The 575,088-nt window shown below is 48.1% G+C and overlaps 4 protein-coding genes and 2 long non-coding RNA genes across 15 annotated transcripts; all 6 read left to right on the top strand.

Annotated features, from left to right (window-relative positions):
* Positions 1–17,472: 17,472 nt before the first annotated feature.
* On the top strand, positions 17,473–25,098 carry LOC307176905. Its single transcript, XR_013824940.1, has 2 exons — positions 17,473–17,701; positions 24,990–25,098. It is a non-coding gene; the product is annotated as an uncharacterized lncRNA (long non-coding RNA).
* Positions 25,099–43,202: 18,104 nt separating this feature from the next.
* AMER2 (APC membrane recruitment protein 2) lies at positions 43,203–118,789 on the top strand. Of its 4 annotated transcripts, XM_079903424.1 has the most exons (6): positions 43,203–47,038; positions 60,875–61,015; positions 95,896–96,130; positions 104,367–104,493; positions 106,436–106,610; positions 118,600–118,789. In XM_079903424.1, the coding sequence occupies exon 1, from the start codon at positions 44,507–44,509 to the stop codon at positions 46,421–46,423; it is 1,917 nt and encodes a 638-aa protein (XP_079759550.1). In that variant the 5' UTR covers positions 43,203–44,506; the 3' UTR covers positions 46,424–47,038; positions 60,875–61,015; positions 95,896–96,130; positions 104,367–104,493; positions 106,436–106,610; positions 118,600–118,789. The 4 variants fall into 4 exon arrangements, with proteins under 4 accessions (XP_079759550.1, XP_079759551.1, XP_079759552.1 ...); XM_079903425.1 differs by lacking the exon at positions 95,896–96,130; XM_079903426.1 differs by lacking the exons at positions 95,896–96,130; positions 106,436–106,610; positions 118,600–118,789 and having other exon boundaries at positions 104,390–104,418.
* A 57,470-nt stretch (positions 118,790–176,259) lies between these two features.
* On the top strand, positions 176,260–383,270 carry SPATA13 (spermatogenesis associated 13). Of its 7 annotated transcripts, none has more exons than XM_079903283.1 (14): positions 176,260–176,823; positions 279,005–279,208; positions 310,864–312,429; positions 333,402–333,767; positions 335,426–335,570; positions 366,032–366,168; positions 367,236–367,415; positions 367,695–367,880; positions 369,233–369,412; positions 371,043–371,275; positions 374,666–374,795; positions 376,502–376,874; positions 377,308–377,382; positions 379,200–383,270. In XM_079903283.1, exons 3-14 carry the CDS (start codon positions 311,023–311,025, stop codon positions 379,376–379,378), a joined length of 3,591 nt encoding a protein of 1,196 aa, XP_079759409.1. In that variant the 5' UTR covers positions 176,260–176,823; positions 279,005–279,208; positions 310,864–311,022; the 3' UTR covers positions 379,379–383,270. The 7 variants fall into 7 exon arrangements, with proteins under 7 accessions (XP_079759409.1, XP_079759407.1, XP_079759410.1 ...); XM_079903284.1 differs by lacking the exon at positions 279,005–279,208 and adding an exon at positions 285,090–285,212 and having other exon boundaries at positions 176,783–176,823; XM_079903281.1 differs by lacking the exon at positions 279,005–279,208.
* Positions 383,271–390,320: 7,050 nt separating this feature from the next.
* C1QTNF9 (C1q and TNF related 9) lies at positions 390,321–397,284 on the top strand (the record flags this gene model as incomplete). The annotated part of the gene is made up of 3 exons (XM_079903078.1): positions 390,321–390,486; positions 394,338–394,400; positions 395,856–397,284. 3 exons carry the CDS (start codon positions 390,321–390,323, stop codon positions 396,626–396,628), a joined length of 1,002 nt encoding a protein of 333 aa, XP_079759204.1. The 3' UTR covers positions 396,629–397,284.
* A 2,363-nt stretch (positions 397,285–399,647) lies between these two features.
* Positions 399,648–532,297, top strand: MIPEP (mitochondrial intermediate peptidase). Its single transcript, XM_079903079.1, has 19 exons — positions 399,648–399,916; positions 402,752–402,925; positions 405,905–405,993; positions 408,396–408,482; positions 411,575–411,638; positions 415,896–416,078; positions 416,619–416,775; positions 420,767–420,815; positions 422,479–422,539; positions 426,295–426,347; positions 439,710–439,863; positions 441,389–441,466; positions 443,370–443,574; positions 444,739–444,848; positions 470,966–471,040; positions 473,659–473,778; positions 505,274–505,395; positions 507,187–507,260; positions 529,156–532,297. The coding sequence occupies exons 1-19, from the start codon at positions 399,779–399,781 to the stop codon at positions 529,251–529,253; spliced, it is 2,091 nt and encodes a 696-aa protein (XP_079759205.1). The 5' UTR covers positions 399,648–399,778; the 3' UTR covers positions 529,254–532,297.
* Positions 532,298–547,303: 15,006 nt separating this feature from the next.
* LOC307176698 lies at positions 547,304–548,988 on the top strand. Its single transcript, XR_013824868.1, has 3 exons — positions 547,304–548,316; positions 548,411–548,485; positions 548,596–548,988. It is a non-coding gene; the product is annotated as an uncharacterized lncRNA (long non-coding RNA).
* The last annotated feature ends 26,100 nt before the right edge of the window (positions 548,989–575,088 follow it).

The following is a 575,088-nucleotide window of genomic DNA, read 5'->3' as shown; positions in this document are numbered from 1 at the left end:
AAGGCTGAGGACATGGGGGGCGAGGACCACAGGGTCCTGCTCTGTTTCAGTAGGGTGGAGAGTTACTCAAAGGGGGGAGGGTTCAAAAAGAATCACAGTTGTCCATGTTGGACCTTGATCTAGTGAACTTTGGATCCCTGATGTTAATGCCCTAACTGGCAATGTCTGCTGAAACTAAGGTTTTGCTATCTATCAGATTTATAGGATACACTGAAATCTCTAAATGTTTTTGTTTTTAAAGAAAGCAAAACACGAATGAGCTAAGACTCAGAAGAGAGCAAAAGGAACAGGATGTCAAAAGAAAAGTAGACAGAAGGCAATCACAGAGGCTAAAACACCATTAATGAATTATCGATAACAACATCAGAAGAGTGAGTACATCAGGAAAGCCAAGAGCTGCTTCTTAGATGAAAGCAATCAAGCAGGCATACTTCCAGAATATCTACTCAGGGGAGGAAAAGAACAAGCAAAATGAGAGGAGGGACATGGCCACACCCTCACCTCCTGCCCATGCAACGCCTCAACCCCGAACTAGTCTCCCCGCAGCCTCTCTGGTTCTCTGCCCCAACACTCCTACCACAGCCAGACTGCCCTTCTGAAAGTGTGCGTGGATCCTGTCCAGCCACGCGAAAAGTCCTCCAGCATCTTCCCGTTGCCCTTAGCAATCCATACAGCCTTCCAGAGATGCCCAAGAGGGACTTCACCTGTGCCTGTCTCTTGGCCTCCTTGCTCATCACCTGCCTGCCTTTCCTTCCTGCCCTTCTTTTTTTTTAATTTTTAAATTTCCTTTTGGCTGCCTCGGGTCTTCGTTGTTGCACGTGGGCTTTCTCTAGCTGCAGCGAGCGGGGGCTACTCTTCGTTGCGGTGCGCGGGCTTCTCATTGCGGTGGCCTCTCCTGTTGCGGAGCTCGGGCTCCAGGCGCGTGGGTGCACAGGCTTCAGTAGTTGCAGCACGCGGGCTCAGTAGTTGTGGAGCACGGGCTCAGTTGCTCCGCAGCATGTGGGATCCTCCCGGAACAGGGCTCGAACCCGCGTCCCCTGCATTGGCAGGCGGATTCCCAGCCACTGTGCCACCAGGGAAGCCCTTTCCTGCCCTTCCTTTTGTCCTTTAACCTACCACGCACGTTCTGGCTTTGGAGCCTTGGCATTGCTGGCCCTTGGCCTTCACAGGCCTGCTTCCCACGAAACCCCAGCTCCTCTGAGCACTGTGTCCCAGGCAGCCACGTTCTCCTGTCCCCATCACAAGCCCTCGCTTTGTCATCTTCATGTCACGGTCTGCTATCAATTTGTTTACTTCGTCTATGGTTTCCCTCACTAGGATGGAAGCTCCATCAGAAAAGATCTCTGGGTATTTTCACGACTGTATCATCAGCACCTAAATCAACACCAGGCACAGTGATTTAACCCCTAAAATGTCAAGTCTCCCTGGCAGAGTCCTTATTATGAATTGAGTTTATAAAGTTAAACACAGTATTTATTGAAGGAAGGAATGAATAAGTATGGAGGAGTTTTAAAAGATTATAAAATACAATAAATGCTAATAAACAGAAAAACTTTTAACCGGACAAAATGGAAAACTTGAATAGTCCAATAATTAAAAATTTAAAAAAAATTTGTTAAAGATTTATTTTCCCCAAACTTCAGAATAGAAATCTGTAGATCAACCTGACCTTTTAACATAGGTGTGAAATCCTACATAAGATACTAGCCAATTAAATTTAACAGCACATTTAAAGAATCATTTATTATGATCATGTAGGATTTACTACCGGAATACAAGAATAACTACACTAATACTAATATATTAATAAATCATATTGGTAACATAAAAGGAAAAGTTCATTAGATGCTGAAGAGATTTGTGAAGTTCAAGGCTCTTGCCCTATTGAGATAAGAAAAAGCCTTAAAACACTAGAGATAAGAAGGTGCAAATGTGGGATAGAATATGTAGCTTTATTGAGCAACAGCTGACTTAACTGTGAAACCCTAGAAGTATTTCCATTAAAACCGTGGGTAAACCAAGCATGTCTGATATCGTTATTATTACTCACCATTTCCTGGAAGCTCTGGGCAATGCACTTAGATATCAAATGGAAATAAGATATATAATTACCTAAAAGGAGGGGGGAAAACGCACAGCCAATATTGTTGACTACCTAAGGAAACCCCAGACAATCAACTGAAGAAGCATTTCCTGATAAAGAATCAGCAAACTGGCTGGATGCAGATAACTAATATCAAAAATTGAGAGCTTGCTTCTACACCAGCATGCTGCTGCATTCTTTGTCTGGTCTGAACCAAACTGCTTGTCTTAATTCAGAAGTGGGACCAGAACCTTCTTCATTAAGAAACTATTATGATTTCCCATCAATGTGGTTCTCCCTCTTCCTCACTCTGGGAAGTCTACTGCACAGCACCTGCCCACGGGGAAGTGCACAGGCTGAGGAAGCTGCCCTGCTTGAAACTGATCTTAAAGGTGAGAGTCACTTGGATAAAGCAGGGGTGTGTGCAGGGGCGGGTGAAGAGTGGGGTGATGAAAATACAGCACAGTGTTCTCATGCTGTTTAAAGGGCAGCTTGACAAGAGAATTACTCAAGGGGTCGATATCACTTGGCGCAAGTTGAATAATTTAAGACCTTTAAGCTTTTCTTTTTGGAAAAGAAATCAAGAGTTAATTGGTCTCTGGAAGTGATGGATCGCATGAGTGGAACCGGACGGGAGAAGGGGGTGCAGGTAGGTGGCAAAGGCATTGGGAGATTGTGGTGACTTTAAACGCCCTAACCTCTCCCGGCAGCGGCATCCCAGATCAGAGGCTCAGCTTCCACGGGAAGAGCAACACACACGCTGGGTACAAAATTCTGTCAAAGGGTTTCTGCCAGGAGGGTCACCTTCTGACCCAGGGGCTCCAGACACCTGTGAGCCTGTGGCTGCTGCAGGCCTCAGGCCATGGTAACGCTTTGGCAAAATGAATGAAGGGCAGTGTAGTGTGTACACGTGTTGGGTTCAGGTAGTTTACTGTCTTCTCTTGGGATGGATGATCTTTGTTTCTGAAAATCGCTACTTATTTCGCTGTTATATTTTCTTTGTGTGTGTTTGTTGATTGCTTAATGATCTTCCTTGGAATGTTAGAGTGCTACTGTTCTGTCTGCCTAACTCTGCTTCCCCTTTTGTGCTGGGATCAGGTTGTTTACCGTCTTTGGCATGGATGATTCTGAAAATCTCTACATTTTTTGCTGTTATAATATATTTTCTTTGTGTATGTGTTTGTTGATTGCTTAATGACCTTCCTTGGAGCACTAGAATGCTACCGTTCTGTCTGCCTAACTCCCCTTCCCTTTTTGGGCTTTCCAATACATCTTATTGTTTTATTTTATTTTTTGCTTGTGTGTTCATTTATTCTGTTATGCCACATATATTAACCACCTATGTGGAATTTAGGGGAACTTAGGCCAAAACCATGAAAACAACTTTGCCCCTCATTGCAGCACACTTTGAGCTTCATTAGTTCATTAGTTCGGTGTGGGTTAAGTTTCAGATTCTTTTCCTGAGAGGATGGAGTGGGGAGAGAGAATGAGAGATTTTGGAATCCTCAAGAGAGTGGAAAAGACATAGAAAGATGAACAGGGGTGTTCACCAAATCAAACTGTGTGTGCCCCAACTTTCCCGGCACCTGAGTGGGTGGGTGTGGACCTTGGTTAATTCACTAGCGCCAACAGAAAGAGTTGTTCTTAAATCACAGACACTTTAAAGATGCTTGAAGGAGTGTTCACCACGTAAAGAGCTGCAGGATCTCAGTACCAGGGAATATGTGGGTATCATTCTGTAGATGTTTCCACTTGGGGTGAGTTAATAAAACTTATCAAAGCCAGGTGAAATTGGAGCAAATCTTTTCCAACCAGTACCTGTTACTGCCTCTCTCCAGCACCAGGCTATAAGCATCTTAAGGGCAGGGGCTGAGTCTTGTTCACCATTATTCCTAGTACAATACCAAATCAATATTTATTAATTAATTAATCATGCTACAGTGATGGCCCAGAGTGCCAGGACCCCCTTCCCAAATTAAAACCTAATTCCATCTTACCGTGGGAAATTGTTTCTTTTGACCCTAATTTTCTACCACGCTATGAAAATTTATGAGGGAGAAGATAGAGCTCATAAACTTTCCCCCAGTTCCAGGCAAGCCTCTTGTGTTCCAGAGCACACACCGTCCTTGAATGGCTGCACCTCCCAATGACTGCCCAGCTCACTTGGAATAAAATTTCAGCCCCTCGCTGGGGATGTAACCTCTTCCCTGCCAACCTCCCCAGAATGGGATGAAAGGAACCTTTGTCTTCATCACAAATCCTTTCTTAGGAAGACAAAATCAAACACACTGTCAAAACCCTGATGTTACCACTTTTAGCGTATGAATGCTTGCTTACTGAAGGCGATGGGAAATGGAACAGCGGGACGCCTGCCGGAAAGAGGGCAATTTCACAGCACCCGTGGCCTTGCCCCTCCCCCTTCCTCGGGAGGCCTGGGAAAAGAGCTGCGTGTATTCCTGCCTCAGCCTTGAGGACCAGGGCTTTCATTGTGCTGAGCTGGGTTTCCCACTGAGCTGCCACTCAGACGCAGCGGGACTGGAAGTCGGCAACCCCGCTGCCAAGGCCGAGTGAGCATCCAAGGACCATCTCCGCGGAGAAACGGCCGTGGGAAAATGCGGCCCCTCCCAGCATCACCCACGTCATCTTCACCAGCACCTTCCGAGTTCAAGCTCCAAAACTGTAAATCCCCGTTCAGCTCCCACAACCTAGGATTCGCTGCTGCTGCTGCCGGTGGGTTAGGTCCCATCAGGTAGCCGAAAGCAAAGAGAGGAGAAGTGCGGGCTGGTCACCCCTTCCTGTAGGAGAACTTTCTGATTCAAATTCCTCGGGTGTCACTGCCAATTCAATTCACAGTTCACAGATAGATTCAACCGGGATTCCCCAGGAGAAAAGGCAGCAAGATATGAAACTCAAATTTATTTTTAACATCTTTATTGGAATATAATTGCTTTACAATGCTGTGTAAGTTTCTGCTTTATGACAAAGTGAATCAGCTATACATATACATATATCCCCATAACCCCTCCCTCTTGCGTCTCCCTCCCACCCTCCCTATCCCACCCCTCTGGGTGGACAAAAAGCCCCGAGCTGATCTCGCTGTGCTATGTGGCTGCTTCCCATTAGCTAATCTATTTTACATTTGGTAGTGTATATATATGTCCATGCCACTCTCTCACTTCGTCCCAGCTTACCCTTCCCCCTCCCCGTGTCCTCAGGTCCATTCTCTACATCTGCATCTTTATTCCTGTCCTGCCCATAGGTTCTTCAGAACCTTTTTTTTTTCTTTTTAGATTCCTTATATATGTGTTAGCATACAGTATTTGTTTTTCTCTTTCTTAATTACTTCACTCTGTATGACAGTCTCTAGGTCCTCCTACCTCACTACAAATAACTCAATTTCGTTTCTTTTTATGGCTGAGTAATATTCCATTGTGTATATGTGCCACATCTTCTTTATCCATTCAACTGTCGATAGACACTTAGGTTGCTTCCATGTCCTGCCTATTGTAAATAGAGCTGCAATGAACATTGTGGTACATGACCCTCTTTGAATTATGGTTTTCTCAGGGTATATGCCCAGTGGTGGGATTGCTGGGTCGTATGGTAGTTCTATATTTAGCTTTTTAAGGAACCTCCATACTGTTCTCCATAGTGGCTGTCTCAATTTACATTCCCACCAACAGTGCAAGAGGGTTCCCTTTTCTCCACACCCTCTCCGGCATTTATTGTTTGTAAATTTTTTAATGATGGCCATTCTGACTGGTGTGAGGTGATAACTCATTGTAGTTTTGATTTGCATTTCTCTAATGATTAGTGATGTTGAGCATCCTTTCATGTGTTTGTTGGCAATCTGTATATCTTCTTTGGAGAAATGTCTGTTTAGGTCTTCTGCCCATTTTTGGATTGGGTGGTTTGTTTTTTTGATATTGAACTGCATGAGCTGCTTGTAAATTTTGGAGATTAATCCTTTGTCAGTTGCTTCATTTGCAAATATTTTCTCCCATTCTGAGGGTTGTCTTTTCGTCTTGTTTATGGTCTCCTTTGCTGTGCAAAAGCTTTTAAGTTTCATTAGGTCCCATTTGTTTATTTTTGTTTTTATTTCCATTTCTGTAGGAGGTGGGTCAAAAAGGGTCTTGCTGTGATTTATGTCATAGTGTTCTGCCTATGTTTTCCTCTAAGAGTTTTATAGTGTCTGCCCTTACCTTTAGGTCTTTAATACATTTTGAATTTATTTTTGTGTATGATGTTAGGGAGTGTTCTAATTTCATTCTTTTACATGTAGCTGTCCAGTTTCCCAGCACCACTTATTGAAGAGGCTGTCTTATCTCGATTGTATATTTTTGCCTCCTTTATCAAAAATGAGGTGACCATATGTGCGTGGGTTTATCTCTGGGCTTTCTATCCTGTTCCATTGATCTATACTTCAGTTTTTGTGCCAGTAGCATACTGTCTTGATTACTATAGCTTTACAGTATAGTCTGTAGTACGGGAACCTGATTCCTCCAGTTCTGTTCTTCTTTCTCCAGATTGCTTTGGCTATTCGGGGTCTTTTTTGTTTCCATACAAATTGTGAATTTCTTTGTTCTAGTTCTGTGAAAAATGCCATTGGTAGTTTGATAGGGATTGCATTGAATCTGTAGATTGCTTTGGGTGGTAGAGTAATTTTCACAACGTTGATTTTTCCAATCCAAGAACATGGTATATCTCTCCATCTGTTTGTATCACCTTTAATTTCTTTCATCAGTGTCTTATAGTTTTCTGCATACCGGTCTTTTGTCTCCTTAGGTAGGTTTATTCCTAGGTATTTTATTCTTTTTGTTGCAGTGGTAAATGGGAGTGTTTCCTTAATTTCTCTTTCAGATTTTTCATCATTAGGATATAGGAATGCAACAGATTTCTGTGCATTCACTTTGTATCCTGCTACTTGACCAAATTCATTGATTAGCTCTAGTAGTTTTCTGGTAGCATCTTTAGGATTCTCTATGTATAGTATCATGTCATCTGCAAACAGTGACAGCTTTACTTCTTTTCTGATTTGGATTCATTTTATTTCTTTTTCTTCTCTGATTGCTGTGGCTAAAACTTCCAAAACTATGTTGAATAATAGTGGTGAGAGTGGACAACCTTGTCTTTTTCCTGATCTTAGCGGAAATGGTTTCAGTTTTTCACCATTGAGGACGATGTTGGCTGTGGGTTTGTCATATATGGCCTTTATTATGTTGAGGTAAGTTCCCTCTATGCCTACTTTCTGGAGAGTTTTTATCATAAATGGGTGTTGAATTTTGTCAAAAGCTTTATCTGCATCTATTGAGATGATCATATGGTTTTTCTCCTTCAGTTTGTTAATATGGTTTATCACATTGATTGATTTGCATATATTGAAGAATACTTGCATTCCTGGGATAAACCCCACTTGATCATGGTGTATGATCCTTTTAATGTGCTGTTGGATTCTGTTTGCTAGTATTTTGTTGAAGAATTTTGCATCTATGTTCATCAGTGATATTGGCCTGTAGTTTTCTTTGTTTGTGACATCTTTGTCTGGTTTTGGTATCACGGTGATGGTGGCCTCGTAGAATGAGTTTAGGAGTGTTCCTCCCTCTGCTATATTTTGGAAGAGTTTAAGAAGGCTAGGTGTTAGCTCTTCTCTAAATGGTTGATAGAATTCGCCTGTGAAGCCATCTGGTCCTGGGCTTTTGTTTGTTGGAAGATTTTTAATCAGAGTTTCAATTTCAGTGCTTGTGATTGGTCTGTTTATATTTTCTATTTCTTCCTGGTTCAGTCTCAGAAGGTTGTGCTTTTCTAAGAATGTGTCCATTTCTTCCAGGTTGTCCATTTTATTGGCATAGAGTTGCTTGTAGTAAGCTCTCATGATCCTTTGTATTTCTACAGTGTCAGTTGTTACTTCTCCTTTTTCATTTCTAATTCTATTGATTTGAGTCTTCTCCCTTTTTTTCTTGATGAGTCTGGCTAACGGTTTATCAATTTTGTTTATCTTCTCAAAGAACCAGCTTTAGCTTTATTGATCTTTGCTATCATTTCCTTCATTTCTTTTTCATTTATTTCTGATCTGTTTTTTTTTGTTTTGTTTTGTTTTGTTTGTGGTATGCTGGCCTCTCACTGTTGTGGCCTCTCCTGCTGCAGAGCACAGGCTCCGGACGCGCAGGCTCAGCGGCCATGGCTCACGGGCCCAGCTACTCTGCGGCATGTGGGATCCTCCTGGACCGCGGCACGAACCTGTGTCCCCTGCATCAGCAGGCGGACTCTCAACCACTGCGCCACCAGGGAAGCCCTCTGATCTGATCTTTATGATTTGTTTGCTTCTGCTAACTTTGGGTTTTTTTTGTTCTTCTTTCTCTAATTGCTTTAGGTGTAAAGTTAGGTTGTTTATTTGAGACGTTTCTTGTTCCTTGAGGTAGGATTGTGTTGCTATAAACGTCCCTCTTAGAACTACTTTTGCTGCATCCCATAGGTTTTGGGCCGTCGTGTTTTCAGTGTCATTTGTTTCTAGGTATTTTTTGATTTCCTCTTTGATTTCTTCAGCAATCTCTTGGTTATTTAGTAGTGTATTGTTTAGCCTGCATGTGTTTGTATTTTCTACAGATTTTTTCCTGTAATTGACATCTAATCTCATAGTGTTGTGGTTGGAAAAGATACTTGATACGATTTCAGTTTTCTTAAATTTACCAAGGTTTGATTTGTGACCCAAGGTATGATCTGTCCTGGAGAATGTTCTATGACCACTTGAGAAGAAAGTGAATTCTGTTGTTTTTGGATGGAATGTCCTATAAATATCAATTAAGTCCATCTTGTTTAATGTATCATTTAAAGCTTCTGTTTCCTTATTTATTTTCATTTTGGATGATCTGTCCATTGGTGAAGGTGGGGTGTTAAAGTCCCCTACTATGATTGTGGTACTGTCGATTTCCCCTTTTATGGCTGTTAGCATTTGCCTTATGTTTTGAGGTGCTCCTATGTTGGGTGCATAAATATTTACAATTGTCCTATCTTCTTCTTGGATTGATCCTTTGATCATTATGTAGTGTCCTTCTTTGTCTCTTGTAATAGTCTTTATTTTAAAGTCTATTTTGTCTGATATGAGAATTGCTACTCCGGCTTTCTTTTGATTTCCATTTGCATGGAATATTTTTTTCCATCCCCTCACTTTCAGTCTGTATGTGTCCATAGGTCTGAAGTGGGTGTCTCGTAGACAGCATATATATGGGTCTTATTTTTGTATCCATTCAGCCAGTCTGTGTCTTTTGGTTGGAACATTTAATCCATTTACATTTAAGGTAATTATCGATATGTATGTTCCTATTACCATTTTCTTAATTGTTTTTGGTTTGTTATTGTAGGTCTTTTCCTTCTCTTGAGTTTCCTGCCTAGAGAAGTTCCTTTAGCATTTGCTGTAAAGCTGGTTTGGTGGTGCTGAATTCTCTTAGCTTTTGCTTGTCTGTAAAGGTTTTAATTTCTCTGTGGAATCTGAATGAGATCCGTGCTGGGTAGAGTAATCTTGATTGTAGGTTTTTCCCTTTCATCACTTTAAATATGTCCTGCCACTCGCTTCTGGCTTGCAGAGTTTCTGTTGAAAGATCAGCTGCTAACCTTATGGGGATTCCATTGTATGTTATTTGTTGTTTTTCTCTTGCTGCTTTTAATATTTTTTCTTTGTATTTAATTTTTGATTGTTTGATTAATATGTGTCTTGGCTTGTTTCTCCTTGGATTTATCCTGTATGGGACTCTCTGCACTTCCTGGACTTGATTGACTATTTCCTTTCCCATATTAGGGAAGTTTTCAACTATAATCTTTTCAAATATTTTATTAGTCCCTTTCTTTTTCTCTTCTTCTTCTGGGACCCCTATAATTCGAATGTTGGTGTGTTTCATGTTGTCACAGAGGTCTCTGATACAGTCCTCGATTCTTTTCTTTCTTTTTTCTTTATTATGCTCTGCGGTAGGTATTTCCACTATTTTATCTTGCAGGTCACTTATCTGTTCTTCTGCCTCAGTTATTCTGCTATTGATTATTTCTAGAGAATTTTTAATTTCATTTATTGTGTTGTTCATCACTGTTTGTTTGCTGTTTAGTTCTTCTAGGTCCTTGTTAAACATTTCCTGTATTTTCTCCATTCTATTTCCAAGATTTTGGATTATCTTTACTATCATTATTCTCAATTCTTTTTCAGGTAGACTGCCTATTTCCTCTTCATTTGTTAGGTCTGGTGGGATTTTGCCTTGCTCCTTCATCTGCTGTGTGTTTCTCTGTTTTCTCACTTTGCTTAACTATGTTTGGGGTGTCCTTTTCGCAGGCTGCAGGTTCATACTTCCCACTGTTTTTGGTGTCTGCCCCCAGTGGCTAAGGTTGGTTCAGTAAGTTGTGTAGGCTTCCTGGTGGAGGGGACTGGTGCCTGTGTTCTGGTGGATGAGGCTGGATCTTGTCTTTCTGGTAGGCAAGACTGCATCCGGTCATGTGTTTTGGGGTGTCTGTGACCTTAATATGATTTTAGGCAGCCTCTCTGCTAATGGGTGGTGTTGTGTTCCTGTCTTGCTAGTGGTTTGGCATAGGGTGTGCAGCACTGTGGCTTGCTGGTCATTGAGTGGATCTGGGTCTTAGTGTTGAGATGGAGAGCTTTGCCGTTTGATATTGCGTGGAGCTGGGAGGTCTATGGTGGACCAATGTCCTGTACTCAGCTTTCCCATGTCAGAGGCACAGGCCTCACACCCGGCTGGAGCACCGAGACCCAGTCAGCCACATGGGTCAGAAGAAAAGGGAGAAAAAAAGGAAGAAAGGAAGAAAAAATAAAATAAAATAAAGTTATTTAAAAAATAAAAGTTGTCCAAATAAAAATTTTTTTAATTATTAGAATAAAAAAATGTTTTAAGTAATTTAAAAAAAAGAAAAAAGAGAGCAACCAAAGCAGAAAACAAATCCACCAATGATAACAAGTGCTAAAAACTATACTAAAGAAAAAAACAAAAAATGGGCAGACAGAACTCTAGGACAAATGGTAAAAGCAAAGCTATACAGACAAAATCACACAAAGAAGCATACACATGCACACTCACAAAAATAGAAAAAGGAAAAAAGTATATATATCTATATAAAAAGGAAGAGAGCAACCAATTCAATAAACAAATCTACCAATGATAATAAACTCTAAATACTAAACTAAGATAAACATAAAACCAGAAACAAGTTAGATGCAGAAAGCAGACCCCAAGTCTACAGTAGCTGCCAATATCCACCTCCTCAATTTGGGATGATTCATTGTCTATTCAGGTCTTCCACAGATGCTGGTACATCAAGTTGACTGTGGAGATTTAATCGCTGCTTCTGAGGCTGCTGGGAGAGATTTCCCTTTCTCTTCTTTGTTCGCACAGCTCCCGGGCTCAGCTTTGGATTTGGCCCCGCCTCTGCATGTAGGTCGCCAGAGGGCATCTGTTTTTCGCTCGGATAGGACGGGGTTAAAGGAGACGCTGATTCGGGGGCTCTGGCTCACTCAGGCCGGGGCGGGGCACGTAGTGCGGGGCTAGCCTGTGGCGGCAGAGGCCGGCGTGACGTTGCACCAGCCTGAGGTGCGCCGTGCGTCCTCCCGGGGAAGTCGTCCCAGGATCCCGGGACCCTGGCAGTGGCGGGCTGCACAGGCTCCCCGGAAGGGGGGTGTGGATAGTGACCTGTGCTCACACACAGGCCCCTTGGTGGCGGCAGCAGCAACCTTAGCGTCTCATGCCCGTCTCTGGGGTCCGCGCTTTTAGCCGCGGCTCGCGCCCGTCTCTGGAGCTCCTTTAAGCAGCGCTCTTAATCCCCTCTCCTCGCGCACCAGGAAACAAAGAGGGAAGAAAAAGTCTCTTGCCTCTTAGGCAGATCCAGACTTTTCCCCGGACTCCCTCCCGGCCAGCCGTGGCGCACTAACCCCCTTCAGGCTGTGTTCATGCCGCCAACCCCAGGCCTCTCCAGGCGCTCCGACCGAAGCCCGAGCCTCAGCTCGCAGCCCTGCCCGCCCCGGTGGGTGAGCAGACAAGCCTCTCGGGCTGGTGAGTGCCGGTCGGTGCTGACCCTCTGTGCGGGAATCTCTCCGCTTTGCCTTCCGCACCCCTGTGGCTGCGCTCTCCTCCGCGGCCCCGAAGCTTCCCCCCACCACCCCCATCTCCACCAGTGAAGGGGCTTCTAGTGTGTGGAAACCTTTTCTCCTTCACAGCTCCCTCCCACTGGTGCAGGTCTCGTCCCTAGTCTTTTGTCTCTGTTTTTTCTTTTTTTCTTTTGCCCTACCCAGGTACGTGGGGAGTTTCTTGCCTTTTGGGAGGTCTGAGGGCTTCTGCCAGCGTGCAGTAGGTGTTCTGTAGGAGTTGTTCCACGTGTACATGTATTTCTGATGTATTTGTGGGGAGGAAGGTGATCTCCACGTCTTACTCTTCCGCCATCTTGAAGCATACCTCGAAACTCTAATTTTAAATTGAATCATAGTCTAGTTAATCTTTTATAATTAATTACTCCATGTACAGCCACTGATCATTTCAGCATCCTAAGTCCCAAATCTGAGGTAACTGACGTTTGGCGAAGTCGTTATCTGCTTTTGATTCCATCTGTGCTGTCTTAACTGCTCTTTGAAATTACAGGGTCCAGGTGTTGTGTAGGTTAGACTTTTTTTTTTTTTTTTTTGCGATACGCGGACCTCTCACTGCTGTGGCCTCTCCCGTTGCGGAGCACAGGCTCTGGACGCGCAGGCTCAGCGGCCATGGCTCACGGGCCCAGCCGCTCCGCGGCATGTGGGATCTTCCCGGACCGGGGCGCGACCCGTGTCTCCTGCATCGGCAGGCGGACTCTCTGGCACTGCGCCACCAGGAGAGCCCTAGACTTTTTTTTTCCGTCTCTTTGTTAGTCTTATTTATATAAATGGGTTAATACTGTTTTAGTTGTGACTCATCTAATTTTTTAGAAAGCAGCTAATATTTGGATAGCCTTAGGTTTAGGTCAGAGTTTACAGAGATGCAGAGAGTTCAGACACACCGTTCCCGTTTCCCCCGTTGCCGACATCTTACTACAGCTGGGTCTGCTCCAGGAACCAACAGTGGTACGTTACTAGTAACCTGCATTCTGTACTCAAATTTCATCAGTTTCCCCCAATACTCTTCTCTGTTCCAGGATCCTGTCTAGGTTCCTAGATTACATTTAGGTGTCATGTCTCTGTAACCTCCTCTGGTCTGTGACAGTTTGTCAAGCTTCCCTCCCCTGGTGCTGCCCTGGAGGGCTTCACGGAAGAGGTCACATCCAGGATCTTTGCTTTACAGCATCCTTTTGATGGCAAACTGATCACTCACTTCTCTGAGAGTGAAAAGGACCCCAACCCTTTGCTTGTCCCAGTCAGCACCACCACCGGTGATAAAGGGAGATGTCACCAGTGTTGATGTCAATCTTCTCTCTTCTGCTGCTAAGAAACAGATGCCTCTTCTGTGAAGCCTGGTCCCCAGTGCAGTTTGTAACTGTCGCTGGTCCCCCGTGTGGCCCCTTCCACTACAGCTTGAAGCTGGGACCCGGCCATGTCCTCATACCCCTGGTAGGGCTCACCGATGGGTGGAAGCCTGTGTGGTATGAGGGATCAGAGCAAGGACCCTGTAGAGGCACAATGCCCCCACTCTGGACAGGCCCTGTAAGTCCTCAGCTGCTCTGGGGTTGGCCCCATCAGCTGCTCTGAGGTCAGGACCAGAGGGCCTCTGGAGGCCCCCAGGGGAGACGAGGTTGCCCAGCCATCTGGGAGGAAAGCGGGAAGAGGGGATAATATATGAGGACTGAGCCTTTTGCCGAAGGGAATGAGCAGGTCCCTGAGGGTAATGCTTCAGTAATCCCATCAGACTGGATTGACTGAATCCTGGGAAATTCCGTCCCCACCGCCTAACTGCAGTGCCCGAGGCTCCTGGGGACAGGCAGCTCAGGGATGGAGAGGGGCAGAGGAAGGGGTGTGTGTGGGGGGGCGCTGCACGGGCCGTACATGCCCCAGTCAGGTTCATCGTGGGCTGCAGCTGCTGGGGCAGAACCCCAGAGCATCCTCTGTTTCATGTCCCCAGCACTTCTGTAAGTATCGGAGGATAGATGGGCTTCTGCATTTCCTAGTTATAAATTTCATCTTGAGTCATCACTCCTGCAAAAGGGACTCACTACGGGTTTCCAGATAATCACAGAACAATGTGACAGATGGAGCTGCAGACCTACTTTATGGAACACGAGGACGCTTTGCCTAATGAGGGAGATGAAACATTTATGACCCTCATGTTTCACTTCCAACCCAAAGCCTAGGATATTTCATAAATATTATTTTATATCAAAGCTTGCAGAATCACTATCCCAGGAGCATTTGCTCAGTCAGATATTTCCTCTCTGGAAAGGCTCTTGTGAGATCAGAGCCATGTGTGTAGCTACACAGGACACACACGTGCAGTGGGAAGGCCGACTCCCAGCCTGGGATGTTCAGCTCAGAGCTGCCCCGGGAAGGAAACACCAGGCTCTGCTCTGTTTCATCAGCACCAGTACTGCGGGGAAGGGCTGAAGTCTGCAATGGAATTTAAACAGCTATGCGAGCTTTGGAGAGGTCCAATCCTCCCTGCGCTCTGGGGCACACAGAGATGCAATTTTCGGCACCTCGGAAGGGAGAAAAATGGGGGATCATGGCATAGGATGTAAGCGCTGGGGTTTGCCGGGAGGGGGTGTGCTCACGCCAATGTCACCAATGAGGAAGCAGAGTCAGGGAGGTGCCGGGGATTTGGACCGAGGTCCCAGGGCTGCTCTGTGGGAACCAGGGCTCAGAGCAACCTCTGGGCAAAACCAGAACAAACCCCCGACACTTCATCTGTGTAACTTTACCAGGAACTGTACTGCTTAGCACCTCCTTTAGTCTTCACTACAACCCTATAGATGATGTATAGCAAGAAGTCTTGTTCTCATCTGATGTAAGGATCAGAAGCTCAGAGGGACCAGTTTCCCAGCTTAGAGCTGGGCTAAGCCTCCTTCTGGCTCCACTGTGTGGTGCCCATTTCCCAAGAGTGGGTGAAGCTGGCCGAGGGCAGCTGCTTCTGACGTTTCCCACTGGCTCTCTAAAGGGGGCTGTTCTCTCCTCCTTCAGGTCATGGCAGTGCCGGGGGACAGGCCTGGTGGACAGAAAGGCCGAGAGCATCTCAACCACACTCGGACAACCTGACACCGCCAGGCCGACTTCCTGGACGTTGTTTGTTACCCTCACCCGACAAGCCCCAGTTTCCTCCTTTGTCCAACGAGGATGCGTGTAAATCAATAAACGCACACGCGGGCCCACATGCACACCCACCCTGTTTGCTGGCAAACAACAATGACACTTGCAAGACTTTTCTCAGGCTGAACACGCAACAAGCCTCAGTCACCGCATCCTTGCAGGGGCCCTGAAGTAGGGTGACCGTGACCCCCAGTTTGTGAAGGAGGAGGCTGGGGCACGGGGTCCCCACCTGGGGTCAGCAGAGCTTTGCCCCCCAGTCCTGCCTCAGGGTGCCCGGCAGGTGGGGACCGTGCAGGGATGGTGGGACCCACTGTGTCCGTAGCCCTGACCACCTATGTGGAACCAGGAGATTCTTTTTTTTTTCACATTTTATTTTTTCTTAACATCTTTATTGGAGTATAATTGCTTTACAATGGTGTGTTAGCTTCTGCTTCATAACAAAGTGAATCAGCTATACATATACATATATCCCCATATCCCCTCCCTCTTGCATCTCCCTCCCTATCCCACCCCTCTAGGTGGTCACAAAGCACCAAGCTGATCCCCCTGTGCTATGCGGCTGCTTCCCACTAGCTATCTATTTTACATTTGGTAGTGTATATATGTCCATGCCATGCTCTCACTTCGTCCCAGCTTACCCTTCCCCCTCCCGGTGTCCTCAAGTCCATTCTCTGCAGCTGCGTCTTTATTCCTGTCCTGCCCCTGGGTTCTTCAGTACCATTTTTTTTTTTTAGATTGCAGGCGATTCTTTGAGTGTAACGTCCAACTGTTGCAAAAAGTAAGAAAAATCATTCCAATCGTTCTTGTCTCCTTTTTGAAAGTGTGCTTAGAGTCCATTTCTCATGTCCGGGTCAGAAGGATTCTGAGCAGGCACATGAATGAGCGGACTTCTGAGTGATGCCACGTCCTTAAAGGATCACGTCAGTGAAGCAGCCGAGCCCGGCGTTCAGGCTGTGATCTTGGCCTTGAATCAGGCAGCCAGTTAGCTGCAGCAGATCCTTCTTAATTGTCCAAACTGTAACTGGGAAGCCTTGGCCAACCACTCGATATAGGAACACCTGGCATCTGACACCAAAGTCACGTGTCCTTCCCTTGGAACACATCTGGAACCCCGGTACACACACCCTCACTCCTCCAGAAAGTGGACCCGCCACTTACAACACTTTGCTATTATAAAATACCTCTACCATTTTTCAGGTTCAAAAGCCAAACACACAGCCATCTCTGTGCAGAGCGCAGACCTTGTTCTCGCCACCTGGTCCTCGGACGCCCCATCCCCGAGGGCACGCAGAGCCGGCGGCTGGGCTGGCCTCCGCCGGAAGCCCCAGGGTCCGAGGGGCCTTTCTGCACTGGGGGTGCTGGCGGGATCAGTTCCAGGTTGTCCCCAGGACAGGCTGCCTGTCTGGAGAGGACCGCCTACCTGGGGCCTGAGGTGCACGCCTGGCTGACCCCACGTCCCTCCCACCGCCACCGTGACACGGATGCCTCGCGGCCCTCTCTCCTTGCTTCTTCCCAGGAACCAGTGAGCATCTTTTGTCATCTTTCTTCCTCCAGAGCTCACTTATTTTTGGTTTCAGTCTTTCCGCGCTCTTCTCTAAAGCGTCAGATATTCCGGATGGACCTGTGGCATTTTGATGCCACTTTGCTCACCCTGGACATCCCCTAATGTGACACCCAGGGCAGATTAAATACACGCTGAACAAACGAATGACCTGTTGCAGGAAGGGAGACCCCTTCCAGGGCCCGAGGGCGGGCTCTTGTCTAACACTCAGAAATGAACTGTCCGAGGAGACACACGTGCTGACAAAACAAAAGGCTTTACTGGGAACGGGGGCCCGGGCGGAGAGCAGGAGAGTAAGGGAACCCAGGAGAACTGCTCTCCGCGTGGTTCACATTCTCGGGGTTTACGGTGACGGGGTTACTTAACGGGTTGTCTCTGGCCAATCAACTCCCTCGGCCCATATTTGGTCTGACTCGGTCCTTCCTGGTGGCGCGCGCATCTCTCGGCCAAGATGGAGTTCAGCGCGAGGGTTTCTGGGAGGCTGGCAGGACCAATCGTCTCTTCCCTCCTCCTCGCGGCCCCGCCCGAATTCTCGCGATTAGTTGTCAGCTGCAGCGCTGCGTTCTCTTTGCGGACCTCCTGAGGTGAGACGACTCGCGGTAGTGGTTAGCGTTCTGTGGCCAAGGCAGGCTGTTTCGGTCACCGGTTCCCTAACGGGACGAAGGAGTGAACTTCATTTTTGGCCACACAAGCCGCACCAGCCAGGCCGAATCCCAGGCGACAATGTCGTTCACGAACAGAGAACTGGGACATATTTCACTTGCTGATTTGGGATCGAAATTGAGAAGACATTGAAGAAGGTTAGAAAACAGTAAGTACCGATTAAGATCTTAAGGAGCTTTTTAGTGCTAAAAAAGGTCCCCACCTGGTTCCCTTGTGTAAGGAGGACTCATTATGGATATGTGGGGAGATGAAGACGTGAGGCTGGGTCCTGTGGCCTCAGGAGGACAGAGCAGAAGCCTGTCTCTCTCAGTCTGAATGGACCTCAGCTCTCAGGGCAGGACTGCCCAACGCCTTCTGTCTTTCACTTTGCTTCCACTATTTTCTGCTAACTCTGTCTCTGTATTTCACATTCAAACTCCCCAAGCGGAGAATCCGATTAGTCTATTCCAGTGGTGAAAATTAAATTAACCCCCAATCCAGAGCAGGGATATTCAAACTAATTAAACCATGCTCTGGGCTTCCCTCGTGGCGCAGTGGTTGAGAATCCGCCTGCCAAAGCAGGGGACACGGATTCGAGCCCTGGTCCGGGAAGATCCCACATGCCGTGGAGAAACTAAGCCTGTGTGCCACAGCTACTGAGCCTGCGCTCTAGAGCCCGCGAGCCACAACTACTGAGGCCGCGAGCCACAACTACTGAAGCCCGCACGCCTAGAGCCCGTGCTCCACAACAAGAGAAGCCACTGCAATGAGAAGCCTGCGCACTGCAACGGAGAGTAGCCCCCCTCGTCGCAACTAGAGAAAACCCGCGTGCAGCATTGAAGACCCAACGCAGCCAAACATAAAACTAAATTAATTAATTAAAAAAAATAATAAAATAAGCCACGCTCTAACCTGCTTAAGTGTTGATCATAAACCAGCAGAAAACAGAAGTAGAAGTAAAATCTGTAAACGCGACCCTATGAATCCAGAGGGAACGGCCCTTTCTCTTTCCTCCTTCATCCTCCCACCCCCCTCCACCTCCCTCTCTCTCCTGTACATACCCCAAACCACACTTGGTGGCTATGTCAGTCCTTAGCATGACCCCCTCCCTGGCTGAGCAAACCCAGCCTCCCAGCCGGGGACGTGGGAGGGGAGAGGAAGCCGGGCTGGCAGTGTTGCCCAGAGGAGGGGCCGGGGTAGCCAATCCCCAGGTGAGACGGAGGACCCTGCAGCCGGGGCACGTGTCCTGGTGTGGCCCCCTGACATGGGGCCCGCTCTGTGACAGCCTGTTCAGAGGATGTACAATGCAGAAACAAGCCTCTTAAGGCTGGAGGACTCAGCTCCGGTCCCATCACCCAAACCACGCTTGAGTGTGACTGTTTCATGTCGAAGAAGAAGGCCTGACGTTGCTATGATTTGCCCTGGGCGAAGGGTGGTATTTGTCGCTGGTGCCCGTGGTCCACTGACAGCCAGTCCCACTTTTTCCTTGGGTAATGAAATCTCATTTCCATTCTGGGATTGGCTGACTGAGGGGAGATGGAACCAGCTCCAGAGGATGAATCATGATGGGTCTGGTCTAAGACAATCCTGAGAATCCTATTCCCCTTCGTTAGTGATTGGGTTTGGGCAGCAGTGGAGTGAGGGTGTGCAACCCTGTTCTGGCCAGTGAGATGTAAAGGAAAGTCTTGGAGAATTGGGGGAAATATTTTCCTTTTTGATGAGAACAGATGTACTTGAAGTGAATTTACCCTTTCCTTCCAGCCTTTGTATATTATTGTGGATGATGGGATGTTTGGAACTGTGGCAGCCATCTTGGGACCACGAGGAGAAAAAACAAACAAACAAAACAAGACAATGCAGAGAGGCTGACCTAGAACCCTGATATCATCAAACCACTGGATCAATGTGGAATTTTCTACCTCTATACTTATTATATATAATACTAGGTCACTATTGCTTATGTGCTCTTAGTCAGGTGTCCTGTTACTTGCTATCAAGAGCTGGTTGACTGATACATCAGGCACAACATGCCTTGGGACTTTCTTGAGAGGCCCACAGTGGTGATGTAGTCTGGTGAGGCTTGTTGCATACATGGCAGAAAGCAAGAATGACAGGAGAAGACGGAACAGGTTCTTTTATTTAAAAAATGTTTTTATTGAAGTACAGTTGACATACAGTGTTCTTTTAATTTATGCTGTACAGCAAAGTGATTCAGTTTTACGTATATATACATTCTTTTTTAAAATATTCTTTTCCCATATGGTTTATTATAGGATATTGAATATAGTTCCCTGTGTTATACAGTAGGACCTTGTTGTTTATCCATCCTGTATATAATAGTTTACATTTGCTAATCCCAAACTCCCAATCCTTCCCTCCCTGAAACCCCTCCCCCTTGGCAACCACAAGTCTGTTCTCTATGTCCATAAGTCGAACAGGTTCTTTTTTTTTTTGATAACCCCTAGCTGAGAAACAGCAGTAGCTCCCAGAAAATATCAGGATCCTCTGTTGTCCCCACCCCTTCCCAGATGGTATCCCAGTCAAGGGGACCTATTTGTCCCTCTTGGGAGAATTTGGAAAGGAAACGAATGAAGAGACCCCAAAGTCAAGGAATACCCTGTATCTTGCTTCTGGGACATTGGGCTAGGATGAGCTGTGCCTACATGGAAGAGAACCAGCCTGAAGCCATCTTAAAAGGGCCTTCATCCGACAAGGTCCCAGGCAGGAACACTGGGACAATGACAGAGGGTCTGTGTATGTGGGCAGGGGGTGCACTGCTGGAAACATGGACCCTGTGGGACTGGGGCTGTGGCTGTGGCGGGGAAGATGAGGGCCAGCCTGGGGCATTGCCCACATTAAGGGGCCAGTGGGTGAAAAGACTCAACAAAGGAGAGTCTCTAAACAATAATTACGTAAAATCCACCCCTACCTGGAAGGAGAGTGAGCTTCGTACACCTGCCAGGTTCACAAGACACCAGCATTAGATGCAAGTGCACCTGTCAGGTGAAACGCTTCCTGCCCTTGTTTCCCCTCTGGTCCTGCTCCCAGCCAGACATCAGGCGTGGGCGGAAGGAGGGGAGAAGAGCCCTTTCACTCCGGTCCTCAGGCTAGAATAGAACTGGGCTAGAGAGAAGCATTGGCTTGTTAATAAAAAATTCTTTTAATTATTATGGAAATGGGTCTCACATATACACAAAGGTAGAAAGGGTAGAGTAATAAACCCCCATTTACTCATCCGCTAATTTCAACAGTTATCAATATTCTGCCTTTTACGTTTTACCTCTTCTTCCCCAATGTGGTTTCTCCTGGAGGATTTTAAAGCAAATCCCAGACATGGCATCACAATACTGATCAGCACTTCAGTATGTGTCTCTAATACATAAGGACATTAAAAAGAAAATCACCACAATGTTATTATCACACCCAACCACACTTAGCAGTATTCCCATAATATCTAATATTTGAGAGGCAGCACATGTTAGATTTTCCCCTTGACTCAAAAATGAGTGCTTCGGTTCATTTATTCAAATCAGGAACCAAACGGGACTCCCTGTTGCCTTGCATTCATGGGATAGGTCTTCACGTCCTCCTGATGGCTTTTAACAGCCACTGATGCTCATTCCCAAGCTCCACCGTTTCTTTGCAAGATTGTGATTTTCTAAGAATATAATTAGTTGCATATTAATTATCTGGGTTCTTCTATTAAGAAATTTCCCATCAACTGCTGGGAAAGGAGTCTTCTTTACATTCCGTCTTCAGAATAATGTGTGGGTGTCCTAGCTGCCTCCAAAGGTAACCAGTAGGTTTGGGATTTTTGTTCTTTGTATGTTTAATTTTGTTTGTTTTCATATTATTATGAACCCATGAGTTGGTATATATTTGGTTGTCATCATCCTTCTTCTGGGCGCTCAAATTATCCAATTTTTTGTGAACTGATGAGCCTTCAGATTGGGTCTTGTGGTCGTTTTAAAAATACTCTGGGCTCTTAGATGGTTTCCTATGTTCACGCTCAGGATGTCAGTTTCATCTTGTACATTTCCTGCCCCAAATCTGACCAAAGTAATTTCTTCAAGGAGCCCTGGTTCCTTTCAGTGGAAAGTGATACTTAGAAACCAAATCTAGATGGAGAAGCATTTCACTTTAAATGAATTTGGAGCCTCAGATAGCACATGGAACTGGACATTTTTAATTACAGAGAAGTAGGACCGTGCTAAAATTGATGGGAAGACTTCTATTTTCCAAGGCTGATGAGAGTCACAGGAGCTGCTCTAACTCAGGCCAAGCTCTGCGCAATTGAATGAACATTTCTAGCCTCAGGTTTTCTCATTTGTAAAATGGGAATAGCCAGTACCTACCAGTGGGCTCTGATGAGGATGAAGTAAGAGTGCGCGTATCATTCTTATGCTAATGAATGCTCCCCAAATGGTGGACGTCGTGATAATTATTGTTGTCTCTGAAACACAGAGGAGAGACTCGCCCTTCTTGGAGACAGGAAAGTCACCCAGAGGATGGAGGGTTCAGCTGGGTAGGCAGGAGCCTTCTCACGGTTGACCAGAGGCTGACTGTGTACCCTGTGGATGACAGACACCAGCTCTGCAGCAGGATGGAAGGTCCCCATGAGACAGCACGTTGGGCATTCTGATCTACGGGCTGTTACTAATAGGAACTGCACTAATCACACACAAACTCAGCATCTGAGATGCAACCGTCGCCCTGAGAATTGAAATAATGGACATAGAACTACGTGGAGCAGTGGACAAAAAGGAAGAAACCCCGCATCTGGCCGTTCAGAGAGCTGGTTGATTTTACCCACTGCTTCATGTCGAGCTTCTTGCTGAGTATGTGGCGCCGATGCCCTGCAGCCCTGCTGGGACACAGGGCTTCAGGCAGCAGATGAGCCCCGCTCCCCAGCTTTACCAAGCAGGCCCACCAGGTATGCTGTGGAGTTATGAGTGCTGGGGAGACAGGATCGAAAGAGCAAGGCCGCGAGGAAGGGCATTTGGCCATGAGAAACAGATGTTTTTGGTCGGTGTCTCCTGCGATTTGGGCTGGTTTGTTACTCCGCACTATGGCAGCAAAAGCTCACTCGTGTGGCGTTGTTGCAGAAAGTTGCCTGCAACTTAGTGGTGAAGAAACAAACGTTTATGTGCCAACCCCACGGGCCTAAGGGATGCCCAGAGAGCCAGTAAAAGAGGAGTTCCGAGTGTGTCTGTAGGGTGTTTCCAGAAGAGATTAGCATTTGAACGGGTGGAGTCAAGAAGACCAGCCTCGGGCTTCCCTGGTGGCGCAGTGGTTGGGAGTACGCCTGCCGATGCAGGGGACACGAGTTCGTGCCCCGGTCCGGGAAGATCCCACATGCTGTGGAGCAGCTAGGCCCATGAGCCATGGCCGCTGAGCCTGTGTGTCCAGAGCCTGTGCTCCGCAACGGGAGAGGCCACAACAGTGAGAATCTCGCGTACCACAAAAAAAAAAAGACCAGCCTCACCAATGTGGTGGGCGACATCCAACCCATGGGAAGCCTGAGTAGAACAGCAGGGGGAAGGAGGGGGAGTCTGCCCGTGCTGCTTCAGCTGACCCTGCCCTCGACATGAGCGCTTCTGGTCTTCAGACTGGCACTCACACCACTGGCCTCCCCCTCCCCTTCTTGGGCCTTTGACTCAGACTAAACTGCATCACCTGCTTTCCTGGGCCTCCAGCTTGGAGATGGCAGATCCTGAGACTTCTCAGCCCCCATAACCGTGGGAGCCAATTCCTGTAATAAATCTCCTCTTATCTATATCTAGTTTTATATCTGTATCTATTGACATATCTTTGATCTCTCAGTTGTGTTTCTCTAGTGCATTGTTTTGGGAGAAAAAAAAAAAAAGAGCACGGATGCCAAGGAAGCTATGCTTTCTCTACTCACATAAATTTTTTTTCTGCGGCATGTGGGCTTCTCTCTAGTTGTGGCGCCCGGGCTCCAGGGCGCACGAGCTCAGTAGTTGTGGCACGCAGGCTTAGTTGCCCGACCAGGGATTGTACCTGCATCTCCTGCAATGGAAGGCGGATTCTTTACCGCTGGACCACCAGGGAAGTCCCTACTCACATGATTTTTATCCTTTGACATTCATGTCAGAAATCATTTCTCTTTAAAAAAAAAAAAACGCAAAAAATGGTGTAGATGATCTTATTTGCAAAGCAGAAATAGAGACACCCCAGCACAGACCCTCCCCCTCTTGCCCCAGGCAGGCAGGGCATCGGCTGTTTCTCCACATCAGAGGCTGTTTCTCGCCAGACAGAAGCTTCTAGACGCCACAGCCAAGGGAAGTACTTTGTAAAAGGCCTTCCAGGGAGGAAGGGAAAGCTGGCAGGCACTCTGGCTCTGGGAGTGGAGGGGTGTCCTTCCTTCAGGATGGAGAGCATGACGTAGATGCGGTCTGCGTCCTCCTGATTCTCCTCAGCTGCCCTCTCCATGGAGACACGAGGACCAGCTGATGGTGGTGGCGGGGGGAGAGGTGCTTTGTGTCCCAGCAAATGTGGGAGTGGAAGCAGTTCAGCTGGGGGAGATTATACTTGGAACCCTGAGCATAAGTGTTACAATGTTACAATGTTATGTTTGCCAGTGACTTAATGTTTAGGATGTTATTTTATTTTGAAAGGTTATAATTTTCATTTCATATTATTAACTTTTATATAGTCACATCTTTTAATCATTTCCTTTCCTCACTATATATATTTTTTTAATAGACTTTTTTTATGAGGAGTTTTAGGTTGACAGAATTGAGTGGAAAGTGCAGAGATTTCCCGTATACTTCCTGCCCCAACGTATGCACAGCCTCCTCAGTATCAAAACCCTGCACCAGAGTGGCATATTTCTTACAGTCGATGAACCTGCATCGACCCAGTGTCATCCAAAGACCAGAGTTTACGCTAGGATTCACTCCTGGCATTGTAGATTCTATGGATTTTGACAAATGCATAATGTGTAATCACATATATCCACCATTATAGTGCCATACAGAGTAGTTTCACTGCTTCAAAAAATCCTTCCTTCCCATTCACCCCCTGGCAACCACTGATCTGTTTATGGTCTCCATGGTTTTGCCTTTTGCAGAATGTTGTAGAGTTGGAACCATACAGTAGGTAGGCTTTTCACATTGGCTTCTTTCACTTAGTCGTATTCATTTACGGTTCCTCCCCATCTTTTCATGGGTGACAGCTCATTTCTTGTTACTGCTGAATAATATTCCACCGTCTGGTTGGACTACAGTTTATTTATCCATTCACCTGTTGAAGGATTTCTCGGTTGCTTCCAAGTTTTGGCAATTATGAATAAAGCTGTTGTGAACATATGTGGGTAGGTTTTTGTGTGGATATAAATTTTCAGTTCATTTGGGTCAATGTCAAGGAGCGTGATTGCTGGATTGCATGGTAAGAATATGTTCAGTTTTGTGAGAAACTTCCAAACCATCTTCCAGCGTGGCTGCACCATTGTGCGTTCCCCCCAGCAGTGAATGAGAGTTCCCGTTGTCCACAGCCTCGCCAGCATTTGGTGTTGTCTCCGTTGGGTTATGGCCATTCTAAAGGTATGTACTTCCCTCATGACATCTCTTCCTATGCTTATTTGCCATCAGTACATCTTTTTTGGTGAGGTATCTTTTCGGGTCTTTTGCCCATTTATTAATCCAGTTGTTCATTTCCTTGTTGTCGAGTTTAAAGAGTTCTTTGTACATCTTGTATAGCGGTTGTTAATCAGATGTCTTTTGCAAATACTTTTTTCTCAGTCTGTGCCTTGTTTTCTCATTCTCTTGATGTTGTCTTTTGCAGAGTACAAGTTTTTAATTTCAGTAAAGTCCAGATTATTAATAATTTATTTCATGGATTGCTACTTTGGTGTTCTTTAAAATGTCATTGCCATACCCAGGGTCACCTAAACGGTCTCCTGTGTTGTCTCCTAGGAGTTTATAGTTTCGCATTGTACAGTCCATTTTGAGTTATTTTGTGGGAAGGGTGTAAGGTATGCGTCTAGATTCATTGTTGTTGGTGGTTCTGGCATCGTTTGTTGAAAAGTGATCTTTGCTTCATTGTATTGCTCTTGTGCCTTTGTTAAAGATCAGTTGACTATATTCATGTGGTTATATTTCTAGATTCTGTATTCTCTTCTATTGATCTGTTTGTCTTTTTTCCCCTCAAATACCATATTGTCTTGATTACCATAGCTTTATAGTAAGTCTCAAATTTGGAGAGTGTCAGTCCTCTGACTTTGTTCTTGTCCTTTAATATTGTGTTGGCTCTTCTGGGTCTTTTAATTCTATAAACATTAGAATCAGTTTGTTAATATCCACAAAATGAATTGCTAGGATGTTGATTCAGATTGCACTGAATCTACAGATGAAGTTGGGAAGAACTGGCCTGATGACAATATTGTGTCTTCTATCTATGAACATATCATAGATGCTTACCAGGAGAGTCACCCTTCTGCAGGACTAATGTAGTGCCCGACATTCGATTTTTATTGAGTCAGAGAGCCCTCCAGTGCAAGCAATAGTACTGATGTCACATTCCTCCTAAAAGATGACAGGAAATTAATTCCATGCTTGTTTTCACAGCGGTTCCCATTTTAACCTCAAAATAAAAATAGAAGTAAAAGATGTTAGTCTAGTGACATGGTTAAACCGAGCTACTATAAATCTTTAATCAGCTTAAGTATTAATATGATTTGGGCATCTGTTACCTCCCAGAGGACCCTGTTATGTTTCCACTGCCCAACAGTAAGAACTAGTTCTTGGCTCAGCAAATGCCTTGACCACAGGGAAGTACCCTGTCTCTCTCTGAAATCAGACCCAGTTCATCACCCAAATTCAGCTGCATTCTCCTCTTCGCTCCCTAGAATCTCCTCTGTTGAGGGTTTTCCAACCTTGTGTGAAACGCCTGCATCTGGACTGTAGTGGCTACCGGGGTCCACAGAACAGAATGTACCACTGTTTCGTGCTCAGCTGACGCCGATCCCTCCTTTTTGCAGCCCCGCCCAGACCCTGCTGCACATCTGTGGTTGACAATGAGTCTGATTTCACATTTTGGCTCCGCCGTGGCATTGTCATGGGAACTGAGCACATGCCCAAAGGTTATAAACAAGGGGCTCTTCAGCAACAAATATTAAAATGAAAAGAAAAGAAAAGCTATTTGTCTTTCCCTGTTATTTTTGGTTCCCCAGGATTCCTTCTCAAGGCTTCATGAAAACGCTCTGGCTCTGTCCACCATACTGGTTTCCACCTAAATGGAAGCTCAAAGGCTTCTCTGGAGACAGATGGCAGGGCGGCATCTGTCCTGGGGTCAGTGTGCCCCTCTAGGACGTCAGCCCTCGTGAACTTTGTCCAAATGCCCGCGGGGGACAGCAAAGCACAGGAGGTAGTCCAGGACTCTTACAACAGTCCTGCTGGGGTCAACAGCAGGAGAAGAGGGGGTGTCCTGGAGTGGTCAACCAGAGCAGTGGTCCCTGCTTCCCGCTGTTGAAAGGGTCCAGTGTCGTTGGGGGGAGTCATGGGATGGTGGGGGGAGTGAGGGAGAGGGGTACCCGTCCCTCCCAGGGCGCTCCCACCTGCAGGCAGCCCCGCCCTCACTCCCATCTCCTCTCTGCATCCTCGGGGCTTTGGAAGGTCCTCCTCTGGGCCTGTCTTCCCCCAGGTTGGCCCCTATTCACCTTGGGTCCTTAGGGACTCACAGTACTGAGATGTGAGTCTTGAGCACACTGCTTACCTCGGGGACCCCTCGGCCTCTGTGGGCGTGGGGCATACACAGAAGGCTGCAAGGAGCTGGTGTTTGTTCGGAGCGTCCACACACAGAGGTGCATGTATTTTCTTTTCAACATACACAGTGATGCTGCTTGCTTTTCTACCCATGGAATGGCCAACTCACCCTGGTCTGGCAGGGATTTTTATTTTTTTGGCTGCATTGGGTCTTCGTTGCTGCGTACGGGCTTTCTCTAGTTGCGGCAAGTGGGGGCTACTCTTCGTTGCGGTGCACGAGCTTCTCATTGCGGTGGCTTCTCTTGTTGCGGAGCACGGGCTCTAGGCATGCGGGCTTCAGTAGTTGTGGCACGTGGGCTCAGTAGTTGTGGCTCGCGGGCTCTAGAGCGCAGCCTCAGTAGTTGTGGTGCACGGGCTTAGTTGCTCCATGGCATGTGGGATCTTTCCGGACCAGGGACCGAACCCGTGCCCCCTGCATTGGCAGGCGGATTTTTAACCACTACGCCACCAGGGAAGCCCTGGCAGGGATTTTAAAATTAAAAGACACATCTCAGGAAACCCCTCAGTTCCAGGCAAACCAGGATGGTTGGGCTCTGTCTCTCTAAAGGAAATCTGGAAGATTTGCATATGATTTCTGAAGGTCTGTGTTTTTCTGATCTTTGTGTCCCCGAGTGAACTGCCAGCCTCACACGTAGGAAAGAGTGCTCAACCGTGACGTGAGAGCTTTTTCTTCCTGGTGGTGGGGACCAAGGGCGCTGAGCGCTCACACTGTCTCAGCCGTCGCTCTGCATGTGGAGAACTCACAGGTAGCACTTGGCTGATCTGGAGCTAAGTCGGGGGACAGAGATCTTCCTACAGAAAAGAACCCAAGCGATGCCTGGAGCCCTGGCACTGCCTGGGCCAGATCCTCCCTCCGCTTGCCAGCTGGGCGCTGGCTAAGGGCAGAGCTGGTCTGGCCCCGATTCCCTCATTTCCAGCAGTGGGGGTCCCTGCCTCTTGTGATCGGGAGAATTAAGTAATAATATATACAAAGCCCTCTGCCTGGTGCCTGACGCATAGGGTAGGCACTCGGCCAACATTACCTCTTACTTCTGTTGTCATTATTCTTATTATTGTTAACCAACTGGGCTCTTTGTAAATGGTTCCTGTATTTTCTAATAATGTTTAGGAATTAAATTACATGGGTGGAAAACAAAGCCCTCTAAAGAGAGAAACAGATGATGCTGGAACTAGCCTACTGTTTGGATTCATGTTTAAAAGATACAGAAAATGAATCGATCAACTCCAAAGGGGAGAGGATGACTTCATCTCAGTTATTTGAAGAGAAGGTGGAAATATCTCATAAAGGACGATCATGATTGGCAGGAAGACGGGTGGATGAAACCGAGCATCTCTGCATTTCATAGGCTTGCCCAATGTTATTGAGATGTATGTGTCTCAGGGGAATAATTTATATAGTTTAAAGGTTAATGAGTGAATTTTCCTCATTTATAGAATTGTGAGGACAAAGGACAAAAAGGGCTTGGTCTCTCTTCCACTAACCTCAGCCCGTTTCAGGAGACATTTGTGTATAGTGACATTTATGGTTCATAAATGTTCCTTAAACAAGAAAACCCTGAGGTTCACAAGGGTCTTTCGGGACTAAGGGACTATTTCAGCACAACTGGTTTGCAGTTGTCAGTAAATAAAAAATGAGAACATGATTGACTTATTTTAAAGGCAGTATGGTTTCACCTCATCTCAAACATTCAAGGCTAAGGAAAATCAGTTCCTTTCATAAAGTTTAAAAAAGAATCATACAAAGATGTTGCCTGGCTCATATATCAAAAAAACAAAACAAAACACATATGCCACAAAGTCACCATCATCTATTTACTCTGGGACTAGACACAGGACTGGACCAAGAACAGATTAAAATGGCTTGACTTCATTAGCTTAATTAGGGAGTTCCAAATTAGATTTTTGCAGCTAAATTCTTCAGCCGGGCAGGGTGAGCAGCTGTTGCCAGGCGCAGCCTCAAAGGGAGAGCTTGCCCGGCCGTCTGGCCAGCCCCTGGCCCTCCCCAAGCTCATCTCAGAGGACCACTGTGCGGGCAGCCCAGGGCGCCACACCCCCTGGTCCTGGCTCACTTTGACCCAAAGAGCCACTGCCAACACTGTTTGCAGGAGCGACCCCAATGACCTTTTCTGTTATTCCTGGTACCTTGAGCTCTGCAGCAGGGGCTGGCTCCAGAATCTGCAGGGCCCAGCGCAAGATACAAATGCAGGGCTCCCTGTTCAAAATACATTAGCAATTTCAAGACGTGACAGTGGGCCATTAGCCCAGCGGGGGCCCTGTGACACTGGCCATGCCACGAAGCCGGCCCTGCTTTGTGGTCTGAACCAGGCACATACTTACCATCTGAGCTGTGGTTGCTTCTCTCTCTCTCCTCCCAGGTCCCACCTCACCCTTCTACTCAGGAAGGATGCTGAGGTCTATAGTAAGTGTGTTTTGTACATAATGCATGCAGGATTGGACTATTTACTGGGTGAGCACCTTTATTTTGATCTTGATAACACATAAACATGGCAAGATTTGGGGGAGGGATAAACTAGGAGTTTGGGATTAATATATACACACTATCGTATATAAAATAGATAACCAACAAGGACCTACTGTATAGCACAGGGAACTCTACTCAGTATTCTGTAATAACCTATATGGGAAAAGAATCTCAGAAAGAAGAGATATATGTATATGTATAACTGAATCACTTTGCTATACACCTGAAACAAACACAACACTGTAAATCAATCCAATATAAAATTTTTTAAAACAAGATATCATCCCTAGAAGTAGTATTCATGAACGGCAATGCACTGTCACCAACCAAAAATACCAACAGATACACTAACCTAGGGTTTGAGGAGCACTGAATGACTTTGAGATAGCCAGGAAGACATAAATATATAGAATTCTGGAGGCCTAAAAATGCAGAACTATTGTATGATTTGAAAAATGAAGATCAGCAAGGTCATGGAACCAAATTCTGTGATGCAAATTTTGTCAAAGATCTTTCTCAGCAACAGTACATTCTATTACTTGGGAATCATAGTGTCCAACGAAGTAGAGACAGAAAACCCAGACAAGCAAACCAGGAGGAACACTGTAAGCCAGCTGTGTGGGAGGGCGACATCAAGTTAAAGGTCTCCAGAGCAAAGATATCAACCCAGCTCTCTGGATAGCTTCTATGCTGACCCTCTCTCCTTCCAGCTCCTTAGCTGTGGGTTTTTTCTGTCCCTCCTCTCTGACGAAAGAAAGCACCCAGGGGGCTTCCCTGGTGGCGCAGTGGTTGAGAATCTGCCTGCCAATGCAGGGGACACGGGTTTGAGCCCTGGTCTGGGAAGATCCCACATGCCGCGGAGCGGCTAGGCCCATGTGCCACAACTACTGAGCCTGCGCATCTGGAGCCTGTGCTCCGCGATAGTGAGAGGCCCGCGCACCGTGATGAAGAGTGGTTCCCGCTCGCTGCAACTAGAGAAAGCCCTCGCGCAGAAATGAAGACCCAACACAGCTATAAATAAATAATTTTTTTTTAAAAAAAAAAGAAATCTCCCAGGACCCAGAACACTGCCTTTTCATCAGAGTTGAGGTTGCTACGGGACGGCTGATGGAGAAAGCTGAGGTATTCCCCAAACCACACGGGCTGCTGGTACCCGATTCACACCTGGAGTGTGTTTACATGGGAAGAACCGGAAAGGAGGCGGAGACCCCTGCCCGTCGGGGCCTTGCCCTGGTCCGCGATCTACCAGAGGGTCCTCTCTCCAAGCCCCTCCCTCTTCCTCTTTTGTGTTCCTTCCGCGCTGACTCTCAGATCCGCCAGCCCCTGCGCTGCCTCCGTCTCCCCCGGGGGGCGAGGGGGCAGGAGCCGCATGTCTAAGTGGGGCCCCTTTCTTTCGGAGTATTTCCCTGGGTCTCCGCAAGGACAGGGGATTCTTGCCTGGCTTCCTTCGGCCTTGGTCCTGCCTGAGGACGAGCGGCGGTTGGCAGGAGACGTGGCGGGAGTGCTGGTGTGGAGCGGGGCCCCTGGAGGATTCGCACAGGTGAACGGGCAGTGCTGTTCACCCCGAGTGACAGAACAGCATCACTTTCCCAGGTGCAGGAAGAATCGCTTCTGGGCTGCCCAGAGAACCAGCCTCTCGTAATGATTTAAAGAAATCAAAGAAGAGCGCACACCACCTACGAGAAATGTGCACATTCCGAACAAGGAAAAGCATTTTCTTTCCCCTCGTGCTTCCTGTTGGAGGTCAGAAGGGAGGAGAGAAGCTTACTCAGGAATCACCACCTACGAGCCGTGTCTGGCCTCAGACGAGCTGTGAACAGCTGCCTCCGAGACGTCCAGGACAGTAAGATGTGTGTGTGTGCTTCCACGGTATGCCCTGCGAAAAGTCAGGGAAACCGCTTCGGACTGAGATCGTAGCGGTCCTTCCGTATCCTCGCGGATGCTTGCATTTCCTCTGGAAACACGCCTGCCAGCTGCGCAAGGCTGCGTCTGCATCCCGGCCTTGGCTGTCGATTAATCGGAAGCTACACGTTTGGCAGAGGTAATAAGCCCAGAGCCGCCCTGGTGAATGCCCTGGCTTTGCTGCTCTGAGGAAAGAAGGGAACGCGTGGGCGTGAGAACCTCATTGGGCGGCTCCAGCGCTAGGGAGAAAGGATGCTCTGTGCGCCTGGGAACCAGCAGGTGCGCCTTCGGGGCTGCAGGGACTCGGGCCCACCATTCCGGCAGGAGCCACGTCCTCGAGGCATCAGGTGGCCCGGGGACAGTCTGGCAACAGGATGAGGAGGAGTCATATAAATAGATCTGCCTTTAAAAACATCGGGACCCTCAAGCTTTCACATGAGGTCACGTGAGGTCGGTGGTTATCAGCAAGCGGGGCCGGAGCATCAGCCTGTCTGCGCCCTGGGTGGGAAGGAACCGCATTTTCCTGCCCCACACTGGCTTTTCCTGGCTTTTTGACTTTTTAATTTTTCCAAATGGTAATACCATTCTCTCAGGTACTTCCAAATATTTTCATTACCTCTGAAAACTTGGAAAATAAAGCCATGGACATACAGGAGAATAGAAATCACCCAGAGTCCAGTGACCAGAGATGGCCACCACTACTGTCTGATTAAAGTCCCTCCTGGATGCACGTCGTTTTGCATAGTTGAGACTACCCTGGGCATGATGTTAAGATGGTATCTTGCTTTTTTCCTGCTTAGCTCATGTTATCATAAGCATTTTCCCATGTCACGAGAAATTCCTCATACAATAATGTAAGGGGGGGGAAATGTATATTATTAGCAACTGATACAAGAATTCCTTTTAGGGAAAAATCTGCCCCCTTTTTTGAGGAAAAAGCTCTGGAGAAGCGTGGAGACTGATTTGTCCGTTTCTCCAGGGAATGGAGAGTGGGCTGGCACCCAGCGGCCTCCTCTAAGCCCCTCTGCACATCCCCATAATGACACTAAAGTCACCCAAACCATGAAATGCTTGGGGGCTGTGGAAGCTGAGTTTGGGCAGCCCTGGACAAGGGGCTTAGACAGAAAAAATGCATTTGGGAGGAAGGAAGTTCTTGATCATCCACGCAATGAGCGGGAAAGCATTGCATTTTCATAACGTGTGGAAAGGAAAATCGGGGCACGTTAATCCGTGATTATCTGAGACAGCAAGGGACACCCTCTTAGGTCCCTAAGCTGAGATCAGGTTTGCGTCCACCATGGTCTTTTGCTGGTTGCCTAGTATTCCATTCAACGGTGGTATCATTTAAATAGCAGCTTGAACAACTTTGTGTTTGGATGACTTCCTCTGACTTTGAAAGCACTAGGTCAAATGGTATAAGCGCTTTAAAGAGATCTGTTGCATTGTCACTTGGCTGTTCTCAGGAATGTCCGTGAACGTATAGGCCTGCAGGCAGCGGTGCCGGAGCCATCTCTCTGCATCCTCGCCAGCACTTAGCTGCTGTTTAGGATCTAATCCATATGCCTCCAAGAAGCTTTCTCTCTGCCCAAGGAGAAGTAATTTGTCTTACAAACCCTGTAATGGCTCACTTCCAGCCTTGTAAAGGTGGCGATTATAGTCTCTTTTATCTTATTGTTACTAGCATGCACCTTGAACTGGACTGTAAGCAGCTTGAAGGGAGCATCTGCGCCTTTCTCGTGCTTGCCGTGCGATAAACGTTGAGGGGAGCAGAGACCCACTTTTCTTGGAAGGAGTTGGCAGTGCTTGTGCTCTAACTTCACATCTGCTGACCCAGATTCATAAGAGGATCAGACTGTAAGCAGTGTTGTGGTTAATTCCATGAGCGCATCCCTGAGGTTCTCTCTGGGGGCTCTGGAGCCCAGGAGGAGTTCTGGAGGGCTTCAGATGGGTGGACAGTGCAGTGGTGTCCAGACAGGGCAGCAGATGGACGAGGTGGGGGCAGGAGTCCACCGTCGGATGCTAAAGGGACGGTTGGGGCAGGGGGGGCACTTGCCATCACTGGGAGTCAACAGGGGCTCCATGAGAAAGTCAAACTGACTGAATTCCTCGTTCTGCCAGGATCACGGTTGCGGCACACCTGGGGAAGGCACACAGCGGGAAGTTTCTGGAACTTGAGCAAAGTGCCAGCGGTGGTTCTTATGCAAAAACGGAAAGAGGTGGGTTGGATGAAAGGACAAGTTAGTGAAGCCAAAGCTGCCTAGCAACCGCCCCATCATTTGCAAAGCTGCCGATCCATGTCTAGGTTGTGATGTGGAAACAGGCTCTGGTGGTGGTTCTCAGAGCTTTGTTCTTGTCTCCAAACAGGCCAGTAGTGTTATTGGTCATGTGGCAGGAGATGTAGAAGGAGGAGCTAAGTCGTGAGTCAAATGTAGGTTTGACTGAAAGCTGGGAAGGGCGTGAATACAGTGGCAGACAAGATGAGGATCCAGAAAGGCTCAGTGGATCAGAGAGCCAGGCTGGATTTCATAAGATGGAATTTAACGTGGGTCCCTGGAAACAACGGCACAAGTGCAGTGTGGGGGACGGGATTTCAGGTGACAGAATTGCCACGTGCGGCTGTGTGGCAGTCAGCGATTCCCATCTGGTCCAGTATCCACAGCTGCAAGACAGGAGATGATGGTCCTTCTGCCCTGCACCCGCCTAGGTACCGCCTGGACCATGACACTCAGTGCTGAGCACAGGAGACGATGGTCCTTCTGCCCTGCACCCGCCTAGGTACCGCCTGGACCATGACACTCAGTGCTGAGCACATCAGAGGAGAAGGATGGCGTGAGTCCCTGTCTCATAAAGGACACTTGAAGGAGCAAGAAGGCTAACTTCACAAACAGAGACTCGGAGAGACGTGGGAGGTAGAGCTTTGACTATCTGGAGAGGTGTCATTTGGAAGGTTCATGGACTTCTCTTCTGGAGAGGTGGTGTGGTGGTGTGGTTTTGGTAGATGGTGTGTCCCCAGGTGGCCAAGACAGTGTCTCTCATCTCACATGTTCTTTTGTGTTATGATCTTGCCACCCTTTGATAACTAAGTGGAGTTTGGTCATCCTCTGCTTGAGGCTGGGTCGCCCTGAGCCTTGTTTTGACCGACAGAATCTGGTGGATGTGTCAGGTGACTTCTGGGTCTTGGCAGGTGTGCAGCTTTTGCCTTTGCAGGCTGAAACACTTGCTTTTGGGGTCCAGTTGTCATGAAAAGAAGCACACACTGGTCATTTGGCAACAGCCATGTGGAACGTCAGCTGTCCTTGTCACGTGCCAGGTGTGTGAAGCCACCTGCACATCCCAGTTCTAGCTGCCATCACACCTCGGTCCTCGAGGGACCTCAGTTGGTGCCAGTGGGACAGAAGATCTGCCCAGCTGAGCCCTGCCGAAACATCTGACACACAGGATTCCGAGCAAATCAAATGGTCCTTGTTTTAAGCCACTGACATTTTGGAGAGGAATGTTGTTCAGCAATAAGTATACCAGACGGTGATTGGGAACGTAGGCTTGGAGCCAGCTGCGTGGCCACTTACTGGCTATTTGATCTGGAGCAAATCACTTAATTTCTTTGTCCCAGTTTCTTCTGTAAATCAGGGAGGGCCCACCTCACGTGGTGACTGTGGGGATTAAATAATTTAGTGCATGAGAATCACTTGGAACAATCACTGTTCCGTAAAGCCTGGGGTAGAACGAGGAGGGAGGAATGGGAGCTGTGAAGGTACAAAATAATCCAACTCTATTAAAAACGTCTCCAATGGAATCATGCAGATGCAGAGTGAGCTGCCTCGGGAGGTGCTGAGACCCCTCCCCTGGGAGCCTTCCAGTCACGCATAGGCAGCTGCTGGCCGGGCGTGGAGCTCGAGGTCCTCGGTCCCGCCGTGCGGGGGCTGTACCTTGCTGGAGGAGGTGCCCAGTGTGCTCCATGCGCTGCTCTTGAGTCGACAGATAAGAAAGAGGCCTCATCCCGCTCAGTCGTTACAATTTTGAGATCAGCCAACGCATCTGATCCACCGTAATGCCTTCCCATCAGCCACGAGTGTTCCTGGGCCGCTCCTCGTGAGGCCGGCATCACCACTTCTGTAAGATCAAGGCCTTGAAGAGCCACGTGGTGTATTCACTACTGAAGGGGTTGCTTGCAGCCCATTCCTGCCTGTGAAGTCACAGCTGGACCACGAGGCCCTCACCTCTGGGTTTCCTTGCCCAGACCTTGTCCAGACTGTCCCGACCTCCCCAAATGCAGGGCCGAAAAGGCACAAAGACACAGAACATAGCTCTTTTCACTTCTCTCCAGCTTCTGAGACAAAGAAATAGCCCAGGTAGCCCCTGAATCACGGAGGCCAAGAAAGGAGCTGCCCACACAGAAGTTCACAGAGAAAGGGAGGCCTGGGTGAGCTGGGGCCAGTGTGATGGGAAAAGGCAGGGAAAACTTCCTGTCCGTTCCGATCTGATAAAGTGTCCCAGCCCTGGTCCCAAGGGCCCCGAGAGATAACAACCCCAAAGTCGCTTGCAATTCAGCTGAACACTTCTTACCAGGTCATTCTAGGGCAGGGCACAAGATAGGGAGAGAGAAGCAGGGGGACAGGGGCCCTGGGTGAGGCTGGGGCGGTTCACTCTCTCCACACATGGGCCTCAAGGGCAGCAGTCCTGGTGCCCTAAACGAGGACAGACTGACCCAAGAGACAGGGACAGGTGGTCACTTTGCCACTCAGTCTGAAGGCCCCCAGGGGGTACTTTCAGAGTGTGCCCCATCTGTGCCACCTTGGGGGTTCATCCCTGCCTCGTCTGAGCTGTAATCGTTGGCTAATCAGACAAGGCACTCCAAGAAGCCCAGGCCACGGTTTTTGCTTGTTGTAATGACTTTTCTTTCATTAGAGCAGAGAGTAGGTGACCTAGAAATCTCCTGTGTGAGCTTCTGTCTTCCCCTAAACAAAAGCAGACACTCCGAAGAAGCAGGCGTGTTTAGAATGCACAGCCCTCCCTCCCCGAGGGTGATTTTAGTCCCCGCTCCCTGAACAGACAGGAATGAGAGCCGCGAGGAGATCACATGATTCTGTGCTTTGCTGCAAACTGGAAAAAAAGAAAAAAAGAAAAAAGGGAGGGGGGAAAGAAAGCCTCCTGGTATTAGCTTGGGCTAATGAGCTCACTGGTGTGTGTCTGGGAAACATCCCAGAATGAATTCATCTGCTGAGATGTCTGTCTTTTGAAAAAAAAGTACCCTTGTAGTGGTGGATGGCAAAGGAAACACAAATGGGAGCTGCGTGAAGCCGGATCAGGGGCTGAGCCCAAAGCAAGGAGGCCCAGGAGGTGGCCAGCATCTGGGCACAAGCTAAGCCTGCCGTTTGGGGATTAACCCATCGTGGAGGTAAACATAGGGTTTGGTTTTTTTTCCAAAGGAGAAAAATCTAACGTGTAAGCTGCCATGTCCCCGTCATACCGGCCCAGCACCTGGGAGGGAACAAGGTCCTGTCAGTCTGACCAGGTGGTAGCGTTTCACATTGAACTAAGTGTCACAGTGACGCGTCTTCTGGTCAGCATCCAGGGCTGGCATCGTGCTTGCTTCATGCCAGCCCCCAGCACACGGTAGACGCTCCGTTAAATGCAAATGGACACAGCTAAGGTGACCTGGAGGCCCTTCCTAAGGTACTGGAGGTGGCAGTAACCATGGGCAGGTGGTGAATTCGGTCTCTTTCAAACATTGGAATGTAATGTTTGTAATTACAAGCATCACATGTATGTAATGTAATTGCCTTAAACAGAAAATATTCTCTTTGAAGGAGAAGGCTGCAGGGTATGAGAGAGCTGGACGTGGGTGATGGAGTTGGGGACCCAGAGGTCTTGGGATCTAAGACGCCGGCTTGTGCAAGAGGAGGTGGGAAGGAAGGTGAACCCCGGGGGGGAACTCCCTTCCCCGCGTGGCTGCAGGGTGGGTGGATCTGGGGCAGCTGTCAGCTCGAATCTCTTCTCTCCTTCCCCAGTCGTAGGAATGCGGCCAGGCACGGATCCGACGGAATTTCCCACTCTCTCTGTCGCTAGATGCGGCCATATGACTAGGTGTCACCAACAGAACGTGAAAGGAAGTGAAATGCCCCACATCTGAGCCAAAGCTTCTCCCAGGGTTTCTTCTCCCTTCCGTCAGCTGGATGCAGATGGCAACAGGACCCCGGGGAGACACGGGGCCGTGGCGCCTGGGACCCTGCGTGCTTGATCACGTGGATGCGACCCACTCCACTGACCTGGACACTCACCCCGGACTGGGGGTTGAGCAAGAAACAGTCCTCCGCTGGGTTGAGTCATTATACTGGGGGATCTGTTTGTTTTAGAAGCCAGCACAATTCCAAGTTAACACCTTAGAATAACCGAGGGAAGTAACCCAGCAGCCCCCGAGACTCAGAAGGGGGAGATGGCGGCCCCAGAAAGCGAGGCATCAGCCTCTGATTGAGGTGATGGAGCTACTCACCTGCAGGGGAAGAACCACACTCTTCACTCTCATCACCACCTTCGTTTCCCAAAAGTCAGGGTCCACTTCTGGGAGGTGGGCCCTGGGGCGCCACAAGGACTGACACTACATAGAAAACTGCCTGACCATTTGTGATGTACCATGGCAATTTGCTGCAGCTCAGAGAGACACAGAGGAGCTGGGGTCCCAGCCACCACGGGGTGCATATGATTCGTTAGCTGTACGGGGGCGCGAGGGGAGGACAGTACTGTCCCAGATGGTTAGCATCCGAGCTCCAGTGGTTCAAAGCAGGACAATACGTATCAGGGATTATGTTCAGACTTGTTGGAACACACAGACATGAGAGCGAGTGTGTTTGTGTGTTGTGTGTAGGGGGTTAGGGATGGGACAGGGCCAGGAAATTAGACTAGCGTAGGTAGGCAGAGATGCAGGAAAAAAGGGAAGACTCACCTATTGAAGTCCAAAATACACTTTGTAGCCCATGGCTAACACTGCCTCCAGGTCAGCCCCAAAGGAGTGGGGCTGAGACACCCCACGGGCTTAGGAAGGTGAGCGCCCTTGTGTGTGTCCCTGGGCCATTGCAGCAGCGGGGGTGGGGGGGGAGGTGCTATGACATGGGGCGGGGCAGGGAAGCAGGGCAACTTTCTCGAATCTCTGAGTCTGAAGGGAAGTAGCTGGGAAAGGCAGCCAGCAACCCCTCAGGCATCTGCGTGGCTGTGATGAGGCGGTGCCTGGGCAGAGCGCCTCCCTGACCTCCCTGAGCCGTGCAGGCGGTTCCTGCGCACTGTCTGCCTGCTGAGAGGGCTGAACCAGCCCTGTGTGTGGTGCTGCTTCCTGTGGAGAAGCTGATACGGAGTGGAGCTCCTTTGAGAGGACAGAGGCACACCGAGCGGCCGGGTGCTTGGGCTTCTGTGGCTGTTTGCAGCCTCTCCGGCTCACGCTGGAGAGTTCCGGTGCCTGGCCTCCTGTTAACACCTGTGGGCCCACATCTTGGGTTCTGGTTCTGCTTAGCGTCCCTGCTAAGATGACATGATTCCCGCGGCTGAGTCTGGCCTTCCCGAATGTGCATTCATCCGTGACCGGGGCCTGGTGTCTATCCACGCGCCTTCTGCTACCTGACCTCATTCTGCCTGTTTTTGGCTTCCCTGCGGCCACCTTGGTGCCGACAGCTTGGAGAGACACCGCCCTACTCTGCAATCTGGGATGGAATATTTTTTTCTTTTAACATTTTATTTTATATTGGAGTATAGTTGATTAACAATGTTGTGTTAGTTTGGGGATGGAATATTTTCTGAGTAGCTCCACCCAGGTAGCAGACCAGGAGAAAAGGGAACCGTTGAGTTACGTCCCCTCTGGATAATCCCGAGAGACCCCAGGATCTCACAGATGGATGTCAGGACCTAGTCCTTGCAGCCACCCCCATTTTCTTATTTATTTATTTATTTATTTATTTATTTATTTATTTATTGTCTGCATTGGGTCTTCGTTGCTGTGCACGGGCTCTCTTTAGTTGCGGCGAGCAGGGGCTACTCTTGTTATGGTGCACGGGCTTCTCATTGCGGTGGCTTCTCTTGTTGCAGAGCACGGGCTCTAGGTGCATGTGCTTCAGTAGTTGTGGCTCGCAGGCTCAGTAGTTGTGGCTCGTGGGCTCAGTAGTTGTGGCTTATGGGCTCAGTACTTGTGGTGCACGGGCTTAGTTGCTCCGTGGCATGTGGGATCTTCCCAGACCAGGGCTCGAACCCGTGTCCCCTGAATTGGCAGGCGGATTCTTAACCACTGTGCCACCAGGGAAGCCCCCATTTTCTTTCTTGTTCACTCTGGCTGGCGGTGGTACTGTCCCCTCATTGCTGGCAACTCCAGAAGTGCTTCCCATGACCTTGAAATCTGCCAAGGGCCCCCACTTGCTGGAGCACCCACGCCCAGTCTGAGCCCACCAACGTGGGTGTCTGTGTCGAGGGCACTGGTGACTGCGCTGAGGGACGGAGGGGAGGGGTACCATCACCATGCTGACAAGGATGCTTGTTGAGGGTGGAATCGTGTCCCCACAAAGATCTGTTGAAGTCCTAACCCCTGGCACCTGTGGATGCGACCTTATTTGGAAGCAGGGTCTTTGTAGGTGTGACTAAGGTGTAAGTTCAACATTGCATGGAGGTGAAGGCAGAGTTTAGGATGACGTGTCTAGAAGCCGAGGGACACCAGGATTGCAGCCATCACCAGAAGCCACCAGAGAGGCATGGCCTCTGCCCAAATGCAGCACTGCCAGCTGCTGCATGGCCCCTGCGCCCGGATCCCCGGCATTGCAGAGAAGCGCTCATTTTGCTCTTATTTGGTCTCCTGTTGCACACCCCTGTGCCCCAGAATCCAGGTACAAACCCATGGGGCCCAGGCCGAGTGACATCTTCTGAGTGATGACCTGCTGAGCCCAGACCACCTCACGCACTGAGCTTCCCAGTCATTGCAGAACCCACGTGGGTTCTCGCTCCTCATGGGACGAGCTCTCTCTCCTCAGCAGCCCCAGTTGTGCACCGGGTTAATGTGGGAAATTACACGTCGTGCTGGGCTTTTTACACCTGCATGCGACTCGTTAGAAATGAGTTCCTCCTCTGAATACACATATACCCGGAACAGCTATTAACCCACAGTGAAAGCTGATGTTCGGGAAAGTCAGGAATCAAAGTATGAAAAAGAAAACATAAGACCTTCAATCTAGCTTGGGGCCTGCTGTGCTGAGGTCCCTCTAGTCCCCATCCTCCCGGCCCTGGTCCACGGCACCCCTTCCCCAGGAAGGAGGGCACGGTAACCCCTGGCCAGGCTCCCTGCAAGGGGCACCCACTCGGGTCTCTCCTGGCAACTGTGCACCACTTCTTGTGGTCTCAGCTTGTACGAGGCCCACAGCATTCCTCAGAGGGCAGGGCCAGGCCTGGGATTTGTGGACAGAGTAGACGCTGGCTGAGGGTCAAGGCTCGCAAAGCTGGGGCTGTTCCTAACAGTCCCCATAACAAGGACTTTGGTTTGGAGCACAGTTGAGGTCTTCACTTACATCACAGGGCTTCTGACGCTTGCCCTGGAGAATAATCGTGGGGGTGGGAGTACAGATGGACAGGAGTGGGGAGCTGGCATTTCCAGTGGGGCTGGGGTCCAGAGCAGCTAAGTGGTCTGAGGATGGGAGGTATTGGTCCCAAGTCAAGCATCATTTCCAGACTTCATTGATTAAACATTATCCCTTTAAAGACCTGAAGCAAATTTAAAGTAGAGCCCGTGGTCTCCTTAATGGGGATGCTGTTGCAGGGGCAGCTCCTCTGGCAGCCACACCGTGGCTTGAAGGGCAGCTTGGAGCCCCGCCTTCTCCACGTTATGTTCTGGGTGGTTCCCTTGAGATGGAAAATTCCCCTCAGGAATCTTAGGACAAAGGCAAGGGACAGGCTGGTTGGAAGACACCTGAGAAAGCAGTTGATGGTGATGGTGATGATGATAGTGGTGGTGGTGATGGTGATGATGATAGTGGTGGTGGTGATGATGCTGGTGGTAGTGGTGATGGTGGTGGTGATGGTGGTGGTGATGGTGGGCTCGCAAGTGATTCCTCATGCATTTCTCCAGTTTTCTTGTTTTGATGATCCTCCTCCAATGGCACGCACTGCCTTGTGCAGAAAAGACGAGCGTGCACACATCTCCAGCAGCAGGCACGCGCTGTGTACATTTGTGAGGCATCCCGCCATTTTGGAATAGCTTTACCCTGAAGCCCCAGAGACGCTTCCTCTATTCCCTTCTCCTCTAATTTTCTGTTCACTCTCTAAATTTGGGGCAGTGGCAAGCTGGAGGAGAAAGAATGAGAGAAGAAAGCATAACCTAAACAGAGGTGCTTCTGGTAAATGATCTTCACGGTCACGATCTGTCTTTCAGAGAAGCAGTCACCATTCTGTGCAATCTTTGCGTCCCCACGCTTGCCTGTGAAGAGCAATGTAAGGTGTGAGAAGCCTTTGCAGGGATTCGTGACAATGGCCTTGACTTCAGTCTGCCACCCACCAGCATGATTGGACCCTAACCATCACCCTTCCGAGTGGCCGGAGGGTCTCCCCATCTGTCGGTCCTTTTGGCGAAGTCCTTGTAAGCTGGCCTCCCTCTTTTCTCTCTTGGTCCCCGTAACCAGGCCCTTGGGCTGGAGGACATCTGCGGGTCCCCACCCACACCACAGCTTCTAAAGCTCACCTTCCCCGGGGCCCTTGGATGCTTCCTGCAGGCGGGCTCCCTTCCACCTCAGGACCACCAGGGCACCTGCCCTAGGCTGAAGACTGCTTGTCCCTTTCTCTTTGCGTTAGGTTCCGTGTCCTAAAGGAATGATGTCCATCCCAAAGTCCTGGCCAGACTTCTTCCTGGGGTCCCAAGGATTCTCACGTAAATGAGACTCATTCGGTCCGTCCTGTGAGATCAGAGCTCTCCAGTGGAAAAGCAGGTCCACCTTCTCCCAAATCTCAGGCTCAGGGATGGGGAAGGGGAGAGTTTCTATAGACCACTTCATTTCCTTCTGATTCCAGTCATCAGCTCTTTCAGACCCTGCAAGAGTTTATGAAAGAGTTCATTTAGCCTTCCACTCCAGGGTTACTACAGTTCTGTAGTAACCCACGTAGCTAAGCAATTGCATGGTGTGTGTAAAAGAATTGAGAGGTTTTCAATGTCCCCCAAGAGGCTGTGAAGAAATAACAAATGGGTTTCTCTTTATGGTGCTTCATACCTATTTTCTCCCTATGGCAATGAGGACTCTGGCTCATCAGGGCAAGTGGTCAGTTCGAACTGGGAAAAGTCTGTCTGGTCTCAGCTTTGCAGTCTGTCCTGGCAGAGATGCATGCAAATAGTGGGAGAGAGCTGGGAAGAAAACCCTTTCCTGAATCCAAACTCTGATTTCTCAATTTTAAAAGAGTGTCTTTGGTCGAAATCAACAGAAGAGGGCAACTACACAACTAGTAACCCCAAGGCCTAAATTCACACCGTGTTCCACGCTACAGAAGCTGCAATGGTCCACATGTTATTATGGACCATTATTATGAACGCTCCAAGTTCAGTCCATGGGGTTGGGGTTTCTGAGGCTTCTGAGTAGTGCACAAAAAACAAAGCTCAAGATGATTAGGGGAAAGATGGATATTTGTGTATATGTAAATACCACGTGTTATTAAGTAATATTTAATGAATAACAATAAATACTGTGTAATAACTACTATTATTACATATTTATCACGTATTATTAAATACTATGAAACATAGATTATGTGTAGGCACAGCTTCTCCAAATTGGCAGCCACTTTCATAGCAGAGATCCCCGCATGGGGCTGTTCCCTGGGACAAGATTTCCTTTTTCCCAGACCGAGCAGCCAGACCAAGTGGCACTCAGGGACACTGCCAGGCTTCTCCTTGCCCCACAGGGGAGAGGACTGCAGGACAGTCCTGGGAGGTGGTGAACGGGGCTTGCAGCAGCAGGGGCAGGAGTAACGCATGTGTCCCGCTGGATGGAAAAGGAGAGGGTAGACCCTGGACTCCAAGGACCACCTGTGGAGTGGACCTCAAACCGAGCCCTCCGTCCTCAGCTCGGTCAGACTGGGTGGTGTCTTCTGTGACCTCAGCCCCAGTAGCTGGAGTCTGGGATAAAAGCCAAGGTTGTCCCAAAGGACCAGTCAACTTCCACCCCAGGGAACTTGCACTTTCATTGCAGAGTTGCTTACTGGTATCTGACTGATGGCCGATGCTTTTGTAGCAAGAATCTGAACCTCAGTGATCCAGGTTCCCCATCGACCCGGAGGCTGTGCTCAGCCCTGGACAAGACAGATGTAAACAGACATCCTCCGTGCCCGCCGGGCTTGGTACCCAAATGATAAAAACGGACATGCAGGGCGTGGGAAAGGCATGAGGAGTCATGAAGTCCGGGGCCGGTGGTTAGAGAAATCAGTGTTTTGTGTTGGGTTGGATTTCTTTGTCCAGTCGGGGGCATTTTGCGATCCACGATTGGGCTTCTGAAAAGAGCGATCAGGAGGAGGAATCTGAAGGTGGGTGAGACTGGATGGAATTTGTATTGCAAGATTACGGCTCTAATTTCTGCAATCAGCTCGAGGAGGCTCCGCCGCCCGCTCTCGCCGCAGAAGAGCTGCAGCACAAAGCCGAGCCGGACGCGAAGTGGGTTAGGGCGTTATATAAGCCCCGGCGGGAGGAGAGATGGTCTTTTCTGCGCGCTCCTCCCGCGGCGGCGGCGGCGGCGCGGCTCGGGTTGATTTAGAGCGCGGCTGACAGCGGGCTGGCGTGGCCGCGCTGACGCCAGGCTGCTGCGTCGCCATGGAGACGGGCGGGCGCGGCGCGGCTGTCAGCGGCGGGCGCGCGGCCGCGGGGGGCCGCCGGAGGAAGGCGCGGGCCGCGGCCGGGACCCTCGCGGCAGACATGGACTTGCATTGTGATCGCGCCGCCGAGCCGCCGGCCGCCGAGCCGCCGTCGGGCAAGATTAACAGAGCCGCCTTCAAACTGTTCAAGAAGAGGAAGCCGGGCGGCGCGATGCCTAGCATCTTCGGGGTCAAAAACAAAGGGGACGGGAAGGGCGCGGGGCCCGCGGGGCTGGTGCGCAGCCGGACGCACGACGGGCTGGCCGAGGCTCTGGCGCTGGAGGGCGGCCGCCGCGAGGAGCCGCGCGCGGGCGGCGGGGACGGGGCGCGGCCGGGCCCTGCGGCCCCCCGGGCGGCCCCGGGCGGCGCGGGCCCGGCGGCCGGCGGCTCGGTGGCCAAGTCGCACAGCTTCTTCTCGCTCCTGCGGAAGAACGGGCGGCCCGAGAGCGGCGGGGCGGAGCAGGCCGACGCGGGCAAGGCCGGCGGCAGACAAAAGCGGGGGCTGCGGGGGCTTCTGGGCGGCGTGCGCTGGCGCAGGAAGGACCGGCGGCCCAAGGATGCGGCGCCGGCCGGGCGCGCGGGGGCCCAGGGCAGCCTGGCGCGGCCGGGCTCGCTCACCGCCAGCCTGGAGTGCGTCAAGGAGGAGGCGCCCGCGGCCGCGCGCGAGCCGGAGCCAGCAGGTGAGCCCGCGGCGGGGGAGCCGGAGCCGGCCTGCGCCCCGGGAGAGGGCGCCGCGGGACCCGGGCGCGCCGAGCGGCCCCGCGCGCCCCCCGAGCCCGAGCCCGAGCCGCGCGCCGGGGAGGGCCGGCCGGCCGAGGACGCCGCGGGGCCCGGGGCCGCGCCGGCCGAGACTGCGCCCCGGCCCGACTCCGAAGGCGGACGCGCGCCCGCCGCCCCCGACCCTTCTTCGGCCGATCCACCCTCCGACCCATCGGCCGATCGTATTTGTCTGATGTTCTCTGACGTGACTTCACTGAAAAGCTTTGACTCTCTTACAGGCTGCGGAGATATTATCGCAGACCCCGAGGACGAGGCAGGGCCCAGCTGTGCCAGGCATGCCCCCGCGCCGGGCCAGCCGGGCCCCGCCCAAAAGCCCCCCGGCGTGGTGGCCTACCAGGGAGGCGGGGAGGAGATGGCGAGCCCGGCCGAGGCGGACGACTCGTACCTGCAGGAGTTCTGGGACATGCTCTCCCAGACCGAGGACCAGGGCCCGGGGCCCCAGCAGGGGGCGGCCCCGGCGGCGGCGGCGGCGCCCGAAGCGCAGGTGGCCCCCGAGACCCCCAAGGACGCCAGACGGGCCGAGGGGGCCAAGGACGCGTCTTCGGTCAAGCGCCGGAGGCTGCACCGGCTCCCCACGGAGCTCCAGCCGAAGGAGGAGCCCAAGCACCCGGACGAGGAGCCGCAGGAAGGCGTCCCCAACAGCGACGAGGGCTACTGGGACTCCCCCACCCCCGGGCCGCGGGAGGACGGCTCGGGCGGCGGCGTGAGGAAGGCGGGCCTCCCCCGGGACAGCGACAGCGGTGACGCGCTCTACGACCTCTACGCCGAGCCCGATGGAAGCCCCGCGGCCCTGCCCGCCGCCGCCGAGGACACGTCCTGCTCGTCCCGGTTAAAGCCCGTGTCTCCGGTCACCGTCACCTGTGCCCTGCGAACGCCGGGGAGCTTGCTGAAGGACTCCAAGATCCCGATCAGCATCAAGCACCTCGCGAACCTTCCACCCAGCCACGCGGTGGTGCACCAGCAACCAACCAGGAGCGAGCTACCCAGAACCAAAATCCCGGTGTCCAAGGTGCTGGTCCGCCGGGTCAGCAGCCGGGGCTTGGCCGGGACCACCCTCCGGGCCGCGGCGTGCCACGACAGTGCCAAAAAGTTGTGAGGTCTCCGAGGCCGAGGTGGAGGGGCCGCTTGTCGAGGAACACAACTTTCCTCGGAAACCACTGCAGCAAGTTTTGCACCCCTCAAAGAAAGGCCTTTCGGACCGTCCCTGCTCCGAGCCTGGACCAAGGAGGTCTTTGTGTCGCCAGCAGGGGCAGGATACACCAGGCAGGGGAATGCCACACGCGGGATTTCCCCTCCAGATAAGTCCCTGAGAATTATTTTCAAGCACTTTTTTTTTCTTTTTTACCTTTTTAAAAATCTTTTTTTTCTTTCTTTCTTTTTTCTTTAATGCACTGAACGCTAGGAAGTCACCTTTACTTGCCTTTGCAGAAAACAGAACTTAACCCAATCTAAGGAAGCGTCACGCCATGATGTTTGGCTGTGCCGGTGTCCAGCGGGCCTGCAGGAACCATGGGGAGAATCAGAGGAGCCCTCCTCTTCCTGACACTTTCCTTCCTTCTTTTCCTTTTCCTTTCCAGGAAAAAAAAAAAAAAAAAAGGACCCTTTGCTGTATCACTGTGTGGAAAACATCTACAAAGCTGAGTCAGATAATTTACCTGATGAGCGGAAGCATCGCTGATTGGCAGAAACCCCCGGTACTTTCAGTTGCTAGGTATGCAAATAGGTATTTATCTACCGCTAGGACGATCAAGGAGAGTTTGGATTTGGTGGGTTTATTTAGATCATTTGTTTGGAGAGAAAAAAAAAAAAATCTCAGCAGAGCAGGTTTCCCTCCCTTTTTTTTTTTCCACCCAGTGCAGAGATCAAGATCAGGAAAAGATTGCACTAAACGCCAACAGACACAGTGTTTTAGCGTTTATAAACTGTAACCTTTTCATGTGTACATGATGCATATTTTACAGATTATCCAGCTGTCAACCTTTTATAATCTGTCACTAACCTCGAGTTTAAAATCTGGTTTCATAGCTAGACACGATAACCGTTCCCAAACCATTGGTGGTCTTTTATGTACTCTAAGCGGAAGCAATTCTGTTTTTGTTTTATGTGGGTTCTCTGGCTTTCAGTGCAGGAAAAAAAACTCTATTGTGTTGATGTCCCAAAGGAATGATTCTGCCTTGTCTTGGGTTAAGAGTCTGTTTCTCACCCCAGACCCTGGTTTTCAGAGATTTTACCTTGGTTATAACAATTTTGGATTCAACCGTTTCTCAGTATGGGGAGTCCAAAACGAGGAACACATAAAGAAAAACAATAGAAAATGTAGTTTCTCCTGTCATTTGACGTCTGCTTTATAGACTTAGGACTGAGCCACATATGTTCAGAATATGACACTGGGAAGCTTATGTATCATAAACATTGTGTGCCAAGATTATTTTTGAAAAGTGGTTGACTTATATGTGTGTTTTCTATTATTTTAGATGAAATATTTATTTCAGAAAGCATTACCATATGCCTCGATAGTTTGAATGATAAACTGAAGCCGTTCCTAGAATGCTCTTAGGGGCTAATGATTATAGAATATCCTCTTTGAAATGTATTTGAGTGTATTTAATCAAAAGACCAGAGCTTCTACTAGGAGGTGATTCACAGTATCGGGAAGATTACACATATTCAAGTGAAAATACACACACGTAAGAGACACGCACACTTCTCTCTAACTGTCATTTTCCAGAGAGATTCCCTGAGTAATGAACTGGTAGTACCCGTTTTTTAAGTTCGTTTTCTGTTTTATAAAGGAAAGAAAAAGGCAAGTTAAGTATATGAAAGCTTATTTTAATAATATGAAAGGAATAACAAAATAAACAGATGTCAGAGGAATACAGATCCGGGCCAGTAGCACAAAGCAGGTTGTTCCCCGTTTTAAATATGCAGTGATTCAATTAGAAGAGGTGGTAGAGATTGGCTAAATCTCTTTATTATTCAGATTACTGGCTTTTATTGTGTCATGTCAGATCCTTAATGTGATTTTAAAGTAGTGTTTTAATATTTAATTTCCTTATGTCTGTAGATGAGGTCTGATAGGCAGACATAGCCTGAAGCACTCTGAACACACCACCAAGAATTCATAAAGCGGCTCACACTCACACGTGCTCATGCACTCAGCTGTGTGCAACTAACAGACAAAGGCGTTCACCGTACGCTTGGAGATGTTTTAGAAATTAGTTCTGTCTTGAGAAAGGGATTTGAATATGATTCAACGCTGGGAGTACTACTTAGACTCCAGATACATTCATTTCCCCCCGGTGAATGGGAAGAACATACATTTTATTCCTAGCTGTAGACAAAGGATCTTTATTTTCTTCCTGTGCATCTTCTTGCAGGGGTTAGGAGGGTCTGCCCTGCATGAATCCATGGCAGAGTTGTATCTGTTCACTTGTTCAATCGCACAGGGACGGTAGGAGGCCCTGAAGGACTCATGAGGCTATTGTAATGGTAAAGGCAACCTACTTATCTGTTTTGTAAGCACTGGAACAAAGTATTTTTGCTTCCACTCACAGTTTTGGGACTGACTCCTGCATTTACCCCACTGTGCTGTGTCTTGTTTTTATAAGTAAAGGAAAATGTCAGCAACATTTGCTTTATTTTCCCCCTGCCTGTCAGTGAACCACTTATGCAAGATTTAAACTATTTTCTTTTTTGTTCTTTTTTCCATATATTTTCCATGGTTTTTTTTTGTTTGTTTGTTTTGTTTTTTTAACTCTATCTCTAAGAATTCCACCCACACCAGTCAAATGAAGGATTCAGGCAATGAATTAAATGGCCTCAATCACTTGATGGGAAATCAAGACCAGTACAGGGAGGTGTGTCTTAACCTTTTCCAACCGCAGACAGGGGATGGTAGTTGCCTTTTTGTACCAAGGGCTACTTTCTCTCATTCATGTTCCTGGAGATTGTTTCCTAGGATTTTAATGGATTTACATTCCAATTGTTATGGGTTGGCCAAAAAGTTTGTTCAGGTTTTTCCGTAAGATGTTACTTTTTGGCCAACCCAATATTAATGCATTGTCTAATTTGGCCATATTTACTGATTTTTTAAGGAAAGGATTGGATGTGGTGCTGGTGACACCTTTCCTGTGTATCTGTGTTTCTGAGATACTTGGTTGATTAAGTCCCTTTAGTCAGAGTTGGCCAAATTCTATAGGAAAAAGCCACATCGACTGTTGGCCCTGAATTTGTCAGTCAGCTCAATAGCCCTGCGCAGAGACAGCCTGGCTTCAGTGTCTGCGTTACCTGGGCAGTGTTACTTGGGCCACTGTGCTTCAGTACTAATGCTTTCATGCTTCCATTAGCCCTGTAGCATTTTGAGTAATCGCAAGAGGAAATAGATTTGTGTTATTTCACCTAATAACAACAATGGAATGTAGACTGTTAAGGACTTCCTTTAGCTCCATTTCCCACAAATCATCTGCCTATTTAAATACAAAGTGTGTGAGATCTATGGAAGTGATGACTTAGGAGTCTAAGGGTTTATTCATTAATCTCAGAAGCAGTGTTCAGGTATTGGCACTCCCATGCATATTCATATAACCCTTTGTCTACACAGTTGTCAAGGTAAAAAGGTGGCGTTAGGGACCAAGACGCCTTTGGCTGGACTTTCCAAGTTTTCGTTATTTACGTCTTTGTCAGAGGGATTTTCAGCAACCTTTTACTGTTAACTGTGTATGAAGAGATCTTTTAGTGAGCGTATGCTGTCTTCTCCCTCGGTGTCCATCACGTTTGCCTGGTGCCCTCAGGTAGCAGTACTGGGACGCTGCTCAGGACGTTTGCCTGTTTTGACATTCGTACGGTGGAACTCAGTCCCCGTTTATAGTCGTTCCTGATTTCTCTCCTGAATTAGGACTATCTGGACGCGGCCCCCTGTGCTTGGCTTCTACATTCGCTCGCACTTAGCTCCCCTATCACTGTTAAGGAATTAATCCAAGAAGTTTATGCCCTTAAACATATGGAAAAAGAACCACAGTTGCCTCTTATTTTCCACCACTGAGGACGGCCCATTAGAAGTACCTGAATGAAATAAGAGGAGAAACCCAAATACCCGGCCCAAGCCCATTTCCCTCTCCCTGGCCAGGCAGACCAAGGGATAAACAACACAGTTCTTATTTAGGAATTTTCAATTCTCCACGCACGAACGTTTATAAAGCAGTTCAGGAGCCAAAGGCTAGCATGGCAGCTTGGTTTCTCAGGTGGGAAAGCCAGAGGCTGGCATTCACTTGGTGAAGAGAGGAGGCTGTAACAGTGTCAGGTGCCGTGGCCATGTGGTCCCTCCTCGGGGCAGGCGCCCGTTCCGCGACCCCATGCTGCTCTGAAGGTTCTCTGATGGCCGTGCTGGATGGCTTCTTACAGCCTTTTCACTGTGATGACCACGGAGATGAGACAGTTCTTCCGTTGTAACAATAGCCACTTACAAGGAAAGATGTTATCTCCCTGCAGATAATGCTTCTAAGGACTGATTCAGAATGGTTGTTTCATGATTATGGAAAGCAGCTCCTTCTCAAGCTGCAAAACAAAAGGTTAAAATAGCCGCTAAGCCTCCAGAACTGCAACTGGGCACATTTCATGACTGATACTTACTTTAATTCAGCGCAACACATATTCACAGGGCATATACTGGATCTCATGCTTAATAAAAACGCGTTCAGTTTGGAGCTCACAAGTAGCTGTACTGTAATCAGACATTCTTAATATTCATTAAAAACACCTTTATTTTATTTTACCTACTTTTATTTTGTATTTTTTGCTGATAGTCTGTGGGGTGGAGCAGGGTGGGGTGAGATTGAACAAGGGTGGTGTAGATTAAGTCACACAAATTCCTCTAAGAGTAGGAATAGTAATTACAACAAGGATTAACGTGTGTTGAGTACTTACTACGTGTCAGCCCCTTGCAGGAGTTTAACAAATATTTACCTAGCCCTCTCACAGCCATGTGGGTTAGGTAATACTGTCTCCCTCACAGAGCATATTTAATTCATCCTTTTGGTTTGTTTCTCCCCCATTCATTCCATCCATGCATCCATCCATCTCTCTCTCTCTCTTCACCTAGGACAGGGATAGACACTCTTTAGTGACTTACGGTCCTACAGGAGCTAAGAGCTGCTAAATCTCATCACCAGCTCACTTGCAATAGAAAAAAGCCACCCCCTGTCCCGCAGCTGAGAGTCGGTTTTGTGTCTGAGACGCTGGTACTCACATCATCCCGGGGGAAGGCTGCTGCTGGGTTCCAGAGGCAAACAGTCTGCCTTGCTTTGGAGGGAGCCTGCCTTTTGAGGATTAACTTCAAAAGTGTAGACAGACATCTCTTCTGTTGTCATGATGATACCTCTGCCCTGATAGGATTTCAGTCACGTCGAGCACGTTTCACTTGTTTTTCTACCTTAAGCCCAGCCCAAGCTGGTTCTGGGTGTCCCGGGTTGTTTGTTGAGATAGTAGCTGGCTCCGTGACGCCTCGCCTTGACACAGCTCTGAACTGCAGAGACAAGCTCCTGGCTCTTTGGAAAGTAGCGCATCCCATGTTCTGTCTCCGACCATTGAATCCTGGCCTAGATTTTCTGATTCATTCATTCATTCAGCTAATATTTTTTGCACACCTATAAGTCAGTCACTGTGAATTTGAGTATTTTATATTTAAGTGAACTAGCCTAACCTATGCTGTGTGTTTACTGCGAGCTGGGATGATGCCCTGTTTTCTTTGACAGTCTGTCCACGAGAACCAGGCAAGGTGGGGCTCGGCTTTGTTCTACAGAGGAAGAAAATAACGAAAAGGTAGAATACCTTGTCCGAAGCCACCCATTTAGCAAGCAGTGGACGGAATATGAACCAGAAATATAACTTTCCTGCTTGTGCTTTAATTATAAACCTTTTTTTTTTAGCCATGTGATTCAATTTTTGTATGATTTGGTAAGAAACTGATCAAAATTCTGAACCGCAAGAACCAAACCAGATTTTTATGATGGTGGATACCATTAAAGTGACAACTATTTCAGTTAAAAGTGAACTTGGTTTTTTAAAAAAATTATTTGATGCCTTTTGTACCTGCAAGCCTGAAAGGTAGATCTCAGAGCTAGCAGGGTTTTTTTTTTTTTTTCCCCACACCTGACCAGTCAAAAATTTGGGCCATAGTCACCCATTATTACATGCTAGCAGGTCTGCATACAGATTTTATAATCTGATGACTGCTTTGTCAATAATAAAAACCTACAAAAGCGTTTTATTCATATACGGGCTACCCACGCTTGATGAAATGCTTTTTTAATGAGAAGCAGTGAAAGAATTCAGTCACAGATGATCATTGTGTTGAATTGTAAACTGGGCTTATTTTTGGAAATTATTCAGTAATTGGGTAGAGTAACTTTCTGCTCTATGTGAGAAGATAGATTTTTAATAAAATACAGCCTAGGTCATTGGTTATTAGAGGCATAATAAACTTTCTCAGATCCCTATCTGGATGACTAATACACTAAAAAAGAAAATACTAAAAATATCTGGTCAGATTATACAAGGGTCTTGAAGTGACACACAGGAAATACTTGTTATCATGTCATAAGATGAAATGGACCCAGGGAGCCTGGAGGAATTAATAAACTTCCTCAAATAACTACCTTACAAACCACAAATCCCCCGCTACACAGTTATTTCTAAATAAAGGAGGAGAAACTCTAACAAAATAATATCTAGCATGTTCATTGCTTCCAGGATACATTTAACTGAACATGGAAGATCTGATCTTTTTACCAAGAATATCGGGGAAAATGGTTTAGATGTTATAGACAAAGTAAATTCCTGTCATTTTTTAATGGACTCCAGCTACGGACCAGGCTCATTGCTAACTTCAGGTTTTGCCCAAGTTATTTATCGGAAATATCTCAGTGTAATATAGGGAATTGCAGGTTATTTGAAAACAAAGACAAAGAAAACCCAAATGAGAAACTCCATTTCTAGAATTAGTTTTCCTGAAAGTCAGGCATGTCTCTGAGGACAAACTTTTGGCTGTATTATTTTTGTGCACAGGAGGAAAGTTGTTAGTAGGTTTATAGATATTATTTTTATAATAGAATGTTAAAGTCCCCCCAAACATCAAAAATTGTCTCCTAAAATTACTCTATGTTTTTAAGACTTGTTTTCAAAAAGGGTTCTAAATAGCAATAGGGTCTTTTCTCTTTTCTCCTCTCCAGTGGTTTAATGGGATAGATGAACCAATGTTTATATTTTTAAACCTGTAAATATTTTATTTTGGGTATTTTGTATATTTGTTGATATAATTCCATTTCGTGCATATGTATCACCGTGCATGTTGCTGGTTTTGATAGTCACTCTTTTAATGAATGTAAGAAGCTTGGACTAATTAGCACTTTTCTTCTTTCAAACATCTTAAAATGAAACTACAGCACTGCCATTTGAAATGTAGTGTTTAATTCAGTCAATAAATTTTGTTGCTCCTTTACATTGATTGTGAATTCTGTCGGTGGTTATTCTTCCAGGATAAATCTTATTTCCAGCCTCTTCAAGTTTTAGAATTTATACTAATGATGATAATGACTCTGTGTGTGTGTGTGTGTGTGCGTGTGTGTGTGTGTGTGTGTGTGTGTGTGTGTTTGACCAACAGGAGGCCCGTATTTCTTTCCATACTTTGTGAACAGGTGAAAAGTTACTGTTTGCTTTGAGCAGGTGCCTTTGGAAAAGCTTGTTCGTTGTTCTGACTCTGATCTGATTTCTGAGCCGTTTACTCAGAAAATCTCTGTTCCTTATAACTCTCCTTGAGTTGGACTCGCCTGCTGTGTGTGACTGCAGCAAGCAGTGAATTGGAGTCTTTCTGAAGAGCTGTTTTCTGTTTTGTTTTGTTTGGGGGGGCTTGTTTTCACTTCATCTGTCTAATAATTCAAATCCATAGTACTTTTGAAACCTAATGTGAAGAATAATGAGATTGCGCCATCTTGTTTGAAAAGTAAGAATTGGAGTCTGCCTAGATTGTCTGGAAGTCACTTCCCCGAGAATGGGCTTGTCCACACTGCAGTTACTTACATTTCTCTTCAATAACAAGAAAAAACTCGTACTTATCTTTAGAACCTGATTAGCATAAACTTCCAAAGGGAGATCTGATTTGTACAGAGAAGAGGTAGAGTAAATGGACATAGAACCACAAATAGTGAGACAAGAGATTCACAAAACCTGGACGCCTTTGCTGGCTCCCCCTTTTCCCAGCCCATGTCGTCCCTCCTCTTCCCCGCTTTTCCTAGAATTCACACAGAAGGCACCTCACAATAACACACTCATGAGGCCACGAGGAAACTAAAGCCCAGGGATGCCATGACTTTCCTGAAGCCTCTGAGGTGGCGAAGTTGGTAAAAAGAGACCGAGTTTGGCAACCAAACAGAATCTGGGTTTGAATTCTGGTTTGGACACTTACCAGCTCTGTGAATCCAGGCAGTTTCCCAAACTTCTCTGAGCCACAGTTTCCTGCTCTATACAAGGAGGATAAGGAGATTTAATTTACAGGGTATTCGTACCATGATTAACTTTCAGAAAGATAGGAGTTGAAGACATAGTGTATTTTTTGTATGTGTTAGTTGAGCTCCTTTTGCTTTTTAAGAAGGGGGTATTTATAAACATTAAAACTTCATGGGTTAGAGTTGAAATACTCTTGGACAGAGAACTTGCTTTGATGTAGGTAGAGGTAAATCAAACTTCTCGGATTGGTGAAGAGAGAGAAGTGTGCTGAGGAGTAGAGGGCTCTGAAATGTGTTACTCTGAGACTCATTACTCTGAAATGAAAAGCCTGCATGTGCTTAGGGGAGACGAGGGGACGACGTCATGGATACCAGCTGAGTATGTGGGGTCTTGGCAGCCTCAAGAGCAATGATCAGACACCATGGTAGTCAAGTCAGAAGGCGGCTTCCTGCCCTAGACTCCAAACAACGGGCTGTAAGACTTGGTGCACGCAGAACCTCAGGCAGAGAGCCGGGGGGCTCAGTACAGTGGAGAGAAATCAGTGGTGCATTCCATCTGAAAAAAAAGTAACTGTATGGGCTTGAGAGAGAGGAAATAATTTAAGCTCAAGGGCAATTTCTTCTGCCGTTTCAAGCAACGGCTGAGCAAGGCCTGTGCTCTGAATTGGTCTCAGTTCCTGAATGCTCCCCACCCCCCCAGTGAGCATCGCCCTGCCCTGGGATGTGGGATTCTGGGGCTTAAGGATAACACCGTTTTCATACAACATGGCTCTCAAACTCAGAGCATCTCATCTCTGGCCAGGCCAGAGACACACCATCTATTCCGACATCGAGGGGGTTGGTGGCCGCTCTGGACAGACTGGATGGGTGTCAGCCTCTGGTGTGGGCTTCTCAGCGGATTTTCAGGGTGTCCACAATCCTTACCTTTTATGCTGTTTTCACTGTAGGGAGAACTTCAGGCTGCAAGTTCAGAGTCCCGTGAAAGCAACTGTGTCAGGAATCTAACCCAAGAGAACAGAGCAGTGGAAAAGTGTCCTGGAACCCTTCCCTCCACTAGGCCCTGCACTTGCAGAGGGCATGTTGGTGCTCATGACCAGCAGGGGTGTTGGGTGACACGTGGTGGGGTGGGGAGAGGGGTGTCCCCAAGAAAGAAGGCGCCTGGGCGAAGACCAGGGTTCAGGGCTGCCGACAGAGCCCGTTGTCCTTGTTAATCTGGGGAGAAGCCCCAAAGAGTGTTTGGGCTCCATCAGAGATGGTTCCCCATTTCAGATCAGCTTTTCTGTGTTTTTCTGGCTTCTAGTCCTAGGATCTGAGAGGTTAGTTTCCTTCTCAGCTCCTGAGGTCTTTCTAGCCCTGCACCCTGGGTGAAGGTGGCCTTTAGAAGTTAATTCAGAGTCCTTGGTGGTTATTCTCATGCCAGAAGCCGCCTCTGTTTTGGGTTAGTTGTTTGGTGGAGCGAGCCACTTCTTAGATGTCTCTGGTCCTCGTGGGCAGCTCAGGCATGACCCTGGCAGGTGTTCACGTGGTCCTGGGCCCGAGGTCACATGCTTCTTCAAGCTTTGTCCATCTGACAACACGTCATATCCATCACGTGTGGCAGTAAATGGATTCACAGCTTTGGTTCAGCTCAACAAATATCTAGAACTTAATGTGTTGGGCTGTGTGCTAGGCGTGGTGGGTGCGGGTGAGACATAACACTGGCCCCGCTGCTAAGGTTGCTGTAACTTCCCAGTTAACTGCCCGTGCAAATCTGTGTCTCAGAGTCATCTCCCAGGGAACGCCAACCTATTCTGATTTCCATTTTCCGGTGAAAAAGGGAAGTTTAGAGATCTTAAGTGTTTTTGGCAACAGAAGGTTGGATAGAGTTAAATTTTTTTCTTGTACAGAATACTTACCAATGCCTGACAAAATTAATTTTTATTTCTTTAAATGCACAGTTGAGCTCTCCAGGAAGGGAGGCCAGCAATCCCCAGCTGTAACTACTGATGCCTGGAGGCCTAGAACATGGAAGAATGAGCTGGGGCCACATGGGAGACTTTAAATCCGCAGTCAAAGCAGAAGGGCTATTTTGTAGACCTTCTTTTGGTAATTGAAAGATCGAGCAGGCACAAAATCTTTAAAGATAAAGATTTGAGCGACACATTTGCACACATATATAACCCTGGACCAAACAGTTAGAGAATCCACACTCTTTTCAAGTACAAATGAAACACGAAAACTGACCACATCCTAAGGCACGAACTAAGTCTTAACACGTTTCAAAAACATCAGCTCCATACAGAACATCTTCTCTGACTACGATACAACTATGCTAGAAATTATCAGTAAACAGATGACTAAAGCCACCCCATACATTTGCAAATGTTTAGAAAATACACCTTTCAACAACTTATGGATCAAAGAAATGAGTATAAATATTAGAAAACAATTAGGAGTAATCATTATGAAAACATTGTATGTTAAAATCTGAAATGTAGCTAAAGGTTACTTAGAAGGAATTTTATAGCCTAAAATGCTTAGATTAGGAAAAAGTAAGCTGGGGATTAATGAGTTAAGAACCCATTTTAATCAACTGTAAGAAAAATTAGAAAAAGAATAAACCTATAGAAAGAATAAGTAAGAAGTAATATAGACAACAACAGAAAGTAGTGAGACAGAAAACAAAAATACTCTAAAGTGGGTGAACAAAGACAAACATTGATTTTGGGGGGAAAATATCTAATAATATTTATTAAGAAAGAAATAGAGAAGATACAAGAAAGGTATGGAATGAGAAGATGGGCGTAACTATAGCTGCAGCAGAGATAAAAAGATAAAGAATGCTATAGAAGTTATGCCAATGGGTTTTAAAATTTAGACAAAATATACAAATTCCCCCCCCCCAAAAAAAATTGCCAAAAGTGACTTGAGAAGAAATAACCTAAGGAGTCCTAAAACTGTGAGAGGCATTGAATTGGCAGGTAAACCTCTTCCTGCCTTTCCAAACAAAGCAACACCATAAAACCAGATGGCAGAATGGGTGCGCCACCAAACTTCTAGTCATCAGATAACTTCAGTCCAACCCAACCTCTTTCCTAGAAGGAGGGAAACCCTCAGTGCATTGTCTGCCATCAGCAAGAGAGGAAAACTACAGACATCTCTCCATCATGGAATTAGCATTTCTGTATAAGCTGTTGGAAAACCGAAATCTAGTCGTCTGTAAGACCGATCCTCATTCCAGGAATGCAAATATGGTTCACCTTAAAAAAAGTCTATTAAAATAATTCACCACATTAAGAGATTAAGGAGAAGCATGTGACATCTCAAAGCTGTGGATTCACATGCCTAAGGCAGTTTTTAAGGTTCCTTAACAAATCCAGAATCCGAACACTAAATCCTGTCATGTTCTTGAAACATTCAAGGTCTTAGAACAATGGGTTTCTTTCTTTTTTAAATTTTATTGAAGTATAGTTGATTTGCAATGTTGTGGACACTGGGTTTCTTAAAACATTTTGTCTCGTAACATTCTTTTAAGCAGTTGACCATATTTCATCCAATCTAAGATGCTATAGGTACACCATTCTCTTCTATATCGTGAAGGAAGAAAAAAGTGCTGGCAGTTATCATTGTAAGAAACCACTGATTGAGAGAAGCGCCCAATTTTAGAGATGTAAGTTGTTAAAATGCACATCTTAGAATGGATGAAATAGTGATGTGTTTGTTAAGAGGTTTAATAATCATATTCTTCCTCCTCACTTAGGGAAATAAAGATTTACGTGAAAAAAACAGTTCTCTAAATGTTGGGTCTACAGCTACCAAATGTCCAGATGTTTGGAAGCAATTAATATTTAGTGAAGAAGATACCAAACAGACACACAATCAAGGTCTCAAACTTTAGGGAAATGGTCTGTTCCTTTTTGTGCAGAATTATACGCTGAAAAAAATTCACACATATGTAAAGTTATTTCTCAAGCTTCTCACTTTGAAGAAAACGAAGGCCTGCACATTTGACATCTTTGCTTCTTGTCTTTCTCTGTCTACCAGGCCCTCCACGTTGGCAGGCAAGAGCAGAATGATAATCTAAAAAGATCTTTGTCGGTGGCTAGCACCTTAGTGTTTCCCAGAAGACACCAATTTCTCATAGGTGTATGTCTCATACTTATTTCCAGATGGTAATGTGCTTCTTAACAAGCGTCTAAATCTTGCTTCTGCCCACGGGACTGCATTTCAGAAGCCTCCTGTCACATCTTGTTTTCTCATTCTTGGCCTGATGCATGACCACACTCACCAGGACGTGCCTGGTCAGTGGGTGTCAGGGAATTTCTTCTGAGTGGGGAGCCTGTCCACTGGCTGCTCCAAGCCCAGCATTTTGCTCCAGGGTGTTTGTCTCCCGACTGTGATAACCCTCCACCTGTAGGTCTTTAAACAGCAATAAGAGGCGAAACCCTAGCTGGTTCCACCCTTTTCCCTGTGGTCTAAGTGCTCCCATTCCAAGGACTTGCATCTTTTACTTGATCACTTCTTTTCAGACTATGTATTTTGGTCGAAATCTTTCTTTCTTCTTACCATCTTTGCTCTTTGTTCTCTTAACAACCTTCTTTCCTACTGACCTTTAGCCCAGAATTACCTTCCCAGCAATTCATTTGTTCTCCTTTAGGGGAAAATCCATATAACATCTGCTTTTTCTGGGAGGCTTGCCCTGAGAGTTTTGTACTGATAAACTAGTGTTGTCAGGGATTGTTGTATAATAAAGAATTTGCTTGGTCTTTGTTCCTGCTTCCTGGGAATTAACCTCGAAATCCTTGGAATTTCCTGAGTTATAGGAGTGTCTTTGCTGTTCATGGTGGGTCTCTCAGCCACACCCGAATTTACGCTAGTGAGGTGACTAGGATGGTCACCCAGAAAGACCGGCTGTGTGACTGGAGGGGTGCGGCTCTGAGCCATGTGATATCAGCTGACCTCCTGACTTCCTGGGAGGGGAAGGGGCTGGACATTGAGTTCAACCACATGGCCAATGCTTGAATCACTTATGCCTATGAAATGAAACCCCAGTCAAATCCCTGGGCACTGAGGCTTCTCAGGGTAGCCTCCTGGTGGGTGAGCAGAGAGGGGGCACGAAACGATGCTCACTTTGCGTGGCTAGCATCAGAAGCGGATTGCAGTGTTGCAGGGACACGGTGAAAAGGAAGGCTTGATTCCAACAGGCCCAAATAAAACCTTTTTAAAAATTATTTTTATTCTATTATCTATAATGAAAGAAATAAAAATTGATACTCCATTCTCATAGCTTATATATCTAACTGATGGACCAGCTACACTTGAATCTGAGTCATTTTAGGAGGCTGTTTCTCTGAGCTTTTAAAGACTTACTTTTCCACTCACTGCTTATGGCTTTAACTGGATATTACTCAGAGGTCTACTGGGAGGACCTGATCTCCTCAGCCCTTTGGGCAGCCTGGCAGGGCCTGGAGTGGCTCGCCAGCACCCCGGTTTGGGGGTCCTTAGAGTATGGCTGGGGCAGAGGATGGGGGTCCTGACATCATCCTATGGTACCCACAGGCCTGAGCACATGGTACCCACAAACCTGGGACCCCCTGCAGTGCTAGAAAGGGCAGGCAAGGTGACCCAGCATCTGCTGCCCATTTGATGGGCGAAGGGTAGGGCTGTGAGTGGAGTTTGGGCTGGACAGGGCAGGGAGCAGGGCTCCACAGTCCAGGGTACAGCCAGGCTTGGGGTCAGGAGGCCAGGCCGCCATCGGCCCACCCACCTTGCGTGCTTCTGTCTGTTTCTGGCTGAGGGGACTTTCAGCAGAGTGGCTGCCCCCAGCGTGGCTGTTCTCACACTCACGAGACAAGCAAAGGAGAGCTTCCGCACTGCGGAGTCGCTGGTGTCAAAAAGTCCCACGGGGTTCAAAATCCGCTCGCTCCTCTTCCAAGAACTTCCATCACGAAAGAAAAGGCAGAGCTCCTAGACCGTTGAAAGCTAATCTCAACTGTTATAAATGTTTGAGAGGTTTGCAAAGTGGTTTTCAATTTTTTATTACCCATCTGTGTGAACACGTTTTCTCCTAGATGGTGACTGTCACGAGCTGGAAAAGAAACATAGAGCCAGGTAGGCTGAAACCCCAAGAGACATGAGCTACGTACAGGAGAGCAAGCTGGAATTTCTCAGGCCAGTTCTCGAAGAGATTTTATTGAAAAGTTTTATAGAAGGTCAGTGTTACATATTTCCCCTGATACGTCCTATCTTATTTTTCTTGACATAATTATATAATATGAAGAAAATGTAATGTTTTTACCCAGTCCCATGTGGTTGTTCCCAGGCCCCCTCTGCCTTGCCCCCCAGTGCTGTGTTCCAATTGTCATTCTCTTCCGGCTGGTTGTAAAGAGAAAAGCTTGGGGCCCGGCTTTCTTCAGTCAGGAGGTGCCCAGGCTCAGGTGAGATTCACTAACATTTTAGGGAAACTCAGGATGTGGTCTGCAGTTACCCTCCCTGGCTCACATCAGAAAAACCCATTTATATTGTTCCACCCCCCTCCCCCGACAGCTGTTACATAATAACAGTACCAACACCATAAATCTCAATGGATTCTCGTGTGACGTGTAATAGCGAACATGGGCAAATACACAGGTTTAATACTTTTTTTTACTCATTTATTTATTTTTGGCTGCGTTGGGTCTTCATTGCCGTGCCCAGGCTTCCTCTAGTTGCGGCAAGTGGGGGCTACTCTTTGTTGCAGTGCGCGGGCTTCTCATTGTGGTGGCTTCTCTTGTTGCGGAGCACGGGCTCTAGAGCGCAGGCTTCGGTAGTTGTGGCTCTCGGGCTCAGTAGTTGTGGCACGCAGGCTCTAGAGTGCAGGCTCAGGAGTTGTGGTGCAGGGACTCAGTTGCTCCGCGGCATGTGGGATCTTCCCGGGCCGGGGCTCAAACCCGTGTGTCCTGCATCGGCAGGTGGATTCTTAACCACTGTGCCACCAGAGAAGTCCCTTAATACATTTTTAATTAAAGGAGATCAGAGAGCAATGCCATTATGTTATGTTACTAACATAAGTGACAGCTGGAGTGGCCTGGGCCTCTGCGTTTAAATGCCATCCTTCAAATGGTGGGAAACCCAATTAAGCCAGGATGTGGTTTCAGGGGAAGCCCCCTCCATGTGCCCCTTGGGGGCTCTGGAATGTGTAATTCACCAGAAAGTCACCCCTCCCTGAGCCCAGGGGCAGGGCTTTGCACCCTCCCCACCATCAGCCGTGGGTGTGAGGCCAGCATCTCTGTCTAGGTTTCTCGGCCACTTGGGTTTCTTTCTCTTTGCGCCCCTGCCCGGGCTTCCCCCTGGGTTTCCCCGACTTCCGAGGGACCACGCTGTTGCCCAGCCCCAGACAGGCCGAGTCAGGGCCTCTCGTACACAGGTGTTTCCTGAGTAGAAATCCGTGCGGCCAGTGACCCCACCCTTGCCATCTAGGTCGTTAAGTAGAGAAAACGGGGAGGAGAGGAGGCGTCGCAGGTGCTCTGAGCCCTGCCGGGCCCAGGGGTGTGCACAGACAGCTCCCTGCTGCTGCCCAGGAAGCCTCCGAGCGTGCTTGGCTGGAGCTGCGTCCCGGGCCTGCCTGCCGTGACTCGGGAGCGCGACAAAGCCCTGTCCCCAGGCTGAAGTCAGGACAGACCGCACGGTGAAGCATGTGCCCGGGCCCCCGTGGGGTCAGGCAGTGGGGAGACCCCCAGGAACCATATCCAGGCTTGGTCTCCTCTTCCTTACAGGATGCTCCTGGGGCCACCTGCCCGGGGTCCCTGATTCCAGGGCGCCCAGCCTGAGGCCGAGGTTCAGAGGAGGAGGGTCACGAGGATAGGTGGATACATGGGAGCATCAGAGACCGTCTGATTTGAAAGTAACAGCTGTGAGGGGAGAAAGGCGAGCAAAAGTGAAAAGGGGGCCACGTCCTGCCTTTTGGGGGCGAGCTGCACTGGGGTTCGTGGTCCCCGCCTGTGGAGGCCGTAGGAACGTTCTCGAAGGCACCTGGGGAGGTTTGCAGCGCGTGTCCTTGGCCTTAGCAGGCGGGGCTGCAATTTTGCCCCCTGAGGATGCGGTTACGGAAAGCTGCGCCCCAGCGGGGCCCGGGGGCCTCGTTTGTCCGCGGTCCTGCTGCGCGGGAACGCTTCCAGGCAGCTTTCGCTTCACCTGCTCTGTCTTCCTGCCTCTGCTCACCTCCGGGGCAGCAAAAGCGGAGCCTCTGACAGAAGGCAGAGCGCCTTCTGAGAACTGGTGAGCGTCGGGAGACTTTTATATGAGCGCACAAAAGTGCTAACGAATGTAGGCAGCTGAGCAAACGTCTGGTACACAGTAAGCGCTCGGTAAATATTAGCGGTTATCTGTTGTGACGCGACGAATGAATAGTAATTAACCACCTGCCTGGAGATCTGGAAACTAATAAGGCAGGGGGTTCAAGGACATTCTCGTATTTTCACAACAACCCTGTGAGCTAAATGGGGCAGGATGGTTAGAACCAGAATCCCAGAACTGTTGGGCTGAGGGGTCCTTGGAGATGATGAACGCCAGCCCCCTCACTTACAAATGAGGAAAGTGAGGTCCAAGGAGGGGAAACGATCTCCTCGGGATCCCACAGTGAGTGAGGGGACAGGTCCACAGGCAGAGCTGAAGGCAGAGCTTTGTCTGGGTCTTTTCCAGAGATGGATGGGATGGAGAAGGGCAAGGCTGGCGATGTGAAACCCGTTTTCAGGCTTTTGCTATAAATTCAAGTGAGATGTTGGCAATTCCTGAAAAGGGCCTTATTAATGAAGGCAAGTGCAGAGGAGGAGGGAGAGACCCAGAGATGAGAGGGGTTGAGGAGAGAGTAACACTACTTGATGACCAGCCCTCCTGGTGCCCGGGCTCATGGCCGTGGTGTGACCAAGCTCGCTCTGTGACTGAGCTGATCAGTCCCCTCTTGTAGTCAAGGTGATTTCAGTAGCCATCTGACACCTGTGACCGAAAAAAGGATCCTGACTAGGGCACTAGGAAACATTAACATGTAAAATGTGGTTCTCAAACTTGTCTTTGGACGTTGCGTGTACATGCGCGGCGGCTCCGGGGGCTTGGTGAGGTAACGCTCCCTTCCTACAGTGCAGAGCTGGGAAGATGGAAATGACATTTCCCGTTCCCCATTGAAGCTCGGCTTCTGGGTGGGATTGAGATCCTGCCAGTAAGATGAGCCGTAACAGACCTTGATGAGAAACTGGGCTGCCTCCTGCGACCCCGTGAGCCTCACGTGAGATTGATCTGGGACAGACTGAGAGCAGAGCGGGGTGCAGGCATCCCCTGCCCGCGCCGTTCCTGCCGGGGCTGGTAGAAATTTTGTGCCAGCAGCCCAGTGGTGGCTTTTTGTTTGGAAGCCTTCTCCCTGGGCAGAGGCAGAGCGGTTCCAGTGCGTGGGTTAGGGTTCCTGAAGTTTTACCCTCCCGACCCTCGTGGGAACTCTATCCTCTTAGGATAGTCCTTTCTGATTAAACTAGCTGGAGTAGAGTCTGCAGTGTGCCGCTAACAACCTTGACCAATAATGTGCAAAGCACATGTTTCTAGGGAAACAAACCACAGCCTTTGTCAAATTTTCAATAGGCTTGTAATCCCCAAAAGGCTATGCCCTGTTGGCTTGAGGGATGGAGGGTGGAGGAAGGAGCCCTGGGAAGGAGCAGTGAGATCTCTGGGGGCAGGGTGCTGGCCATTCTGAGGAGGATAAATCAGCAGAATCGACTGTTCTAGAGGAGAGAGATATCGGAATTAGGTCACTGCACTTGGCCGTTTCGGGAAAGTGGAAGCAGAATCCTAATTGCAGCATTCTGAGGAGTGAATGAGGATGAGAAAGTGCAGGGGGGTATAGAATGTTTTTGAAGCAAACACGTGAAGTAAAGAAAAGAAAAAGGATGATAGATTGATTTTCAGAAAGAAGGGAAATTGTTTTCCTTTCTTTCCTTCCCTCCCCCCTTCCGCCCCTCCTCGTGCCTAATGGCTTCTCTTCTCTGTGGTAAGCAGGAGGGCGATGGGGTGTGTGTGTGGGGCCTGGCAAGGAACGGCGGGGGCTGCCTTGGGGCGTGGAGAGGATTCGGGATCAGTCAGGCTTGTCCAACAACAGTGACAGAAAACCCTGCTCAGCCTGACCTGAACAGAAGGGAAAGCTACTGGTCATGCAGTGGAAAGTCCAGGGCAGGGCTGCACCCAGCAGTTCAGACAAGGCCATCAGAACTGGCTTCATTCCCTCCCTCCTTTATGTTGGCTTCAGTTCTCAGTGCCACTGACCGGTCCCTGGCAACTTGATCCTTTCCTTGGGATCAAGTACAGTGAAAAAGGAGAGGTTTCCTCCTGGAAATCCTGCCTCAGTCCTGCATTGGCCTGGACTAGACCACTTTGGATCTTAAGTTCATCCTTGAGCCCATCACCGTGGCCAGGGATTTGAATGGCTCTGATTGGCTGGCCCCCAGAACATGTGACTGCCTCTGATCCAATCACATCGCTGGGAGGTTTCAGAGGGAGGAAAAGCCAAATCTGGGTCCCACATTCTAGCCCTAAAGACTGCTGGGACCCGTGGTCAAACCAAATCACCAAAGAGGGAGGAAGATGAGGTTGATGGAGGGGAGGGAGACAATCGATGTGAACTACAGGCGTTGCTTTAGTACAAACAGGGCTCATATGTTCTTAGTAAAGGGAACGGGAAGCCTCCTGCTGCCAGGAACAGAGTGTGGGAGGAGCTTCAGATGACCTACAGTCAGAAACAACCCATGAGGACCCAGAAGAAGAGACTGAAATATGAATTAAAGGATTGTGCGCCCGGCCCTGAGGTTAGAGAGCACAAATACACAGTTGAGTCCATCGGCACAGTTGTGAGACTTCTTTTTAGCAGCACTTGGAGTTTGAGGGGAGAAAGCCAAAATGTTGGTAGAAATAGACCCACTGCAGACACTTCTAGCCAGGGTGTAAAGTGTTCTGTCTCATCGACAGTGCACTGACTCATGAGAGATTCCCAACCTGCCCTTGGAGGCCCTCGTTTGGGGCACACACAGACCAAAGACAAGGGCGGGTGTGGCCCGTGGCTTCCTCATTTATGCTTGGGAAAAGTGTAACAACATGCTTTGGAATGGTCCCCAAACAAGGAGGAACAAGGAATGATGAGATGTGCCCTTCTTAGATTTGATGTGTTCGTGTTAATCACATGTAGCTAAGCCGGTACTTAAAATAGCTGGGCCACCAGTGAATTGGTATGTAATTCACATAAACTCTGCTTTCAGTTTTAATTTTATGTTGCTCCCCTTAGGGTATTTTTAATAGCAGCAATAATGTTTCTGGATTCCTGATCCCCTCCCTACCCTCAGTCTGAATTTTTCTCATTCACTCTCTACAATAACTAAGTCTTCTCTCTCAAAGATCTACAGCTGAGTCAAGAAACATTGACCCCGGTGGTGAAATGGGACAGTGAGGGTTCCAGTAATTCCCGTGGAATAACTCTGAGACTAAGATATCAGAGTATAGGGATGGAGTTAAGTATGTGTCAGAGGAAGAGCGAGAGAATAATGTTTTATCTGTTGGTACTGTAAGCAAATACGTGCATGTTCCCGAACTCGTGTGGTGGGCTGCACCCTATCTCCTATAATGGGCATTTTGCGGCAACTTCCAAGCGAATCCCTTTGCCTCCAGACCTCTTCCTTCGCATCAGCTCTGTGGCTGGTAGAATAATCTTTCTAGAGCACAGCTCTGCCAAGGCTGCCCTCTGCTCAGATACTTTTAACGCCTAGAGCATAAAGTTCAGAATCCTAGGCATGACAGTCTAGATCCTTCAAACTCTGTCCTCAAACTTCCCTCTCATTGTTTTAATTTTTTATGTTTAAATATTAAAGATTTCAATACACAGAAAAGTTCAGAGGAGAATATAACAGACATCCAAGCGCTCACAACCCAGATTAGACTGTTAATTAGTTTGCCTTGTTTATTTCATATCTTTGTTTAAAGAGAGCCTTACAGGTCCAGCGGAAGTCCCCTGACGCCCTGCATGCCCAGGTGGCGTTCAGTGTCACTGCCCCAGCATCCCTCTCTGCTCCCTTGAGGGAATCACTATCCTGAAGTTGTTCTGTATCCTTCCCACCCAAGTTTATGTGTTTTTGTTAATTATATGTGTCTATAGACACTATCTAGTATTATTCAAGGAGACACATTTTTAGATCAATTAAATCGTGCTATATGTATCATATTCCAGCTTGCTTTTTTTTTTTTTTTTTTTTTTTTTTTTGCGGTACGCGGGCCTCTCACTATTGTGGCTTCTCCCATTGCGGAGCACAGGCTCCGGACGCGCAGGCTCAGCGGCCATGGCTCACGGGCCCAGCCGCTCCGCGGCATGTGGGATCTTCCCGGACCGGGGCACGAACCCGTGTCCCCTGCATCGGCAGGCGGACTCTGAACCACTGCGCCACCAGGGAAGCCCCCCAACTTGCTTTTTAAGAGTCCATATTTTTGAGATTTATCCACGTTAATAATGTAGATCTAATTTATTTCATCTGCTGTATTATATTCCCATGTATGGAAATATCAAAATGTATTTATGCATTCTTCTAATGATGAACATTTATTTTGTTTCTATGCAGCAACGCTCTCATGCATATATGTGGGTTTCTCTAGCGCAGTGGTTTTTCAAAATTGTGTTCTATTAACCTATTCTGAAAACAATACAGATAAGTGCAGAAAGTAATGAAACAGAAAACACAAATGTTACTATTATTTACCAAATCCCTCAAGAAATTGCCATTACGAGGCAGAACAGAGAATGTTCTTTCAGTTTTCACAATCAAGAAACACTCTACTTCTGAACAACTTTTTTTTTTCTGTGACCCTTATAGTAATTGGAGCGTGCTTTTTGCTTTGGCTGCTAAGAAGCTTGGCACCAGATTTGCAGCCCACACTGGGAACTCCATAGCACTGCATGGCAGGGATTCTGTGTTCTAATCTCTCCCTGGTCTTTTCCCTCCACTTTATCACCTCAAGTACTGTGCGTGTATTGTATGTGTGTGTGCTTCCCAGAAGCATTTGTGGAGTGCAGCATAAATGAATCAGTGAATAAATAAACAGATTATTTCAGCAAGACTGCAAGACTAGAGAGGGTAGAATGAGCAGATCACATTAACTGTACCCATTACAGAACACTGCCTAAAAGCTTATTTTTGTCAAGACAAAATTCCCCTTTCAAAATTAATATAGTTTATAATTTCTTTTTTTTTAAATACTGATACTTTAATCCCAGAAATGGGACTTGAAATAAATCCAAATTCTTTTTTTTTATTTAATTTATTTATTTTTGGCTGTGTCGGGTCTTCGTTGCTGCGCGCAGGCTTTCTCTAGTTGCAGCGAGTGGGGGCTACTCTTCTTGCGGTGCGCGGGCTTCTCATTGCGGTGGCTTCTCTTGTTGTGGAGCACCGGCTCTAGGCTCGCGGGCTCAGTAGTTGTGACTTGCAGGCTCTAGAGCGCAGGCTCAGCAGTTGTGGTGCACGGGCCCAGCCGCTCCGGGGCATGTGGGACCTTCCCGGACCAGGGCTTGAACCCGTGTCCCCTGCATCGGCAGGCGGACTCCCAACCACTGCGCCACCAGGGAAACACTATAGTTTATAATTTCTTAACTTCGGTGTTTTCTACTGGGGAACTAAGCTCAACGCCATCCTATATAACTGTCTCCAAGATTAAAGGTTGGAGTGTCATGTTTCCTTGCTTTATCAGTGTTAGTAAAAACATCAGAAGGACAATTCATGAGCTTGCTAATATCCAGAGGTTAGAGGCAGGAACGACAGAAGCTGTTATAACTAACCCACACCGTTAGTCAGTGGATCCTCCCCTTTGAAGAAAAAGAATAATAAAAAGTTCAGGCTTGTGACTAACATAATCTGCCTGCAGAAGGGTGTATGTAAATCATATGCAAATTAGCACACTTTGCTGAAAGTGACTGAGAGCACTTATCATGTCTCCCACATTCAGCTAACGAGAAACGTGGGGTGTAACTAGTTCTTTAATAGTAGTTGGGGATCTAGGCCGTTCGTTGGCCTCAAATGAATAGGACTTTTCAGTGTCTTGCCCTGATTAAACTTTTGTGTTTTTCCACTCAACTTAATAACAACTTCTGCTGTTCAGCCACTTCATTTCATTATCAAGGTCCTATTTTTTCCTTTTCTGATGATGGAAGCTGTCTGTCCGTAATGTGGAAGGGATTTTAAGTGCTTACTTTTCCCCCTCTGAGCTACTGTTCTGCTTCGGTTCTGTTTCACACAGAGATCAGTCTGGCAGTTTTGAATGACTTGGCAGGGCAAAGCATTTTCTGGGGAAAAAAAAATTGTTTTAAAGGAAAAACCAGTCAAACCAGAAATTTTTTTCCCAACGGACCTAACTGGTCATGGCAGCCACTGTCATTTTCTGGTTTAATGAACAATGAAGTAAAAATGAAATGCATATAAAAACCCTACTTAAGTTATTTTCATCTGGATGGACTTTCTCACCCCTCCCCCAATGGTGGTGTCTCTTAGCGGGCAGGGGATGCGGACAAATTGACCCATCGGGTGAATGGGGAGAGTTGAAAGGTCATTGAATCTCCGAGTCTGGTTATCTTGTTTCAATTACCAGCTGAATCTTGTGCCACACTCTAGAATAATTCATTTCTTCTTCTTTATCTGTTGCCCGAACAACCCAACGGGAAGATTTAAAATGCAAGAAAAGGGCTTCCCTGGTGGCGCAGTGGTTGAGAGTCCGCCTGCCGATGCAGGGGACACGGGTTCGTGCCCCGGTCTGGGAGGATCCCACATGCCGCGGAGCGGCTGGGCCCGTGAGCCATGGCCGCTGAGCCTGCGCGTCTGGAGCCTGTGCTCCGCAACGGGAGAGGCCACAACAGTGAGAGGCCCGCATACCACAAAAAAAAAAAAAAAAAAAAAAAAAAAAGCAAGAAAAATCAACTGAGATCTTATTCTCCCGATAACAATTCTCGGTTTTCTTTTCAGAGACTTGTCCACAAGTGCACTTTGTACATAGTTGTCTCCGACGGTCTTCCCATCCCCCCTGAATAAGAAATGCCGTTTGATCTGAGAGCACATACCTTCTGGATGCAGGTCTGTTTCAGAATCTCTGACCTCAGCTCGCAAGCATTTGGGGCTGATGGTCCTTTGTGGCAGGGCCTGTCCTGTCCGTTGTCTGTTGCTTAGCAGCAGACCTGCTCTCACCCACCAGGTGCTGGTAGCACCCCAGGCCCCCCGGTTGTGACAGCCCCAAATGTCTCCAGACATGGCCCAATGTCCCCTGGAGGTGGGGGACTCGGCAAAATTATACGAGGGAAAGCAAAGGTGATGAGAGTGAAATCCTGCGGCCCGGGGCCGTGGTGGCAGCCCCTGAGGGCGGCACGCAGGCCTGCAGGGCTGAGCCCCACGGGAAAGCCCGCCAGGTGGACATGGGAACCCCAAACCCAGCTCTGCCCAGATCAGGAACAAATAGTCACTCTCTGTTGGAAATGTGCGTTGTACCAGGTGCTGGATCTCAACCGTAGTTCTCTGAGAGGTGATAGCATCCGTGGCTTACAGATGGGGAAACTGAGGCTCAGAGAGGTTAAGGAACCCGCCCACTAGGAAGCGGGGGACCCAAGATTCAGGAGGACATAAAGCGCGTGCTCCACTTGCCACCACTGGACAGATCCAGACCTGCAGGCAGGTGCAGCGGGAGGTAAGCTGCACCCGCCAGAGGGAAGGTGTGGGGGCGGGCACCTTGTGTCCTGCCAGAAACCACACCTGTGGCTGGATTTACTCACAGGCGCTCCCGGCCTCTTGCTCTGGTTCGCTTTACGTCGTGGCTGACGGAGTTGATCTGGGCGTGTCCAGTGTTCTCATTAAACTGCGCCTGCCCCGGGGCAGGGCAGCGCAGAAAGGCAGTTGTCCCCTTAAAGCCCAGGGGCGCACAGGAGGAGGGCAGGACAGGTAGGGCCTTGCAGTCGCGGGCCTGGATGGGCAGCCCTGAGCCCACCTTGCCGTGCAGACTCAGCAGCCCCAGAGAAGCTGTCAGAGAAGCTGGTCGCTTCTCACGTCGGGGTTGCCTGTGTCTTTCTCCCCTGAGGGCCGGAGAGCCCCAGCGAGATGTCTGGGCCAAAGCCGTGGGGTTTCAGGTCCACACCAGCTGGTTTGAGGCTGATTGCAGTCGAGGGAAACTTCTGAGGTGTTAAACGGGTGTGCACTGGGCGCTGAGTCCTCTTTACTGAATCCTCATAAAATCTTGAATAAAATCCACGTTTCACGTGATTGCCCCATGCAGTTGGGTCAGCGATGGGAGATGGGTCTGATGCCGCCCAGTGGGGCCCGGGGCATGCGCAGAGGCGGCCAGGCGGGGCTGGTCCATCCAGGTGTTACGATGACCATGGGGGAACAGTCAGGACAGAACCCCCAGGGTCTCTGTGCCCTCCACACTCTATGCTTACTGACACCACCTTGTCACAGCCTTGTGTGGTTGGTGATAACTTTTGCCGTTTTACAGTGACAGGAACCGAAGGCTAGGGAACTTATGCAACTTTCCTAAAACGATGCAGGTAGTAAGTAGCAGGGATTGGAATCCCCCTGTGACGGGCTGCCAGCCAGGCTCTTACCTGCTCCGTGGTGCTGTCTACTGAGAAGGAAGACAGGACCGAGGCGTTTGTCAGTTCTCAGGTGTCTTCATGGGCAGAGGTGTGTTGATATTCTTTTGAGGCAGAGAAATGAGGGCCCTTACAGGGGCTCTGCACCAGCCAAGTTCTATCAGCCCAACTTCACGGGAGACAGGGCAGGCCTCCTGGAGAGACAAACACCCCCATCATCCTGTTCTGTATCGCCCCCCGGCCTCTCTGCCCCAGAGACCAGACAAACACATGATTGTACTCAGGCCTGGTTAATCTCAGAATGTACGTAACTCCTTAAAAGAGAAAAAAGCAGAGTTTAATGATTGCTGTATCGGCCCCTTCAGGTGAAGCCTGTTTGGAAGTTATCATGTTAGCAAGCCCAGCAGTTTAGCCAGTCTGCAGCCTTTTGGCCAGTCTCGTTCTGGTTGACCATATGATGGTGTGCAAAGGGCGTTACCCAGCAGCTGGCTTTGTTCCCTGAGAGCTCTTAGTTGCATATCATCAAATACCAACCATTAGCACCAAGGAACAGCTAAAAAGGATGCTGTAATGCTTGAAGACACCAGAAACCAGATATGTCATGTTTAGTTACTGTTTGGAGCTTCAAAGAAGTACATCAAAGTGAAGCAAAGAAGAAGCAAGGGCCCTTTGCAAGCTGGGTCTGGGGACCCGAGTGCGGAGGTGAAGCAGAAGTAACCCACAGGGCCAAGCCAGGACCCAGTGGACCAGAATCAAATCCGAGACGCCAACAGCAAGAATCAGATAAGCCCTCGCTGGCCGCTGGGGAGGCGAGGGTTGCCCGGAACTGTGAAGCACCATTACAGCCTTGAGGGAGGGAGAGCTCCGGTCCTCCCCAGAAGAAGACACAACGAAGACCCGTCAACAACATTTTGAATTGGGGGTAGAAGGAGGGAGCCTTCACATTCATGTGTGTGTGTGTGTGTGCGTGTGTGCGCGCGTGTGTGTGTGTGCGTGTGCGTGCGTGTATGTGTGTGTGTGCGCGCGTGTGTGTGCGTGTGCAGATGTTAGGAAACTGCGGTTATACCTTCGATGTGCTGGCGCTTTTCTAGGTGCTTGGGATAAACGGACAACATAAACCAAAAACCCTTGCTCACATGGAGATCACATTGAAACCGCACACCTCAGATTGGGACTTGAATCCACGGTCTTTTAATGGAGATCACACATCTGGTCTCAAGACTTAATGAAGCTTAGGTTCTTGATGTCTCATTGCAGAAAGAATTCAGTGAGAGACAAAGTGATAGGTAAGAAGTGGATTTATTTAGAGAGAAACACAGTCCACAGACAGAGCATGGGCCATCTCAGAAGGCAAGAGGCCGTGAAATATGGCATGGTAAGGTTTGGTTTTTTTTTTTTTTTTGCGGTACATGGGCCTCTCACTGCTGTGGCCTCTCCCGTTGCGGAGCACAGGCTCCGGACGTGCAGGCTCAGCGGCCATGGCTCACGGGCCCAGCCGCTCTGCGGCATGTGGGATCTTCCCGGACCGGGGCACGAACCCGCGTCCCCTGCATCGGCAGGCGGACTCTCAACCACTGCGCCACCAGGGAAGCCCAGGCATGGTTAGTTTTTATGGTCTGGGTAATTTCATAGGCTAATGAGGGGGAAGATTATTCCAACTATTTTGGGGAAGGGGCAGAGATTTCCAAGAATTGGGCCACCAGCCCCACTTTTTGGTCTTTGATGGTCAGCCTTGGAACTCTCGTGGCACCTATGGGTGTGTCATTTAGCTGATATATTACAATGAGTGTATGATGAGGCTCAAGGTCCACTGGAAGTCAAATCTTCCACCATCTTGGACCTACTTGGTTCAAGCCAGTTTTTGTCATGTCCTATGGCTATGTCATTCTTTTAAAGGTTGTGCCCTGCCCCTTTCTCTCCTGTTTCAACATTATATATATATATATATATATATATATACTTTTCTATGTATATATGTACAGAATGTATCTGTGTCTGTATTTATCAAATCACATCCACTTGAGACCATCCTAGCAGCTAATAAAGTATTTATAAACTGCTATTCTTTCTTTAAATAATAGATGATAAACATGAAATAAAGAGCCTTTTCACTGACTTTGCAGATTATATTGCAAAATGCAAAAGCACTTTGTTCCTATAGTTAGATTATTATCTTATTGATACTACAAATTGATTTAACAACTTTTAATGAAAAACGATGCTGTAGGAAGTAAACTTCTGTCCGTTGAACACTTGAGCGATTGTGACAGGAATTAGAGTTTTGCACGATCCAGGTTCTACCGCAGGCATTTCAGCACAACAGGGTAGGGCTTTGGGAGGTACTGGGTTTGGACTAGAGTTTTTGAAAGCCTGGGTTGCCTCAAGGTGTTGACGTTCTTTAGACAGAATAAAATATGTACAGCGAATGACTCATCCACTCAGTCAAAGCTTTCTTATGGGAATCCATCTGACTTCCTATTTCAAGACTTGGAAAATAATCCACTGCCGTTGAAAATGCAACCGTTGTCATTTAACAACCATACTTCCTTTCCTTGAAGTTCTTTGTCCTTATTTTGTTACTAAGACGTAACAGCGTTTGACTGTAATAATATACGGCTGTAACACACTGCGTTTTCCAAAGCCCTTTGCAGGAGCTGTGGGGAACTCTTATTCACGCTAGTGGGCAGGCACGATGGAGCAGCATCTTTGGGAGACAGCTGACAGTTTCTTACAGAACTAAGAATCCTCTTTTGCCGTACGATCCAGCAATCGTGCTCCTTGGTATTTACCCGAAGGAGTTGAAAACGTCTGTCCACACAAAAAATTGTGTGCAGATTTTTTTTTCATTCTTTTCTCTTTTTTAAATTTTTAAGTTTTTTTGAGGTATAGTTAATTTACAATGTCCATTATAGGTTATTACAAGATATTGAGTATAGTTCCCTGTGCTATACAGTAGGTCCTTGTTGCTTACCTACTTAATATATAGTAGTATGTCTCTGCTAATCCCAAACTCCTAATTTATTCCTCCCCCGCCTTCCCCCATGCACTTTGCCATAAGTTTGTTTTCTATGTCTGTGAGTCTATTTTTGTTTTGTAAATAAGTTCATTTGCATCATTTTTTTAGATTCCACAAATAAGTGATATCATATGATATTTGTCTTTCTCTGACTTACTTCACTTAATATAATAATCTCTACATCCATCCATGTGGATGTTAATAGCGGCTTTGTTCACAACTGCCAAAACTCGGAAACCACCTAGATGTCCCTCAGTAGGTGAACGGATAAATTAAACAGTGGTCCATCCAGACAATGGAATGTTATTCAGCACTAAAAAAAAAAAAAAAAGAGCTATCAGGCCATGAAAAGACACGGAGGAAGCTTAAGTGCATATTGCTAAGTGACAGAAGCCAATGTGAAAAAGCTACCTACTGTGTGATTCCAATGCTATGACATTCTGGAAAAGGCTATGGAGACAGTATGAAGGCCAGTGGTTGGCAGGACTTAGTTGGGAGGGAGGGATGAATCGGAGGAGCACAGAGATCTTAGGGCGTTGAAAGTACTCTGTATGATACTGTCATGGCGGATACATGTCCTTATGCATTTGCCCAGAGCCATAGAATGTACGACACCGAGAGTGAACCGTGTGGTAAACGATGGACTCTGGGTGATGAAGATGCGTCCATGCAGGATCATCAGTTGTTACCAGTGCACCATCTGCTGGGGGATGCTGATGCTGGGGGAGTTCACTGGAGGGGGCACAGGGGCTGTATCAGAACTCTCTGTACTTTTGCTCAATTTTTCTGTGACCTTAAAACTGGTCTAAAAAATAAAGTTCATTCGTTTAAAGAAAGAACTTAACAAAAACTGACTGTGGGTTTAATGAAGTTGACCATTCAAAGATGACCAGTCAGACGGGCGTTTTTCTCACTTTGCCCGTGTGACTGATAAATCTGTACAGAGATGTTTGTGGGTAGGGCCTTCTGCTCCCCCCCCCCAACACGAGCGTCTTTTTTGCTTTCTGCAAGATTGGCTGGTGCAGCCATGGCGCCTGCCCCCCACCCCTTTTGATGCCCTGAAAGCAGCATTGTGTAAGTGCAGTCTCCGTGCCCGCTGGCAGTGTTCACTAATTGTTGACAGCGCTCTAATTTTTACACTCTCTTTAAAGGATCTTTGTGTGTGCTGATTGCAGAGGTAATATTTCTGGTATCAGTAACCATGGGAATGAATCATCTGTCAGAATGGCTACCAGCTGCACCAGCGTCTGGATGCAGCACCCCCTGCGTCTGCTAACGAGCCACTTCCCATTTGCTGGAGGGAGGACATTCCCACTTTTGCACGTTTGCTTGGGTTTGGTTAAGGGTTCTTCCTTGAGAACAACATTAGATAAAATGAATCCCATTTGCTAAAACCTGGATCTTAAGAGGAAAACATCCCTAGTTTCAGAAAGTAGAGCAAGCCCTTTGTAGAACGAAAAGCCCTTGAAGGTTGCGGGGGGAGGCCGACCCGCCCGCACTCCCCCCGGGCCTTGTCTCCAGCCCCCAGCATCGCATGGAGTCTGTTCCAGGCGTGCCGAGAGCTTTCCATCAACATTCTCCTCTGGCCACTGGAGAAAGGAGTGTAAATATTTCAAAGATTGCTGTTATGAATAATTGAAGAGCAATACAGAAAAAAGCTCCTAAACTCTCTTTGAAGTATGTAATGAGAGCTTTGAAATATGGTAGCATTTTGCCTTATCAGATTGAACTCTTTTCTGTGGGAAGATTGAAGTGGAAATGTAAGCCACTGTTTTCCTCGATGCCACTGACTAATGAAGGGCCAGGAGAGACGGAGAGCTTCCTGACCTTGGCAGAGATCAGAGCCTGCAGGAACGGATGCCCTTTGCATCCACGAACAGACAGGAGACCCTTACCAGCTTTTTCAACACTTGAATCCCTAACCACGGCTGCTTCAGCCCAGTGGCTTTTTTGCACAGAACTGAGGAAAACTGATATCCAGAATACCCGCTGAGTATCCTTTTTTCCTAGTCATTTAGACACGGACACGGGGTCATATGGTCCTGGTGTGGACCCTGGTCTTTATGCTGAGTGCTCATCAGCAGAGCAGCGTGTGAGACGCAGCACGTGTGTATATAAGGCTAACCTGTGGCGCTTTCCATGCCGTCCTGTGTGCTTTACACATGCCCACTTGTTTTCTCCTTCAGGTCACTCTTTGATGGGGACATCATTATTTCCATTTTACAGATGAGAAGGCAGGTACGCAGATTAAGTAACTGGTCCCCTGGCTGGTAAATGGCAGCATCAGGGTTCATGTCCAGGAAGCCTGAGTGCAGAGCTCTTGATATTATCCATCTCTCTGTCTCTCTGTCTCTCTGTCTCAACACTGTACTGTGTAAGGAGGCACCCAGGCAGGAAGCCTGAGTGCAGAGCTCTTGATATTATCCATCTCTCTGTCTCTCTGTCTCAACACTGTACCGTGTAAGGAGGCACCCAGGCAGGCTCGATTTCAAACCTCAGTGCTGCGACTTGCCGTTTGTCCCGTATAAATTCCTTTATCTTACTGCATCTAGGCTCCCTTCCCCATGAAATGGAAATCCTAGGCCCGGCTTCACAGGGTCCTTGGAAGCATCAGATGAGATTAGACAGCGTCTTCCCTGGTGGTCCAGTGGTTAAGACTCCACTCTCCCAATACAGGGAGCCCGGGTTCGATTCCTGGTCGGGGAACTAGATCGCTCAATGCATGCCGCAACTAAGAAGCCCACATGCTGCAACTAAATATCCGACATGCTGCAACTAAGACCCAGCGCAGCCAAAATAAATAATAAATAAATAAATATTTTTAGGTCTTCCCTGGTGGTGCAGTGGTTGAGAGTCCGCCTGCCGATGTGGGGGCCACGGGTTTGTGCCCCGGTCCGGGAAGATCCCACATGCCACGGAGCGGCTGGGCCCATGAGCCATGGCCGCTGAGCCTGCGCGTCTGGAGCCTGTGCTCCACAACGGGAGAGGCCACAACAGTGAGAGGCCCACGTACTGCAAAAAAAAAAAAAAAAAATTAAAGAGATGAGATTAGGCACATAAAGCCTTTTAGAAAATCTAATGTGCTGTGCAGATGGGTGATGTACAGGTGAAGATGATGACTATAATGATGATTGCTGGAAAGGAGAATCATAAAAAATACATCCCTAAAGGATATTAAAATAAGTGATAAGGATTCAAGTTTCTCAGAATTAGGTGATTAAGAACTCACTTATTTCAAAACATTGTTCCTATTGAATTAGTTCGTAAGTTCAAAATGCATCGTTCCAGGACAAGTCTGAGTCAGACACATTAAAAGTAGGGTCTTGGGCTTCCCTGGTGGCGCAGTGGTTGAGAGTACGTCTGCCGATGCAGGGGACACGGGTTCGTGCCCCGGTCCGGGAAGGTCCCACATGCCGCGGAGCGGCTGGGCCCGTGAGCCATGGCCGCTGAGCCTGCGCGTCCGGAGCCTGTGCTCCGCAACGGGAGAGGCCACAACAGTGAGAGGCCCGCATACCGCAAGAAAATATATATATATAAAATAAAAGTAGGGTCTTGGGATTTCCCTGGAGGTCCAGTGGTTAGGCTTCTGCACTTCCACTGCTGGGGGCGCAGGTTCGATTCCAGGTCGGAGAACTGAGATCCCGTGCGGATCGGCCAAAAAAAAAAAAAAGTAGGGTCTTGCCCTGTCATGGTTATTGTCGGAAAATGTCCATCCTTTTCAGAGGGATTAATATGTCACTTAAGAAAACAAGCCACAGGTCCTTTTCTATATGCTTTGAGGCAACTTAGTGTAGGAACGAGAAACAACTGGCCAGCGAAGTGAGGCCCTTGATGGGAGCTGGTGGAACGAGAACAGTGCGACTCAGTGGTTAGCGCTTCGGCTGATGCAGGGAGGGGTTACAGCTCGGCTGCAGCTCGGGGACTCGGGGAAGGACAACATGAAGTGGCATAAATGGGGCCGAGTACACGGTTTAAGGCTTAGTTAGCAGGTGTTTGGGAGGGGAGGGAGGAGTTAAGAGAGGGTGAGGGAAGGGCAAAGAGAGACAGAGATGAGAGAATTTCGAGTTTCAGGCTCAGTAAAGATCTCACGTTCCACAGCAGGGGGCTCATTATTCTTCCTTCCAGAAATGGTAACCCGACTCTGATTTCCCCTTCGGATGTATTCCCAGTAGAAGAAAGAGCTGCAAGAATATTTAATGTCCTTACACATTTCTCTTAAGTGAACTCAAATCTTCACTTGCTTTATTATTTTTTTATTTTATTATTTTATTGAAGTATAGTGAGCGTACAATATTATATGTTACAGGTGTACAATATAGTGATTCACAATTTTTAAAAGTTATATTCCTTTTATAGTTATTATAGAATATTGGCTATATTCCCTGTGTTGTATAATACATCCTTGTAGCTTATTTATTTTATACCTAATAGTTTGTACCTCTTAACCCACTACCCCTATGTCGCCCTTCCTTTCCCTCTCCCCACTGGTAACCACTAGTTTTTTCTCCATATGTGTCAGTCTGCTTATTTTTTGTTATATTTACTAGTTTGTAGTAGTTTTTAGATTCCACGTATAAGTGATATCATACAATATATGTCTTTCTCTGACTTACTCCACTTAGTCCATCCATGTTGCTGCAAATGGCCATATATATATATATATACACACACACATACACACAGACCACATCTTTATCCATTCATCTATTTATGGACACTTCGGTTGCTTCCGTATCTTGGGAATTGTAAATAATGCTGCCGTGAACAGTGGGGTGAATCTATCTTTTTGAATTAGCATTTTCATTTTTTCCAGATATATACCCAGGAGTGGTATTGCTGGATCATATGGTAGTTCTATTTTTAGTTTTTCGAGGAACCTCCGTACTGTTTTCCACAGTGGCTGCACTAATTTACCTTGCCACCAACAGTGTATGAGGGTTCCCTTTTCTAACAATCACTTACTTAAATGGAGATTTGTTTTTTGAACTTAGCTACTAGCGGCCAATAGTATTAAATCTTTTACTATCATAGCTGTATTCCAGAATCCAATTGACAGGTGGAAAATGTGGAGACTTTGGTCTTTCTAGCAGTGAATCACAGTGGAACCAGCTTTACTGGTGTTATCCTTTCAGAGATCATGACTACATTCCCTTGAAAAGTCAATTTTAGCATTGAGTGCCTGAGTCATGAGTGCTCACAATTTGGAAAAGCAGAGAACAGGTAACAAGGTCTTTTCTGGCACTGGTGAGGGTGGGAACAGAACAGTCCTCTTGGCGGTGGAGCACTTTTGAGCACATTCATCCCACTTCAAAACCTTTGCATGTCTCAGAAGGGATCCATTGGTAGAGACGCAAAAGGACAGATGGTGCGTGAAGGAGAGAGACCGATACCGTAGCACGTGAATTTGCTTATTAAGAAATCAGCTACTTGAGATACCATGGCAAGGTTCCACGGAAGATGCATGGGGTGTGATTCAAAGAGGAGAGGGATTTCCCAGCTGCTCGCTCTGAAGTCAGGATTTGTCTTTGGATCACCATAATTTACAGTCATTTTCTGCAAGCCTCCTCTGTGAGTCTGGGATTCTCGCGTCGATTCCTTGGCCCTCACTTCCAGGCCACTCCTCTGGGGCCCTGCCCCTCCCATGGATGCCCAGAGCAGGTGCCCAGAGCAGGAAGCATTGATCTGGCTTCTCCCCCGCTCTGGGCCCCGCGCTGGGCTTGGAGGGGAACACGGGTGACTAGGAGACACGGCTCTGTGAGCTTGTAGGTCAGAGGAGACTAGGGGGTGGGGGAGATGCCCTGTGGAGGTGGAGACAGCAGATGTGAGCACGCGAAGCGGCCTCCCAGGCGTAGGACGTCAGGGAGCCGGGAGGGGGGAGGACTGTGGAGGGCTGCGGCAGCAGATGTGAGCAGGGAGGTTTTTGTGTGCAGATGTCTGGCTTTTAAAACACCTCTGGTGAAGCAAAACACACGGGGGGCTGAATCGACCCCCTGGCTGGCCAGCTCTCACATCACCATGAGATGTGGGAGGCCAAGAGGCTGGAGGAAGAACCGGTCCAGGACACACCTGTCCTGTCCCCTTCCCCCTCAGAGCAGTAGACTTAGGATGTTAATATTAACAAACAAAACACTCCAAGGAGAACAAAAAGCAAATATGAACAGCTTAAGCTCCTACGCAGCCTCAGCACACGGTGGTGAAGGCTACAGCATCGGGATGTCGGTTTGAATCCTGGTCTGGGGCTGGCTGGCTGTGTGCACATGGAGAGCCACGTCACCTCAGCCTCTTGGTTTTCTCATCCTGCGAGATGGAGGTAATAGTAATCACCACCTTACAGCTGTCACGAGGATCAAATGAGTTGATACACGTGAAGGTCCCGGAAGTGTGTCTGGCACCATAGAAGTGTTAGCTGTTGTCAGAGTTATGGAGACAGATGGTTTCAGACAGGGGCGGATCCCAGAAAAAGCAGGAAGAGGCGACTCAGCTCCAGATGCCCTCAGTCTCCAGGCATCCTCTCCACCAGCGTCTCCTCGGCTGGCTTGCGTGGTCCCTCCCCTCCCATCCTTGTCTCCATCCCTGGCCGTGCCTTCTTCCCAGATTTGAACCAGCACCGCTGGAGCTGTTATGTGCATAGGAGCCACCTGGAGCTCTTGCTGAAACGCATATTTGAGTTTTATGGATCCGGCTCAGACCTGGGATTCCGCACGTGTAACAAGCACCCAGGTTTTGGCAACTCTGAGACGCGAGGAACTGGAGGACACGCCACCCCCACATCCTCTTCTCAACAAAATTTTGTGTCCGCTCTGGCCTTTTAGTTTCAAGTCTCCTTCAGCCCCCGAGGTGCAGCCCGCGTGCGGCATCCTTCCCCTCCCTTTGCACAGCTGTCCTACGCGGCAGCCGGGAAGGTGGACCCTGCACCCACAGAGCATCCCAGCTCGGGGCATCGCTCCATCCGCCTCCCCGGCTCCCCGTGACTCAGGCCACACATCCTGCCGTGGGAGCATCTCGTGCGAATAGAGTTTCAGAGCCATCCTCCGATCTCAAGCCACTGTGAAGAGAGTCATTTTTTTCCCAGAATAGACACAACACAACGGAGCCTTATGCCGTAGGCTTGCTCCCCCGGGACGCTCACCTTCCTGGCTCTGTTACACCCGCCGTGTGCAGTCTGCGTTCGGCAAACGTGTGAGGAGAGTGTGAAAGCATCCCCACCCCACGTGAGCGACTTGGACACAAGTCACACCTCAGTTTTGCCCCAAGATGCCCAAGCCGCAGATATCCCATGAATTTATGCGAATATCACAGTTCTCTAGGCTAAAACTCCCCCCCATATCCAGGAATGTGGGACCATAAGGCCTCTCTGTGTGCTGGTACTAACTAACCAGCATCCCAGCCACAAAGTAGCAGAAAAGAGTGTTATTAACAGAAAGAAGACTCTTTGAATGTATTTTTTTAATGGGAAAATGGCAATTCTCAAAGCACAATAACATGACATTGTATTCCAAAGTTCCAGTGTAGGTAGCCCCAGTGCCACCGATACTTTGTCAGGGTCAAGGTCTCTTAGGGGCGTTTTACGGTTGGTCTCCATCCCCACCCGGACCCCACACAGCTTCAGGAATTAGCTGTCACATCAGTGACCCTCCTGGTCAGTATCTTGTTTGATCGTGGACCTGTCCATTCTGCAAACATTTATTTCAGCCTGTTCACTGGCTGACATGCGGGAGTGTAGACGAGAGAGTAGATTCGAGGTGGAACTAAAGGAAAGGAAAACACAGATGATGTGGGTGTCGTGTGATGGGAAGTTTGGGAAGAGCAGAAATGAGGTCTGGTGTGGATCCTGCCCCCCAGCCAGCCCCTTGGGAAGCGTGCTCTGCACACCCAGGGAAGATTCTAGACCATTCTGGTGGAGGATACAAAAGGTTTCGTGGGGAAAAATGGGGTTTTAATTACACAACGATCCTGCAGGTGCAGGAGCACGTTTCCCATGTGATGTTACAGAGACTGGCTCCTTCGTCCCCACTGAGGCCCCAGGAGAGACACAGGGAAGGTCTGATTCTAAGTTAACCCATGAGAAACCAATCTCAGTTTTCCTCAAATTATGGCCCAGAGACCATCCGCCTTGGAATCACATGGGAGCATTTGTTTAAAAATCGGCTTCCTGATCTCAGTCAGAAGCTCTGGGATGGGGCTCCGGAATTTGCATTTTTAATAAACTCTCCAGGTGATACGTCAGCACATTCAAGTTTGAGAACCACTGGCTCCAGAGGTGGAGGAACTGGCCCGCCACACACACACACACACACACACACACACACACACACAGACACACACACACATAGACACACACAGACACACACACACATACAGACACAGACACACAGACACAGCCAAGACCAGGACTCAGCCCTTCTGGTCTGGTGGGCTTCCCACTAAACCCTTCCATCACTCACTAAACCGGGGTGCCCAGCGCCATCCATTGACACTGGTGTTTCTAAGGTACTTGTCAAAATTCAAGTTCTCTCTTTTTCTTTAGGGAGCAGGGTTCAGATGATGGCTTGTAGGGCATATGAGTAAAAGAAAAGTATCTCCAAAGAGAAACCCAAAGGGAATGGGTTTGGTAAACGGGTGCAGCCACTATGGGGAACAGAATGGATGTTCCTCAGAAAACTAAAAATAGAACCACCAGATGATCCAGCAATCCCACTCCTGGGCATATATCTGGACAAAACTCTAATTCAAAAAGATACAAGCACCCCAATGTTCATAGCAGCACTATTCACAATAGTCAAGACATGGAACTAACCTGAATGTCCATAGATGGAGGAACAGATAAAGAAGATGTGGTACATATATACAATGGGATATTACTCAGCCATAAAAAAGTATGAAATAATGCCATTTGCAGCAACATGGATGGACCTAGAGATTATCATACTAAGTGAAGTAAGTCAGAAAGAAAAAGACAAATACCGTATGATATCACTGATATGTGCAATGTAAAATACAACACAAATGAACCTACCTATGAAACAAAACAGACTCACAGACCTAGAGAACAGACCCGTGGTTGCCAAGGCAGGGAATGGAGCAGGGAAGGATTGGGAGTTTGGGATTTGCAGATGCAAACTGGTATATACAGAATGGATAAACAAGGTCCTACTGTAGAGCACAGGAAACTATATTCAATATCCTGGAATGAGCCATAATGGAAGAGAATACGAAAAAGGATATGTGTGTATATATATGTATAACTGAGTCACTTTGCCGTACAGTAGAAATTAACACAACATTGTAAATCAACTATGCTCCAATAAAATTAAAAAATAAAGAGAAACTCCTTTGTTCAGAGTGGCCCCTGCCGTCTTGGTCAGTTGACGTCTGAGAACCTGCCCCTCCATCCTTCTTTAGCACCAAGGGAAAGAGGTTGGTTGGACCGAGAAGTTAAGTTCTGCGTTTCGTGGTGAGACTTGCCTTACTTGTGAAGCCTGCACACCACATGCTGGGATGAAGGTTTTCCTCACGTGGGATGCCTTGTTCTTGGTGAAGGAAGCGCCTTAGTTTGAGCCTCGGCCCCCACTCTGGTCCTGATGGTGACGTGGGTGACGCAGCTCCACCCCCTCTCCTCTCAGGGCTGGCTCCCAGGTGGGACATGTCCTGCAGGGCCCCTGCAGGCTTCAGGTTTCCCGGGGTGGCCCTAGCTGGACAGGGTGGGCACAGCGCCCTCATTCCGGGGTCCGACACGAGGATGCCCACTCTTCCACGGCCATAAGCCCCATCCTCCAGTAATGGCCTTGTCTGTGATAAACGTGACATTTTGGTGTCCCGTCAGCCTTACTCTCTCTGTTTGAACTGAATTACCTGCATTTGATTGAGTTTGTTTCTTTCTGGAGCTAAGATGAGACAGAAGCTTGCCACCATGAGTTGTGTGAAAGGACCCCAGGTGTTCTGATGGACAGGGAAACGCGGATTTGTTTAGTGGGCAAGGCTGTTCTCCCACGTGGCCCGCTGTTACTGAAGCCACAGAACCATGGCAGCCCCGAGCCCGTGGCAAACATCCCCCAACAGCTCTTGCAAAAAACAAGTCCCAGAGTTCAGGCCGTGAAGACAGGTATGTTCCTAAGAGGGGCTGTGAGTCCCTGGTCTGGCAATGGTCTCCCTGAGAGCCTGCACTCTTTGACTTTTTTCACATGGTCTCACCTTAAAAGTGATGTCATCTCCCGCTCTCGCTAACACATCAGGACTTCTGAGTACCGACTAGACTGTTACAGATGCAGGATGAGTCAAGCATGGCCCCTTAAGCGCCATATTCTAATGTCCCGAGCACAGGACGCCCATGACCTGCTTTCCTGGCCTGGGGTTTGTCACTTCCAGCCTGAGACTCCACTGGGAGGTCAGAGACTCTAGGCTGTGTTGTCTAAGCCTCATGAATATGCTGAATGTGTTGTCTGACTCTGAAGTCTGCCTGGCCCCTGCCCTCTTCCAGAGGAAAACTCCTAGAGGCTTCCGGCTGTGCAAATGTGCGGGGAAATCATTCCTACAGACACACATCAGAGTTGACACCTGTGCACATCTGGATGCTGAGTGGACAGGCCTGTATCCCAGCTGGAGAGCTGGAGCTGTGCCATGGTGAGAGCAACAGGGGAGCAGAGGGTGCCCGGCCAGCAGCGAGAGGCTGGTGACAGTTACGCCAATGAACACGGCAGGTGTGGGAGGAGGGGTCCTGTAGACTGGAGTGCTCAGAGGGAGGGTCTAGGGGCCACGGCCCTGCAGAGGGGATGAACTGAGGCCTGGAGTGAGGAGGGGCTGCCATGCAGGTCGCCGGCCCCACTGGTCTTGCTTCCCCGTCCTTTTTCCCTGCCAGCTCCCACCCGACCATCACCTTCACCTTTTCAGCTCAGGAGACGGGCAGAGGTGACCCAGCCCCCAGGGAGCACACGTCCCATGCCCTCCCCCGCTCACCTTGATGTCCCCTGGGACGCCGTCTGCCACGTGATGCTCCTGGTTTGCACTGGGGGAGTTGATAACAGCGGGACGGCCGGTCCCTCCAGAGGCCTCCCTCCTTCCCGCCCTGTCCCCTAAGTGCCACCTCAGATTGGAGGTGACGATGCTGAGTTCTAGGGGCTGTTTCCTTTATCTGCTAGGAATGCTGGGACCAGGGCCTGGAGAGCCAGGGGTTGGGGGGCATGAGGGATTGTCGTCAGAGGGCTGGGGTCCTAGCCAGAGCCCTGGGGCCACCTGAGGGCTGGGGCACGGGTTGGGGTGGTGGTGGACCAGGCCCCGCCTTGAGGTGCAGAACGATGCCTGTGGACAAGCCGGGCTGCCATGTCCACACAGGTGATCTGCATCATCTTCTGCGTGACCGCGGCCACATTTTATTAATCCCTCTTTTCCCAACACCAGGGCTCAATAACTGACTATCCCTGGAATGAACGAATGGGTCATTTACTGCAAGAACTTGGGGGGTTTTCTTTGTTTCCTTTGCTTTTTGTATAATATAAGAACTGGACAGAGTTTCTGAGGAACTCGTTGCCCAAGTGGTGTTTCCTAGTGCAGGAGCCACGGCCCCTGAGTTCCAGCCCAGATACACTGGGTTCCTCTCCTTGCTCTGCTTTGATTCCTGGGCAGGTGGAGGGGGTCCAGCTGCCTTGTGGTCCTCAGCAGCCTGCCTGGAGAGCGTCCAGAGGCAGTGTCAGATGTGGTCCAAAGGGCAAACCCGACTTTACCCGTCTCTACCTTGAGGATGTGTACTGAGTGGATACACCTCTTTGGGCCTCAGTTTCGTCCTCTGTAAAATGGAATAGTAATCTCTCCAGAATTGCAGTGCGGGAGCCGGGCACCCAAAGGCAGGCAGTCCTCGGCACCATTCTGCCCAGTGGTGCCAGGGACACAGCCAGACCTTCGTGGTGTCATTCATTTGCACACCTGTCTCTCCCGCATAAATAACTCTGTCTTTGAAAGCTCAGTGTCTGACACAAAGGAAGGGCTCAGTAAATGTTTGTTGAGTGAATAAATGATCTTAAGAAGAGGGAGAGAAAGGAATAGATGAAGTACAGCAGGACCTTAAACAGGACCTGTGATGTATTTTGTTGAGCTTTGTCAATGAGCTTTTCAAATCTTATTCAGATGTCGAATCACTGGTACCAAAATCCTGAGTATGTAGGTCACTTTTAGAGAAGCGGAACTTAGCCCTGTGGGGTTTATTTCTCACCTAGAGAAAGGTGTGCCTTCTGCAGGCCCTGAGGGAGAGAGCCTCTAGAGGGTGGGTGGTGTCCCCAGAGAAGTGGGTGGGGATGAGCCAGTTCTGAGGGAGTCTTGGTGTCAGAGTTTGGCCCCGGAGCTGGCCCTGCGTGGGAACCGGGTGGACCGCGTGGAGGGGAAGCAAGTGGTCGTGCCCTCGGCTGTACTTGGACTAGAGGTTGTTGCCCATCGGTGCCTGAGGCGCCCTCCCCGTGGTTCTGGGGACTGGGCGTTGTGTGAGCTACAGCAGACGCCCTCACCTGGGCCTGGGATTCATTGCAGGACTGCTATTCCTCTCAACGTCTCCTTTCGAAATCTGCCTGGGGAGTTTGCTGGGGAAAGAGCCTGGATAGAATAGAAAAACGCTTCCTCCGAAGTGAGGGCGCGCCACTGCGGAATCTCCATCACCTCTGGCTGATAAACAAAAATACAGTTCTGACCGTGTGAAGTCAGGGGCCGCGGGGGCACCTAGAGCACTGTGACCTGGCACAGAGGGAAGCAGCAGCTGCCCCAGCTCCAGCAAAGCCTCTTGCTGCTTTGACAGCTCTATAAAATACAGGGTTATCTGCAAAGACGGTCAGAGGGGAGAACCAGTGTTTCCACTGCTAACACCTCAAATACCGATGGCCACAGGAACGTGGGGGTTCTGGACTGCTTAATCACTTCACAGCAGAAGGGAGTGATTTTTTAAAAATCCCAGTGTGGCAGAACCTAAAGGAACCTGAGGGAAACATCTGGCCCAACGCCGTACTTTTGGCTGAAGGTGCAGAGGCACGGGAAGGCCCTCGGCAGGTGCAGAGCCCCCTAATTGCAGGATTGGGGTTCGAATCCCTAATGTGGGGCTCTGTCTGCTCTGCTGTTGCTTCCCCTCACTAAGATGGGGTCAAACTGTCTGCTTTGTGATTTCTAAACGTACATCTAGACATGCCCATAGACCTGTGGCCTTCTAAGTTCCGCTGACAAGTTGCACTTCATAAATTTTGCTGAAATGAGATCATCAGCCTTTGTAGGAACAGAGTCTTCCTGAAAGGACTCAACCTGACATAGAACTTGTCGACTGGCGGCTCTTCTGGGGCATTTCACTGAGAATATGGGACTTTTCTGAGGAGTCCAGACCAAGAAGGTGTATCAGGTAGCGGAGGGACAAAGGCCCGCCGGGCGGGGGCGGTGCTGGGCCTGCTTCAGAGATGAGGGAGGGGCGAGGACATTGCGGTCCACCGAGCGGGGGGCTCTGCAGCCCCGGCAAGCGGGCTCCAGACTGTGTGGGCCCCGGAGGCCAAGCCAGCTACGGCAGGGGGAGGGGGGCAGCTCTTCCCGGCAGAGGGCACCTGGGGGCGCTGCAGGGCGTTCAGCCGGCACTGATGGCCCTGGATGGAAACAGATACCACCTCCCACATCCTCGACCCACTGAGAAAGCTCGGCAGCCAGCCTGGGGCAGTGGGCTGGACCAATCGAGACCTGCAGATGCACAAGGCAAACGAGAGGGATGGCGCCAGGCAGGAGAGGAGAGATGTTGGGATTTCCAGGAGGCAGATGGGACTCGGCACCAGCAAAACCGAGGCCCAGAAGTGCAAAGCATTCACCAAAGGCCCGACTGGGCAGTAGAAATATAGAAAAGGGCCATTTTGATTCCCACGTACCTGCCTCTGCGTCTTGTGTGGCTGAGCACTTGTGCATTTATGTGGCACCGCGATGCTTTCAGTCTTAGGGGCTCCAAGGCCTCGACTCGCGGCTGCGGATGAGGCCGTCACGAGTTAAGGGCTGCAAAGGGAAGACGAAGCAAAGCCGCTTCGGGCGGGGGGCTCAGGACAGCAGGTGCTGCAATCCGGCCCCCACCAGCCTCCCCTCCCCTCCCCTCCCCCCTCCCGCCCCAGCCTGAGCTGGGTTAGGATGTGAGATGCCCCAGTTTTGCCAGGATTCAACTCACTCTCCCTGCCTTCCATACCCACGCCCTTCTCCAGACTCACACTCGTCCCCTGGCTCAGAAGGAAGGTTTGGCCCCGAGCTTTGGTGTCTGACATGCTTTTCCCGGCTTGTTGCCCACTGACCAGGGGTGTCTGGAGGAAATGACTTTGCCACCGTTAAAATCATGGTGTGTCTCTTCCTATCTCATCTCCCACCGCTTTAATTCACCTTCGTACAGATTTTCCCAAATACCCTCTCTAGTCTGACCCTGCCCGCTTGACCCAAACCCAGTCCCTTGTGTCTAAAGGTCAGTTACACCGTGTCTCCCTGTCTTTTTAAATCATTGTGTTTCCAGGTGAACTGTCATCCTCCTAGCTCTGCTGGCTTCTCTGTTTCCGTCCCAGGCACCCCATCTCCTAGCCACCTAGCGTTATAACCGTACATCATTTTTGATTTTATCTTAGCATTTTTGTGCTGTAAATCCTTCCTTCCAATGTCTCATCACATCTGCATTTTCCTTTCTGGAAACAAAATTGCTGCAAGGATCCCGGCCCTCGCATGAGTTCATGTTTGGCAAGGATCGGTTATCAATTGGTAAATATTTGTTGGCAGAAATGATGAAGAGAGAGTCTGCTAGTTTGCAAGCCCTCATTAGACGGTGAGTGACCGGATGTCAGGGGCAGTGTCTCATCCCCAGTGTATGACAATGTGACGGCACAGAGTAACCCTTCTGAACAGGTTGATGGGTGCTGGTTAGAAGGAAAAGACACATCTACCTGGTCCTGTTATCGAGTCCAAGCTGACGCTGCTTGCCACACACAGGCCAGTAAATTGAGAGACAAGGTGCTGGGACAAGGAATAGTGACTTCATTCGGAAATCCAGCAGACCAAGAGGACGGTGGGCTTGTGTCTCAAAGAACCATCTTCCCCGAGTTAGAATTCAGGCTTCTTTTATACTAAAAGAGGAGGGAGTAAAGTCCTGGTTCGGGCCAGACTCCGGAGGGGATGTGTTATTTCTTCCTTCCTGAGGTCATTCCTACCCGGGCCTAGTCAGGATGTTCCCTGGGAGCTAAACAAAGGTGTTTTAGCTTAATGCTCATTACCTGGCGGCAGAGGTCCCAGAGTCGGGCCGTTACGTGTAATTTAAGCTTCTAGGCAACATCCCTTTAGTGATGAACTTGTAGTAGAACACAGGCTTCTCCCTGTTACGGTCTCTACCCCTGCTAATCCACCTATGGAACTTCCAGAAATAGGTTTTTTTTTTTTGCGGTACGCGGGCCTCTCACTGTTGTGGCCTCTCCCGCTGCGGAGCACAGGCTCCGAACGCGCAGGCTCAGCGGCCATGGCTCACGGGCCCAGCCGCTCCGCGGCATGTGGGATCTTCCCGGACCGGGGCACGAACCCGTGTCCCCTGCATCGGCAGGCGGACTCTCAATCACTGCACCACCAGGGAAGCCCCATAAATATTTTTTATTTTCAGGTTTTCTCCTTCAAAAATTTCAGTTTTCTCTTAAAAATCTTTGGGTGTCTTTTGAGAACTCGTGCATTCGGCTCAAGGCAGAGGAGAGAGGAGTGAGTGTGTGAGCGTGTGTGAGCGTGAGTGTGTGTGGTTAGAAAGACGTTGAGACTAGGCTGTATGAGGAGATGGAGTGAGGACAGAAAGCAAACTGCCCATCTCACACATTTCCACCCCCTTGGAATTCAATCACTGAGGTTCTGAGCTTTGGAAATGATGACTTGATTGGTCAAGAAGCAGTTCTCTGTTTATTTCCACAGCAAGTTCTCTCTTGTGCAACCTTCTAATATGGGATTTACATCCAGGACTTACCTTTGAAGGATCTGCCTTCAGTAAAGGCTGAGGCTTTACCAGGTGGATTGGTGACTATGGACTGGGCCTCTGAGAACGTCTCCTGTGCTGTCACTGAGTTAGGCAGGCCGTGTGGAGGAGGGGACGGTCAGAGCTGACCGCTGAAGTAGGGCACAGAGCGCTTACCTAGTGAGCTCTCCCGACGTGGGCTCTAACCTGCACAGAGGGAGGAGGAAGAAGCACCGCTGATGACGAAGGTGCTGACAGAGATGGAGATGATGATGATTTCAACAACAGAACCCTATCAGGCAGCCTGACATCCTGAGAATCAGGTGGGAGACCAGTTCTCCAGTCCCATCAGTGTCACCAGGAGTTGAAGCAGCCTTCAGGCAAAGAGCACATTCCCCCTTGTGGCTGCCGGACACAGGGCTGTTTCAGCTCCTGTACTTGGAAACAGAAGCAGAGGCAGCACGGGAAATGATTTGGAGAACTCTGATCCCATTTCTGATTTAAGTGGCCGTAGGGAAGGGAGAAGATAGGAAGGTGCTTTTATATCAAGATGGGTTCTCCCATGAGCTACAGTAGTCATTTATAGGACAGAGCAGGAATGGTGCCTTCTATTCTATGATCAATCCTGTGTGATTTTCCTTCCATATTTCAGCAAGCCAAGCCTTTCCCCCATAAACACCCTGAAGCCACAAATGTAGCCCTGTTGACTTTTCCAATAAGTGAGATTAATTATTCAGAGGTAATTTGAGTTTTAAAACCGTCTGGTCAATATTGCAGAGAATGGAGTGTCCAGATGATGGCAGCAGTGAGACACTCTCGGCCCATAGTCTTGGAACCTGCATGACTACTCAACGCCAATGAAAACAATCACTAGATATAGAATAATAATAACAGATAAGCCTTTCACTCAATATTACTGAATCACAAAATGTGAGAAATAGGGAAAAACACATTTCCTGTGATTTCCCAATTTCCAGAAAGGACATATTGCATATGCTGTCGAAATTCATGGCTTCAATAGTGAATGAGGTCTACTGCTTAGAAATCTGCTTTTGCTACAACAGCTGGAAAACTGGAATTTTGGAAATATCCTAGCAAATGTAAACTTTTGGGGAGAGGGGTTTTCTGTATTTTGGTGCGTCTCAGAAAGGACACCAGTCTTTTTCTTACACAAGGAAAGACTGAACTTAGTTGTTTTATTGCCAGTATAAGAGTTAATTTTATTCCCAGAAAGACATCATTATGTGGGATTGTATATGCTCTTCTTGTTAATGTAAATAGGCTGAAGTATAAACTAATTATTATTCAAAAAGAAATGCAAGGTGTCTTCAAGAAATTTGCCTATATAAGCATGTATATATGTAAATACATATATTTATAGTTTAACACACTTTTCTACTTTAAGAATATTTAAGAGATATATATCCACCATAAATATCTGGTATACAGATATAGATCATAATTCACCTAACAGGAAAGTTCTTTTAAGCCCAATTTCATTTTATATTAAGATTGCAGGGGCTTCCCTGGTGGCGCAGTGGTTTAAGAATCTGCCTGCCAATGCAGGGGACATGGGTTCGAGCCCCGGGCCGGGAAGATCCCACATGCCGCGGAGCAACTACGCCCGTGTGCCACAACTACTGAGCCTGTGCTCTAGAGCCCATGAGCCACAACTACGGAGCCCGTGTGCCACAACTACTGAAGCCCGCACGCCTAGAGCCCATGCTCCGCAACAAGAGAAGCCACCGCAATGAGAAGCCCGCGCACCGCAACGAAGAGTAGCCCCCGCTCGCCGCAACTAGAGAAAGCCTGCGCACAGCAACGAAGACCCAATGCAGCCTAAATAAAGAAACAAACAAATAAATAAATAAAATAAAAGATTGCAGATGGCTGCTGCCTTGGAGGTCTGTACCTTAGCTCAGTGGTATTTTTAAAGCAGCTGGTCTCCATCCAGCTGTTTGTAGCTGGCAAATCCTGAAGCTCACTGTGAAGCAGAGGGCACCTTACCTTAGTACATGGTCCTGAGTGATGGAAATTGCAGTAGGGACAATGCCCATTAGTCTGGATGTACCTGAAACTCCTTAGAGGGCCACAGTGGGGATGATCAGTTGTTCTTTGGAACGGACTCCGCTAACTCTTACTGTCAGCGACCCTCTGTGTGTTCCGTGCTATTTTGTTATCATTCGTATGCATAGGAACATATACACACATAAAAACATACCAACCCAAAACATACACACACATGAGAAAATCATTTCTGCATTTGTTTTGTCTCAATTGCAAAGGACCCAAGTTCCAGTCCCACCAGCAAAACTTCCGGGCATCGTTTCTAAATGACAGACAGAAAAGCAGGGATGACGAAGGATCCAGAAGCTTCAGCCAAAGTCCCCTGCAGCCTTTGCGTCCATTTCATTTCCTTGTCTGTAAAAATAAGGGCCGTGGGTGACATGGCTTCCGAGGGCTCTTTCAGGTTTAACATTTCAGTATTTCTTTTTCTGGAGGCATTGTGAGAGGATTAAGGATTTACTTCCTCCCCTGACTTCTGCTCAGCTCTACCAGAAGAAAGAGAGCACACTCTTTCTGCTTCAGCACATCCAGACAAGCCAGCTGAAGAGACACCACACCAAGGAAATATAGGACTTCCACCGACTTCCCAAACCTACGTTCTCATTTGGAACATACAGCTTTTACTTTTAGATTCATGTCTCAGATCCCTGCAAAGGTGAATGCTGTATTTTCCATAACTGCATTCAGAAAAGCAATGCTTCCTATCAGGGCACATTACCACTGGCAGGAAGCCAATGTCAGCTCACTCCTGTGTAATTGATCTGCGGCATCTTAGTTTCAAGGCTTAGCCAAAGTAGTTACTAATAGATTTTAGATGACAGATACGGAATTTTCTTCTCTCGTCCTTCAGTGGGAGAACGAGAAGGATGAACTGCAATTGGGTTTTATGTCTTGATGGTAATTTTTGGAAAGCTTAAAATAATATTAAGAAAAAATATTGGAATAGGTGTATATGAACAATGTTTTAGTAGTCTGTTTAATGAACACAAATTTATTGAATTGACTTGGCAGGTAAAGTGAATATTTTCTTTCATTATTATCGAATTTCACTCAGCTGAGGATTATGTATAAAAGCACCAGAACAATGCATGGAATGTAGTCACTCAACAAATGTTAATGCCATTTTTTTGTAGAATGTACTCGAAGGGTGATTATTTGTAATCATCTCAGGAATACCCAGATTATTTACGTGATAGCAGCTCACATTAGGAGACTAAAGATCAACAGATTGTCTTAAATCAACGTTGGCTGGTTTCGCAAAGGATTTTCTTAGACTAAGGTCTGCTGAGGCCTAAGAACTTTGAAGATGAATCATCCTGGCAGTGAGAAAGTGTTCATGGTCTGTGGAGCCCATTTTATCCCATCTGGTCTGCTTTCCTTTAATTTCGGCTACAAAAGCACAAAGGCCAATGTCTCCAGGAGGTTCTGTTCTTGAAGCTTTCCTTGTAAACTCTGGAAGGTACAGGAAGCGTCCCATAGGTACTAAGGGTTCATCAGATTTTCTAGTGTCACGAGATCTCTAGAAGAAATAGAATGTATATTTTCCTATAGTAAGAAACGGACCCACCTATCTCAATAGTTAGGAAACCTTGTGAGTAGTTGTTATATTTCCACAAGATCTGCCCCCAAAGAGCCCTCTTTCTTTAAAAAATTTATTGATGTATAGTTGATCTACAACGCTGTGTTAAAAAAAAGCCTTATTCTTGATGGACAGCTGAAACTTCTCTCAATAAGTACCAGATGGCAGAGTCTCAGCATTTGTGACATGGGTGGAGGGACAGCAGGTTCTCTACTCATCCCCAAGGTGCCTCGAGATGTGAGCAGTAGAGAGAGGAGTACTGAGCACAAAGATGCTGGGACTCGGGGGCTCACTGATTATGACAGAGGCAAATTCAGTGAACATTTGACAGAGAGACGGTATGTATTTTTCTAAAGGGAAATAAATGCCTTTTTGATTGTGAGATTCCTCCGACAAAGTAAATGTCAGGGTAATGCAAGTAATAGCCTATGCTATCTTCTATCACCATGGTTACTGATGTAGTGAGTCATCTTAACTCTTTGGAGAATCAGTATTGAACGGCTTGATTTTTCCATTAACAGCCCTTAGCTGTGCTCTGTTGAACATCACCCCCTCCTTTCTGTGAGGAGCCAATCCGATTACATAAAACTTTAGTATTTCCAGTTATTAAAACAATCTCATTCTAAAAATAACCAGTACTTTTTATTTGCCTTAAAACCGTATGTTAATATTTTTTTACTGAGGTAAACTTTATGAAGTGAAGTGCATGTATCTTATATGCAAGATTCGATTACTTTCAACAAATGTATATACCTATGTTGGATACAAGATGAATATGCAAAAATAAATTGTATTTCTGTGTACGAGCTCTTAAAAATCTGCAAGTGAAATTAAGAAAACAATTTCGCTACAGTTGCATAAAAAGAATAAAATATGTAAGAATAAATTTACAAAATAGTGTAAGATTTGTACCCTGAAATATACAGTACATTGCTGAAAGAATTTAAAGAAGACCTAAATAAAAGAGAAGACATCCCATGTTAATGGATGGGATGACTTAATACTGTCAACATGGCAATATTCCACGAATTGATCTACAGATTAAACATGACTCCTATAAAAATCCCAGCTACCTTTTTTGGGGGGCAGACATTGACAAGATGATTCTAAAATGGAAATGCAAGGGACCCAGAATGACCAAAATAATCTTGAAAAAGAAGAACAAAGTTGGAGAACTCACACTTCCCAATTTCAAAACTTACTTTAAAGACCCAGTAATCAAGACAGTATAAAACTGGCATAGGATAGACACATAGATCAACGAGATTGAATCCAGAGTCCAGACGTAAACCCTAACATCTATTGTCAAACGATTTTTTAAATAGATCTTTATTGGAGCATAAGTGCTTCACAATACTGTGTTAGTTTCTGTTGTACACCAAAGTGAATCAGCCATATGCATACCTATGTCCCCATATCCCCTCCCTCTTGAGCCTCCCTCCCACCCTCCCTATCCCACCCCTCTAGGTCATCGCAAAGCACTGAGCTGATCTCCCTGTGCTATGCTGCTGCTTCCCACCAGCCAACTATTTACATTTGGTAGTGTATATATGTCCATGCTACTCTCACTTCGCCCCAGCTTCCTCCTCCCACCCCATGTCCTCAAGTCCATTCTCTATGTCTATGTCTTTATTCCTGCCCTGTAACTAGGATCATCAGTACCTTTTTTTTTTTTTTAGATTCCATATATATGCATTAGCATATGGTATTTATTTTTCTCTTTCTGACTTACTTCACTCTGTATGACAGACTCTAGGTCCATCCACCTCACTACAAATAACTCAGTTTCGTTTCTTTTTATGGCTAAGTAATATTCCATTGTATATATATGCCACATTTTTTTTTTTTTTTTTTTTTTTGCAGTACGCGGGCCTCTCACTGTTGTGGCCTCTCCCGCTGCAGCGCACCGGCTCCGGACATGCAGGCTCAGCGGCCATGGCTCATGGGCCCAGCTGCTCCGCGGCATGTGGGATCCTCCTGGACCGGGCCACGAACCCGTGTCCCCTGCATCGGCAGGCAGACTCTCAACCACTGTGCCACCAGGGAAGCCCCATGTGCCACATTTTCTTTATCCATTCATCTGTCAATGGACATTTAGGTTGGTTCCATGTCCTAGCTACAGTAAATAGTGCTGCAGTGAACACTGTCTCTTTTTGAACTATGGTTTTCTCAGGGTATATGCCCAGTAGTGGGATTGCTGGGTCATATGGTAGTTCTATTTTTAGTTTTCTAAGGAACCTCCATACTGTTTTCCATAGTGGTCGTATCAGTTCACATTCCCACCAACAGTGTAGTTGGGTTCCCTTTTCACCACACCCTTTCCAGCATTTATTGTTTCTAGATTTTTTGATGATGGCCATTCTGACTGGCATGAGGTGATACCTCATTGTAGTTTTGATTTGCATTTTTCTAATAATTAGTGATGTTGAGCATCTTTTCATGGGCCTCTTGGCCATCTGTATGTCTTCCTTGGTGAAATATCTATTTAGGTCTTTCACCCATTTTTTAATTGGATTGTTTGTTTTTTTGATATTGAGCTCCATGAGCTGTTTGTATATTTTGGAGGTTAATCCTTTGTCTGCTGTTTCATTCGCAAATATTTTCTCCCATTCTGAGTGTTGTCTTTTTATCTGGTTTATGGTTTCCTTTGCTGTGCAAAAGCTTTTAAGTTTAAGTCCCATTTGTTTATTTTTATTTCCGTTACTCTAAGAGGTGGGTCAAAAAAAATCTTGCTGTGCTTTATGTCAAAGAGTGTTTTTCCTATGTTTTCCTCTAAGAGTTTTATAGTGTCTGGTCTTACATTTAGGTCTTTAATCCATTTGGAGTTTATTTTTTTGTGTATTTTTGTGTATGGTGTTAGGGAGTTCTCTAATTTCATTCTTTTACATGTAGCTATCCAGTTTTCCCAGCACCACTTATTGAAGAGGCTGCCTTTTCTCCATTATATGTTCTTGCCTCCTTTGTCGTAAATTAGGTGCCCATATGTGCATGCGTGTATCTCTGGGCATTCTATCCTGTACCATTGATCTATATTTCTGTTTTTGTGACAGTACCATACTGTCTTGATTACTGTAGCTTTGTGGTATAGTTTGAAGTCAGGGAGCCTGATTCCTCCAACTCCATTTTTATTTCTCAAGATTGCTTTGGCTATTTGGGGTATTTTGTGTTTCCATACGAATTGTAAAATGTTCTGTTCTAATTCTGTGAAGAATGCCATTGGTAGTTTGATGGGGATTGCATTGAATCTGTAGATTGCTTTGGTAGTATAGCCATTTTCACAATATTGTTTCTTCCAATCCAAGAACATGGTATATTTCTCCATCTGTTTATGTCATCTTTGATTTCTTCCATCATTGTTTTACAGTTTTCTGAGTACAAGTCTTTTGCCTCCTTAGGCGGGTTTATTCCGAGGTGTTTTATTCCTTTTGTTGCAATGGTAAATGGGAGTGTTTCCTTAATTTCTTCTTCTGATTTTTTGTTGTTGGTGTATAGGAATGCCAGAGATTTCTGTGCATTAATTTTGTATCCTGCAACCTTACCAAATTCATTGATTAGTTCTAGTAGTTTTCAGGTGGCATCTTTAGGATTTTCTATGTACAGTATCATGTCATCCTCAAACAGTGACAGTTTTACTTTTTCTTTTCCAATTTGTATTCCTTTTATTTCTTTTTCTTTTCTGATTGCCATGGCTAGGAATTCCAAAACTATGTTGAATAAGAGTGGCGAGAGTGGACATCCTTGTCTTGTTCCTGATCCTAGTGGAAATGCTTTCAGTTTTTCACCATTGAGTGTGATGCTTGCTGTGGGTTTGTCATATATGGCCTTTATTATGTTGAGGTAGTTCCCTCTATGCCCATTTTCTGGAGAGTTTTTATCATAAATGGGTGTTGAATTTTGTCAAAAGCTTTTTCTGCATCTATTGAGATGATCATATGGTTTTTATTCCTTAATTTGTTAATGTGGTGTATCACATTGATTGATTTGCATATATTGAAGAATCCTTGCATCCCTGGGATAAATCCCACTTGATGTTGATCATGGTATATGATCCTTTTAATGTGTTGTTGGATTCTGTTTGCTAGTATTTTGTTCAGGATTTTTGCATCTATGTTCATCAGTGATATTGGTCTATAATTTTCTTTTTTTGTGATATCTTTTCCTGGTTTTGGTATCAGGGCGATGGTGGTTTTGTAGAATGAATTTGGGAGTGTTTCTCCCTCTGCAATTTTTTGGAAGAGTTTGAGAAGGCTCGGTGTTAGCTCTTCTGTAAATGTTTGATAGAATTCGCCTGTGAAGCCATCTGGTCCTGGACTTTTGTTTGTTGGAAGATTTTTAATTACAGTTTCAATTTCATTACCTGTGATAGGTCTGTTTATATTTTCTAATTCTTCCTGGTTCAGTCTTGGAAAATTGTACCTTTCCAAGAATTTGTCCATTTCTTCATGGTTGTCCATTTTATTGGCATATAGTTGTTTGTAGTAGTCTCTTATAATCCTCTGTATTTCTGCAGTGTCAGTTGTGATTTCTCCTTTTTCTTTTTTTTTTTTTTTTTTTGCGGTACGTGGGCCTTTCACTGTTGTGGCCTCTCCCGTTGCGGAGCACAGGCTCTGGACGTGCAGGCTCAGTGGCCATGGCTCCTGGGCGCAGCTGCTCCGCGGCATGTGGGATCTTCCTGGACCGGGGCACGAACCCGCGTCCCCTGCATCGGCAGGTGGACTCTCAACCACTGCACCACCAGGGAAGCCCCGATTTCTCCTTTTTCATTTCTAATTTTATTGATTTGCATCCTCTCCCATTTTTTCTTGATGAGTCTGGCTACAGGTTTATCAATTTTGTTTATCTTCTCAAAGAACCAGGTTTTAGTTTTATTGATCTTTGCTGTTGTTTTCTTTGTTTCTGTTTCATTTATTTCTGCTCTGATCTTTATGATTTCTTTCCTTCTACTGACTTTGGGTTTTCTTTGTTCTGCTTTCTCAGTTGTTTTAAGTGTAAGGTTAGATTATTTATTTGAGATGTTTCTTGTTTCTTGAGGTGAGATTGAATTGCTATAAACGTCCCTCTTAGAACTGCTTTTGCTGCATCCCATACGTTTTGGGTCGTTGTGTTTTTGTTGTCATTTGTTTCTATGTATTTTTTAATTTGTTCTTTGACTTCTTCAGTGATCTCTTGGTTATTTAGTAGTGCACTGTTTAGCCTCCATGTATTTGCTTTTTTTTACAGTTTTTTTCCTGTAATTGATTTCCAATCTCACAGCATCATGGTCAGTAAAGATGCTTGATGTGATTTCAATTTTCTTAAATTTTCTGAGGCTTGATTTGTGACCCAAGATGTGATCTTTTCTCGAGAATGTTCCATGTGCACTTAAGAAGAAAGTGTATTCTGCCACTTTTGGGTGGAATGTTCTATAAATATAAATTAAATCTGTCTGGTCTATTGTGTCATTTAAAGCTTGTGTTTCCTTATTTATTTTCTGTTTGGATGAACTGTTCATTGGTGTAAGTGGCGTGTGAAAGTCCCCTATAATTATTGTGTTACTGTCGATTTCTCCTTTCATGATTGTTAGCATTTGCCTTATGCATTGAGGTGCTCCCATGTTGGGTGCATAAACACTTATAATTGTTATATCTTCTTGGATTGATCCTTTGATCATTATATAGTGTCCCTCCTTATTTCTTGTAACAGTCTTTATTTTAAAGTCTATTTTATCAGATATGAGTATTGCTACTCCAGCTTTCTTTTGATTTCCATTTGCATGGAATACCTTTTTCCATCTGTTCACCTTCAGTCTGTATGTGTCCCTAGGTCTGAAATGGGTCTCTTGTAGATGGCGTATATATGGGTCTTGTTTTTGTATCCATTCAGCCAGTCTGTGTCTTTTGGTTGGGGCATTTAATCCATTTACATTCAAGGTTATTATAGATATATATGTTCCTATTACCATTTTCTTAATTGTTTTGGGTTTGTTTTTGTGGGTCTTTTTCATCTCTTGTGTTTCCTGCCTAGAGAAGTTTCTTTAGCATTTGTAAAACTGGTTTGGTAGTGCTGAATTCTCTTAGCTTTTGCTTGTCTGAAAAGCTTTCGATTTCTCTGTTGAATCTGAATGAGATCCTTGCTGGGTAGAGTAATCTTGGTTGTAGGTTTTTCTCTTTCATCACTTTCAATATTTCCTCCCACTCCCTTCTGGCCTTTAGAGTTTCTGCTGAAAAATCAGCTGATAACCTTATGGGGATGCCTTTGTATATTATTTTTTGTTTTTCCCTTGCTTCTTTTAATATTTTTTCTTTGACTTTAATTTTTGTTAGTTTGATTAATATGTGTCTTGGTGTGTTTTTCCTAGGGTTTATCCTTTATGGAACTCTCTGTGCTTCCTGGACTTGGGTGACTATTTCCTTTCCCATGTTAGGGAAGTTTTTGACTATAATCTCTTCAAATATTTTCTCAGACCCTTTCTTTTTCTCTTCTTCCTCTGGGACGCCTATAATTCAAATGTTGGTGCATTTAGTGTTGTCCCAGAGGTCTCTGAGATTGTCTTCAATTCTTTTCATTCTTTTTTCTTTATTCTGTTCCTTGGCAGTTACTTCCACCATTTTGTCTTCCAGCTCACTTATTCATTCTTCTGCCTCTCTTATTCTGTTATTGATTCCTTCTAGTGTAATTTTCATTTCAGTTATTGTGTTGTTTATCTCTGTTTCTTTGTTCTTTAGTTCTTCTAGATCTTTGTTAAACATTTCTTGTATTTTCTCAGTCCGTGCCTCCATTCTATTTCTGAGATTCTGGATCATCTTTTTTTTTTTTTTTTTTTTTGCGGTACGCGGGCCTCTCACTGTTGTGGCCTATCCCGTTGCGGATCACAGGCTCCAGACGCGCAGGCTCAGTGGCCATGGCTCACGGGCCCAGCCACTCCGTGGGCATGTGGGATCTTCCCAGACCAGGGCAGGAACCCGCGTCCCCTGCATCGGCAGGCGGACTCTCAACCACTGAGCCACCAGTGAAGCCCCCTGGATCATCTTTATTATCATTATTCTGAATTCTTTTTCAGGTAGATTGCCTATTTCCTCTTCATTTATTTGGTCTTGTAGGTTTTTACCTTGCTCCTCCACCTGTGACATATTTTTTTGCCGTCTCTTTTTTTTTTTTTTTATGAGTGGGATTGTGTTCCTGTCTTACTGGTTGTTTGGCCTGAGGCTTCCAACACTGGAGTTTGTAGGCTGTTGGGTAGAGCTGGGTCTTGGTGCTGAGATGAGGACCTCCTGGAGATCTCACTCTGATGAATATTCCCTGGGGTCTGAGGTTCTCTGTTAGTCCAGTGATTCCAACATTGAACTCACACCACAGGAGCTTTGGCCCAGCCCCCGGTGTATGAACCCAGATCCCACAAGCCACGTGGGGTGGCAAAAAAAAAAAAAAAAAAAGAGAGAACAATAACAAGGTAAAAAATAAAATTAGACTAGGAAACTAACAGATGTCTTAGAAAGAATATAAAAATAAAAATACACATGAATCAACAACCAGAAGGTACAACACTACCACAATAGTAAAAAAAGGGGAGGAGGAAAAAGAGAAAAAAAAAAAAAGGGGGGAAAGCCCTTGGCTGTGGAGGGCAGGGCCTAAGCACGGGTGAGGTTTGGGCAGTGGGCGGGGCCAATGCTCAGGACCCACGGGGCTGGAAAAGGCCCTGGGGGCCATGGGGGGGTGGGGCTTAGGCTCAAGGAACAGAAGGGGCCCAGGTGTGCCCCCCACCCCTGGTCCCAGAGGGCAGGGGACCTCACCTGGGAGCCCAGCAGGCTTCCTGGGCTCGAGTGGGAGGGGCAGATGCCCTCCTCTCCTCTCTTGCTCCTCCGTCCGGGAGGGCCCCCCGTCCTGCCTCTCCTGATCTCCCCGGCCTCAGGGGCACTGACCCTGACTGGCCTCTACTTCTCCTCCCCCCTCAGTTCCCCTAGTCCTACTGGTTCACTTGGGGGTTCCTCCCGTCTCCTTGGGCATCAGGGTCCCCCACCAGCAGCTGGCAGGCGCCCTAGTTGTGGGGAGATGCTAACTCCCTGTCTTCCCACACTGCCATTTTTGTCGATCGATTTTTTACAAGGGTGCCAAGACCATTTAATGAGAAAAGAATACTCTTTCCAACAAATGGTGTTGGGACAATTGGATATCCACATTAAAATAAAATTTGACTTTTACCTTATACCATATACAAAAGTTAACTCAAACCATATCACAGACTTACATGTAAGAACTGAAACACCCTGAAGCAAACTCAGGAGTAAATATTCATTACCATGAGCTAGGCGTTGGTTGCTTACATATGACACCCAAAACACAAGCAACAAAAGAAAAAAAATAGATAAATTGAACTTCATCAAAATCAAAAACTATTGTATTTTCAAAGCACACCATCAAAAGAATGAAAAGAAAACCCATAGAATGGGAGGAAATATTTGCAAGTCATATCTGACAAGGGGCTTGTATCCAGAATATATAAAGAACTCTTACAACTCAACAGTAAAAAGACAACCTGATTAAAATATGTTATAAAAAATGTATACACCTATGTAATCACTGACTTGTTCATTTTTAAGCTTCAAGCTCATGTTCAATTCATACCCCTACTCCAACTCCAAGCTAGACTTTTGTTCTCTCCTTCTACCCCATTCCAGATCCCTTACTGGGAGGGCAGGGAGAAGGGAGAGAAAAAGATGCAGTCTTCTTAGTTGACTATCTGTTGCAGGTTATGCGGTTCTCCTTGATTGGCTGTGACTTCTCTTCTAGCTCATTGTCTACAGGCTTGATATGGACAAGGCTCTGTCCAGTGGGAGCTGTTGTCTTCCAAACTCTTCTAAACTTTGGGGTGCTCTTGGGAGCCCTAGCCACATCTCTGGACTATTAGCTGATGGCATCAGCTGCTATTCCTCTGACGTGTGAAACTCTGAGGTCCTACACACCCCTGTCTCATCTGTCTTTCATGGTCCCCAGACAGTACAATATTGTGGGGATAAACACATTCCCTGATACCTAGGTGCTTAAAATCTTGTTGAGGGAACGGTATTGAATATCACTGGTGGTCAACCCAACATCCCTTTTCTAGGCCCCCTTTCTCTTTCTAAGCAGCACCCTGATTTTTTTCCCCACTATCCAGCTCATCCTCAGTCCTAGGGTTGGTACTCCTTAGACCAAACCCATCTTTGCAATCTCACTGATCCTTCCCTCCTCCAGCCAGCACTTGGTTTAGATGGAACTAGGACAAAACTTGGGCCAAGTCTCACTTCTCACGAGAAGTGATTTGCTGGAGGTTCTGGGGAAATTCTTCCTTACTATTCTGGGAGATCTTCCAGTAGCAATTCTGCCCACAAGGATGAGGAAGAAAGTAGCCTCCCCTGCAACTGTCTCACCCCATGCATCCCTCTGGTGGTACAGAGGTGAGATGGAATGGTGGGATACCTCGGTGCAACGGGTCAAACAACCCAGAAGACCTTAGGGCTTTCCTTTAGGGAGGCCAGTTGGAGTTGGATTTTCTGATGTTTTCAATCAAAAGCAAACTAACTGAGTCAGAAGCCAAACAGATATGATGGGCAAAACCATCACTTACAGGATGGGGGGGATCAAAACTCAAAGCTGTTCGTTCTTCCATCTCACACTACGAACCTAACTAGCAGTGTATTCTCACACTTGCAGGCAATTAGGGGTGCTTGCTACTGAGCGTGATGTTCCCCTTACTAAGTAGGTTTCTTGGTTTTAGATTAGTACCACTCTGTCGCTAGGGCAGGAGCTTGGTTTCGCAGTTCTGAGGGGAATGTGTTGCTCTCACTTCTCCTCCTCCTTTAATTTTTAAAAGTCAATGCATAACTTACAAACAATATGGTGCACACATCCTAAGCGTACATCTTGGTGAATTTTTAGTTTTATTGTATTTTTTAAAAATTTTAATTGGAGTATAGTTGGTTTACAATGTTGTGTTAGTTTCAGGTGTAATTTTTAAACATGTATATACTCATTCATCGACGACCCAGATGAAGATATAGAAAGTTATCAGCGTTCCAGAAAGTTCTCTCTTGTCTCTGTTAGTCAGTGCTCCCACCGCTGCAAAGTTTAGCTGCTATTCCTTTTCTTTCACCATAGTTGACTGTGGCCTGTCCTTGACCTTCATAGAAATGGATCACAGAGCATAGACATTTTCAGTTATGATTCCTTCGGTTTAACACAATATCTGTGGACGTCATCCATGTGGATGCGTTCATCATAGTTTGTCTTTTCGCCTCGCTGCTGTGTGCTGCTCCATTCTTTAATATCCCTTTAATTAATTTATTTATTTTTGAATTTATCCATTCTTCTTCTGATAGGCATTTGGATTTTCCCGTTCCAGGGTGTTATGAGTAAAGCTGCTACGAACATTCTTGCCCGTGTCTTTTGGATCTAGGAACTCATTTATGTTGGGTAGACGCATACAGATGGAGATGCTGGATCATGGTACGTACATCTGTTTTCGTAGAACGGCAAGCAGCTCTCCAGAGTGGTTGCCTCCATTAATACTCCACTAGCAATATAACCACATTTTATTTGCTTCACACCCTCTCACTTGGTTCTGTCAGTCGTTTTAATTTTAGCCATTCAGGTAGGGACGTAGTGATCTCACTGTGGCTTTAATTTGTGCTGTCGTCATGACTATACATTGATGTTCAACATCTTTTTAGTACTTTCTGTCTGTCTGGATATTTGTTAACTTCCTGTTTGAGTCTTTTCCTCATTTGATAAAGTAAAAATGAAATAAAATTGGATTGAGTTTTACTATTATTTTGTAGTTCTTTGAAGAGTCTGAAATGAGTACTTCATCAGACATATGGACTGCAAATATCTCCTCCCCATCTGTGACTTGCCTTTTTGCTTTCAATGTTGTCTTATTTGAACAGAAGTTCTTAATTTTTTTTTTTTTTTTTTTTTTTTGCCACACTGTGCAGCTTGTGGGATCTTACTTCCCTGACCAGGGGTTGAACCCAAGCCGCAGCTGTGAGAGCACCGAGTCCTAACCACTGGACTGCCAGGGAACTCCCAGAAGTTCTTAATTTTAATGAAGATGAACTTATTAATCTTTTCTATCATGGCTACTTCTTTTTGTGCCCTGTTTAAGAAATTTTTGCCCACCGACAATCCTAAAATTTGTATGAACCACAAAAGACCCCCAATAGCCAAAGCAATCTTGAGAAAAAAGAACAAAGCTGGAGGCATGTCTTCCTGATTTCCAACTATATTGTAAAACTATAGGAATTAAATGCATTCTTTACATGAAAAAAAATCCTGACTCTACAGGTTTTTTGTTCAGTGTTACTAACAGATACCTAGCCCACCTCACTTCCCAATATCTTGAGGGAGCAGGAGAGTTGAAATCCTTCTCCTTTGTGAACCTTGTCGATTTGCACGACCTATCTAGAGGACTCCGCGCTGACGGATGCTACCCGGACAGGGATCTAACCTGCAAAGTTTGCCCAATTTTTCAACATTGGCATGATACCTAGACCTGACAGAAATTCTGCTGCACGTCCAAGATGTCTGATTAAGACAAGCTTAACAACTAGCTCTGTCCTTATGCCAAGTTCATTATTCCTGCATCTAAACAGGAGGTAATTTCTCAACCTGCTTGGCTGTCTTCCCTAGGAACAAATGAGCCCTCACGTGGAATTTCTCTTGGCCCCTGCACTGGAGGCGAGCAGTGGCATTTGTGTTTGGTGGGCGCAGCCCAAGAGGGAAAATCCTAAATGGAGCTCATGCAAATGAGTCAGTATTGGGCAAAGACATTGAAATGAACTCCGTGCCTCCTGATTCCCTTTCTGTGGAATGCGTCTGGGGAATCTGGGTGCAGCAGAGAGCTCTGGGGCTGTCCTATCCTGGTGGCGTCCATGGCTCTGGAGCGAGGGCTCTCGGACTTGAGATCTTCTTCCTTGATCAAGGAACCACTACTCAAGTCTTGTCTGTTTCCTGATCTTTAAAATATGCAAAGAAATAGTATCTGGGGGTGAACTAGATGAGAGAATTAGTATCACATGCTTATTATGGTAAAGTAAATGCTTAATGAATGACAGCCGTCATTATCTGCTCAAAGATTTTTGTGCTCCTTTGTTCTAGTAAAATGGGTGTGGGAAGTAGAAGCCTCAGCCGTGCTGTCCAATATGTGACACTAGCCGCTTGTGACTACCGGGCTTTTGAGATACGGACATCTGAATCGAGATGTACTGTCAGTGTAAAATTACCGCCGGATTTTGAAGTCTTAGTTTGATTTTTAAAAAAAGAACGTAAAACATCTCATGAATAATTTTTATATTGAGCACACGTTAAAACAATATCTTGGATGTATTGGCTTAAAGAAAACAAGCTATTGAAATTAATTTTACCTCTTTCTTTTTATTTTTTAATGCAGCTACTAGAAAATTCAAAATGAAACACGGGGCCGCTTTACAGTTCTGGCGCCAGAGCTGGCTTAGGCGGTGTCCACGCAGACCTGGGCAGTGGAGGCTACGCGTCCCTCCTGCGCACCAGTGAACGCGTGAAAGTTCACCCCGCACTACTGAGTCGGACCCGTGCTCAGCTCTGGCGTAAGTATGACGTGTTCTTGCGCCGACATGGTTCAAGCCCCAGGGAATCCACTTTTTACATTCTAATGCATGCATGCTGGGGGCACTGCCGCTGACTTTGGAGATGGACCTTGCTCCAGATTAACAGGAGGGATCGAGGGCCAGGGGTTGGGGGTGGAGGAAGTATTTTGATAAAAGACACCTAACTTAACAAAGGCGTCCTCTCAGCGAGCGTGCGATGGGTTTTGTGTAACAGAGCATCACTTGCCAAGGGTGCGCACATCCTTTGTTCCCCGCCACGATCCTGACGCATTGCGAATGCACAGATGCACGCTGGGCGGAGGAACCCAGTGGACACGCGGGGCCCCAGATCCTCTTCCCAGCCGCACACCCTACCCCTCGCTGGGGGCTCTGACAGGTGCTCACACCTGTGACCATCCCAGACACCTGTCCTCGGGATCCTGGGAGGTTCCGGAGCCCCCATAGATGTGGTCAAGGCTAGCCTTGCCGTCCCTAATGCAGGAGTATTCTACAATTTTAACATGTATGTGTATATATGTGTTTCGGTGTATACATACGTGTGAGTATTTATCAACTCTTTACATTAGCAGCTAGATGGGCATGAAACACTAGACCTGCGATAGCTTTATTTGTATAAATATGGTATATGTTTTATATATATGTATATATATTATCCTTTGTGATAATATTTAATGAAATTTTGGAGGGAACATGATTTTCAGCTTTACTTAATTTATTTTGGATTAAAATTTTGATCTTAATTAACTATAACTTATATCTTGCCTTTACATTTTAATAGTCAATTTTAATATAATAAAGCTAACTTTTTGGGAAAATGTATATTAAAATAATTTAATTTCTTCATGTACTCTTCATCATATATATTTAAAATTTTCATACTTCAACTACACTTACATTTTATTTTTAATCCCTTAGACAATAATTGTCGAAGAACACAAATTCTGTAAATGGCTTGTTGATGAAAACCTAAATAGTGATTTTTGGACTTGAGTCCAAAATATAAAAATCATAACTCTACACATCTTTTCTGTTCTCCTGTTATGAAGCTCTATTTGACAAGGCAATGGATAGAACATTTTATTTAACTGTTGGTTGAGTTATAACTTTTAATATTTATAACTTTTAAATACTCGGACAGATAGTAGGTGAGCCTCTGTTCCCTAACTGCAGACCTGCAAATATCAGGAAATGTCAGTCTGGGAGGCTAGATGGGCTTTTGGTGGCATTACTGATTTTTGAAGTTTGTTCCATAAGCTATTTTATAAAATGCATTAGAAGGAAATAGTTCCTTTTAAACTGCTGTGACATTTCCTTGGAGGATGTGTGTGTTTCTCCCCAGCTTCCTACGTAGATGCAAGTGCCTGATCACTGCAGCCTCCTGGACCATGCTCTCATGTGTATCCTGGTGTCATGTTAGTCATACCATGGTATGTTTCTAAGAATGCGTAGTGCCTACGGATTCTTTTTTTTTTTAAATAAATTTATTCAGTTATTTATTTTTGGCCGCGTTGGGTCTTTGTTGCTGCACACAGGCTTTCTCTAGTTGCGGCGAGCGGGGTTACTCTTCGTTGCAGTGCGCGGGCTTCTCATCGTCGTGGCTTCTCTTGCGGAGCACGGGCTCTAGGCACGCGGCCTTCAGTAGTTGTGGCACAAGGGCTCAGTAGTTGTGGCACGTGGGCTCTAGAGTGCAGGCTCAGTCGTTGTGGTGCATGGGCTCAGTTGCTTCGCGGCATGTGGGATCTTCCCGGACCAGGGCTCGAACCCATAACCCCTGCATCGGCAGGCGGATTCTTAACCACTGCGCCACCAGGGAAGTCCCATGCCTACGGATTCTGTTTTTAATAAATTCCATTGGAAGCTGCTTAATGGTTTCTCCTGCTTACTGACTTCCTGCCCCTTGAAAGCACATCTGTGTCCACTCCTCAAATGCTGTGAATACTGCATGAGGTAGAAAGCCCATGATACCTGTATTATGCTGTCAAAGTACCTCCATCTTTCTTTGGTCTAAATGCACTAATCTAGGTGCACTCTGTCTATTTAGGCAGGCGTATTCTGGGGAGTCATGGCTGGACCTTCTGAATTGCCCTCGATCGAAGCCCCAGATTTCTCGTTCCTTCGGCCAGGAGAGCTCATCACCCAACAGATACAATCCCTTTCTGATATACACAGTTTCTTGCCTTTTGCAGGAGAATGCTTGTCTCAAAAGCTGTGTAACCTTCTCCTTGAAGTGACAGCCATCGTATTTATATGTACATACGTTTAAAAGGCTAAGCAATAATTCTTGAAAATATTCTGTCTCATGGCAAATCCTGGTGAAGCAGAAGCACTGACAGGTCCTTAGCAAAGTATGTTCTGAGCCTTTTTTTCAGGGTCTGTCTCCTTTAGGTTGACTGTTAGGTGGTATTTGGTCCCCACTTCCCTTTGGTTGGAAATAAAAGCCAAGGGACAGGACAGGTAGCTCATCACTTTTTTAATCCAAGGTGCTTAACCACGTGACTCCTCCCAAATTATTTACAATAAAAATGATATGTTATTATAATGGCCATTAGCCCAGTAGTAGATCCCAAATGTGTCTGGATTTTCATCTAGCCCCGGGTGTTTTGTGTCAACATACATACGTGTATGGGCCCGAGAAGAGTGGCTCATTATAGAGGTTTGTGTGCAGTTCTGTGTATGTCTGAATGGGCGTGTGATCTCGGAAAGGAGTCCCTGTTTATTTAGAAGCTTCTTCTTTTCGAATGTCTTAGACTTGACGTATTCTAAAGGCTAATGTTAAATGTTAACTGGCTAGTGTCAACTTAAGTCTAATGATAAAATCAGACTTGACTGTAAGTTTCTGATCGAATTGCAGGCCTATCTTTCCCAAGGCAGGCCTGTCCCCTCCGTGGACTTTGGTCTCCTTGGAGCAGCCTAATTACTTCCCATCGCCCATCAATTGCATTGCCCAGAAAGCCCTGGTAGCTTTGCCTTTTGCCGTTAGGTGTGATGCCCCAGGCAGGGATTCCCCAGCGAGCTCTTGGAAAAGAGGACAGTTTTGCTTACCATTCAATGACCCAGTTTTCCCAGCGGTGGTAGCAGCCACGGACAGCCCAGGGGAAACTAAAAACTGAAACTGAAGTTTGTCAGGTGCAGCCTCCGGCCGTGGGGGAAGAAATGAAATTATCCTTTCGGGGCTGCCTTTTCTTCCCTTGCCCTCAACTTTCAGGCCATGCCGTTTCCAAACACCTCCGACATCCCAAAGGACATATTTTATGGGAAGATTGTAGTGGAGAAGATGAGTATTTTTTCTTTCAACATTTTAACAGATTAGAAGCTTGTTGGTTTAAGGGTCTCTTGATGTCTCTGCCCCTTTGAGTGATAAATGTAGCGTGCTGTGATGACGTGACCGCAGCCCGTATCGCTCACTTCGTGCTTTCTTTTCTCTCCAGTTCAAGGAACGTGTTCCTAGTTGCCGAGCAGCTTTGTTCTTGGAGTGACTCTGGGGCCAAAGATTCTGTCTCTGACTCCTCTTTCTCTTAGGGGATTGGAATGCTCCAGGAGATGGGGGGAGAGAGAATGGAAATACACCTGTTTCCTAGCTGCCCATCACCCCCTGGGAGAGAACTAATGACATGGCCATTTCTAGATGTAACAAGGAGCTGGGAAGGACAGCCTTGGGAAGGGCAGCTACTTTCCAGAGACAACTCTACTCCACGGAAGGGAGAGGATGGTGAGGTTTGGCGAAGAGCCATCTGCCTTTGCACAAATTCCCTCAGCCTGTAACATCTAGTCTCCTCTTTAGCATCTAGCAAAATCCTGCTCACCTTAAAGGCTCGGCTTCAGTGCCATCTCATTCACCAGGTCCTCCAAAGCTCTCACTGTTGGAATTAATTGTCCTTCTCCCGTATACTTGGCTCGTGCCCCGTTACGGTCCAGGAAGCTTCTTGTTTCCCTGTCTGCCTTCCCAACTGTAGAGGGTGGGTCCTTAAGACCAAGGACCAGAAGCTATCTCTTCCTGTGCCCCCCATGTCACCTAAAATTGCACTGCACGCTCAAATCAACGTTTCCTCAGTTATCCTGAGAAATATTATCAGAACTGACGCACTTGAGCTTTAAGTATATAACCTTCCTCAGGAAGTATGATACCAGCCAATCGATAGGCACTTGTTAACTACTGACTACGCCAAACCCAATTTCTGTATTTAGGATGCTTATAACCTAAAAGAGATGTAAACTATAAGCCCATTTGAAAAAAAAAAGAAGAAAATATTTAAACTCTTGAGGTACTGCTTTCAAAACCATCAGCAGACTGGTATTTAACAACCTGGAAACTGGGGAGGTCTCAGGGTTGAAGCACTGCTGTGTACACGGTATGTACATCAAACAGTATCTGTCAGTGAATAAATAACACAACCCAAATCCTTTTTTATGTTTTTTGCAATATAAATGTTCTGATTTCATGAGTTTTAAAAATCCTTTAAGTGTAACTGCACCATATATAAAGTATATATAACCATAATGAAGTCTCTATAACTTACCTATATATTGAATCCAAAAGTTGAAATCTATAAACAGCATTTATATCATTATGATATATATATATATGCTATATGTAAATGTTTGTGTACATATGCACACATTGTATTTACATGGTGATTCTCTATATATAGCTTATTGCAAAGTAATATATGATTACGTATAATGCAACATTATAACCTTTGTTCATCTCGAAGGAAAACGCTCATATGAGCTGTCCTTTTATACATTTCACCATTAGTGATGGAACATTAGTTAATATAAAGTAAATGTCTCTGTTAATTAATAACCAATAAAGTAACTAGAGATGTGATAACTTATACTGGGAAGAGCGGCAGGAATGGTGGGAAGTGGTAAATAAAACATTCTCATCTATCGTAGCAGGAAATCAATAGTTCCATTGTAAGGCTGATAAAACAATAAATAACCGTGTATAATTATTATTAGAGAAAACCAACTGCTAGAAACACTAAAATCAAAAGGTTAAACATCTGATAAGAAGTCAATATCCAAAACGTATGAGCAGCTCCTACAAATCAGTGCAAAAAAACAAATAAGATGATTAAAAAGTGGGCAAAGGACCTGAATAGACCTTTCACCAAAGAAGATGTACAAATGGCTAACATGTATATGAAAAGATGCTCCACATCACTAATCACTAGGGAAACGTAAATCAAAACCACAGTGAAATATCACCTCACACCTGTCAGAATAGCTATTATCAAAAAGACGAGAACGAGAGGGCTTCCCTGGTGGCGCAGTGGTTGAGAGTCCGCCTGCCGATGCAGGGGACACGGGTTCGTGCCCCGGTCTGGGAGGATCCCGCATGCCGCGGAGCAGCTGGGCCCGTGAGCCATGGCTGGACGCCTGTGCTCCGCAACGGGAGAGGCCACAGCAGTGAGAGGCCCGCGTACCGCAAAAAAAAAAAAAAAAAAAAGAAAAACGAGAACGAGGGCTTCCCTGGTGGCTCAGTGGTTGAGAGTCCGCCTGCCGATGCAGGGGACACGTGTTCGAGCCCTAGTCCGGGAAGATCCCACATGCCGCAGAGCAACTAAGCCTGTGCGCCACAACTACTGAGCCTGCGAGCCACAACTACTGAGCCCGTGTGCCACAACTACTGAAGCCCGCGCGCCTAGAGCCCGTGCTCCACAGCAAGGGACGCCACCGCAATGAGAAGCCCAGTCACCACAACGAAGAGTAGCCCCCGCTCGCTGCAACTAGAGAAAGCCCACGCGGAGCAACGAAGACCCAACGCAGCCATAAATAAATAAATAATTAATTAATTAATTTTAAAAAAAAGAAAAGAATTACCACTTGACCCAGCAACTCCACTCCTGGGTATTTATCCAAAGGAATTGAAGTCAGGATCTCAAAGAGATACCACATTACTGTGTTCACTGCAGCAATATTCACAGTAGCCAAGAGGTAGAAGCAAACTAAATGTCCGTCACTGGATGAATGGATAAAGAAAATGTGGTATACACATACACGGAACATTATTCAACCTTAAACAAGAAGGCAATGCTGCCATCTGAGACAACGTGGATGGACCCAGAGGGCATCACACTAAGTGAAATAAGCCAGACAGGGAAGGACAAATACTGCGTGATCCCACTTTTACGAGGAATCTGTAATAGTCAAACTGATGGAACCAGAGAGTAGAATCGTTGGCACCAGCGGCAGGGGTGGGGGACATGCCCGTGACAGGTTACAAAGTTTCATTTGTACAAGAAGGGTAACTTGGAGATCTCTGTACAACTAGAGCCCCTGGTTACAACACTCATTGTGCACTAATTTGGTAAGAGGCAGTCGTTATGTTAAGTGCTCTTACTGCAAAAGGAAAAAAAACCTTTTAATGAAAGTAAATGAATAAAGGAGGCAGAAGGAAACTTCAGGAGGTGATGGGTAAGTCATGGCCTTGGTTGTGATAGTTTCAGGGATGTAATACTTATCCCCCAACTCATCAAGTTGCATACATTGAATGTGTACAGCTTTTTGTGTGTCCATCGCACCTCAGTAAAGTGGTCTTGAAAAAAAGTGGTTTAACGTGATTACCTTGGGACTTCCCTGGGGGTCCAGTGGTTAAGACTTGGCCTTCCGGTGCAGGCGGTGAGGGTTTGAGCCCTGGTCGGGGAGCTAAGATCCCACAAGCCTCGTGGCCAAAAAACCAAAACATAAAATAGAAGCAATATTGTAACAAATTCAATAAAGACTTTAAAAATGGTCCACACCAAAAAGATCTTTAAAAAAATAAAATAAAGTGATTACCTTTGTTATCAGGACAAGGCATGCCCCCTATTCAACTAGACTTTAAAAATTACGTGTGTATTTATCTTTGATTAGTTATCTTTAAAAAAACATAAAATTTAAAATTAATTCTTACGATTTTTAAAAATGTTCCTGAATTTATAATAGCTATTTTTCATTACATAGTTATGTATTCTCTTCATTTATGAATATTAAAAATAAACTTTATCATGTAAAGATCTGAAATTTTGGTTGAAAAAAGTGATTTTCATTTTGGAAAGATATTGGGGGATACAAAAATCATAGTTCAGAAAAAGTAGAGAAAGGCCAGTAAAATTAGTAATTTTCTGAGGATAGCTTTCAGACCCCAAATTTAATATATCTAGGAAAAAATAGATCAAATGAAAAATTTTCTTTTTCCTTCCTACTTTATTAATATACACATTATGTGGGTTTTTAAATGTTTTAATTTGTATATATATAATGCATTCTGCTTTATATATAATATAAATGTATAACTATATAGTAAATATATGACAAATATGTAATGTTAATAATAAAATATATATGTGTTCTCTTGGAGTCAGACTGGGAATTCACATGTTAAGTATGAGTTTTATACTCCAAAATACACAACCTTGATCTTGGGACTTAATGTTGCTAGGTATCTAAGTAACTGACAATCTGAAATAAATCTGTTAAGAAAACCCTTTTAAAAAGGTCCAGTCCTGCAACGAGGATCAATTAGGAGGATCTGTTCTTGTTACAAAGAATCCATTACAGAGCTTCTTTAAATAATGGTCTTCACGAATATAAAATTCAATTAAAGTTTTAAAAATTAGATTTATACACAGCTTTTTAGGAACACATCATTTGAAGAATGTAGTCTTGGAAGAAGCAAGTGCTAAGCAGGGTGTGATTAAGATGTGTGATGAATTTTCTGCCTCATTAACAAATGCAAAATGCTCTTTTCTTTCAAAGAAAGGCTGCATAGTAAAGCCATTTCAATGTGTAAATGGATAGGAAAGCAGATTCACAAAGATGTGAATACAGACTGGCTTTTATTCCCTAGACATGCTGCTCACGGACTATTCACGTGAGTGGAGACCTATGATTCAATCTGTTAACTTCGTTTTCAGATTTTCCAGACGTTTGGAGGATTGTAATCCCATGCCCAGGGACACTAAGGCATTTGAAACAAGGCTAGACTAGGCATCAGAAGGTCATTTCTGCTGGGCAACTAGTCGGTCCATTGTATTTTGGTTTATAGAAAACCTGACAGTGGTTGGCAAATGTTGATTTCTGAGGAAAATTTTTGTCTGGTAGGAAAAGGAACTGAATATATCAAAGCGATATATTCCTTCCAAGATGCTCCTGAGTCGTTGCTGGTGTATTGTATGGCTTCATCAGAGCTCTCAGTCACCATGGTTTCCAAAATAAAAGGAAAAATAGATTCGCACGTCTAAATCCTACACTTTCCCTCTCCCTTTTGTGGAGTTTTCTGTTCAGTTCATGATTTTCACCAGTGACAGATTTGAATGCTCCTCTGCTGGAGAGCCCACGATCTGTAGAAAACATCTCCTCCTAGATGTTTTTATAGATAAAACTTATGGTAGTCTTATGTACAAATAAGGCTGAATGAAGTAAGTTCTTATGCAAAAAAAGAAAAAAAAGGAAAAAAGGAGAAGTATCACTCATGGGCTGTCAGGCTAAACTAAAGACCTATCATTTTTGGCAATGGTGTTGAATCATATGGTGGGGTTGAAAATATTGCAGCTGCATCTATTAAGCTGTTCAAAGAGAGAAGTACAACAGTGCTACGAAAATCAGTGCACGTGGGGACCCCATGACAAGAATGGAGAGGGGATCATACCTAGGGCGGTTCTCCTGCCTCTGAGTCCTGAGTCTGGGTCAGAGCTGAGGAATAAATGTCCTAATCTCATCTCATTAGCCAAACTGGAAACAAGGGCTACAGACCTGCTCTTGTTCGTTCTCTCTGGATGAGGACAGAAAATGTTCACGGTACAGCATGGGCCCCAGGGGGTGTGAAGAACCCATTCTAAGTTAAGGAGTAATTCTTAGGTAACATACTAACCTCCATCATTCTGGGGTTCTGTTTTTAAGATTAATATGTCTTTACATTTTGAAAATTTTGCATAGAGGATATAGTTACAGGGTTCAACCTCTCTAAATATAAATGATGCAAGCCACCCTCCCATCTCTGTTCCTCATCCACCCAGCCTTACCTTTGTCCCTCAGATAACCAGTGTGACTAGTTTCTTGCCTGTCCTTTCAGAGTATTCTTTTTTTTTAAATTTAGTTTATTGAAGTATAGTTGATTTACAATGTTGTGTTAGTTTCAGGTATACAGCAAGGTGATTCATATATATATATGTATATATTCTTTTCCATTATGGTTTATTACAGGATATTGAATATAGTTCCCTATTCTATTCAGTAGGACCTGTCATTCAGAGTATTCTTGTTTACGTACAAGCAAATCTATATATTCTTACTTTCCTCGCCTTTTTTGTTCATATAAATAGTAATGCACTACGCGCCCTCCTCAGAACCTTGCTTTTTTCAATTAACATTTCCAATGAACATCCTGCCATATCAGTACACGGAGGGCATTCTCCGTGTTTGTTCAGGCTGCAAAGTATTGCATTCTGTAGATACATGTTAATTTATTCCATCATTTCTTCATTGTTAGATATTTGGATTGTTTTGGGATTTTGTTTTTGTTTTTTGCTATTAACAACATGCTGAGATGGAATGTTTATAATTTTGCACTTGTGCAAATATGTCTGCAGAATAAATACCCAGGGATTGCATAGCTGGATCAGAGAGTAAATGCATTTGGAATTCTAATAGCCATTGTCAACAGTCCTCTGTAGAGCGCCACCAGTTTACTCCTAAGAGCCTTGTATAGAGGAACCTGTCTGTTCACAGGCTCACCAGGAATCCTTTATCATGTTTCTAAGTTTTCCTTCCTGATAAGTGGACAGTAATTTCTCAGCATTGTTTTAATTTGCATTTCTTTTATCATGAGAAAAGTTGAGCATTTTCTCATGTGTAAAACTCTTGTTTTTATTTTCCTGCTAACTGCTTTTCTGGTCATTTTTCTACTGGGTTGTTGGTCTTTTTCTTATGGATCTCTGGGAACATGTTATTTTATTCCCACTTCCTCTTTAAACATTACTTCTAGTTAAAAAAAATTTTTTTTTGTAATATAGTATTAAACAATTTTTGTCATGACTTCTGGGTTTTAAGTTACAATTAGAAAGACTTACCACTCCACAGTTATAGCAAATTCTCTCACATTTATTTCTAATACTTTTATGACTCCATTTTTACATTTAAATCTGTGATTCATTTGGATTTTTTCCTGATATATGTTAAAATGTTCAGCTGCATTTGTTTCCCAGAATGCTGCCTGTTGTCCCCAAACCATTTATTAAATAGTTCTTTTCCCCACTGATTTGAGATGCAATGTTTATTGTAATTTTTCGTAGGTATTTGTGTATATTTCTGGGCTTTTGTTTAATTACATAGGTCTCTCTATTGACGTGTCAGTACGATAGGTTTCTTTAATTTAATTAATTAATTAATTAATTTATGTCTGCGTTGGGTCTTCGTTGCCGCGCGCGGGCTTTCTCTAGTTGCGGCGAGCAGGGGCTACTCTTCGTTGCGATGCGCAGGCTTCTCATTGCAGTGGCTTCTCTTGTTGCGTGGCACGGGCTCTAGGCGTGCGGGCTTCAGTAGTTGCAGCACTCAGGCTCAGTAGTTGTGGCTCGCGGGCTTAGTTGCTCCGCGGCATGTGGGATCTTCCCGGACCAGGGCTCGAACCCGTGTCCCCTGCCTCGGCAGGCGGATTCTTAACCACTGCGCCACCACGGAAGCCTGGTACTATAGGCTTTTTTTAAAAAAATAGTGATAACGATTTTATGTTTTAATATTTACCCTTCTTTTTCAGAGTTTCCCTAGTGATTCTTGTTTGTTTGTTTTCCAACATGAATGGTAAAACTGGTTTAATTAAAAAATGAAACAACAACAGTAATAGCAACACAACAATAAAAGTACCTGTTGGCATTTAACTTAGAAATTAACCAAGGAGGAACTGACGTCTTTATGATGTTGAGGCTTCCCGTTCAAGTACATGGATGTCTTTCCATTTAAGTCTTCTTCTGTAGATTTTGAAATGTTCTTTACATAATTCCTGCAATTTCCGGTTTGTTAATTTTGATGTATTTTTCCTTTTTTGTTGCTGTTGCGATTGGGCTCTGTATCAGTAAGGGCTCTGATAAGTAAAGAAACGACATCATTTAAGTTAGGCAACCTGGGGCGATAAAGAAGAGAAAGGAGGGCTTCCCTGGTGGCGCAGTGGTTGAGAGTCCGCCTGCCGATGCAGGGGACACGGGTTCGTGCCCCGGTCCGGGAAGATCCCACATGCCGCGGAGCGGCTGGGCCCGTGAGCCATGGCCGCTGAGCCTGCGCGTCTGGAGCCTGTGCTCCGCAACGGGAGAGGCCACAACAGTGAGAGGCCCGCGTACTGCAAAAAAAAACAAAACAAAAAAGAAAACAAAAAAAACAAAAAACCTGCAGAAAGGGATAAGACATTGACATATGAGTGACTGAAAAACAAGGCAGCTGGACTAACAGGGGTTTAACTGAAGGCATTAAGGGAAATGTAGACGTCTTTTCTGTCTTGTGATCTTGTATTTTCACGTCGTTCAGGTTAGCGTATTTTTTATCCTGCGATTTTTATGGCCATGTAAGTGCAAATGGGGCTTATCTTAAGAGGAATTTTACAGAAAAAAAAATAACAGACAAGTGGTATTTTTAAAAATTCAATTAGTTTGTTCATCCCGTGTACAAATTTGTTCTTCAAAGAAATATGATTTGGCTTCCCTATTGCCCGTGTGTGTGTGTGTGTGTGTGTGTGTGTGTGTGTGTGTGTGTGTGTGTGTTGTTAGTTTACACCGGCTAATCAGAGGCTCCTTCCTGAAAGGGTGTCAGTGGCCAGGAGACGTGAAGGGAGTGAGATGAGCCAGGCTGCTCTGTGGGGAGAGGTCCAGAGGAGAGCCAGCAAGTGTGTGAGGCCAGAGACGCACAGTTTAATGGACCGAAAGCATTAACATTGCTGGTTAAATGGCATAAATCCATGTATTCAACTTTGTATTTTCATTGCTTTGTCTTTATTCAGGCCATAAACACTTCTTAACTCAACATGCCTCCTTCTGCGCTCATGAAATAGAAAGATGTGACAGCAGACTTCTAACGCGATGTGTCAGTTTCCAAAAGGAAGCTGGTGATGTGTCCACGGGCCCAGCAGGAAAATCCTCTTCAGCAGCACGCCCGCTGAGCAAGGGTCTAAAGGTAACTGTCAAAGCATGTGGGGAAAGCCTTCCAGAGCTTTCTCCTGTCAGGACAGCCCAGGAGCCTTCAGCGTCTGTGAGCTGAAATCACAAACTTCAGAGCAGTTATTCGTTTTTCAAATGTGAAATCAGTCGATGTCAAGTCGGCTGGAGATGACCCTGGGGTTTTCCTCTCTGGCTTGTCACTGATACGTTTTCTCTCCACTCAAATCTCTTAAAAGAAAATACCTGTGTCCTTTTAGGATCACTTAGCTGCCAGGGATGACATCCTTGCCTTATAGGTTCTGGGCGAGGGGTTTAGTATTTATGAAAGGATCTAAGTGACCTCAGCCTCAGCAAACCGAAAAAACAGATGGACGGACAGACACATACACACACACGCAGACGATCAGATCGTGACAGCAGACCTAGAGTGCTGGGTTCTCAACATTTACAATTTAAGTGGATTTCAAAAGAAAATAAGATCAGTTCTGCAGTGCATGTCCCTAAACCGTTTGTTAGGTTGGCATGAAGAGTGGAGTAACTTGAGGGCATAATCTGAACTTTTTTGTCACGCGTCCACAATTGAAAGATTCTTCCATTTCAGGTCCAAGGCCAAGAAAGAAATAATAAACCTTACATTTAAAAAGTCAAGCGTCTAAAGAGACTTCCATAAAGGAGCCGGATAAAAAGATAAAGGTTATTTACATGGAAAAGGGGAAGACCGAAAAGACAGACTATCGAAACCAAAAACCTGGGGTGCAGGGACAGGCGAGCTCCTGCAGGGGCTCGTGTTTGATTAGGGAGGCATTTCTCCTCGCTGCGCCCATGGTACCGGCTCAGATGTTCACACCTGCCTTCCAGCGGTAGGGTCGGTTTCCCAGTCTCTCTGCCATCAGTCTGTGAATTCCTGGAGAGTGGGAGCACATTGCTTTGCTTCCGCTGCGCCGGGCCCAGAGCCTAGCACAGGGTTTGTGCGGAATCAGTGCGTATTGAGCAAATGAATGAAGGCTGGATGGGGGGCCAACAGTGCTGACTGAGGGTGTGCTCTGGTGCAAGCTAACATCCTCTCAAGGTCAGCCAAAAACAGTGCCCGTGTAGACGGTGACTGTAAAGTAGATGTAACTCGTTCTTCCCAAGAACATGCGCGGGCTAAAATTAGACACCGTTCAGAAAGCGTTTAAATAAGCTAATGGATGATGCATTATTTGAAGGAAGCTAGGAACAGAAAAGATAATACATGTCACTCGGATATGTGTATCCAGGGAGGTGAACAAAGGTGATGGTGCCGGGTATGCTGAAGGTGCTCGGTAAGAGCCTTGCCACCTTCCTTTGTGGCCGAGGGCAAACAGCCTGCGTCAGTTGGAGGCCGTCCCCAACCGTCTCCTCTGACTTACTCTCTCCCCAAGTTCCTTGAACCTGCCTGACCCTCCCTTGCCCGGGCTGAACCCTGTGACATCAATTCCTGTGCAACCAACAGCAGTGCTTGTTTTGCTGCCAAGATGGGAGTTCTGACCTAAGACCACCGACCACACCACCAGCCCCTCTTGGGGGATGCTGGTCACTGAATCGTATTAGCCAGAACCTCTCTGCCTTGATTACAGGCCCCTTTGAATCTGGTGCCCTCACCTCTCCTCACTCTTGGGGGTCCCCATTCCCACCCTGGCCATCTCCCCACCTGCCTCTGCCGTGCTCTTGTCCAATCCCTCGCTGTCTCCAATGCCTTTCCGCCCTTGGGTCATCCAGGAGATCTTTCAGGAAGAAATCTATTCCTCAGCCTCCTCTCAAACTTACAAATGCATTTTATCCCCAAATTCCAACTTACAAATCAAGAAAAAGCCGTTATTCATATTACAATTGAATTCTTAGCTTTATAAAACCGTGTTTTACAGAATTCTTCAAATTGTGTCTTCTTTTGATCAGAAATTGCCCTTTATAGTTTTTAATTGAGATACAATCGACATGTAACATTATATTAGTTTCAGGTGTACAACATAATGATTTGATATAGGTATATATTGCAAAATAATTCCAAGTCTAGTTAACATTCATCACCACACAGTTACAATTTCTTGTAATGCAAAGCGTGTGTTTTAAAGCCACACTGAAACTATTTAATTTACAGGAATTAGATTTACACATATATGTTATCTCCTCACTATATTTTTATGTCCTTATGGACAACTGCTTCTTTGAAAAAACTCCCCAGGTGCCTGGCATCCTCCTCAAACATAGTTACTGGATAAACAGTTGCTGAATGAACCAGCGAACAAAAGTCAAAGTGGAGAGTAAGAGTTTGTTATTGTGTCTTCAATAGCAACAGAGCCATGTGCACAATTAATGCTTTGAGAGAAATCTGACTAACAATTCTTAAGGGCTTACTCTGGGGCGAGTTTACTAGGAAACCTCAGTTTCAATCTCTCTTCTCTCCCCTTCATGTCTGCCTGGTACACTGAGGGCAGCAGGTGCTTGTACGGGGCAGCATAACCACAAGGGGATTCCGTGCTACAATGATCCAATTTGGCGTTGGTGGTTAATAACACTGTCAGAGCTTGTCGGTTTTGTTTATGTGCCTATTTCTCGGGGTACGCAATGAAAATGATAAAAAGTGACTTTAGGATGCCAAGGTGACATGATTGTTTGATGCTGAGAATAATTTAGGGCAGTCGACATGAGTCTTTCTTACCCACTTTTGATTTCCTCTCATTTAATTCAAGTCCCAATAATGCACTAGAGCAATTCATGGGAATAATATTACATCTGGAAATTTGGGGAGATTCTAGCTTGTGTATTTCTGTCTGCATAGGGCTTAGATAAGGATCTTCCCACATAATTAGCCTAACATTACTTGTGGATTAACTTGGGAGTCCAGGGAGGGGATACAATGCATTTCTGTGTATTTCAAGTGCAGAAGAAATGTTTATCCAAATTAGTTAACCATAGATGATCACAGAAGCTGAGAAAAGAATTAACAAGAGTGGTAATTGAGCCAAATCTCATAGATGATAGTATCCTGCAAAGTATCGGGTCCATGACAAGATTCAGGATCTCCAGACAAGTGGACGAACATTTCACTGTGTTCGCATATGCTAGTGACAGGCGTCATTTGTGTTTGGCTACTTCCTTGAGGTCTAGTTGGCATCTCCGGTTGTGACACTAACTTCTGTCTTTCCCGGATCCCAGTGCTCGTGATTCATGGAACTGTTTCAGGGCGGCCAGCTCCTCACAACTGGGCCTCCCCACCCTCTCTCTGTGGCCTCTTTGGTCTCTAACTCATCCTTTGTGGGAAGGGCGATCTGAAATCCAGAAGCACTGTCTGCACGCTTTCACAGACAGATTGATGGCCAGTGCCAGCAACGTTTCTCACCAGACGCTGTCCAAGTGGGCCCTGAGAAAAGATGGGGAAACGTGTTTCAAAGTCGTTTACGGGAATCCACATTAGGAGAAAGGCGGGTCGACGGGACAGTTAACAAGTACTTACCGCACACACAGAGTACAGAGCATCAGATTAGACTAGAGCAGGGGTGCTTGTTTGTCCCATGTCCCACAGTGATTTTATTAAGTCTTCAGAAGTGACTAGAGCACTAGGGAAAACCGTGCTGTGTGTTGTCGGTGAGGAAATCGACCTCTCAGATCCTCTTTTGAATCTGTACAGTGGTTAGTGGTGGCTGCGGCCAAGAGATAATGCACGTAGAGGGCCAGCGGGGGCCTCTGTTGGCGTTAGCCTGTCCCCTCACATCCTATTTCCCTCTGCAGGGAGAGGACTAGAGATAAGGGTCAAAGTTAGAAAGCGAGGTTAGTTCTCACAATCAGATAGCCACCACTTTCCAAGGATGTGCCACTGGGCCACCCTCCGGAAGGTGAGAACTTATTACAATAGCTATAGCCCTATTATTTTTGTACCCCTCATTTATTCTCAGCAACCTCTGAGGTGGGTATTATTACCCATGTTTACAATGGGGGCAACCTGACTTGGAGGTGAAGGATTTGCCCAGCAGTCGGACCGCAGCATCCATGCCATGACCATCCGGCCACATGGACAAACCCTCTGCCCCTGTGTGTGCACGCCATCAGCGTGGCAACCTTCCCTGCCCACTAAAAACTACTGAAAACATAGCCTAGGCTTTTGTTTGTTTGGTTGAAGAGGAAACAAACTCAGAAGGGTACCTGTATACCTAAGGTTACACAGCTGGTGACCACAGAATTGACCTGAAACCCTGACAGAACACCTGGACTTAGTCTCAGTTGGTTCCATCCAGGAAGTCACGGCACCTCTATACCCTCTGGACTTCCAGCACCTGCCTTTCTAAATGGCTTTTTTTTACTTTATAGCGATGATGACTCCCTGATTTTTTCTTTGCTTGAATTCTGTCTGGCACTAGAAGGCTGGCCCCCAGGGCAGTGCCCTGGGCTGTTTCATTATCATTTATCTCCCCAGAACCCACCATCCACTAGTAGATGGGCACCAGTGAGAACCTGCAGAAGTGGATTTCTAACGTCCGAGAGTCTAAGCACCTGTAAATAGTGAGGGGAAAGGAGCATGGGCCACCTTTTTGGGTTAACAAATTTACATCTTAACAGGGATTTTTCCATAGGACTTTAACACAGAGGAGTAGATTCTATGGTGAAAGCATCATGGCAGGTCATTTGGGGGTCGAGTGTTAAGCAGAAGAATTTTGCATCCCTGTAAGTCACCTCCTCAGGGAACAACCTGTACTGTGAGGGGCAGCTGGATCTGAAGTCCATGATGTAATTTAGTGATGATTCCTATGATGCACATTTCAGGGAGGAAAGAGAAGCCATTCTGGAAGACCACTTGTCATGTCTCGGGGGGAAAAACTCCCCACCAATGGCTTTTAGCGCTTCTCAATCCGACTGTCCCTGTCCTCATGTGAAGTTTCCTAAGCCTGTCCTTTTCCTTGTGCTAGTTTTATTTTCTGAAAATGGGTTCCCATTAGCAACGTAATTGTTTATAAATCAGAAAATCTTTTTTTTTGAGCATGGTGGAGGGCTGCACCACATTAAAAGCAGACAATCAATTATGATGAAATTTAATAAAATCACTGTAATTAGTAAGGTCTGCATATATAAGTTTTAACAGCCATGAGGAGCACATACGTCAAATCATCTGTTAAAAATCCTTGCCTCCCCCCAAGTTCTCCAATTAGTCTACTACTATAATTAGGGCCAAGGGATTTAGTGAGGTCTTCCTTGAAGTTTCCTTTGCTCACTTCAGGAATGGAGGAAGGTCGTGTGTGTGTGTGTGTGTGTGTGTGTGTGTGCGCGCGCCCTCGAAGCCTGAAGGTGGGGAAAGAAACTGTGAAACAGGACTCCTATGTTTGCTTATTTATGTTACCACTTCCTCCCCACCCTGTCCTCCTCTTAGTGTTTGTTTCCAAATCGAACCGTCCCCTCTTCTTCGCCTCGGCTTCCTCAACCCCGAGGATTCAAAAGAGACGGCAAGCGGCCCCGCCTTCTTATGAATATGCAACAGTAAGGGGCTGGGAGGAAGCCGGAGAGGAAAACCCTGCAAAAATTCACCCTGTCTGCCTGAAACGGCTCCGGGCCGCTCCCAGCCTCTACCACGCCCTGCACCGGCCGGCGAACAATAGCACAGCCCCGGGGCGCGGAGGCGCGCGCCGCTGCAGAGGAGCTGCTGGATGTTCGTCGCCCGGGAAACGTGGAGTCTGAACAGCTCTTCAGAGCCAGTCTGAACTCCGGCCGGGAAGGTAGCAACCGGACGGGTTCACCGTCTCCGGCCCGAGGGGCCCGAAGGTCCCGCCTTTTGCCCTGCAAATGAGGGGGGCGCAGGGGCCCTCGCGGCGGCGCCCGCCGGGGCCGAGTTCCCCGCCTGCTTCCCCGTGACTTCCTGCCCACCGGAGCTCGGCGCGGGGTAGGCAGTCCCTCAAGAGAGCCCCGCTAACGTGCAGGAATGCTGAGAAAGGTAGGCGGGTTTTCTGTGCCGCTGGTCACCCCTCCCTCACTTTTGGGGAGGGGACCACCCAGCAGCAGGTGGCTGAACTTCTGCGTCCGTGGCACGCTTTCTGAAGCGAGGGTGAGAGGAGGCGAAGGGGAGCGGAGCGCTGGGTGAGCTGAAGGTTTGAGAAGTTGCCGCGGCCCCAACAGGTGCAGCGCAAGCGCCACGCTGCGCCCGGGAGGCGCGAGCACCCGCCGGCGGCCCGCGTCGCCATGGCAGCGGGGGCGGGGCCTAGCCGTAGCATGCGTCGCCATGGCAGCGGGGGCGGGGCCGAGCCGCGGCGTGCCCGGGTTGCCTGGCGACGGAAGGGCGCGGGGAGGGGCTCGCGGTGTCCCCGGGAGATTCTCCGAGGACCAGCCACCAAGTCTGGGGTTTCTTTAACTTAAGCCTATTGGCAGCGCTGGCCTTTGGTTAAGGAATCAGCCTTCTCGGCTACCGCCTACTCAATGCCATAATACTCTTTTGAAAATACTCGGATTGTGGTCTGATGGAAGACGTGAAAAAGTAGGAAGATATTCCTTTCTAAAGCAACAACAAAAACGTGTACTGTTTCCTCGTTTTCAAGGATATTCCTTAATTATTATCATGTTTAAAAACTAAAATAGAGTACGTGGTTTGGATCCATGAAAACGAATTGACCTTTGGCCTTTCCGACATATTAACCAAAATCTTTGCTAAAGAAAAGCGCATGCAACAGACAGCACTATTAAAAATTCACTGTCGCATCTTAAAATGTCTTAGAAAGACACGACTCTCACAATGCATGTGAGAGAATTAATTTCATTTTATTTCACTGGGTATTTTCTTGCATGTAAATGTGCCTGATAATTTTGGCTTCTTATTTTAAAGGTTGTTTTAGCTCTACACTACAGAATAAAGTTGACAAGGACTTTGCATGACCTTTTCCAGAGCAGTGACTGACAGCGACCGTAGTACTTCCCCCTACTCTTTTTTCCTTTTATCCTCCTATAGCTAAAAGTATCTTTTGGTGTTTTTCATCTCTTTCTCCAGATTTAAATTGCCAAAGACACAGGTCTGTTACCAGGACTTAAGATGTGTTCCACGCACTAGTTTATTTCTTCCTCTTCCTCCATTTTAAAATTATCTACGTATTATTTATTTATTTGTGTATTCATTCATCAGACATGGATTGAGGTTCTGATACGTGCTGTGTACCTTGCTAGACTCCAGAGAAGAGAAGTAAGTGGTGGGAGGGACACACAAAGTTGCGTCAGAAAAATTCACCGTTTAGGGAGAGGTAAAGGCTGGGAAGTCATCAGAATCCACTATGATACTTTCTCATCTAGAAATTCCACCCAGGATGACCGCTGCTACTGGCCAGGAGAGGTGCACTGATTATTCTTGCCCTTTCAAGGCAAAGGTAGCCATTTAAAATATGAGGAAAATGACACTCATAAAAGTACAGTAATATGGCCCAGGACTTACAGTCAGTAAGTGGTCAAGTCAGGATCCAAATTCAAATATGGCTCCTAAGACATATGGCTTCTGAAGCATTGAGCCATTTGACTCTATGTCCCTACTAACGAAATTACCATATTTTGAATTTTGTGAATTTCCACCAAAAAAAAAAAAAAACCAACTATGCAGTTTCTTTTTTGGTTGAGCTGTTTTTAAAGTCAGGTATTTCAAAAGTCAGATATGAATTGCATTTCTCAAGAATGTATGGTTTTCCTACTGAAATGTTGCTATCGTCAGTAATCTTGTTTTCAGGGGTTCCCAAGTAGTTAATGAGAGAATTAAGATTTGGTTATTCAAATCGTGTTTTAAGAATATTGGAGGTACTTGTGTATTTTTTTTTTAATTTACTTATTTATTTATTTTTGGCTGCATTGGGTCTTTGTTGCTGCACGTGGGCTTTCTCTAGTTGCGGCGAGCGGCGGCTACTCTTCGTTGCGGTGTGCAGGCTTCTCATTGCGGTGGCTTCTCTTGTTGCGGAGCACGGGCTCTAGGCATATGGGCTTCAGTAGTTGCAGCACGCGGACTCGGTAGTTGTAGCTCACGGGCTTAGTTGCTCCAAGGCATGTGGGATCTTCCCGGACCAGGACTCGAAGCCATGTCCCCTGCGTTGGCAGGTGGATTCTTAACCACTGTGCCACCAGGGAAGTCCCGGTACTTGTGTATTAAAGGATTCTGTTGTACAAATTGTTACACAATTAGATTTCTTTAAAGCAAAATACATTACTTCGTTAGCATTCAGGTTTTTATTACCTTTCCTGATTTTAGATGTCTTCAATCAGATTGGTTAGCTTCTTCTGGCATTGTCTTTAGACAGGTGATAATTGGAAATTGCTGTGTGGAAAGTTGTCCTAAAAAGTTCAGGTATGGGGCTTCCCTGGTGGCGCAATGGTTGAGAGTCCGCCTGCCGATGCAGGGGACGCGGGTTCGTGCCCCGGTCCGGGAAGATCCTACGTGCCGCGGAGCGGCTGGGCCTGTGAGCCATGGCCGCTGAGCCTGCGCGTCCGGAGCCTGTGCTCCGCAACGGGAGAAGCCACAGCAGTGAGAGGCCCGCGTACCGCAAAAAAAAAAAAAAAGTTCAAGTATGTACCTGGCTTGACCTGCAGTGAGATTTGGCTCCACACACCCCGTCACAGCCCTGAAAACCACGTTGAACTAATTTCATAAGTGTTTTTCCAGTTAAAATGTTATTTTCCTGAATAGATTGCAGGATCGATGAAGGCAGGAACCAGATCTTTCGTGTCTTTAGAATCTTTCTCTTAACATCAGCTACAACACTCTTCATAAATCTTAACTGGCAGGAGAAACAAAAAAAAAACTTTATCAGGCCAACAAAATATAGAGTAGAAGAAATAACCCTTTAAAATATATAATATTCAGAGTCACAGAAGTTCAAATTATTTGTTGATTTTTTGTTTGTTTGTTTGTTTTTTGTTTTTGCGGTACGCGGCCTCTCACTGCTGTGGCCTCTCCCGTTGCGGAGCACAGGCTCCGGACGCGCAGGCTCAGCGGCCATGGCTCACGGGCCCAGCCGCTCCGCGGCACGTGGGATGTTCCCGGACTGGGGCACGAACCCGCGTCCCCTGCATCGGCAGGCGGACTCTCAACCACTGCGCCACCCGGGGAACTCTGTTGATTATTTTTTTTCCGTGATACCTCACTATAAAATTCCAGGTAGTACCTGTTTTGCAGATAGAAATTTTTACCGCAATTAATTATCCATAGATGATCACAGAAGGTAAGAAAAGAATTAACAAGACTTACGGTGACTAGTATTTAAGTATTTTCCAGTGTGTTATCTTTTTTTTTTTTTTTTTTGCGGTACACGGGCCTCTCACTGTTGTGGCCTCTCCCGTTGTGGAGCACAGGCTCCGGACGCGCAGGCTCAGCGGCCATGGCTCACGCACCTAGCCGCTCCGCTGCATGTGGGATCCTCCCGGACCGGGGCACGAACCCGCGTCCCCTGCATCAGCAGGCTGACTCTCAACCACTGCGCCACCAGGGAAGCCCCAGTGTGTTATCTTAATTGAACCTCACAACAACCCTGAAAGCATAGGGGAGGAAATCTTTTTCCTCTACCCTCTGGGTTTTTTGGCTGGTCTAATAATTTAATTGACATAAGACACATTAACAGGAGAAAAACAAATTAGTTATGTACGTAGGGGTGGTCCCAAAGATATGAGACCCAAGGGCATGTCGGGCAGCTGAGGCTTCTATACTATCCTGAGCTGAGGAATGGGACGGGGGCCTGAGGCTTCCAAGGGGAGGAGGGTGATGCACAGGACAGTAAGAAGACAGATGTCTGGTGAGTTGATGGTTGCCCTGCCATATAGATAGGTCATTCAGATAAAAGGGATCTCTGGTAATAGCTCTCTCTCTCTGAGTCTGGCCCCAGTCTCAATTCCTTCAGGAAACTGAGGGGGAGGTAAAAAGCCCCTCCTGGGTCTCTTGGGCCCTGATTCTCTTTAGCTCAAAACAATCCACGAGCCAAAGTGGCACATTTTGGGGAGGTTCGTTCTGAACCCCTTCAAAGGGATTCACAACACCAGTTTTTTTTTTAATGTATGAGAAAACAGAAGCTCAGAGAAGTTGAGCGACTTGGTCAGAGTCACCCAGCAAGGGAGAGTCACATCTTCTGATGAAGTCAAGTGATACCCTTGCAAAGTCAAGAGACACGCCTGTGAGCTCTGGGGGCCTGAGCCTCTTGACAGACTCGGGGAGTCAGGGTGCAAAATGCCTTCTCTCCCTCTCACCTCCCCCAGGCTCCCCCTCTGTCTGGGAAGAAGGCGAGGGAACCTCTTTTAAAAGACAAGTAAAGAAAGAAGCGGGGCAGAAAGAAGGGGGAGCCAGTGTTCAAAATTGGTAGTGGGGAGACCCGGGGGAGGGGTGTGCTAGTCTACTAGGGCTTCTGTAACAAAGTATCCCAGACTGGCAGGCTTAAACCACAGGCCTTTACTGTGTCACAGCTCTGGAGGCTGGAAGTCAGCAGGGTGGGTTTCTTCAGAGAACTCTCTCCTAGGCTGGCTGATGCCCCCTCTTTGCGGTACCCTCATTTGGTCCTCCCTCTGTGTGTGTCTCTGTCCTAATCTCTTCTTGTTATGACACCTGTCATATTGGATTAGGGCCCACCCATCTGACCTCATTTTACCATAATTGCCTCTTTAAAGGCCCCAGCCGCCAAATACAGTTACGTTGGGAGGTCCTGGGGGTTAGGACTCCAGCAGATGAATTTTGAGGGAACTCATTTCAGCCCATAATAGAGACTAAGGAAAGTGAACTTGGTCCATGACCCAGAAGACAAGACATTGCAATTGCTTTACGGTTCCCATTAGTTTTCTCTCCTGGCACCGATCAACGTTTGGGTGAGTTGTGGCAGTCTTTTACAACAGTATATTCCACCGGACGTATAAAGAAAACAAAGAGATTCAGAGCTGAACTCTTCTGTATTTAGCTTGCTTTATACTTCATTTTCACTCTCACCTCTGCAGGGCCAGCTTCCAACCTTGTCACATTTTGACGGGGGCAGACAAAGCTGGCGATGACCTCCGTTTCCAGCTAGGTATGACCTGTCTCTCTGCCTTTTTTAGCGCCGTGGAGTGATTTGAGTCACGTGCGCTGCCTGGGAAGCGTGATAAATGCACTGAAAATGAAATCACAATACTGCAAGGACAGGGCAGCGTAGATTTTGCAGCCCTCAGAGCCACGAAGATAAAAGCTAGGGCACCCTTCCATCTGAATGGCATTCTCCATGCTTATTTCTAACAAAGTATGCTCAGCATCGTGTTTCAGACCGTGGAAGGTAGCCAGAAGAATTTGAAGGTTTTCTCTGAGGCACTGGACAACTTACAAGGTTATAATTGGAATGTATTGCAAAGACTCAAATTATGAAAATGCTGTGGTCATAGGATATCAGGGACCAAGGGAAGCCTGCAGGTCTTGTAGGCAGTGCCTGGCCCTTGTCTGGACTCCACAGAACCTGCTTTGTGAAGGCAGGAATCCAGCCTAGGTTTCAAGGTAGCCCGAGAAGGTTCCAGAGTTTCCTGCAATAAAGGTTTCAGTATTCACCGAACATCAGGGTCTCAAAGGACTTTTGTTTGTTTCCTCGATTTCCTTCATTACTTCATATGGTAGAGCGTGGGTGTCCACTTTTTTGCATGGAATAGCTTGTCATTTGCTAAAAGAGTCTTCATATGTCATTTCTTGGCTCTTTTTGGTAAGTTGAATGGAAACTCTGTCCATTGTGACGAATCTGTTTCTACCACAGTCCCAGGGAAGCCGCCCCTCACCATCCTGAGTTGTGGGTTGCTTTTTCTGTCTTCACCGCACTCGCTTGAGTTGTGACTTTTGAGGGCTGTCCTATTTACTTCTAATCGTGAGGCCCTGGACTCTATTCTGAAATATCCTTACGGAAGAATGTGTATCCCGTACACTTGGGGAAGCTTTTTCCAGGAATACCAAAAGCTTTCAAAATGTGCTCTTTGGATGGGATCCAGCAGCTTTCTTTTTTTTTTTAACATCTTACAATGGTGTGTTAGTTTCTGCTTTATAACACAGTGAATCAGCTATACATATCCACACATCCCCATATTCTCCTCCCTCTTGTGTCTCCCTCCCACCCTCCCTATCCCACCCCTCTAGGCGGTCACAAAGCACCGAGCTGATCTCCCTGTGCTATGCAGCTGCTTCCCACTAGCTATCTATTTTACATTTGGTAGTGTATATATGTCCATGCCACTCTCTCACTTCGTCCCAGCTTACCCTTCCCCCTCCCCGTGTCCTCAAGTCCATTCTCTATGTCTGAGTCTTTATTCCTGTCCTGCCCCTAGGTTCTTCAGAACCTTTTTTTTTTTTTAGATTCTGTATATATGTGTTAGCATATGGTATTTGTTTTTCTCTTTCTGACTTACTTCACTCTGTTTGACAGACTCTAGGTCCATCCACCTCACTGCAAATAACTCAGTTTTGTTTCTTTTTATGGCTGAGTAATATTCCATTGTATATATGTGCCACATCTTCTTTATCCAGTCACCTGTCGAGGGGCGCTTAGGTTGCTTCCATGTCCTGGCTAGATCCAGTAGCTTTCCACAATGGATGCTTTCAGGAACAGGTTCATGTGTGAGGCAGCTATCATTATCCCAGCCCAAAAGGAATGTGTCCTCCTCAGAGCAGCGCGTGCTTAATCAGTGAGGCGCTGGGTGCTGGTGCCTGAAGTTTGAAAAGTCAGCCTTGAAAGTTAGTGCAAGTTCCTGAAGGGCAGAACTGTACGTTTCCCCTTCTGATTCGAGCCAGACACTTGTCTCCCTGGTCGGTTGTGCATATCGGCCGGCACAGGTCCAGGAGGTGGGTTGGTCTGTTCAACGGCTGCTTCTAGAACACCTTTAATTAAGCTCTCCCCTCAGAGGCACTCCCCTCAACTTAGGAGAAAAGAAGGCAACACGGATGTACGAAGAGTGAGGAGGAGCTGCTGTTCATGGCTGTTCGTGACTGCCCCAGGTTTTGGCCCAGTGAAGTCCCCTTCCTTCCTCTACACTACTGGAGAGGGTCATGACCTTGAAGTGGCCTGGAAGTTCCCAGGCTTTCAGGGAGCATTTATCAGTCATTCACGATCTTCTCAGGCTGCAGGGCATGAGAAGACATGTCATGGACTTTCTCCTCAAGCAGCTGATACTCTAGTTCAGGGTAAACAGATGTGAAAATAAGAAAGCACAATTCAGGGCTGTGTCATGTACACGCTGGCAGGTGTGCTCCAGACACTACGAACAGCTGCTCGAGGTGGGCTCGGCAGCCAGAGAATTGCATCCTCTTTTCTTTTTCTTTATTTTCTTTATGTTTAAAAAATTTTTATTTTATATTGGAGTCTAGTTGAGTTATAATGTTGTGTTAGTTTCAGGTGTACAGCAAAGTGATTAAGAGATATATATATCTTTCAGGTTCTTTTCCCATATAGGTAGAGTTCCCTGTGCTATACAGTAGGTCCTTGTTGATTATCTGTTTTATATATAGTAGTGTGTATGTGTTAACCCCAAACTCCTAATTTATCCCTCCCCTCCATGTTTCCCCTTTGGTAACTGTAAGTTTGTTTTCTATGTCTGTGAGTCTGTTTCTGTTTTGTAAACAAGTTCATTTGTATCATTTTTTTAGATTCCACATATAAGTGGTATGGTATGGTATCTGTCTTTGTCTGACTTCCTTCACTTAGTCTGATAATCTCTAGGCCCATCCATGTAGCTGCAAATGGCATTATTTCATTCTTTTTACGGCTGAGTAGTATTCCATTGTGTATTGTATCACATCTTCCTTACCCATTCCTCTGCTGATGGACGTTTCAGTTGCTTCCGTGTCTTGACTGTTGTCAATAGTGCTGCTATGAACATTGGGGTGCGATGCATCCTCTTTCCTCACTGTGGCTTCTCAGATGCGGATCTCCTTCAAGTTCCCGTCACCCCAGCCCCTTAACCTGGCCCTTTCCTGCTTTTCCAGTGAGGCTGCTCAAGAAATCCTATCTCAGATGAGTTTAAACCAGGGTGAATCTGGCCACAGGATTCGAAGCCTTTATACTCCTGGGAGCTCCCTCAGGATTTGATGGAAATAAAGGAGGGACTGGGCTGAAGGAGCAGAAGAGAGAGCCATTTCTACTGTCTCATCATGGATAGAGTTCATAAATCCTTGGAAGGCCATAAAAAGACTGCCTGAGTATTCATTTCAAGGACAGAATGATATGTAGGCAACATAAGAACAGGAGACTGTGTGCATGGCCACAGCAGGGCAGAGAGGAGAAAAAAAGCGGTCCAAACCCTAGATGGTGATAGGATAGGGCACCTGCAACTGGTCCTTACCCTGAGACCACGGGAAGAAAATAAACATGGCGGCTAGGAAGCCAGCTCTGGGATACAGACATGTCCGGTGGGGTTATACCCCTGGAAGCTCTGTGCTCCCCACTTCTGAGCTCTGTACTCCTCACCCACTGGGGCCCAGACCCTCCTCCCCCATGATGAGCAGCAGTGATTTGGAGCTGCAGAGTCCGCTGCAGGGAGAACAGAGTCTCTGATTCCATTGGTCCTGGCACGTGGAGCTGGCAGTCAATTCTGCTGTAGGGGGTTAGGTGTGCAGGTGATTTTTAGCACACCACTGCTTCTTGTGCTTGTGTTAGGTATTGGGGGCTGGCCCAGGGACCAGTTCTGTATATCCTATTTGTAAGGAAAATATATGCTGAACTTGAAGCAAGTGAAATGTATGTTTGAGCAGCAAGCCTTTGTGAAATGAAGATCAGAGCAACCGGGAATTTTATCTGGACCGCCAAGGCATAGAGGAATGAGCGTTAGAGGAAGGTGTGGAGACCTGGGTACAAATATCATCTCTGATACAAATTCACAGATTTTAGCAAAAAGCGAAATTCCCCGAGAGTTGTTATCTGTAAGAGGAGGGACTTGATTAGATGATTTCTGAGGTCCTGTTGTGTTCTGGAATTCTGCTCTTTCTGAAAGGCAGCCTAAAATGGGATGTGTCACCTCTAAGAATCCCAAATGCCGGTCAGGTATCCATCCCTTTGCCTTTTATTCATGAGTCTCCTGGTGTCCCCATGAGTCTGTCATAGTCAGCGATGCTGTTTCCTCCCGGTGTCTGTACACAAGGTTGGGAACGTCTCTCCAGGAAAAGGTTTAGAGGTGAGAATTTCTCAGTTTTCCTTAACTGATTGTTTTGTTTCATGCCTTTGTAAAAATAAAATTGTCTCCACATGCTCTTGGCTTCCATGTCCTGGCTGTGAGATCTCAGCCTTGAGAAACCATCAGGCCAGCTAAGCTGTTTTTATTGTTATTACGTCACATCTCAAGGAGAGCCTCCCAGGATGCATCCCCAGATCAAATGCCTGTAATTTCCTTTGATTGGAAACATGGAAGGATCTCCTTGTGCAGTGAATTGCAGCATATACAAAGTGAAGGACAATTCTTGGTCACTTTACACGGAGCAGGGAATTTTGAAAAGTTTGGAATTTGGGTATTTTGGATTTATACTTTAAATGAACAAGGGGATCAAACTAAATGGAACCTACACTGAATCTGGCTAGTGAAAATAGATCTCTTAGTTTATAGAATTTATCATCTTGGGATCTTATATATCAGATTTCCTTGTAGTGTCTCTATTTATTTAGGTAGTAAATATGGTGTTTTAGAAACATTTTTCCTTTCTAATTATATATTTATTTATTTATTTTGAAAGGAAAAAGAGAAATCCACACTAACATTTCTCAGAAGCTTCCAATTAGGCAAATCTTAGGAAAAATGCATATTACGATCTGAAATGCATATTATGATCTGTAGTTAAATAAGCATGTTTTGGTTTATAAGCTGAGTGTACCCATACCATCAGCATGAGATATATATAGAGTTTTCCCTTTGAAAACATTTCTGTCCAGAATCCAGGCGATGGACCTTTATTTCTTTTCTCTGGATCAGAGAGATCATTAAAAGGAATTCTAGCTCGGTACTTTGCTTACTTTCCCATCAGAGATAACTAATTCCGTCTCACCTGTGTTACAACCGGGTAGAAGCATTTGATAGTGTTTCACAAGCTAAGGAGTGGAGCAACTAACAAAATTTCTGACTCTGTTGGTTACAGTTTTGAGAACTGTAGTGGGATACACTTAATTCTTAGCATAAAAACATGTCATTGATTGTTTTTTTTAAAGAAAGGGAAATAACATGAATGAGTGCTGTGAACCGGACATTGATGTATTTACGGTATTTGGAGCTGTTGTTGCTTTTATGTTGGAAGTTAGTAAAGTGAGACATGGAGAAGTTACGTCACCTGTCAGAGGACACACTGAATAAGTGGCAAAGCTGGTGTCCAACCTCAGAAAAAAAAAAAGAAAAGAAGAATTTTTACTGTCTAGCTGTTGAATATGTATGTCACTTGAAAATGAGGAACCACATTATCTCTAAGATACCCACCCATGTTTTCTGTGGGATGAAAGACAGCTGGAATAATGTGAAAATCAGCGGTTCCCCTGATTGTGGGAATATATTCTCTGGAGTAAAGTTTAAGCACTTCTAACATTAAATATTATATTAATCACTATTAGCTCTGGGAATCTGCCCAAACAAGTCATTCTTCCAACAATGTTTGTCTTCAGCCAACTTAGGCAATCGGCCACTGAATGAGGCATTTTTCCCCCTAAAAGACACGATTTGACCAGTAAGAATTTGGTTATGCAATTAAGTGTTGAGAAATTGGGAGGTAAAAACTCTGGACTTGGAAATCTTGGTATTTTGATGATCTAAAGTATAAACAGTTTTTCCCCCTGCAGTAAATAACAGCTGTACAAATTTTAATTTCACATCGGCCAATCTTCCAAGCTACACTGCAAGCTATAAGATATGAGGATAATAATTAAGAAAAGTCAAAATGCCATCAGCAGTGAGAACCTGTTTTTTAAAAAAGAAAAGGAAAAGAAGGGAAAATTCCTTCAGAAAATGACCTAAGACTTTTTTTTCCTGTTAAAAAATGAGAAAAGTGAAAGAATTTTCAAAGAATGTCGACCGATGATAGAGTTTCTTGTAAAAACTATACTTTTTAGTGGAACTCTAATCAGAAGTTTAGGAGTCAGTAGCCTCTTCTAAAGGCAACAAGAGATAGTATTATCAGGATTTTATGAGTATGATATCTGCCGTAATCTAGTCAGCGGCACTTTGTTTTAGTTGTGGAGTGACGGGCTTAGTAAAGTGGGCATCCACGGCTGCTGGAGGGAAGATGCCAGCCAGCAGGGTCATGGGCACCAGTGGAGCCACAGTGGGACCAGGGGATGCCAGCGTGGACCGGAAGGAGGGCGGGGCCTTCACTTTCAAATAGTTCATCCTTGATTATTTCTTTGGAAAATGTGCTTCTGGAATTTCCATTGGTATCTGATATATGAGGACAGATGATGAGGGGCGAGAAAGACTTAGCCCAAGTAGTTGGGCTGAAAGCAATGTATGAATTAGACACGTGATAGAAAACAACATCTTTTGTTAATATTTTTATTCAAGTCGTTTTATATTAAAAATTTAGTGTTCCTGATAGTTTAATTGCTAATTGAACGTAAAGATATATCCCACTAGTTTACTAAAAATCTGTTTTTAATAAACGGATCATTTAAAACATGGATTTTCATAGTGGGAAAAATGACAGCTTTTAGGAAAGCAAGAAAAACTCTATTAAAAATTTTTTAAATTATATTCATTTAAAATTTTTAATTATTTTTAAAAATATATAATTTATTTACATGCTATAAAATGAGAGGGTTATGAAACAGCATCTGCTGAAAAGTAATCTCCTCTCTCCTCCAGCCTTTCACCCCACTGACCCTTCCAGGTCACCCAGCTGCCCCTCTGGGAGGGGCTGGTATTACCAGTTTTTCCGTATGCTTCAGAGAAGGTCTGCGCTTTTATAAGGAAATATGTTTTCTTCTATCCCCCTCTATTTTTTACACAAGTATTGACATAGTATATTGGATCCTTTATTTTTACTTAATGATATATTTCAGAGATGATATATTATGGTATATTTGACATATTATGATATATGATGTATTCATGATATATCTCATATCGGTACATAAAACGCTTCTTCATTCTTTTATTTCTATTGTGGTGAAACAGACATAACATGAAATTTTCCGTTTTTAAGTGTACGGTCCTGTGGCGTGACATATATTCGCATTGTTGTGCGACCATACCACCATTTATTTCTAGAACTTTTTCATCATCCCAGCTGAAACTCTGTACCCATTAAACAATAACTCCCTCCACCCCCAGCCCCCAGTAACTACCATTCTACTTTCTCTCTCTAAGAATTTGACTATTTTAACTATCTCAGAATGAGTAGGATCATATAAATGTTATCCTTCTGTGTCTGGCTTATTTCACTTAGCATAATATCCTCGAGGTTTATCCATGTTATAGCATATATCAGGATTTCATCTCCTTTTAATGGCTGAATACCATTGTATGCGTATACCGCACTGGGTTTATCCATTCATCTGTCAATGGACATTTGTGTTGTTTCCACCCTTTTTCATTCTTTTTGATGGCTGTGTAGTATTCTGTTCTATGGTTGTAGCATATTATATAAACCGGTTCCCTAGTGATGAGCAGCAGGTTATTTCCATGTTTCAGTGAATAACAGTGAACCTACACTCTTTGACACATGCGTGTATCTAGTAAACAAATTTCTTGAAATGGATTGGCTAAAACGAAATGTTATGGGCACCACAAATTTTGGGCTCTTGCCAACTTGTCCTCCATGGACCTTGTCCCCATTTGCACCCCCCTAGAGACTGCCTGCTTCCCGACCCCTCACTAACACAGTGTCGCCAAACTCCTTTGCTCACCTCATGGTGGAAAACGCTGTCTCAGCGCAGTTGCAATTGACATTTCTCTGGAGTGAACGCTGAGTGTTTCAGGGCCATTGTGTTGTCTTTCACTGGGACTATCTTCATGTCTTTTGTTCATGTCTCAGGTGGGCTGTTGAGTTTTTTCCTCCCTCTTCTCTATATTGGCTGTTGCTGAAAAATTTGCTTTCCTTTGGCATCCTTACCACAGCCTGTGGGAAGCTTTTGGAACCGTGCCGTGAAACGGGAATTTTGTCTAAGAATAGTGAAACCTGCTTTTCAACACCATTGGCCAAATACTGGCTCAGTGACAATAGTTTTGTTAAGGGGACAGACTTTAGGAGGCAGGAGCTGTAGGGGGCTTTATATTCAGAAGAAAGTTTATCTACTCTCACTGTGTTTAAAGGACTTATTCATCTTTCAAAAGGTGGATGCGTAAACACAAGACAATACATAACGTGAGATGTACTGAAAAAATAACCGAAAGATAGCAGGCTTTCACACCCACCCACGGACCAGGGCAGGGTGTTGGCAGGGGGTGGTTTCGGATATGATGAGGCCTGAACAGAATACGGTTAGGAGGAAGCTCTTTAAGAAAAAGAATCCCAAGTGACCAGATTGCTAGCTCCCCTCGCAGGCCTGGGGAGGGGCCCTGCAGCCCCAGATTCCGTGGCCTCTTGGCACGTGGGACTCTGGAGTGCAGGCCGCACCAGCTGGGCCTCGGGGTCACAGCCACGCTGCCCGCAGGGTCCTGGGAGCACGTCCAGCGAGGCCGGTGACAGCTAGAGGTCTCAGTGCAAGCACCAACGTGCTTCCAACAGCGTCCACAGGGGGCGAGGGTGAGATGGCCCCTTTAGTGATGGGGATGTCCATGTCACCTGCCTGCCCTCGGTGACTTCTCAGTACCGTGTCACCGACGTGCTCCGCGCACCCAGCATCATGCTGGTACCACAGAGAAGCTTAAGGTCAGTGGTAAGTCTAGCTGAAGAGAGCGAACATACAGAAGCCTGACATCAAAGAGACTTTGCAGCGTCTATACCTGTCACCTCCAGAGCGGGAGTGGTGGGTACTCCTCTTGGGGTGGGTAGACGGTATGAGAGTGTGTGTGTGTGTGTGTGTGTGTGTGTACACACGTATACATAAACATACATATATGTACACGTATGCGCACATGTATGTGTGTCAGAATGTATGTATATATCTCCACATCTGATAGAACCTTAATACTATTTATAAATTAATAAATAAATGTGTATAGGGATGTTCAGAGTTTTAACACTCTTTGCTTATTGGGATGTGTCATTGGAAAGGCACGGAGACCATTCGTCTTGACTGACACTGCCCTAGAAGCGGAACTGATGATGTAGCCCTTTAGGGTTGTATGTGCAGACATTTGAGACCCAGGGAGGGAAGACACCGTGCGGGCAGGGCTGTGCGGTGGTGAACTCTATGTGTCCACTAGTCTGGGCCACGAGGTGCCCAGGTACTTGGTGAAACACTTTTCTGGGTGTTTCCGGGAGGGCGTTCCTGGATGAGATGAACGTTTGAGTTGGTGGACTCAGTAACGCAGACGATCCTTCCCGACGTGGCGGCCTCATCCAGTCCGCCAAGGCCTGAATAGACAGCAAGGCAGAGCGAGGAGAATTTGTCCCCTCTGCCTGCCTGTCCTCCAGCTGGACAGCGGTCTGCTCTCGCCTTCGGACTCGGACTAGAACGAGACCTTCAGGCCTCCTGGGTCTCCAGCCTCCAGACTCACGCTGCAGCTCGTGGACTTGTCAGCCTCCGTGATCGTGCGGACCAGTCCCTTGTAATAGATCCCTATCTGTCGTCTGTTGTTTCTGCGTCTCTGGAGGACCCTGGCCAGCAGCTGCTGGGCCCCCTGTAACCTCAGGCTGGCCCACGTTCCCGAGCCCCGGATCCCTGCAGAACCACGCGGGGAGCTTTAAGAAATGCCAGTGCTTGGGTTTCTCAGAGAGTCTGATTGATTGACGGATTGATTGATTTTACAACGCTAAACGTTTATTATTTTCCGTGATTCTCTGAGTTGTTCGGATGTAGTTCTCTTGGTCTGTGTTGGCTTGGCCAAGGCTGGATAGTCTGCAAAGGTATCATTCACGTGACCGGCCATCGTTAGACTGGTTAGTCCTGTTTAAAGCTTCTCTAGAAGCTTCCTTGGCCAGAGACTCTGATTGAATTGGTAGTTTTCAAAAGCTCCCCCAGCGGTCCGGGTGGAGAACAAGTGATGCAAATTCTAGCGTCGCAGTTGCTGGAAACCTGATCTGTCGGCTCGGAGACACTGCCCTCCATCTCAGGTGTGGCCTCAGGCTGGCCAAGCATACAGGACGGAGGAGGACACCAGCCACCTGGTTACACACCCTCCTGCCTGACGCTGACCGAGGTGGTTTAGAACTGGTTCTGAACTGGAAGGATGGCTCTGTGAGCCTGTGGGCGGGAGGGAGGGGCTGAGAGGCTGGGCGGGGCCGTGGTCAAGGGCCCGGCCTCCTGACTCTGCCGCCTGCATCCACCAATCCTCAGTTTACCCTTCTGTCGAATGGACACGGTTAAAGACAGAACCACCTCCTGGAGTTGTTGGGAAGATTCAGCTGACACAGAAAAAGTGCTTAGAGTGATAATTAGTTGTCACCTGCACAGGTGTTGGTTACTGTCACTGAGACACGCGTCCCCCTCCACGTACACGTGCACCTGCCCCCAGGTTTGCATTCTTGCCACGTTTGCCTTGCTGGCCAAAACGCTTTGGCTGGTTCCTTATTGTTCATGTTAGCTGAGGTCCTTGTCTGGCTGTACTCGAGTTCTCCAGGCCTAGGGGTCCATCACATATGTAAGGCGACTTTGGATGTCTCTGCTCTGGACCGGTCTGTGTTCATTTTCAAAGTGCAGTTTTCAAGGGCGTCTTCATCTGGTTGTATTTCTAGGAGGGATGTTTCACTTTGACTCATGTCGTGTACTGACAACGCATGATGGTGCTGTCACCTGTGCTTTCGGGAAAGACTGGAAGCACCAGAAAAGATGGGGTTTAAAAACGTCAACAACCTGAGTTGCCACACGGAGGGCAAAACGAGCTAGCTCTGTGGCCCGCATGGCCCCTCAGGATCCCACGCCTGACGCTGTGTACCTGCGGGGTCACAGCTTATGGCCCCGCACAGGGGGACAGAGCATCCTGGGGCTGGTTCAGTGACATTTGCCGTCCAATGCGGCAGCTTTATATGGACGACTACATTTTTACTGATGGTTTTAGTAGATCTGATACCAGCTAGGCTGTGACCCGTGTAAGTGGTGTTAATATGCTGTTATTTTTAAGTGGGGTGTGCACGGAATCAGGCATATTGTCTTGTCAGCACATTGAATTTAGCCCAGTAAAGGAATTTACAGCAGCACTTCCTTCCTTCTGGAGGCCCTTGGAGAGAATCCATTTCTTTGCTTCTTCCAGCTTCGAGGTGCTGCCTGCATTCCTTGGCTGGTGGCCCCTTCCTGCATCTTCAAAGCCAGCCATCACCTCACTCCGACCTCTTCTTTCATCCTCACTTCTCCTTCTCTGACTCTCCTGCCTCCCTCTTTTCCTTATAAGGACCTTTGTGATGACATTGGGCCCATCCGGGTAATCCGATAGGTAGGTGTTGCTATTCTCATGTTTTGAGTCGGAAAACATGGCTCAGAGGGTCCTTGCTGTTCCTGGTGCCCCATTCCTCTTGAGGGCAGTGGGTGATGGAATAGCCCGTACTCGTTCTGGGTTTCTCATCACTCTTGTAAGGATCCATTGTGAGTTAAAGAAAAATCTGGGCTTTTAAAATGATTATTTTTCTACTCTTTCCTTCCAGTTTTATTGAGGTGTCATTGACATACAGCACTACAGAAGTTTAAGGTGCACAGCATAACGATTTAACTTACAGACATCATGACATGGTGACCACAATAAGTTCCGTGAACATCCATCATCTCGTATAGATACGAAATAAAGGAAAAAGAAAACATTTTTTCCTTGTGATGGGAGCTCAGGATTTATTCTCTTAACAACTCTCGTATACAGCATACAGCAGTGTTGATTATGTTTGCTGTTGTGCATTCCCTCCCTAGTACTTACTTATCTTAACTAACAATACTGTGAGTGAGATGGTCTCCATTTTTGTCTTTCCTTTGCTTTTTGGTCTACTGAGGTATAATGGACATACAGTACATTGCATGAATTGAAAGTGCACAGTTTGATCCGTGCGTGGGTCTGCTTCCTATCACTGTAGATTACACTGCATTTTCAAGGACTTTATATAAAAGGAATCACACGGCGTGAACTCTTTTTGCGCCCACAGCCGTGTTGGGATTCATCCTGGTCTTCGTGTGTGTCACTGGTTTGTGCCTTTGTGTTGCCTGGTGGCAGTCCCTCGTTGGTCCAGTCACCTGTGAATGGCCATTTAGCTTGTGTCCAGTTTGGGGCTATGACACGTATAAGCGTTCACGCACGAGTCTGGGTGTGGGCCTGTGCTTTCTTTTCCCCTGTGGTAACACCTCCTAACTGAATGTTGGGCCACGTGGCAGATTGTTTAACTTTTCAAGAAACTGCCCGACTATCTTCTGCCATCGCTGTACCATTTTACACCCCCGCCAGCCACGAATGAAAGTTCCAGTTGCTCTGCCCTTCTAAAGAACACTTGGTGTGGCCAGTTTTTCAGTTCTTGCAATTCTGACATGTGTGTGGTGGTATCTTAGAGAAGTTTGCATTTGCATTTCCTTAATGCCTAAGGATGTGGGGTGTTTTTTCATGTGCATATTTGCCATCTGTATATCTTCTTTCGTGAAGTATCTATACAAATATTTTGCCATTTTTTATTGGACTGTTTGTTTTCATATTATAGCATTTGAGAGTTCTTTATATATTCTAGACAAAAGTCCTTTATCAAGTATGTGATTTGCAAACATTTTCTCCCAGCCAGTGGGCTTATCTTTTCATTCTCTTAACAGTGTCTTTCAAAGAGAAGAACTGAATCTTGATGAAATCCAATTGATCATTTTTTTCTTTTGTCAGTTGTGCTTGTTGTTGTTGTATCTATGAGATTTGCCCAATACAAGGTGGCAGTGCTTTTCTCCTCTGTGTTCTTATGGACGTTTTATCCATCTAGTTAAGTTTTATATATTCAGATTTTACATTTAGGTCAGTGATCCAATCTGAATTAATTTTTGTATGTAGTGTGAGATATGAATCAAGGGTTTAAAAAAAAATATGTCCTGGACCATTTGTTTCAGGACCATTTCTTGAAAAAGCTATACTTTTCCCACTGAGTTGCTTTTGCGTTTTTGTTGAAAATCAATTGACCATATAGGCATGGGTCTATTTCTAGACTCTCTATTTTGTTCCATGATCAATTTTCCATCTTTCCATCAATACCAGACTGTCTTGATAACTGTAACTTTCTAAGTCTCAAAATCTCAGGTACTGTGGGCCCTCCATCTTTTTCTTTTCAAGGTTGTTTTAGCCATTCTAGGTACTTTGCCCTTCCACATATTTTAGAAACAGCAGAAAGGGCAACTGTTTGGAAGTAACTCGGGGACTAAGATATGACGATTGGGTTTCACAGCGCCCTTTGCCCGAGCTGTTTTGGGGGTGATGGAGGAAGCCAGCCGAGGACGGAGTCGGGGGAGACGTAGGGGCAGGTTTGTGTTCAGTGGAGGGGGGAGGCGGAAGCTAGAGACACACATGGGGTTCAGAGGGGACAGAGCCCTTTCAAAATGGGGGGATTTTAGTCTGTTAAGATGGAAAGGTTCACATTTCAAGGAAGTAGTCAAACACACAAGAACAAAGAGAGAAATACTAGTGTAGGGTTATTGTGGGGATGGAGGGCGGGCCCCTTCCTCCCCACAGTGGGATGCTGGGGAAGGTATAAATAGTTATAGGGATGGTGAGGGGATTTGATGGGGTTTCTGTCTGATGACATCTGTTTTCTCTGAGGATTAGGGGCTGAGGTCTGCTGAGCAGGGGGAAGTTGGGGGCGGAGTGGTTGGAAGTTTGAGGAAAGTGCAGCAAGGATGAAGTGGTCCGCAAAGCAAGTGGGAGAAGGAGTTGACCCGAGAAATGGGGCAGGACCACCAGCAGGCCGGGGGATCCTGAGTCACCTTTTCTGAGCTGCTGGGCTGCACCCTGGGAGGGAGAGCCCTGCAACAGATAAAGCAGGGAGCTGAGCTGGTCCAGGCGAGCATGTGGGGAGTTGGGGGTGTGTGTGCAGGCCGGGGTACGGATGCTGTTCAAACAGCAGTTTGTCTGCATAAGAAAGCAGAGGACTGATGGTTTGGAGAAAGTAAAGGAGTTGGTGCCTGAGCTCCTCTGGGGGGAGCAGAGGGGATGCCTGAAGAGGCTGCGGGATGCGTACTCTCCAGACTCGGGCGTGAATGTCGGGAGGACAAGACCCCGCGTGTGCCTGGGGAGGATGGGGGGACCCAGGGAAAGATCGTGGGAGCTGGGGAGTCGAGGGGGCCAAGAGACCAGGAGGCATCCGCGTGGACCCTGACCTCGCCTGAGCGATGGTGGGACCAGGGATGGAGAGGGGGGCTGAGCCAGGAGCCAGGGGCAGGAGAGGACAATGGCAGAGACAGGCTCAGGAGCGCGGTTGAGGCGTGAGCTTCAGAGAAGCAGCGTTAGAATTCTCTTCCTCTGACGCAAGAGGTAGCAGTACCAGAAGAGGGTTAAGATTCATGTGAGGGACTCACCCATACATCCCTTCAATAGCTCATCCTCGCGCCAGGGCCGTGGTGCAAAAGGCTTTCAAAATTTTCTTTATTTGTGGGTGAAATTTATTTATTTTTTGAGTGAAGATAAATTGAATGACGGGAGTTAGGCTTGCAATCACGGGGTAAAGAAAAAACGGAAAGAAAAGAAAGAAAAAGAAAAGTCTCTTCTGGAGCTATTCACAGTCGTAAGCAAGACTGGCGCATCAGCACATGAATTCCGGAGGCAGATAATGTCTGCTGATCTGTATTCCAGAGACAAGAGAGAGTTCAGGCATTTGGCTGGGTGAAGCAGGGATGCTGGCGACGGTTTTGTAAGACAACACCTGGGACTTGGGCAAACACGATAGTCCTAAGTGGCTTGAGATGTGGACAGAAATGGGAGTTGCACTGGACTTTCGGGTCCCTCAACCCCTCCCTGTTGGACCAGCCTGACTACCAGGAGGCCAGTGAAGTTCCTCATTTCCCTTTGAGAGCCTCTTTGAAAGAAGACTGCCTCCTCTAGTCTGGCTTCTCCAGGGAGGGAGCCGGTATCTCAGGGCACCAGGAGGCCGTCCCACAGGGAGATGTGGGCTGTGCTCTCTGATGCGGTACCCCCCCCATGCTGCTCTGCTTCCCTTATTCCTCAGCCACATCCTTAAGAAGCCACACCTCCCAGTCTCCCCAGTAGGTGATTACATGCGTTATTGGTAAAGCATTAAAGTCACAGGTCAGCCCCTATCAGAACATTTGCTTCTCACATTCCCAGAAGCGGTGCAGTTAAATATTTTTCTTTTTCGGACCCTGGGGGCAAACAAAGAAAATCACTGTTATTTCTTCTGTTGATTCTCCGTGTGAACTCAGGCCAGGGCTGTGTGTGCAGATCTAGGTTCCCGAGGCCATTGGTTCCTTCTTTAAAAAGGCAGCCTCGGGCTTCCCGGGTGGCGCAGTGGTTGAGAGTCCGCCTGCCGATGCAGGGGACACGGGTTCGTGCCCCGGTCCGGGAAGATCCCACAAGCCGCGGAGCGGCTGGGCCCGTGAGCCATGGCCGCTGAGCCTGCGCGTCCGGAGCCTGTGCTCCGCAACGGGAGAGGCCACAGCAGCGAGAGGCCCGCGTACCGCAAAAAAAAAAAAAACAACAAAAAAACAGATACACAAAATACTGCTCCTTGGCCATAACGAAATGAAGAGTTAGTGAAATAGCGCCTCCATGTACCCGCAGCCTATACGCGCACTTTGAACAGGTACCCTGTCTACCAATGTTCCAAAGGGTTTAACCTGGTAGATAATGCTTGCTTGTTGCTTGCCGAGTTGATCAGCGTAGGTTGGGCTGGCATCCGTCTGTGTGAGGTTCATGCAGTATGGAAGCTGTACCATGGCTCCTCTGTTTTCAGGCTGTGCACTTCTCAAGGTTTTGTTGTCTTAACTCATTGGCCATCCAGGACTGTGGTGCTTCCCTCAGGGGAGAAGATGCACAGTCACGAAAGAAGACGGGTATTGGAAAAGAATCTGAAAAAGAATGAATATATATATATATATATATATATATATATATATGGATGGATGTATATGGATAACTAAATCGCTTTGCTGTACACTTGACACTAATGCAACATTGTAAATTAACTATACTTCAATTTAAAAAATAATAATAATATTTAAAAAAAGTAAAGACAACGGGACCTCCCCTTTCGTGAATGTTCCTTGAGGTCTCCTCCCAGAACTGGCAGTAGGCAGTACAGGTATTACCAGGAAGACTTGGAACGGGCCAGAACATTGCATCAATTTAATCAATTCCAAGACGACTCCATTACACAGGCCTGAAAATACGCTTTCCATCCTATTTATCATCCCAAATTACGTTCAGTCACGTTATCCAAGGTGAACTGCCAGAGATTCTACAGGGAGAGAAAGCCAGTAGTAAAATACAACAGGGCCCTCAGATAGCAAGGCGCCACCCACCTGGAGATCCCCAATTGGACTATAAGCCCCTTCCCGCCACCCGATTCCCAGCGAAAACTTAAAGCTCATCTCCTGCCTTTAGCGTCTCTGTTATTATTACAACCTACTGTGTGTTCGAATAAGCCCAAGGACTTAATTGGTATGCATTTGAAAAATGCGTCCACATTCCCTTTTATGTTACTACCTTTTTCTAACCTATAAATTATCTTTGCCGACTTGCTTTCAATTTTAAAAGCTGTAAGATTTCCTCAAAGTAAGTAATATTTTAGCATCCGGATTTTAAGAGGGCTCTACTCTTTCTGCCTCTCTAGGGAAGGAGTTAAACGCTGGAAGAAGACACCAGCATTTAATGGTAAAGAAATTCTGCTCTTGGGCAGCCTGTATGCGGTGCTCACATTTCAAAATTGTTTTCAATCTTACGTTTTCGTAATGTTTAACCAGTCTGGATGGACATATGAAACCGTGTTCCTAAAAGAAATGCATCTGCTTGGAGGCAAGAGTCAGGGATCCATTTGGATGGAGTGAGAGTTGCCTGGTGTCTTAGACCAACCGAATGCCCACCGAGTGCCTGGCAGGGGGGCCGGGGTCCTGGGCAGGGGCTCACACTGAAGCAGGAGAGAGAGAGTATTTGCAGTTATAAAATGAAAACAAGTTTAAGGATGCTTGGGGAATATGGAATGGTTGGTGATGAGCTACAGCTACATAGCTTTCTTGCCTGTGAAGGAACGAATTCGTGTGTTTTGATCACTCTTGGAGCAGGGACGGGGCAGAGGACAGGGACACAGGGGCGAGAAAGCTTTGAGTTCATGAAACTGTCTTTCAAATAGTCACTGTGAAGAAGAACAGCTGCTAAATGTCACGAAAAGGCTCTGAGGACACAGCGTTTAGAAGGGCATTTCCCAAGGGCTGCACATTCTTTCAGATTTGTCAACAAACCATCAAAGTTCATACAGGACGCAAGAAGGAACAGCCTCGGCATTTTTGTCGGTGGAGGAGAGGATTCCTTGCTCTGCACACAGCGGCATAACTGACATTTTTTTCCTCCTTAGTAAAGACTTCCACTCCCTCGACCTTGCGAGTTGACCTTCTAAACTACAGTTCAGTATTTCTCGCATAATTATCACCTGTTCCAATACGACGTCACCACGCTCAGACTCACTTCTGGATAGAAGAGACGTTCAAAAATGTATGAAAAAACACAACACACATCTGTGTACACAGTACCCATAAAAAGGAACCAATACAGGTAGGGCCCTGTTCAGAGCAGTTGGCTACGGGAACGGCCGTAGGTCTGCAGCATTCTGTGGGGCTTCAGTTGAAACGCAGGGAAAATACAACAATTTGTGAGTGACTACCCGTGATTCTATTATTAAGTGGGAGGCTGATGATGGACGTAGTCAAGTGTATCTGAGAGGCTACGTGGAGGGTAAGTTACATATCAGCCTCGTCTCCCCACCCCCGTGTCTCTGTGAGCTGTCACCCTTGAATCTTAGGAGACTAACCAATTGATTGGCAGGGAAACATCCAGGCCTTCCTAGCATCCTTGAGCATCTTACGATGTCAGGCTTCCTTGGATTGAAAATGGGATAGAAAAAAAAAATCTGTAAATGGTCTTAATGAGCAACAGTTTCAGATAAGGGCGTGGCAGGATTGTCCCAGCCTGTTCCCAATTTCACCTACTGTGACACACGGAGGAGGGAAAGGCCAGAGGGAGCAAGCGGAGGGGGTAGGGGCCCTCTGGGGCCAGCGCCAGGCCAGGCCCGTCCTCGTGGCAGCTGCGTCGGCTCCTGATAATAACAGGCATCACCACAGCCCCTGTGGGGCCCCGAGCACCGAGGCCCTGAGCTGCGGATCTGAGCCCCCGCCCGGCCCAGCTCATCGACTCCTGGCAGGAACCCCGGGGCGTGGGGGGCTATGGTCCCATCTCACCCCGAGCAGCTCACTCACGGGGCTGCGAGGTGGCCCCAGGGGCCCAGCTGACGCCAGCCCGGCTCCTCACGCCGTCTCCCCTGCGTCACCAGCTCCCAGGCAGGGTGTGGGCGGCACTCTGAGTGGGAAGGGGCGATGCTCCCCGTGAACGACGGGAGAGGAGGCTCTTGCTGTGCGAGGCACAGAAGGCGCCTTCCTCCTGGAGGCCGCAGGTGTGCCCACTCCCTCCTGGGCCCCCGCTCACCATCCTTACACACCCGAAGCCCCTCCTCTCAGGTCTTCTTCACAAAGCCTCCCGGGCGCCCTCAGCCCAAGGGCGTCCTTCCCACCTGGGCTCCCGCTGTCGCTCTCCAGGGACCCACAGGTACAGGACCTGGCCTCGCCCACGCCGCATCTGTAAGTAAAGCTTGGCGATGGACTCACGGAGAGGGTGGGGCCTTGGGCGTCCTGCGGGCGTTGCCTCTGGCCGTTGCCTGTCACCACGGGGCCCAGCAGGGGGTGAGGGGCCCAGGCACCGGCAAACGTGGCCAAGAAGCCAAGGGTGTAGCTGACCTACGATGAAAGGCTGCTGCGGGATTCGGTCACCTGCTGCCTCCACCTTGCATCACGGCCAGACCCTCCATCCCGCATCGCGAGCAGGGGGTCTCTGGACCCTCCAGAGCAGGGAGCTTCCTTCCACTTTCCAAATGAAACACTGTTAGACTTGGGGGCACAGGGCAGCTCGAGGACAAAGCTCTCATCTGTCTTGTCCAAGGTTGTCCCTGGGAAGGAGGACGTCGGCCTCAGGTGGTCCCTGCTGGTCAGTATCTGGGGGACCCTGTTAGGGCGTGCCCCAGTGTCACTGTGATGGGTACAGAGTTTACACCTACTGGCTGCCCATCGGCGGTGGGTTAGGACCCTTCGAGTTGGCCAAGGTGACCAAGGTCGTGGCCCTCCAATCTCCGTGGCTCCCAGGGCTCACCTGCCTCTGCTCGGACGAGCTGTGCCCTACTGTCTCCAAAACCAGCCCCATGAGGGACTTCCCTGGCGGTCCAGCAGTTAAGACTCCGCACTTCCACTGCAGGGGATGCAGGTTCAATCCCTGGTCCGGGAACTAAGATCCCTCATGCCGCGTGGTGCGGCCCCCAAAATGAATAAAATGATGAAAAAAAAGTCAAATGTTAAAAAAAAATTTAAAAACCCAGCCCCACGAGCAAGGAGGGGCTGCAGGCCTCAGGGCAGCCGTGGGCACTGCCCACCTCCTGTTCCCACAAAAACGCCACCTAACGAACCACCCAAGTCCAGGGGCTAAAGCAGTAGCATTCATTTAGCCCATGTGCCTACAGGTTGGGCCTCAGCTGGGCTTGCCTGGCTGGTTCTTCTGGGCCCGACTGGGCTCACCCCCAGGCTGGCAGCCAGCTAGCTCTGGGGCTGCAGCTGGGCAGGTGCCCCCTCCTCCAGCTGCCCCTCCTGGACGCGCTCTGAGTGGGACGGCAGAGGGAAGGCCGGCAGGTCCAAACCGTGCAGGAAGGTTCCGAGCCTCTGCTGTGCCCCGTCTGCTGATGCCCACCCCACATCTGAACCCAGAGCCGGGGCAGAGGCCGGCCAAGGTTACGTGGCAAACCTTTGCCAACGGGAGAAGCCTCAGCGCGATCCATGTGAGGCTGGAGCGCGCACTCCCCTTTCAGGCTGTGCAGTTCCTGGGCCCTTTCCCTTGGGCCCCACTTCCCACTCCTGGAGCAGGCCTCTCTCACCTGGACGTGGGTTCCCTGGTCTCCATGGCAACCCATCCATCTGCCTGGCTGTCCCTCCTCTTCCTGACTCCTTCAAGCTGACCGTGTCCACACCCTACTCCATTTCTCCCTCTGCCATCCCAGCTCTGGGCTGGGGAGCCCCCAGGCAGCCACGCCTCGCCCGGCACCTGGGACAGAGTTTGGGGACCGTGTCCTGGGTTCCACCTATTCTGAAAATGGGGACGAGATAGCTACAAACAATCTTCAGTCCCACTTAGCCTAAAAAAGTACTTTTTTCTTGACCTTGTGAATCCATCAAGGTCGCATTTCTCTCTGACTTTCCTTTTCCCAAAAAAAAAGCTTTGAAAGCGTAATCGACACCCACTTTCTCCCTGCTTCCCCGCAAGCTGAGTTTTTCTCTACTGTTTTGCCCTGAAAACTACTCTCTCAAAAGCGGGCAGAGTTAGGAAGGTCACGTGCATGCTTTTATTTAATCCTCGCAAACCCCCTATGAGATGGGTCCGAAGATTATCGTGGCCGTCTTACCAATGAGGGAATCAAACCTCGGGCTGCTTGAGGAGTTTATGAAGTTGCTCAGGGCAGGTAGCGGCAGGTAGGCCTGTCTGATTGCAGGGTCTGTTTGGGACCATTTTCCTAACCCTGACTGCGGCACTGGAGTGAGACCCCTCCACTTCTGGCCACGGGAAGGGCAGTGCGTGAGTCTGCTCGGGCTGCCAGGAAGCGTGTGGGACAGAGGGCCTGACAGCAGACTCGGTTGCCTTCCTCATAGCTCTGGAGGCTGGAAGTCCACGATCAAGGTGTCCTCAGGGCCCCGCTCCCTCTTCAGGCTCTCGGGAGGGACCTGCTCCGGGCTGTCTCCCGGCTTCTGCTGGTGTATAACCCCCACCTTCAGTGGCTTCCTCTGTGTGTGCTTGTCTGTGTCAGATTCCACCTTTTTATAAGGATATAATTTAGATTGGATTAGGGCCCAGTCAATGACCTCATCTTAACTAATTACATCTGTACCAACCCTATTTCCAAATAAGGTTCCATTTACTATGCATGCCAGCACGTGAATTTGGGGAGGACACAGTTCAACCAATACCAGGGGTCCACGGATCACCCATAAGCGGGCAGCCCTGGTGTCACCCGGGAGCCCCTCCCCAGATGTACTGGACCAGAATTTGCATTTTAACAAGATACCCAGGCAATTCCAACACACATTAAGGTGTGGGCAGTGCTGGTCATAAAGAAGTGTGGCAGCATGAAGTAAGATTCTCAGGATGGTCATGATTCTTGAATTTCACTTAAGATAGAAATAATTTTAAATACGGACAAAGTAATGCATACAAAGATGTTTATTCCAGGTCACGCCATAGAAATAAAACATTTCTGTGCAGTAAGTGTTACTTTCTACTATTTTTTAGCTGGAAAATCGTTCTATTTCTGGTGACATGTAAGTTAAAGATGCATATGTGAGCAATGGTTTCTGAAATCTAAACAATGGACTTATAAACAAATTTCTGGAACAACATCTGTTTGGTTTTTTAAAAAATTTAATTTAATTTTTTTATACAGCAGGTTCTGATTAGTTATCTATTTATACATATTAGTGTATATAAGTCCATCCCAGTCTCCCAGTTCATCCCACCACCACACAACATCTATTTGTAAATTTGGGTATTAGAGCAAATAAATCACTGGACAAAAGAGTGAACTAAAGAACAATAATTTTGGTTAATGTGTTAATGGCATTGTGACTATGTAAGAAAATGTCCTTTTTGAGAGGATATTGAGTGATTTAGCAGTGAAATGGCATGAGAAACTGGGTTTACTTTTTAAAAAATACAGCAAAATAAAAGTAAATGAAACGGGTGTAACAAAATGGAGATGGTTGTTGAAGCTGGGCGAGGAGTTCACAAAGGTTCCTTGAAGTCTACTTTTGAGTATATTTGGAAATTTTTACGATAAAAAAGTTTGAAAATACAGTCATATAAAGTATTAAAAAATTAACTAATTTCCCCTCAGGTGTTCTCTTGACCGACACTTCTTCTCAGTTATTTTGGTCAGACTATTTGGAAGTCTGTTTACCTGTTTCCGTAGTTTCTTCGTTTGTAACAAAATCGTGTGTGTCTTCCGCCAAAGTTTATTACTGTTATTTCATAGTCTCCTTTAAAAGCACGATTGTGTGGTGTAGCTGGGACTGAGGAAGTAATTGCTTTAATTGTTAAGGAAAGCTGTAATTCACACAGTATTTATCCTCATGCTGTCTTCTCTTTCTGGTTATAGTTTCTGTGGGATTGGTGTAGTTCTGGAAGATCTACCTTTCTGGGCACTTTCTGGGTTTTTATGGTAATAGCGATATTTTCTCGACAGAAAATATTTTCTGTCGAGAAAATATTTCCAAATGATGACCTCTTTGAGGTTTTACAACTTCACGGTTGTAAGGTCAAAATGTCTTTTCTGATGGATGGGTGGAAATGTTGCAAAAGATCATGTTTTTCATCTTAGCATTATTTATAACTGTGATTTACCTATTGGGTAACTAAGGACTAACAAGTAAGGTATCTAAGGAAAGCCATTTAGGTATTGAATGAAATATCCTTTCGTATTCCTTATTCTCCAAGTAAAGTAGATGGCAGAGTGTGAAAAGCTTTAACTGAGCTCAACCATGCAAAGTTTAGAAAATTTACCTTGAGATCACATTTATACGTCAGAAACCCAAAGAGGTCTACCCGCTAATAGCCACTGATGACAACTAAGTTACAGCTCATCAGCTTGGCGACCTGCTGGGCTCGTTTGAAGTTCAAACAGGATCGTTACTTGGTGCACCGTCCGCCTTCCCTGAAGTTGACATTCATTTGCCGTTTACCGCTGACCTGAAATAAAGAGGCAGTTTTTTTCTATATTTTGCCGATGTAATGCATTCTTTTTGAAATTTTAGCTATTTGTGTTTGTGGAAAAATGACATTATGGCATTTGGATTCCAAAGTTTTGCATGGTATATGAATGGATCATCACAGCTTACTTCAAAAGCCTTTGGTGTACACTCAGGTGAAAAGAAATTATGAAACACTATTAAACATGGACTCGGTCTGTTTTATAAGGATGTTTTCAATATTTAGGATGAAGGTGAGTACTTAGCCCCCATCCACCCCCTGACTTCAGAGGACATATGGTCACAGCTTGGGTGGTACTGAGGGAAAGTCAGTGTGTTTCTAGAGAAGAAGAGGGAGGCTGAAGGTTTATGACTTTTTTTATGAAAGAGAAACACAGTATTTTTGTAACAGTATAATCAGTACAAGTTTGATAACTAGTAAAACTAGTTATAATTTCTAGATGTTTTGTGCTGTTTTGTTTTTTGGTAAACTCACCATTAAAGAAATCTATTATTCAGCCATATTTTTATGTATATTTTAAAACATTTTTAATGTCATGTGCTAAACGGTTATCACATGTATCAGACAGTGGGGTTTCCTTTTTTTCCTCTGTGCAGCCTTCGCAAATAGGATAAATATCATGAAGGAAAATGCTTCTCTGAGGTTAGATTTTATTTAAAAATAAAACCGTAAGGGGAAAACGCTATAGAAATATTTCTAAAAGTGTGATGTTTAGAAATAATTGTTGGACTCCCGGGCAGTTCAGAGGTTCTGTGCAACCATGGGAATCCAGGGGGAAAGGGACATTCTGGGAACAGAACAGCTTCTATTAAGTAGATTCTAATCTTCCAGACGAGGCCGCATTGGCAATCATGGCAGATTCCTGTGCTACCTCCCTTTTTTCTGTCCTCTCTGGAGCCCGCGAGGCCTGGGGCGGGGGGTGGGGGGGGTCAGGGTGGCCACCCGTTTCTCCCTGAAGCCCTTCTTTGGAGTCCTCTGGCCAGCTGGATCTCTTTGTTCATGGGATTCAGACTCTCTACCTTTATTGAACTTCTGCCCTCACCATGCAAGAGGGACTCCAGCTGCCCCACTAGGAAGCCCGCCTCAGAACGCAGACTCACCAGGAGCCAGAACTGCTGGCATGAAGCCTCTACCACAGACACGGGTGACTTGAGGGACTTGGACCTCAGCAGGAGCTGTACTTGGGGTTGAAGGTTTTAGAATGTTACTTAGTTTCTTGTTTTAAGTTGTTGCGTTTCCAACTTGAGCATTTGCTTGTCCAGTTAGCATGCTTGAACTTTTAAGTTATCTGCAATTGATATTGTTCCAAATTAGGAAAAAAGCACAAGTAGAATGCTATATATATTCTCACTGAATTCCCAGATTTATTCACTCCCACGCACTGAAAAAGAATATGTGACTTTCTGAAAGAGTTTGCTTTTTAACCTTTGCGGTACGCGGGCCTCTCACTGTTGTGGCCTCTCCTGTTGCGGAGCACAGGCTCCAGACGCGCAGGCTCAGCGGCCATGGCTCACGGGCCCAGCCGCTCCGCGGCATGTGGGATCTTCCCAGACCGGGGCACGAACCCGTGTCCCCTGCATCGGCAGGCGGACTCTCAACCACTGCGCCACCACGGACGGAAGCCCCTATACGAATATTTTTTAAAGTAGGTTTACAGTCATTTGAGATGGAAACCACTGACCTAAGTTTCAAATAACTGCTTGTGTTTATTCTCGGCCTAGAAACGACACTTTCTGCCAAATAAAATTTACCATCAGTGGTAATCTGAAAAGTGAAGTTTTTTGATAACCTCAAAACTGAAATTGATTGAGAATCACTTCAAATTCAACTTCGAAAAACAAATTGAAACTCTGGCTTGACTGTTAACCTCTCGCGGCCAGCAAACCCAGTTTCCCTCAGAGGCCACCAGAGGGAGCTGTTGAATTTTAAATGAAAAGTTTGTTTCATTTAAAAAACCAGGTAAACTAGGCCAGATAATCGGCCTGTAAAATGTAATGTGATGTAGTAAGCAGTAGCATAGTATTTAATTCCTATTAAAACAAAATTTATGCATATGGGCTTCCCTGGTGGTGCAGTGGTTGGGAGTGCGCCTGCCGATGCAGGGAACGCGGGTTCGTGCCCCGATCCGGGAAGATGCCACATGCCGCGGAGCGGCTGGGCCCGTGAGCCGTGGCCGCTGAGCCTGCGCGTCCGGAGCCTGTGCTCCGCAACGGGAGAGGCCACAACAGCGAGAGGCCCGCGTACCGCAAAAAAAAAAAAAAAAAAATTTATGCATATAATTAAGAGACACTGCAGTTAAATTCAGTGAATACTTCTTTTTTTAACATCTTTATTGGAGTATAATTGCTTTACAATGGTGTGTTAGTTTCTGCTTTATAACAAAGTGAATCAGCTATACATATGCATATGTTCCCATATCTCTTCCCTCTTGCGCCTCCCTCCCTCCCACCCACCCTCCCTAACCTACCCCTCTAGGTGGTCATAAACCACCGAGCTGATCTCCCTGTGCTATGCGGCTGCTTCCCACTAGCTATATCTTTTACATTTGGTAGTGTATATCTGTCCATGCCACTCTCTCACTTCGTCCCAGCTTACCCTTCCCCCTCCCCGTGTCCTCAAGTCCATTCTCTAGTAGGTCTCAGTGAATACTTTCGAGCCCTTAGTTACAAGGCACTTTATTTTAAAAAGGTACATAAAGAATTCGAATGTTTGATAAACGTTTACAATGTGTATGTCTATGTGTGTGTACATTTGCATTACAAAGTAGAACGTGATCTATAAGAACCGTAAAAAAGAAGCAAAGTACTACGGGGTTTCAGAACAGAGAGATGGCCCCAGAAGAGGCAGTGTGGACGAGGTGTCATTTAGTAATGGCCACAGTCGGGAGACAGGGGCTTCTGGGGTGTGACAGATGGAATGGGGAAATAGTCTAAGCACAGAACCAGGTAAGTGTAGAGAACCCTGAAGAATCTGGTTTGCCTGAAGCAGAGGTCGCAGAAAGGTGATTACAGGGATACCAGGCAGAAAAGGTCCCTGGGGCTGCACTGGGATCGCCCATAGATGCCGGAGGGCTTGTTTGTCCCTTTTCGCTCGTGAATGTCGAAGTGTGACCAGGTGAATCCTTGGCTGGCGGGTGCAGACCCCTGGGTGGGAAGCATGTCCTCTACTACCTGTGGCTTCCCCTGTCACCTCTGATCGGGTTGGGTCTCAAACCCACAGAACATGCCGGTAGTGTTTAAAGGTCAGCGGGGCTAGATCTAGATAAAATGCCAGTATTCCCTGTTCAAGGGCATTATTCACCAAGCATCTACTGAGCACATAGGTTCTTAGAAAATCTTCATATTTCTTAATTATAGTATTATAAATCTGATGAAGCATTTTTAGAATCTAAAAAAGTAGTTGAGGGGCTTCCCTGGTGGCGCAGTGGTTAAGAATCTGCCTGCCAATGCAGGGGACGCGGGTTCGTGCCCCGCTCGGGGAAGATCCCACATGCCGCGGAGTGGCTGGGCCCGTGAGCCATGGCCGCTGAGCCTGCGTGTCCGCAGCCTGTGCTCCGCAACGGGAGAGGCCACGACAGTGAGAGGCCTGCGTACCGCAAAAAAAAAAAAAAAAAAAAATAGTAGTTGAAAGTAATCTTCTTTTAAAAATGATTGATAGGTGCTTTATCTTTATTAAGACAATGGCGACTCCTTAGGGTACTTGAAGTAGCTTTAAAAATCTGTGGCCAGTATGTTTTTTCATTTGGTGATCACATGCAGAACCAGAAGCTTCCCTGGAATTAAACTCAAGCAAAAATGTATAGTGTAGGTTCTTATATAAAAGGAACAGTACAATAATTTCCATTATTGTTTGTAAAACACACATAGCGGTGGTTCAAACATGCTTGGGTCCTTTGCAAAGGCTGCTCTTCAGAGCAAAGGGACATCCTCCTTCTCATTGCTTTTTAGTAACCAGACTGTGTATACATTTTCACTAAAGTATCTCATTGTACTTAATCCCAGAAAGTGCTTATATGCATCTTTTTTCTCCTATGGATGAAGATTTATTTCCAGTCTTAACTATCATGGACACGCTTCTGTGGACATTCTGTTCGTGTCTCCCAGAATCCGTGTACGAGTTTTTTAGGGCACCCATTTAGGAGTTACTGGATTATACTGGAGTTGATGTTCAGCTATAAAAAATAATCCTAAACTCTTTCCCAAAGTGTTTGTACTAATTCATACTTAAAACCAGTAGTAGATACAACTGAAATTCAGTATTCTTGGTTTTCAAATTTCTGCAGTTTGGTGGATAAAAAATGGTATCTCATTATGATTTGAAGTTTCCTTTTTGTGACTTCTAAGGAAGTTGAGCATATTTTTTTTATAATTATTAGCCATTCACATTTCTTTTTAAGAAAATATGTGATCATATATCTTGTCCCTTTTTAAAAATACTGGCTTGCTTGTTATTCATATATTTTGGATACTAATTCTTTGTCCATTATGTAAGTCCCAAATATCTTCTCCCCAATGAGTGGCTTGACATTTCAGCTGTTTATACAGTATCTTGAGGAACAGAAGTTCTTAATGTATTCAGTCTTTTTCCTTTTATGATCAACGCTTCTTGCGAGTTAAGAAGTCCTTTCCTATCCCAAAGTCGGGGTCTCCTATGTATATTCTTCCGGAAGTTTGTTGTGTGCCCTTCACATTCTGGGCACGTGAACTATTATTTGTTTCTGATGTGGGCAGGGAGGTAGAGTTTCTCTCCCATCTCCCAGGTCTGCTTTCAGTATTAGTTATTGATTCTTTTTCTGTTCTCTGATCGAGTTTGGGTGAGATAGAATTATCTGATCCTTTACTGTTTGGTAAGATTGGTTATAAAACTTTGTATAGAAATTGGTTACAAAACTACTGTTTCTTCTATAGGAAGATTTAAAACAAATGATTTACTTTCTTTAATTCTTATGGGTATTGTTTCTTTGTAAGTCAATTTTCTACTATTTTTTCTAGGAATGTGTGCATTTTGTTTGTGTTTTTGAATATGTAGGTCAAAAAATGATTATAGGTTAGTCTTATCTTTTAGATCTGTGTTATGTTACTGTCATATCACTTCATTCCTGATATTTTTGGTTTTGTCTTTTTTTTTGGTTAATCTTCCTAGAGGTTTATTAATTTTATAATATTTTCAAAGCATCAACTTTTGACTTCCACCATAAACTTTGGGAAAGAAAAGGATTTTTGTTTTAATTCTTATTATATTTTTTCTTTGATCCATGAATTATTTAGATGTTTTTATAATTTCCAAACATATAAGAAGTGTTTTTTAGTTATTTTAAAAATTGATCTATTAATTATATTGTGGTCAGAAAACATGGTCTATTTGATACCAGTTTTTCAAAATATGTGAGACCTGATCTGTGGTGTAATACATCGTTTTGTAAGCGTTGGTTTGTTTTGTTTTGGTTTTATCCCCACAAGGTAGACTAGCACTTTCTTTGCTCATCATTCCCTTTTGTAAATTGGCTCATTTTCTTTCCTCCTGTAGTAAATTCTTCCAAAAGCCTTTTAGAGAGAGTTTCTTGTTTATATACTGCTCCCAATGTATCTGAATGTGTCTGTGTATCTGAAAATGTCTATATTTTGCCATCATTCTTGAGAGATAGTTTTGCTGAGTGCGGAATCCTAGATTGACAGTTATGTTTCTCCTAGTATCCATAGTTTACGGATCATATTCTTCTGACTTGCATGGTTGCCGTGGTGAAGTCAGCTGAGAGTCTAATTAGATCCAAGGTACTATCCCTTTTTTTCTTTGACTGCTTTTAAATCTTTTCTTTGGCATCCTTCAGTGTTTTAGTAATATGTCTAGGAGTGGGTTTTGTTTTGTTTTTAAGTGATCTTGCTTAGTATTCTTTACGCTTTTTAATTCTGAGGATTGATACCCACTGTCAATTTTGGAAAATTCTAATTTCCTGTCCTTTATTCATTTTACTATTTCTTTATGGAATTTCAATTAAATGTTTGTCGGTTCTCATTGAAGTTTCAGTATGTTTACCTTTCCTCCATATTTTTCTGTCTGTTTCTCTGTGTCGGACTGTGGCTTCTAGATCATTGATTTTTTATTCAATCATGTATGATCTGCGATTTAACAGTTTCTTTGAATTTTTCATCTCAATAATTATATTTCTTTATTTCAGAGGTTTGTTTGTTCATGTTCCTGGTCATTTTTAAAACTCCCCTTGCTAATGGTTTCAGTTTCCTCTTTTATTTCTTTAAACATGTAAACATTTTATTTTTTATATCTGACAGTTCTAACATCTAAAGTCCTGGTGAGTCTGGTTCGTTATTTATTTTTTTCTGTGGCTCTTTTGTTTCCTGGTATGTTTGTTGTAAATCTATTTGTGGGAATTCTTTGAGTCCTGGGGGAAAGATGCATTTTTAGAGGAAGAATTTTTTTTTTCTTTTACCAGGACTGTAGGAACATTAACATTTTGATCTATTTAATGTAAACGTTTGGCCTACAGTGTTTTGGCAGAGAATGTGAATTCGAGACCCAGATACGTGTTAGGGCTGACTAAGAGCCATGGATTCTCAGGAAGTAGGGTTGCCATAGAAAATACTGATGCTCAGTTAAATTGGATTTTCCAATAAACAATGAATACTTTTTTAGGAAACGTATGTTGTTTATATGAAATGGAAATTTAACCGGGCACCTCGCATTTTTTCACGTATATAGACTTTATTTTTAGAGCAGCTTTGGGTTCGCAGCAAAATTGAATGCTAAGTATAGGGCTCTCTCATTCCCTGCCTCCTCAGAGATACACACAGCTCCCCCCAGCATCAGCATACCCCAGCAGACGGTGCGTTTATGACGATTAATGACCTTACGTTGACACATCGTTGTCACCCAAAGTCCATCGTTTACAGTAGGGTTTATTCTTGGCGTTGCACATCTTATGCATTTTGGCAAACGTGTAATACTCTGTATCCGCCATGATAGTATCATATGAAATAGTTTCACTGCCCTAGAAACCCCCAGCACCCTGTGTTTTTATTTGCTACGTCCGACAACCCGACTGGAGATTGTTTTCCTTCCACTGAAAGCCAGACCACGACAGATCACTTTCCTTGTCTGCTGCTTGTAGGGTGTTTATGTTTCCCCATTACCATTTCTCTAAGGGCAGAGCCTTTTATGTGTCTTGCCGTTCTTGGTCTCTCTGGTTGTCCCCCCACCTAACCACCCACCACCCAGGTTTCCATTGAGATTAAAGCTCTCAGCCCTCAGGGGCTGGAAGATGCCTCCCAGTTAGAAGAATGGTCAGTAATCTCTCACTTCCTTTGGTCTGTCTTACAGCTTCATTCCTGATTCCTCAGGAATGCTTTATGCTCTTGCTACTCATCCATACATTTTATTTTATTTATTTATTTTTACATCTTTATTGGAGTATAATTGCTTTACAATGGTGTGTTAGTTTCTGCTTTATAACAAAGTGAATCAGCTATACATATACATACATCCCCATATCCCCTCCCTCTTGCGTCTCCCTCCCTCCCACTCTCCCTATCCCACCCCTCTAGGTGGTCACAAAGCACCGAGCTGATCTCCCTGTGCTATGCGGCTGCTTCCCGCTAGCTATCTACCTTACATTTGGTAGTGTATATATGTCCATGCCACTCTCGCTTTGTCACAGCTTACCCTTCCCCCTCCCCGTGTCCTCAAGTCCATTCTCTAGTAGGTCTGTGTCTTTATTCCTGTCTTACCCCTAGGTTCTTCATGGCATTTTTTTTTCTTAAATTCCATATATATGTGTTAGCATACGGTATTTGTCTTTCTCTTTCTGACTTACTTCACTCTGTATACATTTTAAAAGACGATTTAAAAAACGCTGACTCTCGCATTCTTATCTGTTCTGTATCAGGAGGCTTTTTAGGATCTCTTGTCCATTCTGTTGCCAGCAATGGAAGGTATAATGTAGATTATCTCTTTCAATCCTCACAACCTAAGGAAATAGACGGTATTTTTATGTCAATTTCACAGAGAAACTCGAGATTTGGAAACGTTCAATAATTTGCTCAAATCCACAAAGCAACACCCCAATTCAACCCTAGCTCTTCTGATCTCCAAAGCCTGCATTTTCCCCCAGTTGGCTGCATTCTCTTCCATTTCTCAATCCCTTTTACTATTCAAAGTAGCCCAAAGTGTTAAAGCTTATGTTTGTTTACTTAGTTATGATTTCTTGATTTATTTATGCCTCGGTGGACCCGCTGCCTGTGGGCAAAGCCCTCCCGTGGCTGGCCTTCGTGCTAGGGCCGGGCCTGGCCTGTGGTTTAGGCAGGACCTCCCCTCTGCTTCGAGGGTCGCCTGAGGGGTTTAGCACAGACCAAGATCTCGTCCTCGGCTTTACTGGTTCGGAAACTTGACCGTGTCAGTTTACCTGGAGCTAATCTGCCTCTAGTGAACTGATTCATGTGGACAGACCTCAGAGGCCAGAATTCCAATTCAAGGGTATTAACTTACCCTGGGGGGTGGTCTTTTTTCAGTGACCAGAATCCTCCCGTCCACTCTCCAGGGCCTTTCCAGGTGGCAAGGCAGTGGGGGAAACAGGTCGGTGACCAGCTTGGTGAACTTGGAATCAGAAAAAGGAAAATTCAGTGACCTAAGAAAATGACATGACCTTCAGGCTGTGGAACATCTGTCAAAAGTTAACATTCGTAACAGCAGAGATTCCCGCCGCAGACGGGGATAGTGAGGCGTGTACACTGAGCGCCTGTGAGATCACCACGCCACGCACTGTGGGTGCGAAAGAGAGTAAGATGGTGACCTGCCCCTGGGGAGCTGAGCATCTCGGATCCGCTCTCTCCCTCAGTCAACTCTAGAAAATTCTCTTATGTCTGTGTGCGGCTTCAGTTAATTCCAGGCCTGGGAAACCGTGTGCCCGGGTCTCCAGGGTGTTCTCAGCACTGTGTGTACAAGCTTCTCTGTAGGCAAGCTGCTTCTCTGGGCCCCCCTCCTCCGCTTTTAGGTAATCCTTCACCCGTCGTGGTCTTTGTGTGCTGAGTGCACAGGGCGTTGCTTCTCAGCAATGACTCACGTGGCACCGGCAGGAAGGGGGGAGACACCTCCTGAGTTAGTCCCCTTTTGCTTCTGCCAGAGCGTCCCCAGGAGCGACGACAGACATCCTAGGTTTCCTTACGTGTTTGTTCACAGCGTGGCCGACACAGGAAAGCCTGCTGGCGTATTCCTGTAGTGATGGAAAACACGGAGGCTTTGGGTTACAAGTAAGACATTAGAGTTTTGGGGAACATGGGAACGTCTAGTTCATGAGCAGAATAACTTCAAAATAACTTGACACTTGACAGCTCAGTTTGCCCCAAATAGGAGGAAACCTGAATGCACTCGGTCCATCGGGTGGCCCTGCCCTGGAGGGTCGCTGGAGTTCTCGCTGGTTCTTGTCCTTACAGGTCAGTTGAGTCAGTAGGTCTGAGGCTTGGTCTTTGTCTTCTGGGTCACCAAAACTGGGAACACTGGGCTTTTGATATAGTTCTGGCCAGGGAGTGTTTTGGCTCAATTTGGGTGGTTAGAAAGGTGCACTTCATAAAATACTTTTAATGGAGAGAAGGAAGAAATTCACATTTTTCATTTAGCTAAATGAGGCACCAATTTAACTTTGTTAAGGCCTTTAACTCTTGGGGGCCCACAGCAGTTCCCCCGGAGTTAGGTAAGGGATGGATGCACCCGGGATGTGCGGGGTTTGACTGGTCACCTGGGAGCAGGACCCCTCACCCAGCCTCTGCACCGTGTGTGAACCCACTACATCGAGCAAAAGCTGCTCAGAAAATAGAGTTTCCAAAATCGAATAAAAATGAAAGTCAATAACAGTTGAGTTGAGAGGCATGTGGAAAGGTGCTGCTTCGTACTTGGTTTTTTTTTTTGCGGTACGCGGGCCTCTCACTGTTGTGGCCTCTCTCGTCGCGGAGCACAGCCTCCGGACGCGCAGGCTCAGCGGCCATGGCTCACGGGCCCAGCCACTCCGCAGCATGTGGGATCTTCCCGGACAGGGGCACGAACCCGCGCCCCCCGCATTGGCAGGCGGACTCTCAACCACTGCGCCACCAGGGAAGCCCCGTACTTGTTTTTTGATGGGGCCAGAAGGGCACCAGGGTTATCGAGGGCCAGACCCTTGGGAATCAGAGGGAAACTCTTTTCCACTAGTGAGAATGCTAATGGGACCTGCGTGCCCAAGACTCTCTGGCGCCTTCCCCAGCCCCAATGTTCTGCTAACCTCCTGGTTCCCGCTCAGGCTGGTAAACTGACTTTGTACTTGACCTGACATGAAGGAGGGCTTAGTAGAAAATGGACACAAAGCAGCTGATTTTGCCTCAGTTTCAGGGGCTGCCGAGGCTCTGGGTCCCTGGCTCCAGCTGCTGAGGGGCTGTCCAGCATCCCCAGGTCTCATACCAAGTGAGGGGCAGCTCCACTTAGGGTATTGCTTGGTGTGTTGCTGGGGAAAATCACCTTTGCCCCGGCTGCCTTGCCATCCACCTGTTTCGGCAGGTGAGTCCTATGGTTCGACCGCATGACAGCCTTGGGAGGTGAGTGACAGGAGAGACGTGATAAAGTGAGATCAGGAGGCCTGGGTAACTGCAGTTATGGGAACCACCCGTTCGCTGTCCTCATTTATCAAGAATGGGGCTTTTCCCTAAACAGAAGGATGGAGGCTTTAGGTTTGCTGTAGCGAGTCCTTATTTATGGAAGAGAAGGCTGTTTATTGACACCAAGATTCTGAGAATTCCATCCTATTGCTTTCATCCCCGCAGCCAGCCTTCAACATGTAGCTAAGACTCGTGGGCGGTGGCTTCCCCCACCCACAGACAAATTCCTTTAAGGAATCATGAGACCATCAACGCTCAGCAGCTGTTTAAAAGACTGTTTAGACTCCTGGAATGATGCTGGGAAATTCTTGGATTTGTGGTCTTGGGCAAGAAGGGAACTCAAGAGTGAGAAATCAAACAGTGAGAAATCAAGCACTGTAATAATCTCAATTCAGACCCAGGGGAACCTTCTTTACAAAAACTACTAGTCTGCTCCTCTTAATAAAGTTACTGCCAAGTAGCAGAGTTTAATGGAAAAAAAAAAAGTTACTATCCTTTCTTCTCTGGATCACGCATAACAAGGGAGACCAAATTCTCCATGAAATGGATTCAGTCATTTCATGCTCAATGCTTACTTTAGAGACTATGGTTCTCATTGTTGGTTACGAGCCAGTGAATTCTAACAGGTCCTGATAAAGTGGTTTGGGATGCTGGTCACTTCTCCATCAATTCAAGTGCTCTTTCCCTATGCGATATTCTTAAGCCACCTGGTTTAGCTTTGGCCATGGAGACTTGGAACGGAGTGGTGGGAACCTTAGGGGCAGGAATTCCTGGACACACAGCCTAACTTAGAAGAAATAAGAAGCAGACATGAGCAAACACATGCCAGAGAAACAAGACTAATGGGATGCAGTTCCTGAGTGTATCTCGTTCATACGAGCCAGGGGTTCTCAAACCTGCTGGTCTCAGGACTCCCTTTTGCTCTTAAAAACTGAGGATTTCGAAGAGTTTTTGTTTATAATGGGCTAGATTACTAATATTGACAATACTAAACAAAAATAAAATTGAGACGCTTTCAAAATGCTTATTAATTTATTTAAAAAGCACAGTAATAATCCCACATAAATAACATATTTTTATGAGAATTAAGTATATTTTTTCAAGACAGAAAAAAAAGGAGTAAGGAGAGTGTCACTGTTTTGAACTTTGCAAACCTCTTTAATGTCCCTCTTAACAGAAGACAGCTGGATCCTCAAATCTGCTTTTGCATTAAACCTGAATCTGTCACAATATGTTGTCTTAGTTGAAGAATAAGGAGAAACAGAAAAAGATAATTTGCGGGGCCCATTGCAAAGTGAAAATGGTGTCCCTTTTTAAAAAAAGTATTAGAAATTTTAAGAAAGTAGGGACTTCCCTGGAGGTCCAGTGGTTAGGACTCTGAGCTTCCACTGCAGGAGAACTAAGATCCCGCAAGCCGAGTGGCACGGCCAAAAAAAAAGAAAAATTTAAAGAAAGTGACAGCAGAGTATCAAGCCAGACACCCATGAAGCCTCCTCTGCCCAAGATATGCTGTTGGCCCAAACACAAGTCACAGTAGCGCTGATAGTCAAGGTGTGAGACGTGGGGACAGTTTGTAAAGATCTCTGAAGCCTCAAATTCTGGTGACTTTTAAGGTGACTGCCTTTTAGGTGTGTTTTAGGTGCTTCTCTGCTAGGGGCCCACACATAAGAACCCAAGACTCAGAACTCTCTGAACCTTGAAGACATTTGTAGTCCAATCCTCCCTGCCTCTTTCTGCTTGCCTGAAACCTAGCTGTTCTTTCAGATCTCAGACAAATCACATTATTTCTGTGAGGCCTCCTCACCTTGCTTAACGACGATAATCTTTCTTCTCCCAATTCCAATAATGTTGTTGTCTGTACCACTTATTTGGCACTTAGTAGATGCTGTTAATTTTAAATTAATTGCCAAGTAAGAGCTTGCTAATTAAGCGAATTGGAAACAGATTCTTTGACTAGTGCTTTAAAAAAAATTTTTTTTTTTTTTCTGGCCGAGCATCATGTGGGATCTTAGTTCCCCGACCAGGGATCGAACCCGTGCCCCCTGCATTGGAAGTGCAGAGTCTTAACCACTGGTCCGCCAGGGAAGTCCCTTTTTTAAAAAAATTGTTTTCCTCACAACTAGCAAAAAAAAATTTGATCAGTGTTTCTTATTCTCGTGGATTAGCTTCTGGGGGTACAAGTGCCCCCAGAAATTATAAGTAAAATTGTGAATGGCTACGTATATGTCACTTTTTCAGAAGAATGACCCTCTCTTTTCCCCATAAAAAGGTTAATAACAACTAAGCTAGATCCTCAACAGGTTGGTCATTGGGGCATTTTAAACCCAAGATCTGCTCTCATGTGGTCAGGAAGGGTCACACAGGCAGCCCATCCTTCAGACCCTCAACTCTAGAAGCAATTCCTTCCTTGATTGTGCCAGTGGGCATTGTTTTCTCTGCTGTGTGTTTATGTGGGAATTCCCGTCATCTGGTCACCTTTGAAATTCCAAGGGGGGGGCGTCTACGTTTGGAAGAGAAGAAGCCTTGGTTTACCTCCTGCTTCTGTCCTGTCTCACGCAAACATGTGCTTAGTTCCAGGGAAGCAGGACATGTGCTGAGCCGGGCACCTCCTTTCTGCTGGGAAACAAGCAAGAGGTCAGCAAACTTTTCCTGTAAACGGTAAATATTTTAGGCTTTTTGCAGGTCATATGGTCTCAGTGGCAGCTACTCAATCTACCACTGTTGCAGGAACGCAGCCAGAGAAGACAGACTTGGGTAAACAGTAGGTGTGGCTATGTCCAAGCTCAGCTCTATTTACAAAAGCAGGCAGTGGCTGCATTTGGCCCTTAGGCCAGAGTTTGCCGACCTCTGATCTAATTCATGGCTCCCTGGGACCTAGGAAGTCCCAGTTATAATCAGAGAGCATAACACTGAGAAGCCGGGCAGGTCTTTCCGATCTGTGCATTTCACCCACAGCACGTCATTGTAACCTTGGCCGCAAACGTGAGTGCACAGACAGAGAATCCTCCTTGTCTCAGGTAACGGCCCAGACAGGCAGCCCAGTGACGTCTGCAGGGAAATAGGGGCGATTTTGTTATCACCCTGCCAGTTCTCATGCACCCTTTATCAGAGACAATGAAAAAGGTTATTGTTTACACCATCACAAACAAGGAGAGGGCAGGTCCTGGTGTAAAACCCGGATCACTCCCTCATCAGCCTCCTCTGTAATTACTGACCCTTTCTTTCTCTGTCCTGGGCAGAGGATGAATAAAAAGTTCACGGTGTGTGATGTCACCAGGGCTCTGAAAACAGTCTCTCAATTGTTTAAATTCTGCCTTTGCGCCCGCTGTCACTGGACCGCTGGCCAGCTCTCCATCAGCTACTCACTCGCGCTCGCCCGGGCTTCTTCAGTGCCCCTCACCGACCTTCCTGGCGGAAGCAAGGCCCAGGTGGGAGCAGGGATCGGAGGTGGAAACTCATAAATGTGGAAGCTGATTCACAACTCCTAATGACCTGAAAACACAGATTTGCAAGTTCAACTTGCAAATCTGCATCTAAAAACTTGGCAAGTGCTCAGACTTCCTTAGATTCCCTTTTCTTCCAGTTTCAGCAAAGGCAACATTTCTGGTTTATTATCAGCAGGAAGGCTTGGATTTCACTGGTCTTGTAACTCGCTGCTCTGTCCCCTCGCGGGATCCATCAGTTGTGTGTTTCTTGTTTGCCTCTAGTAAGTTGCGCGGGACGGGGACTGTGGGGAGGAGATTCCGAAGCTGGCTCTGATCCTGTGTCTTCTCTGCCTGAACTTGGTTTCCCGGCAGCTGTTAATGCTGCCCTCCTGGATTTGCCCCGAGAAAGCCCCCTTCCCGTCACCCCCGGTGCTGGCTCCACTGCCCTCGCCTGGCGTTGCTCTCCTGCGTCAAGGTGCGCGGGGGGTCCCTGAGGCCGGCGGGGGCCAGCTGTGCCCCAGAAGCCGGGCAGCGTGTGAGGAGGCTGCGTTCGGACCCCCCCCCCCCCGGCCCCGCCCAAGCACCATTTGGTCCGATTGACACCTTCAGCCACGACTCTCCTAAACTTCCACTAAAGCCCATTCGGCGGAGATTCCCCAAACGTAGGCCCGGCGGAGATGCTGGGCGGCGGACCAAATGACCAGCGCTTCTGCGGCCGCTGAGCCGGCGCAGGGCAGAGGGCTCTGGTCCTGGAGGAGCGGCGGAGGGAAACACCGTCCTCACGACTCGTCCGGCTGGGACGGGGCACGATGCATCTACCTGCACAAACCGTACTTCCACACCAGGCACCTGGGGCTTTGAGTGGAGAGGTTCCGAGGCCTCACGGGCCGGTAGGCGGCCGAGCCAGGATAGGAAGCAAAGTCTGTCCGAGCTCTTTTTAAGAGGACACAGGTAGTAATTAAAGTTTGGGGTGGAAACTAATGACACCCCCGTGCAGGGAAGCTGGCGGACTCCGCTTCTGTGTCCTCGGGCAGGATGGGGTTGGAGAGGGAAAATCGCCACCACTTGCTGACGCCGCAGAAGATGTGGACCCAGCCGTCCCATCGGTCCAGGCAAGGCGGCGAACAAAGCTCAGCTTGGATGATGGGAAATTACCCGAAGAGAATCCAGGTAGGGTTTCTTTGTTATGGATGAAAATCTTGCCAATTGAAAGGGAGAAAATAAGGACTTCAAGGCACTTCAGTTTTAAATCCTTTAATAGTTTAAATCTCTCCTCTCTGGCTCTGGCTAATCATTGACTATAATTCCTTTATAAAGCTTTTTCGAGATCAGAGACTGTGGTTGGCCAATCACAAGAAACTTGCTCAGGTTAGACCACCACGTGAACTAAAGCACTGTAGCCGTGGCTCCAGCAGGGGACCCCAGAGTGGTGATGGCAGCAGAGAGAGGGCGGCATGGGGTAAGGTGCCCGCAGACCCTGCAAAGCTCCGTTGAGACGAGAGCAACGGAAGCGGTTTTACTTCCTGAAGCAGCAAACAGAGCGACCTGTGCTGTTATCTGTAGGCACGTTGTGGGATGGGGCTAGGCTGGAGCCCAGGTGTTTCCAATAGATCCACTTCTCTTGGTTCAACCCTCAGCGCGCTGGAAACACAGGAAAATTGGGAAAGCTTGACTCTCATAATCAAGGTGACACGTTCTCTTTGTATCAATATAACCTCCTGGCAGTTTCAACGTTATACAGGTTACTTGGATTTTTAAATTTTCGATAGAAAGGGTTTTTGGTTTTGCTTCCTCCCTCCCTCCTTTCTTTCTTTCTAATTGTAGTTGATTTACAATGTTTCAGGTGTACAGCAAAGTGTTTTAGCTATATATATATGTATAGAATCTTTTCCATTATAGGTTATTATAAGATATTGAATATACTTCCCTGTACTATATAGTAGGTCCTTGTTGTTTATCTTTTTATATGTTCTTTCTTTCCTCCTTCCCTCTCTCCGTCCCTCCCTCTCCCTCCCTGCTTCCTTCCTCCCTCCTTCCTTCCTCCCTTCCTTCCTTCTTTCTCTCTCTCTCTTTCTATATTTTAACACTCATTTTCCCAATTGAAAACCCTTGACTAGCATCAGATCAGCATAACCTGTGATGCCTATGTCAAAGTTAAACTCCTCAGAATCAGACTCTCACGATTAAACAGCCCTGGTATAAAAGACGCTGTTATATAAAACGAACCAAAAAAGTATCAGTTTTGTCAAATAGCTTTTAGCTCAAAGGTTTAAAGGTATTGGAAACACAGACAAACCTAGAGTTGGGTTAGGAAATCATCGTGGTGTTAGGAAAACGCTTTCTTTCCCGTCTCTTTGTTCTTCTCCCCGCCCCCTCCCCACTTCCATAGCTTGTATTTTCTTGCCTCCAAATCTGTGGGGAAGGTGTCAGATAGTAGGAAAGTTGGGAGGTGAGGGCTGGTGTGGGAAGGGCCGCTGTCAGGGGCGTGAGGTTCAGCCTCACTCAAGGACATGGTCACCCTCACTGCACCTAAAAGGACGGAGGGAGGGGGTGGGCACAGGAAGCCTGCCCCCAGCCTGAGGACGCCAGGGCACCTGGTAACCGACCGCAGCTTTGCGAAGGCCAGTTGGGGTCAGAATGAGCGTAAAGGTCAGTATTAATGTGTTTGACATTCAGCCTCCTTTTCATCATCGTATTGGGAAAACGCGATGGGAATTCCTTGCTCTGGGATTGTGTGTGGGACACGAAGCAGGCCGTGTGTGTCTCACCTCTTAAGGTGTGTGGACCAACTTCAGTCACAGGGTCAGCCTGCCCTCGGGCACATTTGCTGAGAAATTGTGACATCCTCTGTGTTACAGGAGCGCAGGCTGTGGTCGATTCGTGAGATCATCACAGAGAAGGAAGAGACGGTTTTGTGACTTTTCTTCTTATTCCCAAATTTTAGGGACACAGTATTTGCCCCGAAGGCTTATGGATAAGCAACGTTGGTCTCATTGGGAATGTTAAACTCTAACATTCCCAATGGAATGGGAGAAGAAGGGAAAAGTAACCTAGAATTAAAAAGCACGGTGGGAAGCCCGGTGACGAAGTGCTAGGCCACATTCTTCAATGCTGCGTGTTTACAGTACCGCAGTTTTCAAAGCACATCAGGTTTCCAGGCGAAATCGCTGTTTTCTCCCCACCGACCACTTAGATCAGAGACGGGATTGCACGCTTACACACGTACCTGACTCACCATTTCACACACGGGTTCACACGTAGTCATCAGGTGTCCTGACCGTGAAGACATGAGCCTTCCTGAATTAACTTAAAGGACAGACGTCAGAATGCCTTGTGCATGGACTTAATCTGGGCAGCTTGATCAAAACAGAAATTCCTCCGTGTTAACCAAAGAGACATGTACCACAACGTTCACTGCAGCACTATTTACAATGGCCAGGACATGGAAGCAACCTAAGTGTCCATCGACAGATGAATGGATAAAGAAGATGTGGCACATATATACAATGGAATATTACTCAGCCGTAAAAAGAAACGAAATGGCATTGTTTGTAGTCAGGTGAATGGCCCTAGAGTCTGTCATACAGAGTGAAGTAAGTCAGAAAGAGAAAAACAAACACCATATGCTAACGCATATATATAGAATCTAAAAAAAAAAAAGTTCTGAAGAACCTAGGGGCAGGACAGGAATGAAGACACAGACGTAGAGAATGGACCTGAGGACATGGGGAGGGGGAAGGGTAAGCTGGGACGAAGTGAGAGAGTGGCATGGACATATACACACTACCAAATGTAAAATAGATAGCTAGTGGGAAGCAGCCTCATAGCACAGGGAGATCAGCTCGGTGCTTTGTGACCACCTAGAGGGGTGGGATAGGGAGGGTGGGAGGGAGACACAAGAGGGAGGGGATATGGGGGTACGTGTATATGTATAGCTGATTCACTTTGTTATAAAGCAGAAGCTAATGCACCACTGTAAAGCAATTATACTCCAATAAAGATGCTAAAAAATAACAAAACAAAAAACCAGAGAGGCTGCCCCAACCCGCCAGTGGCAGAGCCCGGGAATCTGCATTTGATCAGGCCCTTCGGGTTGATTTCGACACTGATGCTCTAAGAAACGCACTTAGAGAAACACCGCTGGGAACTTCGATTAAACACTGGTTCGCAGAGGTCTGCTGTTGGCTAAATTCAAGTTCAAAGCTTTAACAACAGTGCAACAGTTGCCGGGATGATGCAAATGCTGTATGAAGATATATGTGCAAACATATTTTAAACGGGTCTGAGTCGATAATGAAGCCTTTTTTGCACATGGGTCTTGGTTAATGATGCCAATCGTGGCTTAGTTGAGCGGAACATACAAACTCACTCAATCTAAGTGCTTCCTGTTTGGTGTTGCCGTCGTCCTTTCCTTCTTCAGGGTACGTTCGCAGACAGAGGGATGTCCCAGCCTAGCTCGGCTTCCTTCTCGTCCTGCTCTCTGACTCGGTGCTGTGTTACTTGTCTGCTCGACCTGACGTGGACACTTGCTTTGGCAAACGACATGTGGGGGACATGGGGGTACAGGAGCTTAGGTGATGAAATGTCAGGCTTGGTTTCCCTTCCAGGGTTATTGAGACGTTATTAACATATAACACTGTGTAAGTTTAAGGTGTACAACATAATAATTTGATAAATTGTGAAATGATTACTACCAGTTTAGTTAACCTACTGTGAACTCACAGTTACAATTTTTTTCTTTCTTGTGATGAGAACTTTAAAGATCTGCTCTTTTAGCAGCTTTCAAATGTCTTTTTTAAAAAAATTATTTATTTATTCATTTATTTAATTTTTTTTTTTTTTTTTTTTGTGGTACGTGGGCCTCTCACTGTTGTGGCCTCTCCCATTGTGGAGCACAGGCTCTGGACACGCAGGCTCAGCGGCCATGGCTCACGGGCCCAGCCGTTCCGCGGCATGTGCGATCCTCCCGGACCGGGGCACGAACCCACGTCCCCTGCATCGGCAGGCGGACTCTCAACCACTGCGCCACCAGGGAAGCCCATTTATTTAATTTTTGGCTGCATTGGGTCTTTGCTGCTCCACGCGGGTTTTCTCTAGTTGCTGAGAGTGGGGGCTACTCTTTGTTGCGGTGCACGGGCTTCTCATTGCGGTGGCTTCTCTTGTTGCGGAGCACGGGCTCTAGGTGCGCGGGCTTTGGTAGTTGTGGCGCATGGGCTTCAGTAGTTGTGGCTCGCGGGCTTAGTTGCTCCACGGCATGTGGGATCTTCCCGGACCAGGGCTCGAACCCGCGTCCCCTGCATTGGCAGGCGGATTCTTAACCACTGTGCCACCAGGGAAACCCAATGTTGTCTTTTTAAAAAAATCAAACTTCTCCGGTCTCAGCAGCTGTGGCCCTGCAGTTTGGGAGATGCAGGAAAGAGTTTTTGGCAACCTCTTCTCTACTCGGTGGGGGGAGAAAAGAGAACGCTCCATCTCCCAGATTCTGGACAGGGATTGTTTGATGGTTACATACACACACGTATATGAATACACATTTACATGCATACACATCACACACACACACACACACGCAGAGAGTCAGGTTCACTGGTAATTTCCAGGCTGTAATCCACGACTGTTGGCTTCTAGGAACAGAGCGTGCTCCTCTGGAGGAGCAAGTGCTCAGTGAGTTTCACGCCACGTTTTGTGTCTCTCGTAATTTTAAGTGGGGGACTTTTGTGTTTATAGGCTTGTATGGGGGGGGCAGAACATAGGGCCAGCACAACTCAGAAGGAAGGGTCACATGGTTTTAATTCTGTGCTGATTCATCACACGTTGATATTTTCTAATAAATGCGCTTCCTCACAAAATTGCAAAGGACAGCGAGTGGAACAAACGACAGCATCCTCAGGACAAAGGTTGCGAGGAGAATGACCAACGTTAACTGCTTCTCAACCTTGGAAACATGAGTTGTGGTTTCCCTCCACCCGCCCCATTTTGATGGTACTGGTAGAGGTCAGATGATGGATTTGCAGTGGTCAAGCATTTTGCACTTCCCAGAGTGCTTTAATGTGAGGGGGCAGGGAAAGTGGTGTTGTTTCCACTTTTTCCCTGTAGGGAAACCGAGGCACAGAAGGTGCAGGGCACGTCTGGCCCCGTGACTGCTGAGTGACCCCTGAGGGTGACCTGCTGTCCCGACCGCCGCCGCCTGGGCGGCCCAGTGTGTCTCTGCTGCCTTTTAAAATCCCCAGTCTCTCTTTGTTTCTGTTTTCTTTTGTTTTTTCCTTGGAACTCATTCTCAAAAAATAAAATCCAAGGCTGTTTTGTTTGTAAAAGTTTCCTCCTAAAATGGACTTCTTTGTATCACTTTACATCTACATATATCACTCATTATCAGACCTTTTGTATAAGGTTTTTGGCATGCCTCTTGGAAATTTGTATCTGGAAAACTGTCTTCTTTGAATAACGGATCTATTTTCTGTTATCAGATTAGGAGATTTACGTACTTCTTGTCTTCCAGAAAGCTTAGAGCTAAATTTAATATTCAATCACGGCCTTTGTATTAATTTCCTAAATTAATTTCCTCTCCTTCCATGAGTTTTTTTTTTTTGCGGTACGCGGGCCCCTCACTGCCGTGGCCTCTCCCGTTGCGGAGCACAGGCTCCGGTCGCGCAGGCTCAGTGGCCACGGCCCACGGGCCCAGCCGTTCCGCGGCACGTGGGATCCTCCCAGACCGGGGCACGAACCCGTGTCCCCTGCATCGGCAGGCGGACTCCCAACCACTGCACCACCAGGGAAGCCCCCATGAGGTTTTAAATTGTGTATTTCAGCTTTATTTTACAGGCACCTTTTATTATGCACGAACGCTTTTTGGAAATAGACAGGGTGTATACATTTTGAATAAATATTTTTCGATCTGAGTTTAATTTACTACAAACACATCAAATGCCTTAAATAAAGCTGTAATATTACTTTATGGAATTGGGTGAATCATATAATAGACTTTTTTTAAAGTTACAAATACTGTAAGAGTAAAAACTTGTTGTGGAAGAAATTTATTGTATAAAATGACACTATAAACAATACCAGGCTTTATGACGACGGGGAATGAAATAAAACCAGTGTGCAAGGGAATTTGGGAAGTTAGATGGAGGAATGCTACCGTTTTAGTTTGAATTATCTCTAAGCAATTCATATGAAATATCTTGAGGGAAGATCGTGTTTACACTTCACAGAAAAAATAATCTGCACACAGGGTCCTGAGATTTGTCCTCACTCCAGGCTCTCGGCTTCAACAAGGCTACCTCATCATCATCGTGTGGTCACCACTGGAACTAAAGAGCTCCGCCCCTTCCTCCCTGCCCCTCGGGAGAGATCTGCCCCGGAGCACGTGTGTGGTCTCAGATGACTCAGATTCCACTCAGAGCCTTGTTTGGCTAATCTGTAAAATGGGACCATAACACCCACCTCAGTGGGCAGTGCTGGCCATTTAACAACGTGAATGGAGTCTCATAACAAAATTTAGGACAAGAAATTTGCGCAGCGCCTGACACATATTTCCTTGGAATTTGCATTCTACCTCGTGAAAAAGATAAAGGTTGCATTTTCTGTTTCATTAACTCCTGGGTGGAGCCCTGTACTCGATGTTTACAAAGCAGGTTTGCTGGAATATGTCACACACACAGAGAGAAGTGCGTAAGTGGTAAGTGTGCAGGCAGCCGCTGGGATTTTCACACACTCAACACAACCAAGTACTAGCACTGAGATTAAGAAACAGCTTCCAGGTCCCCTCTGGTCCCCTCTTGGTCACTGCTCTGCCCCAGGAAGGGCCCCACCCACTGTCCAGACTTCTGGTTTTGCCTATTTGGGGATTTTCCACAAACGAGTACAGCACACTCTTTGGTGTGTGGCTTCTTTCACTCAACAGGATGTTTGTAAGATTCATGCCTGGTGTGTCTACCACACACCAGCCGTGGTGTGTTCATTCCTGTGACTGCGTCTACCGCACGACACCAAATGTATGTGTCAGTTCTACCGATGATGCAAGTTTGGGCTTCCAGTTTGAGGACTTTATGAGTAAAGCGGCTGAGGGCCTTCTCGACCTGTCTTACGGTAAATGTATGAATGATGAATACTGAGGGGTGTAGCAGCTGGTTTGAGGGTATGCAGATTGGTGAGCCTTAGTAGGTCCTATCAGTTTTCCAAGGTGCCAAATTTATCCCCACTGGAGTGTGGGAGTGCCTCTTCATCCTCATGGCCACGTGTCATGCTCCCTTTCTCGTTTTGGTGTTCCCACTACATGGCTGTGTAGTGACAGCTCAGGATGCTTTTAGTTTGCATCTCCCAGGTGACAAATGAATCTGATGTTGTTGTTAACATTACCTTATATTGTTTAAAGTAAGATGCCTGCATACCTAACACAGAAAGCAAAAGCTACTAGAAATATAAGCAGAACTTGATAAAGCACAAATATAATGAATGGTTGTAAATATTCTTGTTTTGTAATGCAGCGGATCTAGTAAACTTTAATCAAAGATAAATGGGATCCTCACACATCCACAATCTCATGTAATAACCCACGTGAAGTTTGTATCCTACAAATACATAATATATCGTTTTCCCTTAGGTTTTTTTTTGTCCTTTAAAATGTATTAAATTTATAAAATTCAATTTGGTACTTGATGATGAAGGACCTTTCAACTAGTTCACGAAAGTCGAGATTTTAGAGCCCTTGGTCTCTCATCAAAATCCAATAAAATTAGATGAACTGTGTAAAGACCCAATCAAAATGCTTGGGAATCAGGGCGCACACTCACACAGTACCGGTAGAGCAAAGAGGAAGTCGAGGGTGAAATTACAAGTCATCTAGTGTGCATTGAAACTAGAGGAACTTATCCCAAACCTACGGGGTCCAGGGAAAGTTGTCATTCAAGGAAATAGCCTTAAATACCTTCTTGGCCCTAGAAGGAATTTTTAAAATACAGGTTAGAATTCATTTTAAGATGCTGGAAGAAAAAAAATAACCAAACAAACCCGAAGGATCCAGGAAAAGGAAACTGAGATAGGAGCTGGTAATAATGGAGTAAACACAAGGACTATTAAGTCTTTGGCTACGGAAATTCAGTATTAGGTTCAGAAATTGTTACCAACCCTGTGGAGTCAGGCCCAACGAGGGTCCTCCTGCCGGTGTCGTTGGAAACAATAGAACGAGACGGAGTTCGGTTCAAAAGCAAAGGAAAGTTTCCTTTTTTGTTCAAAGGACTGGGAGTCGCCGCCTTCTAGAGCCCACGCTCTCCCGGCAGCCTGTGCGGGGGCCGCTTTATACAGGACGGGCGGGGCTGTGGGCGGGGTTCTTGCGGGGCGGGCGCAGGCGCCGCCGAGCGGCTCAGGCTCCAGGCTCAGTGCCGGCGCCACCTCTCTGCACACGGCCCACTGCGGCCGCCATCTTGAAGTGTGTGTCGTGGGCGACGCGTCTGACCCCGGCCCGCTGGGGTCTGGGGTGCGAGGCGCCTGCACACGGCCCTACAGGCAAGTGCAGCTGGACTAAGCGCGAAAGGGGAGATTGGACTTTATCACGTAGATTCCAACTTATTTTTCCTGAGGACCCCCGTGGGCTTTGATGGTGACAAAATGCCTGAATCTGACCCTGGACAAGATGAGCGGCCTGAAGACAGATGTGTCGCCTGTCTGGTTATTTTGTTTCCTTTGCTATAAAATAGCAATAGCTGGAGCAGAAATAATAATACTCAAGACAGTGTAAGTGGTCACGGTAAGGTCTAAAAATGCGGTATTGTTGTGTCATGATTTCCTGTCTACGTCTGCCAAGACGCTCACTTTGGAATACTGCAGACACAAAAGTCCACGCACATTTAAAGGGACCGTGGGAGCTCTGTTTATCACGGAGGCCTCTGCACCGCGTGTGTGGATATTCTGCAGAAAGTTCCTAAACCACCTTCACCGCGGAGCCACGTAGATGGACGCCTGCAGGGGCCGTACAAGCCAGCAAGAGGTGAGTCTGATTATTTTTGTTTGCAGACGCGTTCAGACTCTTTCTGAACTCTCTGTAGAAGTCAGAGGATGGATGTTAACCACAAATTTATGAGAAATTCTCATAAGGTTCCTTGTCTATAGTAGATATTAGAAAACAGATATAAAGTTGATCTCAGATGGTAACAGGACATGACAATCTTCGGTGTGTTCTGGTTCCTTGAAATCTGATAATGCTGACTGGTCAGATTCCCAGAGCCCAGTTTCCCTGCTGGACCAGTTCTCCTGGGAAACCAGCCTCCCTGTTAAAAGACGAGACCAGTGAAACGGAACAAACGCAGTCAGCACAGTTAAGGTGCCTTATGTTTATAGGACAAGAGGCCGGCTCCGACCATGTACCGTCAGGCAGCATCTGGGGAAGGAGGAGGGCAGCCTGGGACACGGGGCAGCGGGCTGGGTCTCAGCCATGGGCAAGAACTCACCGCGGCGAAGTCGTTTTCTGTGCTGTCTCTCAGGCAGGGGTTTAAATGCAGGGATGGTACTGTACTTTCCTGATGTTGAGTGAAACCTGTCCGCATCCAGCTCCAAATTCAGGATTCCGTGTCCTGTTGACAGTTGGTGTCTCTAGGTTGCAGGGCTGCGTCCGCCCTGCAGGCTCTGTGGGCAGGAGCTGCGCGCCGCCCGCGTTTGGTGGTGCTGGTTTGCACAACATAGACTCGACATCTAGAGGGAAGCCTCCTGCACTGGTGCCTCTGTGACGTCCCAGGAGGCTTCCCCACTTCTCAGAAACGTGCTACTTGTTAACTTCTCTACTAAACCATCTAAGTTGTGTGCTTGAGGGTTTTTTTCCCATCACGTTCTTCCAGGTGAGTGTATTGTAAGCTAAAATGAGTTCTAGACCCAGGTCTGCCAGGGACTGGTTGGGTTGCCATAAGAAAGCCTTTTCGAGGGACTTCTCTTGTGGTGCAATGGTGAAGAATCCACCTGCCAGTGCAGGGGACACAGGTTCGATCCCTGGTCCAGGAAGATCCCACATGCTGTGGAGCAACGAAGCCCGTGCGCCACAACTACTGAGCCTGCGCTCTAGAGCCTGCGAGCCACAACCACTGAGCCCGCATGCCACAACTATGGAAACCCACGCGCCTAGAGCCCATGCTCCACAACAAGAGAAGCCACCGCAGTGAGAAGCCTGCACACCGCAACGAAGACCCAATGCAGCCAAAAAGAAAAAAAAAAAGAAAGCCTTTTCTCTTCTCTGGATTTCCTTGACATATGTGAATGGGAGAGTCTGTGACCTGTACGGGACGCTTTGGCACTAACCCCCATAGCTTCTCCCTTTCTGTTCTCCCCACACAGCTCGTGCCTTGTTGCAGGGTCCCTGTGACCTGCCATGAGGACGTGACCGGCAGATGCAATTTCCAGTCCGGTAGATAGGCTGTATCTGCGGTCATCAAGATTGTCTGTCTTTGTCTGGACATTTTGGGTGGATGACCTTATCCTGGAGGAGACGACACTTCCTCAGACGCTGGATATGTTCTGTCCTCGCTGTTCCTGCCCAGTGGCCCCCCACTGACCCCTGTCACGGTCCCCTCCCCCCATGCACTCCGGGTGCAGCCTGTCCTGTGCCATCAGACACCCCTCATGGGTGGCCTCTGGGCTGCCTGGCTGGCCCCCTTCCAGCCGCACCTGCTGACTCCCCTGTGCAGGCTCTGACCACGCTCACCAGGACCAATTGACAGGGTCTTGCCCCAGGTTCACGCCCCTCGCCTCCCGCTGGGGGCTCCTGGAGGATGCCCGGGCTGGGACTTGGGAGTCCTGGCATGCACACATGCACAAGCCAGTGCGTGGGGGAGGTTAGTCTCCGGGGGGTGGTCGGTTGAAGGAAGCCTCGAATAATGCTGTGCCCGCTGGTCACGAGAGAATGGTCCCTGTAGGGGCTGGTCCAGGGACAAGGGGAGGAGAGAAGAGGTTCCATAGAGGGGGAGAGCCTCCGAGCTGAATCTTGAGAGAAGCGGGTGGCTTCAGGGGCAGGCGCTGAGAGGAGGGTCGGGACTGGATGCAGAGGGCGCAGCGCCGTCAGAATCACGGGGAGGGGCCTGCTGGTGGTTGGTTCCCCAGGACCAGAGGAGGGCGGGGAGGGCGCTGGGGGTGTGCAGACAGCAGGACCCCGGGGCTGCGTGTCTCTGAGGCCTGGCTTCTCTGTCGTGTTCTCTTCCCCCCGTGTCTCCTCTGCCACATGCAGATGGAAACCTGCCTGGTCGTTGAGGGGCCCCAATGGCTGTAGGCAGAGCTCAGCTGTGTCTCCCCGCTCCATCCTTGCTGGGCCTCAGGGCCCCTCGGGTCTCTGCTCTCCGTACAGCTCCCAGTGGAAGGATGGGAGGACCAAGCCCGATTCCAAAGGCTGTCTCGGGCTCAGCGGCACAGTTTGATCCTAACATTTTTGTTCCTTGGTTGTCATTAAGAAAAGATCTTATATTTAAATTCAAAATGGACCTTCACCTAAGTCAGGGTGCTTCCTATTGATACAGACTCTGTGCGTGTGTGTGTGTGTGTGTGTGTGTGTGTGTGTGTGTGTACTTTTAATCTGTTACCTGAAGAACAAGTGTTCCTGGCGGGTTGCTAGGACTCGCCAGCACATCTCTGCCTGACTCCCCCGTTTCCAGCTGAGAACTGGTCTCCGTGGACACCAGCCAGACGACAAGGGGAGACGGATGGTGTAAAAGGGTCTTACTTTAGGGGACTCTTTGGACACAGTAGGATGTGACTAATTTCTCTATGAAAGACACATTTGATAAGAAGAGCATAAATATTCAGCGTCTTGGCCTTGGACATCCCTCCCCCCGCCCCGTCCCTACCCTCTGCACGCGGGAGGCCTGCGCCCAGAGCCTGCCCGGCGGCTTCCCCTCCTCCCCCCGCTGGGTTCCTTGTTTGACTCTCAGTCCTGAGCAGCTTTTTATTTATAAAATGTGTCTCCTGTTTTCCTTGGAAAATCGTCCCACCGAGCTTCCTGTAGGGATATTTGGGGACTAAAGCTTTGGCTTCTGATTTTTCCCTCTACTTGATGTAACGGCTCTGAGGCCTGATTCTTTTGAATTTTCTGCTTCCCCTGCTGCTCTTTAGGCTAAAGAGCAGCAAGTCTCCTTTAGCGTCTTGTTTTCAGTTTAGGAGGCCTGCCGGTACCTGCAGCACAGATTTCTTTAGCTCCGTGATATTTTCCTTTTGGATCTAAAACATCAAGTGTTTGAGGAGCGAGAACATTCTGTCGGCTTTTGCGTTTTATGGTCACGAAACGCAGAAAGGGTTTTGTGTGAGGTATGTTTGCAGAGTTTCAGAGCTGGGGCACTGCCTGAGACGTTTTCTCCAAGACTCTTTTGACCTCGTTTTCTTTTAGACTGGAATGTGAGTTTCAGGTTTTTTTCCTTTTCATGAAGCAGTGCCACGATCGATAAAAGATGAGTGATAGAATTTGGAAAAATCACTGCATTTAGGTGCAAATACCTCGTGAGCCATGAGCCACTGAAACTCCCTCTGGACGCTCAGGGTTCATGGGTGATTTGCCTGGAGCTGCTGCGTATCCATGTTCAGGTAGAAATGATCTGTGGGGCAGAGGTGCTAACACCACCTACTGGAGCCATGAGATTGGGTGGTTCTAACCTTGGACCTCAGCTTTCTCACCGGGAAATGAGGTGGATCAGCCAGCTCGCCGTCTGACCATCCTTCTGGACCTGCTTGCTGTGAGGTGGCAGGTGCAGGACGGTACTTCTCTCCCCGGCCACGAGGTGTCCGAGGAGCACACACCTGCGGGGCTGTCTCCCCTGCGGCTTTGTCCTCCTGGGAGCTCGGGAGCCCCTCACATGTGAGCGGGGCGATGCTTTGGTCTCACGTTTGTCGTATTTGGGGGCTGGTGACTCAGCCATTCAGACTCAGACAAGAATTTTAAGAGACACCAAAACAATCCCTTTGTTTTCTTTTTCTTTTTTTTTTTAAATTTTGTTTTATTATTTTTTTGGCTGCGTCGGATCTTTGTTGCTGCGTGCGGGCTTTCCCTGGTTGCGGGGAGCACGGGTTACTCTTCGTTGCGGTGCGTGGGCTTCTCATTGCGACGGCTTCAGTAGTTGTGGCGCACGGGCTTAGTTGCTCTGTGGCATGTGTGACCTTCCCGGACCAGGGCTCGAACCTGTGTCCCCTGCATTGGCAGGCGGATTCTTAACCACTGCGCCACCAGGGAGGCCCCTCCCTTCATTTTCTTGATGGCTGTTTGAAACCTGGCTGGGAACCAGACCCTTTCAGGAATGGATTATCGTGTGGGCCATGAAATAGGAATTTACAAGGGTTTTTCAAACACGAACACGTCGACCAAGGAAGAGTTATCGTGGATTATTTATACCATTTAGGTGTGGGCACCTTTAGAAATAAAATGGCAGGCGGCAGGCTCAGGCTTCCCTCTGCGTCCAGGGTCTGTGGGGGCCTTGCAGAGCTTTGCCTGGGCTGGGTCACCCCGAATAATAGGTGCCCTGCGCTCGGGGCAGCGTGCAGAGGGGAGGATGTAAAACGCCCACAAAGAGCCGTCGCTTCAACGACGTGCCAGCTCCTTCCTATGCTTCTTCCCACAGGGGAGGAGCCAGTTCCCATCACACCCACAGCAGCCCGGGGTGGTGGGCCACTGGTTCATTTAGCCGGGAGAGAACGGAAAGCCCTCCGGGGGGAGTTCATGAGGCCTGCGCATCCATTTGCGATAAGCATGGACAGACAAATGTCAGGTTTAGCAAAATAAGCTCTACCCCAGTGAGTCTCGAAGGAGGAGGGTTCCTGGGAATAACCACCGAGCTATGTTTGGAGGTGTCGATGGGGAGACTTTAGAAATGTCAGCACCAGAGAGAACCTTCCAGTGTAGGGTGGGATGTCGTATGATGGTACGAGGATCGTAACCCTGGCATTCATGCAAGAATAGCGCTAACTCCTTGTGATACTGTGCCCTTTGCCATTTAAAAAGGAAGTCGATTTCAGCTGGCCACCTTTCAGAAGGTGTTATTATGCTATGATTTTACATTTATAATTCAAATTTTTTATGAACAACAGAATGCCAGTTGCTATAATTCAAAATTCATGTGCCAGGAAAACAAATGCTGTGCCCTGTCTTACTTTACATAGTCTTTGCGGTTTGGATCAGCAAACCTATGGTCTCTATCAGTCCGGAGGGTGATGTCCCACTTGGGGTAAAGGGGCCTCAGCCTCTGGTCCACATGTGGATAATATGAAGCATATGTGTTTGTGGTAATACTGTCCTTTCGTGTGACACTCAGTTTCTATGTTGCTCTTAAACTGTCCCCGGTCTCCCCTGCTCCTTCAGGGTACATACGTTGCTCTGTATCCATCCTTTCGTCCTTGGTACTCGGAGGCCTGGGTTCAAATGCTGCCTGTGGCCTTTTCTGACTGTGTTGTTTTGGGCACTTTCCTTACCTTCTGTGTGACTCAGCACATGGAGGGTATAAAGGTTCTGACCCCGCTGGGTTGTCGTGAGGAGTTAATAACGAGTTGATGCTGCACCTCGCACGTCCCCAGCTACCGGCCTCGTCCATCTAAAGCATGTATCGCATGGTGTGGCCTGGGGCCACGTACCAGGCACTGTGCCGGGCTGTGGCCGTCAGTGCTGGTGAGAAGAGCCCTCGAGACCAAGGGCCCCAACACCGGTCCTCGGGTGCTACTGGCCCTACTAGCCGAGTGACTCTGGACAAGTCACCCGACCTCCTTGGGCCTCAGTTTTCTGTTTTGTCAAATGGTAAAGATGGAGTCACTAATCTCACAGTTGTGTTCCAGCTCTAAGGACTCTCGGAAGTCCTAATCCCTAGTCAGGCGGCCTCGTGGAGATTCATGGCAGGGAGCTGAGGATTTCTGTCTTCCCCTGGCCACGACTCAGAATAGAGCAATTGCGATATGTTAGGTAAATGACCTTGGCAGTGCCAAATCTTATTACGGAAAGTGTCTTTTGAGTGTTTGGGTTGGAAGAGTTATGAGGATATCACATATTAAGATTAGTGGTTTGACAATTCAGGGAGTATATTAACAACAGGTTTTACTGCTGTAGGGAACCAGCACATTTCTCTATGAAAAGCCCTGTAAGACGTTTTAGCTGGTCTTCATAATGGGAAGCGGGGTAGAAGCAGGTCCCAGGCATTTCATGGATGTTGAAACAGTTGCATGGAGGAAATTAGTCACTTTTTACCAGATGAATAAATAGATAAAGTTAAGACTAGAACTGATGGAAGAATAGAAGCGCCCAGGGGCTGTTGTTTGCCCACATCTGAAAGTACTTTACGATCCGTTTAGAGATGCTTTGGAAGTTCCAGAAAGGGGCAGGCTGGCAAAGCTTACGCACCTGGCTCAGCAAATTCCTCTGCCTTTAAAGTAGTAAAAGAATAAACTTAACCTCAGAGTCATCGTGCCTTTTCCATATAAAATACACGGTTAATTAAGTCCTCCTCCTACACTCTCCCATGCCACCCTGTTCTTCTGTCCTGCATGTCAGCTCCGTGGAGGTGGCAGTGTTATCTGATCATTCACCGTCGTCCCCTTGGAGCTAGCAGTGTCCAGCACCCAGGTGGAGAATTCCTGTACACGTGTGTGTTCACCTTGAGTGAATGGAAAGACGGCTTCTCTTAGCGACTCATCTTCTGAGCTGCGCATACTCAGCTGAGAGGACCGTTACCTACGTCTGTGTGTTTGGGTGGCTTTGTTTCGGAAGAGGAGTGAGGCTAAGAATAAGCAAGTTGCTCTGTGTGTCTGGCTGGACAAGTGAACTGAGGAAGCCATGGGTCTGGTTTTGCTCCTCAGATTGTTTGGGGTGAAAGGGGAGCGGCCTTCCTTACCTACTGCGGCTCCCTGGAGCCTTGAGTTGGACATCGGGGGAGGGGGATGGAGCTCTGGCCCAACCTGGCCCACGCCTCAGCTTTGGCACCTTGCTACCCCCCTGCACTGGTTGGTCCTCACAAGGAAGTCCTGAGTCTTCCCTCTCTGTCTGCCAAGGGGTCACCTCTGGGGAGGGGCTTCCTGATGCTCCCCCCACGGAGAGGGCCTCAGGGAAGCCCTGTTCCCGGGTCCTGGGACCACGTCGGGTCAGACCAAGTGGCTGTGGATCTAACACCGAAGGCATTGAAGCTTTGGGTCCAGGACAGGGAAGCTGATTTCCCTGTTGGGACATAAAGTATTTCTTTGTTCTCCTGGCTCTTCCTCCACCTCTGCCCTTCCCCCTCCAGCTGCATCCGACCACCATGTTACTAGAGACCCCGAGTCCTGGAGGCTGGCGGTCGTGGCCTTTCGGAATCTCCACACCAGGTGTGTCACTGTCACTGCTTTCTTTCCTCTTCTCTGAGTGCTGTGACCCTAAACCGAACTGCAGTGAGTGGCAGAGGAGCTTCCCAGCCGGCCCTGCCCTCGGGGTCCCGGGGCCCAGTGAGAGGCAGTCAGGCTGAGGTCTCCTCCCCACATCTCCTCCCGTCTTCCTTGATCTCAGTGTGTTATTGTACCTTTATCCCACGGACACTGTGACAAAGGACTGCAGAACTCAGAAAGGAATGTTCGAGGTCAAATTCACACTTGGCGAGCTGCTGTCCGCGCAGCGCCGTGGGTCCTCACGCGCCCAGGGCGATCCAAGAGGAAGCCCCATTTCACCACGCGGGTGTCCTGTGCATCTGAGGCCACGCGGGGCGGGGGGAGTCGCATCTTTACATTTGCTTCTCTTTTCATAATTATCATGCTACGTAAAGTTTTGCTGACTGTGAAGGGAAACCCAAAAAGTGGACTTTGTTTTTGTTTTAATTTTAGAATTTTATTTATTTTTTTATACAGCAAGTTCTTATTAGTTATCCATTTTATACATATTAGTGTATATATGTCAATCCCAGTCTCCCAGTTCATCCCACCACCACCACCCCCTGCCACTCAGAAAGTGGACTTTGGATGGCAGCTCTTCATCACAAGGGGAACGAACATAGGCTCCCAGAGCAGGAAGCCGTCTGCATCCCATGACGTGACACCACGGGCCGTGCATCAGATTCAGATAACGGCAGCAGCGCGGGCTCTCTCTCTTCCTGGCAGCGTTTGAGCCGTTTACACTGCATGGGCTCGTTCACACCTCACCACCGTGTTGAGAGAAGGTGATTCTAACGCCTCCATTCCCAAACCGAGGAATCGAGGCAGAACAGAGGGCTTTAGACTCCCCACCTGGGTGCTACGGCTGTACTCGGGATGCAAGCATTTCTCAAGTGTAAGACTCACCTTTAGGTTATACGAGCTACCTGTTATTTAAGGTAATAACGACCCTATTCGAGATTCTAGCAAAGGAAATTAACAATAGCTTTCTTGGTTTGAAGCCCAAGGCTTGGAAAATGCCACCTAACTATGACATTCAATTAATGTATTAATTATTTTTGCTTGATAAAACCATGCCAGGTCAGTGAAGAGTAGCTGATTATTTGGGGAATTGTCGAATTGTTCTTTCTTACAACTTAGGTAGGGATGCTACAGGTCCATTGTTTAACATATGAAGTAGCAAAACTTGTTTTTAAACAGTTTCTGGACTGTCTTGGACCCCACGCACATCGCCTGGGAAGAGCCTACCTCGGAAGAGCGGGGTGTTGCTTTTTCCAACAGCGATGTCGCTGCAGCTCACACAGCCCCGCGAGCCCCACGGGACAAGGGCCCAGTCACTGCTGTGGCCACACCACCAGCCCAGCACTGGAACACGGTGGGCATCAAGAAAAGTGTCTTTGATCTACAGGAATCAATCTCACACTCACACAGCAGCCCCACCCTGCATTGTCTGCTCAGTTGTTGGTCTTATTTATCTCGCTGGAATCCTAATAGCTTTGGGGCATTTTCGAAGGTATAATTCATCTTCAGAAGATGAAGATTTGGCACCGTTAAGTTACTTAAGCTAATGCTTCACTTTTGAGGACAATTCCCAAAAGAAGAAGAAAGGAAACATTTCTGAGAGTCTGTCATGTACCAAGCACAGGTACATTCATTTCCATTATCTTACTTAATCCTCACATCAGTTCTGTAACATAACCATGATTCTGTCCATTGTATAATCGAGGAAGCTGAGGTTCAGAGAGGTTAAGTAACTCACCCAAAGTCACACAGCTAGCTAGTGTGTTTTAGAACTAAGATTTAACTTAGGTGCCTTGGACTCAAAACCTACTTTGCACTGCTGGTGCCGTCTGGGAGAGGAGGCCCAGAGCTGGAGAGAGACGTAACCTCCCAACGAGAGTATTCTGAAGGAGAGCATAGGCATTCACAGGAGTAAACCCTAACAGATCGGTTACATGTGAGCGTGCTTTGCTGTGACCTTGGGCATGTTACTGTCTTTTAATGCTGACGCTATTCCATGAAGAGCTGTGGGAACTTCGAGCCCCACGCCCACCTCTCGTGGTCGCCAAGCTCTATTTACTGAGCACAACCAGAATGGCTGCGGGTCTGGGTGAGGGGACGGGGAGACTTTGGGGCACAGGACTGTGTGGAATTGACCTTCTGACGTGCTGACCTCCCCGCAGTGGGGGTGGGGCAGGCGCTGTGAGTGAGGAGGGCTCCGCCCACCCAGAGGTCTGTGACCCTTGGTCAGGTCACCTCGCCTTCCTGGAGGCTGCCTTTCTTACCTGCGACATAGAGGGCATTGGATCAGGTGACCGAAGGGCTTCCATCCAGCTCTGGTTTCCACGTTCTTACAGTGCTAGGACCCAACCTGCGTGAGGATTAAGTACGGGAAGAATCGGAGCTTCTGACTCTGACCCTGGCCTCTGCGGGCGCCAGGCCTCCCAGCTGGCTGGACGGCGACGCCTGCGGGCGGGAGCTGGGGCCCAGCAAGGACGGGGCACACTTCTCGCTACTGCCTGGAGCCCCGGCTGGCGGCCTTGACCCCGAAGGCCTTTCTTTGCAGCCAGTGTAACCAACACAGACGCACATCAGTAAGGCTGGTGTGAGTCTTCCCAGGGACCCGGACTCCCCTGGGCCCGCAGAGGGTGGGCGTCCTGGCGCTGAGAGCCCATCAGGGCCGAGGCTGCCCATCCTACAGGCCGCAGTCCCCTCCCCAGAAGGCGTCCGTTTCCCATACTTCACGAGTCTGGGAGGCCAAAGGCCCCACTGTTTCCTGCCAGCTCACCCGGAAGGAGAGCAGCACGGAGCTGGCCCCTGGGAGCCGGGCCACACACGTCCTCCTGGTGCCTTGGGCCGCGGGCCCGTGATGTGCTGTCAGATCATGGCACGCCTGCGTGCAGAGCACCCCTGGCCTGGGGTCACGCTCAGAACCAAGGCTGCAGACTGGCCAGGGCCTCAGGGACCCGCCTGCTCTGACCCTTCCCTCCCCTTCCTTCCCGCACACAGGCCTCCAGCCCTCACCCGGCCGCCTTCCCCGCGCCCCACGCAGCTGCACCGTCTCCCGCGCTCTCTGCTTGGCCGTCTGCTCAGCAGGCCCACGTCTGCCCCACGAGCAGGCAGGCGCCGCGTGGTGAGGCCCTTGGGCGGCTCACGTCTGCACCCTCGATGCTGAGCTGCCATCTGGCACGGAGGATGCGCTCAGTAAATACCCACGGGATAAGCCCATGAATCACTGTCACTCTGGACCCGTGCCCAAGATATAAGCCCTCTGGCCAGCCCCCATCCTCTGGTCTTGACCCCTAGCTGGCCTGGGCTTCCTCTCCCCTGGCCCAGGGGCCCCGGCGTCTCCCTCCCAGGCACTTTGTCCTACCCTCTGGACCGTGGCTGCAGGAAGACAAGGTCCCCTACATCATCCCTAAGTGTTCCCCGACCTCGTCGCCTGGACTGAACCCTGGCTGTCACCCAAGAACACGCTGCCCCAAGGCCCCTCCTTCCCTACATCCTCTGAACCTCAGGGTCAGGAAGAGGGGTCAGCATCCCCTGCTTCAGTTTCATCTTTTGTAAGACAAATGGAAACAGAAACCCTCTGCCTGTGGCCCGTCGTAGGGTCATGAAGCCGCCCGCTCCATTTGTGGCGTTCCTGTCACCCCCTCCCGCACTCAGGGCCCCAGGGTCACTCTGGGAAGCTTCCTGCAGTGACTCCTCAACTGCCCGGTGTCCCAGGTGGCTGTGCCGTGGCTCCGAGGGCCTCCCGTGGCCACATCTGGAGCTGCTCCGCCTGAGAGTCTTCAGTCCTCCATCACGACCTCCCACCCTCCCGGCCCTTCCTCTCCGAATCGCTCTTGCATCTGCCCGTCAGCTGCACCAGACCCAGCTCCAGACTCGTTTCCCCTGTGAATCGACCATCCTGTTCCAGAAAACCGAATAAGTTCTAAGGTCACAGTCAGCACATCAGCATAAAAGGAACGAAAATCTGCTGAAAATGGCTTGTGACTCACAGCTCCATCAAGCTCACATCTTATGATTTAGTGACTCGATGACATTTGGATATAAAGCATTACAAGTAGGGCTTCCCTGGTGGTGCAGTGGTTAAGAATCCTCCTGCCAATGCAGGGGACGCGGGTTCAAGCCCTGGTCCGGGAAGATCCCACATGCCGCAGAGCAACCAAGCCCGTGCGCCACAACTACTGAGCCTGCGCTCTAGAGCCCACGAGCCACAACTACTGAGCCTGCGTGCCACAACTCCTGAACCTGCGCTCTAGAGCCTGCGAGGCATGACTAGAGAAAGCCCGCGTGCAGCAACGAAGAACCAACAACAGCCAAAAATAAATAAATAAATTTATCAAAAAAAAAAAAAGCATTACAAGTAAATCAAAGGGAAAGGAGAAACTCACAGCAGAGAAACCTGGAAGAGAGCACCTGAACCAGGTGAAGAAGGCTAATGTCACCACTGACGTCATGAGGATGCATGTACCCCTGATGCAATAATTCCCTAAACCCGGTTTAATTACGAGAAAAATATCAAACTCAAATTGGGGGAAATTGTATAAAGTATTTCAGTTCTTTTTAAAACTGTCGTGAAAAACAAGAAAAGCCTGAGACACTGTCCCAAGCCAGAGGAGATTAAGGAGCCCCATGGTGACAGCCCCATGCAGTGTGGCTTCCGGACAGGAGCCTGGAACAAAGGGAAGGGCGGTCACTGGCTGTGTCTAAATCCACGCCAGGGCTCAGGTCATAGCTGGGCACCCATCTGGGTTATGTAGTCGTGACAAGCACCCTCGACAGTGAGGTGACAAGTGTAAAGTGTTAATAAGGGGGGAAACTGGGTAAGGGACGTACAAGAACTCTCTGCACTATCTTTGCCACTTTTACCAAAATAAAGAGTTTATTTACAAAAATGAAGTTTGAATTTACCTAAGACCCCTTTCTGGTGGTCCCAGCATCTCTTTGAGCCGAGTCAGTTATGCCAGGGCAGAGCGATCTCCAGGCTCCCACGCTGGGCCCCCCTGCATATTCCTCACCCCAAACACCGTGCTGAACGGCAGGACAAAACCTGCAGAAGGAACTGAAACCATACTCTGGTTGGAAGTTCCGAGAGGCCAGAAAGACTGGAGAATCCATCCATCCATCCATCCATCCGTCAGTCCGTCTGTCCAGTACTGACCAGCACTCCAGGCCAGGCACTGTGTGAAATGCTGGTGAGAAAGTGGTGGGTGAAACAGATGTTGTCCGTCCCATCTTGAAGGTCACAGTCAGCAGAGAAGACAGACAAGTACGGGACGACACTGAGTGACTTGGCACCATGGAGCGCCGTGGGGCGCAAAGAAGGAAAACCAGCCCAGCTGTCAGCCAGGAGTACCCATAGAGTATCCTAATCTGGGTTCTCACAGTCCTGCCTCAGCACTACTGATACCTGCATTGTATTATAGAACGTCGTCACATTTATGTAACTTTAACTGATGGACAAAGCTAGTAAATCATTTAGTAGTAAAACTCCAGGATGCTGTACCTGTCCGATGATGCACGTGGAACAGAAAGCACTTTGACAACTGCGCAGGAAAGAACTTTTAAGGAGGCGGTCAGGCACCAAGGCTGCCGTGTAGTTGGAGGTCATGTTTAAGACCCCCCGGGTGCCGAGCTCCAGAGCGGGGAAGCGGGTAGGAGGTAGGGCGGGCACTGGAGGACGGCCAGCCTGCCTGGGTTCCATTGCCGTGCAGATCTGTGCAGCAGCAGATTCAGGAAAGAGAGACTGGCCCTCTGGAAATAACATCCCCATAACTCTGAATCCAGGTCTGGCCTTGGAGCAAGTCTCACCTCAGTAAAGCATTGAGAACTCACCTGACCATTCAGAGCAGAATCGGGATAATGAAAGCGGAACATCCTCCCAGCACGGTCCCTGAGCCACACCTGGCTGAAGATACCAGTTCCTTAGTGATGAGGGTGTAAGATTAACGCTAGAAATGCATGGTATTGTGTTGGGGGTTTGTATATATTTATGATGAAGCCAACAGTTTGGTAAACCAGGAGTAATTCTTTTCATAATGTTGTACGTTCTATTATTCTCATTTAAACAGTGATAATGATTCTAAGTTCTAAAGCGTGGTCTCTGGAGTCAAATTATTGGGGTTCGCATCTCAGCTGTGCCACACACAACCTAGGTGATCTTAGACCACTTAAGCAGTCTGGTAGCTTTGAGTTTCTTGTGGTCTCCGTGGGGCTGTTGTGAGGATTAAATGAGAGAGCGCTCGTGAAGTATTTTGTACAATGCGAGGAACAGAGCACGTGTGCAATAAATGTAGCCTATTACTGTTATTTATTATGTATTATTAAGGCAGGTGCCTGTAGTGCACCTTTAGGTTACAGATGGACCCAGATGATGGTTCGATGAGTTAGTCAGTTTATGATCAGAAGGGGTTGGACCAGGCGGGTAAGCAAATCCTTCTGCCCACCCCTTCCCCGCCCCACCAGAGGTCGGTGACTTCAGTAAGATTTGTTTTATCCAAGTATGTCACACGTGAACATGTCATGTACTTTGTTTCATTTGATCCTCATCAAAACTCTTGGAAACAAGCGTTCTTTCCCCAACTTTGCTGATGAGAAAACCTGGATTCAGAGTTTAAACGATTTGCCCAGGGCTTCCCTGGTGGTGCAGTGGTTGAGAATCTGCCTGCCAATGCAGGGGACACGGGTTCGAGCCCTGGTCTGGGAGGATCCCACATGCCGCGGAGCAGCTAGGCCCGCGAGCCACAACTACTGAGCCTGCGCGTCTGGAGCCTGTGCTCTGCAACAAGAGAGGCCGCGACAGTGAGAGGCCCGCGCACTGCGAAGAGTGGCCCCCGCTTGCCGCAACTGGAGAAAGCCCTCGCACAGAAACGAAGACCCAACACAGCCAAAAATAAATATAAATAAATAAAGAAGCTTTCATTTAAATGATTTGCCCAAAGTCCTACAGCCAGGAGGTTGGAATCTCAGGGCTTGAACGTTTGTTTCCGGTGTCAAGCCCTGATGAGCCAGCTGCCATTTGGGGCCTCTGGGACAAAACTGCCTTTAAACTGCCCCTGAAAGCGGAGACACTGCTCAGAGGCAGTAGTGCCGCATGCGTGGAGGTGGCAGCAGGTGTCTGGCTGTGCTCACAAAACCCGTTTCATCACTGGCCTGGGCCCTCTCTTTCCTTGGGCCAGACCCCCTCAGGCTCCCTCTCCAGCTCTGTTCCCCTCGTCGATCTTTCAAACGGAATTCTGCTGCCAGCGCAGCACAGCTTAAAACCAGTGAGCAGACCCAGGGCAACCTCTGCTCCATGATGAGTCGGCAGCGCCAACCCGGCTGTCAACCTTCAAACTCCAACAAGCACGGACCCTCTGCAGCATGAGGTTCAGAAAGTCAGCCTGGGAGAGGACAGACCAATCCAAGAAGAAGCCTGGGGTTGCCACTTGCAAGATCCTAGCTGAAGCAGCCTCTGCTAACCTCTGCTAGCACGCAGGGCGTTTACCCCACGCCGTCCTGAAGATGAGAGTTCAGGGCCAAATTGGAAGCAGATGAAATTGGTTCTACTTCCTTCTATCCCCGAACTGAGTTGTCCCCAACCCAGGCACTGCTGCCCTTCCTAGACCAAACCTCTAAGTCTTTACGCCTTTCTCATCCGTGGTCAGAATTTAACTCAGTTGTGACTTTCATGAGTAAAGACTGTAATCCAGGCAGCAAACACCTGGAAGTCCTACCAGTCCTAGATCCCCGACTCTTGCTTCATGGTTATTCTTGAGCTATAAATACTGTCTGTAAATTGAAGGATTATGATTAGGTTGAGTAAGGATCTATTCATTAAACTTCAGAGCATCAAAACTAGGTGGCTCAATAAAAAGATGTAAAGAATACCCAGCGTTAAGCCTAAACCTGGTCAAGAATATAAGTAGATTGAGGATGGTTCTATGAATAAATTCACAGATGACAGACAGATCTGCAATAAATATGAAACTGAAGTCACTGTCACGGGACGTTAAGGCTAATAATTCTTAAATTAGCAGCATGGAAGGCAACTATTATGCTCTTTCACAAACTACCTCTTGTTTCTTTCCTCAGGAAAGAATCTTGGGAGAGAAAAAGCTACTGATTTGACCTAATACTGTTTTGTTTCAAAAATTATAGTCGCCCACAACAATTCTCTATTTAATCATTCATTTCGTTATTCCTGTCATAGTACCAATTCGGTAGTTCTTTCCCACATTTGGTCAGAATCCACGACCAAATGGCTCTGCCTATTGTGAAAGGAGAAAGTGGGAATGGGCGGGGTTTGGGGGCCTGACCCCCAAATGGTGACCAGTGGTTCAAATCTCAGTGTCCAAAGGGGTGTTCCAAATGTGGGTTCACTCTGGGACAGCATTGCTGTCTGCTTGAGATTTGGGGGGCAAGATGGGGGACGTCCTGGTGAGCTCCTCATGAGGTAAGACAAGGCAGAGGTGACCTTGAGGGACACTGTCACAGCTCCGGTTATCGTTTAGCTCGGGCAGCGTCCCAAATACTGACTGCTGTGCGGGGAACAGAGCTCCGGGACAGGAGAAGCATTGCTGACAAGACCAGTCCCGGTGTTGGAGGAAGCAGAGCCATTAGACTTCACGCTGCGAGTTACAGAAAACCCAACCAATTGGGTTACACAGTAAAGATGGTGGATCCCCTTGGGTAGCTGAAACATCCCACGATGATCAGACTTTACATGGCGTGATCAAGGCTGCAGCATCCTTCTTGCATTCTCCTGTCCTGCTCTCTCCTCACACTGGCTCCCCTCTGGACCGTGAACAGTTGCAGTGGATCCAGGCCTCCCACTGAAAGGAAGAGAGAGAGAGGATGGCCTTCCCAGGAGTCCACAGCATGTGACTTCTCTGGCTTGTGTCACTAGTGTATTGTCAGGTGTCTGCCCTGAACCAGAGGACTTTTATTGATTAGCATATGCTGAGCCCTGGGACTCTGCACTTATTGTCATGGTAGGTCTGTGTGTCAACTTGTCTGGGCCACAGGGTGCCCGGATATGTGGTCAGACATTATTCTGGGTGTGTCTGTAAGGGTTATTCTGAACAAGATTAATGTTTAACTCGGTAGGCAGAGTAAAGCAGATTGCTCTTCCTAATGTGGGTGGGCCTCAGCCAATCAGTTGAAGGCCTGAGTAGGACAAAAAGGCTGCACTTCCCCAGAGTAAGAGAGAGTTCTTCCTGCCGGACAGCCTTCAAATCGAGACGTCGGCTTTTTTTCTGCCTTTGGGTTCAAACCGAAACACTGGCTCTTCCTGGGTTTCAAACTTGGCAGCCTTCAACCTGGAAGGCCTTCAAACCCATGGCCTCTCCTGGTTCTCAGGCCTTTGGACTTGGAAGGAAACCATCAGCCCTCCTGGGTGTCCAGCTTGCTGACTCACCCTGCAGCTCTTGGGACTTGCCAGCCTCCATAGTTGTGTGAGCCAATTTCTTTATATATTCTCTTTATATCTGTATTTATATAGATATCCTATTGGTTCTGTTTCTCTGGGAAACCCAAACACACTTATGGTTCAGGGAAGGGCTTTAGTACTATCGGGGGAACTAGAGGTGCTCAGAAAACCAATGCCTTAGCCCCTTACAGAAGGGAAGTCTGCATCTCAGGAGACTCACGGGAGCCTAGAACTCATTCTAGACACATGGGAATGGAGGGCAGCCAGAGTGAAGGGCAGGAAGGCCAACGTCGTGAGAACGGATGCAGAAGCCAGCTGGGGTTCAGCCTGCTCTGAGGAGCTTCGGCGGACGTACCCAAAGTGGAAGAATAGCAACGCCACCACCACTACCGGTGCAAGGCACTGGAGGAAGCCTCTACCCGCATTGCCATGTTCAGTCCTCATGAGAAACCTGTGCAGTGGATCTGACTACCCAGAATTGACACACAAGGAGGCTAAGGCTAGAAAGGAAGTACCTTGCCCTACACGCCCAGTCGCTTCTGTGAGGTGGAACTGGGATGTGAATGTTGGTCTGATTCTGTGATCTGGCGCTTATATCCCAGTGATCTCTGCGCTCCGCATCCAGGCAGGCCTGCCCCGCACTGTGCCGGGTCAGATTAATGTTCACGGTGGCGTCCTCGCTGCTAACATTGTTTGTTGTCCACGTGTAACAGCGTGAGTGAGGAGGAGGTTCTTGGCATTGTCACCCACTTCATCATCTTTCTGGAAGACCGTTAGCTCTGTTTTTATGTTAGCAAAAGTTTTAACATTGCAAGACGGTAAAGAATTTCTGAGCAAGGGGATTTTCTCCAAGCTCGCGTTATAGCAGCCGTCGCTGGTGCTCTAGAAGCCAGAGGACTTGAAGAAATGAGATTTGCAACTGGATGCGGCAAGTTGTCGCTGGTTTTGCTGGCATAATTAGATTGTAACATGTGCCTGCTATGTTAATAATTCAACTCATACGTCCTTTTCTCATTTTTTATAGAAGATAAAAGAAGTGCACATATCCAATCAAGGATGTTAAGTAAGAGTGAATTGGGGAAACTAAAATTGAACACACAAGTATGTGAGGAAAAAAGTTATTCTTTGTCAAAGGGTAAATGTTTTCTCAGAATCACAAGAAGTGGCTTGTAACTAACCCTAGAAAAAACAAAACAAGACATCTGGCATTGCTGATGCAAATTTAGTTTTAGAAGCCCCTAAATTATTGTCAAAGCCATAGTCCCTATTTAAGTAAGTACCCATCTGCAGAACTGTTCTGAATTGAGACAGTCTTTAGAATCTTCACTCCTGGATAAACTCAACGGAGCCTTTGCAAGATGCTGGATGGGACACAGGAAGATAAAGAGACATGGAAACCCAAGCCCACATACGAACTGGGCACACAGGCGACGGATGCTCAGGCTGACCCCCCACTGTCCACCTCCACCGTGGGTGCCCTTGGGGTGGTGTCAGCCGCCCTGTTACATCAGGGCTCCTGCCACGTACTCTCTTCCGTTGACAGACGGACTTTGTGACGTGTAGATGGGTCCCCGCCCCCGCTGCACCTCCCACTCCTGCTCGGCTCAGTCCGCTGAATTCTGCCTTCCACTCTCGACCTTCGGTTGAAACCGCGTTCTGGAACGTCACCAGGGATCCACGTGCCGAGCCAGAGAGTCTCCTTTCTCCCTCTGTGCCGCCCGCTGTGCTGTGACGCTCTTGCAGCTCTGAAGACTCCTCCGCTTTTCTCCAGGTTCTTCTCCAGCCCTCGATGGCTCGTCCTCAGTGTCTGTCGTTGGCTCCTTTGCTTCTGCCACCTTCTTTAAGTGTCACGCACGGTTTCCTCCAGCGCTGAGCCCAGCGCACAAACGACCCCTCAGCTCCCACGTCCACACCAGACCATCTCCCGAATTCCAGACCTGACTTTCCCTTTATCATTTCAAACTGAGCCTGCCCAACGCTGAACCCATTAGTTTTTTTTTTACTACCAATTATAAAACATTTATTATATTCTCAAATGGCTTCTTTCTTTAAAAATGTATCCTGTTCTTGTTTCATGGCTACGATATCTTCTTTTAAAAATTAATTAATTAATTAATTTTTGGCTGCGTTGGGTCTTCGTTGCTGTGCACAGGCTTCCTCTAATTGTGGCGAGCGGGGATTACTCTTCGTTGCGGTGTGCGGGCTTCTCATTGCGGTGGCTTCTCTTGCTGCGGAGCGCGGGCTCTAGCTGCTCAGGCTTCAGTAGTTGTGGGGCGTAGGCTCAGTAGTTGTGGCTCGTGGGCTCAGTAGTTGTGGCTCGTGGGCTCAGTAGTTGTGCACGCCACCACTACTGCGCCACCAGGGAAGTCCCTGGCTACAATATCTTCTATCTTGCTTTTTTTTTAAATTGAAGTATAGTTGATTTACAATGTTATGTTTCTATTGTACAGCAGAGCAATTCAGTTATACATACGTACATGTATTCTTTTTAAAATATTCTTTTCCATTATGGTTTATCACAGGATATTGAATATATATAGTTGCCTGTGCTATACAGTAGGACCTTGTTGTTTATCCATTCTACATGTAATAGTTTGCATCTGCTAATCCCAAACTCCCACTCCATCCCTCCCCCACCCCCCATCCCCCTTGGCAGCCATAAGTCTCTTCTCTATGTCTGTGAGTCTGTTTGTTTTATAGATAGGTTTATTGTGTCATATTTTAGATTACATGTATAAGTGATAGCATATGGTATTTGTCTTTCTCTTTCTGAATTACTTCACTTAGTATGATAATCTCTGATTGCATCCATGTTGCTGCAAATGGCATTATTTTGTTCTTTTTTATGGCTGAGTAGTATTCCTTTGTATATATGTACCACATCTTCTTTATCCATTCATCTGTCGATGGACAGTTAGGTTGTTTCCATGTCTTGGCTATTGTGTATAGTGCTGCTATGAACATAGGGGTGCATGTGTCTTTTTGGATTGGAGTTTTGTCTAGATATATGTCCAGGAGTGGGATTGCTGGATCATATGGTAGTCCTATTTTTAGTTTTCTGAGGAACCTCTATACCCATTCTCCACAGTGGCTGCACCAACTTACATTCCCACCAACAGTGTAGGAGGGACCCATTAGTTCTTATCTCCTTAAGTTTAAAGGTTTATGTAGGGATCATTGATATTTTGATAATGTCAAGTTGTTCTCTCCCAGACAGTGGTGGGAGCTTTCTGGTCATTTTCTGGATGACGTTATGGTTGAAAAGGGTTAAGTGAGGGAGGGGAGAGTATATTGATTCTGGAAGATGGAGGGGTGGTATGGGGAACTGCAGTGAACATTTGTTAACACTGTGGCTACCCTGTACTTTTCACCTGTGCTGTTTTGTAAAATTTCCAGATTAATGAATCCCACTATCCCAAGAAAGAACCCAGAAACTCACTCTGCCAGCCTAGGGCATGGATGGGCAGCTTCCATCCGCCAGTCAGAATCGCCTTTGCGAGATTTCAGTGTGCAGGTTGGAAATTTGAAACAGGAAGTCCCACGGGGAGTTTACCTTGCTGATGAGAGTGAGGCCGAGGCCAGCAGTCCCTGGGGGTGGTAGACTCTGTCCCTACACCCGTGTGACGGTGCAGACGGTGGCGGCAGCTACTGCTGCATCTGCGTAAATAGTAGCGTGCGGGACTTGGCGACATCAATGGCTTGGTCTCATCGCCAGCCCTGTATGACAGCGTGATCTGGGGTCTCTTCCTGGAGGCTTAGCCTTGAGCCTTGTTCCCAAGCCTATGTAATATCTTGGAACAAGAATCTTGACTAGCACATCAGGCGAGTATGGGAGGGAGAAGGGGTCTTAAGTGGGAATCGCATCAGGTCCCCATGAATGTCCAGGGAGGCTATGAACTCAGCACCTCTGGTGTGAATGGAAACTCTTGGGAACACACAGCCTCTCATGTCCTGATGGTCTTTGCTGCCACACAGCTGCTGCTCTGCCTCTGCCCTGATCTGATCTCGTGCTGTACTTCAGATTTTGTGCTTTAAAAAATTAGGGTAAAATACACATAACATTAAATTGACCATCTTTACAATTTTTAAGTTCACTGGTGTTAAATACATTCGCGTTGTTGTGCATCCGTCAGCACCACCATCCCCAGAACTTTATCGTCTTCCCAAACAGAAACTCTGCACCAGCTAAACAATAACTCCCCATTCCTTCCTGCCCCCAGCCCCTGGCGCCCACCATTCTACTCTATACCTAGGGATGTGAATACTGTAAATGCCTCGTAGAAGTGGAGTCATGCAGTACTTGTCTTTTTGTGTCTGGCTTACTTAACTCTCCATAATGTCTTTAAGGTTCACCCACGTTGTAGCAGGTGTCAGAATGTCTTTCCTTTTTAAGGCTTAATAATAGTCCACTGTATGGATACACGTCTGGGTTGCTTCCACCTTTTAGCTACTGTGAACATGGGGGTATATACCTAGCACTTTTAATACTAAAAATAATGACTATCCCTCATATAGCACTTTGTGTGTAAGGCACTATTCTTTTTGTTAAATCATTTTATTGAAGTAGAGTTGGTTTACAATGTTGTGTTAATTTCTTCTGTACGGCAACGTGACTCAACTATATATATATATATATATATATATATATATATTCTTTTTCATATTCTTTTCCATTATGGTTTGTGGCAGGATATTGAATATAGTTCCCTGTGCTATACAATAGGACCTTGTTTTTTTAATTTAATTTTTATTTTACACTGGAGTATAGTCGATTGACAGTGTTGTGTTTGTTTCCGGTGTACAGCAAAGTGACTCAGTTAGACATATACATATATCCATTCTTTTTCAGATGCTTTTCCCTTATAGGTCATTACAGAATACTGAGGAGAGTTCCCTGTGCTGTACAGCAGGTCCTTGTTGAGGCACTGCTCTAACATATATTAATTCCTTTAAGCCTGGAAGCGAGCCTGTGAGTTGGGAGCCACTATTATCCGTATTTTACCAGTGAGGACCGCATGGGCTGCCTTGTCTAACAGCACAGTAGCAAGCAGAAGAGGCAGGACGTGTCACCAGTGCTTGTCTGGGAATATCACGTCTGTGTTATAATGGAAGGTCTTCGGTGATGTGTGAAACTTTTGTGTTTTATACACACGTGGGCGTAGTTGGATGAGTGTGGTGACAGTGCCCCTTTTCATCTGGAAAGAGCTTAGTACATACACGAGGCCCTACTTCTGATTTATTGCAGTGTTCAGTCCTAGGTTTTACTTTTATTCTTCAGGCGTTTGGTTTTGCCTTCAATTTAACTTACCTCCATTCTGAGCCAGGTGTGCAGATGTGTGCCGATAGTTCCTGTTTAGGTACTGCAGGTAATCGTGCTATGCAGCGTCGGTGCTGTGCTGCATTACGTCAATAACAAGAGCCACGTGCAGAGGAAAAAACCCTCATAAGCGTTGGGAACTTGGTCCTCGCTGCTTGGCTCTGGTGGTGGAACCAGGGTTCAAATGCCCCAGCCTGGCTGTGAGTCGAGACCCTCTGGTCTGCAGCCTCTGGACGTGCTGCCCCTGGGCCTTGGTCGCTTCCTCAGAGTATCACAGTGTCTGATGCTCTGTGTGCTGCTCCTGGGCCGGGGTGTGTCCCTCTGACCTCTGACAGCTGACTCCTTCTTGCCATTCACACCTCTGTTTAAGGCCTTTCCTGACCATGCGGTTTTTCTTCATCACTGCACCTGTGTTAAATCCTTGCCTAGCCTTTCCTACTCTCTGCTTTTTACTATTCTTTGACGTTTTATTCACCACCAGTCTCCTGCTGAAGTGGAAGCTCCATGAAAGGCTAAGCCCGTGCTTGTTTCCTACCGTTTACACCCCCACGCTAGAACCTTGATTAGCAAGTTGTAGGTACAGAGTCAGTAAGCGGAAAACAGTGAATGGACGCATAAGTGCATGTCTGGCAACTCAGAATCTTACCATAATATAATTGAAAGGAAAACTAAACGTTAACAAAGGGGAAACCTTTCTCGAGCTTATTTAATTGAGGTTAAGTAAGCTCAGAGTTAAGGACAGGTGCTGAGATACTCTCCCGTTGCTGACGGCCGTGTGATGCTCTGTTACCTGCTAGCTGTGTTTGCTGATTAGATGAGCTCTAACTCTGGCATCACTGCTACTTTATGGATTGGAAAAGTTACGGCCAAGTTGCTGATCCAGCTTTGTAAAACTTAAGTATTTGGTTCAAAGAAGCATGGAGAGTGTCTGTAATTTCAGCTGGAGTCAAAATGAGTGAAAGGTTTTCTTCTTGCCCTCTAAATCGGGAGTGCAAAAGATTTCCTGGGTGGGAGACTGTGCTCTGCTGCGGGTCCCAGGGCCGCCGTCCTGGGTCTCACAGCGTCACCGTGGGATGCGGAGGGAAGCAAGGTCCTCGAAGTCATTTACCACCTTTCTTTCTCCCTTCCTTGACATTCTCTCCCTGTGGAAGAGAAATTCTCCCTGTAGAAGAAAGAATTTCTGTTGAAAAGTTAGGGCCAGAATAGACTAGAATAGGAAAAAAGTACCTAAAACTAAGAAATCACGTGGCGGAAAACACTCCGTTTACTATAGAACCTGTTCCTGTCAATCTGTAGCTGCCCAAATTACGCTGACCGTTCTCTTTTCCTGTCTCATACACACGTGCTTTTCCATCTGTAAGATAGAGAACATGTATACTTTGGGCTTCATTGAAGATAATAAGCACCATCAATGTACATTTTTCTTTCTGGAAGGTTCTCAGAGCTCCCAAGTGCAAACACAGAATCATAGCATGTTACGTGTTCTAGTCCTTCATGAAGTGGCACAAATGTGGTGCGTAACTAAACTGTAGTTATGTAAATAACGGATGCGTCAAGAAAGACGATTTGGACCCCACTATGTTAGAAATGAGGACATTTACATTGTAAGTCAGGGCCAGGAATCCAGGTGTTCATCAAAATCGATTTCGTGTCAAATGCCCAGAAGAGAAACAGAAGGAGCTGGCAGTGAACACAGCCCTCCACCTGCCTGCTCTACAGACAAGGAGTAGGTCTATCCCATTGGGAATGATTTGTCCCATTTTCCTCGTTAAAGTTGTGTGAAATACAGTGTCCGTACTGACCGTAAACTGTGCAGGCTGGACTCTTCCTGGGCACAGAGTCATCATCTTTGTGCCAGGTGGGCGCTCCATCCCCACCTGAGTTAAATGAAGGCCACGTAGATCCAGGTCTGCACTTGGGTGAGGATTGGGGGAAGGTGGATGTTCCAAAGGAGAGTCAGGTTTACAGATTTTATGTTGTTTTGTGTCTTTATGCTCACTTTGGTATCATTTGTGCAAAAAGTGAAACAAAGCTCTTTGTTAATGGAAAAAATAAATATAAACAAACCAGCAGAACCTGGGGCATTAAAACTTAAGGCCGTGTAGGGTCTTATGGCTCTGGTTGCCTATGTTTTGGGGTGATGCTGCAGTGGGTGTGAAATGTAAGAACTAGGGCCACGGGTAACTCGATGAGATGGGGGGAGGGACACAGAGGGAGGGATTCTGTTCACAAGAAGAAAGAAAATCCAGGATGTCATGCTTCATCAAAAGGAAGTTGCTTGGACTTCCCTGGTGGCGCAGTGGTTGAGAGTCCGCCTGCCGATGCAGGGGACACGGGTTCGTGCCCCGGTCCGGGAAGGTCCCACATGCCGCGGAGCGGCTGGACCCGTGAGCCATGGCCGCTGAGCCTGCGTGTCCGGAGCCTGTGTTCCGCAACGGGAGAGGCCACAGCAGTGAGAGGCCCGCGTACCGCAAAAAAAAAAAAGGAAGTTGCTTCCCCCCAGAAAGAGGAGGCAGATGATAAGCTGAAGACAGGCTGAGAGCAGAGTTTACATGGGGTCCCCCTGACATGCAGACAAGGCCCCTCTCGTTCTCAGGGACTAGCTGGCCTGCTGGGTCATCAAGGCGATGACCCCCATTAACCTTGTTCTGCTCTTAAGAACAACTAGCTTTCAGTTAGAAAACGGCAAACTCCTTCCCTTTAATTCAGACATTGTTGAGGGGACCCTGGCTTTCTTGTCAAGCCACAGTTTTCACCATGACTGCTTTTTGTTAAAAATACCATCCCTTGTGCATAAAGAGAAAGTGGAATATGTCAAGGAAGAGTACAATGTCATTATAGTTGAACTTAATAATAGCAAATGGATTTTTCCAGCGGGTAGGCACTGCCCAACCTATGAATGGGTTCCGTTCCAGAAGTGCTTTGGAACCTGAAAGGAATTTCCCCACAGGAAATAGAAGTAGGAATTAGGATCCCAGTTCCAGTCCACAAGAGCTGGTTTAATTTACAATAGAGCTGAACTGTAGTTACAGGGGCCATGTTTTCTGAGCCCCAAACTGGGATGCTTGATTTGACAAGTAAACATGTTCTTACTGAAACAGTAGAAGAGGATATGGAAATTGGATTTGCCCAAGGAGACCTGGGATGTGCTGTGCTGTAGAGCTACAAACGCTGTTTGTCCAGGAAAGTGCAGTGCCCGCTCCAGTACGGGAGATCAGGCTCGTGGTCCTCAGGCTGCTGCCTGACCCCTCCCTGCCCGCACTCACCCTCGGCTTGAAGCCTCAGGAGGTGGCCACACTGCTCTTGGGGCCGCTGGTCCAGCGGCCACCGCTCTGATCCGTCAGCGGGTCCCTCAGCGCCCCCTGCCATGGGCTCGGGAAGAACCCCACCCTTGATCCCAGGGCCTCTGGGGCCGGGCGTGGTATCCTCAGCCACCTTGCTCGTCCCCCACTAACCTAGCAGACTGCTCCCAGCCACTGTGAGCTTTGCTAGAGCTTCCCGGTCCGGTCACTTGGTCTCTGGGACTTAGACTCTGTTTGGGGCCCTGTGGCCGGAGCCGTGCTGGCGGCCCCTCTAACCGGCCCCATCCAGCCCATCTGCAGACACCGAGGACCCCCAGCCCGGAGGCTCAGTGCTGCCACCTCCTCGACCCGACAGGGTCCTGAGAGGAGGGGCTTTGGACCAGACACACCTTGGTCTGAGTCCTTGCTCGGCCACTTACCAGCTGTGGGGCTTTAAACAAACTGATCGAAGTTTCTTTTCTTTCTTCTTTTTTATTTTTATTGGAGCATAGTTGCTTTACATGCTGTGTTAGTTTCTGCTGTACAGCACAGTGAATCAGCTATACGTTTACGTATATCCCTTCTTTTTTGGATTTCCTTCCCGTTTAGGTCACCACAGAGCATTGAGTAGCGTTCCCTGTGCTGTGCGTTAGTTATCTATTGTATGATCAAATTTTCTGGGCCCCCAATTCCTTCTGTTTGGAACAGGGATGACGATAATGATAGCTGTGATATTTTTCGTGTTTACTACGTGAGAAACACGATTGTGAGAACTTTGTGTTTGCTCCCTTAAACCTCACAGTAACAGTCTGAAGTCAATGCTGTTATGACCCTGTTTTACCAACGAGGAAAGGAAACTGGTACTTCAGTGACTCGCCTAAAGAGTCACTTCTAGTAAGTGACGGAGCCAAGATTCTAACCTGGTGTGACTTCAGATCTGCACTCACAGCCTCCAGAAATGGCCCGTGTGATGCTCCCAGCCACGGCCCAGCATGCGGGAGGCCCCAGTAAGTAATCACTGCCATACGCAGTTCTGTCCGTCCAGATCTCCGTCTCCCGGCAGGTGTGCTCGGGAAATAGCTGCTGCCCTAATCTATAAAGGCGTGTGCCTAAATCCGTAATCCTGTGACTGCTACACAGCTTTCCCACAGCTTCCCCAAGTCCAGAGTCCCAAGTGTGTGAGAAGGTCTCAGCCCTGGTTTGCGCATTCATTCATTTATCCATCAAGGCAATTATTAAATAAACGTCCTCTGGTTCCTTACTGTACCAGATACCGTGGACACAACAATTTGCCAGACACAGTCTCTGCCCTCTTGGTGTTTACAGTCCAGTTGGGAAGTCAGTCCAGTTGTCACCCAGTAAAGGTAAAGTTAGAGCTGGAAGCACTGTGAGCGATGGTGCAGCGTGCTGCACGCCTGTCGTTGGACTTGATGTGACCAGAGAATCAGGGAGGGGCCCTTGGTGGAAGCGACGTTTACTTGAGAACCGAAGGGTGGATAGAGGCCGTGGAAGAGTGAGGACAGCGTGTGCAAAGGCCCTGGGGTGTGAGGGAGCATGACGTGTAAAAGCAGAAACCGTACGGGGTGAAGTGAGGCTGGAGAGGCAAACAGGGACCGACCTTCCAAGGCCTTGTCGTCTACTGAGCGGTTTTATCTTTATACCGAGGACGCTGGGGGCCTGTGGAAGGGCTTTTAAACAGAGGTAAAGTTGGGGAGGGGGTGACGTGATCCCGGTTACGATTTGAGACAAGCGCTCTAGTTCACGATGCAGAATGGCTTGGAGAGAGGCCAGAGGTGGGGAGCGGTGGGGGTTCCTGGTCTGGACCTGTGCGTTTGCAAGACTCCGGCTGAACTTTCTCTGCCGACCTGGGTGCTGATTGCTCTCAGGGCGTCTTGTCTAGAAGGTTTAGCTGATCATCCTGACTCGAGACTCGGTAAGATGTGCAGGTGTGTCACCCTGGAGACTCCTGAGGGTTAGAAGGGGAGGCCTTTCCGACCAGGTGTGCGGTCCGGTACTTCCCTGGTCTCTGCTTCTGACTCTCAGGTGAGGATGGTGTTTCTTGGGGATATTCACGTGTCATTTACGATAAATCACAAAATCGATCTGTATCTCCAGCCAGCGTCTCTCTGAAGATACTAAGACTTTCAAATCAAGATCTGACGGCTTTTCTTGCTTTGGGATTCTGTTTGTAGACACCAACGTCTCAAAACAGAAATGACACCAGAAATGAGAAGTAATTGAATTAAAATATTCGCTAACACCACAATGAAGGAGGAGGAGATTGAGAATTCTGAAAATCTTGCTTCTTGGGTTCTTTATCTTCAACAGGCCAATCTAAACCTAAAACCCTTTTAACACCAAGTTCACCTCTGCCCTCCAACGATCTCTTTCCTTTAACTGTCTGTATGTCAATAGAGAAATACCTAGAATAAGATTCTAAAACACACCCCAGTGACTTTGATTGCTATAAGCAAACAACTTGGGACACTGCAGCAAATTGGAAAGTCTCCTTCTGTGGAATAAATGGACGGTGACGAGATTAATTAGGTACCAACGACTTATCAGAAATTAAGGCAAAGGATCGGACCTGCTGCTTGATTCCAATTGCTCGCCACCGTGGCATGCCTCCTTGCCTCAAAATGCATATACATTCTCACCCTATAAACACAGAGTGGGGCAGGAGGGGAAAATCAGGGTCACATTGAGAGACCTGATCAGCACATTTGCAGTTGGGAATTTGAACCCAGTAGACTCTGGAATCCATCAGCTCTGACGGGCCATGTGTCATTTCAGAAGGGAATTGCCCCTCAAATTTGCAATTAGGTCTGAGGTCTGGCCGACGTCCTTGATGTCACAGAGCATCAGTCATGCTGCAGGAGGCATGTACCGTGTACCACGTACCATGTACCACGGAGCCACAGTCATGTTTCCGGTTCTGTAGGGCTCAGGGCCCAAGGCACTTGTCAACTTTGTGCTTATTGTGTGCTCTGGCGGGTTGTCATTGACTGGCCTCACGTGTTTAAGACTTGTCTTCCTCCAGAGAGTAAAGCAGCCTTCCTGAGGGCTGGCAGCCGGCTCCAGCACCCTTCCTAGTGTCTCCTCCACTCCTAGAAACATACTTGAACTTCTCAGTCGTCTCAGTATGGAAGGGCTGTCTCCTCTGACATTTGTAAGAATTGCATTTATGTACAATTTGTTATCAGGGTTTCAGAGAATAAATCTGCGATAAATGTTTAATGATTGCAACCGCCTAAGCCTCTTTAAAAATGGACCAGAAATTAGAGCATCCAAGTGAGGGTGAAAACTCCTCTGTATCATAAGAAACTTTTACGGCTGCCAAGATGGTTGGGGCACTTGCTTCAGTCTCGGGGTGCTTACAATCTGAAGAGAGAAAGGCATCAGTGAATAATCTGGGGACCGAGGAAGTTCTGCACCAGCAGGTGTAGAGCTTCCAGGGAACCAGGACAGAGACAGATGCCCAGCGGCAAACACGGGTGATGGATGTCAGCTCCCGGCATCGGACGAAGGCTACCTGGCCCAGGTGCCAGCCTCAGCCGTGCCTCCCCAGACAGAGAGGGTACTGGACCACAAGCCACAAGCATGCGGTGGCGTCAGGGCGGAGTGAGCCTGGCCAGGCCGAGGGCACCTGGCCATATGGGCCTGAGCAGCTAACGGCGGGGCCAGCTTTGGGGGGATGACGATGACCTGTCCTCTCTCGTCATGTGCTCAGAGAATTATATTCCAGGTGTCAAGGCAGCTCATTTTGTAACATTAATCAGAGTGGATTAAAACTTCACTTTCCTCTGATGTTTGGGAAATCAAAAGGAGTCCCTTTTCAGACAGAAACACTGCCCTTCCTGGTTTGGAAAACCAGATTCAGTCAAATGCTGGTTAGACTGGTCCCACTTGCTGCTTTAGAATTTTATGAAGTTTTAACTGCTCCTTTCCTGGCCTCTCCCACCCTCCTCCCTGGGCCAGCAGTCCCGTCCGAGCGCGTGTGCTTTCCTGACGCTTTCTGTGAAGCAGGGCTGGGGTCCAGTGAAGGATTTCAGGGGTTTCTGCAGCAACGTGGGGTCATCCGTGCGGTTTGCAAGAGCCCACCGTGCTGTGCCCACCACCTGGGTTGCCTGCTCCAAAAACGAATGGTTTTGCTTGATTTCAGTTTAAGGAACATTTTTCTCCTAAGAGGGGGAGGGGGGGAAGGGAGGGGGGAGGGGGGGAAGGGGGGGGAAGGGAGGGGGGAGAGGGGGAAGGGAGGGGGAGGGGGGAAGGGAGGGGGGAGGGGGGGAAGGGAGGGGGGAGGGGGGAAGGGAGGGGAGGGTCGGGGGAGAGGGGGAGGGGGAGGGGGAGGGAGAGGGAGAGGGAGAACCGTGCCTGGAATTGTAATGAGCTCCCAGACCTGTGCCTAATTGTCTTCTGTAACTTAGCAACGGGCTGGAAGAGAGAAGAAAGGGGAACAATTTCAATTCACTGGTAAGATGTGGGTGGAAGCAAGGGAACAGGGCACCCCGGCGCCCCGGTACAATAAGGGAGGCGTTTGCTAGGTGGAGGAGTGTCTGTGCCTGCAGTTCTGCTGCTTTTGAGAAAGCAGGCAGAGGGGGAAGCTGGCCCACGAGTGATGGGGAAGTTGCTTGCAGGGATACTTTATGGCTGGTGGAAGGCCCGGGAAGGGCATCTGAACCCTTCACTGTTTGCTTCTAAACGTATGCAGTGGCCGTGGGCCGGCTAGCCTGGGTTCTGGGCCCCAGCCCTCTGAGCGCAGCGCGGTCTCCCTTTCAAAACATGCGGGAAGCTGCTGTCTTGTTTTCCTTATGGAAAGAAATACAGTCTACAATTCTTTAGCTGGAGATGAATTTCTGACCGCCTGGGGCCTGTTGGTGACCAGCTCAAGAGGGGTCAGAACCAGGTTTCAAAGAGTTTTGAGGGCTTCCCTGGTGGCGCAGTGGTTGAGAGTCCGCAGTGGTTGAGAGTCCGCCTGCCGATGTAGGGGCGGGTTCGTGCCCCGGTCCGGGAAGATCCCACATGCCGCGAAGCGGCTGGGCCCGTGAGCCATGGCCGCTGAGCCTGCGCGTCCGGAGCCTGTGCTCCGCAACGGGAGCGGCCACGACAGTGAGAGGCCCGCATACCGCAAAAAAAAAAAAAAAAAAAAAAAGGTTTTGAACGCTGCCCTAAAACCCAGGAGACATGTGGCAGTACTGATTTCCAGTGGAAAAGTCAAGTGGAGGTGGGAGAAAGCCGAGCCTGACCACCATTTATGAGAAAGAGGTTTGAGGATTTTGCTGAATCAGAGCTAAGTATAAAGCCTGGGGGTGATGGGGGTAATGGACACCTAACTCCATCTCAGGGGAGCTCTCGGAAGCACAGGGGCAGGTCAAGGGGAGACCGTTTTGTTTCTTTTTCAGACATATTCCTTGAATAAAGATTCCATAAGTTGTCGTGATCTCTCAGTTAGTTTACAGGGTTCTGAAAAGGGTGTTTTTGACAAGTTTTGTCAATTTCTCATTTTAATGGAGGGTGTTGAAGGTCCTTACTCCACTATTCTGGAAGTGCTTGTCCAGTACTGACCTTTTTAGAGGGCTTTTATAGAGATGGTGCCTTTTCTCAAGCAGGAAATCGTAGTCATGTGGTGTTTTGGGGCACCCTGGCAGTTGTAGGAGGGAAGCAGTTTTAGGAAGGGGATTCTTAGTGCCTCTGGGCCCAGTTAAAGGGTTAGGTGTTCATTTCACTTATTTTTTACACCCCCAGTAGGCTTTTATTACTTCCTTGCTGTTGCATAGGGCTGTTGAATGATTCCGGGCCATATCACCTGAATGACAAGATAATGGTTTAGATTTTCAAAGCAGATGAGTCAATGAGAGGCAGAATTTTTAAAACAGTGTTGGTAATGAAGTAAGATGAGAAGTAATGAAGAGTGAGAGAGTTTATGAGAAGAACAATTTAGAAATCAGATTGTCAAAGGTGATTAATTGGAAAGCCCGGCCTCAGGGTCTCTTGGAAATGGGCTGTATGTGGATAGCGCCCCGGGATGCTTTCTGTTGCTCTACTGATGCACCAGTTATTCCCCTGCAAACCGCCACAGGTTTGTCAGATTAATATTTCTACGTGTTTAAAGTTGTCGCTTTATAAAGAAGGCGGCCATCTTTCGTAATCGTATTTGGGTATCTTTATGTGGAACTTTGGTACTCCGCAGACTCTGTGTCGACTTCTTGAAAAAGCTGCTAAGAACTGACAGATTGCTTGACGGAGCCTGAGCACTAACGTTAAGTTGGAGTTTGAACGTTTGGTCTGCTCATTAACAAGAAGGATGACCGTTCTCTTTCACATAGGCTGTGGGGGCAGAGTAGCAGCCTGGGATAATTCATCTTAGTTTTCCAGAGCATCTGGGTAAAACAGTGAGAGTGATCACATTTTGTTAGCAGGTCACTTTTTACTTGTATTATTTTCCAAAGCAATTAACAACCCATCCATTTTCCCCCCTGACCCTAATAAAGAGGCCCTATATTTCAGGGGGTTAAAAGGCCAGCCACCCCACTGAGAAACATCAATGGGGCTCTGCCGTTTCTCTTGGTGACTGAGCCTGGTTTTGAATATATTTTATAAAGGGTGAAAATAAGCATCTTTGGGTTCACTCAAGCTATTCATCCTTCCGGAACTGCATGAGAGTCAGGAAACGCTGGACTTCACTGTCCATTCGCCAGGTCCCATTGTTCTGGGCCGCAGGGGATGCAAAAGCTCTACAGTAATTTGCCAATTTTAAAAGAGACCTTACAGTTAGTGATCTAGGTAAGTGATCAGGTCAAATGACTTCCTAAGAGCTGAGGTGGACCTTAGGAGGAGAAGTCTGCTGAATTGTTCCAACGCAAATGCAAAGTTCAAGCACATTTCCCAAAGGACGGCGGAAAGCTTTTGCCCAGATGCTCTCTGAAGTCTGGTTGACCTCTTTTCTGCTAAGTGGAGTGATTTTGGGAAGAGGCGATATCACGGAGAAGGAAGAGTCACTTTGGCTTGGTGACTGGGAGGAAAGTGCAAGACAGGTCTGTTTTAAATATTTTGAATTTTTTTAATGTTACAATTTTAAGAAAAGTCAAGCTGCTTTAAGAACCAAGAGTCTAGGTTCTAACATTAAAATACAGGACAGACATACAGAGAAAGAGCCAGGTTGTGGTCGTAATACTTTTTTTTTTTTTTTTCCGGAGACTAGTTAAACATTTATTGGCGTTGTTCACAGATTTCAAGTTATCCCTCCATCTCAAAAACTGTGAATTCCACAGTGAGTTTGTGTACAGGTAAATAAATATATTATTACATAGTTTCTATAAAACTTGATGTTACATATAAAACACAAGTTTTGGTACGTCAGATCTAGCTGAGAATTTTATTTTCAATTCTGAAACTCATACATTCCCTCAGAAAAAACTTATCTGAAGCAAACTTAGTATTTGGGTCGTAATACTTTAAGCGATCTTTCTCGAGGCATGAGTCACAGGACTGTGTGAATACACAAACTGTGTGCTTGTTAAAATACAGCTTACTGGGTCTTTCCCTGCCCTAATAAACCAAAATCTAGGACTTGGGATTTTATTTTTAATTTTATTTTTAATTCCCTACCAGAATTTGATGCACTCTAAAGTTTGAGAACCACCAACTAACAACTTCATGGAACTCCTTGTTTCTTCTTGTAAGCAACTTAATATCCCAGTGAGCACAAGAGTTAAATACAAAGTAAATACTAGCACAAGCTAAATACTAAACTCTCCTTTCTTAACTGTGACGACCTCTGCTTCCTAGATGTGTTCTTTCATGCAGTTGTCTTTCTCCTTCTCTTGGCTTCTTTAAACCGTCTTCATATCTCTTGCTGGTCTTCCCTATAAACATGTTACCTCCTCCATAATTTTTTAAGGCCCCCTTTTTGGTTCATTTGTTTTCCCAGACAAAGGAAAAAAAAAACCCTCTTTATTTCTTCTTGTCCTTGCCTCATGGCAAAAGTTAAGGGCAGTTCTGGAATCACCTAGAACTGAGAACATTTCTGTCTATACTGATATTAAAAAGGGTGAGTCCCTAAGTCCAGATCCCTGAGTCTCTCAATTATCCACATATGACCTGAGCTCAGTCACTGCATTTATTTATGTATAACTAATTAATTAATTTTTCATTGGAATATAGTTGATTTACAATGTTGTGTTAGTTTCAGGGGTACAAAAAGGTGAATCAGTTATACGTATACATACATCCACTCTTTTTTAGATTCTTTTCCCATATAGGTCATTACAGAGTATTGAGTAGAGTTCCCTGTGCTATACAGGAGGTGCTTATTAGTTACCTATTTTATATAAAGTAGTGTGTATATGTCAATCCCAGTCTCCCAATTCATCCCTCCCCCTCCCCCATCGCTGCACTTAAACCACCTTGTCATCACCTGTGTCATCTCTCACCTTCCAGCAGCCACCTGAAGGGTAGTGAAAAGGCGTAGGAGTCCCCTGGGGATTTGTAAAAATAGACATTCCAGTCACCACGCAGCTACTGACCAGTAAATGTGAGGCGGACCCAGGGATCTGTCTTTTTATCAAGTGCACCTCCCACCCCAGGTGATTCTGGGGTCCTGAGCCCACCTTTGAGAAAACTTTCCTAGAGACATTTAATTCCTGTAGTCAAGGACAGCTTTGCAGTTCTTACCAAACATAGCACCGGGAAAAGAGAAGCTCTTCAGAGAGCAGAATGCATGGTCATCTGTATCATAGAGGCATGTTTTGTCATTCAGTGAAGGCGAAAGGGACATTGGCTTCTAGGTCAAATGGCAAGAAATTGGCAGATTTATTGTCTGCCCTGCGATTTAAATAGAAATGTTTTTAAAAAGTGGTTACAATCATCCTTCCGAGGGATTTTAATAAGAAAAGCTGTATTTATTATCTTAGTAAATCGGTCAGTTTCCACACACCCGGGGTCCTCCAGAATCTGCCCTCCCCTGGGGGTGTTAAACTACTTCCGCACCATGTTTTCCTGGGCCCAGGAATGCCGCAGTGTGTGTGTCTGCCAGGCGCTCACGGCATTTGGGGTCCTCACTCTGATGAGGTGTGTTTGCCGGTCGTGGGGGAGGCAGGGAGACCTGATGTGGCCCCGGCTGCACCCAGATCCTGTATTTCAGGCCTCTCCCCAGCCCAGAGGTTAGCCTGGGTGTCACCATGCTGCAGGCCCCCTCCTTGGGGCGCAGGCATGAACAGTGGATGTCAGCATGAGCCAGACTCCCGGGCACCTGGGAAATTCTGGAACGGACCCGGGCTGTAAGCTTCGGGACAAGAGCACAAACAGCTTGACGTGGGCTGCCAGGCTGCCATCCCAGCCTGTCCCAAAGCACTGCTTTGTTGCAGCAATTCAACCCCACCAACGTCTGTGTCCCTCCGGCCACATGGCCACGAGGCCTTTGGGAGTGTGTGGTGTCCAGTGGATGGAGATCGGGTTAGTGTGGAACGCCCGGGTTTGGACCCGTTTTCCGCTGGTGCATTTAGTGATACAGAATAAATATGTCTGCTTGCTCAGATAATTGTGAAAAACACATGAACATTTTTGAGGAGAATCATGTAACTTGAAAAATCTCCCACCACAAGATCTCTCAGAACGACAGCACACAGCCTAGCAGGGAGGGTGGCGTGGACGGCAGAGCACTGGCATCTGACAGGGCTGAGGGGTGGACGCACAGACATTCGCCGTGTTAGTCCCTGCTCCTTTCAGTATGCTTAAACTAGTTCAGAATAAATCAGCAAAATTCACGTTTGTGGTAGCCTTTGCAGACTCATAAAGTAAAAACCACGTTACTACCTCGTCCACGTTAGAATTATCAAAGGAGAGAGAAAGAAAGGAAGGAAGGAAGGGAGAGAGAGAGAAAAGAAAGGGAAGAAAACGACAAGTGTTGGCAAAGATGTGGAGAAATTGGAGCCCTTGTGCACTGCCAGTGGGAACGTAAAATGGTGTAACTGTTATGAAAAAACAGTATGACAGCTCCTCAGAAAACTAAAAATAGAATTACCATATGATCCAGCAATTCCATTTCTACATATGTACCCCAAAGAATTGAAAGAAGGGTCTTGAAGAGATATCTGTACAGCCACGTTCATAGCAGTGCTATTTGCAACAGCTGAAAGGTGGAAGCAACCCAGGTGTCCATTGATGGACGGTGGATAAACAAAATGTGGTCTGCACGTACAGTGGAATACAGTGGAATACTAATACTGTACCTGCACGTACAGTGGAATACTATTCAGCCATAAAAAGGAAGGAGGCTCAGTCACATACTACAAGGTGGATAAGATTGAAAAGATTATGCTAAGAGGAATAAGCCTGTCACAGAATGGCAAAGACTGCATCATTCCACTTCTATGAGGAGCTTAGAGTAATCAAACTCGTAGCAACAGAAAGTGGGATGGTATTTGCCAGGGGCTGAGGGGCGGGGAAGATAGGCAGTTGTTGTCTAATGGGTACAGGGTTTCAATTTTACAAGACAGAGAGTTCTGGGCGTTGTGCGACAACGTGAATGTACTGAACACTACTGAGCTGTCACTTAGAATGGTTACGATGGGAAAGTTTCTGTGTGTTTCATCACAATTAAAATTTTTAAACTTATTGAAGTACAGTTGATTTACAATGTTGTGTTAATTTCTGCTGCACAGCAAAGTGACTCAGTTATACATATATATACGTTCTTTTCCGTATTCTTTTCCATTATGGTTTATCACAGGATATTGAATATAGTTCCCTGTGCTCTGCAGTAGGACCTTGTTGTTTATCCATCCTGTATACAATAGTTTGCACCCACTAACCCCAAACTCCCACTTCTTCCCTCCCCCACCCCCTCCCCCTTGCAACCACAAGTTTGTTCTCTATGTCTGTATCACAATTAAAATTTTTAAATAAATTTAAAATCCACCTTGGATAGTCAATAAAATTATACTGGGTATTGCCTCTATCCACAAACTCCTGTCCTCTGGGGATGCAAAGCTCAAAACAGAGAACCTGAAATGTACCTCCCTTTCCCTGCATGAAAATGTGGCTTCCCAGGTTAACTGTCTCAGCTATCCTGTCCCAGAAGAGCCTTCCTGTCCCAGAGAAGTGCTTCGACTGGTTGAGTTGTAAAAATTCTCATTTCTGCCTTTGGGATGGGTCTTGTCTCGTGTTAACAGACCCATAACACTGCATCTCTCAGACCCTCTTTAGCTCAACCATGTTCTTGTGACAAGAACCCAGAAGATGTCGAGGCTAGACCTAGCTCTTTCTCGCAGCAGAAATGTAACACCGTGACTCTACCTGCCACTAAGAACCTGTTCAGGTGTTCACATCCCAGCTCAGCCTGGGTGGAGTTCCTTATCTCTCAGCTCTCACCATCGACATCACTGTATCCGGCCATACCTGGTTTTATGCTTTTGTTCAGTGACTTTTCATTGTGAACCTGCTGTGTGCCAGGCGCTAGGCTGAGCCTTGAAACAAGAAAGGAAAAAAGAGATGCAGCCCATGCCCTCCTAGAGCTTATAGTCTTGGGGAGGATATAGACATGAAACAAATGAATGTAGAATTTAAAATTATGATTTAGAGCTATACAGAAGAGCAGTGTTACAACTGAAAATCACCAGGAGGTGATTTGGACAGGTGGGAGGGACATGGTTTTTCCTCCATGAAAATTTGGCCCCCAGGTTAACTTTCCCTGTCCCCTATGTAGGCTCTGAGTCAGAGAAGGGCCTTGGGGTGAAGTGGTGTTTTAACTGATCAGTCCTGGGTGAGCAGAAGTTAAACAGGAAGAGATGGGGAAGAGAAGAGCATTCCCTGCAGAGGCAGCACCAGGGCACACGCCCTGCGGAGGAGGGAGCTCGGTGGAAAGCCGGTGTGGCTGGACCACAGATGGAGGTGCACTATGTGTGGTCAGATCATGCCGGGCCTTGAAGACCATGCAAAGAGCTCTGGATTCTGTCCCCCGTGTAAGGGGGTGCTTTTAAGGGTTTAAGCAAGAGCGTGCCATGGTCAGATTTACATTTTAAAAGGTCACTCAGGTTGCCTCGTGTGGAATGGATTGATGGTGGTGGGAGAGGAAGCAAAGCAGGAAGCAGGGAGTCTAGTTAGGAGGCTACTGCAGCAGTCCCAGCACAGACGGAAACAGTGCCAGCAGAGTCGAGGCGAAGTGGAGATAGAATTAACAGGGCTTCCTGGTGGAAACGTGCCGAAAGCGTGAGGGAGAGGGAGCTGTCCAGGCTCCAGCAGGAGTAACGGGGTGGACAGAGGAGGCGCTAATAGCTCTTATACGTGGACAGTTCACATTGTGCTAACACCTTACGCTACCCACTTAATCCTCCCAATAATCCTGTGGGGTGGGTGCTTACGCATGAGAAATTAAATAACTCTCCTGAGGTCACATGGCTAGTAAGTGGTCAGGAAATGGAGAACCTCGTCTGCCAACTCCAGGACATAAAGGTTATGGGAAGACGAGAAGAAAGTCAAACTGGGGAGAAGAGAGCCAGAGCTCAGTTGTGACTCATCCAACGACCGCTTCCTCCTGGCTCAGAGATTCCGGGGAGATGCAGAGTCTATGCATCTTTCTGAATCCCAGCATGAAATCAGAGAAAGCAACTAGACTGGAGAAGCCACCACCTCCAGGGACCACAGTTCCAACAAAACCAGGTGCGAGACGTCGCTCGAACTGAAGCGGGTAGAGCCAAACCACCAGAAAAACCAGGACCTGCCTGGAGAGAGGAGGGGGCGCTCTGGGCACCCGACCAACCTGCGTATGGAGAAGAGAGCCTCAACAGCGCCAGCAGGTGGTCGGCGGAAAACGTGGTGGGAGATCCGAGAACAGCAGCGGGAAATGGGGAGGTTTTCCCCACCCTCAGTGCATACCAGGGCCCCACCCTCAGGAGGAACCTGGCAGTGGAGTCAAGCTTGAACAAGACAGGGACAACAGAGATGGAAAGAGAAAGTCCAGACAGAAGGGGGGGAAGGGACAGAGTCGGTCGTGTTGACACCACGTGCGAGAAGTAAGAGGAGCTCTGGGAAGCCAGAGCTGCTTTGACCAGGCCTCCTGCTAGCCGAGCAGGAAACCTGATTTCACATGAAAATGGCCAATAGAAAATGCCAAATACAAGTCCCTGCAAAGTTACCCTAGAAAACTTCAAGGGCATCAGAGAAAGCTGTATTCACAGACCAGAGCCAAAAGGAAGCTTCTGTTTCAAAGCAGTCTAAAAGTTTTTAATACAGTGATACAAAACATGAAAGACTGCAAAGTAAAAGGGAAAAACTCAGAAGTAACAAAACAGGAAATAATTAGAAATAAAAGAAAAAGTCATTTCAGAAATGAAGAACCAACCAAAAGGAACTTGAGAGTCAATAAAGAAAACAGATGATACTTTAAGAGAAAGTGAGAAGGAAGAATTTTTTTTATGCTTTAAGAAGAATTTTGTGCTTTAAGAAAAAGAAGAAATGAAAGGAATGACTTTTGCAAAAGGGTTTGAGAGAAAATGAGAAATATTTTTAAAGAAGCAAAAGAGAGATACAACCGACAAATATTGAAAATCCCTGAAGAAGAAAAGCAAAGAAGGGAACAAAGCAAATATAAAAACTATATTTTAAGAAAAAATTTTCTGAAATTAAAAAATTTTTACACTACCTATTGACCTTCTGATGGAACTGACAAGGTTCTGTGTGTCAAGCTGGGTGCAGATAACATCTGTTCATCTTACAGTAGCTCATTAAGCCAGGGCGCTGTGACTTTTGCTTTTTATGGCTTTCTCTATGTTTTCTTTTATAATAAAAGAAAAAATTTTTTTAAAGGAACCTAGGAGTACCTCATCAGAGCCCTATGACTCTGACAAGATAATTTCTTGTGATTTATGATCTTTCAATTTCCTTAGCTAACCTTTGTCCTAAGTGACATACCTTTCCTCCACTGCATTAGCATTTAAGAAGATTACGCTCTGTTCACTCTAAGGTACCAACCCGCTCTCTAAAGGAGAGGAAAGTAACTTTCCATCTGGTCCTGCCATCAGCTTGTGCATTTCGTTTTCAGAGGGTTTTGCTCTTCTGTGGCTCACGTGTCTGGAAACGCGCTGCTGAGCCCTGGTTCTCGGCCTTCCCTCTGTCAACTCTGTCCAGGAGAACATGGCGCTTTTTACATTTCCTTGTCTAGTGCTGGTAGAATGTTCTGCTGGAAAACACACGGAGATGATCGATTCTGCGCAACCCTCTCTAATAGTCACTTACGAGGACTGAGCCCCGTAGAAAGATGAAAAGGCCACAGAACTCGTTGGAGCAAAGCTGGGGACTGGAACTTTGATTTTCTAATCCCCCGGTTCTGCTTTCTCTTCCAAAGCCTCTGTCTAGACTAGGACAGCTTTTTGTTTTCACCTGAGCTCCCTGCTTCTCTGCCGCCCACACTTCTCACCTTTGCTGATAAGAGTCACCCTCCTGCCGAGGACCCCTCCCCTTTGAGCCAGCGTTTTGATAGTAATTTCAAGAGTGCATTCCACTGGCTTTCACAGCGTCGAGAAGGGGAAAAACATCTATTTGGTGTGACCAACGATATCGCAGCGTTATTACTGAGAAATACGGCCACCATAAGAGGACACGAGTCACATGTAATAAGGACTCAGTGGACTCTTTCGAAGGGAAATTCACATCCCCATGGGAATCCGGGAGAAACTGCAGCAGGTTAAGTGTGACTTTTGGTGCCTCTGCTCCTCTGTGGCCATGGGCCCTTTGGCTGCCCCCCACTCGGGGTCCTGGGCTTCTGTGCCCCCTCCCTGTGCAGCCGCTGCCCCCAAGGACCAGCTCCCCTCCACCACAGGGGCATCCCCGCCCAGGCTCCCTTCTGTTCCTCTAGCTAATCTGATGTCCTTTTGCATTTTAAAAGCCGTTTTTCCCAGGATGTCATATTACACGCCTGTTAGAAAATCTTGAAAAGTACAAAGAAAACCATTGCCCACTATGAATATCTGAGTCTATTTTTAAGGTTTTTTTTTTGTTGTTGTTGTTGCGGTACGCGGGCCTCTCATTGTTGCGGCCTCTCCCATTGCGGAGCACAGGCTCCGGACGCGCAGGCCCAGCGGCCATGGCTCACAGGCCCAGCCGCTCCGCAGCATGTGGGATCTTCCCGGACTGGGGCACGAACCCATGTCCCCTGCATCGGCAGGCGGACTCTCAACCACTGTGCCACCAGGGAAGCCCCCCGACTCTATTTTGCCTGTTGATCCTGCCCTTGCTTTCCCTCCACTCTTTTTTATCTTCTCCACCCTTCTGTCCTTCTGTCCTTTCCTTTTCTCATCTATTCCCTTCTCCCCCCCCGCCGCTACTCACACTCACAGACACGTAAGATTTTCAAAAAATGCTCTTAAAGTTTACATACTGTGACATAATGATAAATGCATATTTGGTCTCTGCTCGTACCCCTTTCCTGGCACACAGCTCCTAAAACCCTTGTGTCGGGTGTCTTTTGCATGCTAACCAGATGACCTGTGTCTGGGGGTCCCGGGGAGCCTCAGGATGGGGACTGGTTGCCAGGGGACCAACCGTGTGGTTGGAGGGTTAGAACATCCAGCCCCACACCTGCCCTCCAGGGAGGAGAGAGGGACTAGAGGCTGAGTGAATCACCAGGGGCTGTTGATGTAATCAGTCCTGCCTGGTAATGAGGCCACCATAAAAATCTGTAAAGTGTGGCGTTCAGAGAGCTTCCAGTTTGGTGGAGGTGCTGGGAGGTTGTGCACCCGGAGAGGGCCTGGGAGCTCTGCATGCCCTTCCCCTATACCTCGCCCTGTGTTCTCATCCATCTGGCCATTTCTGACTTCTTTATAAATAAACCGGGAATGGAGTGAGTGAACTGTGGTGCTGAGTTCTGTGAGCCCTTCTAGCCAGTGACCAAACCCGAGGGGGGGATTGTAGGAACCTCCCATTTTTGGACAATTGGCCAGAAGCACAGGTGACAGCCTGGACTCAAGTGGGGTGGGTAGTCTTGTGGGATGCAGCCCTGAGCACAGTGGGGTCTGTGCTAACTCCAGATGGATAGTGTCAGAATTGAATTGAAGTTTAGACACCCAGTTGGTGCTGGAGAGTTGGTCAGCATGGGGAAAAGCCCCATACCTTCGATGGCCAGAAGTGAAGAAGTGTTATGCTAGTAGTAGAGGGCCAAGGAGGAAGCTGAGTTTTCCTTACACACAGCACTTCGTCACACAGATGTGCCCTGAGCATTCTCTACTTTTGGATAAGAAGTTTATTCTCAGTTTGAGAACACCTGCTGGACTTGATTTTTTTCACGTTTTAATGCTAACCTACATGGTTTATTATTTGCCATCAAATTTAATATTTTTTGTCCCTTTAACCCTGTTTAATGCTATGTATTCAGTTACTCTATTTTTTTATTGTGGTACAAACACATATAGCCTAACACTTACTGTCTTAACAGTTTGTAAGTGTGCAGTACGGCAGCGTAGCTGTGTGCACGTCGTCACACTGCAGATCTCCAGAACTTCCCTGCTTATAAAAGGGAAACTCTACACCCACTGAAAACCCACCCGCCTTCCCCTCCCTCCACAGCCCCTGGTAGCCACAGGCTACTGGCTGTTGCTGTGCGGCTGACTTCTTCCAGTACTTGATGGAAGTGGAATCATACATGTTTGTCTTTGTGTGACTGGCTTCTTTCATCTCGTACGTCCTCAGGGTACATCCACGTGGTGGCGTAGGACAAGATTTTCTTCTATTTTAAGGCTGACTAATATTCCACTCTGTGTCTCTGCCCCATTTTGTTTATCCGTTCACCTGTTGCTTCCACCTCTTGGCGGTTACCGTGAACAAAGCTGCATCGTACACGGGCGTGGACGTATCTCTGTGAGATCCTGGTTGTTATTCTTTCGTATATATACCCAGACTGGCAATGCCAGAGTGTATGGTAGTTCCATTTTTTAATTTTTTGATGAATCCCCACTGTCTTTCATAGCGGCTGCACCATTTTAATTCTCACGAAGAGTGCACAAGGTCTCCCTTTTCTCCACATCTTCACCAACACTTGTTATTTCTTGTCCTTTTGATAAGAGCCATTCTAACAGGTGTGAGGTGATATCTCATTGTGGTTTTGATGTGCATTTCCCTGCTGATTAGTGATGTTGAGCATCTTCTCATATGCTTTTTGGCTTTTGTTTATCTTCTTTGGAGGAAGATCTATTTAAGTCCTTTGCCCATTTTTTAATCGGGTTATTTGTCTTCTCATGGTTGAGTTATAGGAGTTCTTTACATGTTCTGGATATTAATCCCTCATCAGATACACAGTTGGCAAATGTTTTCTCCCTCCATAGGCTGCCTTTTCACTCTATTCATTGTTTCCTTTGCTGCACAGGTTTTTTCCTCAGCTTTATTTAGATGCAGTTGACATATAACGTTTCATAAATTTAAGGTATACAGCATGATGATTTAACATATGTATATATTGTTAAATGGTTACCACAATAAGATTACTTAACAGATAATTGCCGTTTTGTGGTGTCAGGTGATAATTTTTAAAACCTACTCTTTTAGTAAATTTCAGGTATACAGTACAGTGTTTTAACTGTAGTCACCATGCTGTCCATTAGATCCCCAGAACTTACTCATCTTAGATCCGGGATTTTGTACCCTTTGACCACCTTCACCCATTTCCCCCATTAGTATCAGCCATTATTGCTTTAACTATACTTTCTGTCCCTTTCTCTTCCTCTTTTCCTTCTGAGATTCCTGTAATGCATGTTTTCTCTTGACGGCGTCCCATGAGTCCTGTAGGCTTTCTTTACGCGTTTTTCATTCTCTCTTCTTTTGGCTCCTCTGACTGCATGATTCCAGATCGTCTGCCTTCCAGATCACTGCTTCTTCAGCTCAGTCAGGTCTGCTGTCGAAGCTCTCCGTTGAATTCTCCAGTGCAGCCACTGTCCTCTGCAGCTCTAGGGTTTCTGTTTGTTTGTTCCTGATGTTTCTATTTCTCATTTTGTTCGCGTGTTGTTTTCCTAAGTTCATGTAGTTGCCTGTGTGTTTGTATGGTTTGCTGAACTTCTTTAAGAGGATTTTTCTGAGTTCATCAGAGAGTTCACAGATCCCCGTTTCTTTAGGGTCAGTTGTTGGACTTCACTAGTTTCCTGTGGTCGTGTCATGTTTACCTAATCCTTCGTGGTCCTTCATTCCTTGCATTGTTTTCTGTGTATCTGAGTAAGTGGTTTCCTCTTCCAGACTTTACAAGGTTTGTCTTATCACACATAGTACAAAACAGCCAGATACCAAAATATATTGAAACATATAGGTTATATACGTATACCTATATGTAACTGTATATGTAAGTAAGTATATGCATATATTATATATGTAATATAAATATATATCCAACAAAATTGGTAAACGGTGGTATTTTCCAGTGGCAGGAAACATCCTTCTGAAGATAAACGTCAACTCAGTATCCCTCTCATAATCTCTCCAGGCGGGGAAAGGACAGGGGTCTTTCCAGCCCCGTCGTGTTCTCTCCTTGAACTGGGGTTAGAGAGACTCTACCCACACACAGTTGAGGATGCAGGACAGCGTTAGCTGGGGCTCCCGGGAGAGGGCCAGCTGTGCCCCCAACTGGAGCCCCCGAAGCTGGGCTCTGTACCACAGGACTGAATGCCCCGGGCAGCTGTCATGCACACAAGCCCTGGTGCGTGCTCAGGACCGTGGAAGCACAGGCATTTTCTCCTCCCACAATCAGCACTTCTACTATCTCCCCTGTGTGTTCAGGTCGTCTGGCGCCCTGGACTACAGAAAAGTCTGTCTTTACTCCTTTTAACCCATGCCTCCTCGCAGCGCCCGAATAAACGCAGGGGCCATGTTTCCAGGTTTGCATGAGAGGCTGCTCTGTGACGCACAGCTCAGAGAAACGGGCTCATCTGTTCTCCAGGTGGGATTCAGGTGTGGTGTCTGAGGAGCAGGGAGGAAGGATGGGGGAGGAATGAGATAAGGATTCCCTGTGGAGAAGCCCACACTCAGGCATACATCCCTTTACGGGGAATTTTCATCCTTTTTCATAGATGTAGCACTGTGTCCAGAACTGCCGTTTCATCACTCTTGTGGGGGAAAAGAATAGCAACGGTTGTCGTCCCCCGTGCTGCTGCGGCACGCCCAGCATGCGACTTCTCCTGCTTATTAGCTGAGGAGGAGTTGCTCTAAGTAGGGCTGATTTCAGCACTTCTCAGTGATTACTTCATTTGTTTCCTGCAGCCTTTCAAATTTCAATGGCCTTAAATAATCCCGCTACATTAAAAAAAAAAAAACACACCGGAAGTGGACCTCCCTCTCAGCTCAACTCTGCATCAGCAAGTCCTCTCCCTGCTACTGATGTTTTTATCCTCCAACAGCAAGAACACTTGCCGCCTTACTTACCAAATCTCTTTAACAAAGAATCTTCATTCTAGAGTCTAACCAGATTTGATAGAGTTGAATTTGATTAACTATTTGGATAGAATCTAAAAGTTGTTTGTCCAAAAAAAAAAAAACGTATCCATAAACTTCTGTTACCTTACTTTACACTTACAGAAAGTTTTAAGGCATTTAAAAAATTGCAACACGGGGCTTCCCTGGTGGCGCAGTGGTTGAGAGTCCGCCTGCCGATGCAGGGGACACGGGTTCGTGCCCCGGTCCGGGAAGATCCCACATGCCGCGGAGCGGCTGGGCCCGTGAGCCATGGCCGCTGAGCCTGCGCGTCCGGAGCCTGTGCTCCGCAACGGGAGAGGCCACAACAGTGAGAGGCCTGCGTACTGCAAAAGAAAAAAAAAAAAATTGCAGCACAGTTTTGGGGAACAAGTTTTATACTATGTTTATAGCACAGTTAAGCACAAGAGCGATAATAGTGGCCCTGTGATCATCATTGGCCCTGGGACCTCCCCAGGCCACCTCCACACTCAGCCAGAAGCAGGAGGGACAGGAGGCAAGGCTCCTCTCCTGGATCGTGGGTCCCGTCCGAGCACAGCCTCAGTGGGGCTCCGGGCATCTTGCTTTATGAAATGCACGATCACTTCTGGTGAATTGAATTGAAATTGAAATTAGCTGCTGAAGTCCAAATTAAGTCTGACCTGGGCGGGTCAACAACTTATTTGATTTCAACTGCATCTCAGCCACAGAAAGCTTTGCTGATAAAATCCGATGTTCCGGAAGAATCTTGACCCCCCCAGAAGCTCTTGCTTTGATGTGAATTTTCACCAGGACTTTAATGGTCTTTCCAAGAGGCAGTAAATATAGACACAAAGAGCTGGGCTCCTCTAGGTGCTGGAAATGTCGCCACCTAGATCTGGGGACAGCGCTGTACTATAAAGATGTGTTCTGTTTTTGTTTTTGTTTAACGTATACCCTCATTTAAAATATTTTATATAAGGTAGACAACTTACCATTTCATTGTAAACACTTGATTGTGCATCTTAAGAGATAAGGATCTAAAAGAAAATAAGTAACCGCAATGCTATTTTATTCCAAACAAAATTGACTGAAAAATAAGTTGTATTTTACTGCTTGTCACTTATACTTCAATTTATAAGGAGAGAGAAATGGACAGGGTCTGAAGTCGGGTCGGGGAGAAAGGAGGGGACAGAAAAGGACTGAGGAAAAGGAGGCGGGGGAGGAAGAGGGCTCTGCGTGTGCAGCTGTGTGACCTTGACCCCTGAGCCTCCTTCCCTGTCTGTAAATGGGAGGCTGGTTCCTCCTGCTCAGGGTTCTTGGGGGAGTTTAAATGAGAGTGCAATACAGCACTTGGTCCAGTACCAGCCATTTGTCAAGGTAGTTATTATTATTAACTATAATTTATCCTTCATAGTTTTAGAAACAATTTTAAAGTTATGGTAACCACCATTCTCCGTTCAGAGTCTCTTTGAGCCGTATTTATAAAAACAAAAGCCTTTTGGTGACGTATCTGCTGGTGCTCAGGGAGAAGAAAGCAGACCATTGTCAGTGGCCTCGTGCCGGCCACACACACGGGTCTATTGACCTTGCACAGCTGTGCGGCTCGGCGCCTGGCACGGAGCTGGGCGCCACGGTGGGACGCGTTGCCAGGCACTGTCCTGGGAGCCCAGCACTTTGCTGCCAGTTCGCCCAGCAGCTGCGTGGACGGAGGGGTCCAGTCCTGTCACTAGTTCCCGGGCTCAGATGATGTGCGGAGTGTGAACAAATACTCAGGAAACCTTCTAACTCGTGTGATCAAGATCCAGACCCTGGAGCCACACTCGGCACGACTCCTACTCGCCGCTGCCGAGTCGTCGCTCCTCGGGCAACTTGCTCAGCCTCCTTGTGCCTCAGTGTTTACATCTTTAACATAAAGATAATAATGGTACCTACCTCACAGATTATTACAAGAATTAAAGAGTTCGTGGTCCATGAAGTATTGGGCACCAGGTACTGTGTTTGCCGTTACTATTTTCTGTAGTCCAGGCGCTGTGGGTAATGGAAAGATACAAATGTTGTGCTTTTAACGGTTTATAAAGGAAGTTACTTATCCAAGCAATATGCAACAAGCGTGAGGCTGTCCACCACCTGCATAAATGCTGAGAAAATGCCAGTAAGGAACGGGCCCTGTGGGGCGAACAGTCTTGTTTTGTTGACCAGTGTAAAGATCCAATGGGGCCTTTTTAAGAAAAGGGTGGGCTTCCCTGGTGGCGCAGTGGTTGAGAGTCCGCCTGCCGTTGCAGGGGACGCGGGTTCGTGCCCCGGTCCGGGAAGATCCCACCTGCCGCGGAGCGGCTGGGCCCGTGAGCCGTGGCCGCTGAGCCTGCGCGTCTGGAGCCTGTGCTCCGCAACGGGAGAGGCCACAACAGTGAGAGGCCCGCGTACCGCAAAAAAAAAAAAAAGAAAAAAGAAAAGGGTGTTTGGTGTTTGACAAAAAGGATATGTTGATTTCACTCCATGTTAGTGTAAAGGGACCCTGGTTCCATCAGCCTATAAAACGAAGGATTCAACCCGCTCAATTTTTTAAATAGTTCTGATTTGAAACTTCTGAGAACAGGCATAAATCCAGAAATCCTCACAACACTTTCCCTTAAATATATATATTAAGGAAAAGTGTTTTATGTACACATACATATGCGAGCATCTTTGTCTTTGTGGATAAGCATCAGGCACAGAGACAGTCGTTTCTTGGAAAGAAAAGGCTTCCTATTCATCTACTCACGTTTTCACTCATGGTGACAATGACAGGAGCGTGGGAAGGCAAGTGAAATGGCAGGTAAAGGTGTGCAGTCCCTGAGCTAGGAGTCTAGATGGCAAGGAAAATTACTCAAGGCTCAGTAATAGACACAGTACTCAGAAACCTAGAAAGCATTCAGAACTAGATTTTAATATATTGCTTTACTAGTTAGTTACTGTTTGTAAATGTCAGTGGGCTCGCTCTGGCTGAAGTCCTAATCTCCTAGCCTGGCCCCACCCACCTCTCCATCTTCACTGTGTCCACTCCCTGCCATCCGCCCCGCTGACGGCCACTGTGCCGTACATACCCTGTCGGGCTTCAGCACGTGGTACTTTGTGTTCCTTTTTTCTAGAACGATGTTATCTCCGTGTCTCTTCCTCATGAACTCATAGCCATCATTTTAAAAGCTTCCTACTTATCATCTTCTCTGCTCAGACTTGTCTGCTCCCAGGCAGGTGTCGCTGGTCCTCTGAACTCCCAGGAAACGTCATCCGTCCCTTCTTTACAGTACTAATTGGGCTGTTATGATATTTTTACATGTCAACTTCTGCTCAGTGACAGGAGGCATCCTGGGATCTCCAGCACCAAGCACAGTGTGAGGAAAATCAATATTTACGGAAACTCAGTATCATGGGAACTCAATAAATAAATGTTGAGGGAATAGAAAGAGAAAAGGGGGGTATATGAAATGAGCTAAAATAAGCCCACAGAGAATGCGTTTTAGGATAGACATGGAACAAACATGAAAGGTCTCTGTTACAGGCTGATCTTCCCCCTCCCCCACAATTCGTGTGCTGAAGTCCTTAACCCTCAGCACCTCAGAATCTGACTGTATTTGGAGATGGGGCCTTTGAAAAGATATTTAAGTTAAAATGAGGCCATTGGGAAGGGCCCTTAACAAGAAGAGGAGATCAGGACAGACCAAGGTAGAGGGAAGGCCATGTGAAGGTGCAGAAAGTGGTGGCTGTCTGCACTCCAAGGAGAGAGGCCTCAGAAGGAACCAACCCTGATGACCCCTTGAGCTTGGACATCCAGCCTCCAGAACTGTGAGAAAATAGGTTTCTGTTATCTGAGCCACTGAGTGTCTGGTTAATATTAAGTAATAGAAATCTTCCCCATCTTTCATCTCTCATCTGTTAGAAACTGAGTTATCTTTCCTCTGCCCTCAACTTTTCCTTGTATATGGAAATGTGAACTATTCCACCACTGGAGTTGGTGGGAATCATGACAGATTCTCCTCTCATGTCCGTTGAACAGTTGTTGAGTGGAGACCAGCCCTGCTGGTTCCCGCATAGCCGTGGGTCAGCGGGCGGCGTGCACAGAACAGTCCCCGCGTTGTGTCTCGCTGGGTCTGAGTCCCAACAATTCCACTGGCTGGCTCGGGCTCCAGAGCAAACCACAGACAAGTTCAAGGTGAGGGCCAGGTCCCCTCTACACATACCCCACGCTGCAGGTCTAAAGCCAAGAACCTGCTAAAAGAAACGGGAATAATAGGTAAAGCTTGTAGAGAAACAGACAACAAAAGAAAAATCTTGTTCCTGAATTCACTCGAGATTCCAGATAAAGTGGATCAGGTGCGTTTGAGCGAATGTGGGAACGCGAATTCGAAAGGTAACCGTGTGCACACCTCTGCGGGCCTTTCTGAACATTTGAGGAATCGACTGATAGGATTTTAGTTGCATTTCCTCTCTGAAAGCTATATTTCTGGGAACCTTCAGATTAGGCACAAACGCGAAGGGGAGATAAAGGCAGTAAAATAGTGGGGGAAGGAATGTGCACTTGCCAGAGCAGTGGAGGGAATGAAAAAAGCTTTCACAGCTCTATCAGGGGAAGGAAATACTAGAAATTAAAGTAGATTTATTAAGTGATGGAGAGAGTGAAATCCAAGATGATTACAAAATGGCTGGGTACTCAAATGCCCTTTTGAAGTCTCCCTTTCACGACAGAAAATGGTAAGGCTCTGGCTCTCTATTCAGTCCCAGTTACCTGGGTTTTGCTGGTGAAAATCTCCTATGTACACAGGAAGCAGTGAAAGCTGTACGCAGAACGGGGAGCGTTCAGTCAAACGCACTGCTGTGTAGTCCCAAGAAGCCAGGGAAATGGTTTGCCAGACTTGAAAAGAAACAAACAAAACGGAGGCCCTAGCGAGGAATGAAAACAGAAGCAAATACACTAGCTTTTGATTTAGATAAGCTGGTTCTCATTAAAAATGAGTGCCGTCTGTTCTGTGTCTATGGAAATTCACAGAGAAAAATCATCCCCTCTCACCAAAGGCACCTGAATGCTGACCTCAGCATTTTTATGCTTACGGATCTCTGAATGACACATGGGAAGTAGAAAAGCACAGTGGTCATTTCTATTACGGTCTCTTCCCTTTATTTTTAAAATTTTATTGAAGTTATATATGTCCACGGTAAAAAAAAAAAATCAGGGAGTTGAGAAGGGGCAGCTTCTTGTAATCATGTTTGCTTTAGACCTTTTGGTGGCAATGCCCATGAGTCTAAATAAGATGCTGATTTGCTCGTTATCTATACATTCATATATGGACTCAGGGTGTCTCTTGAGCCTCTGGTAGGAAAGAAGTTCACTTGCGCTCTTCTCCCAGTTTTAATGCTTACTATGTGTAGTTCTTCTACTGGTCACCTTCGCACCTTTGTGCCTAGGCTGAAACCTCTATTTCTTGTTCCTCTAACATTGGACCTGACCCCTCAGTGTAAGATGTGGCCTGTTTATTGTCAGAACTGAGGCCTCAGTCAATCCCTGGGATGCCTGGGCTGTGCAGCGTGTCCCCCTGGGGAGTCCACCTGGGCAGGACCTGCCGGATGCAGGGACTTGCTCGTCTGCGCAGAATCGCTCGCCCTGAGAGAGGGGAGTCTCCCTGGGCAGTGCCCTTGGCTTCCCTTTAGAAGAAGCCTCCACTGTGGGGTGGAGGAATGAATGCGCTGGTTTCCATGGCACGCGGGATGGGGAGACGGGCGCTGAGGTTTCCCCGGGATGACTTCCAACTGGTTTCTGTTTTTCAGCACCTTCCCTTGTTCTTACTCTTTAAGCCCATTGGCCCCAAGCCCAGAGCTTCCCCGGGGTTATGCCAGAAGGATTGCCCGCCTCCCTCCCATCCCGGTCCCTCCTGTGAGTGTCCTGGACCGCAGCTCACTGCACTCAGTTTTAACCATCAACACCCTTGCACTGGCTCTGTCTTCTAGAAGGGTTGAAAGTCTCTCTTCCACTGATGACAGTCCCCTCTCCAGTGTGTGTGTGTGTGTGTGTGTGTGTGTGTGTGTGTGTACACGTGTCCTGAGTCAGCCGTAGGGAATCAGAGTGAGAACTAATGGACACTTTAAAAAACGAGCTCGTACCATACATACTCTGTTGGCGGCTTTTCTATTTTTGAAGTATTTCCTACATCATTATTATTTTCCAGTTTGTGCATAGTGTTCCATCATATGGATGGACTGTAATGCACTTAACCAGCACCCATTACTAGGCATTTAAGTTGATTGTGAATTTTGGTCCAGTAAAATCATCTGCAGCGAGTGTCTGTGATAGTGTCATCTGAGGCCTCATTGACTGTGTCCTTGGGAAACGTTACTGGAAGTGAAATCACTGAGTCAAAGGGATTCTTTTCCCTTACAGGTTATTACAAGATATTGATTACAGTTCCCTGTGCTCTACAGTAGGACCTTGTTGTTTATCTATTTTGTATATGGTAGTTTGTATTTGCTAATCCCGAACTCCTAATTTATCCCTCCCCTCCTTTCCCCTTTGGTAACCATAAATTTGTTTTTTATGTCTGTGAGTCTGTTTCTGTTTTGTAAATAAGTTCATTGGTGTCATATTTTAGATTCCACATATGAGTGATATCATATGATATTTGGTCTTTCCCTTTCTGATTTACTTCACTTAGTATGATGATCTCTAGGTCCATCCATGTTGCTGCAAATGGCATTATTTCATTCTTTTTTCTGTCTGAGCAATATTCCATTGTCTATATGTACCACATCTTCTTTGTCCATTTATCTGTCAGTGGACACTTGGGTTGCTTCCACGTCTTGGCTCTTGTATTGTAAATAGTGCTGCTGTGAATACTGTGGTGCATATATCTTCTCAAATTAGAGCTTTTGTCTTTTCTGGATATGTACCCTGGAGTGGGATTGCTGAGATCATATGATAACTCTACTTTTAGTTTTTTAAGGAACCTCCATAGTGGCTGCACCAATTTGCATTCCCACCAACAGTGAGGAGGGTTCCCTTTTGTCTGCACCCTCTCCAGCATTTATTATTTGTAGACTTTTTGATGATGGCCATTCTGACCAGTGTGAAGTGATACCTCACAGTAGTTTTGATTTCCATTTCTCTGATAATTAGCAATGTTGAGCATCTTTTCATGAAAGGGTTGCACATTTTCAAGGCTTTTGACACACATTGTCAAATTGCCTTACGGAAAGTTTATATAAGTTTCTCACTCCTCTTCTAGGCCAGTACTACTTTTCTACCAACCCTGGATGTCATTATACTTTTAAACTTGCAAATTCGACAGGCAAAAACATCATATTATTTTAACAGTTTGTGACTCTATTGTTAACTATTTAGTTCCAGCTATATGAGGAATCGTGGCACTTGGTTTCACCTTTACTGGCTGCCCACAGAGGAAGTGGGGAGCCCATAGAATCAGTACTGCCGTGTCCCCTGCCGCCTAAGCCTGCTCTCCCCGAGCCCTCAGCCCTCAGCCGGGAGAGCGCCGGTCAGGGGGCAGGAAAGAGGGGGGAAATGCTGGTGGGTCAGACCTCATTCCCCCTTGTCCAGTGGATGCTACAAGGAATAAGGGAAACGTGAGGACAAACCTGAGGAGTGGACTGCATTTTGGAGCCAGGATTGAGGGAACCAGGTCCACATTCACTGAATATTAAAATAAGTCCATGGGTCAACTCCAAACCCCTGAACCTCCTGAGCTGCTGCGGAGGTCAAGTGCTTCCCTTGAATCTGCAGCCCTGAGCACTTGTTACCCTGATCTAGGCCTCAACTTGGCTAGTACCTAGTGGAAGGTAGGGGAGAAGCAGGGTTTGGGGGTAAATGACCATTTATTATTTATTTATAATTATTTATTATAATATCTATTATTTATTATAATTTTTTATTATCAGGCCTTTACTGAGCCCCTACCGTGCTAGATCCTAGGGACATAGAAACAGAGTAAATACAACCTTGCTGACAAGGTGCTTGAAAACGATGTAGGGAATAAATCCTTAGCCTGTGATACTGGGGTGATAACTTTATAGCCCATGAAGCAGAGTACACAGAGGCGGGGCAGATCTTTACAGTCAGTAACCAACTTCAGGTAAGGGCGTGAGGAATTACACCTGGCACCGGGCTTGGGGGAGCCGACACCAAGGCTTTTGGACCGCTGGTAAAGGCTGAAATGTGTTACCTGTGAGTATAACCTTCTTGCCTCCTTCTTTATTCATAAAAATAAAGAGACTAGGGAAAAATATTTCTAATTCCAAGAGAGTAAACTCTAACATCTTCCATGCATTCCACCTCTATTGCCAGTATCCTAATTCAGATGCTCATGATTTTTTCTCTCCAACATGGATCCTGGAATCCACCCTTACATGGGGGCTTTTGTTGACTCCATATATGTTTTAAATTGAAGTATAGTTGATTTCTAATGTTTTGTGAGTTTCAGTTGTACAGCAAAGTGATGCAGTTATGTACATACATGTCTATTCTTTTTCAGGTTCTTTTCCATTATAGGTTATTACAAGATATTGAATATAGTTCCCTGTGGACTCCATATTTTTATGTAAACCAATTTATCATTTTTTTCCTCTATTGTTTGTGCTTTGTCTTATTCGAGAAACTCTTTCCTCTACCCCAGTGACATATATATTCTACTTTCAGTTTGGTACATTTAGTTATGTCTTCATTTGGCTAGAGTTATTTTTATGAGATATGGATACAATTTCCCGTGTGTGATGGCTGTTTGTCCCAGAATCACGTATTGAATGGTCCATTATTTCTACCAAGTTCTAGCGCCCGCTTGTCATGTACTAATTTATCATGTATATGTAGGTCCATCCTTTTGGATTCTCCATCTGTTCCATCGGTGTAATTGTCTCTGTTTCTGTTATCATACTGTTTTAATTACTATAGCCTTATTATACGTCTTCATTTCAAATAAGTCATGCTTCTTTTTCAAAATTATCGTTGGTCCTTTACTTTCTACGTGAATTTTAAGATCAGCTTGTCAACTTCCTCGAAATATCCTGCTGGTCTTTTGATTGGAATTGCACTGATATTTACATTATTTGGGAGAAAACCACCATCTGTATGATATTGAACCTTCCCATCCGGAAATGTTATAAATCTCACCATTTTGAAAACATCTTCTTTAATTTCATTCAGTAAAGCTTTATCATTTTTTATACAAATATTTCATATATCTTATCTGAGAATTATTTCTAGGTACCCATAAATTTTGTTATTGTGAATGGGATTTCTTAGTGACCTGTGCTAATTGTTTTTTTTTAATATAAATTTATTTATTTATTTATGGTTGTGTTGCGTTTTCGTTGCTGCACGCGGGCTTTAGTTGCGTGCGCGGGGGCTACTCTTCGTTGCAGTGCTTGGGCTTCTCATTGCGGTGGCTTCTCTTGTTGTGGAGCACAGGCTCTAGGCACGCGGGCTTCAGTAGTTGTGGCACACGGGCTCAGTAGTCGTGGCTCTCAGGCTCAGTAGTTGTGGCGCATGGGCTTAGCTGCTCTGCGGCATGTGAGATCTTCCCGGACCAGGGATCAAACCCGTGCCCCCTGTGTTGGCAGGTGGATTCCTAACCACTGCGCCACCAGGGAGGTTCCATATGCTAATTGTTTGTTGCTGGTATATGGAAATGCTGTGGTTTTCATGAATTGATTTTGCAGCCAGCAACCTTGCAGAACCCTCTTCTAGGTTTAATAGTTTATAAATACCAGGGTTTGGGGGGAATTTTTCATTTAGACTCTCATTCTCTGTTGTTAATGACAGCTCTTTCTTTCTTTTCAATCCTTACATTTCTTTTTTCTCTTGTCTGCTGGCTAGATCACTAGTGTAATTTTTGATAGAATCAGCAATAGCAGATCTCTGCTCCTTATTTTTTTTGAAGGGAAAGCTCCTAATATTTTACCTTTAAAGACAATATTTGCACTAGATTTTTGAAAGATGCCCCGTATAAAATTAATAAATATTTCTTGAGCTCCTAGTTCACTAACAGTAAACTAGGAACATTTCACTATCTGTGGTGAAATAGTTACTGAACTGAATCAAATACTTTGTCTGCGTCTAATGAACCAAGCTTTTTGTTTTTGCTTTTATCTCTTAATGGGGTGAATTACACATAAATTTTCTAATGTGGAGCTGTTATTGCAGTTCCTACTCGGTTGCCATAGCTTTTCTAAAAATACACTTTTGGAATTTGCCTGGTAGTATCCTAGTTTGGTTACTTTGCCCCCATGTTCATAATCCCGAGTGACTTGTAACTTTGTCGTGTACACTGTCCCTGCTTGGAATTGTTGTGAAGATTGTCCTAGGCTGGTCCAGTTAGGTGAGGAGCATTCTCATCCCTTCAGTTCTCTGGGTCCTTCTGAATGACTTAAGGACCGCTGTCCTTGAAGACTTACCAAGTGCTGGTTCCTGGTCTCCTCTCCCGTCAGCATTCATGTGGCCACTTCCACTTGTCTCCTCGGCCCCCAGAACGTTCTCATTTAGGACAGAAGCATCCCTGCCCACCATGCCTTCCTGCAGACCTGAGCTATGTTCGTGGCAGGACACTGGTGAGGACGGGCGTCTCTCCTTTGGCCTTGCAGACAAAGCCGAGTGGTGTGGCCTAAACATCTTCTCGCTCCCTCAACTTGCCGGGCCAGTTCTCTCCTCTGAGCTTCTTGCCCCACGGCACTTTATCCCTCTGCGCTGCTCACCACGACGCACCGTAACTGAAGGTGCACGTCTGTCTCCAGCCAGAACACGAGCTCCGGGACGCTGAGCCTTGCTCTTCACGGCAATTTCCACGCCGAGTGTGGCACCAGGCACCGAAACAGGCAGGCACTGTTTGTTGAATAAATGAACTAAATGTTCTGATCTGTTAAACACAAGCAGCTCGTTACAGATCTCATGTGCGATTTGTTATCCTACCGGTTTCTAACCAGACGTTCTGATGCCACCTGGACGTATACTAATTGATGGTATGAGCAAGGGAGCGGCTTAGAGTTGCTATTTATTCCATTGGTGTAATTGTCTCTATCTCTGTCACCATGCTGTTTAAATTACTACAGCCCTCTGTGGGTCTCAGTCCTGCGCTGCGTTCTCTGTCTTGGTCCACAGTCTCCCCTGGCTCCTGGCCTCAGCGGACAGAGACTCAGCCTCCCTCTGCGGGGCCTTCAGTACCTAGCCGTGGTATATGATGTTGGCTGCACTTGCTGCAAATTCTTACCCATGCATTTACCCTCCTGTGCTCCTTCTCCTGCTGTGTCGGCCAAGACCTCCTCTGTGGTTCAGATAGCCTTGCACGCTTTCTAGAATTGTTTTATAGTTCGTCCTCACAGACTCCACTCAGCAGGAGGGGCTCCTTGCTGTGAGGACCTCCAGTCGAGGAAGGCTCACTTCCTAGAAGCTGGGGTGCCATCCCCCGGGCAGCCGGGTGGACGCCGTCTCTGGGGCACTTGCTGGTCCTCTTCCCTCACGTGTTCCTGGAACATTTCTGAAGAGGCGACCTGGACCATGTCCACTTTAAGTTTTAGTTTTGTAACTAAACCACTTTGTGCACGTACTGAGACATTCTTACTTAAGTTATTTAATATTTTAGGCAAAAGTTGTTTTCATTCGAACCATCGTTGGTGGTGACATCAATTGTTTTTTGAGCTGGTGGTTTAATAAGTTACTTCTGTAAAGCAGCTGGGTTACCTTTTTAAATGAGACAAGGAAATAATACAAGTTATAGAAACACCCATGCAAGCGAGGAGGAGGTCCTGTCAGTTTGCAGAGTATTCTCTGGGGTTATGGGTTTTCTGTTTCGTACAGGTCGCTTGAGTCATGCAAAGGTTGCCTACAAGTCTGGATGTGCAAGAGAAATTTCACTTCTCTTTCGTGCTTCTCTGAGCGGCACACAGGTCAGCCGCAGCCTGATGGACAAATGTCGACCTTGGTCAGGTTTCTAAGTCAGATGGGCAGCGAGGCTGGACAGGGGCTCCCCAGAAACAGCTTCTGGAGAGGCTGCAAGTCAGTTCCTCGAAGGTCGACAAGAGAAGGATTGTTGTTCCTCTTGCTGGGGGTCTATCAGATCTGACTGTGTGTTTCCTCATTGTTTCCTGAGTGTTAGAACTGACTGGAAACCAGTGCATGAGGCTGTGGAAGCCAGCTCAGTATGCGCGCGCGTGTGTGTGTGTGTGTGTGTGTGTGTGTGTGTGCGCGTGTGCGTGTGCGTGTGTGTGCGCGTGTGCGTGTGCGTGTGCGTGTGTGTGTGTGTAGGACGTCACAGACGCGAGGCCACGGCCCTCCCCGGCTCACCAGCCCTCTGACTTTAAGAGCACTGCTGCCTCAGTCATGTTTCATGTTTTCTGAATTCAGATGGTTTCTTCCAGTTTTGATTTTTGCTTCTGGAAGCAACTTGAGGTCAGTCCAGCTCCTCTCGCTTTGCTATTGAAGCCTCCCAGCCCCGGCCCGGGACAGGTCTAGAGTGTGACTGAGGAGTTTCCAGAAACGTTCTCTCGGGGGAGGAGACAAGGTAGGATCACGGGAAACGAAGGGACCCTGCAGGTCCTCAGGTCTGTCTGCCCTTTGGAGATGGTGGAGATAAATAAATACTTCTCAAAGGACATTTGAGTTCTTTCCTCGTCAGGAAGGGGCCCTGGAGGAGCTGGCCTCAAGCATCAGCTGTTTTCCAAGAGCCTCCAGAGTGGCGGTTACTGTTACCGCTCACTTCGTAACAAGTTACCCCCGGCTTAGCGCTTATGACAATAATAAGCTGGCGTCTGGGTCAGGAGCTCAGGAGCAGCTCACCTGGGTGGTTGCAGCGCCGGGTGCCCTGATGTCAGAGGCCGGCTCAGGCTGCCCCACTGTGCGGGCTGGACCGCGGCTGGCAGAGCCACGTCGAAGATGCTCACGCACTCACCGTGCAGGCGGGCGCTGGTTCTCGGCGGGAGGCCTCAGTGCCTCACGTCACGGCCTCTCCAAGAGGCCGTCTGGGGGTCCCCACGTCACTGGTGTGTGCCCCCCAGAGAGAATGATCCAGGCCAGCGCTGTGTCTGTCTGTCACGACCTTGTCTCAGAAGTCACGCCGCCCCTGTTTCTGCAGGGCCGTGCTGGTGGCACAGGCCGGCGTGTCCCCAGTGAGGGCAGCACACGGGGCGGCGGTGGGGGGACATCATGGAGGTTGGCTGCCACCATCACACCCTGGGCACGCGCGCCACACCTCGTGCCCGGATCGGCACTGGGTCTTCATGAGCACGACGGCTCTGCTGGTGGCTAGTGGCCCCCATCGTACGGATGAAGAAATGTGAAGCGTCTCAGCGAGCGTGAGCCTCCGGCCTGCTGTCTTGTAGACGGAGGGGGTGAAGGTGGGATTCGCAGCGAGGCCCGACCGTCCCTGAAGCCGGAGGAGCTCAGCACTCCGCTTGGCTTTAATTCTTACCGGACGGCACCAGACACTTCTTGCAGTGGAGCAGCAACCTACACTGCGGATTGAACTGGGAGATCAGTGCAGATTTGATGACAGAGAGAATCCTCTACCGGTACACGGGGACCCCAGCCGGCTGCGCGAGGGGCGAGGAGATGCCACCGCTTGGGCCCGTCTAGGCTGCTTCTTCCTCCTGCTGCTCTCCTGCAGCTCCCTCTGTCCTTGCCGGGCCATCCAGACGGCCTCGTATCTGGACCCTTACGCCCTGGGATCATTCCCAACCTTGCCTGCAGTTTCTCACAGTCTCAACAATCAAATACTTTGTCAAATATATTTCCTTGTCCTCAGGGATCACCTTATTTGATTAATCACCGCGTAGATCTGAACAAATCATGGGACTTTCAGAGGTGTGTTCACTTTCCAGTTCTCGAGAACTGTCTGCAGTGTGTGATTTTTCTCTGAGCTTTGTTGCCTCAGAAGGAAGCTCCCTGAAATGGTCCTTAAATTCCTTTTAAAAAGTGAGAAAAGAGCAAGGAAACCATCCCAGACCCGTGACTGCACCAGGGCTTCAGCAGCCCCTAGTTTGCTCTTCACCTCATTCATTCGTGTTTGGGCCACAGAGACACAGCTTGGAGCTGGAGGGTCTTTATGTGAAGAAACGACTTTTGTTCACATTCTTTAAAAGCACTAGTAACACATATTTTGTTCTGCTTCAACATTATAATTGTGGTCCGTAGAAACCCCACCCTGTGAAACTCACGTGGGAAAATTTACCCTTTCATTTGCCAGAAGGGGACTTAGAAGGGCTTGAATAGTGTCAGTGGCCGTAAAGGGGCTGCGGTGGTGGTCTGTGTTGATGGCTATTCGCTTGATGTGTTACACCGACTACAGCTCATAAATTGATTGGTTACAAACTCTGAACGAGAGAACGAAAGTCCTCACGTCGTGAGGCCGTCCTGCAGAGCACGTGGACCAGGTAGGACCTACCGGGAACCGGGAGGCAGGTCTGAGCCAGGCTGCCTGGCGCCCCTCATCCCGTTTCCTCCATGCCCGAGAGGGCTCACGCCCCGCACCCTCTCAGCTTGCCAAGCGGGGCCTGCCTCTCTCTAATTAAGTGATCCATTGTTCCTCATTTGCAGCAGGAAAATGCAGAGTTGGAGAAATGCCACGTGTGCCAGTCTCCGTGTGCATTTACGGTAGTTACCAGAAGTGTGTCTGGGCAACTCTTGGCGTCCGTGAATTCCTCACACATGGCGTGTTCCGGAACCAAGGGATCTCAGAGCACAGGAAGCTCAATTCACTAAAATTCAGCATCATGACAGAAAGCACGTCAGATACGCGCCATTCATTCTGTCCTGGCTCTCAGCCTGTAGCTGCGAGTCACCTGGCAGCCTGTAAACCGCAGGTGGCCGGCCCTGCCCCCCACCCCCAGCGGCTCTGATGCAGTAGGTCTGGGGCGGCTCCTGGAAGTTGGTGTTTCCCGCAAGTCTCTAGGATGCTGCTGCTTCGGGGACCAGACTTTGGGAACCATGTGCTGGACTGTTTCCCGAGGGGAGGGACCACATTATCATCTGGCCATCTCTAGCCCTGGCTTGGCACCTGCACCTGGTTACCTCTCGATACCTGACAGTGACAGCAGGATGGAGAACCAGCTCTTTTGGGACCTACGATGCGCTCGCCCCCGAGGGAAGAACCTTACAGGGATTACCTCGTGGAATTCTCACCCCATCAGGGAGACGCTAACCCCGTCCCCGTGGCCCAGAGAGAACCGCGGAGCCCTGGAGAGTTGCGGTAACACGCCCGCAGTCACATGCCAGTGTGGAGGGGGCCCGGAGAGGCGTTCGGGGGGGTTGAATTGAAAAACTGAGATCCTCAGGCAATGTTCTCTTCTTTGCCATTGTTTGCAAGTTCTTATCAAGTCCTTGCCAAGGATAAACCCAGGAATAGTTTACAACTCGAGAATCCTATACAAATTCAACAGAAAAGTTTTCAGATTGATACTGAGGGAGAAAAAATACTGACCAAACCTGCCTTTGCATCTGGTGGGTGGCTTCCCGTGGACCCGGGTGTCGAGGGAATCACCTTCGTGGGGCAGCTCCCAGAGCTGCTTCTCAAGACTCCTTTTGCTCCCGCTGAGGTGGGCATCTGTGACACCCTCTGCTGGGTCCCAGCAGCTGCCTCTACAGAGGGTCCTGGAAAGTGCTCACCAGCTCAGAGAACCACAGCTTTCCCCAGTCTGTCTCCTGACTTAGCCGAGGATCCCAGCTTGTCCTGTGGGCAGTCGTATCTCCTGTCTCCTCTGTAACCAGCCCTCCCAAGGGCTGGACCAGCTCCAGCTGCCCAGAGCCGGGGAGGGAGCCTCTCAAAGCCCAAGACGAGTGGAGACCCTCGAGGGCAGGTCCACCGATGCGCTCAGGTCCGTCCACATGTCCCCAGGAGAGTGCTTTGAGAGAGCATCCCAGAGCGGAATACCCAGGCGTTTTAGACAGAATTTCTTCCTGCCAGCGTTACCCCTGGGGATCAAATGCTGGCGTCCCTTCAGACAGCCTGTGGCCTCTTAGTTACGTGCCCCTAACGTGACAATGAGGGGCAACCACCGAATGCCCTGTCGGTGTGCTGTGGAAGGTGATGGGCTCCCGCCCTGCTGAGATCTGTGTTTGGCACCGAGATCCCTCCGTCCTGCAAACTCCTGGGAGTGTTTGCTTCTCTGCAAAAGCTGGATTCTACGACTGCTGCTTAATTTCCTAGTTAGTGATTATCAAGGAACTGGCGTGTGACTGCAGCGAAACACTGCAGAATGCAGAAGACTTCCTGCCGCTCTGGCACATGGCCTGGGTTACTCACATGGGTCCTGCTGTTGTTTCTGGGAAGATTTACGGCGTGAGTGGTCTTCCCTTGCCTCTGCCCCCCATGCCCAGCAGCAGGAGGAGCCGCAAGGAAAGTAAGTTAACTTTATCTACATCGTCTCTGCGTAAACTATGGTCTTCGGGGTCAGATTGCCTGGATTCCACCTCTGGCCCTGCCGCTCACTCACTGTGTGATCTCAGGCAAATTACTATGCTGCTCTGTGCCTCCACGGTCTCACCTGTGAAATGGGGATCATACTGGCCCCCAGTTGCTAGGGTTCCTTGAGGACTCAGTGTTGATGCTCGTGAAGCGCTGAGGCAGATTCCGGCGTAAACACTCCACAGATGATGTTGTCGTTATTACTAAATGCTTAGAATCGGAATCAAAGTATCAGCTGAAAAAGTCTCTGTGCAAGATTAGGAGCTGGAGGGGGTGCCTGGTGTTCTGGAATCCTTGCCAACCAGGCAATTACAGTTTAATAGAAGAGAGAGAACCACACGTGTACGGAGAGAGACGTTTGCTGCGTTCTCCTTACAAGTGGGAATGTAGGCTTGGCGCTTCCATGAAAGGTGGGCGGAAGCTTCCTGGGACAGAAAAATGCAAGATAACAAATGATAAAGAGGAAGTAGGAGTTGTCTCAGGCTTGCTTTTTTTTTTTTTAGTTATGAAAGCAACGAAGGCCCATTGGGGAATATACAGGGATGTTTAAAGCAGAAATAAATCACTTAAAACTCCTCCACCCAGAGAAAACCATTGTTAATTCCTTAACAGATTTCCTGTTTTTGGCTTTTGAGAAAAGCTGGGCACATGGGCCCTGGGAAAGGATGGCTCAAATGCCCGGGAGATCCGACCCGTGTACCATGTGGCCGGCCTCAGGCAGACAGGGTCCACGCTGGCGGGCGTGCACGGAGCCCAGGACTCTCAGAATCATAACCAACCTCCTTTTCCCTCCTTGCCAGGCCCAGCCTGTTCAGGGCTGAGTCTTGAAGCATCAGAAAGCATGTAAGGTCACCAAGAAAGCAGTTGTCTGAGTTCTTTTAGGGAAAACAGCTGATGAGAAACTGATTTGGGGGTTTTAAAGTTTTTGTTTCGCGTGTTTGGGGTGTTTTAACCACATGGTGAAGAATCCCTCTCATTCCCCGCCCGTGAGATGACAGTCACCGTAGCCACGCCGGGCTTGCCTCTCCAGGGGAGCGGGCCTTCCCAAATGAGGGTGGACCCCCTCCTAGAGCGCTGTGCTGCCTTACAGACTCTGGTGGAAATGGCCATTCTGGAAGTGGATTTGCTCGAAGGCCAGCAGACAAGCCTACCTGAATATTAGGCGATATATGAGCCTTTTGAAAGCTACAGAAACATTTGACTCCTGTTGTAAATTCCGGTCAGTTGTCTTGAACAGCACAGATCCTACTGTTGTCCCCTGTGACACACAGCAGGGGCTCCAGTTACTCCAACTTCTGTCTTTTTTTTTTTTTTTCGGTACGCGGGCCTCTCACTGCTGTAGCCTCTCCCGTTGTGGAGCACAGGCTCCGGATGCGCAGGCTCAGCGGCCATGGCTCACGGGCCCAGCTGCTCCATGGCATGTGGGATCTTCCCGGACCGGGGCACGAACCCGTGTCCCCTGCATCGGCAGGCAGACTCTCAACCACTGCGCCACCAGGGAAGCCCTGTCTTTTTTTTTTTTAACGTGTATTTTTATATAGTCAATGTTTGGCCCATTTTGTTGGTTTCTAACGTTCCGTGCAGACTTGTCCAGATGTTTGCAGAGGGACCAGATGCTCCTAGGATAGTATCAACTTCTTTTTCCATGCTAGCCTGCCTGACCAGGTTTATGAGAGCCCCTAGACGGGGTCAGGGGTCTGAAAGGAGCTGAAACTCATTCACAGGGTGGGAGGGGGGGAGGCAGAGGCGAGGCCTAGGGGCTGCCGTGCGAGGTGGGGTCTCTGCACCCTGTGCCCAGATGGTTCCATGGCCCATCCTGCGTCCTCTGTCAGGCCCCTGGTGTCTGCAGCGCGCATGCAGAGGGGCCTGTAAAGGCCCTGACCCTGGAGCTGGCCCTTGGTGGCTCTGACCCCACCTCCTCTGGATTCTTCAGCAGACGAGTCTGGAGGCTCCGTTCCTGATGAGGGTCAGGCCCTCTCATTGCACTGGGGAGGGGACATTCGGAGCCTCGGGGTCCGGGGAAGGGGCAGAGGGGAGACAGGGATGAGAGGAAGATGTTTGCCTTGACAGAAGCGGGTGAGTGGTCAGGCTGTGGTGAGGTGAGGGGTTCTCCATATTCCTCCTCCAGCACAGGTAGAGAACGCAGCGACCCCTTGCCGGGACCCAGGGAGCAATGTAAACTTCCGTAATGGTCACCAGTTAGAGGTCCAGTTGGTTTAAGGAGCCGGGGAGAGTTCAGGAGAGCTGTCAGGCCACCTAGCTGAGCTAGTAACCAGGGAATTTCTTCCTTATACATGGCTAAGAGGTTCAAGATGCCAGGGATGGAGATTGTCTTGCCGGGGAGTGGGGAGGAGGGGAGGCGTCATTTTAGAGGTGAAGAGCAAGCCGGAGACGGGGTAGAAGTGCTTTGGTCGACCCAGGAAAAGGGTGCAGGAGGTGGGAGAAGGATGCAGGAAGCCCAGCGCTCTTCTTGAAAATAGTAGACGCCAGATAGACATCTGGCCAGTTCATTGACCGAATAAATGAAGGACCAACAGGAGGGGAAAGTGAGCCCGCTCCAGAGTGTGGATTTCAAACATCCCCTTTTCCCAGCGATGACTCTCCCAGCAGCTGAGAGCAACTGTCTTCAGCTCTGCTTCAGGCCGGGCCTGCGGCTCCTGGAGAGACGGGGACGGACCGGGTACAGAAGTGATGTGGGGAGCATCCTCCCTGCCGCCCCCAGTCCATGGTTTGGTCCCGCTGTAGTTCCGCTCCCTTCTCTACCCCCGCGTGCTGCAGGGCTGCCTCTCCCGGGCAGGCAGTGGGGCAGGGCCACTGGGTCTCTGCTGCGGTGCTGGGTGCTTGGTCTGGGTGGGGCCCCCGGGGGTTGGGGGGTGCAGCCTGAGGCCTGTGACACAGCTTGTCACAGCATTAAATTAACCAGAAATGCAGTGAGGGGCTCAAAGTGGTCTCACTGCTGCCACACTGTAACCAGCCAGTCGGCTGACAGATTCCTCCTCAGGAAAGGTTGGACTTGAGTCATTTTCTGAAGCCAGTGACATTTGGTGTTCAGCCTGGAGTTTCCCTGGACAGAATCAGGGAAGGAGACCAGAAAATGGGCATTATTATTTTCATTATTGACTTGCCGGCTCTTCACTAATCTGTACCATGAATCTTCTCTCTCTCTCTCTCTCTCTCATCAGGAAAACCAGAGGTTGTAAAGCCAAACAGAAATGGGTTTGAATTCCAGCAAGTCCACTGTCTCACCTGTGGTCTTGGGGAGATCCCCTAACCCGCCGGAGACTCCCTTGCAGGGTCTGTAAAGTGAAGTTGCTAATACTTACCTCATTGTGCTGCTTGAGGATTTAATTAAGTAACTCCAAAGTCACGGGAGAAACGCCAGCCAGGGCTGGCGGGAGGGGCTGACATGAGGAGTGTGTCGGAAAGGAGTAACTCACCAGGTAGGGGAGCCACAGGGCCCGCCCGCCCTGGCTGGTGGCCGTGGAGGCACCAGCCCCAGGAGGGGGCTTTCGCAGACCCGGAGGTGGAGGGGGCTGCCTTGCAGGGACCGTGGCCTCCTTGTCTCCTCCCTCCCTCCCTCCTTCCCTTCTGGCTGGGCTCCCAGTTGTGCAAACCCAGCAGAAGCCCGAGGGCATGGAAGCCAGGGTGTAGTCCGCTCCAGGCAGCCTCTAGGGATGCAGCCCGGTGGAGGAGGTGAGCTGTAGGCTGAAACAGAAGCCGCGTGGCTCGGGAAGGGCTCCAGAGATGAGAGCTGTTGTGACCCGTCACTTCTGGTCCAGTTGAGAGCCTGTCAAGCCTGGAACTTGAACGTTTCTGGAGAGCAGTCATCTTGTTTAGCCACAAAGCAGTGGTCCATCCCGTCCACATAGTACGTGCCAATCAGTGCTCGCTGAACAGTAGGCAGGTGCTGGAAAGGGCACGAAACACTGACTTGCCAGCAAGTGTAACGTTGGAGTGGAATGGAATAGAAAGCACAGTGTATTCAAAGATGGCGATGTTGTACGTTTCAGCGGTACGTCCCAGATGGAGAGAGAATAGAAAACAACTACGGCTTTATCCATTTCTTACGTTTCCTCCCCCAGTGAGTTTGCATCCAGGGGCTTCTTGCTGACCCCTGCACGCTGTCTCTGATGTCTGTGGGTTTTCTCTGAAGTCGCAGGGGCTCTTGCTGGCGGGGGGAGACTCTGGGTGGATGGAACCTCTAACAAATCATTGTTAGGCCGCGGGGGCCTGGGGTGTTAGGGAGTAACGCGGCCCTGTAGGGCTGTGTCCCAGACCAGGGCCCTTGCCCTTAGCACTGGGCTCCCTGGTGGCCAATCAGACATTTCCCTGTGCTCTGTGGGGTGACTGCATACGTGCACTTGTCAGGCCTGGCAGGGGAATGACCTTCTGCTCGGGAACCTGCCTAACCTGCTCCGTAAAGATTTCCAAACTGTTCTGAAGCAGCAACTTTAATGTATTCTAACCTCATGCCTGGCCAGATTTTTCTGGTTTCTGGTAGCTGTTTGGAGACAAGGGTAAAGCCCAGGTAATTCAGTAGTGGGCAGAGCAAACAGCAAAGTCCATTGGGCCTCAGGTCGCTACTGGTTAGCCTGTGCTTTGCTGTCCCCAACTAAGGCTCTGGGAACCAGCTGTTCCTGGGCCCAGGAATCTGCAATTTTACACCTCGCCATTGGTGTGACATCCGGGCTTGTTTTGGCAACAGGATTCCTGGAAGCAGAGCAAAAAAATATATTTAAAGAGGATTTAAGCTTAAAGATGTCCTACCTTCTATTCTAAGAACCTGCTTATTTCCCACTGAAAATATGAATGAAAGGTTAGCCTTTAGTTTATCTTATTTATGAAATAATTTCATGCTTACGTTTTCAATACGGCATTTCACGACACGTTGCTCTTTAAAAAGCTGGTAGGAAAGCACATGAGCTGACCACTTGGAAAACTTTCTCTGCCAGCCGAAATCAGATTCTTTTCTTTATTTAGGACGATAGTGGTTACAGGGAGGTTGCAGTGGAGCACCCACCTAATCCGCCCCCTGCAAACGTGAGATAAACTCAGCACCAGGAAGACAAGCTCCCTCCGCTGGCGGCCTGCGGCCGAGCCATCCACTACTGAGACCCCCGAGGGACCACTGATTTCGAAGGGGTGGCTTCTGCGATGCGGGCCTTGGAGCCAAAGTCCGGCGGTGCCTGACGTCAGAGGGCCTGTGTGGACTTCGGTGCCAGGCCCGCTTTCCCAGCCCTCAGTGACTCGGTGACACGGTGACATGGTGGGGGTCAGGGGAACATCCAGTGATCAAAGAATCAGGGAGAAATCTGTCCTGTGGGAGGCTGGGGGGCGGACGGGAATCCGCGCCTGACTTTAATCCTTAAATTCCCAGGTAGATCCTTTAACCCTTTGTGTTTCAGGATTTAAGGGAAAAAAAAAAAGAAATCTGCTGAAAACACAGATTGGGGCTGGTCTGTAGGCGTGCTGAGGGTGTGGCCGGAAGTTTAGGCCTGGCTTGTGCTGGAGCCCTGAGCCTGAAGTTAGGAAGAGCCGGGTTTGTCCTACTTCCCAGCCCTTCCCAGCCCTGAGCCCAGAAGGAGGGCTCTCCAGGTCTGGGGTGAAAGGAAGAGCTGGCGGCTTCTGACCCCAGCAGGGATCTCTGGCCGCGTGTGCTTTGTGCCCTGAGTGTGTGCGCCCAAGGGCTGCATGATGGACATGTGTTAATCACTCAGAACACACAACGTACTGTTCACAGAATTCCTGCCAGGAACTAACCCCAGCGCCCCTCTTCCTGCCTGGTGAGCGGGGCCGGTGCCGGGCTGCCTGTGACCCCTCCTCGGACTGGGGACCACACAGCAGCTCTGGGACCGGAGGGAGGGGCGGGTGAAAATCACAAGACCCTGGGCCAGAGGTCTGGGCCCTGGAGGACCCTGCAGCCCCAGCCTGGGGCGCCCTGTGCCGCTTCGCGATGACCCGTGGTCTTTTCCGGATGCAAAACTCACCTGGGCTCCATATCTATGCGTTAGCATACTGTGTTTGTTTTTCTCTTTCTGACTTACTTCACTCTGTATGACAGACTCTAGGGCCACCCACCTCACTACAAATAACTCAATTTCGTTTCTTTTTATGGCTGAGTAATATTCCATTGTATATATGTGCCACATCTTCTTTATCCATTCAGCTGTCGGTGGACACTTAGGCTGCTTCCATATATGTATATGTATAGCTGATTCACCTTGTTATACAGCAGAAACTAACACACCATTGTAAAGCAATTATACTCCAATAAAGATAAAAAAAAAAACAACAGACCTCACCTGGGGCCCCTCCGACACCCCGGCATCATAGGGAAGTGCAAAGAGGGGGTGAGGTGCCCGGAGGCTGCCCACCCCGCCCTTCCCTTCAGGCATTTTGCTTCCTGCCCTGTGCTGGCAGTGCACCCTCAGACCCTGCTTGGGGCCGGGCGCTGGAGCAGGTGTGCTCGCACTTTGTGTGAGGGAGTCGTGCCAGGGAAGCCTGAGTCCACTCAGAGCCCCCGGCTGACGCAGCAGAGGACAGCTTTGCACAAACAGGACGACGGTGCTGGTGACCAAGTGGGGCCCCGAGCTTCCTCAGCCGGAAGGAAAAAGCTGCCCAGTGTCCGGTGTGAGCCGTGCGGACACCCGCCCCTAAGTGGGTGAAAAGGACACTACACAGCAGACAGGGCTCAGACCACCATCCCGGGATCCCGCTGGGAGGAGGGAAAACACGAACAGAGGAGAGAAAAGGGTGAAAGGTCAGAGATGAGCAAAGTGGAGCTGATGAGAACTCTGGAAGCACGTGGGGGGAAATGACTTTGCTGATTCATGGGCCCCATTTCACCTCACGACTGGGTGTCAAGAGGGCAAGCTGCTTATCAGGCGAGGTCAGAGGCTGAGAGGAGGCCTGCTGCCCCGATGAATCCTTCCACACCCGCGATGCTGAGGACAGGGTTCTTGGTGCTTCTCAGGATAAAACCCGGACCACGTGTGAAGTCCTAAACACCTGTCCTCTGACCAGGAAGACAGAAATCCACAGACCCAGTAAACACACCATTGTCCTGGGCTTAAATAAAGGCATCTTCAAATTTCCACTGCCTTTTGAATGTTTTACTTTCTTCCCTGTGGGCTTTGCGTATGTGATCTAAGGAGCGGGGCCTCTCTGCAGATAAGCTTCTTACAAGATAGCCGTGGTGAGCTCTCAGCAGGGCTGCTCACCTGCTCTATCCTGATTCATGTATTTGTCTCCCTATGTCCCTCTGTTCCCCCATGTCCAGAAAATAAAACCCATCCTAAGGGACAAGGATTTTCCAGTGAGAAAAATTCCAAAGATTTTTATACAGTCTTGAAAGTAATTCAGAAAAGGACTTGCATTTGAACAAATTGCATTTGCAAAGGAATGCTTTGAACAAAGGCTGCATTGTTCAAGTCCACTTGGTGGCTGCTTTGAAGAAACCAAAGTTTACTTGGGTTTTTAAGTTCTTCTGCATTTGCTTACAGCAAAAAAAAAAAAAAAAAAAAAAAAAGAATTCATACCACATGCTGTGCATACCTTATCCCATCAGCGGTCCTCTTCCTGGACTCCTGCAGACACCCATGTCCCTCCACTTCACCTGGCCAGGACCCGGGATGTCTCCCATCCAGACACAGAGCACCTGGAGGGCAGGGTCAATGGCTCAGAATCCAGACAGGTAGGATAAAGGGGCGTTGTGCTACTTCCAGACATCTAGGAGGTACAGTTTGAATGCTGAAATGTTGGGATTTACAAGACGTAAATCCCAACTGTTCATGAGAACCACAGGACCGTGGACTTGAAATGGGAAGTGTAACAGAAAATCCAGGATGAACACAGCTTTCACGTGGTCATATTAATTACTTTAAGAGGTGGTTGCTTTGAACCCTTCTCTGGGAACATAGAAGTTTTGCTGAGAAACAGGAGCGACTCCCGTGGAGCTTGGCTGTCTTGGTGTATCGGGACACTGGTGGTGGGTGGGGAACTGGGGTGAGAGGGGACAAGCAGATGACTGTTACTTGGCAACATGCAATAGCAGAAGGCAGGTTTGAGGCGTCGGCAGCTGGAGCAAACACAGCCCACCGTCCACTCCTTGTAACAGCCCAGGTTTTGTTCAGGGCAGCAATGTGCACTTCAGGCACCCAGCCTCCCAGACTCCCTTGCAGCTACGACTGACCCGGTGACACGTTTCAGCCAATCAGATGCAGGTGGAGCCCCTGGGCAGGGCATGCAGGAAAGCTTCTCCGAGAAGTAACTGCCAGGGATCATTTTGACCTTTGCCCTTTGCCCTTCTCCCCAGGACACAGAGCTGGTAGTTACAGATGGGAACCGTCTTGCCAAGCGTGACAGAACAGGGATATAGAAGAAACCTGGAACCTGGTTACATGACGGAGCTGCCGTGTCAGCCTTGGGTGGCTTTTCTCCAAATTTCCTGTTATGGGAGAGAAATAAACCTCTATTGAGTGAAGCCAGCATGACCAGTCGTCAGGTCTGCGTGGCTGGCCAAATGCAAGCCTGGTTTATGCCGCCCTGTGGGAGAAAGGACGCGAGCAGGCGGCCTGAGTTCTCGCTCTGGCTCGGTCCTTATTTATTTACTGTACGACCTCAGGCAAATCACCCAGTTCTCCTGGGCATCAGGAGACAGCTCTCTCCAAAGACTCCAGGGGAGTACCCTTCCTTGCCTCTCCCAGTTTCTGCTGGTTGCCAGCAATCCTGGTGTCCTTGGCTTACAGGTGCATCCTTCCAATCCCCGCCTCCTTCTTCATGGTGTTCTCCTTATGGGTCTCTGTCGACATTTACAAAGACACCAGTCAGATTAGGGCCCACCCCGATCCAGTATGACCTCGTGTTAATTTGACTACATCTGTAAGGGCCCTATTTCCAAATAAGGTCACATTCACAGGGGTTAGGGCTTCAGCCTATTTTGGGGAGAGAGGGAGGACACCTTCCAGCAAGAGGTTCTTTCACTGCCATGTGTTACATCAAAGGTGCTGCAGAAAGTCACGTTTTTTCAAATTTTAGATTTGGATTTTAAAGACATATAAATTAGTTGTTAAGATGTCAGAATACTGTTTGCTTGCTAACCACCGGAACTATAAAACTAAACTCTGGCCATCTGGAAAGGTAGAAAACACCTTCTGCAAAGAGTCAGCTGCTCAGGCTTTTCCAGGTTCTGGCACTGCTTAGCTATGTCACGTAGCACAATTTGCTTTATTGACGTAACTATACTTGTTCCAAAGTCTGTAACCCACAGGGTATAGACCACTGTTAAGGCCCTTTCTGATTCTAATAACCTGTGGCTGCAAATGCCGTAAGTTAAAGCCATCTGCTTTGGTTTCCACGTGTATATTTGTAGGGGTAAAAGGTCCTTCAATTTGGTGTCTGGTAAACACAAGCCTAGTAGTCTAGGTTAGAGTTAGTTTATATTCCAGCCGTTGTTACCCTTGAATACGGTGTTGGATTCGGGGAAGGTCAAGCGCTCTGACGGATGCTAAGATGCTCAGACAATCAATCCACACTTTGTTCTTCCTACAGGAAGAGAGGATGTTTTCAAAATATAAAAGGCTCATTGATGTCAGAAAGTGAAACTAGTGATTCAGCTATAGGGTTTTCATGTTCAAAGGCCTTAGTGGGACGGGGTAAGAGGTTCCGGAACCCAAAACAAATAGGGTCAGATGTCAAAGCAGAACTCCTTGGATCGAGAGCACCCTCTCTCTGCTGAGGTCAAACGTTCTTGTTCAGAAGTTTGGTTTCATGTGTGTTTCTGTCTGTGTGTAGGTCCTTCTGAAATAGCTCTCTGTAGTTTATGAGGCTTTCAGGACCATAGTCAAGCTAGGGATTGTTTGTGAATCTCTGCAGTTCACTTAAGTGAAAAAGCCAAGAATTAATATGATGGGGGGCGCTCACAAAATCTGGGCTAATTTTCTAACTTCTTTACTGATGAGCACTCTGCTCCTCTGATGGTTCTCTGCTGCATTTGATTTTATTTATTTATTTTATTTTTTGTTTTGTTTTGTTTTGTTTTTTTGCGGTAGGAGGGCCTCTCACTGTTGTGGCCTCTCCCGTTGCGGAGCACAGGCTCCGGACGCATAGGCTCAGCGGCCATGGCTCACGGGCCCAGCCGCTCCGTGGCATGTGGGATCTTCCCGGACCGGGGCACAAACCCGTGTCCCCTGCATCGGCAGGCGGACTCTCAACTACTGCACCACCAGGGAAGCCCTCTGCTGCATTTTAAACATTACGATCACTAAAGTATCTCTGTTTTGTGTGATCTTGAAGAGGAGTGGTGAGAATTAATATTTTAAAAGTTAACTTATTACGTTTTCTGAGGAATTCTAATGAAGGTCACTCTTTAACGTTGGGCCAATGCTTTTGACTCTCCCACCACTTCCTGCTTCTCTGTACCTTCTAGTCACCCTCGACTCGTGAACGGGTCATGAGATTTCACAAGCCCACACTCCCTTCTATACCTGACAAACTCCTACTCATTCCTCAAAGCCTTACTTGACCTCTCCACCTGGGCTAATCCTTCTCGCCCCCATGTTCCAAAAATACTTTGCATGTTCCTGTACTATAGAGCTTTTCAGTATAACATGACTGTCTGCTGGAATATAAACACTGCTTGAGGCCGGGTCTGGGTCCTGTTTGTCCTTGCAGCTTCAGTGCCTTCTATCCAGGAGGTATTTAATGGATATTTGTTACGTAGTAAGAAATAGGACAACCTGTAACCGTTGTTGCCTTTTTAATTTTTTTTTTTTTTTTTTCGGTATGTGGGCCTCTCACTGTTGTGGCTTCTCTCGTTGCGGAGCACAGGCTCCGGACGCGCAGGCTCAGCGGCCATGGCTCACGGGCCCAGCGGCTCCGCGGCATGTGGGATCTTCCCGGACCGGGGCACGAACCCGTGTCCCCTGCATCGGCAGGCGGACTCTCAACCACTGCGCCACCAGGGAAGCCCTATTTTTTTATTTTTATTTTTTAAAATATTTATTTATTTATTTGGTTGCTCCGGGTCTTAGTTGTGGCTCGCAGGCTCCTTAATTGTGGCATGCGAACTCTTAGTTGCCCCGCGGCCTGTGGGATCTAGTTCCCCGACCAGGGATTGAACCTGGGCCCCCTGCATTGGGAGCACAGTCTTAACCACTGGACCGCCAGGGAAGTTGTTTCCTCACTTTAGAGGGAGGTTGTGCATTTGGGGCAGAAATACCACGGAAGAGATATTGTGCCGTTCTCAGGATATGTAAAGATATTGTGCCGTTCTCAGGATATGTCAAGAAGTTTCACATTGGCGTTTTCTGTGAGTGCTGGAACTTGCTCCTTGAAAGATAACTGCTCTTTTTTTTTTTTTTTTTTTTTTGTATTTATAATCCCTGGATTCTCAGGAATTTGGTAGCTCACTCGGTGACTTAGTGTTTGGAATCATGATTCATGAACCAAGATTCCGTTAGGAGGTCATTTCTTTCCCTGCCTCTGGGGGATCAGAAACGCCGGGGCTGGCCTTCCTTCTCTTTGTCCCGCCGGCAGAGCCTCATCATCAACCAGCCGCCTCTCCTCTTGCCCACGCAGCTCTCAGTTCCACCCTCGCCTTACTGACTCCACACTGCTTCTGGGGCTGGGTGCATCGGGAAGCTGCCCCCCTGCCCCAGGGACAATCATGTGGGTCTAGGTCACGTTTGGGAGGGGAGCCTGGGCAGGCGGAGGGAGGAGGGAGGAAGACTGGATGCTCAGGCTGCAGCCCCCGCCTCCATGGGGCCAGGGCTGCTCCCAGGGGCCTCGCTGTCTGGCTTTCCGGCCCTTCCAAACCAGAGGATGCCCTGGGAGGAGGGTCACCTTGTCTGTGGTAGAATCTCTGGGCAGCTGCGAGAGCTGGAGACCTGGGGGCCTGCACATGTCTGCCTACCTCTCTTTTGTCTCCACCCCGCTTTTCTCCAATATTAGAAAAACATCCTAAGTGGAAGATGGGGCCTGGGGAGGGGAGGGCTTCAGAATGAAGGTTTTGTGGAGGTGTGAATCCTCCGATACTCCGGCAGTGCTGACATTGGTATACTTTTATTTATTTATTTATTTTTGCTTTGCATTAAAAATTATTTTTTTATTTTATATTGGAATGTAGTTGATTTACAGTGTTGTGTTAGTTTCAGGTGTACAACAAAGTGATTCAGTTATACGTATACATGTATCTATTCTTTTTCAAACTCTTTTCCCCTTTAGCTTATTAAAGAATACTGAGTAGAGTTCCCTGTGCTCTACAGTTGATCCTTGTTGCGATACTGTAATTCTTTTTTTTTTTTTGCGGTACGCGGGCCTCTCACTGCTGCGGCCTCTCCCGTTGCCGAGCACAGGCTCCGGACGCGCAGGCTCAGCGGCCATGGCTCACGGGCCCAGCCGCTCCGCGGCATGTGGGATTTTCCCGGACTGGGGCACGAACCCGAGTCCCCTGCATCGGCAGGCGGACTCTCAACCACTGCGCCACCAGGGAAGCCCTGTAATATTTTGGATCAGTTGATGCCTAGTTCTGTTTTTTAAAGATGAATGACCCAAGGTAGAAAAGAAAGGTGTGTTTTTTAAACTTAAAAGTCTTTGTTTTCCAAGTTGTGGTTTTTCTTCCCAGGCTTTAGAACCATGAGGTCAGGTGTGAAGAGAGATGCAGCACCTGAGCTTGCGGATGTCGCAGTAGCACCCACACCTAACCCCAAACACCCTGCAAATGAAAACATGCAACACCCAACACTGGGGGCCTAACTCTGTTCAGAGACTTCCTGGCAACTTGATTCCACACTGTGCAGAGGGACGGTCCCAGAGGTTCTGTGGCCAGCCCCAAACTGGGGGGAGGGCTTATTTATCCGGTCTCCTCATCTACAAGATGGGAATAATCACGCCTGCCTCACGTGGTGGCCCTGAAATTAGATAAGGTCGCATCGGTGAGTAGTGCCTGGTCCAGGGTCAGGCCCTTAGCACATGGGGGGAGGGGGCGTGGGGAGGCCACCGTTCTCTGAACCTCGGACCTTGTGTTTCCTCGAGCCGTGCGCGCTCTATCCCAGGCTGTCAGAATGCTGGCCTGCTGAGGTCTCGTTATCATCCGCACTTGCAGACTAGAAACCTAGCTCCCAGACAGGCTGGGCCTCTGCCTCTGGCCACACAGCTACAAGTGATGGAGTTAGGGTTTGAGCCCGGGTCTGTCTGGCTCCGGGACCCACCGTGCCCCACGCTTCACAGACATCACGGGCATCACACTCAGGTTAATCTGAGGACACAGAGGTCTTCAAGTGGAATGTTAGCGGATGTCAGGAGAGTAATCTCAGTCCTCCGCAGGCAGAGTCAGGGCGGGAGGCTTATGAAGCTATAGGTTTGAGCTGGGAGAGCCGGGCAGGGTGAGCAAATACTTCTTCCAGCGCCCAGCTTGCAGATCGGAGAACGAAGGTGTTTATCTGACACGAGAGTTGTTAGGCTTTGGGGGGCCGTCTGGGGAAAGCGCCGGCGCATGCCATGGGAAAAGGGGTTCTTCGGGCACGTGAGCTTTTAACGACCATCGGGGTGTGGCTTTGCCTTTCGTGTGACACACACGAGAATCACAAAGGAACAAAGTTAACACGATGAGCGTCCACGTGGCTGACTTAATCCATGTTTCCGGAAGTTCTCTGTCCAATGCAGGGGCTCCACCGTAATCCAGGTGGGGAGAAATATGCGTGAACAGAAAGCGGAGTCGGTGCTGCCGGCTGGGGGCGGGGCGGGGGGGGCGGGAGGGAGCCGGGGAGGGAAGTATACCTGGTGGACGGGAGAACGCCAGCTGGGTCTCGAGCAGAGAAGGCTGTGTGCTGGCGGCGGGGATGGGGCGGGAGGAAGGAGGTGGACAGGCACCCCCGCCAGCAAATGACAGGCGTGCGCTGTGAGGCCTGGTCTGCCTGCAGCTGAGTAGAGGGAGTGGAGACACTTGGGCCGAGCAGGTGGTATGGGGTCCTTCGGGAGAGCCCTGGAAGCTGGAGAGGAGAAGACGGCTCTGGGCATCTCGGCTGATTGGAGGACGGTGCGCTGGGGAAATGGTGTTTTAGGCAGCATGTGTCCCCATCCTGCACGGGATGGGGGGCGCCTCAGGCAGTGGGCTTCGGGTATCCTGTTCCCACTGACAAAGCTCGTCCCAATTCGGAAATGTTCGCTAGGGGTCATAGCCAGTCCAGCGTGAGTAGCCCAGCCCTGGCAGAGCCGTGGAAGGGAGAGCCAGACTCTCTAAACCTGACCCAGCGGTCCTGCAGTTCAGCCAGCCCCTCGTCCCCATGCGCACGGAGCAGCCCTGCGATTCCCAGTGGCTTCCTTGCGGGCGGGTCGACAGGAACTTCGTTGGTCTCAATTTAAAGATAGGAATGGATAACTAAAATGGCTACTAAGGAGAAACATACCTAAGTCTGTAGTCTTATCTGTGTAGCCTTAATACGATAAGAAATAACATATAAACTGGTGTGATACCTAATGTAGAGGAACGTAGGCTATAAATAACCTCTAAAATGTTCTTTTAGCTGAGATCATTACAGGAAGTGTACAGAAAAAAAATTGCCCATAATTTTCTTACTTGACCTGCAGGATTTTAAAAATGTCATGATTACATTATACATCCAGTTACCATGTCCCCTTGTGTTAAAGCATTTTCCATTGAGCTTAGCTGCGTGCCGCACAGCCTTATACACCTTCTGCAACACCGTGGAACATCCCATCCCACAGATGGGCGGACATTTGTTTACTCCTTTCTCTATTTTTGGACATTTGTGCAAGTTCCTCCCTTAGGAGACGTTATTGGGACATGAAAGGTTTTCTTCCTAGAAAAACCGTGCAATTCCACGTGGAAATAAAGGGAAGGGAAATCTGGATGATTCTTGATCTGCAGTAATAGATTCTTCTCGAGATAGGCCTCTAGGTGAGTTTATGATTCTTCACCGTCTCAGACACTCTGACTCTGACGGGTGGACTCTGATACCTGGTGCGGAAGGTGAGAGCGGAATGCCTTTTCAGGGACTACGAAAACTGTGTTTCAAAACCACGCATGAGAACATCACTCGTCGGATTAACGGGCGCGGTGAGGGGGATGCCACGGGGGTGTCACGTTTGTAGGAATTTAGGTGAAGGTAGAAGGAGGCGGGATGATGAGGAACGTAGTTGTGACTGCCTGGTACGTTCTTTTGGCTGAAGGGGGGGTTTCTGTAAGGCTTTGTAGCTCAAGCGACTGCCAGACCGGGGAAGGACCTCAGGATAAGGAGAAATTTGCGCCGGTTCACAGAGATTCCATGTATTAGCTCGTGGTGCCTCAGGTAAGGCAGCAGAGTGAGAGAACAGCCGCCCGCAGCCTCCCTCACCCACGTCCCTCTGGCCCCAGCTCTCTCCACCTGTGCCCTCGGCCCCAGTCTTCATACCTCACAACCCTTAAACCCTTTCCATAAAGCTGCCTGCGCCTTATTTTTTTATTTCTTTAAAATATTTATTTATTTTGGCTGCGCCAGGTCTTAGTTGCGGCACGCGGGATGTTTGTTGCAGCGTGTGGGCTTCTTAGTTGCGGCATGCATGTGGGACCTAGTTCCCGTACCAGGGATAGAACCCGGGGCCCCCGGAATTGGGAGCATGGAGTCTTACCCTCTGGACCATCAGGGAAGTCCCTTATTTTTAAACATTGTGGTAAAATACACAGCACATAACTTTTCCCATCTTCACCATTTCCCTACGCACAGTCCCCTGGCATTAAGTACATTATGTGACTGCACCTGTCACCACTGTCCCTCCATCCGTCTCCAAGACGCTTCATCTTGCAAAACTGGAACTCTCTGCATTAAACACTGACTCCCCACCCCCTGGAAACCAGCATTCTCCTTTGTGTCTCTGTGATTTTGACTACTGTCTCATGTAAGTGGAATCGTACGCTAGTTGTCCTTCTGTGTCTGGCTCATTTGACTTCGAATAATGTCTTTAAGTTTCATCCGTGTGGTAAAAGGTGTCAGGATGTCCGTCCTTCTTAAGGCTGAGCCGTATTCCGTGGTATGGTTGGACCACATGTTGTTTATGCATTTACCCGTCGTCAGTGGACACTTGGGTTGCTTCCCCCTCTTGGCTACTGTGAATGATGCTGCTGTGAACATGGGTGTGCATTCCCCCCTTTTAAAAGATGAAGGCCTATATTTGCTTTTGCGTTTCTTTACTAGGAATCTGAGGTGCCTTTCCCACTGTGTAGACTTTTCATTAGGATCATCGCTGTTTTGCTAGGGCTCTGTTCCAGAGCCGTGAGGGTCTGAGTAGTCTGCTCAGCCCTGCTCCTCGCGTGAGCCCTGCTGTCTTGGTGCACAGTTTTACAGAACAAGAGGGGTGTTTGTTTGTTTATTCAGAAATACATGTATGCATCACCTCACAGCAGAGATGCCTGTAGAGTTGGATGACAGTAGCTGGGATTCAACAGTGCACTGACCACCTTGCAAACTTAACCGAGCCCAGGGTCTTCCTCAGTAACTGCCCCCCAGGGCCCCTGGGGAGCACCTGACCCGAGGCACCAAATCCTGACACCTTGGCCACACACCACAGGAGTTCAAGACATCATCATTTGATGAAGAACATAGGCGTAAGACGGGAATAAAGACACAGACCTACTAGAGAATGGACTTGAGGATATGGGGAGGGGGAAGGGTAAGCTGTGACAAAGCGAGAGAGAGGCATGGACATATATACACTACCAAACGTAAGGTAGATAGCTAGTGGGAAGCAGCCGCATAGCACAGGGAGATCAGCTCAGTGCTTTGTGACCACCTAGAGGGGTGGGATAGGGAGGGTGGGAGGGAGGGAGACGCAAGAGGGAAGAGATATGGGAACATATGTATATGTATAACTGATTCACTGTTATACAGCAGAAACTAACACACCATTGTAAAGCAATTATACTCCAATAAAGATGTAAAAAATAAATAAATAAAATAAATAAAAAAAAAAAAAAGAAAACTGAGCAGAAGCTGGAAACCCGAGAGGGAGCTTGGTCAGAAAGTGGAGAAGCCCTGGGAACCCTCGTCTTGGGCCCATGACTGTTCACAAGGCTTGAGTGACAAAGCAGATTGAATGAGCAGAAGCCGGAACCACACACCTTCTGGTCCGGCAGGAGCCTGTGTGCAGAGAATCCGAGAGCTGGCGGAGGCCACGGTGGGCAGCTCAAGGGAAGGAAGGAGGCAAGAGTTACGGTCCATTTCGGTTAGAGCCGCCTGTTTCTTAGCCGTGGTTTCCGTGAGTGTTTCTACCAGGAAAGAAAGGCTTTCAGCGCACAGAGGAGGTTTGTGACCGCCCACCGGGGTGACTGGTGCGCTGGAATGTGGACTCAGGCCACCGACAGAGACGCAGGAGGACTTGGAGGGTCTCTTCAACCACTCGGTAAAGTTACCTGTGACTGAGAAGGGAAGGGGCTCAGACACCCCCCGGGAGTCCAGGATGCAGGCGGAACCTTGTGCTCCTGAGGGCTGAGGAAAGATGCTATCAGTCTTGTTCTCAGCCTCGTTCAGCCTGCAAAAGCTCCCGCTCTGCGTTCTTGGGCTGTTTGATGCAAATATTCGAACAGAAGAGAAAGAGCCGCTTTTTGGTTTTTCAAATATATGATAAGGTAGAACATATAATGTCAAATAAGATGTCCAGTAGCTTAAAGATACAACTAGAATTTTCCAAAGGGAAATAACGTCTGTTTGCTGGGAGGCGGGCCTAAGAGGATGGCTTGCTGAAACCAGCCATCTTGCTGTAGAGGAGGGAGAGAAGGAGGCATAAAGGGAGCGGGAAGAAGAGAAGGGCCGAGGGGAGGGGTCACATCTGCTCCCCCCTGATTACCGCACCGTAGTTTTCACTTTCCAGCGCATCCCGTTTCGCTGCAGTGCTTTACCACCTGTGGGATTCATCCCATGAGTGGGTCCTGCAGCACCAAATAAAACGATCTAAGAAGGGGAGAATCTCAGATGCATCGCAAGAGGGGAGCGTCAGCATCGCTGGTGAATATCCTTTCCCTGTGCCTGTGTTCACCCATGTGTCACTGGGTCACGATGTCAGACATGCTTCTTACTGTGGCTGCAGCCGCAAGTTTGGGAAACATTCTGACGTTTCGCCTGCCTTCTGATCCTGGATCTTCCTTTGCAGTCAAAGAGAATTTTGTGTCCAAATTGGGCTCCTGTTAGACCCGAAATTGATGGTCTGGTTGATTCTGATGCTTATTAACGACTTTCCACTGTCACCTACTCAGGATTGCCCCAAAGGTGCCCCGACCCCAGCGTGTCTGCCAGCTGAGGTGTAGGGAAGGGTCCTGAATTCAAAGCTGAAAACTTGGAGTTGGATCTCAGGTCAGCCACGGAAATTATGCTTAAACTTCTCTCCAATCCAATCCAATCTTTTCCAGCCCAATTTAATTCAACAGATGGTCATTGAATGCCTACTAGATCCTGGATATGAACCTAGATGACACTGGGCCCCAGGGACCCACGAAGCTCTCAGGCTGATGATGTAGATAAGCGCAAGACCCTGAAGGACCTGTGGGCGGAAAGATGCGAGGGACTCAATCCTGCCTGTGACGTGGGGACTGAGTCTTGAGGAGTTGCCCAGTGGGGAATGCAGGACTGTTTCCAGGCACAAAGGTCTGGGGAAAGCTCCTGGCGTGGGTCCTGAAGCAGCATGCGGCCGGCTAACGCTGAGATTTCAGAGACCACGTCAGAAAACCCGGAGTCCGTAAGAAGCACTAGCTGTGGGGAGGAAGTGCCTCTGGTCTGAAAGACCTCCGTTCTCCCCCTTAGCCTCAGACCATGGCTTCAGTTCAGCCTCTGGACAACCCGTCCCTCCCCACGCCCACCCCAGGCACATCCCAGCCCCAGCCTGGCAGCACTGCAGGGCTTACCTCCTGCCAGCCATGGAGGGCAGGTGATCGCCTGAGGTACGTTTCAGCATCCCATCCTGTTAGGCGCCGATGGGTACATGGATACTCCTGGTGGGGGGACTGTTCAGGCAGGGTCTCCTTCTTGACCACTTTCCAGACTTGCCCTCCATCCCTGGATTCCAGAGAAACAGAACAAGTGAAATAATTAATGCTGCCTAAGGCTACATACACATATATAACTCCAACTGTACGACCTTCTGGAAAAGGCAAAACTACAGAGATGGAAGAAGCCTCTGTGGGTCCCAGGGCTTAGAGGGGAGGGAGGGGTGAACTGGTGGAGCACAGAGGACGGCTAGGGCAGGGAAACAATCCCGTGACAGTGTGGTGGAGGATGTGTGGCATCGTGTCTGGCAAAACCCAGAGAACTGTAAATGAAGAAGAGTGAACCGCACTGTAAATGGTGAGCTTTAGTTAATAAGGATGTATCAGTACTGGCTCAGCAAGTGGAACAGATGTGCCACACTGATGTAGATGTTAGTAATAAGGGAAACTGTTGGGGGGTAGAGGGGTTATGTGGGGACTCCCTATACTTTCTTTTGTTAATTGAAGTATAGTTGATTTACAATGTTGTGTTAGTTTCAAGTGTACAGTAAAATGATTCAGTTATATATATATAATATATATATAAATGAATATAATATATATATTCTTTTTAAGATTACTTCCCATTATAGGTTATTACAAGATATTGAGTATAGTTCTCTATACTGTCTATACTTTCTGATCCATTTTTCTGTAAACCAAAAACTGCTCTAAAAAATAGTCTATTAATTTAAAAGGTATCTATTCACTGCCCTTAAAGAGCTCATAATCTCTTTGGTCAGCGCTAAGACAGCCACGTGTCTGAGAACAGATCAGGGTGTCACCGACTATGAAGTCATGAACCCCACCCAGGAAGCCAGGGAGGCTTCAGAGGGGAAGTGGGCTGGAGGCAAGCCTGACAGTCCCTGGTGCCACCAGGCAGAGGTGGGTTTGCCTGCAGATGTGCTCTGAGCGGTGGTTTATGTTCCACACTCTCTGCAGGTCAGGGGATGCTAGACTCTACGGAGATTCTCTCATTTCATCCCCGCTACAGCAGGGCAGGGCCACTACTTCTATGTTACAAGTGAAGAAGCTAAGGTTCAGAAGAGCTCGTCCAAGGCCACCCAGCTAGTGAAAGCTGAAAGAAGGGGGAGTCTGATGACCTGCCTGCCCCTGAAGCAGGGGCTCCATCAACCGGGTAGAGATTACCTCAGGGAGAGGGTTAGGGGCATTCTGTGTCACATGCAGGGGTCAGAGGGGAAAAACAAAGATTGATGGGTAAGGGCCTCAGTCAAGGTGATTTAATAAAGAAGATGGATTTCAGGAGTGGCTTGATCAGGCAAAGAGAAAGTCTGTGGAGAACCATTCTAGTCATCTGGTCAATGTGCATTCCCAGTCCCAGGTTCACAGGGTCTTTAGGGCTGTCAGAACCACCTTGGAATAAGGACATTGTAGAGATAGCGGCTCCCCTCCTTATCCGAGTGGCTTTGTGTAAATTCCGGGCAGCTGGTAAGAGCTGGGAACATTGTTTTACTGTTCCTTCTGCTCTTTCTGAGGGCGGCCCTGCCCGTCAGGTTCCCTCCAAATCCAGGTGTGAGAGCATCCCTTTGCTGAGCACACGAGGACGGCACTGCAGGCAGACGCTGGGGCGGGCTCCTGGCACGTCTCCCGTCTTTTGTCGGCCTCTGTGCCCCATTCCTGGGCAAAGAGCAAGGAGAACTCCCCCCTGCTCTTCCCCTAATAGATGCTTATGTGCCAAAATAATTTGATGAAGGCCAAACATTATTCTTTCATTCTAGGAAACTTAGATATCTTCTCTAATAAACTGTAGAAGACAGCAAATCCTCCTTATCCATTCTAGTCAATAAAAACAGCCACCGTTTACTGAGATTTAACCACGTGCCAGGCTCTGAGCTGGGACATTATCACACTTAATCTTCACCCCAGGGTTTCACAGATGAGGCGGACTCCTGGGAGGTTAAATCATTTCCCCAGAGCCCCAGGGCTGGAGTGGAAGACCTGGGCTCTCGGGTCTTACCTTCCACCGCAGGGGCCAGCCCATCCCCCTCGACCCCCTCCCCCCTTTACAACCAATTAAGAAACAAGACACTGGAGACAGACAGATGAAGATAAAAATGTCAGTGATATCGCCAGTCGAGTCAGTTGGAGAATGTGACTTTAGGTCTGAGAAGAGTTCTTGCTAATATGCTCTGAGTGCCCCCTGCCCCCCAGCCAGCTGTAGAGCTTCAGCCACTGGTTCCACACCCGCCCTCTACCCCCCAGGTGACAGTCACTGACTGCAGATGGCTCCCTGCAGATGTCTGGGTGGAGAGGTTAGAAAGGAGTGACTCTGTGCTTCCGAAGAATTACTGTTAAATTACTAATAAATTAGGTCTGTTCTATCAAGGTAGGTGGACCAGTGGGTTCCTCCCACCAGTCAGTAACTCCTTCTTTGGTGCAGAGGGTGGGGCCTGAGGCCGGAAGTGTTACTTTGTGGAAGCTCCTCAAAGAGAAAAATCTGAATCGCGGAGAAAGGAGTTTCCTTACTGCATGAGTCAGCTCAGGCTGCCAGGACAAAATACCACAGACTGGAGGGCTTAAACAGCAGGAATTATTTCTCACAGTTCTGGAGTCCAGGATCAAGGCACCAGCAGATTTGGTGAATGGTGAGGACCCACTTCCTGGCTTGCAGACGGCCACCTTCTTGCTGTGTCCTCTCATGGTGTGGAGAGGGAGAGAGAGACAGAGACAGAGAGAGGGCTCTGGTCTCTCTTCCTCTTCTTATAAAGGCACTAATCCCATCATGGAGCCCCACCCTCATGACCTCATCTAAGCCTTAACAGTCCCACCTCCTAAAACCATCTCATTGGTTGTTAGGCTTCAACATATGGATTTGAGGACATAATCATTCAGGCCATACACTTCCCTCCCTTGTCCTGTGTGACCTTAGGTGAGTCTTTCAACTTCTCTGAACTTTGTTTTCTTCATCCATAAAACATGAAAGATAATAGTACTCTAAGGGCTGCTTTGAGGCTTTAAGTAGAGAACGAATGTAAAGGACATAAAATGTTAAGTACTCAGAAAGTGTTAACAGAGGGACACATAATTTCAGAGATGTTATTGTGTGAAAAAAAGTGCACCGTCGACTTGATGAGAGCTGGTAGTTTCTATCAGCACCGGTGTACAATGACTCTTTGGTGAGAGCTTTGCACTGACTTCTAACAGAATTATAGAGTTTAAGCTGCTGGTCAGAGTTGGGTACCAGCAGATCACTAAGAGAAAAAAGTCCAAAGAAACCTTTGGAAGTTCCCGTTGGTGGGGAAGGTAGAATGCAGATGTCAGCTTTGTTTGCAGGCCTGTGAGTGATGGCTGGTTGTGTGGGCAGAGAGAGGTCACTGTAGGAGACTTGGAGCCTTTTTACACAGAAGCCACAGTGGGATTCCCAATGGAATGATGGAGGCTGAAGGAAACTTTGAGATGGCTGGTCCGCATCACTCATTTAGCAGATTAGGAAAGTGAGAGCCAGAGAAGTCTGGTGATTTATTCCCTCGATGCCTGTTACCTAGTGCTGGCTCTGGATGTAGAGCGCCCAGTCTCTCCATGTCAGATCCTGCTTTGTCCAATAAGTTAATAATCTAAAACCAGAAACATCTTTTTATCTCAGGAGCTCAAGAGTCCCACTAAAACAAAACAAAACAAAAATTGTGTTTTTTAAAGGACAGGAACTAATAATTATTAAGCACCTGTATGTATTATACCAGGAGTCTTATATAGGCTAAAGTTTGGTATTAATATTTTCCGACCAATCCAGAGAGGTAGGTTTCCCTTTTCACCGAAGGGGAAGCTGACACTCAGCAAGGTAAAGGGCTAGCCCAGGTCACAGGTATCAGGGAAGCAGGCCGAGTCTTTACAGCTCTAGAGAAATCCGTTTACCTGAGAGCCAGTGTTCATGTAAATATTAATAACAGTTTCCAGGCAGGCAGAAATGATCCTCTGAGACACAGATTTTTTAAAAAAGAATAATCAAAAATTTCTCCTCAGATTTGTGCTAATTTCAAAGAGCTAATTTAGAAACTATCAATTTAGCCCTCGATATTCTTTTTTTAAAACAGTACTGAAACAGACGTCATTTTTAACATTTGTGACAGCTTCATGCAGGTTTCGTTGAAGTTATAGAAAGTAGAAATAAAATGAAATATTTGAGATTAGCCTTTCATGCTGTCTCTAAAATTTTCCATTGCTTATTTATTTTAGGTTGGCCAAAAAGTTCGTTTGGATTTTTCTGTAAGATGTTACAGAAATACCTGAATGAACTTTTTGGCCAGCCCAATATTATGTGTTTCTGCTTTAAAAATATATATTCACTGTCAAAAATTTGGGGGAGTTTCAAATAAAGATCCAAACAATAAAATAAAAACTTGCCCATATTTCCATCACCCAGAGATAATGACCATTAGTATTTCGGTGTGTGTGCTTTAATGAATGGGCTCTTATTTTAGAGCAGTTTTGGGTTTACAGGAAGACTGGGAGGAAAGGAGAGTTCCCACGGATTCCCTCAACTCCTCCCTGTACCACACCCCCATCCCCCCAGTTTCTCCTGTTACGGGCATCTTAACATCAGTGTGGCACATTGGTTGCGATTGATGAGCCAATATTGATACGTTATGATAAACGACTTCACATCAGGTTTCACTCTTTGTGTTGTATATTCTGTGGGTTTTGACAAACGCATAACGACATGTACCCACCGTTTGAGTATCACACAGAATAGTTTTCCACTATTTAAAAAAGCATGTATAGAATTAATTTTGACTTTTCATTGTGTAATTTAATATTTGTATATGTTCTTTAGTTTTTACATAGTGGTTATTGTTCTTCTTTGATTATAAAAATAACATGTATAATTATAGTGCTGGCAACACAGAACCACTCAGATGAATCATCTAAAAGACTGCAGTTTTTAAAGGAATGTGTTTATTTTATGAATTCCATTAGGTGCACATCAGGAAACAATCATGGCACTTTTAGGGCCCAGATCCTTGCGCAGAAGGGTTACCTTCGTCTCTGCGGTTTTCCTGTGAATTAATGATTGCGCCATGAGCCACCCGGGAAGGGTGAGAGTCCTGAGTGTGTTCACCCAGACAGTCCACGGAAGACCTGCTCTAGGTCCTGGGGAAGTGGGTAGGTTTAAAAGTCCTCACCTAGGGTTTTTTTTTTTCTGTTGTTGTTGTTGTTTTTGCGGTACGCGGGCCTCTCACTGTTGTGGCCTCTCCCGCTGCGGAGCACAGGCTCCGGACGCGCAGGCTCAGCGGCCACGGCCCACGGGCCCAGCCGCTCCGCGGCACATGGGACCCTCCCGGACCGGGGCACGAACCCGTGTCCACTGCATCGGCAGGCGGACTCTCAACCACTGCACCACCAGGGAAGCCCTTGTTGTTGTTGTTGTTTTTAATACATTTATTTATATTTTTGGCTGCGTTGGGTCTTCATTGCTGCGTGCAGGCTTTAGTTGCGGCCAGCGGGGGCTACTCTTGGTTGCGGTGCGCGGGCTTCTCATTGCGGTGGCTTCCCTTGTTGCGGATCATGGGCTCCAGGCGAGCGGGCTTCAGTAGTTGTGGCACGCAGGCTCAGCAGTCGTGGCTCGAGGGCTTTAGAACGCAGGCTCAGTAGTTGTGGTGCACGGGCTTAGTTGCTCTGCGGTACGTGGGATCTTCCCGGACCAGGGCTCGAACCCGTGTCTCCTGCATTGGCAGGCGGATTCGTCACCACTGCTCCAGCAGGGAAGCCCTCACTTAGGGTTTTCTTTTTCACAAAAAGTGTAGCCAGGGCGCCTTGGCCTGGAGTGACCTCCTCCCTGGCAGAGGTGGGGCGAGGGGGCAGTGAGGAGCGGTTGCCTGGGCGACGCGACTGCTCCTCCCGCCCAGGGCCGATGCTGGGGGGTTGATGAGGTGGAGGGTAGCCGGGTTTAGGGGGCCGGACTGGGGGGTGCTGACATGGGGGGAGTTGCTGGGGGTGGATGGAGGAGACCCCGGCTGGGGGGTGTAGCTGGGTGGACGAGGAGTTAGGGTCGGGGGAAGTGTAGCGGGGCGGGCGTGGGTGGGGGGATATCCTCGTGGTGGAGCAGGGTGGGTTGGGAATGTCTGCGAGGATGGTGGGGACAGCAGGGCCGCTGGAAAGGTGGCCGGGGACGGAGGGGGCTGGCGGGGAGGAGAAGAGCCGAGCCAGGGGCGTGGTCTGGGGGCTGAGCTGGGGGCGTGGCGTGAGGCAAGAAGGGAGAGCCTAGCCAGAGCTGTGGCCTGGAGCCAGGTGTGGCGTGGCCTGGGGGGCGTGGAAGGAGAGCCGGGCAGGGGCGTGGCCTGGGGCCGGGCGTGGCATGGTCCGGCGTGGGGGGGTGGAAAGGTAGCTGAGCCGGGGGCGTGGCCTGGGGCTTGGGCTAGGCCTGGGGTGTGTGTGGAAGAAGTGCAGGGTTTGGGGCGTGGCCTGGGCCGGCGGGGGCGTGGCCTGGGCGGCAGCGGCGGGCTGGCTTCAGCGGCGGGCTGGCTTCAGCGCCGCGCTCCTCCCCCGCAGCCCAGCCCGTCGCCCGCCCGGAGTTCGCGCACCCGAGCGAAGGCTCTTCCGAGAGCCCGGCGTGCTCGGATCTCCGCGGCGCCAGGACCAGCCCTGGGTCGCTGGGACGTCTTGGATCGGCAGACTTTGGAGGCTCCTTCGAGCGGGGCCGCGGTAGGTGAGGCTGCGCCGAGGCGCCGGGCGGGCGCCCGGGTGTTGGCGAGGAGCCCGAGCCCGGGAGCTGAGTTACCCTGACGCCGGCCCCGCAGCCCCAACACCGAGTTCGCTCGGTGAGCTCGCTGCGGGGCTGGGCGGCCCGAGGGCGAGGGACCCCCGGCCCCGCGCGCCTGGGGATCCCCAGACTTGACCCGCGCCCGCCGCGGGCTGCGGGCGGGACAAAGGCGCAGAGCGCCCGCGCCGCCCAGGGGATGCGCTGGAGATCTCTCCCAAAGCGAGTTTCTCTCCGGGTGCCCCGGGCCTCATCTCCCGAGAAAGGCGGGACCCTGAGTCCGGCGACCCTGAACTGGAGGGATGAGCTCCAGGGCTGGTTTGCTTCCACTTACGTTAGGCGAGGTGAGGGAGTGGGCACGCCAGCCCAGGGGGACACAGACCAGCGCTGCGCCTACGGCCGGGGAGCTCAGGTGACCTGGGCTGGAGGCCACCATCCGGCTGTGCAGTCTGAGCCCCGGCAAACCTCCCCTCCCTCCAGGTGCGGAATAAAGGCCAAACCAACCAACCATACAAACAGAACTCTCTCCGTCATTTGCTTCCCAGCACTGGACAGTCTTGTTGATAAACAAAAGAATAACTTGAGTTTATTTAGCACTTGTTACCAAGGCCATCTAAATTCATACATCTTCCGCCCCTCCTACCACGGTTTTCCCTGCGTCTCACCTCATTTTCCGTGTTGCCTGGTGTTTTCTACCCTATTAACCCCTCCAAGTCCCCAGGTACTGTGCTCTTCTCTAACAGGTACAGAAGTTTCACCCATTTTATTTTTCCTAACAAATGCTCCTTTTCTATGCCCCCTTCTTGCAGATTTCCTCACCGCAGTGTCCTGGGGTCCTGGTAATTACGCTTCCTCCCTGTGCTGAACCTTGGCCTCTGCCCCCTCCCCCCATCCTTTAGAGTTTTATGTGACTGTTCCTTACCCAGAATTCTAATTTTCACACCCCTCCTTTGGTCCCCAGATTTTCCACCTTCCTCCCACCCAGGCTGGCTGGCTGCCTTTTTGCCTGTGCTCCCGTGCTGTGGGCTGTCTTGCCTTTTACCTACTTCTCCCTGTGCTTTTCCCGCCTCCAGAGCACACCTTGTTTCGGTTCCTCTGGTTGTTGATTTTGCTGCTGCATCACCACTCCTCGGTTCCCTTTCTTCCCTTCCAATCGGTCCTCCATCACTCGGCAGACGTCTTTATTTCAGAAGGTCTGAAAGTGTTACAAGTAGGCAACCAGCTTCCCCAGGACCTCTGTGGACGTCAGGACCTTCCCATCTGCTCCTGGGTCTGTGTGTGATTTCTTACTGAAGAAGTAGTATCGTATGTAGACAAGTTCTCCGACTATGTTGATATTGATGTTAATGTGAATATTAGGTAGCAGTTGTCAAACACTTAGTAGGAGCCGAGCAGTCTTCCGAGGGACGTGCGTGCAGTAATTACTCATGAATCCTCCTCGCTTCCCTGTAATGTCGATGCATTCCTAGCCCCATTTTACAGATGAGAAAGGGGAGGCTCAGAGAACTTTAAGTACCAGGCCCAGTTTCTCGTGGCTGTGTGGTGGGAGAGCCCCTCTTCTCGCCAGGCGGCTGTGCTCCCAGGCCATGCTGACTTTGGAACTCATACGTGGGCTGGGATTCGGCCTTGGAAATGAGGTCATTATTTGCGTGTTTTACTTGGTCTGCAGTTTACTGCTGTTGAGGGCATAATATCTATACTGTAGAGCAGTGTGTGGGGAAAACCTAATGCCTCCTGTCCCTCAGAAAGACTGGGGACACTGCCTGGGCTGGCTTCCAGCTCACTTTCCTGAAGAGACCACCTGGCCCCCTTGGCTACAGGAAGGCTGGAAGAAAGCTGCTTGCAAAGACCGTTGCCAGCCGGCTCCTCCCCTGCAATGAGAGGTCAGTTTCACTTTAGCTGGCCAGATCTTTAGGGTCCTTGAGAGCCCTGTGATGTGGTGAGTCTTGCTTATTTCTGTTTCATTATATAATTTAAAGCCTTGTTCCTATATCTCCTTCATCTTCCTGAAAGTTGGAGGCAAGTGTTTGTTCTTAGGCAGATGCTGAAGCAGAGTGTTGGGAAAGTTTTATACTTCGATGGCTGGAAGGGGCCTTACATTCCACAGACGAGGAAACTGTGGCCCAGAGAAATAAAATGATATGTCCAGGGCAGGCAGCGGGACAGTAGATCCCTGACCTGCCGACCTCTGGTTCAGGACTCTCCGTGCATGGCCCTGCAGCTTGGTGGGGTGACCTCTGGGCTTGCTGTGCAAAGCAGTAAACGAACCCTTTCCTTCCTGAGCTAAGAGGCATTGGGAGGATTCATTTGGAATGGAAATTGTCAGCGGGTTTTTTTTTTTTTTGGTCTGAAAACTAAACATTTAAAAAATGTTTGCTTTCGAGATACGTAATGGCATAAACGGGATCATAAAGTTGCAGAAGTATAAATTCAGATGTTTTTAGAATTTTCCAGAACATCAGGCAGGAGTGCCAAACAGACATTGCTTTCTAGAGGCAAATCGTACAATCCATGGCAATTTGAAAATCAGCAAGTGGAACGATGGGTTGTATTTTCATTTGCAGAGAGAAAGGCCTTAGTACAAAGCGCTCATGTGATTTCCTTCATCTCTGCATCTCAGATAAAACAGGGGTGAAGGGGGAGCCTGTCCAGTTCGATGCTGTCTCTGTGTTGGCTCTGCCTTGCCCCGCCCCCATCTACCCCTGGCCTCGGGCTCCCAGCCAAGCCCCCCATTCCCAGCTCTGCTCCCTGCTGTCTGGTTCATCTCTTTCTCCAGGAGCCCTCGGGGAACCTGGAGGGCGCTGCTCGCCCAGGATTGCTCAAGCCGTTGCATAACTGCCTTTCTTGACAGAATCCAGCCCGAATGCCCTGAGGTGTTTGTTGCACGTAATTAACTTCCCTCTGATGCTCCAGAAGCAGATGGGTGGCTCAGTGCGTCCTTGGGAGAAATGACGAGACATTCGCTGTCTGTGTTCTGTGGTGCGGATGGATCATCGGTGTAACTGCGGGGCAGGTTAGGTTTACCGCTCCCCTCGCACAGGGGAAGGAGTCGAATGTCCTGGCCACAGCCCCGTAGGAAGAGTCAAGGCTGAGATTTGAATGCGATGCTGCCAGGCCCAGGAGATCCACACGCACATCCAGCGTCTGTCTGCTCTGAAGCTCATAACCCTCCACAGCAGCTTCCCAGAGCCTTTTACGAACTAGAGGAGGGAAAACGAGGGGCACATGGGGCCTTGCGGGCGTCCCGGACCAGCCCTCCGCAGTCTCCCTTCGGGGCCAGGGGCACTTTCTGACTGTGGGCGGCAAAGCCCCAAGTGGCCAGAGATGGTCCTTGTTTCTCATACATGGCTGTGGCCATTTGCCGTGGTCGGGATGTCAACATTTGTGGCCACAGGTAATGCCCCCTCCTGTGCTCGTGATCTTCAAGTGTTACCTAACCAGGACCTTAAAGGACCTGATTTCTTGGCCAGAAATAACCTCCGCCTGTTTCCGTGACACAGGACTGCTCTTTGTCACCGTGTAAGCAATGCAAGCTTAGCGTTGTCATTTCAGGGACCGTGTGCCTGACTCAGGACATCTTTTGCTCTGGTCAGAGCTGAGCTGGACCCCCAGTTCTCTCTCGGGGTTCAGCCATGGGACTGGGGATCTCTAAGAGGACCCTGCCTGCTAATCTGGGAGAGGGAGGGGCAGCTTTTTCCCTCTCCCATTAGCACCGTTACAGAGTTTGTTCCCTAAGCCTGGCAGGCTGTCCTTAGAGAAAAACAGAACTCAGGTCTGAAAGGGCTAGACTGGAAGGTGTGGGCGGGCGAGATGCGGCCTGCAGGAATCTGGGATCCTTGCCCGCCATCTCTGGCAGGTGCGGGGCGCTGGGGCCCTGTGTTTGTTGTCTTAGAGCAGAGGGTGCAGGAGGCCAGGGAGGAGACGTGTTCCTGGTATCGGAACTTTGATCACAGGCTTTCCTGGCAATTAGTGTTCTCCATAATAGAAGCAGCGAGCAGTCTTGTGGAGGAGTGTTAAAATTACAGTCACATTAAACGAGGTCAGGCCCTACTACGTCCCCACCACGTGTGCTGTATAAAAAGAGAGGAGGCCCGAGTCCTAAAACCACTTAAACCATGTGGGCATTGAAACTTGTCCAGTTCGGATGTTGGGACTCTCTGCGGCTGAAAGGAAAAACAGCTTCAGAAAGTTTGCTCCCTTCCCCCTTTCCCTTTTATGTGCTGGATGCTGGGGGTGGAACCAGCCCTTGCCCTCGTGGAGGCTCACACTCTTTCCGGTGGGAGTGGTAGGCATGTGAAAGGAAAGACCTGTAGCAGGTGAGGGATCAGTTTATGGGGAGGGCGTTAGGGGAGCCCATGGGAGGCCGAGGATCCAGGAAGCCTTCCTGGAGGAGGAGCTAACCACAGCCAGGGCTGAATAGGAGGGTGCAGGTTGGGGAAGGGGCTGACAGAGGGAGGCATTGTAGCCTCTGGGGACAGAATAAGCAGAGGTGGGGACACGGACCCCAGCTCGGAGATGAGGGACCCTCAGACAATTCTGCCCATCATTCATGACTGTTAACCATTTGCCCAGAGCAGTGGTTCTGCATCTGCATCAGCTGAGAATTTGTTAGAAAAGCAAATTCTAGGGCTCTCTCCCGGACCCGCCGAATTAGAGTTTCTGGGGTGTGTGTCTGTGTTTTAACAGCCTTGCAGGTGATTTTCACACACGCTGAAGTTTGAGAACTAGTGCTTTAGAATGTATGCTTTTCAGACACCCTAAAAACAGCTGCTCTTCATTGCTACCTGGTTGTCCTTCAAAGTGACTGTGTTCCTGCCTGGTTGGACGTGTCAGACCTCCCTCGAGCCATCAGCTGTCCAACCTTCTCGTTCTCCTCCACCGTGTACACCCTCACAGTTTCTCTTGCCCACCCTGCTTCATTTCATCACATACTAGTAATTTATATTATTTCTATAACATGATTTCTTAGTGTTTGGCGGTCGTGAGGTAAACTGGGTTCAGGTCCCAACCCTGCTGCTTGCCTGCTGTGTGACCTGGGGGAGGCATTGACCTCTCTGCCTCAGTTGCCTTATCTGAACAATGTACATAATGGTACCCATCTCTTCACTGAGTGTTTCAAACTTTGCTGGACATTGGAATTACCTGGGGGGTCTTTAAGAAAGGTTGATGCCTGTTCCCATCCCCAAATTGTAATCGGTTGTGGGTGTGACCTTGGCATTGGAATTTCCCAGGGGCAGTAAAGTTGGGAACCACGGTCGCAGGCTGTGGTGCGGATGAGATGAGTCCCCACTTGCAAAGTGCTCAGGAGCGGGTAAGGCCTGGCTCTTCTGTTTGATGGGGGAGGGGAGGCTCTGTTGGTTCTGTGGTGGTGGGGGAGAAGGCAGAGCTGTGTCGCTCGTTCTGTGAACACTTGTTGGATGTCGAGGGCCTGTCGGTTTGGGGATCTCCTGGTGACTCTGTCTTGTTCTGAGACTTAGGAAGTGAAGTAGCCCAGCACAGTGGGTCTCCAGGTCTGATTCTCTGAGCATCCGCTGGGCAGGACTACAGAGGTCTTGTGTGAACAGAGCACACGGGCTGCCACCCCCTGGCCAGCATTCCCAACACGGGACACCCTTTTCCCTCCTCTGTGCAGAATAACATGAATTTTCGGAGTATAACCAGCTTCTAAAATCATGAAGGAGCAGTGCTTTTCAGTGAAAATGGGAATCGGGCCCCCCTAGGGTTCTGACCCTGCCCTAATCTGTCATTTGAACTTAGACGCCAGTTTTCTAAATTTGTTTATTTATTTTTGGCTGCATTGGGTCTTCGTTGCTGCACACGGGCTTTCTGTAGTTGCAGCGAGCGGGGACTACTCTTCGTCGCGGTGCGTGGGCTTCTCATTGCGGTGGCTTCTCTTGTTGCGGAGCACGGGCTCTAGGCGCGCAGACTTCAGTAGTTGTGGTGCACGGGCTCAGTAGTTGTGGCTCGCGGGCTCTAGAGTGCAGGCTCAGTAGTTGTGGCGCACGGGCTCAGTTGCTCCATGGCACGTGAGATCTTCCCGGACCAGGGCTCGAACCTGTGTCTCCTGCATTGGCAGGAGGGCTCTTAACCACTGCCCCACCAGGGAAGTCCCAGCCGCCAGTTTTCAGACACACAAAACATCTCTGGACTTGATCTCTCTTTGGCACCTGAACTGTCTTCTAGGACAGTGTTCCCCAACCTTTTTGGCACCAGAGACTGGTTTTGTGGAAGACATTTTTCCACGATGGGGGTGGGAGTTTTTCAACGATGGTTCCGGTGGTATTGTGAGCAAGGGGGAGCGAGGGGGAGCGAGGGGGAGCGAGGGGGGATGGGGAGCGAGGGGGGAGGGGAGCGAGGGGGAGCGAGGGGGGATGGGGAGCGAGAGGGGAGGGGAGCGAGGGGGAGCGAGGGGGGATGGGGAGCGAGGGGGGAGGGGAGCGAGGGGGAGCGAGGGGGGATGGGGAGCGAGGGGGGATGGGAGCGAGGGGGGATGGGGAGCGGCAGGTGAAGCTCTGCTCGCTTGCCCACCGCTCACCTCCTGCTGTGCAGCCTGGTTCCCGACAGGCCTCGGACCGGGTGGGGACCCCTGTTCTAGGATCTAAATGTCACTATGTTATAAATTATGTATTTCTAACCATTATTTGAATAACATACAGTCTTTTTGCATACCCTGTCCTGTCACGTATTCATCCTACCTTCATTCATTGTTTTATTAATTCAGCGAATGTTGACGAGGATCTGCTTTGCATCAGACACCAGGCTGGCAGTTTCATCCCTTATGTGGAGGGACAAGCGTATCCGTCAGCGTGTAGAAAGTGTCTCTTTAGGTCTTACTTCATAGCTGCAGCCTTCTCTGTACCTGTCTCTTTTGGTGACATAATTACTCCACTTTTAATAATAGAACATCTGAAGGACATTTTTCTTGTTGACTCCATGGGCCGCCTTTGAACCCTGCTGAGATTAATTAAATCAAACCCCATGCAACAATTATCCTAAAATATCCCGACAAGTTATTAAAATCCAGTTTGCCTGGAGCCGGGAGTCAGTGACCCACAGTCAGCACCCTCAGGATGAAATCCACAATCCAGTTTAAGGTCTGGGGGTTTCTGATTTCTTTTGGTCCAGAGTCTATCCTAGTGGTTTGGCCAAATCAATTAAAGAAATGAGAAATGGGGGAATTCGTATCTCGAGTTTATGGTTTGTCCTCTTCCTGTGGAAAAGTTAGGTTCTGTTTTTGGTTTGGTTTGCCATGCAGGGCGTACGAGGAACCGGTGTTGACGCTTAGCTTGCCCCCAGCACATTTCAATGTGTGTCGCAAATAGAAATAATTGATTCACTATATTTGTTCTGCTCAGGCCTGATTACTAAGTGAAAATCTACCACCGGGGAAACTTTTGTGTAGCCAGCACACAAGTAGCTCAGTATTATGGTAAAGACTAGCCTCCATTGTGTGGTCTTAACATCATGAATGGTGTTACCCACAGACTGAATAGGCTTTAGAAATACAGGCCTTCCCAGGAATTGCCCGGGCTTAAATGTTCCATGGAGCCTTCTGAAATAACATCCCCCAAACCTTCATTTGAAACAATAAAGAAGGAGGGGATATATGAATATCTACAGCTTCAGTTATATCGCAAAGAATTAGGTGTTTAAAATGAGAAAAGGTAAAAATATATTTTAGCTTTAAGAACCCGAGGTTAAGAAATAATCCAAGATATACGGGGAAAAGTCAACAATATTCTTCAAAATGGTATGTTCTGAGATCTGCCAGACCTGCTTTCTCTGCTTTTTCTACCTTTGACTTTTCTGAAACATCTGAACTCCCCAGAGTGGATTGAGTGGCCCATCTTACTGAAGAGGCTGCTTGTTTTATTAAGTCAAGCCCAACGCTGGCGCTGGAGCATCTCTCCGAGTCCTCAGGCTGCTCTGCCACAACCGTGGTGTCGTGCACTTCCCAGAAGAGGACGGGGGACTTCACTGTTACGGCCCAGCTCCAGCTCTGGTGTGTGTGTGTGTAGGTCTAGGGTAGGGCCAGCCTGTGTGCTCTGCTGAGTCAGTGTGTCTTGGAACCAGTGACGTTCCCGCCTAAGCGCCTAAGTTGGGTCTAGACTCCTGGCCTCGCTAAGACATGAAGCGGGGGGAGTCTGAATAAGGAAAGTGGCAGCTTCTTTTGCAGATTCATTTTTGATGACACGTCATGGCAGGGTGTGAGGGAGAAGGCTGATTTGTAAACCTGCAGCTTGTGGAATTGGGCTGAACGTTGGGATTTTCTTTTTCTTTTCTTTCTTTCTCCCTCCCCTTCCCTTCCCTCTTTCCCCCCCCAACCGTGAGGCATGTGGGATCCTATCTCCCGACCAGGGATCAAAGCCACGCCCCCTGCAGTGGAAGCACTGAGTCAACCACTGGACCGCCAGGGGGGGTCCCTCTAGTCGTGTTTTCAATGGCTGTCCTCACCCGACAACATCAGTGTCAACAGCTCCGCTCATGGTTGAGCCGACTGAAGGCAGACCCTGTGCCCAGACTCAGCTCCTGAACTGCCGCGTGCCTGGCAGAGTGTCTTGTGCTCGCGGATGATGACAGCGCTCACTGGGACGAGGGGCGGTCCATGCATAAACACGGTCGTGGTTCTGGCCGGGGGAGGCGCTGGCATTGTCCAGTCTCGGCTAACTCCTTCCCTCCAGCCTCGCCTTCCGCCTTCCCTTGTTAGATTCTGCGTTGGGTTGGAGGGGAGTGATGTACGTTAACCTCCTCTGGACTTTCTCTCAGGCTAGAATCTTCTGCTCCCAGGGACGGGGTACCCAGAGGAATGGAGAGGATGCTCCGTTAGTCCCCGCTCTCCCCGTCCATCTGCTGGTCTGCGCCTCCCGTGGCTCCACTCAAAATTAGGGAAAGTACTCGGGCTGAGAGAACACCGTCTGCCTGCCTTCTGATACAGAAGTCATCTCGTCGGAGGAAGCAGGAACTCTCCCTGCTTTTCCTAGTCTTTATTTCTAATCCGACCCCTCATCCAAGGTGCTCACCCTGAGTGGCTGCTGACCCAGAAGCCTTCAAGTGGGACACGGAAGCAAGAATATTCTAGCATTACAAGATCAGTGCCTGCGGGTGGACAGGTCAAAGCGTACGGTGCCACTGCCGCTGCCTAAAGATGTCCGAGTTGGTAGTGTGGCTACTTACATTCTCAGACTAGCACATCTGAAGGAAGTTTATCACACTGCTTTCCCGGGGGCTGTTTCCAAGCCTGCTGAGATTAATTAAATCAAACCCCATGCGGCGATTATTCTGAAGCAGAATGGCTTATTAAATTCCAGCGCATATGCTGGATTACTGAATTTGTTTTGTCCGACTAGATGATTATGTTTTTGTTTGTTTCCTACTACAGGACTTTAATATCCTTTTTTTCATTTCTGTGGGCGGGTACAACCAATCTCTTTTGGTTATTCTTCCCTGCTGGGACGAGGAATCTCTAGGGAAGAAGGAAATACCTGCTGTCAGTAGGACAGTACTGTTTTCTAGGCTTTCCTGGAAAGTTGTTTCTGTAGAACTAGGTCTTTCTCTCCACACAGTGCCTCTGTTTTTCTTGGGCTGGGAGTTTTAAGAAGGCTTTGTGTCAGTTGGAACACTTGTCTTCTGAGATGAAGATAGTGGCCATCTGTGCAGATCGGTCCAGGAGGAACAGAAGGTTGGCTCAGCAGGAAGGTTCCTGGTCCCTTGTCACCCGGACCCAGAGCGGTCACTCCTCTGTGTGTGCTTCTGGGTCAACTAAAAAGACCTGGGAAGCACTTTGGTCATTATTGAGAGAGGATTTTTTTTAAAAAACATAATGCTGTTGAAATCGTGCGTGCGTGTATGTGTGTGTGTGTGTGTATTTTACTGTTTCTTCCAAACAGAAGAGTTTCTTTTATATGATTGTTTTAAAGAGAACTGGTCATGCAGTGACCAGTTATTACACATGACATGCCTGGCTAATGAACTTTTCTCTTCCTTGTACAAACTCACGGTTGCAGGATTCAGAAAGAAGTAACTTGGAACACATTTCTCATGGGCTTTTAGATGGAAAGCTATTTCCCCATTGGGAGGATCCCACAGCTTTTACCTTAGAGGAGTGAGAACTTCAGCCCCATGTCGGAATCCACTCACTGAGGGCTCGGGAGGAGATCTGGGTGGTTTCGGGTTCCCAGGGCAGCGTGCCATCTGAGTGCAGAAGCCCTTGGAATGTGCTGCCCACTGGCTGCCTCGTGTACTCCGTGCTGCCTTGGCGAGAGGCGGAGGGAGATGGGGGAGTGGTGGCCCTCATCTCAGAACCTGCGGGACAGATCTGAGCACCTGCTGCTTCCGTGTGGAGGACCAGATGCTGGCAATGTTACCAGGGTGAGGTGGATGGTTTCAAAGAAGTGGTTATAGAGGGCTGGTAACTACGGTGATGGCCCAGCAGGGAGGTGGCCACACCTGCTTGCTGGTGCTTAACGGGGTATCTATGCGGGAATTCAGACTTCTGGCATCTGTCCTGGGCTCTCCGGCTGAACCTGTCTACGTCAGTCATGAGGTTTGGATGGTCAAGGAAAGGTCTCTGTAAAATACCCAAGTCCTGGTGTTTGGTTGTGTGAAAGACGCAGCAGTGGTGCGTAGGTGGTTTTCTTTAGCTGGACTAACATTGGTAAAAGTCAGCCTCTGACACAGAAGAGGCAAGTGTTGGCGGAAGAGAGTGGGAATTCGAGAGTTAAGGCAATGTGTAATTGTATTCGTGGAGAGTTTTAAATTCTTATTTAATTTAAAAAATTAAGCTTTTTTATTTTGAGATAATTATAGATTCACATGCATGGTAAAATACAGTGATATTTATGTGATATTATACAACATCACAACCGGGATATTAGCATTGATACATGAAGATAAATAACATTTCCATCACCAAGAGGGTCACTTGCGTTGTCCTTTTATTTCAAAAATGTTACAAAATTTGAATCATACAGTGTGTTAGGTATTGCTTTTCTTACTGAACACAATTCTCTGAAGATGATACTACCCCTTCTTTGGATATGGGCCTTGCATATATGTTCTCTGACTCTGCAGCTTGTCTCTTTGACCTCTTAACAGGGTCCTTTGCAGAACAAAAGTTTTTTGTGTTGATGAGGTCTAATTTATTGATTTTTTTCCTTTTATGGAGTATGCTTCTGGTGTCAAGTCTAAGAACTCTTTGCCTAGCCCTAGATCTTGAAGATTTCCTTCTATTGTTTTTTAAGTTTTACAGTTTTACATTTAAGTCCATGACCCATTTGAGTTAGTTTTTGTATGAGGTGTGAGATTTAGGTTGTGGTTTTTTGTGAGGTTTTTGTTTGTTTGTATGTTTTTGCCTGTAGATGTCTAATTGCTCCAGCCCCTTTTTTGTTAAAAAGGCTATCCCTCTTCTGTTCAATGCCTTTTGCACCTTTATCAAAAATCAGTTGGGCGTATTGGTGTAGGTCTGTTTCTGAGTTCTCTCTTCTGTTGAATTTAGCTGTGTGTCTCAGCCAGTATCACAGTCTTGATTACTAGAGCTATGAGTCTTGAAATTGGGTGGGTTGATTCCTCCCACTTTATTCTTTTTCAAAATTGTTTTAGCTAGTCCAGCTCCTTTCCCTTTCTACATAAATTTTAGAATAATCTTCTCATATCTACAAAAAAATCTTGCTGGAATTTGGGGAGAATTGACATCTTTACTATGTTGAATTTTCCAGTCAGTGAACACAATATGTCTCTCCATTTCTTTCATCAGCATTGTCTAGTTTTAAGCATATAATTTCTGTTCATGTTTGCATAGATTTACACCTAAGTATTTCATTTTTTGGAGCACTTGTAAATGGTATTGTATTTTTTATTTCAATGTCCATGTGTTCATCGCTAGTATATAGAAATACAATAATTATTTTTTTTGGATGTTTAACTTGTATTATTTAACCTTGTAGAGCTCACTGATTAGTTCTAGGAGTTTTTTGGTAGATTTCTCGGGATTTTCTATGTAGGCAGTCATGTCGTCTGCAAATAGGGATGGTTTAATTTCTTCCTTTCTAAGCTGTATGCCTTTCATTTCCTTTTCTTGCCTTATTGCACTGGCTAGAACTTCTCATGCTGTGTTGAATAAGAGTGGTGAGAGCAAAGTCCTTGCCTCTTCTTTCTGATCTTAGAGGGAAAGCATCCTGTCTTTTCACCATTAAGCATAATGTTAGCTGTAGGTTTTTGGTAGATGCTCCTTATCGAGTTGAGGAAATTGTCTTCTATTCCATTTTTTTGAGAGTTTTTTTTTATGATGACTGAATTTTATCAAATTTTTTTCTATCGATTGATATGATCATATGATTTTTTTCTTTAGCCCATTAATATAATGAATTATATTGATTAATTTTCAAACACTGAACCAGCCTTGGATTCCTGGAATAAACCCAAATGGAATAAACCCCACTTGGTCATGTGTTGTAATTATTTTTATATATTGCTGTATTATCTTCTGTTTTATTAAGCATTCTTATGTCTATATTCATGAAGGATATTGGTCTGTCTGTAGTGGGGTTTTTGTTTTTGTCTTCGTTTGTTTTTGGTGGTGGTGGTGGTAGGGTACTATTTTTATCTGGTTTTGGTATGAGGGTAATACTAGTTTCATAAAATGAATGGAAGTTGTCTTCCATTTCCTGGATGACAAAGGGTGGAATTGGTGTTAATTCTTTCTTAAATATTTAGTAGAATTCTTCAGTGAGAGCATTTGGGCCTGGAGATTTCTTCTTAGTTTTGAAATGACATATTCAATTTCCATAAATGGTTAAGGTCTGTTGAAGTTACCTGTTTCATATTGTGTGAATTGTGGTAGTTTTTGTTTTTTGAGCAAGTGGTCCATTTTGTCTAAGTTGTCCAATTTGTGTGTATAGAGTTGTTCACAGTATTCCCTTATTATCTTTTTTTTTTAAAGAATCAATTTTATTTATTTATTTATTTTTGATTGCGTTGGGTCTTTGTTGCTGCGCGTGGGCTTTCTCTAGTTACAGTGAGTGGGGGCTACTCTTTGTTGTGGTGCGCGGGCTTCTCATTGTGGTGGATTCTCTTGTTGCGTAGCACGGGCTTTAGGTGTGCGGGCTTCAGTAGTTGCGGCACGCGGGCTCAGTAGTTGTGGCTCATGGGCTTAGTTGCTCCGCAGCATGTGGGATCTTCCCGGGCCAGGGCTCAAGCCCATGCCCCCTGCATTGGCAGGCAGATTCTTAACCACTGTGTCATCAGGGAAGTCCCCCCTTATTATCTTTTTGATGTCTGCAGTGTCGGTAGTGTTACCTTATTTCATTCCTAATATTGGTATATTGTGTCTTTTTTTCTTTATTCTTTGTCAACCTTGTTAGAAAGTTTGTAAATTTTATTACTCTTTTAAAAGAACCAGCTTTTAGTTTTAGTGATTTTTGCTGTTTCTCTGTTTTCAATTTCTTTTATATCTGTTCTTGCCTTTATTATTTCTTTCCTTTGCTTGCTTTGGGTTTATTTTGCTCTTTCTCTAGGTTCTTGAGTTGGGAGTTTAGACTACTAATTTGAGAAGTTTCTTACTTTCTTATGTATTTATTTAATGCTGTAAATTTCCCTCAGAGCACTGCTTTAGCGGTGTTCTACAAATTTTGATATGTTGCATTCTCATTTTCATTTTTATTCGGTTAAATGTATTTTTTAAATTTCTCTCTAGACTTCCTCTTTGACCTGTGGATTATTTAAAAGTGTGTTGTTTAGTTTCCAGATGTTTGGAGATTTTCCTTTTATCTTTCTGTTATTGATTTCCAGTTGATTCTGTTACGGTTGGAGAACACATTCTGTATGATTTCAGTTCTTGAAAAATTTTTGAAGTTTGCTTTATAGCCCAGAATATTGTTTGTCTTGATCTGTGTTCTATGTGCATTTGAGAAGACTATATATATTCTGTTGCTGTAGGGTGGAGTTTGCTATAACTGTCTAATCCTGTTGGTTAATGCTGTTAATCCTGAAATGGAGTGTTTTGTTGTAGTGATGTTAATAGTTATTATTTGTTTCTTGCTTTTGTTTTTTTCTGGTGAGGGAAGGGGAATGAGGATTAGACAGTGAAGAATTTGAAATCATATTGTCTGGCAAGAATAAGGAGACTAAAACTCCGTATTGCCAATTTAGGGCAACTTTGACAACCATCCAAGGGAAGAGTAGAGTTTATATTCTCTATTGAAAATGTAGGTACCAGAGGGCCAGTTCATTACACCATTGTTTTAGGATTAGAAAGTCTGAAGAAAACCATGCTTGATCTCAAAATTAGAGGTCAGGCAGCTAAAGTTGCTGACCAGGACTGGAGAAAAAGGATATATTTCAAGGTTGTGTACATTACCTCTTGTTGAATAGTATTTATTAGTTAACTGGCTTATTGCTTATTAAGTATTCAACCTTTAATTAGATCTAGAGCAGAGTCATGGGTTATTGACATAAAAGCTATATTATTAATCTATTCTAAAAAGTTTGTTATGTAATTCCTCTATTCCAGATATGGTGTTAGTTCCTGATAATATAAAAATAAACTAGAGAGACGTGGACTTAAGTATTTTTTATTCTCCCACAGAACAAAAACCTAGAAATCTCAACGGCTTCCACAAAGACTGATTACTGGAAAACATAAGAATAAATTAAACCTTGAAGATTATTTTAGTTTCAGATGCTGCCACTTAAATATGAAAAGCAGTATTGAATATGCTGTGCGGGGAACCTGTTTTATTACATGGTTGCATAGTCGCTTTCAGTTAAAAGCCGGGCATTTCTTGCAGGTCTCCTGTGTGTCAGGCACTGAAGTGAGTGCAGGAGATCTGGCTTTGCTTAGCCCCTGGTGTACTTTTTCTTTCTTAAGTCTGATTGTTATAAAGATAGAGGCCAAGTGTAAATTTCTTAAACTTTATATACATTTTTATGTATTATTTCTTGAGAAATAGAAGCTTCCATGTATACTGAAAAGTTTTATTTACATCACTTTTTCAGTAACACAACTATATAAAGAATATCTACGTAAGTCATGTTGAATTTAAATACAAACAGATCCGGTATCAGTGTCAGTACTGAAGTTACCTCACATCGTTTTGTAAACACACTATTAGTTTAACCTGTTTAACCAGGTGTAATTATAGAAGGGCAGCAAAGACCTTGGTCTATTACTTTTCATGTAACACAACAAAAAGTGAGAAAATACAGTTAAATATATCATAGTATTTGCTCTCTTTTTCACAATGACATCATAGTTTCCCTTTAATATCTCTTTTTCAGATCACGAAAACATGTTATTCTCCCAGAAAACCAGTTGCTTTGATTAATGGGGCCAGGCCAGTCCAAGGACAGATTAAGCACACAGGAACCTGGCATGATCCCTGGAAATGGTCCTGTCTTCTTTCTGTCACCGTGGGGCTCTTTAATGTAATCACCGTGTTTTCTGTTAATTCTCTAAAGAAGCTCCATATATCTAAGTAAACGGTAGGTGGTTGGTTGATAATCTATTTTTGATATTTTACTTTTTATTCAAAAATATTTTTATTGGGAATTCCCTGGTGGTCCAGTGGTTAGGACTCCCCACGTCCACTGCAGGAGGCCCAGGTTCAGGGAACTAAGATCCCACGAGCAGCGTGGGGCGGCCAAAAAAAAAACAGATTTTATTGAAATATAGTTGATTTACAATGTTGTGTTAGTTTCAGGTGTACAGCAAAGTGATTCAGTTATACATACATATATAAACATATATATTCGTTTTTTACATTCTCTTCCATTATAGGTGGTTGACAGACTATGAACTGTTAAAAAATAACAAGCTCATGCTTTATTGCTTATCATTTTATTAACCAGCCTCCTCCTTTCTTCCTCGTATAAAAAGAAGTGGAAAATGGTCTATTCAACTTCTTTGTTATTCCTCAGTTAATCACAGCATGGCGGACGCGGACACCGCTTTACTTCCCTGATTCACCATCATTTTTAACTGTGACATTAACTTCTTAGAGATATTTGGAAGAAAGTGATCAAACGCCTTTATAACAATTCAGGCGTGTATCCGTTGGTCTGGCTGATACGGTTTGCCTTTGATTTATCTAACAGGAGCTATGCAGTTTGGATGGAAACTCAGTAGGTTCTGCCTGTCGGGTACCAAGGGAAGGTGGCCCAGTGTTAGCAAACTTTCTTATTTTCCAAGAGAATCCGGAAATCTTAATGCAAGTGAAATATCTCTATTCTTTTTTTTTAATGTTTTATTTATTCTATTTTATTTATTTTTGGCTGTGTTGGGCCTTCGTTGCATCGTGCAGCCTTTCTCTAGTTGCGGCGAGCCGGCGAGGAGGGGCTACTCTTCGTTGCGGTGTGCGGGCTTCTCATTGCGGTGGCTTCTCTTGTTGCGGAGCACAGGCTCTAGGTGCGTGGGCTTCAGTAGTTGTGGCTCGTGGGCTCAGTAGTTGTGGTTCGCGGGCTTAGTTGCTCCATGGCATGTGGGATCGTCCAGGACCAGGGCTCGAACCTGTGTCCCCTGCATTGTCATGCGGATTCTTAACCACTGAGCCACCAGGGAAGCCCAAAATCTCTCTATTCTTAAATATTGAAAATGAACTCGGTTTTTAAAAAAACTCCCCGTGTAGGCCAAAAAGGCACGAGAGGTATGAAATGCAAGCTGAAAGCCCGTGCCTGCCGGTCCTGAGCGCGCTCTTAAAAACGTGTGTTGAATTAGCAGCAGTTCATTGAGCTGCTTTATGATATGGCTGCCACAAGTAGAGCTCTTTTAGAAACGTCTGAGCAACATGCATCTGTCTTCTTGTAGTAAGAGTTTGTTTTACTCCACAATTGGGACATGACTTGTTTTTTTTTTTAATTTTTATTTTATATTGAAGTACAGTTGATTAACCATGTTGTGTTAGTTTCAGGTGTACCACAAAATGATTCAGTTATACATATACATGTATCTGTTCTTTTTCAGATTCTTTTCCCATTTAGGTTATTACAGAACATTGAGCAGAGTTCCCTGTGCTGTACAGTAGGCCCTTGTTGGTTATCTGTTTTAAATATAGCAGTGTGTACATGACACTACTTGTGTATAGTGATTAATAGTACTAGTAATAACAGGTACCATGATAAGCACGCTTACTGTGTGCCATGCGGTGCTGGGAGGGTGTTACTGTCCGCATAAGATGCACATATTGAAGACCAGAAAGTTTAAATAATGACCTGAGCTGACACATGCTGTCTAACGGCTGAGCTGAGATTGTAACCCTGTGGTTCATTCTTCACCATTCCTGCCTGTTAACACCTTCTTACTCTGTTAAGAGTGAGTGGACTGCACGCCTGAAACTAACACAACATTGTTAATCAACTATACTCCAATATGAAATAAAAATTAAAAATAAAAGAATGAATTGGCACCACAGCAAAGCCACTAGCCTCATTTGTTTCTTTTTTAAACAGCTTTATTGAAATATAATTGACATACACATACTACTGTATATAAAATAGATAACCAACGAGGACCTACTGTGTAGTACAGGGAATCATACTCAATATTTTGTAATAACCTATCAGGGAAAAGAATCTGAAAAAATATAGACATACATGAATAACTGTATCACTTTGCTGTACACCTGAAACTAATAAAACTACAATTTAAAAAAAAAATATGATTGACATACTGTGTCACTCATCCATTTAAACTGCAGAATTAAACTGTTTTTATTATATTCACAGAGTCATGCGAATCATCCCCACGGTCAATTTTAGAACGTGCTCATTGCCCCAAAAAGAAACCCCCATGCCCACTAACAGTCACTCCCCTTTCCCCCCAAACCCCCAATTTTTTGTGCAGTTAGTTACCAATAAATAATGACTGTTATAACTGATGGCTTAAGCTCCTTTTAAAGAATGAAGCTGATATTAGCCATATTTTAATATTCATATTTAATATTTATCTAGTATTAACCATATTCTAGTATTTGTTTGAAATAATAGATGATTTGGTTCAGTATATGAAATTTTAACAGCTGATTAGCTGAAATTTTTCCTCATTAAATTCTTTGACAAAGGAGTACTCTTTTTTTCTAATAATTCTTTGGAATGTCTCTGGAAGCTGTTGTAAAAGAATGTAGTTTTCCCTTGAGGAAATGCCTAAGGTCCTGGGCTCCAGAGTCAGCCGGCCTGGGCCCAAGTTCCGGCACTCACTGGCGTGTGGTTTTCCCCGCTTCCTGATTTCACACAGGAGCTGGCGTTCAGTAAGAGCTGAGGGTTAAGTGATTGTGCTCCCGTATTTGTCATCAGTACCTGGTATAACCTGGTAGCCAATACATGTCTGAGTGAAAAGTTGCATTGAAATTATTAACCTACTTGTGGAAAACTCTTCGGTTTCTTTTTTTTTTTTTTTTCCCTGTAGGAGGAATCCCGCCTTGGGAAGGAAGGCTGGCTGGGTGACATGCAAGCTATTTCTAGAAAGGCTGAGTCTTCCCACCACCCTTAGTGTGAGATGAGATTAGCATGACTTCAGTGCTATGATTTTTATGGTCCTGTCTTTATCCTCCCTTAAGCTGTATCCCTTAATTTTTCAAAGCCTTCATTTCTAGTAATTTTGGGTGCTACTAATGGGGTTACAGTTTGCCGTGCAGATTTTATCGGCATTAGAAGACTCACCGTGTTCTGCGTCGTTAAGCAGACCCATTAAACGAGGCCTAGTCCATCCAAACGCGCCCGATGAGACCCCGGGGGGTGGGCTGGGGGTGTGTACCGCAGTGACTCGCATGTCGTGGCACTGTTCTCCGTGCTGGTGGGGGGCCTCACAGGGGCGAGGGGCACCATGATTGTCATTGCTGCATTTGGGATAGGGTTTTATGGAGCTTCTCAGGAAAGACGTCTACTCACATATATTTCCTGCTCATGGTAACTGGCCGGCAAAGGTAGAGAAAGATTTCTACATGCACACATGACTTCCTAGCAATAAGGTTAAAGCCTCTTTTTTTTTTGAGTTATTATTTCCCGTACTCTCTTGGGTTCTTTCTCTTACTGAATCTAAATCTCTTCATTTCGTTTTCTTTCATTTGTATGTTGAGGTTGTTTTAGCAGAGGGCTGAGTGTTTCAAAAATCACACAAACTGAACATACATTTTTCACCTATAAGTCAAATATAATGAATAGAATCTTCCTTCCATGCAGACATAACTCTTCCCTGTGGAAAATGCCATCAAAGCACACCAAGGTTGGTGGCAGAACTAGAAACATCTGACCAGGCATCCTCACTCCTTAAACTTAGTAGACAAAAAAGCGGCATGTCCAAAAGTTGGAACTCTTCCTACATGGAAAGTTTTCAGAGATCCCAATCGAGGCATTTATTACTTTGTAACGCTCCCCATTGGCTGACGGTGGCCTTTCCTGTTGGCGCACCTGGCCTGGGGGAGGAAGAGCTGACCTGCATTGCTCTCCACACTGGGATTCGAAATTTAGAGCATTCGTTCAAATCCTGATTTTGCCCTGTGCGATTTTTTTTTTTTTTTTTTTTTTGCGGTACGCGGGCCTCTCACTGTTGTGGCCTCTCCCGTCGCGGAGCACAGGCTCCGGACGCGCAGGCTCAGCGGCCGTGGCTCACGGGCCCAGCCGCTCCGCGGCATGTGGGATCTTCCCGGACCGGGGCACGAACCCGCGTCCCCTGCATCGGCAGGCGGCCTCTCAACCACTGCGCCACCAGGGAAGCCCGCCCTGTGCGATTTTTAAAACGATCATGTAAGCATCCTCTGCAATGGTGCTACCTGGGTTTTTCATATATTGGTTCACTTCGTACATACAACACAGTGAGCAGACATTAGTACTCGCACCCTGTGAAGGAGACTAGGCTCGGGGAGATTAGGTAACTTGTTAAAAATCACCCAGAAAAGCTAATTTCCTTCACAGGACTGCTGTGAGAAGTTACATAAAGTACTAAGTGAAGAGTCACTAGCTGATTCCTTTTTTTTTTTTAAAACGTATTAAAAATCATTCAGGGCTTCCCTGGTGGCGCAGTGGTTGGGGGTCCGCCTGCCGATGCGGGGGGCAGGTCGGGGAGGATCCCTCGTGCCGCGGAGCGGCTGGGTCCGCGGGCCATGGCCGCTGGGCCTGCGCGTCCGGAGCCTGTGCTCCGTGGCGGTGAGAAGCCCGCGTACCGCAAAAAAAACAACAAAAAAACCCCATTCAGTTTTATTAATTAACATATTAAGTTCCCACATAGCCTAAATAAACCTTTAACAATCCACCTGTGATTCTCTATCAAAATAAAGATTACAGGAATTCAGAAGGATTCTTGTTCTTCTGGTAGAATGATCTGAGAAATGTGATTTCCATGGTTTACAAAATGGAGGCTAATAATTTAGTAAACAGGGATGTATTATACATTAATTTTATAACATCTTATGGAAGAGTTACCTATCCTTTTCTTGGAGATCGATGAAGATGTATTTATTTCAAACATGCCAACTGATATTCAAGACTTCTATCTATTGATTTAGTGAATGTTTATCAGGATTTTAATGAACCACCATCCTTTTATCCTAAAAAGCAATTTAAAATTTAGAAGTATCCTCTGTCTTAGTTGAATACAAAGAATGATTCCTGAACGCTCAACTATAGGAATGTTTTAAATCAATGGCAGACATCATCTCCATTTAGATTTTCATTGTACATTTTACATTACAGTGTCTTTAAACATCCATGGGGAAGTAGATATAAAAGATCCCCATCAAAAACCTGAGTTTACTTTTCACACTAGAAAGAAAAGCAGGTAGTAATTTGATAGTTGAATTATATTCATTATTGTTTTCAAATCACCTCATATAATGACTGGCTCCTTCTTTATTCATGGCAGTGTTGACTGCCATGTTTGAATGACTGATTTTGAATAGGTATCTGGTATCTGTGCTCCCTGTGAATGACTCATTTTGAGAAATCAGCGTTCAACTCATTTGAATGTTGAAATTCCCACAGAAAATCCTCTGGGAAGAATTTTTGGTTCTACCCGAACCCAAATAGTCAGACTGCTTTTGTCCTGAAACCCAAACCATGCAGCTGAACAGAACCGCCCCTGTTGACTGGGTCACAGGTGGGCCCAGCTGTCACCTGTCCACACACCCACTGCCTGGTCGCAAGCAGGCACCCTCCCATGTACGGGAAAGAGGGGGAAAAGTACAGATAGGGCCGGCGGCATTGCCAACATGATCACATTCTCGTTGTTGTTGCTGGTTAAGGTTTTTCTGGAGTGTATATTTAACTTGTTGATTTCTTTTCTCCCTGATGTGTAATTGTTGTTATACATTAACTTAATGCTGGGCAGCAGCATGAACCTACAAATCGCACTGGTGGGTTTTTGTGTTCTGCGCAGGACAAGGTTCAAAGCTCAGATAATTTCATGGTCTGAGCTCTCCTGCTGAGCGACCAGGACCTAAAATAAACTCATCCCTACTGTGGTGTGACCTCGGTGGTGGCCTTTTGAAGACTTGGAAAGGTAGGATGGGTCCAGTCTGCCGTTTTAAAATGAAATAGTTCTTTCGTTATCTTAATGGAGATCGGAGTTAAAGGAAAACCCATTGTTTTATTTTTGTTCTGAGTTTAAGGTCAAGTGGTAGCGTGTACCGAAAGTGCATTCGTTTTACATTATGTTTTGCTTCTCCAGGGGACCTACTCTGTAATTGTATTTATTACCAATTTGGGCATTTCCCCCCTTTACGTAACTTAATATAAGCCTTTCCTAATAATGGAGACCAGAGCACCTCACTGTGACGTGTGTTTGTGGCGCTGAGTAGATGCTAGTTTGTGTGACCAAAGAATGTACAGTAAATGCTTCTGCTTATAACTGTTCCCAGCACACATGACAGGCACTAGGTAAAATTTTATTGCTCGCTCTGTGCAAGATTTTTTTCACAAGGGATTTTATTTATTGGCAACGTTGGGCCACGAGTATGATTTTTTTAGGCGCCTATAATTTAGATTTTTCTGATTCAAGGCTATAATTTACTCGAAAGCTACTTGGAAATCCATTCTGTAAGAAATAAACCAATGCAGAGAATTAAGGGACTGAGATGTGCAAGGGCCAAATTAAGTTAGGACTTTGATTTTACCTCTGGGAATAATTTACTTCCTCAATTTTGAGTCCATTAGTAGCCTGTCACTTTTGACATCATGATTATTGACAATTCTGCATATCTAGTCTTTGAATATGCTCTCATTTCAGAAACCTTCAGCAGATCATTGGTCTTAACATACAAGGCATGGCATTTTAGAGATCGTATGAGGCATTTTATTGAAAATTTCTGATTACCTGGATTTAACAGTTTCTTCCAGAGAAACAGAACTGAAATGAGAGAGCGAGAGAGACCCAGAAGTTGACTGGCTTTGAGGAATGAGCTCATACAGTTGCGGGGCTGGCAACAGCACAGTCTACGGGCAGCTCGCCAGGCTGGAGAGTCTAGCAGGAGCTGATGTCGCGGTCTTGCCCCGAAGGCAATCTTGAGGCTGAATCCCTTTCTCTTTGGTAGACGTCAGTCTTTTAAGGCCACCTACTGATTGGATGAGGCCCACCCACGTTGTGGAGGGTCCTGTCATCTGCTTGACTCAACGTCTCCTGATTTAACTGTTCATCATATTTTTAAAAAGTGCCTTCACAGCAACATCTAGACTAGCGTTTGACCAAATAACTGACACCATGGCCCAGCCAAGTGGACACGTGACATTAACCACGTGACACGTGACATTAACCATCACTGCCGCCAAGTGGACACGTGACATTAACCATCACCGCCGCCAAGTGGGGAGATACGGATGTGACAGTTTACCTGTGTGGACGATAAAAGGTTCTCTTTCCTCTACCTGCTCACATGATGTGGAGTTAATTTCAAAGTAAAAGTGGAAAATTAGAGAGCTGGGGAGTAACCACAGGAAAATTCAATGCTTCACCAGTGATGAGAAACGAGAAGTGTGACTGAGGATAGGAGGGGAGGACACGTCAAGGATATGCCAAGGTCATGTCCGGCGGGTGCAGGGGCCGAAAGCAGCCTTCGGACAGGGAAGGGCGTGCGAGTTGCAAGAGCGGCGGCGACAGCCCAGTAAAGGTGATGCCCCGGTGCCCCAGAGCCCCAGACCTGCACCCAGGTGGAAGCTCAACCACGCGCCCTGACTTAAGGCTCCAGCAGAAATGATTCTCGGTTGGCATCAGGGTCTGAGTCAGGCCGCTGTGCCCAGCCCCCTCGCTAGAGAGAAGTTACCTTTCAGGATCTTGCAGCCTTAAATTTCAGGAGGTGAAAGCAAAGCACAGTAATTGAGTGGGCACATTAATTTTCTGCATGGAAAACACAGGTTTTAGAGCGAAGGGCTCCACGGGGCAATTTGTTTGAAATGGGCAATAGAACTATTGGAAAAAATCCATCAAATGGAGAGAAAAAGAAAGCAATTCCAAGAGATAGGGTAGGAAATCGTAGTGCCTTTGGCTTCTGTGAGTCCTGGGGAAGTTCTAATTGGCTAATTTATCAAGAAAGCGATTCCGTTTCTACAGAGTCACACTGCGTCTGCTGTTCAGTTAAAAGGGCCTTGGTGTGGGTCAGGTGGGTGGGAGCGGGTTTGTGCAAACGGAGCAGAATCAACAAAGAGCTTTGTATTAATCCTTTTCCTTCGGGAGGCCCTTCCCGCAGACGCCGAGCTCCACACGGTGACACTTCGGTAGCAAACTCCTTTTTTCAGAGCAGCGTCACCTGTGCTGTCACTGGTCACAGGCGTCCAGGCTTTCAGACGCATGAATTCCTTCACTGTCCCAAGAAAGGGGAGAGTTCCAGGCCAGCCCAGACCTCTTCTTCTGAGGCCTCAGGGTGTGCGGGGGCCATGTCCAGAGGCCACTGAGCTCGCTGCGGCCCCCGAGGGTTCCGTGGCTGCCTTTCTGAGTGGCCGCAGCCGCCTCTGGTTCTAGCCAGCCGTGCTGCCAGTGTCCCTGCGGCCTCCTGCTACAGAGGTTTGACAGAGGCGTGGAGAACAGCCACCCATCTCCTCCCCCTGCGTTTACTTCTCGTCGATATAATTTGATGTACGTCATCCAGGTAGTGAAAGTACACTCCAAGTTAAATGGTGATCTCCGAATTTTCAAATCGACGGCCTTTTCTCGGTACTCCTGGTTCTCTGCAGCCATGACCTGTCGATCGGCGTACTTGAAGCTCTGCCTGGTGGCCGTGCACCTGCCCGCCTGGCTCTGCCCTGCCGCCGCTCCGCAGCGCGCTGAGGGCACGTCCTTCTGCATGTGGGGCTCTGGAGCTCTCCTCCCTCTCAGCTGCAGCCGTTCACTCACTCCGCACATCCCGGGACACCGGGGTCTCTTCTGAGTCAGGAACCAGTTCTGTGCACGTCTGATGTGGCGGCAGAGCCCAGCCACCAGCTCTCAGCGCCGTGTCCCCTGCCTCGGGCTCCAGGGGACGGAGTTGGTCTGCCCACTGCCGGGGCATGGTGGGGCGGCGGGGAGCGCGGAGGGTGTGGCCGGGGAAGAGAGGCACGGGAGGCGGGTCTCAGGGGATTTTGAGAGGCTCCGTGGCCACAGAGGCCTCCGTGTGGGTGGGACAGCGCAGACCTGCGGAGACGCGGGCGGACCGAGGTCCCGAGTGTCCGCACGGGGTCGGATGAGAGCGTCCTGTTCTTCCTGCTGCTCGCTGAACACCCGGCTCGGAGCCTCACACGTCCTGGGAGTTCCTTACGGTTTATGAAAGTCGGTGTGAGTCAGGGCGGCTGTGAACGATGAGGGCCTGAGGACCAGGCTGGGGAGGTTGACTTTCGACCCAGGAAGGGACGGGAGTGTGGAAGGTGCTGGCTGTGACTGGGGACACACTGTAGGACCTTTCCCTGAGGACATGGCATTGGGTGTGGAATGGATGGAGAGCAGGAAAATGATCACAGCTTTCGGTGAGAAGTAGCACAGCCCGAGGCAGGGGGTGTGGATGTGGACATGGACACAGAGACCTGGATGTGAGGGCGGGAGACAGGTGAGGACACGGCGGGGACGTGGGGTGTCCTCAAGCCATGGGTGTGGACAGCGGGGAGGACGGGCAGCGCGAGCAGGAGATGCTGGAGGTTTCCTTGTCTCGGGGGCTGCTGAGAAGAGGCCGTGGGTCCTGGTGGAGATGCTCCTGGTTCTTAGGAGAGTTCATCCCCGAGCAGGGAAGGGGGGGCACACGGAGCTGGAGAAATCCCCTTGTGGAGCAAAGGGCAGCCGATGAGGAGATGGATAGACGGGGAGCAGCGCCGGGTGGAGCAGCGGCCGGGGCGTCCCAGGAGCCTGGAGAAGAGTGGGGGGTCACGGCGTCCCCGGCTGCAGGGCAGTCGGGTGGGAGGTGAGGAGGGCGACTTTGATTGGTGCTGGGCAGTAGCACGTCGGCAGCAAGAGCGGTTTCCAAATGCAGCGAGGCAGCGGCAGGGTTAAAGGTGCAGCAGTTCACCCCCGGACAGTCCTCTGTCGAGGGCTCCGCGCGCAGACGCGTGCTGGGTGACGGAGCTACAGCGATGCGCAGCGCTTAGGCAGCCTGGTCCCTCGTAGCGATTCCGGGCAGTGAGGTGAGATGAGTCATCAGGGAGTGGGGATCTGTTGAGAGAAGTCCAGACGGGAGGGGTCCTGAGGACCGTAGGAACACAGGAGAGGGGCGGGAATTGGAGAAGAGAGCGTGGGAGCCTCAGCTGTGCGAGCGTCTGGTCCATCTTCCCACCTACAGGCCCACGTTTTAGGCCCTGACGGTGCCTCATGGGTCTTCGCTGCCTCTGGTTACGTGGGCTCTGGCAGCTTCCCCCGAACATGGAGAGGGTCCTCGAAGAACAGATTCTAGAGCGGTGAGACCCCAGTTGTACATGGAGCTGAAATGCCCGTTATGTCGGGCGAGTGCCCGTAGACGCGGTGGTTTAAATGTGCATGTCTAGGTGTCCTGAACTTTTGTCGTTCAGAACAGGATTTTTTTTTTTTAAAGAACAGAAAGGAAAGCTCACGTAGCTAACATCACGCTGAGATTTCTCTTTCCCTTCTGGCCTGCAAGAGCAGGGCAGGACCTGGAGAGGAGAGTCCGGGCCCTTTGCTGGAGGCGGAGCAGCCCTGCGAGAGTCGGGACGTGGCCGGCGGGGGGACGCGGCTGTTGATATTGCGGTAGTTGTTTCCTGTGGACATCTGAGTCGTTCACAGACCGTGGCGTTGGATCGCTGATTTTTCTTCCAACCTCCCCCTCACGTGACTTTTGAAAAGACAGTTACTTCACGTCTTCTTAACCTGTGACCGTTTTCGAACTGTGGTCCTTTGATGACTGCATCGGTGATATTCAGACTGAGTTGGCCACTGTGCTAAGTTGGGTTTCTTCCGTGGCCGAATCACTTGTATGCTGTTTAAAAATTCTACCTGCTTAAGGTATGTGGAGTCTTGACTTCACCGGCTGGGTGTGAGTCAATGATTTCGTCTGTACTGTCCAAGGACAGCTGCAAGATGTTTGCCTGTTGGAGCAGGAGGTAAACCAGTGCACCTTGTAAGGGTGAATTACGGCTAAATTTGTGGGAAGAAGGCAGTGTAGCTTTCTGAAAGTTTCCCCATCCCCTCCCTCCAGCGCCAGCCTCTGGCAACCACTGGTCTGCTTTCAGTCTCCATGGACTTGCCTGTTCTCGACGTTTCATAGAAATGGGATCACATGGTATATGGGCTGTCGAGACTGGCCTCTGTCACTTAGGATAATATTTTCAGTGTTCATCCACGTGTAGCATGTATTAGTGCTTCTTCTTTGGCCAAATAGTATTCAGATCCACGGGTACATTATATTTGGTTTATTCGTGCATCAGTGGGTGGACATGTGGTTTGTTTCCACTTTTTTAACTCTTAGGAATAATGTTGCTATAAACATTCACGCACAAGTCTTTGTGTAGACATGTTTGCGATTCTCTTGGGTAGATACCTAGGAGTGGAATTGCTGGGTCGTATGGTAACTTTGTATTTGAGGAACTGCCCAACTGCTTTCTAAAGTGGCTGCGCCATTTTACATCCCCAGCTGCAGCGTAGGAGGGCTCTGATTTCTCCACATCTTTGTCAACACTTGTTATTGTCGAGAACAATACGGTATTCTAGCAAACTCCTAATTATTCAGGCACTGATTATCTGTGAGGTGGGTTTTCTAGGATTTTGGTTTCTCTTTCTTTCTTTGTCTTCCAAGCAACTGACCTGTTGGTTTCACTTCAACAATATCTAGTTTCACTTCCCTGGGGATAGGGGGGACCGTGGGAGAAGTTAAATTGGTTAATGTAGGTACATATTAACACCTGTTAACAAGTTGGCCAGAAAGGTTTAAGGAGAAAGGCTGACTGTGTTAGCTTACATGATATTTTGGATTAATGTCAAGTAGCTCTCTGTAGGACCGGGGCTGTGTCCTGAGGTATTGTGATAATTTGTAAATTTTGTGTCTTCTTTAATGCAAATATTGAAAATTAATTATTTTCTGTATTATCTGAATGATTATATTATCCCCTATATTATTATTATTATCCCCTATTATATTATCCCCTATATATTATCCCCTATATTATTATTATCCCCTATATTATTATCCCCTATATTATATATATTATCCCCTATAATATTCTATATTATCCCCACTGTATAGGGGAAACTGCAACTTAATTTTATCGCCTCCGTTTGCATTTGAATTTAATTTCTTGGTGCCAAGAAATTCAACTAAAGTGGCGGTACTTAATTTCATGCAGGGTTTTCAAGACACCTAAAGGGGTCTGGGGTAATATTTCCAAGAGCTTCCTGTGTTACTCAAATGTGGTGAGGGGGTGTCATGGTCAGTACCTCTCCGATGTTTTCCGTGAAGCCCCCGTAACAATGGTGAGCTGGAAGACACACTCGCTCCAACGGGGTGAAGGCTTGGCGTCAAGAGGTCCTTCGCCAGCGAACGTCACTGCGAGCTGTCAACTCCGGTCTTTAACAGTCGCGGAGTTTACATTCTGTCTCGTGATGGTCACAGAATAGATAACTGACATTTATCTTACTATAAAACCAAGTCTTAAAAAACAAAAGATCAAATAAAAATAGCTGCGCCTTTCCACAGCACACTAAAAAAGCTCCAGTTTACACAGAACACATTTTTACTCCGCGCCATTCATTTATTTAATAAATGTTTATTGGTCGCTGAACTAGGGATAAAAAAGTGTAGAGATATTATCCCTAATTTTTTTCTTGAAGGATTTCTTTTTTTTAATCTGGATTTTTTAAAATTGATGTATAGTTGATTTACATTATTGTGTTAGCTTCAGGTATACAGCAAAGTGATTCAGTTATATATATATGTGTATATATGTGTGTGTGTGTGTGTGTGTGTGTATTCTTTTTCAGATTCTTTTCCCTTATAGGTTATTACAAAATACATACTGAATATAGTTCTCTGTACTATACAGTAGGTTTTTGCTAGTTATCTGTTTTATATATAGCAGTGTGTATATGTTAGTCCTTAAAGGTCCTACAAGGTACTTGAGGAAACATCATTAAGATCTGATAGAAGAAATCAAGTCAACATGAAATGAAAACGACGCAGGGGTGCTGTGGAGGAGATGTGGGGGCCGGGGGCTTAAATATTCGTGACTAAGTCATTGAAGATGACAGTTCACAGCTGAAAGGACCTGAGTTTGTGTTCCAAGTTCTCATGCTGGCTCTGTGACTTCCGTCAAGCGACCTGCTCGTTCTAAGCATCCCTTTGCTTCCCCCAAGGGATCAGGCATGGTTAAGTTCTTATTGGAAATTTCTGGAACCGGGACCGTGCTGAGAGGCAGTGTGGTGTGGAGAAGAGAGAAGGTCAGGCTGCCCTCCTGTCAGTGCCCAGCTCGGGCCTCCTGCTGGGAGCCCTGGACCCCCTGTGAGTCCCAGGACCCACTGTCCTCTGGGTGAAATGAAGGTAATTAGAGCTGCGCGTGGAGCAGAAACGAGCGACCAGACTGCACGGATCTTGCATCCGTGGGGGCATCCGGTGTGGAATCGGGAGGGTGAGCAGAGCAGAGGGACATTTCCAAAAGCTCTAGAAGCGAAGCAGGTGCATGTACCGCACTGCACTATGACATCAATAATAGCAGCGCAGGAAAGTGCGAGAGAAAGACGGAAGGCACCTAGCGGGTAGAAAGCAGGTCCATGTACCACACTGCACTATAACATCAATAATAGCAGCGCAGGAAAGTGCGAGAGAAAGACGGAAGGCACTTAGCGGGTAGACAATCACGAAAAGGAGGTGGGAGTTTTGAGGATCACCACGCGGGGTCATGGCTTTTAAAGACTGAAGTAAAGATGAAAGCGCATTTTTTTTTTTTGCGGTACGCGGGCCTCTCACTGTTGTGGCCTCTCCCATTGCGGAGCACAGGCTCCCGACGCGCAGGCTCAGCGGCCATGGCTCACGGGCCCAGCCGCTCCGCGGCGTGTGGGATCTTCCCGGACCGGTGCACGAACCCGCGTCCCCCGCATCGTCAGGCGGACTCTCAACCACTGCACCGCCAGGGAAGCCCGGCAGCTCATTTTTAAAACAATTCTGGTTTCCTCTTTGCCTGTTTGTTCAAACACACGGATCGTCTGATACGATGTCTGGCGGTTAATGTTCAATAAATGTTATTTGCTCTCTAAAGAAATCGGCAGATGAATAGGAAGCAGCGTATTTTAAGAGACAATAATAGGCATGATTTCTAAATTAGACTAGAGTACTGGATTATCTAGAAAAAGAGAACCAGTTTGAGGAGAAAGAGTCCAGGTTGAACTAAGCAACCAGTTGCCTGTGTAGGTGGGCAGTGATCAGATATATTGGAAGAGTGGAACTTGGTTATTTAGAAATCTTAACTTTGTGATAAAACTTTTTGTTGTTTTTGTTTTTATTATAACTGCTACAAAATCGACAATATTTGTATTATAAAACAGTTAAGAGTATATGATAACAGTGACAAAAACTGTGACATAACACAGACTCAGCAGAAGGTTATAAAGATGAAAAGAGTAATGGGACAGTGGTGACAATATAGTTTAAATGTATCAAGGTACAATTTTCAAAGTGTTAAAACATGACTAGCCCACAGAGCCATTGTGAGCTTGTGTGAAAGACATCTAGCTGGTGAGTGAGGGCAGGGGGCCGGGGTGGCGGCGCTGAGGATCAGAGCATTAGACCGTCTGGCAGGAAAGGTTGAAAGGTTTGCTAAGTTGGAGACAAGACCAGTTAATGCCTTACAGGCAGTAACACCGTGACCTCTTCTGCATGGCAGAAATGATCTGCATCTCTACTGGCCACAGATAATCTGCAAATGAATCTGTAACTTACCAGATCAGCACAAAATAGCACGTCAAAATAAGGCACATTCTCCTAGAGAATGAAATGGCCTTTGGGTGGTCCTGTTGGAGCCGCTGTGGTGTGAAAGGTGCCACCCTTTGCTGGGTTTCCATTTCCGGATGTTTAAAATGTGTATAAGGATTAGAGAGGGACCATTAATATCACTGAAATTACCAGGATGCCTGGGACTCGGCGTGCACGGGGCGTCCTGGAGGACAAGCCGCCCAGTGACATGTACTCGGTTTCCTGGAAGCAGAGCCCTTGTTCTTCCAGCTCCTCCCCTCGCCCACCCCATCCTCTCCTCTTCACTTGTTTTGTTTCTAAACTGACTGTACTCAGTGTCAGGTCCTCACAGCCTCCCTGCCCCCGAACAGGCAGGGACTCAGGAATAAAGCAGCAGGCCTATTTCAGAGACAGATGGCTTTGCTGGTTGTTCCAGAAACAAGAAAAAAATGGCTAGCGGTCTCTCAAACCCTTTGTCATGAAATCCTTTAGACTCAGTAACAGCGTTGCAGGCGTCTCCCACCGGGGCCTGGGCGTGTGGTTCGATGCCCGGTTAAGTCTGCTGAAGTGGGGTCTGGGGGCACCGTGGAAGCATCGTGCTTGTCTCATTCTTGGGGCAGCTCAGTTCATGCCGGTTTCCTAAGTTAAGTCTTGCGGGAACTTAAAACTGGACGTCTGGTTCAGCAAGTGAGCAGGTGCATTTGTTCCAGTCTCTTCTTGTCCTTGCTCTGCAAAGCCCGGAGTTGTGTGGCCTGTCCCACCTGTGGTCACGAGGATGTGGACACTGGGAGGTGACGGAGGCTCAGCACAGTCAGAAGAGGTTTAACCAAGTGATGACCCGAGGGCGTGTGCGGTGGGCGGCGCCCTCCCCAGAGGGCCCTGGCTGCAGTTTATGGAAGGATTGTATCTTAGGAGATGTACGTATTTTCAGGATCACAAAACCGTAAAGGTGGAGGAAACCTCAGAGGTGATGCATCCAGCCCCCAGGCCCTCTGCGGTCTGTGGCCGCTGGGCCGTCCTGGGGGCTAGACGCATGTTCCCGATTCCTTGATTGTTCCTAAATTCTTTGTTCCAGAAGGAAAGCAACCATATTCTATGCACTGATTCTCCCAGAGGGTGCACACGTGAGCAAATCTGTACTTCTTCCCTAGGAAAATCCCTAAAATTTGTGTTAAAAGCTGAGTATCCCAGGATCCTTCTACTGTTTGTGAAAGGACGTGGGTACCAGGTCATTGTCCAAACCGATCTGCAGTGTGTCTGTTCTTTTCAGATGTGGTGCTTAGAACTGGATGTATTATCCCAGGTTAACTGGCCAGGGTACGGGTTAGGGGAGGGCTGGGAAAGACCGTTGCCTCTTTGATCGAGCTCGGTTCCTATCCTGTGCGTGGAGTTGAACGTACTGGAATTTCTGAGAGTCGCGTGACAATGTCGGATCACAGTGGCCACCCGGCTTTCTACACCTTTGGGTTCTTTGTGTCAAGTAGTCCCATCTTAACCACGTATAGGTAATTTTTAAACCTAATTTTTTTAAACCATGAATAGTTATGATGGTAAGCAACACCATTAATAATAATATAGGAGTTTTATCAGACAAAGAGTAGCATGATGGTTACTGGCCTAGCACCGGAGTCAGACTATCTATGGGTTCAAATCCTATCTCCTTTGTTTATTACTATATGACCTTGAGATAATTCAGTGGGATTGTGCCTGTAAGGTACTTCCCAGGGCTCCTGGCACGTGGTCAGTGATCTGAATGGGAGCGGTTACTCTCTTTGCCCAACTCCTCTGAGCTCTTCAACAGGCATTTTGCTATTTAACCCAACTCCAACTTGAAGAATACCATTATTTTGCCCCTTTTTCTAGATGGGGGAACTATGTCACTTGTTCAGGGCTGTATGGCTGTTGAATCTGCAGTAGGAATTTGAACACAGGTCTGTCTGATGCCAAGTGATTGGTACAGCTACTTAGTCCTATTAGATTATATGTTTTGTTTTTTTTGTTTTTTTGAGGGCCTCTCACTGCTGTGGCCTCTCCCGTTGCGGAGCACAGGCTCTGGATGCGCAGGCTCAGCGGCCATGGCTCACGGGCCCAGCCGCTCCGCGGCATGTGGGATCTTCCCGGCCCAGGGCACGAACCCGCGTCCCCTGCATCGGCAGGCAGACTCTCAACCACTGCGCCACCAGGGAAGCCCTATAGGTTATTCTTATTAGTATTTGCTGACTCATCCTTCTAACACTGGTATATCTTCCAAAAGATGACCTCATTAAATATTTAACTTATACAAAGAATCTTTGTAACATGTATAAGTTTAACAACCCCTCCTGAGAGGTAACCATCACTCTGAATTTTGGGCTTATCACTCCTTAGCTTTTCATTACTGGTTTTCCACACAGATAAATACTCCTCAGGAATACTTTATTCTTTATAATTTCCTAGTTGAACAAGCATAACGTATGAGACGTGACTATAAGGCTGTTGTTTTTCCTGCTGCCCATGGGGCCTGTGAATTAATTCTGTGCTTCTCTCCTCCATGAAAACCCAGCTAGGTCCCCTGACTCTCCCTGTCACCTGTGGGTCATAAAATCTCACAGTCACTTCCAGTTTAAACAAACTACTCACTTCTGCAATTAAAATGCTCGGTTTCGTGTAATAACCCAGCTTTAACCTTGTGATAAAATCGAGGCTCTTGACCTGGCCCCTCCCTGTCCCCCTCCACCCAGAATATGGCAGGTACCCCAACCCTTGCTCTTTCGTGTGAACGTTACAGTCAGCAGGTCGGGGGGACACGCACAGAGTTTGGACGTTGATGACGGTTCTTGAGTCTTGGTGATGCGGTGGTCCTGGTTCTCCCCTTACAAGACCTTGTGCCTGATCACCGACTCAGTGGGCAGGTGTCTGGGCGCCTGCCTGGATGAGCGGGGCCTCTGCGTCGTACGCAAAGCTCTCAGGTAGTAAGGGTCTGTGTCACTGGCTTGACCGTCCCACTTACTAAGCAGCTCTTTGTTTCTTTATGTTTTAAATTTAGACTCTTTTTTAGAGTGCTTTTAGGTTTACAGAAAAATTGATCAGCAAGTCCGGTGTTCTCAAATACCCCTCGGCCTGACATACGGTTTCTCCCTGATGGTGACATCTCACATCGGCCTGGCACAGCTGTTCCATCTGCAAGCTGACACTGACACCTTGTCATCACCCAGGGTCCACGGTTTGCTGACATTAGGGTTCACTCTTGGGGTTGTCCATTCTGAGTCTGCACGAGTGCATAGTGACAAGTATCCACCATGACAGCATCACACAGAGTGGTTTCACCGTCTGAAACATCCTCTGTGCTCTGCCTGTCCCTCCCTCCCTCCCCTCAGGCCCTGGGAGCCACTGACGTGTTCATGGTCTCTGTGCTGTGCCCTCCCCAGGATGTCGTATGGTTGGGACTCGCCAGTATGTGGCTTGTTTGCATTGGCTTCTTTCATTTAGCTTCACGCTTTGAGGGTTTCTCCATGTTTTTTTCCCAAATGGCTGGTAGCGCCGCTCTTTTTAGCACTGAATACTATTCTGTCATCTGGATGCACCGCAATTCATTCCTCTAGTCACCCCCTGAAGATCATCTTGATTGTTTGCAAGTTTTGGCGACTGTGAATAAAACTGCTATAAACGTGTCAGCTATTTCGGTTTGTTCTCTTGGGTAAAATGAGACATCGGACAAAGCTCTTTATCGCTTCCAACTCTCGGAAATCCCGTCTGTGAAGACGGCTGAAGAACTAGGAACAGGACCAGGAGGCTGGGAGACGCTGTGGTCCCCAAGAGGAGGGGCCGCGGGAGGGGAAGAAGGGGGAAACAGGGGCTGGATGGAGCCCCGAGCATGAAGATGGGGATGAAGTCTTTTAAAATGGAAAACAAACCGCAGAGCAGCAGACGGTGGAGGTGGGGGAGCCCTGGGGGCTGCTGGGTTTACGGGACTAGTTTTCAGCCTGTCACCGATGTCACGCGTGGAGCTGCCCAGGAGGGCCTGGGACGTGGACAGACGTGCTGAATGCTCCTGCTTAGCGGGGCGGGGGTTGAGGGTGGGGTCGCATCAGCTGAAACGCAGCAGCCCCGCCGTCCGGGCCCCGGCGCCCACGCGGACAGCCCCTCTCGATGCCCAGGGAGATGGTCCCTCTTGCGCGCACGCCCGGAGGGGCCGCCGGCCCGGGAGCCTGGCTTTCAGAGGAGAAGCATTGGCTCACACCCGGTTTTGAGAGCTCTTGGTCGCTTTGCTGTGAGGGTCTCTCTCGTGGCTTCTTCGCTGCTGGTCACAGGAAGGTCACAGGAAGGGAGGTCGCTCTCCTGTGTAATTTAGGAAGTCCACACAGGCAGACACTGAGCAATCAAAATCTTCGTTTTAAAGCCCCTGAGAAGAGTGTTGCAAGCACCGTCAGGAGAGAAGGCCTTTCCTGAGGCCGTTGGTGACGAGGACGGAAACCTGTGAGTCTTCCAAGCTGGGGACTCGGGAAGTCACTGTGGCTTTTTTGACCGAAATACGTGCTCTGGGTACTTAGAGTAAATACACGCTTTGCCTTGAATTATGTGTCTAAATCCTCTTCAGAATGTTTATTAGACTATGCCCGAGGCCATTATGCTTAATATCATCAACTTTGTGCTTTTAACAGCCTTACTGATATAGTCTACATACCATAAAATTCACTCACTGCAATTGTACGATTCAGTTATTTTTAGTAAGTTTTACAGAACTGAGCAACCATCGTCCCCAGAAGAAGCCTCGTGGCCATGTTTAGTCACTGCTTGTTTCCTCCGCAGCCCCCGGCTACAGCCCTCGACTTGCTGGGTAGAGTCACCCTTCCGGGACCCCTCAGTGTCGCCAGAACCCGACAGCATGCCATCTCCGTGCTGTCTGCCTTCACTTTGCCCCTTAAGGCTTCATTGAGCTTTCGAAGGCTGTCCATGTTGTAGTAACATTTATTTTTATACAATTACAATAAGTAACTCTATAATACTTGACTCCTATATTCTTTGCTACATCTGAGTGTATTCTTCCTTTTAAAAGACAATCACTTTGCTGTGTGTTTGCAAGTTTGTTTCTTAATTCTTCCAGGACTCAGTTTCAGAAGGACGTGAATAATTGCACTGTGGAGAAGAGTTTGATCTTCCTTTGACGGGGCCCCCAAGCCCTCTTTTGGTTGTAAAGCGGCACAGTCACCCTAAATAGGTGGCCAACAGCCGTCAATATTTTGCCCATGATCATAAAGGGGTGCTGGTCCCACAGGGAACAGCACGTTCTTGAGACCAGCCCGGGGACAAGTGTCTCTTCTGCACCCGAGCGGACGGGGCACCCAGCCAGCAAGCTCGGAGAGCCCAGTCCTGGGCCGGCGGGTGTGCAGCCAGCACTGTCCATAGACGCCCCCCCACCCCACCCAGCACTGGCCTCCATCAGAGACCTAATAAGTTCCTGTATTTTAGCCTCACCTGTACTTTGAGGTACAATATTAGAATGCTGCTGTGACTCTGTGTGTGCAAATTGAGGAAGAAAGTTAAAATTGGGGTTTAATACCTGAAGGGAGTAGGAGGAAGTATCTCGCAAAGTAACAGACAACAGAGCTGCTATTCCTGTCAGAAGACACAGGGGGGGACCCTGACAGCTCTCATTAGACCGGTTTTGTCTTTTGTTCTGCGTCTCCACTTACACCTCTAATGACTGGACAGCAGAGATTTTCATGCGCAAAGGTGACAAAGCCCCGCGCCGGAGGCGAGAACAGCGTAGGGACTCCACCAGTTTTGTGAGCTAAAGCACCCCCGAGCGTGTCCACTCTGGCCGTGGAGTAGCTGAGAAGGGAGTCGTAAACCCTCACTCATTTAGGAGTTAGTAAACGGCCCCTAGAGTCACGCACGGGTTTATTCTGTGAGGGTTCCGAAGAGCACACGTGTGGAGTTGGCTCTTTGCAGGGGGCCCTTCTGGGCAGGATGTAGATGGGTGCCTGGCCATCCTCATCCCTCAGCAGGAAAGGAAGCCATGCCAATACTGCAGCTTTTTCCACCTTTTTCTCAGTTCATCACAGAGACACGAGCTTCGCTTCATTGTCTGTTTTGGTGACGAGTCGGGTGTCAGATTCAGCAAAGGACAGACTTCCCTGGCCCTTTGCGTGGTTTCCCTGAATTCCGTTGTCAAGGATGGGCCATGGGTCCCTGTGTGGGTCTCCGTGTGTGACCAGTGTGTGACAGTCACGTGTGTTGGAAGAGCCTGATCTCAGTAACGTGGGGCCTTTCCTTCACTCCAGGGCCAGTTCCGAAAGGCGAGAATTGGGATAGGGAATTGTTTGCCACTTAAATTCAGTGGCCCCCTCCAAGTTTCAGACTTATTTCTCATTTCTCTTGGTAGAGAGGTGGAAAAAGAAGCCAGAAGGATTTTTTTTTGGATGTTAACAGTGCCCAGTTACTTCAGGAGAAGGACCTGGCAGTCTCTCCCGCAGGGTAAGGTTACTTTGAAGGCATCCGGACTCAGTGTTTACACGGAGGCCCTGGATGTTTCATCAGATATTCATTGAGCTGCTGATAGCTGCCAGACATGCTGTGTCCACGTGGACGCGAAGGACGATGAGAACGGGCCCGTCCTCAAGGACACATGCATGTTTCTGAGTGAGCCACTCCCAGAAGCAGTCCTGAAGGCCCCGTCGGGGGAGGTGCCGTCCAGGCTGCTCTCTGCCGCGAGCAGGTTCGACCCTGGTCCAGAGGGTCCCAAACTTCCTTATTAGTCCATGTGTCCTGGTTTCTCAGCAAGTCTCTCGTGCAGCCCCTCGGCCAAAAGAAACACCTAAATATTCCATTTATTAAGTAGTTTTTAACTAGCCATCCAAAGAAGGCTGTTTCTAAGTGTAGAGAGAGAAGAAAATTAGAAATTTCAGAAATTCGTGTGCTTGGTTTAGTTTGAAGGCAAGCAGGAGTCTCAACATGAATACACACTTTTCGTTGAAGACTGGATATAGGGGGGTTTTTAACCTGAAGTTTTACAAAATTATGTGGAAAACGCAGTATTCCCAGAAAATAGGAATCTCTGATGATGTTTTTCTTGTTTTCTGGACAAGATTACAATCTCCTGCAGAACAGGCCTGTGTGGACCTTGGCGTCAGTACCGGTGAGCTCTCAGCACACACGCAGGGACCCGTAATGACAGCGATAGACTCAGTGAGAAATGTCCCAACCCTAACCGAGGGGATCAGGAGCTATCCTTAGGGCCAAGGCAGACTTAGGAATTCAGCTTGAAAATGCAGTGTGATCACAAAAACATCAACAGTAATTGTCGTAAAGGCCCCCGTTCCTGTTTCTCTTTTAAAACCCAGTTATGTTCTCAGTTGTCTCCGGAGGACAGGGGCTTTGACTTCATTTAATTTCTAATTTTAGAAGATTGGTTGAAACTCAGTTGTCACACTTAAGGCGTGGGGCGAGGGAATGAAAGACGGAAAGACGGTTCTTGTCGAGGTCAAGTCAGCAAAGTCAAATGCGGACCTTTGTCAGGTGCTCCCACCTTCCATCAGCTTCAGTTCTGGCACTGATGCCACTTCTGAAGGAGCCCGTCCAGGTGTCATAACGATGCAGACTTCATTGCTTGTTTAATCGTGTGTCTCCCCAGTGGGATAAAGGTCTGTGGTGGCTGAGACGGTGTCTGCTGTTCCCCTCCCTCCTCCTCTGTCTGTCCCGACACCAGTCAGACAGGAGGGATCAGGGGAACCTCCTGGAATGATTGAAGGAACGGATGATGGTGCCTCACATGAGGTTCTTTCTTGTTACGAGATGAAGTTTCAGAACAAGCCGCAGGAAGTCCACTGAAATGGAAGCCACCGGTGCCGCTTTCTAATCCTCTGCACTCAGGTGATGCCATTGCCTGCACGTGGCCCTGAGCTGCTTGTGTCCCCGCCCGGAAGCAGTGAGGAGAGATTTCTGCCAAAGCACAGTTTCTTGCATCAGAGCGTTCGGTCTAGGAGGGATGACGGGGACTGCTGTATCATTACAGTTCTGAAACGACTGTTAGCAAAGAAATGAACCAGCAGACTTGGGCAGGGTGTTTTTTTTGCAGGGGACATGTGAGGAGTCCAAGGACAGCCCACCTGTTCCCAGTACCACAGAGGGGCTTTCCCATCCTTCTTCTACTTCTGCGACCATACGACCCCTAAGCCAAAGAGATCAGGTTCCTCTTTTTATTAATTCCTATTATGGATTGAGTATAATACACTAATAATTAACGATCATTACTATAGCGAGCACATTCCTTACTATTGGTAACATAGTTTATTTACATTAGGAATTAAGGGGCTTGAGCAGATGACAGACTCTTACAAGAAAATGTGTTTTAAGTTCTGAACCGTGGACTTCTACATTGACATCTAGAATACCACGCGTCCCAGTTGGAGATGTCGGTTACTTACAAGTCATAGTCAGGGTTGAAAGGAGTCCTGAAGCATATATTATCCATCTGTAGGGAGAAAAGATAGAACTAGTTTAAAAATGAAATAATGGCATTTCCCCCACATCCACGTTTAGACATCCCTTCTCCGGGCCTTCATTGCGGGCTGGCAGTGACCTTTGACCCGGCAGGCTGGCTGGAGGGTGGAGGAGGAGCTCCGATCTTGGACCACAAAGCAGTGACCTGTGCAGGTGGGGCCTTTTCTGCACCCCCATGGACCCCGTGGGAGATGCTGCTGTTGCCTCAGTCCAGATTCGCCTGTAAGAGGCTTACGTCCATTGAATTTCCAACGGAGAAGTATCGCGCTTCTTTTTGATCTATAAATTTGATGTAGAATTCCATTTCCTGTTTACCTTTTTCACATTAACCTATAACGATAAAACTTATGCTTTACAGGGAGAGGTGTCCTGTTACGAGCGGGACTGATATTCCAATGAAAATATTCTGTTTAGGATGCATTTACTTCTCCTGAAAACCTGTGAGGTGCTCTCAGGGGTGTTGGGATCCTGTTACCCCGGCCCGGGGACCCCCTAACTCTCTGAGGCTGGTCTTACCGAGGAACGCGCCTGGCTTTGTCTGTGGTCACTGGGTCCTTTGCAGCGGCTCTTGGGGGCGGGGCGGGGAGCAGACCTGTGTCCTTTCCTGGTCGCCTGGGGCTCACCTTCCCCGAGCCTCCTGGGGAGTCCCCCCACCTTGCTCATATCCCCCCCTCCTCCACTCTCCTTATTTTAGGTTCAAGATAGTTCCGTCTTTGTCATTCTTGAGTTTTTTTAGCACCTAGACTGGTTTTGAACTTTTCATGAAAGACAGAATATAATGCTCGTTTCATGTCAGGTCCTCCGAGCATCTGACATATTTAGAACCTTATTAAGCTTTGTGGCAAGGGAGCTGTGTCAGTGGGGTGTGATGCCGGGGTTTTCCTGAGTCTGACACATGCTCCTGTCTTCCGTTGGGCTTCCAGAAGCTTCTGACATGAGAGAGCTAGAAGCATCCCGTCGGGTGAACGGGGCTGGGAGTGGGACGGAGCCACCTGGTGGCCAGTGTCCCCACGGGCAGAGCTGGAGGCTGGCTGAGGGTGGGGGTGTGAGAGCCCGCGGGTTAGGGGGACAGGCGGGGGCGGAGGTCAGAGCTGACCCTGGGAGGAGAGGAAGATGCTCGCGGGCTGCGTCTACGGGACGGAGCACGTCGCACGGCCTGTCTCCTGCACTAGTAGGGGGTGAGCTAGTAGAGAGAGTGGACACAGGAGGGGTGTCACCTATCACTGTCCAGTGAGAGCTTGGTGTGCGCAACCCCGGGAGTGGTGCCCTTCCTGTAGCAGGGGCCCTTGGCAAAGAAGCCGAGCGCTGGAGCGGACCATACGATCCCATGGAAGCTTCTGGCCCAAGTCTTTGTCGTAGAGAGAATGGTAAAACCCCGAGGCTGCCGAGGAGCTCTCCTGAGCTGCCTGCGAGTCCCTTTTCGAAGGACAAACGTGAGCTGAGAAGTTGGCACTGAGCGAGGGCCTGAGATGCGTGTGGCGTTTTCCTCCACCAAGGTTTCCTCGCCCTGGGGGCCGGTTGGCCCTCTGAGCCACAGGCGAGAGAGGCCGGGGCCCCCTGAGTAGAGGAGGTCTCCTTTGTGCTCGAGCACAGTGTCTGAGGCCCTCAGCATCCCTTCTTCAAGCCTCAGAGGGGCCACTGATGTCCCCTGGGGCGGGCTCGTCACAACAGCCCCTCCTCGAACAGAGTGGCCCCAGCGCAGCTCCTGTGGGGCGGCCCCCCCCCGGGTGCGGGTGCCTGCTGGTTGCCACTGCTCCATTCCCGGTGGTACCCGGGGTGCCTCCTGCGGGATGACGTCTGTAAAACGACAGCCAGACGTCAGTTCGGTTCGAGGACGACGTTTAAATTCGACAAACAAGGCATTTCAGCAGCTGCTTTGCTGTGAACAGCGTGAGGGTGCGGGATGCAGACTGAACAGAGCAGGGGAGGGTGTTCTCTGGACCCCTGTCCGTAGTGATGGCAGGACGTGCTGCTCCCACACCCCCTAAACTGAGACCCAATTGGATGGAAACGGAGTGGAAGGCTGATCTTGTTTCCTCCAAAAGGCAGTGTTATCAACTGGGGTTCTATGCCCAGAAAGACATTTTATGCAAAAAGACAAAACCAAAAACCTTGAGCGGTAACGTAAGTTCAGGGAAAACACACCACCAACATATATACCCTTATAAATGGTTTTTACCAAATGCTGGGTATACAAGCTGTGTTGATTGTTGGAGCCTGCGTGCAGCCTGCGGGGTGAGCCCAGGGACGCCCAGCTCCAGATTTCCGCTAAACGGCCTCTCGCAAGCAGAAACGTTGCTTTTGCTCCAGTGACCTTCAAAGTGCCTTCAAGATTAGGGCCACCCATCTGGAAAACTTTCTTTACTCTGAACCGTCAGTGCAGGGGGGAGCCCCGTTGCTGTGGTGACATCCTTTGTGGCATTGGCTGCTGGCATGACGTAGTCCTCACCGAGAACTTGGGAGGTTACTGCTGCAGACTTACCGTGAGAAGGATGGGGGCTGGGGAACAGGTGCAGGAACCCCGGGGTTTAGAGTGGGGGGCAGGACGCGGGGTTCAGAGGCTGGCACTCCGCTGAGCGTTGAGGTCACGGCCAGGAAGCACAGCTCAGGTGCAGACCTACCCTAGCACGCCTGGCTAGACCTGCCCACCCCTGACTTCAGAGACCAAAGGAAGGTTTTCCTCTCTTTGGCCTAAGGCCTGCCTTTGCAGACCCTCAGAATTGACAAAGCAAACATCCATTCCCTACTGGGAAACCCCATTCTCACGTGCAGGAATGCGGTTTAGCCTAGTAACCCAGATAAGGCCAGCCAGCCCGTCACACCTTGTATAGAATCGACACCCTTCCCAGAGATACAGTGACCCAGTCTTGTCCGAGCTACGGTTTTATGTATACTTTCAGTTTTAGACACTTAAATGATTGGGTATTTAAATGAAGGCAGAGCTCTGCTCTGTTGAAGCATCCTCCCCCGTCTTCACCTGGAGAGGCCCCAAGGATGCCACGTCCATGGGGGAAGGACAGTCTTCCTTTGAGATGTGGACACCGGGGTCGAAAGGGAGAGGGAGAGGGTTCTGTATTAAGGACCGGGCAGTGGGGAAAGGAACTTCATCCTTGGAACTAGAACCCACCATTGAATCTTAGATGCATTTTCCTATGGAAATGTTATAAATTATGGTTAAATTCACTATATTATCGGTTAAATGTAGTTTGGTGGACAGAGTCTATGGGGAAATAGATTGCCCGTAAGTAACCCTTTAGAATACAACCTGTTCATAAAGTGTGGATGCTAGAATTTGAGCTCCCAGTCAGAGTCTTGATTCCAGCAAGGTTCTGGGAAAGATTTTGGAATGACTAAGAGAAGGAAAGGACCTACCAGGAAGGGAAAGGGGAGGATAAAACGGGCAGGCTCAGCAAATGGCAGTGCTGAACATCCTACAATGCACAGGCCAGCCTCACAGCTGAGGAGGATCCGGCCCTGGATGTGCAAGAGGAGGGGGTTCCCATCCTTCATTAGTCACTGGCTGGAGCAGAGGATGCAGAGTTCAAAAAGACCTGGTCTCTGCCTTCAAAGAACTTTTTAACCTCACCGGAGTTACATGGAGAGAGCAGACAGAGAGACCAGAGTTGCAGAGCACCGTGGCAAGTGTTGAAACAGCAGCTCCCACAGGAGCCCACAGAGGACGGGCATCTGAGTTGGGGAGGAAGGAGAGAGAGCCTCCAGGGAAGAGCTGATCTGAGTTAGAGACAGGCGGGGCGCATGTTTATCCGTCAGGAAAAGAGAAGCATCTCTAGACGTTCCAAAGAGACCCTAACTGAGGGATGATTTTGCTCAGCTGAGAAACGAGAGAAGCCAGAAGAGCTCAGATGGACAGTAGCAGGAAGGTGCTGTCTCCCGAGGCTGGAGAGAAAGGGGGGGGCCAGGTGCCAGTGCCCCACCCCCCCGCACAGGAGCGAGGACCGGCAGGGACCCCAGCAGGAGTGGCAGCTAAGGAGGGGCACAGCAGCTTCTGGACGAGCCCCAGCAGCGGCCCAGGCAGAGGGGATGCCCCGTCATCTCCCTTCTTCCCGCACACGGCGTCTCCCGCCCGTGCTTCCCACTGGCCAACCTGACCGGGAGCCATTGGTCAGGGGAGCCTGGGGACCGTGGTCCCCTAATACAGAGAGACAAGAATGTCTGCGAAAGGCTCTGAGAGCCAGTGAGGAAACGGCCCAGAGCATCGCAGTACGAGGGACAGTGGCTGTAAGTCACTCGGCATCCCTAGAGGGAAAGGTGTGGCATGCTGGGCTGAGACGTGACACTTCTGAGGTCTGGAGGCAGCCAGCATCCCTCGATGAAGTGGCACCTGTCCGTCTGCACTCTGGGAAGGACACTGCGGCTGAATGGGGGGTGAGTTAGACCGCAGGACAGGGGACTTGTCAGGGAAGCCTTCCAGGTGGACGCACTGGTGGCGGGGGGCCAGACCAGGATTGTCGAGATGCACAGTCTAATCTCTTAGGCTAACCGCTGAGGTCTGGCGGGAAAGGAGGAGGGCTAGGGTGACCCTGGGGCTTGGCCAGTACGTCCCCTGCTGCCCAGTGCTTTCACCTGTCGTAGCTTGACCAGGGGTCCTCATCTTTATGGTTAGGAGCTGGACGTTCCCTGAGGCCATATTCTGCCATGCTGTGATTCCAGGCTCTGTGCTTTCACCCCTTTAGCATCCAGATTTCAGTGTTTGCTTCCAGTGTCACATTTCCTATCATTTACCCGAACATGTAACGAAAACCTCGTTTGTACATCAGCCCGGTATGTATTCCTGAATTTCAAATTCAAGTTCTTATTTAAAAATGACTGGTCATGGTTGTTTTCAGAGAATTCTCATGACGAATGAGAAGAAATGTTCCCTTCTAAAGTTCAAACAATCCAGAATCCAGCTGCTAGACAATGGATTTCACAATATTCCCATCTAAAATTCTTTCTTGTAGTTCTGTTCATAAATATCTCTGGCTGAGCTCCCACAATTTACAAGACTTGCTACAAAACCACTGATTGAATTGCAACCCTTGTTAGTGAATAGAGGTCAAAGTATTAGTTCTAAATAATGCAAGTTGGTATGTTACTCGGAAATTCCAGGAAAAGCTTTCTTCCGTGATTTTCCGTTTCGTTCCAAGCAGCAGACAACAGTCACGTTGTTCGTGGAATAGTAAGTCACTGGTCTTTTAAAAGCATGTTGCCCCAATTAGAAACTCAGATACGAATGTATTTTACTGGGTCTGTATCCTAAGACTTATATAAGCTTTAAGTACATACTTAGAGTTTTGAGTGTTGTAAAAATGTGAACATCTTCACATTGGAATGATATGGTGGTATGTAATGATGAATCGTTAGCCGTGGTACCGTTATTGACAAGGCAGGATAACAGATACAAAATTCATATCCAGATAAACTTAAATAATCTTCGTGTGCAAAGCACAGTTCTTACTCTCAAAGAGTTAATGGTCTTGTTCTGAAGGCAGCCACGTCAACTTGTTAAAATGATAAATATAGATCAGTATAATATGCTTTTATAAAACAATCTGGTGATATGCCTGGAACCCACAGAGTAAGGGGTCTAATTCACTTTAGGGGGAGCAGCAAGGGATTCTCAAAGAAGGTGACAGACACCTGCAGACGGTCTCAGAGTTAGACTAAGGGGAGGTAGGTTTTTTTAAAGCTGTTTTCACCGAGTTTCCACTCTTACATTACATCGATCCATCCTTCCAACTACATTGTTCTCCTTAATGTAGGGTGAACAGTCATCCCGCTTTGCCACGAACTTTCCTGGTTTTATCCTGAGAGTCCCATATCCTGGAGGACGCCCCATGCGTGGGCCAACTGGGACAGCCGGGCACCCGAACTTACTGCCCCCCAATCTTCCTGTACCCGTGGCATTTTCCCCCTAGAATGGGCAGTCACCTTGTCACTGCCTTGAATTTATCATGGGGCCTACACACATCCAACACAGGCCAACAGAGGCTCATGAATTGATTGGTTGGTTGAGATGCACATAAACGTCGGCACCTCTTAGTTTATAGACGATGCTGAAGCACAGGTTACTGAAATGACTTTACTCAAGATTCAGGTGGCGGTTCAGACCTAGACCTGGCCCCTGGTCCTCCACAGACCATTCTCAAACCACCCAGCAGTAAAGCAACGCTTCCCTGCACCCCTTGCGCCCTTAGGGTCAGCTTAACAGTTGGGTCCTTGGTTATAGACGGTCTCATAGCGCCCTCTGGTGGTGGTGTCAGTATGTTGTCTTCGTCCAGCCAGATTACAGGGCAGGGATCCTGTCTGTCCTGGGTCCAGGGCAGGTCATAACAAGACTATTATTACGTAATGTGCAGTCAGTGGACTTGACAGTTGGCACAGACCATCCGCTTCATTTCAAGATTGTGACAAGCTGCAACAACCCTCGTGCCTGTCCCTCCCAGAGCAGGTGAGGATGGACGGGTGATGCTGGGTGGTGGATTCATTCTGCAGCTGGTTGTAGGTTTCACATCCACCCTCGGCGCCGGGATGATGTGAGATTTTACTGATATGGTTCATTCAAATGCAACCTACAGCTCTCCGGGCTCCTCATGCCTCTGTTTGAACATTAGACTGCAGAGGGCATGTGGGCACCCCATCCACCTTCTGATGAGCGGAACTGGGTAAGTGGACATCAGAAAGGCTCCAGGGTCTACATCCGTGTAGCCTCCCTGGTCCTGAATGGAATCAACGCTTTAACCATGATTCTCCCTGGAAATCCCTCCTCAGTGGGCACAAGGTAGGGGCAAGTGAAAATGAACCCATCAGAGAATTTGGAGAGAAGAAGCAGATGAGACCTCTTTGCATGAGATTTTTTTTCTGCATGTGAGAGGAATAAGCCAAATTGGGGCCTCACCTCAAGGTCTTTATACAACTTGCTCCTTCTCTTCTGCCTTTAATGTTGCCTCCGGAATAACGGCCTTGACTGCTGTCGTGAGGGCTTCCGGGATCTGACTTAAGTCCGGGTTATGTCATAAGGCACTGAACTTGGAGTCATGCCTGTGTTCAAATCCCATCTCTGCCTCTGTCTTTGTTCATTAGTTTGAAGCAGTGAAGAAGCGCGTAGGCTTTGGGGTGGGGGAGCCGCAGGACCCCCAGATGAATTACCTAACCTGCCCAAGCGTCCATTTGATTGTGTATGAAATGGAAGTCATTCGGTTGACCTTGTAGGTTTGCATGACTACTCAGTGTCATGATGTTTTGAAAGCACTTAGTACAGGGGCCTGACATGTAAGCACTTCATAAATGGTGGCCTTTTCGGGTTATGATCAGACTCTTCCCTCCCTCCCTCCCTCCCTCCCTCCCTTCCTCCCTCCCTCCCTCCCTCCCTTCCTTCCTTCCTCCCTCCCTTCGCTATCCTTCATTGAGTGCAGGGGAGCACGCTAGCCCTTGAGGGCTGATGGGCAAAAGCTGAGGGAGCAGCATTTGTACCTGGGGGAGAGCACAGACACAGGTGTACAGTGGGCTTCTGGGTCTGAGGGAGCAAGGTAGACGGTGCGGGTATTTGTTTAATTTGAATTTCTGTGTCTGAATTTCTAATGTTTCAGTATTATCCTCACCTCCACTCCCCAGCCAGTTATGGAGTCCTCTGACAGAGGCACTTCTAATGCCGTTTCCTTCACAGAGCCTGACCTGAGGCCACCGCAGCGTGGTCCCTCCTGCTCTTGTGGCCCTGTGGCGCTTTGTAGCTCAGTCATTAGAGTTTTGGGGTAATCTGTAGACAATATGCAGCTAAAAGTGTCTTGGTCTCCATCACAACGCATCCCTGCCTGAGGCCTCTTGTATACTAAACACTCAGCCTCCTACCAGCCGCATTAAATTTAACCTAGTTCAGCGTTTCCCTGTGGCACATTTTGAAATAGTGTTGGGTTTTGTGTGTGCGCGTGTGTGTGAGATAACTGAAGATGTCTTCTATTTCGAATAAAGAGAAGACATAGTCTTGAATGATGCCTTGGCTTTTTCATTCTAGAAGTTTTTCCAAAGTTCCTGTAACGAGTTCCAGTGGATTTCAGGGTTTACCATCATATTGAATGCACAACCTATAATTATCTTTTTTTTAATGAATGCATAATTTGCATTCTTCCCTCTCATTTAATGCGAAATGAATTAGGAGAAAAAAGTAACATTTTAACTTAATTTAAAATAGGTTTTATGTGATCGGCCCTGTCAGGGGGCAGGTCTGGTTTTCTGTTAGCAATTATTAAACAAAATAGATGAGCCCCCGTTGATAGAGGGAGGCTCTTCTGGGGGCAGACGGCTAACTCCCTGCTTTGTTTTCCGCTGCAGGCGGTGACCACGACCGCGGAGCCTGATGTGCACGGCAGGCGGGAAGGCCAGGCCGGCGGCCTCTGGGAGGAAGGCGTGCGCGAGGAGCCGGGGGACACGGAGGCGCGCGTGGGTCTGAACCGCGCTGCCCTGTGCCCGCGGGCTCCCGGACCCCAGACCATGACCACGGCCCAGAACGGCCACGGGCGCGGAGCTGCGGTCCCCGGTCCCATCTCTGATCCCAAAGACCCCGGCATGGTGACCTACCCGGCGTGTCGACGGGAGGCGCGGCTCAGCCCGGCCCGCCTCCTGCGCCTCTTCTCCGCCGGCGCGAACAGGACGCGCGCCGACCCCGAGCGGCCCCGGCCCGCCGGCCTCGTGGGCAGCTCCTCCACGTGGAACGCCCTGGCCTCCTTCCGGAAAATGGGGTCTTTCAAAAAACTGAAGACCTCGGTCCTCCAGGGAATTCAGAATCGGGAGGGATGGGACGCCGCCAAAGAGGGGGCCGAGGAACGCGACCTGGGCAAGGCGGTCCCCAACGGCGTGGCGGCCGGAGCCCCCGCGGGCAGGTGCCCCCCGGGGCCGGGCTTCGCGTCCGACGGCTCGGACCCCGAGGACCCCGACGACGGCTTCGCACGCGGCGCTCCCCGGTCCCGCAGCATCCGCCGCGCCTACGGCCTGGGGCGCATTCGCCTCCTGGACCCGGAGCCGCCCGCCCCGGAGCCCGCGGCGTGCGAGGCCCCGACGCGGGAGCCCGAGAGGAACGGCGTCTGCAGGCGGAGCAAGAGCACGGACAGCCTGACCTTCCTCAAGAAGAGCTCCTTCCGGAGGAAGTCGGCCTCGCACCTGGCCGAGCTGCGGCGCGCGCCCGAGAGCGGGGCCCCGCGGAGGACGCTGAGCGGCTCGTCCGCGGACTCCGACAGCTCCGGCGGGGCCCCCGCGAGGCCCAGGCGCTGCAGGAGCCCGCTGCGGGCCCCGGACCTGGCCCGGGTGCTGCGGCTCGTGGGTGACGGCGCGGCCGGCCGGCCGGGGGACCCCGGGGGCGCCCCGCCCGGGCCGCGGCCGCACAGCCGGCTGCACGACGACTACTCCCGCCGCGCGGTCGCCGGCCCCGAGCGCGGGCGAAGGGGCGAGGAGTCCCAGGACCCCGGGCTGGCGGGTGCTGGGGGCTCGGCCAGTGACGCGGCTGCCGGAGGTGCCGTTCCTCGCGCCCCCGGCTCTTCCTCCAGGCCCCCGGCCCGGGAGGTGTCGGACAGAGGCTCCAAGGAACCGGGCCCTGGCGACCGGTCTCCCGTGGAGCCCGAGCCTCCTCTCGGTCCTCCGAGGCCCACCACGCCCAAGCCCCCCAGCCCTCGGAGCCCCGACGCAGCACCTGCCAAGTGTCCCAACAGCGTCAGCGCGCTGTCCCTGAGTTCAGTGGACAGCGAGGAAAGGGCAGAGGGGCCCGTCCAGAGGGAGCAAGGCCCCGGGTCCTTCCAGGATGCGGTGCAAACCGCCTGTGACCTGGGCAGTGAGAACACCGGCGCCGGCAGCCACCCGCAGCAGGGCCTCGGGGGGACGAACTGTCCAGAAGAAAAGACGGACGAGGTAAGGGCCGAGCGGGACATCCTTGGTGACCCGCCACTGCTTTATTTCCCGGGAGTTGAATTAGAAACGTGCAGTTTGATACCTGTCAACGCCTGAGTGTTGATGGTTCAAAGGAATTTTTATGATGGTTATTGTACTTATTTATTTTTTACTGGTAACTACATACTTTAATTTAAAAATAGCCTATTTATCTAAAGTAGCATGTACTTATTTTTAGAGTAGAACATAAGCATCTCATGAATTGAATTCACTAATAACTGTCAAGACTCCAAGAGCAATGGTCTTTTCATATCCTGTCAAGAATCCGGGTAACCTTACTGTGTAATTTTCACTTTATAAATGCATTCAGTAATGTTCCCTTACAGAGCTGAGAGCCGAGGAGATAGATGCATGCATGTGTCCATATTGCAAATTGTTCTATCCGTAAGTTCCTAGACTGTATCACAGGTATAAGTTGGTGCTTGCAGCGGTTCCTTCCCACCGATCCCCGGATAGGACCTCAGTTTTGCCTTGCTGCCTGTAGATGAGTAATGACACAGCAAACTTGGAAGCCAAGGCAGCCTCTGGACTGTCTTTAACCTTTGCTTTACAGGGAGTCTTAGAAGGTAGAGCCTACCACACATCACTTAGAGGAGATCTAAACCTGCCTCATGGGTCCCTGGGTAGCCAGAGAAGGGAGGCTGCCTCACCTTTTCTGGATCTGGGTTTGCATGGAGACCTGGGGCGGCCAGTCTGTCTTCCAGAGGTCTTGTATGTTGATGACCACTTGCTCATTTGCATATTTCCAAAGAAGTCCATGGAACAGTTGTAAGGACACGGGACTAGGTGTCAGCCGTGGGAAGGACTCCCGACTCTGCTCTGGTTTGTGTTACTGATCAAGGCCTGAGCCGGTCTGAGCTTCACCTCTCCCTGGATGATGAGATGAAGTGTAATTCTTTACCCCAAGCACCCCGTCCTGCCATACTGATGGTTCAGGACACACCCCTCCTCCTTCAAAAGAGGGATTTGCCTAGTTCTAGAGGGTTCTTTATGCTAAAGGTGGAGATTTTATTTTCTGCTTAACAAAATCAAACAAAAAATCATTAAAATATTTTATTCCTGAGCACGTATTAACTAAACATATTCAAGAGTTAAGTTTCTAACTTAGTTACTTCCCAGGGTAATTTTTGACCATTATATACTTTTATATGCATATTTGCTGTTCTTAGTTTATATCATTTAGTTTCTACCCACAAGGGATCACCAAAGAGAGAAAGCAGAAGGACACAAGTTATTAAGAGTTCATGCATGTTGATAATTCTACGGATTTTCTTGAAGATATTCATTACATTTTTAGGTTGCATTCATTTCCGCAAAATTCTCATGTAGCACAACAAGCTTCCTCTTGTGCTTTTAGAGTAAATGTCAGAGAGAGAAAATATAGTGATGATTTTGCCCAGTTTGCATTGTATATATTGGTAATATTTAGTGTTACTTGCAGAGAAGTACTTGCAAAATATAGTCTGAAACGTCCTTTTATTTTGACATTTAGAAACAAAGTGCAAACAAAACAAAACAAAAAGCACCTTGCGAAATGCAACAGTTCCAACCTTCATGGGTTAGAAGCAGTATTTATCAGTCTTATATAGCCTCCCATAAAACTAAATAACAGTCTTTACTATATTTTAATGTACGCTGTTATTTTTTAATTTATTCAGAGTATGGTTCCACCTATATGTTTAAAGCTATTTTGGGCTGTGGTTATGGTTGAATTTTAAAAAGTTGAAACCTGTGTATATTATGTTATTTAAGATGCATATGCATCATGAAATTTTCAATAAGGGAGAATAATTTTTTAAATTTAGAATCATTTATTTGTAACATACTACTCTAAAAGGGACAAAATCTTTGAAAAACTGCACAGTTTAACAAGAATGTCCAAAAATAGCCTCCTTGGCGTTGTACTCCTGCCACCTAGTGGTAAACTTTGTTGTAACAGCGATGATCTGGGGAACGAGACTGAAATTGTTACTTGGTTGTGAAATGCAGCTGAGCGTTTATACCTGTTGCCCCGTAAAGGTACAGACACAGGCCGTAGTTCCTGGTGGTGCTGACATGCACCGTAGATGAAGCTCTTTTAAGCGATGAGAATCCATTGAACTCGTTTACAGGGAGCTTAAGTCTTCTTTGGGTAAATGTTTCTAGTTTGGTTGGGGTCCCAGCTCTGCCTTCCAAAAGATGCCACACGTTAGGCAAAAGCCCTTGAACCTCTCAGAGGTGGAATGTGCGAGAGCGTTCTGTGCCTTGGAGGTTTGTAAGAACCAAGGAAACTGTGGCTGACGGTCCACACTGGCTGACGTTGTCTGCTGGTCACTATCCATTTGATGATCTTTCCATCCTCGACTGACCTGACTGCTTCAGACAGTGGCCAGTTAAGGGCAGTTTTTTCCAAAACTGGTTGTTAACACTCACCCTGCTGCAGGCTTCTGGAGGATTGTGAGATTTACATGTTTATTCAGTAACACGTCTCATCTAATTCTGGAGTACCTCCCAGGTGTAAGACACTCAGGTGTAGCTCTAAGGAATAGTGGGTGATGTCGAGGAAGATTACTGATTACCCAAGATGTACCTAAGTCATAGTAGAGTGTGAAGAATGGATTAAATTCCTCAAAAGAGGGAAAGCCATAATGCTGCGGGATTTCACAGGAGTTGTGGTTCTTACCCACGTCCCAAATCAAGGAAAGCTTAATAGGGGTGATCACATCTGACTTGAAGAAGGTGAGATTTCTGCAGGTAGTTATGGAGGGGAAGGTGGGGCATTTCAGTGGTCAGATGTACAGCGATTTTATGTGGTTTGAGAGAACAGGATGTAACAGTTTGATCTGGTGTTGCGGAACCATCCCAGTTAAGATGAAATTGTTAGGTTCAGATCATGGACTTTTGGATTCCAGATAGTCTGTACGTTACTTGATAAGCATTGAGGAATCAAAGATGTTTCTGAATAGAGAAGGGCCAGGCTCAAAACTGTGTGTGGGAGAAGTTAATTCACCATCAGTAAAGAAGAAAACTAGCAAGGTGACCGGAGGGAACACTGTCAGGAACTTATTGCCACAGAGATCTTGGAGGTAACAAGGCTCTGAAACATGGGGGAGGGAATCCAGTATGTGAGGAAGGACAGAGTGAGTGAAACAACACATAATAAACAAAGCGTACCTTGTCATTCATTTATTGCCTACCTGGGCGTGCCAGACACGGAAAAGAAAGAGTTAAAAAGCAAATGGGGGCTTCCCTGGTGGCGCAGTGGTTGAGAGTCCGCCTGCCGATGCAGGGGACACGGGTTCGTGCCCCGGTCCGGGAAGATCCCCCATGCCGCAGAGCGGCTGGGCCCGTGAGCCACGGCCGCTGAGCCTGCGCGTCCGGAGCCTGTGCTCCGCAACGGGAGAGGCCACAGCAGTGAGAGGCCCGCCTACCGCAAAAAAAAAAAAAAAAAAAGCAAATGGCTCTTATTCTCTAGGCTCGAAGTCCAAGTGGTAGATTGGGATATATAAGGGTAATTGTGATAACTAACGTGTCAGGAGGAATGTACCAGGCGCCTTGGAGCAACACAGACAGGATTCTTAGCTCCGGGTGAAGAGGGCACGATGCAGGGGGAAACGCCGGAGTGGGGTCTTGAAGGAGATCAGGATGGGGATGCACCAGGTGGCAATGGAGGGAGAGCGGCAGGGCCTTCCAGTCCAGGTGGAAGCGTGGGGAGGGGGAGGTGTGGGACACGGGGCGGGACTCAGCCAGGAGAGCGACCTGAGCTTCCTTTCCTCCGCTGTAAAGTGGCAAGAGTGGCTGCCGGCTGCCTAGAGGCTGCCCAGGGTCTTTGGGAAGGTTAAGAGGGCGATGCACGTGGAGTCCTTAGCTCCCAGCTTTGCTGTAGCGTGTCCACAGGAGGTGAGTCTGCTGTGCTCATTGCTGGACAGGGTGGCTGGGTGAGCGGGAGCGATGAGATTGGAGAGGCCCGTCAGCACGATTAGGAAGGACCTCGCTGGGCCCCGCAGAGTGTGGACTTGACCTTGCAGGCTGTGGAAAGCCAGAGGAGTGTGAGGCAGGGACCACAGAGTGCGGCTGGCTACACAGAGAGGCTGGGGATGGGACGGCCCTGGGGACAGACAGAGTCCCTCGATAGTCTAGTCCAGCGGTGATGAGCGCTGAACTAAGGCCATGGAAATGGGGCAGGGGCTGATTCCAAAGTGATTTTGCAGTTATGTTTTTAATTAGCATTGGAGTGTCTGGGCGGAAAGAGCAGTCAAAGGTGACTGCCGACGGAGAGGATACTGTTGTGTAGGGACCCAGAATCAAGCCCCAAAGACACTGGACCAGCGCTGAACTTAGGTCCTCACCCAGCCCTTGCGCTAACACGATGGCAGCTCAAGGGGACCCTTACAGTTGGCTCCAGCGCTCAAATGTTTGAGGGTCTTGTAGCTTTCTTCCTCAGGGACGTGTGCCCTCAAAATCGTCGCAAGCCCTCGCGGTATGCAGCCTTACGCAGTTGAGACGATTTGAGCGCTGGACTGGGAGACTCTAGTTCTGCGGGATGCAGTGGGGCTTCGACCCGCCAAGGTCACCATCCCCCCTGGGGCTGTCCGGCCTGGGGACTTCATGTGCTCCGTCAGCCCCTGCCCCTGGACCACTGCCAACTTTTTGCTGCTGCCTCTGAAAAAGGCGGGTATTTCTGTGGCATCAGCAGGTACACTGTCACTAAAATAAAGCCTCTGTCTAGCTTCTGGTACTGGAATCATCACTCCAGCAGGTCAGGAGGCGCTAAGTCAGGCCTGTTTTCAGCGTGGATTAGGAACTCCAGAGCTTTACGATGCTCAGAAGGGTACTTCATACGTAATGGTGGTTCCGAGGCACTGTGTTTTCTGTAATTTAATCAGAGACATGGAAATATTGCATAATTTTGACTCTGCAGATTACTTAGACATTACTCTCCAGGTTACTTAAATAGGTACTTGGGAGATTTAAACAGTTCTGCTGGAGGTTAGAATTATCCACAGCTGTTTCACAGAGCCTAGAAATTCCAGAAAGATGAGGTTGCTTACATAGAGGTAAATGTAGTGACCCTAGAAAACCTGCCCAAGATTTTTAGGAGCTTTATTGAGGTATAATTTGCATGACAAAATTCACCAATTGTAGGTATACCTGTATACCTGCGCAAGAGCCTAGTTTTTATAGAAATTACTCTAATAACCATTTGTAGTCAAGTATAAATGGTATACTGTATCATATTTGCTATGAATTTTAAGCTTTCTAAAGTATATGAAATTCTTAAAAGAAATGATATGAACCAGTATCACAGTGTATTTGTCAAAGTTTTAGTATTTTTGCTTATTTGGTGCCTTGTTTTAATTTGTGGGTAACAAAGGCTTAATGAAGTTATGGAATGTAGAAAAGTAGTGTCAGTATTCTTTGCGGGAAACTTGAGCCTGATGGTTAAGAAACTGATGGCAGTACATATGTTTTTCTCGTGTTCTGTTTATCTCATCTTAAGCTTCCCTATGATAATCAAGAAGAAAGAGTGTCCGAGGTTGGGAATTACTTTCCCGCTGGCCCGGTGACACACGTTCACTTTGATGTGTCTGCCACGACCGTCAGAAGGAAGGCCGTAGGCATGAGTTGACAGGAGCACATCACAGTTTGTCACACGTCCCTGTGTAAACCGAACGCTACCTCCGTTTCTCCCACCAGGGACAGTGTGAGGACACAAGGACGATGAGAATGCTCCAGTCACTCAGGAGGAGCACAGTGAAGCTGAGGGGAGGACTGCAGGGGGTCGCCCCCAGTTCAGGAATGGGGGCGGGGGAGCCTCAGGGTTGGTTGCCAGCCAGCGATGCCAGCATTTCCCAGTGGTGGGGAGGCTCTCCGGTGTAGAATAGTCGGCCTTTGTAGGAGCGCTGCCCAAGTTCAAGTCCTGGCTTTGCTGCTAACCAGCTGTACGTCCTTAAGAAAAATACTTGACTTATTTAAGCCTCATTTCTTTAAAAATGGAGGTCATAATAGCTATCAGGAGTAAATGAAATAATGCATATAAGATACATACCACAGTGCCAGGAACATAGTAGAATATTATTAAGCTTAATATCATTATTATTAATCTTATAATTTATCTTGTCATATTACAAACTATATTATTATATTACATATAATATTATATATATTATTAAACAATATTATAAAAATTATATTAATTTTATAATTAAAATTAGAATATTACTACATTACATGTTATATGTTATAATTAAAGTTATACTATTGGCTATATTAGTAATCATTAATATTAACAATAAAGCATAAATATTAGCTTTTATCATATTCATTGTTGGTTAAAATTGCCGCCTTTGGTCAGACCCTTCAGTACAAACCAGTTAAATTCTGCAAATTACTTCCCATCTTGTAGCCCGAGTTTCTCACAGTTTGGAATCGGACCACCCAGGTTGCAGGGTAAAGGCACAGGTCCTGAGCCCCACCTGGGGCTACTGAATCAGAAGCAGTAATCTGGACCTTTAACACTATACCCAGGGAAATATCTCAGGCACTGAAGCTTGCGACCTGCTGTCCAGGCCGAGGCTCCTCTAGGTACTGATATCCTGTATGTTAGGTTTGGGCATTTCTCTTCCACATCTACCCCCGCTGACTCTTGGTTTAGGAAAGAGAGGCATTAACCCCTGAAAGAGTTAAACATGACTTGTAGTCCTGGTTTTCTCATTGGACTCTATTAACCGGATAGGAATCTCTATAGAGTACAAACAGCAGTTCCCCAGGGATGAAATTAACACCTTCCAAGCAAGAAGTAAATGGTGGAATAAAGAATTGGGTCTAAAATACGTTGATCAGAAATTGCTACACCCTCTGCCAGGGCAGGAGTTTTACTGCCTCCCTTTGGAACTTTAACGATGTCATTGGCTCTTACAACTGAAAGTATCAGCAGCAACCACTCATGTTTAGCGGATGGTTTTTCAGTGAATAAAGCTCAGCCACCCTGTCAAGGAGGTCAACATTTTTGGATTTGGGTTTTTGTTTTTAAACAATGGATAAACTGAGGCCTGGAGAGGTTACAGGCCCCTCCCAAGCCCCACAGGGGCTGGAGCCAGGCCTTTTTTTTTTTTTTTTTTTTTTGCGGTACGCGGGCCTCTCACTGCTGTGGCCTCTCCCGCTGCGGAGCACAGGCTCCGGACACACAGGCTCAGCGGCCATGGCTCACGGGCCCAGCCGCTCTGCGGCATGTGGGATCTTCCCGGACCGGGGCACGAACCCGTGTCCCCTGCATCGGCAGGCGGACTCTCAACCACTGCGCCACCAGGGAAGCCCCATCTGTAATTCTTTTACTGCAGGTTTTGAACTAAACATCCTCGAGATCTTTTGCAGCATCGCGTGTTCGATTCTCACGGAACACCTTGGTGCCGCCTCGTGGTCTTCCTTCCCTCCGGGGTGGTCCCTGTTCCCACAGCCCCAGGAGCTCTACCCAGAGCGCTCCTGGGGAACAGCAGATCTAATCAGGCTCGGGGTTTACTTGACTCCTCAGGTTCATGGGCTGGACGCTTTCAAGTGTAAAGGAGGGGGTGACAGAGTGTATCTGACGTCAGTGAATGTTGCCGAAAGGAACAGCAGGTCCCCACGAAGCCCTCCCTCCTCTGACTTCCCTCTGGAGTGCTTTTCCCGCCCTCCCGTCACCACGCCCTCGTCATCCACTGCCTCCTGTCATTGCGTCCCGGGCCCTTTTCTCCTCCCAATGTAGCGATGCTTCCCACTGAGCCTAAAATATGGAAGAGAGACGTTTGAAAAGGCCTAAATCTTTCCTTTTACACTCTGTCGCCAGCAGAGAAAACTTGTTGGTTAGAAAAGATGCATTACCTTGCCCCTCATGTGTCTGGTACCAAATAGGAGACTTTATTTTATTTTTATCTTATTTATTTATTTTTGGCTGCATTGGGTCTTCGTTGCTGCACGTGGACTTTCTCTAGTTGCGGCGAGCGGGGGCTACTCTTCGTTGCGGTGCGTGGGCTTCTCATTGTGGTGGCTTCTCATTGCGGAGCACAGGCTCTAGGCGTGTGGGCTTCAGTAGTTGTGGCGCGTGGACTCAGTAGTTGTGGCTCGCGGGCTCTAGAGCGCAGGCTCGGTACTTGTGGTGCACGGGCTTAGTTGCTCCGCGGCAAGTGCGATCTTCCTGGACCGGGGCTCGAATCTGTGTCTGCTACATTGGCAGGCGGATTCTTAACCACTGTGCCACCAGGGAAGTCCCAAATAGGAGACTTTAAAACAGGATTGTTGACAATGGGGGAAAGAAAATTGAAGTCGGCTTGTTTCCAGGGTACATGGAATTCGAATCGGTTATGAAAGAGACAGGAATGGGATGGTTGATTTCCTGATCTAAGATATTGTTATAGGTTTCGAGATATTAGTTATCCTCAAGTGATAACTTAAGTTCATTTTTATAAAATCACATATAAATGTAGGGTGAGGACAGCTTCCTTGCCACCCAGAACTGCTCACTTATTTGCTCCTTTGTCCACCAGTCACCCATTCATCCCTTGACCCATTCATGAAGCTTTTTAAACTGCCGGTTTCCCAGGCTGCGGACTCCGGGGATGTCACAATGGTATTGGATAATTTGGAAAGAATGTAAGTAGCTGCTGTCATGTGACACCCAGATAAATAAATCAAGGCTATAAAAATATGGCAGTGGTTTTAACGGAGGCACAGGAAAGAGAGCTCAGAGCCCAGGGGAATTGATGAAGTTTTCCTGCAGGAGGTGATATTTCAACTGAACGCTAAAGGATAAAATTTCCAGATTGACAGGGGCAAAAAGGTATCGTAGCGGGAGCAGCCTTTCCCTCATTTCCAATTGCCTCAAGTGGTGTGTGGCAAAGGCGAGTTGTGTGGTGTGGCTGGTGAATAATTGCGTGTGAAGACGGAGCTGGAAAGGCACATTGGATGAGGTTTTGACGACCCCGGGTTTGTTCTGGGGTGACAGCCAGCTGCGATCTGATGTGTGTTTTAGTGGTAGGATGGAGAATGGGTTGGAGACAAGGAAGCGTTAGGAGACTGTTCCATGGGACGTGATGGACTAGATTCCTCCTGAGATTAACTGTAGCTGTGGTTGGGGAGGGAGAGGGAAACGTTGAGGGGCGCCCAGCGTGGGACGACTGGGTACCTGGGACCTCCTCAGCTAGAACACAGAGGCCATCATGATTATGAAGATGCTGTTCTGCACTCTACTCCAGTGGCCCTTAGTTTCCTTGATTCTAAAGACATTCCGGGCTGTTGATTTGTATATTTGTGCTGCCAACCGTGGCTTGAAATGCATTGATGCTGGGAACACAGACATCATCCTTCATTGTCCTCCACAGAGAGTAAGCTGGGCCCTGCTTCCCCTTCTCCTTTCCCCCTCACAGATACCAAAATCCACGGACGCTCAAATCCCTTACATACAATGGTGTATTATTTGCATATAACCTACTCACATTCTCCCATATACTTTAAGTCATCTCTAGATAGCTTTTATTTTTTGGCCATGCCATACGGCAAGCGGGATCCCCGACCAGGGATCAAAGCCACGCCCCCTGCAGTGAAAGCTCAGAGTCTTAACCACTGGACCACCAGGGAAGTCCCTTTCCCCCTCCTCCTGATTCCTCTCCCTCTCTGTACAAAGGAAGTCAAACAGCGTTAACAAAGTCTCATGTTCAAAAAGGTTTAGACCCAGCAAGGATCTCAGTCAGACTTGATGGAGAAATTAAAACCTTTACAGACAAGCAAAAGCTAAGAGAATTCAGTACCACCAAACCAGCTTTACAACAAATGCTAAAGGAACTTCTCTAGGCAGGATACACAAGAGAAGGAAAAAACCTGCAATAACAAATGCAAAGCAAATAAGAAAATGGTAATAGGAACATACATATCAATAATTACCTTAAATGTAAATGGATTAAATGCTCTAACCAAAAGACATAGACTGACTGAATGGATACAAAAACAAGACCCGTATATATGCTATCTACAAGTGACCCACTTCAGACCTAGGGACACATACAGACTGAAAGTTAGGGGATGGAAAAAGATATTCCATGCAAATGGAAATCAAAAGAAAGCTGCAATAGCAATTCTCATATCAGACAAAATGACTTTAAAATAAAGACTATTACAAGAGACAAAGAAGGACACTACATAATGATCAAGGGATCAATCCAAGAAGAAGATATAACAATTGTAAATATTTATGAACCCAACATAGGAGCACCTCATTACATAAGGCAAATGCTAACAGCCATAAAAGGGGAAATCGACAGTAACACAATCATAGTAGGGGACTTTAACACCCCTGTTTCACCAATGGACAGATCATCCAAAATGAAAATAAATAAGGAAACACAAGCTTTAAATGATACATTAAACAAGATGGACTTAATTGATATTTATAGGACATTCCATCTAAAAACAGCAGAATACACTTTCTTCTGAAGTGCTCATGGAACATTCTCCAAGATAGATCATATTTTGGTTCACAAATCAAGCCTTGGTAAATTTAAGAAAATTGAAATCGTATCAAGTATCTTTTCCAACCACAACGCTATGAGACTAGATATCAATTACAGGAAAAAAATCTGTAAAAAATGCAAACACATGGAGGCTAAACAATACACTACTAAATAACCAAGAGATCAGTGAAGATATCAAAGAGGAAATAAAAAAATACCTAGAAACAAATGACGATGAAAACACGATGACCCAAAACCTATGGGATGCAGTAAAAGCAGTTCTAAGAGGGAATTTTATAGCAATACAATCCTACCTCAAGAAACAAGAAAATTCTCAAACAACCTAACCTTAAAGCAATTAGAGAAAGAAGAACAAACAAAACCCAAAGTTATTATAAGGAAAGAAATCAAAGATCAAAGCAGAGATAAATGAAATACAAACAAAGAAAACAATAGCAAACATTAATAAAACTAAAAGCTGGCTCTTTGAGAAGAAAAATAAAATTGAGAAACCTTTAGCCAGACTCATCAAGAAAAAGAGGGAGAGGACTTAAATCAATAAAATTAGAAATGAAAAAGGAGAAGTTAACAATGGACACTGCAGAAATACAAAGCATCGTAAGAGACTACTACAAGCAACTCTATGCCAATAAAATGGACAACCTGGAAGAAATGGACAAACTCTTAAAAAGGTATAACCTTCCAAGACTGAACCAGGAAGAAATATAAATATATAAACAGACCAATCACAAGTAATGAAATTGAAACTGTGATTAAAAATCTTCCAACAAACGAAAGTCCAGGACCAGATGGCTTCATAGGCGAATTCTGTCAAACATTTAGAGAAGAGCTAACACCCATCCTTCTGAAACTCTTCCAAAATATAGCAGAGGGAGGAACACTCCCAAACTCATTCTACGAGGCCACCATCACCCTGATACCAAAACCAGACAAAGATACTACAAAAAAAGAAAATTACAGACCAATATCACTCATGAATATAGATGCAAAAATCCTCAACAAAATACTAGCAAACAGAATCCAACAGCACATTAAAAGGATCATACACCATGATCAAGTGGGATTTATCCGAGGGATGCAAGGATTCTTCAATATACACAAATCAATCAATGTGGTATACCATATTAACAAATTGAAGAATAAAAACCATATGATCATCTCAATAGATGCAGAAAAAGCTTTTGCAAAATTCAACACCCATTTATGATAAAAACTCTCCAGAAAGTGGGCATAGAGGGAACCTACCTCAACATAATAAAGGCCATATGCGACAAACCCACAGCAAACGTCATTCTCAATGGTGAAAAACTGAAAGCATTTCCTCTAAGATCAGGAACAAGACAAGGATGTCCACTCTCACCACTGTTATTCAACATAGTTCTGGAAGTCCTAGCCATGGCAATCAGAGAAGAAAAAGAAACAAAAGGAATACAAATTGGAAAAGAAGAAGTAAAACTGTCACTGTTTGCAGATGACATGATACTATACATAGAGAATCCTAAAGATGCCACCAGAAAACCACTTAGAGCTAATCAATGAATCTGGTAAAGTTGCAGGATACAAAATTAATGCACAGAAATCTCTTGCATTCCTATACACTAATGAAAAATCTGAAAGAGAAATTAAGGAAACACTCCCATTTACCATTGCAACAAAAAGAATAAAATACCTAGGAATAAACCTACCTAGGTAGACAAAAGACCTGTATGCAGAAAAGTAAGAGACACTGATGAAAGAAATTAAAGATGATACCGACAAATGGAGAGATATACCATGTTCTTGGATTGGAAGAATCAACATTGTGAAAATGACTATACCACCCAAAGCGATCTACAGGTTCAGTGCAATCCCTATCATATTAACAATGGCATTTTTTACAGAACTAGAACAAAAAAATCTTAAAATTTGTATGGAGACATGAAAGATTCCTAATAGCCAAAGCAATCTTAAGGGAAAAAAATGGAGCTGGAGGAATGAGACTCCCTGACTTCAGACTATACTACAAAGCTACAGTAATCAAGACAATATGGTACTGGCACAAAAACAAATATAGATCAATGGAACAGGATAGAAAGTCCAGAGATAAACCCATGCACATATTGTCACCTTATCTTTGATAAAGGAGGCAAAGATATACAATGGAGAAAAGACAGTCTATTCAATAAGTGGTGCTGGGAAAACTGGACAGCTACATGTAAAAGAATGAAATTAGAACACTCCCTAACACCATACACAAAAATAAACTCCAAATGGATTAGAGACCTAAATGTAAGAGCAGACCCTATAAAACTCTTAGAGGAAAACATAGGAAGAACACTCTTTGACATAAATCACAGCAAGTTCTTTTTTGATCCACCTCCTAGAGGAATGGAAATAAAAACAAAAATAAACAAATGGGACTTAATTAAACTTAAAAGTTTTTTGCAAAGCAAAGGAAACTACAAATAAGACGAAAAGACAACCCTCAGAATGTGAGAAAATATTTGCAAACGAATCAAGGGACAAAGAATTCATCTCCAAAATATAGAAGCAGCTCATGCAGCTCAATATTAAAAAAACAAACAACCCAATCCAATAATGGGCAGAAGACCTAAACAGACATTTCTCCAAAGACGACATACAGATGGTCAAGAAGCATATGAAAAGCTGCTCAACATCACTAATTATTAGAGAAATGCAAATCAAAACTACAATGAGGTATCACCTCACACCAGTTGGAATGGGCATCATCAGAAAATCTATAAACAACAAATGCTGGAGAGGGTGTGGCGAAAAAGGAACCCTCTTGCACTGTTGGTGGGAATGTAAATTGATACAGCCACTATGTAGAACAGTATGGAGGTTCCTTAAATAAGTAAAAATAGAATTATCATATGACCCAGCAATCCCACTACTGGGCACATATGCTGAGAAAACCATAATTCAAAAAGACACATGCATCCCAATGTTCATTGCAGCACTATTTACAATAGCCAGGTCATGGAAGCAAGCTAAATGCCCATCGACAGATGAATGGATAAAGAAGCTGTGGTACAAATATACAATGGAATATTACTCAGCCATAAAAAGGAACGGAATTGGGTCATTTGTAGACACGTGGATGGATCTAGAGACTGTCATACAGAGTGAAGTAAGTCAGAAAGAGAAAAACAAATACTGTATATTAACGCATATTTGTGCAACCTAGAAAAATGGTACAGATGAACCAGTTTGCAGGGCAGAAATAGAGACACAGATGTAGAGAACAAACGTATGGACCCCAAGGCGGGAAAGTGGCGGGTGGTGGTGTGATGAATTGGTATACTGGATTATCACGTATACATTAATATATATAAAATGGATAACTAATAAGAACCTGCTGTATAAAAAGAGTAGAAGTTTGAAAAAAAAAGATGTGGCATGTATATACAATGGAATATTACTCAGCCATAAAAATAAATGAAATTGAGTTATTTGTAGTGAAGTGGATGGGCCTAGAGACTATCATACAGAATGAAGTCAGTCAGAAAGAGAAAAACATATACCGTATGCTAACACATATATATGGAATCTAAAAAAAAAAAAAGTTCTGAAGAACCTAGGGGCAGGACAGGAATAAAGATGAAGACGTAGAGAATGGAATTGAGGACACGGGGAGGGGGAAGGGTAAGCTGGGACGAAGTGAGAGAGTGGCATGGACATATATACACTACCAAATGTAAAATAGATAGCTAGTGGGAAGCAGCCACATAGCACAGGGAGATCAGCTCGGTGCTCTGTGACCACCTAGAGGGGTGGGATAGGGAGGGTGGGAGGGAGACGCAAGAGGGAGGAGATATGGGGATGTATGTATACGTATAGCTGATTTACTTTGTTATAAAGCAGCAACTAACACAACAGTGTAAAGCAATTATACTCCAATAAAGATGTTAAAAAAAAAAAGGTTTAGAAAAACAGTGGGCTTCTGACATTCAGCTCTAAAACATGGTTCTTGAATTTGGAATATTCAGTTGTCCTCAACCATTAAACAATTTCTAAAGAGGAAAGCAAGTTCATTTTTATAAAATCATGCTTTTTATTAATTGAAAGCAAAGTTTGAGTATACCTCTCTATACTTCATCATGTGTTTCAGATAAAATACATTTTAATGTGGAGTCATTATGTGCATTTATTTCATAATATGATGGTTTTAAACTGTCTCTTAACTTGTCATGAGTCCACACGTAAAGCAACAACCTACAATTCTATCATTTCTCTACCTGGCTGTCAAACTAGCACTGTGCTGCTGTTGATTCTGAGATGTAGGATGGGGGGGTTTTAGTTAAGCCCAGAAATGGAATTCCTGTGAATGATTTATTACAAAGGCAGGGGAGGGGGCACTTCCAGAGCCCAGATTTTTCATAGTTACTTTTAAGGGTTTTTTTATGCTCGGAGAACTGGGCAATCAGTAGTAAATTAAGTGTCCGCATGCGCGTTAATATTTGCTTTTTTTTTTTTTGCGGTACGCGGGCCTCTCACTGCTGTGGCCTCTCCCGTTGCGGAGCACAGGCTCCGGACGCGCAGGCTCAGCGGCCATGGCTCACGGGCCCAGCCGCTCCGCGGCATGTGGGATCCTCCCGGACCGGGGCACGAACCCGTGTCCCCTGCATTGGCAGGCGGACTCCCAACCACTGCGCCACCAGGGCAGCCCCCACATCTTTATCCATTCATTTGTGATGGACATAGGTTGCTTCCGTGTCTTGGCTGTTGTGAATAGTGCTGCTATGAACATAGGGGCGCAGGTGTCTTTTTGAATCATAGTTGTCTGGATGCATACCCAGGAGTGGGATTGCTGGATCATATATGAGAAATCTATTTTTAGTTGTCTGAGAAACCTCCACACTGTTCTCCATAGTGGCTTCACTAACTTACATTCCCACCAGCAGTGTAGCAGGGTTCCCTTTTCTCCACACCCTCTTCAGCATTTTAAACTAGGAGGTTTTAACTTATGTTCATCCAAGGACTACGTCAGTGGAAATCAGGAAGTGGGGATTTTATTATTTTCACACTAAAAGATAGCATTTCCTTCTATTATGAATGTAGGCATCAAACCAGAGCAATTTTAGCAACACCTGTGATATAATCACCATGGAAATCACAGATCTTTCTCACATCTCACATCACGACAGTTTTTGCGGGTATTCTTAAAATTTCTCGTACTCCTCAGTACAGTACTTCAAAGTGTGACAGCTTTTAGACCTATCTCCAGTCCTCTTAACTCATATTACCTATACTACTGTATCAAGATTCTGTTAATATTTTGAAAATTGCGTTTCAAAATAATCAGCTTCATTTATAATACTATCTTGTCTTTTTTTCTGTAAATGTTTGATGTGTATATTTTTTTCATTGAGGTATAGTTGAGGTACAATAGTACATAAATTTCAGGTATATAACATAGTGACTCACGATTTTCAAAGGTTATATTCCACTTATTATATAATATTGGCTGTATTCCCTGTGCTGTACAATATATCCTTGCAGCTTATTTATCGTATATATGGTAGTTTATGTCTCTTAATCCCCGCCCCCTATCTTGCCCCTGCCCCCCACTGGTAACCAGTAGTTTGTTCTTTCTGTGGGTCTGTTTCTTTTTTGTTCTATTCACTAGTTTTGTTTTATTTTTGAGATTCCACATAGAACTGATATCATACAGTATCTGTCTTTCTCTGTCTGACTTACTTCACTTAGTATGACAATCTCTAGGTCCATCCATGTTGCTGCAAATGGCAGAATTTCATTCTTTTTTATGACTGAATAGTATTCCTGTGTGTGTGTGTGTGTGTGTGTGTGTGTGTGTGTGTGTGTGTATCACATCTTCTTTATCCCTCCGTCTGTCGATGGAATACACTTTTTATCTTACGCATTTAAGATGAGATTTTGAGAAGCGGTCTGTGAGTTCCCCAGGCACAGTTGTCAGAGCCTCTCATAACTGCCGTCTCCTCTCCGCTCCCTCCAAACACTCGACAGCTAAGGGCTGGAAAACCTACAGAGCTCTGTTTTCCTTCTGTAATGGTACACGCCTTGGATGCAGGTGGCCGAGCAGAAAAGGCAGAAATTTTGAAATCAGACAGACTGGGGTATAAAAGGGGCCCCTCCCCTTTCTGGCTCTGTGAGCAAGTAATTTTATTTATTGTAGCCCTAGTGTCCTGATCAGTAAAATGTGGCCCCTACCTCGTAGGGTGGTTGTGAAGGTTAAATACGGTGACGCGCCTGGTGTGGTTCCAGCAGGTCACAGGTGTTCCAGAGTCACAGCTGTCGTTACGTAACCTTGTTCCACGGTCTCTGCCACATGCATTGTCAAGATGCTTCTCCTTCCCCCTCCAGCCCGGTGCCTGTGCTGCGTCCCCTGCGGAACCCAGGACTCTGAGAACCTGTGAAAACCTGGCTTTGCTCGTTGTACTCACCTGCATCTTCACGGCACCTCTGGCTCATCCAGAGGAAGGTCTCCTTGCTTTAGTTGATTTTATTTTTTAATCTTCACATGGTCAGAATATGCTTTCTGCCTGTACTATTTTCTTCTGAGTTACCTTGCTGTGCTGCTTCCCTGGAGCCACTGTAACAAATTACCTCGGGGGCTAAGACAGCTGACATGTATCCTCGTTGCTGCGGGGGCCAGATGTCTGCAGTCATGGCTGGGCAGGCGGGGCCCCACCCCTGGAAGCCCAAGAGGTGGACCCCCTGCCTCTTCCAGCCTCGGGGTTCCCTGCGGGCTCCTCGGATCACGGGTGCGTGGCTCTCATCTCTGCCTCGGGCCGCACATCTTTCTTCGTCTTGTCTCTGTGTCCACATTTCCCTCCTCTTCCAGGGACGCCAGCCATTGGATTAGGGCTCATCTACTAGTATGACCTCATCTTAACTCCACTGCACCTGCAGACTCCGTACCTGCCACTATGGTCACATTCACAGGTATGCGGATGAGGACTCCCAGTAGATCTTCAGGGGACACAGTTCAACCCCAGCTCTTTCTGTTGGTCCTGGAGACTCAACGTTAGACGGGGTTCTGAAGGGACATGTGTGGGATCAGTGCTTTTCCCTCAGGTTGATGAGTCACTTTCACTGTGGTTTCAAAATATGTTTTGAAGTGTCTAAGCAGAGGTAATGAGATCTATTTTGCCTTTTACTTTTGTAACGTAAAGGAAGGAATCTTGCATAGAAGAAAACAATGCAAACCGCCCCCCAACTAGGGAAAGTATTTTAAAACTGTGCTGGGAAGCAAGAATTAACGAGGCCACGGACAGGTCTGTTCACAGACGTTGGTGACTTGGGTGTGAATTGGTCCCGGGTGGGTCTGCGCTGGGCTGCTGGGCTGTGAGGAGAACCTGGGCCAGCAGAGCTCCGGCCCAGCCACTTACACCCAATGAGAGTGTGTTTAAAGCAGGAAAAAACTCTCGGAGGGCGTGGATATGGTCACCTGCTGTCCCTTCACAGCATCTGGGGCCACTGCCTGTAGCAGAGTCTGGGGTAGGTCCTGGCTCGTTGGGTGTGGAGCGTCCTTTGCTGGGTGTTTGTATTTCCGGGAAGAGTCGCACTCAAGCTGTGTTCCCCGGGACGAACCAAGGGTGTATTTCAGAAGCACATAATGTTTGCTAAAAGAAGATTCAGTTTTAGAATTTGCAGGAAAGTTCACATTTGTTTTATTTGAATGTACCTGTCTTCTGGCAAAGCCTCACTGTTTGAATGTGAGCTTAAACCTGAGGGATTTTCCCCCATCCCTCTGTCCCTCCTTCTGTACTTTTGCTTTGAATAAAATGGACATTTCAGTTTTATATATTATGATTCTATTAACTAATTCCTGCACCTCCTGGGGCATCTGGTGCCACTCGGAAGGCATGCTTTCTCCTTTCAGGTCTCGGGTGGGGCTGTACGGTACTGAGGTGTCACACGAGAATCACGGTTGGTTCTCCTCGTGCTGCCCTGTGGGCACGAGGCTCTACGCAGTCAGTATCTGATTTCCTGACCTCTGCACGCCTTCCTTTACCCACCCCCATCACTTCCTGGAGCCTGTTTGCTCTCAGAAGGATTTGTTACCTGAGCAACTAAGACAACTGCTGGTTTTCCTAAACCCATGTCTCCTTCTCTCTCTCTCTTTTTTTTTTTTTTTTTGGCATCAATGAGGAAAGCAGGCTGGAGGTTGCATACGTGCAAAAAAAAAAAAAAACCTACAAAACCCCACCACCAACAACAAAAACAACAACTGCACGTAGATTTGTGACCAATTTATTGCCTGCAATTTTGTTGTACTGTTTTTCTAGCATGTTGTTTCCCAACCTTTTTATCACTGGGTGATGATATAAATGGGTTTATTCTCACTGTGTGCTTAAGTTGTCCGTGCCGTTTGATTTGGTAATTGAGTTAAACCATCCATAACAGCCTGTTTGTTATATGTCTGTACTGCAAAAAACAATATTAACTTTTCCATGATTGCTCTCATATTTTCCCACGGTGTCAGAGGAAAATGTTTTAATACACCCTCTTATACATTCTTTTCTGGAGGTGTGTGAATTAAACTGACAGAAGACAGATTTTTATTCGTATGAGTAAGTGGGAGTTCACAGGAAACTGTGGTTCCAGGAAGTGGTTAGCCCTGGGAGCTGACAGAACATCTTAATAGGGGAAAGCGGGTGGAGAAAGGCTCTCACGGGAAAGCGAGTGACTTTTGGGAAAGCCTAGGGGCCTGTAGGTGAGCAGCTGGGAGACAGGGTAGTTTTGTGCCTGCGTCTGTTTCGGTGAGGGCTTCTCCTCTCAGTGACAAGAGCCAACCTTCCCTGGCTGGAAGAAGGAGAATCCCGTCCCAAGGAAGGGGACTTATGACCACTGAGTTCTGCTTTCACGCAGAAGAAAACCCTGTTCTTAAGTGCCTTCCACTCACAATGGTGTTTATGCTACAGTGGTGTATTCTGGACTCTGTCCCTGGTGACTTGAATTAAAGTGGTCCGAGCTGTAAGAATCGAATCCGCAGGTAGCAAGGAGGCAGTGGTGTTCGCTACAGCCCTCTGTCTCTCGAGCAGAGGTGACTTGGTATATGGGAAGTGTCGTGGCTTAGTGGGGACAGAGGTTACAAGGCCCATACCTGGTGTCTCTGTTGCCGCTAGCTGGTTGCGTGGCCCTGGGCAAGTCACCTCGCTTCCCCGGGTCTCAGCTTGGAAATATGGGACCTGCATTTCTGGTCTCAGTTGCCACTGACTGGCGAGAGCCCAGAGTCCCTGGGCCACTGCTCAGGGCAGGGCTGCAGGGGGACATCCGCCCCACTGGGCGCTCGGCCAGGGTGGCCCGCTCTGCCTGCCCTGCAGTCACATGACTTGCCTGGTTAGCACAGCCCTCCCCGGGCTGGGCTCTGTTCTATTTTCACTTGGTTGTTACAGGATGTCTCGGGACGGAAGAGCGGAGGGTACGGGGCTCGCGGGACTGCGCCTGCACGCTCTCCTGCCCCCCTCCCTCCCACAGAGCCCGCAGCGGCCTCCCCTGAGCCCAGACTTGGAGGACCCGCTGGGGGAGAGCTCGTCTCCAGGTGGGCTGAGGCCTGGGACGGTTGTTCCCTGGCACAGTGTTTTAAGAGCAGCGATCCACCAGGGCCGATGCAGGTGGCCCTCTGACTCACCGTGGTCGCAGCTCATCCTCCCAGGTCCCAGGAGGGGACAGGGGCTGAAGCAGGCCTGCAGACCTGAAGCACCTTGCCTGGGCCTACAGCGCCAGCTGGGAGCCCAGCCGGATTTACACAGAAGTCTGCCCATTTCCACACCTCGTGGTCTTTCTCCTGCAATAGTGCGTTGCCTTTTGCCTCTGAAAAAGTTACTTGAAAACTTAGGAAGTCTTGCCGACTTCAGGGCTGCAGACTCTCCAGCTGTGGGATTGTCTAGTCTGGAGTCTGAGATGCTGAAAGGGTTAGTGGTGACCAGTCCCAGCGCACACAGCCAGTTAGTCAGCTGATCTCGCCCTTGGAGCCCCGGGTTCAGTGCTCGCTCCAGCAGACTAAGTCCCCAGGTGTGAGTACCGTGCTGAGCAGCCCAGGTTTGAACCTCTCGAAGCACCTTCTGTCTGTGAATGTAGCTGAGAGAAGGGGCCTCAGGTTGCCAAGTGCAGCCTTAGGGCCGTTTCTCCTACAGGCCTGCGTTACCCTGCCTGTTGTTACGTATACTGGGGGAGACACCCACTGTAGTTAAAAGTCATTTTTATTAACTCACCGTGGTGCTGATTTTCTCAGTATCTTGTATCATGGCTCATCATGGGTCACCAAACATCACTAATGAAATTAGCGTTTTAATTCAGCCTCCAATTAAAGACACGTTTGCTTCTTCTCATCCACGTCTCGGTCACATCTTTCTGGTACGCAAACAATTTGGGGGGCTGGGGAGGGGTCGGGGACGTCTGGCTCGTACCTTTTCTTTACCCTCCTGGAAGTCGCCCTCACCTAACTTTTTCGCATTTGAAAAGGTTGTGACCGAGGGGTCCTGGAGGCGGACCTCCGCAACAGAGGAAGAGAGGCTGGAGTCTCAGAGGGTCCCCAGGAGGAGATGCGGACCCGGGAGGAGGTCAAGGCCACGACCACTCTCTGACTACGGCCAGCCGGTCAGCCTAAGTCTGTCCATCCCTGAAGACGCGATCGCCGTAGACCCCCAGAAAGAGGACACAGAGGACGGTGACCACCAGCCCAGCGGGGCCCCCATCGACCCTGCAGACCAGACCGCTGCTGGGGGCTGCCCCCGGGGGGCGCCGAGAAGACGCCCCATCTCTGTGATCGGCGGGGTCGGCTTCTATGGGAGCAGCCAGGCGGAGGAGGGGGAGGCCATTCTGCCCCAAGTAAGCCCGGGCGCGCTGCCACCAAAGCCACTCAGCCCTCCAGCCGCCTGGCCTCTGTCCTCTGGCTGCAAACTTACCAGGAAACTTAACGCTTTCCTTTCTTCTCTCTGCCTCGAGGATGACGTCATCTGCTCACAGCCTTTCTTCCTGACTTTGAAAACATGCATGAATTAGAACTAACCCACTGACATTTGGATGTCTCTTACTAATCCTCTTTCTGGGATCTTGAATAATACGGGAAACTGGTTTGCTGTTTGTTCTGACTCGTCTGGGGAAAGTAGCCTTGCATATTTAGTGAGCTTCCTGAAAGAAGAAATCTGGAAAGAGAAAGTGTCGCTTATCCTTAAGATGTAAAGATACGAAAAAGATAAACCAATTTTTTTCTAGAGATGAGAAAATATTTTTTTCTACCATTTTCTTACTCTTTGCACGTCAGTTGCAGCTTCGTAACTGTTTTGACAATAGGTTAAAATCTTACTGTTATTCCCTTAGTATACTTTAGTAATTCAACAGGTGTTTATCAATTACCCAGAGAGCCCTTTGAAGCTACAAAACATTTAAATAAAGGCCCTGTTCTGAAGGAGTTTCTATTATTTGGTGAGACTCATGCCCCAGCCATGGTCCAGGGTTCACAGAACCATACATGACTAGTGCCAGTTTCATTTTGTTTTAAACTTGCCAGTTGATATCACAGCCCATAAATTCTCTTAAAAGGGCAATTCTACATTGGTATTGGATTTTATGTTTACATTCTCCCTATAAGCCCAGCACAATGCTTATTTATAGCAAATACCCAAAAACCTCTTGCTTAATCGAACTAAACTGAACTGAATTTTTAAGGTAAAAGCAAATTATGTTGAAGAATACCTCAAATTTTTTGTTGTGTTAAGATGCTCTGCATGCTAGGAAATAATTCTGGAAGGCGGCTCTGCTCACCAGTGTATCACCAGTGCCACACAAGAAATAATTCTGAACGAAAGCAAACTGTAATCTATTTTAACTTGAAACACAGCCTAGGGGAGATCTAAAGCATTACAGACATTTTTTCATTTCAGAGCGTCTAAAAGAAAATGGAGTAAGATAATTTTGTGCACTCTAAGCTCATTTGGGGAACTGGGTAGAAGAATGCTGAGAAAACCTACGGAAAGCAGGGACCAACTTGGCCTTGAGTGTAGCTGTAGGGACAATTCATATGGAAGGTCACAAGGACATACGGATGATTCTAAATTTGTGGAAAACCAACTCTCCTCGTAGACGAGGCTCCACCGCCCTGTTAGTTTAGGTGAATGAGAACTGTGCTCCACAAATGCTGGTCCCTGCCTGCGGGTGGGTGTAGGGCGGAGGCCGGGGGTGGGGGTGGCTGGCGTTGCCTCTGCTTCCCTGGGGCTTGCTGGGCCGGGGGTGGGGCACCACTTCCTCCCCCAGCTTCCCCTGCTCCACGCTGGCCTTTCCTGAGTGTCCCCCGGGGGTGTGTCCTGGCAGGTGGCCAAAAAGTGATGCCCTGAGGGGTCGGCACTGGGGTTTCCGGTTAGAGGAAGGTCGTCCTTGAGCTTGCGCAGCTCGGCCCCGGGCTGTGATCAGAGGCTTGAGGTGAGGATGCTGAGATCCCGGGGCCCCTACTTCCTGCCCCTTCTCACCGCCTCTCCTTTCCTTTGCAGCCAGCTGCCCGGCCGCCCGTGCCCGCGCACCAGGTGCCGCCCTACCGCGCGGTGTCGGCCCGGCTGCGGCCGTGCGCCTTCTCCCAGAGCACCCCCATCGGGCTGGACCGCGTGGGACGCCGGCGGCTCATGAGAGCATCCAACAGTGAGTGTCGCGGGCCTCCCTGGTCCGCTCCTGGAGATGGGGGTGGAGTCCTCCACCGGGCAGCTTCCATTCAACGGAGGCGCCTGGGCCATTGCGCCCCGTCTGCCTGCCCTGGGCCAGGGGTGAGGAGGACCCACCGGGTGTCAGGAGCTGCCCCTGCAGGGGCCGGCTTATCGCCCCCTGTCCAGGGAGGGTGCCCTGTGGACTCTGAGCCATCACGGTGACCCTGACCTTGAGAAGGTCTGGGGACCGAGTTCCTACCATGGAGGAATGAACTCCTGACCGTGAATGGGCTCCCGGGGAGGATTTGTCTTAACCTGACTTTCAAAGCTCTTTCTGGGTGTTTGAGGTTCACCAGTACTGTTTGAGCAGCACGGAGGAGTTTTTTTATCTGATAGAGTTGTTCGTATGCTACCTTAGTCCTTACCCGGTAAATACCTGCTGACCCGAATTCATGGAATGATTCAGGTTCCTGAGAGAGCACGTTGACGTCCGAGCCAGCGCGCTGGCTGGACAGTGGCCTGGCCAGGCGCACGGGGCAGGAATAGGACGGGCGCTTGCCGTGGGGCAGACGCCGCCCCGCGTGCTCCGCTGCTTAGTTGCTCTGATCGCGTGAACCTCTGGCGGTTGCTGTCATCCTCCTTTTACAGACCAGAAACCCCAAGTGTAAATAAGGGAGCCCCCAACGGTGTGGCAGAGAAGGGCCTTGAATCTGCAGTCAGGTAGAATTTTCACTGCAGGCCCATGTTTTTAACCGCTGAACTGTGCGACTCTAAAGAGACACAGCAGCCTGCCGACGACCAGACCTTCGGTTGCCGGGTTCACCGTCTTACCTTTGAAAAGCAGCATCGCGCGGCGCGCGTGAGTGATGGACGGGGCGCTCGGACGCCTGGGTTCTGGGCAGTGCTGCCGCCCACCGGCCAGTGGGCACGACCTCCATGTGACGGTGGTGACCGGAGCCGAGCCGCGAGAAGGGGCGGGATTTAAAGAGTGTTCTTTCCAGAGACTTGAAGGAGGCCGAGGGCATCACTCGGCGTCTTTACATTTCAGGGAGAGGGAGTGGAGGGGGGACCACAGAGGGTGGAGAAGAGAAAGGGAACAGGTGGGGTGAGGCCCCAGTCATCCTCCCCCTGAAGAGGATGGAGGATGGAGAAGGTGACGAGAGGATGGAGATGGTGACGGGAAGGTCGCTGATGGATTGTGACCTGGAAATGGTGGCAGAGGGTGTCCTGGGAGGACCGCACCTGGTGCTGGGCGGTCAGGGAGTCATGAACGGTGAGGGTGAGGGAATGTCTGTCCTCCACATGGTGCCGCCTGGCTTCTGCCTCGGCAGGAATCCGGGCTGGACTCTCGTCAGACAGGGTGAAAAGGAAAGAGGAGCTGGGGGGCGGCTGGAGGCCGAGGGAGTTTTCGAGCATCTCCTGCTTTTGTGGTCCTCTCGGCCGAGCAGGTGGGGCCCCTGGGATTGCACTCCCCACCCCCCCAACCCCGTCCCGGGGCCCCTGCCCTCCGGCCCCCCACCCCCTCCTCAGGCCAGGCTTCCGCCCACGCTGGTCAGAGTTCCTGTTCGGTTCTTACTGCTGTTTCCCTGTGAGCTTTCCCCGGCATCACTGGAATGGAGTCCCAGCCCCTTAAGCGAGTTTGCAGGCTCTCTGCCGCCTGCCCGCCACGGTCTGCTGCTCTCGCATCTCCTCCGGCGCTCCCTCACCGCCTGGCTCTCCGCTCACTCTGCCCAGATTCCCCTTCCTTCCCTTCACATACAGCAACGTTCATTCCATTCCAAATTCAAAACTCACTGCCCTGGGGACCTGTCATCTTTCTGCACAGCAGTTGCTTCTCTCCAGCCCAGTCATCAGCGTCTGGTGATGCATTTCGAGAAAGTTGTCCAAGAGGAGAGAAAAGGCTGCAAGCACACGATGCCTTCAAAACGTTACTGGTGATGGAAAAAAAGTTGAAACAATGGAAATGTCCACTTTCAGTGGGATAGTCTAGGGTCATATGGGCGACCACTTCAAAACAGTTTACAGCATCGTTAGGGAAAGCCCGTAACAACGTGGAAAATGACCGATGTAATATTAAAGTGAGAAAAAGGGAAATAGTGTTGTATTAGTTTGCTAGGGCTGCCATCACAAAGTACCACAGACCAGGTGCCTTAAACAGCAGGAATGAATTGTCTCAGTTCTAGAGGCTGGAAGCAGGGTGAGTTCCTCCCGAGGCCTGAGGGGGACCCTCTGCCGGCCTCTCTCCTGGCTCCTGGCGGCCTTGGGTCCCCTGTTCCTCGGCATCTGGATGCATCTCCCTCACCTCTGCCTCCGTCTTCACGCGGCGTCCTGTTGATCAGGGCCCACCTTGATGATCGCATCTCAGCTTGATCATCTACTGAGACTTGTTTCCAGATAAGACCACAGTCACTGGTGCTGGGGGTTAGAATTTTAGCATCCTTTGGCGCGGGGGGGACACAATTCAACCCATAACATACCATGATTGCAGCCGTATACGGCGTGTACACATGTGGTCAAAGGTTTACCAAGAATATGCAAAAGTGAAAATAGTGTAGTTAGGCGGGTAGGAATATAGATGGGTTTTCTTCTAACCCTGTACTCATACAAACAGCTTATTTCTGCACCTTCTGTGTTTTGTTTTGAGTTGAGTGTTCTTTTGTTGAGAAGCAACAAAAACTGACTCTACCTAGTTGGAGCAAAAGAGAACGTCTTGGAAGGGTGTCAGGTGTTCCCAGAATTGATGGGGTGTCTGGGAACCTGTCTAGGAAGTGGACGGGAGCCTGTCTAGGAAGTGGATGGCAGTCGGGGTTGCTCCTGGGAGTCGGGGAGCCACATGCAAGGAGCCGAGGAAGGCCAGTCTGTCCGTCTTTGCCTCTGAAGTCGCTCAAGAGGCAAAGTCCCAGGATGGGGTTCAACTCCCCAGCTCAGGTGACGTGTCCACCACCTGGGGGCACTGGGACAGAGTGGAGGATGGGGTCCTCCAGGGATGGACCCCTTGTCTTCGGTACAAGGAGGCAGGTGCGTGGATTCCCTGACCACGATGGAGGGGAGGTCGTTCCCCCAAGGGAAATCCAAGTGGTGTTGGAAGTAGAAATAGATTCTGGACAGATGCCCCATTTGTTCATTCATTCATTCAGTGTCTTTTGAGGACCTGCCATGTGCCAGGTGACAGCCATGAGCGCAGCAAAGCCCTTTACCTCACACACCTTCTAGTGCGGGGATGATAAATTAACAAGGAACTGTTACATGGCAGGTGGCACACCGTAAAGAAAGATAAAGCAGGTAGAGGGTATTCGTTGTTTTTTGTTTTTTTTAAATTTTATTTATTTATTTATATTTGGCTGTGTTGGGTCTTCGTTTCTGTGCGAGGGCTTTCTCTAGTTGTGGCAAGCGGGGGCCACTCTTCATCGCGGTGCGCAGGCCTCTCATTGTCGCGGCCTCTCTTGTTGCGGAGCACAGGCTCCAGACGCGCAGGCTCAGTAGTTGTGGCTCACGGGCCTAGTTGCTCCGCGGCATGTGGGATCCTCCCAGACCAGGGCTCGAACCCGTGTCCCCTGCATTGGCAGGCAGATTCTCAACCACTGCGCCACCAGGGAAGCCCGAGGGTATTCATTTTTAAAAGAACATCGTTTTAACAATGACGCACCTATTCCACGTCTAATTAAAACCCCCTCACTCCTTCGTGGAGGGAAACAACCCAGAGGCTCACCAGTAACTGCAAACGTCTCCCAAGTCCAGGGCCTCTGAGTACCTCCATCTGTGCTGCAGCCCCACTGCAAAGCCTCGTCAGTGTTTATGCCCAGAAGTCAGTCCTCCCTTCCATAGTGGAAAGAGCTGGAGGAAAGGAAATAGAAAATACATAAATATTGTGTGTACATACACACGTGATGCCAGGAAAGGATGCTGCTCTTCTCTGCCTCTGGTTGTGAGGCACACGTGCTACTTCTGACTCTGCCCAACTTGACCCCATCGTTTGCTCCGGAGCCTCTGCCCCGAGCCCTGCCTGTGCTGGTCTTTGCCAGCTGAGGCGCTCCAAGCCTTCACTCCAGGCTCTCAGCTGGTACTGGCTCTACTTGTTTAGAGTCGCCATGGTCTCCTCTATTCCCCTCTCTTAGTCAAAAATCAGTCAATCTACAAAAAAAAAAAAAAAAAAGCGTGAGCATCAGCTCTGAGCCAGACACCACTTTCACCATTTGGAGAACAGCAGAGATTAAAGCATCCCAAAGCGTTTACATTCCAGCATTTAAACAGATTCAGGAAGTGGGTAAGTAGGATTAGCTCAGGCACTGATGACCGTTCTGGAGAAGGTGAAGCTGGACAAGGTGGAGGGCGACCTCGTGTCCCTAAGAGGTGACGTTGGAGCCGAGACCTGGAAGATCTGACAAGGTGGAGGGCGACCTCGTGTCCCTAAGAGGTGACGTTGGAGCCGAGACCTGGAAGATCTGAGGGAGGAGAGGTCCCAGCAGAAGGGGCACCAGATGCCCGACGCAGGCAGGAGCTTGGTGTGCCTGAGGTTCAGCGAGAAGGCGGGGGTGCCTGGAGCTCGGGAATCGGGTGGGAGCGGACGGCGCAGCCTGGAGGTTAGAGAGAAGCTGGATAGAAGGGGCGTCGCAGGTCTCGAGAAGCGGTCGGGGTTATTCCAAGTGAAACGGGAAGCCGTTGCCAGCTGGGCTTCAGAGAGGAAGGCTGTCTGGGGAGAGAGGGCAGAGGAAGGAGGCTAATTGGAAGGTTATTGCGTTGGTCCAGTTGGGAAACGATGGTGGCGGCGACCACAGAAGACACCCATGTGTTCCCTGGGCGCTCATTTTCCAGAGCACGAGGAAGCTTAAAAGCCGGTCCTTCGCTCTGAGTCAGCGGGGCCAGGGCTGGGGCTCTGGCGGAAGTACTTCTCTCTTGGGGGAAGAAATTCAGTTTGGACAGAGCTGAGTTACCGGATGGAAATAAAATACTTTGTCAATGTATTATTAAGTGATCCCAAACCCCTGTGTTGCCCTCTTCGTTTCTGGGCTATGGTGCACATCACCGTCTCTCCGGGGAGATTCCAGCAGGGCTCTGATAGGTAAGGCAGGCAAATCCGAATCTAGAATAAGTGTCTCTTCCAGTAAGGACAAACCATCTACCCCTCTGTTAGGAAAGGGTCCATTGTAATCAACTCCCCACAAGTAGTCGTCTGGGTCCTTCAAGGAACCATATCATTAACTCTGTTGAGGGGACACCCTGTGGTTTAGCCCAGGCTTGGCGTCTGTGCCTGCCCCCAGAGCCATTTTATTTTTTTAACCCACTGAGTCAGCATCAAGACGACCAGGAACCAAGATGGACATTTGCCCCGTGGGACATAATGTCACACGGTTGTCAAACAGCCTCGTTTGCTGTGGGATTCCTGTGGGACAGATGATTTCCCGTGCTTTGAGTGTATTCTGATGTATCCAATCACACCCCTTCCCCAGAGCCGTCCATGAACCCATTTTGTTCTCTCCAAGCTCCCCCAGTGACTCCTCAGAAAAGCCATTTGCTCTGACCGTGAATCCACACAGGCTAACCCCTCACTGAGGCCAGAGTATCGCTTAGATTTTACTGCTGGGGGGACTTCCGTTTCTGAGGGCACCAGGGAAGTGACAGGAGCGCTCGAAGGAAGAGTTGCAGTAATGGGACCCCGGACCCCAAGGTCACCTGGCTTCTGCTCCATGAGGAGGCCCTGAGTCTGGAACCGACTTAGATCTGGGAGTTGAGTGAGGTCCCTCGATTCCCTGTGGTGGTGGCTCAGGTGCGCCCTCTGCTCACCGGAGTTGGCCATTAACCGCTACACGAGTCAAGCAGTACCTTCACGGAGCCCCTCATCAGTTTTGTCCCCCAGGGACCCTGTATAAGTGAAGCGCAGCTGGAGATCAGGTGGGTCACACCGTCCCAGTGACCGGGCAGGCCCTGCTGCCTAGGGCAGAAGCCACGCCCACTTTCCCAGGTGGACATCCCACCTCCATGGGGTCCTGGACTCCTTGAAACAGAAGCCTCTCCCGCTGGCTCCCTGGGCCCAGGGAGATTAGCAGCAAGTTGATTATAATGTAGCTGCCACGTCCATGATCTGGTTTGGGAGGTAAGCCCAGGAGAGGGTGAGGACCTGACACACCGGCTCCAGCGTTTCTGTCCCCAGACTTGCAGCCCTTCTTCTTCATCTTCCGAGAGCTGGCCTCTCAGCTGCCTTATGAGTGGGCAGCCCTGGGTGCCCGTCCCACCAACGTGCTGGAGTGGCCACCCCGCCTCGGGAGCCCGTGTGTTGAAGGCACAATCCCTGATGCGTGCCGCCCAGGGGGACAGGTTCGGTCTGATCTGAATTATGTTTAGTAAATGCAGTGTGTGGGAGCCTTGTTTGGATTCTGATACCGACCAGCCGGCTGTGAAAAGGTCATTTCGAGACAAGGGAGGACATTTTCACATGGAGTCAGTATTCAGAAAAGGAATTATTGTTAATTTTGTTCATAGGGATAACGATAGTGTAGGTAAGTCCTTGTTAAGTCCTTGTTCATTTGGGTACATACTAATAGTTGTTGCACGAAATGATACGTGGGAGATTTGCTTTAAAATATCCCCAATATTGTTGGGAACTAGTTGGGAAAAATTGTAAAATATTGATCCTTCTCGGTTCATCATATAATTTCTCTCCTTTCATGTTCGTTTGCAATTTCGTAGTATAAAAGGTTTTAAAAATAATGAAAAGGGTGTTTCCTCCGCCCTGGTCAAGTGTTGTCAAAACCTCCAAATCCCAGAAGTGCCCACAACTAACATTTTCTCAAAATGTAGAAATGTGACCATTAGCAGTTTAACTTTTCTTAAGAAATGAAGACCTAATCCTTTTAGGTGAACGTGAGGTCCTCCTCAGAACTTTGCAGCACGGTGCTGGGCTATTTTCCAGAACCAGCTACTTCTCTCTGGCTTTGTTTAGAGCTCTTGTCTCACCTCCTCCCTGGCCCATATGTCGCTGAGGAGAGCTTGTTACATGGAGCAATCCTTGGTCACGCTTACCCACTGCACGGGTGTGGTGTTGGAATAATAGAATTCCACCATGAATCACAGTGGTACTCAGAAGTGCTTTTCTCAAGTTCACGGCTGGGAGGGTGCCAGCCTATTAAAACCCTGTGGCTTTGTTGGCGATAGTGTTTGTGCCCCTTGGGTCTTGTGCCCCTTGTGCTCTTCCTTGGGTCTGAGCAAGTGAGCCTGTGCAGTGCTGACTTTCTCCTAGGGAACTACCTTTGCTGCCTTTTATGATGTTTTCTCTTACATCCAAGGCAGCTTATTCCATCGCAGCCTGATTTTCCCATACTTATTTCCGTTCCTGCCATCTTTCCTCTCGTAACTAGTCTACCTGTTCTGATCAGAAGTCAGATTTGATCGCCCTTCAAAATTCTTATTTTCATGTCTACTCATGCTTCTCTTTCTACCCATCCCATGCATCGAGTTCAGATTAGTTTTCTTCTGTGATGTAAACAAAGTGATTGTCTTAACCGTCTCCCAGAAAGCACGACATCCAGTTTCCTTAGCTGGATGGAATCTTAATGGGTCACAAGCAAAGGAATACAGCATGCCACTGAACTGGTAGATTTGCGTATGCCGTTTAAAAAATATATTTGTTACATTTTCAATAAGGCTTTTACTCAACCAAAAAGTATTATGTTGTAATAATGCCGAACCACAGAGGAAAGAAAATGACAGGATTAGGTCCAATGAAAACTTATTATAAAAAATAGAGAAAATGACTTTCTGGGGAGACACAAACATGAGTTGACTTGATGGACTCTTTATGGCTTTTTAAAGTATTTCGTCCCACATGCTGTGTGGAGTGGCCAAAAAAAATAAAATTAAAAAAATAATAAATAAAAGGGACTTCATTGGCGGTCCGGTGGTTAAGACTCCGCGCTTCCAATGCAGGGGGCGTGGGTTCAATCCCTGGTCGGGAAACTAGGATCCCACATGCCGTGTGGCACGGCCAAAAAATAAAATTAAAAAAAAAAAATTCAAAATTACTCAAATGATTGCTTGATTTGATTTTTTTCCCACATCTTTATTTCTTATGAATATAGTCACTTTGCACGCTAGGAAAGAGGATCATGTTAAACCAGTGTAGCCCTCCAGTGACCTGGGCCAGAATTGCTGGATCTGCAGCAGAATCATGTCATCATTGAAGCCGTCACCCATGGCGTTGTAAAACTCTAACTCATAACCACCTGTGTACATTATATTTTCGTTAGGAAACAACCAAAAAATCCAGTCCTTAAGGGCATGATGCATATGAATAATACCTTGTTCTATAAAAGAATAACCCAAGTTACACAAGTGGCCACCGATGTGTGAACCGGCCATTGTTGCTGGGGGGAGGAGGTATTTTGATAAACCTACTCTGAGGTTTAAAAATTCCTAGTTCTGCTGTCAGTGAGAAAGCAAGAAAACAGTGCTACAGACCGCACTGCCATTCATCAGGGTCTACCACGAGAATATAAAGTTAGAGATAAGGGTGGGGAATTGGATAACTTAGAAATTTCCAAACTAATGAACTTAATGACGAGAAATCCAGCATGCTGCCTTTTTCCTTTCGCCGAGGACACACTGAGGCCCGTTTTAGAGACGCGTCCAGGTCTGAAAAGGGATGGCAGGTGTCCCCCCGAGTGGGTTCCTGCTTCCTCCGTCCGTGTCCGCGGAAAGGCCGGGCGGGAGCTCCCGCGGGGGGCGGGGCCGGGCCGGTCCCACTTAGCCCATCATGAGCCCGGCGACCTCTCTCGGGTGGACCCGTAAACTCCCGAGCCCCGCACGGGCGCTGCCTTCCGCCGGGGCCCCGGGGGGAGCGGCCGCACGTCCGCGGCGCTGGAGGGCCTGGGGTCCTGCGCGCGGGGCTGCACACGGGGTCCTGCACGCGGGGCGGGGGGCGGAGCTGCCCGCGCGCCTCCCGCAACTGCCGCCCGCTGCCCCCGCGCAGCCCGCATGCCAGCCTGGCTTTCCTCTGGTGAAGGTTCCCACACAGCTTTCAGGCTGGTTTGTCTACGGGAAAAAGGCGTGTGTCAAGACGGTCCACTGTCTTTAAAGCCCAGTAGTTTCAAAGGGCAACTGAGGTTATCACTCGGGATATCCTTCCCCGCCCGCAACTTCCAGTCGCTCTGTTTGGTTTTGTGCAGAGATGTATTTTCTCAGCCATGGAGAGATCTCCTTATGTATGTGCTTATTTACTTTCCTGCATTTAGGAACTAGTATTGGGTGTAAAGGCCAGTTTATCCAACCTCATTATGAAGTTGATAATATCATTAGGAAATGACGTAGGATGTGCCATTAGGACATAGTCAAACAGTGGCATTTCAGGATGCGTCCAAGGTGCGCGGAAGCCTTTCTGACTTGAGCTTTTAGTATGCTCTTGGGTCAGGAGACACCTCGTTTGTATTGATCCACTGAACACACACACCTGCTGTTGTGTAACACATACGTTTATATCAGTATGAGCCCTGTGATAAGTGAGGCACTTTGTGGAGGCTGGCTGCTCCCAGAAGCCAGAGACTGAGCTCATGGAACCTCCCGGCTGGTGTCCAGACCCGGAAATACACGGCAACAGCAAAGGAGGTGAGTGTAACCGCAGAGCAGGCAGATCCCGTCTGGGGAGTCCCCAGGCTTTCCCCAGAAAATGACGTCACAGCCGAGACTTGAACGCTGAGCTGGAGTTAGATGCAGTGTGTTGTTGAGAGAGGGTGTATTCCAGGCTGGGAGTGATACCGACCAGGGTTCTTGGCCTCCTTAATCAATAGAAATTGATTAGAGGCCAGATGAGAAATTCAGGCAGGGCTTTACTGGGGCCCCTGCTGCAGCACGGGGGATTGAGAACAAGTAACAGTTACCCTTGCTCCCTCATTCCCGGAGGGGCGGGGGGTGGTCCCTTATACGGGGTGAGGGTAGGGGTGTGTCCAGCGCTAGAGGGGTGGCTTAGGCAGTTGGCCCACCGCTTAGGTGGTGCTCAGGGCAGGGGGCATGTGCAGTGCCCTGCCATTGCTCCAGGCTCTTCAAAAGCGGCAGTTGAGTTTTTTTAGTCTTTTGTATCTTTTTGTCCATAATTTGTCCCAACTGCACATGCATGCAGTTATTTTTAGTCCTGCAATTTCTTTGTATTTTCTTGCTGGAGGAGAAGTTTGTCCAGGTGCAAGCATTGACGCCCTAGCAGCAAACGGTCCCAGATGTCAGGGGAACAGCATGTGGGGAGTGTAGGAGCCAGAGGAGAGAAACTTGAGAAACCCAGGTTTGGGTCACCCTCAGAAACTTTCTTAACCCAGCCATGCGCTCATCAGATGGAAGTGTCCTTGGTGCGGACAAGGCCTGCACCTGCCCAGGGCTCGCTTGGGGGGACGGCGCCCTCTATGCCACTCTCATGGGTGGAGTTGTGTCCTTCTTGGGAGTCAAGGCCATGGCTCCAAGCTAGCTCTGGCAGCTGTAGTCGTTACTGTAGTCACGGAACTAGTTCAGCTCCATAAACCAATGAAATGTAAATATGAGACTCAAAAGAGATTCATATTTATGAAAACTAAATACTTTGAAGAGGCTTAATCAAGGTGAATTGCTAAAAAATTGTTTTCAGTCAGATAAAAATTTAGAGCTGTAAAACATGGAAAAATCAGGGAATCTGTACTCAGAACGCTTCTGGTCATTACTTTAAAGCATCCAGAACTGGCGATCGCAGTTGACGCCTCATGGGTGTGACATGCAGAATGATCACAGGGGGAGACCTCTGGTCCTCGATGATAACGGAGGTGAATCAGCTGCACCTTGTACGTTGAAGTTGAGGTGTTCTGGGCATGATGCGTGTGTCATGTTTTTGACTTGGGCCTTTCAGGCAGCCGGACTACCTGGTGGGAGGCCTTGCAGCAGCCCCTGAGGCTGTAGCGAGATGAGCTGAGGGGCAGGGTCGAGAGGCGGGTCTAGACGAGGGATCAGACTACCAGAGGTCGGACAGAGCCTGCCCATTCAGGGCCTCCTGTGAAGGGGGTCAGACTTTATCCTGGGGGCAACCAGGAGCCGCAGAAGGGTTTTAAGTGGAGTGGGATGGTCAGGTTTGCATTTTGGTGATGTCACTGGCTAGGTTGTAGACCTGCCTGGGGACAGAGGAGGCAGTCAGTGGGCAGAGCCCTGAACTAGAAACTCGACGGTTCTCCTGGAAAAACGAAGACGTGGAGGTCGAACAATTGTCCGGATGTTTGGGGGGCAGACACCCCAGTGCCCCGGTGATGGGGGGAGCATAGGAGAAAAGCACACGAGTGGGGGGCTTGGGTCTGTTCCAGGCATTGAAGTTGGAGGCGCAGGTGGGACAGCTAGGTGGAGATCTTATCCCCTGGCCTTCACCATGAGGGTCTCAGGAGGAGGTGGCCCAGGCTAGAGGGGAAACTGGGGAGTCAACAGCAAGTGATTGGCTCTCAAAGCTGATGCAGGGAGGGGTACCATCCAGGGTGTGTGTGGAGTGAGAAAAGAGGGTCAGCATTTGGGAGCCAGTAAAGAAAGGAATCCACAAGGAAGATAGAAAAGGAGTGGGGCTTCCCTGGTGGCGCGGTGGTTAAGAATCTGCCTGCCAATGCAGTGGACATGGGTTCGAGCCCTGGCCCGGGAAGATCCCACATGCTGTGGAGCAACTAAGCCTGTGCACCACAACTACTGAGCCCGTGTGCCACAGCTACCGTAGCCCGCGTGCCATAACTACTGTAGCCCACGCAACTAGAGGCCATGCTCCACAACAAAGAGAAGCCGCCGCAAGGAGAAGCCCATGCCCGTGCACCGCAACAAAGGAGCTCCCGCTCACCGCATCTAGAGAAAGCCGTGCACCGCAACAAAGACCCAATGCAGCCTAAATAAATAAATCTGTGACTCTGTTTTTTAAAAAAAAAAAGAAAGAAAATGAGTAGCCAGACAGGTGAGTGGTGTCCAGATGTCCAAGGATGCTGGGCTCCGGGGAGGTGGTGGTTATGATGTCACCTGTGCCCAGGGCCAAGTCGGATGCTCTGAACCATACGCATGGCTCCAGCAGCAATTAGGAACTTGTGGGTTTTGAGAAAAGCGGTTTCAGTTCAGTGAGCGGGCAGAGCCAGGATGCAGGAGGGTGTCTGCAAGATTGTGCGGGGAGTCCAGACCTTACGTGTGAGTGTGAAGGGATTTTATCGATTTTGTTTATTGGTGTTGGTTTTCTGATTTGATGGCCAAAAATTTCCCATAAGTGCTAGGGCTAATTAAAAACTGTTTTGCTATCATATTAAAAAAACTATTTTGGCTTTACATTACCATATCTGAAAGCTCGTTAATTGACTGTGTGAATGTTCATTTGTACTAAATATTTTTGAAAGAAATAGTCTGTTAAATATACACCAGAAAGTTCCATTCCTTGATCTAGAGTTCTGTTCTAATACCCCAACATGAAGGAACTGGGGGCAGTTTAATCATAAGGGTTTATGCCATTTCAACTCTGATGTTTTTAAATTAAATAAATTGTAAGAAATTACTGAAGCATATTCTTTTTAAGTCTTGCAGTGAAGTTAATAACTCCATTAAGACCTTAATTTTATTTTTTACTTGGTCAAGACAAAGAATATAGGTTTCTTCCCTTTGCCTTAGTTTTTTGTTGTCGTTGATCCTACTTCTTATTTGTTATTCTGGCGTTGTTCTATTCTAATAATTGTTATGAAAGTTAATTTTATTATGAACCAGCCTTTGGGTCAAAAAAACAGTGGAGTCCCAGTCATCTATTGACCAGCCATGTGACCTTGGCAAGTTATTTAACCTCGAAGTCTTAATGTCCTCGTCTGTAATAGGAAATATTACTGTTGTCCATCCCACAGATGGGTGAGAGTGACCTGATACACCGTAAGTGTGCAGTAAATTATTACAGAGACCTAAAGAGAAGCACTGATTGTTCTGGGGACAAGGATAGTGATGATTGGTGAGCTGTGTTCGCAACCAGAGTTCTGAGTTCCTAACTCAACTGCGCTAACAAGCAGTTTAACCTTTGACAAGTCACTTAATCTAATAGGTAAGGCCCTAGGGCACCAGGAGTCCATATGGAACAATATTCTGTTTAATTATTATCCAAATATAGGTTAAACTGATCTAAAATGCAAACACTCAGGTTATAGGAAAAAAGGAGGTAACTGGAATGAATGTTTTCTGTTGACTCTCTTGATCGTTATCACCCAGAGACGCCTCTCAACTTTTTGTTAAAAGGAAAGAAGAAAAGAAAAGGAATGGCAGGTGTTGAAGGGTGTGTGTGATGCCTTGAGATTATTTTAACCAAACCTTGTCTGATCTCTTATTGTTTGAATGAGCTCTTTCTGCGTCTGCTTTTCCAAAGTTTTCTTTCAATGGTGAATCACAGAGAAAATGTTTAGTCAGATCATCCTTGCTCAGGACCTGTGGAGGGTGATCGTAGCGGAGCTCTCGGGCGGCTGGTTGAAGGGTCGGTGACATCGAGCCCCGATGGTCAGGTGTGCACGTGCGTCGGGTCTGGGCTCTCCCATCTCCAGCCCGCTTCACGCTCTCCTGCCAGTGATGGCGGGCGCTGGGTGTATTTATCTGTGAAACAAGATGATTCTGTTCTCTTGTCTTTAGGTGGGTGTCTTCCTGCCTCCTGACACCGTCCTGGCTAAAATCTCTCCCTGCTGACCACACCGTGAGACCACGTGGACTCCACGGTCAGACCGATCTAGAGCCAGGAAAGGGTTCTGTCTGCAGGCACAGGCCCTGCAGATACAGACACCAGGGCCTTAGACCGCAGGCCTGCTTGTCTGAGAGGTGTGTGGGCTTCAGCAGCGCTTAGCTGCTGTCTCAGCCTTATCAGTGCCCAGAATCAAGAGTTGTTTTTTTTTTTTAAAGGAACACAGTGTTCTAGTTCCTGTCTCAGAAAAACATCATAACGTTTCTTTAACGTTTTTCCAGCAAACTCTTGAAATTCTCATCTTCTAACATTTAAAAGCTTCTCGATTCTAAGATGTGTATTTGTTCCAATCATTCTAAACTACAGAACTAAAAAAGTTCTTAAAATATCATGTGTCTAATGCCAAGTCTAAGACATTGGATTTTTTATAAGGAAAAGAGTCGGGAATTATATTCAGTATCCTATAATAAACCGTAATGGAAAAGAATATGAAAAAGAAAATATTTATATATACATGTACAATTGAATCACTTTGCCATACACCTGAAACTAACACAACGTTGTAAATCAACTATACGTCCATAAAATAAATTAAAAAAAAGGAAAAGAAAGAACATTAAAAGTCAGGGGAAAGAGAGCAAGAGAACTGAACATGGAGCAAACCACCACCAAGCACCCAGCCTCCGCTCGTGTCGCTGGTCTTGCGGACATTCCGAACCTGAGGCTTAAACGCATGCCGTGCTTTTTACTCGCTCGCTAATCGAGATCTGAGTCCTAGAGAGTGAAGCCAGCGATCAAAGCAGGTCAGACAGACCCCAAAGCCCGCATTGGTCCGTCCCACTTGCTGTCTCCCAGGCACTGTGCTGTTGCAGGAACAGAGCACAAAGCTATTTCATTTATGTGCACAGAAGTTTACCCATGTGTCAGTTTTTAAGTCCACACCCTAATAGTTGCCTTTGATTACAACAAAGAAAGAAGTGAAATTCATCCATTATCTTGTTTTGCTCTTGTTATGTTTGAACCATATCCTAAGGATCCAAAGACAAATAAATGCAGAAAAGAAGTGAAATGTGTCCCAGGCCTTGAAGGATGGAAACCCCACGTGGTTGTTTATAGAAGACAGGAAAGGCTTCCGTCTTAACATAGAGATGGTACCTTATCGTTTAAAGGACAATCTTGTATCTGTTTCTGAATTAGTCTAAAAGTTGTAGTCAGAGCCCAGGACCACTGTCTTGTTTGGGGCGGTTTTGGAGTGGGGGGCATGGGGTGGGGTAGATGGGAGGGCTCACTAAGTCATTGAGAGCACATCTTCCATCAGTTAGGGTGGATAGGCACACGGTACCTCGGGTGAAAGAGCAATAGCTTTGAAGACACACCTCTTCGTCCTCTGCCTTTGGCTCTCAACGGCTTGTTCGTGTTTCCCCCGCTCCGTTTCCTGTGTCTAAGTGCTGGGCCCTCCCCTCTGCGTTCGGGAGGCTGGCTGCGGCACGCTGTTTCAGGAAGACCTAAATGGAGCCTACCTTAGCCATCCTCGGGCAGGCAGCTTACCGAAACGGGGTCTACAGTTCTACGTCAGTATGTGCTAGAAAACGTTATGTGCTGCGTTGACTGTCTCTGGTGGTGTTTTCTTATGTTTCTCTGGGAAATGACATAACTGTGACCTGTAGATTAGTACTAATGTTTGTCTTTAATCCATTTAGAATAAAGGCATCCCTCTGGATACTCCATTATTTATGCTAATAGACAAGGGAATGTGGGTCTGAGTAGCTGATGGCAAATGTAGTTGATTACTTCCTGTTCAGAAATGCCCCCACTGCAGCTTTGGGAACTGCAGCCCCGTGTCAGCAACGGGGACAGCGGGGGAGTGTACTCAGAACCCTCGCTGTGTTCCTCTTGATTCTGGGGCGTTGTTGCTCAGGTGGGGGTCTGGGCTGGGGCTCAGTCCAGCCGAGGGCAGGGGCTTCCTCGGTTCTGACGTGCACCCAACCTTGAGCTCATTTTCTGAAATTGGCAGTAGTGCTGGGCCGGAGAACAGCATGACTGTCCTCGGGGCCGCCTGCCGCCCTGTGTCTGTCCTGTAGCTCTTGGTAATGGGGCCTTACCCAAGCCTAGAAAAGAGGGGAAGTTTTAGAATCTTACCAGGTTAAGGACATCTCTGAACCATGCAGGGAAGCTGCAGCTTTGGTGAAACAGCAACAGCTGGGAAACGTTTGTTGCTGAGTAGATATCCAGTGCTGGTGATCTTTCTGCCCAATATCAGAAGGTGGCCATGTAGGAAAACCTGTACCTGGACTTCCCTGGTGGCGCAGTGGTTAAGAATCCACCTGCCAATGCAGGGGATACGGGTTCGAGCCCTGGTCTGGGAGGATCCCACATGCCGCGGAGCAACTAAGCCCACGCGCCACAACTACTGAGCCCACGATCTAGAGCCCGCGAGCCACAACTACTGAAGCCCATGTGCCTAGAGCCTGTGCTCCACAACAAGAGAAGCCACCGTGATGAGAAGCCCGCTCACTGCAATGAAGAGTAGCCTCCACTCGCCGCAACTAGAGAAAGCCTGGGCACAGCAATGAAGACCCAACACAGCCAAAGGAAAAAAAAGAAAAAGAAAACCTGTACCGTATTGTACTTAAGAAGATACCAAAAATTCAGAGCTAAATGGAACCTTAACGACCACCTGCTCATCTCAAGAACCAGTTCTGGGCAGGTGGAGGGATGAGTACTGGTTTGAGTTGGAGGTTCCACTGCTAACTTACCTCGCCAGCAGCCTTCTTTTCCACACATATGGATGTAACTATGTAGGGGTCTTAGGGCCACTGGGCCGAAAATAGCCTTACTGTAGAGTAAAAATCATCGTAACATCCCGCGTGATTCTGACTTTTATCATCTCTGATTTCTAAATATTTGATGTTAATGTATAATTTGGATTTCTCCACTTGCCCGTGGGACTTAATCCCTTGCTGAATTCTTTTCGTGGTACCAGTAGTCAAGGTTCGTGACAGCTTAGTCTTGACCACATAGCAGCATCTTATCCAAGGAGAATAGATTCGTGTGTTGGCGGGGGGCGGAGGGGTTGGGGGGATGGAGGGTTTTGGGGGGGGTGGAGGAGGTTAAGACTTCCTTCCACTATGCTTAAGGTCTTTGTTGCAGTATTCTTATTGATCTGGTAAATATAGGCTCTAATCACTAAAGAACTTTCCAGACCTAAAAGTCTAACCTTCTCTGTAGCTTTTTCCAAAAATATCTTGGAAGCATTTTTTGGGTCATCTTTCTTTGAGAAGTTGCCCCACTGAATTCAGTGCAGTTTTTGTTTGTTTATTTACTTTTTTCCTTCTTTTTATCTTTATGTTTGTTTTGAGTGTCTGTGCAGTAAAGTAAGTTTACTTAGTGAATGCCTTTGGTTTAAGATCCTGAAATCCCAAGGACCTTAATCTAGCACCCTGACCCCATCTCTGGATTTAGAAAAAGTCCTTGGGAAACAGAAGCTGCCCCTTGTACCAGCTGCCCAGGGAAAGTGAAAGTGAGCCGTAGAGCCAAGTTAAGACAATACCAAGGAAATGTGGCCAAGACAGCTGCTGCTTTTTGAAAACTTGCAACTTTAACCAGAAAAAAAATTTAAGAAAATGAAAACACTCTGGATTTTATTTGCCTCCTGCTGGATTTTAAGCTTTGTTAGAAAAGATGCTCATCAGAATTAATTCCCGCTTCGCTGCTTTGTGTCTCAGTATTCAGCGTTTCACTCGTTCATTCTAACGAAAACCAGGTCCACCCTTGCATTCCATGGTCTTCCTTTGTTTCTGAATTAACACTTCTCAAGCCTGAGTGTGCCTCTGATCCCAGATCCCTGGGTCTGGTTAAAGTCAGGCTGTGATTCCACAGGCCGGTGGAGTCTGCAGTCTGCACTCCCCACCAGGGACCCGCTCTCCAGTCACCCGGCGCCGCTGGTCCCTGGACCGCACCCTTTGGGGCAGTAATAACGTGTTGTCGTAAACAGAGAGTTTTGTGGCCTTTTGGGAAGTTCTGTGTTAAACAAGGTGACACAGATGTCACGATCTGGATTTGTAGCCTGCGGGGACTGACGTATCCTCTGGATTTCCAGGAAGTAGATACAGTGTTCAGTGGTTTTCAGACACTTTTCATGGACCATATTATACTAGTATTCCACATGGGGTATAGGAAACTTTACCTCGCAGAGAGTGGTCTGCCCTGAAAAACAATTTCAAGGAATCTTTTGAGTCCGTCATTTAATGAAGCACTGCCTTTATTAAGAATAGATATGCCCTGGGAATTCCCTGGTGGGTCCAGTGGTTGAGACACCATGCTTGCACTGCAGGGGGTCAGGGACTGAGATCCCACATGTCTTGCAGTGCGGCCAAAAAAAAAAAAAGTATATATATATATATATATACACACACACACACACACACACACACACACACACACACATACATACACACATGGGGAGAGGGAGGGGGAGGGAGGGAGGGAGGGAGGGAGAAAGGAAGAAAGAAAGAAAGGAAGGAAGAAAGAATAGGTGTGCCCCTATTGAATGAACTGTCTATTCATCGTTTTTAAAAATTTTACTCTTTTCAGTCGTTCAAAAATACTTGCAAGGGGTAGATTCGAAGCCGCCCCGGTTCTGTGAGTGGCGCATGTGTGCTCGCAGGTTACCCTTTGTTGTGGTTTATTGAAGACTTCGCTGGATTTAAAGGTGGGATGCACCAAACCAACAGAAACAGCCACAAATAGTTCAAGATGAGAAAAGCCTATGGTGAAGCGCGTGGTCGGCGTGGGTGACGTCACTGATCATGCAGCTTTGCCCCTCGAGCGTGGTCGGCGGACCTGAGGTTTGTCAGAGTAGCTGCTGCATGATCTGCCCTGTTCATTAATCCGCAAGAAAGTGCCCGCGTTGTTCTGATATGTCCTCAGGGACCCTGAGAGCGCTGTCCGAGCCTGGTTGTCCCCACTGTACAGACCAGACACGGAGACCCTGGAGGTTTGAACTGGCGCCCCTCACCCCAGAGCCGGCACGCACTCACGGGCTCAGTTTTTAGCCATTTACTGGGGGACAACCATGTGATCCCTACTGTGTGTATACCATCTCCTTGCTCGTTAACTTAAAAAGTCAGCACCTTCAGTGTTGTGAGGAAATTGAAGGAAGCTGTTTGTTAATAGGTGTCCTTTCACAATATGACTTGCTTGTTGTAGCTAACTGGGAAAAAAGTATACAGGAAATAAATAACCCGTGTCAGCTAGAGAGAGCCTCTTTAAAATAAAAGACAATTCTCTTCATTATAGAGAACAGATACTTTATATAGTAAAAGATATGCATATCCTTGTCACATACACGCATATTTACATACATGTTTTTAAACAAATCCCACTTTTAAAATGAGTTCACAGATTTACAGTTAACTGTGTAATATCACAACTGAAATTTTTGTCATGCCTTAGCATGAAATCCCAACTCCAGGTTTGAACCTAGCAACCTCTCTGCTTCTTCCCCCATGAAATGGGTTCCTTCTTTTTTTTTTTTCTGAGCCCGCCCCTTTATTTTTTTAAATTGAAGTACAGTTGATTGACAGTGTTGTGTCAGTTTCTGCTGTACAGCAAAGTGATTCAGTTATACACATACATACATTCTTTTAAAGTATTCTTTTATATGATGCTTTATCACAGGGTAGTGAATATAGTTCACTGTAGGAGCTGGTGGTTTTTCCTCCTGTATGTAATAACTTACATCTTGAAAGCTCTCTTCGGGTCTGCCTTGGGCTTTGGGATTGCAATGAAGAGCAGCCTTTCTCCCACCGTCATCGGAGGCTCTCCGGGGCCCCTGGTAGGCAGATGTGGTGCCTGGTTTCCTGGGTGGCCGTCTGGCCTGCGTTTAGGCTTTCCTCCCCGCCGTCCAGTCTGAGGCTGTAACCTCAGCCGCCCGTGGGCGGGCGCTGTGAGCAGTGAGGCTCTGGCCGGCAGGCACAGGCGTCAGCAGTGAATAAGCGATTCTGTCGTCTCCTCAGCCAGAGCCTGTGCGAGTCTCCGTGATGCACGGTCACCCCCCAGCCCCGCTCTGAACGTGGCTCTTTTCCAAACAGAAGGATGGTGGCTAGAGGGGAAATTGCAAGATTCTGGAGTCTGGAAAGCCTTCACCTGGGTACGTGTGCAGAGAATGGACTCCTGTGTCTGGCCATGTTGCCGGTTCCCCCTGTGTCCTTGCAAGTTGCAGGGCTCTCTCTGCTGCTTCTTGTCGAGTGTGTGTGTGTGTGTGTGTGAGAAAGAGAGAGAGAGAGAAAGCTCACTTGTCCCGCCCGGGGTCCTAAGGGCAGTTCTAGGCATGGGCACAGTGAATCAGAGAAGCTGGTGTGGGTTACAGCACAGCCGTTGGTGTGAAATAGAAAGTAGTAAGAACCAAACGTGGGCTGTCCGTTATGAGTTACGGGTCTGGTTTTTGTTGCGCTAGTTTTTGCTTCTGTTACATGAAATTTCTTTATACAGGAGATTATTGTTGGGGTCCGTAACAGTGTTCCTTGCTAATTTGGGGTGTGTGAGGTTTAAGGGTATGAATTGGCTTTTGAGAAATACTGTCGACTGTTTGCGAAAGTGTTACTGCCCAAGACTCAGTTCCTGTGTGGTGCTTTATCCCACCTTGCTTGTCAGTGTTTTTGTGAGTGTTGTCAGCTAGACTAATTCCTATTTAAGTGTGAAGGAAACATGGTTCTCTGATACTAGGAAGTTATCAATTGGAGCCCGTGTATTCTTTAAAGGGAGTGAGAATAAATGCTTCACAGAAAGAATTCTGGCTGACTGCTACACATGGGTGCAGTAGGATGCTTTAAAAAAGAAAGAAGTCTTGTGGCTGTTTTTGCCTTACGTCAGTAGCTCAGGCTGAAATGAGCGGGAGTCACAGGTGAGTCTGAAGTCAGCCCTGGGCCTTGCAATGAAGTGTGTATTTTGTGCTTCCTCCTTGTTTTGTTGGCTTTCTGTGCAGGCCGACAGCAGACAGGGATGTGATCAGGGCTCCTGCTTCTGGCCTCTTCACTAACAAACATTTAGAAAAAGAAAAAGAAGTAGCCCAGATATTCCTGCGTTCAGAGCACAGGCCTGCCTGCCAGGTGGCTGTGCTTGTCACTTGAGTGGCCGGTGGTCCCACTGTCCGGCGTGGAGGAGTGCTGGCCGCCCGGCCTCACCCTGGGCGGGGGAGGGGTGTGTGCGCGCCTGTGTTTATTCCAGGGCAGCCAGCCTGATGGAGCCCGCCCCCCGCATTCCTCTGCTCCCGGGGCGGGCACGGGTCCCAATCCTCATTCCCAGGGTGCGGAGGCCGAGGGAGGCTGGACGCAGCCTCCACGCTGAGCCGGATGCTCTCCCGTCGCTGGGATGCGCAGCTGGTCAGGCCTCCTGCGTGGGGTCCGCACCCCCCTCCCCGTGTGCCCTCCGGCTCCCGCACTCCAGCCCTGCCGGCCTTTGATGAGCCTGGCTGTAAAGAGAAAGGAGGAGGCAGCTCGGCCCGAATCTTCCCTTTCCCACTGGTTCCGTGTGTTCCCGGGACCGTCTTTCATGTACTCGCTCTACGGAGCATGTATGTGTGTGTGATGCAAACGCGATGTTTAATCATCCTTAAGTGCCGTGCCAGCGTAAAATAAAGCGGAGAGCTTGCTGAATGGGGGGCTCTGTTTTCTTTGAGATCCCTGATTGGCCAGGGGGCCTACGGGACAGCTCGGCGGCTCCCGGGAGGGATGTCCTGCAGGGACTGGGGGCGGGAGCTGTCCAGTCACTGCGGCTCAGAGAGGCCAGGGCCAGGCAGGTGCATGGCAGGATGGCTTGGGAGCCAGACAGATCTGGGGTTGAATTCCAGCCCCACCTCTGGGGAGCAGTTCCTTAACCTCTTTGAGCCACAATTTCCTCCTGTTTAAACAGACAGTAGTAATTCCAGGAGGCGTACATGGCTCGGATGAGATGATTTACTTAAGCTCTTAGCACAGTGCCTGGTACACACTGTGAGCTCGTTCTGGGGATGCGGTGAGACTGGAAGGGTTCCTCCTCAGGATTTGTTCAGCCAGCCTGCAAGGCAGCTGCCAGGAGCTGGGAGGGGCGTGGTGAGCAGCCTCGAGCTGCCAGGGGGCGGCCGAGTGGAGGAGAGGGGCGAGGCTGCGATGGACGGGCAGCCACGGTCAGAGCCACACCCAAGAAGAGAGGAGAAAACAGACTGCAAGGGGCAAGCCCAGGGTGGAGCGCCCGGGCTTGTGGCAGGACGCAGAGGAACCCAGAGCCTAACCCCAGGGCTGGGTTGGAGGCTGAGGACTGTCCAGCTGCTGTGTCCCCAGGAGCACAGAGACCCTGGGGGCAGTGCCTGCCCAGGGCTCCCGGCCCAAACCCCAACCTGCCTGTCTCAGGGCTCGGAGTGCCCCTTCCGCAGGTGATGGAGAGCATATAGGAAGCACCTCTAGGGCAGGATTTGCCTTTACGTTGAGAAGAAGGAAAATTTTTCACTTTTAGTGGTTTAAAACAAACTTTTTAAACTCCTTGTAGAAACAGTGCACCTTGGAGGTTTGGTGTAAATTAAGTTCCACCGTGACATGACTCCCATCACTGCTCGGGCATCAGAAGGTGGCCGAGGCCCTAAGTTGAGTCCAGATGTAAAGTTCTCTGCTGGGAGGGCTATTTCCAGAAGACCCGTGGACATTATAAAAGGTTATCAGTGAAGGGTAGCGCGTCCATTTCTAGTACCTTTTTGACCTTCTTAATGTCAACATGTTTAAAAGATTCAAAAATACTATGTATGGAAAGTGGTTTGAAAGTCTAAATTAGGCTAATAGGGACTTTCCTAGAAGCAACATTAAATTCTAGACAGGAAGAATTTCGTGCTTTAATTCGGTGACCTGACACTGACTAATAAGCATGGTCTCGCCCCTGAGGAAGTCAGATGGGGCAGGAGTGGGGCAGATGTGAGGAGAGATGCACACACAGCTAAGGAGAATATTGTAGTGAAACGGCTAAAATATGACGGCAGTGTAAATATGGCGAACGTTTTAAAACCGGACACCGTTACTGCACAGGGGCAGGGAGCGCAGGCAGGAGAGTGGAAAATCATAACCCACCACCGGTGCGTGAGAGCTCGGCCGCCCCGAAGGAGAAGGGGGCATTTGATGGGCTCTTTGGGTGGGGACATCGCTCCAGGTGGGCAGGTCAGTGTGGACCAAAGGATCGCGTCCTTTTTGTAGAGCGCAGGGAACGCTAACAAAGTGGCTACAGCGGAGGTGTTCAAGCAACGAGTCAGAATCCAGTGTTCTCCAGCCTATGTCGCTGTGTAGACGGGCCACACAGCGCACATCCCAGGGCAGAGCCCTGCACGTGGGGTTAAGGAAGCTTAGCCTGAGTGCCTGTGGTTTCCAAATGTAGCCAGGCGTCAGAATCGCTTGGGGAGCTTTGGAAAGAGGTTCTCAGCAAACCCCTGTGATGGGATGCCATCCACCCTAGAGGAGTGGCCCTGGAGTCGGGGGTGTGTTCCAACATCCAAGGCCCCCTGTGGCCGGGTTCATGCCCCCTGTTGCATCTTGGGGCCCGGGAGCTGTGCCGGGTGCAGGGACCTGGCCAGTGGTCCAGACACGGCTGCAGCAGCTCCCTGTGAAGGCCGCCCTGGGCTCTGAGCGCAGACCGCCCACCCGCCCGCCTGGTTTTGCCATTTCTGCTCTTAGGATGGCCCGTGAGAACGGTTTATCTCCAACCTGAGGAAGCCTGAGTGATCAGCAGGTTTCCTAACGTCCGTATTTTTAACGGATTATTCTAAGTACGGGAACTTCCCTGAAGTGACCCTTGTTTAGTGGGACACCCCTGGAGAATGTTGTGCCGGTCAGGTGTCCACACCCATGTGGCCTGCACGGCAGGTGCCCAGTTATGACACCCGCCATGTTAGCTCTTACCTTCCCCTGATCTGTCCCCTGCCCTCCCCAACCCCGTGTGACAGGTAAGGGGACAGTTTTCCCCAGCTGCAAAGAGGGGCCTGGCTGGGGTCCCAGCAAGGTCTTGTGCTTTTGAAATTCCATCCCTCTGATCAAAAGTCCTTAAACGTGCGAAATTAAGCCAAACAGGAGAGATCTGATGTGTGTCCTGAGAAAAATTCCTGCCGGGACACGGGCTGGGGACCTGTTTGCCGCAAGTGGGACTCAGGATCCTGTAAGAAGGCCTTAACCTCCGGCGTGTGTTATAGGATAAAGTTTTCCGTTGTTGCTGACGTGTGATGTGTCCTGTCCTAAAAACTCACCTTGAGGATCAGTTGTCAGGTTTTGTCCCCTCACAGACGTGAAATCCAGGTTCAGACAGAGGAATGTCACCCTCCCCAAGGAGTGCGGACACTGTTCATCGTTGGCCTTTTTTATAAGACTCCCATTGTCAGACTTCACTGGTGGCACTGTGGTTAAGAATCCGCCTGCCAATGCAGAGGACATGGTTTTGAGCCCTAGTCTGGGAAGATCCCACATGCCACGGAGCAACTAAGCCCGTGCGCCACAACTACTGAACCTGCGCTCTAGGGCCCGCGAGCCACAACGACTGAGCCCGCGTGCCACAACTACTGAAGCCCGCGCACCTAGAGCCCGTGCTCCACAACAAGAGAAGCCACTACAATGAGAAGCCCGCACACTGTAATGAAGAGTAGCCCCTGCTCGCCGCAACTAGAGAAAGCTCGTGCGCAGCAACGAAGACCCAATGCAGCCAAAAATTAAATAAATAAATAAATTTATTTAAAAAAAAAATCCTGCAAGCCTCGCAGCGTGGCCAAAAAAAAAAAAATCAAATTGGAAAAAAAAAAAAAGACTCCCATCGTCTCCACTGTCTGCAGCCGTCCTGACTGTACAATGGCACGTCCTCTGTGGCTACAGGGTTCTCTCCTGAATGTTTCTGAAGCTGCGTCAGGCCAGGGCTGGAAATGTGGACGGGGTTTCCTCAGATCGGTTCATTCAGGAAGTGTGTAGAGATTTGGGGGAAACGAGGATTCAGGGGCTGAATCTGAAGGTACGACTGTGTGAAGGGACCGGCGGGTGAAGGGGGCAGTGGTCCAGCCAGTGCATCCCCTCGAGACCCGGGACGACATCCCCTTTACAGGGGATGTTGACCATGAAGATTAGACAAGCACGGGATAAATTCATGTCACAGAAACGTAGAATGTTTATGCACATTTACTCTGCGGTCCTAGAACTGTCCCTGCAGAGGTGGGTGCTGTCATCAGCACGCAGAGCCTTTAGGCCAGAAGGATGTTCCCGCCGGGCGTGGTGGCGGCTTTGACAGCCGTGGTGGACGAGCACCACGTCTGCTCTCGGGATCCTCTGTCTAGGAGTTCAAGGTTTTCATTTCAATTTGCAACAGACTTTGCTCAACGTTTACAAGATGCTTTTCAAACACGGCTTTTCCACACCTACTTATTCAACAGAAGAAACAGTACAGCTGGGAAGGGTCTGGAGACGCTGGAACCCCACGTGCCATTGGTGAGAGTGTAGAATAGTGCGGCCACCGTGGAGAAAGGTGTGGAGGTGCCTCAGAAAAGCTGAAATCGAATTTCTCCACGACCAGCCATCCCACCTCTGGATACACATCCAGAAGAATTTCCAGCAGGATCTCGAGGAGGTATTTGCAGGGCCACGTTCAAGAGGCAGAAGCCACCCAAATGCACCTGGACAGACGGATGGTATTAGGTGCAGTGGCATGTTATCCCACCTTAAAAAGGAAGGAAATTGGATACAGGTAACTCCATGGATGAACTTCGAGGACACTGTGCTCAATGGAATAAGCCAGCCACAGGAGGGCAAAGGCCGTGTGATTCCACTCACATGACGGGTAAAGCGTTCAGATCACAGGACCAGAAGGCAGAAAGCTAGTTGCCGAGGAACGGGGCTGGGGGAGAGGAGAAAGGATTCGTCTCTAATGGGGACAGAGTTTCAGCTTCGCAAGGTGGAAAAGTTCTGGACGTGGTTGCACAACGATGTGAATGTACTTACCGCTGCTGAACCTGCATGAATCTACATCATGCAAAACACCCCTAAATAAAAAGTCACCGCGAAAAAAGAAAAAGAATGAAACTTAATCTCCGAGAAAGGCACCGTGTGAACCTTCGTCTGCAGTGGAAGGTTTTATGTGACACACACGCTCCTTGGTGAGGAGATGCTGTCGAGCCGGGGGCTGCTGGGTGGGGTGGGGGAGGGCAGCCGCGGGGAGGAGGTCTGCCCAGCGGGGTGGGCTCTGGGTGGGACGGGGACTGTTGAACTGGTGGGGCCGGGGTAGATGGCATCCTGCGGAAGAATTTGTGATGACGCAGCAGATCCCTGCTGGGTGGTTTCTTGCACACACGGTGGAACCATGTTTTCCGAAGTTGGCCTTGGGGCAGCATGGGGGTGGCCCGGGGCGGGATGGAGGCTGGAAAGAGGGAGACCCAGGTGAGTACCTTGCCTCCCCCCAGCCCTCGTGCCCCCAGATGAAGAGGTAAACTTCATCAGCAATTTGCAGTCCACTTAACTGCATGCCTTCTACATGCCAGGCATGACACTGGGTGCTGGGGGTACAAAAATAGACCCCGTCTCTTCTCTCAAGGGAGTTCCGGCCTCAGAAGGGAAACACATATGTAAAGGCGGCAAGTGTGGGCGTGACGGGACCGTGCCCCTTGCAGATAGAGCCTTGAAATGTACCACCTAATCCCCCCCGTGCAGGCGCTGGAAAAATCCAACTCCATAAAATGCCTGTACATCATGGGACAGAAACACAGGGAGACATCAGCTTAGAAGGGACTTTAAGACCATGAAAGCAGTTAACGCCCTGAACGGGAGAGGATGAGGTCAGTCAGATGCGCTGGGAGTGGGGGCAGGAAACGGCGAGCAGAGGACCCTGAGCGACGCGGAAGTGCTAGGATGTGGGCACTGCGTGATTTCTGACACTGATAGCAAAGGCAGCCCTGGGAGGGCCGGCCCCCAGTGGGCGGGATGCAGACGCCCTGGGCTTGGGACCCTGCTGCTGCCTCAGCCGTGTGGTGTTGGGGCCTCAGTTACTCATCTGTAAGGTGGGAAAGCTGATGGCATCCGCCCTCAGCCGCACCTGGCACACTGCAGACGCCCGCTGAGCTGGCCTTGCACTTTGCGTTGCCTTTCAGTTGACAGGGTGCTCTTGTGTATGTCATTTCACTTGAGGTTCCCAGCAAACTAAGAATAACAATTATTGGTTGAGAACTGACAAATGACCCGTTGAGAAGGGTATTATCATCCACGTTTGCAGGTGAAAAAACAGAAAGGGGTGACCAAGGACCCCCACTTAAACAAAACCCATCGTGCTGCACCATTGTTTGAAAGCAGTCTGTCTGGCCCCGAAGCCCCGCCCCGCTCTTGCCCGTGTGCTGTGTTTCCATCCGTCCGTCAGGCCTCCAGCAAGTATGAACCAAGCACCTGTGTGCCAGGCAGTGGCCCGGGTACCAGGAGTACAGTGGAGAACAAAGCAGGCTTTAGGGAGCTTACCTGTTAGTGGGGGAGACAGATGACAAGCAAAGTATCTTAGGTGGTGATAAATGCTGTGGGGAAAATAAACTGGGAGAGAAGACTGGGCGGTTTTCGGTGGGATGTCGGGGAAGCCCTTGGGGGAGGGGACAGCAGGCCCTGAGGAGGGGAGCCAGGTTCAGGAAGCGGGCAGCCGTCAGGGTCAGAGCTGAATGTGTGTGGGGGGAGATACGGTGTGTGTTTTGGGGGGGTCTTCAAGGACCTGGGCTTTGTCCCCCGTGGGTGGCTGGGGGCAGGGGCCTGAGTGGTCCGATGTCTGGGGCGTTTAGCACCATCACTCTGGCCGCTTTGGTGAGACTCGTGGAGGGGGCGGGGCGGGGGTGCAGAGGGGCTTCTGCAGTGACCCAGCTTGAGGTGGCCGAGGCCACCACAGCTCCGTGGGGAGCTGTGGGGAGCCATGGGGAGCGGCAGGTTCTGGACACGTGCTGAGCGGAGGGTCCGGATTTGCAGACGCGTCAGAGGTGGGACGTGAGGCAGAAGAGTGACCTCTGAACAGATGGGACGTGTGGACTTGTGCCCATTGTACAGATGAGCACGTGGGGTGGAAGAGGCCCAGAGGCTGGCTCCAGCTCATTTGGCTGGAAAGTTGGTCAAGCTAGGACATTTGCCAGGTGCTTTTGCTCCGATTCCTTTGCTGGTCCCCGGACACACGGCGTCTCTCCCGCCCAGGCCCCCCGACCTACCCCACCGAACGGGCTGACAGCACAGGGACCACCTCGTTTCCGTGGCTCAGGACACGCTGACCCGAGGGACCCAAACGCTCTCGTGAGGCCCCTCAGCCAGAGCTCTTTTCCAGGCGTTTGTGATGCGGTCACCCGTCCAGCATGTGAGGTTCACGTCTGTTTCCAGATAACTCTACCCTCTGCCTCCCGTAAAGGTTCAGCCTTTTTTTGACAGAATCCTTTTTTCATTAAACTCCTGTGAACTCTGGGTTTGCACGTTATCACCTGGCTTTTTTCCCCTTTACTGATTTTCGTAGCAACTCCAGACGAGGTGGTAAAGAATTCTCCTGGGAAACGCAGTTCGGAGGGTCTCTAGGGACAGCGTGGTTTCTGACTCCACTGTGGGGAGGGGCCCAGGTGTTTGACTTTCCTGGCGCAGCAGTCCCGCTGAGACGGGAGGAGGGATACTCGGGGCTCATCGCGGCCTTCGGTGCTCTGGGCCCCGACAGACCAGGCCCGCTGTTACTCACCGTGCTAGTGGGCGCAGTGCTGGGTCAGCTGCCCCGATTAGAGGAGGGTTGCAGCCTTACCGTTACCTCCCTGCTAGCCTTATGAGAAAGGCTCGTGCCTTTACCGCAAGTGCGTTTGCTTCCTCTGGGCTTTCTCCCCACCCCCCAGACGCAACCCAGCAAGAGTCAGGTGACCTCGTGTCCTCTGCCTGAGAGCGCTGTGACCACAGCGCAGGGCAGGAGTGGCCGCACGGGGCCTGAGGATGGACACGGACACACACACACCCATGGGAGGTGTGCATCGAGTGAGTGGCAGGGCCGGAGTGAGGGCAGGAGGAGAGCCCTGGGGGCCTGGTGTGCAGAGCTGGGAGCCCGGTCCTGGGACGGACAGGTGTCTGCAGGGCACCCGAACGTGGCTCGTCCAGAGGGGATGGGGAATGTAAGATGCACATCAGATGTTGAAGACTCAGTACAAAATAAAGACTAGGAAATATCTCACTTTAAAAAATAAAATGAAACACAAATTTAAAATGAAAGAAAATCTCATTTTTAAAAACAGATTCCTCAGTTTAGAAAGTAGACCCGTCCCCCGAGGGTAAAGTTACTAGAAATCCCAACTCTCAGGTCCTTGAAGGAAGCAGGGCGCACGGAGCTATCCCACTAGCATCCAGCTCGGCCTTCACCCTCCTGCCCCACCGGCTCCTCCCCAGACTCCCTTTCTGGAAAGTTCTCCCAGTAATTCGGGAGTTTCCGAATCATCGTTGATTTCCCCCTCTTTGTTGCTGCCACATCAGCTGGACGTGCGGGTCCTCGCACTGCGCTTCCGGCGGCTGGTTCCGTGTTGCGGCACGGTGAGCACTCCCGATCCAGCTGGCCCGCCTAACCCGGGGTCTCCTGGGCCCAGCATCCGGCCCGCCCGCCGCGTGCTGAGGCCAAGGCGCGCTCCTTCAGCCCAGCCACGACCGCGCTCGCTGCCATCACCATGGTGGCTCCTTTGAGCGAGTCCCAGCCACGGACCAAGGATGCTGGGAACGTGACACACATCATCCCACCTGATTCTCCAAAAAGAAAGAAACTTGCGTTTACAGCGGAAGCGTGTGGAGCTGGGAGAGGCTGAGTTGCCTGGTTCCGGTCCCCGCCCGGAAGGGGCGGGGCTACAGGTCAGCCTGGGCCTCCGTCACTCGAACGCCTGGTGTCTTTCTGCGGTACCAGGGGGCCTCTGTTCACACCTGCCACTCCCTTGCTCAGGCCCTGCGAGAGCAGCCCCGGTGCGTGCTCTAACCCTTAGGCTTGCCTTCCGGTCCCACCCTTTGTCAGATGTTCTCGTGGCCAAGGCCAGCCACACTGCGTCCTCAGGCGAGAGCCAGGTGCCTGTGCCGGGGGCCTTGGCCGCCTCCCAGCGGACGTTCAATGACAGACGAGCCTTGGTGAGGGGCCTGCTGTCGCAGCAGGAGATCTGAGTGCCAGGTGGTGCGTCCAGAATGCCACACCCCTCCTCACAAGGGCTGTCTCATTCTGGTAAAGGTGCCAGGTAACTGCTCGTTCTGACCCTGTGGGTCCAGGCGCTTCGCTCTGTGACAGCTGGGAAGCATGGTGCACGGCTTCACTCACGGAACCGTCAGCACCTTCTGAGCTTAGCAGCACCTCGCTGTGCCTTGCGGGGAAACGACGGAAGCAGGGCACTCTTTAAAAGAAGGATTGTATCAATATTTTCCACTTTCGTTTCCTCCTCAAGCTTATGGACACATGAGTTAGAAACATTATCTGTATCTTGTATATCCACTGTGGAGCACAGATTTCCAACTGAATCACACATCGTTCACTCAGTATCCTGACTCGCGAAATAGCCCTGTGCGTCGCCGTTGGCGGTAGTCTCTGAAGTGTCCCCTTTCTCACCGACAGGGCACTCAACCCCGGCTCTGCTTAGCCTCAGCTGCTACCTGTGGATTACTAGATCAGTAGACATTTTCTAATGGTCTCTTATTCTGGGTTAGATACAAATGATTACTTTCCCCTGAGGGCACGTTCTCAGAGGTCATAGGTTTTGTGGTTATATTTTTGACATTAGCTGTGTCCTTTAAACTGCACCGTCTCTCTCTCTCTCTCTCACTCAGTTTCTTCTGATGGCGGTGCGGAGTCATCTGCCCTAGCGGATGACAATGGCAGCGAGGAGGACTACAGCTATGAAGACCTCTGTCGGGCCAACCCCCGGTACCTGCAGCCGGGCGGGGAGCAGCTGGCCATCAACGAGGTACTGGGCTTAATTCCACACGGCAGCAGCCAGTGCAGGAGGCCCGGTTTTCAGGGCCCGGAACCCACTCATACTTTGCTCTCTGATTATTTCTTAGTGAACATATGCTAAAACCTAGAATTCTGGTTAGAAAGCCAGTATGGTTTTCTTGCATTTTCAAGGTTGATTTATGTGATTAAGTGTTGCAGGTAACTAACTAAAGACATCCCTCCCGGTCAGAGCAGCCATCCTTATGCGTGGAGAGGGCTTCTCAGTTCAGGATATACCTTCCCTACATTTGTTATAATAAATCTAGGAGGGGAACGTTAGTTACTGTCCACATTTTAGCAAACACTCTTGAGACTAAGGCTGAACGACTTGCTAGCAGACGGCAGAGCTGAACTTAACCACGTGTTTCTCACCACGGATCTGGGCTTCTCCCCGCCCCTCTGCATCTTTAGGCCTTTTTACAGAAGTCTTTCCAGAAGGCGCCTCTAGCCTTTGGAGCTCATGAACAGAGCACGTGGAGTGTAACTTCTCTGGCAACATCACTAGGTGTTGCTATAGGATCCACGGTGTCCCCATGACATCCCGGGAGCTGAGTGGTTGCACGGCCCTCAGCCCCTACAGGCCGCTTACAGATGAGCTTAAATTACCTGCTGAACATTTAGACATCATGCTGTGTTCTCTTTAATTGCAGTAAACGACACAGTGAGATGCAGAGTCTGCTAAGGTTGTGAGGAAGGAACGGAGAGCAGGTTCTGGGTGACGCCATGAGGGGCTTGCAGGAAAGGGTGTGCTGACCTTTGACGGCTCGGCTCCAGGACGTCTAGTCTGGCTGCTCAGAAGCCCTTTCCAGGGCGAAGCGTCCAGATAGTCACACTTGCTGGATGACTGATGCCCAGATGAGTGGACTTGGGGGTTCCTTTAAGAGCACAGGAGGGGTGCCCGCCCGGTACTTCTCCCCATCCCTGTCGTGTGACGTCACACGCTGAGCATCGGCTGAGCGCCATCGGCGTGAACACTCGGGGGCCGGGAGAGCTCAGGGTCCCTGCGCTCCGCGCTGAGCGCCCGCCTCTGCATTCCAGCTGATCAGCGATGGCAGCGTGGTCTGCGCCGAGGCCCTGTGGGACCACGTGACGATGGACGAGCAGGAGCTGGGCTTCAAGGCCGGGGACGTCATCCAGGTCCTGGAAGCCTCCCACAAGGACTGGTGGTGGGGCCGCAGCGCGGACAGGGAGGCCTGGTTCCCCGCCAGCTTCGTCCGAGTGAGTGTCTTCCTGCCTCTGGGGGCTCAGGGGCAAGAGCCACTGCCCCCTCGTCATCCTTTGAACCAGACTTCCTAGAGGCTGGGGTGTGGGAAGGGAGAATTCCCACCGGGGTCAGCGGGGCGTCTGGCGCCGCTGCTGCGTTTGCGATGCTCAGCTCGGCCCGTGCGTGCCCGGCGCGCCCCGCCCCCCGCTACCCTCCTCACCGTCCCCAGGGAGTGGAAACCGGGGGCGGGCCGGGTGCCGCCCCACTGACCTGTGCCCTGCGTGTGACCGCAGCTGCGGGTCAACCAGGAGGAGCTGGCGGAGGGCTCCAGCGGCACCCCGGGCGAGGAGCCGGCGGAGGACGCGGGCCGGGGCCGCCACAAGCACCCCGAGAGCAAGCAGCAGATGCGGACCAACGTCATCCAGGAGATCATGGACACCGAGCGCGTGTACATCAAGCACCTCCGGGACATCTGCGAGGTGAGCTTGGGGGCCTCGTGGCACCGCGTGCCGTGCCGTGTGGCCGCGCCGCGCCAGCCAGACCCTCTGCGCACGCGTGTTCCTGGAGCCCCGTCGCCACCCCCGCCTGTGGTCCCTGTACGGGCCGCTCGCTCACCAGATGCTGGTCCACCCCGGGCAGCGTGAGCGGCCGGCCGTCTTCAGGGTGAGATGCGGCGACCTCCTTGCGGGACTTAGCTGCCACGGGTATTCAGAGGGAGTGACATTCAGGGGAGGCGGCACCTGTAAGTGAGACCCAGCTGACTTTGCGAAGAACCGAAGGTTTGTCACCGTCCACCAACCACTGCCTCTCATCTCTGGCGCACAGCGAGACCCCGGGTCATGCAGACGTGGGCGTCTGGCGCCATCCCGGGCTCTGTCCTGCGGGGTCTGGGGTCCCACTCAGCAGTCAGGTCTCTCCCCTGTGGTGTTTTTCAATTCCGTGGATTCTGTAGAGCGTTTCCCTAGACCGTCATGCGCCCCGCGGGTCACCCCGGCGTCCTGGCCGTGAGTGCTGATGCCTGCGCCTTCCGTTCAGCTGCGAGGGTCCAGCAGGAGGCAGGCCAATAGCGTGCCGCGCTCCCCCCGCCCCCGCCCCGCTGTGTGGTTGGACTGACCCCCAGATGAGGACCCCCCGGCGTTGGGCGTATTTGTGGCAGCCGTCTTGTTCCGTGTGAACCTGCGGTCGAGGGAGTTCCTCTGAAGTGGTATTTTAGGGAAACAGTCACTGCTGATACCTGTTGAGCACGACCGTGCCCTTCACCGGCTTAACTCGACCCCATGACACTCACGGGCAGGTCCCACGCGCCCCCATTACGGATGAGGAAGCCCAGACGTAAACCAGACCTGCTGGCCTATAGCCTGTTAAAATTCATCCCCAAGAGTCAGTGGTCTGTGTTTTACCGTATAGTCAGTTCAGTCTGTGTAATTACGCGGTGCCCATCTGGGGATAATTGTTACACGTTTTTGTGGCCCTTCCTTCCTACCCCCGTATCCTACCCAAGCCACGTACAACCAGGGCAATTGGGCGTAGAGAATTAGTGGTGCTCCGATTAGGCCTCAGATTAGATATCTACGGATCTGTGTTGTTTTCTGTAGAAACTGGGTGATGGTGGAACCCTCGGCTAAGCCGTTCTTGGCTCTGGGCCGTGACGGTGAGCGTTGCTCCCTGAGCGGCTCAGCCAGCGATGGCGTCTGTATTGGACAGGCCTTCTCGGCTGTGAAAGGCACTTAGGAATGAGAGAATGGTTATCTTAAGAGTTTAGAAAAAGTGTGACAGTACCAATTTGGGGGCTCTAATATTTGAAACCAAGCATCACTTTCCTATTTTGTAGGGCTACATTCGACAGTGTCGCAAGCACACGGCGATGTTCACGGTCGCACAGCTCGCCACCATTTTTGGAAACATTGAAGATATTTACAAATTCCAAAGAAAGTTCCTGAAAGACCTTGAGAAACAATACAATCAAGAGGAACCTCACCTGAGTGAAATAGGGTCCTGCTTTCTTGAACATGTACGTCGCCCTCCACTTCTTACTGATAGCGTCCGGCTAACTCATTTTGAAATGTTTCTCGCTGAAGTGCAGGGGTCCTTTTTGTTTTGCTCCACTTTGTTTCATTTCTTTCTTTGTTCACTAGATTAATTTCCTGCAGGACGGAGGCTAAGGGGACTGCTGTACATGGTTGGTCTTTATCTGAGTGCCCCGAGTCCATTATTTCAAAATCTTTTCAACTTTATGCAGTTTCGACTTAGGGGTTGTATTTGGGGTAGTTTCTAGTAATACGTACCGGGTGTCTATTGTATGTTAATCGCTGCGTTCGGGGCTGTATGCCAGCTCCTGTGCTGCTGCGCCGCAGGTATGATTATTTTCCCCATGTTCCAGGTGCAGAAGCCAGGCTTCAGCAGAGAGTAAGTGACGAAGCGTCACACATGAGTAATTGGCAGAAGTGGATTCAGGCCAGAGGCGTGCGGCTCTGGGACCCAAGCCTGTACCTGCCTCAGAACAGTCTCCTGACGCTGGCCTGAGCTCGCTCACTGGTGACTGACTGTCACTTTTTAATACAACAGATTTCAGAGGAAGAAGATTCCATCCCCAGCCAGAATGGTCAGGGCGCAGTACCGGTAGTGCTAACACCAACGACCGGGCTAGTGTAGCACTCGCTCCTCTGGGCCCAGCAGCGTTACAGTGGCTGTGGAATGGGGGCCGATCCTCGGGTGGACTGTCTATAAACGGCTGGAGGCGCTGTTGCTGGTGGCCGTCTCCAGCTGCAGGGGTGGGCCCGTGGCTCTGGGCCTGTTTGGGGCTTCGTAGGAGAACTGTTTGGCCAGAGCAGGAGGTTCACGGGAACAAGTCGTAGGAGAGAAGCTTCCAGGTCAGCCAAGGTGAGGCTGCAGAGTGGCACGCGGATCTTGCTGTGGAGGACAGGAGAGCCTAGCTTGGGGACAGAGGTGTCACTGCTTCTGGGGTAACAGGGAGGTGGGCCTGGGCAAGGGTGACAGCATCAGGGATGCAGAAAGAGGGGTTTGGCTGGAGAGGTGGTGAGCCAGAGGACAGCCAGGTATAAACTGGGGTAGGACCCAGGCCAAAGACACCGCAGGTGCGGGCAGGTGGACCTGTGTGAAGGCGGCGGCCTTGGGGCTGAGGAGCCTCAGGGTGCTGGGAGGGGCCCCCTCGGAGTCCCGGGGGGTGGGGCAGCCTGGAGGAGGAGGGGGGAGGGGGGGAGGTGGCCCCTCGTGGATGGCAGGTGGCAGGGTGGGAAGGAGACCTGTGACCAGGAGATGGGGCTTTGCGCCCACCTGCCCGGGAGAGGAGAAAGGACAGGCGGCAGCCAGGCGCGGGGACAGCACCTCCCTCTTCTCCTGGATCAGGCGACACGGGGTGACACAGAGGGCGCCGCTCCCCAGGGCGCCCTGTGCGCCCGACACGCCCTTTCAGGGTCTGTGGAAGGGGCCTGGCGTGGGCCGGGACTCTGCGTCCTCGGCAGCCTCTCGTTCCACCCCCAGGGTCTGGACGTGGCCCCTTCCCACGGGGCCCCCTGTCCAGGAACCTCCCCGGGGGTGGGGGAGAGGTGCCGGGTGTTGTCCATCCTCGTCAGGGTCCAGAGCCGCCCTGTCCTGACAGAGCTGTGCCCCCCCCTTCCCAGCAAGAAGGCTTCGCCATCTACTCCGAGTACTGCAACAACCACCCGGGCGCCTGCGCCGAGCTGGCGGGCCTGATGAAGCAGGGCCGCTACCGACACTTCTTCGAGGCCTGCCGCCTGCTGCAGCAGATGATCGACATCGCCATTGACGGCTTCCTGCTGACGCCGGTGCAGAAGATCTGCAAGTACCCGCTGCAGCTGGCCGAGCTGCTCAAGTACACCACTCAGGAGCACAGGTGAGGCACCGAAGAGGACGCAGGGTCACGTGAAGCTTCCGCAGGGGGCTTGGGGGCGGGGGCAGGGGAGGGGCTTCCCCTGGATGCCAGCACGCGGGGGGGCGGGGGAGCGGTGCGGGGGCCGGAGGGGGGGCAGCAGCGTGCAGCGGGGGGCGGGGGGGGCAGCGAGCAGTGGGGCGCGGGGCAGCGGTGACGGTGCGGGGGCGGGGGGCGGGGGGCGGGGAGGGCTGCGGTGCCCTCCTGGTGCTCTCAGTCAGCTGTCGGGAAGACGTTTCCAGGTCGTTTGGAAAGTTTAAGGTTGTTAACTACTGAAATGGGGCCATTGAAGAGCCTCCCGAATAGCCATTTCTAGAGATATTAGGAAATAAGAATTCATTCTTAAACTGTGTCATGAGCAGGTGGGGGATTTTTATTGTGTTGTCTGTCATTATAATTGACATGTGTTTTATAAATACTCTTGTAGCTACTCAGTAGTGAATAAAAACAATTTAAAAAAATAGACTGGTGTGAATACAGTTTCAGAAATATTTTCTTTCCTCTTATTTATCCTTAAGATATTTCAGGCCAGCTCACCCTCAGAGCAGTACAGTCAGCCCTCGGTGTCCGAGGAGATTGGCTTCAGGGCGCCTGGACACTAAAATCTGAGGATGCTCCAGTCCCTTATAGAAAACGGCGCAGTGTTCACATATAACCCGTGCGCAGCTGCCCAGATGGTTTACCTCATCTCTAGGTGACTTCTGATATCTAATACGATGTAAATAGTTATAAATACAATGTAAATGCTGTGTAAATGGTTGCTGGCCTGTGGCAAGTTTTGCTCTTTGGAGCTTTCTGGAATCTTTTTCCCAAATATTTTCAATCTGCGGTTGGCTGAATCACGGATGCAGAACCCCTAGGTATGCAGGGCTGGCTGCGTTACATGCTGGAGCAAAGAGTTCCTTCGCAGAGCGGTGAGGACACAGAAAAACTTGAACTCTGAAACAGAGCAGGGAGTCTCAAGGGTGCAGCGTAGTGTGTGGGCTCCACTGGGGGGCGCATCCTCCTGAGATCCTGTTGGGCTCTGAGCCCTTTCTGGTCCAGCTCGGTGCTTGTTCTGTCTCCTGATCCCATCCACCCTGTTCCCTCTGGCTCTGAGCATAGGGCTTCTCGTCATGGTTACCTGAGTGCTCCATCTCCCTTTGGGGCTTACTTTGTGAATTCTTCTGAGGGACCCAAAAATACTGACCTCTGCTTACCGAGTAGCAACTCATCACTTCCCCGCATGCACAGAACAACGTCTGATCGTGCTGTGATTGTACGTGAGCTGTCACCCATTATGTGTTGGAGCAGGCCTGCCCCCTCTCTGAGTTGTGAGGAAGGGTCTCCACCGCAGGGCCCCTTTCGCCGGCAGCCATGGGGTCCTCGCTGTGTTCTCAGCAGCCCACAACTGGCAGGCCAGTGGGGACACAGCCGTCGTCCAGCAAGGTTTTAGGACAAAGCTTTTTGTTTTCGATGAGAACCAGACCTCATCCGTGACATCCGTGTCATGGCACAAAGCTTTCAGTCCACCTGCAGCCCTTGGAAGGACAGTCTTGAAGGGGTCTAGTGAGAAAAGGGAGCGGGGAGAAACCGTGCCCAGAGGGAATCCGCTGCAGCACACGGCACGGCTCTGGGTTTCAACATCTAACTGTTGCCCCGAGAGCAGTGGGATTCTCCACGGCAGCACCTGCTCCGGAGGATGAGGGGGACGAATCATTCTTCTGTCCTCTGCGCCTGGACTCCTGCGCAGAGACGGGGCTGGGACAGGGGTCTTTTCGCAATTAGATCAGAAGGTCGAAGGAAAGAGCTGGGTTGCTAAACAACATACCCAGATGATGATGTTAGTTTCAAGAATTAAGGTGAAAGGAATAAGAGAAAGGAGTTGATTGAAATAGATAAAAGGAAAGAGCTATGTTATGTTTTTCTGATGGAAAAATCAGAAAACTTTGACAGAAAGAAAATAGCAAAGTCAAGCGAGTCACAAATTTGAAGACATTTTTTAAAAAATAAAATGTCATCGTGATGAGGAACCTGAGAAAATAAATAAGCAAATTAAGAAGCAGAACATCTCGAAAGACGGGGAAGCTATGCCAGGAGTGTGCTCATCGCCCTTCAACACTTAGCTTTTCTCCTTTAAGGGCACTTTTCACTATGAGGCATCTGCACAGTCTGATTGTTTCAAAACAAATCATTTTAAAAGAAATGACAAAAAGCCCATTTCCTTGTCTGAAGTAAAACAAAACAAAATATTTTTAAAAACCATTACACTCTGCCTCTTTCCTGGAATTGTACAGAAAAACTTGTGGGAAAAAAGTGCAATTATTTTGCACACTTTCTTCATTGCTGGAGCCCTTTCTGAGGGGGTGTTTGCTCCCATTATTTTGGCAGCCCCGCTGCCAAAGTGTGTCACTTTGTTCTTCTTTTCTGCCCCGCTTCTGTCTGAAGACAGTGGGGTCTGGTCTGTCTGGGAATGGGGTGGCGGGGATGCCCAGGGACCTCCCAGGAGTGCAGATGAACGGTGTTTGGTACATAGACAGCAGAGTCTGCTCCCAAGGCTTTTTCCTGGCTGTGCAGGAGGACTGCAATCCAGTCCACCTGAGACCCAGAGGCTCTGTGTGTCCTGGAAGACACAGGAAAGCGTGGGGGGGAAAAAAAAGACTTAGCTCGTTAGCTGGGCGACTGGTTTACATGTCCCTGAATTGTTAACGTGAAGCGAGACTTGAATGTAAACGTTTCCGGCCCCAGACACACTCTCTGGCAGCCTGTGTGCAGATCGGAGCTTCAGTTTTCCTGGTGCCTCCAGGGTTAGAGGAGCTGCTGGGGGAGACATGTGAGTCTGATTTGACTGTGGCCGGTAGAAAGCACCAGGAGTAAAGCTGCGTGGATGAGGGAAAGGTCGTGTCCGCAGTTACGTAACTCACTTGTGTCCTCCCCTCCTTTCCTGACTAAGAGCAAATCACCCCTCTTGAGAATGGGTGGGGATCACTGAAGTACTTTATGGGGCAGAACTAGCTCTATGAGGATTAGAGCAATAACAGAGGCCTGTCTTTTCTTTATTAATGAAAATAATCTGTCATCACTGTGACTGAAACTTATTTCTTGTGACCTTTGCTTCATTTCACTGTGGCTTCTGGGAAACGAACGGCAACATTCTTATTCCACAGAATTCTGGGTGGCATTCGGTCGGCTCCCTTAACCTCTGCGAACTGTAGCCTATTCACGAAGGAACAAGGGAAGGGGAACAATGGCTGTTGTTTAAAGGCCATCTTGTCTAGACTGTCAGTGCACAGTCACAGATGGAATGTATTATTTCGTAGGTCCTCATTTGCAAGGTGCCCATTACGTGGTTAAAATTAACCCCTCACTTTGCAGCGATTACAGGAACATAAAGGCAGCGTATGAGGCCATGAAGAACGTCGCCTGTTTGATCAATGAGCGAAAACGCAAGCTGGAAAGCATAGACAAGATAGCACGGTGGCAGGTGTCCATCGTGGGCTGGGAGGTACGTGGGAGCCCACCCCCCACCTGCGGTCCATCGTGGGCGCGGGGCACCTGGGAACCCTCCCCGCTCAGCGCGCATCTCGACCCACACAGCCCCGACCTGTGGTCGTCTGAGGCGACGGCCCACTTAGTGTCCCGTGGTTGGCGCCCTGTGCTCTGGGCTTTAATGGCACGATATTTTGATGCACTGTTAAAGCAGGCAGAGCTTTGCCCTCCGCCTCCTCCAGGGCGCGCTCTGAAGGGCGTCTGTGACCAGTTTGTTGCGGACACCCTGTCTCTCCCGCTTGGCTGTGGGCTCCGTGAGAGCAGCTGGAGAACCTTAGAGTGCAGGTTCTGTCATGGTGGGAGTGCGACTCCCGTGTGATCTGGGCGAGGTTGATGATCCGTCTGTGTGATGGGGAGGGAAACGTTACCTCTCGTAGGGCTGTCGTGAGGATCGCGTGAGACGGTGCCACGGAGCACTTGATGCACAGCCTGTGGCAATGGCCTAGCGCGCACGCGCACGCGCACACACACACACGCTTTTATTTGTTAGAACAGCAGTGACAGTAGCTAGTGCTTGTACTGTGTTCACACGTGCCTGGCGCTGGTCTGAGTCGTTTAAATATATGAACTCATTTAACCCTCTCAATAGTCCTATGAAGTAGGAACTGTTATTACCCCATTTAACAGATGGGGAAACTGAAGCACAGAAAGGTGAGGGAGCAGCATGGGACCCACGGACCACTGCCCCTGAGGCCATCACCGAGGACAATAGCCCACGTTGTTCGGATGGTTTGCAGACACAGGAAGAGCCATCCTGCATCAGATCAATTGATCAGAGCTCACTCTCCCCAAAGATTGTGAAAGTTTGGATGGAGAAGTTAGGTCTTTAACTAAAGCAGGTGACAGCAGTGAACACTGGAGAGAAATACTCTTCTTTCAAGGCCCTCATGGACTCTGGGAGTTCAGATGGGACCTTGGGGTCCGTGGATCTAAGTCTCCAGGGCACAGAATCGCTGTAGGCAAGTAAATAGAAAAGCTATTTCGGAGTCGAGATCTTTTGCCTCCAAAAACTATTGTGTATAACTGGGACTAGAGGAGGGTGAAATCTTACAGTCAAAGGCCAGTGTCCTAGCAGACACCACAAAGTTACACTGGATTAGAGCCGACCTAAATATTACAGAAGCGTGTTTCTCCTCCTGTTCTTGGACTCTGACATTTAGGGGATAATTTCTTGTGAGAAGTTTACCAATTTCTTGCTGGCAGCTTGCCATCTGGCCTCTTGTTTCCAAGACCCTGAGCTAGTTATGCCGGGGAGCTGCATAGAAGCCCCCCGAGTCTGCAGCACTGAGCCCCTAGCCACAGGGGTCTCCTTGTTCTCGGGGGTCGGTCCAGGCCAGCTGCCATTTCGGATCCTGATTGGATCCCACCCATCCAGAATTTTTCACCAGATCTTTCTGATAAGGGAGACCCCTCAGGTAACATAGGGGCTCAATCACATTTTCCCATGGAATAGGGAAAAGAGAGAAGAGTTTTCCTGCGCAAGGAGGCTGACGGCCGAGGTCTGACCGGCCTTTGAGGCCTTGCCCTGCACGTGGGCCTCGTGTAACTGGCCCGCCCGTGGGGATTCATGCCAGGGCCTCCCCCCCCAGCTCCACCCGATGCCCGGTACCCTAAGACCTCGCGTCAGGGCACCTCAGGACATGTGTCCACCCTTCCCTCCAGGGCCAGGACATCCTCGAGCGCAGCTCGGAGCTGATCCACTCCGGGGAGCTGACCAGGGTCACCCGGCAGGGCAAGAGCCAGCAGCGGACGTTCTTCCTGTTTGACCACCAGCTGGTGGCCTGCAAGAAGGACCTGCTGCGGAGGGACGTGCTCTACTACCGCGGCAGCACAGACATGGACGCCGTGGAGCTCGTGGACCTGGAGGACGGCCGCGACGGTGCCCGCACCCTCGGCGTCAGGAACGCCTTCAAGCTGGTCAGCAGGACGGGTGACGAGGCGCACCTGTTCTGTGCCAAGAAGCCTGAGGACAAGGCGCGGTGGCTGCAGGCCTGCAGGGACGAGCGCAGGCGGGTGCAGGAGGACCGGGCGATGGGTGAGCCCTGGGGTCTTGGCCCTTCCCCCGCCTCTTCCGGTTCACCCCCCGCGGGGAAAAGACCAGGGAGCTGCAGGTCCTGATATTCCTAAACCTGCTTACAAGACCGACAGGGACAGGTGTGCCGTGGGTCCTATTGTTGGACCCATTTCACAGATGAGGAAACTGAGGCTGAAGGCACCAGCCCACTCTTAGAAGGCAGGTTGTCACTCTTCACGTGTCCCGGTAGGGAGAGTGGTGGTGTGGCCATCCTGGTGATAATCGTCCTCCTCCTCCACTCCCTTCAACCCCTTATACTCACTTCCTGAAGGATTAAGGCCCTTTGCTTTGGGTAATGGAGCAGACCTCAGGGTTAATGTGGGTTCAGTGCAGGTTTTATTCTGAAATGTTTTCACTGGTTTTGAATACATATCACATTTGTTTCTAAATACAGGAGTGGAAATTTCAGAAAGTCAGAAGAAACTTGCCATGTTAAATGCTCAAAAGGCAGGACATGGAAAGTCAAAAGGTAAATTTTGAAGAATGTTTTTCACCTCTTTAGTGTGTGTATGTCAGTACTGGAATTAAAATGGGGAGAAATGCCCGAAGCTGTTAGGTATGACCGACTCTTAAGTGAAGGAGAGAAGTGTGGGTAAAACAAGATGATAGTTCAGAGCAGTGGACGGTTTAAAAACCAAATCTGCATTTGGTTCTGAACATCCTTTAGTACGTGCTTACGTTTGAAGAGGAGTCTGTACAAGGTGTTTGACTTGGGGCCGAGGAGCTTCTAGACCCCCCTGCCCTGCCCTCTGAGCTTCCCCCCTGCAGAGGGAGGGATTATCCATCCACAGGCCAACCAGCCCAGGAGTCTGGGGCATGTGAGGAGGAAATCTCCAACCCCAGACTGCTTATCAGCTGAAGGCATGTCCTAGTTCAGATGAGAAAAAAGATGTCAAAGTTCACTGTGTCAAGCAGGGGGCGAAAGCAAAAGAAGATCCTCTGGCTTCTTTAGGACCTGGATTCTCTACCCTGCAGGCACATTCTGTGGGAATGACCTGGGCAGCTCTTACAAAATACCAAGGCCCGGGACACGGACCCCAGAGTCCACACATGCATAGTACAAATATTCCAGCGCAACAGAAATGAAACAATAAGGATTCTTATACCAAAACTACATGTTGTATTTCTGCAAACTTTATTCACGTGAAATTGATCCCATTGGGTATTTTCCTACCCGAAAATGCAAAAACAAGGACCAGTTGAGCCCAGGACCGATGGGCCGAGAAGAATTTATTACCAGAACAGCATTTAGCAAAGCCCTGCTTCCTCTGCTCAAATGCAGAATTTCCTGCCGCCGCCCCCCCTCCGCCCACACACACTAAGTTAACAGATATCTTCAAGGCAGAAAATCTCATTTTAAGTATTTCTTGCATCTCCACTTTGGATGGCAGGTGACTGGTAAATACCAGTTTATTGGGATCCACTAGTTCCCGTCCATATCTTCCAAGGATCACTGGCTCAGCGGCCAGGCAGCTAGTTCGAAGGAGCTCTCATGCTTCTGGGGGTCACCTGTCCTGCACTTTCCATGAGTTCTCCCATGTCATCCTCTCTGTGGCCGGTAGAGGTAGTCAGCCGCCCTGGAAGAGGAGGAGAGCCTTGTGGCAGGTCAGGGGCAGGGAGGGTTTGTGGACGGAGGCCTCTCTTCTTCCCAAACTCCCACTCTCTCCTCTCTCCATGCTGACTTTCACAGCGCGTGGTCTTGTAGCTAATATAAGACCACTTTCTGACCACCTGTGCACAGGTTTTATATGCCAGCTCCAAAGAAACAGTTTTGGTTAATTCGATGAGGTATCAAGGCACTACTCTAAGCACGTTACTTACATTCACTCATTTAATTCTCATAACAACCCAGTGGGCACCGTTACCCCATCTTAGACATTGGAAAACTGAGGCTCAGAGGAACCAAATCATTGCATCCCGTAAGTGGCGAGCAGCGTGAGCTCCAGGCTCTCACAGAAAGCACTCCGCTGCTTCCCATCCCACACAGACGTCCAGATCCAGTCCTGCCGGTGAAATTTACACAGTGGCCCTGGGTTTCTGTTTCCTTCCCGGTCACTTGGCTGTCACGGTACTGTCCTGGGAGGGTTTTAAGTGAGGATTCAGTGCGGTAGTCTGTGTCCCGATTGGCACACAGGGTCTGAGTGTGTCAGGATGGCCGTTCGGGACCCCTTTGGGGGAGGTGACTGGAGGGTCGGCCTGGGGCGTGGGGACCAGCACTTGCTTTTCCCTTTGGGCTGCCGCCGGCGCTGAGTCCGTGGCCCTCTGCCCTCCTCACCCCTGCATCAGGCTACGGTGGAGGATGCCCCTCGGCCCCCCCGCTCCAGAGCCTGCGGCCGGTCCACCAGCGCCACGTCACCGTGCCCGCCAGCCTGCCACAACAGCAGGTGTTCGCCCTGGCGGAGCCCAAGAGGAAGCCGTCGCTGTTCTGGCACACCTTCAACAAGCTCACCCCCTTCAGGAAGTGACGCGGGGACCGGGGAGAGGGGCCCCCGTGCCCCTCCTGGGCCCCGTCCAAGGAGTCTACTCCGCACATGGCACAGGGATCCGGTGCTGAAAACCTCTCCTGGGGACGCAGTGAGGAGGACCTGGCCTCGCCTGCGGTCGCAGAGGCCCAGCTGCCTTCTCGGGAGGGAGGGGGGTCATGACGCACAGCTCCAGTGTCCCCTGGACCGCTCCCCGCCGTGAGCCCACCGAGGCGGCCGGCGCTGGGGAATCGGAGTGGGCTCTGGAGATGCTGGGCGGGGAGCCGGGAGCATCGCCGAGGACGAGCTGCAGTCCAGGCCCCGGGAGGGGCTCCCCGAGGAGGATGGGCAGGGCCACTTTGCCTTCGGTCTTGAAGGGGAGGGGAGTGCCGGGGTCACGGGGTGGCGGGCGGTGACCGCAGCCCCGTCGGGGCCCTGGGGTCCCCTGGCGTCTTCCTCATCCATGCAGTCGCCAAATGGTGGGCCGGCCTCTCCCGCAGGCTCCTGCGCACATGGTCCAGGGCCCGCGGTGCACAGAGACCCACGCGCTCCAAAGACGCCGTTGCTTTCGGGGGGCAGGGAGCCCGCTGCTGGCTCTGTACACTTGTCCCCGCCCGTGTGCCACTCCCCGAGCAGAAACCTGAGAAACTTCACGCACGTGCACTTCCAGTGGGAAAACCGATTTCATTTCGTTTGAGGACGAAGTGAACGTGCAGACCTCCCAGTTGAAACGTGTCCTTAAAAGAGCATCCGTGTGCCTGTTCCTCCCTGTGCCTCTGTCCTCGCCGATCAAGGGACAGTGACACGTACCTTCTTCCACTGAAAACCACGAGGCTCAGGGTCCTGCTTCCTCCATGTTTGAGGCCACCTTTGCCCCACGCCCCGAGCAGTAGTGCCAGCCGTGCCACGCTAGGCGTGTCGGCAGGTTTCTGAAGATCGGTTCCGTATGGAAGAGACCTCACGAAATAGATCCAGACTCAGAGAGAGCAGCGCGCTCTGGCGAAGGCCACGCGGCCGACGCCGGTCGGCAGCAACCTCCTTGCCTCTCCTCGACGGTAAATTTTGATGAAAATGGCTTTTAAACGTGAGACACCTTTCCGTTGACCTCGTGCACCGGGCGGGGGTCCTGTTACATGTCTTGTGGTTTTCTACTCGGGAATCTCTTTTTGGTGTTGAAACCTCAAAACTTCTCTTTTCTACCCAGTCCCTGCTTGAGAATAAACACACCTGTATGGTCCTAACAGAGGGGACACCTGAGACTCCAGGTGTGGGCCCCCTCCTCCTCACACCCAGAGCTGTTCCCGGGGGGCAGGGGGACCCAGGCGGTGCTGCCTCTGCGGACCTCGGGGCCCAGGTCCCGGCACGGAAGCCGCTTCTGTGAGGAAGCTCCTCGGGAGGTGCCGTGGGTCCGCGTGCTCGTGTGTGTGTGTGTGTGTGTGTGTGTGTGTGTGTGTGTGTGTCCTTTCTGAATAGACTTCTCAATTTCCGTTGCATTTATATAACTGACCTTTTTACTAACAAGCTATAATGATACATTTTGAATACTATGCTTAATATGCTTTTCGTGGGCCCCCTCAGCAAACGTTGTCGGGCCTCTGTGCTAAACAGAGTTGTTTGTTTATACGGCAGTTGTGAACAGTTGGGTTGCTTTTTTTTTTTTTTAATAGAATTACTTTGAGGAAGTAAAGAAAATCAGTTGCTCATGTTATATTTCCAGTGAGGACTCACCCCCAGTGCAGAAGCACCCAGAGGGCCCCCATCTCCCCCGTTGTCCAGAGCACAGGGACAAAGGGCTGGACGTGCTGTCGGCAGCCCTGGTCTGTCTCTCGGCCGAGCCCTGACTCCTGGCTCCACCCTCCTCCCCTAAAGCTTCCCAACAGAGGAGCAGGAAGCATGGACACCAGGGCACGTGGTGACAGTCCCTTAGTCAGATGTCCATCCTCGGTGGCTCCTGCTTGGATTTCCAGGTGATTTGAAAACTGCTAAAATGTGTTTAAAAGGATACAACGTCCTTTGTCCTCTTTAAATCTGTGTGTCTAGCTTGGGTTTATTAGCAAACGCCTGCGTTCTCTACAGGATAGATGGCTCAGTGTTCTGTTTTTACATTTGACGAACTTCCTTCCTTTTTTTTTTTTTTTTTTTTTTTTTGCGGTACGCGGGCCTCTTACTGTTGTGGCCTCTCCCGTTGCGGAGCACAGGCTCCGGACGTGCAGGCTCAGTGGCCATGGCTCACGGGCCCAGCCGCTCCGCGGCATGTGGGATCCGCCCGGACCGGGGCACGAACCCGTGTCCCCTGCATCGGTAGGCGGACCCCCAACCACTGCGCCACCAGGGAAGCCCTGAACTTCCTTCTTGATTTCTCGCATGTTCCACTTGGAGAGAAAAAGAGAAAAAACGAAGAGACTCCCTGTACAGGTTGTGTATGAATTTCACTGGGAATCTCGCTTTCTCTGTCTGTCTTTTTAACACTACACTGCGTGGTATCGGTGGACCACGCCCCCCCCCAATAAAGATGGCATAAGATTTTGATGAATTTCACTTACTCTATCATGTTTCAGAGTTTGCCAACTCTGTTGAAAGACCTTTGAAATGGCCTCAGGTCCAAAGCAGCCTTCTCGGTTTTTGATGATGCCTAACATGTATAACAACCTTGCAGTAGATTGTAAGCCGTCGTACGACAGAATACCTGTGGAGTCCTGGAGAAATGGCATTCTTTGTCTTTGGCCTGCAAACTGGAAGAAGAGTGGCGGGGCTTTGCCAGGGCTTTCCTGGGACACCTGTGTCTCTTGCTCTCGGTACATCTGATCTCTTCCCACCCCCTGCCGTAGACCTGATTTTGTAGTTGAAAACATTTCACCCCCATCTCCACACTCCTTCTGAATATCGTCGTGCCTTTTTATTCGTAATACGAGGACTGAGCTCCATGCTGTTCAGAAAATCCCCTCAATCCTACATTGCTGTTGTCTAGACACAGAGCAAAAGTACATTTAATTCAAAACCTGTTTCACAGTAGAAATCTTTTGTAGAAGCCACGCACCGGCATTTTATCGGTTGGGAATCTCTACGGGCCCAGACTGCTGATTCTCCTCAGTGCAGATCAGCTTAGTCACCAAGCCAGGGTAGAGAAACCCGACCACCGGAGTTAGGGAAGAAATCGCGGTGTAATATTTTGTTGAGGAGAGGAGAAACAGACGTGTCCCTCACAGTCCAGTGCCAACAAGCGTGGATAAATGTGGCTCACAGGCCAGGGACGCCAGGCGCACACCGAGAAGGCCACTGCCCCAAAGCAGTTGTCCCTGTAATAAGCTTAGCCCGCAAGTCCTCCCTGTTAACGTTTCACCTGGCGGACGCTGCCCTTCTCGGGATGGATGCAGCGGAGGTGGAGTCCCAAAGATTCGGAAAATAGTAAGTGGAAACTGTGATCTTGAAGAAAACAAACAAACCCAGGAGCATAAATATCGGATGCATATTTCGTAACAACAAACTTAACATTACTGTCTTCAGTTGTTTATTAAGTATCTGACACTTGAATTTAGAAAATACTGTAACCGATTCTGTAATTTACCAGTCGGTCTCTTTTTGTAAATATTAGCGTCCACAGTGTTTGACTTACCTACTTCGCAAGGCTTTTGGTGACCTGTTCCCTCAATGCTAACTCACCGGCCTCAAGGTGATGTTATCTGTATAGGTCAAGTGACAGCTTCCAGACTGATGAGGCGGCTGTTGACAGCTGAATTGGGTTGTGCAAGATCGCTGTAACTTGATATGTATTTTCTCTGAAGATTTTGTAAAAAAAAAAAAAAAAAAAAAAAAATTTACAATGTTATTTGAATGATTTCTTGTAAATGCTGTGAATCTATATTTGTTGTTTTGTATCTGTATATTAAAGTTAATTTGCCAAACTGGCTGTGGTAATGCATTGGAGTGTGTGTGTGTGTGTGTGTGTGTGTGTGTGTGTGTAACACACATATATATATATATATATATTTTTTTTTTTTTTCTGTACACGGGCCTCTCACCGCTGTGGCCTCTCCTGTTGCGGAGCACAGGCTCCGGACGCACAGGCTCAGCGGCCATGGCTCACGGGCGCAGCCGCTCCGTGGCATGTGGGATCTTCCCGGACCGGGGCTCGAACCCGTGTCCCCTGCATCAGCAGGCGGACTCTCAACCGCTGCGCCACCAGGGAAGCCCCATAACATATATTTTAAATGGAGAGTGAGTGCTAGGAGGCTTTCTGGGATTTGCAGGTCCTTCCCTGCCTGGACACTGACAGATTTCTTTTCAGCAAAAATCATCCACTAATGAACTGATGAAAACTGCTGGGGTGGGTGCAGGAGAAGGAAGGCCCTGAGGGGAACAGAGAGCGGCCACTCGACTTGAAAGAAGCCACCAAATATCGGAGTGAGACTGGCAAAGCCAAAACTGGAGTGAGAAGCACAGCTCTGGCTCCCGGGGGCGCGAGGCAGATGCGGGCCCTTCCCGGTGGTTCCGGATCCGCAGGTGGCCCCACTCACTTAGCCTTGGTGAGTGGGCTGGATAAGAATTTCCTTCCCTAATTAACAGCTCCGCAAAGTTAAGCAGATAGCCCATTGTTGCTGTGACCGTCATCAGGAAAGCATCCCCTCGAAGGTTGCCGCAGCGCCCCTGCTCAGTTGTTTACTCGTAACGGCCTTCGGCTCCCCTCCTTGGGCTGGACTCAAGGGGCTTTGCTTAGGGGGCCAGGGGTGTGGAAGCTCTGGAACCTAACCCCCCCTCGGAGGGCAGTTCTCGCAGCTCAGGAGGGCACCCCGTGGAGGGAGGAGAGGGCTGAGGGTAGGGCCGTCCTCAGAGGGGTTCCGGGGAGACGGCCCAGCCCGGGAGCCACTGTCCCATGGGGCACCAGACAGACGGTGAAACGGGCGATCCTCCCATGGGGCGTGTGCTCCAGGGGGACGAGCACGTGGAGCATTACTAGAGCACAGCGTGCATTGCAAACATTTGAGTTCTAGAAGGACTTCAGGGATGGGGGCCTTTCCGGGGAGGCAGGGCGCACGCAGACCCCTGAGGGGGAGCCCCGAGCAGCCCTGGGTGAGCTGCTGGGATCCAAGTGCAATGGGAGTTGAGACACCAATGGTGGAAGGTCCATCTCAGGGCTGCGGGCCGGGGCGCTGGGTTGTACCGGGCGGAGTCTAGGCGAGGAGAACTGCTCCAGGGGCAGAGAAAAGGCGGACATAAAACCAGAGGCGGGGGATGACTGGCGAGACAGAATCCAGCAGAGACGATGAGAAAGGAGAGAAGACCGCTGTCAGGATGCTCGGTGAGGATGCAGGTGCCCGTCATCACCTGGGTGGGTGCTGGGCGCTGCTGCTGTAATCGGATCCAGGAAGGGATGGCGTGGAGGGTGGGTCTGTGACTGTCTGGACCACCCGGTGGAAGCACGGGGCTGGGATGCAGATGGGGGAGGGCCGAGCAGAGAGCAGGCAGCTGGGGGTGAGGATGCACCTGGGGCCCCTGCCTCAGCCCTGAGCGAGGCAGAGAAGGGGGAAGGGGCCCGGGGTGGGGAAGGGGGCAGGAGGGCAGAAGGCAGAGACTGTCTGCAGCGCCGAATGCTGCCCACACGCCTGCCCCTGAGGAAGGACCCAGGTGTCCGGGCGGAGTTAGGGGTCAAGAGGCCAGGTCCTTAACCTGTGACGTAATTAAACCCTGCCACTGCCCTGTGATGCTGGTAATGTTTTGCCTGCCATACAGAGAAGGACACTGAGGCACAGTGAGGGTAGGGGATTTACCTCTGTTCAGGGGGGACTCTCCCTGGGGCCTCTGCATTCCAGCTTGGCTCTCAGAGTTGGTTCTGTGAGAAACAGCATTGGGTGCATTTGTTCTCTCGATGCTATTTTTAAGTCAGAAATCAATGTTAATAGACACTGATGGGAGAAGATAAGAATCAGTGATCACATGGGATTGAAAAACTAGTTGCACCATGTTTTTCTTAGTGCCGTGTGTGTGTGTGTGTGTGTGTGTGTGTGTGTGTGTGTGAGAGAGAGAGAGAGAGAGAGAGAGAGAGAACAGGCATTAAACTCTTAGGCAGTCGAATGCCTACACTAAAGGGAGCTACACAGAGTCAGAGAGATGTAGTTAAGTGATGTCAGTTCTAAGGGTCCAGGATCCGATCGGGGCCTAACAGCATCGTCTTCAGTTTGGTCCTATTAGCTCGTGATTGATCGCGGAGAGGAAGCAAAGGCACAAACGTCAGTCTAAGGGGAAGCGCCTGCCGGGGGGGACTCCTCCCTCCAGACCCATCTGGAAGCTGCCTCACCTTCTCTCGCTACCGAGAGTCTGTCATACAAAGTGAAGTAAGTCAGAAAGAGAAAAACGAATACGTATGTTAACGCATATATATGGAATCTAAAAAAAAAGGTTCTGAAGAACCTAGGGGCAGGACAGGAATAAAGACGCAGACGTAGAGAATGGACTTGAGGACACGGGGAGGGGGAGGGGAAGCTGGGACGAAGTGAGAGAGTGGCATGGACATGTATACACTACCAAATGTAAAATAGATAGCTAGTGGGAAGCAGCCGCATAGCACAGGGAGATCAGCTCGGTGCTCTGTGACCACCTAGAGGGGCGGGATAGGGAGGGTGGGAGGGAGACGCAAGAGGGAGGGGATATGCGGATGTATGTATATGTATAGGTGATTCACTTTGTTATAAAGCAGAAGCTAACACACCATTGTAATGCAATTATACTCCAATAAAGTTGTTAAAAATAATAATTATAATAAAATAAATCGAAAAATAAAATAAAAAGGACGGAAAGAAGGAGCTAAATTGGCTGAACTAAGTGGTGTTGCTGGAAGGTGCCCCTGGCTCAAGTGTTGCCTCAACTTTTGAAGTTCTTCCAGGACACCTCGTGCTTACTTGTTCCCTCCCCTTCCTGCTGTTTTGCAGATCCATCCACTAGGGAATTGCGTGGCAGGAAGGTGTGATTTTCATTTAGTTTGCTCCTGATTCCCTGTTTGCATAGCACCTGCGTGCCGCCTGCAGCCCTGGGGTTCAGGTAAGAGCCTTAGGAAACAATTTCTTAAAATTCAGTTTAAGGCCTCAGAGTCCTGAAGCAGCTCTTGTATTACTGGTGTGTGATAATCCTGCTTAAGTAGGTATCTGTCTACAGGGCTTTGGGTAGGAAAGGGGTTAAGCCACTTCCGAAATACATTCTTAAGAGGCTAAACAAGAGACAGAAGCAGATTTTGAAGTTTTGCTAGAACTCTGCAGACTGGCTGCGAGGAGGGATGAAACCGTAGAGTAAATCATGAGAATCAGCAGACCTTTCCAGAGAGCTTTCCAGAGAGCTTTCCAGAGAAGCCCATGGGTTATTCTGCACACATGTTAACATGTACATTTGTATATTCGTGGCGATACTAACTGACCCAGTGCAGTTTAAAACAAGGCCTTCAACATATGTTGAAGAAGAAATACATATGTACAAAGTATAGAGAAAGTGGAAGAAAATGTATTCAAGGAAGGCAATTTGGAGATTTACGTTCTTGGACCGTCACGTCTGGGAGGGATGCTGGGTTCCTTGCATTTTTTGCAACCTTTAGAGGCTAGAGGTTTGGAGACCCAGTAAAGATTGCTCAGCTGGGCTCTGGCAGGTCTTTATTAAATCTTTGTATGTGGGCACGTAAGAATGATGAAGAGTAGAAACCTTTAATCTTGGCCATGAATTAGGGACAATATGTCCTTGGAGAAAATTAATCAGGAGGGGCGCTGAGTAACCTTTCAGAAAGAAATTCAATCGTGAAGGAGAATGTAGGTCAAGCATGGGAGAAACAACCAGAAATAAGAAGTAAGAACCTATTTTATTTGGGTCTAACAAACAGTGACTCCATAGCCATTTGCAGTCTGTATCCCTCTGCCCCTAACCGTTTCCGTATGTCAGGTCTGTGGGGTCACAGGGGCTTCCCAGGGTCCCTCCTTCCCCCTGACTTGACATTCAACAGAAGGACTGTGTCCATTCTCTTTGCGTTCACACGGACTTTATTGCTCTAAGGCAGGGCCTGCTGTGGGATTTTTAAGGTGTCACCTGAAGGGTTTTTGACCCAGTGGGTCCTCAGCAACTTCGATGGGCTGAGTGACTACAGATGCTAGACCCTCCTCACTTTGGACGAGCACGCACACCTTTGACAGCTGAAGCCTTGCGTCCATCAAAACTGAGGTTAGCTCCGGGAGGGAACCTAAACAACAGGCTTGGGCAGGTTAGCAGCACGCGTGTTTCTCTCTCACGTCAAAGATGGGCTGGGAGGGCAGGCCTGGTCTGCGCTGTCATCAGAGACCAGGATTTCTCTGTCCCCAAAGTGTTGCCCTCCAGTTCATGAGGGAGGGCGCACCCCTTCCCGTGAAGGTCCTGGCCCATTAGGTGCACGTGTCACTTTTACCCACTTCCCACTGGCCAAAATCTAGTTTCACGGTGATACCTGGGCTGCAGGGGTGGCTGGGAAATGAGTCTATTGTGGGCAGCCATGTGCCAACCGACATTTCTGTTACCACTGATGATGGTAACATCCAGCCACCTCCCTGGTGAAGATTTGCATGTGGTTGGAACCAGGATAATATTTATTTATTCATTCATTCATTTATTTATTCACTGTCATTCATTCATTCAACCACTCAACAAATATTTGACTGTGAGTGCTGAAAATAAGAAAGTAGGAAGATGCAGTTGCTGTCTTCAACAAGCTGTTACCTGTAAGTGACGCTAGTCTAGGTGCTGCGTGGAGAAGGGGCGGGGCAGGGGGGGCAGTGATCCAGAGAAGACAAGAGGGAAGGTGGAAGCCGGGGAGGGAAGGATGGGAGACAGACGGGGTCCTAGCTCCAGTGCACTCTGGAGAAACACCAGAAGTAGGAATTAAACATTGAAACTGAGGAGCCAGCCAGAGGCTTTGTGAGAAACGCAAATGTAACTTTTTATTTTGGAAAATAACACATGAATGTAATTTCTCCTCTATTCCTTGTGCAAACCGTCATGTCCTTCTTCTAAAAATGTTTTCTTTAGAGATGGTGCCACAGCCTATCTCACTGCTTCTTCGGGAGCAAAGCACGTTCCTTTATTCATGATCCTTTGTTGAAGTTTGTCTACCTGCCGGGCCTGGGGTGATACGTCTCCGCCCGTGTCAAGTGTGCAGAACCAGGGAGAGAATCGCAGAAGGATGGATGTTTGCTTTTACCTCAGCTCTTCTCTGGCTGGAGAGCAAAATGGAGTTTATCCCAATTTGACACCTATAGGAGCTCCTGATCCTTTTTATTACTGGAATAATTGTAACACATTTTGAAACAATTAAAAGGGAAAAATCTAGACCCCCTGCAGAGGTTGGTCTGTGCAAGTTAGATTTGACTACGACCAGTCACTTCTGAGTTAAACAGAAGAGGAAGGTGTAGGTTATTTATGGAATTTGGCTCTAAGAAAACTCAAGTCAATTTCCTGAAATGGCGTAAGTTTGTGATTTTAAAGGGAAACATCTGCCCTTCCGTCCCCAAATTCTTCTATTTGCATCAAGCTGCAGCCTGAGACTCATGGAGGCTTCCATATGATGGCGATGTGACCCTCTGGATGACAGTCTAGCTGGGTTTTAAAAATGTATATGTAGAAATAGTTTTATAGGCACTGTAAAAAAGCATTTTTAAAAAAGATAAGCTCCCATAACCTCACCATTCCAAAGCCACCACGTGCGTTTGGATATATTTGCTTCTAGTTTTTGTTACTATGCTTATAGGCACACGTTACTTTATTGCGCTTCACAGACAGCGCGTTTTGTCACAAACTAAACATCTGTGGCAACCCTACATTGAGCATTTGCTCACTTCGTCTCTCTGGGTTCCATTTGGGTAATTCTCACAATATTTCAAACTTTTTCATCACCATTACATTCGTTCTGATGATCTGTGATCTTTGATGTTACTACCGCTACTGCTGAAGCCTCAGACAATGGTTAGCATTTTTCAGCAATAAAGTATTTTTAAAATTAAGGTATGTACACTGTTTTTCAACATAAGGCCATGCACACTTAATAGACTACAGTATGGTATAAACATAACTTTGTTATGACCTGGAAACCAAGAAATTTGTGTGACTCAATTTTTTTCTGATCTCCACCTTATTGCAGTGGTTCTGGAACCAACTTTTCTACTCTCTGTCTCTGAATTTGACTATTCTCAGTACCTCATGTAAGTGGAATCACACAGCATTGTCCACTTGTGACTGGCCTAGTTCACTGAGCACAGCGTCTTTAAGGTTCACCCATGTTGTAGCCTGTGTCAGAATTTCCCTCCTTTTTAAGGCTGAATCATATCTATCCATCATGTGGGTGGACCACATTTTGTTTATCCATTCATGCATCAATGGACACGTGGGTCGTTTCCACCTTTTAGCGATTGTGGACAGCATTGCCGCTGTGAACATGGGCGTAGAAATATCTGCGGGAGTCCCTGCCCTCGGTTCTTTTGCGTGTATACCCGGAAGTGGGATTGCCGGAGCAAATGCTAATTCCATGTTTGCTTTACTGTTCAAAATGTGCTTTCATGCACAATGTGCTCGAATTTGGTTTTTACAGTAGCCCTGTGAGGGAAGCATTAATCTCTCCTCTGGCTGCAAGGAGGGGTTTGCCCAAAGTGAAACGGTCAGTTGGAGTTTCTTTGCCCAAAGCGAAACAGTCAGCGGGGTTTCCTGACTTGGAACGTGGCTCTCTCCCGGATCGCCCACCATTAGAGGCTCCCCAGTCACACGCGTCCTTCCAAGGACAGTGTCCTTCGATTGTGAGCGGCCAGTCTGCCCCCAGCTGCCCCCCGACCCGCCCTGGCTGTGCTGTCCAAGCTGGGCCACTGCAAAGAGCAGAGGCTTTGTCCGTGGCCCCGGCGACGAGAGTTTCTCCCTTCAGTCTGTTTCCGTCTTTCCGTTCAGCTCTGTCATCTGAGCCATGAGGATCTGGTGGCTCTTGTTCGTCTCCGGGGCCTGCGCAGGGATGGTGAGCTCACAGGACACCTGCAGGCAGGGCCACCCTGGCGTCCCCGGGAACCCAGGTCACAATGGATTGCCCGGGAGAGATGGACGTGATGGAGCAAAGGGCGACAAGGGGGATGCAGGTACCCACCACCTGTGCCTGCAGCTGCCCCCCGCTCATCCCCCTTCCTTTCACCTCCTTCATTCATTCATTGCCTGTGGGCTCACCCCTCTCCATCCATCCATCCATCCATCCATCCATCCATCTATCCATCTATCCATCCATCCATCCATCCATCCATCCATCTATCCATCCATCCATCCATCCATCCATTGCCCAGAAGACACTGATGGAGAGCCTGCTCCGGCCAGATCCAGACTGGGTGTGGGGTACAGGGCAGCACGAGCCATGAGGACCCCTGTCCTCGTGGGCTTTCCCACTGAGTGGGGCTGCCTGTCTGCTGGCCGCCATCTCCAATACTACAGGGCCGTTTTCAGGAGCTTGTGATGTCATAGATCTTTCTGCCTCAGGCGACAGGTGCGAGGGGTCTTTGGCACCGGGTCCTAGAGAGACATCCGACGGGTAGGTCTCTGGCGGGGAGCACCCAGCACGGTGCAGGCCTTGCCGTGAGGCAGGTGGTGCAGAACGCCAGAGAACAGGAAGGGTCCTGGAGCCACACAGCCGCTCCTCGGGTATCTGTGCTGTGTCCCGGGACCTCCCCACGGTTTGGGGACTTGGGGACAGGATCCAGCCTCTGGGAGGGACAGTCCCAAAAGCCAGGATGTGTGAGTGGTTTCCATGACAAAAACCTGTAAGGCTTGATTTCTGAATGGGGTTCTTGAGCCCTGGTCTGACCATAGGGTCGTACACCTAAGATGTAAGCAGAGGACCCATCTGGGTGCAGGAAGAAAACATTGAAACTTCTAGTGACGTCTTAAAAGATAAATTTAGGTGAAGAAAAAATTGAGGTTTTAAAACGCTTGCTATATGAATCCGTGTGAATGGCCTCACTTGGTCGGTTTGCAGATACGCACGTGTCATTTGAGGCCTGGACCATGTCCCATGGGAAGAGTGGTGGCCCACAGTGTGAGCACGCTCGCCAGGACCCTCCCGCGTTCACTGACCTTCAGCGTGTTGGGATGTTTTGCACTAAGTGTGCCTGGACCGGGGGTTCTCAGATTATGCTGTTGAACTCTCACAAAGAGATGGGTGCTGAAAATACTCCCGCAAAAACACTGATGGTTGAGGGTGAACTTGATAATGCAAAGCAGTAAAGAATCCTGAGAAGGGCAGAGCTGCCATTTCTATTCATGTGAATTCTTCAGATGTGCATTAGAAGGAAAAAACAATGATGAACGTCAGTCAGATCTGTCAAGACGTCTGCCCCCCCAACCTGGAAATTATTATAACTGTGGGCAGGTGAATTTACATTTACGTTCATTGACATGCCCTTGTCCTGACTGTGGATGTCCCAAGGGTATCACAGACTCATAGGAAGGTGCACACCAACTAAGTAAGGCATTTCAGGACTCGTGAGAAGCGTGAACACAAGCGCTGTCATTTTTCTCGGTACGTCATATGAAAGCCTCACCAACCTTAATGATAAACATTGAGAAGCCTCTTGATATTTCTTGATTATACCAGGGAGTTAGATATTCCTCTGGCAATATTAAGATGGCATAATACACAGAAAGCAATTTCAGGATGGACTGAAATTAATGCTTTGCCAGTAAGTGCTGTTAGAATATGGATTTTGAAAAAGCCTTTAAGATTTGGAGAAACAAGAATTACTCAGTGTGGGAAGTCTGCTGCACAGATGTGTGACATTCCAGGTGTTTTCAGGGCGTTCGTGGTCTAGCGTTTACTGCGTGGGCTGGATGGGGCGGAGGGTCACGAGGGGCAGTGTCCCTTCTCACCAAGCCCCGCCCTGCACTCGGCGCTGGGATCTCCTAGGATAACACCACCTCCAGGAAGTCCACGCCGCTTTGGGGCATTAGGCCCGTCTCATTTCTGGTGAGTGAAAGGCCCTGTCCAAGTGAATGGCAAACCCTCCATCTTATTGAAATCCATCCCTTATCCGCCCGGTGGTACCACGTGTGTACATGTATGTGTACATGTGCGTACACGTGCGTGCGTGTGCCCGCACACGCGCACAGGATACCCTGTGTCTTTGAGATCCCTCCCCCCACCCCGCCCCCGTCACTCCCACGCCCCTTCTCACTGCGAGGACCGCCTTGGATCCACCAGCGGGCTGGGCCGGGAGAAGCGCGGGAAGGCATCGCTCAGATGATGCTGTCAGAACCTGACTCCGCTGCCCTCCAAGCGTGGCGGCCGGATGCTGGCCTCTCTCCTGGGCGGCTCTTTGTGGGCCTCCTGTATCATCCCTCGGAGTGGACGATGCATTCGCTGCCTGCACCCCCGGGGCTGGGGCACGTGCTCTCCGCGGCCGCAGTTTTCTCACCTGGCTCCGCGGAGGCGCCCGCCGCCCAGGGAACCTCAGCGCTTGTGCAGCGTGGGCAGCCTCGCCGGCTTCTCCTTTACACTCTTCTCGGTGGAAGTGTCGCATCCGTCTACGTGACTCAAACTGCGGGCTCACAGCCTCGCTTTCTCTACAAACGTCTGAGTCCCCTTTGCTCCAGAGCCGAGGCAACATTTCTGCAGGACAAGGGCGCGGGTGGGAGCCAGGTCACAGGCCCCGTCTGGCGCTCATCCTCTCTCTTCGGCTCAAGGGCGCATGTGTGCGCTGGGTGGTCGATCTCCAAATTTGGGAGGTTTAATTTAAAACGCTCGTTATAGCATATTCTATACACACAGAAGAAGATAGATGGAGAGAGAAGGAAGACAGATGCTCCTGTATCCAACACCAAATTTCTCTACCTCTTCGCTACTCATTCTCTCCTTCTTCCTCCATGGTCCCCGTTCTTTCAAGTTTCACATACTTCCTTAAGACTTGCACGCTACATATATGGTTTATTTAGATTATATACAACACGCATGTTTCTTAGAAGGATATTATGTCACATTTCTCACACTAAAAATTAACTTAATCTTTGTCTTACCGTTTTCAAATGTATTTGTGTGTATTTTTATTTTTTAAATTTATTTATTTTTTGGTTGCATTGGGTCTTCGTTGCAGTGCGCGGGCTTCTCATTGCGGTGGCTTCTCTTGTTGCAGAGCACGGGCTCCAGGCGCGTGGGCTTCAGTAGTTGTGGCTCGTGGGCTCAGTAGCTGTGGCTCGCGGGCTCTAGAACGCAGGCTCAGTAGTTGTGGCACACAGGCTTCGTTGCTCCGTGGCACGTGGGATCGTCCTGGACCAGGGATTGAACCCGTGTCCCCTGCCTTGGCAGGCGGATTCTTAACCACTGTGCCACCAGGGAAGTCCCGTGTGTATGTTTTATAATGAACATGTTTTTAGAACATTACCTGTACATAGCTTACAAACGTACGTGTGTGGACATAACATAGGATGCTGGTGTCCAGGGCAGCCTGTTCTGAGCATCAGGACTCCTGGGTGCAGCAGAACCTCATGGCCTGGTGTCCCAGTGGGTCTCCACAGCACCTTGACCACTGTAAGGCGCTAGAGAGATCCTTCTGGAACCCTCTCTCCCATGCCAAGTAGTGTGGTGTAACCATGATCATCTGCACTTTCATAGGAGGCTAGTACTTCCACTCCACCCCCCACAGAGTGATGGAAAAGGAGCACAAATGGCAAAGCCACCCCCCCAAGTCCTTGTCACGTGAGAAACACGCAATCGTGATCATCCGAGCTGGCTGCTTGGGAAGCCCACCAGTCCACTGCACGACCCGCTTCTTGGCGCACTCAGCACCCTTGCTGCTTGCCCCTGCCTGCCCTCCCCCCGCAGGTCTGTGAGGGGTGGGGTGTGCGGGTCAGGCTGGGGCTCCCTGGGACCCTCCATCGCTGACTGGGACCCACATCGAGGGAAACTGGAGCTAGAATTTTAACTTCTGCCTATTTTCTCATTTTCCATCAGGTGAACCAGGACATCCTGGTGGCCCAGGGAAGGACGGGATGACCGGAGAGAAAGGAGAACCAGGTCAGAGGTGGCTTTCCATCCTGCTGTGTCCGCAGCCGGAGCCGTCAGTGATAGGATAGGAATTATTAAGTGCTTACCAAGGACAAATCCCTTCCAAGGCTTCAAGGATGCTCCAGCGATAAAGGCCACACGGTCCTTCTCTCCAGAAGCTCAGGGTTCACTGCAGAGATGGGCACACTTTCCATAAAGGGCCAGACAGTAAATATTTTCAGCTTTGCGGGCCACGGGGTCTCGGTCACAGCTACTCAGCTCTGCCGTCGTAGGGACAAGCTGCGTAGAGGATGCCTTAGGAAGTGGGGCTGCGTTCCAGTGAAACCTGAATTTTACGTAATTGTCAGGAATCTCAGAACGTGATTTGTGACCATTTAAAAGTGTCAACTGTTCTTAGCTTGCGGGCTGTCAAAAACAGGCGGAGGCTGGACATGGCCCGCGCTCCATGGTTTGCTGAAGCCTGATTTAGCGCTGGGCCCTGAGGAGGGACGCTGGATTCTGACTCAGCGCCCGGGGTGGGACTGCAGCAGAAGGTGGCCCTTGAGCCGGGCCCTGGAGGCAGGGAGGATGCCGGCAGCTATCGCCAGAGGGGGAGGGAGGATGGTTACCACGGCAACACGAACAGTGTTCTCGCCCCACTGGGTCGTTCTAAGTGCCTTCCTTGTGTTGACTCACTTAATACAACAGCCTATAAAGGAGGCACTTTATTATCCCAGCCGTGCAGGTGAGGAACCAGGTGTAGCTGGGGAATCAGCTTGTGCATAAGCGGTGGAGACTGGGCTGGATCCTGGCGTCTCACTCCAGAGCCGGAGCTCGGACCACGGCTGTCCAGTCAGGGCGTGGGAAGCGGGAGGCGCCAGGGAGTGGGGAAGGCGGAACCACGACAGCGCCACGCACCTGGCGCGGTGCACAGGCCGGCAGACGCGGCGAGCAGTGAGCGCCCACCCAGGACCACCTGACTCCAGTGAGGGGCTTCTCGGGGGGTGTCACGTCATCGGGGCTGCGCTGTCAGCTACCAAAGCAGCCCTGGTGAATCTGCTGTCTGCCTTCTTCCCTCTTCCAAAGATGCGTCCCCTCAGGGACGGGCAGAGAGCTGTCATTTCTTTCTTTTGTTTTTGGCCGTGTCGCTCTGCATACAGGATCTTAGTTCCCCAACTAGGGATTGAACCCACGCCCCCTGCATTGGAATCGCAGACTCTTAACCACTGGGCCTCCAGGGAAGTCGCAAATAACTGTCATTTCTAACGTGAGCCCCGATGCTGGTATAGTAGAGTCAAAGGGTGTTTTGCGCACATGTGTACCTGCACAGTTTAGGAGTAAATTAACTTTCAAACCCTGAGCACATGCTGGAACTGTGCACTGCCTTACCTCATTCACTTGCTCAATAATAGAAAAACCAAAGTTGTTTTCACAAGCAAAGTTTCACAAATCGTCTCTTCCTCCGTTCTTTCTTGTCCCACCCAGGAGCCGATGGAAACGTTGAAGCAAAGGGCGTCAAAGGTGATCAGGGCTCAAGAGGCCCCCCAGGGAAACACGGGCCAAAGGGACTTGTGGGCCCCATGGGAGAGAAAGGCCTCAGAGGAGAGACCGGCGCCCAAGGGCAGAAGGGGGAGAAGGGCGACGTGGGTCCCGTTGGCCCAGAAGGGCCAAAGGGCAGCACTGGACCTTCGGGCCCAACTGGTTTACCTGGCCCCGTGGGCCCCACCGGAAAGCCGGGTCCCAGGGGAGATGCCGGCCCCCTGGGGCCCCAGGGTGAGCCCGGAGCCCGGGGAATGAGAGGCTGGAAAGGGGATCGAGGAGAAAAAGGGAAAATTGGGGAGACGCCAGTCTTGCCCAAAAGCGCCTTCACCGTGGGGCTCACGGTGCTGAGCAAGTTCCCTCCGTCAGACGTGCCCATCAAGTTCGACAGGATCCTGTACAACGAGTTTGGCCACTACAGCGTGGCCACGGGGAAATTCACCTGCCACGTCGCCGGCGTCTATTACTTCACCTACCACATCACCGTTTTCTCCAGGAACGTCCAGGTGTCTTTGGTCAAAAACGGGGTAAAAGTCCTGCACACCAAGGACGGTTACATGAGCTCCGAGGACCAGGCGTCCGGTGGCATCGTCCTGCAGCTGAAGCTCGGGGACGAGGTGTGGTTGCAGGTGACGGGAGGGGAGAGGTTCAACGGCCTGTTTGCGGATGAGGACGACGACACCACGTTCACGGGCTTCCTCCTGTTCAGCAGCGCGTGATGGGTCGGGGGGCGGGCAGCGGTTCTAACTCTGTCTCTCCATCCGCCCGAATCAGCTTGGTGAAGACATTATTTGATGGTTTTACCACGTTAATTATATCACCACTGTCATAACCATAAAAAGGTGAAAGTAGGAAAGTTATTCCTAAAACTGAGTCTATAGAACTCGCTATCCTTCCAAGAGTAAATGTAAAACTACCTGCTCTGTTTATTACAGTGTATTTGATATATTCCATCATTCCCGTGATCTGAAGAATCCTTTGCTCAGGCGTTCCTTGTGGGGAGTGTTTTGATATCATTTTAGTGCTCGAACTAGCCGTGTGATGATGTATCTCCCATCTGAATTCCTGAGGACATTACAGGGAAAGAAAAGGAAGTGTTTATTCCATCTGTGACTAATAAGAGTTTGGGCTGGTGACAGTGGCACAGCCCGGGAAACTGCAGGACACTCTGCTCACTTTCTATCTTGGGTTTTCATCACCATTCAACTCAACAAACAGTTGTTAGTAAACTGTTTGCCAAACTTGACTCTGTTTTAGTTTCCCTCCATATCCACAGTTCCGTATCTGCAGATTCAACCAACCATGGTTGGAAAATATTTGGAAAAAAAAAAATCAGGAAGTTCCAAAAAGCAAAACTTGAATTTGCCAACCTGGAAACTGCTGACATAGCATTTACACTGTACTAGGTGATTTAAGTAATCTAGAGGGGAACTGCCCTGTGGTCCAGCGAATAATCCCCTCCTAAAATTCTGGAAGTGTTAACTATGCTTACGTTAACTCCATACACTTTTCCATTAGCTGAGAGCAACTAATAAAGAAGCAAGAGGAGACAAGCCCAGTGCATATTCAAGCGACAGCATCTTCCAGATCACAGCCTGGGACTCTGACGGACTTACAGCTGTTCTCTCCACATGGCAACCAAGTCAGCGCAGTTGTGACAGTATCTTCATTCCTTGGGAAAATGGGAATTTTCTGAATTATCATTATAAGCAGTCAGCACTGCTATAGATGAAAAGGTGAAAAATTACTTGGTTTTGGAAAACTTTGGATATATGTGGAAATCATTTCTGTTTATAGGCATTTTATTGGCTTTCCTTAATGTATGTTTCTTCTAGAACAGAGCCAGGACTCGGGTGAAGCACGTGAGACACCCCAAGTCCCCCACTTGCCTTGGCGCCCTAACGTTGGCCCAGCTGTAGGGACTGATCATTTTCTTTATTGAGCCAGAGTGTCCTTGTGCTTTGGCTTCCTTCAATTGCAATAAGCCGAGCTGGTTTTCCCCAGTGTTAAGTCTGGTGTTGTTATGGACCAAACAATTCGTGTACTAACTCCCTTCTAATTAGGGTCAGAACTTTATAGGTGAGATAGGCGTAAAGGAAAAAAGTACAGTTTATGACCAGAATATTGGATACAAGCTTTCATAAAATTCTTTTTTTTTGCAGGGCAAATGTATAAGATGAAATGTAAAACATGTTATAAAGAACTTCAAAAGGATAAAGTTGATTGGGGAGGTGTCTGATCTGCCATTTGGAATTATCTCCCATCTGCTGTCTGTGGATCTGGTCTGCAGTTTTTACAAGTCTAACTACGCCAGGCTCCCTGAGACACAAGACACCTCGTTAACGTAGCACAAGCCAGCATCCTTTGAGGGTGTTTTTACGCTTCAATTGTTTGCATTAAAAATGGTTAGGAACCATTCTGGGCTAAAGAAAAGCTCTTAGATTTGAAACTCCTTTTAAAAAATATGATAAAGTAAGTAGTTTTGTCACATATATTGATGAATATTTTTACATGGCAGATTTGACGTCTGTGTAAGGGCCTGCCGCGCAGGCCTGCGATGTGGGGTGGCTGTCCCCAAGGACCAACCAGCCACAGACAATGCGGTAATTAATCGCCACGGAGTTAGGACTTTGGGGATTTTAAATAATTTGGAATCTGATGAAAAAGTCAGCAGACGATGAAATCACGACTTACCGTATGTACACAAACGAACGCAGAATTTCTAGTTACGCTGTAGAGACTTGTGTAAGTGCACCCTGGCACTCGCCTTTACTAAATTTTCATTGCTCTCTTTTTATCACTGGGGCTTTTTCTCCCCACCAGGCTACTCTGAAAACAAACTCCATTTAACAGTAAATTGTTGTGAGGACGGAAAGGGGCGGGTTAGAAGCCCGCCCCAGTTGGCCCTCGCTTCTGGCTCTCTGGAACTTCAGAGAAGGTTCCGGGGCTGCTCACATCCAACAGGTGTTCCCAGGAGCAGACTCTACCTCAGGCCCACGCATTCAGGTGAGATACAAGGTTCCGTTGGCGCTGGTCCTTGGTACAGGGACACGAAGCATCCTTCGGCACGGCACGCAATGCCCTGCGCGCCGGGCGCTGGGGGACTGGATCAGGGGCGTCCGGTTCCGCCCGAAGCCGAGGCCCAGCAGCAGCCTCCGCGCTGTCCTCCAACAGGGTCATCCTCACGGGCCGTACAGGGGATGCTCCGAGCGCTGCACAGCCTCCGCTCGCGGACACCGGGAGGGCGCCCCCCGGCCCCATCCCTCACCCTCTCCACCGCTGCCCTCCCGCCCCCGTACTCCCTCCGCCGGTGACTGCAGCTTGGCAGATTCCACCCCCCAACAAGCTGCGTTGTCGATTATGTTATCGATCACTGCGAGTTTACAGTCGATGGATGGAGGTCCACCGACAGCTCTGGCTGCAGGGCTGGGACGTGCGGGCGCAGTGCCTTGCGTCTCGCACCCTCCTGGAGCGGAGGCCTACGGAGGGCGACGGGTCTCGGTTCAGGGTGCCGGGCAGCGGTCGGCCTGCCGCCCACGTGTGTTCCCGGCAGCGGGTGCGAGGCTCGGCGCCGCGCAGACCCTGCCACCCGCCCGGCCACGTGGGAGGGCGGGGCGTCCTGCGGTTCCCCCTCCAGGCGCGCGGCGGCGCTAGACGCGGCGGCCCGGGAAAGCAGCGGGCGACGCTCTGGCCCTGGGGACGCCGATGTGCGCTGGCCCCGCGGCCTCCTGCCCTTCCCGGAAGCGCGGGGTCACGTGGGAGGCGGGCGCTGCCGTGGAGACGCGCCGCGCTCTCCGGCGGAGCTGCGGGCTGGGTACTGGAGTCCGGTTTCGTGGGCCCTCGCGGCGCGGAGCGGCTGCAGCGGCGCAATGCTGTGCGCCCGGCGGCTGGGCGGCCTCGGGGCCGGGCTCCGGGGCCGGTGGGTCAGCACCAGCTGGTCCCCGGTGGGCGCCGCCTTCAACGTCCAGCCCCAGGGCCGCCGCCTGGACCTGTTCGGCGAGCGCCAGGTGAGCGGCCCGCGGGACCCGGGCGGGGTCGTCGGGGTCCGGGCGGCGAGGCCGCCCCGCGCGGGAGGGAGGTGTCGTTTGCCCGGGGTGACCTTGCGGGCGGCCCCCCCGCTCTGAGGGGGCAGGTGCCGGGGGGCGGGGCGGCCCCAGGTTCGGGTCCAGCACCTGCCCAGCGAGGGCCCCAGGTGCAGTGGTCCTGAGCGCGTCCCCCGAACTCCCAGCCCTGTAGCTCAGATCCGACCCCAGTGAGGCGCGGGCCGCGCGGTGAGCTCACCTATGGCCTCGGTGTCTTTGATACCCGGACCCGCTTCTGTCAATTAGTGTAATTAGTCTTTCCATTGATGCCCGAAGTGACGTTATTAATATTTTCCCAAGCTTTTCGGCTTTGTTTCTTTTCCTTTAAAACACCGAGTTAGAAGAGTCCTCTAAGGCGGTGCAGCCCATCACGTAGATTTTCCCACAGAAAATCACTGACTTCTTGTGTTGTTCTAGTTGTTTGTGTATCCACGCGACCCGCTCGGTGTCTGGCAGTCAGTAGACACTCATTATTTTTTTCTTTTTTAAAATTTATTTTATTGAAGTCGAGTTGATTTACAGTGTTGTGTTAATTTCTGCTGTACAGCGAAGTGACTCAGTTACACACATATACATCCTTTTTCACATTCTTTTCCATCATGGTTTGGCCCAGGATATTGAATATAGTTCCCTGTGCTCTACAGTAGGACCTTGTTGTTTATTCATCCTGTATATAATAGTTTGCATCTGCTAACCCCAAACTCCCACTCCTTCCCTCCTCCACCGCCCACCTCCTGAAACTCATTATTGGATGATTGAGTGAATTAAAGGTGAAAGGAAGGAAAGCTTGGAAGGGATTCACCTGTGCCTGCTTTCCTTTGCATTTATGGATTTTGCTCACTTTGCACTGTTACTTTTATTTTTGTCTTTTTAATTTTTTCATTATTTCTATTGCCTTTCTTGGAAAGATGAGTGTGGGATATAATTACAGTGAGCCTAATAAGGTGAGTTTTTCTTATTTAACGCCCAAATTTCTTCGTTTTAAAATTATTTTTGAATGAAATTTGCTACACCAACTTCCATGGGGGTAAATAACGTTGGTACTGACATAATTGGTGTGAGAACGAGCACAGCCTGTGGGTACTGAGCAAAAAGGCGTGAGGGGTAAGCTTGGTTATGGGTGGATGAACTAGATCTAATTTTAGCTTTATTAATTTTTCTTTTGTACATCATAATTGTAGGTGCTGATAGCAGATTTTCAAATACGTGAATTGGTTTTTGATTAAAAAAAGAAACCCAAAGGCTTATGCAGTTTTCTGGTATCACCATAACTTGGTAGGCTGAGATTTAGAATCCCCAGAGGAGTGTGGGGAGGTGTGCTGAGAAGTGAAAATAAAGTCTGTAATTGAATCATATTAAATCATTGTAATAACCAAGTATATTTTTGGTCCTAATTCTGTTTTGCCGCTGCCTGTCTTTATTTTCTCCAACTCGTTAATATAGTTTGAAAAGAAGTTAACAACTTCCTGCATTCCTTCTTGCAGAAACAGTGGGCCTTGTCAGGCCTGAAAGCTTCGCCTCTTGGTATTTCCCGCAATTGACATGTTAAGCATCTCTTGATACAAAGCTGTCTACACAGTGGTCTGGCCCTGTTCATTTACCTCATTCCTGAGTTCCTGCCTGTGTTGGGCCCTGCGTTGGGCAGCTGGTTAAAATGGCGAAGAGCGGGGTTCCTAGTCCGCGGAGCTGCCCTTCTGCAGAGGCAAGACTTTCCAACACCAGTTGCAGTCCACGAGCGTGGAGAACGTGTGGGCTTTAGGGATGCTTGGAGCAAGTTGAGGTTGTGGCTTTCCCACTGTTTGCTAGTGACCACAGACATGTTCGTTTAACCTCTGAAAGTTATCTTATCTGTAAAAAGGTGATTGATGGTTTGTGCTCTAGGATTGTGTGATTTACACGGGAGAACCTGTGTAAAGTACAGGGTACACTTCTGGCATGCCGTCGATGTGTAATAAGTGTTCGTGGTTTTTGTCTGCCTTCCTGGGCATCATAACAAGTGTGATCGAACCGGTACAAGAAGATGGTCCTTCCTTCCCATTAGATAGTGATTTTTATCTTTATCAAGGTGTTGAAATGCTTTTGGAAGGTATAAAACTTGCTGCCAGTTTCCGCCTGTGACTTGGTTTAGCATGTTTATTAAATCTTTCTAAAATATATATGTACTCAGCAATCAACTCACCGTTCCTAGTTCATAGTTTGTGGAGTGCTTGACGCTGTGCCCTGGACCTCACTCAGTGCCGGGCAGGGTCTTGAGAACTTACTAACCTTGTTCCTGTGTCCGTGCTGTGAGACACAGCACATACTGTCATCCCTTCATGCCTGATGAAGAAATTAGGCCAAGGAGGAGAGAGAACTTGACCAGGGTCACACAGCTGAGAGCGGTTACAGCTGACATTTGTTAACGCCTTCTGTGTGCCAGGCACTGTTAAAATGTTTTTTAAAAACGTGTGTCGTTTAATCCTTGCCACTTCGTGAGTTAGGTTCTGTGGTAGTGACAGAGCTGGATTTTGAACCCATATCATTCTATTTTTGTTTTTTATAAAATAATTAAAAATTGAAGAAAAATTACATTCTAAAACGTTTTTAGTGTCTCATGTGGAATGTCGCGGGGAATGTGAAAGTGATACCTGTGATGACAGGTGTCACCATGATATGAAATATCAATGAAAACCAAGATTTTGTTTACAAAAAAAGTATTTGTATTGAATACCCCCGGGTCATGTTTTTAGTTATCGGTGGAAACTGTTCTTTGGGTTTCAGGGCCTGTTTGGAGTTCCTGAGCTCAGCGCCCCAGAAGGATTCCGTGTCGCCCAGGAGAAGGCCTTGAGGAAAACGGAGCAGCTGGTGCGCCGCGTGTGCTCTGCGCCTCCTGGGCCCCAGACCGTGCTCATCTTTGACGAGCTCTCGGACTCCTTGTGCAGGGTGGCCGACTTGGTAAGACGCCGGGCATGGGCCGCAGACCACTTCTCACTTTTGCAAGTTAAGCTCAGTGTATTAGGTTCAGTACTGGACTGTAAAGTTAGGAATGTCTGAACTGTTTGAGAGCTCTTGGGTGTAATCTGTTATAGTGAAGTGTGCTGTTGAATGGGAGGAATGTATAGGAAAGGTCAGATTTAGTACTCGTACTTTAATACGTATATTTAATAAAATAGAAATGTAATATGGAAGAATGATTACACACATGGCAAAGATTCTTCATGTTACAGAGGTTCTTCATTTATAAAAATGTCTACCAAAATTCTAGTAGAACATTTATCTGTACCTTTACAATAAAATTAATCTTAGAAGAAAACTAGTTTTTATAAGCCTTTTCAGGAATGTCTTTTCTGATCAAAAATAAGGTTTTGACATCAAACTGCTTGTATCAAAGGCGTCTTTTCCTCATGTTTTGAAGTTGAGATAGACGTGCCCTCAGGTCTCTCCTCCAGCTGAGACGCCCACGGCCGAGGTGGAAGCAGGCTTCCCTCTCTGCCCTGGGTGGCCGCGACATCGTAGTGGCGCGCAAGTCCCCAGTCGTGGTCACGCCTGCTCCTGTCTGTACAGCTCTTTCTTCACGTTCATTCTACGCGCAGCCCCACCCTGGCCGGGCACTGGGAGTGTGGTCCGACCTCGTGGGGCTTATGTTCTGGTGTTGACTGTTTTGTAGCTCTTGTTGGCACTGGACCCAGCTAAGAGCTTCACCTGGATTGACTGATGCAGCCTTCTGGGCATGTCTCCACCTGTCGACGAGGAAAGAAAGGCACTAAGAGGTTAAGTTCCCCGGCCCACGAGTGGTGGAGCTGGGCTTCGTGTCCAGGCAGTCTGGCCGCAGAGGCCTCGCTCTCCACGCTTCCAGGGCTGCTGCCGCCCGGGCCGGATGGAACCTTACCTGGAGTGGCAGGAAGGTCACCTCCCCGTCTTGTGAGAAAGTGTTTATTTTCAAAATTATTACGCAGTAAAATCTACTTCTCCTAAGGGATGGTGCAAGTCTGTGAACGTGGACTCTGTGTGCCTGTAGCCGCCCTGCGGTCAGGCTGCGTAACTTCCATCACCCCCAGAACGCGCCCTGTGCGTCGCACCACCTTGCCTCTCACCTCTGGCAACCTCTGATCTGTTCTCCATCCCCGTAGTTTGTCTTTTCTTAAGTATCAGGTAGGTGGAATCATATTTACTGTTTGAGGCTGACTTTCTTCACCAGGGTGGCCGCCCCCCTGTGGTTTCCTTCTTCGAGAGCCTCCTTGCTCTCAGCATCTGCACTGAGCCAGTAGCACCTCCGCTGTCCTAGACCCACTGCTGCAAGTTTCCCGGTTGTAAAGAGATGGGCAGAGTATCCACCCTGAAGGGCTTTCCTGAGGGGAAGTGAGCTGTGCCGCGGGCTCCGTAGTCAGCTCTTGCTTTTTCTGGGTTCGGGTTCTGTCCCTCCAGGATGTGCTCAGCGAGGGCTCATCTTGTTGAGGGACGTGGGAGGCGTACGGTCAGAAAAGAGGTTTCGAACCGTCTCTGCTTAACGGTGCCGCTGAAATCTGAAAGGAAAGCGCGGGTCAGCAAATTTCACTTATTTGTAATCGAGTATTGGCTTTTGCGGTCAGAAATCCCAGAACTTACTGGGTGTTTGTTGTCTTAGCCTCTGTCTTAATTAACCAGTGTTCTAGCATTTTTTCCACATTTCTACTTCTGCTCTTCACTAAAAGATTTTAACTTCTCTGCCCCATAGCTTGCCCTATTTTTGAAGTTTTTTATATTTATGAAGTTTGATAATGTCTCATTCAAAAAGACTAGGATGTGATTTATACATGTAAATATTTGGGTCAAAAAGCTCAAAGAATCTTCTTCCTTTTTTGAATTTTTAAGATTTTACCGGCTAGTGAGATCAATACCATGTAAGGCATGAGTTTTATAAACTGGTCATTTTGTTTTCTTTTTCTTTCTTAACACAGTCCCCGTGGAACTGTATTATTTTCCTCACCACTATCACAAACGAGTTTTAAAACGTATGCTGGTGTTTTGAATTTCAATATTGATTGTAAATTGTGCAGCATGCAGATGAGTAATTTATACAGCATCTTTTAAAGTTTACACAGCTCACTTTTCAGGTGCCTTAGTGCAGATGTTATCCTACTGTTACGTCAAATGTCGTATCAAACTATGGATTTATATGTTTCTACATAAACTATTTGATAGTAAAATTAGGGCATTTTACTTCGTGGTGATTTTGTTTCACATTTTAGCCATATATGTTGTCTTCATGAGAATGAAGAAAATACGCAGTTTTTTGTAGTTTCCCTGCATTTCTGTTTTGCAGTGTACTGCAGTTAACATGAAAACTAAAATCTAGTTTTATGAGATTTCATTAAAAAATTTAAAAAGGGATTCTGGCTTAGTTAAATTCTAAGGTCAGTACAGCAACTCTGGTCCTGCGCCAGGTAGGCTGCAGCCGGGGAGTCCTGTTTACTCAGAGGCAGTCTTTGTTCTCTGCAGGACGGCTGGGATGCACTTAACTCAGCCTGGAAAGGACACCAGGTGTGAGTGTTAACTAGAAGCGCCTCAAGCAGTGTTCCATGGAGCCAGGTGGGAACACTTAGGGAGAAAGCTCCGGATCATTTGAAGCGAGACTCTTCTCTTTTGAATGATAGAAGTAGGAAGAATTCACTTGGTTTTTACATTTGCAGGAGGGAGACTTCTCTAAAATAAAGTCAGTAAGAGTATTTTGGAATGTATTAGGAAATGAAACGGACTTGGTTCCCGGGAATAACAGAATTAATGAATGTTCAGGAAGAAGCTGCCCCTCCCGCCGGCTTAGGAAAGTTCCAGTAATGGAAATTCCTGGTCAAGGCAAATGGCACATTTTAAAGTTCACGTTTTCATTTTCGCCCTCAGACCCTGGAAGCAAGCTTCCCGTCAAACGCCCTTTTGCTTTTGTCTCCCCTCCATTAGGCCGATTTTGTGAAAATCGCTCACCCCGAGGCAGCATTCCGAGAGGCCGCGGAGGAAGCCTGTCGGAGCATTGGCGCCATGGTGGAGACGTATGTCCGGGGCCCCGGGTCTGGGCCCCAGGTCGTCTGTGTGCAGGGCTCGCCCCGCCGGCGGGGATGGGGCGTGGGGTTGGTGTGTGAGCCACAGGGCTGCCCGGGGCGGGCGGGTGTGGGGAGCCCACGGCCTGACTCTGGGGCGCCTCCCTGTCTGCTGTCCCTCGGTTTCCTCACTGGTGGGGGGGGGGGTGGTGGAGTGATCTGTGTCTCAGGGCTGCTGGGAGGAGGACGAGCCGGTAAACGCAAAGTGCTTGTGGTGCTGGGGGGCACGCGGCGGACACCCGGGGTCCTCGTTCTCCTCGTTGAAGGGATCGCCAGCGTCTCGGGGCGGGCAGCGCGAGCTGGCACATGGCCGTGCGATGGAATCGCTGTCGCCCTGGAGCTGTGGCCGCAGGGCGAGAGGTCAGCGTGGTCACCTCTGCCCGGTGGCCTTGCGGTCCCCTTGGGGCTGGGATTTGGGGCATCTGGGCCCATCGTAAAGGCAGTCTGGGAGCTGCGGCAGGCGCAGGCTGGGGTGAAGTCTGGGGTGAAGTCTGTCACTTGAAAGGGATTCGGAGTAAATGTAAGAATACTGGTCAGAGTAACGGGGAGGGGACAGGGCACCCACCAGGACGGGGAGTCAGCCAGTGCGGGCGCCCGGCCCCCCGGCTGGAAAGACCTCGGGACCTGTGCCTCCCAGCCCAGCGGAGGCCCCTCCATCCCCCAGAGCTCGCGTGGGGCGTAAGGCTGCTGGCCGGTGCCCCTGGCAGCGTTTGCCCTTTGGAGATGGTGCGTGTGAAATTTGGCTCCTTGAACGGGTAAGCTGGTCCCTGCAAACTCCAGACCCCGGCGTGCTGAAGGTGCTGGCTGGAGCCGAGGGCTGCTGGGGAGGTGAGCTAGAGCGCCGGGGCCTGCGTGCTGCGTCGGTGGACCTGGGCTGCTGGTTGTGCGGGAGGACAGCGGGCGCCTCGGTTGGTAGAGAGGTGGTGTCGGAGGCTCGGCCCGCGGTCCCCCCTTGGCCGTGGAGCACAGCTCAGTCCTTTGCTGGGACCAGGCCCTGCCCCCCCGGGGGGGCGTGGGTGCCGCGAGGGACCTGGCCGTTGTCACTGGACAGAACCCAGAGCCTTGCCCTCCGCCCTCCTGATCGCTGGCTCCTTCTCTCCCGTAGCCTGAGCTGCACCCTAACTGCCCAGGGCATCTTTGCATAGGAAGCCTTCCGGTGCCCAAGTAGAATCGACTGACTTTCCAGTGGTGGAAAAGCAAGGATAAAACTGGATGTATTTGTTTAGAATTAATGCCAAATATAGACTAAAATACAGGCTTTATCTCAGAGTCCTGCAGTGTAGGACACGATATGGGAGATCTGCTCAAACCTCGGACGTGGGTCCGGCCGGCCACCTCGGAACGGCTGCCCTTGGATGTGGGCGGCCGGGGGCCGAGCAGCCAGAGGAGGCGGCGGTCCTTGCTGACCTTCTCCCGGTTCCTGGGGCTGAGGCCGAGCCTGCCCCCCTGCTGAGCGTTTCTTGGCCGGCGGGGCTGCCTTGGTCCCTCAGGTTCAGGGTGGCCCGTGAGCACCGTGGTGACAGAGGCCCCTCGGTTCGTATGAACCTGCAGGGATTTGATTGTGTGTGAGCTGCCCGGGGAACCTGACCGCCCACAAGCCCCTGAGTGGACCTTGCAGGCGGCGCTCAGCCCTTGCCCTTCCCCGAGGCAGGAGCTCTGGCCCGCACTGTGCTCTCGGGAGAGGGACTCAGGAGCTGTCGGTGGTGCCGCGGGCGGGCAGGCGGGCAGTGCTGGGTGGGCCGGGCCCGAGTGCAGCTGCGGACAGTAGCCGCCTCCTCTGGGAATGGGGGCCGTGCCCAGCGTCTTGTTGAACCCTGGGGGCCACTAAGGGTCTAACCCTTTCGGACCAAGGGCACGGTAGCCGGGGCCCCTGTGGCTGCAGGGTGCGGCTCCGAAGCCTGTGCCCTCGAGCTGTCCCCGGTGTGGACCTGCCACTCCCGCGGGTGAGCCAGGGCAGCCCAGGCCCGGCGCCCAGTCAGGACTGCAGGTCGTTCCTCCCCTCCCATCCCTGCTCCTCTCCTGTTAGAGAAACCAGTGGTCCTTGGCACGTTGCTGACGCGGCTGGTTCTGGATGGAAGCGGGGTCACGTCCTGGCTGCTCTTCTGTCCCCAGCTGTGGACTGTGGCTTTCAGTTTGTGCTTTTGCTTTCCGGGACAGTTAGTACTAACACACTTCCCGTCCCTCACTAACTGCGGTTATGCCATTCCTGGTCCAAAGGAAGAAACAAAACAATACCCCAAACCTTTGGCCTCTGGCCGTGTGGATGCTGGAACTTGACACCATTCTCTTCACGTAAAGCAAAAAAAGAAGTTACTAGAAAATCATTTAATTTTTTTTATTTGTAATTTTTCTAGGTTGAACACAAATGTGGAATTATATCAAAGTCTGCAAAGATTATTAGCTGATAAAAAACTTGTGGATTCCCTTGATCCAGAAACCAGGTACTGCTTCCTTTGCATTCATCGCGGTTGTGACTGTGGAGCTGAGCTTGAAAGCCGTTCCCTCGGTGTCCCTGCGCTCACGGCCCCTCTGTCCGGACAGTTTCTCCCCACGCGACGAGTCCCGCACCCTCCTTGGACGCCACTCAGACGGTGTCTCCTCCGAGAGCTCTGTGCCTGTCTCACCTCGGCCTCCCGCCCAGCTCCGCTTCTCTCGGTCCTCAGGCTCCCAGCCTTCTCTCCTCTGCCCGTTTGTTGGCTCCGCTTTCCCACCCGCTGGACGGGAAGCTCCTCGAGGGCAGGGCCTGGTCTGATTTGTTCACTGCTGCATCTTAGCGCCCCACAGCCGCGGCCTGCGGCAGGGCCCTCTCCAGGGAATGGATTCCTGTGAGCAGTTGACGGTTCCATTCAGCTGCATTCCTAAAGTTCTGTCATTGCTACGGCGGGAGCTGAAAGCAGAGTGCTTTTGTTTACTGGTGGATGTCAAGATCCTTGAAATGGTTGGCTTTGGTTCATACCGTTTATGATTCTGAATTGAAAAGACCTAATTCTGACTCAGTACACAAATATACTTGATACAGGACTGTGGATGTTATATTTCTTTGCTCAGATTTATTTATTTGTAAGACGTGGTAGAGTTTGTCGTTAACCCACCTATATGTTATTTGTGTCATGGCACAGAGACGAATGTCTTTTCCTGCCTTTTGCACTTGTTTATCTCCTTTTTCTTTATGGGATGCTGACTTGGCCCCGTCTGCTTCCTCCTCTGTTGTCTGTCTCCGTACGTGGCCTGTGACCCCAAGTGACGCCCAGCCCGCAGGGGTCAGTCAGCGGTGGTGTCTCATGTTGATCTGGTGTACGAGTGACCATGCCGTGGGAGAAGCAGGGAGGGGTTGTCTTCACCTGTCTGCCTGTAAGCGGTCACCTGTGGTCCTGTTTCAGTTCATTGATCCTGATGCTCAGGATATGGGTAAAGCTGGCTGTACAATCACAGCAATGGGTCTTTATTATGATTTTAGGTGTGAGCATTATTACCTTCGTTAGCAAAATGAGTAAAAGGTGAATGCCTGCTAATCGTGCTGGATTTATACTGAGCTGCTGCTGACTGAGTAACAACAGGTTGTTCATGATCTGACTTTGCTTTCCCATATTTAATGTATAAAAATGGAAGTAGACTGGCAGACCATTGGAGGTACAAAGGAGTTGTGCTAATTGGACATGTACCACATTTCTAGATGTTACTAAGATGCCAATAGGATTTTTATTTTTATAAATATTTATTTTTTATTTATTTCTGGCTGTTGGGTCTTTGTTGCTGGGCGCGGGCTTTCTCTAGTTGCGGCGAGCGGGGGCTACTCTTTGTTGCGGTGCGCGGGCTTCTCATTGCGGTGGCTTCTCTTGTTGCGGAGCACGGGCTCAGTAGTTGTGGTGCGTGGGCTGTAGAGTGCAGCCTCAGTAGTTGTGGCACACGGGCTCAGTAGTTGTGGCTTGCGGGCTCTAGAGCACAGGCTCAGTTGTGGCGCACGGGCTTAGTTGCTCTGCGGCATGTGGGATCTTCCTGGACCAGGGCTCGAACCCGTGTCCCCTGCGTTGGCAGGCGGATTCATAACCACTGCGCCACCAGGAAAGCCCACGAGTTCAGTATTTTGATTCCCCTGGTCCCTAATGGGAAAGTAAATCATCTTAAATTAGCTTATAACTAAAAAGGGAAAGATGGGGACTTGACTGATTGTGCAGTGGTTAAGAATCCACCTGCCAATGCAGGGGACACAAGTTCGATCCCTGGTCCGGGAAGATCCCACATGCAATGGAGCAACCAAGCCCGTGTGCCACAACTACTGAGTCTGCGAGCCACAAGTACTGAGCCCACACACCTAGAGCCTGTGCTCCGCAACAAGAGAAGCCACTGCAATGAGAAGCCCACGCACTTCAACGATGAGTAGCCCCCTGTTCGCCGCAACTAGAGAAAGCCTGCATGCAGCAGCAAAGACCCAATGTGGCCAAAAATAAATTAATTAATTAAAAAAAAATAAAAAGGGAAAGATGAACTTGTAAGTATAAAATATTACAGGAGAAAATTACTGAAAAGTTGCCCCTTGCTTTAGATGTTATCCAGGATACTTTATGTTCTGCTGTTGCTTTTTTATTACTGCTAATACTTGACATTAGGATGAAATTGTTACATTAAGGAAAGGTTAGGAAAATTAGGGCCTACTGTGAAGTTTGCAGATGCACTTTACGATCATTAAAAACTGGATTTCTACAAAGCACACTGGTACTCATTCTTGAAATAGCCATCTTCCCTCCTAAGTCTAAGCAAACTTAGCCCAAGGGGAAGAGGATGGTGGCTTGAAGCTGATGAAGAGTCTGCTTTTTGATAGCAGGAGAAAAAGGTGATGTTTCAGATACTGCTGACCTGTTGAAGGGTATTACTGATGGTCTTTGAACTCCCTAAGCACTTTATTTGTACCCCTGTTAGGAGACTTACTATTTCTTTTACCTTGTGTTCATTCATTCAGAAAGTACTTATCCCCGTCTGGGCCACGCCTTACGGGTGAGCAGAGTGTCGTTCTGTTCAGCACACGTGCTGGGTAGGAGATGCGTTACAGTTACGCATGCACACCTTCATGCAGAGTTCAGGCAGCATGTGTATGTCCCACACGGACTTAATTTGGTGCGTTGTGTATAGTTTGCAGCAGATATTCTTGAAGGAAAGACAGTTGAAAAGACGTACATTTTTTCCTTTCTAGAAAAAAGCAGAAAATTTGGCCTTGTTGGAGTAATTGTCATTCATTGTCAGTTTAAGACTTGCTGTATAGTTAGCACGGTGTATCTGATACCAAATCATCCATAGGAAGGCTTACAACCCAGTCAGCCAGCCAGCTGTTCTGCCTGACTTCTAAGATGTTAAGCTCCTGGCTTCAAGCACACGAATTGTGTGTGTGTGTGTGTGTGTGTGTGTGTGTGTGTGTGTGTGTTGAAACATCCGGCTTTTGGGCAGTAAGGTTGAAAAAGATGGATTTATTTTGCAGAACACTGATTTTTGTTCATAATTATCATTACCTGTTCTAACCTGCCACCTATTTTATTTACAGGCGAGTGGCCGAACTGTTCATGTTTGATTTTGAAATCAGTGGAATCCATCTGGACAGAGAAAAGGTAACCTTGTTTTTTGGCTCCTCTTGTTTTACTGGTATCTAGTTGGTATATTGTTGATGTGGTTCTTGTACGTTGCTTGAATTTCCATATTATAAAGACACCTAGGTCGGTTATGTTATAAAATTCTCCTGTAAGTTGTATTTGAACATAGTGCTCTCTGGAAGTTCGCCTGTCACCCAGGGTAATTCAGAGTTAAGAAATGGCTTGAGGCAGGGCGTTTTAGGTGTCGTGGAAGTGGGATGAGATGGGCCGTATCAGGAAGGCCAGCTAGTGAGTAGGAAAGCTGGCGCTGTTGAAGATTAGGGTCTGGTTGCAGAAGTACAGGAAGTATTGTTGAGACCCAGGGCAGGTGTGTTTGTTGATGTAATACCTGTCTTGGACAGACCCCCCCATAGTTTCATTCTGAAAGCAGTAAGCATGGGTTATACCATGTTGAAACTGGGATGGGAGGGGCCTTCTTTGTCCAGACCCCTCATTTTACATGTGTGGGAACAAGGCAAAGCGATCTGTTCAAGTTCCCATCCTTTGTCCTCAGGATCTCTCACCCTGGCTGCTGCTCTTCTAGAACATGACATCCCAATGAGTGCTTATTCACTTCAGTATTAAGCTCGGGGCTGGGAGAATGGGATGGTCCAGCCAGCACCCAAAGAGCTGCCTGCTGCAGTGTCTCCCCCTGCCTGCCTGCAGCCTAGACTGTTACGGTGCCTCTTTCTTTTTTAGATAAATATGTTTCTCCTGGTAAATATACGATAAAGCCACTTACCTATTAACAGAGATTGGTTTATCAAAGTGTCTTGGAAAGTAGAGGGCAGGATATTGAGAATACGTGTCATGTGCATAGATGCTGTCATTTTGGTTGGTGCTGAGTGTGAGTAATTGTGAGGCCGCTCACATGTCTGTGTACTTGTGTGGCCTTAAGGGCTCCACATGTGACTCCTGGCCTAACCCAGCAGTCCCCAAGGCTGATAGGCTCTACTGCAAACTCAGATTGCCTGAAATGGACACATTTGCCCCTTTCCAGACCAGTTTGTTATTAACACTTCTCTGTACCAATAATGGCACCATTCTCTGAGTCACCCAAATCCAGTTTTGGAGTCAGTTTGCATTTTTTTCCATTCTCAGTGCTTTCATATCTCAGTGACCAAGTCCTTGGATTGTTTCTGTAGGGCTTCACTTGCCTCTGTCTGCATCCCCAAAACACCTCACCTTGATCCTTATTGCCAAATACCTGGGCCATCCTAAAAGCCATTGTCTTCCTACACCCATTATAAGTAACAGTGATTAAGCATTTGCTCTTTAAATCGCATATTTCTCATCAGATCTTCATAACAGCTTTGAGGTTGGTACTACTACTATTCCTGTTTCATGGGTGAAGACGCTGAGGCACCTAGAGGTCATGTGATTTCCCCAAGGTCACAGAGCTTGTAGGTGGAGGAGGCTATTACATAAGCCAGGCCTACTCCAGGGCCTGCCCAGCTGCCCTGCCTGCAGGCCTTCTGGCGGTCAGTCTAAACTGTCTCTGACCATTGGAGTACTTTCCTTAAAGCGCTGATTCAGTTGTTACTCTCCCACCCAGAACCTTCCAGTGCCTTCCCATTGCCTATTGAAGGAGTATAAATGGTGATTAATACGTAGACTCCCCAGCTCTCCCTGCCCCTACCCCCGTGTTACTCATGGCACTGCCCTCCCTGCTCTGGTCCTCTGTCCCCTCTGGGTTTGCCTGTCTGAAATCCCCATTAAGCTTCATCTTCAGGCCATGGTGTCTGCAGAGCTGTTCTCAACCCCCCAGGTGGAATTTTGTATTCATCCGAACCCACATTTTACTTACTCCGCGCACATGGCATTTACCTTTAGGTTGTTACTACTGCGTTGCTTATCTGAATCACAGGCATCTCAAGGACAGGGAGTGTGGGTTCTCTTTTTTCACGCACAGGAGTTTTAGGCTCAATAAAATAATGTGTGAGAATCATAATGATGCTCACCAACACTAATCAGATTCGATACTTTCAGGAGGAAGTTTGCTATTAGAGAATCTGGGAGAATAGTTTTATTATTTTGTAGAATCTTCATGAAAGATGTTTTTGAAACTTTATTAAAAAGTAGCATGTCAGGTCAAGGTCAGCTTCACCAGCACTGACTTTGCTGCTTTTATCTAACGTGTGTTCTTAATAGGACAGCTGCCCCTCCTAGCAGGTAACTCCCTGCAAGCCCACCCACATTGAAGACGCAGTAACGTAAACCTGCTGAACTCCGTGTTGTCACTTCAGTGTCTGTTGTCAGAGGTGCTCCACTAGGACAGGGGGCAAGGGAGACAGCACACTTTAAGAGAGCTTGAAGTGAAGCCACTAACAACCTACAAACCGTAAAGGCCTACGTTCTTCCTGTATTCTTTCCAGGTCATTCCTTACTTACATTTTAGGGTCTCATGAATACAATTAGAAATTAAAGGAAGTGTGTTCTTCAGCAGTCATTTAATAAATGCAACAATTTCATAGCATTCTTAGAGCTCCGAGTACCGCATGTTTAATTATGTCCAAATGATGAAATGATATGCTTAGCAGACTGTTGGTGAAGTTGGGAAATAAACCGTTTTTATTTTTCCAGGGATTGTAACAGGTGATGAACTCCTTGGAATAACTAATTTTATCACTTTTTTTTTAAATAGTAAAAGCTTTGAGGAAAGTTTTTGGAACTATAGTATGATTTCCAGATGTCTTTCCTTTTTGTTATTCCACTGGTCACCACTAGGGGGTGACAGATGGCCATATCAGAAAGAAAACGGGCAAAGAGAAGAGTCTGGATGATAAAGATGCAGGAGTAGCTGAAAACTTATGTTTCCTATGAAGTTTGAATTGTCTGTATTGAAATTTTTTGTTATTAAAATACACTAAGTTTTTTCCGGCAGCTTAGCAAGGGTACATCTGCGTCATACATAGTTATCTTTTAAAACTACTAGTGCTGCCTAATCATTTGTTAGGGTCCTAGCGTAGATTAGAACCTGTTAATAGCTATCGACCCCCTTGCCGGGAAGCTTGCCTGTGATTTCACCTGAAGCCCGTCCTGAGCCCAGGTCTGGATGCCTGTCTAGTTTTCCTGTAACAAGTGCCTGAAAATTCACCCCGTGTCCCCAGGAGGGCCTGGCCCGTGGTGTGGGCCTCAGTTCTGAGGGCCTCGTCCCGAGCATTTGTGGCAGCCCTTTGATGGTACAGGCTTTCTCAGGAGCTGGTGTCCTAGGGGTGTGACTGACGAGAAAACCCACCCCATTCTGTCACTGTCACTGACGGCCTGAGGCCTGACGGTGCCAGCCGTGGGGCTGCGGGACGTGGTCCTGCCCCAGCAGCCCCGACTCCAGCCCTCCTCACCTCTCTGCTGCTGTCCTGCTGTAGCCCCGCAAGTGGCTGCCCAGCAGAGCTTCGGAAGTGCCCCTTCGCTGCACTTCAGCGCAGAGCCGCGTTGATCATACCTTCCTTCCCCTGCCCTGGTATCTGATCTTTTAAGACTGAGAATATTTTCTAATCTGCCCTTCAAATACTTCATGTGTTTAGTCTCAAAATACTTTTAAGTATCATATCAAACAGATTCACCTACTCCCTGGCTCACTTAACTAAGAGGTTTTCAGGGCCAGGGGAGGACCTGGACTTCCCAATGTTGTTAATTTCACAGATGCGTTGTGTAACCCAGACTTTGAATAGAACTCTAGAAGTTACATACGTCTTAAAGCCTAGAAGCACTAAAAATCCGTAAGATAACTTTTTGGTCAGGATATTAAATATCTATCGAAAGTAGAGTTAACATTTGTAGTACATTACTGTGTACTAAACATTTATGGGGCTCCCCTGGTGGCGCAGTGGTTGAGAGTCTGCCTGCCGATGCAGGGGACACGGGTTCATGCCCCGGCCCGGGAAGATCCCACATGCCGCGGAGCAGCTGGGCCCGTGAGCCACAGTTGCTGAGCCTGCGCTCTGCAACAAGAGAGGCCGCGATAGTGAGAGGCCCGCGCCCTGCAATGAGGAGTGGCCCCCACTTGCTGCAACTGGAGAAAGCCCTCGCGCAGAAACGAAGACCCAGCACAGCCATAAATAAATAAATAAATAAAATTAAACATTTATGATACAAATTATATTCAGTATTCATTTTATCACTTATTTAGTATCTTATTAAATTATAATTCAGCTATATATGTTGATTTGCTGATAGATCACCTATTAAGTTGTGAAATATTACTTAAATAACTTTTATTACTGCCCCTACGTACAGCGTAAAAGAGCGGTGGACCTGAACGTTAAAATCTTGGATCTGAGCAGCGCGTTCCTCATGGGAACCCACTTTCCCAGCAAGATTGAGAAGCATCTCCTGCCGGAACACATTCGGCAACACTTCGAGCTGGCCGGGGACCATGTGCTGGTGGATGGTCTGCGTACAGACGTGCCGGATGACTTGGTACGTGTGCTCCGTCCTTCATGCAGTTTGGTCCCCGTACCGGGGCCACGTCTGTTGTGACCTCCAAATTCAGTGATAAGATAGTCATACCTTTAAAAACACGTTAGTGTCACTAAGCATAAAAATTGAACTGGGGGTTATTAATTCTGTGAATGCTTTTGAATGATGAAAATGGTTTGATTATTCCTGTTTCATAAAGGACTCCTCATTTTCAAAGTATGATGAACAGCAGCAGTGATGGCCATTCTAGGGACTCAGACTTTAATTGCAGGAGTTTTCACGTCACCTGGTTAAAGGTGCTTCACGGCATGTGTGTTGGCTGAAATTTGTGCCACCCTGCCCCGTAGCAGAGAACCCAGTCGAGTATGATTTGTCTCCCATACCAGTGATGAAGTCAGAAGCTTTATTCCCTTTGTGGAGACCATTATTCTAAAGCGTTGCTCGCCTGCAGAACAAAGTGGGGGAGGTACCCTGTATTATTATGGTGTAGGACTTTGTACTGTGTATGGATGTCTTTTACCTTTCACTTTCTAAACATAGGTGCGAGAAGCCGCTTATAAAATTTTTCTTTATCCCAATGCTGGTCAATTGAAATGTTTAGAAGAATTGCTCAGCAACAGAGATCTTCTGGCAAAGTTAGTGGGGTATTCTACATATTCCCACAGAGCTCTCCAAGGAACGATGGCTAAAAATCCAGGTAAGCCTGTTTCTCCAGCTTTAAGGACAAAGTAGGGTTTTTATGAGGCTGAACTTACGATTTTAAATAGCTATAAATTGCTGTTCTATTTTTCATAGAGTCAGAGACCAGTTACTGAGATTTCTGCTTCTTTATTAGGAAGAATTTTTAAATAGAGCTGATAGTTTGGAATGTATTCTGCCCAACCTATGTATTTTTATGTACACGTTTAGAGCAAATCATACTTAAAATTTCACTGATGATGATTTGAATTGTTTTCATTTTAACTCAGCTGGTTTCTGTGCTGAGCCTAACCGGATTGGTTAGAATTAGTGTCAGAGAGAATATTTCTGCAGAAGTCAAGGTTCATTGTAGGCTGGGTCATGTAAAAACCTGTCCTTTCAGAGAGAAGAGGGCTGCTTCGCAAAGTTGGTGCTGGGGCGGGCGTGGGGGGGGCATCTCCTGGGTTTGCTCCGTTCAGTTCTCTGTGATTTATGATCTTTAAGGGAGAATGGTTTGCAATGAAAACGATACAAATGTATACAGCACATCTTTCAAAGGTGTGGAGTAAATTACAGTTACATTTTAGACACTGAGTCCAGGGTAGGGTGGCCTCGATGGTGGGGCTGTTCAGACCCAGGTGTGTTGTAGGGGTTGGGTTTGCATGACTCGGTGACGGGCTGAGTGGGGGGAGCAGATGGCCGTGGACACCTGGGGTCTCTGGCCGTGCGTCGGAACAGACATGCCGATCGCGGGGTCGGGGGACGCTGGGAGGTGCTCTGTGCTGTCTCTGTCCCTCCCGTGTTCCCTGCGGTGTCCGTAGCTCCTCGGAGGTTTTCTTGAACCCAGCCTGCCTTGTTTCTTTCTCGTGCACGCCGTCCCCTCGGCCTGGCCTCACTCCCGCCAGTCAGCTGTGGGCACGTCTCCCGCACTCGAGGCCTGCTTGCTGCCTGCGTGTCTGTCCGTCAAAATCCTATCCAGGGTGTCAGTGCTGGGCTCCCACCGCCCTCTCCATGAAACCTGTTAAAACGTTTCCACGTCCCTTGGACTCCTTCGTCCCTGAACTCATAGAACACTTAAAATCTGTGTTATATACTTTAGCTCCCAAACAGGTATTCTGTCCCCTCGGGTGCTTTTCCGTAGTCACTGTTGTCACCACGTTGTTATAATGACGTCTTACTATTTTATACTATATGTAGTTATATAATGCCTACCCTGGGCCATTGTTTCCTTTCATTCCTCTGTAGCCGTGTGAGATAGACGGTTGTATCCACTTCACGGATGAGGAACTGCAGGTCGGGTCGATTGCTAAGAAGCGGCAGGCTCTCGATTCATGCTCCTCCGTAGGCCGCCTGAGACCACCTGCCCCTTTTTCTGTGTCACCTGCATCGGCTCTTTCAGTTCATTGGTTCGACAGATACGCACTGAGTGCCTGCTGTGTGCCAGATGTTACTCTAGGCGCTGGAGATAAATCCGAGTAGAACAGATGGGAATCCCTGCTTGTGTGCAGGTGACAGAGGAAAACAGAAAAGCAAGGGAAGAGTCCGGTGTGTTCCTGGCGCCTGCAGGTTGTGGAGAAAGTGGTACAGGGAAGGGAGGACTGCGCGTGTCAGGAGGTGTGCGGCCTCGCACAGTCCTCGAGGGCTGGTGAACGAGGCTGTGAGCGGAGGGTCCGGATGGGGGCGCAGGTGTGAGGCCGGGAGGAGGAACAGGGGGAGCCTGCGGGGCGGGGCGGGGCGGGGGTAGGTCACAGCTGAACGAGGCTCGTCGTCGGGGGAGGTGGGTTTGAGCCAGGACTTCAGTGGTCATGGCCCCGCCGAGGGGGCTGAGAACCGCCACAGGGAGGGGCACCCGGAGGTGCTTTGCAGTAGCCACAGTGAGGGACGCGGCTGCTCCAGGCCGACGGCGGCTGTGCAGGTGGTGAGACGTCACGTTTGGGGCGTGTGGCACCCGAAGGGAGAGCCAGGCCTTGGACATGAGCCACCGGGAAGACAGTTCCTGCTGACGGGGTCGGGGCAGGAGCGCAGTGGGTCTGAGTTAGGTGTGAGGTGCCAGTTGGTCAGTGCAGGTGGAAACACTGATGGACGGCGGGGCACACACACGCCGGGACGAGACTGGTCGGCTTGCCTGGACGCTGGGGGCAGCCGGGGCCCGGGGAAGGGGGGGACTGAGCCCCAGCTCGAGTGACTGGAGGTCACTGGAGGTCACCGGCCCCGCAGTAGCGAGCACCCAGGGTGATGGCCAGCAGATCCACGGCTCCCAAGGTGGTTAGCACAGGAATGTCTTGGAGCTGGACTCTGTGCACACAGTTGTGTCGCGTGTGACCTGTCATTTGGTTGGGGAGCTTGGACGTATACATAGAAAGATAAACCTTAATACAGGTCAGTGTCTTTTTAGTTCCAAATGCACAGAATATGGAACAATGCCCTGGGATTTTAGGAGCGCAGGAAGTTTGCAGGTGCTTGGATGGTTGTTGAAAGTTTCATGAGGGAAGTGAAGCTGGAGGTGGACAGTGCGGAACAGTGAGCTGTCGACAGCGGGGGCAGGAGGTGGGAGGGGTACAGGTTAGGGTGGACCCCACGTGACAGGTGTGCCGGGTCACCTTCCAGCGAGGCGTGCGCTTGCCCGAGGCCGGCAAACTCATTCCTTTTTATTGAATACTATGACGGTATCCAGGTAGAGTAATTGAGGTAGATATTTCATGTGTAAGAGAGCTAGGAAAGCAAAATAGGTGAAAGTTAGTAAACAATGGTTATTTTGAAATAAAAAACACACACAGAGATATATTTGAAAACAGTTCTCTATGCTAGCTGGTTTGATATCCGGAAATAAAGACTTTAGTTTAAACTAAATAACAGTTGTTTTTCTTAACACCGTCTAAAACGAGGCAGCGTTTTTCAGGTTACGAGATATGGGCTGGTTCAGCACTGATGGTGGGGAGACCCCTGGGTTCCTGGTTTAGGTCCGTCCTTTCCCCAGCCTCTTATTTTACTCAGAAAAGAGATAAACTGAACAAGAAACTGAAACATATAAAAGACCATCTGGAAAATAGAAAAACAGAGTGTGCAGCCCACTCTCAAATACATGTGAAAGCTCTGTACATGTTAAACAGTGGCAAAAAGTGCTAAATTCAAAAAGTCACATGAAAAATTTCCTATCATGGGAAACAACAGTAACTCCACTACATTGCCTTTGTGGGTTTGTACAAAATAGTGACTTACGGCTGAAGTATTTTAAATAGTAAAAAAAAAAAAAAAAATTCCAATAGAGCCTAAATTTTTAATGTTCTAATTTTGCAATATTTTCTTTGGATACTGATCCTAAATAGATTATTCTGCTGTGTATATAAAAATAAAAATATTGGGCTTCCCTGGTGGCGCAGTGGTTGAGAGTCCGCCTGCTGGTGCAGGGGACACGGGTTCGTGCCCCAGTCCAGGAAGATCCCACGTGCCGCAGAGCGGCTGGGCCCGTGAGCCATGGCCGCTGAGCCTGCGCATCTGGAGCCTGTGCTCCGTGGTGGGAGAGGCCACAACAGTGAGAGGCCCGCCTACCGCAAAAAATAAATTAAAAAAATTTACCCAGAAAAGCACTGATTTTTAAATCTGATGTTTCTAAGTTGTAGTGATTTTTATGAACAAATCAGAGGCTATCTCTTGAAAACTCAGAAAAAAATTAGGCATGTCTGACAGACATTTTTTTCCCTTAAACATATGAATAGATAGAAATAGATTGAACCTTTGGATTCTTTTCTTTCGTTTCCCCTTAGCTTTTTATTTTGGGGTATCATTTAAGGCTTTGATTATTACTATGTCAGTTTAAGTCGTTTATTTAATAAAGATTATCATCATTCAGAAATGCCTAGCATATGTTAGCAACCCAGCTTCCCTTCGAGGAGCCTCACTTTAAAGGCGTCGTAGTGTATGGACTTACGATCACCGCATTATAATTTTAACAGGCATGTACATTTTATTTTATGTAGTTAAAGATATTTTCTTTTGGATTTTCATTTTAGAGACTGTCATGCAGTTCCTTGAGAAGCTATCTGACAAACTCTCTGAAAGGTTCGTTTTTGTATTCTCTTTAGAGTACATGTTATTTATTTAGGTTTTTTTTTTTAAGACTTGATTTATAAAAAAACAATTAGTAAGTGAGCTGTTAAGAATATAAGTGTTGGAATATTGCGTCAGATCTGTGGACTATTCAAGAGATTAGATGAACAGTGAGCCCTGCTTTGAAAGTGCAAAGTCGTCCCCCGAAGGTGACAGTCTCGGAAACTTGGGCCGTCCCCTCTGATGAACCAGTCAGCCGACTTGCGGAACTCATCATTGATAGGGACTTCTTAAAATTTCCCAGACCTTTTGAAACTATATATTTTAGCTCGTACTATCAGTTTTATCATCAGCTGGAAATGTAGTATTTCTCTTCTTTCGGCCTCAGTGTGGGTGGCTGGTGGGGATGGTAGACGGATCTGTTTGCCCTGCTGTGTGCTTTAAGAGCGCTCTCAGTGGTCCCTCTGTCACAACTGCCTGCCTTCTCCCTGCCCAGCACCCTGGGCTGGCCCTCGTCCTCAGGGCCACTCTGGTAGTGCTCTTTCTGGGGGCCAGCCCCCCAGGAGCCTTCAGACATCCTGGCTCTAGGACGAGGCATGGCACGTTTGTGAGAGACCGTGATCTCTCCTGTGGCACTGCCTAAAACCTCGTTTGCTGCCTGACTGCACCAGCGTGTTAATTTTAGCTCCAATTTCCATTTTCTGTTATAAACTCATGCCTTAGAACACAGTCCTCTCCAATTTGGATTATATTTGTAAATTCTAAAATTATCTTTCAATGCAGTGAGCTATTGTGGCTTTGATATAATGAAGTAGTGTTGATTGTGCAGTTATTTGAGACTTGATTCTACTTTGCCTTGCTGGTTAAACATTCTTCTTTTTCACTTGTACGTAGCTATAGATTATATTTTGAGCAGACGTACCTTCAGACTTTTATAGTGGCATGTAGGAGTTCATTCTAACAGAAGTTTTACATTCTGCAAATACTAAGTACGTATTTGATCATTGCCCAGCTGGAGGTTTTCGGTAGGGGAAAAATTACGACTAGCAATCTTAAATATAATCTATGTTAATATTCTTTTATAGGAAGTAATTTGTTAGCCTCTTTTCTAAGGTGTAGCAAAAAGCAGTGGTTTAGGGCTTCCCTGGTGGCGCAGTGGTTGAGAGTCCGCCTGCCAATGCAGGGGACACGGGTTCATGCCCTGGTCCGGGAAAATCCCACATGCCGCGGAGCGGCTGGACCCGTGGGCCATGGCCGCTGAGCCTACGCGTCCGGAGCCTGTGCTCCGCAATAGGAGAGGCCATAGCAGTGAGAGGCCCACGTACCGCAAAAAAAAAAAAAACACACAAAAAAAGCAGTGGTTTAAAGTTTACTGATTAACACTTTGCACTTCGCATGTTTCTGTCAACACTGCTAGTTTTTCCAGGCTTTTCGTACTTTCAAGACATACCTCTGCCAAGGCGCTTTTTAAGGTAGAAATTGTAGCAATTTACTGATGTCAGTATTATTGTTTCTTCTAGCACATGTAGAATTTGGTTAATAGTGGTTGCATTTGAACTACACATTACTTCTAATTTTATCATGAATATTGGAAAGTAACATAAGCAGACTAGTTCTTTTATAACGTAATTATGAAAATTTTGTCCTAACAATTAATGATAAACCTCTTTTACAGAACTATGAAAGATTTTGAGATGATACGAGGGATGAAAATGAAACTAAATCCTCAAAATTCTGTAAGTGACCATCTTGGGATATTTTTATTATAATATAAACAGTCTGTCAGCTGAGGTCTTTATCTTTTGACTCTAGAACTTTCTTGTGATTTGCTGAAGGTGTATATAGTCTTGTTTCTGATCCTTGGATTTGGGGAATAAAGTATTGAAATATTTGATCCAAATGTCCGAGTCTGGCATTCCAGGAAATCCAGTGTTTTTGTGGGTTGGTTGCTCCCTCTCTCTCTCCCTCTCTCCCTCCCTCTCTCTCTCTGTCTCTCTCTCTCTGTCTCTCTGTCTCTCTGTCTCTCTCTCTCACGCACACACACGCACTGTCTGTCAGCACGCCCTGCGCTGATACCTGCTCGCACAGACGTTGCTTCTGTTCTGTGGAGAGTCGGCGTCTCTGTGCGAAGCACCTTTGGGGCCTCGGGGGGGGATGACCTGGCCGGCGGCAGCTTCAGCATCAGTGCTCACCTTGCAGTTGACACGTTTGTTTGCTAACCTGTGGAGCTCAGTTAAGTAGATCAGTGTTGACTGACAAAGTGTAACCCGTCTTGAAAACACTGAATCTTAAGATCAAATGATTACATGATTCTTCCAGTCAGACTAAGTGTCCTTAGGGCCAGAGGGCGCCCTGAAGAGGGATGAGATCCCGGGTGTTAGGGCTCGGGGTGCCGCGGGATTGCTGGGCTGTCTGGACCCCTGTCCTGTAGCTGCTGGTGGTGGTCATTCTTGGTTGCTGGTGGCTGCTGAGCAGGGTCTTCACCAGCTTCCCAGATCCAACCATGAAATGGAGTAATTCTGTCGTAGTCACTGATTTCTGGAGCAGCATGTGAGATTGTTAAGTGGTAGTCAGAGCTGCATCTAGCAGAGTAACTAGGATTAGCCATCCACCCACTTTGGCTTCGTAGGTAGGTCCACTTAGGCAACTAGATCATGGGTCAGGATTTAGCTTGGCGAGCACAGGAACGGAAAAGGTGAAGTGTGTTGCCAAAAGCTGATTCATTAATATGGCTCGAAGTTGTTCTCCCTGGACATGTTTTTGTTCGTTTGTTTGTTTTTGGCTGCATTGGGTCTTCGTTGCTGCATACGGGTTTTCTCCAGTTGCGGCAAGTGGGGCTACTCTTCGTCGCAGTGCGCGGGCTTCTGATTGCGGTGGCTTCTGTTGTTGCGGAGCACGGGCTCTAGGCGCGTGAGCTTCAGTAGTTGTGGCTCGGGGGCTCAGTCGTTGTGGCTTGCGGGCTCTAGAGCACAGGCTCAGCTGTGGCGCACGGGCTTAGTTGCTCCGCGGCATGTGGGACCTTCCCGGACCAGGGCTCGAACCCATGTTCCCTGCATTGGCAGGCGGATTCCTAACCACTGTACCACCAGGGAAGCCCCGGACATGTTATGTAGCTACTGATGCTGGCTGTTCTGAGGATGTTTGGGAAATGCCCTTTCTTCTCTCCTGAAGCCCCCGTTTTGGTGAAGGTGCCACCGTTCACCCTGCTCCCCTAGCCAGACCCTGGACTAAGTCTAGACCAGGGGTTCTCAGACTGCTCCCTGGAAGGCAGCACCTGGGCGCTTGGTAGAAAGGCAGGCTCTCGAGCGCCACGAGCTGTGTGTCAGTGATCCCTGCGGGTGTTGACACCCGCCCCCGCCCGTAGTGTCAGGTCCCGAGGCCTGCAGCTTCTGCCTTCCTGGGAACTCTGTCCCCTGTCTGTGCCCATTGCCACAGCCCTGGCTGAGGTCATTATTCCTTCTCCCCAAGACGACAGTGACTGGTTTTCTAGCCTTTTGTTCTGCTCCCCTCGAGGTTGTCCTGCATTCCAACTGCTTTGCTGGGTGCCTGGCCCACGTTGGATATGGAGAAGGTCCTGTGCACTTACTGGGAATGGGAATGAATGAATGCAGGGCTGCCAGAGGGATTTTTCTAAAACACTGATTGGGCCTTGCACTCTTTTGTTCAACATTTTCAGGTAATTATTAGATTTACCTTCCCATTTCTTGGCTTTCCCACCCAGCCCTTCGTCATCTTTCCTGGACGTCCTCCTCTTCTGCCTGGGAGCCCGGTCGGTGTTCTCCACTCACTACGGACAGCCGCGTGATGCTCGTGTGCTCTTTTCACGTACTTTTTGCTTTGCTTTCCCTTCTTTTACTTTATTTATTTTTTATTGAAGTATAGTTGATTTGCCATGCTGTGCTTTCTTTTATTCTTACGTCGTAACTGACGCTTATGTGCCAGCGAATGCCGTACCCCTGGATTACGTGCTCCCGTTCTTCACAGCCCAGCTCAGGCTCTGTCTCCTGCAGACATCTCCTGCCCTCCCCTGTGATTTAACACCCTTCGTGTGGTACAGCGTCACACACGTGACACACTGTTCTCTGATTGGCGGGCTGCTTGTCTTCCTGCTGCCTGGACTGTTGTCAGCTCTTGGTACAGGGATGGTGTCTTGTCTCCGTTGCATTAGAGCCTGCGCTCTGTCTGGCACGTAGCAGTTAGTAAACAGTCATCTGTTGCAGGCCATGAGTGCCAGGAACTGGTCACTCGGGCCAGAGTCCCAGGGATGCTGTCCCTGCCCTTCAGGAGCTCATGGGCAGAAAGAAAGGAAACCTCCATGTCTTACCTTGGTTCCCTTCCCTGATAAAAGTATGAGCATGGCGCATGAGAAAGAATACCTTGTCCGCAGAGGAGATAATGTCTAAACTGAACCTTTAAAGGACCTTGGTAATAAGGATGGAAGCCTCGTTCACGGAGCTCTTCTCAGTGCCAGGTATTTTGTTTTGCAGTTGAAGTGCATTTAGCAATACTGTCTGGGAGATGCTGTTGATTCATTCAACAGATAACTCTTGAGGGACTACTGTGTACCAAGCAGAATTCAGGGGCCAAGATACAACGGGAAAATTGCAAACAAAATCCCTGCCCTCATGAAGCTTACGTCATAGGGGAAGAAAAGAGATAGTAAACACATGAAAAAAATCAGCATCGTGCTAGTCCTGTGGTGATAGGGACTGTGGGGGAAACAGTGCAGAAAAAGTGGGTGGAGGCTGTTGTCTTACAGGGGCTGGGCAGTGAAGACCCTCCCCCCCAGGAAGATGACACTGGAGCAGCCCTGAAGAAGTGAGGGGCTGGCGACAGCCAAGGAAGAGCCCTCTGGGCAGAGGCCGGAGGGAGGGGTCTGCCTTGCGGTGGAGGAGCAGCAGGAGGCCGGCGGGGGTGGGGGGGCAGGGAAGCCCTGCGAGTCCCCGCGCTGTGGACTGTGTACCAGGGGTCAAAAATGGTTGTTCTAGTGTTTCTTTATGACATATTTTCTTTGCCAAGATTAGAGTTAATTCTGCCTTAGTTACGTTTTAAATTGTTGCTTTCATTTCTGGGATCCACCCTAAGCTTCTTGCTTAGATTTAGAAAGAACTCTAGTCTCACCTTTAGTTCCCTAATCTTACCTGCAGTGTGTTTTATGGATTAATCCACGGGTTACATTTTGGGGAAAATTTCAGCGTGGCTCATTTAGTCTATCAACTTTGACTTCCCATTAGTTTACATTTTAGAATGACATTTGTGCAGCTTTTCCCCAAATTCTGCAATTATGCTTTCTTTATACCTCTCAACTCACTGATTGCAGGGAAGTCAAAATAAAAAGGCACGTATTTCCTGCCAAGTCATGAATTTTTAGGCTTTTTATAAACCTTTTTCTGGCATCATAACAGGTATACATTTTGTAAGTTGGCTAAATTATTGATTAAAGTTGTGAAATAGTCAACAGCTTTCATAACGGTGAGTTTTTCCTTTGCAGGAATTAATGCCCTGGGATCCCCCCTACTACAGTGGTGTGATTCGTGCAGAGAGGTACGTTTTTTGAGAAATACTCATATGTGAGAAGGAAGAAAGAAATATGTATTGAGCGTTTTGCCTGCTAACTGGGCAACTGTCCCTTCACTTGGTGCCCACGTCACAAACCTGCGTCCCCTCAAGCTCAGGCCCTGTGCCGGAGTGGCCAGCATCCGTCCTCAGGTCACTTCTCTGGGTTGGGAAGCCCCTCCCCCAGGCCTGTAGTGGTCCTTTCCCCATAGCCCGTCCTCTGTGGCTTCTGTCGTTCCTTTTTACACCTTGTGAGTATCTCCCGCATGGCTGGAATCCAGCCCCTCCGCCTCTTCCTGTGGGTGCTGTCCAGGCCTCTAGGCTCTGAGCTGGAGGGGCTGGGACTTTGCTAGAACCCTCGTCGTGTCCCGCTTCGGGCCCAGGGTGGGTGCTCGGCACGTATTTGTTGAACCAGCAGAGGAATACGGTAGTACTTGGCGTGGCACAGTGGTTTTCTTATGTTTTCTCATTTATATTGGAACACGTCAGCATGTTATTGGCACATCTGGGAGGATATAAATGAAATGAGGATTTGGGAAACTTACGTTGATAGAGGGACTCCTCTGGCTTCTGTATTCCTCTGTGTCTATTAAACCATGGCAAACTAGGAGCTATGCTGCGCTGAGAGGCGCAGGTAGTGGAGGAGAAAAGAAAGGGAAAATGTAATAGTTTGGGTTTGAGGTTGGAAGGGTAGAACAAAGTGAAGATTTCTAAATCCTCGTTAAATGCCTCTACTTGCAAGTAAAGCCTAAAATGTGTGGTTTGACGTGAAATGAAAAGCAGAAGGGGCTTTCCTTGACTTGAGCTTTTTTTCAAGTTACCCAGGGACTTTTTTTGGCCGACATGTTAAACACTTAAGATTTATTTCACATTTCTTAATGTTCGCATAAGAGAAGAAAGAACCTGTTAGAAAGATAGGAAATTGTGTTTTCAAACTGTGAGAGGTGAGTCCTGGGAAACAGTGGCAGAAGCAGCTAATGGGGAATCTTCAAGAGCAAAAATACCTTAATTTTTTTTCTTTTTCAAGTTTTAAATTCTTCATGGAAGAGTGAAAGTAATTCTTTACGAAAAGCGTATGTGCAATGATTTTATTTAGAATTTTTATTTTTGAAGAGTTAATACATTCACGTGGTTGGGACAAAACTGAAAACAACATGAAGCGTCCATTGAGGTGTTTCGAATGCTGTGCACAGCCTCCTCCCACCCCTGCCCTCAGGAACAGTCGTTCTTACAGTGTTCACTGCATCCTTCCAGTGTTTGATTTTTGTCTTTAATGCTCGAGGACTTTATTTATTTTCTGCCAAGGATGAGTTTCAGTGAATCACATTTCACGTACTTTGGTGCTGTTTTATAGAATGATGTCATTGGGATGTGGGATTCAGTAGAGTTTATTCCTTGCCAAGGTATATTCTGAAATGTCGGGAGCGTTCACATAATGATATAGGAATGTTTTGTGTTTTAAACTATTCATGAAACATTGGACTTCCATAGAAGGATGGTGTGGTGTTTCAAGATAATACAACTGCTTGATACGTGAAATTGTGCAGTTTATTTGTTAGTATATGTATACTGAGCTCGTTGCTTTCAATTTTTAAGGAAACCTTTATAATGAAAACTTCCAAAATAAACAGAAATAGGGAGAATAATGTAAGTAACCCCCACCTACTCATCTCCCAGATGAAGTAATTATCAGGGTTTTGCCATGTTAGCTTCACTGGTCTCTTATTTCTCCCTTCCTTCTTGTTACTAAAGTATTTTAAGCTGAATCCTAGCCCTTGTGTCATGTCACTCTTGTGTATTCTTTCCGTCTCTCAGTACGTGGCTGTTTTCTTATATGACTCCAGAACCACCAGAACCCAGTAAAGTTTGCAGCAGTTCATGGGCGTCATCTCGTACCCCGACTACACCCCTGTTTCCTTGATGCTCTCCAGTCTGTTTCTTCCCAGTTGGCTTGCTGGGCTTTCTGTCTGAGTCTCTTGCTCCAGAGCTGGTCCCCACACGTCATGCCCCAGCCGACCTTGTTCACGTTGCCACTCGCTATAGAGACCAGGTCGTTGGTCCTACAGGATTTCCAAGCTCGTGGGCTGATCTGGTTGCCTTCACGTGGGGTCATTTCCCTGGTTCCTGTCTTCCTGTAACGTGGATCTCGTGCCCCTCCCCCCCCCAGTTGTGTTGGTTATGCTCTCTGTGTTTCACGTGTGGCTGTTTGATTTTACGTATTGATGGAACTGAAGAAGCTGAGTGAGAGGCTGTCATAATAGAGGTCTCGCTGCTCTCCTGGGATTTGGCTCCAGCCTCTATGATGAGTTCCTGTCACCTGGTGCCATGTCAGCGTGACTGTGGTCATCCTTTCCCCTAAGGTTCCCTTTCCTACCTCTCTAGGGTGAGGATAAAATTGTACTGTGATCTGTGTTAAGAGCAGTTTCCAGGGCTTCCCTGGTGGCGCAGTGGTTGAGAGTCCGCCTGCCGATGCAGGGGACACAGGTTCGAGCCCTGGTCCGGGAAGATCCCACATGCTGTGGAGCATCTAAGCCCGTGCGCCACAACTACTGAGCCTGCGCTCTAGAGCCCGCGAGCCACAAGTACTGAGCCCGCGTGCCACAACTATGCGCGCTTAGGGCCTGTGCTCCACAACAAGAGAGGCCACCGCTTCTGAGTAGCCCTCACTCTCTGCAACTAGAGAAAGCCCGTGCGCAGCAACGAAGACTCAACACAGCCAAAACTAAGTAAAATAAATAAACTTGGGGAAAAAAAGAGCAGTTTCCAGTGAACCGTGTATCTGATCTCCACCATTAAGGAAAAGAGCCCCCTCCTTACCAGGCAATTTGGCTGGAGCTGTTTTCTTGCCTCTAGAGTCAGAAGTCAAGATAGGACCAAACGGACGATGGCCAGTTCTTTATGAAACAGAGACGAAAAAGATATTTTCAGTGTGTGGTTACCTGAAAGGGAAACAGGTTCCTACTACCTTTCGGTTCTTTAATTGCTACCTTACCTTTATTTAGCTGGAGAAAACAGTCATTCTCCCGGTGGCTTCAAGATTACAAGTTTCACGGTGTCATCCAGCTGTCACACTGTGATCCTGCCGAAAACATCATTCCTGATGCCAGAAACATTCTGTGTGGTTCATTTTCCTTTGCTGAGGTTGAAAATAGCTCTGACGGTGCCGTCACACATGTATGTCTGCGCCTCTAAGTGTCTGTTATCTGTCGTGTGTGTCCTGCAGGGACCCTCTGTAAGCACTTGTCTGCTGTACAGATTCCCACACCTGCCTTAACTTACTGAATAGAATAGGGTGGGACTGAAGCCTGTGGTACCCGCAGTTTCAACCTGGATTCACTGACGGTACTGAACTGTTTTGTATTTTCACTACGTTCAGTGCCAAGGTTTTTGGAAGTAAAGTCCAAGTTCTTTCTTTACCTTCATCCCAGGTGCATCAGAAGTTGACATATAAGTCTGACTCATAGAGTGTGCTTCAGAGAGACACTGATACATTGATTTTTTAATTTAATTTTATTTAAAAATTTTTTTTTAATTAATTTATTTATTTTTGGCTGTGTTGGGTCTTTGTTTCTGTGCGAGGGCTTTCTCTAGTTGTGGCAAGCGGGGGCCACTCTTCATCGCGGTGCGCGGGCCTCTCACTGTCGCGGCCTCTCGTGGAGCACAGGCTCCAGACTCACAGGCTCAGTAGTTGTGGCTCACGGGCCTAGTTGCTCCGCAGCACGTGGGATCTTCCCAGACCAGGGCTTGAACCCGTGTCCCCTGCATTAGCAGGCAGATTCTCAACCACTGCGCCACCAGGGAAGCCCCCATTGATTTTTTAAAAAAACTTAAATCACAACAAATGAATTCTTCAGTGGAAAGTCTCTTACTGACTAGTATTTCTGTACTTATTTTAATGATAGTGTTCCTGATGAGGATTTTGAGATACTGCTAAATTCTATTGTTTTTAATAAGAAAGACCTAATTTATACCATTTACCATGTTGATTGTAATATGTTCTCTGAAAACTGAAAATTTGTAGACCCACACGTAGCATATTTTTAACCAGAAAAAAGAGCAGAGAATCTCCTGAGCTTCGCTCCCCAGCCGCGGTGGAGGAACGGTAAGCTGCTTCCCGTTTCTCCTGAGGATCTAGAGATCTCTTATTCCTGCATTCAAGTCAGGGGAACACCTTCACAACGAATAGCGGTAAACTTCTTGCAGAACTAGGGAAGAGTTTGGGTGATGAAACCAAATCCTCTGAATACACTTAAGTTTTACTGTGTTTAGGTTGGGCTGTGGCTCTGACGTGCTGTGAGGTTTTGTGTGTCACCTGTTGTGCTTTTCTCTTGTTTGGGGGGGTCTCTAGATGACGGAGGACATTTTTTTCGCAGTGGTTTCTCTTCTCACGGGGATCATGCTGTGAGCAGGTGGCATGGCAAGGGCGGGGGGAGCGGCATGGTGGCCCCGGGGGCACGGCGGGGAGGGGGTGCTGCCTCCTGAGCCCGGCGTCCCGGAGGGCCTCAGTGACCTGTGACGCTGAACGTCCTGTGGGTTGCGGATGTAAGCTGAGTGCACAAAGGCAGTCAGGGCGCCTCGGCAGGGGTGTAGCTACTGGAAATACCTTGGAGCTTCCTGAATCCCTCACAGCCTCTCTGGGCCTCTCCCTTCCGGCTGTTCTTCAGGAGGCCTCTCAATAGCCTCTTGTTTGGGAGGGTCATGGAGAGCCTGGTGAGGCACCGGCCTGGGGGGTCTCTTCCTTGTGGTGTGAGGCCTCTGAGTGAGGCGGGTGGTCTTTGTGGTTGAGCCTGTGGTGCTCTGTGCAGCCGCTCCCTCCCCTGGTTCTCCTTCCCCCATGCCCTTCCCTCCTTCCCTCCCATGCGCCCCGCTTCTCCCTGACCCTCCCCCCGTGCTTCTCCCTGACCCTCCCCCCCCCCCCCCCCCCCGCCGCCGCGTGCTACTTCCTGACCTCATGCCCTCCCCCACCAACAGAACTGACACAGCCTCGTCTTCATCCCCTCTGCACTAACGTCCCTTTCCACACTGAGTGTCATCAGGCACATAGTAGGTGATTAATTCACAGCATTAAGTCAGGCTTCCTGACAGTGTCGCTGTGATGGACGGAGTGCCTGCTCTTCTCCAGGCACAGTGCCAGCTTCTTTGCGTGCATTTGTCTGGTCATCAGCGGAGCCTGGGACATACTGTATTGGGTTGGCTAAAATGTTCTTGTGGGTTTTTCCGTAACATCTTATGGAAAAACCTGAACGAACTTTTGGGCAAACCCAATAGTTCATTTTCCTGGTGAGGAAGTTGAGGCCCCCAAAAACCAGAAGAAAAAAAACTTGCCGTCAAAGCACAGAAAGAGATAGAGTGAAGGTTTTAACTTCCAGCCCAGGGCTTTTTCTCCGAGACCGCCTTGGGCTGTCACCAGCCTCTCCCAGTCTCAGTTTCCTCCAGTAAAACTGAGTAATAATTCTAGCCTCACCTGTCTCCCAGGATTATGTAAGGAACATGGGAGGCTTCTGATGTGAAAGTGCTTGGCAAATTGTGAAGCACTGTGCAAGTCTAAGGTAATGTTATCTCACACCGTTAGAGGTGTTGCTTCAGCAGTCATTCTAACTTTATTATGTATCATCAATCTCTTCCTTTTGATTAACTTCTTCCCTTTGCCTGCAGAGGTGCTGAGATATTCCTTGTCATGAAACAGACAGTCGCCCCTCCCATGACCCTTGCAGAGATTGAAGTCCTCGTTTTTTCTTGCCAAACCTCCCCCAGCAGTCTAGACCGGATGCCTCCTCTCTCTGGTCTCTGTCGTCTGACTTGTGGCCCTGACAGTCGATCAGATGGTCTCTCCGAGTTACCAGCCACCTGCCACGCGCACAGTTTGGTCCCTTGCTTTAGCCCTCAACACCCCGACCTCTGCGGTTCCTGACGGTACTTATTTCCTGCTCCCTGAAGTTCCTTCTTCAGTACACGGGCCCTCAGCCCTGCTCCCCGCCTTCTCACCGCCGCTCGTTTGCCCTTCTGGTTTCTTCTCTGAACTGGCAGCACTTTTTTGTTCGCGGGGTGCAGCTTTAGCAGGGAACTCAGGGCTCTGACTCCCGACCATTGGGAAACGTGACTGAGGACGAACATCCAGGTGTAGCGCTTCCTTTAGTCCTTCCACTGGTAACGCACTGTGGGAGGGACCTCGGTGCCTGGGCCCAAAGAAAGCAGGCCTGCAGGCCTCTTCTTGGTGTCATTTACTCCCGGACTGCTGTCATCCAGTTAAAAAGAAGCCTCAGCCCTCGTGCTCAGTCCTGTCGTAACCTCGGGGAGATGACTTGTCTTTGTGTAAACCTGTTTCCGTACTGGTGACATGGGGGTAGAAGTGTGACCTTGTAGGGCTGTTTCTGCTGTTAGGTGAGATATATATAAAAGGCTGAGCCCAGGGTCCTCGTGAGCACTTGTCATCCGCAGCATCACACAAATGACAGTGGGTAAGCTGTCATTTTGTAGATTAAATTTAGGGAATATGGACATACTTGCCATAAGGAGTCCTCTCTTGCCAAAGTAACGAATCTCTGCCTTCTGGACTGTGTCCGTTCCCCGTGCCAGGCCCGTCTTCAGCATTTCTGAGCGCCTCTCCTCGTCTTTCTAGCCACCGATGGGGCTGCGCCTGTGCTGAGTGCAGTCTTGGGGGATACCCAGGAAAGGGTGGCAAAGCAGAGGCCTGTAGCTCTGCTCCCCTCCTGACACCTGGTAAACTACAAGGTCATCAGTGTAGCTGCATCTCCGTCTCTGTGTCACAGAAGAATTGAGGAGGGTGAAGGGGCGTGTGGCGGCGTGTTGTTCCGGGATCAGTAGATGTCATCTGAGAGCGATACACCAGTAAGTAAATGGCTAAGTATTTCAGAAGTGGTGGAGGAGCAAAACCACACTGCCAGAGAGGAAAAGAAGGTGCGGCCACAGAGCCAGAGGGAGAGGCAGGGAGCCTGAGCGGCCCACAGAGCCAGAGGGAGGGGCAGGGAGCCTGAGCGGCCCACAGAGCCAGAGGGAGAGGCAGGGAGCCTGAGCGGCCCACAGAGCCAGAGGGAGAGGCGGGAGCCTGAGCGACCCACAGAGCCAAAGGGAGAGGCAGGAGCCTGAGCGGCCCACAGAGCCAGAGGGAGAGGCAGGGAGCCTGAGCGGCCCACAGAGGCATAGGAAGAGAGGCAGGAGCCTGAGCGGCCCACAGAGCCAGAGGGAGAGGCAGGGAGCCTGAGCGGCCCACAGAGCCAGAGGGAGAGGCAGGGAGCCTGAGCGGCCCACAGAGGCATAGGAAGAGAGGCAGGAGCCTGAGCGGCCCACAGAGGCATAGGAAGAGAGGCAGGGAGCCTGAGCGGCCCACAGAGCCAGAGGGAGAGGCAGGGAGCCTGAGCGGCCCACAGAGCCAGAGGGAGAGGCAGGGAGCCTGAGCGGCCCACAGAGGCATAGGAAGAGAGGCAGGGAGCCTGAGCGGCCCACAGAGCCAGAGCGAGAGGCAGGGAGCCTGAGGTGCCAGGGCCCAGGCCTCCATGCCTGGAGGGCAGGCGTGCACACTCTCACAGCTTGCGGGGTTGGCAGGATGACTTGGCAACACCTGTTTAAAAATCTGAGATCTCATGCTCTATGCAGCGTCGTCGTTTCTGGATGGACCCCACAGAGAGGTCTGCACCTGTCTGGCAGGGTGTTTGTGGGCTGTTTGTCGCGGAGGTGAACTGGCAGCAGCTAACAGCAGCTGACTGCACAGCTCTGGGTGCATTTTCTGTAGAGAAGTTAAAATTGATACAAACATGATCAGAAGTCCAGCTCCTCTTATCACCGTGTGTGGGCCGTTGCAGACAGTGTCAGGGACGGGACACTCGCTTACAAGGTGCGGACTCTCACTGGCCACACACACCAGGGAGTGGACGCTTTGGAGAAGTTACGGCAGGTGCTTGTTGTGGACCAGAGCTTTATGTGCCGAAGCGGACAGTATTTAAAAGTACATTTTTGTTAAAAATACAGGAAAACATATTTTTGTTAAAAACGTGTGTTAAAAGGAAATTGCAGGATAAGAATTGTATGATTCTGTGTGTGTGTCTATGTGTGTGTGTCTGTGTGTATTTCTGTACATGTAGATGTGTATACACACACACGTAAGCCTTCTTACACAGATACAACGATGATACACAAGAAGTGGTTATCTCTAGATGGTGGGACTGGTAAGCCAGGGGATGTTATTTGAGAGCTTTTTTAAAAACAGGGAGTTTATATTACTTTTTTTTTTTTTTTGCGGTACACGGGCCTCTCACTGTTGTGGCCTCTCCCATCGCAGAGCACAGGCTCCGGACGCGCAGGTTCAGTGGCCGTGGCTCACGGCCCAGCCGCTCCGCGGCACGTGGGATCTTCCTGGACCGGGGCACGAACCCGCGTCCCCTGCATCGGCAGGCGGATTCTCAACCACTGTGCCACCAGGGAAGCCCTATATTATTTTTTGATGCATTTGTTCTCAGTCATTTCAAATGAATACCATTTGCTTTTCACCACTGATAACAGTTTCATTTAGTTTATACAGAGTGGAAGTTGTATGTGGAGTATTATACAAGCCTGTATTCTGTACCTAAATGATTTTCTCCAAGCTAACTTGTCTCCTTGAGCTTCACCTGATTATCGTATGTAGGTGTCGTGGGCAAGTCAGTACATGTTTTAGGTTATGCATAGGCTGTGTTGTTGTAGCTTTACTGTGTTTCTTTTCTATAAAGTGAGTTTCTTACAGCCAACATACAGTGGGTCTTGTTTTTTAATCCATTCTCTGCATTTTACTTGTTACATTTAGACTATTGATGTTTAAAGTGATTAGTGATATTATTGGGTTAAAACCTACCATGTTTGTTACTGTTTTCTATCTGTTGCCTGTATCATCTTTTTTTCTTTCTTTTTTTTGTCTTCCACTCTTTTTCTGCCTTTTATGGTTTTAACTGAGTATGTTGTATGATTCCAGCTTTTCTCCTTTTTTCGCTGTTTGAAGTCGTTGCCCTGAAGTTTACATGTCCATTTACAAGTAGTGCGAGTCTCCTTCCCAGTAGTACTTCCTGCTTGTTGGTTAGTGCAGGCGCCTGGGTCTCTTTCCAGTCCCTCCTAATAACATTGCCGTCATTATGTCACTTATCCTTAAGCTATAATCACCTAATACATCATTGCTATTACTATTTTGAACAAATATGAAACAGAAGAAATAGAAAGTTTTTTAATATCTTCATTTATTTCTTCTAACCCTCTTCCTTTATTTACGTGGCTCCAGGTTTCTGACTTACATTATTTTTCTTCTTCCTGAAGAACTTTTTAACATTTCTTATAATCCTGGTCTACTAGTGAGAAATTTCCTCAATTTTTGTTCGTCCAAGAAAGCCTTTATTTCTCCACTTTTGAAGGATAATTTTTTGGGCACAGAATTCTAGGTTTGTGGGTTTTTATTTCAGAACTGTAAGCATTTCACTCCATACTCCTCTTGCGTGGTTTCTGGAGAGAAGTCTGATGTAATTCTTACCGTTGCTTTTTAGGTGAGGTGACGTTTTTCCCCTTTGGCTTCTTGGAAGATTTTCTCTTTGTCTTTGACCTTTTGCAGCTTAAATATGATCTGCCTAAGTGTTGTGTTTTGTTTTTTCCTACTTGGTGTTCTGACCTTCCTGGATTTGTGGTTTTGTGTTTGTCTTCAGTGTGGAAGGTTCTCAGTCATTATTACTTCAAATATTCCTTCAATTCCTTTCTCTCTTTCTTCTTCTGGTTTTCCCATCATGTGTGCATTGCACCTTTTGTGATTGTCCTACAGTTCTTTGGGTATCCTCTTCTGTCTCTTTTTCTTTTTTGTCTTTGCATACCAGTTTTGAAGTTTCTGTTGACGCCTCTTCGAGCTCACTGATCTTTCCTCGGCTGTACCCAGTCTGCTGATGAGTTATCAAGGGCGTTCTTTGTTTCTTTGGCAGTGCTCTAATTTCTCGCACTTCCTTTTGATTCGTTTTTAGCGTTTCCATCTCTCTGCTTACCTTACCCATGTGTTCTTGCATGTTTTCTACTTGTTTCTTCACAGTGCTTGGGATGCTAATCACAGTTGTTTTAAATTCTCAACCTGCTAATTCTAACATCTCTGACATATCTGAACCTGGTTCTGGTGCTTGTTCTTTCTCTTCAAACTGTGTTTTTTGTCTTTTAGCATGACTTGAAATTTTTTGTTGAAGGTTGGACATGGTATACTGGGTGAAAGGAACTGAGATAATGAGGGCTTGGGTGTGAGGTTAGATATTTTTCTGGCCAGGAGCCGGGCTCTGCTTGCTTTTCCGTTAACCCTGGGGCTGGAGGTAACTCTCCTTGGCTGTGCTCTCTTTGTCTCCCCTGTTTGGGTTTCTCGGGAGGCTTCTGCTTAACTGAGGTCTGGGACCTGCAGGCCTGGGTCGTGTCCCCTGTTGTTTTACGGGAGCCCTGCTGATGTGGTGCTGATGTGTGGACGGAGGAGATGTGATCTGCAGGCCTCTGGTTACGTCTCAGTCTGTTAGGGGCCCTGCGTCTCAGCTGCGACTTTCACACGTGCTTTCCAGTCCCCTCCGCTTTGATGAGATGGGAAGGCTGGGGGGCGTGAGGTGGATGTTCTCTCTGGTGAGAGAGTCTCTCTGGAGGGCAGGCCTTATTGAGAAGAGCAGAGCGTGCTGGTGTAGTTCATAATGGCCACTTTTTCCTTCCTCTGCTGGAAGATGGGGGGATTGTTCTCCATCTTCACTGTGAGAACCTGGTGGGGCTCCTGGAGGGAAACCTCATAAAAGTGTAGGGATTCCCCCTGGGATTTTTAGCTCTCAGACAATTTGTCGATCGTAGTTTGTTTTCCTACCTCGGTACTCGTCTCCCCTGGAGCCTCCTGTGAATTGTGGCTCTCTGGATCTGCCTGCCTGCCTCTCCAGTTTTGGGGCCCAGCGATTTGCTCTGTGACCTCACTTCTCTGCTGGGTCCAAGAAGAGCTGCTGGTTTCAGTTTGTTCAGCTTTTTGCTTGTCGTTGGGACAGTGCTGCCCTCCAGGGTCCTTATACGCTGGGCCGGGGGCCAGACGTGGCAGTTACTTCCCGTTTTACAGCACATCCCCCTTCCCCATTTCTGTGACATCCCTTTCTTCCAATTCTCTGCCATCTCTAACTTTTTTAAATTTAATTTTACTTATTTACTTTTTATACAGCAGGTTCTCATTAGTTACCTGTTTTATACATATTCGTGCATACAATCCCAATCTCCCAGTTCATCCCACACTCCCCCTTCCCCCCTTGGTGTCCATACGTTTGTTCTCTACGTCTGCGTCTATTTCTGCCCTGCAAACCAGTTCATCTGTACCATCTTTCTAGATTCCACATATATGCGTTAGTATACGATACTTGTTTTTCTCTTTCCGACTTCCTTCACTCTGTATGACAGTCTGCCGTCTCTAACTCTTCTTCCTTGTCTTCCTTTCCACCCCTTCGCCTGGAAGTCCAGGGACCTGCCCTTGACCCTCCTGTCAGCCCCTCCCCTTCTCCTTTTCCAGCTCACACTCTCCTCGGCCATAACAGCCTCCGTGCTGACTTCTCCCAGGACGTCAGAGTCAGTGTCTTCAAAACTGAATCTCGCTTCTTCTCCTACAAACACACCCACCCTCCCCTCTTCAATTTGTGTGTGTGCGCGCACATGTGCATGCGCGTGTGTTCATTGCTCTGATTAAATGGCTCCTACCCACGCGGTTGCTCAAGCCAGAGACCTGCATGTTAGTCTAGGCTTTTCTTTCTCCTTCAGCCTCCAAATCCTCACAGTCCTGAAACTTTTTCATCTAAAAGAAAAAGAAACTTAGATCTGGCTCCTGGTCTTAGAGCCCCTGCTGTTGCCCCTGTTCAGACCCTCGTTGGGTGACTCCCGCCCTCTCTGTGCTGCGTCCGCTCTCCTCGCCGTCAGCCTGGCAGGTTCCAGGTACCAGGTCACTCCTCTGGTGTCTGCGGAAGTGTCCCGTGTCTCCCAGGCCGCGAGCAGCCCCGTAAGATGCTAGGTTGCCCTCTTTCGGGTAATCCACTAGCCCTCTTTGGATTTACTTTCCTTAATCTCAACTTATAAACATGTCTTGTTTTGAAAGGTAATAATCAGTAGCCCATGCCTATAATTATACACATACCCATGTTAAGGTTGAAATAAGTCCAGTTATTTTATTGACGGGGATGCACGATCAGAATGTTGGGAGACCCCATGCCTGAGGGCACAGTCCCCCCTCCTCAGGCTCGCGGGCCAGGCTCTCGGTTCCCTGGACCCCCCGCACGGTGTCAGCGTCTCTCCCCCGCTTTCCCATCTACCTGCGTCCTGAGCTCTCGTTTAACCCCCTGGTTACTGCAGTGGCCCTGCTGCCTCGTGCCTTCGTACTTTGGTTGCACCGTGGCCTCTCCTGGGCTCCCCTCCCATCTCCACTGCACAAGGAAGCCCTGGCCCTCGCCGCCCCACTGTGCGTGCCCTGCCCTCTCTCCCTCAGCGCCGGCCCCTGAGCCTACTGGGTGCCCGCTGCTGTGGGCCCTTCCATCTCTGCCCCCTTCCATCCCCGGCGTCCAGCGGGCCAGTCGACAGCTGCGTGAGTGAACGAATCAGTGAGCAAGGGGGCTGGACCACTCGAGTCTCTTACTCCACTGAGTCTGCTTTTATGAAAAAGTGATCAGAAATTAAGGTGTAAATTGGTGGATTCTGTACCGAAATCTCACTTGTGGTGCAGTTCATACTCCCTAAATCCGGTCCCCCAGTTAGTAAGAAGCGTAAGTTTGTACATATTTGGTTAATCCCAGGAAGTAGAAATAGACTCAGTACCTACTATCATTCTAGATCTCTTCTTTGTGGCTATGGTTATAAGGTTTGGCCTGGCGTAATGATTCAGAAACATTCACCTCACACATTCTGGGTGTATTTTGGTTTATGTTGGAATAAAAAACATAAAAGAGTTGTTTTGGGGTGAAGAATGATTAATATTACGAGAATATTATCCTTCGTTTAAGATATATAACAAAAAGATAAATTAAGATCTGATTGTTTATATGACAGAGCTTCGGAGCTTTTTCCATTAACAAATATTTTACCGGACGTGACATGTGACATTCTTTTTAGAATATAACGCATTTCATAGCGTGAGTTTTACCACTATAGTTCCAACTGGTATTACTCTTACTACAGTTATAATCAGACTGCTGTTCTTCTGAAGAAGACTGAGTCTGAAAGTCCCTCAGAAGCTCGAAACCTACCATAGGTTTTCAGTCCTTTCTTGGCTCGTAAATTGTCAATGAAAAGTTAGCTGAATTTACCTCAAGAAACTGAAGCCAGCGGAGCTGTGATTGAGCTGCTTCTCCTCCGCAGGTACGACAGCGAGCCCAGCGCATACTGCCCGTTCTTCTCCCTGGGAGCGTGCATGGAAGGCCTGAATACCTTGTTTAACAGGCTGTTAGGGATCTCGCTGTGTGTGGAGCAGCCTGCAGAGGGAGAGGTGTGGAGTGAAGATGTTCGGAAACTGGTAAGCGGCCCGGTTGGAGTGAGGAAGCCGCGTTCCTGGACTCCCGGCTTTGGTGCTCAATTAACAGCGGTTTCACCTCAAGTTAGCCTTGCGCCGATGGCGCTTGTCTTTGCCCGATGGAAGATCCAAACCGCCACTTGAGATGCAGGATGCTACGAAAGAAACACTTGCCTCTAAACGTCAGTTGTTGCCTGAAATTAATGTAAACTTTTAACAGCAGAGTTATTTCTCTGGAAAAAAATTTGTTTTTAAGGAAGTTGATAGAAGGTTGAGTCTTTTATGTCGACAAACCCCGGTTAAACGAACGTTTGTCATTGCCCTTCACGTGCACGCTGTGCCAGGTGTCGCATCTGTTAATTCCAGCTCCCTCAGGCACCTCCCACCCCTTCCCGCCCGCCCGCGGGGCTCACGTTTGCGCCAGATGCTCGCCTGCGGCCTGTGCTCTTGGTGAGACCCCTTGGACAGTCACTCCGAGCCTGGGATCCACCCTTCTGCCAGGGCCCGCTTCGTGTGAGCTGCGACTGTCGTCGTTTTCTCCTGATAAGATTTTGAGGCTTTATGGGCCCTAAGGTGGTGGTGTTCTCTTTGCTCACGTGCTTAGCGCACGGTTCACGAGAAACGTGAACTGTCTTGTGGCCTTCTGGCTGCGCTTCGTGATCGTAGAGCAGGTGGTGGTGGAGTCGGGAGAGCAGCGGGGAGCGTGGTTGTCACTGGGCATCCTTCTGTGCGCTTCACAAAATGGCAGCGGTGGGTAATGTGCAGACACACCGGGAAAAGAGTGAAAGGGCACGATGTGGGCGATGAAGAGCTTCCCCAGCTCAGGAGGGAGCCCCTTCCGGCTTTGCTCATGGCCGTTCCCCAGGTGCCTTGAGCGGTCCCTGACACCAGGTAGATGCTTGGTAGGCGCTTGCTGGAGTAATGAACATATGCTTGCAGGAAGCCCTAAAGCATAATGTGGCCGTTCTTTGTGGCAGAGGCCCCAGGTTGTGCAAAGATGGAGACCATCCCTCCTGCGAGCCGGGCCTCTTGGAAGCCTGATTTGGGAGAAGGATGTCAGTGGTGTATTACTTACTGCTCTTCAGCTGAAGGCAGACACTGCGTACTGTTCCTGTATCCCAGGGTTATGGTTGGCGTGCTCGCGCATCCTTACGTCCTAAGATTGGAGGAGCTATAATTTTGTCGCTAAAATGGTCCAGCCAGCACCGCTTCCCACCGCTTGCAGGTGGTGTGGGCCCAGTGGCAGAGCCGTGTCGCTGGGGACTGCCAGTCAGGATGCAGGGCTTGTGGAGGAGGGTGTCCTCTTCCAACAGAATTCCTAAATCATAGTTGTCCTGGAGATGCAGGAGAAGAGGTTGAGGGCAAAGTGGAAGCCACCTCGAGGTCACACGGGACGTAGGAAGTAATGAAACGTCTATATTTGTGGCTCTGGGTGTTTTGTGAACAGGTTCTCGTGCTAGGAATGTGTTTCTTCTTTTAGAGTTTCTACAGGCCTCGTTCCCCAGTAAATTCATTTTTTTCCCCCTAGGCCGTGGTTCATGAATCTGAAGGACTGCTGGGCTACATTTACTGCGATTTTTTTCAGCGAGCAGACAAACCGCACCAGGTGATGCTTGGTTTACAAAACGGTCTCTCTAAAGTAACCAGCAGCTAATTTGTATGGATGTGAACTGATGTGGGCTTCTCACTGTTGTGGCCGTGCAGGCTCACAGGCCCAGCCGCTCCGCGGCATGTGGGATCTTCTCGGACCAGGGCACGAACCCGCGTCCCCTGCATCAGCAGGCGGACTCTCAACCACTGCGCCACCAGGGAAGCCCTTGATGTGAACTTTATACCTCACTTTTGTAGTTCCTAATATTTAAAAGGCATCACTGGGGACTTCCCTGGCAGTCCATTGGTTAAAACTTTGCCTTCCAATGCAGGGGGTGCAGGTTCGATCCCTGTTCGGGGAGCTAAGATCCCACATGCCTTGTGGCCAAAAAACCAAAACATAAAACAGAAGCAGTATTGTAACAAATTCCGTAAAGACTTTAAAAATGGTCCACATCAAAAAAATCTTTAAAAAAAAAGGTATTACTGATGGTGGCTAAATATATAAATTTGAAATTTGGGTAGAATTTAAAGCTAATAAAACTTATGAAGGTAATTACATAGATCTGTATCTGTCACTTTTATCTGGGTTATGGTAACAGTAGTAATAATGATAGCTGACATTTTGCCAGCCCTTCTGTGGGCCCGCCAGTGCTCTGGGTCCTTTTTCATGTCACATCTTTGAAAGTTCACATCAGCCTTTTGAACTGGACACTGACATTATGAGGAAGCTGATGTCAGAGAGGTAAGGTTACTACTTGCCCAGAGTCACACAGTTAGAAGCACTAGGATTTGAACCCAAACTTCCTGACTAGAGCCCCAGCTCTCAGCCACTTTCCATACTTGACATGGACCTAGTTTCAAATGGCACAAGATGTGTCCCTGTGGAGACCCTATCAACCACCAGTTCACTCCTTATGCAGAAAAGTGAGGTTCAGTTCCTCGAGCCGCAAACCAGGTTTCCTGGTCGATCAGCTTCAAGCAATTTTGGTCAGTGTGATTGGAATTGTCAAGAATTCGGGTTATTAAGTTCCAACAGAAATAATGGTACCTTATATTTAAATAGTGGTTTCACAGTTTCCAGAGCAGTTTTAGCAGACATGAGCTTATGGATCTGGGCAGCTGCTCTGGCGTTGGACAGGGTGGAGGTGAGTCTGGTGGAGGTGAAGCAGTTTCCAAGGCGATTGGCTGGTAGATCTGGATGGTGGGCCCAGAGTCTGGGTCGTTGACCTCTGCGTCCTCTGTGTCTCCTCTCTGCTTGAAAGGCTGGAGAATCCGGGTTAGTGATCTGAGCCCCAGCTCCTAGCTGCCAGCCCGGGGGGTTCAGGGTTGAGATGCCGCAGCCCTAGCTGTGCCCTTGGACACGTGACTTAGCATTTCCAAGGCTCAGTTTGTTTTCTCATCTGAAAAATGAAATACTTGCCTCACAGACTCACTGTGAAGAGTAAGTGATGAAGTGTATGCGAACCGGGAAAGATACCCAGGTTCCTTGCTTTGTGACAGTTGAGAGCTCGTCACCTCCAAGTGATGGAGACGGTGGTGTGGAAAGTGTCTCCTGGTTCATGGCCTGACACAGAAGGGGCTCCATTAACATCAGTGCCCCCCGCGGTCCATGGCTGTCCCTTCCTACCTGCCGTGAGCACCTTGAGGGCGCAGGGCTAAGCTCAGTGGTGACTCTGTCTCCGGTATCTGGTATAGCATCACTCAACACATACTTTTGGAGTGGAGGAATGAGTTCATCAACGCAAGCTCAATGTATTATTGGTGTTTTAAAAAATTAATATGTTAGCAAAATAAAAAGTATTGGGATAAAAGTGTCTGTAACTAAATAAATAGAAGAATGGAATTAAGGTAAAAGTTGTACTCACACATTTTGATACAACTTTATATTCCCCTTCACTTGTCGTGTTTTCTTAAAGGACTGCCATTTCACCATCCGTGGGGGCCGACTGAAGGAAGACGGGGGCTATCAGCTCCCAGTTGTCGTTCTGATGCTGAACCTTCCCCATTCCTCAAAGACGTTGCCAACATTATTAACTCCTGGGATGATGGAAAATCTTTTCCATGAAATGGGGCACGCCATGCATTCAATGCTGGGACGGACTCGTTATCAGCATGTCACTGGTGAGCCAAGAAGAGGGGACTTTAAACGTGTACATTTCATTTTAAATTGGAAAAAGCTTGTCATTTAGAAAATCTGTGGTCATTTATCGCAGATGGCATCATCTTGTCCTTCCAACTGTGATGCTACCCGATCTTCGTTACATTTTTTTCCATCCTTGACAACAGTTCTCACCAAGGAACAGCTCAGTTGCCTGTCTTTTCTGTTTGTACCATTTTACATTTTGTCCTATATTATGTGGAATTTCAGTCTGTGGCCGTGTATGAATAAGCGTATCTCCTTAGCCAGGAGCACAGACTTAGCAAGTGAATAAGTGAATGAACCGTTGCCTCTTTTTATCCAAAACCAGTTGGAAAACCTCGAGGCATGTTGTAAAGGTATGACCAGGTGCTTTGTATTTCTCCTCTGCTTTCCCCTGCGTAAAGCTGTGGTCCCCCTGCTGACGGGTTGCCGTGTCGGGTGACGCCCCAGGCTTCCCTCCTGCTTATCCTCTCTGAGTCTTAAGCTTGCGATCAGACAGGGTCAGTCAGCCTTCGACCACCTGGGCAAGTGTTGGTCTTCAGTATTTAGTAACTAACTTTGCACACAGTATTTTGGGGGAGGAGGGAGGTGTTTGAAAAGACTGCGGTAGATGGGCCGGACAGAATCATAAAGTGTCACCAAGACTTGCTTACAGGATTTGTTCTTTAAATAATTTTGAGTTTGAAGTGTTGCTTTTCTGTATTGAGGATTGACCTTGTTACCAGAAGCAATCAATAGATAAAGTACTTTTAAAACAAATGAAGGATACGGGCACTTGGTGGAATTCATGAACTAAATTCAATTGCTGTGTTAAGTAAGAATGTTGTAATTTGTGTTTTAGGTATAGCCCAGCATAGCTGAAGACAGTTTTGTTTGTAGAGGGTGTGAGCCGTTGCTTTACAAGGTGTTCTATCCAGCTGTGCAAATATTTTGTTTTACTTCTGATACGTGGGAAAATAAGAGGTTACTACAAACTTTTCTGTAAATACGTGCAATAATTTTATAGAAGTAAAGTATTGACTTAATGAGTTAAAGATTATCATAGTTCATCAGAAGTACAAATAAAAATTTTAAAAGCGTGTTTGTAGTAGGATGAACGTGTTGATGTGATTCAGGCCAGCTTCTTTCTTTCTCCCCCATTTTAGGGACCAGGTGCCCCACTGACTTTGCCGAGGTCCCTTCTATTCTGATGGAGTACTTTGCAAATGATTACCGAGTGGTTCACCAGTTTGCCCGACATTATCAGACGGGGCAGGTAGGGAGCGTTGACTTTCTGTACCGTCCTCTGGGGCACGGGGGTGGCTTTTGTGACCTGCGGGGTAGCGGGAACTCTTACTGCTTTTTCAGAACCTTCTCCGAACCAGAATCCTTCTGCCGTTTCCTGATTCCCTTTCTTCAGCTGTAGCTACAGTCATGTGTGGGCAACAAGTAGCTGCCCTTTATTATATGCCCAGTAACGTCCCGTCTAGTCCTCAGAGCTGCCCCCTGAGGGAGGCGCTGTGTCCTGTTTCCAGAGGGGGAAACAAGCCTCAAAGCCTGTCTCACCTCAAAAAAGCCTTTGCTCTTTCCTCTCCCCTTTATGCTTCTGAATATTCTCTCAGTCCGAATGTGTGTGTTGCTTGGTGAACTGCGCTGCCGTATTTCCCCGACGTGTTTAGGTAGCATCTACGTGATGCCAAGTCTGAAAATTCCTTAATTTTGAGGTTTCGGTTTAAATAGTGCCTTGTAACGTTAAAGGTTTTTAAGTTCTGTGAAGTAGGATTAAGTGAGTGATACTTCACGGTAAGTTAGCGCTAATCTAATTGTCAACATTGTGTGTTTACTGTCTGCGTGTCCCGTGGAAAATGTATTCTTCGCTCAGAATTTCGGTGATATACTGTTACATTAGGTAGTGTTTTTCCGCCTTAAACTGTACCTCCCTGAGTGCCTGTGTACAATTACATTCACCTTTGAATCTTCAACATTTAGAACTGTGCCTAACACAAAAAGCACTAAAATAAATTAACGGAAGGACCGAATGGAACCAGAGAAAGCAGGGCCCAAGCCCACCTGTATTTGTGACTCTCTTTCCGGTTGTATCTCTGGATGCGTAATGTGAGTCGGCGATTTCTATTGTTTGGACTTGACTTTAACCACTACTGTCAACTGTAGAATAATGGATGAGTTCCTGGAGAACTAATCTGAGTTAGTCTCCATCATAATCTGTTTCTGTGGTTAAGAGGACAGAATTGAAATATCTGTGATCCAGTCAGCTACGTGCCCATCAACGTGCGGAGCTGCTCTGGGGATTGTCGCCTTAGCCGACGCCGTAGAAGCACGTAGCCCATCAGGCAGTGGCCTAGTCCTCCCGGCTCCACGCTTCGGGGTCTGGGAAGGGGGAGGATGGCCTGACGCGCTGCTGCTCCCGTAACCGCCCCCTGCCCGTCCTCGGGGGCACGGACGTGCTCGGGCACAGGGCGCAGGCTTGCGGGCAGCCGGCCCTCTGCTGGGGCCTCGGGACGGGCTTCACCAGGAGCTCCTGGAGGAACCAGGTCGTGAAAAAGTATGTCGGGTGGCAACTTGCCGGTGCGCTCGCAGCAGCCCTCATCCGTCTCGTTGCAGGACGTTTACTGAGGACACACCGAGGCCATAGGTGAGTCCTTCCGTCGGGAAATGGGCTCCGTTCTCAGCACCTGAGGAGCAGCCGGGAGTGAGTGTGACAGCATCCCTGCACTCGTGGCCTGGTGTCTCGGGGTGCAGAGCAGGGCTGAGGGCAAGGCGACTCCAGCCGAGGGACAGTCCGCAGGGCTCAGAGATCCCGAGACAGGCAGGACAGCGCGTGTGGCAGGGTCAGCGAGGGGGTGTAGGGGGACGGAGGGGGACGAACGCGGGAGTGTCCTCGTGTTCAGAAACTGCACCCCATCTGTCTCTGCACCCGCCTTGCCCACACCGCGGGAGTCCCGGCCCCTCCGCTCGCCCGCCTGGTGATGAGGGGGATTCTCCTGTGTCCCGGGCTTCCCCTCGGGGCCGAGTTCCTCCTGTGACTCTCCCAGCCCCCCTTCTCATTAACCTCCAGCCGGCAGCCTCCCTGGAGTCCACCTTTGGACCCGAGGGCTCGTCCGTCCTTTGCTGCGGTCAGCGGTGACGAGGGCCAGAGCCAAGGTGCTGGCAGCGGGGCCGGGAGGGGAGCAGCCGTCGGAGGCTTGGCGGGAAGGGCCTGCGGCTGGTCAGATGGCGGGGAGGGTCCGAGAGCATGGAGTCCGGGAGGAGGGCCACATCTGAGGAAGGAGGACGGCTCTCGCCTTGGATGGCCGCTGCACAGTGTTGCTGCCCACGCGGCCGCTCGTGGCGCCGGCCTGAAACCCAGAGTCAAGTGGACACGCGGGCGTGTGGGGCCGAGTGGTGGGGAGGTTAGAAGCGGCCCGTGAGAGGAGCTGCCTGGGGGCCCCGGTCCCCGAGGACGCGCGGAGCGGGGCGCCTGCGAACGGTGGCGAGACCCTGTCGGCGTCGGACCTAAGTGCTGGGCTGAAATGCACCACGATACTGAGGTCAGTTTAAAAATATTGTTGTCTGTTTCCAGAGCAATGAGAAAAGCCAGGAAGGGCTAGAACCACTGCTTGGAGGGTGGCGTAGTGTCCTCAAAAAAAGACAATTCCTGTTTTACTACTGAATTCTTCAGTCAGAAGAAGCATTTTTGAACAAGATCATTTCAAGAAAAGAATATTAAGTCCAAAACCGCACTTCAGACGAGATGAATCGGCAGCGAGCGGCAAGCTGCTGTGGATTAGCTCCATTTCGGACTCAGAGGCACGTCCAGTAGGCCGAAGGGGGTGCAGACACAGCCTCCAAAGCAGGGACCAGTGCTGGGACCCGTGGAGTCTGGAGAGGGCGCCAGAGGCACGGGGCACCTCGAGCCTCGCAGAGGGCTGACTCGCCTCTTCTTGTCGGTGATTAAACACCAACTGGCTGGATGCTTTCACTTTAAGGGCAGTTCTAGCCTAAGGGCAGGAGCTAATTTCCTCAAATCTAACTCTCTGTAAAGAAATAACGTTAAAGAGGAACAGCAGGGTGCGTCTTTCTGCTTCATTTCGTCCTGCTGCACATCAGGGAAGGAATTTTTCCCTGTCACGTGGTCTATTCCAGAGAGCTGTCCGCCTCGGGAGAACGTATCGGTGACTTATTAACACCTAGAAGTATTTTACCTGAACCTGAGCATCCCAGAGCCAGTGGATGCCTTGTGGTCACAGAATTAGAAGTTGCCTCTCAGATGTGCAGGTACCATACGGCTGTCAGGAAGCGAATAGCAGAGGTGCTGCTTCGAGGCTCACACCGTCCTGACGAGCACAGCGTCAAAGCTGAAGCAGAATTAGTTGTAAATCAATCTTAAAATCAGCAGCACAAGTGTAGCAGCTCCCGTGGAAACATCCAGGTTTTTAGACGTGATGAACTTGATGTGAATCAGCGGTCTCAGGGAGTTCCTCCCAAACCTCGGTCGACCTTAGGCTGCGTCGCAGGACCTGTGGGATCTGGGGAACGGGGGTGTTGTCTGTCTTCTCCGTGCTCGTTGGTTCTGGCCTGCAGCCTAACCCTTCCAGTTGCTTCCAGCGGTCCCACACTTCTGGAAGCACAGGCTTTGTCCTCCCTTGAACGTTTTCATACGCAGCTCCTTTTCTAGTCGTGGTAAAATACATATTACGTACAGCGTGCCAGCCTAACCGTGTTTCAGTGACCGTTCAGGGGTGTCAAGTGCATTGCCGTTGCTCTGCTTCCCTCACCACCGCCATCCCCAGAACGCCGTTCATCCTGCGCACCTGGCGCCCTGTCCCCCTTAGACACGAGCGCCTCATTTCCCCTCCCCCAGCCCGTTAGCCAGCACTCTGCTCTGTTTCCCTGAATTGCGCTCTTCTAGGGACCTCATATAAGTGGAATTATACAGTATTTATCCTTGTGGCTGGTTTGTTTCATTTAGCATAATGTTTTTAAGGTTCATCCAGGTGTAGCCTGTGTCAGGATTTCTTCCTAAGGCTGAGTGATTGTCTTTGTGTGGACGGCCCACATTCTGTTCAGCCTTGCGTCCGTCGGTGGACACGTGGGTTGCTTCCACCTTTCAGCTGCCGTTGCTACCAGACTCCGGTTCGGCTGCTCGCTGCTCAGAAAGCGGATACTTAAGAGACAGGTGCCGGCAGGAGCAGGAAGTTTGCTTTATGCAAGCGGCCGGCGCCCTGGGGAGAAGGTGGACTCGTGTCCCGGAACCAGTTCTGAAGATTCCGCTCAACCAGGAAGATTTTTCAAGGGAAAAGGGAAGCGATCTCATGGATCGTCGAGGCCAGGGTTGTCGCTGCCCCTGCTGCGCGCAGCCGTGTGCACTCCTTGTGGTCTCTCCTTAGGTGCTGTCTTGTTCCCAGTCTGCCCGCGAGACTCCTGCACGGGGGGCTACAGACTGTTATGAGAAACAGTGTTGGTCCCGTTCTCTTGAGGCCAGTCCTTAGAATCGTGCTAGCGCGAGATTCAGCACTGCTCAGGAAGGGGCGGCTTGCGTCACGGCTGCAGTCTGGTCACCACGCGGCATAAACTCCTGTGCGGTTGAAAGGGGCGTGACGAGTGACAAAGACGCTTCTCTCACTCCTCCCCTCGGGAAGCTCCAGGGGTTTAGAAGCCCTGTGCCAGGAACCAGGGATGAAGACCGCATGTATATTTCTTCCTGGATCCCAGGAAGAAATATACGCCCTGTCTCCCCTCGCAGGGTCTGCCTCATCCATCCCCTTTGTTCTCGGTCCTCAGTTTCCAGCCCCCTCTCTTCCTGCCTTGTCCCCCCTCCTCGCCAGCACGCCTCTGCCCTCAGCGCACTGCATGCAGCAGGGCTGCCAAGCCCAGGGCGTTGCAGGCTACGGGGACTCTTGTTCCTTGTGGGATGACAGTGACATCGGTGATGCAGAAAGCACCCTGAGAAGAGGCTTCCACATCATGTAAAGTTGGGAACCCCTTCCTCTTAGGAATGTTGTAAGAATATGGTTTTAGACCAGAAAAAGAAGCTGCAGTCTGTCCTAATATTTGAAGGATACCATGAAGAGGAAGAAAATATATCTGCCGTGTCATTCCAGAAAACAGTATTACTGGGAACAGTGGATGGGAATCAAATAAAGCTGATTTCAGCTCAGTAGATTCTTCTCAAAAATGATGGGAAAGGAGATGCCTCTGGAAGTAGTGTGTTTTTGTTTAATGCTGAATGTTGCAAAATCACATTGTAGAATGCACGTCTAGGAGACCAGCACCCAGCTTAGAAAGTAGAGTGTTACCAAATGCTCCTCGCTGGAGGTAAGGGCGGTCTTGAATTCCTATTAAGTTTCTTGATTAAAAATAGCTTTTACACGTAAGTTATTTATTCCTCAGCAACGTAGTGTTTAGTTTTGTATTTGAGTTTTAAAAAAATATGGTATTATACGGTTTCTAACCTTCTGTGCTTTTTATAATCCTGGCGTGCCTAAGATTCATCAGTGTTGCACGTAGATGCAGTATATTTACTTTCAATTCAGCATAATATTCTGTAATTTATGTACTCATTCTTCTGTCATTGAAGTGGGTTCTTCCAGGTTTTTACTAGTTCATCTGTATCTGCTGTGAACATTTTTTTTACTTTTCTCCTCATATTCATGGGCATGATTGGAATTGCTGGGTTTGTAAGGTGTGTGCGTCTTCAAGTTTATGAGGTGATGCCACGTTGTTTTTTTTTAATTGAGATATGTTTGACATATTGTATTAGTTTCAGGTATGTAACTTAATTTGGTATGTGTACATATTGTGAAATGATCACAATAATTTTAGTTAACATCCATCACCTCAAATAGTTACGATTTTTTTCTTATGAAGAGAACTTTTAAGATCTACTCTTTTAGCAGCTTGCAGACACACAATATAGTAGTATTAACTGTGGTCACCATGCTGTACGTGACATCCCCAGACTTTTCCACCTTATAACTGGACATTGGTACATTTTACCCGCCACCTCTGGCAACCACCAGTCTGTTCAGTTTCTTTTTTTTTCCTTAAGATTCCACACATAAATGAGATCACGCGGAGTTTGTCTTCCTCCGACCCACTTCCCTCTCCAGGCTGCCGTCCAGAACGTTCATACTTATGACCCTTTTCGGCCGTGGTTCCCCTCGCACCTCATCCTCATGCTGTCAGAAGTTTTAACTTTGCCAGTTTTGTGGTTGTGAAATGGAATGCCGTGAGGACCTTCACTGCCAGCAGGACTCCCCGAGTACGTCTGGGTTGAACTTCTTTTTATCTTTTCCTTGTTCATCTTTGTTTTCTCTCGCACGCCTGTTTCTCTTCTCATTTTCCTGTGTGCCGTTCACCTTTCTCTATTGATTTCTCAGGTTTCTTGACATGTTGGAATAATAATCCTTTGTCAGCCGTATGTCTGCTCTCAGTTTACAGCTTGTCTTTTCACTTTCTTTATGGTATCTTTTGATGGATTGAACTTCATCTTAATTTTGTTGAATCCAGCAGTCTTTTCGTCCTAGTTAATGCTTTAAATATCCTATCTTTAAAAACCTTTGTTTCCCTAGAAGTCATAAAGAGATTCTTCTGTTTTTTCCTGAAAGTTTTAGTGTCTTTCCCTTATCTTTAGGTCTTTAATCAGGTTGGCACTCCTCTTTGTGTGTGGTGTGAAGGGAAAATGCAGTTTCCCTTCTTCCTGGTGGATGACCAGTTGTCTGAGCGCCACGCACTCTTCGTCCAGTGACCTGGGGGACGGGTGCCCAGTGCCCACCTGTGTGCACTCATCTGCTCTGGGGTCCCTCTCATCCCCTTGTTCTGTCTGACCTGATACCAGTGCCGTGCTGTCTGCATCACTACAGCTTTGTACTAAGTCTTGACATCTTTTTTGTTTGTTTTTCAGAAATTTCTTGTCAACTCTTGGGCCTTTGTCTTTTTTCCTACACGTTTTAGAGTCAGCTTACACATTTTCTTGAAAAAAAAACTATCGTAAGAGTTCGGTTGGGGTTCCATTAAATCTGTAGGTCAGTTTAGGGAGAACTGATATTTGAATATTGAGTCTTCCAGGCCACGATTGTGACACACCTCTCCCTTCCTTAGGTCTTTTAAGAAGCCTTTTAAAGTGTTTTCAAACCTCCTTCCAAAGAGTCTTGCTTAACTTTTATTAGATTTAGTCCTGGATGCCCCACCTTTTTGATAGCTTTATAAATGTATATTTAAAAAAATTATGTTTCTACTTGTTGCTGGTGTTTAAATGTGCAATTTATCCTTTATTGGATATATCTTATTTTTAGCAACTTTGCTAAACTTTCTTATTCATTCTAATAACTTGTCTGTGGAATTTTTAAAGTTTTTTAACCAAACAGTTACTCTTGCTGCAAATAATAAGCTGTATTTTTCCTTTCCGATTCATAGGTCTTTTATGTCTTTATTTTGTCCCCCTCGAGTTACGGGACCCTCCAGTACAGGAGTGACGTGGAATAGAAGTTGTAATATGAGCATCATTTGCCTTTATCCTGATCTTTAAAGGAAATGTTTCTAATGTTTTACCATAAAGCAAGCTGTGTGTTGTCGTAGGTTTAGTGGAGATAACAGGAAAAGGCAATTCCTTCCTATTCCCAGTTAACTAAGGTTTTTTTTTTTTCTTTTTAATCGTTAACAGTTATTGCATTTTATCAGACTTTTCCTGCATCTTTTGAGGTAATTGGGTGGTTCTTTTCTGTTTATCTGGTAATGTCGTGCATGTTGATATTAATGTTAAGCAACCTTTGCGTGCCAGGGTTGAATGACTTTGGTCCTAACTTAATGTTATTTTTTTAATACAGTGCTGGCTTCAGTTTGCTAATATTTTGTGTGTGGAGGACTTCTTGTATCTGTGTTTATGAGAGAGATGCGCTCGTGATTTTCTTGGTCCTCTCACTCTTGCTGGTGTTGGTATTAGTATATCCCATTTCATAAAATGAGTTGCTGAGAGCTCCTTCTTTTCCTTACAAGCACTTTTATGAAATTGTAATAATCGGTTTCTTGAAACTTTGTCAGAATTCAGCCATGAAACCATTCAGGGTCTATCATTTTCTCTGTGGGAAGATTTTTTAAATGACTGATTTCCTTAATAGTCACAGGAGTCTTTGGCCTTCTTTTCTTCTTAAGTAAGCTTTGCTAACTTGTAATTTTCGAGAAATTTAGCCATTTAACCCAAGTTTTCAAGTTTATTGGCATGAAGTTATTTATAGCATTCTTTCATGCTTCAAGTCCTGCCACATCCATGCTTATGTCCTTTTCATCCCTAATATTCTTCTCTCATTTTTTTTTCTCTATTAATCTTGGCAGAAGATAAGTATCAGTAGTATTTACAAGAACTAACGCAGACTTTGTTTATCCTCCCTGTTTTGTTTGTTTTCGTTCATTAGTTTCTGTCTTTATGATTATTCTCTCCCTTCTTCATTTTTCCCCCAGTTTCTTAAGGTGGACACTTAGCTAGTTGAGTTTCAGTTTTATCTAACATGTGCATTTACATTTTAATGCTATAAATTTTAAACTGTGTGATGCAGTGCTGTAGCTGCATGCCATGATTTTAATACAAAATGTTTCTAAGGTTGCTCATTTCCATTGTAATTTCCTCTTTGATAATGAGTTGTTTTGAAGTGTAGTTTACAATTTCTAAACCTTTGTAGAGGAGTTGTATATCTTTTTGTTGTTGATATCTAATTAGTCCGACTGGTATTGATTTTGCATTTTGTTGATATTTATTTTATGGCCTAGTGTGTCATCAGTTTTTGGAAATGTTCTGTTTGTGCTTGCGTACATTGTATATTCTAATTGTTGGGCTTGGGGTTTCAAACCCTTCTGTTAAGTTAGCCTTTTAATTGTGTTGTTGAAATCTTTGATATATGACTCATTTTAAATTGAGAGATGGAAGGCTTCCACTAGGATGCTGGATGTATCATTTTTTCCCCTTAGTTTTGTCTCTTTTTAAAGATTATTAAGACTTTATTTACTTAAAGCAGTTTTAGGTTGGCAGCAAAATCGAGGGGAAAGTGTAGAGATTTCCTGTAAAGCCCCTGCCCAACTCGTGCACAGCCTCCCCTGCCATCAGCGTCCTCACCGGAGGCTGCATCTGGAACAGCTGGTGCATCTCCACTGACATGTCCACAGTTCACATGGGGTTCACCTGTGGGACCGTACGTTCTGTGGGTTTGGGCAAATGTAGAATGACATGTATCCATCATTATGGTGTCATACAGAGTAATTGCAGGGCCCTATAAGTGATTTCATTGCTTTTTGCTCTGTTTTGAGAATATTTTGTTAGGTGCATAAAAGTATAGAGTTGAGCTATTCCTTTCCTCCTCGGGTGTTAGCCTTTTAATCTTCATAATGCTTCTTGTCTTCAAGTTTATTCTTTTTTTTCTGGTAATTTTGTAACCCCCAGCTGCATTACTAATCACCAGAGATATAGTCAATTGACTTTCAAGAGAACCTAAATTTTTTGCATAATTTTGTCCATTAGCCACTACACTGAAATGTTTGTTGTTCTAGTTATCTCTCTCACAAAATACTTATCAAGCAGTAAATAATAGAAATTAACATTTATTATTTCATATGTTTTTTCTTATTTAATCTGTCCAGCAGTGTATGAAGTAGGTACATAGTTATCCACACTTTGTAGAAACTGAAGCTCAGACAGGTTAAGTAATTTTTCAGGGATCACACAGTAGTACTCAAATCAGTATTATAACATTGTGGGTGTTTTCTTTTTCCAGTTTTTCCTAGTTAAAAATCCCTTAATATCGTAGGAAATGGCTTATACTTCTCATACGTCTCACAAACAAAACAGGCCCATTTCCATAGTAAGTGTTATTTTTAGCACAGTTCTAGTGCTTTCATTTTAGAACTGTTGTGTGTTGCGTCATTATAAGATTTAGCTTGTTGCCTTCATTTGTGAGAGTTCGCCCAAGGCTAAAATTGCTTAAGATGTATTTCCAAGGAGACGTACAGCCTTGTAATAAATCTTCTCCTGTCATCCTCCCAGGAGATATGAATAAGGATTGAAGGTAAAAATTATAGTGCAACTAGAACTAGATTCCTTTTGGCAAGTTTAAGTTGTTTTGAAACGTTTCTTATTTTCGGCTTTAATGCTTCTCAGTTATGTCTAGACAAGACCATTGAACCGGAGAGCAGAGACAGGTCTGACCCCAGCCCCACTCCCGGTGCAGGTGGCCTAGATCAGTCACGGAACTTTCTGAGACTTCTCTGCTCTTTTATACAAAACAAAAATTTAAAAGTTAGAACCTAAAAACTAATAGCTCCATACTCACATCAAAAATTCTAGTCAGTCAAATTTAATAATATATGCCAACTGTAAACAAGGCAGGACTGCAGTTTTTTTTAGGAAGAGAATAGAAGTTAGACTGTTACACATTACAGTGTTTCACGCTGAGCCCTGTACGGCGTTCTCTGTGCCGCCCGTCAGGTGAGTCTGTGGTACTACGCAAGCATTTCCAAAGGTTCTTTCATGCCATCTTAGTTCGTAAGAAAACCCTAAACCGCTAAAAGCCCGGTAAGAAGGAAGTGACGCTGTTTGCTCTGGGTTCAGAGCTGAGACTTGGCCTCTTCGGGCCTGGCAGCATTTTCGTCGTATTGATGAGGTGCCATCGGATTACTGACTAACAGCAAAGCGGGCAGCTCGAGACACGCCAAATCCAGTGGTTTCCCCGCCGTAGACATGGGCCGAGGTCGAGGGCTCAGGGTGCTGGGCTCGAGCTGCGAATCGAAGCTGCTGACTCGTGGGCTGGATGGCTTTGGTGCTTGGCCTGCTGCCTCTGAAGCCTTTTCTTGTTCGAGGGGACCGTGTCTCAACAAGTTTGTGTCTTTAGATCCAGCACGTTCCCAGGGGATTTCGGTGGTAGGAAAACAAGGATTTGTACCAGAGGATGTCTTCATTTTGAATATTTGTGCAGCTTCTACCGTAATACATTTTCTAAATGCGCATAAATAAGCCAGCTATTTTATCGCAGTGCCTTGGCTCTGTAAGAATTTGATGCCAAAACTTTTCTTTTTTTAGTGAATGGTGTTTTTTCATTTATTTATTTAGTTTTTTAATTTTTATCTGCACTGGGTCTTTGTTGCTGCCCCCAGGCTTTTCTCTAGTTGCGGCTAGAGGGGGCTACTCTTTGTTGCGGTGTGTGGGCTTCTCATTGCGGTGGCTTCTCTTCTTGCGGAGCACGGGCTCTAGGCATGCGAGCTCAGTAGTTGTGGCTCGTGGGCTCTAGAGCGCAGCCTCGGTAGTTGTGGCGCACGACCTTAGTTGCTCCGCGGCATGTGGGATCTTCCCGGACCAGGGCTCGAACCCGTGTCCCCTGCATTGGCAGGTGGACTCTTAACCACTGCGCCACCAGGGAAGCCTGATGCCAAAACTTTTAACGTGACACTATTTAATGCAGACTGGTGAGTTGTCAAGTGAGCGAAGATTTCTGACAGATTGTGAGGTTTCGTGTGTACAAGTTAAGCACACAGGGAAACATTCAGAGAATTCAAGTAATGCCAAGTTTGCTAACACATTTGCACTTTTGACAGCATTTCAGAAGCCTTACCAAAAATGTGCTTTCTGAATATAATAGGAAATCTATTAGTATTTTAATATTTCTGTTCCCACGTGTGGTCAGCAGACAGTGCATCTGTGTTTACCCCGGGAATACAGTGAACCGCGCCCTTCCCTGGGAGGCGGGGCACAGTCAGGAAGTTCTGGGGAAAGTTCGCTGCACAGGGGCAGCCGTGTGATCTGGCCTCCAGGCCTGAACACTGTGACGAAGGAAGACGGGGCCATTCTCCGTCTCACATGACAGTACCCTGACCTGAAGCCTCCAGGCCCAACCTGTACACATGGTTGCCCTTTGGCAGTGTTTAGAAAGACACCTGAGCTACCCGCAGGGACTTCAGTTTCTTCCAATCAGTCAATACTTTGCACAAGTTGATTGAATAGCTATTACCTCACCAAATTGTCATAGTAATCTTTTGCAGCTTTTTTTTTTTTTTTTTAATTCTTGTCTTACAAATGAGAAAGCAGGATGCCCAGAGCCTCGCCTGCTGTCAGAAAGCAAATGAGCAGCCTCCGAAAATGCCAGCCCGCAGCTTCGGCCGCCGCCTCTGTGCTGCCTTCCTGTGGCCAGTGCCTTCGCTCAGAAGATTAGGACGATTTCATTTTGCTCGCCTTTGGTTTTCAAATCATTGTGACGATTATGTTTTTCTGAGTCAGGGCATCTCAAACTTTAATATGCATGAAATCATCTGGGATCTGGTTGAAATGCAGATTCTAACTCGGTGCGCCTGGAGCGGCCCGAGACGATGTATTTCCAAGAAGCTTCCAGATCACACCGTGACAGCTGACTGCGCCTCAGAGTCTGGTTGGGGCTCCAGAAATTTACATTGGAGACATGGATGCATCAGTGGATTTGGAGGAAGACATTAACTGAATGCTAGAAATAGGAACTCAACACCCAGCAGATCCTTGGGGTCTTTGGTGTTGCCGCTGAGCCTTGGCATTTACTGCTGACAGGCTGCACTGTCATTGTCATTGCCATAGTCACACAAAGCCAGATCTCAATTCTTCAGAACTCAACACAGCACTTTTGTTTTTAAATAAGGAACAAAGATAATTGTGGAAAAATTCATATTGAATTATTAAAATAAATTAGAACAAATTAGGTCACCATAGTTAACTGTTGGCATATTATGTTCTTATTGTAGAAATAATAATTCTGCCGTTTTTCTGTTTCTCACTGGGGGGAAACCTACAATGTCTTTCTACATTTTATAGCTAAAATGCGTCTTTGAAATAGAAATAACCTCCTCTACAGTAATACAATAGGCATAATTAATTGTGAAGATAATTGCCTTTCAGTCATTTAAGTAATTGCTGTCATCTGAATTCCTGCGTAGCTTCACCTGTACCTCTTTCGTGGCATGTAGGGCATTTCCCCATGTGATTAATTTTGACGTACATCCCTTTTCTGGGTCCTGGCAGAAGGATCAGGGGTCCGTTGTAGTGTACCTGGCTGCAGGGTAGGGTGCTGTGCACACAGTGGGTGCTTCATAAAGGGAGGCAGTGGGCCTCCCTGCTCCCTGGCCTGCTGGGCTTCCTCGGTCCCTCCCAGAGAGAGGCAGGGCCGGCTTCAGCCCTGGGCTGTTCATACCTTGTGGGCTGCTACAGAGACAAAAACTGCAGGTGTTTTTTTTTGTTTTGAATTTTATTTTCTTTTCTTTTTAAACAGCTGGTTCTTATTAGTTATCCATTTTATACATATTAGTATATATATGTCAATCCCAGTCTCCCAATTCATCCCACCCCCCCACCCCCCGCCACTTTCCCCCCTTGGTGTCCATACGTTTGTTCTCTACATCTGTGTCTCACCTTCTGCCCTGCAAACCGGTTCATCTGTACCATTTTTGGAGGTTCCACATATATGCGTTAATATACGATATTTGTTTTTCTCTTCTGCCTTACTTCACTCTGTAGGACAGTCTCTAGATCCATCCACTCTCTACAAATGACTCAGTTTCGTTCTGTTTTATGGCTGAGTAATATTCCATTGTATATATGTACCACATCTTCTTTATCCATTCATCTGTTGACGGGCATTTAGGTTGCTTCCATGTCCTGGCTATTGTAAATAGTGCTGTAGTGAACATTGGGGTGCATGTGTCTTTTTGAATTATAGTTTTCTCTGGGTATATGCCCAGTAGTGGGATTGCTGGGTCGTATGGTAGTTCTATTTTTAGTTTTTTAAGGAACTTCCATACTGTTCTCCATGGTGGCTGTATCAATTTACAGTCCCACCAATAGTGCAAGAGGGTTCCCTTTTCTCCACACCCTCTCCAGCATTTGTTGTTTGTAGATTTTCTGATGATGCCCATTCTAACTGGTGTGAGGTGATACCTCATTGTAGTTTTGATTTGTATTTCTCTAATATTTAGTGATGTTGAGCAGCTTTTCATGTGCTTCTTGGCCACCTGTATGTCTTCTTTGGAGAAATGTCTGTTTAGGTCTTCTGTCCATTTTTGGATTGGGTTGTTTGTTTTTTTAATACTGAGCTACATGAGCTGTTTATATATTTTGGAGATGAATCCTTTGTCCGTTCATTTGTTTGCAAATATTTTCTCCCATTCTGAGGGTTGTCATTTAATCTTGTTTGTAGTTTCCTTTGCTTTGCAAAAGCTTTGAAGTTTCATTAGGTCCCATTTGTTTATTTTTGTTTTTATTTCCATTCCTCTAAGAGGTGGATCAAAAAAGATCTTGCTGTGATTTATGTCAAGGAGTGTTCTGCTTATGTTTTCCTCTTAGAGTTTTATAGTGTCCAGTCTTACATTTAGGTCTCTAATCCATTTTGAGTTTATTTTTGTGTATGGTGTTAGGGAGTGTTCTAATTTCATTCTTTCACATGTAGCTGTCCAGTTTTCCCAGCACCACTTATTGAAGAGACTGTCTTTTCTCCATTGTATATCCTTGCCTCCTTTGTCATAGATTAGTTGGCCATAGGTGTGTGGGTTTATCTCTGGGCTTTCTATCCTGTTCCATTGATCTATATTTCTGTTTTTGTGCCAGTTGATTACTGTAGCTTTGTAGTATAGTCTGAAGTCAGGGAGTCTGATTCCTCCAGCTCCGTTTTTTTCCCTCAAGACCGTTTTGGCTATTTGGGGTCTTTTGTGTCTCCTTACAAATTTTAAGACTTTTTGTTCTAGTTCTGTAAAAAATGCCATTGGTAATTTGATAGGGATTGCATTGAATCTGTAGATTGCTTTGGGTACTATAGTCATTTTCACAGTATTGAGATTCTTCCAGTCCAAGAACATGGTATATTTCTCCATCTGTTTGTGTCATCTTTAATTTCTTTCATCAGTGTCTTATACTTTTCTGCATACAGATCTTTTGTCTCCCTAGGTAGGTTTATTCCTAGGTGTTTTATTCTTTTTGCTGCCGTGGTAAATGGGAGTGTTTCCTTAATTTCTCTTTCAGATTTTTCATCATTAGTGTATAGGAATGCAAGAGATTTCTATGCCTTAATTTTGTATCCTGCAACTTTACCAAATTCATTGATTAGCTCTAAGTGGTTTTCTGGTGGCATCTTTAGGATTCTCTATGTATAGTATCATGTCATCTGCAAACAGTGACAGTTTTACTTCTTTTCCAAGTTTTACTTCTTCTTTTGTATTCCTATTATTTCTTTTTCTTCTCTGATTGCTGTGGCTAGGACTTCCAAAACTTTGTTGAATAATAGTGGCGAGAGTGGCCGACATCCTTGTCTTGTTCCTGATCTTAGACGAAATGCTTTCAGTTTTTCACCATTGAGAATGATGTTTGCTGTGGCTTTGTCGTATATGGCCTTTATTATGTTGAGGTAGGTTCCCTCTATGCACATTTTCTGGAGAGTTTTTATCATAAATGGGTGTTGAATTTTGTCAAAAGCTTTTTCTGCATCTATTGAGATGATCATATGGTTTTTATTCAATTTGTTAATACAGTGTATCACATTGATTGATTTGCGTATATTGAAGAATCCTTGCATCCCTGGGATAAATCCCACTTGATCATGGTGTATGATCCTTTTAATGTGTTGTTGGATCCTGTTAGTATTTTGTTGAGGATTTTTGCATCTATATTCATGAGCGATCTTGGTCTGTTATTTTCTTTTTTTGTAGTACCTTTCTCTGGTTTTGGTATCTGGTTTTGGGAGTGTTCCTTCCTCTGCAATTTTTTGGAAGAGTTTGAGAAGGATGGGTGTTAGCTCATCTCTAAATGTTTGCTAGAATTCACCTGTAAAGCCATCTGGTCCTGGACTTTTGTTTGTTGGAAGATTTTTAATCACAGTTTCCATTTCATTACTTGTGATTTGTCTGTTCATATTTTCTATTTCTTCCTGGTTCAGTCTTGGAAGTTTATACCTTTCTAAGAATTTGTCCGTTTCTTCCAGGTTGTCCATTTTATTGGCAATGTTGCTTGTAGTAGTCTCTTAGGATGCTTTGTATTTCTGCAGTGTCTGTTGTAACTTCTCCTTTTTCATTTCTAATTCTATTGATTTGAGTCCTCTCCCTGTTTTTCTTGATGAGCCTGGCTAATGGTTTATCAATTTTGTTTATCTTCTCAAACAACCAGCTTTTAGTTTTATTGATCTTTGCTATTGTTTTCTTCGTTTTTATTTCATTTATTTCTGCTCTGATCTTTATGATTTCTTTCCTTCTACTAACTTTGGGTTTTGTTTGTTCTTCTTTCTCTGGTTCCTTTAGGTGTAAGGTTAGATTGTTTATTTGAGATTTTTCTGTTTCTTGAGGTACAATTGTATTGCTGTAAACTTCCCTCTTAGAACTGCTTTTGCTGCATCCCATAGGTTTTGGATTGTCGTGTTTTCATTGTCATTTTCTCTAGGTATTTTTTGATTTCCTCTTTCATTTTTTCAGTGATCTCTTGGTTATTTAGTAATGTATTGTTTAGCCTCCATGTGTTTGTGTTTTTAATGTTTTTTTCCCTGTAATTGATTTCTAATCTCATAGTGTTGTGGTCAGAAAAGATGCTTGATATAATTTCAGTTTTCTTAAATTTACTGAGGCTTGATTTGTGATCCAAGATGTGATCTTTCCTGGAGAATGTTCCATGCGCACTTGAGAAGAAAGTATACTCTGCTGTTTTGGGATGGAATGGCCTATAAATATCAGTTAAATCTGTCTGGTCCATTGTGTCATTTAAAGCTTGTGTTTCCTTATTAATTTTCTGTCTGGATGATCTGTCCATTGGTGTAAGTGAGGTGTTAAAGTCCCCTACTATGACTGTGTTACTGTCGATTTCCTCTTTTAGAGCTGTTAGCAGTTGCCTTATGTATTGAGGGGCTCCTGTGTTGGGTGCATATGTATTTATAATTGTTACATCTTCTTCTTGGATTGATCCCTTGATCATTATGTTGTGTCCTTCCTTGTCTCTTGTAACATTCTTTATTTTAAAGTCTGTTTTATCTGATATGAGTATTGCTCCTCCAGCTTTCTTTTAATTTCCATTTGCATGAAATATCTTTTTCCATCCCCTCGCTTTCAGTCTGTAAGTGTCCCTAGGTCTGAAGTGGGTCTCTTGTAGACAGCATATATATGGGTCTTGTTTTTGTATCCATTCAGCCAGTGTATGTCTTTTGGTTGGAGCATTTAATCCATTCACATATAAGGTAATTATCGATATGTATGTTCCTATGACCATTTTCTTAATTGTTTTGGGTTTGATTTTGTTGGTCCTTTTCTTCTCTTGTGTTTCCCACTTAGAAGTTCCTTTAGCATTTGTTGTAAAGCTGGTTTGGGGGTGCTGAATTCTCTTAGCTTTTGCTTGTCTGTAAAGTTTTCGATTTCTCCATCGAATCTGAATGAAATCCTTGCTGGGTAGAGTAATCTCTGTTGTAGGTTCTTCCCTTTCATCACTTTAAGTGTGTCATGCCACTCCCTTCTGGCTTGTAGAGTTTCTGCTGAGAAATCAGCTGTTAACCTTATGGGAGTTCCCTTGTATGTTATTTGTCATTTTTCCCTTGCTGCTTTCAATAATTTTTCTTTGTCTTTAATTTTTGCCAGTTTGATTACTATGTGTCTTGGCATGTTTCTCCTTGGGTTTATCCTGCCTGGGACTCTCTGTGCTTCCTGGACTTGGGTGGCTATTTCCTTTCCCACGTTAGGGAAGTTTTCGACTGTAATCTCTTCAGATATTTTCTCGGGTCCTTTCTCTCTCTCTTCTCCTTCTGGGACCCCTATAATGTGAATGTTGTTGTGTTTGGTGTTGTCCCAGAGGTCTCTTAGGCTGTCTTCCTTTCTTTTCATTCTTTTTTCTTTATTCTGTTCCACAGCAGTGAATTCCAGCATTCTGTCTTCTGGGTCACTTATCCGTTCTTCTGCCTCAGTTATTCTCCTATTGATTCCTTCTAGTGTATTTTTCATTTCAGTTACTGGATTGTTCATGTCTGTTTGTTTGTTCTTTAATCCTTCTAGGTCTTTGTTAAACATTTCTTGCATCTTCTCGATCTTTGCCTCCATTCTTTTTCCGAGGTCTTGGGTCGTCTTCACTATCATTATTCTGAATTCTTCTGGAAGGTTTCCTATCTCCACTTCATTTAGCTGTTTTTCTGGGGTTTTATCTTGTTCCTTCATCTGGTACATAGCCCTCTACCTTTTCGTCTTGTCTGTCTTTCTGTGAATGTGGTTTTTGTTCCATAGGCTGCAGGACTGTAGTTCTTCTTCTGCTGTCTGCCCTCTGGTGGATGAGCTATCTAAGAGCCTTGTGCAAGTTTCCTGATGGGAGGGACTGGTGTTGGGTAGAGCTGGGTGTCGCTCAGGTGGGCTGGGCTCAGTAAAACTTCAAGTAGCTTGTCTGCTGATGGGTGGGGCTGGGTTCCCTCCCTGTTGGTTGTTTGGCCTGAGGCGACCCAGCACTGGAGGCTACAGGCTCTTTGGTGGGGCTAATGGCGGACTCTGGTAGGGCTCACGCCAAGGAGTACTTCCCACAACTTCTGCTGCCAGTGTCCTTGTCCTACGGTGAGGCACAGCCACCTCGTGCCTCTGCAGGAGACCCTCCAACCCTAGCAGGTAGGTCTGGTTCAGTCTCCTATGGGGTCACTGCTCCTTCCCCTGGGTCCTGATGTGCGCACTGCTTTGTGTGTGCCCTCCAAGAGTGGAACCTCTGTTTCCCCCAGTCCTGTCGAAGTTCTGCAGTCAAATCCCACTAGCCTTCAAAGTCTGATTCTCTAGGAATTCCTTCTCCCGTTGCTGGACCCCCAGCTTGGGAAGCCTGACGCGGGGCTCAGAACCTTCACTCCAGTGTGTGGACTTCTATGGTCTAAGTGTTCTCCAGTGTGTGAGGCACCCACCCAGCAGTTATGGGATTTGATTTTACTGGGATTGTGCCCCTCCTGCCGTCTCGCTGTGGCTTCTCCTTTGTCTCCTCCTCCTGTTGATGAATGTTCAGCAGTGAGTTGTGTCCTCCTGTTGATGAATGTTCAGCAGTGAGTTGTGATTCCGGTGCTCTTGCAAAAGGGAGTGAGGGCACGTCCTTCTTCTCCGCCATCTTGAACCAATCCTCCTGCAGGTGTTTGAATAAAAGAAACTCAGGCAAGGGTGTAAATTATCTGAAGTACGAAGTTCATTCAGTCAGTGTTATTTTGAAGTAAATTTGCAGTAATGCTCTCCAACACCATTGAAAAGGGGGTTTAGACTGTTTCAGAAAATTGTTTCTGAACAGCTCTGCACTGAGTTTGTAAGGGTTGCGAATTGCTGAGCGTGGTTGAGGGTATAACTCGAAGTACTTTTGTATTGAAATGAAGTGGCTCAGTGAGAGCAGCACTGATAGCAGGAGACCCTCGAAACAGAGCACAGTGGAAATCTGCCTGTCTTTACTGTGGAAAAGGAGCCTGGGAAGAGAAGACTGTGGGGCTTGGGGCTGGCCGTGGACGTTGTCAGCGTGGCCTGGTTGTCAGGGGCTGGCAGTGTATGGGGCTCAGGCCCCAGCCACAGGCTGTTTGGAGCAAAGAGGTCCACGTTTGTGCAAGGCAGGCACTGCCGTCAAATGTGTTTGTGTCAAACTGGTGAAAACTTTCAGTCCTCAGACTTTCTGGAGTGTGGAATTCCAGTGGAAGGATCTAGTCCTGTAGTCAGAGCAGTTTGAATGAGGGCCATCACTGAGTTCCGCTCTGTCCATGGCCCAGCTGTGAAAGTTGAATGAAACTTTAAGTTTTATGTGCCTCACCCCAATTCTGACCTCATTGTATTTTCACCTCCACTTCCCCGTCTCTAACTTCCTCATCTATTCATGGTATTCTAATTACATATTAAATACCTGTACTTAGTATCAATAGTCACTGAAAATTTTATCATCACTGCTAATCCAGTTTTGGGGGGAACTTGTTGGAGTAGTAATAAAACAGATTTTGCAAAGGGTCATTACTTTTATCCTCAAGTGGTAGTGTGCAGTGTTGAATTTTGAGGGGTACAGAAATAAGTTGAAAATAAATCTATAAAACTGAAGTCACACAGCTACCACATACGTAACAGACTCCACCGTATACAGCAGGATCAGAATCGTAAGTCTTCTGAGGGCAGGAGATGGTGTTTCGTCTTTCTTCTTCCCGTGGTGCCTGGAATGGCACCTTGTGCTGAGAACGTGTTGCGTGAAGGGTGTTGTGTTGTCAGCGTGTGTTGAGATAATGTGTTTGTGCATTTTGCCACTTCATTCCCTCTGGAAGCGTGTGAATGTCAGTGACGGCATAGCTCACCTTCACACACTGTTGACTGCCTGCTATCTTCTAAATGTATGGCGCAGAAAACTCGCAAATGAACTTCAAATGAGTAAAGATCGCATGTGTAAACAGCATTGTAATTAGTACAGTTTGGTTCTTTTGGGTGGCCTAAAGGAGGTGATGCGTTAAATCTCTGTCCTTTTATTCCTGAGCCTGTAGGAACTGAAATAAAGAAAGATGTCCTTTTTTCCATCAATAGTAATTTTTAAGTTAACAAAGTCTCCTAGAATGTAAACCCCTTGAGAACTGGAATTTTCATCTGTTTTGTTCACTGCTGTATCACCATAATGGGCAATCAGTAAATGTTTGCTGAGTGAATTACCACTCAGCAGCACACAACCCTGGCTCCCACTCAAGGACAAAGAAACCATTAGAGTCAGACTCAGGGACTTGAAAATAACTAGTAACTGAGATAATTTTAAAGTAACTCTTGGATGGGGATTTAAATAACTGTGTTAAAGGATATCATGGATAAGGTGGACAATATGTATGAACAGATGGAGAAGAGAGATGGAAACTATGAGAAACAGTCAGGTGGAAATGCAGGAAATAAAGCCTTGGTATCATATTTGAGGAATTCCTTTGAGGGGATCATCCATACACGTGACACAGCTGAGGAAAGCGTGAACTTAAAGATAACGTCAATAGAAATTGTCCTAACAGAAATACAAGGGCAGGGGGAATGTTAGGGGAAGGGGAGGCAACATAGAGCACGCAAGGAACTTTGGGACAATATCAGACAGTGTAACATACATGTAGTTGGAGTTCCACAAATGAGAAGAGAGAAATAAGGCATGAGAAATAGGCAAAGGGGTAATGGTTGAGAATTTGCCAAAAATGATGAAAATCAAGCCAGCAATCCAAGACGCTTAGAGAAGCCCATGCAGTATAACTGCAAACAGTATACACCTAGGCACATGGTAGTCAGACTGCTGGAGACCAAAGCCAAAGAGAAACCATGCAGGAAGCCAGAGAAAAGAAGACACATTTCCAACAGAGGAACAAAGACGGAGCTTATAGAGGAACAAAGACGGAGATTATAGAGGAACGCTCCTCAGAGACAGAGTCTGAACTGCAAGATCCGTAGCATGAGATATATTTGATTAAAATATCATCAGAAGGAACATTTCCTCATTAGCACCAATCTTCTCTAAATATGAACCGGACCGTGCAGATGAGGGACTGACTCACTGTTTGATAGCTAGTTCTGCTTAAAGTGAGAGAAAATGTTTTCAAAACGTGAGTTAAGGACCAAGTTCTGTGGCAGATGTTGAAATAGGGAAGATATACTAGTAACACAGTGAAACGAGATTTCATTGTTCTTCTAAAAGCCTTAAGATGATCGCAGTGGAGCAAGTGTCCTTTGCTAAAGCTGGGTAATTTGAGGAGACATGTATTTCGTTAAGCATACTTGACTGTTTTATAAATGAAAAGAAATATAAACAAGAAGCAAAGTACATTTTCTTATTAAGAATTTGTTAGGTGCTACAGAGAGAGAACTGTTTAGCTATAATTCCTGTCTCCTAAGAATTTATAAATCTGAAACAGACCATATTTAGAGAATAGGTAGGTAGAACAGTAAAATGTAAATAAAGTGGTCAAAGTCAATGGTTATTGTGTCATATAGAGCAGCTATAATCGTGAGCAATACTGGCTACCAGTTAGTCAGCATCTGCTCTGTTAAACCTGACATAATACACTTTTAAAATACATTATCTTGTTCAATTGTTATCTAATTCTCTGAAACCGTAACATGGACGTTTTACAAGTGAGGAAAACGTGGCTTAGAGAATCCAGTGATTGGTTCTTCGCTGTGATTGGTTACTCTGAAGGTTGTTCTTGATCGGTAGCATCCTCTGTATGCTTTCCACTCTGATGAACACGGCAGCACCCAGATCTGCAGGGGAGCAGACAGCTTCACGTCATGGCTGGGGTAGGAGACTCAGTGATCATAGAAGGGGTGTTTCCTACTTTGGAAATCATGAAGATCGTCGTAGAAGCTGATAAAACACACAGCTGATTATATGGTGAAAGAGTCATTATCATTTCTACTGCCTTGGACTTCGTTAAATTTTCATTTTAACATAATGAAAAAATACTGTTGGAGGGTCAGGTGTTTTCAAGCGCTTTCTTTTCTATGTGGTTGCTCATTGCCTGCTGGCTTGGATGTACTCATTCTGTCTTTCTTCAATATATTGATACTAGAAGTGAGCCCGTACTTTGACTTCAGGAGCCAGTACTGTGAAACATCTGTGCTCCTCGGTGGACACATCCACCTTTGGAATAACAGCAAAGATTGAATTATTGGTGTCAGTGTTGGTTGCCATGACTCTGGTTGGTAAAGTGATATTCACAGAAGAAAATCTTGACCAGGAAACATTGTTTCTAACTTGAAGTTTGAGGTTTAACTTCTAAATATTGTATATTAAAAAAAATTGTATATAGGGGGTTCCCCGGCGGCCCAGTGGCTAGGATACGGCGCTTTCACTGCCATGGACCCAGGTTCAATCCTTGGTCAGGGAACTAAGATCCCGCAAGCGTGTGGTGCAGCCAGAAAAAAATTGTATAGAACTTAAGGTCAGTGTGGATGTTATTTAAATTTTGTTCTACTTTATCTTTGTTATTGTTTTTTAATTTTGAAGAAGGCAGTACTTTCTAAGGGAGTAAATATATAACTCCCTTCCGTGAGCTGAAGTACATTAATTCCAGTTGACTAACAACCCAACTAGATTAAAAAAAAAAAAAAAGAACATCCATTTTCCTGTTTACACCACACATAATATAAATGTATTACTTAATTTGTGATTTGATGGGTTAATAATTCTTTCCTCTGAACTGTTCTATTAGGACAGTATTTACCTTCTACTTAGATGTTTCCTTACATTTTTGGTAAACATTCTTTGTATTCACTACTCTATGTACAGTGGGCCTTGAATACATAGTTTGGGGAGGTTTTTTTGTACTTTTTATTTTGAAATAATTGTAGACTCATAGCAAGTTGCAAAAAGTAATCCAGGAGTCCCATGTAACCTTCATTTCCCCCAACATTTTATAGAACTATGTAGCACATGTGGGTTTTCTGAATACGTAATTGTTCTTTTTCCTTTTTGGCCGTGCCACTCGGCTTTGTGGGATCTTAATTCCCCGACCAGGGATCAAACCCAGGCCCCAGGCAGTGGGAGTGTGGAGTTCCAATCACTGGACCATCAGGGAATTCCCTTGAATATGTAATATTTTTTGTCTTTTTTTTTTTTTTTTTTTAAATGTATTTATTTATTTTTGGCTGCGTTGGGTCTTCGTTGCTGCACGCAGGCTTTCTCTACTTGGGGTGAGCGGGGCTACTCTTCGTTGTGGTGCGCGGGCTTCTTATTGCGGTGGCTTCTCTTGTTGCGGAGCACGGGCTCTAGGCGCACGGGCTTCAGTAGTTGGGGCACACGGGCTCAGTAGTTGGGGCTCACAGGCTCTAGAGAGCAGGCTCAGTAGTTGTGGTGCACGAGCTTAGTTGCTCTGAGGCATGTGGGATCTTCCCAGACCTGGGCTGGAACCCGTGTCTCTTGCATTGGCAGGCGGATTCTTAACCTCTGTGCCACCAGGGAAGTCGTGATATGTAATTTTTGATAAACTGTTTTCAGTTGTCTTTCTGTGCTCTTTTTCGTTGCGTCTTTTGTTTTATTGTAAACCTGAGCAGGAAAGAATTAAGCCTCCTTAAATTTGTCCCTTTGTTTGCCCTTTTGCTAGATGGGTTTGCATCTTGGGAGACACTGGCCTCAAAGTGAACTACTTACAGATGAAAGGGGTCTGTTGGGTTTGGTTCTTAGACCCAGTATTGGCATTTCCTCCTCACTGTCTCCAGGCAGGGCTTGTAAACCTTACCGAGAGCCGGGACCATGGCCATGGACGCCCCTCCACTCCCTGCTCAGGGCCTGCGCCTCCCGACCTGACCTTGCTCCCCACCTCGGCCCCCTGACCGCCCTGCCTCTTCCCCCGCAGTCCAGCCCCAGTCATGCCCCGGCTGCCCACTCTGCTCTGGCTGAGGTCACTGGTGGTGTGTGTGTGTCACTCCTGGCCCCCTCCTATGGCGTGTCTACACTGCAGCCAAAGGAATCTTTTCAGAACACAACTTGGCCCAGGTGACTTCCTTGGTCAAAACTCACCAGTGGCCTCCTGCAGGATCTGAGGGTGGGCACCCCGTCCTTGCCTGACTGAGCCCCCAGGCCCCCTCTTCCGTGCCTCTGCTCAGGGCCCTTCTCCCTGCGGCCCCCAGCCCCGCTTCATGCCTGTTCACTTTGTAGGTCCCGCTTCTACCTTGTTCCCTCAGTCAAGCCCTTCTGGGTCATGGTTTCACACTCATGTGCAGGGTCTTCCTTCCCCTTGCTCGTCGTAGCTCCGTTTATGGTTCTGCGCACATGGGCAGTGCTGCTGGGACCCCATCTCCACCTCTTTCTGTCCCTCAGGTCTAATAAAGTGCTTGCCCCCAGGAGTTTCCATTGTTTGTTGATAATCCTTCCACGCGTACTATTTTTTTATGGGAAAATAAAACCATTAAAGCTTTGTGAAGCATGAAAAACCCAAGTGCAGCAGCAGTCCTGTCAACAGAAGGTATAACATAAAGTAGGGTTTAAAGAAAGCTGAACATCTTGATACAGCTGCTGGCGTGTTTGACTTCACTGAACCGTGACTTTTTAAAATGCTGTTGCAGGAAATTTTTGTTTTATGTCGGGAAGACCTAGGCCTTTCCCTGCACCGGAAGTTACACTGTGCAACTTCCTTCAGTCTGTGTCCTTTACCTCTTGAAAAATTCCCTTTTTTGGCTGGTTTGCTTTTCTTATAGCTAAACAGAAAGAGAAGAGAAAAGGCCTCATTGTCTGAGCCTTCATCCTGCTACAGAAGTCAGGGTCGTTCTTGCGTTAGTTCACTCCTCCTGCAGATGTGCACTGAGTGTCTGCTGTGTGCCAGGCACTGTTCTAGGCCCTGGGGAGAGATCTGTATAGATACATAGATACACATGTGCACACACACGCGGCAGTGCCTGCTTCCCCTTCCAGCTCACAGCTCACATTACCACTCACCAGTGTTTAGTCTATACAGCTGTAGTGCACAGTAACCTGCCGTAAGTCTCTTACATAATTTGTTTCTCTTTAGAAGGGCTTTTAACTTGATTTAGATTGTCAATAGAATTGTATAAAATGGCAGCTGTCTTCAGTAAACGCCAGTATTAATGATTTTAAAGTAGAGTAAGGGCTTCCCTGGTGGCGCAGTGGTTGGGAGTCCGCCTGCCGATGCAGGGGACACGGGTTCGTGCCCCGGTCCGGGAGGATCCCACATGCCGCGGAGCGGCTGGGCCCGTGAGCCATGGCCGCTGAGCCTGCGTGTCCGGAGCCTGTGCTCCGCAACGGGAGAGGCCACAACAGTGAGAGGCCCGCGTACCAAAAAAAAAAAAAAAAAAAAAAGTAGAGTAAGATTGGCTACAGCACTTCCCCAGCTACATTATTAGTTTATTTGTAAGAGAATACGTGACGTTACATGATTATGGCTAATTAGAGAGGAAGCCCTAAATTGTATAGGGACATTAATCAGACTGCGTTTCCAAGCCCTGCAATTCTTTCAGGTTGGAAAATAAAAGAAGGCACAGTTCATTATCATGGTTATTTGTCGGGATATGTTGTTCAGCTCCAGTACTGACTGGCACCATGGACTAGAGTTTATTTCTTGACTTTGTGACCTTTGATTCCTGTCATCAGTCAGTACGTGCTCTTAAGGTCAACAGAGCACTTGAATGGACTTTCATTGCTAACAAAGGGACAGAAAAAGTACTAACTTTTCCTAACGTTTTAACTAGAGTTTTAAAGAACAGTGCCAATGTCTGACTTCCCTACAATCCTGTATTTTCACGTACAAACCCCTATTTGATAATTACCGCTTTTTGAAATTCAGTGGAATGTATTCATCCTTTATCTTGTCCTCGAAAATATTTCAAAGTTATTATTAAACCACAATGAAATTGTATCATTTGATGTTATTTTTAACCTTCCTGCCTCAAAAGTGCACAGTGCAGTTTACTCACATACATATTGTTTTGTCTTTCAAGCCACTGCCCAGAAATATGGTGTCTCGTCTTTGCGAATCTAAAAAGGTTTGTGCGGCAGCAGACATGCAGCTTCAGGTGGGTGTGTGCCTTTGTTCTGAAGTTTTCCACAGATATTATTCAAAATAAATGTATAACTTTAAATTCTTGCCAGTGCTACCCATTTATTATAATAATTATGCTTCCAAAACATCTTTCCTCTGAGTTCAGAGAACTTGACCTTGACTAATCATTTGGTCTTCCAACCGTCCTTAGGAAGTAGATGTCAAATAAGGTTATTTCCCAATTTCAGTGGAAAATCAAAGAGTGGAAAAGTTTTACCTGACTTCTTCTAAATGGTGCATTTCAGCAACCAAGTTATATCTTTTTGTTCACTTTGTATCTTTTTTTAAATTTGTGTTTTTAGATGTGAAGTTTAAACAGTAATGACTTAGTTTTTAGTAAAACTCAAAGCCAGTGTTCCAGGTTTCCAGATAAAGACGAGAAACATTTTATAAACCATCTGGATGTCAGGTCTGTGTGATACCAGATGTTTAGGTTATTTGTAATTTCTGAGATTGTTTATGGAGTTATTCCTCTTCATCAGATCTTGAGTGTTATGTAAACACAGCCTAAACACCCATCTTTCATCTCAGGCAGTATTCACTTTCTAATGATCCAGTCACCTGTTTAAAAGTGTAGCCACTATTGAATTGCTTTATAGGGGTATAAAGTTCAGTCCCTAGAAAGTAATGAATGTGCTCTGTTTTTTTGGACCTCAAAATACACGTTTCAGTGAAGAAGATGCCTGCTATAGACGAAACCATGGATTAATAACATTATTTAGTGTCTATTTGTATCACACAATTGCAAAAAGATTTCTGGATTATTTGAAAGGTTAACATTACGTGGCAGTAGTCTTCTGATTTACTCGTATCTGTCGTGGGAGTCCTACCTTTTAAAAGCCCGTGTCCTGGCGTCCTTTGCAACACTTGTTCCAGTGATTTTCTTCTGAAAAGGAAAACCAACCTTTCTGTACTTCTGCCCTCCAAAAAGAATAAGGAGAGAGAGGGAGAGAGAGGGAGAGGGGGGTTGAAAAGCTGGAGGAGAAGGGAGGGAAGGAGGTTCCCACCCGAAGGGCCGCTCACGCTGCTTTCCTGTCACACAGCCATCCCCCGAGCCGTGGGGACAACCCAGGGTGGAAGGGAGTTGCTGCAGATTTCTAAGCGGGTATCAGTAGTGGTTTTTAAGTTGTGCCTTTTAAATTGTTATTTATTGCTGTACATTATTCTAGAAATAGCTCCTGTTTTTCTGCAGCTCTAAGGTTCCTGGTCGCAAGCACGCAGGACCCCCGGGGGGGGGGGGGCTTGTCGCCTAGGGTTGTTTGGTTCATCAGCAAATGAGCATGAAATATTGGGGTGGCCAAAAAGTTCGTTCGGGTTTTTCTGCTAGATGTTGCAGCGTACAGAAAACCCCGAACGAACTTTTTGACCAACCCAATATTGTTACTCATTGCAGAACAGAGAATGGAAAGAGCTGTATTTAATATATGTTTAGATTGCCAGTTATAGCAAAGCAATATTTAGGAAATGTCTATATTTTTCCAGCGAAGGTTTAAACTTGACTTTATAATATAGAACCATAACTCTCTATCTAGATGAAGCCAGAAGTTATAGAGGTCATTTAAATTTTTTCTTTTATATAAACTAATCCTCACTTCTTTCAAGTCAACAGCTGCACATTCTCTACAGATTCCTATTTTGAATCCGAAAGATATGTATCGGAAACATAATCACTTGACAGTTTTTTCTTTTAAAATAAAATATTTTCTACTTGCTTGCTTCAGGTAAAATGCAGACAATGTTAATAAGTCAAATGTTGCAGTGAAAAAGCACTTTACTTGAGGTTTTCTGCCTAAAGTTTAGCTTTCAGAGCTTGGTAAATACGCAGCAGTTCATGTTTAAACTCCTTCTAATGCTTTACTCTCCTCTCATGTTTCAGTGGCCTCTGTCCTCTCCTTGGAGAGGAGTGAGCCTTCCCTACCAGTCACCTCCTTAAGCCAGGGTCGCCCCGCCCAGCAGCTGCTTCCTCTGAGCCCTGACAGCAGGGCTGGGGTCTGCCTTGGTCCTGGCCTCAGACTCTCCGACAGCTGCTCCTGAATCCTGTGTAACACCCCTGCTTCCTCACCTCACTTCACCCCGCCTTTCACCTCTCATCAACGAACTAGGATTCTCACCCTGTCATTTCGCTCATTTAATTACATCAGGATTCTAGGAAGAAGCCAAACAGTATTTATTAGCTCCAGGGGGTCACAGGTCATAACTTAATTTTTTCATATTTCCAGATATATATATATATATATATATATATTTCCATATGTGTGTGTGTGTGTGTGTGTGTGTGTGTGTGTGTGTGTGTAGTTCTGTGGTCACAAATTTAATTCACTACACTGTACAGAAAGAGTACCTTATAGATAGGGTTCAGAATTCCTTAATATCCTTAATCATGGAGAGGTTGAGAGCTTTCCTTTCATCATTAACATGGTCTTAAATGTGGTATGAAATGCAAAATACATCTCAAGCCTCATACACTTATACGTGTGACTGCCCAACTGCGACTTGCAGTTATTTTTCTGGTAGACTTGTAACATCTTTGGTCGCCTACATCATAGATGTAAGCATGGCGCCCAGACTAAATAGGTGCGTTCTTCCGTCCAGGTCTTTTATGCTGCTCTGGATCAGATCTACCATGGGAAGCATCCCCTGAGGAGCTCGACCACAGACATCCTCAGGGACACCCAGGAGAAGTTCTATGGCTTACCGTACGTCCCAAACACTGTGAGTCTGGCGTTCCGACCCTGTTGTGTGCCACTGAATGGGTGTACGTGTCAAGTGGGCGGGGTGTGAAGTCCTCTCCTGGATGTTGAGGTTTCCTGAGGGGCAAATGCTAGAAACGCCTGACTCACCCACTGCCCCCAGCCGTCCGTTTACATGTACTTATTTTCCTCCTGCCAGCAGGGTTTTTCTAGATTCCTAGGGAAGTGGGCTAAAAAAAGGCCCTTGGAGTTAGTCTGTGTTCTTTTTCATTATTTATTTGTGACGAGAAAAACAGCGATGTAAGATGAACGTGATGATCGGTCCCCAGCCGCTCTCACTGCAAAGAGAATCCACACCGATTGAGGACCCGCTTGTGTCGGGACCGTGACGGGCACCCTCGGTGCTCTGTTGGGATGGAGAGCGGGCGCATCGCCACCGTTCACTGAGGACCAGGTGCCAGACTCCGTCCGATTGCTTGGCAAAAGCCCTGACTCAGAAGGACCTGTGAACTCGATGCTTACCCGTCACAGGGGTGCACGGGGGGCTTGTGCCAGTTACGTATCTGGTCTAGGGTCGTGTGGGTAGTGAGCGGTGGTGTTGGGATTCCCACCCAGCCTGAAGCCGTGTCCTCATCAGCCCAGGTTCCGTGAGGAAGCTGCATGCTGGGGAAGGGTGCCCTGGGTCCTGGCACTCAGGAGACTGGCGCTTTCAGATCACTCGGGACCTCAGGTCCAAGCGATGGGAACCCGACTCTTTGTGGCTTAAGCAGAAAGGGTGTTTTTTGAGCCCCGTGGCTGGAAGGTGCAGGGGTCGGTCTGTTTGGTTGCCGGTTAGCTGGGTTGAGTTAGTTCTTACACAGTGTTGTTAGAAATGTTTCTCCTTCTTTCGTCTTTCAGCTGTGTCTTTCTCTGGATTTGTCTTATTCTCAGGGAGGTGGCCCTGACTTGGTGGCATGGTGGCCACCGGAAGGTCCAGCTTAGCCCATCTCATAGAAAGAAAGCCCATTTGAAAATGCTCTGTAAGCCGTAAAATGCCAAATAAATGTGGTTTCATTTGATAACAGTGTTGGATACCAGCATGTGTTGTGCTGAGTTTAAGTTCATCAGTAAACTGTAACTGTCCACTAGATCTTCAGGTCCTAATACTTGAACATGTGGGACTGTTCATCTTTACCAGACAAGGAAAGTCACAGGAAATTTCATCTTCATAAGATTCCTTATCAGCAGTGTTTGATTGTCATAGAAGCTTCGTCATCTATTTGTGATGCGTAATGCTAGTCACACTACCTTCCTATTTTTGACCATATATATAAGAAATTTATTGTTCCAGTGCTGTGTACTACTGTGTACTTGAATTATCTATATTAGTGAAAATCTGTAATAATAAGAATAGTCTCACTCTTCATCAGTGGAATCATAGTAACACTTGCCTACATGTAGGGAAAAACGACATCCTTTAAGGGTGTTTTCCCGTTTACGGAGCATTGCCTGACCCACGTGCTTTTGTGCTCATTTTATGTTCTTCTTTGCTTAGCTTTAAAATCAGTGTGACTTGAACTCCACGTGGTTATGTCACCAGAGGGTAGTGAAGTCGTAGGGACACCAATATTAGGAGGAACTGGGCTGCTTTCTGAAGCCACCTCAGCTTGGCTGAGTTGTCACCCCCAGCTTGCTTTATCTTAAGTCTTATAACAATTGAGCTGTGTCTCTTTTGAGAAGAAAACCCAGGAAATTCCCTGGTGGTCCAGTGGTTAGGATTCGGTGCTTTCGTTGCCGTGGCCTGGATTCAGCCCCTGGTTGGGGAACTGAGATCCTCTAAGCCGTGCGGCATGGCCAAAATAAAAATAAAAACAATGTTAGAAAAATAGAAGAGAAGAGAACTCAGATTTCCTCACCATGCCGGTTTCTTTTGTGTAGTGATTAGATATACAAAGATGAGGTGACATTGGTACCCAATTCTGCATCAACTATCAGTAAATTATTTTTAATTTAAAAGGAAGGATGTTGTTATTAAGTCCACTATCCTTATTCTAACTCCTTTGAGAAAATATAAAGGTTTATCTCTTCACTGAGATTACCTCCCCCATTCATGGTCAGTAAGCTGTAGCTCTTTGTGTCAGTTGTTTTGGGAGGTCTTTAGAAGAAGCATAGCTACATTTAGAGAAAAAAGGCATTCTTTAAAGGCTTGTCTTTTTTTTTTTAATGTCTGAGCGCTCGTTGATTTGCACAAGTGTTCTGTCCTTCCTGCGTAGCAACTTCGGCCTCTCATCCATTTGTCAACTCATCATGAGACCCGTAACAAACCTTCCTGTAAACAGAGAAAATGAGACCAGGGTGCTCGTTGGAATTCTTCGGTGTAGTATCCATCAGGATAGTAAGACAAGAAGAAAAGATAGAAGCGCTGGAAAGGAAGATACAAAACTGTCAGTATTTGCAGATGATTGATTGCTGAGAAAATCCAGAGTGTGTAGAGGTAAATTATTAAAATTAATGAGAAGTTAGCAACTTTTCTAGATAAACAATATATAAAAATTTAATCCATCCCTGTTTACCAGCAACAAACAAAAAAATTGTAAATATACCATTAAGGCAAGAAAAAAATATAAGGTGGTGCCTCCCCAGACATCTTTTTAAAAAAGCAGCTAATTTCCGGCTCCTAAACAAAGAACTGAACCATATTTATAGATAGGAAGATTTGATATAAAAACAATATCACCTTTTCTCCATTTAACCTATACTCTTAATGTAATGTGATTCTCCTCGTTTGTTGGCTTGAAGCTAACGAGCTGAGTGTATGATTTTATGTGGAAGCGCGATGGCCAAGGAGCAGCTTTGAAGAACAGTGGCAGGTGGGTGGGCTTGCCCCATCAGGATTAGTACTCAGAGGAGGCTGGAGGAATTAGGACAGTGTAACGATGCTGCAAGGGCTGCAGGGACAGATGGTGGAGCAGAGCCCAGAGCCTGAAAGCTGGCTCAGCACATTTACGGCCTCTTGACCACAAGCTGAATAACACTGCAGGTCTGTGGGCCGAGAAGAGATTGGTTTATTTTAAATGGTGCTGTCGCTATCCATCGTCCATATGGAAAAGAGGAAACTTGGATCTGTCTCGTTCTGTGATAAATAAGTAAAGAGTTAAATTTGTAGAGATGGTGGGAGTGTCTTTCTGACAGCTCCTTTCTGTTCCTGCTCAGACTCGCATGTCATACAGACAACACAAAAGACATAAACCGTAAAACAGTAGACTGATACATTCCACTGTATTAAAATCTCCGTCTTCCGTTCATCAAAAAACCAGGTGAAAAACAGTGAAAAGCTACAGACTGGAAGTAGAGGTTGTCAACACATGTAACTGGAAAAAGATTCTTTTCCTTTTTAAATTAATTAATTTTGATTGTGGTACAAAAAACACAGGACATGAAAGGTACCATCTTGAACCATAAACAAGACGAAAAGACAACCCTCAGAATGGGAGAAAATATTTGCAAATGAAGCAACTGACAAAGGATTAATCTCCAAGATTTACAAGCAGCTCATGCAGCTCAATATCAAAAAAACAAACAACCCAACCCAAAAATGGGCAGAAGACCTAAATAGACATTTCTCCAAAGAAGATATACAGATTGCCAACAAACACATGAAAGAATGCTCAACATCATTAATCATTAGAGAAATGCAAATCAAAACTACAATGAGATACCATCTCACACCGGCCAGAATGGCCATCATCAAAAAATCTAGAAACAATAAATGCTGGAGAGGGTGTGGAGGAAAGGGAAGCCTCTTGCACTGTTGGTGGGAATGTAAATTGATACAGCCACCATGGAGAACAGTAGGGAGGTTTCTTAAAAAGCTAAAAATAGAACTACCATACGACCCAGCAATCCCACCACTGGGCATATACCCTGAGAAAACCATAATTCAAAAAGAGTCATGTACCAAAATGTTCATTGCAGCTCTATTTACAATAGCCGGGACATGGAAGCAACCTTTAAGTGTCCATCAGCAGATGAATGGATAAAGGAGATGTGGCACATATATACAATGGAATATTACTCAGCCATAAAAAGGAACAAAACTGAGTTATTTGTAGTGAGGTGGATGGACCTAGACTGTCATACAGAGTGAACTAAGAAAGAGAAAAACAAATACTGTATGCTAACACATATATATGGAATCTAAAAAAAAGGTTCTGAAGAACATAGGGGCAAGACAGGAATAAAGATGAAGACATAGAGAATGGACTTGAGGACACGGGGAGGGGGAAGGGTAAGCTGGGACAAAGTGAGAGTGGCATGGACATATATACACTACCAAACATACAATAGATAGCTAGTGGGAAGCAGCCACATAGCACAGGGAGATCAGCTCGGTGCTTTGTCACCACCTAGAGGGGTGGGATAGGGAGGGAGATGTAAGAGGGAGGAGATATGGGGATATATGTATATGTATAGCTGATTCACTTTGTTATACAGCAGAAAGTAACACATCATTGTAAAGCAATTATACTCCAATAAAGATATTAAAAAATATATAATTTTAGACATTTAGCCAAAAAAAAAAAAAGTACCATCTTGGAAAAGACGGTGCCTTGAATGCACTGCATAAGATGACCTCGGTGTTCGTTGGGGCATGCGGTGAAGCCGTGTCAGGATGCCGTCTCACTCTCACCCATCAGGCGACAGAGAAAACCACAGACAGTGACCAGTGCTGGCCAGGCTGTGGAGTCACAGTCACACGTGGGCAGAGTTGCGTTTGCCGTGACTACTTGGAAATCAGCTGGGTGTCACCTCTTAACGTTGAGGATAGACCCTGTGACCCAGCAGTTCCTCCTACGTGGAACCCAGAGAAAGTGTTGTCTTAGGTCCTAAGCATTGAGGATAGGAATGTGTACAACAGCACTGTTTGTAAATGGGGGGAAAAGGAGGGGGCTTCTGGGAAGAACCCACGCAATTGTGAGCACAAAAATAGATGAATGATTTCGGGCATATTCATCGGCTGGGATACTGTGCAGCAGGGAAATCGCGATGATGAGCTTGAGAAGCAAAACGTAAAGTAAAAAAAAAAATGAGCTTCAGAAGAAATAGATTTTGTACATTTATATAAAGTTCAAAATCACACAGAACTAAGCAGTACATTATCATAGATCTCTACGTACTTAGTAAAACTGTAAAGAAAACGAAGGAATAGTAAGCCCAGAATTGAGGCAGCGCTAACCGCTGGAGCAAGGAAGGGGAGCACAGAAGTCTTAGAAATATTTTATTTCTTAAACTGATTAATAGGCTTGTGGTTGATAAATTGGCCATTCTGTGGAGTATAGGAATATATTCTTGGTATGTAGAACGTACCCTACGTGTTGAAAGGCTGTTTTGACTGCCGTGTATGGGGTACAGAGGGGTTGGGGGACCAGCTGGAAAGTTATTAGCGCGTCGTCGGGACAGCGCTGCTGGCAGCCCTGGTGGGGGGAGGGGGTGTCGGGCAGGTTCGGGGACCATGTGGAAGGTGGGTGTGGAAGGTGGGGAGCCTGGTGGGGCCGGGGCGGGAAGTTGGGTTCAGGGTGACTGCCAGGTTCTAACGTGAGATGGACAGGAGACTTCTCGAGTCCCCCGAGACCAGAGGAGGGGCAGTTTTCCCCTCTACTCATCTCCAGAGATTGTTTTTCTCCAATGAATCACTTTATTTCCTCAAATTAAACAATGAGAAAAGGAAAATATAATTTATACGACAACCTACAGCACATTGAGGCTTTCCGATGCATCGTACAGCTGGTACAGCGGGTACCCTGGGATATTACTTTTCATTTCCAGAGGCAGGCTTCTCCCCAGAAGGATGGGTGAGGAAAAGAGGCGCCTTCGTTTTCATCAGGCCCTGCGTTCTTCCTCCCCCTTGCTGGGCTGTGCCCTCACCTGGGCCAGCATCCCTGGGGGCTGAACACCCCTCAGGCGCAGCTCGGTGACACTGTGAGGTTAGCTACAAGGAGGAAGAGGCCGCTGGACGGGCAGAGGAGGGTCAGAGGCTCAGGAGCCCGCAGACCCACTTGGTGCTGGCGCTCCATAAGCTGGGAGGGGCGGCCCCCGCGGTGGGCAGGGCTGGCGTCAGTGAAACAGGAAGACGGGAGGGGTGCAGAGGGGAAGGGTTTAGCCTGAGGTGAGGATGCTGTTGGATCCATGGGTCTGAAGGCCAGGAAGCAGATCCTGGCGGGAGCCGTGTAGATTTGGGAGGTGTTCACCTTCAGAGAGGATGCTGTGAGCTGTGGAGGGGGACAGCGCCCCTGAGCGGGGGACCTGCAAGAGGTGGCACACCCGGGTCAGCCGGTGTCGGTGGGGAAGATCTTCTGATTGAAATAGCTTTTTCTCAAATACCAGCAAAAACTGAAATTTTAAACGTATTTCCTATTTCTACCACTATTACAGTACAACGCTGTGCCCTTTTCTATTAATTTAGGGTTACATTGTGCTACGTCGCTTGGACCATCAGTTGTAGGACATTTATCGTGGATGTGTGTTGTGAGTTCCCAAAGAACAGACTGATAGATAAACTTTCATCAGACAACTCACATGTGATCTGAGGGCTTCCCGTCTGGAAACTGCTCAAGTTTTCGAGCAGATTCTTAAGCTGGTGTTTGCCGCTGTCACGATGATAAGTGCAAAGGACAGTGGCCGCTAGTTGACCAGTTGGGAGTTGGAGTGCAGTCAGGGGTGACCCGGTCGCTTGTCCAGTGTGCTCACCCGGGTCAGCGTTCATTCACGCGCCGCCCCTGACCCCGGAGGGCTGAGTCCGCAGAGGGGAGGGAGCGGGAGAGGCTGGGGGCAGCCCGGCCGTGTGCGCTTGCCTTGTGGTGTTTCCCTTTGGTTGGTTTTTCAAGAGTCTCAAAAAGAAGAAAGGTAACAGAAACACTCGCCACGAGAGGACGTCATTGCTCCCCACGGTTGGGGTGTGCTACCGCTAGAGGTTATTTTCTCTCCTGCTCACTGAAGAACTTCTTTCTTCAGAATATACACGTGAGTGTGTATAGAGATCCATGCAGACACCCGACATGTGTGCATTCCAGCACGTGAGGAATTCCGGTTTTATAGCTTTAATTTTGAATGTATATTTCAAAGCTCTTCATAGATGTCACAAGTTCAGTTCGTAATAAAATTGTGTCAGCTTATTGACCATGTGGCGTCAAGCATTCATGAGTTTATTTTAAAAGCTCTAATTTTAGATTAACTGATAAAACACTAAGATAAGGAAATATCTATTAGATGATTTCTATCTAGATTAAAATGGCAGATGTTTTCTTATTAGTTATTTTTAAGGAAAGCCTGGTGAGAGAAAGCTTTGATCACGTGGGAGCCTTTATATGGAAATCCGAGGTCTGCTTTTGGCCTTCGTCTCTTCTTGCCTCACACTTGCTCCGATGTGGGTTCAAAGAATGGCATAAATGTCTCTTTTTTTCAATGTGTAAAAAAAAGAAAAAATACTGTCTATTAAACAGTAGAACTAGACCCCGAGGTGGTTAAAAGTTCATCATTTTCTCTCCAGAGAATTCCACTTCAATTATTTGGTAGAAATTCTCATTTCTCCTATTTTAGCTCTTTTTCCCCCTGGGGAAGAGGTTACATTTCCTCCTGTTCTTATGCCCTGGCTCTGGTACAAATGAAAAAAGTCTCCTGGGAGGTAAAGGCATGCCCAGGTGGCACAGTTTGGAGTATCTGACGTTGCTAAGCAAATGTTAGATTAAACAAAACAATATTTATTTTTTCTCTATCTTAAATACAAAGACCATATGGTACATACCTAGAAAAACCTAAGTGGTTAATTGCATGTTAAATTCCTTTCCTCTTTGGCTGCATAAACAACTGAGAAAATATTTACCTTCTCTGTCATGCTAGATTTATTTATGACTTTGTAACTAAAACACAGAAGTGTTATAAATTGAAACTTTAATCTCACAATTGACTCACTTTCTAAAAATTTATATGGTTTCAGTTTGTGGGACAGCTGCAACTCTAGATTTCACTGATTTAAAACATGAGGAAATTATGTGACTACCCGGTTGTTTTTATAATGTAGTCCTTTGAGCCAAGTCACCGACTCTCATTTTCATCTTGGTTTTCATGAATAGTGCTATGCTTTTTTTCTTTTGCCTGAAAATTCACATAGGCTAGATAAAATGAAATTTAAAAATCCAGGATATTCATTTGTTCTTTACCAGGTAGACTTTGCGTTTTAAATAATACACGTGTGTCTTGTAGATTTGATGCTGTTTACATTTCCAGAAGCTTCCGCCCTAGTGATCGTCTGAGTGAGTCACGTTCTTGTCCATGGTGAGCGTGGGCAGGATGCAGGGAGCTCGGGGCCCAGAGGGCTCGTCCTGGTGTCTTTATACCTGTGCCCCTGGGACTCTGGGGGCAGCACCAGCTCCTGTAAGAGGCCTCTGGTTGAGTGATGCTAATCTTACATTTTAACTATGTTTGAGTCATGCATGCATGTGACCAAAAATCCGAAGGCGTGAAAGGCTTTGCAGCTGGTCTCCCTCCCACTCTGGCCCCGTCCCCTGGGACACCGTGTCACGTTGTTCTCTCACACGCACCTGAAGATGGAACCAGCTCCCACAGACACAGACATGCGTCTCACCTGCCTCTGCTCCGGGTGGGCCGGCCTTACGCGGGGCAGTTAGTGAGGAGCCCTTGTCTCTGCAGAGAGACCTTTTCTCAGTGCGCCCTGGAAACCCTTCGGGGGTGGGCCTTCCCGCCGCGGTCCTGCGGGTCCTGCGGGTCCTGCATTCTGGCCTCAGGCTGTGGCGCGCCCCCTGCCCGGAGCCCCCTCCTCTTCTCCACGCTCGCCTCCCGGGAAAGGCCGCTTCTCCAGACCCCGTCCTTCCTCTGTCGCACAGTCTCACAGAAAGCAGGTCTGCCCTCCCTGTCCTTCACCCCAGGTTCTCATTTCTTGATGTCATTTGACTAATTCCTGTCGTCCCAAATGGAGTGAAATTCCCTAAGAGCAAGGCCCATTCTCATTTATTCACCGCTTCTCCAGGGCCCCACACGGTATGCAAGGTACACGCCCAGCAAATATTTATTGAAGATTTTTTTTAACCTTTTTATTGGCCATGACTTACATACAGTGCACAAATCCTGATATACAGCTCCATGAATTTTTATATACGTACAGACCTTTGTAACCACCACCCAGGTCAGGAGACCAACGTTTCCGGGACCTCAGAAGGCACTGAACCCCTCAGTCAACGCACCTTCTCCACGAGGTAACCCCTGGCTCTGCCCGTTTGAGCCTCGTGCAAGGGCTGTCATGTGGTTTGTACTCTTGGGTCCTTGGTGACCCAGGTGAGAACAGTCCCGGTAGAGCCGTGGGAGTGGAGGCCCAGTGAGTGCGGGTCAGGAGAGGACGGAGGGAGGGGACTTGGGGACGCTCTGGTGATTTCCTGCGGGGGGAGAGGAATGGGGCTTGGAGGGGGCGTGGGTCAGAGAGGCTGTTTCTCTGTTGGATTTCATTTTGGTTTTTAAGAAGAGAAATGACACGCAGAGGCTGGTGGGAAGGATCTGCAGAGACTGACAAAGAACACTGCCCGAGAGTGATGGGGACGTGGCCGGGGGTGAGTCTTCCACAGGCGCGAGGCTCCGGTGCACGCTTGTGGGAAGAGGCTGGGGCCCGGAGGGGCCGTGGTGGACGTTCCCTTCGGGCTGCTTTGTTCTGTGGTTCAGGACGCGGGCGTTAGGGAGTGAGTGGGGACATGGCGCCGCTAGCTCCCAAGACGGCGTTAGGGGCCCGGGGCCCACAGGAGGCAGGCGAGGCCCGCCGGGCCACGGCACGGCCGTGGGGGCTCAGGCGCCACGCTCTGGCCAGGGCTGTGGCTCTGCCACGTGGGTCCGGCGGCACGAGGAGGTGGTGGCCTTGGAGCGTGCAGAGCTGTCCTGATGACCCACCGTGGGCTTGCCGGGCAGAGAGAACATGAGTCCCGGGGCTGCGGCCTGTGCGCAGGCGGCGGGCTCAGCGGGTCCCGAGTCCCGGCGGGGTCTGGGACCGGCTCCTAGAGTGAGGGAAGGGCCTCGGAGACAGCGATGGTGCAGGCGTAACCGTGGGCGCGAGACACGAGGTGGGGCTGAGGACGGCGTCCCCCGAGGAGAGGAAGAAGGGAAGGAGTCAGGAGGCCAGGGCGCCGTGAGCTTCCTGTCGCTGCTGTCACAGGTCTCTGCCCATTTAGTGGCTTAAAGCAGCACAGGCGTTTCTCCTCTCAGGGTTCTGGAGGTCGGGAGGCCGAAGCGAGCCATGGGCTAGAGTCGCTGTGCCGGCAGCCGGCCCCCGCGGGGCTCGGGGAGGCTCACTCCTGCGCTGGCCTCTCCTGGAGGCCGCACGGCTCCACCTCGTCGCCCTCTCACGTCGCCTCCACCCTTGACCTGCCTGCTTCCCTCCTGCAGGGACGCGGGCGGTGGCATTCGGGGGCCACTCACGTAACCCGGGGTGCTCCCTGGGGTGCTCCCGCGGCCTCCTGTGAGGGGCAGCTGCAGGTTCTGAGGCGGGGGGAGGGGCATTTAAGGACTCGCTGAGCGGTCGCTGGCGTCCTCATACCTGCGACAGGAGCAGCCTTGGCGAGAGCGAAGATGAGGCAGAAGTGAGAGCCTCCGGGAAGGAGTGGCCGCAGCCGCGGGAGCGGGGAGCTGGGCAGCACCGCGGCCTCCCGTCCAGGCCGGGGACCCGGGGGAGGGCCCGAGATCGCGGGGAGAGCCAGGTTTCTGTTGCAGCAGAAGAGTGAAGGGGGCCGTCAAGGGGGCAGGTGAAAATACAGGCAGTTTTGCTCCCGACGAGAGCTCAGTGGAGAGTGGGCGGGAGAAGAGGGGAGGGCGGGAAGTGGGACCCGTGGAGGGGGGCGTCGTGTGGCCTCCTGAGCCAAGAGGGCGGTGGTGGTGATGGAGCAGGTAACCCTGTGGACGCAGAGACCTGTGTGCGCCCGCCCAGCTGCTCTGTTGTCACAGTAAATTCCTCAGAGTGGGATTGCTGGGCTGCAAGTCACGCACAGTTTATTTCCCACACACGTGCAAAGTTAAAGTCCAGATAGCGTTCCCTTGACAGTGTGATAGGCCACACACGCTGCAACTTATTTTTACGTGTAATTCTTTTATTACCAGTAAAACCAGCATCTTCCCCTATGACATTTTTCCATCTGTATGGATGTTAGGGGGTGAATTGCCTATTTTTGTCATTTTCCCATGTTTAGGTTGATCTTTTTGTTACTGATTTTTATAGGAATGTTAACCTTTTATCTTTTTTGTTGTAAATATTTCCCACACCTTGTTATTCAGCTTTCAACTTCGTTTGTAATTTTTTTTTTTTTTTTTAACATTCAGAAGGTTTTATTGTCAGTTTGCTAGATGGTGGTGATTGTTGTTTTTAGTTAAATCTATCAGGCTTTTCTCTGAGTTTCCTGTCACGCTTAAAAATAACTTGTTAGCCTGAGAATATTTAAATTTTTGCCAATATTTTCTTCTAGACTCTTGTGGTTTTATTTTTGACTTTTAAATCTTTGATTACTTAAGCTTCTAGTGGTGTAAAGTATGAGATTTGGAACCAGCTTTACTTTTTCTTATTGGTTTTTGAAAAACCCACTTTCCCCACTGATTTGAAAAGGCCTCCTTTATGAGATGCTGAGTTTCATATACAAGATTTGTGTCTGAGCTTCCGTTTCAGGGCTCCTGCTGAGGCTGGATAATCCTTTGTGACGTTTTTTGTTATCAGTTGTTCTGTTTTTGTTCTTTTACACAGATGCCTTACTCTGTTACGGATCTGCTTGTTCCTATCACACCGTTTTATATTTACTGGTCTTCTTAGAAGTGCCTCACACATCTTGTTAAATGTATTCCTGTTGTATGACTTGTTTTTTTTTTTTTTTTTTTGCTGTTGTGAATGGGTCTGTCAGTCTCTCTTTCCCACTTCCTCTAGCTGTTTATCATCGGCACATAGGAAGTTATTTATTTTAGTCTGTTGATTTTGTGGCTGGCATTCTTAATGAACACCTACTGCTTTTGATACGTATTCACTGGGGTTTGGAGGTTTTCCAGATACCGCTCTCTCTCTCTAAATGTGTATTTACATGTATAGATGAAACCTCACAACACGTATAAATAATGCTTTGCTGCCCCTTCTCAGTATTTCTGTGACCCTGGTGTCCTTCACTGAGCATCCTGGTCGTGTTCACGGTCTCAGTGGCATATTTCTGGTTGGAGCTGTGATTTGAAAGCGAGCCAGCACGTGTGTTTGAGACTATTCCTGGATCAAGAGTGTGTATTCAGATTATGAAGGCAGGAGTGAGGCAGTGAGGTGTGGACACAGGCAGGGAGGCTGGAGTTCTTGGGGGTGGGGGGGATGAGCAACAGAGGCTTCCCCAAGGGTGAGGTCACCCCACGTGGTGGGTGATGCAGGCGCAATGCTTATATGGACCTCTAGGCTCAGATGCCCGCTCGGGGGCCTCAGATGTTCCTCTGTGACGGTGAGCTCTGACCTGTGTGGTTACTGTGGAGAGGGAGTGAGGTCATGCATGTCAGAAGCACTTAGCCCAGTGCCTGGCACGTGTTGAACACACAACAAATGTTAAGTATCATTGCTGTTACTATTCTTGTCAGTGTAATACATGATTACTGAAAGGGGGGATTTCATGACACAGGTGGTGTGCGGGAAAGATAACTTCATCAGTTGCATGTAGGATGGCTGAGAGCAGAAGCACGTTCATACATTAAAGTAGACGGACATCCCTGTGTGTTCGGAATTGTTTGGTCAGGATGTTGAGGCTGATCCCTGCCCCGCAAGGACAGCCGTGGGCCGGGCCACTGAGTCCCTGGAGTAGTGCGCCCACGGCCATGTGCTCCAGCACTGTTTCCCCGACCAGGTTATTCATGTGTGAGAATGGTTTACCTTGGAGTCGTTTACATCTCGATTTGTAACGTATATAATTAATAATTATGAAAGCAAGCACCCAGCTGGTTCATTTATTTAATAGACTTTCTCTTCAGGTCTCTAACTAAGTGATGACGTAATCATTCTTTTCACATGTGTATGTTTTTCAAGTCTCAGGGAAGCTTTGAAATACTTGCTGATTTATGGAGAGTAAAAAGTGAACCAGACTTTCTCAGAACATTTAGAAAAATTCAGACACTTAAGAGCTAAAATCAAACAATATTTGAAATGATTTATACAATTTCAGCAATAACTTTTTTCCACTTAAGCCGGCGTACAGTCTAAACAGCCCTTTCATGCTCAGTCCTTTAAATGAAAGCAGTGGAGGTCTATAAATCAAGCGATCGTTTACACTTATCTCATAACACTTTTTCTAACTCATTTTCCCTCTTAAAACTTAGTATATCCTCCAGAAATTTGAACCCGTCCTATATGGAGTTTAAATTAAAGTGAATAAGTAAATACATAAGAAGATCTTGGAGAATAATATCCGGCCTCAGCTTAGTTTAGAAGAGCAGCGTGACAGCAAGTGCTGCTGCGCGGGCTCGTCTGAAATGAGGGAACCGCTGTAGGTGGTTGGTCTTGGGGGTGAGAGAGGAACCAGCCCTGTCTGTCACTGGGGGGACCACGGCCGCTGGTCCCGGGAGGACCCACAACACTTCGTCCTGATGATTTCTGATAACCTCGTATTTGAAACAGTTCACTCGTGAGTTGCAGACATCGCTCCCACGTACCTTGCCCCAACTTCCCCGATGATGAGGTCCAGTGCTAGCATGTGCGTCGTCCAGTCTGGGAAGCGACGTTGGTACGGTCCTTACTCGGTAACCTGAGTTATTTTCACATCTGCATTTGCTCATTGTGGTCACTCCTGAAATTGACTGTCGTTCATTTTCCAGGGTGGTGCGCCTCAGAACGCTTACACCTCATGAGCCTAATCTATAACCTACAGCTCCTTCTGTTCAGTTTAGAGGATGACCAGGCTTCATGATCACCCTGGAGACAGGACAGTAGAAGCAGGATCAGGAGAGACTGGCCCATCATCCGAGAGCCTGCTTTCTACTCACTAGAGTGTCGAGCACTAAATGCAGAGCGCTGCGGGGAGGGGCTCTTGATCTCTTCGTCATCTGCTTCCCTGTTGGGGGAAATCCACTATCTTAAGATCACCCATCTTAAGCTTTTTCATGTGTTGTTATATCCTTGGCATCTCTCTGTACTTACAGTAGCACTGATTTTCTTATCAGTGTCCTTGAACTGTTAACTCATTGACTTTCAAGCATTCTGACCAAACCCACAATACAAAATGCTTACGTTATATGTTTAGGTATGTAAAACTGAAACAAAAGTGCCACAGACTAAAAGTTACTCTAATTGTGTGCACTGTACTCTAGTATTTTCCCTTTTTTTAAATTTTTTAAAATGCTCATTACAACCTGCTGTATTGGTTTCACAAACCACTGTAGAAAATGGCCTCACAGTCTGAAGAACACCATGTTAACTGATCTTGTCCTGTTCTTTTGCTTACTCTACCCTTCTTTCCCAAATCAACCAGAAGACCTTTTCAGAGAGAGATGCTTTACAACTACGTCATTTAGAAATAAACCACGACTCCCATTTGATCCCAGCCCCGCCGTTTCTCCTCACGTGGTACTTCATTTGACAGACACTGTCTTTTAGGAAAGACACGTGTATGTATAAGACAGTGTGAAAAATGACATGGTGCAGTCTGGGATGCTCTGCTGTAGAGCGGGGAGTGTTCAGGTCTGCCTCAGGGAGTACGAAATAACCTCTTTCCTGGGCTTGGTCACTTCTGATTCAGATTCTGCCCCAACTGAAGCCAGGGTAGGAGGAGGGGAAGAGGGACAAGTGACGTGTGACAGGAGGAGAGGCCTGAACTTTGTGAGCAGAGCAGGGACGTGAGCAGATATAAACAGAAGGGAAGAGTTATAGTTTCAATACAGAGGATGAGGTGGAGGGTACAGAGACTGAAGGCAGGGAGAAAAGAATCTCTCCAAGTAACAGAAAACATATAAAAATGTAGTGAATTTACCATATACTTAGACACATCCATTTTTATTTGTAAAAATGATCTACTTGATCATCTTGGTAATATTTCATTCCCTCCTATCTCAGCAATGCAGTCTCAAAATCTTCTTACAAAATATATTTTTATCCAGCATTTCAGTTGTTTCATTCAGGAGGGTTGTTCGAAATACCACGTTCATCGTGCAGCAAAACTGACGTCCCTCTGTCAAGTTTCTCTTTCTTTCCTTCAGGTCTTCCTGTTATGCTTTTGTTTAATGTTATATTGGGAGATTGCCTTCATTTTTTTTTTTCTTCCTCCTGTTTTTGGCTTGGTTGGTTTTAGTTTTGATTTTCATGATTATATTTTTATTGCCAGTAGCTGATGCTTCCTCTTTCTTTTTCATAGCATCTTGATCTTGTTTAATGAATGCAGCTTTTTTGGTTACAAAAATAAATGCACATAGACCCTGCCCTAAAGCTCTTACAATCCAGGCAAGAGATGATGAGTTTCTAAATCTGGGCATTGACAGTAGGCATGTATATAAGGGAAAAATTTAAGAAATGTATTGAGATAAAATTGTCAGGACTTGAGGACTGATCAGTATCTGGGGACAAGGAATCAAGGGTCAGTGCTGATTCTCAATCTGATAAAAGAGCATCTAGGAAAAACCCACAGCTAACATTCTACTCAGTGGTCAAAGACTGAGAGCTTTCCCCTAAGATAGGAGTAAGACAACATTGTCTGCCTTCTATTCAATATTGTATTATAGGTTTAAACCAGAGCAATTAGGCAAGAAAAAGAAATAAAAGACATTCAGACTGGAAAGGAGGAAGTAGAGTTTTCTCTATTGTGAGTAACATGATCTTGTACATAGAAAATCCAAAGGAATTTACAAAAATCTATTAGAGCTAAAAAACAGGTTCAGTAAGGTTGTAGGATATGAGATCAATAACAAAAATCAGCTGTATTTCTGTACTCCAGCAATAAAACCCCCAAAATTAAGAAAACAGTTCAATTTACAATAGCATCAAAAATAAACTGATTTTTAGGAATAAATTTAACAAAAAAGTTTAACACTTGTATACTGAAAACCATAAAATATCGTTGAAAGAAATTAAAGAAGACCCAAATAAATGAAAAGATGTCTTGCATTCATGGATTAGAAGACTTATCAATTAAGATGGTAACACTCTCCCAATTGACCTGCAGATTCAATACAATCACTATTGAAATCTCAGCTGCCTTTTTTTTTTTTTTTTTTTTTTTGCTGTACGCAGGCCTCTCACTGTTGTGGCCTCTCCCGTTGCGGAGCACAGGCTTCGTATGTGCAGGCTCAGCGGCCATGGCTCACGGGCCCAGCCGCTCCGCGGTACGTGGGATCCTCCCGGACCGGGGCACGAACCCGTGTCCCCTAGCATCGGCAGGTGGACTCTCAACCACTGCGCCCCAGGGAAGCCCTCAGCTGCCTTTTTTGCAGAAACTGTCAGGCTGATTATAAGATTCATATGGAAATGCAGGGGACCCAGAGTAGCCAAAACGGTCCTGAAAAAGAAGAGAAAATTGGAGGAGTCACATTTCCTAATTTCAAAACTTGCTACAAAGCAGTAGTAATCAAGACTGGAATTTCAAGAGTAAAGTCACCAAAATGGTAATGTAGGAGATCCCAGTCTCAGTCCCCCACAGAGATCAACAGTTAGCTATCCCTGAGCAAAAACATCTCTGGGAGAGTCCTAGAGTCCACTTAAGAAATATCAGAAACAGTGAAATAAAAAGCCTTAGAATAACCTCACAAGACGAGAAGGGAGCAGCTGCACGTTGCTGCATCCTGCCAGCCCCCTGCCAGCCCCACTCGACGTCCAGAGGGAGCTTCCCTGCCGGACAGTGTGCACCTCACTGGGAAAGGGGCGGGGGGAGGTGACCAGCCTCCTCAGCCTTCCAGACGCGTGCCAAGGTCCACTTCAGTTTCACCCACCCCAGATCAGCAAAGGTGAGATGTACAGAGATGGCGAGGAACCAGGAGGAGAAGCAGGGGCCGCCAACAGCAGCTGTGTCGCAGGAGTGATGGCGGATCACAGACCTGCTCTGCAGACACACCCAGCACGTTCTGCCGCCAAAGAAACCAACGTGCAGCACAGTGCAGACCCCTGTAGGTTTCAGCAGTGTTCTCCCACAGGTGCACATGTGCCCTGACACCTGAGTCCCTCCACTTCCTCTCTGACCCCTCCTGGTGGAGCCTGGGAACTGCACCTCAGGCCTCTGCAGCTACGTGAGTGCAAGACGCCAGCCTAGACCCCTGGGGATGACCTCCACTGCCATGTATGCCTCAGGGCTCAGTAACTGACCCCAAAGAAATGGAGATCCAGGAACTGTCCAACACAGAACTCAAAATAATTGTTCTAATGGTACTCAGAGAACTAAAAGAGAGCACAGAATAACAATTTAATGATATAGAGGAAAACAATACAAGAGCAAAATGAAAAGTTCAACAAAGAGATAGAGAACGTAACTGGAGAATTCAATAGAGAGCTTCAACAGCAGACTTGACCAAGTGGGAGAAAGAATCAACAGAAGACAGATCAATTGAAATTATCCAGTCAGAGGACCAAAAAGTAAAAAGAGTAAAAAAAAAACTGAAGAAATCCTACAGACTTAATGGGACACCATCAAGAGAAGTAATGTAGTTATCATTGGAGTCCCTGAAGGAGAAGAGAGGGAGAGAAGGGGTAGAAAGCTTATTTAAAGAACTAATGGCTGAGAACGTCCCAATCCTGGGGAGTGATCTGGATATCCCAAGTTCATGGAGCTAACAGGCCACCCTGAAATTTCAATCCAAAACAATCTTCTCCAAGGTACATAATAATAAAACTGTCTAAAATCAAAGACAAAAGAATTTTTAAAGCTACAAGAGAAAAAATTCTTTCATACACAGAAATCAACTCCATAAGGCTATGAGCAGTCTTCTCAGTAGAGACCTTATAGTCAAGGAGAGAATGGGATGAATATTCCGAGTGCTGAAAGAAACTGCCAACTAAGAATACTTTACCCAGCAAAGCTGTCCTTCAGAAATGAAGGTGAGATGAAGACTTTCCCTAATAAACAAGAGCTGAAGGAATTCATCACCACTAACTCTGCCTTGCATCACTAAACCTGGAAGGAATTCTTCAAGCTGAACTGAAATAAGGCTAATTAGTAACATAAAAACATACAACATATTGGTAAAGACAAGCATATGATCAGGTGCAGAATACTCAATATTGTAACATGGTGTTAATTCGGGTGTAAAGGTTAGAAGACAGAAGTATTAAAAAGTAGCTGTTGCGGGCTTCCCTGGTGGCACAGTGGTTGAGAGTCCGCCTGCCGATGCAGGGGACACGGGTTCGTGCCCCGGTCCGGGAAGATCCTACATGCCATGGAGCAGCTAAGCCCGTGAGCCATGGCCGCTGAGCCTGCGCGTCCGGAGCCTGTGCTCCACAACGGGAGAGGCCACAGCAGTGAGAGGCCTGCATACTGAGAAAAAAAAAACCAAAAAACAAAAAAAATTGTTGCTATAGTAATTTGTTAATAGATACACTATATAAAAAGATGTAAATTCTGACATCAAAAACATATAAGAAAAGGAGTAAAAGAAGCGTAAATGTTTTTATGTGATCAAAGTTAAATTGTTCTCAGTGTAAAACAGACAGTTATATCTCTAACATGTTTTATGTAGACCGTATGGTAACCATAAAGCCTAAACCTACAGTAGATTCAGAAAAGATAAAGAGAAGGAAATCAAAGTGTACCGTATGGAAAATCATCAAGTTACAAAGGAAGTTAATCAGAAAAGGAGCAAGGAAACTACAAGTGAGCCAGAAAAACAATTAAAAGATGGCGTGAAAAAGTCCTTACGAATCAGTAATTACTCTAAATGTAAACGGACTGAACGCTCCCATCAAAAGGCATAGAGTGTCTGAGGGATTAAAAACTAACCCAACAATAAGCTGCCTGCGAGAGACTCACTTCAGCTTTAAGGACACAGACTCAAAAGCAAGGGATGGGAAACGACGCTCGTTCAAATGGAAAACAAAAGAGGGTGTGGGTAGATACACTTACATCACACGGAAGAGACTCTGAGCCAAAAATGGTAACAAGAGACAAAGAAGGTTATCACATAATGATAAAGCAGTCAGTTCATCAAGAAAATATAACAGTCATAAATATACATGCACCTAACATCAGAGCACCTAACCGTATTAAACAGATACTAACAGATCTGAAGGAAGAAACAGACAGCCTTATCATAGGGGACTTCAGTATCCCAGTCTCAGCAATGGACAGATCATTCAGACAAAATCAATGGGAAAACGCTGGACTTGAGCCATGTTTTATACAGACGGACCTGACAAACACAGAACATTCCACTGAACAGCAGCAAGGTACGCATTCTTCTCAAGTGCACGTGCAACGTTCTCCAGCATAGATGATGTGATAGGTCACAAAACAAGTCTTAGCAAACATAAGAAGACTGAAATCATACCAGCTATCTTTTCTGACCAAAATGCCATAAAGCTAGAAATCAGTAACAGGAGGAGAGCTGGAAATTCCACAGATATGTGGAAATTAAACAACATACTCCTGGAAAACCAGCAGGTCAAAGAAATCAAAAGAAAAAATTTAAAATATCTTGAAACAAAAATGGAAGCAAAACATATCAAATTATGGAATGCTGCAAAAGTGGTTCTAAGTGGGAAGGTTATAGCCATAAACACCTACATTTAAGAAGAAATACCTCAAATAAACAACCTGACTATAAACCTCAAGGAACTAGAAGAAGAAGAACAAAAAAAGAAAACAAAATTAAACTCAGAGTTAGTTAGCAGAAGAAAGGAAATAACAAAGATGAGAGAGAAATAAAGAGAGACTAAAAAGACAGTAGAAAAGATCAATGAAACCAAGAGCTGGTTTTTTGAAAAGAAAAACAAAGTAGACAACTGTTAGCTACACGTAACCAAGAAAAAGCGAGAACTCAAATAATACTACAAGTGAAAGAGGAGACATTACAATTGATAATACAAAAATATAAAGGATTGTAAGAAGACTATGAACAATTAGACACAGATTGGACCACCCAGAAGAAATGGATAAATTCCTAGAAACATACAACCTATCAAAATCGAATCATGAAGAAATAGGACATCTGAACAGACCAGTTACTAGTTAGTAAGGTGATTGAATCAGGCGTCAAAATTCTCCCAACAAACAAAAGCTTAGGACCAGATGGCTTCATTGTGAATTCTGCCAAACATTTGAAGAAAAAAATACCAATCCTTCTCAAACTCTTACAAAAAAACAGAAAGGAAGGGAACACTTTGCAAATTAATTTTACAAGACCAGCATTACTCTGATGCCAAAGCCAGACAAGGACCAAGGAAGGAAAATTAGAGACCAGTGTTCCTGATGAACATAGATGCAAAAATCCTCAACAAAATATTAACAAACCAAATTCAACAGTACATTAAAAGGACCACACACCATGATCAAGGGGAATTTATTCCAGGGATGCAAGGATGGTTTAACGTCTGCAAATCAATCAGGTGTAATCACCATATCAACACAATGAAGGATAAAAAATTACATGATCATCTCAACAGGTGTGATGATTTGTGACCTTGGATAAGGCAGTGGTTTCTTAGATTTGACAGCTAAAGCACAAATCACCAAAAAAACCACAAAGATAATTTGGAATCATCAAAATTTAAAAATCTGTACTCAAAGGACAGCATCAGGAAAGGGATACAACAACTCAGAATGGAAGAATAGATATCTGATGGGTATTAATCTCCAAGAATACATAAAGAGCTCCTATAACTCAACGATCAAAAGACAACCCCAATTAAATATGGGCAAAGGATTTCAATAGACATTTCTCCAGAGAGGATACACAGATGGCCAATGAGCACAGGAAAAGATGCTCAACAACATTAGTCCTTAAGGAAGTGCAAAATCAAAACCACAGTGAGGTTTACCACTTTTTGCCCGCTGGGATGGATATAATAACAAGAGACAATAACAAGTGTTGGCAAGGATGTAGAGAAACTGGACCTTAATACACCTCTGGTGGGGATGCAAAGTGGTGCAGAAGGTTTGGAAAACAGTTTGGCCAGTGCTCAAAGTTAACACAGTTTCTGTATGACCCAGCAGCTCCACTCCTAGGTATATACTCAGTAGAAATGAAAACATATGTCTGCCCCCACATTTGTACACTAATGTTAACAGCAGCTTTATTCATAACAGCCAAAAAGTGGAAGCAAACCACATGTGCTTTAGTTGACGTTTGGATGAATGGACGAGCAGATACCGCACTTCCACGCAGCGGAATATGATTCTGCCACGGAAGGGAGTGGAGTGCTGGCACATACTACACCGTGGATGGCGCCGGAAAACGTGCGCTAAGTGAAAGAGGCCAACACAGTGCCAGTTACTGTACGGCTCCATTTATATGAAGTATTCAGAACAGGCAAATCCACAGAGACAGAGAGCAGAAGGTGGCTGCCAGCGGCTGGGGCAAGGGGTGCCGAGTGAGTGCTGGCGGGTCAGGGGTTTCTTTGGGGGATGATGAAAATTTGATAGCACAGCTTTGTGAGTATACTAAGAATCACTTTAAAATGTAAATTTTATCTGAGTTTTTAAACAGAGCGAATGCCGGCAGCCGCCGGGGAGCAGGGCAGGGCTGTGATGGGGGACACGTGGTGGGCGGTGCTCCTTCCCGCGAGGAGGACGTTGAACTGCGAGGCCAGCCGGAGGTCAGCTAGCGCAGAAGGTGTGCTGGCTGTTGTGACGTGGAGTGAGACTTAGTACCCTAGAGATTTAGAAGGAAGTAAAAGGCCATCAGTCCATTTCAGCCTTAAACAAGCCACTGCTCACAGCTGAGCCTTTGGAAGATCACACCTTGAACTTTCAAACTCAGGAGATGTGAGAAGGAGAAAGCCTGCCCGTAGCACCTGTTATTATAGCGCTGTGAAGTAATGCTAGTTGATAGTATTTTTATAGGAAAGTTGTAATAATACTTAGGTGTTGATTCTTTTTATCCAACACTTGTTTTGAGTTGCAGTAGTAGGCACTGTTGGGCATTACCCAGGTTTTCCATATGTTTCAACCACAAATATAGCAGGGTTTTTTGGGGGGTTTTTTTTTGGTAAGAAATTGCTAAAAGCTGTTACGTCAGGAATTTTGGACGTTCTTCAGACGAAATAATGGGGGAGGACTGATGACATGTTGATTGAAAGCAGGCAGCCCTGGTAATTTCAGTGGATCAGTCACGAACTTTATTTCTGTCAGTTACTCTGTACAAAATGCAGGTAGTGACACGACCTGCAGATGACATAGCATCATGAGCCCCGGGCTGCACTTCTGTGCTGCCGCTCAAGGAACTTCTGGCAGGGGCCCAGGGCCTGCCTTACACGCGGGGCAGGGACTGCATGCTCCAAGGGGGAGCGTGTTCTTACCTCTCTGTAATTCAGTCTCATCTCACCAGGAGCATCACCCTTAGTGAGACATATTTCTTCACTGCACACGTCTATCTTTTGTATTATAACACATCGTAGGCAACACAAATGAAAGTTAATAGCAGATTCTTTTTTTTTTCTTGCGGTACGCGGGCCTCTCACTGTCGTGGCCTCTCCCGTTGCGGAGCACAGGCTCCAGACGCGCAGGCTTAGCGGCCATGGCTCACGGGCCCAGCCGCTCCGCAGCATGTGGGATCTTCCCGGACCGGGGCACGAACCTGTGTCCCCCTGCATCGGCAGGTGGACTCTTAACCACTGCGCCACCAGGGAAGCCCCAGATGTACTTTTTGATGCAGAGGGATCTTTCACCGTGCGAGTTAGGAAATGAGTTTGCAAAGTAGCAGTTATTCCAACCAAGGTGGTTGGGTACATATCTTTTGTCACTTCAGAAATTGTGCCTGTGTGTGTATAGTCAGTACACTATTTTTTTTTTACCTATTTGTTGACATCTTAATAATTTCAGGGATTACTGAAACTAATTACAGAAAGGGAATTGGGACTGACAGATGTCAGTTATGTCCAGATTACAGCAGTTTGGTTCTAATTGTCCTACCTTTCTACCTGCTTTCTGTGACTCTCTTGAGAACACCGTGCTGGTCACAGTGTTGTCCCCGACTGCAGAGGATCAGGTCTGTGGCTGATGAGTGGAGGCCCCCCCAGGCCGGCACAGTGCGGGCCTCTTCCCTACTCGCCCTCGTGTAATCCGCACGGCAGCCCTGCCAGGCGGGCGTGGTCGAGGTGAGGGTCCGGGAGTCTCACAGTGATGAGTGCCAGGCCGGTGGCCCTTGTTAGTGTCCGCCTCCCCGGCCGCAGTGTGGCCGTGAGGGCGGCGTCTGTGAAGGCTCCCCCGGGCATGGAGAGGATGACTTCGGAGCCATCGCACCAAAGCTCCCCACCCCCGGCGGGTAAGGTGCCAGCCGCCGCTGCCGGTATGGAGCTCAGGGAAGGAGGAACGGCCCCTCCAGTTTTCTCTCTGGAGACTCTGAGGGCACGATAAAACTCCTTTGGAACTGGGAGAGTATTTTGAAAATATGAAGCAAGTGTGTTTTCATCCCCCCGTCCGTAGATCACCTTCCCCAGCCCGTCCACAAGGATGATCCGGGTGCTGACCAGAGAATAGAGGGGAGAGGGGTACCGTGCTGGGGGCGGCGGCCCTGAGCCCAGGACTCTGGTCTGACTCCGGGGACACACTGCGCCAGGGCCCCAACCAGCAAGAGAGGAGGGAGCTGGCAGCATAGCCTTCCCGCCGCCGTGAGGATGCGGCGGGCTGGGGGGAGACCTCGCGTGTCCCCCACTGTGGGCAGTGCCCCTTCATCACCGCTGGAGGAGGCCTTGAGCTGCAGTGTCATTGGAATGGAAACGGAGGGAAGTAGGGAGGGAGCCGCACAGGTTCCTGACTGCCGGCATGCAGAGTGAGGCGGGGAAGCCGGGGCTCCAGGGGAAGCTTCCGGGTCCCGGGCCTGTTTGCTGCAGGAAGGTGCTGAGCCCTAGTTCACATCAGATGGTTGCAGGTGTCCTCCCCTCTTTGTACCTCAGCATGATCTCACAGGAGAGGGGGCTTCCGGCCTGTAGGTTGGAGACGATAGCTACTCATCTCTGAGGGTCCCTGGGAGGGGGGAAGGCGGAGCTTCAGGAGCCTCTGCTCCCACCGGTTCGATACCAGCCCCGCCCCCGGGGTGCGGTGGCCAGGGCTGCACCCCTGCTCTTGGCTCGTCTCCCTGCCGAGGAGTTCCTGTTCTGTGTTCCCTTCTTCATGCACGAGCAGAAAGTCCCATAGTCTACGAAGGACACACCCGTGGAGGCCCTGCTGCCTTTGCTGAACTGCGCAGTCATGAAGACAGTAGCAGAGTCCCTCTTCTTGGTTTTTCTTGTTTTTTTTATGTATGTATTATTGAGCCATTCTGACAGGTGTCAGGTGACATCTCATTGTGGTTTTGATTTGCATTTCCGTAATGATTAGTGATGTTGAGAATCTTCTCGTGCATTTGTTGGCCATTTGTCTCCCTTGGAAGAGAACGTCTTCAGACCCTCTGGCCCTGTATTAAGCAGGTTGTTTGCTTTGTGTTGAGTTGTATGGATTCTTTACGTATTTTAGACATTATATAATGACATCATATATCATTTGTTACATGATTTGCAAATATTTTCTCCCTTTCCACAGGTTGCCTTTTCATTTTGTTGATGGTTTCCTTTGCTTTACAGAAGCCTTTGAGTTTGATGTTGCTCAGCTTAATTTTGCTTTTGTTGCCTTTGCTTTTGGTGTCAAATTGAAAAAGTCACTGCCAAGGCTAATTCAAGGAGTGTTTTCCTATGTTTTCCTCTTGGAGTTTTATGGATGATCCATTTTTCTAGGTTGTCCTTTTTGTTGGTGTCTAATTGTTCATGGTAGTCACCTATGATCCTTTGTATTTCTGTGGCATCAGTTGTAGTGTCTCCTCTTTCATTTCTAATTTTATTTGACTCCTTTGTGCATTGTTTTCTTAGTGAATTTAACTAAAACTTTGTCTATTTTGTTTAACTTTTCAAAAAACCAGCTCTTAGTTTCACTGATCTTTTCTATCGTCTTTTTAGTCTCTATTTATTTCTGCTCTGATTGTTACTTCCTTCCTTCTGCTGACTTTGGGCTTAATTTGTTCTTCTTTTTCTAGTTCCTTGAAAAGACTAAAGCTAAACGCAGCATATTGTTGGGTCTTCTTCTTAGTTTATTCAGCCCGTCTGTGTCTTTTGATTGGCGGATTCAATCCGTTTACATTTAGAGTAATTATTGATAGGTACGGACTTACTGTTGCCGTTTTGTGAGTGTGTTTTGGTTGTTTTAGTGCCAACACCAGAGCTTCCGGATTGTGTCTTGTCCTTGTGGAGGCTCGCCTTGCTCCCCTGGGCTGCCCTCCTGACCCCAGAGGCTCTCTTTTTCTGTGGAAGTCCTTATTACTTGACCACGGGTTCCTTTAAAATGAAGAATCTGCCATTTTTTCCTTGAGATGTTACAGGCAAGGGGAAAAGCAATATTAAGGAGCTTTGATTAGGAGGAAAGAACCCAGCATGTCTAGTTTCCAGTTCTGTTTATTGCTTTTCACCTAATTGTCTCCTTTAATTAGATTAACGTTACCTTCCCACGTTCCATCTAATAAATGCCTTTCCATGTGGACTGGTTACATCTTTGTTCTGCTCGTGGATTTGCTTTTGATAGACACACACAGCTATTTCCAGGGGGGGTTAAATTTTGTTCTGCAGAGCTTTTATTTTTTTCAATATTTATATATAAATAGAATTGGTGGTTAATGTTTTGTGTTACTATTAATTGCCTAAAGAGATTTGGTCAGGTAGTTAGAAGTCATTTTTTCTCATAAGACTGGGTCTAGTCTCCTTAAAATGAGCCATAAGTCTACCATTAGCAGAGAAAATGGCTTCTAGTTGTCGCTGAGATCTTATAAAGTTCTCGTATTGGCACTCTGGAAATTACTCAGACTTCGATGGCAACATGAAGGAGGGATTTGTGGCTGCTGCCTGTCACATGCTGGAGAGCAGTGCTAACACTGTAGCCATTGTTATACTTAGGACTGGCATCGTCATGCTTCAGCCACATTCTTGCCGATGTCAGCACTGAGCCGCCCGCACGTCCCTGAGTCCTCCCCCTGGTCCAGCAGTGTCAGCATTTTAACTTAGTATAATACTCGCTCGTATATCAACTTGTACAGGGGCTTTCCTTTTTAGCTGTAAAAATAGCTATGTGGTGTGTTCTGATATGTGTTGAAGCTGACGTGATGGAAATTAATTTACAAGTTGTAGGTGTCAAATATAAACACAGGAATACGGCATGGGGATCTGCTGGGGGGATCAGGAATTTGAAATCAAGACGGTTGCAACTTTCACATTTGTAGGGAGCAGTAGGTCCCATATTAGATACTTGGGGTGTGCAGTGCAGAGCAGCAGTGAGGCAGGGGCTCTGAATTAGAAAGACAGCCGGGGGGGCTTCCCTGGTGGCACAGTGGTTGAGAGTCTGCCTGCCGATGCAGGGGACACGGGTTCGTGCCCCGGTCCGGGAAGATCCCACATGCCGCGGAGCGGCTGGGCCCGTGAGCCATGGCCGCTGAGCCTGCACGTCCGGAGTCTGTGCTCCGCAACGGGAGAGGCCACAGCAGTGAGAGGCCCGTGTGCCGCTAAAAAAAAAAAAAAAAAACCGGTCTGAATCCTGTGTGATCGTCCGTTGGTGTGCAGGCTAAGTTGCTGTGACAGAGACCCCCAAATCCAGTGATGTAAGTAGGATGAAGCTCCTTTCCTCCTGCCCAGCAAGGCAGAGCTGAGCAGGTGGGGCCGGTGGGCTGGCGGCTCCTCCGCAGGTGTGGGTCTGGTTCTCACTTCTTTAAGGCGTAGCAGGAAGGGGAAGGAGGTCGAGGGTGTGAGCAGCTTTGTTTTGAAGCACCTGGCAAGTACGTTATCTCCATTCACATCGGGTTGCAGGAAGTAGGGGCACAGCCACCCTGAGCCCAGAGGAGGCCTGGAGAACAGTGGCCACAGGCCTTGCTCCAGCTGAGCGGCAGAGGGGCAGTTCTGTTTCTGAACGGACGAGGGGTACTGGGCAGTCTCTGCTGGCAGCCTTGACCAAATTACACTTTTGAGTCTGTTGTAAAGTGTAAGCTGTTAAAATATTTACTGAAAATTATGAAGCATTTGTAGGAGTACCTTCCTCAAAAGATATCCATGAAGACACAGGGTTATACATTTAATAAATATAGGTGCCCTTCCATATTTTCCATTTACTTTTTTGTTAGTATTTTTGGACACAGCTCTCGTGCTGAAATAGATAACGGTGTTAGTTTCTATCGCCGTGGGACAAATTGCCGTGCGCCTAGTGGCTACAGCAGTACACAGCTCACGGCCCCCGCGGGTCAGGAGGCCGCGGCCCGTGCTTGGGCCCCCACAAGGCTGCAGTCGGGGAGTTGGCCGGGCCCATGGCTCACCTGGGGGCTTGGCTGCTTCACCTGGGTTCTCGGCAGAATTCTTTTTTTTTTTTTAATTGTTTATTTATTTGAATTATTTATCTTTGGCTGCGTTGGGTCTTCGTTGCTGCGTGCGGGCTTCCTCTAGTTGCGGCAAGCAGGGCTACTGTTTGCTGCACTGCACAGGCTCTAGGCACGTGGGCTTCAGTAGTTGTGGCACGCGGGCTCTAGAGCGCAGGCTCAGTAGTTGTGGCACACGGGCTTACTTGCTCTGCAGCATGTGGGATCCTCCCGGACCAGGGCTCGAACCCATGTCCCCTGCATCGGCAGGTGGATTCTTAACCACTGCGCCACCAGGGAAGTCGCTCGGCAGAATTCTTATCTGTGCACTTGTAGGATGGAGGTACCCAGCTTCTTGCTGCCTGTCAGCTGTTGGACACCCCTGGGCCCCAGAGGCCACCCCCAGATCCCACAGGGTCCCTGCTGGTGGGCTTTCCCACCAGGGCCACTGACCTCGGGCAACAGGAGGGTTTCTGCAGCGGGTCTGCAGCCTGGCAGACATCTCAAGTGAGTAACTCGCTGTGGCTGTGACATCCCGCCTCCTTTGCCCGTTCTGGGGTCAGAAGCGAGGCTCTGGTCCTGCCCACACTCACGGTGAGATTTCACACCGGCATCCACGGAGGCCGCCTGAGAGTGTGCCCACCACAACGGCTGTGTTTCATCTAAAATAAATTCTCAGTTTTATTCCAAACTGAGAATTCCTGTTTGTTTGGCATTGTTGTTTCATGGGTTTTGGTAAAATGTCAGTGGGGACTTTTTATTAAATTAGGAGTACTAGCCTGTGTTACTTCATGGAAAACATTAAGAAAGAGAGAACACGAACCTGAGAAGGCCGGGGCGGGGGTGGGGGGGGTCTCCCACTCACTGCTGTGGTTAAGTGCCCAGGGTTGGGTGTCATAGGACATAATCCACAAGCCAGCAGCACTGTACTCAGGGAATGTGAAGAGCCCGGCGGTCCGCGCACAGAGCCTGGCCTAGCTCAGGAGCCTGCTGTCCTTTAGTCCTGTTACAGCAGCTGCACCGTGAAGCCTGTGTGGTACTGCTGGCCCGTGGCTTGTTCAGAGTCTGTGAAGCTTGACGGAGACTGAATCACACATGAGGAAACACCACACAGATGCCGTACATTTGGTGCCAAAACTAACCTCAGAAGTCTTAACTGTCATATGATGTAGTCAAAGAATTCTTTAAAAAATAATAATAACAACAACAGCCTGAGATCCAGAATGCGTTTGTAGCGCTGTGATGTCCTCGTGCTCGTGGTCTGGATGTTACTCCTCATCTCAGTCCAAAGTCCAGTCTGTCGGGAACACGGAGCATCCCTGGGACAGAATCCTGTAGTGTCCATCCGTCTGTCCACCTGTCTGCCCACCCATCCAGCACAGCTGCTGAGTTCCTGCTGTGCCCCAGGCCCCGTGCTGAATCTGGACACAGGCCCAGCCTCGTGGACCTTGCTCTTAAGGAAGTTTCAGTTCTGTGTGACCCAAACCAAGAAAGCAGTGATGTCGTTTCTGTTCTCATGTGGTGGTTTAATATTCTAGTAATAAGATTGTTTTAAAATTTTAGTTAAATGCACTTATACATGTGTAACTGGAAGTGGAGAAATGATGTGCTGTTTGAGAGGATAATAGCAACGATTAGCTTGGTCACTCAACTTCTGACATGTAGTTATTGGTGCTGGCTCTGCACGAGTCCCCCATCTAGGCCTGAAACTGAAACCAGGTGTAAGTAACTGGCTGCTTTGCTCCTTTCCATTCCTGGGCCCGTCTCTGATTTGGACAGACGAATATCATGGGTAAGAAGGGGGCTGTAGCAGGTAGGGATCCCCGGAGGGCCTCCTGCCCAGGGCTCCAGTTGGCGGCTGTGCTCACGGGGCCCCCGCCGCGCTGCCACTCCCGCTCCAAGGTTTTGTCTGAAGTGCGGATTGCTGAGGTTGTGTAACTCAGGACAGACGGATGGAGGGCTCGTGTGAGGATGGGACGGTTCCCACCTCTAGTCAGAACAAAAGAGAAAGTGCAAAGGCTTCTGAGTCCTTTGTTCTGAAGACCAGATCCTCACCTTGCGCTTCAGAGTATGGGTGAAAACTTCCGTTCATCTGGCAAAGGTCCCTTTCGGAAGAAGGAAACTCGGAGATAAAAGGAAGAGGACAGCATAATTCCAGGGCTTAAAATGAGATGCTGTCTTTTATTTTTCCAGGTGAATGAGTGTAGTGGTAACAAGGACTTAACATTAGGCTGAATTATCAGGAGTCCAGCTGTTTGTGGTCAGACAGCAATGGGATTGTAGGTCTTAGCGTGCCGTAAGCTTATGCTGGTGAAAGGTGTCCGGTGGTATAACTTACTTAGCGTGTCTTGAGGTATGGAAACCTGTAATTTAAGAACAAGACAGCAAGGTGTGCGCCATGCCTGAGTAGCTCTGTCCAGGTGGGAGGCAGACGCCGTGGACTCTCTGTGTCCAGGTATCCAGGTGTGGATCCTGCCGGGCGAGCTGCCGGGCTTCGGCACCTGTGCCTGGGGGTCTGGTTACTGTGACAGCCTTGCGAGTGTACCGTCCAGCACCAGTGGTGGCCGTGTGGAGTCGGGGACCACCGCCCTGGGTTGTGGTGCCCCCCCCCCCGGGGTCTCGCCTTCACAGAGGGCCGGGCGAGGTGTCCCACACAGACGAAGGGACACAGCTCGCGAGCCCCCCCTTGCTTCCAGTCGCTTCCCGGTTGGAAGGGGAGGGTGGATCCCGAGGGTTCCCGTTCCCTCTGCCAGACCTCCTCCTGTTCCAGCTCTAGCTTGAGAGCTGGCCGGCCTGCCCTACACCCAGCCCAGGCCGAGCGCCCGTCGTGAGGTGCTGGACGCCACTCAGAGCGCCGGGCCCCTGTGTGCCACGTGGGGGACTCTGAGGTGTCCTCGGATCCGCCGCCCCGCCGTCAGCAGGGAACTGTCTGTTCGCTTGTAGTTTGTGGCTTGATCAGTTAGGTGGAAATTGTTTATCTAGTTAAACATTTGTGGTGATGATTAAACTTTATAATTTTCCAGGAGGTGAAAAGATTTATTAGATAATTTACCTTAGTTTAAAAACTTAGGCTTCGATTTTTTTTCCTAACAATTTTACCGTCAGCTAAAGCACACATGAAAAGACAGCAGAGTATTGCTGCATGTCAGATTTGTTTCAGTAAAGTAAAAATGTTTAAGTCACAACTGTGTCATTTGAGGATGGCTTCTGTAATTCTGGCTTTTGTAGCAGTGGTGTCATGACTGTGCTGTGGGCAGCTTATGCCTTTGCACTTGGATAACCCTCTTCCTACTAACCACCCAGAACCTACTTGTTTTCAGCTTGTAGGTCCAGAAAAAGAACAGTATTTGCAGGAAAAGAGTTTTCCAATGGAAGGGTATTCTTCCCTGGGAACTCACGTGGCCTTTTTTACAGTAACAACGTCACTGTCCTCAAAAAGAACGGCACCCGGTGCCAGGCCAGAGCGCCCTCTCCCGACCCAGTGGCCAGGCTTCCCAGCAGGCCGGAATCATGGGACACGCGTGCTGCCCTGTTGCTGACGCTACGCTGCGTGTCTGGGCATCCTCCCTCTGTTTCTGCCAGACACGAGTCCGGGGCAGTGAACCTGTACAGAACAGTCTGGTGTCAGGGTTGGTTCTGCTGAGGCCGCCTTACTGCCCCGTCCTGGCGTGGTCTCCCCCGTCGCACAAGGACCTATATCCAGCCCTGGCGGCCTGGGGCCGCCCCGGCAGCCTCGTTTTACCTCCGTCACCTCTAGAGGCCCGTCTCCACAAACAGCCTCACTCCGAGGTTCTGGGGGTTGGGGCTCGGCATGCGGGTTTTGAGGGGACTCACTGCCGTCCTCACAGTGTGCGCCACATGGAAAGTGACCACCGTGAGGCCGGCCCCCTGGGGTGCCATGTCACGGGCACGTCTGCAGCTTCCTGTGTGCCTCCCTGCGCTGGGCCCACACGGCGTCTGGATGTGGCCTCACCGCCTCCTGTGTCCTTTCTGTCCGGCAGGCCTGGCAGCTGCGCTTCAGCCACCTCGTGGGCTACGGTGCCAAATACTACTCCTACCTGGTGTCCAGGGCAGTGGCGTCCATGGTCTGGAGGGAGTGCTTTCTCCGGGATCCGTTCAACAGGTAAAGAGACGGGGGTTTCATGGCCTGCTGCGTCCCCGCAGGACGCTGGGGCTGCTGCATGCCGGGGGCCCTCCCCAGCAGGAGCCCGGGGAAGCCAGCTTCTGGTTCCACGGGTCCTTAGAAGGAGCTTCCTTGGAAAGCAAAGCACTACTGAGACCTGGTCTCACAGTCGTTCAGAGCGGTCTGCCTGCACCACACAGGTCGCACGGTCAGGAGGCCTCACTGCGCAGGTTGAGGCCCATGGCCCCTTAGATGCCGGGAGCGCCCTCGCGTTTCCCACGCAGGTTATCACGTTAGTCCCAGCAGCCCTGGCGGAGCCGGAGTTTCATAAGAGGAACCGAGGCTCAGAGGGGGTGATGCGTTCAGGGCTTCACAGCGGACCAGCTGGACTCAGATGGGAACCAGGTCTGCTGATTCCCGGGCCCTCACCCCCCGCCCGACCCTGTAGCTCTTCATGTCGTTGGCCAAGGCTCGGGTTTTCTCGGCAGTTCATCATCGCCTTCAGTTCCAGGATCTTTTGAACTCGAGTCTGATGTAATAGAATTTTTAAACGTTTTACAGCTTGGTACCCACATGCTATTGTGACTTCAGCCCTCTGCACACTGTAGACATTTGGTCTACTTTTTAAAATTTTATTATCTTCAAAGGCTCTGAAGCCAAAATTGAGTACCATAAATCAATTCTGGGCATTATAATTCTTCACTGAAGATTTCTGTAAAATCGGCAAAATACTATCTCGTTTAAAGGAATCACACTTTACTAGAAAACCACATGCTTTTAAATACATGTATTCCCCAGTATTTATATCTGTTTATGTATGCATTCTCGCCTAGACATGCAGTTGCTATACTTTTACGGGCATGTAAAAAAGTAAGCTAGTAAAAATACTCAGTGGACTAGAAAATTTCTAACCTCTACCAAAAGATCCTTTTTGATCCCAGTTCTGAGAAGTCTCCCGGTTGGAAGCAGCAAAGCCGAGGCCAGGCGGGGCCTCTCAGCTGCCCTGTCCACGCCCCCTGCCTCGGGGCCTCGGGGCCTCAGTGCTCCCTTCAGGGCGGAGCCAAGACAAGCGTTCGATGTCATCCTGCTGCTGAGAGTGAAGTGCTGGCAGCATTTCCGATTAGAGACCATATTCGCAAAATTGCCCATGGAAAGATCCTCCAGAAATAGTGGAGTGAAAACGTACTTTATTTAACTGCAGTTCTTTGCATTAAAGGAATTGCATTTTCTATTTAAAAAGAGAGTAACCATTAATTTAGAGGATTTCTGTCTGCCCCCCTTCGAGTGTCAGGGACACTGTTCCTTATTGAATCCAGCTGGTGAAGAGCAGCACGGACCGCAAGTGTTCTCTGTTATCCTTAGCCAGGGCTTCCTGCTGTAATGAACCCTCTCCTGACAGCTTTTCTGACTTTACTCTTAGGTCACAGTGTTATTTTCTCTCTGTTGGGTGCCATTTCAAATTCTTTTTTGAGAGGAGAGCATAAATGATTTCGAATCTCACTTTAGAATAATCCTATAGATGATGGAGAATGGGGTACGATTTTCTACCTGTTCTGTACCACATAAACTAAACAACCCTTTCTAGAAAGAGCAGGCTTGCTCTTACAGTAACTATATCACCACTGGTCTGTCTTCGTAGAGTACGTTAAAAATCGGAATGAGATTTTTAGAAGCCAGAAGATAATGCATGGCAGCTTTTCTGAATCTGACATCAGTGTGGCTTCACTTGGGGGACTCAGGCGGGTGTGGGTGGGTGCGTGCAGGCTCCAGTGACAGTCCTCTTCTCCCCAGGGCGGCGGGGGAGCGCTACCGCCGGGAGATGCTGGCGCACGGCGGGGGCAAGGAGCCCCTGCTCATGGTGCAAGGTAAGCCCACTGAGACGCGCTTTTTTTTTTTTTTTAAGGTTTGTGTGTTAACATAAGCACTTTGGGTTTTGTTTCGTGTCATCTGTAATGAAAGATGTTTCCAATTTTGTCTATTTGTTTTTTCTTTTAAAGACATGATGCTTCAGCTGTGCACTTTGTTCTGAGCATCTGTTTCATGGTGTCCCAAATAAGTTAGTGTGATTTATTTAGGTTGAGAAAAAATTTCAGGCTTTAACTCTCAAAATGTTACTAACACTCTAATAGGAAACTGTTAAGTTATTGTGAATCCTCAGAAAATTTGCTTTCAGATTTTAATACTCATTTCTTATTCCCTTATGAAAGCCTAGCAATACATCTGTTAGAAATTCCAAGGCATCAGGGTGGATTTTTTACTCAAAAAACTAGAACCGAATTCAGTCTTAGACATCTCAGATGCTTGTTTTCCTATGTGTTTTTAAGTATCTCCACTGAGAATTTAATTGTGAATGGAAGTGACCGTCATGATGTTCCTTAGAATGTTCTCACAAGTATTTCAAGGAAACGTGGGTGATCTTGGGTGCTCTCGGGATGCCGGCATTTCCGTGCAGCCGGTCCCTCTGACTACCTGATGAAAGTGCATTTAGGGGATGACGTCTTCCTAGCGGCAGCGGAGCAGTCCTGCTCGTGATGGGTTGAGGGGACGTCCCTTGCGCACATCTGTTGCACCTGCTGTCCCCTCGGGCAGGGCTGTAGCTGCTCATTCATCCAGCCCAGTGGCCGAGAGCTGCTCACGTGCCAGGCACTGGAGGTGGCAAAATCCCGCTGGGGACCTCGATTCCGTCAGCTTTTCTGGGAGGATGTGTTCGTCCAGGCTCGGTCTGCCCCCTGCCGCGCCGGTGCGCAGAGCGGGTCTGCCGGCAGCTTCCTGCGGCCCAGCCCTGCTGTGCTTTGGGGGTGATGCCCGGTCTCCCATCTGTGGTTGCGCCTCGGGTCACCCTCTCGACGAGGAGGCTTGTGACGCCCCCCCCTTTTCTGGCTGATCCTGCCGGCCCTTGTTGAATTCTGCTACGTCCAGTCACTGTTTTAAATGGGTTTCGTGTCCTGATTAATGAAATCTTCCAGCAGCCCTCTCAGGTGGGGTGTTCAGTACCTTCTTACCGATGGTGGAACAGCTCAGGCCCCGGCCCTGTGGTGCAGCAGAGACGGAGGAGCCCCACCAGGATTGGAGCCTGGGACTTCCGACCACAGGGCCGGAGCTCTGAGCAGCTCCCTGGGTAGGACTGCCGGCCGCGGGCCCCTGTGGACTCCGTAACAGTGAAATTACTTGGCTCGTGATGGTCTACATGGCGCCCTTTGGGCTGGTAGTTTGTGGTGCTGCGTGGACAGCCCGCTGTGAGTGGGGGCAGAAGAGGCTCCAGGGCTGGTTCTCACGCGGATGTTCTGGTGGGAAAGCTCTCTCAGCAGCGGTGCTTAGTTTATCCTTCCTGACACCAGGGTCTAAACGCCGTCTGCACATAAATATTAGCTTACATATGGCTCCAGCAAAAGAAAAATATTAAATCCTTTTCAGTGTTTGTCTTTTGGTTGGTGTATTTTCCTACTCCGCTTCCAAGATGGTTGTATCATCTCTCTGGAAATTCTGTTCTTCATATGAAACATTTTTGTGTGAAGAAAAAATATTTTTCCACGAGAGAAAAACAAGCCTGTGGTTCAAACTAGAAATGAGAATGTATTCAGACCACAGCTAACACCAGCAATAGAACTGCTCGGCTTCTAAGGGTTACCCTTTTCCTCAGTGTTCCACCGGACCTCCTTAATTCACGTGATCGTTACACGGCGGATGAATGGGGCCACGCGCAAGAGGGCGTTAGGCCAGTTGTCACTCCGTAGGGTTGGTTTGTAAGACAAGATCAGCAGTGGCGTCCCCTCTTCCTGTGTGCGAACGGCCAGCCTGCACCCCCAAAGCAGGAGCGTCCTGCATGATGGCTCATAGCATCGGGGTGGCCCTAGGAGGAGTGACTGTGAAATTACTCAGCGTCGTGATAGGTGCTTCATCTGTTTTATTTACTTACTAGGTAAATGTAAAGAATTATGTTAAGTAGCAGAAGGTAAAGAAACAGAATCCGTACCTTTCAGTTATGTACCTCTGTGACCAAGTGCCGCCTTTCTCAACCTCCTTACTTGAGACACAACATTGCAGGCGAACGCCGAGCCCTTCCTTAGTCAGGATACCGTGAGTTGTGCTGGGGCTCTCTGTATGACCTACTCAAGTCAAACACGGCCGTGCTTTGATCTTTGAACGATAAACGCCTCACAGGTGAACCTTGAGCTCGCTGGCCTGTTTCAGAGTCGCCTCAGGTCTGAAGGGAGCGCCGCCCGGGAGCCTCGGGGAAGATCCACGTGCGGCGACACAGACTTCTCTTCAAGGGCCCATAGTTCTTTCCTCTCAAAACTCTAAACGCCATGGAAGAAACCAAAAGTGGTTAAGAAAGCATTTCCTTCCTGGGGGCGCGGGGAGGAGGGGAGCGGTCACGTCGCACAGTAAAACAGAATTGGATTTGCAGTTGCCAGCTCCGGTACTGAGCAAATTCCTCGACCAAGTCGATTTCCCTAAGGGACGCAAAACGTGATTTGACTTCAAAACAAACACTTTTCTAATCTGCAGGTTGAAATTGTGTCTTTATCTAGTTTTAAACACATCCATAGCACATATAAGGATGTTAGAATATTCAGTTACTTTAATCCTCCACTAAAACACAGGGTGGCAACACACCTGACTGAATTCAACTCTTCTAACTGCCAAGGATTCTGGGGTGAGTTGAACTCTGTGTACATTCCATACAGTGTTTTCTCGTTTAAGTATCCCATTTCTTAGTAATAAGAGAACTTAGTTTTTGCTTAAAATAAACCAGGATGATAGGACATTTTCATTCATTTTGCCATATACTAGAAAAGTTTTTAGGTGTGCTGTGGTGAACATGACCCAGAGTTCAGTTTCTGCAGACCATTTCAGAAAATGAATGTCTCTAGAAAGATAAACAAACAGTGAGTTTGTAACAAGGAGGTAATACCTGGTAGCCACCTGGAACGAGAATTGTTTCTCCCACAGCAGGTAGAAGAGGGGGATTATACAGCTGTTGGGGGTCGGAGCTGCATTATTTCAGCAGTTAAAGAAGGACAGGTGAAGTCCCCACAGGAGGTTACATCTTCCAGTGTAAACTGCTTTATCTTTCTTTTACGTTATCCGAAATTCTTGAGTAAATGGCCCTTGTTGAGTTTTTAGGTTCAGATGTTACTTATCTTTAAATAACTAGGAAAAAACCAACACATTGAAAAATCTGCACTTGCCGGGTGCTTCCTGCTTTGCTGCTCATTTAATCCCTCTAAAGCAGGTCTGATCTCCCCCTTTCCATAGGTAACGAGGCTCGTTCTCCTCCCTGCCACCTTCCTCCCGATGCCTGCGTCTTCCTCAGGCGATCTTTGAAGGCTGACGTGAGACTGAGTTGGTCTTAGAATGTGAAGATGTCAGTGGCCTGAGCCTTGAGGCCTCAGTGATCCCCAAAGTCTGTGTGTGTTTTCACGTTGACACTGGTGAGGCCTGCCTGACGGCCACTGAGGAGCAGTAAAATGTTCCGTGATCTGTTTCCATATAAGCTCTTTAGACTTCTGTGGCAAAGCTGTCAACTTGAGTCACCGTCGTTCCCATGGGGTGATTCTCGCCACAGCCGCGTAAGCACGGTGCCCACCGAGTCTCACATTTCTGCCTCTGGTAATGGAGCCTGTGTGCGCTCGCCTGCAGCCTTGGCACAAAGGATTTTGTGGGGAAAGGAGAGGTTAAAGCCCAAGATCTTAGCGTTCCAAGTGGTTCTTTTAAAACATTAAACAGCTTTATTTCTGTTCTCCTTTCCAGAAAAGGAACTCTTAGTTTTATGACTTTTGGCCCAAAGCAGTATGAAAGTAGAGATATAACATTAGAACTTGACAGAGTTTTAAAAAGGACGAAACATCAGATAAGATGAAAAGGAATAGTAGATAAATTCTCGGCGAAGCTCCCTTCAGTCTGTTCTGTGTCGCCAGACTGACTTGTGGAACCAAAGTCTAGAAGCCCCAGGCCTCACCGTACGCTGATGAAAATCGCAAGAGCTCACACTTCCGCAGAGCTTCGTGGCTTTCAGAACACACTCGGCGTTGCCCTAACTATCCTATATCACCTCTTCTTACTACGTCGTACGTCGCACTCTTATTCGAGAAACAAGCCAGAAATCTGTGGTGTGTATTCCAAATGGTCGCCCTCGTCCCCCAAGGAGATTAATACAAACAGTGTGCGATGGTAACCTCTCTCCTTGGTCCTAGGAGCAGGAAGTGCCCGGAGCTTGGTTTGACACCTTCTCCCCTAGAGGAAGCAGGGCTCCTTGGGGGAAGGGCTGACTCCAGGGCTGGCCTGCAGCGTCCTGCAGCGCCAGGAAGGAGGAGGTGCTCAGGAATACACACGAGGATGGGCATGTGTGTCACGAGGGACAGGCGCCCACTATAAACGAAACCTCAATGGCCAGAACGTTAACAATTTGAGCAAAAAAGTAACTAAGGCAGCATTGGGAAATAGTACCAAGTATAAGTGTGTATCCATGAGCCCGCCTGACAGGAACGATGGAATGAATCAGCAGGGCAGACCTCCCGTGCAGGAGAGTTCAGATGGTTCTGTAGGTGCCCCCTGCCCCCCGAGTGTGGGCTGCGCGGTGACCTCCCCCTTTCATACTGTGCTCTGGAAGGAAGGGAGAGAGACTTTACATGGAACTCTGCCTCGGCCAGGTGTTCAGGGTCAGCACCAGCAAGGCGAGTCATGCGGTCACGACCCCTAGTGTGACGAGAAGGGCACCTCACCTCTGGGGTCTTCCTTCCCAGGGTGTCACAGACAAGGGGCACCAGAGTCGAGCCTCGGCTCTCTGAGAGGAGGAGACGGCTAGGCCCGCGCTGTGCCCTGGCGCCTGCAGCAGGGTGTGCTGTGCACACCATCGTGGGTACCTGCTGCGTTAATGCACACTTAAGTTAGAGTTCACCTGGAAGGGCAGCCATTAACGACGTGATTATGGGGGATCGAACAAGATGGTGGAATAGAGGAGGGCATGGAGCTCACCTCCCCCGAGGACCACATCAAACATACATCCACGTGTGGCATGAGTCTCACGGAAAACTAACTGGAAACTGGCAGAAGGACTCCTGTACAAGCAAGGCTGTAATGGGGTAGGAAAGGAAGAAAAGTGATCGGGTCTGGACCTGTGCCCCTGGAAGGGGACTCAGAGGAAAAGAGATGGCACAAGAGACCTGCTCTGGGCAGTGAGAGCTGCAGACTGGGCACCTCTGTCCTGGCATCCAGCACAAGCCCCGAGGCACAGAGGAAAGGGCGGGTTGAAGGCTTCTCTGGCGCTGGCCAGGTTTCCGCCGGCTGCCTCAGTGCACGCTCCAGCCCCACATACCCCATGTCACTGGGCAGCACAGGCCTGGACAGGGTGGTGGCAGCAGACTCGTGTGGGACCCAGAGGCCACTGGGACAGAGCCTGGACAGGGTGGTGGCAGCCAGTGTTGGCACCCACTCAAGCAGTCCCCCCAGCCCAGAACTCTGACAGCAGCTGCTCCACCACAGCTCACAGCCCCGTGTGCACGGAGGCCCCATCCGCCCTGCAGTGCGGCCCTACAACGGACAGGGGCAGCTGTGAGGGACAAAGGGGACTCTCGCCTGAGGCTTTCTCCACAGAGCCAGGGAACACGGCGGGCACCGCACAGGCCGTGCGTCAGAGACAGCCCAGGCCTCTGGCTGCAGCCAGCATGTGCCGACAGCCTGCACAGGCCCCCTTGCTTCAGCATCCCTGCCTCTGCAGCAAGGGTCCCAGTGTAGGGAGCAGGGAAAGCACACATGTACAGGGAGCAGAGCCAGCCCAGGCCTGACCCTTGGGGCTCCTGCTCCAGCACCTTGGGATCAGATCCCACCCCCAGTAGGGCAGTGATGGCCACTGAGCAGAAGGGAAGTCTTGCTTCACACCCAGCTCCAGCCCCACCCCTACCAAGGTGATAGCTTCCAGCACACCCTGAGGAAGACATGGCTTGTGTCCACATCAGATCAACTTTCCCACCAAAGGCATCAGACACTCACAGTCTGTATAGGGCCAGCCCCTCATAAGAACATGGTCCCTTCAAGACCACAATAGGAAACTGTTGCACCTAAATTCATAGAGGCAGAGGAATTGCTCTCAATTGAAATAATAAGAGAAAACCCCTGAAAAAAGTAATAAAACAGAAATAATTTATCAGATAAAGAATTGAAAGCATTGGTAATAAAATTGTTAAGTGAATTAGAGAACACTAGACAGAATGAATAGCAGACTAAGCAATACAGAAGAACACTTAAGGGATCTGGAAGATATAGCAAACAAATGTAAAAAAATTAAAAAAGGTTAAGGGATCTGTGGATAACATTAAGCATACCACCATTCACATTTATAGGGGGTCCCAGAAGAGAGAAAAGGGTATTGAAAATGTATTTGAAGAAATTATGGCTGAAAACTTCCCAAATCTGAAGAAGGAAATGGATATCCAGATACAGAAGCACAGAGGGTCCCAAACAAGATAAACCCAAACAGACCCACACCAAGACATTATAATTAAAATGGCAAAAGTTAAAGAGAGAAGCCTAAAGGCAGCAGCAAGAAAAAAATAATCATATACAAGGGAATTTGCATAAGGCTACCAGCTGATTTCTCTGCAGAAGCTCTGCAGGCCAGAAGAGACTGACATGATATATTCAAAGTGCTGAAAGGGAAAAGCCTGCGACCTAGGATACTCTACCCAGCAAGATTTTCATTTAGAATCTAAGGAGAGAGAACTTCTCAGACAAACAAAAACTAAGAGTTCATCAATGCTAAATCTACCCCAAAAGAAATATTAAAGAATCTTCTCTAAGTGGAAAAGAAGTAAGAATCTACAGAAAAGGGAAAACTCCGTAAGGACTGAGATCAACCACTTAAATAAGCCAGTACGAAGATAAAAAGACAAGAAAAATGTAAAAGCAACTGTAACGATAATAAGCAGTTAAGTGATAAACATGAAATATAAAGTATGACATCAGAATCCCAAAATGGGGGGGGAGTAAAAAATGTGGATCTTCTAGAATATGAAGTTAAATGACTATCAGTTTCAAACAAGTAGGTAAAATTATAGATCAGTGTATAGATAAACCCCATGGTAATCACAAATCAAAAACCTACAATAGATACACAAAAACTAAAAAGAAAGGAAAACAAGTACACTACTAAAGAAAATCGTCAAACCACAAGGGAAAAAACAAAAAGAAATGAACAGAGAAGAACTAAAAAAAGCAACTGGAAAACAAGGAAAAAAATGGCAGTAAGTACATACCTATCGGTAATTACTTTAAATGTCAATGGACTAAATGCTCTGATCAAAAGACATAGGGTGGCTGATTGGATTAAAAAAAAACAAGACCCTTCTATATGCTGCCTACAAGAGACTTACTTCAGAGCTAAAGACACACACGCTGAAAGTGAGGGGATGAAAAAAGATATTTCATGCAAACAGAAATGACAAGACAGTGGGCATAGCAATACTGATCAGATAAAACAGACTTTAAAACAAAGGCTATACAAAAGACAAAGAAGATTGTATATCATTATACAATGATAAAGGAACTCAATATAAGAAGAGGATATTACACTCATTAACATATAGGCACCCAGGACAGGAGCACCTAAATATATGAAGCAAATACTAACAGACATAAAGGGAGAAACTGACAATAATACAATAATCTTAGGGGACTTTAACACCCCACTTACATCAACGGACAGATAATCCAGACAGAAAACCAGTAAGGCAACAGTGGTCTTAAATGACACAACAGACTAGTTTGACTTAATAGATATCTACAGGACATTCCATCCATAAACAGCAGAATACACATTCTTCTCACGTGCACATGGAATGATCTCTAGTATAGATCACACGCTAAGCCACAAAACAATTCTCAAAAAATTGAAGACGACAAATTATATCAGGCGTTTTCTCCCAACCACAACAGTATGAAACTAGAAATCAGTTACAGGAGGAAAAATGGGAAAAGAACAAACACGTGGACTCTATAAAAACCAGTGGGTCAGTGAACAAAGCAAAGAGGAAATCAGAAAATACCTCGAGACAAGTGAAAGTGGAACTACAACTCTCCAAAATCAGTGCAAGCAGAGGGAAGTTCACAGCAATACAGGCCTTCCTTGAAACACAAGAAAAATCTCATATAACAGTCTAACCTACCACCTAACAGAATTAGAAAAAGAAGAACCAACAAAGCCCAACATCAGGAGAAGGAAGGAAATAATAAAGATCAGAGAAAATAAATAGAGATAAAAAATAGGAAAGATCAGTAAAACCAAGAGCTGGGGTTTTTTTTGAAAAGATAAAATTGACAAACCTCTAGCAAGGCTCACCAAGAAGAAAAGAGAGAGGACCCAAAGAAACAAAGTAAATGAAAGAGGAAAAATAACAACCAATACCACAGAGATAAAAAATCATAAAAGAATACTATGACAATAAATAGGACAACTTAGAAAAAATGGACAAATTTCTAGAAACATACAGCATGCCAAGACTGAATCAGGAAGAAACACTTTGAACAGACTGATCACTAGTAGTGAAACTGAATTTGTAGTTTTAAAAAACTCCCAGCAAACAAAAGTGAGGACTGGACGGCTTCACAGGGGAATTCTACCAAACATACAAATAAAAGCTAATACTTATCTTCCTCAAACTATTCCCCAGAATTGAAGAGAATGGAACACTCCCAAGGTCATTCTACAAGACTACCATTACCCTGATACCAAAACCAAAGACGATACAAAAAAAGAAAATTACAGGCCAATATCTTTGATGAATATAGATGCAAAAATTCTCAACAAAATATTAGAAAGCCAAATCCAAAATATGTAAAAAGGATCATACACCATAATCAAGGGAGATTTATTCCAGGTCCGCAAGGATGGTTCAGTACTCGCAAGTCAATCAGTGTGGTACAACACGTTAATAAAAATCAAATGATCGTCTCAAAAGACACAGCAAAAGTATTTGACAAAATTCAGCATCTATTCATGATTACAACTCTTACCAAAGTTGGTATAGAGGAAATATATCTCAACATAATCAAGAACATTTATGACAGACCACAGCTACCATCATACTCAGCAGTGAAAAGACGAACAAGCCTTTCCTCTAAATTCAGGAACAAGGCAGAGATGCCCACTCTTGCCATCAATTTAATATAGTATTAGAGGTCCTAGCCACAGCAGTCAGACAAGAAAAAGAAAGAAAAGGCATCCAAATTGGAAGGGAAGAAGTCAAACTGTCACTATTTGCAGATGACGATATTTTATATAGAAAACCCTGAAGTCTCCACCAAAAAACTATTAGAATAAATAAATTCTGTAAAGTTGCAGGATACAAGATTAACATACAGAAGTCTGTTGCTTTTTCTGTACACTAATAATTATCAGAAAGGGAAAGCAAAACAAAAAAATCCTATTTAAAATCACATCAAAAAGCATAAAATACCTAGGAATAAATTAACCAAGAAGGTGAAAGATCTAGCCACTGAAAACTATAAAACACTGATGAAGGAAACTGAAGATGATACAAAGAAATGGAAAGATATCCAGTGCTTTGGATAGGAAGAATTAATATTGTTAAAATGGTCATACCTCTCAAAGCAATCTACAGGTTTAATGCAATCCCTGTCAAAATACTGATGACATTTTTCACATAACTAGAATAAATAATCCTAAAATTTGTGTAGGACCACAGAAGACCCAGAATTGTCAAAGCAATCCTGAGAAAAAAGAACAAAGCTGGAGGCATAACCTCCCAGACTTCAGACTGTACTATAAAGCTACAGTAATAAAAACAGTGTGGTAATGGCACAAAAACAGACACACAGATCAGTGGAACAGTGAGCCCAGAAATAAACCCACGCACCTGTGGTCAATTAATCTACAACAAAGGAGGCAAGAATAAACAATGGAGAAAAGACAGTCTCTTCAAAGCTTAACAGCAAAGGAAACCATCAATGAAACAAAAAGACAACCTACAGAATAGGAGAAAATATTTGCAAATGGTATGACCAACAAGGGGTTAATATAAAAAATATATAAACAGCTCATACAACTCAGTATCAAAAAAACAATCCCAATCAAAAAATGGGCAGATGGCCTGAATACAGGTCATCTGTGACCTGTGGCCAACAGGCACATGAAAAGATGTTCAACATCGCTAATTATTAAGGAAATGCAAATAAAAACGACAGTGAAGTGTCGTCACACTGGTCAGAATGGCCGTCATCAAAACGTCTATAAATAAATATTGGAGAGAGTGTGGGGAAAAGGGAACTCTCATGCACTGTTGGTGGAAATGTAAATTGGTACAGTCACTAGGGAAAGCTGTATGAAGGTTCCTCAGAAAACTAGAAATAGAGCTACGGTATGATCTAGCAGTTCCACTCCTGGGTATATATGTAGAACAAAACGAAAACACTAATTTGAAAAGATACATGCACCCCAGTGTTCATAGCAGCACTGTTTACAATAGCCAAGACATGGAAGCAACCCAAGTGTTCATCCACAGATGAATGGATAAAAAGATGTGATACACACACACACGCACACACACGCACACGCAGTGGATTATTATTCATCCATAAAAACAATGAAACTCTGCCCTTTGCAGCAACGTGGATGGACCTAGAGAATATTATACTTAGTGAAATAAGACAGAGCAAGACAAATACTGTATGATATCACTTATATGTGGAATCTAAAAAGTAAAACGAACATATACAGCAAAACAGAAACAGACTCACAGATCTAGAAAACAAACTAGTGGTTACCAGTCGGGGGGAGGGAGCGGCCAGATGGGGTAGAGGATTAGGAGATACGGAGACTACTATGTATAAGGAAGATTAGCAACCAAGATACACTGTACAGCACAGGGAATTAGAGCCGTCACTTTGTAATAACTGACTGTAATTCATAAAAATCCTGAATCACTGCGCTATACACTTGAAACTACAAGAAAATCGTAAGTCAACTCTACTTCAAAAACATTGTGATGATTATTAGAAAAGGGACAGGTTTTTATTCACATTATGAGATTTTTTCTGAATATTTTGTCGGCCCAAATATCTTTTGTGATACAACTTTTATAACGCAAAAGAGAAGCAGGTCTAGGAAAGACGTCTGTCACCCAGCAGCTCAGTGTCGCCCTCTGCCCTGACTTCAGTCGCCACGTCTGCTCAGAAGTCGGGACGCCAGCTTTGCCTTTGTGCCCTGCTCGCCCACAGCAGGACTCCTGCTTCCCCGGCCTCAGTCCCTGGGTGGGGGGGGGGGGGGGAGCTGCCCTCCAGGCCATCCACTTGCTCTGTGAGGTGCTCTGCCCCCTGCACAGCTTTGCCTCCAGAAGCAGCGTGTGTTTCTTACGCGACACACACCTGGTGTCCCACAGGGCGCAATAAGACAGGCCTGCCCTGGTGTTTTATAATTCACCTGATGCAGGACCAGTCAGTCTGGGTAGATTACTGAAGTTACTTAAGGAACGGGCATTGAAGTGGAGAATACTTTCCCCCTGGGGGAGGTCGGAGGTGCATTCTGCCACCTCTTTTCCGGCACTGGGCGCTGCACTCTGTGACCGGAGGTGAGTCCACTCTCGGGGCTTTGCTGCAGCGGACTCAGGCCGCAGCCCTCGCACCCCGTCCCGCTCCGCCCGGAGCCCGTGGGGACCTCCGGGGCCGAGTTCTCTCAGACACACCACCTCCGGGCCTGAGACTGAAACCTCTCTCCAGGGCGCTGGCTTTCGTTCAAAAGTATTACTGCAGTGTCCTGTGTTAGTGACCAGTAAGTAATCTGATTGAATGAAGAAAGCTTTATGTTAGTTGTTGATGAAGTTAATTCATTTAACTTAGCGAATATTTAGCAAATACTTGCTGCTAACCAGGCATTTCAGGGACACAGAAATAAGAACGATACGGATCCTGCATTTACTTGAGGGGTGCAGCGTCCTGTAGGAATGACGAAGAGCATCCCCTCTGGGTCGTGTAGGCTGAGCCTGGGTACACGGCTTGGGGGCTTCAGGACTGCAGGGGTTCAGCCCTCCGACCCGTCAGCTACCTTGCACTCGCGTCCTCTGCACCGGTGGACGAGGCGGCCGTGAGCACCGGGGGAAGGGGCCGTGCGGTGGGTGCAGACCCAAGTGGGCAGGACAGGCCGCCTGCCTCGGGGGGCTCTGGACACGCCCCTCACGCTAGCAGCCGCGTCCACTCCCCGACATGTGTCCAGTCTGTTCTGGAGGCAGGCTGCCCCCTTCCTAGAGCTCATCACATTCTTTGCATATAAATAGCAAAGGTGGAGCTTGGAGAGAACAGATTAGTAGAGTTACAGATGCGAAGAGCTGAGGCTGAAAGACAAGGCCAGTATTTCAAAGATACGATAAACCAGGAGAAAACAAAAACGTGGGAAATGCCCTGCTGGAAAGAGCGCCGTTTTTCACTTTTCTGAAAAAATGGACTTTGGGATCCCAGGAATGAGCACCTCCTGTGGGTTACGGTGTCTTGTTGACACATCAGAAAGATAACCGCGTCCCGCGTGCTAGAAACCGATGGGCGCTGTGTATAATCTGGGGTGTAGGGCGGTGGGAAGCACATGCGCATTGGTCTCTTCACCTGGGTAGGAGGAGTCGGCCTCTACCAGGAAGCGACAGGCCTTTCCTGCTCTAAACTTAGCCCAGAAGCCTCTACTACCCTTGGATTTCCCCCTCTATCTTACTGTCAAATGCTCCAGTGAATAAATTCAACCAACATAATTTCTGCTAGCAAAGATGATAAAAAGCCTCTGGGAAAGTACGTTTTAAACAGAATTTTAACCTGTAACGTGTCGACCGCACTTTGCATTGCACACCCCGCGTGGTTCTGGCCCTGGGAGAGCGAGTATGTCCACTGCACGCTCACTGGCCGTCATGGTCCAGCCTCTGCTCCTGCCCTCCCGCTCCCAGATAGTCTGCTTTTTAACAGGTTTATAACAGATGACAGCACGCCACAAGGAGAGTGACTCTCCGGAGAGGAGTGGGGACAGTGGCCCCTTAATGCACCCGCGCTGCTCTGGGGGGCGTGCGACTCCCTTCCCGGGAACAGAAGTAAGGCCGGGAGAAGCCGATGGGCCCCCTCGGTGGTGCAGAGCCCTTTCCCAGCACCCGTCCCCCTGGACAGGCTTTCAGCCACTGTTCACTTTGGGTGGGCCGTGCTCCTAGGCTCACTGGTGTCATCAGAACCTATTCCACCCGGACCCTTCCTGCCCCCAAAGCCTTGGGAATCCTGCAAAGCCCCACCAGCCCGTCACTGCCACCAGCCGGCAGACCCAGATCATCTCAGAAGAGATGGTGGGTCGCAGCCCTCTTCTGGGATCTCAAGGGTAATTCAAAGACAGGTTCTAGTACAACCCAACTTCAGAGACACCTTTAACCCAAGATGCATCTCCCCCCAGCTCTGCGGCCCATGGAAGCATGATGGGTCCAGAAGCCCTCTCGGCTGCCCTGCGAGCTTCGGGTGACACAGTGCCCTCGCGGGCTCTGAGCACCAAGCCACTGTCGTCAGAAGGGACAGAGCCCCCTATGCTGGCAGCTTCTGTCCAAAGCATGACCCTAGACCGCAGACTGGCACTCCCTGGCCGTCTTCTCTGAACAGCAGCGGATTGCTCTCTGCCTGCTGCGTGCATGGGATGGGCCGTCTCCCTTTGTGTTGCATCTGGGACAGTGCCCCTGGAGCCTGACTGCACTGAGGTCTCAGCCTTTCTCTTACGGGTAGATACCCTGTAGGGGACTCACTCCAAGAAACACCAACTATTCTGTTTCCGGATCATGTTGCGTAGACAGCGTTCTAACAGGAACGTTGATAGTATTCTTTGGAGTCTTCTGACTGCTCAGGGGAAACATCATAACGTGCTCTTTAAAGATGGTCGTTACAGATGATGTTCCTGACGCGTGGGTACAAGTGTGCTGTTAGAAAAGCAGGTGTCGCCTCCTCAAAGCTCTCACCCTACACTCCCAGCTGACAGGATGGGGCTCAGAGCTCCCAGGGCTCAGGAATTAGGGGCCACAAGCATCGTGGCGGGGCTGACGCTGGGGACCCACTGAGGAATCTACACTCCAGAGTCCACTGATAAAGGGTAAACTCGTACTAGTAGAGACTTCGAGCAGATTTCAGTGGAAGAATTGAAACTGACGTTTGCTAATTAAGCACCTCCGGGAATGTTGCCAGAGAGCACGGAGACGGGAAGGTTTCTCCTGGTTTAACTGGACCATCTCCTGAAAGATCGTTTGCAAGGTATCTCCCGTGTTCGAGACTCTTCAGCCATCTCCAAAAGAAACTCCTCCCGTGTGACTCTTACGTAACATCGCTAATAACGAAACTAGATTAAGGCATGATTATACCTAAACCTAATTTTCTTCTTTGCTTAACAGTTCATCTTTACATTAAAGTTTGTAAGATGGAATAATCCCTCCTTAATCTCAGAATTTGCACATCTCAAAGCATTTGACTACCATGATCAAGTTCTTTTTTGACCCCATCACATGTCAGGGTACATCAAGTAAGACACGTTTAGTTTCTTAATCCCTCTTCTTATAGCACTGAGTATGTTTAGTTTAAGCTGTAGGGTCAGGACAATAGCTAAACTCCACTTACATTTTCCCTTCAAGCAGTTTAAACAAAACAGAGCTTTAAAAAATTCTTAAAATCTTAAATCACACCCTCAAAGTAATTGGAATTTCAGCCCCACATTCATTTTTGTCTTCTTCCTGCACGTTTTTTTTTCACTTCAGGGTGGGAATTTTATTAACATGTTGCAGTAGCCTTGTGTACTGATTTTCCTAAGATACTTTAATGTTGGACATTACCAGTAAGACTAACTTCTACTACTTTGGTATTCTCCAGTTGAACGGACAGGAGAGAGAGCAGTGCTGGCAACGTAGCAATAATGAGCAGCACTGTGCCCCCGTGCTGGGTGCTGCACGCTTAGGTAACGTCTTCCTGCCTGGGGTCACACCGTGGTGAGCAGCAGGACCAGGATGCAGACTCAGGCCCGTCCTGTGTGGACTGCTGGGCTCGTACGCTTCTCTTTCAGGCTAGGCCAGGAAGCTTTTGCTTTGGAAGTAGTCGCGTGCATGTTGCACTGTATCTCCCCTCTGCTCTTCCATAATTTTCGGTGACTGAGTTGCCTGGTACGCTGATGCTCAGAGAAGATGCTGTTGTGTTCCCCGGGCAGGACATCACAGAGACAGATCTGAAAGGCCGCACAGGCTAACTAGACCTGACAAGGTGTCAGCTGCCTTCCACACAGTAGTGGTTTTATGGCAAGATAAGATTTGCTGAGTGAGAATGCATGAACGCAGGGCCAGCTGTGGTACTTCACAACACACTCACTGGCAGAAACCTTCTTTTCTTGCACACGGTAACAGGAATACGTGAGGAGAGCACGTCAGGGAAGCAGACCTAGAATTCAGTGGCGCTATGGGACCTACCACACAGTTAAAGTAACAGGGTGGACGGCGACCCTGAATAACAGCCAAGTGAACAGAACCCCTCCGCCTTCGCTTGCCTGGCTGTTTACCCAGCGTGGCCTCTGCAGTGGCTGAGCGCTTTCTGGAAGAAAGCAGTGGCAGCGGGCACCTGGCTTCCCAAGGCTGAGGCCTCCTTTTGTAAACGCGCTGGTTTTTTCAGAGGGTGTGGACATGTTTAACGTGTGGGTGTGTTTGTTTAAGGAAGGCACGGAGCTTCAAAAGGCAAGATGTTTTGTAACCCAGAAATGGAATGGTGAATCTGACGATGAAATTAGAATAAACTGATTAGTAAACAGAGCACGCCCGTGGGCTCCCCTTGCTGGGTTAGCTCCCACCCAGCAGGAAGCCCTGCAGGCAGGGACCCCAGAGGCAGAGCCACGTCTCCAGTGTGACAGGTATTAGCCCAGCCGAGGGGGCAAGAGAGTTCTTGAGTTTGAAGGAGGAAAGGAATTTCACTTTCTGGCTGACATCCTCGTTCCCCCGAGAACTGATCGCAGATAGCGGGAACCACCTTTAGGAAAAGGTGTGGGCAGCTGCAGCCTTCAAAGGAGAGAAAGATGAGCCAGCTGCCCGAGGCCCGGGAGAGACAGCTCTGGAATGAGTGCTGATCTCATAAAGTTCGCTTCAGCCTCTTCAAACTGCCAGGCCAGCCTTTGTACTGGAATTCTCCATCAGTCTGAGCCAAGTTTGACACATATAATTATTTCAGCATAAAAAGCAGCTGGGAACTATCACCATGGGCTTTAGAACCGAGGGTGGTGGTGGAGACATGCAGACTCCTCACTCGTTGCCCAGTCCGTGCGGATAACCCGACGTTTGGTAACGGGACGGAGCCACGGCAGCTGAATATGTAGGCGAACCACAGGCTCAGTAGTTCCGGTCACTTCTTTTTAAGTTGTGGTTAAGCGTATATAACATAAAATGTACCATTGTTGCCATTCACGGCCCTGTGCGATCATCACCGCTGTCCAGCGACAGGACTTTTCCATCATCCCAGTGAGCTCTTCTTGATAAACCTTTTATCACAGCTGCTAACAGGTAGAAATGGATTGACTCTAGTTCCTTCTTCTGTTTCCATCTTTCCGTAGATACAGTTATCTCATAAAATGCAGATGGCAAAAGCCAGAGAAAAGCAAAGCAAGCAATGATTCATCAGCTGGGTAATTAGCTTGTGATTGTGTTTGATGATAATGTCCTGAATACTTAATCAGAGACCAGGCTTTTGAAATTCAACTTGTGCAGAAAAACAAGCAACCTCATCCTTCAGCCCTTGAACTTCCGACCTGATGGTTACTGTTAGCAGTTACCAGTTACGGAGCCTTTTCCATGGTTAAATGTACTTTATTTAATCCTTATAACAGTCCAGCAAAGTAGATGACATTATATTTCACTCTACCAGTCTGCCTCTGCTCAGACTGCTTCTAGTAGAAGACGGAGCCCCAGAAGTTACGTGACTGGTCTGAAGTCCCTAACCAGGTGGCTGACGGGGTAGCTCAGGCCCCCGCGCCAGTGCCTAAGGAAGAGTCATCTTTCCACTCTTTTCCTCCTTGGTAACCCTTCAGAGGAAGACATCGGGATAGTCAGGGACGAGAATGGACTGAAATTTTGAATTATAAGATGCTGTGCGGAACCAGGGAACGTTCCGCTCAGCCTAAACCCTAACTGCCCAGCGCCTGCTCCTGCAGGGCAGCTCCTCTGCTTTGCAGAGCTGGCTTGTTGTCCCCTAGATAAATGACACCTGTAGACCTTAAACAGAAACCCGGCAGACACACCTTCATGTAAGCCAAGTACTGGCGCTGCGTCTGAAATATAAGAGTATGGTTGCTTTCATCTCCGATTCTAAAAGAACTGGGGGGGCGCGGGTTACGCGTCCCGGCCACCTCAGGCATTGAGGGCCTGGCCTGACGGGTGCCCAACCCATGCACCTCCACTGCACCTTGAGGCCCACAGTCGGAAGGGTGTTCCCTTCCCCGATCCCACCAGGAAGGAGGACCCTGGAGCTGCTGGGGCAGTGTTCCCGCCCCCTCACCCTGCCCACCTCCCACTGCAGCAGCCAGGCCTGCGGGCGGAGCCGTCTCTCTCCCTGCTCAGGCCAGGGCCGCTCTCCTTTCCCCACCAGTGGGCTTGGACAGAGGGAATCTGATAGGAAAGCCTGTTTGTGTGTCACCTGTTTACTTTATCTGTGGGAAAGAAGACATGGTCATTTAAATGAAAAAAGAAGAAACAAAAACCACCTGCTTCTAGTCTAAACCGTGAGTCTAGAAAGTTGGTCCTTAATCAGAGAGAAATGTCAGTGTCCCCCGGGCCTCACTCAGTCCCTCTTCATAACATGTGAACCAATCTTTTCATCAGCTGGCAATCTACTTGAAAGGAACAGAACCAACTTTGACCAAGCAGAAAAGGAGTTTGGGGGAACAGTACAGAGGTCGCCACGGAGTCAAAGGGAGAAGCCGAAACACAGCTGAGAGCGCGTGGCTTCCGGGGCCAGCGAAGGGCGCGGACCAGCTCCTCGGGGTTGCCGGGTGCCGCGTTCAGCCGCCCCATGGTCCGCAGCTGCTCGTCCCTCTGCCCTGGGAGCAGGTCCCGGAGGGGTGCAGCGGGCGCGGAGCTGGGCAGCGAGGCCTGCCCCCCAGCTGCCCCAGTGCCGGGGCCTCCGAGCAGAAGCCCCTCCTGCCTCGTGACGCAGCCTGCGACCCTCGAGACCGTAACTCAGGGCCGTCAGGCCTTTTAGGGCAGCTGCCCCGTCCTTCGAGGTCCCGGAACACGTGGTTTGAGCAGAGCAGTCAGGACCAAAAGGTTCGGGTTTGTTCCAGTTTTTATCAGCGTATTTGCCTCTCTGGTAAAACGAGGAGGAAAACAAAGTCATCCTCCGCAACCGCTGTGGCTCCGAGGGGGGCGGGCAGGCGGAAGCCCGCTGTCCTTCCTTCCGCGAGGACTCGGCGGCAGGCCCGGCGCACCTGCCTTTCCTACATCGCCGTCCACGCTTCTCCTTTCAGGCGTGAGGCTGCCCTCGGTTTTGTTTTACTGTTTCGGCTCCCTGGCCCCTGACTCAGGTGATGTCCACAGAGAAGCGTGTGTAAACTCACCCGCTCGTGGACTCGGCACCTCCAGCCGGGTTCCCGGGGCTCCTGCGAAATTGCATGTCTCATCACCACCCTTTTAAGACTAAGACTTGAAGACAGAGGGGACGTGTTCGTCAGCTTTTCTAAAAACCTCAGAGTTCTTGGAATCTTTTTTACCATCCACATACATAAAAGCCAATTTCAATTTTTCTTATTCGTGGAACTGCCTGAAAACATTGTGTTTCTCTTAATTCTTTGTGCCGAAGTTAGTTCAGGTTGACACTTGCCAAACACTTTGATCTAATTAAAGCGAGGACACCGCAGCCATATTCCAGGAGAATCCCTGCCCCGGTAACTCCCCCATCCCTCTCCGTGTGGATTCTCTTTACCAGTCACATCACACACACAGTTACTGAACCATTCACCTCTGATGGGATTTTATTTAAAACTGCCCTGAGCGTGTTACATTCTTCCCGCACTGCTGCCATGACTGCCGTTCTCTGAGACGCAGAAGTGGCTGGAGGTGGGCCTCGCGGGGGGCATGTGCCCCTGAGGTGCGGCCACGGAGGACAGAGCAGGGCCCTGTGAACGTGGGCAGCTTGTGGAGGGAACGTGACACTTCACAGGGACGCGAGGGCCAAGCTTGACTGCACGGGTCAGCTCCACCTCTAACGTGCTCCCCAGGGGGAGTGACCGTGTCCGTGGGTCCAGGCCTGGGCCTGCCCCAAGCTCTGCGTTCCACCGCGGAGGGCACCCAAACGTCATGAGCGGTTGGTTCCCCGGCGCTCTGTTCTCCCTCCAGACCCCAGGCGCTCTGTGCGCTGCCCACCGGGTGCCTTGCCTAGGCCGCCCTCTCCACCGCAAAGGCCCTAGCTTGAGCCTGAGCCTTCCCCATCTCACGTTTCTGCAGGCCCCCATCTGCCCTACGGAGCCTTCGGAATCTCTGCCACGCACGACATGCTTCTCCCTCTGTTCTCCCGCTGGCTGCCGTCTATGTGCTGTTAACACCCGAAGCTGACTCTTCCCCGAACGCTTTATGTGGCAAGTTTTCAGGCATTCAGCAAAGTCACGTGAACTGTAAACACTCACATACTTGCCCTTTAGAGTCTACACGGAACATTTTGCTCTGCTTTGTCACGTGTCCATCTGTCCATTCCTCCGTCCACCCATCACATACATGTATTTTCAAAACAAGGTGCAGACGTAAGTGCGTTTTACCCCAGACGCTTCTGTGTGCGTATAACTAGAGTTAGTGTTGGTTACGTAACGTTTACACGTGGTGAAAGGCACAGATCCTTAACGTTCCAGTTACTGAACTTTGACGAGCTATATACCTGGGTGTCACCAATCACGGTCCAGATAGAGAACTTTCCCATCACACCAGGACCTTCTGGGTCGGTCACCATCCCCACTCCCGAAGGCAACCACCGCTCCAGTTTTTTCGCCACGGCTTAGTCCGGACCTTCTTGGAAGTGAATATAAACGAAACAGGCGGCGTGTGTTTTGTGTGGGCCCTTGTGTGCATGCACTGTGTCTGAGGCCTGCCCGAGGTGTTGTCTGGGTCAGTAGTTCTTTCCTTCTCGTTGCTGGTGCCGTTCCACTGTGTGAAGACACCACGAACGTCCACCTGCAGCCTGGTAATGGGAGCTTGGGTCGTTCCACTTTAGGCTGCTGGGAACGTGCCTGCATTTCTCTCGGCTAATACCTAGGAGGAAACAGGTGGGTCCCGGGGCAGGTGTGTGCTGAGCTTTACAGAAACCGCTGGACCTTTTTCTGAAGGGCTCTCGCATCTCACCCTCTGCCCCTGCTGGGCGACGAGCCATGGCGCCCAAGGCCTTGACTGCGTTTGCTGTCTTCAGCCGTCCCGGGGGGACATCATGGTGTCTCTTTGTGGCTTTTCCTTTCCTGGATGACAGTGATGTCGTGTGTCTTCTCAGGGCCTGTTAGTTCCGTGTTTATTCAGGTATCTTTTTTTGTGAAAGGTCTGCTCAAATCTTTCGTCCATTTTTTATTTTTACAAGTATTTTTATGATAAGTTGGAGTTCTTTATATTTTCTGGATACCAGTCCTGTGTGAGATATGTGTTGTGTCAGTATTTTCTCCCATTCTGTCATTTACCTGTTCATTTTTTTTAACAGTTTCTTTGCAAGGCGGGAAGTTATAAATTTTGATGAACTCTAATGTATCTTTTTTTCTTTTATGGTTATTACCGTCTGTGTCCTAAGAGACCTTTGCCTACCTCAGAGTCACAAAGATATTCTGTGTTTTCTTCTAGACACTTAATAATTTTAGCTTTCACAATTAGGTCTGTGCCCATCTCACATTAATGGTTATGTACGGTACGTGACAGGGGTCAAGGTTAACTTTCCCCACATGGCTGTCCAGGTCCACACGGTGTACTTCTGTGATTGTGTCCTTCCTGCCCTCATACTGACTTGGCCTGGTCCTTCACACAGCGAACACTCAAGGCATGTTAACTGAATTGCACTGAGAGAGCCCTGTTCAACCTTGAGTTAGCATTACCTGCCAGGAGCACAGGCCGGGGCCACAGGGGTCATTGCTTGAATGTTGTCTTTGGCTTCCTGAGTGAAGAGTGGAGATCAGTTCAGCTTTTTACTGAATTGCTACTATATGCTAGACAGGGTGCCTCACTGCTTTCTAGTACAGCTTCTTATTCTAGCTTTATTGAAACCTTGTATGTCAGATGAGGAAATCTGAGAACCAGACATTAGGAGTTCTCCAAGACAGGCAGGTCTGGAGGAAAGCCAATAACTTGTGTCTGATATAAGACTTCTGCAAGATAATTAACAGTTGAATGATTTTAAAGTGCACAGGACTTGATAATAACACTTGGCAGGTAATTAAACATATTAAATTCTGAACCAGCCCAAAGATAGCTGAAAACTTAAGTCTTCTGACATCACTCCAAGTGTATAGTAATATGTGCAAAATAAAAACCCCCGGGAAACATATTTGGCTCTAAATCTCTAAGCTAAGAGTTTGATTAGATAGTAAAAAAGGCATTAAAACAAGAAAAGCTTCGGGGCCCATGCACTGCCCAGGACTTTTTGAAACGTCCTCACAGTCAAGCTCGCGGTTCACAAGGCCGAATGTCCCCTGACCCTGCAGATTTGATGTGTGTCTTCGTCCCCGTGTATTGTCTGCGGAGAATGAGCGGCTCCTCTTTTCTTCGTCCGCAGGTATGCTTCAGAAGTGTCCTTCTATCGATGACTTCGTAAATGCCCTTGTTTCCGACCTGGATGTGGACTTGGAAACTTTCCTCATGGATTCTAAATGATGGGAACACCGTGAATCCTTTAAATCAGTCACGGAGATATCAATTTTGTTGTAAATGCTACAACTTTGAACGTTTGTTTCTGATTTCAGCAGTCAATTCTGTAATAACTTATGAAAAACCTCAAACCAGTGGAACTTGGAATAACTAACTTTTTAAAATTATGCTGGCTTTTAGCCTGTTTGTTTGGCAGATTTTTGAACATAAGGAAATCCATTCAGTGAGCGAGTGCAAACCAGAACACAGAGGTGTTAGCGTCAGGGGCCAGACACCCTCAGCCCAGCCCCGCTCCTGGTGAGCTAGCTTTTCCCTGTCCGATACCTTTACTTGGTTAGAGACATAATAAAAAGCAAAGTTATTTCCGTTTGAAGCCGTCTTCAGAAAGATTACACATATAGCTCCTCTGCGTGATTTCTTATAAGTGGCTTTGAAAATGGAAAGTCAGTTACAGTGACCGAGAAACCAAGTGTGGTTTCCAAAGTGTTTGTAATCGACTGTGTTGGCTTTTCCTGTGTGTTTAGGAATATACTATACAGATGGACTCAGAACAGAGGGCACCTGAACTCACACTTTTCTGACTTGACGATGAATATACAAAAATAAGTGCAGGTACAATTAGTAAAATGTGTCAAGTCCAGCGACTGATAAATACGGAAACTGGGATTCAAACCCTGTCTTTATCCTAAACATTATTGCATACCGTATCACCATGTGTTAATAACAGAAAAGAAAGACACCGTTTAATAGGCTTTTCACACCTTCAAAGTCAAGAATTTAATTACAGGCTTTCATTTAAAATGACACCTGCTAGTGGCCTCTTCCTGCTTCTCCTCCCTAAAAGACCAGTGCTGATGCAAAAAGGCAGAATTAAAAATCCCCAAAACTAGGACACATGTCCAACCTACTCACAGAATCTGGAGGAATTTCTACAAGCTAGAAACAGACGAGACGGGATAAAGAAACGTCAGTGACACACGCATGCCGGGTCCACCTGGATGCTGAGGTGAGGGGAGGGGCGACCCTCCGTTCTCTCCCCACCTCCTGCCCACACAGGTAACACGCTGTGTGCACCAGCCCGGGAGCCGCGGCCCCGCGAACCTCCCGTGGGGCTTCCGCGTTAGCCACACGAGGCCTGTTCTCCTCTCCCAGCTCCTCCCCGTTTGGCTCTCTCAGTCTGTGAACACGTGGAAACCACAGTGCAGAGAATCCTTGGGCGGGAAGGAGGGCAGGCCTGCAGCAGTCGCTCCCCCGTGGGAGGTGTGGGGTGATGCCGCAGGGACAGCCGGGTGCCAGTGCCCAGGGCAGGAGCGGCTGCTTCTGTCCCCACCCACGTGGTCTGTGAGCTGAGGGAGGCGACGCTAACTCTCATCTGGGAAACGGACCCGGAGAAACTGACACCAACCTGCCGTCCGTTACAGGTAAGTCTGAAAAGGTGCTTTAACAGCTCCAGGTGTACCGAGCCACCAGCCCCTGGGCCTTTATCCTCCCTTTTCAGCTGAGGGTGAGTGAGCAGAAAAGGAAATCTGTGCAGAGCTTCAGAAAAAGGAAGGGAAGATGCGGGAAGATCCCAACTTTGAACACTATTCTTAAAAGGAACTAAGGCACACTGTAGAAAACATCTCTGCCATTCTTAGTGAGACTTGAGAAAACACGGTATTTATGAAGCCGAAAGCCATAAAGAAAGAACAAGCGGAAATTTAAAATAGGCGAATCTAAAAAAGAAGACAGGCAGAATAAGAAAAAAACAAATGCAGAGAAACTGAAACATAGTGCAGTGATTTAAAACATGATCAAAGCAGAAAAGACCAAAACTGCCAAGGAGAAATGAGAAGCATCTCACTCAGAGTGCAGGTTAAATTCAGGGACACGGTGAAAACCGGCAGCCAGGAAGCAGTGCAGAATCCCGGGGACAAAGGCAGGACAGCTGGAACAGAAACAGCAACAAAACCCAAAGTCTCGCGTCCTCCTGTGTTCCCAGTGCTCAGAACAGTGACCAGCACATAGTAGGAGCTCTGGTCAAGACATGCTAGTCAAGGAATTTAAGGAAACTTTTTTGAGATGAAAAAAAATGGATGTGTAATTTAAAAGGGAATCCTTGATGCTGCCTAACAATGAGAATGTGCTTAATACCACTGAACTATATACAATTAAAAATGGTTAAAACAGTCAAGTTTTTGTTATGTATGATTTACCACAATTTTTTAAAGCAAAGTAAATAAATGCAAGCAAAGAGAGAGAAGAGAATCCTGCATTCTAGATCAAAACGAACAAAGAAAACAGTAAAAGGAGACCCCACACACACCCAGACAGACTCTGCCTTTCGTTTTGAGAACTTAAATATAAATACAATTAAAATTATAAGCCAACTGATCCCAAACTGGGCATTTCCCAGGAGTTGTTAGTGTTCCACGAACTCCAAAGGGTCCCAGTGTTAAATACATTTGTAAAATACAAGTGAGCTCTGTGTGTCACCATGTGCACATCAGCAGTCCTGCACTCACAACACCTATTTCCCACACGTGTTTGATGAGGGGGCCCCCCGCTTTGCTGGAGGACCTACTGATGACATTTGTCAGAACACTGGGGACTAACTGTTGAAAGCATCCAGCTAGAAACAACAGGCTTACACAGAAAGGAACAAAGCGCACGGCGCTCCCAGAATTCAACTGTTCATCGCTGTGAAAGCCAAAGGACAGTGAAAAAAAGTTTTCAGAGGTAAAGGCTGAGATGCAGAATGGCGTTCTCAGATATACGAGGGCTCAGGAGACATCTCAGCTTTGTACCTTTCTTTAAAATCACTAGAAGAATAAGTAATTTCGAGCGAGTCAAAGCAAAGGAAATCCCTAAGGAACTTGTAAGAATTCTGAGGGGTCATCGCCTCTTTTCTCAACAACAGCTGGATAAATCATAACAGCAAATTATCTTACTATGAATGCTTTTCCTTATGATGGGAATAAGCCCACAACACACAGCAGTTCCTCTGGGAAAAATTCTCTCCAGTACTTTACGGTTTACCAGCAGCTTCCAAAAATCCAGTTTAAACTACTTACGTGCTAAAAATAATAATCATCATCTAGAGAAAGAACTAGAGGATAATGAGTAAAATGTTAATGTGATTGTCCTTAGTGTTGAGATTTGGGCCTTTTATTTTTCTTCTATTTCCAAATTTAAAAAAAAATAGGCAATGTGTTCATTTTAATATAATTTAAAATTTACAAAAACTTTAATCATGACAGAGCTAAACTTAAAAGCGTGTTTCCAGTTCTGAAGGAATGCTTGGCTGATGTAAGCAAATTCAGAAAATGCTTCTGAGACATTCAGGGAACAACCCGTACAGTCAGAAACTTTACTAATACCCAAGGGTTAGCGTGATTTGCTCAAAGCGACTGAGGTAAAACATGAATAGCAGTAGTGCTTGACATTCGTTTAGCATTTTTCAGTTCACGAAGAACTTTATCACGTGGTCATCTCAGGTGCGACCCATCACCCAGGAGGTAACAGGGCGCAGGCAGTGTCAGGACTCTGCTGCCACAGTGGGGCAGACAGGCTGGCGACGCGTCGGCCGCTGAGCTGGTCACGCCGATGCAGGACTCCTGGACTGTGCCCCCTCCCCTGTGCACGGGTCTTCAGGAGAGGATGTGGATCTCCTGCAGGGGCTCAGGTGCACATTCAGACAGAGCGCTGGGTGGTTACAGGGCCCACTGGGCCTGATGTTGCGCGTGGTCTTTCTGCCTGAGGAAGCCTGTGCCCGTGGACAGACAGACGATGAGACATCACAGCATCAGACCAGGAGGGATGAGGGGTGGGAGGAGAGAGAGGAGAGGCCATCTGGAGAAAGTCTTCCACAGAACTTGCCATCCACTGGGTGGTGGCAGGTGGCAGGGTGGCACCTTTGTACTCTTTAAATCGTGACTCGATGTTTTTAGAAAACCATGTGGGAAGCAGCGCTAGGACAAGCCTGTGGTGGCCATTGGGACGGTCCTTTATGATAAACTGCTTAATTCGCATCCTTTGAGTAAGACTGTCCAGCAGTGATGAGCTGTTATCCAGGCCCGTTTCTCCATCGCACCGACAGAGAAACCAGCCGGACCGTGTTAGGTGCCTTTCTGCAATCCCGACGCACTGGGCCAAGGGTAACTGCTCTCCACAGGCACCCGATCTATTTATTATTTCCTCCAACTTTATGTTTATTTTGCTATTCATTTTCTTATGTCTTGGGTTAATTAATTTTTAATTTTCAGCCTTTCTTTTCTCAGATGTGCATCTCAGTCTATAAACTTTCTTCGAAGTACTGCTTTAATTACATCCCAGAAGTGTCCACATGGAGTATTTTCATTATTATTCTATTCAAAATATCTAATGTAGTCTAATGGGTAATTTAGAAGTGTATCTTTATTGTATTGTGGTCAGAGTACATATTCTGTACCATTTCAGTCTTTTGCAATTTACTGAGACCCACTTTAGGGCCCTGTATATGGTCAATACCGACTGTAAACATGTTAGGTGTGCTTGGGAAGAACGTGTATTTTTTAGTTGTTATGTGCAAGGTGCGTTTTCTTCATCTTTTGTCTGCTTAATCTGCTTTAAAACATCTGAAAGATGTATTAAAAATCTCTTGCCATAATTGCATATTTATCTATTTACTACTGTAATTTGGTCAGTTTTCGCTTTATAGATTTTGAGGCCATATTGCTAACTACAAACAAATTTAGAATTCTTATATCTTCCTAGTAAATTTTTAAATTATTATGATGTGATTCTCTTTATCTCTCCTTGTACCTTTTAGCTTAAAACTTATTTTGCCTGATTTATTATAACTACACAAGTTTTCCTTTGTTTAATATCTGCAGGATATATTTTCTGTTCCTTCACTATCTCATTATTTGGTGTGTCTTTTATACATGCCATGTTGCTTCTTATTCTGATATTCTTTTTTTTTTTTTTTTTTTTTTTTTTTTTTGCGGTACACGGGCCTCTCACTGCTGTGGCCTCTCCCGTTGAGGAGCACAGGCTCCGGTCCCGCAGGCCCAGTGGCCATGTTTCACGGGCCCTGCCGCTCCGTGGCATGTGGGATCCTCCCGGACCTGGGTACGAACCCGTGTCCCCTGCATCGGCAGGCAGACTCTCAACCACTGCGCCGCCAGGGAAGCCCTGATCTAGTTTTAAAAAACTGTTTTCTGTGGGGTAGTCCAAATGCCTAATCCACCATTACCAGAAACCTATAATTCTGTTCCTCTAAGATCTAAACATAGAATTACCGTATGATCGAGCAATTCCACTCCAAGTTTTATACCCAAAGTTATTGAAAGCAGGAACTCGAATTTATATTTGTGCACCAATGTTCATTGTAGCATTATTCACAATAGCCAAAAGGTGGAAACAACCTAAATGCCCATCAACAGATAAATGGGTAAACAAAATATGGTGTATCCCTATAATGAAACATCACTTGACCATGAAAAGGAATGAAGTTCTGGTACCTGCTACAACATGGATGAAACTCAAAAAATTATGCAAAGAAGCCAGACACAAAAGGACAAAGACTGTATGATTCCACTTACATGAAATATCTAAAATAGGCAAATTCATCACAGACAAAAATTAAACTGGAGGTTACCAGGGGCTGGGGTGGGGTAATGGGGGAATTATCATAGAGTTACAGAGCTTCTGTTTCAAGTGATGCAAAATTTTTGAAAATAGAGAGTGGTGATGGTTGCCCAACAATATGAATGTAATTAATGCCACTGAATTGTACACTTAACAATGGTTAGAATGGAAAATTTTGTGTTGAAAATACTTTATCAAAATGTTACATAGTGACTGGTTCAAGATGGAGGAGTAGAAGAACGTGCCCTCACTCCCTCTTGCGAGAGCACCAGAATCACAACTAACTGCTGAACAATCATCAACAGGAGGACACTGGAACTCACCAAAAAGGACACCCCACATCCAAAGACAAAGGAGAAGCCACAACGAGACGGTAGGAGGGGCACAATCACAATAAAATCAAATCCCATAACTTCTGGGTGGGTGACTCACAGACTGGAGAACACTTAGACCACAGAAGTCCACCCACTGGATTGAAGGTTCTGAGCCCCACGTCAGGCTTCCCAACCTGGGGGTCCGGCAATGGGAGGAAGAATTCCTAGAGAATTAGACTTTGAAGGCTAGTGGGATTTGATTGCAGGACTTCAACTGGACGGGGGGGGGGGGGGGGGGGGGGGGGGGCGGGAAACAAAGTGTGTGCATCGGGACCCGGGAAAGGAGCAGTGACCCCATAGGAGACTGAACCAGACCTACCTGCTAGTGTTGGAGGGTCTCATGCAGAGGTGGAGGGTGGCTGTGTCTCACCATGAGGACAAGGACACTGGCAGCAAAAGTTCTGGAAGTACTCCTTGGCGTGAGCCCTCCCAGAGTCCACCACTAGCCCCACCAAAGAGCCCGGGTAGGCTCCAGTGTTGGGTCGCCTCAGGCCAAACAACCAACAGGGAGGGAACCCAGGCCCACCCATCAGCAGACAAGCAGATTAAAGTTTTACTGAGCTCTGCTCACCAGAGCAACAGCCAGCTCTACCCACCACCAGTCCCTCCCATCAGGAAACTTGCACAAGCCTCTTGGATAGCCTCATCCACCAGAGGGCAGACAGCAGAAGCAAGAAGAACTACAATCCTGCAGCCTGTGGAACAAAAACCACATTCACAGAAAGACAGACAAGATGAAAAGGCAGAGGGCTATGTACCAGATGAAGGAGCAAGATAAAACCCCAGAAAAACAACTAAATGAAGTGGAGATAGGCAACCTTCCAGAAAAAGAATTCAGAATAATGATAGTGAAGATGATCCAGGACCTCGGAAAAAGAATGGAGGCAAAGATCAAGAAGATGCAAGAAATGTTTAACAAAGACCTAGAAGGATTAAAGAACAAACAAACAGAGATGAACAATACAATAACTGAAATGAAAAATACACTAGAAGGAATCAATAGGAGAGTAACTGAGGCAGAAGAACAGATAAGTGACCCGGAAGACAGAATGCTGGAATTCACTGCTGTGGAACAAAGAAAAAAGAAATGAAATGAAGACAGAAATGAGACCCCTGGGACAACGTTAAATGCAACCACATTCGCATTATAGGGGTCCCAGAAGGAGAAGAGAGAGAGAAAGGACCCGAGAAAACATTTGAAGAGATTATTGTTGAAAACTTCCGTAACATGGAAAAGGAAATAGCCACCCACGTCCAGGAAGCGCAGAAAGTCCCATACAGGATAAACCCAAGGAGAAACACACCAAGACACACAGTAATCAAACTGGCAAAAATTAAAGACAAAGAAAAATTATTGAAAGCAGCAAGGGAAAAATGACAAATAATATACAAGGGAACTCCCATAAGGTTAACAGCTGATTTCTCAGCAGAAACTGTACAAGCCAGAAGGGAGTGGCATGACACACTTAAAGTGATGAAAAGGAAGAACCTACAACAGAGATTACTCTACCCAGCAAGGATCTCATTCAGATTCAATGGAGAAATCAAAAGCTTTACAGATAAGCTAAGAGAATTCAGCACCCCCAAACCAGCTGTATAACAAATGCTAAAGGAACTTCTCTAAGTGGGAAACACAAGAGAAGAAAAGACCTACAATAAGAAACCCAAATCATAGGGGTAAGGCAGGAATAAAGACACAGACCTCCTAGAGAACGGACTTGAGGTTATGGGGAGGGGGAAGGGTGAGCAGTGACGGGGCGAGAGAGAGTCATGGACATATACACACTAACAAACGTAGTAAGATAGATAGCTAGTGGGAAGCAGCCGCATGGCACAGGGATATTGGCTCGGTGCTTTGTGACAGCCTGGAGGGGTGGGATAGGGAGGGTGGGAGGGAGGGAGACGCAAGAGGGAAGAGATATGGGAACATATGTATATGTATAACTGATTCACTTTGTTATAAAGCAGAAACTAACACACCATTGTAAAGCAATTATACCCCAATAAAGAAGTTAAAAAAAAAAAAGCCAAATCAATTAAGAAATGGTCATAGGAACATACATATCAATAATTACCTTAAACGTGAAAGGATTAAATGCTCCAAGCAAAAGACACAGGCTCACTGAATGGATACAAAAACAAGACCCATATATATGCTGTCTACAAGAGACCCACTTCAGACCTAGGGACACATTCAGACTCCAAGTGACAGGATGGAAAAAGGTATTCCATGCAAATGGAAATCAAAACAAAGCTGGAGGAGCAATACTCATATCAGATAAAACAGACTTTAAAATAAAGAATGTTACAAGAGACAAGAAAGGACACAACATAATGATCAAGGGAACCAAGAAGAATCCAAGAAGAAGATATAACAATTATAAATATGTATGCACCCAACATAGGAGCACCTCAATACATAAGGCAACTGCTAAAAGCTATAAAAGAGGAAATCGACAGTAACACAATAATAGTGGGAGACTTTAACACCTCACTTACACCAATGGACAGATCATCCAAACAGAAAATTAATAAGGAAACACAAGCTTTAAATGACATAATAGACCAGATAGATTTAATTGATATTTATAGGACATTCCATCTAAGAACAGCAGATTACACTTTCTTCTCAAGTGCACATGGAACATTCTCCAGGATAGATCACATCTTGGGTCACAAATCAAACCTTGGTAAATTTAAGAAAATTGAAATTATATCAAACATCTTTTCTGACCACATGCTATGAGATTAGAAATCAATTACAGGGAAAAATGTAAAAAACACAAACATATGGAGGATAAACAATACATTACTAAATAACCAAGAGATCACTGAAGAAATGAAAGAGGAAATAAAAAAATACTAGAGACAAATGACAATGAAAACACGACAATCCAAAACCTATGGGATGCAGCAAAAGCAGTTCTAAGAGGGAAGTTTATAGCAATACAATCCTACCTCAAGAAACAAGAAAAATCTCAAATAAACAATCTAACCTTACACCTAAAGGAACTAGAGAAAGAAGAACAAACAAAACCCAATGTTAATAGAAGGAAAGAAATCATAAAGATCAGAGCAGAAATAAATGAAATAGAAACAAAAAAATCAATAGCAAAGATCAATAAAACTAAAAGTTGGTTCTTTGAGAAGATAAACAAAATTGGTAAACCATTAGCCAGACTCATCAAGAAAAAGAGGGAGAGGACTCAAATCAATAAAATTAGAACTGAAAAAGGAGAAGTTACAACACACACCGCAGAAATACAAAGCATCCTAAGAGACTACTACAGGCAACTCAATGCCAATAAAATGGACAACCTGGAAGAAATGGACAAATTCTTAGAAAGTTATAACCTTCCAAGACTGAACCAGGAAGAAACAGAAAATATGAAGAGACCAATCACAAGTAATGAAATTGAAACTGTGATTAAAAATCTTCCAACAAAGAAAAGTCCAGGACCAGATGGCTTCACAGGTGAATTCTATCAAACATTTAGAGAAGCGCTAACACCCATCCTTCTCAAACTCTTCAAAAAATTGCAGAGGAACGAACACGCCCAAACTCATTTTACAAGGCCACCATCATCCTGATACCAAAACCAGACAAAGATACTACAAAAAAAGAAAATTACAGACCAATATCACTCATGAATACAGATACAAAAATCCTCAACAAAATACTAGCAAACAGAATCCAACAACACATTAAAAGGATCATATACCATGATCAAGTGGGATTTATCCCAGGGATGCAAGGATTCTTCAATATACACAAATCAATCAGTGCGATACACCGTATTAACAAACTGAAGAAGAAAAACCATATGATCATCTCAATAGATGCAGAAAAAGCTTTTAACAAAATTCAACACCCAGTTATGATAAAAACTCTACAGAAAGTGGGCATAGAGGGAACCTACCTCAACATAATAAAAGCCATATACGACAAAGCCACAGCAAACATGATTCTCAATGGTGAAAAACTGAAAGCATTTCCTCTAAGATCGGGAAAAAGACAAGGATGTCCACTCTCACCACTATTATTCAACATAGTTTTGGAAGTCCTAGCCACGGCAATCAGAGAAGGAAAAGAAATAAAAGGAATACAAATTGGAAAAGAAAAAGTAAAACTGTCACTGTTTGCAGATGACATGATACTATACATAGAGAATCCTAAAGATGCCACCAGAAAACTACTAGAGCTAATCAATGAATTTGGTAAAGCTGCAGGATACAAAATTAATGCACAGAAATTTCTTGCATTCCTATACACTAATGCTGAAAAATCTGAAAGAGAAATTAAGGAAACACTCCCATTTACCACTGCAACAAAAAGAGTAAAATGCCTAGGAATAAACCTACCTACGGAGCCAAAAGATTTGCAGGCAGAAAACTATAAGACAATGATAGCTCAATAACTCAATGATAGCTCAATGATAGCTCAAAAAGACAAACAACCCAATCCAAAAATGGGCAGAAGACCTAAACAGACATTTCTCCAAAGAAGATATACAGATTGCCAACAAACACATGGAAGGATGCTCAACATCATTAATCATTACAGAAATGCAAATCAAAACTACAATGAGATATCATCTCACACCAGCCAGAATGGCCATCATCAAAAAATCTAGAAACAATAAATGCTGGAGAGGGTGTGGAGAAAAGGAACACTCTTGCACTGCTGGTGGGAATGTAAATTGATACAGCCGCTATGGAAAACAGTATAGAGGTTCCTTAGAAAACTACAAATAGGGGGCTTCCCTGGTGGCGCAGTGGTTGAGAGTCCGCCTGCCGATGCAGGCAACACGGGTTCGTGCCCCGGTCTGGGAAGATCCCACATGCCGCGGAGCGGCTAGGCCTGTGAGTCATGGCTGCTGAGCCTGTGCGTCCAGAGCCTGTGCTCTGCAACGGGAGAGGCCACAGCAGTGAGAGGCCCGCGTACCACACACACACACACACACACACACACACACACAAAAACTACAAATAGAACTATCATATGACCCAGCAATCCCACTACTGGGCATATACCCTGAGAAAACCATAATTCAAAAAGAGTCATGTACCAAAATGTTCATTGCAGCTCTATTTACAATAGCCAGGAGATGGAAGCAACCTAAGTGTCCATCATTGATGAACGGATGAAGAAGATGTGGCACATATATACAACGGAATATTACTCAGCCATAAAAAGAAACGAAATTGAGTTATTTGTAGTGAGGTGGATGGACCTAGAGTCTGTCATACAGAGTGAATGAAGTAAGTCAGAAAGAGAAAAACAAGTACCGTATGCTAACACATATATATGGAATCTAAAGAAACAAAAAAAAAGGTCATGAAGAACCTAGGGGTAAGATGGGAATAAAGACACAGACCTACTAGAGAACGGACTTGAGGATATGAGGAGGGGGAAGGGTAAGCTGTGACAAAGCGAGAGAGTGGCATGGACAGATATACACTACCAAATGTAAAACAGATAGCTAGTGGGAAGCAGCCGCATGGCACAGGGAGATCAGCTCGGTGCTCTGTGACCACCTAGAGGGGTGGGATAGGGAGGGTGGGAGGGAGGGAGACGCAAGAGGGAAGAGATATGGGAACATATGTATGTATATAACTGATTCACTTTGTTATAAACCAGAAACTAACACATCATTGTAAAGCAATTATACGCCAATAAAGATGTTAAAAAAAAAAAGACACTGATGAAAGAAATTAAAGATGATACAAATGGAAGGAGAGATATACCATGTTCTTGGATTGGAAGAATCCATATTGTGAAAATTACTATACTACCCAAAGCAATCTACAGATTCAGTGCAATCACTATCAAATTACCAATGGCATACTTTACAGAACTAGAACAAAAAAATCTTAAAATCTGTAAGGAGACACAAAAGACCCCGAATAGCCAAAACGGTCTTGAGGGAGAAAAACGGAGCTGGAGGAATCAGACTCCCTGATTTCAGACTATACTACAAAGCTACAGTAATCAAGACAATATGGTACTGGCACAAAAACAGAAATATAGATCAATGGAACAGGATAGAAAGCCCAGAGATAAACCCATGCACCTATGGTCGACTAATCTATGACAAAGGAGGCAAGCATATACAATGGAGAAAAGACAGTCTCTTCAATAAGTGGTGCTGGGAAAACTGGACAGCTACATGTAAAAGAATGAAATTAGAACACTCCCTAACACCATACACAAAAATAAACTCAAAATGGATTAGAGACCTAAATGTAAGACTGGACACTATAAAACTCTTAGAGGAAAACATAGGAGTAACACTGTTTGACATAAATCACAGCAAGATCTTTTTTGATCCACCTCCTAGAGTAATGGAAATAAAAACAAAACTAAACAAATGGGACCTAATGAAACTTAAAAGCTTTTGCACAGCAAAGGAAACTACAAACAAGACGAAAAGACAACCTCAGAATGGGACAAAATATATGCAAACGAATCAACGGACAAGGGATTAATCTCTAGAATATATAAACAACTCATGCAGCTCAATGTTAAAAAAACAAACAATGCAATCCAAAAATGGCAGAAGACCTAAATAGACATTTCTCCAAAGAAGACATACAGATGGCCAAGAGGCATATGAAAAGCTGCTCAACATCACTAATTATTAGAGAAATGCAAATCAAAACCACAGTGAGGTATCACCTCACACCAGTTAGAATGGGCATCATCAGAAAATCTACAAACAACAAATGCTGGAGAGCGTGTGTAGAAAAGGGAAGCCTCTTGTACTGTTGGTGGAAATGTAAATTGATACAGCCACTATGGAGAACAGTATGGAGGTTCCTTAAAAAACGAAAAATAGAATTACCATATGACCCAGCAATCCCACTACTGGGCATATACCCAGAGAAAACCATAATTCAAAAAGACACATGCACCCCAAGGTTCATTGCAGCACTATTTACAATAGCCAGGACATGGAAGCAACCTAAATGCCCATTGACGGACGAATGGATAAAGAAGATGTACATATATACGATGGAATATTACTCGGCCATAAAAAGGAATGAAATTGAGTCATTTACAGAGATGTGGATGGATCTAGAGACTGTCCTACAGAGTGAAGTAAGTCAGAAAGAGAAAAAGCAAGTATCATATATTAGCGCATATATGTGGAACCTAGAAAAATGGTACAGATGAACCCGTTTGCAGGACAGAAATAGAGACACAAATGTAGAGAACAAATGTATGGACACCAAGGGGGGAAGTTGTCGGGGGTGGTGGTGGTGTGATGAATTGGGAGATTGGGATTGACATGTATACACTGATGTGTATAAAATGGATAACTAATAAGAATGTGCTGTATAAAAAAAAATTTCAAAAGTTATATAGTTAATTATGCAATAAGCCCAAAAGCCACTGAATTATATACTTCATATGGGTAAATTTTATGGTACGTGAATTATTTCTTATTAAAGCCGTTTAAAAAATAAATCTATAATTATGCTTTATCAATAGTTATCTCCTTACTACACTGTGAAGCCAGATGTGTATCCTTTCATCTTTATTTATTCAGTAAATAATAGCGTTCCTTGTATATGGCAGCCCAGCTGGCTGCATCTTTATCAAAGCTTTACTGATCAGCAAATTCTTGCTAAATGATCTTTTGCCATAACAGTTTTCTTCCTGACAGTGGTAGATATGTGTACTTCCTTGCTCTACTCTGTGGGTAACAAGCTCCACGACACAGTGTTTGACTGGAAGTGTAATTGTTTCTGTATATGATGAAACAATTCCATTTTGTTATGAAATTATAACTTCCTGAAAGTACCTAGTACATATTAATGCTCATAATTCTTATTTCCCTCCCTTTTCAAGGTACATAACCACTTTTTATTTAGTTTTAAGACCTTCAGAAATAGATGAAATATTGTCACATAGAGAAAGTTAGAATGAAGATTGATTTTCCCTTGCTCTGCAAACTAACTCTGTCAATTTATCTTCTTCCTACACGATTTTTAGAAACATAAACACCTTATTTGTTTACTCACTTGACTGCAAATGATAGAATGCAAACTTGAACTACCTTGAATAAAATGGATGATTTCTTATAAAGATACTGCTAGAATGTCTCCAAGCCACCCGTGTACCGTCAGCAACAGTTAGGCTGCTTTGGCTGCAAGTAACATAATTCTAGAATCAAACTGGGTTAAACCACAAGGGAAAAAACTGTCATGCCACATGGTTATGGGTGATCAAGTGAAAACTGCCCTAAAATATTTCATCTTCATATACTGAAAAATTGGCCACTTCAACTCTCACCGTTGAACCGCTACAGGTGGGACATTCAGAGCTGTACCCGCTTACTCTCCTTATGAAAAGGGTCCTGGGCCCCTATCTCTTAAAAGAAGGGGTGTTTTCTAGAAGTTGACATTTCCCTTCCCTACCTGATTGATGTATTTCCAAGTACTGTATATCAAAAGGGTTTGGAATGGGATTCAGAAACTCCAAGCTTAGGACTTGAGTCAGTTCAGCTTCTTTGAGGAGTAGATGTTGAGACAGGAGATGCACTGGAGGAAATGTCTGGAAAGATAAACAGGAGGGAGCAGAAGGAGGCAGGAAGTGCCTCTAGACACTGATGCAGGTCTGTCTGACCCCTGTGAAAGGAGAGGGGTGGAGAAGGAGTATCAGGCAAGAAGAGTCTCAGCACAGCTCTGAGAAAGTTTCAGGCAGGCCAATGTGGAGTCCCCAGGTCAAAACTGCCCGTTAGATGGGTTCTGCGTCCCAGAGAAATTACCCAGCATTCATATGGAAATGGACTCCCAATAACCAAAACCATCTTGAAAAAGAAAAAGTAGGAGGACTCACACTTCCCAATTTCAAAACTTACTACAAAGCTACAGTAATCAAGACAGTGTAGTACTGGCATAGGGACAGATACATAGATTGACAGAATAGAATTGAGAGTCTAGAAGTAAAGCTTTGCATTTACGGCCAATCGGTTTTTGACAAGGGTGCTAACACAATGCAATGGGGGAAAGAATAGTCTTTTCAACAAATCAGAACAGCTGGATATCCACACACAAAAGAATGAAACTGGACCTCTACTGCACACCATATACGAAAATGTCCTCAAAGTGGATGACAGTCCTAAATGTAAGCGCTCAAACTATAAACGTAACTGGACATTTTTATGCCTTTGGGTTAGGTGGTGGCTTCTTAAATATGACACCAAAAGCACAAAAGAGAAAGGAGTAAACTGAACTGCATCAGAATTTTAAACTTTTCAATTTTGCTATAAATTAAACCAACAAGAAAGTGAAGAGACACTCCACAGAATGGGAGAAAAGATCTGCAAATCCTACCTCTGATAAGGGGCTTGTATCCAGATATATAAAGACATTTATGATTCAATAATAAAAGACAACCCAATCAAAAATGGGCAAAGGATCGGAATAGACATTGCTCCAAAGAAGATATACAAACAGCCGTCCAAGTAGGCATACAAATCAGCACGTGAAAAATGCTCAAAATAGTCAAGCGCCAGGGAAACGCCAATCAAAACCGCAGTAACACCATCTCACAGCCAACAGGACGGCTACAATAAAAAAGACAGTAACAAGTGGTGGAGACGATGTGGAGAAACTGGAACCCTCATATATTACTAATGGGAATGTAAATGGTAAAGCTGCTTTGGAAAACAGTTTGGTAGTTACTCAAAAAGTTAAACATGGAGTTATCATATGACTCGGAAATTCCACTCCTAGGTATATACCCAAGAAAATGAAATATGAATATATTGAGTATATCAAATATATTTGGTATTATATGAATATAACCCATTCATATATATATATATGTGAAATATGTCCACCCCAAAATCTGTACATGAATGTTCACAGAAACTTTATTCATAAGAGCCAAAAAGTGGAACCAACCCACAGTTCATCAACTGGTAAGTGGTATATCCGTACAGTGGAATATTATTTAGCAGTAAAAGGAAACAAAGTATTGTCACATGCTACAACACGGATGAACCTTGAAAATGTAATGCCAAGTGAAAGAAAGACCACAAACTGTGTGATTCCAATCATATCAAATGTCCAAAACAGGCAATTCTATAGAGACAGAAAGTAGATTAGTGGTTGCCTGGGGCTAGGTGCGGAGGAAATGGGGAGTGAGTGCTAACAGGTACAGAGTTTCTTTTAGGGAAGATGAGAATGTTCTAAAATTAGTGGTCATGGTTGCATAAATCTGTGAATATACTAAAAACCATTGAATTACACACGCGAAATGACTGAATTTTGTGGTACGTGAATTATACCTCTATTAAATTGTTGAAAATTTTAAAAGAAATGGTCCATGCTCAATCATTGATTGGAGGAGCCCAGGGGAAACATGGCCCAATTAACACAGTGGTGGACCTCAAAGCTCAGCTGAAACTGAGTCCCCCTAAAACAAAGTTACTCTGCCGAGTTTATGATTAACCTCTCTATCCAACACTTTATTCCCTTTCTTGTTCCACACCTGCTCCAAGACTGAGGAGTATCAAAGAAAAGGGGAGATTGTAACTGAGAAGGACCCTATGGGGCCTTCCTGGGACAGACCCCTCTCCCCATGTCCGCCAAATGCCTTCTTGTCTGTAGAAAAACTTTAGCCTCCTAGGTCTTCCCTGGGTTCCAAAGAGCAATTTTTTTTTTTTTTTTTAACTTGGGCCTCTCACTGTTGTGGCCTCTCCCGCTGCGGAACCCAGGCTCCGGACACGCAGGCTCAAGCGGCCATGGCTCACGGGCCCAGCCGCTCCGCAGCACGTGGGATCTTCCCAGGCCGGGGCACGAACCCGCGTCCCCTGCATCGGCAGGCGGACTCCCAACCACTGCGCCACCAGGGAAGCCCCAAAGAGCAAATTTAATCAGAGAAGTGAGAAAATGCAGAAACAAAGGAACACAATCAAACAATTCCAAACAATAATAGTTTAGCCATTAAACAAAGTCAGAGACCTTTAGTTCTTTCTTCAGGGCTGTAGATAACATTCTGAGCCATCCTTGAGTTGTTCTGCAGATACTGAAACCCCCATCAGGTGGAAGAAGTTAACTGCTGCTCGACCACCAGCGAGTAGGCCCCAGATGGGCTGGAACCAGGTTGACGCTGTTGACTCCTAATTACCTCACCACCAGCCAATCACAGGAATGTGCACCAGCTGATCACGCACCCCCCTACCCCTCTCCCTCACCCTGTCTTTAAAAACCTTTCCTCGCTTGCCTTGCCAGAAAGGCTGCCCTTTCCTTCACCACAAACAGGTGTCACAGATTGGCTTTACCACGCTGGGCAAAGGGACCCAAGTGTGGTTCAGTAACATAGCGTCAGGGGCTGCCAGTCAGCTGAATCCCCACGACAGCGCCTCTTGAAGAAGACACACTTCCACAGCCCCATGCAAAGCAAGAACCACCACATGACATCCGCATGCGATGATCTTCAGAGAAAACGCTGTTCTTTTGCTATTTCACATTCATTCATTTAATAGAGATCAATTCACACCCAGTGTCCTGCTATGAATCAGGCCCTAGCGCGGCTGGGGATAGAAACGACCTCCTGGGCTCAATTCCTCGCGAGGTTTTCCTTCTCCCAACGTTACAATCACTGCTAATTTCAAATGAAAGTGGCTTTTCACACATGCACACTGGTCTGTCTGATCCTCACACAGCACTTCACGATAATTACCGCTACTAACCAAGGATAAGCTTACAGTTTACATTTGCCCAAGATCAAAGAAGCCAATAAAAGGTCATTACCAACCTCCAAATTCTACTCTTTCCGAAACAACTCTCTCCGTCCTGCGTCCTCGCTCCTGGGCGGCCCCACACCACCGACTCAGCCGCAGGTCTCAACCCAGGTTCAGCCGGAAGGACGGAGCATGCGCGCCAGCTGGACCACGCGAGCCACGCCTGGGTGGATTCAATTGGACCAGCCCCGGTCACATGCTCGCCGCTCAGCCAAGCACTGCCTCGGAGAGGTGCTGAGCTCACCGGTGGCCGCGTGAGGATCTCGCGAGGTCTGGGGCACTTGTTCCCCCCCCCACCCCCCACAAGGCAGAAGCAGCTGCGTATCCGAAACACGCGGAGTGAGTGAGACCAGGGCGGTCCCGCAGAGAGAAAAGGTTGCAGTGGGTGATGTTAGCTGACTGGATGCTGGGCGGGAAGCGGTCTGTGCTCACCGCCCTAGTGGAGGGGCCCCGCGGCTTTGCGGTTTGCGGGGCAGACCAGGTGATACAAAGTGCCGCACAGGGGAAGCCAGGCTCTGCTGGGATGGACAGTGTCCAGCTTCGGCTGCTCTTCTCAACCCTGAGACCACGACGCTTAGCCCCTAGAGCCCGGGACTGGTGGGGTCATAGGTTGCTGATTACACCCGTGTGCAAGGGGCGGCACACACCGGCCGAAGCGTGGGGCTGCGCCGTGAGATGAGCAGGAAAGGTCTCCCTTGCCTCACCTTGGAATCGTAGCTGGGGAGGGACTCCCGTGTTCACCGGGCCGCCACCCCCGCTACGCCTTCAGGCAGAGGCATGCCCAGACTGCCCCGCGTGGGTGACAGGCTTTCTGGTTTTACCGTCTGCAAAAGAGGCCAGCCTTCCCTAGAGCTACTTCCAGCCCCCCTCCCTTTCTTCCGTCCTGTCCTGAAGAAGAGCCACCTGCTCGCCATTTCCTCTGTCGCCACCCTTTAGGTACGGGAACCTTGTCCTTCTGCTCAAGATTCTTGGGACAAACGTCAGCTGAGCGAGCACCAATTACAAGCCAATGCCTGCTGGTTACAGTGGTCACAGAGATGGAAAAGATAAGGTCCCTGTCCCCAAGGAGCTTGCAACCTAGCGGAAAAGAAGTATCTGCATAAACGCTTCCATAGTGACGTAATAACCAGTCCAAGTGCGGGTGTGCGGGGCCTCAGAGGAAGGCGTGCTGCGGCCAGGGAGCCAGGAAGATCGGACAAGGGCTTCAGAGCGGATTGTTCAAGCGGAGTAAAGTGTTAAATACAGATTTTCTTATTTTTAAAGGCTCGTTTTAAAAAAACTTAGAGAATGTAGAATAAGAAAGAAGAAAATAACCACAATCTATGGGTATCTCCCCATTTTTCTCAGCTATTACATATTGTTTTGTAGCTGACTCTTTTGCTGTAAAAATGCAACCATTTTAATCATAAGTATTTTTCAGGACCAGTTTTCATGGCGACGTCTTTGAAAGAAGCCAGTGGGTAGCCTCCATCTTGCTACCCAAATCAATCGAGAGGTAAGACAGCTGGTGGAGAACCAGAATATCACCCTATTGATAATTAAGGCTAAATGGAAGGCAGAGCCCAGAACAAGAAACAAACTGGGCCAGCTGGTCATTGCCTGCAGGAGCCCAGGGGAAGCAAGTCTCTGCTCAGACCTTGCAAGAACCCAGCACAGGGAAAGCGCAGAGCAGACAACTCACCAGGCCCCCGGCGTCCCATCGGCCCAAGTGCAGAGGGATGGAGAAAGGGGACAAATTCCCCATGCAGAGGGCCTTTGCTCACCCCCACCTGCTGCCTGTAACTCACCAATGGCTGCAACTCCCAACCCTCTCTGGGTAAGAGGAGGGGGTGGGGAGAGAAGCCAGCAGGATTGAGGAGAAGGCTACAAAACGAGCAGCTGGGACGGAGGCATCCCCTCTACCGTGAAGGTCCCATTACTCATTGAACCAGCCCTCTACTGTTGTATGTTTAGGTTGTTTCCAGACAACATAGACATTAAATACCTTTGTAATTAATCTTTATCCATGTTTATGGTAATTTCCTCAAGATAAAGTCCTGGGAGTGGAATCATGGGCCAAATGATGTTAGCATGTTTAAAGCTTTCGACGCCACATTTCCCTCTAGAAGGTTTGTGTTACTGGACGTTGCCACTAGCAATATGTGAGAACATGTTTCCTTAACACACACCCACCCTGGGTCAGGCCTTTCTTGTTGATCTTTGTGAATTTGATGGCAAAATGTCTGCACCTCAGTGTTATTTCAATTTTGAGCAGTCTAAGGGAGCCTTCCATTAGAAAATACAACTTCTTAGTAGAGCTGGGGCAAGATAGGCCTAAACGTCCTTATCATAAAATGGGACTAAATAGCCCCTGCCTTTTGGATGAGAGTCGTGTGGACATTGCTTGGCCCGTGGTGGGCAGTGAATAAATTGTAACCACTGTGGAATCACCTTAGAGCCCCTGGGAGGAGGGTGGGGTAGACACATCTGAAAGCCGCTGCCCTTCTCCCCTGCATCTTTGTGTTTGTGCATCTCTGTCTCCCTGGGGCCACGCAGGGAGGAGTGGTAACTTACAGGGTGGTTTGGGCGTTCTCGGGATTTCTGCCCAGAACACCACCTAGCAACCCTGCTGGGCCACCAGGATTTCTAGCACCTGGCGGTTGGTTCGTCAGCCCATCGCCAGGCTCTCCGTGCCCCGTGTCGCTCACGCTGGGGGCTTTCTCAGGGCCCTTCAGTGTGTGCCCCGCAGCTGTGTGGGGTCTCGTCGGGTCAGCTCCTCGCTGTGCCGTCCCCTCCCCCCCTCTCCAGGCAAGGGAAGGGCCCACCATCCTTTCTGCGCTCGCTTTGTCTTTGGTTCCCCACCTCTGACTCGCCTTGTCTTCAGACACCTTAGAAGAGGTCTCGGGTTCCACCGCCAGCAGCCCACGGGCCCCGGCAGCAGGCGGCAGGCCCCGGCCCGGCCTGGGTCACTATTCTGGGCGCTCCTCGCTCTGGGAGCTGCCTGGCTGAGTCATAGGCCCCTTTGTCTTTCTGGAAGTTAGCGAGGAAAAGCAGATGGGAAACCGGCAGACAGAGGTCCCTTCTAAAGCCCAGCAGCGGACAGTCCAAAGGCGGATGGAAGTCAGAGCAGCTCCGGTGCGGGCTGGCCTCTGAGTGGAGGGGGCAGAGCGGGAGGTGACCAGCCTGGGGCTCGTGACTGGGGCTCGCTGAGCGCTTGACGCCATGTGGTGCTGTCTGAGCAGCGCGCTCTGTCCATCCGTCCGTCCGTGTGTGTGTGTCTCTGTGTGTGTCTGTGTGGTGTGTCTGTGTGTGTGTGTTGAGGAGTGCTCTCTCCGTGTGTGTGGTGTGTGTGTGTCTGTGTATGTCTGTGTGGGGGGTGTGTGTGTGTGTTGGAGTGCACTCTGTCCGTGTGTGTGTGTGTCTGTGTATCTGTGTGTGGTGTGTGTCTCTGTGTGTGGTGTGTGTGTGTTGGAGTGCACTCTCTCTGTCCGTGTGTGTGTCTCTGTGTGTATCTGTGTGTGTGTATCTGTGTGTGTGTCTGTGTGTCTGTGTGGGGTGTGTATCTCTGTGTGTGTGGTGTGTGTGTCTCTGTGTGTGTGTGTTGAGGAGTGTACTCTCTCCGTGTGTGTGTGTGTGTGTGTGTGTGTGGTGTGTGTTGGAGTGCACTCTCCGTCCGTGTGTGTGTGTCGCAGAGAGAGAGGCTGGCCACAGGCAGGACCGTCATGAATGCCACGGGCCCGGGTCCACCACTCTCTCCCTGGGGAATCTCTGCCACAAACGGCACCAGACGTTTACCTGCTTACACGTTTCATCGTTTACACAGTGAACAAACTTGGGTTAAAAAATTCCCCACGTGGCGCGAGTACATGTTCAAAACACTTGAACCCACACCTGTAATGAATCACGCACTAAGCCGCGCACCTTCGGGGCCCCCCGAGGACGGCGCTCTCTGCCTGGCGTTCGTGCGAGTCGACCTCAGGCTGGTCAGACGCGACCCCGACACTGACCCGGCCGAGGCCTGGGCTTGGGCCTCGGGAGCGCGGGCCGGCCTCTCCCAACAGGCGCTGACGGCACCAACCGTCCACAGGGTCCGGCAGGCGGCGCCGTGGGGACGCGGGAGCCGAGACGCTGCCCCGCCTCCAGGGGGCGGAGCCGAAGACCCGGGGGCGCCTCCCTGCTCGCGCGGGCGCGCGGAGCGGGTCCCGGCCTCCCCCAGGGGTCCCGCACGCCGGGAGTGAGCCGCGCCTCCCGCCCGCACTCCCGCCTCCCTGCGGCCCTTTCTGTCCCGCCCGCGCTGGCTGTTCCCTCGGCCTGGACGGCCCGGGCACCCTTGAGGTCTCCGCTCAAATGCCGTCGCCCGGGAGCCCCTTCCCCGCCTGCGTCTGTAGGAGCAGTGACACGCCTCCCGGCACCACCGGTTACACCTTTACGTTCATTTATCAGGGGCTGAGATCACCATGTGATTTATTTGACATCTTGCCTATCGTCTCTCCTCTAAAATGAAAGCTGTCTAATGCAGAGATCTCATCTGTCCGGGTCCCTGTTGAATCCCCAGCATCTAGAAAAGTACCTGACTCCTCGTGGTTACTCACAAGCGACTGATTCAGCAAAGGAATGATTTCTTTGTGTCTCACCTACAACCTCACCAGTTTGCAGACATGTGATGCAGGTTAACTGTGGCTGGGCCTCATAGGGTCCGTGGAGCCCTTACATGCGTACGCGGCACGTTGTGTGCACGTGCATTTGCCTGAGATGACAGCAGCTTCGAATTCCCAAAGGGACCCGCGGCACAAAAAGAACGGGGCTGGGGGGTGGGGAGAGGAGCCGGCGGTCAGAGCTGGAGGACGAGGTCCTTTGCCGAAAGCTCAGAACAAGGCAGGTGCCTTCTCTCCCCCGCGGGCGATGTGAGAGTCGCAGAGGATGTCGTAACTTAGCCGCCACCAAGGGACCAACCGGAGGACTGGAGATTTGCTTTAGGTGGGAAAGACCGCGTCGGCTTCCGGAAGCTGAAGGCGTCAGATGAGGCGGAAGGTCTGAGACTTATGCCACCTGCAGACCGAACACGAGCTACCGCTGAGGGGCCGAACTGGCCTGACAACCAGCTTCACTGGGTGTTGGGTGCGCCCGTCAGACTGGAGAGGACTGGCTGAGGGGGAGGGCAGGTCACAGAGCCCAACAGAGACACATTTATTCTTCCACTTTATTGTGGAAGAAAAAGTGAAACCAAGAAGCGAACTAAGGTAAGCTAGAGCTTGTACTTGGAGGCAACAGTGGTAAGAGGGACAAAACAGGCTCGGAATTGGATGGATCTGTGGGCAAATCCCTGGACCAGCCGTTCGCTAGCTGTGCCCCTTGGGTGGAGTCAAGTTCCTTGCACAGGAAACGGGGGTTTCACACAGCAGAGGCCACGTCGGAGGTGGGGTGGTGCCCTGGGCCATGCAAAATCCCAGGGGACCAATGGCATTTCCATACCTGGAAATCAGACTTGAAAATGTCTAAAACGTGTTGGAAGATTCTTCCAGCTCTGAATGCGGTAAGATGAATTTCGGGCCAGCATATCTTTGTGAAACGTCATTGCAGCCCTGTGCTAAGCCCTGTTATTACCACTTTCTAATATCCTGTAGTTTCTAGGGAACGCTTCAAAGAAAAAACCCCAGCAACCCTGTTGGCGCCTCAAGGACAGGAGAGGTGGCTTCCGCAATGAAAGCTCAAGAGAGAGTGTTCGGGGCCCTTTGCAGCCAAGCTGGTGGCGGTGACAGTGGCCCCTGGATGTTCTGGTGAGAGAAGAAGGAATAAGACGAGAGGAAGCCTAGCCCCACAGCCTGTACCTGCCTGGACTTTGCAAGACAAGCCCCCCACCTGCTGCCATATTTCAGGGGTTCCTGGACCTCCTGGGCCGTTAGAAGCCTCCTGCCCAGCACCGAGCTGGTGACGTGGGTCTCTAGCTGACGGCATCGATGGTGCCCAGATGCCCCAGGACAAGACCTCAGGATGAGTTTCTAAAATTTCAAGCAGCTGGTACACTTCCCAGTCAGGGCCTGGTTTTAAAATCTGGCCATTGTTACGTTCTGAAAATCTTGAAAAAGCATCTGAAATGCACCACAGAGAGTGTGAGCTGACTTTCCCAGAAGTCATGAATGAGTTTAAATGATTCTGAATTAGTCACGGTTGTTACTGAAGGACTTCATGGGAATTTACATCCAAATCTGATGGTGAGACCAGAGTGCTTTATAGACACTGTAAATGTCTTAAGAATGTGTTAACTGAAAGCGAGCACATACAGAAGGGAGCCGTGCACATCACTCACTTGATAGATTAAAAGGAATCCTGACTTGATTTCTGTTACTGCTCAGGTGTGTGTGTGTGTGTGTGTGTGTGTGTGTGTGTGTGGTGTGCAGAGATATGTATGTGGAGTGTGGTGTGCGTGTGTGTGTGTGTGTGTGAGCCTTCCTGGTACCCCAGAGGCAGGGGCCCTGATTTCCTGGAGACTCTGCTGCAGAAAAGCTCTGTTACCTAAATGGCACATACAATAATTATCACTTGTTATTAATTTGCTGATTTGGAGAATCTGTAGAAATTTTATGATATGCTATTAAATTCTTTACACATCCATCTACTGTGTAGAACGCTTCTGAGGCTAAGGATCGTGTCTTTGTAACCTTCATAGTTAACACAATGTCTGGCACACAGCTGGCATTCAGTAGAACTTTGTAGAATGAAGGAACAAACGAACGAATGAGTGAATGAATGAACAAATTAACAAAGGATTGAATGACCGAATGAATGAATGAATGAACGTGAGGGACAGTTTCCTTCACCTGTAGATGAAAGGCTGTGAGAACCTGGCTGTTGCTAGGTACACCTGCCTGCTAGGTACGCCTTGCACACACTTACAATTACAATGATAGAGGTAAACTAATTATCAAGAGAAGTAGATAAATTACAAAACACTAGGACCAAAAGACCTTGAGGCCTGTGAGTAAGGGGAGAAAGGAGGAATGTGCCATTTATCTAATTAACTTACTTAGGCGGATACCTAAACATATTTCTGGGAGGAAAACCACATTGGGTTTTGACACTATCAACTTAACTTTACTGTGGAAGAAAAGAAAGTAAAAACCAAGAAGCAAACCAGAGTAAGCTAGAATTCGCACTTGGAGGTAACGTGACAGAGCAGCAAAACACGTTCAGAGCTGGGTGGATCTGGACAAATTCCTGAACCAGCCATTTCCTAGCTGTGCCCCCTTGGACAGAGTCAGGCTCCTTGTCTGGAAAACTAGGGTTTTGAAACTACCTTGATGGGTCAGAGAAAAATCTGCTTCCTCAGTGCCTGAAACACTGGTACAAAGTCATTCGTGTCTAGTTCCAGTTGCGGGGATAAGCATGAAGAAAAGTCCGTAAGATAAATGTTCAAAGAAGTAACTAAACACAGGTGGAGGGTTATCTGAGTTGAAGCAAAGGGCACATCATACGGTAACAATCTTACTGATGAATCTTATCAAACCACCTTGATATCTGAGTTAAAACCCAGACTTACTAAGCTTCACAGCTGAAGCTTTAGTGCAATTTGGCACATTATTATGAAGTTAATCAGTCTGAGAATTTAGCTGAGCCCAACGAGACATACGTATTCCTCTCTTCATTTCACAAATACTTACTAAGGACCTGCTGTGTATTTGGCGCTTTTTAGGCACTAGGAATACAGTGTTGAACAAAACAGTGCAAACTCTTACATCCTAGCAGGGAATGATGGAAAATAAAATAAGTAGGAGGTTAAAAGGTAACAACATCTATGGGAAAGTAGGGAAGGGAATATGGAATCTGGGGGAGGGATGCAATGGAAAATTGGGCGGTCAGAGGCAGCCTCACTGGGAAAGTGACTTAAAACAGGACAGTGAAAAGAGAGAGGAAAAAAAAGAGAGAGAGAAAAAAAAAAAAAAAAAACAGGACAGTGAAAGAGCTGTGGGGTGTCTGGGGGAAGAGCCAAGGGAACAGTACATGCAAAGGCCCTGTGGTGGAGATGAGCCTGACTCTTTGAAGGCTGTAGAGGTCTATATTAAGGCACTAAACTCTGTTAACTACTAACAGTATATTTTAAAAAGCAATAAACTATTTCCTTCCACACTTAACTATTGTCTAACATTCTTTGCAGGTATGTGAACATCTGTTTGTGAACTGGTCCTTGGATGTAGAAACATTCACAACAGGAACTCGGACCTCTTTCTTCCATACTTTATTTGGAAAATATTTAAATATTTACTACATGCTAGGTGTTTATAAACAGAAGCTCACTCAACCCTTATAACAGTCCTCAGGTAGCTACTGCTGCTATCCCCATTTTACAAGGGGATAAGCTGAAGCACAGAGAGGCTAGGTTACTTGTCTACGATCACACAGCTTATCAACACCAGAGCTGTGATTTGAACCCAGTCTGCCTGGCTTTAGAGCCCACGCCCTTCACCTCTGCACTCTCCAGGCCCTGGTCCCCACCAGCGGCGAGCTGGCGTCGGTGGGAACAGCTCCAAAGAGCCAGTTGTACACATCTCTTCCCAACTCCTTGTTCGGTGGCTTCCCCTGGGTAACTAGAAACCGGCCCGATGGGAGTGTTGACAGCCGGGGAGTCGGCCACAGAGCACGGCTGCATCCTGGTTGCCAGGCAACCACCGGCCCACGACTGCAGCCTCTCACCCTTCGCCCTGCATGACGGGCTTCCGTCCTCCTCGCTTCCCGACTTGCTTCCACCCGACGCCGCTCACTGGAGGTCCAGCCACGCCCCGGCGGGTTATGTCACAGTGGGGTCCGCGTGAGTCAGGGTTGTGTCCGGTGTTCGAGTGGCTCCCGTGGGTGTCAGTGTCATGGAGGCCTGGGTGTGGGCTCCAGCTCGGCTCGGGGGACGGGCAGCCCCTCCTGAATCACGTCCTCTCTGTCCACGAGCCTCCTTCACCCCTAATTCACGTCCACTGGGAGCCTGCTGTGGGTCCCCAAAGCCAGGGGAGAGTCAGGTCCGAGCCCGTGACCCCACCTCTGCAGGTCCCACCCTCCACACACCCCCAGGAGCCCTTCCTCTCAACGTCTCAGCCCGGTTCCCGGGGCTTCAACCATATCCTGTCTTGGGACCCACACTGGCTTCCCTTCTGCCCACGGGTCCCCGCTGACTGCTTCCTCCCATCCGGAGGCCCAGCATCCCTGCGGCCGCTGCACACCCTCTCCTCTGGCCCATGTCCTGTCCCGCGTCTCCCCCTCAGCACCAAACATCATCTACCTTGATAACAGCCCTTCACTTTCCACTAAGCCCCTTGGTGGCAAAGCAGTGTTTTCACCTGTGTGTGTCCCCAGCACGGAGAGCAGCGCCTGGCATGACAGGCCTCCAGAAAGAGCGGGCGACCAGTGGCCAGTTCCCGGCCGGCCAGGACCTGCTGGACGTGTGTGCTGAGAGGAGCCTTCAGTTCCCCGGGTCTCCCGGCCAGGGCTCTGGCCACGCGCGCCGCTGGCCCACACCGAGGCTGGGGGGGGAAGCGAGAGGCTCCTTCCTCCCAGGAGAGCGGGGCCCTGCGCTCCATCTGGGCCGGGAGCGGGGACTGCTGAGCAGGAGTCTGTAGCCAAATGTTTGTCAAAGACTCTGGACGTGCAGACTTGCAGTTCTAGGAGCGCAGAGCAAACCACTCTCTTTCAAGTGGCCTCTGGCGGGACCTTCTGGCCGCCCTCAGACGGTTAGTGGGAAAGCGTGGGCGGGGGAGGGGCTGTCGACATCCAGGGTAGAATTTCCTGACCTCGGAGCATCTTTTTAACTCTTTACATTTCGGCCACTGCCATCAAAGGAGGGATCCTGCTCAGCTGTCACCCCACCTTGAAGGTGTCAGGACATCCGGGATTTCGCCTGGAAATCAGCGACCCGGTGAAGTCACTCAGACCCCTCCTGGCTTCTGGTGTCACTGCTCCAAACCTCAGCGCTTCAAGAGGCCTCGAGAATTTCCAAGCACCCCTGATAAAGCAGCTCGCCGTTTTTACGAAGGCTGCGTGGAAAGTGGCCCACAAGAGGCCGGAGGGAGGTCAGGCCCCGTGGGCATCCGTGGAGCCGGCCCCGCTTCTTGTTTGTTAACCGCCGGGAGACGTGGCCGTCCTGGCCTGTGCCCCTCACCCTCCATCCCCGCCCAGGCCCTGGTGGCGCCCACTGTGTTCCAAATGCTCGTCCAGCTCAGTCACAGCCGCTGCTCCCGCGAGGCTCTGGGTTTGGCTCCGAGGCGTGAGGGCCTGGCGGGTGGGCGTCGTCAGAGCACGGCAGGGTCTTCGGGCTGCTGCCGGCCAGCTGAGGCCGACGCCGGTGACAACGTGGGGCAGAGGAGTCCGGTTTTCCAGACCCCCCGTGTCCCTCTCGCCTGCCCATCATTAGCACTTAAGTGATGGAGGAGGGGCCAGCGGTGATCGGGGACTCAGGTGCTTCAGTTTGGGTGGTCCTGCTGGTATTAGAGGCCATTATGGCCACGGCCACAGGAACACTGCAGCTGGCTTCGTCCCAGCAGTCTCTGGGCAGGAATGCTGGGAAGGAGGCCTCTGGCCAAATACAATGGCCAAGTAACCAAAGTAGCACATTACTGCATTTTGGGCTGCGAAGCCCTCTGGAAACCAGGCGTGTGGCTGGGGCCTGAGGCCTGATGAGGCTGAGGCTGAGGCTGAGGCTGAGGCTGGGGCTGGGGCTGGGGCTGGGGCTGGGGCTGGGGCTAGAGCTAGGCCTAGGGCTAGGGCTAGGCCTAGGTGTGGGCTACGGTTAGGTTTAGGTTTAGGTCTAAGGCTAGGGTTAGGGTTAGGGTTATAGCTAGGTTTAGAGCTAGGGCTAGGTGTAGGGCTAGGGTTATGGTTAGGGTTAGCGCTAGGGCCAGGTGTAGGGCTAGGGCTAGGGCTAGGGTTCGGGTTCGGGTTAGGGTGAGGGTGAGGGTGAGGGTGAGGGTGAGGGCTAGGGCTAACTCACTGGAGGACAAAGGTTATGAGGGCTCATGTGTGTTTGAGAGCCCAGAAGAGAGAGAGGCGGCGAGGCCCACCCAGGTCCATGCCTGAGGCAGGGCGTTGCACAGGAGAAGGTGAGGGCGAACAGCGACTGCCCAGCTCCTCCAACCTGTGGCCGCACTGAGACCCGGCCCCTCCTTCTTTCCTGCTCTTTGGTTCAGGAGCTGGGAGGAGGGGGGCCGAGCCCCCTACAGAAGCCTGGAGCGCAGAGTAGTTCGACATTCCATCTCTCACCTGGAGAAATGTAGCTTTGGGGGAAGGTCTGTATATATAATATTTTTAAGAAGCAGAGGTGAATGCATTATAAATTAATTTTAAAATCGTGTCTTTTTCATTACCTAAGAGATTTATTGAGGTTTCTCCCCGGGTTTTTCTGACCCCAGGTCCTCTCCTGGGCCCTGAGCACCTCTGCCCAGCACCTCCCAGGCCAAGAGCCTGAAAGGGCAGCAGGACCTTCGAGCGCTGCATTTAGGTGAAGGATTTCATAAGCACTAAAATGCCAACGATTTTTGCTTTGATTACTTATCTTACCATCTGGGGTCACCTAATTTTGTAGAACTCATTTTTTCTCCTTCAGCTGCCCCAGCATGATGCATTTTTTTTGAGCCAAATAATAAACTCTGACATTCATTTTTGTTTGTTCTTTTGTCTGCAAGTAAACACATGTTTAAGCAATAGCTGTGTACAGCTCTTGAATGACGCAATATAAAAACAGCAGCGTGTTTTAATTTTAGGTTTGTAGGTCATGGAATTGGAAAATGATTTTAAATATAATGAAAAAAGTAATATACTTAGAAATCTGTAACATGAGAGGTAGAAAGCTATTTCGCATCTCAGTCTCCAAAAGACCCAAGGCCTGTGCCTGCCCGAGGCGACTTCTTGGGCGGCGCTCTCCTTGTCTGCCCCCTTCCAGCCCTCGAGCTTGTGTCTCTCTGTGCCGTCCAATCACACTGAATTTCCCCAAGTTCTCCCAGCACATGACAAAAGACAGCCGCTGTTTAATGAGCACTTTCTTTGTGCTGGACACGCATCTAAGGTCTTTAAATGCATCAACACGTGTAATCCTCAGGACGACCCTGGGAGGTAGGTACCATTTTCCATCCTCATTTATAGATGAGGAACTGAGGCACAGAAATGTTAAGTTGCTTGCCTGAGGTCACACAGCTTAAAGGTCAGGCCGAGTGAATCCAGCCTCAACCTTATACTCCACACCTGTGCAGAGCTGCCCTCACCCCTCGCCCTGCCTGGCCAGACCCTTCTCGGTCTGCAGGAGCCCACGCATCCCCCCCACAAGGTCTTCACTGTGGGCGGAGCAGCAACTCCCACCCCAGGGTCTCATTTCATGCACTCACCACCCCGAGCGTGACCATCTGCTTCCCCGTCCATCTCCCCCTATTCCATGTCCCTAGCGGGGTCCACACGGGTCGTTCTGCATTGTGAGTCTGCTGCAGGGGACCAATACACATTGGCACAAGGCACGGGAGACAGGCGTGTATCACACAATGGATGAGGCTCTCAGCTGCTTGTGGCTGAAAGTGGGCCCGGGCCCCGGGGATGGTCTCCTGGCCTCAGCCCGCTGTCTGATGCCCTTGGAGGCTACCGCCAACACTGCCTTGGCCCCTGTGCCCACCCTGTGCCCACCCTGTGCGGGGCCTTCTCGCCTTCTGCTTTTCTCTGTCATCCCCAGTCTCCTCTGCTGACAGCCCTTCTCTCAGTTTGAAACATGGGCAGACAACAGACCCCAAGAAATGACAGAAAGACCAGGCCTGGGTCTCGGTGGACAGAGGTGGGAACAGGCCACGCAGTCCCTGCCAAGTTCAGCCTTTGATGGCGTCCGGCAGGGCTGCCTGGACAGGCTGTGAAAATGCCCATCCCTTCCCGAGGAGCTCACCCAAGGCTCCTAGGGGGCCACGGCCACGGCTGCTCTGCAGACCCCCCAAGGGCCCACGGGCGGTGGTGTTGCCTGTCCCCCAACATGCTTAGAAGAGCTGCTCGGCCAGTGGTCCCACGGCCTCCAGGTCTGCACGCACTGGGTGATGACCTGTCCCGCCCTCTGGGCCTCCCCGTCCCCTGGGGCTGGGCCTGGCTGGCCTGTCCGCACGGGACCAGCTCTGCTGGGAAATCTCTCCATCCAGCCCTGCCCGCTCACCCTCTGCAGGGCCCTCTTTCCATCCCCTCCACCTCAGCTAAACCTCCGCCATCTGCGGGCCGGCCTGTGGGCTCCGGGGGCTCCGGGGAGACGGCCCTCTTCCCTGGTCCATGACGCGATGCCTCAACTATGCGATTCCCAACTGCTGTGCTCCGTGCGGTTGCTTCCCCGGATCCCGTTACGAGCTCACATATAATTTGCCGGCCTTTTCTCATTCCCCTGAGTCCTCGCTCAGTGTCTGTCGTTTCCAAACACTTTATCTCCTTGCCATTAATAACTATGTTTGGGATTCTTGTCCTCCTTAGGGTAATCCTTGCATTTTTTCCACCCTGGACCGCCTTTTATTTACTGCCCTTAATGATCGCCCCTTGCTTTTTGCGTCCTATTCTCAACCTCAACTGGGAGGCTCCTGGAGTTTCGGTTAATGGGCAGCTGCCTCCCTGGGTCTTCTGGGCAGGAAGGCGATGCCAGAGGGATGAACGTTACCATGGACACCCCTCCTCCTCCTGCCTCCAGGCCCTGCCCGCTGGGGCCTCGGGGAAGTCCTGTGAAGACACAGAGACGTGAGCTCTGATGAAGACATAAAATAACCAGGACCGCGTGACTGGGGTCTCACGCTCGGGCCCGAGTGCTCCTCCCGGGGTGAGGCATTCTTGTATGGAGGGCAGAATTTAGCTGTGTTTCCCATCTCTTTTACGTGATGCAGATGGGTTAGTACTGGAACAAGATTTGAGCTAAAGTTTCTCTGTAGTTAATCCTGAGGCATGGGATGGGAGCCAAGGAAAGATTTCCTGGGGTGGGCGTGCGGGTGCTGGTAGGGAGCGTCTCTTCCTGCATGATCTTTAGAAATAAAATGGAGATTTTTCTAGCAGGAGGGCTCAAGTCCAAGCCTTGTCCAATGGGATCCTTAATACATTTAGACTCTATCAACATCTTCTGGCTTTGATTTCAGCCCTTTGGACACTGTTCTCGATAATAATACCCTCTCCTTCTGTTCTATGTAACTGTTTATCTCAGTATCTCCAGAGTTATTCTGGTTTAGGAGCACACTGTAAATTACAAAGGAGCAGGTTTACAACAGGCGTGCTTGATCCTGGAAACTTATTTGATCTCCACACATCTGCTCTCAGATGTGAACCATGTAACCACCCTCCTCAGTTCTCAAATCTCACCTTAAACTGACAGTTTCAGGATCAACCGTCTTGGCCGTCAGCAACTCCAGGGAGGGATCTCAGCTGAGGGAACAATTTGAGCCGAATACCTACACTGCTGACACTTAACACTACACCCCAGTTGCCTGCGTCCTGGGACAGCTGTCGCAGGAAATGTGGCAAATGCAGTGCATGAAACAGACTAAGTGGTCGGTGAATGTGTGGATGGTTAATGGTGATGATAACATGGTGGCAGAAGTGGTCCTAAGTCAGTGTTTTCCCCTCTGGGTCTCACTTTTCCCATATTGATTTTTTATAGTCAGGACTTTTCCCATATTAATTGTTTATAGTCAGGACCTTTCCTTTACCCTCCCAGACTCCAGACCATACTACAAAGCTACAGTAATCAAAACCACATGGCACTGGCACAAGAACAGACGTGTGGATCAATGGAACAGAACAGAGAGCCCAGAAATAAACCCACACACCTACGGTCAATTAGTCTTCAACAAAGGAGGCAAGAACATACAATGGGAAAAAGACAGTCTCTTCAGCAAGTGGTGCTGGGAAAGTCGGACAGCCACGTGCAAATCAATGAAGCTAGAACACACCCTCACACCATACACAAAAATAAACTCAAAATGGATTAAAGACTTAAATATAAGACATGACACAATAAAACTCCCAGAGCGAATGTAGGCAAGCCATTCTCTGATATAAATTTTACCGATGTTTTCTTAGGTCAGTCTCCCAAGGCAATAGAAATAAAAATAAAAATAAACAAATGTGGGCTTCCCTGGTGGCACAGTGGTTGAGAGTCCGCCTGCCGATGCAGGGGACACAGGTTCGTGCCCAGGTCCGGGAAGATCCCACATGCCACAGAACGGCTGGGCCCGTGAGCCATGGCCATTGAGCCTGTGCCTCCGGAGCCTGTGCTCTGCAACGGGAGAGGCCAAAACAGTGAGAGGCCCACATACTGCAAAAAACAAAAACAAAAACAAAAACAAATGAGACCTAATCAAACTTATAAGCTTTTGCACAACAAAGGAACCATAAACAAAATGAAAAGACAACGTACAGAATGGGAGAAAATATTTGCAAATGATATGACTGACAAGGGCTTAATTTCTAAAATATACAAACAGCTCATACAACTCAACAACAACAACAAAAAACAACCCAAGCAAAAAAATGGGCAGAAGACCTAAATAGATATTTCTCCAAAGAAGAAATACAGATGGTCAATAGGCACATGGAAAGATTCTCAACATTGTCTTATTAGAGAAATGCAAATCAAAACTATGAGATACCACCTCACACCAGTCAGAATGGCCATTTCTAAAAAGTCTGCAAATAACAAGTGCTGGAGAGGGTGTGGAGAAAAGGGAACTCTCCTACACTGTTGGTGGGAATGTAAGTTGGTGCAGCCACTATGGAGAACAATATGGAGGTTCCTCAGAAAACTAAAAATAGAATTACCATATGATCCAGCTATCCCACTCCTGGGCATACATCAGAGAAAAGTATAATTCAATAAGATACATGCACCCCTATGTTCATAGCAGCACTATTTACAATAGCCAAGACATGGAAGCAACCTAAATGTCCATCAACAGATGAATGGATAAAGATGTGGTACATATACACAATGGAATACTACTCAGCCATAAAAAGGAATGAAGTAATGCCATCTGCAGCAGCATGAATGCAACTAGAGATCATCATACTAAATGAAGTAAGCCAGAAAGAGAAAGACAAATACCATATGATATCACTTATATGTGGAATCTAAAATATGACACAAATGAACCTATCTATAAAACAGAAACAGACTCATGGACATAGAGAACAGACTTGTGGTTGTCAAGGGGTCAGGGGTCGGGGGAGGGATGGATTGGGAGTTCGGGATTAGCAGATGCAAACTACTCTATAAAGAATGGACAAACAACAATGTCCTATTGTATACCACAAGGAACTATATTCAGTATCCTATGATAAACCATAGTGGAAAAGAATATTAAAAAAGGATGGAATTATATATATATATATATATATATATATAAGATATATATATATAGAGATATATATATATATAACTGAATGACTTTGCTGTACAGCAGAAATTAACACAACACTGTAACTCAACTATACTTCAATAAAAAAATAAATAAATATAGTCAGGACTTTTCCCATATCGATTATTTATGGTCAGGACTTGATTACACATAAGTCCTTTCCAACTCTCAGATTTATTCCATACGTCTGAGTTGGCAAGGCACACCTCTCACCCCACCCCACCCAGACCAAGGCTCATAGGATGGCATGGATTTTCATGGAATGGGCTAAGTTTTCCAAAATCCTATATGTTCCCTAAAGCGCTACTTTTCCAGCCTTTTTATGTTTGCATGAGAATGAGCTGGAGGGGGGGTGGGGAGGTATTGGGATTGACATGTACATACCACTATATATAAAACAGGTAACTAATAAGCACCTACCGTATAGCACAGGGAACTCTACTCATACTCTGTAATAGCACATATGGGAAAAGAATCTGACAAAGAATGGATATGGATATATATAACTGATTCACTTTGCTGTACACCTGAAAATGACACAACATTGTAAATCAACGATACTCCAATAAAAATTAAAAAAAAAAAAAGAATGAGCCGAGGCATTGTAAGTTCGGAGAAAGAGGCAGGATTCTAGGGTTCCCTTGTCCAGTCTTCCAAGGTTCCCCCAATTTCCATTCCTTCCTTCTCCCCGCACTGCGCCCCCCATGCTGGTCATCAGGGCCCCTTGTTTGTAAAGCCCAGGGAAGTAAATACTGAGGCCAATCTTCTCCCAGACTGAGGAGATCATGAACCCACACCCAGAGGGAGTGGAGTCACCTGTCAGGCTTTCTTGGGATAACCTGGACTGCCGTCCTCAGAGCATCACAAACACCACCCATTCTCAGTCTCTGGAGGATCACGCCAGGCATTTGCTACATTTCAGAAGACATCTGCTTTTCTCTGATTAGCCTATACCAGGAAATCCAAAGGAAGCTTCATCTTTGTTTTCAAGGCACCGTAATTTGAGATGCTTCGGACACAGTAAAACCAGAGGCAGGGGCCGCATTCCTTGTCCCCAGGGCGGGGGTTACTTGGCTCACGGGGACAGGGCTGCCCGGCACCCTTCTAGGCCCTGGTCCCAGCAGGCACAACGGACATTTACAATGAGAGACACAGGAGGGTCGGGGCAGGGGAGGACCGTGGGGAGGACCCCGATCCCACCTCCTTCACCCTCCCCCTCCGTCTCCTCGCGTCTGCTCACCCCCAAGTAGTCCCACGAACGTGCTCCAGGCCGGGCCCACGTTTCTACCCCACGGGGGCCCGATCCAGAGTGAACACAGGGGTCCCTGTTCAAACAAGTACTGAGAGTCTCAAGATGCTGACGGCAAACGAGGGCTGAAACCAAGCGTGGGCCCTCCTGCGAGCGAGCAGGGCCGTGTGGGGCTCTCTGGGCGGCACAGCCTCGAAGCTGCCCGATCCCAGGACACGGTCACAGAAGCTACGCAGCCGGGCCAGGCCCAGGCGGGCTTGTCAACACCGGGGCCCGGGCCCCTGCGGCTACTGCGCGGGCCTGCTCCCTCTTCTCCGCTCTGGGGGCCCTTCGTTTGGGGGAGAAAACAGCCGCGGCCGAGACGGAATCTCAGCTTCAGCCCCGAAGCCGGGAAAGGGAGGTCAGGAGAGCCAGGCCGTGCTCGGAGGGGCTTCAGAGGAATGCGAGCCCAAGGCCTTCAAAGGAGCCACAACAAAGGAGAAATCCTTCCTCCCCGCCTCGGGCTGGGATCACATCAAGCCCCGCAGCGCACTGGGGAGGGGCAGCAAGAACGCCGAGTTAATAGCTGCCTCGAGGCCCGAACCCAGGCTGCTCCCCGGGGCGGGCGCGCACCCCGCGTGCAGAACACTCGGGAGGCCCAGACGCATCCGGGGGACCTCCGGCGTCCGGAGGCTCGGTCACCATCGCCGAGCTGGCGCCCCCAGTCCGACACGGTGTCCCAGCAGGAGAGGGCGCTGGGTCCCCGCAGGGTGGGCACAGGGCGGGTGATGGGGAAGGGACCCGGACAGGTCAGTGTCCCCAGCGGACTCTCTCCCGTGCTCCCCGCCTTCTTCTGCCACAACAAAAGCAGCCAAACCCCCAAACAAACAACCTTTCTTCCTACCAGCGTTGGAGCGATCTTGCCGAGAAGGCTTGGCCGGCAGCTCCCGGTGCTTGGGGTCCCAGTGCTGGGGTCTGAGCCGGCGGCTGTGGGTCTCTGTGGGGACTCGGGGCCGCTCCCAGGCCGCGTCCCCCGGCCTGAACCTCGGGGAGAAGGCCTGCTGACCCCCGCCCGCTTAGCACTGCTTCTCCGGGTCCGCCGAGGGGCCGGATATCCGGGCTCGCTGATGGACGCTACTGGGTGCAGGTGTGGCTGCAGCCGCCCCTCCTGCCCTCCATCAGCTGCATCAGCTGTGGAGCCGGGGGCTGGGGGCTGGCTATTCCAGCAGCAGCCGGCATCCTGCGTGGGCCCCAAGTCCTGGGCTTCGCAACTCAATTACTGATCATTCGCCTCCTGACTTCCTTACACTGCACGTGGTTTGATTGATTCTATTGTTTGAATCTCGCAAGGCCATATACCGATGTTCTTGCACTTAAGTGCACCTTTGGGCCTGCGTGTTCATTTTGAGCATTAAATTATGCCCCATGGGGCTTCCCTGGCGGCGCAGTGGTTGAGGGTCCGCCTGCCGATGCAGGGGACGCGGGTTCGTGCCCCGGTCCGGGAAGATCCCACGTGCCGCGGAGCGGCTGGGCCGTGAGCCACGGCCACTGAGCCTGCGCGTCCGGAGCCTGTGCTCCGCGGCGGGAGAGGCCACAGCGGTGAGAGGCCCGCGTACCGCAAAAAAATAAAAAAAATTAAAACAAATATGCCCCAGGACAGCCCAGAAGGGCAAGACTCGATGTGCCCATAAGCCAGACAGAGAGCCAGAGAGTGCCTTGAAGGGGGGGAACCAGGCCTCTGGTCCACCCTGGCTTGTTCCGGGCGCTGGGCATCCTGACTACACACTGCCAGCCCTGCTAATCCTCGCCTTTGGAGCGGGTGTAGGAAACCTTGAGGAAGGCGCTTGGCCGCCCTGGGGCTCCCTGAGACGCAGGGCCCGGGGCAGGGTGCCTGCTCGCCTGGACCTAAGGGCATGACTATAGAGATACACGCTTGGTCCTGGAAAACGGCCGCTGTGAATTTTCTTTCCCTCGTCTTCCATTTTCTTTCTTTCTGAAACTTCTTTTAGATACGTTAGACTTTCTCATCTTATTTTTCACGTGTTCTATCATATGTCCCTTCTATTTCCTCAGATCCAATTTCCAGCCCACTGATTTTCTTTCCAATTGTCTCTTCTGCTTCTTAACCATATATTGTTTTAAATTTCATTTATCATGTTTTTAATTTTTAGAGGTTCTTTTTATTTTCTACATCTGCTTGTTTTCCTCACCCATAATTTTTTTTTTTTTTTTGGCCATGCCGTGCAGCATGCGGGATCTTAGTTCCCTGACCAGGGATCAAACCCGTACCCCCAGCAGTGGTAGCATGGAGTCTTAACCACTGGACTGCCAGGGAAGTCCCATAATCTTTTATTTCTTCTTTTATATCTTTAATCATGTAACAAGATTTATTCCAGACGGTGGCTGGATGGCAGCAAGTTCTTGGAGATGTAATCTGGCCCTCGTTGTGTCAGCTGGTTCTTGCTCCGGGTGCCTGGTTTCCTCTTCTGAGATACTTTGGTGACAGACAGGGCAGGAGGGCTTTCTCAGATTGTTCTGTCTGGTCCCTCTTGCCCTAGGTTCTTTCTTCAGAGTCTCTTCTGTCCCTGCAGGTAAACTTCTGTGGCACGTTAGCACGGACAGAGCCCCCGCGTGGGGTGCAGCCGGTGCTGGCTGAATCCCTGGCTCTCTGGGCTTCCTGGGTAGCTGGTTTTTCTCAGGCCTTCATCCCCTGAGGCAGTATTGGATAGGTTTACCCAACAGGGACTGGTAGACTCCCAGAACAGAATCCTCACAGAACAGATGGATCACAGCAAACACCCTGGGCCACGTGCCGACACCAACTTCCTAGCTGCTGTCACCTCTGCAGCCTCTGCCCATCACCCTTGCTGCTTCTTCCACACTTGCTGGTCTGGCACCTGCAGCCCACCCACAAGGAGTGGCCTTTCATGGCTGAGATCTCCTTCCTGGATGCCAGGTTCTGGGAGATTCCCTGGGAAGCCTGGCCCGCTGCTTCCCAGCTTACTGCCGTCTCACTGTCTGCACATGTGCATGTGTGCACCCAGGCTTGGGGGGTGCACATCTCCATGCCGGCCCAGAGCAGTCTGCTGGCAGCGGTGCTGGAAAACCACCGCAGGCTCCAGGATGAAACACCCTGGTCTCCTTGTACCCTCTCCCACTTCTTCCACCCTTACACACACCTCCTGGAGGGAACAAGGCCGCCAAACCACAGTCTGGCCTCAGTCTCCCTCCGCCTCCAAAGAATCCCACGTTACTGTGGGAAGCTCTGAACTGACCCCCCGAACCTCACAAACCCAGATGAACAGGCAGAGGCAACTTGTCGACTGGAAAAGAAAAACGCACAACCTACAAGTTGTGAGTTATGCTTCATTCGGGGAGCTTGCTGAGGACCGTGGCCCAGGAGACAGCCTCTCAGATGCTCTGAGAAGCTTCTCCGAAGGGGTCAGGGAGGAGCCGGGATGCACAGGAGTTTTTGCCGGAGACAATCAAACATGTGGTGGAGCATCAAATGATGACCGCTAATCACAAAACACAGACATCGCAAGTTAATGGTTTTCGTGCTTTTCTATGGATGGGAAGATGCGGGAGTCTGGGCTCGTCGAAATTCTTCCTTAGATCTGCATCTAACTGTCTAGGGCCAGTGTCCTGTTTTTCTCCATCCTGAATCCCCTCAGGGTGCACCGTCCTGGCTGATGGTTTGATGCAAGCAACATTCTTTTTTTCCTGGAATGGCAGGCAACATTTTTTTGTCCGAGGACTCTTTCCAGTTTGCTTGCAGACTCTTTCCACATCTTATTATACTGGTAATACATGTAGAGATAGTAATGTCTTCCACTTATGGAGCACCTATTCTGTGATAGTTTTGCATATTTTCTCTCTGATTCTTACTATATTCTTTCTGGAGAGTTAGAAATCATCACCATTTTGCACAGGAGTAGTTAAAAGGAAACTCAAGATGAAATTCTGACACCTGCTACAACATGGATGAACCTTGAGGACATTATGCCGGGTGAAATAAACCAGCCACAGAGGGATAAATATTCTATGATTCCATTTATATGAGTCGTCAAATTCATAGGGACGGGAAGAATGCTGGAGGCCAGGGCCTGGAGGGAAGGGGCTGGGGAGTGAATGTTTAATGGGGACAGAGCTTCAGTTTGGAAAGAGAAAAAGTTCTGGGGATGGATGGGGGTGACCGCTACACAACGGTGTGAAGGTACTTCGTGCCACTGAGCTGTACACTTACGATGGTTAAGACGGTAAATTATACGTTACGTCTCTTTTGCCACAATTAAGAAAACGACTCAGAGAAGTGAAGTGACTTGCGCGGGTGCCGGCACCGGGCCAGGGCCGAGCCTGCCCCGCTCCCCGGCTGCCGCTGCCCCTCCCCCGGGCGGCCCCGCCCACCCGCTTCGCTGGGGAGGGAGGCGAGCCTGGGCTGGGCGCACGGGCACGGCGGCCGGCGGGACACTGGACGCGGCTGGGGCCAGCGCCGGGCTCAAGGACCTGCCCACGGCCGGGCTCCTTGTCTTCACGGGAACTGGACTCTCCGCGCCCTTGGTGACTCTACCCGAAGGAAGGAAGGGATCCCAAGGGCAAGTCAGGATGGATCCCGGGGCGGGCGCTGCGCCCGTCGACCCCGCCCCGCCTGCCCGCAGCCCCGGCGACCCGAGCGTCCGAAGGCGGCGGCTGCGCGATGGCCCCGCTGGCCGAGGTCGGCGGTCTCGGCTGAGCCGTGTCCCGCAGCCGCAGGTGCTGGGAGTTCTGGGAAGGGCGCGCTGGGAGCCCGGTGCTCCCGGCCTCACGGGCCGCAGCCTCAGTCTCCCCACCGCGAACAGCTCGGAGGAGCGTCCCAGACTCCGTGATTCACGTCGCCTGGGGAGCTGCGTGTGCAGCCTCGGGCCCACCTGAGAGGCGAGGGCTGGGCCCCCAGGGCCTTGATTTAGATACAGACTCTGCTTTAAAAAATATAAAATATACACAAAATAAAACCTACCGTTTTAGCCACACAAGCGTGCATCTCAGTGGCACCAAGTACAATGTGCAATGTTGTGTGACCGTCACCACCGTCTCCACCTAAAACGCTGTCATCTTCTCACATAAACTCTACACGCGGTAAACACTAACTACCCCTTCTTCTCCCCCAGACCCTAGAAACCTCCATTTCACTTTCTGTCTCTATAAATTTGCCGCTTGTAAGTACACCACAGGAAGCAGCGTCATATGCTGTACTTTTGTTCGTGACTTATTTCACTCAGCATAATGTGTTCAAGGTTCACCCACGTTGCAGCAGGTGTCAGAATTTCCTTCCTTTTTCCTTTTTTACATCTTTATTGGAGTATAACTGCTTTACAATGGTGTGTCGGTTTCTGTGAATCCGCCATACGTATACGTGTATCCCCATATCTCCTTCCTCTTGCGTCTCCCTCCCACGCTCCCTGTCCCCCTTCCTTTTTAAGGCTGAATAATATTCCATTTTATGGGCAGATCACGTTTTGTTTATCCATTCCACTGCGGACGGATAAACATTTTTGAGAGAGGAATAAAAGGATCAGACGACCTCCCAGGGACCCATGGCTGCTCTGGCGTTCCATGGTCTGCACACTTTTCATAGGAGCCTGGTGTTTCCGCCCCAACAGCATCCAGAAATAGTGGAGGTGTGGGGTACGGATCACAGCCAGGTCCTGCTATTTTCCTGGGGTAACAGTAGAAGAAGGATGGGATCCTGGGGCTTGAACTGGAAGCCACCAACGGTATGTAGCAGGTATGGAAGGTGAGCTTCGTTGAAGGGGGCAGCGACAGTGCTGTGACATGAGGGGCTGTGCCCTTGTGGTGGCCACTCTGAGTCTCCACAACCCGGGATTCCAGCTTGAAGAGCACAAGGGCCTGAAAGAACCTCTGATTCCTTTATATTACAGAGTAAGAAAAACAATCCCAAGAAGTGATGGGCCCAAGCTCCCTCAGCTGTTGGTGGCTGAACTCAGACTAGAATCTGGTCTCTCTGCTTTTCGTCTTGGTGTTCATTATCATCAAGCCATTGCTGTCCTCCATGGATTCAGAGCCAGGAGACCAAGGATGGAGTGAGGATTCTCTGGGCCCACGTCTGTGCATTTGCAGAGTAAGAGGTGAATGGTCCTGTGTTTGGAGCAGGGCTGAGATGGGCCAGGTACCCCCTGCAGGCCTCTCTCACTCCCTGGGGCAGACTCCTCAGAACTCTGGGCTCTGCAGATCCCCAGGCTGAAGCTGCAGGACCAGACAACCTCTACGGTCCTTCCAGCTCCATCCTGGGGCTGTAGGTGAAGCCAGGAGTCCCACGCCTTCATCCCACACAAATGCGGCCAGAAGCCGGGGTCCCCTCTCCCTGCACCGCAGTGTGGAAAGGGACTCCTCGGCTGCATCGCGTGACCAGGAGATCATGGCTCTGAGGGTTGGAATCCAGGGTTCATATCTCAGCTCTACCACTATTGGCTGAAAACCTTTTTACATGTTTTCTACCACTTTCTACCATTTACTGACTTTAAGGCTGGTTTCTACTGTCTTTGAATCTCCATTTCCTCATCCGTGAGATGAAGATGGTAATCCTGCTCGTAGGACAGATGCGAAGACCAAATGAGATAATGGATGTACAAGTGCTGACTAAGAGATGAGCTGTTTTCAAATGTCACGTTATTATCAGGAGGTCCCCAAGCGCGGAATCTGGCTTTGAGCATATTCATCGCCTCCGACAGAAATGTGCAGCGTGTAAGGTCTAGCAGTTAAGTACTGAGATGTTACAAAACAAACAAGCCTCGAATATCCAGATAAATATCATTAACTTCAAAGATGTTCCTTAACTGGGCGATTCTTTATTCTGATAATGCTGCTGTTACTTGAGATTTCTTTCAGATGCGTCTTTTAGAGCTGTCTCCAAAGCTGGTATTATCTTTGGTCGGGGTAACTCTTTATCCATTGGATTGAATTTTGGTGAAAAAACAACAAGATTTATAGCCACGGAGCCATATAGACTTTTGACCATAGGGGCAGATCAAGCGAGATAAGGCACGTGTGTTTAAAATGAGGAATACCTTCTACGCCACGAGCCTGTTATCCTGTGTGGCGGACTCTACTGTACTGTTTAATGTAGGATTTTTCTAAAATTCAGGCTCCTGCTCTACACTAACAGATTCTACATTTTGTTTGAAGAGGTGTGGAAATTGACAACTGAATTGGTTTGCTTATGAAAGGGCATGCTGGATTTTCAGGAGATGCCATCCCTGGGACCCTGAATCCCAGTCAGAGGGCAGCACAGAACTTGTGTTTAGAACGAAGACAGTGTTCCCCCAGAGTGATTTATACGGTCATGCGGGTGGGGTTGGCTTTTCGGGAAGGGAGAAGTGATGCTGCAAGGACTCTGCTCTGGGTCTTGGGGAACAAGCTTCTCCTGCACTCCTGAGAATGTCCTCGGGAGCTGTGGAGGACAGCAGAGGTCCTTGCTCTGATTCTGAGTCCCCGGCAGACCTTGGGCTCTTTCTGTGCCCACTGCCTGGGCTGCTGAAGAGGCAGAATAATCACGAGTTCTCTGTACTGCAGCTCTCGGCCAAAGGGAGTCACACTTGCTGCTGCTTCGCACGTTTTACAACAAACGACAACAGTGCTTTCAGGCAAGCGCTCACCTCAGAAAGTGTCATTTTGGCCGTTCCTCCAGAAGAGAACCACAGCTTTCTTTCTCTTATTCTCCCTGAACCAACGTCCAGTCATTGTATCGAAACCAACAAGAGCCAGGCCTTTCCCTTCACGGACGAAGCCTCTTTGGCAGGAGGCCGTCTGCATGGTAGAGAGAGGAGAAAGGGGGGGGGGGGGGAGACCGGATGGGAATTATGAGAAGGGAGGAAAGGGAGTGGGGGATAAAGGGAGATGCCTGAAGAAAAAGACGAGACGGTCCAGCGGTTTCCGAGCAGCGACCTCTGGGTGGTGTGACTCGGCCTTTAAGAACACCTGGAGCCCCTCGAGGTTCTACGGGCTGCCCGACAGAGGACCTTTCACTCGAATTACGGCTCCACAAGTTCTGGTCGCTGCTTGGGGATCGACTGATTGATTAATCTTTGGTCGTTGTATGAGTCAGGTTTTCCCAAAGAAACAGAACCAGTAGGCTGTGTGTGTGTTGGTGGGGGGGGGTAGATGAAGAAAGAAGGAGGTTGACCTTAAGGAGGTAAGAGATCGTGGAGCTGACGAGCCTCAAGTCTGCAGGGCAGGCCCGCGGGCTGGAGACCGGCGAGATGATCCGAAGGCGCCTGGAAGCAGAATGCCTTCTTCCTCAGGGAGCTTCAGCCTTTCTCTTCAGTCCCCGACTGACTGGACGAGGCCCACCCCACTAGACGGAGGGGCGCCGGCCTGACTCAAAGTCTGCTGCTTCAGATGTGCATCTCACCTAAAAATCTCACCTAAAAAAAGCCTTCACAGCAACATCCAGACCAGTGTTTGACCAGATACGTGGCCACCGTGGTCCAGCCAAGTTGACACGTAAATTAACCAGCACCCTCCCCAATGCAATATCTAACTGGGACCCACTCAGAGTGACTGGAATCCACGGCGCTATGGGTGGTAGACTGGTTTATGGGCTGAGAGAAGACATTCTCTCAAGAGGCCTCAGCTGGAACCCGACCTTCCACAACTTCCTCAGCACACTCACCTCCTAGGAAGGGACGTCCGTAAAGGCGCCTTGTCCTAGGTTTGACAGCCGAGCGCAAGAATTACCGCGCAGGTTTATTAGATGTGCGATTCCTCGAGGGAATACAACGTTCACGGTCGGATGGGACTCGAATGCAACCTGAGCGCCCCTCCTGGATGCGTTGTGGGCGCTCTGCGTGGATGGAACCGCGGCCATGGGCGGCCCAGGAGGCGGTCCCCGCGTTCGCTGGAACCTGCATGGCTGGGAAACCGGGCACCCAGACCTTAGGCCACGTGGTGAGGGCCACAGAGAGGGACAGCAGCAACGGAAGGAGGAACGCTTCCTCTCTACAAAAGCTCACACGCGAGTCTTCCCTACCCACTTTTGAATGGCGCATCTGAAAAAACACTGAATCCCAGTTTCTCTCCCTAGGCTTTAGGGACATTAGGATTAACACAGTCATTGTGCAGAAAACGGGACCCTCGGGTCACGTGACTGTAGCCGCTCATTTGCTCCGCCCCCCGTCCCGCAACCCGCATGGGGTTCGCTTCCTTCAGTGAGGGCGCAGGTTCGGGGAGGGTCCTGGGTTCTCTGTGCAGCTCCTCCCTCACCTTCCTGCTTGGGCTCCATCTCTAGCCACCTGACTACTTCTCTCTCCGGGCACTTATTTGGGGTTAAAGTTGCCCGGGCAGATCTCCCTGCAGGGGCGCTGAGTGCCAGGGAGCCGACAGGCTGCACCGCGGGGACCAGGGCGAGCAGTAGCGAGAGCTGGGGGAGCAGGAAAGGCTGCACACAGGCTCCCTGGGCCTCGCCGCCCGCCCCAAACCAGGGGCCAGGCTTCGAGATTTTCTGTGCCAGGCTGCTCGGCCACCCGAGGAACAAACAGCAAACGTGGCAGCATTTCTAAGACAAGGGCGAGGGGCTGAGAAAAAACTGGCAGCAGATGAAGGCGGCTGGCTCAGATCTGGAAGCGAGTGGACAGACGCCTGTCACCCAGTGGCCGACTCAGGCCAGGCACCTGAGCAATGCCGCTGTGGGACATACGGCCACCCCGGGGCTGGGAAGTTAGTCCCGTCCCCACCCGAGGCCTCATGGGGACCGGGGAGCGCGGATCTGACCTTAGCAGGGGCTTCAGCCAAGCCCCAAGCGTGCGCCTCGCGCTCAGCCCCGTCTCCCCCGAGATTGGAACAGGACGAAGGTGAGCCCGATGAGAGAAGAGTCCCAGCCCCGGTATTTCCAAACAGGGGACTGACCGTCCGCCTCTCCGTGCACAGCTGGCCACAGGCCCTGCTCCCAGCCAGAGGTCTAACTCACCTAGTTTTGTAACTTCCAAGCTTCTGGAAGACTAGAGATTTCAGGGTTTTCAAGCCACATCACCCATCTGTTTAAAGGCAAGGAAACTCCCTCCAGGGCAGAGTCGACACCCCGGGCACCACACCAGGCCCTTGTCAGGCTGGAGCCTCGGTTTCCCCCAGACCCGGTCCCACTGCTCCCAGAACAAGCTGGGCCTCTCCACGTGCTGCTCGAACAAGCTGGGCCTCTCCACGTGCTGCTTGTGGGAACCTCCGCCGTGAACAAGGTTCCCCAGCTCCCGTGCTTGTCCCGACTGCCCGCAGATCATCGCTGCTGCCTCGCGCCTCAGAGGAACCTGCGCGCTCCTTACCATCGCGCCCCATTTGGTAAATACTTAGAAGGCTTGTCTCCCTCATAGTTAGTGTCTGCTTCAACCCCGGCACTGCATTTATGACCGAGCACATACCCTATACAACTATATACATATATCAAGATGTTGAAGGAAGGAAGGAGGGGCTGACACAGGAAACAGCTTCTTCCCAGAGAAGGCCTCTGAGAGGAGTGAGATTTGTGCT

This window comes from Stenella coeruleoalba, assembly GCF_951394435.1.
Source record: "Stenella coeruleoalba genome assembly, chromosome: 18".
NCBI lineage: Eukaryota > Metazoa > Chordata > Mammalia > Artiodactyla > Delphinidae > Stenella > Stenella coeruleoalba.
This window is presented reverse-complemented; position numbering and strand designations above follow the sequence as displayed.

Bases quoted from the DNA above. Each gene is read 5' to 3' on its own strand.
- SPATA13 (XM_079903281.1), top strand. From the start codon at position 176,788: ATGGACGCCTGCAGGGGCCGTACAAGCCAGCAAGAG. The intron at 367,881-369,232 runs GTGAGCTTGGGG...CCTATTTTGTAG, and splicing joins ACCTCCGGGACATCTGCGAG to GGCTACATTCGACAGTGTCG. The intron at 369,413-371,042 runs GTACGTCGCCCT...CCCCCTTCCCAG, and splicing joins GGTCCTGCTTTCTTGAACAT to CAAGAAGGCTTCGCCATCTA.
- MIPEP (XM_079903079.1), top strand. From the start codon at position 399,779: ATGCTGTGCGCCCGGCGGCTGGGCGGCCTCGGGGCCGGGCTCCGGGGC. The intron at 399,917-402,751 runs GTGAGCGGCCCG...TTTGGGTTTCAG, and splicing joins ACCTGTTCGGCGAGCGCCAG to GGCCTGTTTGGAGTTCCTGA. The intron at 444,849-470,965 runs GTAGGGAGCGTT...TTGTCTTTCAAG, and splicing joins GACATTATCAGACGGGGCAG to CCACTGCCCAGAAATATGGT.
- AMER2 (XM_079903425.1), top strand. From the start codon at position 44,507: ATGGAGACGGGCGGGCGCGGCGCGGCTGTCAGCGGCGGGCGCGCGGCC.